At 43.9% G+C, this 576,716-nt stretch overlaps 2 protein-coding genes, 1 long non-coding RNA gene, 1 other non-coding gene and 1 pseudogene across 18 annotated transcripts in view; 4 read left to right on the forward strand and 1 right to left on the reverse strand.

Moving 5' to 3' along the window:
• Window positions 1–107,809: 107,809 nt before the first annotated feature.
• On the forward strand, window positions 107,810–221,957 carry AMMECR1 (AMMECR nuclear protein 1). 4 transcript variants are annotated; one of them, XM_078064575.1, is made up of 6 exons: window positions 107,810–108,343; window positions 161,561–161,671; window positions 199,673–199,787; window positions 213,553–213,643; window positions 215,062–215,158; window positions 217,531–221,957. In XM_078064575.1, the coding sequence occupies exons 1-6, from the start codon at window positions 107,871–107,873 to the stop codon at window positions 217,643–217,645; spliced, it is 1,002 nt and encodes a 333-aa protein (XP_077920701.1). In that variant the 5' UTR covers window positions 107,810–107,870; the 3' UTR covers window positions 217,646–221,957. The 4 variants fall into 4 exon arrangements, with proteins under 4 accessions (XP_077920701.1, XP_077920702.1, XP_077920703.1 ...); XM_078064576.1 differs by lacking the exon at window positions 161,561–161,671; XM_078064577.1 differs by lacking the exons at window positions 213,553–213,643; window positions 215,062–215,158; window positions 217,531–221,957 and adding an exon at window positions 200,134–203,106.
• TMEM164 (transmembrane protein 164) lies at window positions 218,902–396,597 on the reverse strand. 11 transcript variants are annotated; one of them, XM_078064583.1, is made up of 8 exons: window positions 395,592–395,682; window positions 394,575–395,252; window positions 330,306–330,355; window positions 303,842–303,908; window positions 270,787–270,865; window positions 242,652–242,752; window positions 240,735–240,943; window positions 218,902–219,694 (listed from the first exon to the last, which is right to left on the reverse strand). In XM_078064583.1, exons 2-7 carry the CDS (start codon window positions 394,962–394,964, stop codon window positions 240,737–240,739), a joined length of 894 nt encoding a protein of 297 aa, XP_077920709.1. In that variant the 5' UTR covers window positions 394,965–395,252; window positions 395,592–395,682; the 3' UTR covers window positions 218,902–219,694; window positions 240,735–240,736. The 11 variants fall into 11 exon arrangements, with proteins under 11 accessions (XP_077920709.1, XP_077920708.1, XP_077920707.1 ...); XM_078064582.1 differs by lacking the exons at window positions 218,902–219,694; window positions 395,592–395,682 and adding an exon at window positions 396,483–396,597 and having other exon boundaries at window positions 236,534–240,943; XM_078064581.1 differs by lacking the exons at window positions 218,902–219,694; window positions 395,592–395,682 and adding an exon at window positions 395,977–396,114 and having other exon boundaries at window positions 236,534–240,943.
• An 88,303-nt stretch (window positions 396,598–484,900) lies between these two features.
• On the forward strand, window positions 484,901–485,874 carry LOC118555306 (methylsterol monooxygenase 1 pseudogene; annotated as a pseudogene).
• Window positions 485,875–570,963: 85,089 nt separating this feature from the next.
• LOC118552745 (small nucleolar RNA SNORA1) lies at window positions 570,964–571,126 on the forward strand. The gene has a single exon (XR_004925675.1). It is a non-coding gene; the product is annotated as a small nucleolar RNA SNORA1 (small nucleolar RNA).
• A 4,267-nt stretch (window positions 571,127–575,393) lies between these two features.
• LOC144380482 (uncharacterized) overlaps window positions 575,394–576,716 on the forward strand; it is a 27,301-nt gene continuing 25,978 nt past the window's right edge. For both annotated transcript variants that reach the window (XR_013444642.1, XR_013444641.1), the window contains exon 1: window positions 575,394–575,660. This is a non-coding gene — a long non-coding RNA (uncharacterized LOC144380482). The remainder of the gene's footprint in view (window positions 575,661–576,716) is intronic.

A 576,716-nucleotide genomic window follows, 5' to 3' on the forward strand; every position in this document is an offset into this window, starting at 1 on the left:
ATGCATCCCATCCTGACAGCAGCTTATGATAGAAGGAAGAAGAGAGACGAGGAACATGAGATCACTTTAGGTACAAAGATGAGTCCCGGCACAGGGGTCTAAAAACAGGACCCTGGCCAAGGCCAAAAGTACCAAGAAGCTCAGCTGGCAAAAGAAAGGAAGGTTCTATTCTCACTACAGTGGGGTACAAGGCAACTTACTGAGGCAGAGACTCAGGACTTAGGTAATAAGACAAAGACCCACTTCATGATACTGGGGTACAGGGAGGAGGAAGAATCCCACATACTAGAACGAGACAGGAGGTAGGAGAGTTCCCTGCTGGGGCACCCTCAGTTACCCCAGTTACCTGAGCCACTGAACTAGGGCTCTCAAAATGGTTAAAAGACCTCAGCGCAAAGAATCAAACAGATTTCGTACCCATCCAGATGGCTACCCCTCAACCCTGGCACTTCTCCAGCCCAGGAGGGTGGGTCTAAGGAGGGGCGCACACAGGGACTTAGACTTTGAGACTCTGTTCCCACCCTTTCCTTCCTCCGGGACCAGCCCTGAACTCATACCTCCGGGGATTCACGATCAATAACAGTGACTCACCTCGTTCACCGAAAGCTCTAAGGCAGCCCCCATTCCCACATCCTTCCTAGGGCCTAGCGGACAGGGTTTTGGAGTAAGACTAACTGTTCTTTTTTTTTTTTAAGATTTTATTTATTTATTTGACAGAGAGAGAGACACAGCGAGAGAGGGAACACAAGCAGGGGGAGAGGGAGAGGGAGAAGCAGGCTTCCCACGGAGCAGGGAGCCCGATGCGGGGCTCGATCCCAGGACCCCGAGACCATGACCTGAGCCGAAGGCAGATGCTTAACGACTGAGCCACCCTGGCTCCCCAAGACTAACTGGTTTTAAATCCTGGCTCTGCCACTCGCTAGCTGTGTGGCCTGGGGCAAGTCATGTAACCTATCCGAGCATCGTCTATAAAATGGGCACAATAATAGTAGGATCTAGCAGATAGTGTTCAAATGAGCCGATGCCCGTAGAGCGCAGCACAGTGCCTGGTACAGAGCAAGCGCTTAACAAAAACCAACAGAGGCTAAGATCCCCAGCTCTCTGCTGTATGCATCATCATCCGAGAATGGGTTAGAACAGCAGATGGTCCTGCACAGTGCAGATCTAACACGGCTAGCTTTTCAGGGGGCTCACCGTTTCCTTAAAGTAGCCTTCTGCTCCTTTTCCTCCGAATCCCACGAGGTACAAGTGTCCCCAAGCCTTTCCTCCCACCAGTTCGGCCTCCACTCCATTGCCCAGCTAACTAAATAGATGGCATCTCTGCTAAGGATTCATGGAATCCTTCCCTGGGCTTCCCCTAACCACACCGTCTTGAGCTTCGCTGCCCGCTACCTAGCGGTGAAAGGGACTCATCTCTGGGAGGGTGGGGTCCAGAAGGGTGCAGGTCCCAAAGCACTAACAAAAAGGAAAAGAGTCCCACCTAAAACTTTGTCTCCCTCCCTCCCTCGGGACACTCCCTTGTCTGGGCTCCAGGGTGCTGCAGCTTCAAGAGGCTTTCCTCCACTTCCTCTCCCGTCTCCCTCCCCACCCTCTCCTGAGGATACAGAATCCGCTCTCTCGCAAGGGGTGTGGTGGCAGAAAGAGCGTTGCTTTCTGCGCAGGCATGCCCTCAGCGTGCTCTCTGCATTCTAGTCCTCCTCACTTCTCCGCTTGGATGGGGGGTGGGGGGGAGGACGGACCCCGAGGCATGCCTGGGGCACCTCTAGAATCAGAAGGCAGGCCTCCATCCTCTCGAAGGTGAAGCTACGATCTCCATAGAGATACAGAGTCTCTGGGTTTGGGGCTCATCTCTGGAACTGACACATTTAAAAAGCTCTCCGTGGACCACACCTGAAGAAGGAGCATGCTCCCTCTTGTGCAAGGGGCGGGAGGCCGGGAGGACAAAGTCACAGGACTCAGATTCCTAGAACTAGCCCCAGCCTACAGGACTCTCTCCGGGAGGACGCGTAACTGCCTTCTGAGTCCTGGACCTTCTCGGGCTCAGGCAGCAGCTTCTAGGCTGCTTCACAAAGACCCTGAGCAGGGGTCTGCAGACCTAAATCAGCCCGAGGTGCCAAATGGACAGAGAGCCTTTATCTTGAGGCATTTGGAGCTGGTTGGGGCTAGAGATAGTAATAACACCTACCTCGTGGTGGTGTTCGTGTGGAATTAGGAGTTATCTCATACAACATGTTTCAAACCATGCAAACATCCACTATTATTGTTACTATAAATATTATATATATGCATAAACAGGGTCTATAATACTCATGAAGAATAAATGAGTTCATGCGTGTAAAGTGTTTAGAACCATTATTAATGTGGTCCCGGAGATTTAATAGAGAAATCCGAAGATGTCTTCAGGGTTTCAGGGGAGACCAAAGCCATTCTGGAGACATCGTTCTGGGGAAAGAGTTGGGTAGGGGGTCATGCAGAGGCTCAGAAAGGAGATGGCAGTTTGGGGTCTCTTACAAATTCAGAGTGTGACTAAAACCCTCATGCCTAACTTGTTGTTATAGATTTATGGGATTATGGGATTTGGTTATGGGGCCTGCCTGGTCTACTTAAAGTGTTAGGACTCCTAGGAGACCGGCTGTGGTTCGCGCAGCCTGGATCTTTAAAAATGCCTCGTGAATATACTGCTGGCTCCTTGGCATGAAGACTCCGTTGTTCGCACTGAATGCTCCAGAGGTCACTGTATAGCTGTGGAATTTGTCTCTTCTGTCCCTAATGCCCAGTTGTCCCAAATGCCCCCCACCCCCTTACCCCCATCAAAAATTCAAAAGCTGAAATGACTGTCCTTTCCTTGTCTCGTGGCCCCTGTGTGGACATGAGTTGTGCACACGGAGCACCTCCCTTTGCCCTGGAAAGTGGCCGCTGCTGCTGAGGGAATGGGAGGAGGTTTCTGGAAGGAGCTGGAAAGAAAAGCATCTTCTCACCCTGGGCTGGTGGCCCCCACCAAACGTTCACCTTTCACCTGGCTCTGTCCCCAGCCCTTGCCCTGGAGGAGTAAATGGGAGAAGAGACACTCCATCTGGTCCCATGGCGTCAACCAATAATGCCACTGGGACCCTGGTGGCGTCTCTGCCTCCATCTCCCACCCCGCTTCCTACTGGACATGTCCACGTGCAAGCCCCACTGGCATCCGTGTCCCGGCTGAACTCGTCACCTGTCTCCACTCGTCATTCTGCCAACTAATAGTCTGTGTTCCCCGTCTTGCTTTAACAACATCACCATGGACCCAAGCCGCCACCTCAGGGTCGTTGTCACCTTCTCTGTCTCCTTGGCCTTCCATGACACCCAGCCCTGTGGTTTCTCCGTGTGGACACGTCCCCGGAATGGCCCCTCTTCTCTGCTCTCACTGCCGCAGTCCTGGTCCAGAGCACTTGGCACCTTTTGCCGGGACCCTTGGGATGGCCTCCCAATGGGTCTACCTGATTTTGGCTTCTCTCCCTTCCAGTCCTTCCACACTCTGGTGCCCAGAAAGGGTTGTCTTCCTGGGCTGTCATTCATCTGCCTTCATAAAAACCTTTGATGGCTCCCTATTGCTCACAGAACAAAGTGCAAAACTTTCAGCTTGGCCAACAAAGCCCTGGATAAGCTGATCCCAGCCACCTTTCCCACTCCCCTGTCATTGTTGCCAGCTGCTCACCCCACACCAGTTGCCCCACCCTCTGGACCATGAACTTCCGCACAGATACTGTTCCCTCTGCCTGGAATGCTTTTCCCTACCCTCCACCGCTCCTCCTGGAAAAACCCTCCCATCCCTCTGGCTCCAGCTCCAACATCCTTCACCTGTGATGCCTCCCTCACTTTCCCAGATGCCAGGTCATAGTGCCCCCATGCTACGTTTCTCAACGATAGCACCCATTGGACTATGAGTACTGTGTGTATCGGTCTCTCCTACTATATGGAAAGATCCCCAAAGGATGCCTGGGACCATATTGGGTTCCCTTTTGGATTCTCAGTATTCCCCCAGGCTTGGATACGATAAGCTGTTGGTTTCCTCATGTGTAAGTGGCAGCTGAAAATAATAGTTGCTACTTCCCAGAGCTGGAAGGATTAAATGAGATAATGTATTTAATACTTGTGCAGATAACGATAATGAAGATGTTGATGATAAGAAGGAAGACTAGTTTGCATCCATTCAGCGATCCCTAGGGGCTAGACACCGCCGTAAACTCTTTGCATGGATGAGTCAGCTAAACAGATGAGTTAATCCATGGAAACTGATGGATTGATTGTGTGTATGTGTGTGTATCCATAGTTATTACACACATCATACAGATGACATATATCATAACCCATGTACTCCACACTGTGCCCGACACTTAGCGGGGACTCTGGTTTTTCCTTTCTTTCCCCATCTTTCTCCATCCTTCCTCAATAGCCCTCGCTACCCATCACCCTCCCCCAGGGCTGGGGTAGGAGAGAGGTGAATCCAGAAGTTGTCATTCCCTTTGAGGACAGGGGCATGCTGTACCCTGTCTGAGGCCCCCATCAGCGCTGGCATGGTCGTGGACACACGTGGCAGGCTCTAAAGTAGCTCTTAGGCTGGGCTCGGCTGAGGAGGTCCCAGTTTTCAGTCATTGCTGAAGCAGGTGTTGGAGCCGCGGCTGGGAGGTTCTCAGGAGCCCGGAGAGAACAGCAGCTACAGCCAAGGGATACCAGGGAAGCGGATGGGGTCAGATGCAGCTCTGCCGCCAACCAGCCCGATGACCCGGGGCAAGTCGCTCTGCTTGCCTGTGCCCCGGGGTCCTCACCTGTAACACGCTGCCCCTCGGAGCTGTCTGAGGGTGCACAGCGTGCCAGCTGTGAAAGCTCTCGGCCAGAAGGCTGTGCAGAAGTGCGGTGTTGCTAACTTCAAGAGCTGGGGCTTCACTCAGCAGGAAACATTCAGGAAGTGGGGGTGGAGGGAGAGAGCGGGGACTTGCGTATCCAGGACATATGGGGGCCTATATCTGTTGTCCTCCTGCTTAGCAGCATTAGTGATTCAAGCTGGTGCTGCCTGCGGAACACTCTGTCCTTCGGGATCCTCAGGGACAGCAGAGATTGCAGAGCTGGGAGGCTGAAGCCAGAGCACAATACTTTGAAAAATAGAGTGATAGGGATGAGGCGCCACGCACACAGGTTCATACGCGTGCGTTCACACCCCTGAAGGCCCCCAACGCTGCCGTGAGACAGCAGCTGGAGCTAATTACAGACAGACAGACAGACAGCTCCTTCTCCAGCTCTTTTCTCGAAACTCTCAACCAACCCCCCACCCCCAGCGCCGCCCGACCCTGGGGATTGCCTGAGCTCTAAGAAGGGGTGTCGCCGGCGCTACCCGTTAACTGCTTAGAAAGAACATGGGGGGTAAAGGGGTGTAGGAAGCCACTATGTGGCTCCCCGTCTTGCGGGGGTGGGTGGGAAGGAGGTGATGAAGTGGGGGGGGAGCTGGCTGGGGTACAGATGCAGCTTTGTGTTAACAGATGTGCTGTCCCGGCAAGAGAGAGCCCAGGCACTCAGCTCCTCCTTTCTCCTTCAGCTGAATCCACCCAGGGATCCCCTCTTAACCCTTCTCCCTCTTAAATCCTCAACTTCCTCTTCAAACTCTGTATCTGGCAGAAACCTCAATAAATGTTGACTGGATGGATGGATGAATACATGAAGCCTCTGCAAACCCATACTCCTCCCGAGCCCTGTTCCTACCTTACAGACCATAATAACCCTGTAAGCCCTTTCCTCTGCTTTTATTTCCATATACTCCCCTTGGACAGTTTCAACTCTCCCCTATATGCTCCTGATCTTCATATCTCTCTTTCCAGCCCAGACCTCACCAGCTGCCTGAATGTCCCTCAAACTCCTCAAACCCAACGTGACCCACATTACATTCATCAGCAATGACATCCCAGGGGAGGTTTCTGGTCTGCTGAGGGGGCCGGGGGGCAAAGGGGGGGAGGGAAGGACTTGCTGTATGCCCCCTAGCAGGCTAGGGACAATGAGCATGTTAGCACAGTCATGGAGCAGACTCCCGATTCCAGGGCCTGTCTTCATGCCAGGGGACCAAAGTCCTTCCCTTCACCCTTATAATAGTCACCTCCCACCCATAGGGAGAGCGAAATTGGGAACTCGGGTGGCTAACTGCCCAATCTGGGCTTCTAAGATCTTGGTTACCACTCCTCTTCATTCTGGAACCCTGTCCCAAGGCTCACCATAACCCTGCCACCCCACCCCAACCCCCCTCCCCTGTCCCCCCGCCAGGTAAATATTGAACCAAGATTGCTGGAAACTGGGGAGTTCATTCCCTCAGAGCAGCGCAGCAGGGAAGACCTAGAATGTTTACCGAGAGTCCACACTAGAATTCTTTCCTCGCCTTGGCAAGGATAAGAGCAAATAAAGCCCCCCCCTTTCCTTCAGGCCCTCCTGCATTTGGACAGGAGCCAAGGGAATGGGTTACAAACACAGTGGCCTTTGGTTCCTAACAGCCTCGGGGCCTGTGAAGGCAGGATCCAAATGTCTTCCTTCATTCCCAGGGGGTCCCGAGTACCATATCCGAGGATAAATGCAAGGTGTCATTGTACCACTGTGTTATGGCCACATCTAGGCATTTTCAAGTTTTTAAAACAAAGTGAAAGCTTTATCACCAATTTCAGTCTGACACACAAGATGTGAAGTAATTTATTTAAAGCACTCATGTATAATTTCAAAACATTCATTTGTTGGGTCAGCACATATATATTAAGCATCTCAAAGAGCCATCCATGGTTTCTGCCTTCAGACACAGCCCCTGTTCTAGTTGGGGGGAGAAACGCTACAGGCAAGGGTTAACTGACAATCCAAGACCATGCCAAGTCCCAAGCACACATGGCTCTTGCAGTCCCTTTGGCAGTACTTAAATTTTCCGCCCTACTGCTACTGTCACTGCTGTTGATCTCTTCTCCAATATAGGATGGTGGTGGCTACGTCTCTAGGGTGCCTGGGTTCGTATCTGAGTTCTACCATTCCCTAGCTACGTGACCTTGGCTAAGTTACTCAGCCCCTCTGAGCCCGGTTCCTCCTCTGTAGAGTGAGGACAATAATAGCACCTCTCTACAGAGTTGTAGAGAGAATTAAATGAGTTAATACACATGGCACTCTTAGACCAATACCTGGCACATTATAAGAACTCAATAAATGGGGCCCCTGGGCGGCTCAGTCAGCTAAGAGTCTACCTTCAGCTCAGGTCATGATCCCAGGATCCTGGGATTGAGCCCTGAGTTGGGTTCAGTGCTCAATGGGGAGTCTGCTTCTCCCTCTCTCTCTGCCCCTCCCCCCACTCATGCTCTCTCTCTCTCCCTCTCAAATACATAAATAAAATCTTTTTAAAAAAGAACTCAATAAATGTTAGCAGTTATGATATACCTACCGTTCTTTGTTACCACCAGAGGTCACAATTCTTATTGGGCTTCCAAAGGAAGCTTGTCAATGTCTTATTCATTCATCCATTTAATCAACAAATACATGTTGAGCATATACAAGACCCTGAGCTGAGCCCAGTTCGTATAGACAAACAACACATGGCTCCTGCCTTTGGGACTAAATAGTGCCCTGCAGCACCTGGAAGAAGCAAACACAAATCCTCCCTAAAGGAAAACACCCTCCATCAGTTTTCATCGGATTACCATGGATAAAGTGTGGCCGAATATAAACTCATAATCCAAAATCACAAAGCACCCGATGAAGCCAGAAACAACAAAAACCGGTGTTAGATCCTCACAGATTCAGATATTACAATTTTATGGTAGAACTTTTTTTAAGTTTTAGATGTATTTTTTTAAAAGATTTTATTTATTTATTTAACAGAGACACAGTGAGAGAGGGAACACAAGCAGGGGGAGTGGGAGAGGGAGAAGCAGGTTTCCCGCAGAGCAGGGAGCCCGATGCGGGGCTCGATCCCAGGACCCTGAGATCATGACCTAAGCCGAAGGCAGACACTTAACAACGGAGCCACCCAAGTGCCCCAAGTTTTAGATGTATTAAAAAAAAAAAAAGCAAAAGATTTTGAAAACATTAACAAAGAACAAGATACTGGCAGAAAATAATCAGAAAAAGTATCATCTTTTTACAGACGGCAAGGCTGGGGCTCAGAGAACAAAGTGACTCTTTCAATGCTATATAGCTAATAACGAGGGATTCAAGTCAGGTTCTTGGTGTCTAGTATCCTTTTGGCAGACTCCGTTACCGGGACTGAGGCCTTTTTCCCCCCCTAAGTCAGTCAAAGAGTGAGATGAGTACAAAGGGCTGCACTAGGTCTGTAACAAAGTACAAAGAGGAACAGGAGAGAGTCCCTGCCCTCAAGTAGATTAAGATCCAGTAGAGAGACACGGCTATGCACATATAAAAATAACCACGGAGATCGGTCTGTGTGGTAGAAAGTGCTGTGGTCTGGAAGGATAGGAGGTGAAACTGGGACAGATCCTTGAAGGGCAGACAGGTGGCTCTGTGGGTTTGGTGAGAGGAGTAGAGGAGACTGCGCACAGCCTGACTAACATCACGGAGCAAACGATCCTGAAGAGCGGTTCAGGGACCAGTGAGTTCATTTGGCTAGCACTCTGGATACATGCGGGGACAGGCCTGTGCCACCACACAGGACCTGGCACTCGTAAGGGCCCCATGCTTGGTTTAATGTGCTGCTGTCACTGTTTTTGAAAGTCTTAATAACTTTTGAACACAGGGCTCCACATTCCCACTTTGCACCAGGGCCCACAAATGCTGTGGCCAGTCCTATATAGGGGAGCGGGGGGCAGGGGGGGTGGTGTATAGCTGGGAAAGCAGGGCGCCCTTGGGAAGGACCTTGAACGTGACTTTGATATTGGCTCTGCAGACAGGGAGGAATCACTGAACGTGTTTGAGTACGGGAGGGATATAGTGAGTGTGGTTTTTGGAAACCACATGTTGGATGCCGTACAGGGGAATCGGAGAAAGGAGAGGTGGGGCTTAATCAGGAGACTATTGCAATAAAGTGATGGCGGGGGGCCTGGACAGGAATAGTAGCGGGAGACACGGAGAAGAAAAGAGGCTTCACGTTATTTAGTTGTCCATTCTATAGGTGTTTACTGAGCACCAGACAAGTGCTGGGCATTGTGCTAGGGGCTGAGATGCAGGAATGCCCAAGACTTCCACCCCTGGCCTCAAGCTGCTCGCAGTGATGGAGGCAGTTAAGTAAACAGACCAGGACAGCCCCACGTGCTGAGGGCTAGGATCAGATTAAGTTACGGGTGCAGGGGCAGACAACAAACCCGAGAATAACAGGATGATGGGGCAGGTGCCATGCTATCGACGTTGTGGGAGTACGGAGAAGAGTCATCTAACCCCGATTGGAAGGGTCAGGGAAGTCTCTTTCCCAGAGGTGTCTTCTGAGCTACGTGTGGTCGATGAGAAGACAGCAGCTAGGTGAGGAGAGGGAGGGAGGGGAGGACCAGCTACTGGAAGAGTGGTGCAAATGCACAGGGGTAAGAGACTGTCTCTGGTCTCAGAGAGCTGTAAATGATGCCCTCTGATTCAATCGCAGCATGAGCTCCTTCTGTGGGAGCATGGGAAGATGCGACCAAAGAGGTCGGAAATGGCAAACTAAGGAATCAGGTCTTCATCCTATAGAGCAGTAGTTCTCAGCCTTGACTGCACGTTGGAATCACCTGGGGGAGCTTTAATCACCGATGACTAGATCCCACCCCCAGGGACTCAGATTTAATAAGTCTGTGGGGGAGGCATTGGAATTTTTAAAAGCTCCTCCAGTTTATTCTAAACCATGACTTTAGGGTGGGAGTTCTCACATTTGAGCGCTATCAGAATCACCTGGAAGCCTTGTTAAACACAAACTGGGGGGGGAGCGCCCCCCAGAGTTTCTGACTCGGTAGGTCTCTAATAAGTACCTGCTCTAACGAGTTCTCAGAGATGCTGTAGCCGCCGGCCCCAGGACCACACTTTGAGAGCCTCTGGTCTCCACTGTGAAGCTGTTACACTTAAGTGTGTGTGTGTGTGTGTGTGAAATGATCTGATTTGCATCTTAGAAAGATCACTCAGGCCACTTTGGGGAGAATGGCCACAGAAGAGGGTATGAGAGGTAAAAAAGCAGGAAGCTATCAAAGGAATCAAGGCAAGAGAAAACAGTAAGGAGTCCTGAACCAAAGCAGTGGCAGGAGGACTGGAGAAAAGGGCTCAAATTGGAGGACTGCTTAGGAAGTAAACTTAGCAGGGCTTAGCGACTGGCTGAATGTAAAGGTGAGAAATAAGGATGTGGGAACGACAGCTCTTGGGTTTTCACCCCGGGCAACGGGTGACTCCCAATTGTGCCGGCCATGCTGGTTACCATAATCAAAAGTTAAATGTGTTCCCAGATTTGGGGTGGGGGTGGGGGAGGGGGGCATTCCTGTCCTCAAATCTATAGCTGTCGCCTCGGGGAGTCCAACAGGGCTCTCATTATCCACTCAACCCCTTACTTTCAGCACCATGAGTCCTCACCTCGACCCTAATCAACTTGGGATTCTCTTCAAAATACCCGGAAAGGAAAAGGCAGATGGGGATCGCCCTGACGTGATGACCAGCCACCTGAGCCCCAGGTCCAGGGCCTGCGCTCCTGCTCCAACCCCAGGTGGGTTTATTTCATTCATTTGTCGTTGTAACATTTGTGGGCCTGCTGCCCGGAGGGCTTATGAAATATTCGGAGGCCACGTTTCAGGTGCAGGTGAAGAATGTATAACCCGCTCTTAATATAACCAGGAAAACAAATGCAGCTAAAAAGGGAACCTGCAAAGACATTCATTCTGCATGGATTTAAAATGTGTAAAGACGAGCGATTTCCCCGTGCATCATCAGTCGTGACTACTTGTAAGTCTCCTCCGTGGGCAAGTAGACTGCCAGCAATCAGCAGGACAGGCAGGATGATAGATGGCATAATTGTCCATTAGAGTACAGATAACTTTTGTGCCGTGGGAGAGTTCGACAGGAGATAGACGTGATAGATGGAAAAACAGTTATCTAGAGTGATAGGAGTTGCAGCTCCATTTCTGGGAGTAACCATTCCCTGGCCGAATCAGTGATTAATCAAAGGCACATTCTCACTTGAAACGCTTGGCTCACTGGTGCCCAACCCCCAACGTGGGGTTAAATTTAATAGCGTCATTAAAAACCGCTGTTCAAAAAACTCAAATCACTTTTCCCCAGAAGAAATCATGCCACATTAGAGAGTGCTTTTGTGAGCTCATGGGCAGCAACCACGTAGGGGGCGTGCCTGTGTTTAAATGTTTAACATTTGAATCCTCAATGCCTAGCACAGGGGCTGATACATAAGGAGCACTCAATAAATGTTTGTTAAAGTAAAGTGAAATGAATTAATACATTTGTCCATTCATTCATCTGTTTATTCCTTCAACAGACATTCATTAAATACAGGAATTAAGAGCTCTGGTCTGGGAACCAGATGCTTCAGGCTTCAAATTCCAGTTCCAACCAGCTGTATGAACTTGGGCACGTTACTTAGCCTCTTTGAGCCTGATGGCGTCCAGTGCAAAAATGGGGGGAAACAATAGCTGTCGCTCTCAGACAGCTGTGCGAGGGGGCAATTGAGTAAATGGATGTAGGTGTTCAGCGCAGGGCCTGGCCCCTAGGAAGTGCTCACTAAAGGGCAACTATAATTACCGTAATTATCGCGTTGGAGGCACGAGGCTAGGCCTTTTTGTCGTGTAACTAGGTCCATAGAGGAGGCGCAGAATCTCTCAAGAAATGGCAAGGCTGCTGGCCAAAGCTGCTTTTCATTAACGTGGTTATTTATGGTTCCCAGCCCACAGCCCTGCTGCCCGAGGCCTGCCGTTCCTGGCCTGGTGCCCTCCCGTGGCAGCCCCGGCTGTCTCTAGGTGGGCTGTGCTCTAGTTGCGGGACGGGAAGGTGCAGGAGGAAGGTGAGGGCAGGCAGGGAGCCAACGAACCATCAACAGGCAACCGCTTCCCGCACCGCGTCATTGTTAACTTCCTTGGATGTCTTTCTGCGCTTTTGTATAGCTCTTGCTGGCAACGTTTCTACCTACTAATTGCTATTTCTAATGTTTATCCTCTTGGCTCAGTTGAACAAGATTGTCCTTGATTTTTAATTTTAATTTTCAGGCAAACACAGTAGAGAACACTTGACTTGGGAGTTCAGTCAGAAGGTAAGGGAGGCCGTACAACTTAGTGGCTATGAGAAGGCGCTGGGCTTAGAAAACAACTGGCCGCCCAAGAGCTGTGTGACCCGGGGCACGCTACCTAACGTCTCTGAGCCTCAGCTGTCAGAAAGGGAAAGTGACAATGATGGTTGCCCCCTTTCCCGCTCTGGGCTTCTGTTTCTACCTCGGGACCCCAAAATAGGAGTCGTGGCCCCCATTTATTGAGCACTTTACTGTCGCCAGCTAGTGGCAAGCCTTTGTGCACCTGATCCTCACTACTGAACAAGGCCTGCCTCTTTCCACCCCTTCGCAGAGCCCTGTTTAGACGAAGTCTGATAGATTCATTACAGGTCATGCTTGGTTTTTACAGCAGGCAAATGTTAAGACCTTGAAAGGTACGCTGTTCATATCTGTCCACCTGGAAAGTCTGATGAGCAACTCCGGGGCTGGAGCTACGGACTGTTCATCTAATATGTGCTCAGTAAACACTGAGTGAATGTTGGGAGCTGGGCCACAGTCAATAACGTACCTGAATGGTGCATTCCTTACACCTCCCGCGTTGCACTGCACGCCATACAGAAAAGCGGAACGAGAGCACCAGACTCCTCCAGGCCTAGGTTCGAACCCTACAGTTGGTGGCTGGGTATAAAGCACCTACCAGTGCTGGGGGGAGAATGCGGGGCTAGATACATGGCGACAGTATTCCTAAGAATCCTAGCAGCATCAGTAACCGTACTAATAAACAGCCGTCATAATAATAACTATTAGCAAAAGGTAAAGTAGGAAAACTTCTCTAAGGATTCCCTTTGGCCCAAAATATGCTACATGGGGAAGTACAGTGCAGTTGACTTAGGTCAGCCTGGGTGTGAATCCCAGCCACCCACCCATCCATTGGGCGATCGTGCATTACGCACCCCGAGTCCCAGTCTCCTCGGCAGTAAAATTAAGGTAATGACGGTACCTGCCTCGCAGCCTTGCGGCGAGAACGAAGGGAGATATAGTATGTAAGACATACCTCACAGGTCTGGAAAAGGAAGCCCTAACTCCTAACGAGAGCTGGCTAAACGCTCAACCCCCTATCTCTGACCCTGTCATACCCGAGGTCGGAAACACTGGGAAAAGGAACACTATCAGAACAAAGCATTCCCCATGGATGCAGAGAAAGAAGCCGCTCTTTTGCAGCAGACCCACCCAGTAGCTGGAGCTCAGGGAGCCCTTCAGGATGGGACTAAGGGTTGAAAAGGACGACTCCAACACATACAGTATAGTTGATCATGTCACCTCCTCCCAAATGGGTCAGAACAGCTGCGCCAATAACTAAGGAAGCCCAAACAGAAAACCCAAGTCAAAGCAGTTGCGAACTGATCATGGGCTGACCCTTCACTCTCGGCCCTGGTGTGGCCTGCCACACTGGAGAAACTCTCAAGGGGAGCAGGTGACCCTAGCAGAGAAGTCAGGTGTGGCGATGTCATTTGTCCTCTCTCCTCTTTATGAGTAGAGGGGAGACCTGACATGATGGAGTAGGATCGGCTCTCTGCCTAGGATGCAAAAGTGGCCTTCCCCCCACCTTCCTGGTGCCCCCTGCCCCCACCATCCCCATTCTTGTTTAGACACGCACCAAGAATAGCATTCAGGATTCCTGCATTCTCTGACTTTTTTTTTAAAACTGTTTGGATTGGCTGTTCGCCAAGGCAACTGAAGAGCATTTTCAAAGAGCAGGTGAGTTTGGGGAAGATCTCTTATCTTCTCCAATATTTTACCTCCCTGTAAATTAAAGCAAGCAGAGATCCCCTTGGAAAGAGCATAGAAGTGCTCCCGGGGCTTCCGAATTAAAGTCCCTACGGGACACCCAACAAAGTGGTCATTTTCAAGGGACAAGTCCTGAGGTATGGTAGCCGCTTTTCTGAAATTGGAGACGTGATATGCTGGTTACATTTCTGAGGTGGAAACCACTCTGGGTTCCTTGTAAGCAGCCATGTGATGTATGGCATTCACAGCCATGGGTGTGAAACATCTGGTTCTAACCAGAACGTGGGTGATTTGCTCACAATTGGAGAGGGCAGGTAAATATGGCTTTGCCTCTTCTCGGTCTTGTGTCTGGCCCAGACATGCAAATTCCTGTCTGCAAACCTATCCTTCCCTGCCAGAATTCAATCGGTTAATGTCAGCAACCAGCAGAGGTTCGCCCGTGGTTATAGTGAGTGCCACATGGCAACAGGTAATGACAACAGAAGGCGGCCAGAGAAGGGAGTCAAGCTCAGCGGAGGGGCAGGTGACCTGGCTTGCCAGTCAGAGGAGGGAACGGGTCCTGGTCCAGGGCCATTGTTGGATGTGCAGAGAGCAGAAGCGGGAGAAAGTTGGACAGGGAAATGAAGAGGACAACCAGCATTTCTTGAGCACATACTGTCTGCAAGGCACCATGCCAGGTCAGGGTATGGTGTCCCATTTGGTCCCAGCAAGAGCCCCATTTAACAGAAAGGGAAATTGCACCCCTAAGGATAACACAGATCAAGAGCAGGAACCGGGCAGAGCATAAATACCAAAGCATCCAGAAGGCAAGGGACTTGGAATCCATTGCCAAGGAACATTGAGGAAACCGAGTTCTTTGTAGTCATGGTGGTGGGGATCGGGAGATTTGCATCTAAGCCACTCCATCTCTTCGGCTGACTCCCTTTTCGGGTTGGCTCTGCCTGTCACACCTCGATGTGGCTGGTAAGGGCTGGTTTGGTAGGGACTGGGACCAGAAGAGGGATAGACAGGGGGCGCCTGGCTGGCTTAGTCGATAGAATGTGCGACTCTTGATCTCAGGGTTGTGAGTTCGAGCCCCACACTGGGTGTAGAGATTACTTAAAAAAAATTTTTTAAAAAGAGGGATGGGGCACCTGGGTGGCTCAGTCAGTTGAGCATCCGACTCTTGATTTTGGCTCAGGTCACGGTCTCAGGGTCATGGGATCGAGCCCCGCTCTGGGCTCTGCTTGGGATTCTCTCTCTCCCCCCGCCTCAGCCCCTCCCCCTACTCTCTCTCAAAATAAATAAATACAATCTCTAAAAGAGAGAGAGAGAGCGCTAGACAGGTGTCTGCAGTAGATTCCTTTAAAGAATATATCAATGGCCACATGCCATCAAACTCCAGCTAGCATACCGGTAGGAGAAGAGGATCGGTGAGTTGCAAGAGAAAAATTGGCCCATGAACTTGAGCTCTGTTTATACGTCTATAATCAATGCCAATCCTGTCTGTGTTTGGAAGTAAGATGTTCTGCCATCATTAATACCTGTTGATAAATGCAAACATGCTTGAATTTCATTAGCAGAGACCCAAGCTTAGGCACACGTCCTACAGAAACTACCACCCAATAGAAGTAGCAACAGAACTCTGATTCATAAATTGTCTAAATAGTCTTCCCCCACCGACAACATTAGCCCGTGTTTGTTCTTGAGCCAAAACTGTCCTTGGCTCGGATGAGCAGTGAGCGAACAAGTGCCCCTGTATTACAGCATCCTACCACTAGGGTGTACAACTCCCACACGCATGAAAAGCTAGCATCTCTCACCTTCAGACCACTGTGCCTACAAGCAACACAGTCCCCGTGCATGAAAAGAGCTAGATCCTGCCTGGTCCTTTGAAGGGCCCGAAAACCGTTTAAATGTGGCATACATCAAGAGCGATCCATTTACACTGATTGGGCTGCAAAATGAAGTCAGAAGGCTCGGCTAAGAGCCTCAAACAATAACACAGTTGCATTCCCAGCTGTGTGAAATGACCAGCATATCATGATTGCCTTTTCACGCAAATGTCAATGACATAATCCTAACAGGCTTGCAGCTCTCTCAGTGGTTTAATAAAACAATGACCCAATTATTTTGGAGGGCCGAAGCGGCAGGTGTGACGACTGGGTATGTCGTGCAGGGTGCTGTGTGTGTGATAGACGGGGCACAGTAGGGCAGCAAAAACTGTGTGCCGAGGATTTGAAACCTGCCTCCCGGGCCAAAACTCCTGCCAGTCATCTGGTCGGGGCGGGGGGGAGAAAATAAAGCCATTCAGTATGAAAGTTCCCACTTGTTCTCATGACGGGGGCCAGTTGGGAAAATGTGGCACAGTGCTGATTGAAGCAAATTCTGTTTAAAAAACCAGCCGGTTTGTGGGTATTTGTTTATTTATAACTCTCCCCCCCTCCGCCTCCCCCACACCCTGCCTCCTTCTGCAAAGGATTTGAGATGGGATTTGAACACTGCAAGTTTGTTTAAGTCCTAAACAGGTCCAGCTACTTTTTTTTACACTGACGACAAAAATGAAACCCTCCGAATCGAGCGCCTCGCTCTGTAGACACTGCCCCGGTTTTCCCAGAGCCGGTCCTCCTTGTAGCCCGTGGTGAGAGGGACCCCTTGCTCCAGAATACCTTGGTCTCCGCTGCTACGTTTTAATGTAAACCAGGGAAATAAACATGAGCCCAGAAGCCTGAAGCCTGACATAATAAAGGAATACTGATTCCCTCCCTCCCTCCCTCGTTCCTTCATTCACCCAACAAATACCGACTGGTACATAACTCTGGAACGAGCTCTATGCCAGGCACAGGGGAAGCAAAAGTGAAGAAGAGCCAGTCCTTGCATTTGAGAAGCTCCCAGTCTAGTGAGAAGGACAAATAAACAAGCCCCTGCCCTGCAGTGTGATTAGTGCTTGGGGAGAAGTATGCTCAGGGACCGCAGGGTATCGTGGGTGCCCCCCGGGGCCACAGGTGACTTGGTGCATGGACTCAGGCTCAGGCTGCCTTGGGGTCAACTTTTGGCTCTGCCTCTCACTCACTGTGTGCCCTTGGGCGCTTTACTTAATATCTCAGAGCCTCGATTCCCTCATCTGTAAAATGGGGCTAATAATAGAATTGACGTCACTGGGTTATTACGAGAATTAAATGAGATAAACTGTGTAGAACACTTAGAACAGTCCCTGGCACATAGTAAGCACCCAGTGAAAAGCTTTTCATGCTTTCTGTTCCTTTTGTTTGATTTTCGTAAGACTCTGTGTTTGGTGATGGGACTCTAAGGACTGGTTTCTAAAACAGAACTGCTCTCAACAAACTCCTCCCTTTAGCCTGATTTTTTTTTTTTTCATTTGGAATGACACAGTTCTGTCATGATTTTTCCCTCAGCAACCATATGTCTGGCAAGAACCTCAGGGAGAAAATATTTCCCAGATGGTTTTGTTTATGTCAGCCTACTATGTGCCAAGCAGCCCTCCTCCAGGTGAAAGGGACACATTGCCGAGCGATAAAGACAAGGTCCCTGTCCTCTTGGAGTTTACATTCCAGTAGGAAAGACGGACTATACACAGACAAATATAAACAGACATAATCACCCAGAGAGGCAAGTGTGATTAAGGAAGGATTGCCAGTAAAAGGAACATCAGGGACAGTCAGAAGGGAACTGAGGTGGTCAGAGAAGGCTTATCTCAGGAGGTAACATTTAAGCTGAGACTGAAAGGTCCAGAAGCCTCCCACGTCGAAAGCAAGAGCAAAGGTAGTCCAGGCAGCAGGAACAGCATGTGCAAAGGCCCCGGGGCAGGAAAAGACTTTGCGAATGCTCCGGAAGTCAAAAGGACAGCTTGGCTGGGACATACAGCCCCGGCAGGGAGGAAAAGCAAGGAGGATGATTATGTGCATTTTGAAGATGAGGAACAGAAAGCCCAGGGAGGTTAATGGACTTACCCACAATGCCTTGCACATAGTAGGCGCTCCATATGTTGCAGAATTCCCAGGCAGTAGGGCGGGGCTGAGGCCATTTGCCTTCCAATTCGGACTGAGATTTCCCACCACAACTAGGGATCAGCTACCCAGGAAGACTGAAACATACAGTCTTTTTCATTGGTGAGTCATAGGCAACGCACATTAGAGTGTGGGGTCGAGTGGCCCCAGCTGCCGCCTGAGTGTAAGGGGCGGGGGTGGGCTCAGGCCACGGCTGAAGCTTTTTAGCATGTTTATGATGAGCTGAAAGCACTCACTGCTTAATTTAAAATACCGCTCACACATACACATACAATTCAGCAGCCAGGGGGAGCTGCCAGGAATTGAGGCTAAGTGTAGAAAATTGGAGGATCAGGAATATCGGGTACCCAGCCTCACTTCCCAGCACCCACAGGCTGCTTCTGACCCCATATAGTCCCATCTTCCCTGGTAAACTCCCAGAGGTCAAGACGGATGGGGGCAGCAGAGGTTCGGGTGGGAAGGGAAGCCTGCCTCTGCAGAGCCCGTGGTGCTGGCCACACTGGGAGCTCTACCTGATCTTCAGTTTGCCTGCCCTCCTCTTCATCCACGCCTATTAAAATAGCCCTCTAAGCCCAAACCCACTCTCCTGGTGAAGCATCCCCCAGCAGTGCCTCCCCACAACTCCCCCCCTCCACTCCACCCCATCTTCACGTTCCTGGAAATCTGACCGTTGGGGAAAACTCATTTGGCCCTGATCGCAAACTGCCTGTGTGTATCTCATCTCCCCAACCACACGGGGGCCCTGAGCACACATCCGAGGAACTGCCGCGCTTGCTTTTGTATCCCCCACAGCTCTGGGCACTGTAGCATGCACTCAGTGAGAGCCCCCAAGGGCTCTTCCTCGGGGGCTGCGCCAGAGTAGCATTTGAAATGCCTCTTGGGTCAAGTACCTGCTCTTCACTGGAAAACCAGAACCTGAACTTGATGAAACTGCGAACACCCTCAGCAGTATCCGATTTCCTTGCTATTGCTCCCCTACACCCCTGGGGTGGGGGGGGTGGGGGGGTTACCTGCCCACAGACTGGATGGACCTGCAGGCTTCTCCATCAAAATGCCCCACAATGCAACGCGGCTCTTTGCTCATAATATCTCTTCCGACGGGCAGGTCCTCTCTCCCAGTTCTGCCTATCAACACCCCACTCACCCTTCACGGTCAAATCCGAATGCCGTCTCTACCACGGCCCTGTGCCATCATCCCCGACCCCTCACGGCACCCTGCATCTGCCCCTTTCAGGCTACAGGCCGGTGGGCTGGTATAACCTAGGTTCAGATTCCAACTCCATTAGTTCTCTCGGCAAGCTCAGTTTTCTCTTCTGGAAAAGGGGGTGACAACCTGCCTCAATGGGATCTGGGAGGTTGCCAATAACATAACGCTATCCGCCACCCACTCAGCACAAGACTTAGCCTGTGGAGCTCGGTAAGTGCTAGTCATCATCATCCTCTTCATCTCTAGGAAGCTGGGTGAAGTAAATGGCTAAGAATGTGGGCTTGGGACCCAGACACATCTAGGTTCTGGGCGTGGTTCGGTCACTTCCTAATGGCGGCGTGCCCTTGGGCCAGTCACTTCCTCCGGGAGGCCCAGTTTGCTCGCGTGTGAGATGAAGTAATTAGAGCTTCCCCACCCCCACCACAGAACACTTGGGAGGGTCTGAAGATGTCAAGTAGGCAAGGTAAACCACTCAGCCCAGGGCTCGCTGCATCAGAATTGCTCATTCGCGTCCCCATAGCTCTACAACCTCTAAAGCTCCTTTCGGGGCCCGGACGATATTTTATCTGTGCATCTCTCCCTGCCTAGCTTAGCCCAGAACCTCTGCATCTGGCAGGCCCACAATAAATCATTGTTGAACTGAACTGAAAACCCAAACCAGATGTGCCTCCTCCCCTGTCAAACGAAGCTTTCAGGCACTGCTGCCCCTTGGACTCCCCCTCCCTTGGAGCTCAGCGGCCACCTCTGTCTCAGTGGCTCTGGGGAATGAGGCAGGGTGCTGAGGAGTGATAGCAAGAGGTGGGGAGGGGGGAGGCGGGCCAAGCTGGGAGGGGAAGGTGGGGAGACAGGCTCCTGGCCACTTCCGAGCACACTGCCCTGGGACGGCGTTATCCTGAAGTCTGTGTTGAATGCAAAGAGGTGGGTTTGATTCCAAAAGCCCTTCACCCAGCCAGGGCCTAGCTGTCGAGGAAACCCACCTCTCCCCGAAACACCCAGAACGGGCAGTAGTAAGTGAAGTTGTCAGGAGAGAGCTCCCTTCTCCTTTGGCAGAGGTGCTAAAGGTACAAGTTGGTTTTAGGACCTATAAAACGAGGCCCTTGTCTTCAGCGTGTCTGAGCCAGGGCTGCGCAGACGGGGCGGCAGGAGTACTACGCTGTCCAGCACAGGGTCAAGGCTAAGAGCCACACGGCAGAACACAGCTGGCTGGACTGGGACTCTGGCTCTGTCACGTACTGACCTGCCTGACTCCGAGCAAGCGACCTAACCTCCCCATGCCTCTGTGTGTTCTCCTCTGACACAAAGTGCCAAATAACAGTCCCAATGAGAACTGAATGAGCTAGTGTTTGTAAAGCACATACTGTGTGCCTGTTGGTTAAATAAAAATAAATTCTACCTCTGGCCCCCTGTCGGCAACACCGACCTGGCGGCAGGGTAGCCAAATGGTTAGAGCTTGCCGGTGGAGCTGGCTGAGCTCTGCTTCCCACCCCGGTCACGGGACTTCAGAGCCGAGTCTCTCTGAACCTCAGTCTTACCATCTCTCATGTGGGGACAGCACCAGTCCTCCCTCCGAAGCCCGTGGCAAGTTTTAAATGAGATAGCTCCCAGGTCGTGAACATAGCACCTGACGCTGCCGAGGGAGTTAGCACCCACTAAAGGCAAGAGGACTCATCCTCTGAATCTTGGAGAGTGCTGCTTGCCATTTTTTGCCTCTTCTGGGTTAACACACGACATGTAGTTTTGGAAATCCTACCGCAGTAAAGGAACAATTTCATCGTTTTGCCAATGAAATTCCTAAACATTGTATCCGAGAGCCAGAAAAAGGGAAACATTTTTGGTCATTTCTAAACCACACAAGCATGGGCAATCAGTTTCCCCAGTCAGCAGTTCAGAACCTCCCTCCCCAAAGCTGCAGAAGGCACTTTGCAGGACAAAATCGAAGGAATGAGTATTTTCCTTGCAAACAAAAGCCATCTTTGTTTGCTGCCCAGCTTTGGGAGAAAAAGTACCTCAACCCAGGAGCTTGGAAAATTCTTGAAAGTTCTCATTTTATTCCAGCAAATCCAACCGAATTGGCAAGACTCCTGGCCATGTGAACCTGAGTCAGAATGAGTCGCCTCTACCCACCACCCCCCCCCCACAGCACCCAGAACCCAGCAGGGTACACTGGGCATCAATACACATTGGTTGTCGAGTCCTCCATGGGAGCCCCGGATTTTATTTCTGCAATGTCTGCTACATTGCCAAAGCACTCAGAAAGCAGCACCAAAGAACCTTTTGGAAAACAGGAAAAAAAAAAGCATCCATCAACTCACCACTCTAACACAACTCTTAATTTTGTGTGGAAAGTTCTCTTCCAGTCTTTATCCACGTGCAGACATATTTTTACAGCACTGTAGTCATAGGGAAAAACTGTAGCAGCTTCAGCCAAGAACCAGATACCATACAGCTCATGTCACTAAACTTTCCAAGTGAGGGCTTTTTCCTCCCTCATTCACTCCATTCATTCAGTCAGTCAGTCATTCAACAAACATGGATTTAACCGGGCTCTGGTGCGACGCCCTGGGGGGCACGGAGATGGGGATGACTGTCCCCGCCCTCAAGCAGCTCCCAGTTTAGTGGGGGGAAACAGACAAGTCAGCAGGAAATTCCAGCATACTAGGAAAAATGCATAAATGCAACAGAGAGCACAGAAGGGAAAGGACCATTACAGGTGGGCAGGAAAGGGGTGTGGGGGGAGCCCGGGGGGGCGAGACCAGGCAGAACATACACAAAGGCATGAAGTTAGAGGAAAACGAGGTATCATTGGGTAGCCACAAATCGTTCAGAATGGCTGGCTCATAGGCAGATGGCAGTGGACCCGTCAAGAAGGCGGGGGTGGGGGGGTGGGAGGGAGTAAATCATCGAGACGAAAGGTTTCGGTTTCATTCTGAAGGCTGTGGGGGAACTTCGGGAAGATTGTAAGCAGGGCAGTAGCACAGTCAGATGCACATTTTAGGAAGATTGCTCCGGCTACAGAATGGAGGGTAGATGGGGAGGACGTGAGCTAGGTCACAGGGGGACCTGCGGCCCGTCACGGCAAATCGCTCCAGACGAAGGAGGGTCTAAGTGAATGAGATGGCTTCTCCACCGACCCTCTCTGTGTCACCTTAGTATGCGACTTAACCTCTCTGTGTCTTCGTCTCCTCTCCTCCGAGAGGCAAGAATAACCAGAGCATCTCCCTGGTGGAGGATTAGATGAGATACTGCATGCAAAGCACCTGGCATAGCGCACATGTTAACTGTCCCTCCCCCCCCCACCCCGTTCCTTTCTCTTCCACCTCACCCCTCCTTAAAGGCACGCACGGTATGGAGCATGGAAGTGGCCGAGGCAGGATTCTAACCCGGACAGTCTGACTCCAGAGGGCAGTGGAGAAAGTTCGAAAGTGCCGTTGTTCAGGACAGTTACTTAGAAGGACTGTTCAGCTGAGTCGAGGGCCCAGCTGAGGTTGGAAACTATGACTTTCGAGTGGGACTAATCAACAAAGTGATGGGATTTTCTCCAGCAGTGTTCCTCCATCTGGGTGCAAGCACAGAGGAGGAGGCTGTCAGTTAAATTTATCCGGGCTGGGGTTTTTGCCTGGTGGATGTGTCAGAAGGACACGGGGCAAAGGGAGTTTAGGATATAGGCAGGATCCCGAGGTCTACATTCCAGGAGCCAGGCAAACAGACTTGGCTTCCAGTCTCCTCTCTGTCCAGTACTAGCTGTGGGACTATCGGGTAAGTCACTCAACCTCTCTGAGCCCCAGTCAACTCAGTAAAACAATTAAAAAAAAAAAAAAAAGACAACAGTACCTGTCTCATAAAGTTACTATGAGAATTACACAAGATTATTGAAATGATGGTGTAAGGTATGCCTGGCACATATATATTCATTATTATTTTATCATCATCATCATCATCATCATCATCATCAGTTTCAAGGATGAATAGGGAAGGGAGGAAGGTGGGAGGGGCTGACTGGGTGGGAGAATGAAGAGGTCTTAAGAGCCCGGAGATCTTCCTGGGCTTTAAAAAAAAAAAAAAAAAAAAGGATGAGCTTTGGGGGTCAGTGAATGGGATGTGGATGGCAGGGGGTGCTGAGATGGAGCGGGTCTGACTGGTGATGGAGTATGATATGGCTAGAACAGGGATGTGTCCTGCACATGGATCATGGATGTTGAACTCACCCAGAATGATGCCAGGACTTGGGGTAGAGAAGACAGTGAGCCAGATGTCGAACTCTTCGTTGAGTGGATGAGTGGGGGTGGTTTGGCCAGGAGGGGGGTGGTTAAAAAGAAGGGTCGATGAGGAGAGAAGAGAAGAGGGTGCTGTAGCCAGATGACATGAGAAGGAGGATTTCTTGGCCGAAGGCGGAGGAGTAACGTCTGGAAGCAAGCAGGAGAAGCTGGAGCACAGACCCCACCTCCTAGCCCTAGGGTGCCTGTGGTGTGAGCAGCGTCCACTAGAGGGCGCAGCAGGCAAAGCCGTGAGCCCGTCCGTGGAGACAGGTTTCAGCACTCGCAGGCGCCAAGGTGGAGAACCGTGTTCTGGGGATTGTTTCCCCCGCGAGGCGGGGGCGGGGGAAGAGGGGGAGGGGGGATTCCAGCCGGTGCAAGGAAGAATAGGAGAGGGCAGTAGGAGGGAGACAGATGAGTCAGGGGTAGTGGGGAATGTAAGCAAAGAGCAGGATGGGGATGGTCTGGGAGAGGACAGATGACAGGCAGGGAGACTCACGTTTGGGTTGTAGCCAATGACTGGGGGATGTGAGGCTTGGTGGGATTAACTGTCCTCAGACTTCCAAATGGAGCTTTTTTCTCTTTACGTCTTTTGTTTATTATAAAAGTAACACATGCTTGTTTCAAACAATTCTAATCATTACTGAAGTGAAAATCCGCCTCCCCCATACCGTTCCCCAGAGGTAACCACTGTTGACAGTCTGTCTGTTCTTCCAGATTTTTTTCCTACGTATAACATATAATACCCTTAACAAAAATCAGATCCTACTCTACCAAGTCTTCTGCAGTTTGCTTTTGTCGCCATACTATATTGGAAAAATCGTTGCATATTAGCGTATAAAGAGCTTGCTTGTCCTAATCTGTGGCTCCGTCCCTATTGTCATCATTAGAGTACATAGTGAGGATAGTAATGGGTGGCACTTAGTGAATGCTCTGTGTCAGGTGCTAAGTATTTCATTTGGATTAGCTTCTGCCCTCCTCACAACGTCATGAAAAAGGTGTTAGTATTGTTCCCATTTTAAAGATGAGAGAATCGAGGCACACTGAGGTTTAGAAACTTGAACGAGGTCCCACAGCCCACAAAGGCAAGAGGAAGAAGTCAAATCTAGCCAGTCTGAGCACAGAACCCACATTCTTAATCATGAGCGTTGTGAAACCTAGTATGCCATTATTTAGAGGCGCTATAACTTATTCCAACTTTTTGCTCTTTACAAAGGAACGTCCTCAGACGTTCTAAAGGAACGTCCTCAGACATAGACCATTTCCAAGGGATGAAACCCCTAAGAGAAGATGTTGCTGAGTCAGATGATTATTTCAAGTCACTCTCCGGAAGTTGTGCTCAGTTAGATGTGCTCCAAGAGCGAATGCGTGTACCTCTTTCACCATATCCTCACAAACACGGGGGTTTTAGCAACCTTTAAAATTTTGGCCACCCCGCAAGGTGAGACGTGACATTTCAATGATCTAAATGCTGTCTTGATTTGCATTATTATTACTCATTTATTACTGAGGTTGTGAACATTTTCATTCGGCAGAAGCCCTTTGTGTCTCCCCTGTGGACTGCCTATTTGTTAATCTTTGACCATTTTACTAGCGGACTGTTCATCATGTTCTCGCCGATCTCTAGAAGCTCATGCTTACTTACATTCCTTCAACAAGTATTTACTGAACACCTACTGTGTTCCCGACATTGTCCTAGCTCTAGGAGGAAAGTGGCGAATGAGCAAAGCCTCAGCTCTCATGAAGCTGACATGGGAGTCGGGGAAACAGGTAATCAGCAAATAAATAAATAATGCAATCGCAGATCAGGGTGAGTGCTATAAGGAAAATAATGCACTTCCTATAATGGAGCTCTTAAAACGTTATGAATAATAACCTGCTGTCTGCCTTCTGTGTGTGACTTTATCCTGGTTTGTCCTTTGTCTTTCTGCTTTGCATGAGATCTCTTTTGCCGAGCTGAAGTTGTTCAATTTTTGCAGAGTCAAATCTGTCATTGTTTTTCTTTATAGCTCCTAGAGTTTCTTCTTGCCTTGCCAAGACTTCCTACCTTAGGAGTTAAAAAATATTCTCCTGTGCGTTCTTCCAATCTTTCCATGATCTCTCTGTTTAAAATCTAAACCTTGGACGAAGGTGGAATATATTTTGGAATAAGAAGTGAGAAAGAGAGAGAGAGATTCAGCTTTATTTTTTTTTTTTTCCTGATGGCAGGCCAGTTGTCACAATCAACGGCATCATGTATTAAGTGGTGTGTCTGTGTCCCCAGAGATGATGAAGCAAGGCCCACAGGAAGAGCCTTTCTCAGGGTCACGTAACAAATCAGTGGTGGCAGAGCTGGGCAGAAATGTAAGGTCCCAGGGGTGCTGACTTTCATGGGAATGATATGCATCCAAGCTTGCCCTGGGTCCATCCCTGGTGCTCTTGAATACCCCCCACACACACCATGCCAAGATTTACTGTCCGCACCACGGGCACCTCCCCTTTCCGATAAGCCCCTTGACCTCTTGCTCATGGTAGGAGTGGGGTGACCCGTTGCGGCTCTGCTACTTATAAATAGGCAAATACCTGCTGATCTCTGCTGAGATAACCTCACATTTGGGGCAGCTTTGGCTGTAGAGGGCTGGGGGCAGAGGGCAGACAGATTCACCATTTAGGAACCAAAACAGGAGGTGTCTTTTCTAAATAAAGGAATCTGGCATTGTTTTTCATTCGGTTGCTGATGGAGCAGCTGCTGTCCCGGGAACCTTCCAAGGGGGCTGCCTCAAATTATGCCAAAGGAATCTGATGTGTTCTGTGGCTCGGGCTAGAACAGACCTAGAATCCATAAGGTTATCTTGCAAGGACGAGTGTTTATACCACCTTCAGTGCAACTTGGCTTCATATTTCATTTCATTTGGTGTTTCCTATCCAGGCTTGCTCTTGTCCCTCTACATTGCCTGGGGCTGTGGACATTTTTGCCCCCTCCCCCCAGGAGACGGGCAAGCAGGGGGGTGTCTCTAGGGGAAAAAAAAAAAAAGAAAAGGGAAGTGGGAGTCGACGTCATTCCGGCGACTTGAAGTGACATTTTTTTTAAAAGATGATATTTTCCCCAGTTGTGGGGAGATTTTCAGTCAAAGTGTTCGAACAAAATAGGTGGATAATTGCCTCCATTATTTCACTTGGCTTTCCATGGACACGCTCAGTCGAAGGTGTCGGCGAGTTCTTAGTCACCCTGCTACCTTTGGTGTGGTTTTTGTTGCTTCTCTCCTAAACCCCTGCCATAAATCTACCGCTGGGAATAGGGTGAAACAACTTTTTAGCATCTCCTCTGGCCCCTACCTACAGGCAGAGGGGGAAGTCAGTCTCTGCGGTGAGATTTGAGGTCTCTGCGGTGAGATTTAAGGTCTTTCTTTTCATGCCAAGGATCTCGCTAACCAGCCACAGTGTCGGATGTTCCCACAACCAACACAGTGGAAAGAAACCTGAGTTCCATCCAGCTCTGACTCTGCCTGGTGACTTGCTATGCGCCCTTGGGCAAGTCGCTGACCCTCTCTGGGACTCAGCTGGCTTCCAGTAAAAGGAGAAGGTCAGTCTGAGTGGATTCCCAAACCAGGCTCCTTGTCAAGATCTGGATGCAGATTCCAGGCCCCAAGTCAGACTCACTGAATCAGACTATCTGAGAGCTGGGAACCACCCTATCTGAATTTCAACCAAATGCCCCTATGATTCTACTGTTCCATGAACCAGGTGACCTCAGGGTCACTTCCGCCTCTGACATTAGGGAGCTCGATCCTCCCTGTCCATTTCTGTATTTTATCTCTAAGAGAAGTGCTTCCCTTCACCCACCCCTGCCCCCCCCAACACACACACACACACACACACACACACACAGACACACACACGAAAGGAGCCCATTATCTCATCAGGAGCCTTAAAAGCTTTAGCCGTTCATTTATCGGAGAGTGAGCAGTCACCTTTGAGGATAGGACCCAGAAAGTAGGGGTTTACACATCACTGATGGGGATGAGGGTCAGGAGAGTGAAACACAACGGCAGCAACAGCAGAAAAATGGGGAACTGGATCCGCCTAAGAGCCCACTGAGGATGTACAAGACATTGACATATCGTAGGGACTACACTCGAGGCTCATTTTCCCTGGGAACACCTCTGCCTCAGCCTGGGGAACACAATGCAGAGAGGCAGAGCCCTGCTGGGAAACAGACTTCCCTTTAGTTGGTGGGGTCTTAGGGCTCCTGGGGTTGATACCAGCAAGCGAGGGTGTGAACACATCTCTCTCCGCCACTGGGACCCTCTGACCTCAGTCCTTGGGCTGAAGCATGACTTGAAACGAGAAGCCTGTGAGAAGCACGGGGCCCTCTTCTCATAACTGGGATCCTGCCCTCTTTTGGCAATCAAGAGTCCCCGTCTCCTGCCAGCTTCATCCCCCTACTCCGCTGACCCAGATCCCTGGTCTCTGGCTCTATGCTTCAGTCCACGTTCATTATTCATTCTTCACTCACCTGTAATTTACTAAGCACCTACTCTGACCTGGCACTGGGTTAATTAGGCCAAATGGAAGCAAAACAGACATGGTCCTAGCCCTTAGGAAGCCGGCAGGCTAGCACTATCATTTTCAACCTCATCAGAATCAACACCTCTTTCTTACAATACATCTTCTTTGTTGTACCCCTCTACTATCCTGAAATGAAATTCATAGATGCTGTAATCTGTCTACACACATGAATTCAAAAAGATCAATAAACGTTCTGCCACATCAAGAGGAAATGAAAGTAATCCATAATAAACTACGTGTATTTAAATACGTAAATATTTGCACTGAAAGACGAAGTGAAGGAGGCAAAGGCGTGTGCTTTCATCTAGAATCCCCATAAATGCAACAGCTACAAACCAATAAAGGACTATTGCATCGATGACTCTAATTCCAAAAGCAGCATCACAATTATCGACGCCATTTTCTGAAATGGATAACAAGTCTGGTTAAACGTCTGGGGGAAAAAAAAGCCGATTTTCCATCGCTTTACACAATAGTTCCATTGCAACTGTGGGGTGCTGGGAGGAACAAAACCCTTTGTGCCTATGTGTAAAAATATTTTTAGTATAACTCATGCAGGATGCTGGACTATTCTTCATTTTGCAAGACGGTCCGGGCATCGCCGGGCGTCTATAGCATCCCTGTGTCCAGGCCACTGAAAGACCTCACGAATTTTCCAAAAGTCCCCTAGGGGGCAGTATTGCCTCAGTTGCGAGCCACTGATCTAGTCTTTCAGATCCCATAGAATTGGGGCTTTGTCTCATTCTCCCTGGTCGCTCAATCCCCTTCACTCCTGCCCCCAAGGAATCAGAATCGAGTCCCATCCTTGCTACCACTGCCTTGCTGGGATTCATAAGCCCCACCTCTTCTTGATCAGCTCAGCTAGCTAGGCTGGGTAGGTAGGACTGCTGCTTCTACCAAAGCCAATTGTTTGTCTAGATTGTAACCAGTTGCTGCCACTCTCTTTGGGCGCCCCCCCCCCCACTGAGCTCAGCTCCTGCAGCTGAGTCTCCTACCCCAGCCCCAGCGTGCCACTACCCCAGGGTACAGATACCATGCCTTCCTCTCTGCACCCCAGCCCCCAGCCCCCAGCCCATCCTCCATGCCAGCCCTGGACTGCCTAATAAACAGTAGAACAGGTCCCAATACAGCCAGGTTAGAACTTGAGTCTCACCAGATCCCCATGGCCTTTTGCCCGCAGCTAGATTCCCCATAGGTTATTGAAAAAGGCAAGAATTCTCTTCTGCAGATAGGAAGACAATGAGCGTCAGCCCCAAGGCTTTCTTCCCCCAGCCTTTAAACCACTTTCTTGGTCAGCATCACACAGATAGCCCCAAACCATTTGAGAAGCCAGCCCAGTACCGTGCAGAGCACTGTAGCCAAGAGTATGTGCTCTGGAATCAGACAGCCCTGGGTTTCAACCCAGGGTCTATACCTCATCCTACTGAGGGACTTAACGGAGTTTTCACTTCGACTCCCTGAGCTGCAGTTTGCTCACCTGGAAGATAGAATTAATGATAATAAAGGTACCTACCTACATTGCGTCCTTCTAAGGATGAAATGGACTGAATGCCAACAAGATGCTTAGCAGCGGACCTGGTACATGGTAATCCGCCAGGAAAGGATAGTTATTGTTGCTATTCTAGGAATCACGTGGTGTGCACCGAAAACTGGCTTCTGCGAACTTTACTGGTCCCATCCTGCATGTTTCCACTTTATCTTCTAGGACCAAATTAGAAGGTTTTGTGGGGCAGAATGTGTTTTTATTTTTCCTACCCTGTCTCATTCCACAGTAGAAATCCGAGATGCAGTCATGGAGCAGACAAGGACTGGGAAGCAGAATTAACTAGGAACTATATTTAAATATGGTGACCACTTCCTTAGAAAATTCAAGAATTGTCTGAAAAGATGTCCGGTGAAGTGGGCTGCATGTTTAATCACCTCAAGCAGTGTCAGAGCTTTTGGAGGAGAGGGGGAAAACACAATCAATCACCCAGGTGCCAAGGAGAGCACTCAGCTCCTGGGGCAGAGACAATATTAAAGTCATTTTAGTGCAAGCAGCTAGGTTAAGGTAACAGACATCTTGAATGTTCTCACCTGTTTGCTTCACATTAAGAAAGGGTCTTGAACAACGCAGGAATCATTGAGGGGGACCTCCAATCACTTATTAATCAGTCACTATTTACTGAGCACCTACTATGTGTGTGGCACTACCCAGGCAATAGAAAGCAGAGGAGTATAAGAATCGGTCTAGAACATTCCTTGGAAGAACTTGCTCTTCAGTTGGGGGGTGAGTGAAGGTGTGCCAGGGGAGGGGGTGGGGGGTAAGAAGAACAAATCCCTAGACAAAGCAATAGAAAGCCCTTCAGCTAGAACTCTCAGAAGAGGCCAACCTCCTTTCAGTTGCTGTAATTAAAGTCTACAAAATCAACCAGACCAGATATTCTGCTATTTGGTTAAAAAAAAAAAAAATGTACAGTCAAGCTTCTCAGGGTGGCTGTTTGACTTTACAAGGGCTTACAGGGTGGTTCAGAACCAGGTTTTGGAGTCAGGCCGATCTGGGTTTAAGTTGTGGCTCTGCCATCTTATTAGCTGTGTGACCTTGCTCAGGTTGCCTAACCTCTCTGAGCCAGTTTCCCCTTGTGGAAATTGAAGGTAATAACTGCACCTTCTTTGAAGGATGGTTATGAGGATTAAAAAAGATATGGGATGTAAAGCACACAGCATAGAGCCTACCACAGGGCTCATGTTCCCTTAAAAAGGTGGCAAGGTAGCTTACTGTAATCTTTAAAAGAGAGAAAATGGGGGCGCCTGGGTGGCTCAGTCGTTAAGCGTCTGCCTTCGGCTCGGGTCGTGATCTCAGGGTCCTGGGATCGAGCCCCGCATCGGGCTCCCTGCTCAGCGGGAAGCCTGCTTCTCCCTCTCTCACTCCCCCTGCTTATGTTCCCTCTCTCGCTGTTTCTATCAAATAAATAAAATCTTAAAAAATAAAAAAAGAGAGAAAATGTTTTGACTGCTACAGCTTTGTAGTATATCTTGAAATCTGGACTTGTGATACCTCCAGCTTCGTTCTTCTTCCTCAAGACTGCTTTGGCTATTCAGGGTCTTTTGCGGCTCCATACACATTTTAGTATTATTTATTCTGGTTCTGTGAAAAATGCCATTGGTATTTTGATAGGGATTGCATTGAATCCGTAGCTTGCTTCGGGGAGTAGGGACATCCTCACAACATTAATTCTTCCAATCCATGAGCATGGGCTATCTTTCCATTTGTCTGGGTCGTCTGCAGTTTCTTTCATCAATGTTTTGTAGTTTTCAGAGTACAGGTCTTTCACTTCCTTGGTTAAGTTTATTTTATTCTTTTTGCTGCGGTAGTAAATGGAATTGTTTTCTTAATTTCTCTGTTACTTCGTTGTTAGGTATAGAAACGCTACCCATTTCTGGGTATTAGTTTTGTATCCTGCGACTTTACTGGATTCATTTATTACTTCTAGTAGTTTTTTGGTGGAGTCTTTAGGGTTTTCTATGTATAGTAGTATCATGTCATCTGCGAAGAGTGACAGTTTAACTCCTTCCTTATCGGTATAGATGTCTCATTTCTTTTTCTTGACTGCTGTGGCTAGGACTTCCAGTACTATGCTGAATAAAAGTGGCGGGAGTGACCATCGCTGTGTTGCTCCTGATCTTAGGGAAAAGTTCTGTTTTTCACCATTGAGTATGATGTTAGCTGCGGTTTTTCACATATGGCCTTTATCATGGAATGAATAAAAATCATGGGACTAAAAGGTACAGCATAGGGAATATAGTCAGTGATACTGTAATAGTGTCGTGTGGTGACAGATGGGACCAACACTTGTGGTGAGCACAGCATAACAGAGAGAGATGTCGAACCACTATATTGTACACCCGAAACTAATGTAACGTTGTGTGTCCACCACACTTGGATTAAAAAAAAAAGATTTTTCGAAATAAAAGAGAGTCTAACCAGCATGAGGTTAGACTAAGGTTACTACCATTGGCCAAAGACATCTAGAAACTGACAGAAAATGCCAATCTCTTCCATAACGATGAGGGCAGGTTCTCGCTCACTTATTAGAGCACCAGCTTTCTTAAGGAGCCTGCCGGGCCTGGTAAGATGCTGAAGTAAAGAAAGTATTCATATGGGGCGCCTGGGTGGCTCAGTAGGTTAAGCATCTGCCTTCGGCTCAGGTCAAGATCCCAGAGTCCTGGGATCAAGCTCCACATCGGGCTCCTTGCTCAGCAGGGAGTCTGCTTCTCCCTCTCCCTCTGCCCCTCCCCCCACTCGTGCACGCTCGTGCGCACTCTCTCTCGCTCTCTTGCTCTCGCTCTCAAATAAATAAATAAAATCTTAAAAAAAAAAAAGAAAGTACTCATACAGTAACAACTTTTCCCCTCCAGGTTAATCTGGCTTTTTTGCTCCCACCTACTTGCCCAGAGGGGGTCCCTTCCGCCACTAAGACCCCTCCCTGGGAGCGGTTGGTCATCTGATTTCCATTTTCCTTTCCTTACAACCTGCCCTTGCAATTAGGCATCCTACATCTCTTTCCTTGAGGTATTTAACAACACAAGAAAGGATAGGAAAATTGTAATGTGACCTTTGAAAAAAGAATGACCAGCACTTTAAAAACCCAGCGGTGCCTCTCAGAAAATGCGCCTACATAAGACCCCACAGAAAGCTGATTCATGCTTAAGAGCAGCAATATACACACCTGAATAGATTTTTCTAATTTAATGGGCTAAAAGCTTCTCTCTGTATCTCCTTCGCAGTGTGAATAGTTTCCACCCCAAAAGGAAACACCATGGGTTATTATGAGAAATCATTACGGCAGTTCCAACAGAATGTGGATGACCGTATTTGCTTTGGAAAATGCTACCATGCGTATTTTGTTGTTTCCTGGTTATTCATACAATGAATTTTGCCTCTGAATCAAACGCTTTAATGTCTGCCCAGAAAAATCGTGAGTTACAGGAAGTCTAACAGGCTTAATTAGTGAGGGTTTTAACTTAATCCAGTGGTTTTGCAATAACCCAGACCAAGTCAGTCTCACGCCCCACATTTAATGGAAAGTAAGTGGTCAGAAATGGCCCTTAGCAATCTTGTTAGAGAAAGGGCACATGATGCACACAAAGAAGGCTGCTTCCCCTGAAGTAGAAATGACAGACTAAGGTCACCGTAATTATCAATAGTGCTTTTTGCATGGAGGTTCTTATTACATGTATTACCTGTTGCTTTCAACTTTCTGTAATTGCTGTTTTTTACAGTCAGATAGTGCTGTTTTCCCTTCCTTTTACCCACCAGCGGGCTCAGAGAAAGTCATCTGTGGCCCCTCCAGTTTGCCTGTATTTTAAAAGGCAAAGCCTCTTAACCCAGCCAAATGAAACTGATTGGAAAGTTCACCATAGAAACGGAAGGCCTATTATGTGTAATAGCCAAGCTCTTTGCAACCCCATCCTAAGTACTAGGCCACAATTTTGGAATGAAAGGACCTGTAAAGGCTTCAGAAGACAGCAATGCAGACAATTAAGGGATTGGAAAAGAGGATCTAGGGGAAAAGGTTAAAGGTATTAGGATTATAAGGATGATTTAGCCCCAAGAGGAAAAAATAAAAAGGAAGGAAGCTGACCAGCTGTTCTTCCTCGCTATGGATGGCAGAGAATACACAAATGGCAGCATGAGGTTAGACTAAGAAAGAACTTCATGACAGTGAGTCTCCTTAACTGCCAAAGTCCGTTTGTTCCTCATTCCTAAAACATCGGTAGAGCCCCAACCACACGCCAGACCGTATGCTGGGCACTGGAGGTCACAGGCCCGTGAGGGGGCTGTGCCGAACCCATCACCACGAGACAGTGAGATGTGTTTTAGAACAGAAGGAATTGGGAATGCTTTGGATTTTTTAAAAGGCGATAGGGTGCGTACAGCATGATACTCTATATCACCTCCGGAGCGGTCGAAGGGAGCACCCAGTAATCAACCACATGGATATTTCTGGAGCACAAACACATGAATATTCACACAGGGTGTGATAAAGAAAGACTGTAAATAGCCTCAGGCCGGTTCAAGTGTTGCTGCCAAATGAGTTAGCCGTACCCTTACAAAAGGCTCTCAGTTTTCCGAGCTTTGGGGGTTTAGGAATGAGACATATGGGACTGTGGATCTGTTTAAGGGGGCTCTGGTTCCACAGGAGGACTGTGGATGGAGCTTGTGTCATGTCTTGTCATCTTGTGTCTCTGACGTACCCCAACTCTGCTGCCTCGTTACCATGGGCACATTTTGAGGAAGAGAGCTGTGCGTGTGCATGCATGTGTGTGTGTGCGTGTGTGTGCGTGCGTGTGCGTGTGTGTGTGCATGTGTGTGTGTGTGTGAGGGGAAACCTCCTCAGTGCTCCTCATCTTAAGCCCACTTCCAAGACCTATATGTAAAGTGGGCCCTGGCAATGAATTAACTTGACCCCGTAGCTCCTCCGAACACGCCCACAGATTTTCAGAATAAGCATCCTCATGTGCGGTTTGCAGGGTGCCGTAGAATCACTGTGTGGGGGGTCATGTCTCTGCTCCCCCCCCCTTTAAGGTGTGTTCTGTGAAGAGCAGGGGCAGGGAAAGACCGGCCATCTTTTCTCTCTCACACCTATTCCAAGGGATGGCAGAGCTCGGCAAGGGATAAAGAAAGCTGAAAAGCCGACAGGAAGGGGCACCTGAGGGCCTGGTTATCTGGACTGAGGAACACCCAATTATCCTCCACCGGCCAAGCAGCCTCACTTAGGGGCTAACCTCCCTCGAGGAGGAACACCCAGTGAACTCTGTCACACCCTCAGAAGTCGTTCGCTTCCTGAAGAAAAGGGGCCAGTCCTTGAGCTCATTCTCCTTCTGTTCCCAGTCCGAAAAAGGAGCTCCCCTTCGGGGGCCATTTTCGGCTACCACCTACCCACACCCACCACCTACACTTCAAGCTTAAAGAAATGAAGGCCCTCTTTCTGTCCTTAGACCCCCACAAAAGCGTGCCCTCCACCCTGGTCCTCTTCTCTGCCCTCTGGGAATCCCAACCCACATCATTTCAGGATGAGCTCAGCCTACAGCCACTCCCTCTGAGGCCTGGCTTCCCAACCTTGGTGATTCCAAACCACACAACTGTTGCAACACATGGGGCCCACCCTAGGCAGAACTGAGCCGGGGACACAGCCTTCAGTGGGCTGGTTTCCCACACCCCCACACCCCACCCCTGCTCGCCAGCCTTCGTCTTCCCTGGGGAGTCCGCTCCCTATAACCCTTCCCTCCCCTCTCCCTGACAGGAAAGGCTCTGATAAAGGAATTTGCACTCAGATATAAATAATAACCCTGCCTCACCCAGGCGCCCCCGCAACTGGACTCATCGGAATCATGCGCTCCGAGGCAAGAGGGAGAGATATGGCGGCTGGGGGACCAGCACCCATCAGATTCTGATGTGGGGCCACCAAGCCCTCCCCTTCCTTAATGAAGATGGATCTGTGCAACACTCCTCAGAGGAATGGGCCCTCTTTTCTGAATTCCAGTCAGGTCACGCAGTCAGACATCAGGAGCGACTATCTGGGATGGGGATTGCCCCGGGAAGTCTTGAGAGGGAGCTTTGCCAAAGGTTGAGGGTGCTGGAGGGAGAGGGTCAGGAGAGGAAGGGGAGATTTTGAAAAAAGACACGTGGGTAAAGAAGGGGGAAAAGAGAAGTGAGGGAATAAGCGGTACCTGTGTTGCCTCCTGTCATCCTCACAACAACCCTAGGAAGTGAGAACCATGGTTAGAGCCATTATACAGTAGAGGAAACAGAAGCTTAAAGAGCTTATGTGACTTACAGCAAGTCACACACTCAGCAAGTGGTCCTGCGGGATTCCAACACTTGTTGCTCTGACTCCAGAGCCTTCAGCTGTCTGAGGAAGAGGCTAAGCCCCTTTTGGCTGCAGGAGGAGCCTCCCTGGTATACGTTGAAAGAGGACCCCAGACAGCCTGGCCCCCTCACCACACCACGGAGGGACCCACACAGCTCCCACGGGGACCCCGGCTTCTGGGTTCAAGACTGCGATGGGAGAGGGTACCATTGAAATGTAAATATGTGCTCTGGAAAAGGTTAGCACAGCCCAGAAGTCCAGGGAAAAGCCTGCCCTGTCTCCAGGTCTTGGACGAACTGAGAAGGATGAAGCTGCCAGCAAGGATGGGCTGGCTGTAGGAGCCACAGCAGGTGCTGCAGGGGTGGGTGACACTGTGGTGAGATAAAGTGGGAGTCTGAAGACGCCGAAGGCAAGTGCGACTTACTTCACCGTTGTACCCAAAACTGGCCCTGCCCTCCATACACACGAAGGGGAGAAGGCACTGGAGACCAAAAGCCTTCGTTCAAATCTTGGCTTTGCCACCTCCCACCTGCCCAGTGACCTTGGGCAAGTCACTGCTCTGAGTTTCCATTTCCTCATCAGGAAAATACAGAAGGACATCAAACCATCTATTTCAGACATGAGATCACGTGTGTGAAATGTTCGGCAAAATGCCCGGTGCTTAGTAGAAACTCATTAAATATCAGGTCCATCTGTCTGGCTCTCACCGCCTCTTGGCAGAAAAAGGGAGACCAAATTTAAAAGCCCTGGAAATCGCCACTGAAGACAAATAAGGACTAGGACATTCATTGTTTCATTCAACATATAAGCCCTGAATCCCTCCTTTATGCCCCAGAGAGTCAGCCATGAATAAATCAGTCCTTCTCAAGGAGCTCACACTCTAGTGGGCACAAGTCCAACCCACGACTCCCATACAGTGAAATACGTTATAATAGAGGCAGATCGGAGAGGGCTAGTGGGGCACCTGAGGACATTGGGAAAGCTTCACAGAAAAAGGTATTTGAGATAGAACTCGAAGGACAAGCAGCAATTCTTAAGCAGACAAGGAAAGAAAGTGTATTCTAGGCAAAGGGAAGAGCATATGTTAAGAAACAAAACATGGCGGGTTGAGGAGGAGCCGGAACGGTGAGGACTGGGGAGAGATGACACTAGAGGAGGAGCCAGAAGGGGTAGGGGGCTACCCAGTGACACCTCTGAGCAGAGAGAGATGATACTCAAAATTTATAATAACCAGGGTGGCATGGGCACTAAACCCTTCGAAAGGACCTATGGCCATAAGCAATAAGTAAGGCCACATTGGGGCCTCCAAGGAAGGGATTCCTTGTATTTAGAATAGTTTGGGCAACTAAAGTGAATATAGATGGACAGTCAGTGCATTTGCTAGTGCCGAGGTTTCTCTGCTGCTTGAGCATTTAGCCTGACGGTCGTTGTAATATCTGGCATACAAGTTATGTGTACAGTGGCCCATGATACTAGTTTACAGAAACAATTTTATAAATCGCACCCATATTTGTAGGTCAGAGATTCTTTACCGTCCTGCCCAAACTTGGGGATCTATTCCGTCGATGGGAAGGAGGAGTGTAGTAGTACCTTTATAGGTCCCCTGAGCACGTAGGTCACAGCCACGTCCGTAATATGCCCCTAATCAATGTTGAATCGCTGTAATGAAGTCTGTTGCATGGAATGTTTTCCCGTTGAAATTTGATCCCTGTCAATTTCTTTAAAACGTTTTATCTAATAATTCTAATTAACTCACCTCTTCCCCTTAGCCCATTCATGGCTTTTGCTAATAATGTCAGCTATTCTTAGGTTAGAGAAGGAACACTTTCAAATTATCTTTGGACTCCATAGAGCTTCCTCTTAGTTAATTATCTTCTGATTCTCCCTGACTCATCCATGGTCATCCCACACGGTAGTCTTCTGCTAGCATGGACTTTATTGTCTGACCTGTTGTTTTTCTGAGCCTGCCAAGTGAGAGAATCAGTAATGCAGTCTTGTCACACAATGAGGTTATATTAATCATTTATTTGTAAGTGAAACAGGTCACTTTTCACATCAGCTCTCCTAACGTGTCAATTTTTAACACATCTAACATGAAATAGCCCAAAGAAATCAGTTCCATCTAGGTAACGGCCTGCAAGCAAATCTTTTTTAGAAAATTATTAAGAACCAAAAAGATTTTTTTTTTTCATCACAGTTTAATCCTAACCAAATCAGTGGGACCAGGGTCATTTCTCCACCTGCTGTAGGCCAGGAGGGCAAATTCAACGTTGTATTTGTAGGAGGAAAGAGCCCAGGGTGTAGGCTTTGGAGCCAGACCAGCCTCTATTTAAATTCCAGCTTTACCATTTGCTTGCTGTGGGCCTTAGGCTACTTTTGTTACTTCACCAAGTCTAGGTAAATTGGGGATAAAAATGTCTACCTTGCGGGGTTGTTGTGAGGATGAAAAGTAAGGAATGGACTCAACTCAATACCAAAGGTGCGTAAGTAGACAGAGCCTCCTCAAACTCATATCTGTTTGCACGGCTATATTAACTCTCTGTGTATGAATGCTGGGAATTTAATATGGATGTTATAGACTTCATAGAAAGACAGAGGTACACAGTAAAGAACCGTAGTTGAGCAAAATAATCTGCCCCCCCCACCCCAAGGATTTCCACATCTTAATTTCTTGAACCTGTGAATATTACATTACATTACATGGCAAAAGGGTACTCTGCAGACGGAATAAGGCTTACTAGGCCTTAAATATAGGGAGATTATTCTGGATTACCCAGGTGGGCCCAGTGTCATCACACTGGCCCTTCAAAGTGCAAGAAGAAGGCAGATGAGTCAGTGAGAGAGATTTGACTATGAAAGAGAAAACTATGAAAACTCGAAGTGTGAGGGCGACTCAGCCCACCACCACCAGCTTTGAGGAGGAGAAAGGGGCTCACGAGCAGGTGCACTGAGGCGGCCTCTGGCTGCTGGGATCAACCCACAGCTGACAGCAAAGAGGCAGACCCCAGTCCCATAACCACAGGGAACCGAATGCTGTCAACCGCCAGAGCGGTATTACCTAGAGTCCAGAAAGAAACACAGCCCTGCTGACACCTTGATTTTCGCCCAGTGAGACCGGTGTTGGACTTCTGATCTATAGAACTGTAAGGTAGTAAGTGTGTGCCGGGTTCAGACACGCACACACACACACAAAAGGCATGGAAAGCGGAAGGTGCTTAGCACGATGCCTGGCAGCAAGCGGACCACTCATTAAGTGGCAGCTCCTGTGACCTTAACTCCAAGTTTATTGTAAAGTGGAGAGAAAGCCAGGAGCCTGGCTTCTGTTCTTGGCTGTGCCCACTAATGAAGCAAAGACGCTGTTGCCTCCTTGGGGAAAGGAGGAGCCTTGCTGAGGGATGGCCTATGGGTCACATGGGCCACACCGCTCTCCTCCTCAATGTGCAAGACAGGCATCTGTAACTGATCACAGCCTTCTTTTCTGATGAGCAAACATATGGACTTAGGATTATTCCTAATGTGGGGTCCCAAATAACTTCTGGTGCTCAATTAAAGTTGGCAAACAAAATGAAGCTTATTGGCCTTCCCCAAATTAAACGGCCTCAGATGGACATTTGAGTGCAAACAGTCTGTGGCGCTGGGGAAGACGTGCTCCCTGAGCATGTTTGCCAGCCCGCTCCGAGGTGAAGGGAAGGGTTCCAGGTTTAGAGAGTGACTTCCTACCTAATGAGATGGAAGCAGATAACTGAACCCACCGGTGTAATGCAATAAGAACAACCCGGATTTATGTCTTTCTTCTGCTGTGTCCCAGCTCTGTGACCTTGGGCGAGTCACTTAACCTATCTGAGCCTCGGTTTCCTCATTTGTAAAAACAGACCTCAGATGGTTAGGTAAGATGTTGACAGGAGGGGGAAACTGGGGGAATATAGAGGGACTCTGTACTGTCTTTGCAACTGTTCCATAGATCTCAAATGATTCCAAAATTTTAAAAAGTTATTTTTTTTTAAAGATTTTATTTATTTATTTGACAGAGAGAGACACAGTGAGAGAGGGAACACAAGCAGGGGGAGTGGGAGAGGGAGAAGCAGGCCTCCTGCGGAGCAGGGAGCCCGATGTGGGGCTCGATCCCGGGACCCTGAGATCATGACCTGAGCTGAAGGCAGACGCTTAACGACTGAGCCACCCAGGCGCCCCTAAAAAAGTTATTATTATTATTATCATTTTACAATGGGCAGCAGGGCAACTACCTTGAAGGGCTGGGAAGATCTAATGAGATAAGGTGTGGGGGAAGCGTGTCGTTTGGTGCTTTTCTTTCTCCCCTCCCAGGCATTTCCCTTCACCTACACATTTGAACTTGTCGAACACCTGGAAAATCAAGAGGTTATGCTTTCTGGACTGTGATGGCAGCAGGTTCACCTGCCTGACAACATTGCAGTTCAGAGCCTCCCTGCCAAGCCGAAGCCCCGCAGGCAAGAAGGCTGGGTTTCCACAGTCCTGGGAGCCAATGAATGTGTCACAATTGCCAGAAAGCAAAATGGCCTGCCTATCTTTGCTGGACTCTGTGCATGGGGCGGGGTTGGCGGGGGGCGGGTGCAGAGGAAGGGGAAATGAGAGATCTGGTGAAGAACTGGGCGGAATCTAAATAAGACTTGCAGGTCCCATAAAGCCAGATACATTAGTGGTTGAGGGGTGGACAGGAGGAGTGTATCTTCAGCCATTAGGTCGGGTCCATGCTTGATCCCAGGCCGATTTTCTCCTAAGCCCATGCTTTCCTTTTCCCCTCCCTGCTCTATATTGTAGTAGGAGGGGGAGGGAGGCAAGTGCTGGACACCAGTGGACCCTTGCAGGCTGCTCCCCAGCTTCTGGTGGGTTTGGCCAATGGAAGGCACTGGCGGGACACTGGGAAGCAGGAGAAAGAGATCTTTCTTCCCCTGACTCTCCACTTCGTGTGATGTCCCCAGCAGTGACGACATCTCCCTCATGGCTCCGGCCCTGCCAACCAGGTTTACTGTGGCTCTGGCTTCCATGGAGTGACCCGGCCCTTAGCTTCCAGCGTAGGTGCTCCCTGCCATGTGGTTCATCTCTCAGTTGCCTCATTGTCCTCTGCTTGGCATCAAAGCTCCCTCCTCAGCTGTGCAACCAGTTCGGCACACCGAATTGCTTCTCCCTTAAATAGTCGGTGGTTCCTGTTGTCCCGGTTGGACCAGACTGATCAATCCTCCACTGGCGGAGCCAGTTTTCATCATCCAACCCAAGGCCCCAAGAGACCTATCTGGAAAATCGGGGTGGGAGAGGAGGGCAAGGAAGAGGTCTAGGGAATTAGCAATGGGGGTCACGTTCAAGAGTGCCTGGGCTCCTAAGAAGTCCCTGAAACAAGAAGGAAGCAAGAACAGGAAAAGCAGCAGAGCTAGTTTGGCTACTTCTGGTGTTTGCCCTGTCCTGGCCTGTGGGTGCTGAGGAGTCTTCGGCTTTGGCAGGGAGCAAGTCGAAACCTAGAAAGAGAGGAGAGCCGAGGGCCCCTGAATTGGCTCCAGAAACATGGCAAGGAGGGGAGAAAAGCTCTGGGGTGTGGCTGGCCTGTCTGTAGGTGGGGGCTGCGTTCTAGTCGGAGGGAGGAGCGCAAACCCAGAGGTCCCACTGATCCCGTCCAGCTGCCCATCCCAATGGGCCGTGATCGAACTGTCCCGGGGACAGGATCTGCTTGAGGCTGAGTGGCGAGGACTTGGACAGCGACAGAAACCATGCAGGACTGTCCCCGGGACGGGAACCGCTTTCACTTCATTTGCTTGCAAACTGTGTTTGGGGCTGTAGAGACCCAGCCACGGCGCTGGAGTCTCATTCATCAGCCACTAATTGACTCTGTGACCTTGTGAAACAGGGAGAAGGCAGTCTGGCCCCCTGCTTACCTGAAAGGACACATTGTGAGTACCCAATACACATCAAGCTGTAATTCCAGCTCAGCAAAGGCACAAGAGCAGATGCCTGAGAAATGCTTCCTACGGGGGGGGGGGGGGCGCAGGGGGGCAAGGAAGAGAGCAGAATGGAGGGACCCTTTATAGTGCTCAGAAGCATGGTTTTAAAGAAATGATTGTAGGTTTCGTTATCAGAAAATAGCCCTCATTTTTTCCAAATGCGTAATGAAGTATGTAGAGGTAACTGATATAATGCCTGGGTTTTTTTTTTCCAAAATATTAAGTCAAAGCATAAAAAGAGAAAGAGAAGGGGAGATGAATAAAGCGAGCATGAGAAATCTTGACAGCTATTGAATCCGGATAATGGATTCATAGAGGGTCGTTGCACTGTTCTACTTTTGTGTAAACTTCATAGTACATTTTTTAAAGCATACGTTTTAGAGCCAGACTTGGGATCGACCGCATTCATTCAGGCAACAGATACGTGTGGAGTAATACTGGATGCCAGCGCTCAGCACGGGCGGGCAGAAGGGGCTCAAAACCGACCAGGTCAGGATTTTCAAAGGCTGGAAAGGCATTTAGATATGAGGCGGCGAGGGAAAAAAAAAAAAATGGCAAATGTCCACTTTGTCTGTGTATGCTCTTTCTAATCTGTCTATGCTCGTTCTAACACAACTTTCCACTTGAGAGAGCCGGAGTGCTCTTTAATGAATTCTATGATCTCTGGAGGCAGGAGCCACTCAAGCCTGGAAGGACACTGGAGCTCTCTTCATGCACCTGCGCTGCTGTAACCAGTGGCTTGGCAAGTAGGAAGTCCTCTACAGGGAGGACCACTGCAATCCGCTGTGGGCCACATGTCCGGGGCACGGAGCCACTCTATAGGCTCACCCCAGCCTCATTCCTAGGAAATTCCAAGAGCCCCCATTGGACCCTCTGGAGGCACATGCAAGTTGCCCTCTCCCTCCCTCACCCTGTTTCTCGCCCTCAACCCTGCACAGGATTGTGTAATTAAAATCAGGTGGGAAAACGAGGCCTCTCAAAAGTGAGACCTGCACTGGAGCGCCAACGTACTATCAGTATGACCCTGAGTGAGCCACCTCTGTGCTCTGAGCTTCCATTCTCTCTTCTGTAAAATCATGGCAACACGGCACCTCCCTCACGAGGTCACGTGAAGGTTACTGGGGAAATGCATGCAAAGGGCTTCCACAGCGCCAGATGCAAGGTAAACCCTCCCAAACGTGGGCACTGCTATTGCGGGGGGAGAGGTGAGGAAAGGGTCCGTCCTTGTGCTCTGGTGAGGCGGGGAGACAGGAGTTGAGGTCTCTCTGAGTCACGGTCTGATGATCCAGCAGCAAGGCTCCTCTTTAATGTGGAACCTGGAGCAGAAAGTACCCGATGTACTTTCCCACTAAGCTAGGGATAGCACAGAAGCCCCGGATGAGGTGGAGACCCTCTGGCCTGGGGGCACCAGAGGATTTTAGAGGAGACCCAAGAAGGGAACCCAGTTCTGAGCCCACACCAAAGGTTTCAGGCTGACTCCCACAAGGTACCCCAGAAGCAACCTATATACATTCCCTGCCTTCCAGGTCAAATGCTTTGCCTGGATCCCAACAGTTATCTGGAAGTCACTCTTGAATTGGGCAGGATCTTTGGCCCTGTGCTGTTCTAGATCCCGAAGCCCCAGCCACTAGCTCAGGATCTGGGAGTATGAGCCTGGGACCACAAGTGGCGGGCCAGCACCAGCTGAACGACTCACACACAGCCCTGCGTGTGCTGACTGGACATATAGAGGGATGGTCTGCTCTCCCTGAAGGCCAAGTAAATGTCACAGAAACAACCTTGTGGTACAGTTTACAGACTCCATTTTCCAAGTGAAGGAACAAAAGCTTGGAGAGGGTAAGTGGATCATCCACCAGGGTCCAACAAGTATGTCAGAGCTTGTAAGAGGCCATAGGCCTCCTCATCCTCCAACTAGCACTCTTGCCCTTGGCTTCCTTGCTCGCTCTGAGTGTATCTCGGTGGCAAGAGGCTCTCAGGCCACGGTAGGCAAGGGAGAGGATGAGCAGAGAAGAGGCGAGCTTCCTGGAAAAAGAATTCCCCTTTTCAAAGGAGGGTGACTTGGCCGTGGTTTGTTTTAAATAAACACGTTGAAGCCTTTATTTAATCCAGGAGTGAGGAAACCAGTAAGATATCACAACTGGTGCAAGGGAGAACTCAGAACAACAGACATTTGTACTTGGTTGTGGAGTGCTAAACCGAATTTACAAATGGATGTAAGACCAAAAAAATTGGTCAATATTCCCAGCAATAATCAAATATGTTCCACCAGAGACCGGACCTGTACCATCCCCAGAGCCTCCAGAATTATACCAAGAGGATATCCAGTCACTTCTTTCTCCAAAGTCACACTGAGAGGAGGCAATCCAGTCACTTCTTTTGCTCATTTCAGAATCTTCTACAATTTCCCCCACGCCTGGAAACTGCAGAGATGGTGGGGGTTCTCGGCCTGTTCATTGCTTGTAATGAGGTGGAGGAATCTTCAGAAGCATGCATGGGAGGATAGCAGTGGAAAGAACATGGGCCTTGGGAGTGAGGGGGTGAAGGGCTCAAAGCCCGATTTCTGCTCTTCTTAAGGGTGTGGCCTTGGGCAAGGTACTTTATCTCACTGAGCTTCCGCCTCCTCACTTGTAAAATGGAGATAAGGAAGGGTAGCATCTGCCTCATATGGTTGTTATGAGGCTCAAGGATGAAGATAAAGCACCTGGTACAGAGTCACTGGTCAATAATCATAATAGCCAACACTGAATGGGTGCCTGCTCTAAGTCAGACAGTGGGATAAGCAATTTCCATGCCTTCACTTATTTATTCCTTACAATGGCTATGAGGTAAGTACTGTTATTAGCCCCTTTTATAGGAGAGGAAAGTGAGGCTCAGGGCAGTTAACTGGCCCAGGATGATCCAGCTAATTAGTAACGCTACCAGTATTTGAACCCAGGCTTAAGCTCTACTGCTTCCCTGTCCTCCCGGGAGATGTGGTCTCTGGTGGGAGGTCTGGGAGTAGAAGGACAATGTGCAAATTGTGCAAATGTGCTCTTAATCCAGGAAGCATGTATCCTGCAAACACATGCCCCTGTCAAGTAGTTTCAGAGGGGAGGCCAAGGCCAGGGCCCTTCCACGTGAAGCTCGCCTCCAGCCTTATGCTTTCAAATCCACCTGCAGCCCCCCACCCCAGCTCACCCAATCACACTCATGTACACTCATACCATCAAATATTTTGATTGACACCTCCTCAGTGCTTCTCAGTTGTTTTAATTGTGTGGAAGACAGAGAAACATAATTTCAAGGCCCAGAGACCCTTGCAGCCCCAGGCCCCTCCCAGTCCATAACTTAGGACGTCAACTGAGTCACTTTGTGGTAAGCGGCAGCTACCTTCCAAACGCGCTAGGCATAATAAGCTAACTATATAAATTCCCAATCAAACACAGACTTAAAAATTGGTGGAAAATTGAGCACTTAAGTCTTTCACTCCATTTTGGGCTTTGGACCCCATATTCCTTCCACTTACATTCAAAGCTGGTAGATGAATAATTGCCTGATATTTAATGTGACACAGTGCATTTTGGACATGTTATTTTAAATGTCTAATCAATATGAATTCATTTGTCATTCTTTCCTACAAGCATGGATCATAATAAACTCATCTGTGATTCATGAGAATGTAATAAAAAAAGATTGTCCCATGGGAATTTTATCTTAATTCAGTATTACTGGTCTTTCTAAGTGAAACATTATCTTCTTGCTCTTCTGAACAAAGAGTTCATTGATAATTGTTCATCAGAGGAGAAGCATAATATTTTTCATATTCTTTTCAGTCTTTGACAAAATCATGGGTAAAAGCTGGCCATGTCTGCATGATGCTGCAAGATCCGGATGAATAAAAAGGAGGAGGTGATATTGTTCAATGACTAGGCTGTTTGTTTTGTGCACTACTTGCCAACATCTGGGTGTTTGGCGGGAGAGAGAGGACTGACAGTGTATGCTTTTCATCCACATATGATGGCTTTGTGTATATCAACGGCTTCTCACCAAACAACTTGGATGCCTCCTTTATGAGAAAATATATGGAAGAAACGAGAAGTTAAAAATGGAAGACATAGACAAAAGGGAAATTGTGGCAGAAGACATTCTTCAAATGGTTCTGTCACTGCCATGGAGTTGTAGCCCCAGCAAAGGAATTGGCAAATTTTCTACATTAAAGCAGTATGGGAAGGCTGCAATCGTGATGTAGAAAACTGGGGTTGCCGGGCGCCTGGGTGGCTCAGTCGGTTAAGCAACTGACTCTCGATTTTGGCTCAGGTCACGATCTCAGGGTCGTGGGATCGAGGCCCGTATCAGACTCCGTGCTCAGCGGGGAGTCTGTTGGAGATTCTCTCTCTTTCCATCTGCCCCTCCCTCTGCTCTCTCTCTCAAATAGTAAATAAATCTGAGAAAAAGAAAATTGCAGTTACTATTTTCAAAAGGAGGGAAGAGAAATCATTAATATTACACCACTTATCAGAAAACTAGTCTAAGTCAGTGCTTATTGATCCATATTCATCATAGACTGATGTGATGCCCCTGAGCATGTACTCTTAATACACTATTCAATTGTAGCTTTGAATCGAGTTTGTGGACATTCACAGCCTTGGTGTGAATGTGCAGAAAACCAAACAAGGGGATTTCATTATATAAAAGCAAACCCAGAAAAACTCAGTAGAAACACTGTGAAGCAACACAAGAAGAGCAGAGCTTTTGGCACAGTTTAAAACTACAGATCAATAGAAAATAACTTAAAATTGTAGAAGGAAATGGGCAAAGCAAAAGAGCTCCACAGCGATTCTCGCAACTTCCCACTCCAGAGTGAACCAGCCTCCTTTTGAAGTTGAGATTACTCTGAATAGCCATGTTCCCCTTGACAAAAAGTAGATAGGAGAGAGTAGCAACCGACTGAGGCTGGCTCAAGAGTAAATAACTTTTAACAACCATGGGAAATAGAGGAAAATTGCAGAAAGGGTTTCAGAAGAAAGATTCAGGAAAATTCTTTCTTGAAAGCCCTGATGGTCAAAATCTAGATGAAAAACCATTTTCACCTTCTTGACTTCATTGATAAGGTTGACTGGATGAATCAGCAGATGGGCTGGAGTGAGCAATTTAGTCAATACAGCTCAACCCCTCCTGAAGCTAGCCACGATCCGAGAACTCACCAGAACTGTCTCTATTGGGCTGTATGACAGCACGTGCGATTTCTACTTAGCCCTGGGCTTTGGGGCTCTATGGCAATGAGGAGTCCCCTGAGACCCTTTGGACATATTCAATTCACTTAGCTTCAAGATATACAGGAGGTCTGATTTCAAGATAAAAGATTATAAAGCTGCTTCTGAGTTGTAACTTCTCAAACATTGTAGTTAAAAGCAGTGCTGATATTCTCATTGTGGTTCTTTGGTGCGAATCGCTGATCAGATTTATTAGCATATGTATTTTCCCTTGTGATTAAATATTATTTTCGCTTTGAAATGAAAAAAAGACAGAAAGCTTGTGAACATTTCACTTTTTGTAAGCTGAAGTTACCCTTGTATTTTTTTTAAAGATTTTATTTATTTGTTTGACAGAGAGAGAGATAGCGAGAGCAGGAACACAAGCAGGGGGAGTGGGAGAGGGAGAAGCAGGCTTCTTGCGGAGCAGGGAGCCTGATGCGGGGCTCGATCCAGGACCCTGGGATCATGACCTGAGCCGAAGACAGACGCTTAACGACTGAGCCATCCAGGCGCCCCTACCCTTGTATTTTTAAAGAGAGCTTTCACAAGGAACTAGTGGGGACCCCATGTTGCATGTATTCGTGTGCGGTGTAGGAATTTAGCAAGTAACTAATTTAATCTGAAATCCCATCAGCTTCTTTTCAAACCATTGTTTAATGTGGGCATGTACTTTAACTATGTATCAACGTGGATATGTTGTGGCACTCTGCCACATTCAATTTGCAATGTTTCTCTATTGGGGAAACATTGTATTTTGTTCAAGTGAAAAAAAAACAAAAACAAAACAACAACACTAATGATTAAATGGGGGACAGACACACTTCCAGTGCTCTGTGGTGAACAAATAAGCTGACTCAGTGTCCTTGGTGAAACAAAACTTTTTCTGAGAGCCAGGAATCAAATAAACACAGGATGTGTCTCTGCCTCTAGGCCTGTTTGTTGCAGTTGGAATCATGGTCTGCAACGACTTGACTCTTGACTGTCCCTCCCTTCCTCCCTTCCTCCCTTCCTTCCTTTCTTCCTTTCTTCCTTCCTATCAGACTCTCAGCATAGAGCTTCTCACCCTTTTGGCTCTGAAGACTGAATACTGCTGAGGGCATGGTAAATTCCAGATTAAAAAAGTGTGTGTGTGTGCGTGTTGGCTGGGGTTACTGGCTACCAACATTTGCAAAAGAATGATAAATTTCAGTCACACCCATCTTCGTGGGGGCAAGAAGTCAACCTGTGGCAGAACAAAATGGCAGAAACAGGACAAAGTCCCAGACCTTTCATCTCCCTGTCCAGTGCTCTTTCCATTGCCATAAGCAGCCTCACCCATTGATAAAATGTTTTGGCACTAGGGTGTACACCAACAAATATTTCTCAAGCCGTATTCTACAGAAAACTAGCCAGGCATTAATAAAGGATCCTTAGTCAACTAAGTCTGAGAAATGCTGCGTATTCTATCTACCCTTGGAGATTCGCCATGCATGTTAGCATTTTAAAGGCTCTGAGAAGACTTGCAGTAAACAACTCTGTTTAATTTTATTTAACTCAAAATTTCCTCAACCTTATCAGACCATGGATCCTATTAACTATGGATCCTATTAATAATGCCTATTAACATCTTGTAGGGTTCCATAGCGTGTGATTTGGAAAACGCTGGTAAACTAAGTCGGGAACATGTGAATTAAACTGTACTTAACTATGCTTTGGACACTGCTTAAGAAAATACCACTGGTATTAGAATCCACCCCTTCTGGTTTCCTGGCCAGTTCATGCTTCTTTCTTTTTTTCTTTAAGATTTTATTTATTTATTTGAGAGAGAGAGTGAGCAAGAGAGAGAGAGAAAGTGAACTGGGGGGGGGGGACAGGGGAGGGACAGAGGGAGAGGGAGAGGGAGAAGCAGGTTCCCTGCTATGCAGGGAGCCCAACTCAGGTCTCGATCCCAGGACCCTGAGATGGTGACCTGAGCCAAAGGCAAATACTTAACCGACGGAGCCACCCAGGCGCCCCCAGTTTATGCTTTCCCCTCTGCGTACATCGAATGCTTTCCCCTGGTCTTTATTCTTCCCGTTGCTAACTTTTGCTGAGATCTCTCAAATTAACTACTCTTGAGACAACTACCTTGTTAATGTAAAGCAATGGTTCTTAAAGTGTGATCCCTGGATCAGTGGCATCGGCATCACCTGGGAACATGTCAGAAATGCAGATTCTTGGGGCCCACTCATTTTCAGGCCTACTGAATCAGAAACTCTGGGGCAGGCCGCCGCAATCCGCGTTTTAACAAGCCCTCCCAGGGATTCTGATGCACCCTCCGATTTGAAAATCCCTGATCTTCTATGGCAAGGCTTTAAACCACTTTCCCTACATCGGCTATTATTTCCTTTTGCCTCTTATCACTCAGAAAACAGCCAAGATAAAGTAAGGTGCCTACATAATAGTGCCTACATAATATGACATGTGCCTCCATAATAGTCCCTTCCATATCCCTCCCTTAGATCAAAAGACAGTTCCTTTGGCGAACAAATCACTCACTCCCTCTTTTGACATATTCAGTTTAGGATAAAAAGCTTTGCATGAAATATGTAGAGATTATCCCTTAAGCCAGCCTATCCACACCAAGCAGCTTGCCTCACCAAGTCATTGCAATGCTGAAACTTCTTAAAGGCACCAGACACCAGACACAGTTGTCTCTAAACAATAAGCCCATTTCCACACACACAAGTTTTGAAGGAAGGTTATACTAGGAGTTCTTCACAATCCTACTGATCTATAAGCCAACGAATATCTACTGAGCACCTGTGCAGTGCAAAGCACCATGCTCCACGCTCCAGTCTTTCACAGAACATGATGTGGACCCCCTGTTCTCTGGGATGTTACAGTGTAGTTTCAGAGAGACAGCTATCATATCAAAAACTGTCCAAGCACATCAAGTAGTGACCAGAAAGTGCCAGAAGAATGCTACTAAGCAATATCTAGAATGGAAAGATACACTGTTGAAAGAACACTGAGTTGAGAAACAGAAAACGTGGGTTGGAGTTCTCCCTGTTCCACTTAATAGCTCTGTGACCTTGGGCAAGTCAGAACCTCTATGGGTTTTAATTAATATTCTGTCAATTAAGGGTAATAATACTATACATGCCCCAAAGCAGGGAATAGAAACAGATGTGCTCTAAAAAAAAAAAAAAAAAAAAAAAAAGACTTTATTTATTTATTTATTTATTTATTTGAGAGAGAGAGAGCAAGTGCATGGGTGGGGGGAGGGGCAGTGGGAGAGAGAGGAGCAGACTCCCCGCTAAGCAGGGAGCCCATGTGGGACTCTGATCCCAGGACTCCTAGACCATGACCTGAGCCGAAGGCAGACACTTAACCAACTGAGCCACCCAGGAGCCCCCAGATGTGCTCTTGAGGTAGCTTTCAGTCTAAGGCCCATGATTCTAAGAGGTCTAAAACTGAAAAGTCTGCAGGTGCAAGCAGGGGTGAAATAAGCCATGGTGCTAGAGAGTACATGCCCCAGCCCAGGGTTGCCAGGTCTTCCGATTTATATGAGATGTTCGGAAGAGGCAACTCTATGGCAAACAGATTGGCGGTTACCTGGGGCTGAGGAAGGGAGCCAGGGATGAGAATGGCTGTGTGCTAACGGCTACAGGCTTCCTTCTGGGGGTGATGCCAATGTGTCACAATTAGATTGTGGGGATGGCTGCACAACTCTGTGGCTGTATTAAAAACCACCGAACTGTATGCATGGGTGAATTCTGTGGTTTGATCCTATACGAATGATGTCTCGATGAAGTTGTTAATATAGCTAATGTTTAAATAGCACCTATTCTGTGACAGCCTTCTAGATGTAGTAACTCATGTAATCCTCACAAAACCCGTAGGAGGAAGGTACTTTTCTTGCCCCTGTTTGACAGGTAGGGAAATGGAGTTACACAGAGAGTAAGGGATTAGCCCAAGGTCTCACAGCAGTGACTGGTGGAGGTGGGATTCTAATCCAGACCATTTGCATCTAGAGTGTTACGTTCTTCCAGGCTTGCCATTTCTCCATTTTTCTGCTGGAGCTAGGATGGAGACAGTCTTCACAGACTCGGGCTAGGCTGAGAGTGAGTGCAGAGAAAGTTAATTAGCAAATAAGAGGGAAGAGACTGCAGAAGAAGCCAGGGGAATGGATTTATAGACATTTTGATGCCACAAGTAATTTTGCAACTCTTTCTTCTGCCCATCCTAGGAAAAGTAGGCACCTTCTACGTAGTATGTGGGGGACTGTGTCTAATGAGCTATACGGGGGAGGGGATGGGGGTGTCAGGGTAATCCTTACAGAACAGATTTTTATGGCGATTGAGCAGGTCATGTCTGTTGCTTTCTGGAGGACGGTGCCCCAGTTCAGAGTGATCTATGAAATAGAGAAGACTCACATTTTCCTCTTGACTCCTAGGAATAAATGGAATTATCCTGCCTGCCTGACTCCCCTAGGGCCCCAAGTTTCAGAAGATAGCTAGGTTCATTCCTTCGAGTGCAGGTATTTATGAAGCTAAATGTGGGGGTGGGGGACGCAAAGTTGATGATAAGAACCATTTAGCGAATGTCTGCCATGTGCTAGGCATTTCATGTTCTGACTTATTTAATCCTCAAAACATCATTACGGAGTATTATTATCACCCGATTTTACAGATGAAGAAACTGAGGCTCAGGGCAATGGAGAGCATAAAACAACTAGGAGCAGAACTGAGATTCAAACCCAACTTTCTCAGACTCTAGTGCTTTTTCCGTTATAATATACTCCCTCCCACCAACATTTAATGAGCCCATACTTACACAAGGCACTAGAGAGGAGAAGGTAATACGAAGGTCCTGTCCTCAAAACACTTATAAACCAGCTGGGCAGATAAGACATATTAAAAAAAAATTAAAGTAAAAGTTAAATAGTGCTCTACTAATAATACACTCATAATAATATAGGTCTACTATATATGTATAAGTGTGCTATATATATAGTAACAATACAACATAAGGAGAGATGGGGATGCCTACTATTTATCTGACAGGCTCTGTTCTAATGGCTTTGCAATTATGATCTCATTTATTTCGCTTTATAGGTGAGGAAGCAGGCAAAAGGAGGTGAAGTAATTGGCCCGGCACCAGATAGCTGATAAGTAACAGTCAGGACTCAAACGTAAGCAGGATGCCTTCAGAGCCTCATCTTCTAGTCATTACACTGTGTTTCCATAAGTGTGGTATCATAGTGAAGGTTTGAAACAAAAATGCTAGGGGAGCCCAAAGAAGAGGGCTATTAATCTATCTGGGGCAGTCAGGAAAGGTTTCCCACAGGATGCAACAGTTGTGCTGGATCTTAAAGGAGGGGTAGGAATTTACTGGCGAGATAAGCGGAGTAAGGGTGTTCTGCGCAGAGGGAACACCATGTTCACGAACTTCTGTAAAGACCTAGTTTATCTGAGGGATGTTGAAAAGTTCAGTATGATGGAGGCTAGAGTGTGTTGGGACGCCCAAGGGGTGGAAAGAAACAGTACTAGTGGAGGATGAGACTGGAGAAGTAGGCTGGGCAGTCAGAGTGAAGGTATGCACAGCAGAAGAATGAATAAGAGTGAGCTGGACTAGGATGTCAACCGTGAGAGTCTCCTTTTTTTTTTTTTAATTCACTCTTGATTTGTCAAAGGGGTCCCCTTCCTTTCTCCAAGCCTGGGAAATGAGTTTTGCTAAGCAAGAATAAGAGTGCTTCAAGGGAGGAGTGTTCAAAGGGTGCTATCGTCTTTGGAAAGGAGATGGGCCATGGTGGGAAAGAAGATTATTATTGGGGAAGTCTCCTGGGAGAAAGAGTCTCATAGATGCAACTGAGAAAGAGCCATTTACCCTTCTCCAATCTACCATTAGGTCAAGCTCAAGCGTAGGTTACTCAACACCCGCTCAACCACCATATACACACACAACTGGGAAGAGGGATGGTTCTGAGATGAGGAGGAAGAAGCTACTAGTTGGCTTGTTTCAAGAGTTTCTCATCTGAGGCATAACTCCTTAGTTGCCCCCTCATCCACAGGCCTGGGGTGTAGAATCCTTTGGTTTCTTTGCCACTTCGCTGTGCAAAACTAAGGGAGTTCTACTGTGTCCTATAGGCAATGGATTGCCAAAGAAGGTTTATAAGCAGGGAAATATTAGGAGGCTCAGTCTTGAGGCTGATCGAAGCCTGACTTAGAGGGAGGAAGGGACTAACTAGAAGCAGGAAGCCTGGTCCAGGTGAGAGAGGGTATGGAATTTAACACCATGACCCCATCAGTGGCAGTCAGGAGAAGACCTTTAGTCAGGCTCGGCTTCCGAGGTAGCCTCGCAGCCACTTGGTGACCCACTGACTACAGAGGAGAAGGGAGAAGGAGAGAGGACTCTAGGAGACAGCCAACTATTTTGACAAACGAATTTAACAACCTAATTACCAGTAGGAGGTTTGTTCCCCACGCTTGTGTACTTCCGGCGTAGCCTTCCAAAGCTAGCCTGCTCGCCTTGGTTGTCTAACTGCGTTGACACAGCAAAACCAGCTGTGGGTTACCCCCTTCCTTCTTATTTCCTCTCTCTTTTCCCTCATCGAGTCTAGCACTCAACTCCATGGCTCCCCCTGGCCTCCTTCGTAGGTTCTCTTCTGCTCTTTTAACAAAAGGAATCAGAAAGCCCAAAAATGCCATTCCCACAGCGCTCCTGGGTCTCCCAGATCCTTGTTGATGGTAGAGCTTTGGTTGCTGTTTCCCTTCCTCTATGACTGGGACATTGCTTACTCACATTCTGTGCAGTAAAGTTCATCATGACCCACTGTGCTCTTTCTTCTGAGACTTGTTACGTAATTATCTTGTGTTTGTGTGTGCTTTGTTTCCTCTCTGTTTTTTCCACATGGCCTTCTGAATTTTCGCTACTGTATTTAGATACAAAGAGAGATTTCTGATTAAAGCATCTGCTTGGAGTGAATAAAGAATTCTTAGCAAAGAATTTTTTTAAAATACTAACAACGCTATAGAGGAGCCATGGATTCAGAGCCGAATCAGATTTATTTTCCGACAACACATCTGTGATTAGGTCACCGTCTGACTCCAGATTCTCTCATTGTTCCCTCGGGTTGATGGAAAAAAGTTCAAGTTTCTGAACCTTGTAGGTTCCGCTCCCAACATAATTTTGCCACCTGAATTCCTGCTGCTCTTCCCATGCTTGTCCCTGCAGTCGTGTTATTCATTCTAGCTTTCTTGCCCTGTCCCATTCCCATGTGTTGAAACGCCGCCGCCTGCTCCTTTTGTGTCTGGAAGGCCTGATGATGATAAGGAATCAGAACTAGCTTTCAAATTCAGATTTCCTGCTTCCTGACTGAGTGATCTTGGGCAAGTCATTTCCCCTCACTGAGACTCAGTTTCCTCATCTGTAAATGCAGATCATAGTAATCTATTCTTAGAGGTGTAGTAAAGAATAAATTATCTGACACATACAGATACACCTACTGAAGTGTCCATCACATAGTAGATGCTCAATAAATTATCGAATGGATAAATTTCAGGGGGTGGCGGGTCGCAGACCATCCAAAGGCCGTCCATGTATTTCAAATAAGGAATCCCTGGAGTTTTATTCATCAGTATTGGGAAGTCTATCTGAATGAAAAATAATATATTTGCTTCCCTATTTCCCACTACTTGCCTCATGGCTCAAAAGTATGTTTGTATGAGCTACACATGAATATGTGCACCAGTATGTGTGTGTGAGAGAATGTGTGTTGGGGGGATGGGTATTTACCTCAGCAACTACATTTCAGAAGGAGCTGAAGAAACAATACCTGTTTTCAAAATAGGTAAAAATCAGGCACCAGGGAAGTTAAGTCACCCTAAGGAAGGCCAGTAGTGGACCCAGAGGAGAAAAGTAGGATTAAGCAGAAAACCAGGAGGGGCTACACTGTTCTCCCGCTCTGAAGTTAGAACTCGTCACTGAGGGAAAGTGAAGTCTCTTGAAATGGAGGGGACAGCCTGACAGAACCCTTCTGTGGCTTACAATTTAAAATAACACTTAAAGAACTGCTGAAAGCAGACCGTTTTCTTTCTCGTGTCTCATAGAGAATTAATATCAGATGGAAATCAGAATCTTACCAAACCATTTGCGAAGAAAGTAGGTCACGAGACGGCTCTTCCTAAAAGCTATCATAGAAATGGAAAGCAATCAAGAATGGAACACTAGAGAGTAATTCAAAGGTGCAGTGAAAAGGGGACAGGGGTGGGATGATACTGAATATCATGAAAGAGCAAGCCTGTTGTTAAAAAGAAAACCAGGGAGGGGCCTCAAAACATCATCAGAGGGGTGAGCACAGTGATGGGGTCTGAGAGCGAGAGCAAGTAAGGAGCATGGAGAAGGAGCTGTGCTTGCTGTTAGAAGTCCACGTGCCAGGGACGCCTGAGTGGCTCAGTCGGTTAAATGTCTGCCTTTGGCTCGGATCATGATCCTGGGGTCCCAGGATCGAGTCCCACATTGGGCTCCCCTCTCAGTGCGGAGTCTGTTTCTCCCTCTGACCCTCCTCCTCCCCACCCCCCGTGCTCTCTGTCTCTCTCAAATAAATAAATAAAATCTTTAAAAAAAAATGGTCCACATCCCAGGGGTGGGTGGGTGGCTCAGCCGTTAAGTGTCTGCCTCTTGATTTCGGCTCAGGTCACGATCCCCGAGTCGTGAGGTTGAGCCCCGCGTCGGGCTCCACTCTGGGCATGGAATCTGCTTAAGATTCTCTCTCTGCCTCTCCCTCTGCTCCTCCCCACCCACCCCCTCTAAAAAAAGAAAAAGAAAAAAGTCCACATCCCACCAGCAGTTGTCATTCTGGTGTCTCTAAGGGCCACTCAAATGTGTCTTCTCAGAGAACAATTCACAGAAGGGAATTGGGTGGCCCCCGGGGCACGCCCCCTTGGCAGGTGTTTGGCAGTTGTGGACATAATCATACCCACCATGGGGTCCTCATAAATAGTTATTATTCATGGAAATAGAGTTACCTGGGGGCACTATAATCGCTCTAATCGGCACAACTCTTCAATTCAATAAATTCAGCACAGTATTGAGCCACCTGGTATGTATTTGTGCTGTGCCACCTCATCCAGGATCACTCATTTATTGAGCGCCTACTGTGTGCCGGGCACTCTTGTGGGTTCTGGGGATAGAGCAATGACCAAAACAGACACACACACACACACACACACACACACACACACACACACACACACACAAAAACCCAGAAAACAAAAGAACTTGCCCTCCTGGAGTTTCCATAATGAAGTCAAAGAAGAATAAAGCAAACTGACTGCTACTGAGCATCTCTGATACATCAGGTGCTTTTCGTACATTTAATCTGAATGAATCTATGAAAAAGTTTACAGCACCATTTTACAAAAGAGGAGATGAAGGCTCAAACAGATTAAAAGCCAGGCCAAGCTTGCACAGCCAGGTAGTGGCCGAACTGACGTTTGAAGTCAGCCACGTGTGTCTCATTCCAAAGTCTGTGAATTTCTCCTTTTTAACTTTTTCGCCTTCCACAGACCCTGAGGGTCAATTTCGTCATGCCCAAGATTTAACTTTCAGAGACCGCTGCTGAGCAGCCATTCATAAATACCAGGATTTTTCAAAGTTCAATGGGTCAGTCAGACCCTGGGGATACGGAGACATAACCTCTGCGCCTAACTCTGTTACCGAGTAGGTGAAGAGGCAATCTAGCAGTGTGCTTAAGAGCCCAGGTGCTGGGGAAAGACTAACTGGCTTCAAATCCTAGATTGGGCCTCTGTACCATCTTGGACAAGTTACTTAACTTCTCTGTGCCTTAGTTTTCCCACCTGTAAAATGGGAATAATAAGTACCTACATCATGTCACTGGGGGGCGGGGATGGTGGGGATTGAAGAAGATAATAATAGCAAACACTTACATACTACTGATTACGTGCCAGTCACGATTCTAAGCACTTTATATATGTTAGCTCTTTAAGGTTGACCAGCAGTTGTCAAAGTGTGCCTCAGGGAACCCCCGGAGATCTGTGAGGTCAACATTATTTTCATAAAAATACCAAGGCCTGTTTTTGCGTTTTTTTCTTTTGTACTCTTACAAATGTATAGTGGAGTTTTCCAGAGGCTGTGTGATGTGTGATATTGCAACAGGTTGAATGCGGAAGCAGATAGGAGAATCCAGCTATCTTCTATTCATCCAGATAGTAGAAAGATTTGCAAAAATAGAAAACAATGCTGTTTTTCTCACTACATTTTGGGGGAGGTTGGAAAGTATAGTTCTTTCTCATTCAAAATGTTATTTGTATTAACATATGCAATGGGCTTAATATTGTCATTTTTAAAATTTTTTAAAATTTTTTATTTTTTAAAAGATTTTATTTATTTATGTGGGGTGGGGGGAGGGAGCACGAGCAGGGGAGGGGCAGAGGGAGAGGCAGGCTCTCCGCTGAGCAGGGAGCCCGACTCGGGACTCGATCCCAGGACCCCAGGACCCGGATCATGATCTGAGCCACCTAGGCGCCCCAATATTGTCATTTTAATAAGCTGATCAATAAATATTTGTTTAAACTTCTTGGTTTTAATGTCTAATAAGCTTAATATTGACAAATATAAGCCAAATAAACACACTTTTTGGTGTCCTCAATAATTTTTAAGCATGTAAAGATCCTGAAGCCAAAAACACTCCAAGCCTGTGGTATACCTGCTATCCGAAAAGCATTTAGCACAGTGTCTGGCACATCGGAAGCACTCAGTAAGTGTAAGTCATTAACATCATTACTGCTATAGCCATGATAAGCACCATATGATGAGTGCCTTAAGAGAAATGCTAACTGCTGGGGAAGTTCACAGAGAGGAAAGCTTGCATCCAGCTGACGGATCCCGGAAAGGCTTTGTGAAGTAGGTGGCACTCGAGAATGAAGAGGATGGTGACCGGAGAGCTATGTGGAGGGGAGGTGATTCCAGGTGGGAGAAACGCTGACGCAGGAGAGCAGAGGGGCTGCTCTGGAAACAAGGAATGGTCGGGCGCCTGGGTGGCTCAGTCGGTGAAGCGTCTGCCTTCGGCTCAGGTCATGATCCCAGGGTCCTGGGATGGAGTCCCGCATCGGGCTCCCTGCTCAGCGGGGAGTCTGCTTCTCCCTCTCCCTCTGCCCCTCCCCCCTGCTCGTGCTCTTTTTTGCTCGCTCGCTCTCTCTTTCAAAGAAATAAGTAAAATCTTAAAAAAAAAAAAAGGGATCACGGAGTGTTTCAAGTGTTTCAGGTTCTGCTGAAGCCAAAAGAAAGGGGCAGAAGAGTAATGAGAGAAGAGGCTGAAAAGGAAGATGGGTGAGCGTGTAACTGAGGAGAGCCTTGAATGCCAGGATGAGGAGTTGGTACATTACTCACAAGATAATGGGGAGCCACTAAGGATCTTTAGACAAGGTGTGAGGTTTAGAGAGGTGACTGGCAGCTATGTTGAGGATCGTTTGAAGAGGGAGAGGCCAGCCATAGAGCGACTAGTTAGGAGGCTATTGCGACAGTCCCAGGAATGGGGGGCTAAAAACTGAGCTAGAGCAGTGGCCCAAGGGATGGAGGAGAGGGGCAAGATATGAAAGAATATAAGCATCTATTAAACAAGTGATTATTCATTGAACTTCCACGACCTCCTCTGTTTTTCTCTCCAGCATTAAGGACCTCCCCATCCCCAAAGATAGGTCATGATGGAAATATTTCATATTTACGGCCTCAAAGCTCTGCTTGCCCCACGGTAGCAAAAGAAACTGGGCAGAGCAAGTATGTCAGATTTCAAAATGAATGTCCACAGGAAATCGGGGACCTGAAGAAAAGGATGGAAGTGGAGAGGTATCAGAGGTGAGGGTAGATATTAAAATCCACACTCCCTGTACAAATTAAAATGGGTGTAGATATATGGCTTATGCAATCTAGTGGAAAGAGAAGTTATGAGTTGAGCCCAAGGCCAAATGAAAAATATTTTTGTAAATAAAAGCAAAAGAAATATTTCACCCGTCCTGAGTAAGAAACTGCTATGAAGCACATGGACATGGGGTTGGGGTGGGGATTAGTATATAATGGTTTCAGCCTTTTGCCCAGTTAATTAATGGTTTGGTTTGGGTGTTGTCAAAAAAAGAAGAAAGAAGAAGAAGAAGAAGAAGAAGAAGAAGAAGAAGAAGAAGAAGAAGAAGAGGAAGAGGAGGAGGAGGAGGAGGAGGAGGAGGAGGAAGAAGAAGAAGCAGCAGCAGCAGCAGCAGCAGCCAAGCTATTCAGGGATTTACTGCAATGTTCCCTCAGTTCCCATACCATTCTCTCTCTACTGTGTAAGAAACAATGAAGTTCCCGAAAAACTATGGGCATCTGTACTCTGCTATGCAGGCTGTTTCTCAGCATTGTGAAGAGGTGGAACAGGGGCCTTGCAGACAGAGCGGTGGTTCTTGCTATCCCAAGTGGCTAACGTGTGTAGTTTTGCTGGGCAGGAAGAAACTTTATTCTTACTTCTGATAGTGTGAAAAGTCAGCATTGGCAAAACATTCTCCTGGCGGGATTTCCAGATTGGATTTAAACCGTCCTCTTCTGTGAGGGAGTGTCTTCAGGGCTAGGGGAAAACCTGGCGAGTCCCATTCTTCTTGAAGGTTCGTTGTTATTGTCAATTACTAGGGGCTCTACACCACCTTCGCCCACAGCCCACCATCAGGATCGTGCTGATTAGGAAGACCACAGTGGGAGTGGGTTTCTGTGTCCCTGGGGGGAGGGGGACTCTGGCCAACTTGTCTACTGGGCTATTAAGGGATCAACAGGAAGCAAATGACCAGATGCATACTTCCCACCTCAATAACAGAAAGAAAGTAATGGCTAGTATTTATGGAGGGCTTCCTAAGCGCCAGGGACTCTTGTCTTGAATCCTCTAACTGAAACCTCCCCACAACCCTGCAAGGCAGGCACTATAATGGTGAGGCGAGGGTCTCAGAGAGATTTTTCTTTTTATTCTTCTTCCTAAGTAAGCTCTATACCTAACGTGGGGCTTGAACTCACAACCCCAAGATCCAGAGTCGCGTGCTCTCCTGGCGGAACCAGCTACGTGCCCCCGTCTCAGAGAGTTTCAAGTGACTTGTTCAAAGGCACACACTAGCCAGGAAGTGGCAGAGCCAGAATTTGAACCCACACCTTCTGACTCTTTCTATCATGCCTCACCGCCACAAGAAGAATTCCTATCTTGTTTTCTCCTGAGTGCTTGTGCTGCTTCATGTTTTCATGATCGGAGCACCATGGACTGCTCTGAGTCACCTTGTAGAACTCGCCCTCATCTGGTGGCTTTGGGGAGCTACTCGAACCCAATCTGGGCTCACAGAACCTCGGGTTCAGCTCACGTTCTGTTCCTGTCTAGAGGCCGGCTAACGTCTGCTTGAAAACTTCCATTGGGAACTAGCTTCGTGGGTGTAGGGCTCTTTCATTTTGCATGGGGCCCCACAAATTATGCAGTGATCCTGCTTCCAGTGAAAAAATCTTCATTAGCTCGGGAGGTAACCCCTTCCAACTTTGGACTGCACTGTCTTTTATTTATTTATTTTTTTTTTTAAAGATTTTATTTATTTATTTGAGAGAGAGAGCACATGAGAGGGGGAGGGTCAGAGGGAGAAGCAGACTCCCCGCTGAGCGGGGAGCCCGATGCGGGACTCGATCCCGGGACTCCAGGACCATGACCTGAGCTGAAGGCAGTGGCTTAACCAACTGAGCCACCCAGGCGCCCCTGCACTGTCTTTTAGCAAGGGCATCCTTATGGTGTGAGGAAATCTGTGTATCTGCAGTTCCTTCCCACTGGCTTCAGGGATAGACTCGAGATACAGTTTCTAGCTTGGCAACCGCCTCGCCATGGCTGTAAGCAGGTGACTTTAACCTCTCCGAACTTCAGTTTTCTTGTCTCTAAGATAGCAATACAGTTACCTTCTTTGCAGGTTTTTAAAAAAATATTTTATTTATTTATTTGTCAGAGAGACAGAGCACGAGTAGAGGGGAGCGCAGGCAGAGGAAGAAGCAGGCTCCCCGCTGAGCAAGGAGCCTGATGTGGGGCTCGATCCCAGGACCCTGGGATCATGACCTGAGCCGAAGGCAGACGCTTAATGACTGAGACACCCAGGTGCCTCAGGTTTTTGTTTTGTTGTTGTTGTTTGTTTGTTTGTTTTTAGGGACAGATAGGACATAACACATTGTAGGTAGTCAATGAATGGTAACTGTAATGAATATCGTTCATGACCCCTACCATAAGCCCGCTGAGTGCCAAGGACAGAATGTGGTACAGAACACAGTTCCCGATGAGTTCCTTGCCTAAACGGGGCAAATCACTTAAAAAGTCTTGCATTTTCACTATTCTTCTTACTTTCCATACTGAGAAAACTTGATATCATCAGCCCACTTATCATTCCACCTTGAAAGCACTACGATTCAATACAAGCTAATTTAACAAAGAATATACTTCTCAGTAGCAGCTGTAGTATTTTACCGGGGGATGGCTTGTTGTTTTAATTTCACGTAATAATTTTTCATCCCTGATCTCATCTGAATCCCACAATAGCTTGATGAGGCAGGCAGGGTAGACATTGGTTCATTCCATCTATTCGTTCATGCATCGATTCAACCACTATTTCCTGAGGCTCTACTCTATGCTAGGCCTGGGACCCGGGGCTAGGGATACCATGGTGAGCAAAGCACTTCTGGTGACCACCCTCTAGAGCTTATATTCTAGTACATTCACAGATGAGGAAGGTAGCTTCAATGTTTACGTAGAATCTGTGCCAGGTCACGTGCTTCCTAAGAGGTAGAGCTGGGACCAAAACTAAGATTTTCTAGTGCTCACTTCAGTGTATATTCCACTCTCCTAGTCTGTCTATTGTTCCCCTGCATCCATTGCCTTTTCTTATACCTCCCTCTTAGCTCAAAAGCTTCTGGAGTTTGCTGTTAGACTATACTTTCTAAACATTGCTTTTAGCCTGGTCACGGCAGCGTTATTACGCATGGTTCTCACTAGTCGGGCGGTTCAACGTCAAGTTGCCTTAGGGTCCCTGAGGTGTTTGCTGATCTTGACTACTTGTCTGGATCACCTGTCAGTAACCCAGAAGCAGGAGAACTAGGGGTCTGGATTACTTCAGCCAGTCTCCCTGCCCATTCCCGGGTTAGTTCACCTTTCTTTGACTGGCTAGGTAATATAGAATTTCCTCTTGAAAAGCCTAAAGTGGCTCCCAATTGCCCACATATGCTATCAAGTTCAAACACTCTGCCTGGCTTTTTAGGCCCTCCATTATCTGGTCCCACACTGCCTTTGAACCTTATCTCTTTATTCCCCCACCTTTCACACATCCACCCCAAGCACAGTTCTGACCCTATGGCCTATTCACGCACCACATCATCCTTGCTACATTCATCCAAGGAAACTAGAAGCTCACCTTTGTCCCCTCTATCTAGAATAAGTCCTACTTAGCCTAACTCCTACTTCCTTTATGAAGCCTTCTGTAAATGGCTCCAGCTCCCAAACATCTCATCAATAACTGAATAGTCCTACATCTGAGTTTTTTTTTTTAAGATTTTATTTATTTATTTGACAGAGAGAGAAAGCATGTGAGAGAGAGAGAGAGAGCACAAGCAGGGGGAGGGGCAGAGGGAGAAGCAGGCTTCCCGCTGAGCAGGGAGCCAGATGTGGGGCTGGATCCCAGGATCCTGGGATCATGATCTGAGCTGAAGGCAGATGCTTAACTGAGCCACCCAGGCGCCCCCTGAGTTTTAAAAATTAATTGCCCAAGTGCACACTAAAAAGGACAGACTTTCATTTGAAAAAGTCCTGGGGATTTTAACTGGTTTCATGCTCAATATGAATCAATCGCAGTGATGCAGTTGCAAATATATAAATTAAGGGGTGGTGTGGCTGGGTGGCGCAATCAGTTAAGTGTCTGACTCTTGGTTTTGGCTCATGTCATGATCTCAGGGTTGTGAGATCGAGCCCCGCATCGGACTCCAAGCTTAGCGTGGAGCCTGCTTAAGATTCTCATTCTCCCTCTGCCCCTCCTCCCTCCCTAAAATAAATAAATAACTATTAAAAAAAAATAGCTGGGAGATGCAATCTCAGGCTGTACTAGAAGAAATATCATGCCTAGATTGAGAGAAATACTTACTCTACTGGACTCACTGATTCACTCATTCATTTAAAAAACAGTCATTTCTTTTCAATGTGCAGACCCTTTGTTCCAGAAATACTTTGCAACATTATTTGTCTCTGGTAAGTTTTAAGATTCTTCCCTTATCCTTGATGTCCTGAAGTCCCACCATGACGCATCCAGGAGTTATCAATTTGTCTTCATTTATTCTGCTTAGGACTGGGTACAGGGTTTTAACCTGAGGACTCATGTCTTATCAATTCTGGAAAATCCTCAGCCATGTCTCTTCAAACATTATCTCTTCCTACTTTTATTCCTTCTGGAATTTCTATTAGATGTATGGAGAGTGTCTTAGTCTATCATCTGTATCTTTTAATTTCTCTTTCACACTTAACATTTTTATAGTGTTGCGTTATGTTCTATGAATATCTCAGCTCTATTTGTTATTTCACTAATTTTCCCTTCTCTTATTTGTAGTTTAACCTGCCAGTTGACTTTTTTACATTTCAATGGGACTAGAACTAAGGTCTTCTAATGCTCATCCCATATTTTCTATATTCTTCATTTCTAGAACTTTTCTTTGATGTGGGTGTGTATACATATATATGTATATATATACACACACACATATATATAGTCTTGATTTATGTATTCTGTTTCTTTTTGATCTCTTAAAATCTTTAAACATACAATATTTTAAAGTTGGTTTAGATTGCTGTAGTATCCGTAGCTCCTTAGAACTGAATTCTTCCATTGGTTGTACATACTGACTAACTCTTATTGTGAGTTTCTTCATGTTGCTTTATAATTTTCCATTTGAGCTTCTCTTCTGTAGGAGCTGTATTCTGTGAGAATTTGACTCTGAGTTATAGAGGTGGCCCTCTCGGCAGTTTTCCATTTGCTTCTACCAGAGCTCTATGGCGCTCCCAGTTTTGGACCACCTTTTATGTGAGTTTCTCAGCTCAGCTTTCTGAACTCTGTGGGTACTATGGATTCCAGTCTCATCCCAGTGTGTAGCTCAGGCTTAAATTTTTAAACTTCTTATGGGTGAGTCTATTTCGACCCCATTCTAGAGAAGATGGCCTACATCTTGTTTGTGGAAACGCAGTATGGCATAATAGTTAAGAGCATGGCCCCTGGATATGAATCTTGTATCGGCCATGTCCTGGCTGTGTGACCTTAAGCAAGTTACTTAAACGCTTTATTCCTTAGTTGTAAAATGGGGTTATAATAGTACCCACTTCATGGGGTTTTTGTGAGGATTTAGTAAATTATTATATGCAAAACACATAGTAGAAAAGTACCTGGAACATGGTACGTACTAAATAAGATCTGTTATTATTGGGTCCCTGGCTATTTGGCAAATCTGGTTTCAATTCACAGATGAGGCAGATCTCTTCTGCTCCTTGTTTTGTGCAGGAAGCACGATTCTAATTCAGTTCCAAGTCCTTCAAAGAACTTGAAACCTCAGTTTCTAAAGTATATATCTAGTCCCACTATTTCCATGAGTTATGAAACTTCAATTCATGCTCATTGTTGTGATTTTGAGTTCTATTTTTGTTTCTGGAATCTGGGAGTTTTCCTTCTTGCCTCTTGAGTTCAGCTACATACTTTTGTAGTCACATTTTATTCAGTGTGTCTCTGTGTTTTGACTTGCGTTGTTAATAAATAGTGAACAATAGTAGGTAAGTTAACTGTTCGATAATAGGGCATTTGTTAGCAGTCCATCGCCTTAACCACTCGGCCACCTCGTCACCTGATAATAGGGCATTTGTTAAATAAATTATGGTACATCCTTCAAATGGAATACAATGCAGCCATAAAAAATAATGTAAGTATGTCTGTATAATTATATGAACTGGTAAAGGATACAGCTGTGTTGCATTGTTAAGTGAAAAAGCAAGGATCTAAGAAACATGTGTTTCTATATTTTGTGTATACACTTTTATGCATTTTTATGCATAAAAACAGTACTGGCGAGATGCCCACCACAACCTTTTACCCTGGTTACTTCTAGCATAGATGTGAGGGATAGACTTTTACTTTTACTTCACTTTTTTCCTTTTGCTATAATTTGTTTAAATAATGTCCAAACATCTCTTTTAAAAATCAAGTAATTTGAAAGAAATCTAAAAAATTACTCCCTCTGATTTTGACCCTTCCAAAAGAAAGATAACCGACATTTACTGCGAGCATCTACTTGGCCAGGAGCTGAGACAATACTGATGAATAAACTTCATTCCCTGCCATAAGAAGCTCAAGATCTAATGAGAGAGATAGCCATAAATAAGCACAGAGTGCTGTAAGAAATGTTCGCAAGTAGGTGGGGGAATACCTGACTTTGTCAGAGGGAAGGGCACTCAGAGAAGCTTCACAGAGGAGCTGGGACCTGAACAGTGTGGAGTTCACCAAGCAACAGAATGTAGAAGGTGTGAAAGGAATACCGACAAACTGTACGAGTTCCAAATTTTCAGACTTGCCAACTGCAAGCCCATGGGACGAAATTGGCCTGGAAACATCTTTTGTCTCACACCTGATTTACCTCACCTTTTTAAAAATTATCTACTTGCCCCTGAAGATATTTCAGGAGAAAAAAAATCCACATTACAGCTTGTTCAGGGGAGGACAAAGCAGATGGGTTTGGAAACCATGTCAAATTAAGGGTTCAAGGAACTAAGCCATTAAGCTTCAGAAAAGAGATAACTTAGGAAAACATGTCTTTCTTTTTTTTATAGATTTTATTTATTTGACACAGAGAGAGAGAGAGAGAGGGAGAGCACAAGCAGGGGGAGTGGCAGAGGGAAAAACAAACTCCCTGCTGAGCAGGGAACCCAATGTGGTACTCAGTCCTGGGACTCCAGGATCATGACCTGAGCCAAAGGCAGACGCTTAACCGACTGAGCCACCCAGGCGCCCAGAACATGTCTTTCTTCAAGCCAACCAAAAGCGAACATAGAAAAGATGGAGTAGATTCATTTTGTGTCATCCCTTCATTCATTTGACAAATATTTGTTGTATGCCAGCTATGTACCAGGCTCTGACAGAACTTCTCCGTATAGCAGAATTAGGACCAAGGAGTTATAAATTTCAGGAAGGTAGATTTAAACTCAGGATAATGATTCCTAACCATTTTAGGTCTTGGTGCCCTTTGAATCTGATAAGAGGCATGAGCCCTCGCTGCTGAAAGATGTACCTATACTCATGCACTCAAATATCCATGTGCAATTTCAGGAAACTCATAGACCCAGTGAAGCGCAAAACAAAACAGCCACACAATGGATAACTATGCAGCCATTGCAAAGAATGATGTAGGCATCGAGTGAGAAAAAAGAAAGGTACAAAACAGGGTGACCTATGTTTCTAAAGGATTTGTGCAATAACCCTGGTTTACAGAATGAGGGCGGCTTAGAATAGGGTGGTAGCAGTAGGAGGTGGTGGAGTATACTTTTCACTCCTTGCTCACTGAACATTTGGCATTTTGTATCATGTATATTTAATACCTATTCAAAAATATTACGTATCCAAAAAGGGCTCTTGGCAAAGATCTTTCTAGGAATTAAATTCCTCTAACTACGGAGCGTTTTGCTCCAGGCTATATGGAGCTTCCTGGCAGTCCTCACGTAAACACTAAATTCATCACCAGGAATGTGGTATCGAGAAGTCTTGCACTTGGAAGGGAAGGGTCGCTTTAGGTCATGGGAGTGCTCTGTCCTCACTGGAAGATGCCAGGAGTCTAAGAACTAGTGTTGCACTAAATAATCATTCTTGGTTTATTTGACGGATATTTATGGAACACCGGTTATGTGCCAGGCACTGTGCTAGGTTCTGAGGATATAAGAGTGACAAAATAAGTTCTTGCATTCCCAAAGCTTACATTCAAGCAGTGAAGGCAAATAAGGAACAAGCAAGCAAATATTATGTCGGAAAATGGTAAGTTCATAAATACTATGGAGAAAAACAGAGCAGTGTGAAGTGATATGGAGGCATGCAGAGAGTGGCAATTTTTAAATAAGGTGGCCAAGGAAATATCTCCGTTAAGGTGTCATTTGCACAGAGATCTGAGGGAAGCAAGTGAGTAAGCCTGTGGCTCTATGGGGGAAGAACATTCTAGTTAGAGACAATGGCCAAGGCTGTTGGGAGTTATCTTGGTGTGTCTGAGAAACAGCAAAGAGGCCATATGACAGGAGCTGAGTCATCAAGGGGGAGAGTGGTAGGAGTTCAGGTCAGAAAGGTAACAGGGAAGAAGATGCCTCAGATAGAATCTCACAGATCATTCTAAGGACTTTGGCTTTTGTTGTGAAGAATGTAAAAAGCATGGGAGGGTTTTAAGCATGCTGGGTTGGATGAAGGTGATAGCAGAGGAGATGGTGAGAAGTGGTCAGATTCTAAATAATTTTGAAAGACGTTGTGCACAGTATCGACGATAGATTGGATATGGGGTGTGAGAGAAAAGGGGGAGGTAAGGAAAACTTCGAGCTTGCCCTGAACATCTAGAAGAATAGAGAAAGAAGACTGGGGGAAAAGCGGGTATAAGGAAATTCTGGTTTTGGAGAATTTCAAGTTCAGTTGCCAGAGATCCTAAGGGTCAGACAGATGAGGGAAATCCTGAGAAGACTGAGATAGTGTTGCCAGTGAAATAGGAGGAGAACCAAGGAGGTGTAACGTTCTGGAAGCCAAGTGAAAAAAGGTTTCCCAAAAAAGGTGATCAGCTGTGTCAAATGCCACTATTGGGTCAAATACAATGAGGATGGAAAAGCGATCGTTGGATTTAACATTGAGGAGTTATTGTTGACAGGGACATGAATCATTCTGGTGGAGTGATGGGGGGAACATCCTTATGGGAGAGCGTTCAAGAGAAAATGCGAGGAGAAAATCTGGAGCTGATGAGCAGAGACAACTCTTTCTAGAATATTTGCTGAGAGGGGGAAAAAAGAGGAATGGGGCTGTAGCTGAAGTAAAGTGAAGAGTTTTTCTTTTTAACATTGGAGATGTCGGTTTGGTGGAAGAAAAATTGCTGATGTCAACCGAAGGAGGGGAAAATGATTAGAGCAATGACCTTGATTAGGCCAAGAAGGACGGGTTCTAGTACACAAGTGGAGGCGGTCGGCCTTCAGTGGAATCACAGGCAGTTCATTTAGAGTGACAAGAGGGAACACAGGGTATATGGATACGGATACAAGTAGGTTTGTAGGAGTCTGTGGTTGTTCTCTTCTGAAAGCTTCTATTTTCTCAGGGAAATAGGAAACAAGGTCAGTAGCTCAGAAGAAGGATGGGGGAAGGGGTGCTGGAAGGCTGAGGAGAAGGAGGGTGTCAAATGGCCATCCAGGAGAGTTCAGGAATGACTAGACAAAGGAAATGTAGCGAAACTGGACAGTAGCTCTAAGGGTCCACCTGAAGTTAGTGGTCATGAATCTAAAGTGAGCCTAGTCATCATGGTTTCAAGTTTTTACCCAATCTGGTTCAACTGCTGGGGCAGGTTTAGAACAGACAAAGTTGGATTTAACCAAGATTAGGGGTCTGTCTCGCAGATATGATGAGGGCAGAGAGGCAGGAGAGGTCAGGGTGTGTGCAAAAGAGTGAATATAATGGTGGACACAGAATCTGAGCCGTGCAAAGCAGAAAACCAGGACACTAGGGGGTGGAGGGATAGTACTTTGTGGTTCATCATGTAATTGTTCTCTTGCGACTTTTGTCACATAAGGGCTAAAAAGTGTCCATTCGTGTTAGCAAGTAGGAGGGCACCAGTGACCTTGGAGCGGTGTTCTCATGCTTGTGTTCCTCAGAACCACTATCCCCTCATGACCATGGCTGTGAGTGAGGTCAGGAAACTTAGAATACCCCGTGTCCCCCATCCCTCTCTTGGAGATCCCCCTTGCCTCTTAACAGATTAAGGACTCTGAATATTCTGGCACTTGGGAAACTACATTTGATGAACACAGTGGTTGACAACTTTTCTTGTTCATGGGGACTCTTTCTTAGGTAATGCTATCAAACGTCCATTCCCAGGGACTAATACTACATGGAACACACCTTGAGAAATACTAACTTAGGAAGCATGCCAGGGATTAGAAGCTGCATCGTAGGCCAAAACCTTCCTGCAGCCTTTTCTCCAAGGCAGTGTGTGCGCGGCAGGAACCCACGCCCTCCTCGGGCCATCTCACTCTGCTGCAGCTGAGCTGGTCCCCCCAGAGACTTGGATTCTATCCCGTTCCCCTCCAGCCAAATAAACCTGATATTGTCAATACAGCTGATTCCCTAGTTTTCATTCAGCTGCCGTTCTCAGTGCCGTATCTTCAATAATTCAAGAGATATTATTGTGACAATGCACTGGAAGCAGAATGAACGTTTATTAACCGCTCCCTTTCAACTGGCACTATGCTTGGCATTTTACATAGATTTTTCTCGTTCACTCTTCCCAACAACACAGCGAGGAAGTGTATGTTATTTAAAAAACCTCCAGGAGGGGCACCTGGATGGCTCAGTTGAGGGAGCATCCGACTCTTGATTTCGGGTCAGGTCATGATCTCGAGATGGAGCCCTGCACGGGGCTCCACACTGGGCGTGGAGCCTACTTAAGATTTTCTCTCTCTCCCCCTCTCCCGTAGCCCCTCCCTCTCCCTCTCTAAAGAAAGAAATAAAAACCATCCAGGAAAATCACCGGCAACCACTCTTCTTTTTTTAAAGATTTATTTATTTATTAGGGAGAGAGACAGAGACAGAGAGCATGCAGGGGGGAGGGGCAGAGGGAGAGGGAGAGAGAGAATCTCAAGCGGACTCCACGCTGAGCATGGAGCCCGACTCGGGGCTCCATCTCACGACCCATGAGATCATGACCTGAGCCAAAACCAAGAGGTGGAAGCTTAACCGACTGAGCCCCCCAGGCGCCCCTTCAACCAGTCTTCTTTAGAACTTGTTTGCCTGGAAGAAAGGAAATAGGCCTGCTTAAGAGTGTAACAAGCAATGTGTTTGTCACAAACAAGAGTGGAAACGCTAGGAACATTCATAGAAAGGAGAATGTTGGAACTAAAAAGGACCTGAGAGATCAGTTTCAGACATGAAGGAGAGGTTATTGCATCTTCCCAAAAGTTATTACATAAATTGTCTCAGGAGAGGTAGATTAAGAAATTTTGCCATAACTGCTTTGATTTAGATCAAGCTATAGAAAATGATATTGTCACATGAACTAAAGCTGCAGATCATGCAACAAGAATGTGATATTGCAATTGGTTATTGGCTGGAATTGCGAATGAACGTTGGGGAGTTTAGTCTGTGTTTCAATGTTGCAGAGGCCTGATTTCATCAGAATGCAGTGGTTCTCAAACCAGAATGTGTATTAGAATTACTCCAGGTACCTGTTTTAAAATGCAAATTCCTAAATCCCATCTTCAGAAATACTAATCCAGGGGGCATCTGGGTGGCTCCGTTGGTTAAGCATCGGACTCTTGATTTCAGCTCTGGTCATGATCTCAGGGTCATGAGATCAAGCCCTGAGTCAGGCTCCGTGCTGGGCGTGGAGCCTGCCTGAGATTCTCTCTCTCCCTCTCCCTCTGCCCTCCTCCCCACCCCACCCCACCCCCCCCCCCCGCCGCTCACTCTCTCTCTCTCTCTCCCTCTCTTAAATCAAAAGAAATACTAATTCAGTAAGCCTGATATAATGGCCAGGAAACTGGCCTTTTTAACAAGCTCCTTGGATAGTAATGAGTGGTCTATGGCTATGGGTGGTCCACAGACTTACCATAACTTGAGAAACACATCTCTAGGGATACTGTCTTCCTAATCAAGGTGTGAGCAGGCCAATCTCAACTAGTTAGCTGGGGCAGTTGCCCTGCAAAGAGACCAATGTAGAAACACAGGAAGTCCCTAATGTTCCTGGATCCCCATTTTTCTACAGAATCTCATCTTAATGTGATAATGAACTCTTAGATACATCTCTTTCCCTGTGACTTGATGATAGGAGCTGAGGCTCAGGAGCAAACACAGTAGGCACTATGAGGAGTCTTTCTGGGATATAACATTCAGGCGGAATCAAAATTCTTTCTCTAAACTCTTAAGCGATCAGAGATTCTTCCATGTGCCCAGAAGTTGGTAGCATTTCATTATACTGTGGTCACTTATATATATAGTAAAGAAACAGATATGGCTTGTAGGCTGTGGGATGCCTATATCTTGAAGGGATCTTGGTCCTTATAGCCAAGATCCAATCCTTAGTTTCACAGGTTCCAAAACTCAATTTTGTCAGTTTAAACCAGGAAGTGATTAGGCTCTGGGGGACAAATTTCACACGATTTAAACCCATAAGGCGATGTTTTAGAAGCCAAAATGTCATTTTATTAATTCATCTTGATAATTAACTACAAAGCAAACTTACATCAATCAGTGCATCTTCCTCCCAGTTGGAAATCTAATTAGGAAACCAAATAAAGGCAAAAGGCTGTTTGATGGAGGTAGCCTAGTTTAGTGAAAAGAGCTAGGATTTCGGAGCCAGATAGATATACGTTAGAATCCCAGCTAGGCTACTTGCTTGTGGTGAGCTGAACAATGTCCTACCAAAATATGTGTCCAACTGGAACCTCAGAAGATATGACCCTAGTTGGAATAAGGGTCTTTGCAGATGTAATTAAAGTAAAGATCTCTACATGAGATGGTCCTGGATTAGGGTGGGCTCTAAGTCCAATGACTGAGTGTCCTTATGAGAGAAGGCTGAGACACAGGGTAGAAGGCCATGAGAAGACAGAGAGAAAGATCAGAGTAATGCTGCCAAAAGCCAACCAAAGTCTGTAGCCATCTGAAGCTAAAAAGGGGCAAAGAATAGAATCTCCCCTCAAGCCTTTGGAGGGGAGCATGGCTCTGCCAACACCTTGATTTCAGATTTATGGCTTCCTGAACCATGAGAGAATAAATTTCTGCTGTCTTAAGCCACCAAGATTGTGGTAGTTTGTCACAGCAGCCTCCGGAATCCGATACCACTCATTTAGTTTTATGGGCTTGGGTCAATCCCATAGCCTCTCTGAGCTTCAGTTCCCTCATCTGAAAATGGGTTTTAATAACAAAACCCTATGAGATCATAGGGCTACTGTGAGGATTAAATAACAAAATTTATGTAAAGTGCTTGGTTCAGAGCAAGTACTTGTTATATGGTGGCTCTTGTTACTGGTGAGCAAGGAGGTTAGTAGAGAGTGTGAAATGATCTGAAAAGATGCAGCCCGATGCATCCATTCATTGCCCTATCAGAAAGCCAATAAATATGTCAGCAGGTCAGGGCGTCGAAGGAGAGAAACAACTTCTCTTTCCAATTATTTTAATTTTTATTTCTATAATGGTCAACATGTCATGATATCGTGAATCCCTTTTTAGTTTTGATGGGACTTTCCCAGGCATAGCATTTACAAGGCTACAGTGGTGTTTTCCACTGGTTACTTTTTAAAACATTGTTTGTTAATGACATATAGAGAAGTTTCTTCTCTTATCAATAAATGCTGTTTTGGTGAGCAGCCAGTCCCACTTCTACGGTGGGAAACTTTGTCAGCTTAAGTCCCTGAGAGCAGCATTTTTCTGTCCTACTGGTTGACCCGAACTCTACATGTGGGGGCCCTTTTCCCTTTTAGTCTGTAGCCCTCTGTCTCTATTTTGCAGAATCTCATGCATTCATGGACCTATGTCCACATTCTCACCAACCTCTCCGTAAACAGAAAGTTCTTTAGTTTCTGCATCTGACAGCCTCCACTCCCACCCACACAGCCCCTACCGGTGTTAGCTCTGGGAGGCGAGGGAGATCAGGCCCTATTCGCTTTTGTACCTACTGTCTCGTATACTGCGTGGTATATGGTAAATATTTGTTAGGGCGGGAGAAAACAATGAACACATCTCGGCCCTGGAGTCAGGCAGACCTAGGTTCAGACCTTAGCTTCCCTTTTTGCTAGCTGTGGGGCATTGAGCAAATTACTTCAGCTTTTGGGACCTCGGTTTCCTCATTTGTAAAATGATGATAATAGTACCTACCTCTTAGGTGTTTTCTAAGACTTAAAATGAGTTAATATATATATAAAGCCCTCAGCCCAGTGCCACAGACATAGTGAATGCTCAGCAAATATTAGCAATGTGTGAAGGACTCTGAAGTAATGAATGAGTGGAATATGCATTTTCCACAGGAAGGCATATAACTCCAGGAAATTTTTAGTGCCTATAAGAGATCCAGGGAAGGATGAGAGAAAGGCCAATAAGAGCCAGTGAATACTTCATTTACCATATCTCTTACCATGTGATTCCTCCTGGTGGGAGGACTTGAAAGCTGAAGTTTATCAGAACAAACCATTCACATCGAATGCATAGAAGGAAAATAACGTTTCATATCGTAACAGTAAATGTTGTTCAACTTCAGAGAGTACTTCAAAATATGATGAAGTGTTGAAACGTGTCGAGTTGTCCACAGAAGTTATCACTGGCAGTGGTTTTAAATTAATTAAAAATACTGATTTCAGCGTCCTGGTTTTCGTGCTGAGTATTTGAGTTATTATTGTTATTAGAGAGAGTCTGAGTCAAGAGGATCGCATAGACAAATGATAACACTAAAGGAAGTCAGATGAAATTTCACACATCAGGATTGTTGCACAGGCAACGAAAGCAACTTCTACTTCAGAGGACGAGCTTTAAGTCGTAGCGTAGGCACAGTGAGGGCAGGGGGAAGAATTGATATGCCGCAAACCTAGCTAGAAGCAGCTCCTGCTCAAGATGCTGCACCAGCAATGCTGTGCGCTAGTGCTCCTGGTCTCCACCTCCACCTTCCCCCGTTCCTCCAGGCTCCTGTTGATTCATTCATTCGACGAAAAGATATCCGGTGCCTCCTACATGCCAGGTGCTGTTCTGGATGTTAGGGATACGGCAGTGAAGCAAAAGCCTTGCCCTCCTCGGGCTTGCCTTCCATTAGGGTGGCTCACAGGCAAAAGCTGGCCTGTCACCTGTTTTGGTAGATACGGTTTTAATAGAACACAGCCGCGTTCATTCGTTTAGGTGTCCTCTGTGACTGCTTCTGTGTAACAACAGCAGAGTTAGGTAGCTGTGTCAGAAACTCTCTGGCCCACAAAGCCTAAAATGTTTATTATCTGGCCCCTTCTTAAAAAAGAAAAAGCTTGGGGCACCTGGGTGGCTCAGTGGGTTGAGCGTCTGCCTTCGGCTCAGGTCATGATCTCAGCGTCCTGGGATCGAGTCCCACATCGGGCTCCCTGCTCAGCGGGGAGTCTGCTTCTCCCTCTACCTCTCCCCCTCCCTCTCCCCGCCCCCTGCTCATTCTCAAATAAATAAAAAAAATCTTTTTAAAAAAGAAAAGAAAAAGAAAGGAAAAAGCTTGCCAGTCCCCCTATTCTAGCAGAAGGAGATGATTTTTTTTAAATAGATAAATATATAATGTCAAGTAGCTTTCAAAGTATAGGGAAAAATAAAACAGGGAGGGCAGAGAGGGAATGGGGAGGAGAAACTTACAACTCTAGACATGGCAGTCAGAGGAGATCTCAGTGCGTAGTGGGCCTTCGATCCAACACCTGAAGGAGGTCAGTGAGTGCATTATATTGATATTTGAGTGGTATACAGCATCGTGAGCCATTGTAAGGAGTTTTACGATTACTGTGTGTGAGATGGCAAGTCACTGGAGGAATTTCGAGCAGAGGAGTGACATGATCTGACTTCCATGTTAATAAGATTAGTCTGGCTTTCAAATCAGTAAGGGGATAACAGACTTGGGTGAGGATGGCAGGGACAAAAGCAATGAGAAGAGTTGGGGGGCTTGTGCAATTATACCAGGACATGGATCATTGTGATTTTCACTATGTGATGAAAAGTAGTTGGATTCTAGGTATATTTTGAAGGTGGAACCAACAAGATTTGCAGATAGAATAAAATGTAGGATGTGAGAGAAAGAAAAGAATCAAGAATGATTTCAGGATCTTCGGCCTGAGCAACTGGAAGAATGGAGTTGTCAATGGGGAAGGCTGTGAGGAGCAGGTTTGACAAGTGGAGTAGGCTTTGGTGCGGGGCTGGGAGGGGCAGGGGTGGGGGACATTTAAGAATTCAGTTGTAGATGCATTGCATTTAGGATGCTATGTCAAGCAGGCAGTTGGATATAAAAGCATGGGGGGGGGGGTGTCTAGGCTGGAGATCCACATCTGGGAGTCATCAGCATATAGATAGTATTTTAAGCCATGAGCATCACCAAGAAGATCGAGAACAGAAGTGATGTAGGTCTTCAGGCCTTCTTTTACCTTTCAGCTTTAGATTCAGTCCATGACAAAATCCCATCGATTCTTCCTTTATAATGTCTCTCAACCCAACATTTTTTTTCCATTCCCACTGCTACTGTCTTTGTCCAGGATCTCATTCTGTCTCACTTGGCTGTTTGCAATAGCCTCCTAACTGGTTTCCTTGCTTCTAAATGCCAACTTGAAACTCATCCTCTCATTTGTCCCTCCTCTCCAAGAAATTCTCTCTACTTCTCCTGGCCTCTCCATCTTCAAGAATGGCCTCATCATTCATACCTATTTGTTCGAGTTTGAAACCTGTAAATTATCCTTGCCTCCTCTACTTCTCCTACTTTCTACATGCAATCTATCACCACACATGGTCATTGATAAGCCCAAAATATAACGCAGCTCTGCCCACTTTTCTCAGTCTCTGTTACCACCTCTACAGTCCAAGATGCCCTCATCTCCTACACAGACAATAACCTCCTAACTACTTGCCTCCCCTCCAATCTATCCTCCATATTGATGTCACTAGGACCTTTCTCAAACAACACTGTATGGATTTTGCCTACCTGTTTTGTAGGTCCATGGAATAAAATTCAAAGAGCTTTTATCATTTGGCTCTTAACTTTTCTCTCTAATGGTATCTGCCATGGTTCTTCTAGATATTTCTTCTATTGCAGCCCTGGGGTCTTGTCAGTAGTCTTTGGACCCAATACCTTGCTGCGGACCTTCCCAAGCATATTACAAGTATCCGAGGCTATGAATCCTCCCCTCTGTCCTCAGCTGAGCCAGGGACAATGCAGTTGAATCTCCTAGGTCACTTGTCTTTAGGCTGAAGCTGCCTCCTCTGTTTACCCAAATGTGCTTTACAAATACTACTCTTTTCTCTGCATGCCATGACATGATATGGGTTGGGAAACACTGACTTAGTGCACACCATTCCCCCAGCCTGGGAAGTGCTGCTCCATCCTCTTCTCTAAGTTCTAAGTGCCATTCCATGCCAAGTTCAAGACTCACCTTCTTGATAAAGCAGTCTTTGATGTTGCATGCCCAGCCTCAAAATTCCTGTCTGACCTGACTAGACATCTCATTTGGCACTTGGTATTTGTAACTTTGTAGTATTCAACTTTTTATAGTGAGACCTTATCTCAGTTGTGTTTCGGCTCCTTAAGAGCAAAGATTTTTATACCTGCCTTTTCCCCTACCCACTGCCTTTGGCTATAAAATGAATGAATATACAGACAGATGCATGAATGAATGGATTTATGAAACCAATCAGATGGTACAATGGGAAAATAACATTGGATTAAGAGCCAAAGAACCTGGATTCTGGTCCACTTTGTCAGTAGACAGTTGGATAAAATGTTAAGCATTTGCTCGCCTTAATTTTCTCATTTATAAAATAGGAACAATACTTCCCATCCTCAGTTCCAAGATGAGAAGGGATACTCTATGGAAAAATTGTTTGGCAGGTGAAAAGAGCGAGTTGTTCATGAGTAATGCCAAGGGAGGCAGTATGGAGCATGAAGAAAGGGCTTGTCAAGGACACTGCAGAAAGTCACAGGTGGAGGAAAAGCCAGTGGGGTAGGGGAAACTTGCTGGCAAAGTAGATGTGCCCAGGAGTGGTTGGAAAAGGATGCCAAGCACAAGAGACAGAAAAATCAAGTTTCTCTCTTGAGAAACAATATAACATAGCCATCAGATCCGGAACGCCTAGGTTCAAAGCCTGGTTCTGGCACTTACCAGCTGTGTGACCTTGGACAAGTTACTTAATGCCTCTGAACTTCAGTTTACTCATCATATCGGAATAATAATAGTACCTATTTCCAGGGAATTGTTGTAAGACTTAAATGAGTTAATGTTTGTAAAGTGCTTAGAGAAGTATGAACCAATGCCCAGCCCATAGAGCACTCTAGAAGGGTGTGTTAAATCAAACAATGGCCTTCCTCTTCCTTTCCAAGCAGTACTTCAACCTCCATGGCTAGGACTTCCTCCTTGGGTCAGAAGTAGAACCCACAGAAGCTTGGAGTTGCTCCTCAATGGATATGTCTGATTTCTGGGTTCCAGAGCCCAGTCCTCTGAGCCTGGTCTATCTCATTATTCAGAGGACACTGGCCACTTTCATTAGCTTTCTAGCCTACAAAATTTCTTTGCCATTCTTCAGCCTTTTTCAAAGCCCAGTAGAGTTCATTGTGAGGACAGATTGGAGTGGATTCCACGAGCTCTCCAAAACAAATAGAGTCAAAATAGCCTAATCTTTAAGACTAATGGCTTTGCAATCAAGCAAATGTAAGTTTGAATCAGGGCTCTGCAAATAACCAACTGGATGACCTTGGACAAAACAACCTAAGCCTCAGTTTGCTCATCTGTCAGATGAAGGCGAACAGGTGGCTGTCGGGGTCAGATGAGAAAATGGACATGAAGCATTCAGCACAGAGCCTAGCCCATGATCAGCCCTCAAAAAGTGTCAACCCTAACCATTAATAATTCTTAGGATTGTGGGTCTCGAGTTTCCCCGCTCTAGAATGTAATTTAATTGTACTATAGCTCCCATCCACTATTGCTCTGTCATCCTAATTTGCCCCTTCCAAACTAAAATGGTGCAGAAAAAAATTCTTTGAGCCCATAAATTGAGAACACTCTCTTGGCATTTTATACTCCACTTGAGGTTTATGCCCACTTCAAAATAATTACAGAGAAAGAACCAGCAACTCTAAGCATGCCACAGATATTAATGTCTATGAATGCCTCAAAGATAATGGGGTGCTCTCAGCCTTGATGGACATCAAAATCACCATTTTTATTTTTAATTTCATTAAATATATTCTTCTCATAAAATGGCAAGTAGTTTCTTTTCAAAACGCTCATACTTTCATTTACCTTAGAAACCATCCCCCTGGGGCACCTGGGTGGCTCAGTCGTTAAGCGTCTGCCTTCGGCTCAGGTCTTGATCCCAGGGTCCTGGGATCGAGCCCTGCATCAGGCTCCCTACTCTGCGGGAAGCCTACCTCCTCCCTCTCCCACTCCCCCTGCTTGTGTTCCCTCTCTCGCTGTCTCTCTCTCTCTGTCAAATAAAATCTTAAAAAAAAAAAAAAAAAGAAACCATTCCTTTATTGATATAAATCTCCAGTGGGGAGACAAGTGGCCAGGCGAGTACTTTTTGCAAAAAGGTACCCAAGTGAGTCTGGTAGGCACCTCTGCTTAAAGATAGGGACTGGAAAGTGAGTGTGGAGGAAAAGGTCAGGGCCTCCCTTTGAGAAGAAATCCAAGAAGGGTAGGTATAACCATTCTGCCTCCCACACAAAGTGGGTGTGTAGAAACATGCCCTGCATCCACTGGGGGACAGTGTAGTGTTTTCTCCTCCACGCATAAATCATGGAGGACTTCCCTCCTGTGGCTATACAATCGTCATCCTTGACACACCAGTTGGAGAATTAGGCTCAGTGGGAATACAAGATTCGTCTCATGCTTCAAAAATACAACTATATTTAATGACTGGATTAAATATGTGTCATGCCTAATGATCAAATCCCATTTAATGTCTAAAGCAAGAAAGAATGATTACCAAATTATTTAATTATTTTGGGTTTACACATCTGTTTTCCAAGCTAATTGTTTGCTGCAAAAACTGTTTGGCCTTGATTATGATCATTAAGAGTGTGCTTGCATTTCAAATCAAGGAATCGGGTTCTCAAATGGCTTTAATCAAATCAAGTAACATCGTAAATATTTTTCAAAGTAAAAGTGTAAAACAAAAAGTGTAAAAAAATTGTAATTTATCAAGTTGTTACTTTTTATTCCCTGATGTATATATCAACAACTTCATAAATTATGATTTTTAGGTTGAAATATTGTTGATTTTTTAAAAATAGGCTTTATATATTTTAAAGCAGTTTTAGGTTCACTATCTAATATGTTTCATAGCAACTGTTTTTATGTATTATATGTATATACATTTATAATATAAAATACATATTGTATATATTAATGTATAATATACAAATATATAGTATATCTACAAATATATATTTTCTATAAATACATATATAACATATGTAATATGTGTGTTAGGTGCACCTACTTTGGAAGGTCAAAAAAAACTTAGGTTTTTCCCATATGTCTGAAAATATTTAAATAAATTTTCATTTGAATCTTTCAAAAATCTTACACTGTTGGTGGGAATGCAAGTTGGTACAGCCACTTTGGAAAACAGTGTGGAGGTTCCTCAAAAAATTAAAAATAGAGCTATCCTATGATCCAGCAATTTCACTTCTGGGTATTTACCCCAAAGACACAGATGTAATGAAAAGAAGGGCCATATGCACCCCAATGTTCATAGCAGCAATGTCCGCAATAGCCAAACTGTGGAAAGAGTCAAGATGCCCTTCAACAGATGAATGGATAAAGAAGATGTGGTCCATATATACAATGGAATATTACTCAGCCATCATTAAGGATGAATACCCAACTTTTACATCAACGTGGATGGGAGTGGAAGAGTTTATGCTAAGGGAAATAAGTCAAGCAGAGAAAGTCAATTATCATATGGTTTCACTTATTTGTGGAACATAAGGAATAGCATGGAGGACATTAGGAGAAGGAAGGGAAAAATGAAGGGGGGCGGAAATCGGAGGGAGAGATGAACCATGAGAGGTTATGGACTCTGAGAAACAAACTGAGGGTTCTAGAGGGGAGGGAGGGGTGGGGGGATTGGTTAGCTCAGTGATGGGTATTAAGGAGGGCACGTACTGCGTGGAGCACTGGGTGTTATACGAAAACATGGATAGTGGATCACCACGTCAAAAACTAATGATGTATTGTATGGTGACTAACATAGCATAATAAAATTTTAAAACTTAAAAAATAAATAAATAAATAAATAGAATGTCAAATTTCATTTATACATGTGATCTATACTAGCTGATCTTTATTAATGCATAAATACTCAGTTCCCATTTTTCTAATGAGAAGGGTCTCACTAACGAATTACAGTCAAAGAAATAGAGACCACTGAAAAATAATACTTCAAGAAGAAAGATGGGGTGCCTGGATGGCTCAGTCAGTTGAGCCTCTGACTCTTGGTTTGTGCTCAGCTTGTGATCTCATGGGTCGTGAGATGGAGCCCCACATAGGTCTCTGTGCTCTCCCTCTGCCCTTCCCCCTACTCATGCATGCTCTCACTCTCAAATGAACAAATAAAGCTTTTTTAAAAAAGAAGAAACATAAATTCATTGAGCTATTGGATTCAATATTTCAATATAAGGATGCAAAATTTATAATGTAGTTAGGTATACAGATTCAAAAATCAGGTACAACTGATTTTGATTTTCTTCCAATCTCTTGCTAACTATGTGGTCTTGGGCAAGTTACTCTACTTCTCTGAGCTTCAGTTTCCTTGTCTGCAAACTAAGGATAATAATAGCCCCTATGTCAGAATGTTGATGGAAAGATTAAATGAGATAATACATACACAAATTTTTAAAACACTGTCTGGCACATGGTAGATGTTTAACGAATGTCATGAGATTTTATTTCTACTAGAATGTAAGCTTCATGGTGGCAGTTTTTTTCCCCATCTTCTCTGTTGGATTCCCATTACCTAACATAGTGAGTGCTCAATAAGTATTTGTTGGGGGAATTGATTTATGTGACAGCTATCTGAAGGTCTAAGAGAGCTGTTTACCGATTGTGCTAATGCTTCTAATCAGACTTGGGAACTGCACGAGCAACTCACAGTGAATTTTTCAATAACAGCTTTATTGAGATTTAATCCACCTATTTAAAATGTACAATTAATTTTTAGTACATTTACAGAGTTGTGCAACCATCACCACAATCAATTTTAGGACATCATCATCATTCCGAAAAGGAAACTCCATACCCATTAACGGTCACTCTCCACTAACCCACAACTCCTCCCCCCAGGCCCTAGAGTACCACCATTCTACTCCCCACCTTTATGGATTTGCCTATTCTGGACATTTCTTATAAATGGACTCACACAACAAGTGGTCCTTCGTGGTCGGCTTCTCTCATTTAGCATAATGTTTTTAAGGTTCATCTATGCTGTTGGCACATGTCAGTAGCTCATTCGTTCTCAGAGCTGAATAATATTCCATTGACTGGATATACCACATTTATTTATGCATTCATCAGCGGATGGACATTGGGGTTGTTTCCACTCTTTGCCTGTTATGAATAATGCTGATGTAAACATGGGTTTAAGAGCCAGATAAATCCAAGCTGAAATCCCTGCTCATCTGCTCTTACTAGTTGTGTGGACTTTGACGGATTACATCATCTCCCTGAGACTTAGTTTTTTCACTTCAAATAGGAACCAGAACCTACCTTACAGGCTTACGGGAGAGAACGAATTAGAGAATTCCTGTGAAATCCCTAGCGCAAAGTAACTGTTGAACACATGGCAACTACTATTATCGTTGCTTTACTTTTACTTTATTTCAAGGCTAGTAAGGTACCATCCCTGAACTTCTCCTGCTCATTTGATAGTTCAGGTGTGGGGATGAGAAAGTTTCACAGGAGGCTTTAGCTTACTAAAAAAAAAAAAAAAAAAAAAAAAAAAAAAAAAAAAAAGAAAGCCTCTAAAATTACAAAAGTAACATATACTCGTAAAGAAATTCTAATTTAGGTACCTGGGTGGCTCAGTCGGTTGAGCATCCAACTCTTGATATCTGCTCAGGTCTTGATCTCAGGGTCCTGAGTTCAAGCCCTGCATTGGGCTCCACGCTGAGTGTGGAGCCTACTTAAAAAAATTTTTAATTTTACCAAACTATAGTGAAAGGTAAAAATCTATTTTTATACCCATTCCCCCTCCCATTTCCTTCCCAGAAATAAGAGTAACAGTTTGGTGTATGTCCATCTAGACCATCATCTATGTATATCCATAAATATGAATATATACATAAGAACACATACACACATACATATTTCTATATAAGTTATACCTTACTATATATATTATTCTGTAACTTTCTAATTTTACTCAACAGTGTGTTTTTGACATCTTTCCATTTGAGTACATAAAGCTGTACCTCATTCTTCTTAGTGGCCGTTCAGTAATCCAAAGGCTGGATATGCCAATGGCTTACTTTTTAAAATCTTTAGTCATTGCTCTCAAGATAGCATCACGAGTCTCCAATTGCCATGTGCCGTTTTTTTTTTTTTTTTTGCTCAAAACCTGTATTTAACAATGTAGCATGTAAATATGCAGTTTAAGGCAAATTCATAGTTTGCATGGATCGTGTTTTATTGAATTCTCAGTTGTAGGGACAGAATGAGACCCTAAGCATTCATGCAGAAAGGAATTTTCTTTAGATAGTTCAGAAGGAAAAACAAGTCACTCAGATCATTACCAGCTTTCAAATATTTTTTCTTGCTGTTTTTTTTAAGATTTTATTTATTCGAGACAGAAAGAGAGAGAGAGCACACAAGCAGAGGGGAGGGGCAGAGGAAGAGGGAGAAGCAGATTCCCTGCTGAGCAGGGAGCCCCGATGTGACATGGGGCTAGATCCCAGGACACCATGATCATGACCTGAGCTGAAGGCAAACGCTTAACCAACTCAGCCACCCATGAGATAACCAACCACAGCCCCTCTTGCTGAGTTCTAATGTCGAGAAACTAAATGTAAAAGAAGATTGGAGTTGGAACATCAGTGAATTCAACAAAGATCTTGAGAAGCTCACTAAATACAAAAATACCTTGATCTGGTGGATAAAACACTGAAGGACCTGTAATAATCTTTTTTATAGAAAACTCACTATAATAATTACTCTTTGGGGTGAGAACCCAGCCCAAATAATTGAGAAATGCCGAAAAAAAAATGATAGCCACGTATTCAAAATGATTACATTTACATAAATAAATACATGAAGGGGAAATTAAAATTAATGCTTCCAGAATAAGCAAAATACATCGTGTCAATTTCCAACAGCCCCAAACTGTCTATGTGCTACTCAGGGAGGTGTCAGAATTCTGGGCAAGTATTCACAAAGTTCAAAAGTGTCATAACACTGAAGCAATGTGGTTATAAGAGAAGAAAATGTGTATAGATGGAATCATGGAAATGTCACTCACTATAATATCAGAGCAGGAGGCTGCAATCAAAGCAGTTAGCAATTAGAAAGTACAGGGCCCTAACTCCCACAGAGTTTTTTGGTATAAGCAGATCTGGCAGCACCTAGAACTGTTGTAAGTTACTTTATGAGAGAGCTTTGTCAGTGGTAATGCCTGCTTTGATGGTATTGGGAAACAGCTGTTTTTCTCCAAAAGACAGCACTACATCTAAGTCTGCCAAATAGAGATAACAAGGTACATACCTATCATTAACAAAATTACGCTTTCTTTATTGACAGAAAAGATCTGTTCATATTGTGAGGAGAGTACATTACGGGACTAGTGAAAAGCTATTGAAAAGTATCATATGGATAGCTGCAAAAAGCAGTGATTCCCAGCCCTAAATTCACCACCCTGTAGGGTGTCTACAATTATCCTGAGGATCATCATGAGTTCTTTGAAAATTTCTCAAAACAAAATTAAATAGGAGGCACTTTAATTTTAAAAAGGGATATGCCATACAGCATTTTGAGGAAAAGGGGAAGATGGCCTGAAATCAAGCTAACAATAACAGTGTGTTATAAACTCCCACAAGGTTGGGGGCCAATGATGATAACAGTGGTACATTATGTGAATTCAGCGGTAGTTTTTATGAATGTGGTATATTGTACCAAGGCACATCATTAAAACAGTTGTAGTCAAGTGAGGGAGTTTTCTATGTGTTTCAAAAGTGGGAATTTGCATTACTAACAATCCGTGAATTTTGTCCTCAAGTTTTGATTAAATTTTGTAGTTAAAAGTTTCCTGGATGTCTGCAAATGTATTCCAATGCCAGCAACAAAATCATTCATTCATTGAAGAAATATTTATTGAGGGCATGCTGTATGCCAGCTACTGGTACACACATTGTCCGTTAGAAAGTTTTATCGGCCATGGATAGGAGTACCTGTTTTTCTGAGCCCTTCTAATAGCATATTTTAAAATATCTTTAGCAATACTATATTAGCAAAAAATAGTATATTACTGTAGTTTACCATTTCCTTGAATATTGGTGAGATTGAACACTTTCTCATATGTCTATTAACCATATGACCATTTGTAGTTCTTTTTTTTTTAAAGATTTTATTTATTTATTTGAGAGAGAGAGAATGAGAGAGAGCACATGAGAGGGGGGAGGGTCAGAGGGAGAAGCAGACTCCCTGCCGAGCAGGAAACCCGATGCGGGACTCCAGGATCATGACCTGAGCCGAAGGCAGTCGCTTAACCAACTGAGCCACCCAGGCGCCCCATTTGTAGTTCTTTTTTGAATAATCTGCTCATATGTCCACTTTTCTACTGGCCTTTTTATTATTGATTTGTAAGAACTCTTTACCTATTACCACACCATCTACCTGACATTATTATCTTTGGGGAGAAGCTTCTGTAGACAGCCAAATTTGCTTAGTAACTGTCAGAGTTCAAGTTAGCTAATGCTGTCAAATATTTTTAGTAGTTCTATGAGTATCCTGCAATCATTTTGATGCTGTTAACTTCTGTTTCTGCATTAAATTTCATTCTTTGTGCAAAAAATCAGGCTATGCCTTAGCCAAACAGATTACAGGAGTGTCTAACAAGCAATATTGTTCAGTAATCAATAGAGATTGGGCTATAATCTTGTCAGTGATTTAAAGCAAAACATAGTGAAAAAAGCTTAAAAAACGTTTCCATAGAATTCTTTTCTTTCTGTGATTCAGAGTCAATAAACATTTGCTGAGTGCTTAATAGGCCCAAGTGCTTTTTTATATACAATCTTTCTCACAATCCCCATCACTGATCTATTACATAGGTATCCCCATTTTCATATAAGAAAATTCTAACTCAGAGAGGTTCTGTGATTTACGGGCATACTAGTAGCTAGTAAGTGGCAGAGGTGGTCCTTGAACTGCCCTCCTCAGCAAGAATGGACGAGACAAGAAAATGCCCCAGGCAGGCCTGATGTTCTGGTGCCTCTTCAATTCAACACTTTAAAAATATTTGCTCAACATTTACTTAATGAGAGTAGCGAGAGACTTTCTATTAGTAAAAGTATACACCTTTTTAATTGTGTTCAAGATATGTTCACCACATACACTTATCACAATAATAGCTATTTATTGAGCACTCACCGTGTGTCAGGCACTGTGCTAACCACTTTACATGCATTATCTCATTTAATCCTAGGTGGTTACCATCATCATCATCCCCATTTAATATGTGAGGCCCAAAGAGGTGAAGTGACTTAGCCAAGGTCACACAATAAATTATGGCGCCAGGATTTAAGCCCAAGCAGGCTGACACCTGAGCCTATGAGCTTGACAATGAGGTTTTATTGCCTTCAACTAGAGCAAAACCTACTGATTTCTTCCATTTCTTTTGTTTTGTGTTGTCCCTCAAAACTGAATATGATGGAGGTAATTTACAGGGATACAGCTACAAAATCACATTTAAAAGATTTTAGAATTTCCCCCCATTTTTTTTTTTTTTAATGTTCTTGGTAAGAAACCATTTCCTCCTTTCCTGTAGTTCCCATTCTGTCTTTAGCTTCCTCTTGCAACTTTCCAAACCAAGCAACTTTCAGGGAGGTGTATGAAAGGATTTAAAATTTAGATAAGAGAATCAACCCCTCATTCTTGATAAACAGCCCTGTGGCATGCAGTATTTTGTTTCATAATCCTAGCTGCTTGTGGAGAGTTGCTCACTTGAAGCAACTCGCAGTTTGTTAATCTCACAGTTGGTGGCACACCCTTCAGCCTGCACGTGCTCATCGCAAAAATGGTGTGGTTGGCACACCAGTGAGGACTGGCTTCTTTTTGCGTTTGATTTTTCACTCAAGGGCCCCAGCCTCCTTCACGAGAGAGGTGGCCAGCTTCCATCTCACCAGTTACTTTGGGAAGTGTTGGCAGAAGCACAAGGCTAGTCGGCACCATGTTTATGATTTAGCCCAGAGATTTGTAAATACCCTTTTTAAATTGGCAGCCCAGGCTGTTGCCTGCCTGGCCCATGGCTTAATCTTCTCCATCTCAGAAATCCTGTTTTTACAATGGTATGCAGAACGTAAGAGTTGGTGAAGAAGGAGGGTATGGCTTGGATACATGCATATTGGTTCAAATATTAAAAAGACCATTTTCTGAGTTTTGGCTGACGCTAGTGGGCATATAGATTCCAGAGAAAAACCCATGTGGTGGGGTTCCTCACCCTGCTATTTGTAAATAGGTGAAACCTGATTATAATGAATGTCAGAGGGCAGCTGTAGCCTGCAGGTTGAGTACCAGGGCCGACAGCTGTGTAATTACAATGCAGTTTTATTACAGGGCATTTTGTATGTATGGTTATAAGGAAGTGTGGATAATTTAGAGAAATGATCGTGAGCAGTGTCAGGCCATCTACAATCTGAACTTCACCTTTGTGTTAATTAAAGCAAAACCTTCAAACAGAACTGGAAATGAAAGGTAACACCTGGTTAAAAGGCTCCCCCCACCCTGGTTTCTAGTCTGCCCATTCATGGTGCGTACTTCTGTGGAAAACTAAGAACTTTATGGACGGAATACTTCTGGGTTCCAGAGCATACCTCTTCCTCCGCCCTCTGCCCTGCCAATTCTTCGTGGGCACCAGTCTGCTTTGGGTCTTAATAAGATGCCTCTGGCTAGGATTGAGGGTTTCAAATCAAGTGCAGAGACTGGAGGCAGTTTTATGTCTTTATGCCTGAAAAAACAAAGCCTCCTTCAAAGGCTGAAGAGAAGCGCACAGCGATCGCATTTTGGAATTTCAAATAGGAGCGCATAGTCTGAAAATGGAACAGAATATTTGAAATCAGGACTGCCCCAGAAAACTTGGATAAGTATAGCTATCATGTATTTTGAGCACTTACTATGTGCCAGGCACTGGGAAAAATACTTCCCACGTATATTATCTCATTTAATTCTTTCAATAACCCTAAGAGGTGGGTCCTAGAATCCCCATCCCTGCAGATGAGGATACTGAGGCATACTGGGGTTAAGACTACTTGCCCAAGGTCATATAGCAATTATATGGCTGGCCTGAGATTCAAATCCAGTTCTAACTCCAAAAACCTTTCTCTTGATCACCAAGGGGCTCTGCCACTGTCTTGGATATTTAGGCTCTTAATAATTTCTTTGCAGAAGTGATTCAAAGGTAGGACCCAAAGAAGTATTTCCATCTATGTATGACCTGCACAATTTTTGCCATGTCCAAGGACAACATAAATTATAGGCAGGGTTTTTAAGCAGGCTCGCTTTCATTCTAGGGAGGTTGTGGTGGCAGCCTTCTCCACCTTAGCCTTATCCCCATAAGCCTACCCAGGATCCCTTCTTGCCAGCCAGATTGGTCTTGGGAAAGCGAACTGCCATGACTCTATCTTAAGCAAGAGTAATCATGAAATCATGAGTTGGATGTCAGATGCATTTTTAAATGCCCATCAGAATAAGTGACGTTCGTCTGTCACCACCCAAAATCATCTTATGTACCACCAGAGGAACACACACCACATATAGGAAAGCATTGGTCTGGACGATCCCTAAGTGACCTAACCTTGATATCCAGTGAAGCACTTGACCTCTAAAATATGAAACCTCTTCTTCACTATCCTCCATTTTCTGAGAGATTTTTCACAGCTTTTCGAAAGAAACGGGGGCCCTTCCAAGAGAACAAGATGCTTCTATTTCCACAACTGATCTTCAACCTCTAGCTCAGGTGTCACATCCTTAGCTTTCTCTGCCCACCCGATCTGAAGTAACCCCCCATAATGTGGCCCTGCCTTAAATTTCTCTTAGTGCTTATCGCTATTTGAAATCCTCGTGTCTGTTCGTTGGCTCGTGTGCTGCCAGTCTCCCTACAAAATAGTAAGCTCTGGGAGGTCCCCGGCATTTAGCATAATGCCTGGCATATGGTAAATGTTCAAGGAGTATTTGTCAAATGAATGCATGTGATGAAGTAGGGATTCTAAAGTTAGGGTAGGCCCGTGGAGCTGATCAAACAGGCAACGGAAGGAAAGCTCAACTTCGGGTGATGTAATTTATCCAACAAGGCGATGACCTGAGGAGGCATAAAACTGTCTGAGGTGTTTACAGCACTCATTCCTTCTTGAGCACTTACTGTGTTCAGGACACTGTGCTAAGCTCTCCCCTGTGTACTGGGTACTATTGAGCTCTGGGGTCTATGTCACTGGTAATCCCCAGTTCCATCGATGTAACTCGTGTTTACTGAGTGACTACTATATGTCAAGCACCGTTCTATGCTGGGATACAGCAGTAAGCAGGACAAAGTTCCAGCCCTCTAGAGAAGGTCAAATCAAGATCTGGCACACACGTTTATACAGTTTTTCCCAGATGGTACTTCCTAGTGATACTTTACCTTTCTAGCAAAACCAGACCTTTGCTTTCAAAGTGGTCCTAGATTCATCCGCCCTGACCTACTTATATTTATAACAGCTACCATCCATTTACTGAGTATGCATTACATGCCGGGCACTGTGCTAAGGGCTTGCTATGCATTATATGATAGAATCTTTCCAATAACCCTACCCCCATTTTACAGAGGAAACCAAGGCTCACTGAGATCGAAGGACTTGCCCAATGATTTGCCCAAATAGTTGTTATGTGGTAGAGTGGATTCAAACCCGGGCAGGATGCAGTACAATGACCCTCCCGAGTCACTGCTCTTAACCATGAGTGTGCAATGGTGGTGCCTCTTTTGAGTGATGTAGGGCCTCCCTTCACTTAGGACATCTAGCTCTGAGATTCTGACAATCCAGACACTTTCGCGTACAGGGTTTGCCTGAGGCACTGGCAATGAGATAGGTAGAAATGTTTCAAGATCATGAACGTGAACTGGTGGATATACGTTATGAAGCCGTTGCTATGATTCATTACACCCCAGGAATAACACTGACTCTCATTAAAGATCAAATTATTGAAGATATAGTTCAAGAGGAAAACAGCATAGATCTGGACTTCTTTCGTTTGAAAATGATAAAACACAAAGCGATTTAAAAAAAGCTGAGGAAAACAACCAGTACATTTGTGGAGGAAATATTAAAACTATATCTCAATATAGGCAACTCAGATTAAGATCATAAATATACTTCTGCCATCAGTTTTATCATCATCTATCCTGTAGGTTCAATATAGAACTAAAAGCTTTAAAATATGTTTTGATTTTACACTGATTTTGCATTTTACTGAAGTATGTTCATTTGTTTAGCACCCTTTCAAAGCAATTTGTCTTACCTTATTGCATTTTGGTCTCATAAGAACCTTGTAAGGTCAAGGAGGGAAGGCATTATCTTAGTTTTATAAAAGTATAAATTTAAGGCACAAAGTGGACAAGTAAGTTACCAAGAATACCAAATCAGAATCGAAGCAGTGAAATTTGGTCCACATCGCCCCGGTGCAAACACATCACATTTTTTAATATCCCTACAACAAATGGAATCTGCTCTGAGCCTTCCACTTTTCCAGCTGGCTAAAAATTCACTCTCACTTGTGGTTTTTAGAGGCCCTCCCTCTGCCAAGGTTGTTGAAAGCCCTAGCAAATCATGCAGACCAGAACTTTCAGGGCAGGCCCTCTGCCTTTTGTCCATACTGATATGTTTATCATGCAAATGCACAGGCCTCTTGTAGTAAGAGGTGTCAGCTGCTTCTGCGCCCCCCTTGGACATTGGTGAGGGGGTGTCTTTGCTAAGGTTGGCAGTCTCATGGTCTAGTAGTATCCAGCCTCTCTTAAGTTCACCATGCGGCCATTCTCCTTTGAGATCTTGTCTCTTCTTTGGGGCACTAAAAGGGAGCAAGGCTAATCCTTGCTGCTCAAGGAAATCTGTCATAACTCCCACCTCCTCTCCAGTCTTGGACTTTCAGAACTTTTAGGTCAGATAGCTTCTGCCCCCTCTACTCAGAAGTGCTCACCTCTTAACCCTCTGGGACAAGCCAGCATAATTTCTCTCAGTGAGCCTTTTGAAATCAAAAGCTCTGGATTCAGATGATCTTCTAGGTGCCTAGCAACTTCTGCTTTTGACTTTATAAAACAAAAGCTCCCAAGGCAAGGGAACAGAAAGACTTGGCCATGTTTTGATTTGGGGGAGGGAAAATGACCTACCACAGCTGAAACAAATTATAAAAAAAATTAACGTCTCAATAAATAATCCTACCAAAAATTTTGTTACAACTCCTATTGGTAGTTTTTTTTTTTTTAATTTTAGGCATGTTATTTGTAAGTCGGCAGTCACCGTGGATCTACATTTTAGCAGTTGATTTCAATTCTGTATATATTTATTAAACATGCACAATGCTCCTACTACTATACTATGTTTTGTATGGCATATTTAAGAAGAAAAATGTATGGCTTTTGTCTTTGAGATGTGAGGAAATGAATCCACAATGTGCTCTTTGACAATCTGTTGCTGGTAACTTTCAGATCCCACTATCCAAGGAGCTAGAATTTTCTTTTCTAAAGATTATGCCGTTCACAGAGAGTGTCTTCTTCTCTTTTTCTTTTTTGCCTTTTTGCATTCACTTGAGAAACATTATATGCTAGTCATGGGGCCAAGGATAAAAAGAGATGGCACTGTCCTTGCCCTCAAGAAGTAGAAACTAAGTGGACGAGAATAGACCTATAATATCAGAGTAGCTTGCTAGAGGAGGTTATATTTAAGACATAGGATGAATTGGAGTTTGCTAGAAAAGGAGTGGGGAGGAAAATTCCAGAAAGAAGTAACAACATGGGCAAAGAAGGGAAAACATTTCCCTAAAATAAAAAATAGGGAAATGAAAGAACATAGCATGCTCAAGGAACTGTCAACAATCTGATTGGTGTACAAAGTCTGGGGGTGGGGGACAACAATGAAAGATAAGGCCTGGGAGCTAGTCTGGGGTGTGATTGAAAATGTTCCTAGATGCAATGCTAAAGAGTTTGGGATTCTTCTTAAAGGCAATGAGAAACCAACCAAAGGTGCAAGCAGGGAAGTGACAAAACCATAACAGCATTTTTTATTTTTATTTTTTTTTAGATTTTATTTATTTATTTGAGAGAGAGAGAATGAGCGGTGGGGAGGGGCAGAGGGAGAGAGAGGGAGAAGCAGACTCCCTGTTGAGCAGGAACCCTGATGCAGGGCTAAATCCCAGGACTCAGAGATCATGACCTGACCTAAAGGCAAACGCTTAACCCACTGAGCCACGCAGGTGCCCCAGGAACAGCATTTTTAAAATCTGCCATCTTTGTGGCAGAAATGCCAAGGATGGGCTGGAGGAGGGTGACACTAGATACAGAGAGAGTAATCAAGTGGCTCTGGGTGAGAGTTGATGAAGTAAGGTGATAGAAGTCCAAATGGATTTGAGGTAATATTGATGAACTAAGTCTAAGAAGTGAGAGATCAAGATGACTCCCAGGCCCAGGTAATCAGGTAGATGGAGAGGACATTAAGTAAAATGGAAAATACCCAAGAGGGCCAAGGTTGTGTAGAATGATTTCTGTTTTAGATATGTTGAATTTCAGGTATCTTTGTGATATCCAGGTGAAATTGTCTAATAAGCCAATTGAAAAATCAGCCTGCAGCTTGTTGAGAGAAGTCACGGTTGGAGTTTGAGACTTGGGAGTCATCAGACCACAGGTATTGAATAGCCTTATGGCAACAAGTGTAGAGCAAAAGAAAAAGCTGAAAATAGGGGCTTGAGGGACAGGTAGCTGGAGTAAGAGAAGATCCCAAAAGAGACTGAGAGAAGCAGCGATCAGATGAGGGCTAGAAGAGAAAGGGGGCATGGAAGACACAGAAGAGAAGTCTTGGAAGGAAGGGGTGATCATGTGTCACAAATGAAGACTAGAGGTCAGATAGGGCAAGGATTGGAGGGGCCACTATGGATTGGGCAACGTGGACTTCCCTGGTAGCTTTTGTTGGAGCGGTATTTGGGGGGCATAAGCCAGACTGCTGCGGTTTGATGGCTGGCATAAAAGGAGCTAAGGGAGAGGAAAATAGTCTATGAGGCTTATTCTGTCAAGAAGCCTGGCAGTAACTGGAAAGTGAGAAATCAGACAGAAGCACGGTAGCAAAGTGAAGAGAAAGGTTGTTTAAAGTGGGAGAATGCCTATGGAGGGTAAGAGGGAAGCTCTGAGAGAGGAGAGGGCTAATGCATGGACTTGAGTCTCAGACAAGTCAGGGGAGGATGAGTTCTGGTCCAGTACTTTTCAAACTATCTGTGATGAATGATCAGCTTTTTAAATTGCCAATCTGTCGCAGGCTGGTACTTCTGTAAAATACAATAAAAATTACTAGAAAAATGTAGTTAAAATCACTCAAAATATAAGCCCCCATCTTTCATTATTAACTCCAATGAACATACAATTATTTTATTTTATTTTATTTTTATTTTTTTTATTTTTTATATTTATTTATTTTTTAAGATTTTATTTATTTATTTGAGAGAGAGAGAATGAGAGAGAGCACATGAGATGGGGGAGGGTCAGAGGGAGAAGCAGACTCCCTGCCGAGCAGGGAGCCCGATGCGGGACTCGATCCAGGGATTCCAGGATCATGACCTGAGCCGAAGGCAGTCGCTTAACCAACTGAGCCACCCAGGCGCCCCAACACACAATTATTTTAATAAATTGCTATAAAGGTCTCTAAATTCCTACTCTCCGTTTCAGTGCTTATGTTGTTGTGGATCAGTACCAAACAGTTTGAGGATTAGAAAGGGTAACCACCATACTTTGTGTAGCACTATTCTAGACCTCAGGACCTAGAAAGGAGGAAGAAAAGAACACTCCTTCTTCCAAGAGAGAGTAAGGAAGCAAGAAAGAATAGGAGATGAGAGGGGTGCCTGGGTGGCTCAGTCGGTTAAGCATCGGTCTTTGGCTTAGGTCATGATCCAGGGGTTCTGGGATCGAGTCCCATGTGGGGCTCCCTGCTCAGCAGAGAGCCTGCTTCTCCTTCTCCCTCTGCCCCTCCCCCCCACTCATGTTCTCGCTCACTCTGCTCTCTCTCAAATAAATAAATAAATAATCTTTAAAAAAAAGGTTAGGTTAGAGAGAACACTTAGGAATGGAATGAAGGAGAGTTGAGGGAATTCCCACCTGCAAGTCATTTTTTCTTTTTTTGTAGTGAAGGAGCAAGCCTGACCTTCTAAAATGAGTAAAGAAGGAAGGGGATGGGGTGGGAGGATTGGAGGAGTGTAGTAATGGGTTGAAACAGCTGCTGTGGGAAATGAGAAATGGAACTGAATAAAGATGAATAAAAGAGTTGTAAAAACAATAGAGAAAAGGCCCAGCTGAGGCTGGAAATCATAAATTTGTTATGGAGCCAGCCAATCAGTTCAATTTTGCGATTTTCCCCTAGCAGTTTTGCAGCCTCAGAGCAGGCATGCAGAAACATATGGTAGGGTTCTGGTAATATGGTGGGCTATGTGTGCAAACTGACTCTCCCACAGAAAACAACTAAAAATGCTGGACAAAACGCAACAAACATCTTCAAGGTATTAAAGAGCTGGGAAGGTAGTAAGGAATTATAAGCCCAGCTGGTAGTGAAGGCAGATTGATGTAGTCATTTCTTTTTTTTTTTTTTAAGATTTTGTTTATTTATTTGACAGAGAGAGACACAGCGAGAGAGGGAACACAAGCAGGGGGAGGGGGAGAGGGAGAGGGAGAAGCAGGCTCCCCGCGGAGCAGGCAGCCCGGGTGCGGGGCTCGATCCCAGGACCCTGGGATTATGACCTGAGCTGAAGGCAGACGCTTAACGACTGAGCCACCCAGGCGCCCCTGATGTAGTCACTTCTTTGAAAAAATTTGCTGAACTTAATTTAAGCTTCAGAGAATAAGCCATAAGTGAAGTGAAAACACAATGCCAAGGGCCTACCCAAGGTGGGGAGTTCCTCCCCAGGTAAAACTGGAATAACAAGGAGCTAACCCATCAGTGTATTTATGAGCCAGAAATAACTCCCTATGCACCCATAAGGAAACTTTGAGGAAAGCAGTCTTGGAACTGAGTGGAGGGGGAGGCACCTGCCCCAAGAGGTTTAAATACAATCTCATCTAATAAAGATTTGCAGCCTAAATTCACATTAACCAGGTGCTCCAAAATACCTTAAGCTCTGAATTTAGTTTAAAGTAGACCCAGACTGGTCGTAGCAGCAGGCACCTGGCAGAATGCAAATCCTCTCTGCAGGAACACACCTCCTCCTAAACCTCAAAATATTCTCACAAATAAGTTTTCAAAGTAATGAGCAGATCTTAGTTAAAAGTCACTAAGCACACAACAAAAGAAGGCACCATACGTAAGACAAATAGGAAGTTCAAATGAGACAGATTTGAAGCCAAATATATACGTAATTACATTTAAATACAAATCGACTAAATGCTTATGTTAAGAGATAGTCAGACTAAATTTAAAAAATTTCACCATATGCCATTTACAATAGTTACTTTTAAAACATAAAGATACAGAAAGATTGACAGTAAAAGGATGGGAAAAGACATTTCACACAAATACTAACCAAAAGAAAGCTGGTACTGCTATATGAGGATCAGACAAAATAGATTTTGAGGCAAAAAAGCACTACTAAAGATATAGAGGATCATTTCTTTTTTATAAAAATACAACCCATCAGGAAGACATAAAAATGTTAAATCGGCAAGAACCTAATAGTAGCCTTAAAATAAATAAAGCAAAAATCAACAAAACTATAAGGAGAACCAGACAAGTCCATAATCAAAATGAAAGATTCTAACATACCTTTCTCAATAATTGATAGAATAGATAAAAAAAAATACATATCCAGAACATTTGAATACCACAATTAACAAAATTGATCTAATAATAATGTGTAGAACACTGAATTCAACAATTGAAGAATACATATTCTTTTTAATCCCACATAGCACATTCACCAAAACTGACCATATACTGGATCATAAAGCAAAGGATTAAAGTAATACAAATGACATTTTATGATTGCAATGCAATGAAGCCATAAATCAACAACAAAATGAGAACCAGAAAAACCACATATGTTGAAAATTTAAAAACACACTTTTAAATAAACTATGGGTCAAAGAAGAATCACATCGGAAATTGTGAGATATTTTGAACTGAACCAAAATGAAAATCCTACCTATCAAAACCCATGGGATACAACTAAAGCAACATTTAGAGGAAAAGCTATAGCCTGAAATACTTACATTTGAAAAGAAATAAAGGCTATGAAATGAAAGAGCTAGGCATCCATGTTAAGGAGGTAGAAAAAGAACAACAAAATAAACCCAAGGAAAAGAGAAGGGGGAAAAAAACCACATACAGTGAAGTTGATCCAGGATTAGAGGTTGGCAGAGCAGATGTGGTTGAAGGCACTAAGTATGAGGGAATTGAGGAAGCTAGTGAAAGTCTGGTCAAAATTATTGGTAATGAGAATCAAGCTGAGCAGGAAAGGAGGTGAAGTGGAGGTGGGGAAATGAGGGGATGTAAGGAAGATTGGAGAATAGAAATGGATCCAGTGACGTGAGGTCACAAAGACAGGAGATCACTAAACACTTTAGTGGGAGTAAGGGAGTGAGAGGTGATTGCATAGGAGTTTCTGATTAACATGGAGATTTAAAGTTAAAGATTTTCTATGTAAAATAGTTCTAAATGAAGAAAATATTCCACGTGTGGCCATGCAAGTGGGGTTGCTGAAAAGAGGTGAAGTACTCTTATTTATCCATTTGTAAGTCTTTCTCTTACTCTGCCTGGTTTGTAAGACCTTACAGGACAGGAAACCACTTTACTCATCTCTCCGTCCCTATAATGGGGTCTGGCACAAAGTGGATTGGATGCTCAATAAATGCTTGTCTACCCTAACTAATAGAGACAGTACTCTAAATATTTTCATGAATTCTTTTCCTTTATCCTTAGAACAATTCCATGAGGTGTGTTCTAATATGCAATTTAAGAGATAGGGAAAGTGACGTTAAGTAACTTGCTCAAAGTTGTACAAGGAATGAATGGGTGCTGTGCTAAAGGCCTGGGAGTAGATCTTTACTATGGCCCCAGACAAGCTATGCCCAAGCTAGGCCCTTTTGTGATTCTGGAGAGCAAAATTTTGCTGAAGAAGTAAAAACATCATGGCATCAAAATTTTCACTGGAACCCCATTGCTGGTTTATAAAATGCACGCCCTCTTTGCCTCTCGACTGTCTACTTCTCATCACTCTCCAACCACTACAAAAACCCAGGCATTTTATTGCCTGTCTTCTCTCTGTGCTCACCATTTTCATCCAGCCCAGTCCTCACTCTTCTCTGCCCGATCCTATCTTATCGATCTCCCTATTTATGAGACTAGGAAAGAATAATAATTGATTCTTTGAGATCTCAGTATTTGTGCTTTTCAAGATAGAAGCGTGTCCGGGTTAATTCATCCGGCTAAGAATTGCTTATAGGCTTACCTCATTGAAAATTTTGTAATGATGACCACCAGAGAAATACTGCTACTAATGGTAATAATAATAAGTATTTATAGTAGCTCTAGAAACTATCAGTAATTTTGAAAAAAGCCCTCCTTTAACCCAACATTCCTCTCCAGCCATCCCCTCATTTTTCTGTTTCTCTTTGGAGCCAAATGTTTCAACAGAGTTGTCTGTATACACTACCTGCAGTTCCTCACCTCCCTACTCACCTTTCAACCCACTTCAGTCTGGCTTCTGGCCCTTCCACTCCAAGGAAACTACTCCTGTTATTGCAACAGGCAACCTCCATGTTGCCAAATCCAATAGATACTTCTCTATCCTCATCTTACTTGAACTTCCTGCAGCATTGGACAGTTAACAATTCCCTCCATCTTAAAAACACTTTCTTCTTTGGATATTGGTACGTGACACTGCTGGCTTTTCCACTACCTCACTGACGGCTCTTGTTTGATCTCTTTTGCTGATTTCTCCTGATATTGTGATACTTCAGGACTTGACCCTGGGTCTTCTTTTTTTTCTTTATATTCCTTTGCTAAGTTGTCTCATCCAGACATGGCTTCTAATACCATCTATATTCAGATAATTCTCAAATTTATTTCTCTAGTCAACACACTCATCTGAGCTCATGACATGCACATCTGATGATTTATTTGACATCTCCATTTGCATATCTAACAGATACCTTCTGCCACAAATCTTGATACCTCCTCCAACCAGCTTCTGTCCCTATCTTCTCCATCTCAGTATGTCACCACCACTTATTCAGCTACTTAAAGAAGAAATCTAGGCAGCATCCTTAATTCCTTTCTTTACCTCACCTCAATAACGTATCTATATTAGCCTTATTGACTTTACCTCTAAAATTTATGTAGAATACCTCCCTTCATTTCATCTTAACTGCTACCACCTAGGGCCAGTCAGGCCTATACTGGATTATGGATGTTTCTCGACTGGTCTCCTTACCTCCTCTCTGTTTTCCTCTAATACATTCTCCACATAAGCAGCAAAATTGATATTGAATCCTTCAATGGCTTCTCATTTAGCTCTTTGCATAAAAGCCAAATTCTTTACTATGGCTATGCACGATCCACGTTTGCACCTCAGTAAGTAAAAAGAAGACTTGAACTAAACCTAACATACATCTATAGAGCATTCCACTCAATAACATCAGAAAACATAATCTTCTCAAGTGCATATGGAACAGTCTCCAAGATAGACTATATGCTAGGCCATAAAACAAGCCTCAAACATTTAAAATGATCTAAATCATACAAAATATATTCTCTAGCACAAAAGAATAAAATTATAAATAAATAAAGAGATTTGGGAAATTCATAAATATGTGGAAATAACACACTCCCAAATAACCAGTGGGGCAAAGAAAAAAAAAGGGAAATTGGAAAATATTTTGAGATAAATGTGGGGTGCCTGGGTGGCTCAGTCAGTTAAGCATCTGCTTTCAGCTCAGGTCATGATCCCAGGGTCCTGTTATTGAGCCCTACGTGGGGCTCCCTGCTCCCAGGGAGTCTGCTTCTCCCTCTGCACCTCCCTCTGCTCATGCTCTTGTGCTCTCTCTCAAATGAATAAATAAATACATCTTTTAAAAAAAAGTAAATATTTTGAGATAAATGAAAGCAAAATCACAACATAACAAAACTTATGTAATACAGCTAAAGCAGTGCTTAGAAGGAACTATAGAGCTTTAAGACCTTTATTAAAAAAGAAGAACATCTCAAATCAATAACCTAACCTTCAACCTTAAGAACCTAGAACAGAAAAGACATCCAAACATGAACAAAAGACAGCAGGATATGAAATAAGGAACAATGGATCTATAATACAACTAGAAAACAACTAACAAAATGGCAGTAGGAAGTCCTTACCTATCAATAATTAAATGTATATGGATTAAATTCTCCAATCAAAAGACATAGAATGGCCAAATGGATTTTTTTAAAAAGATCCAACAATATGCTGCCTACAAGAAACTCACTTTAGCCTTAAAGACACACATTGACTGGGAGTGAAGGGATAGAAAAAGTCATTTCAAGCAAATGGTAACCAAAAGAAAAAAAAAGCAGAGCTAGTTATGTTTGTATCATACTAAAAAGACTTTAAACTAAAAATGGTAATGAGACACAAAGGATATCACATGATAAAGGGGTAAATCCATCAAGAAGATATAACAATTGTAAATACTTACGCACTCAACATCAGAGCACCCAAATATATAAAGCAAAAACTAATAGAGCTGGAAGGAGAAATAAACAGTAATACAATAATAATTGGGGACTTTATACACTTTTCTCAACCATGGATAGATCATTCAGACAGAGAATCAATAAGGAAACAGTGTATTTGAATAGCACTATAGACCTGGACCTAACAGACATATACAGATCATTCCATCCAGCAACAGTAAAAGACAAATTCTTCTCAAGTGCACATGGAATATTTTCTAAGAAACTAGAACAGAAGAGCAAATAAAACCCAAGCAAACATAAGAAACAAAATAAAGATTACAACAGAGACAAATGAAATGGAGAATAAAAAAATAGAGAAAATTAACAAAACAAAAGTTGGCTCTTTGAAAAGACCAGAAAAATTGACAAACTTTCTGTTAGACTGACCAAGAAAAAAAGAGAGAAGATTCAAATTACTAAAAATCAAAAATGAAAGAGGGGACATCAATACAGACCTTATAGAAATAAAAAAGATTATAATAGAATATTATGAACAATTTTATCTCAAAAATTAGAAGCCTAGATGAAATGGACAAATTACAAGAAACACACAACCTACCAAAACTGACTTAAAAAGAAATTGAAAATCTTAATAGACATAAAGTAAGTAATAAGACTGAGTCAATAAAACAAAACAAATTTAACAAATTAATACCAATTCCTCTCAAACTCATCCAAAAATTAGAAGAAGAAAGAAACTTCCTGGCTCATTCTATGAGGCCAGTATTATCCTGATACCAAGGCCAGACAATGCCATCACAGTAAAACTCAGACCAATATTTCTTATGAATATAAATGCAAAAATCCTCAACAAAATACTAGCAAATTGACCCAGCAACATAAAAAAGGGTTATACACTGTGATCAAACAGGATTCATCCCAGTATTGGGGGGTTGGTTTAACATTCAAAAATCAATTAATGTAGTACAGCATATCAACAGAATAAAGGACAAAAACCATATGATCTTTTCATTAGACACAGAAAAGCATTAGACCAAATCTAACCTCTCAGGATAAAAAGACACTCAACAAACTAGAAAGAGAAGGAAATTTCCTCAATCTAACAAAGAGTATCTATAAAAACCCACAGCTAACATCATACTTAATGGTGAAAGACTGAAAGCTTTCCTCCTAAGATCAGGAACAAGACAGAGGGATGTTTGCTCTTACCAACTCCTTTTAACATTGTACTGGAGGTTTTAGCCAAAGCCATTAAGTAGGAAAAAGGGGGAAAAAAGCATCCAGATTAGAAAGGAAGAAGTAAAAATATCTGTTTGCAGATGACATGATCTTGTATATAGAAAATCTTAAGGAATCCAAGAAAAATAAACTAGTTCAGCTAGGTTGTAGGATACAAGATCAATATATAAAAATCAGCATATATATAGAAATTAGTGGTGTTTCTATACAGTGAATAATCCAAATCTGAAATTAACAAAATAATTCCATCTACCATAACATCAAAAAGCATAAAATACTTAGGAATAAATTTAACAAAATTTAACCAAAAAAAGTGCAAAATTATACTCTGAAAACAATAAAATATTGTTGAAAGAAATTAAATAAGAACCTAATAGGGCGCCTGGGTGGTTCAGTTGGTCGAGCGACTGCCTTCGGCTCAGGTCATGATCCTGGAGTCCCGGGATCGAGTCCCGCATCGGGCTCCCTGCTCGGCAGGAAGTCTGCTTCTCCCTCTCCCGCTCCCCCGTCTTGTGCTCTCTCTCTCTCTCACTCTCTCTCTCAAATAAAGAAAATCTTTAAAAAAAAAAAAAGAACCTAATAAATGGGAGGAAATCCTATGTTCATGGACTAGAAGCCTTAATATTGTTAAGGTGTTGATATTCCTCAAATTTCTCTATATTCAAGGTAACCCTTATCAAAATCCCAGCTGGCAGCTTTTCAGAAATTGACAATATGATCCTGAAATTAATATAGAGATACAAGGGTCCCAGAACATCCAAAACATCTTGAAGGAGAAGGACAAATTTAGATGGATCGTACTTTACAGTAATCAAGATGGTGTAGTATTGGCACAAGGATAGACATATAGATCAATAGAGTAGAATTGAGGGTCCAGAAATAAATCCTTTTATTGATTTTTTATTGATTTTTGACAAGGGTGCCAAGACCTTCAATAGGGAAGGAGGAGTGTTTTCAACAAATGTTGCTGGGATGACTGGATATCCACATGTAAGAGAATAAATTTCGACCCCTTCCTTACAATATATACAAAAGCTAACTCAAGATGAATCAAGGACCAAAATATATGAGCTAAAACTGTGGAACTCTTAAAAGGTAACAGGTGAAAATCTTCATGACCATCTGGTAATGGTTTCTTAGATATAATATGAAAAGTATGAGAAAAAAATGATAATTGGATTACATCAAAATTAAAAACTTTTTTTGTTTCAAAGGACAACATTAAGAAAATGAAAAAGACAACCCAGAGAATGGAAGAAAATATTTGAAAATGACAGGTCCAATAAGGGATTGGCATCTAAAATATAAAAAGAATTCTTATAACTCAATAATAAGATAACTCAATTTAAAAATGGGCAAAAGATTTTAAAAAATGTTTTTCCAAAAAAGATACACAAATGCTCAATAAATACATGAAAAGATGTTCAACATTGTTAGTCATTAGAGAAATGCAAATCAAGACACTGAGGGGCACCTGGCTGGCTCAGTCTGTGGGGCACGTGACTCTTGATCTCGGGGTCATGAGTTTGAACCCAACGTTGGGTGTAGAGATTACTTAAAAATAAAATCTTTTAAAAAGAGACTATATTGAGATACCACTTCATACCCACTAGGATGGCTACAATAATATGTTTTTTAAAAAGATAACTAGTCTTGGCAAGGATGTGGACAAATTGGAAGCCTCATACATTGCAGGTGGGATTTTAAAATGGTGCAGCCAGTTTGGAAACAGTCTGGCAGTTCCTCAAAAGGCTAAATGTGGAGTTACCATAACCTAGTACTCCCACCACTAGGTATATATATATATATATATATATATATATATATATATATATATGAAATGAAAACACACATCCACACAAAAACTCGTAGACGAATGTTCACTGCAGCAGTATTCATGATAACCAAAAAGTAGAAACAACTAAAATGTCAAGCGATGAATGAATAAACAAAATGTAGTATATTCATATAGTGGAATATTATTCAGCCATAAAGAAGAATGACATACTGATAGATGCTGTGCCAAGGAGGAACCTTGAAAACATTATGCTAAGTAAAATAAGGCAGCCACAAAAGGACAGATATCGTAGGGTCCCATTTATATTAAATGTCCGGAACAGGCAAATCTATAAGAACAGAAAGTAAACTATTGGTTTCCAGGGGCTAGGGGGAGTGGGAGGAAACGGAAAGTGACTGCTAATGGGTATGAGGTTTTCTGGGAGATGGTGAAATTGTTCCAGTAAGTAAATAAGAAGAGATGGCTGAGTATCTGATACAATCACTGTGCATTGCCCATGCTGAGTGAATAAACTGTAAACTATGGACATTTAAGCCATGGATAGAGTGGGGCACAATGAGCTACACTTCAGCCAGGATCCAGCCAAGGTTATAGAACTCCGATCTGCCCCCTCTTCACTGCCATGAGTGAGTTTTAACTTTAAATTGAATATTTACCCAGAAGGGACTTCTAATTCAGAACTTATTTTTTATATTTTAATTGACAACGTTACTCCTCACCTGTCCATAACTGTGCTGCCAGGGAACTGGAATAGGTGTTCCAGAACATGAGGATAGCAGTTATAGAAAAATAACTATATGTCTATAATTAAATATAGAGGTGGGGCACAGTTATATACATTTTTATGCCCCATTATATGCCTAGAGAAGAGATGAAGTCTTTAAGGAAGAGAGAAAAGAGAAAAAGAGTTAAGCAAAGAGTAGCCAAACTGCAGAAGACACCTTCGTTTTACTTGCACATGACCCCTCTCACTGCCCAAATTAATACTCTTTTTGATCATCTCCTCCCGAAAAAGCTTCCCTTTCCAAGCTACAACTAATGAGTTTTGTTAATTCTTCTACATTTGGTGTAGATATTAGTATATCTAAATCTCATTAAGGAGTTTGTATAACTTTGTCTCAAGGAAATAGCAAGCAAAACAACATTCAATTAGCCTGCACTCCAGTTGACCGTAGAAGATATAAATGAAACAAGTAGAAAACAGTCCAGGGGCACCTGGGTGGCTCAGTCATTAAGCGTCTGCCTTCGGCTCAGGTCATGATCCCAGGGTCCTGGGATCGAGCCCCGCATCGGGCTCCCTGCTCGGCCAGGAGCCTGCTTCTCCCTCTCCCACTCCCCCTGCTTGTGTTCCCTCTCTAGCTGTCTCTCTCTCTCTGTGTGTCAAATAAATAAATAAAATCTTTAATTAAAAAAAAAAAAGAAAACAGTCCAAAGTAGATCCTGGTCCTTTGGCTCATTAAGGTGTTGTTCATGAGATAAAGAAAGGACCCACGAGGGAAGATCTGTTTTGTCATGAAGAAAACAAAATGTGGGTCATCAATCTGAATTGAAAAGTAGGTAAAGAATCCCGGTATTTATTTGCATATTCATTCCACTATAAAAGGGACCTAATCACCACCTCCACTACTACAACCATGTGTTATGTGTGTACAAGGTTAGATCAAAGTGGTAGCTAATAATATTACATTTTGCAGTTGTTCAAGGATGACAGTTGAGAAAGTTTGATGACAGAGGATAAAAATAACACTTGTTTGGTCATAAATGGAAGTTTTTTTTTTTTCACTGAACTATGTGCACATTCTTCGTCCCACCCACAGCCCCAGAAACCTAAGAAAATAATTTTGCCATGTTAATAAGTTTTCGCTACCTGATCAAATTATAATAATTCTCTTTTTTCCTGAAATTAAAAAAAAATAACTATATTTGTAAACCTGTGGCCACATTGAGGTAATGATAAAATAATCAGTAACTATTGGGTTAAATTCAATTTCGAGTTTAACCACAGAGCGAATAATGTGCATAACCTTTGTTCAGGCAGTTTTTCACAGTTGTATAACAAAACATTTGACAAGAGTTAGTTAATAGCCATTCAGAGGCAGATGAAGAAGCAGAAATGCTTATAGTTTGAATGTGCTTTGTTGACAGAGAGAGGGATGGCCTATTTATTTTTTATTTTTTTATTTAAAAGGGACATGGAATCTTTACCTCCCAGCTTGACAGTTGGTTACAAAAAGCAGAAGACACCTGAACGTTTCCTCTGGAGGGTATTATCACTTCACTCCAGTGTCAGCGGCGGTAGAAACACATGTGCTCTATCACACTTTGACCTTTACACTTAAAGTCAAGAGAATCCTGAGCAAGGTCAGTTTTCCCATCTAGTGTACACTTTGCTGAGATGTAAAACAAACAAACAAACAAGAAAGCAACCGAAAACCCATTTTCACAGAATTTGATCTGTAGATTTCACTTATGTTTGAATGAAATAAGTTTATTTCTACACTGGTGACTTTGCAAGAAAACGAGGCCAGGAGAGGCATTTCCTCAAAGGCTAAAAGGAGGCATTACCACCACTCCACTACTTGCCAGGGGATTTGCAAAGCATGTTGAGGCTCAAGGTTAGTATGGGAGATGAGCCAGGCTCAGGAGAAGTTAACACAGAGGAAAAGGTTAGTGGTTTCTGTTTTTTGTTTTTTTTTTTTCCACTTTGAGCCAGCCAATACAACAAAGTGCTTGAGATCGTAACTCCTAGTGGTCAGGTAATGGTGTGTTTTCTGCAACGATCATGTTTGGGTTTGTCTATTTTCTTTATGCTTGTGAGGCTTGAAATTGGCATTTAAAATCCTTGGGGGAAAAGCTATTTTTGTAATTCAGCTGGGATGTCCTTGTCTCAGGGTTTCCCATTGCATCAGTCCCTTAGCCTGGTACGATAGCCATGATAGTGCTGCGTCTTTTAGATGAGGTGCAGAAATAAGGACATGATTATGGTGCTTATTAAAGATTCCTTGCTATTTTCACGAGAGTAGGGGCGTTAGACTCTTGTCTACTGGCCAAATTCTAAATTGGGAGATTACGTTCTGCTTTCCTAAATTCCCCGAGTAGAAGCAGCCATCCATGGTATCCTACTTTGCTTCCTTTGCTCAACTGTTGTGCGATATCATTGAATGGCACTGGTTTTCTACTCCAGAAGTGTTCACTTCTTAGTGGAGTGGTGAGTAAATCAGTACCTATTGTCTGCTATTGTATTTGACCCAGTTGCAAACAAATTAAAAGGTAAGCTCTGATAGTTAAGGATAAAGTACAAACAAAACAAAACACCCTAACAGTGTACCGGTTGTTGTGTAACATTTAAAAAAAAAAATCTGTTTTCTCTTCTACCACATAAACCCAAAAAATTAATGCTTTTTTTAAAACTCCACTAGTAGTGGACAATGGATTGTTATTTGCCTCAAACAGGAGGATAGTTCTAACAGAGATGATGAGGTTTGAGAAGATGAGATCATGTACCACAAACCAGTTAACCCCTCTCTTTTGTCGTTAGGCTGCATGGAGCCATTCTCGACAGCTGATCTACTTTGTAAAATCTCATTTTAAGGAGGTTTTTCATCTTTGCTTCGTAACATTTCGTGTTTCTCAATCTTTCCATAACAATAAAGTTCTTATTTTTGTTTAACCTCCATCCCACCCACTGTAGTTTTAATGTCCCCATCTTCTATCCATCGCTAACCTTGCTATCACATAGTGGTATTGAGGGGCAGTATGGCACAATGGTGTGGTTTTTGAAATCAGCCATTTAAATCCTTGCTCGATAACTTTCTAGGTGTGTGATGTTGAGCAAGTTACTTCTGAGGTTCAATTTCCTCATCTGTAAATGAGCAACCTCAAAGGGTTACTCTGAAGATCAAATGAGGTAATGTATTATTTTGAAGGGTGGTGGGGTAAGGCAAGGCATAGTAGTCAGCACCTGAAAAGTGCTCGATAAATAATAGTTATTTATTGGATTGTGTACGCGGATCTGACTTAATTCATAAACTCTTTGAGAGTGGGAAGCATACCTCCTGGATTTCGACATAAGTACAGTGTCGTGCACATAGGATGGTGCAGAGGCTCAATATTTATTGCATGAATAAACTTTTTTTCCTCCTGAGTGGAATGAACAGCCCTCAGCTATTTGCAAGATCCCACACATTTAGCTCAAAGGTGACAAAATCAGGGGCGCCTGGGTGGCTCAGTCGTTAAGCGTCTGCCTTCGGCTCAGGTCATGATCCCAGGGTCCTGGGATCGAGTCCCGCATCGGGCTCCCTGCTCCGCGGGAAGCCTGCTTCTCCCTCTCCCACTCCCCCTGCTTGTGTTCCCTCTCTCGCTGTGTCTCTCTCTGTCAAATAAATAAATAAAATCTTTAAAAAAAAAAAAAAAAAAAAAAAAGGTGACAAAATCAATCAATCCTCTGATGTCTCCAAATCTACAGACACCTGCCTTTGTCTAGATGTTATGGTATGGTGTAGACACAACGCAAATAACTCACACTTTCTGTTTCTATCAGGCTAATTTCTATGAATGTTAGCACTTGATTTGTCTTAGGTGCCCAGAATGGGGCTGACTCAATCACACGCCTCCTCATTCATTCAAGCATCCTTTGATTGAGAAATTTTTTAAATGAATACTAAGAACTATCTAATTATATACCAGAACAAAACCTTTCAACTTGTGACTAAGTGCACTACCTGCCCTATTTACCTGTAAGATCTGTGCTGACTACAGATATTTTTCTAATTGCTTTGCTCCCAAGCCAAAAACAAAAAAAACAAAAAAACACCCCAAACAAACAGAACAATAACCTACCGCAGCAAGTTCCAGAGCACAAACAACATCTTTGAACTGGGGAGGTGTTGGTTAGGAATTTCTTTTTTTGCTTTTGAAAACGTTTGCACGGGGCTGGGAGAGAGGGAAAGTTGGGGGAACAAGGGAGGGGTATACAGATTCAACCAAGCTTGAACATTTGTCAATAAGGAAAGAGTATTCCTCTTTACCATGATCTTGGAAAACCCCGGGTGCGTGCTTAGGTGGGTACTAGAGCAACCGCAGTGTGGCCATTTCCCCGACTGCTTTGTACATACTTTATAGGGGCGGTCTCAGGTATGGAGCTCCAAGCACCTGCTTGCTCAGCTCCGGCAGTTAGGAAACCAGCGTATTTGAGGCCGGTGGCTCAGGTTTCACGTAACTCGGCTCAAGTGTCACTAACACTATGTGCAGTGCCGGTCATCGAGCTGTGCTTTGGGACTCGGATACTTAACTTCGGACTTTCTTCTTTCTCTCCCCCCCCCCAACTAGTTTTCCTTTCCCTTCTTCCTCCCTGGGCGTGCCCACCTCCTTCCTTTGCTCCTACTCTCCACTTTCGCGTTCTCGTTTCCTTCTCCTTCCTTTCTAGTTGGCTTCCCGTCTTTCATCCATCCTCTGAGGGCCACAGGGCTCGAGGCTGCGACTCGGAGGAGGCGCGAGTCCCGCGGGACAGGCGCGAGGGGCCGAGCGGCGAAAGCGCGGGGCGCGCGCCAGGCCGAGGGCGCGCGCGGGGCAGCCGCGTGGCCGGGCGGCCGGCCGGGAAGCGGCGCGCGCGCGCGCCCTGCGAGCCCCTGGCGCGCCCCCGGCGGCCGGGGCCGCAGCGTGCTCGCCCCCGCCGCCAGCTCGCCTCACTTATGGGTCGGAAGCGCTGCGTGGGGGAGACTGTTCCAAGATGGCGGCGGGTTGCTGCGGGGTGAAGAAGCAGAAACTGTCCAGTTCGCCCCCCTCTGGCTCGGGTGGCGGTGGTGGCGCCTCCTCCTCCTCCCACTGCAGCGGAGAGAGCCAGTGCCGAGCTGGGGAGCTGGGACTAGGAGGCGCCGGCACGCGGCTCAACGGGCTGGGAGGTCTAGCCGGAGGAGGTAGCGGCAGCGGCTGTACCCTCTCTCCCCCCCAGGGCTGCGGCGGCGGCGGCGGGGGGATTTCCCTGTCGCCACCTCCGAGCTGCGGAGTGGGGACCCTACTTTCTACCCCGGCCGCCGCCACCTCTTCCTCGCCCTCCTTGTCGTCCGCCGCCTCGTCCTCATCGCCCGGCTCCCGGAAGATGGTGGTGTCAGCGGAGATGTGCTGCTTTTGCTTCGATGTGCTCTACTGTCACCTGTACGGATACCAGCAGCCCCGGACCCCCCGGTTCACCAACGAGCCCTAGTGAGTACCGTGCCCTCCGCCGCTCTCTCTCTCTTGCGCTCGGGATGGGGCTCAGAGTTGAAGCAAAGTATGAGTCCGCCTCCCCGCCGGCGGCTGCCCCTGCCCCTCTCTCTGCCCGGGTCCCCGGAGCCACTCGACCTAAGTAAGGACACCCCGCGCTTTCTGCCCTTCGAGGCAGGCACCCCACACTTGGAACAGGGTGCTGCTGCAAGAGGTGGCTCACAGTTTCCCAAAGGTGCTCGCTTTCTCTTTGCCATAACTTCGAGGAGTTTTGACCCTTCCCTTCTCTCCTTCGCCACCCCGCGTCCCCACCGCCCTGGTTTTGGGGATCTGGATTACTCAAGGTGTTGACCTCTCCTCACTTTGGTTTCCATTTACCACACGTGAAAGCCCCGCCAGTATTCCCGCCCCGCGTACCTTGCACAGGGAGAGTTACTATCCCACGGCAGGGTGAAAAATAGCAACTATCCAACTTCTGTTCTGCTAGTGACGGAACTTAGCTCCGGAGCTTATGAGGTTACCCGTCTTTTCCTTCGGGTTTCCTTGTGTCCTGGGGAGGGAGGTGGTTTTTTTTAAAAACACATTTTCCCTTACTACCTATTTTTATCCGAACATACCCATTAAAATGTGTTTCTAGTGAAGCGCACCGCCAGCTCTCTCACATTTGAAGAGTGAGACCTTTTTTTTTTTTTTTAATTCCACCGTCTGGGTAATAGCTCATTCAAAAAGAGCTGTCCCCATAGAACCACTGTCAGTTTGTACACGAAGCGTGCATTCGCTTTTGTGTCAATTTCACTTTTTAAGAAATCTGTGTTAGGCTCGACGATTTGAGAAATAGTTAAACAATCCAACAGTAAATGTGTAGGAATTTTTATGTTTTCTTTTGGCTTGTACTTTCAGTTATTTTACCCTTCAAGTGTGTGGTTGAAATTGTTTAAAATAGCACTGTTACAGCTAAAAGCAGGTTAATTCTAATCCCCGTCCATTTGGATGTGTGGGAGATGGGGCATATGGTTTTTTTTTCCTAATGTGTAAACGGAGTGTAAACGGACTTGAGTTAAATGCTAGACAGAATGTAAAGCCCAAGGAAGGGCAGAATGACACAGAGGGCGATTGTTTTTATTATGAGTACTTTGCATCAACAACAACAAAAATGATAGAGAAAAATTTCAGTGAAACTTATACTGAAAACCATCAGCCCTTTTCCTTGCTAAGACAAGTGCCCCTTGTCCCCATATCATAAATACCTGAATTGATGTTCTTTTTAAACTGCTTTTCATTTTGTGAGATTAGGGGATTAGACTACTACTGGATAAGTATAAACACTTCTGCCTAGACTAAAAATATTAATATGTAAAGTGGAAATTGCAATAAAGTGTCCTGGAAATTGTAAATTTGTATTGTTTGTTTTCTTTGGCTTTAATGCTTTAAATGTATTTAATTTTGTATTTTTGCCGCTCTTTTGTGGTCTGTGTATTTTCATTCAGACTTGGTTCATCTTTGGGCATTTATTCATAAAAAATGCATGAAAGAGCATCCAGAATGACACTTTGCCCAATAAATTAAATACCTTTATAAATTTCATAGTTTTAATTCTAGGAGCTTAAATCCTAAACCCACACCTTTACTTAGCCAATGTGTTTTTTGGTTAAGAAGTCAGATTCATTTAAAAGAGACTGCCATGTAAAAAAAAAAAAAATCTATGAAATATTTATTAGCTTGAGTCACTTATTTGTGACTTTTTTTGTCTTCTCTTGGATGTCTATGATGTATTAAAGCCAGTCGTGGGATGATACATAGGTTGGCTCTGCAAAGTCATGGGACTGCAAAAATTCACTCCTGTTCAGTTACATGAGTTTGGCAAAGGCTGTTTTACTATTCACGCTCCATTGCTCCAAAGCATATGAGAACACACTTTTCAGGAGGTGCTATTTTCACACATTTTAAAGTGAGTTTGGGTTAACTGAATGACTGTAACAAGAAGTTTAAAAGGAAAGTGAGCTTGACCAGTTCATACAAAAAATGCTTTTTGAAAATGTCATCTCAACAGTGGCTACTTTGCACATGTGTTTAGGTATTGCTTGTCTTCGAATACCCCATCCACTGGATTTCTTTTTCATGGAACTAAACAGACCAAATAAGGCACACTTTTGACCGCTGGGGATATGTCGAAACGATGGTGGAAGAATAATAACCATTATCATTTAGCAGGCCTTGAATGTGTCGTGTGTTCAACAAAACAACTAACTTAGAAGAGACACTGAACGTGACCAAGGGGAGAACGAAAGTTTGCTTAAGTGGGAAGAGGACTGCATCTTATCTTCATTTATCTTAAAGTCATTTTTGAGGTGTGCTGTGGAAAATTCAAGAAAATGTCTTAAAAGCAGTGTTTGATTATGGGAGTCAAATAACTTGACAGTGTCTTAGTAACCACCACACATTTTCTGTTTTACATATCACATATTTAATAGCATCACGTACTTATTAGCGGCTTTGTGCTGGGGGGCATAAGCTGTAAATAGACATATTTCTTTTTTTCCCAGACCCTGAGTTACTAGTATCATGTCATGAGCAGCAGTGTTTCAGGTCTTGTCTCTGCTTCCCCCCCCACACACACCCCAGAAGACATGCTTTCAACAAATCAGATTCTCCTGTGTCAAAACACACCGCTTTCATCCCTTCCCAGAACCTTCTCTGTCAACATGTCTGTAACTAGTGAAATCTGCCTTGTATAGGTTCAGAAGTTGTCGATTGAGCAGTTACCCTTCCATTCTGAAGGGTTATTAGAAATTTCCTCTGTCCGTTTCAGGTTCAAGGAGGGGATGCCAATATGTGGACAGGCTGTAGGGTTACAAATTCTTCTTCACTGTTGGCTTCTGTTTGTTGGAGCATCTTCCTCATTGCACAGAGGTAGCAGTAGCTACAGCTTGGGAGGACAGTGAAAACTTGTTTAATGGAGGACACATGACATTCGTGTTAAAAGTGAGGACTGCATTGCTAAATCCTCGGTCTCGGTTCTCCAGGCACATTTGCCCACAGAAATCAGGTTTGAGATGTGATTTTAAAAATGACTTGAGGTGCATTTTACTCTTCAAAACCAGAGCTCTTGGATTCATATGTGGGAACCCAGATAGCCACATTATAGGAAACCATTTGCTACAATAAAGGGATCCACTGTGCCAGGTGTGGGAGCCAGTTAGACTCCACAGCAGCCGTTCTCCACTCGGGCCGCACATTCGAACCACTGGGGAATTATTAAAAATGTGGAGACCTGGGTCACAAGCCCAGAGATTCCGATTTAATTGGTCTTGGATGGGGCCCGGACATCAGGATTATTAAAAGCTCCTCAGGTGATTTTGAACGTGCAGCTGAGGCAGAGAACCACTGGTCGTACCGTATTCGACTAGCCCTCTCGCCTGAGATTCAGATTAATTTGGTCTGGGGTGGTGCCTGGGAACCTGTATTTCATAAACACCCTGGGTCATTTCGGTAAACCACGGGTTTCGGAAAACCCTTGCAGTGTGGTCTGCACAAGACCTGACCTGGGAGCTGCTCTGGAATGGAGGCTCTCAGGTCACCCCTCAGACCGGCTGAATTTTAACAAGCTCCCCAGGTGATTCTTCCGCACATTAAAGTTTGAAGAGGAGTGGTTCTCCAACTTTAGAGTACATCATAATCTCCTGTAGTGCTTGTTAAAACACAAATTGCTGGGCCCCATTCCCAGAGTTTTGGATTCAGTCGGTCTGGGGTGGGGCCGTGAATTTGCATTTCTAACAAGCTCCCTGGTGATGCTGCCACAGTTCCCAGGACCACACGTTGAGACCCCCTGGGTTAGAGAAGTGAGGACCTCAGTAACGTAGTGCAGCAACTGTAAGGGAATGGCAATTTTCCCTGCCAGTTTCCAGTAGAGAACTTCCTGTTTCCATGTCACCAGCCTTTGTCATGTTCTCTCTAACTTAGCAAACTGGGAGATTGAATGCTGCCAAGATCCTAGTAAGAGTCCCAGGTTCTTGGGATGGTTTCAGTCTGAGGTGGGGGGAGGGGTGGCTGTTGGAAACCGGTGGTATGATTTTAGGTCTTTTTTTTTTTTTTTTCCAGAAATGTTAAACACGAAGGGCACCTTTTAGGAGTTAAAAACAGCATAAATATGATCTCTTAAAGTGAGTTGTATTGATTTTGATGAGTAAAGCCCCCTTCTGTTGCCGTAAAAAATGCTTTGATGATTAGCTCACTAAATAACACGTTGTGATAAGATTTTAAAAGCTTTTCCTTACACTTACGCTTGCTGGATTGGATTTTAAGAATTTCCCTCATTAACAAAGAAATATAAAAGGATCCTGCCAAGGCACTGGGATTGTTCAGTCTTATATTTTTAATGCTGTGTTGCATGTCACGTCCCATGAACTATTTGTTTTAATCTTCTTACCACCTTTGAAGTTAATGCACTACTACATTTTGTATAGACCATGGCACATAAAAGATACTTTACTGTTAACATCAATAATACAGTTTTCCATCGCAGTAAATAAAATATAATTTAAAAAAATCCACTCCTGGATATGCAGTTCTTGAGAGATTCTGATCAGGTGTTTGAACGGTTAACTCTTTCTTGTCTTGTCACAGTAGTCAAATTACTGTTTCCCAGTGTGCTTGGGAAGAATTGGGTTGTTTTAGAAAGGTGAAGCAAGCACTTTGTTTCACCAGAATAGTAACACTCCTATGACATGTTCGTTAAAAAGGTGATTTGATAATGCAGCTCAGGTCAAAGTGATATTAATACAGCATTTTAAACACATATTTCTATTATGTCTTTTTTTTTTTTTTAATGAAGACTGAGCAGAATAGCTGGAAGGTTTATCTGTCTATCACAGATGATGCTACTAGGCCACTACAGATTTCCTCATCCATGCTAGCATAATGGCCATAATGTATAGTTTTTCTTCACACACACAAAAAAACAAAACAACGACATGTATTGTCTGGAAAATTGTTGAGCATCTTTGAAGGTATTATATGGGTTGTTTTTCAACAATGTTGATTTCCATTGGAAGGCAGTCTGGTGTCCTCTCTTACTGAGAGAAAAGAAAGAAGGCACGCCCCCAGTTGTCATTTATGCTGTAAAAACAGCCAGTGACTGAAATGGGAGGATGTAGAAATATAAATTACAAAATTATTTTTATATCCATGCATAAAGGTGTATGTAGGACAAGGTATATTTAGTTAAAAAGAAAAACTCAATGCTTATTTTACCTTCTCCCCCATATGGCCAAAGGGAGTGATAATCTAGCTCATAATTTTGCTTGCTTATGAATTGTGTTTGTGCTGCATTCAGGTCGCAGCTAGTGGGTGGCAACGAAGAAGGAGTCTTTGCTGGGATCTCTCAGTCCAATGGGAAGAAAGACCACTACTGAGAAAGTGAAAAATGCTCTGTTAGCCCATATGCATGAGTAGTTTTTTTTCCCCCTCGGTATGTGTTTCTTAGAGAAATACTAGCATTCACATTGTTGTCTTTAGAAAACCGTTCACTTTTTGAAATTGTATTTGTGTTAAGACACTATAATGTATTATCGCACAGGATTATGATTTTGTGCTTCCCATTTATAGACCGTCTTACTTTTTGAGAATGTATATGTGTGAAACGCTAAAACTTGTGCAATGAGATTAGTCAAAGTTCCCTATTTCAATAGGCGTTATTCTGTTCTCTCAATGTCACACATGCTTGCCTGTCTTAAAGCAGCACAATGACCATGGCTTTTACATTTAAATTTTCTTCAATAGTCTTTTTTTTTTTTTCCCCCTGAACTTGTGTAATAATGTCTCTTTTTGATACTGTTCTGAATCAATTAAGCTAAGTGAGGACCAGCAGTAAAAGCCAGGGGCTGCCAAGAATGGACCTTCAATGTGTAAGCTGTCTTTCCACGATCAGTAATTGGGCAGTTGCTTACAGGACACTGGAGACAGTGTGGGAAGCCAGTGGTTGTGTAGGTGGGAAGAGTAGATTCCCCAACAGTAAACTTATTTAGAGTTTGAGCTACTAAGAGCAGAAACGAGCCACAAGCTTATGTAGTAGAAATAAAAGAGCCCGAAGGAAGAAGTGTAGTGTAATAGTGCAGTTGGTTGGGTGGAGCATAGTTTATGTTTGGTCCAATGATAAGTGGCATCTTTTCTATCCAGTGTGGGTGTATTTTCTGCAGTTCTTAATGTATCATACTTTCAAACTTGCTCAACCTTAAAAATGTTAGTTTTGAGGAGCTGGGTGGAAATTATATGTCACTGGGGAAAAAAACCTGTTATTTCTTTTAGCATATACATTATGCTGAGTTCCATGGTTGGAAACCAGAGAAGTCGCTCTATCCTCACAGAGCTTCCAGTCTTGTTCAAGGTATGAAACAAACATCAGAGTTGCTTGAAATGCTGACAGTGCACTATATACGTGATTGTAGATGAAGTTAAAAAATGGGAAACATCGTACGTCAGCATGGTGATGCCGTGGAAAAAAGGAGTGGTCAGGAAAAAGGCTTTTGGGAAGAGGATGACTTTTGAGCCAAGTTCTGAAATGGCAAAGGGGCAGAAATTACTGGTGAAGAGTCTGGTATGACCAGTAGATCTTGAAGTCTTCCTGGCAGTTCTTGAACTCATTGCTCACCACCACACCCCTTATCACAGCACTTGGGGATTCTCAGCAGCTGTCTTCAGCCAGCAACTTGCACGCCCAGCATTCTCCATACCACCCCCTTGCTCTGGTCTCAAAGATCAGAAAACTTCAAGGAAATTACAAGTAGCCTTTTGTCTTGGGAACCCTCTGGGAAGGCTGGATAAGAGATACTGGATCTGATTATGGTCTCTCACATGAGGAGAACAGTACTGGCAGAAGAGTCCTCCAGGACCTAAGATGACTTGGAAGGAGAAGAGTCTCACGGTAGAGGAGACCAGCTAGGCTTGAGGTTCCGAGGGTGCTAGGAAAACGGACATTGGAAAAGTAGGGGAGCCACTCCAGGGGCAGAGTTCATGAATATAGGAATGTTGCAAAATCAAGAAATGGAAGAAGTTATCAGCAGATGCAGGGACTCGCACTCCAGGGCCAGCTTTTGTGTAGGAGTAGAAAGCTTGCAGCTCACCTGTTTCTTGGCTGCCATCCTTGCCTCTTCTTTTCTTGGCTCTGTGCCTAGCTATTCTTGTGCTCAGGAAAAGTTTGTTCAACAGCTCAGTTGGAATGGCTATGAAATTTGATCACAAGTGTAAGAACCTCCCCTTCCCCCTCTTCATCTATGCCCAAATGTATCTATCTAATTTGAGAGAAAGGAGAAGACACGTTGGTTTATAGAATTCCCATCAAGTATAAAGATAGCTCAGATAGCTTTTGGGCGAGGACCTGAAATTAGGGGACTGCATGTAAGTAAAGAGGCATTGTAGAAAAAAAAATTCGACCAAATTCCCGTTGCTGGGGGAAGTGAAGCGGGGAGAGGCTTTGAACCTAATTCAGAGTTTACAAGCCCGAGGAACCAGGAGGATTGTGGTGCCACTAAAAAGCAGGGAGGTGAAGGAATGGGAAGAAAAAACTAGTTGGTCAGGCGAAATCAGATTTTTTATTATGTGTTTTTCAAGTGTCGGCAGTTATCCAGCGTCATTTCTTTTTCAATTAACAGAACCACAGAGCAGCGACAGAACTATTGTGACGATTTGGTCAGTCTCCTGGATCTCTCCAGCCTCCCCTGCCCCAGTTGTGACTTTGAATGCTCAGATGGGTAGAGATCAGTGGTAGTTTTTAGCTTTGTATTGCTAGTAAAAATACCTGACAGTATGTTGGGTTTCCCTAATGTAGCTTTACATATTATACATGTTATATATCATCAATTTGTACAGCGGCCAGTGACTCTTAGATTTCCTTAGTGTGTATCTTAGCACAGCGTTCAGCAAAATACAGCCTCATGGGGAACCATCTCAAGAATTTTTAGTTTCAGATGTGGATTAAAGGAAATTTCTGAAGGACTGGAAGTACTGCCTGGTACTCGATTCTAGGTCCTGTATCCTCAGGCTTAGAAAGTAAAGGAATCAAGCTGGATCCATTTTGCAGCTTTGCTGACAAGGAAGGATAGATGCTATCAGTGGACAAGATCAGCCATGTTGCTTTGTGATCATTGTGATCTACAGTGGATGGGCAAATGTGAAAAGTTCTACTTGAGTCCAGGCCTACTAATATTAGTTTTTGTTTGTTTTTTTAAATAAGGTCTGTGATGGTCTTGATGATTCTTGCCTTTCCCCTGTTTCATTTTACAGATAATCCACACTGTGACCCAAAGCCACATGCAATGCTGGGAGAGCACAGTTGACTGTATTATGCAATATCCTGCCAGAAGATGCTGACCAGCTCTCTAGTAATGGAAAGTAGTGAGATTGACTTAACAGCCTGTGTAGCTTGCCTTGCCATTCCATATATTTTCTGTAAGCATATGACATGCAATTCTAGTAACATATCTTATGGTGAGATTTTGGATTGCTGCAAGGTCTTAACACCAAATTCTGCTTTGCTTCGGGCATTAGTGGGTCTTTGAGTCATTCTCCTAGAACGGAATCTATGGAAAAATTGGTTTTTGTGCTGTCAGCCTCCAGGTCCCACAGCACTGTGACGGCCTCAAAGAGGTGCTTGTGTGCTAGTCACACCGGTGTGCTGCTTCTCTGTGACATTGTTACTGCGTGTGTAGCCTAGCGACTGTACAGGCCTAGGTGGTTTGGGGTACAAGTAAGTTATATAGCTGGGGAGACTTGGGCCTCAGGACATACCTCACTGTAGCAAGGGAAATACCTTTTGTATCCTGATTTTGAACAACAGTGAGGTAAGTGTGTAGATGATGGGTGCATTTTTTACATCCTTTGCAAATTGTTATTTGGTAAGTGGAAGATGGTGTTGGTGATTTAGTCAGTAAAGGAGAACCTCATGAAGTCTTCTGGCCTTTTTCCATGTTAGAGTATTGCCCTCAGTGCATTTTATGAAGTTTCCCATGATTAAGACAAATAAACAAACAACTTTGCACACTTCTTTGGCGCTACAAACCAACAACTTGCCGCCAGCCTGGCCACTGATTTCGTGGAATAGCTCTTTGATGTCAGGACGAGGTGCCCGGTAGTCAGTGGTTAAAATTGTTTGTTCAGTTCATGGGCCCATCTACCCCACCCTCTTGTCAATTCAGAAAACCCTCACAAGAACAAATGGGAATGATATGTTTCTATTTCTCTGACACTAATGAGGTGATGTGTGGTTTGTGGTGTGTTTTACTCCACAGACTCCTCTAATCATTGCCCTGTTTGGCAACTTGTTTTGCAGAAAGCCACTCTTTCACACTGTGAAAGCATTAGCTCTGTGGAGAAGGAGAGTCGCATAGAGCCAGAGGCAGGACTAGAGGGCGTGTGGGAGCCAGGGAGGGAGAAAAACACAACCGTAGTCAAGTGAGCTAAAGCCTGAATTCAGGGCGGAAAAAGGAGACTTGAGTGCCCGGTCTGGAGTAGAGCTGCTCCAACAGGCATATTTCACGCTATACAATCCTGGGTGTCCCTCCTTTACAACAAGCGGCTATGGCGCTCTTGTTAAAAAAAAAAAAATATATATATATTCCTACCAGAAACAGATGCACAGCATAAAGTTTAGCTATACAAGAAGACTTGCATATGCATCCCTGAGTACTTCCAAGAGACCATGTTGAAATGAGAATGAGGCCTCTGGGCAAGTTTGGGGGCCATGGGACAAGTAGCTTAAGTATACCCCAAACAGATAAATGTAACCACTCTCTGATCATGATCCTTTCTTTGTTTCTTGACTTGTCAGTGAACATAATTGTAAATCCTCAGATACTCAGATGTGTCTTACTTTCAGGTCTGTATTGAGGTGGTAATAGATGGATGAAGTTTTGTTTATAGAGCTTGCTGACAGTCATTCTCCATAAGAGAGATTATGGAACGGATAATATTAAAGGATAGACCCCGCTGTAATTTCTGACTGCAGGATGCAGTCAATAGGAGGGCATTCTATTGATCATATCGTGTCTTCTGTAGCTTTTCTCCAGTGTGTCTCAACAGGGCCTGCTATGGTCAATCTTATTTGCAAGTTACATTCTCAGATTACTGGAGTGTCAGTCATTTTTGGTTAATCAGTTTCTCTTTAATCATACAGATGTATGATGCTTTTAGAAAATTAATTGATTGATGTATTTATTTAGTGGTAAAAAACGCATAACATGAGACCTACCCTCTTTCCATATTTTTTTTTTTTTTTAGAGAGAGCAGGGGTGGAGGGGCAGAGGGAGAGGGAGAGAGAGAATCTGAAGCCGGCTCCACGCTCAGCACGGAGCCCAGCATGGAGCTTGATCTCACAACCCCGAGATCATGACCTGAGCTGAAATCAGGAGGCAGGCAGTTAACTGACTGAGCCACCCAAGTGCCCCTCTTTCCAAATTTTTTAAGTGTACAGTACAATACTGATAACTATAAGCACCATGTTTAGCTTAGTTTTTGAAGGTGCACGATAGTGGCTCTACCAGAGCAACTAATGTTTCATAAGAATTTTGGGAATCTTTTAAAAATTAGTCTTACAAACATGTATAAGCACAGAGCTTATTTATGGGAAAGTTTAATTTAGGCTTTCAAGTATTTATTTTTCCAAACTTATTGAAAACTATGAGTAAACTAGATTAAAGGCATCTGAGTAAGAAATAACCAGTAAAAAATGTTTCAAACTAGTAGCGTGTCAGTTAGTATTTGACGTGGCATTTATCATTTACTTTATTAGTATACTTAATAATACCACCTACCTGTATTTGAAAAGAACTGGATTTTCTAGCTTTCCTTATAAGTTGTTATTCCTATTCTCTGTCTTTTAGGGCTTTCTAATGAATTTGCTAATAATAATATAAGGAGACGTCTTTGACAGGTAGGAACTTTGCCCTTGCTTACCCACTCTTAATGGTGGAAGGGCAAAGGCAGAGAGAGAACATTCGTTTTGACAGTTGAACCTGATGTTTCTGAGGAAATGTGTTTTTTAGAGAGACGGAAAATTGGAAGACACCTTGCCTAATGGGCTATTATAAGTAAGGCCTTTTAAGTCCGTGTGTGTATATGTAAACCACTGTAGTTGAGCACTTCTTGAAATTGCTTCTTATTTGCTTTAATGAAAAGCTTATACCTAAAGGTGGTTAGTGGAGTACTCACTTTGGGAGCACATATACTAAGTGTGGTAGTGGAATCTGTGAAATAATAGATATGGTCAAGACTTGAAAGTTGTTTATCTGCCTCACTGTCTATACAACCTGTGTGAGATTCGTTATCATTAGGAGAGGTACAGACATTTTTTAATATTATCACTGAGTTGTGACGTATTACTTTGGATTTCGGAGCAGTTTCTAACTTCTTCCATTTAGAGATGGCTTTACAGTTTTAGAGAAGAAAGAAGAATTCCCACTATGATTATCCCTTTGCTTGTAGACATTTTAGAGTGAGTGTTTGTTTAAGCTTCAAGATATATTTGCTAGCATTATCTTAAGATAGTGTATCTTACATCAAAACCTACCATTCTCAGCTAGTACTCCTCTTAATATTGTAAATTCTAACATTTTAGTGCAGCAAGCAATATAGCGGTTGTGGGGGAGAGGTTCTATAAAATAGGCGTAAGCCATGCTTCCTGCCCTTAAAAAGCTTGCAGTCATACTGAGAAGACAAGATTCATGAAACAGATGATGAGGTCACATGATTTAATGGCTGAATAAATGATGGAGACAATGAGGCCTGTTAGAGTTTGGACAAAGACTAATGTGGGCTGGGATTATACAGGAGGGCTCCATGCACAAAGTAGGATTCAGGCTGGGTAGACCTTTCACAGAGGGATAAAGCATTCTAGACAGGGAAACAATTTAAAGGCACAGCGGTCAGAATGAGCATTATATAGTAGTCAGTGGGTACTAATCAAAGGTATATTAAAGTCGGGGAGATCGTAGCAAGAAAGGGGACCCCGTCAGGAGACTGTTGCTATAATTCAAGGATTGGGAAATGAAGGCCTGCCAGTTGACAATTTTAAGCTATTAATGGCCTGTGAATTGCCTCTTTCTTGGTAAAATTTTCCTTTTGTCCAGCTAATTATGCCTCAGCAGCTCCTTTAATGGCATGAATGTCATGAAGCCTGGACAAGAGACTGGGAAATAACACAAGCAGGAGTCTGCTGTGTAGACAGAGTGCTTTCGTTTATCAATAGACATTCAGCATAAGTCAGTTAGATTAACACTGGTTACATCACCCTCTGCCTGAGTGCCTTCTATGTTCTGTGTTCTTTTTTTTCTTCTAAACTTCAGTGTCTCAGACATGAAGTTGAGAGAGTTGAGTACCAACAAAGATAATGTAATTTAAAAGTAAACTACCCTAATTATTACAGAGTTAAATGGCTTTAAACCACTTTTTTCCTCCTTAAATTAATGAAGGAATTTTACTTGGATGTTATAAAAGTAATTCACATGAGGTAGGTACTGGCAATTATAATAATTATAGGAGAATTGTGTACTAATGATTGAATGATGTTATTTATTAAATTAGCTTCAACATCGATTAGTCTAGGGGGTATGTTCCTCAGGGTTCTTAACATGCCCTACTCAAGAATGCTACACCTCTAAGACACGGACTATGTAAGCAAAATCTGTAAAGGTTTCATAGTATTATTTAGAAACAAAATTTTAAAATGGTTTCCAGGATTACAATAAAACAGCGTATTTTTTTTTTTATTTTATGTGTTGACCAACAGTTACCCTTTGAAAAAGAAGGAGCAAATTCTTAGTCTTTTTGTTGATGATTTGTCTTTAATTATATGAAGACATATGTTCAGAACCCAAAACTTCTTTTTTAGGGATCACTGTAAAATTTCATTTCATTTCATTTCATTTCAGCAACTCTCTTCTTTTATCCCCCAGAATATGTTTCAGAATAGAAGAAAATTATTTCCTGTTAGATTGATCTCTGACAGGGTCTAGCCACATAACCATGAATGTTGTGCCAATGTACTCAGGAAGTAAAAAAACAGCCTGGCACAGTGCTCATTAGCAGTGTTCTCTGTGTAGTCAGTTTAGGTTTTTTATAAGTAAATGAGCTCTCCCTCATGTCATAGACTTGAATCATGAATAATCTGTAGTTTGAATTACCTGTTACTACAGTGAGGTAAAGAAATACCAGATGTTAAAATAGTGGTAGTGACATATGTTTGAGTCCGAGCTTTTGAAGAAGAGACGGAGTTTGGCCTGTGTCTGTTATCACGGACCCCTGCCACATAATAGGGTAGGAGGCCAAATGGAATCCAGTGGTTCTTAGGACAGACCACACAAAGGTCCATGATCACTTTCAGTATGCTTAAAATCTTTATTAGCAAAGGTGAATACTCTCATCAAGGGAAGGAGAAGTGCGTTTGTTTATACAGGGTTGAACTATTGAGATGCCAATTTCACTTCTCACAGGCTTCAAACAATAGGCTTGTTACATGGGCAGTGGCCTCCATAGTGTAGAGCACAATCAAGGAAAAAAATAAGTCAGTGGTTTTCCGTTTTGGCTATGGCAAGAGAACAAGCAAGTCCTATTTTAAAGTGAAAAAATGGGTGTGGGTCCAAAGGGTCCTGGTTCCTGTCTCCATTGGCTGCTCTCAGAACCTTTGCCGTGTTTATTTCAGTTCAGCCTAGAGAAATTCAGGTCAGTTTTTACAGAAGAGGAGCATTTTAGTCTTGAAGCTTTCTCTCATTTCCATGAAGAGTATAATTATTCACCATCCCATAATAACCATTTATTAACCCTTTACTGACTTAATGAACTTGCACCAGCCCAGCACGGCCACCGGTGCTGTCTTGTTCTCAGAATTGTTGTTATCTTTATTTAGTGTTTTTGACTCTTTATCTCTCCCACTCCAAAATTGAAGTATAAATCTAGGAAGATCCTTCTCTTCCCCTTCCTCAACATAATTTGTCTTTGGAGCTTTGTCATTTTTGAGAGCAGCAGTCTTAAATATCTGCAGACTTTGTAGCAACTGCATTAGATAGTTTCTACCACTTAAATTTTAGCAGCGTTTACCACTTTGCATTATCTAGAAAGTTTACTGGTTCTGCTAGTCTTCCAATTTGGGTTGGAGGGTGTGGAGCGATGAGGACAGAGGTTGTAAATTTATGACTTCGAAATTTTTTCAAACAGCGGATTTGAATATCTAAAGGAGTGTGTTTAACTGGACTGATTTTGAATTCAGGGCAGTGTTAGATCTCAAAGATTTCTGGAAGTTTTTCTAGGGAGGTTTTGAAGCAGAGAATGAGAGATGTTCCATTGTGTTCCTTCCTGTGCCTTACCTGGAAGTAGATATCTTTGTGTCTGTATGTATAACTGACACTGTAAGATCTTTATGGATTTACTTGATATTGTTTGCTATTTGGAGACTCACCTGGCTATATGTAGCTATACACAGGAGGGACGTGTGTTTATGATTCTCAACGAGGTATGGCATAGGCTTTAATCACCTGCTTATCTTTTCCTCTATGATTCCATTCATATAGAATCTTGGAATACTTGGAAGGCTGTTTGGTACTATTTATTTTCTGCTATTTTGTTTGTTTATTTTTTTAAGATTTTATTTCTTCATTTGACAGAGAGAGAGTGCACAAGCTGGGGGAGTGGGAGAGGGAGAAGCAGGCTCCCTGCTGAGCAGGAAGCCCAATGTGGGGCTCGATCCCAGGATCCTGGGATCATGACCTGAGTCGAAGGCAGACACTTAACTGACTGAGCCACCCAGGTGCCCCTGCTGTTTTATTTTAAACTATAGGTTCCCATATGTTTAGATAAGTGCTTCTTTCCTAATATTTCTACAGTCAGGAATTCTGTCTACAGTCTACTGCCTAAGAATGGATTTTAGAGGGTCAGCAAAACACAGTGAATATCCTACATTTGGTGAAAAAAAAAGGAATACCTTTATTTGTTTTTATGGAAATTCTTGATGTGTCTGTTCTCGCATTAATATAATTTAGATGAAGGAAAACAGATTTGAAGAAGCCTGACCCAAGGGATTTTAAGTTATCCCGAAAGCACAAATAATATTTTAGCATGTAATTTTCCTCATAAAATGTTTTATGGCAGACTTGTTTATGTCATAGTTCTGAGTCAAAGCTGAATTCAACACATTAGTCTTTAACTTATCCAAAATTAATATCTTCTGGCTAAGAACCAACACAGCTTTATGACTCTTAAACCATTTCCTTATATTAATCACCAGCTGTAGAAATGTGCTTTATTTGGGGGGGGGCCATTTAAAAAAACAATTTTTTGTTCACTTCCTGAGTTATTGCATAGTTTACAATGCAAAGAAAACATCCAAGCATAGTTGGAAAGCAGGTTAGACTTACTAATTTAGCAACTGATTCATACATTTTAGCCTTAAAGTATACAAGGTTCAGATTCTTCAAATTACTGTCTCAGCAAAATGAAAAATTATTTAATCAAGGACTTTAATGGTTGCTCATAAATTCCTGAAATTGCAGATTTTAAGTCCATGAATTCTAAAGACATATAGTAGTGAAAACCTACCATGTTATATACCTTTTTTGTATGCTCATGCTGGTTTTAAAAAGTATGTATGGAATAGGACAGTGAAACTCTGAATGATGGCTTCATAAGTATCACTGAGACTACTGTTGATTTGAATGAGTGATTTCCTCTATATTAAGGATCTGTTCAATTTAAATTGGTTTTCTCAGACAAGATTTTAATGGCTTTGTAATCACTTTTTTTTAAAAAAGATTTTATTTATTTGAGAGAGAGAATAAGCAGGGGGAGGGAAAGGGACAAGCAGACTGCACGTTGAGTGTGGAGCCCCACACGGGGCTTGATCCCAGGACCCTGAGATCATGACCTGAGCTGAAATCAAGAGTTGGTTGCTCAGCCGACTGAGCCACCCAGGCGCCCTGCTTTGTAATCCCTCTTATAGTGTTTTAAACATTTAGTGAGTGATTCTCAACATTTTTCTTCTTGCAACATGACTCTGTGCCCTGCATCATGATCCCTACACTCAAAGTTTTGTGTACAATTCCAGGTGCTACTCTAAGAGGGGCAGGTCAGTTATTTTGAAAGTATTATGTGTTTGTACTCATTCTTCTCCCCACTTCACCTTCCCCTTCTCAAACACACACACGCGCGCGCGCGCGCACACACACACACACACACACACACACATGAGAAGGTTGTTTTCATATCATACCTGCAGCTAAATTCATTCAGGACCCCTGGAACTATCCAAATGAAGAACCACTTATAATATGTTTGACATCTCCCAATTTAGTATTAGGATAATGCTATCATTGTGGTCAAACTTTTTCATAACTTACAATCCGGTTTGGCAACATTATAATGAATCATCAGTTGTATGGGTAAAATAGTAAATGTCTTATTAAAATGAGTTTTTAAAATGTTTATGATTCTTTATATAATTCAAGATTTAGAGCTTGGGCACCTGGGTGGCTCAGTCGGTTAAGCGTCTGCCTTCGGCTCAGGTCATGATCCCAGGGTCCTGGGATCGAGTCCCACATCGGGCTCCCTGCTCAGTGGGAAGCCTGCTTCTCCCTCTCCCACTCCTCCTGCTTGTGTTCCCTCTCTCGCTGTGTCTCTCTCTGTCAAATAAATAAAATCTTTAAAAAAAAAAAAAAAAAAGATTTAGAGCTTATACTCACCATCTACCCCATTTCTAAGAAATACACTGAGACCTTTTCTTAGTAACCTTTCATCTGTTAGGACTCTAGGCATTGAACTAGATGCTGTGCTTTCAGTCCCACCATGACTTGGATAAGTCATAGTCTCTCATGTTCTTTTATTTAAAACTAACATAATGTGAATCTTTAAAAAGAAGTAACATTTAGGGGCGCCTGGGTGGCTCAGTTGGTTAAGCGACTGCCTTCGGCTCAGGTCATGATCCTGGAGTCCCGGGATCGAGTCCCGCATCAGGCTCCCTGCTCGGCAGGGAGTCTGCTTCTCCCTCTGACCCTCCCCCCTCTCATGTGCTCACTCTCTCTCATTCTCTCTCTCTCAAATAAATAAAATCTTTAAAAAAAAAAAAAAAAGAAGTAACATTTAAAAAATACTTGAGGGGCGCCTGGGTGGCTCAGTGGTTAAATGTCTGCCTTTGGCGCAAGTAATGATCCCGGGGTTCTGGGATTGAGCCCTGCATCGGGCTCCCTGCTCGGTGGGGAGCCTGCTTCTCCCTCTCCCACTCTCCCTGCTTGTGTTCCCTCCCTTGCTGTCAAATAAATAAATAAAATCTTTAAAAAAATAATAAAAAAAATAAAAAATACTTGAAATGAAGCCAAATATTGATAACAATAAATGCTTCTATTGCATCTGTTATCAAAAAACACATTTATTTCCTTGTAGTTACCAAAGGTAAAATGGAGTGTAAATCTAGGCCGATCATATTTTTTCTCTTCTAATTTTGTAGATGTTCAGGAATACTTTAACCTAGCAATCTATGTGTAGACATCCCCAAGGATCCCACGTATTTTTCTGGGTACTTTTAAGAGCTAAAGTTTACAGTCTTTTTAGAAAACACAATTTTTAGAATGATTTTCAAACTCAAGAAAAGAAGGGATTTCCAGAATATTAGAGTAAGGACCTTAGAAGATCTAGTCCTGTATAAAAGCAACATGGACACTGGCAAAAATGTTCAAAACCAACTTTTTCAGAATTCTGGAAATTAACCAAAGACTTCCAACAACCTGAGCATTTACTCATTAAAGACAGATGATTTTCAAACAACAACAACAACAACAAAACCAGATGATTTTCCATAAGAACAGTGAGCTTTGTTGTGTTTTAACTTGCCCTAATCCTTTCTCCCTTTATCCAGTTCCACAAGGAAACCAGTAGCCACTGGAGGGGTAAAGCTCCCCAAATACCCCTATCGCCAAGAATCATCACTATTTGACCTGCCTGGCAGCTCCCTGGGAAGGCTCCATTCACAAACTTGTCTCTATTTGACCTGATTCATCCTTGCTCAGTGTAAAAGCATTATCCTAGGGGTACTTGTTGAAAACAATCAAGGGCAATTGTTTAACATTACAACTGCCTGAGCTATTGATACCAGAGGAGGGCAAAGCAGAGGCTGGCCAGAAAACTTAAAAGGAGAATCTGGGGATGGGATGGGGGCTTTAGCAAGCGCTAAGATATTCCTGGGTATCTAGAAGGCCACACATATGTGTAGGGCTGTGTGTAGGCCCAAGAAAGACTTGAGGAGCCCCTATTTGCTCACTTCTGGCTGACCTTGAGAACCTATGGAAGAAGGAAATGAAGGCCAAGGTAGAGCTGTAAACTGCTGGAGCATTGAAGGCATACCCCAACACGCACACACAGGGTCTCTTGACATAGGGTGAAAGATCTACCAGTTCAAGACATTTTAGAAAATCCCTTTCCAGTCATTAGTTGACCTCTAAGCTAACTGAGCAGAGACTTCACGTGGCCATACATGACACCAAATACAGACTTTACAGAATCAGTCCAAGAAAGTCACTAAATAACCAGCAAGAAGAACAAACCTTGGGAAGGGATCTGATTTCCAAACTTGCTATGTTACATTATTTAAAATGTTTACTTTTCAACAAGAAATAAAATACAATCAAAGACACGGGAAAGTATGACACATATACAGAGAGATAAGCAGTCAATAGAAACTGTCCCTGAGGAAACCCAGATGTTGTGCTTACTAGTCAAAACTTTAAATGAGCTATTATATTAAAAGGAAATCATGTCTAAAGAATTAAAAGAAAGTATATGACTGTCTCATCAAATAATATCAGTAGAGATAGAAATTATTTTAAAAAGAACCAAATGGAAAATCTGGAGTTGAAAATTTCAGTAGAAATGAAAAATTTCTAAAGTGGTTCAGCAGCAGATGTGAGTGGCAGAATTAAGAATCAGCAAACTTGAAGAGAGATTGAGATGATACTATCTGAGGAACATAAAGAATGAAGAAAAATGAGCAGACCCTAAGAGACCTATGGGACACCATCAAGTATACCAATATACATATAATAGGAGTCCCAGGAGGAGAATGTGGGGAAGCAGAATAGTAGGAGTAATGGCTGAACACATCCCAAATTTGTTAAAAACAAAACAACATTGATCTGCAACATCCAAGGAGCTCACCTGAAAGTAGGATAAACTCAGAAGGATTCACACCTAGACACATGATAGTCAAGTTGTTGAAAGATGAAAACAAAGAGAATCTTGAATGCTTCAAGAGTGAAGGGACTCATCACAGACAAGGGATTCTGAATAAGATTAACAGCTGATTTCTCATCAGAAACCATGGAGGCTAGAAGGGTGGTGGGATGAAATATTCAAAGGGCTGAAATAAATGGATTGTCAAGAATCCTATATCTAGCAAGACCGTTCTCATAAATGAAGGAAAAATTAGGACATTTCCAGATAAACAAAAACTGAGAGAATTTGTTGCTGCAGATCTGCTCTATAAGAAATACTAAAGGGAGTCCTTCAGGCTGAAATGAAAGGACACTACATAGTAACTTGAATGTACACAAAGAAATAAAGAGCACTGGTAAAGGTGACTACACAGATAAATACAAAAGACAGTGTAAGGTATCCTTGTTTGTAATGTTTGTTCTCCTATCCCATTTACAAGACAGTTGAGTGAAGCAATAATTATAAAACTGTTGATGGGTTTATCATGTACAAAGAGGTCATTTGAATGACAGTAGTTTAAAGGAGCAGGGTTGGGAACAGAGCTATAGTGGAAGAGAGATTTTGTAAACTATTGACATTGGTTGCTATTAATCTGAACTAGATTTTTGAAAGTTAGATGTTAATTATAACTCCCAAGGTGGCCATTAAGAAAATGACTCAAACTAGAATAAAGAATTGGTAGTTAGCTTTAGAACTCTCATTGTGATGGCATGCAGGTTAGATTCTGGGAGTGAGATTATAGATTAATTATTTTCAAAGTTAAGTTTTATTTGAAAGTTGTTTCTCATATGTTGTAAACAGGTTGAACTATATTGCCTACATAGAATATTTTGGCCTCTTTCCAGATAAACTTAATAAAACACTAAAAGCACTTCATAATTATCAATTCTTAGAACAATCTCCTGAACTAAGAGTTTGCCCTTACCCAGTTCTTAAGATGGGAAAACTGTAGCATAGAGAATTTAAGCCTTGCCTGTTTCTTCTTGGTAGGATTTCTAACATTGTAAGAGTTGTAATACTCAAGCACTGGCTTTATAACATAGCCCTCCCCTTTCCTAAAAGTGGTTAATGGCACATATTTATCTTTTGATAATAAAATTAATATGTTAAGAATTTTATGACACCCCTCAAGGAACTGAAGACAAATTAAAAATCTCTCCTTGAGCTTGCTTGCCTCTCTTCCAGAACTAATTCAAAGAGACCTTCAGTCTGATGTGCAGTATCTGTCACAAAGATGGTGCCTGGAAAGTTGTTTTTAGCTCAAATGGAGGTCTTTTTTTAAGATTTTTTATTTATTTTTATTTGAGAGAGATAGAGGGAGAGCACGAGCAGGGGGAGGGGCAGAGGAAGAGGGAGAAGCAGATTCCCCACGGAGCAGGGACCCCAACCTGGGCCTTGATCCCAGGACTCTGGGATCATGACCTGAGTTGAAGGCAGATGCTTAACCGATTGAGTCACCCAAGCACCCCTCAGATGGAGGTCTTAAGAGACTGTAGAAAAAACTTGTTCTTTTCTGAAATAAGTATGGCACATCAATAAAAAAATGTTGAATTATTTTTATAGAAATTTCTGAATTTTAGAAATGAGTCATCTGTCAATGTGCAGATTAAGTGCATCCTTGAAAAAGTTAACGCGAATCAATATTTCTGAAGAATTTACCAACCAAGGCATTGTGGGAGATTCAAAGATAGATTAAGATGTGTTTCTTGCCCTTATCAGGACATTATTAAGGACAATTTGTGAAGTGTTGTAATATTTAATTTTATATTAATGCTCACTTTAAAAATAATAAAGAAGAATTAGAGAGTTTTAGTATAACATAAACTTTTGGAAATTACATAACCTAACTCACTAATGAAGTGTAAAATGGACTAACAGTTCAAGATGATAAATGCCATTATAACTTACGTTATAATATTGGTGATTGGTTTCTATGGGGACAATTAGCTCTAATTTTGACTTGCTTTCAGTTCTGTTTGTTTGAGGAAGAAGTAATGTGGCAGACAAAATGATTAAAAGCTCTGAACAGTTTTGAATGGATCTTGAACCAGCTGCAAGTAGCATGAAACAAGTACTGCACTGCTTCTGGGGGCTGGCTGTCAGGATCAGGGATGTCCAGCAGACAAAGCAGGATTCCTTGTAAGTAGGAAGCTCTTGAACAGGTGCTCTCAGAAGGGACTACCATCTTCTCCTCTCTCCCCCCAAGGGATCTTAGTCTCCTTCTTTAGCATTTGTTTACCAAGTTTAAAGAGAGAGTAGCTTAGCAATTTTGTAGTAATGTTTCAGCTTAGCAGCAAACTGTAGCTGGTTGAGGAAGCGAGAGGATGAGGTTCCAGTGTACAGATAAAGAAGGTGCTGGTTTGACCTCCACGAGTTCAGATCAACATCCTCAAGGGATGAGCCTTGTTAGTTATGACAGCATAATTTCTTTCTGTAATATACTTCTAAGAGTCTTTTATTTGCCCTCACAACAAACCCATTATACTATTTTTTTTAAAAGATTTTATTTATTTATTTGACAGAGCACAAGCAGGGGGAGCAGCAGAGAGAGAGGGAGAAGCAGACTCCCCCCTCTGAGCAGGGAGCCCGATGCGGGGCTCGATCCCAGGACCCCGGGATCATGGCCTGTGCCGAAGGTAGACTCTTAACTGACTGAGCCACCCAGGCGCCCCATCCCACTATACTATTTTAAGGAAATTAGTTCAGTTATGAGTTAAATGATTTTTAAGTTATTTAATTTTTAAATTAGAAAGTCTTAATTAAATGAACTGTCCAAAGATGATTGACCTAGATATTAGTTACTTTGGGAATAATGAGATAGATAAGGCTTCCCTGCCCTTAAGAAGTTTATACTCTAGGGCCATCTGGGTGGCTCAGTCAGTTAGCATCCAACTCTTGGACTCTTGATTTCAGATCAGGTCATGATCTCAGCGTCGTGAGATCACTCCCCGGGTCTAGCTTCATGCTCATGCACTCAGCCCAGAGTCTGCTTGTCCCTCTGCCTCCCCCTCTGCTCCTCCCCCTGCTTGCTCGCATGCATGCGCTCTCTCTCAATTAAATAAATAAAATCTTAAAAAGAAGTTTATACTCTAGTCAAAGAGCTAAGTTATGCGCTGAGATAACTGTAATACAAATGAGTAAACGTCCTATGGAAGGACGAATAAAGCCTATAGAAGTTAGGGAGTGATGAGCGTGGATGGAAGATTTTAGCTGACTGGGGAGTCATCTGGTTCACAGACACACAGATGTGAAAACCAAAAGGAAATTTACAAATCACCCATATTCCCACAAAAAGTCTTGCCTTTACTAGAATAAGCCTGCATCTTTTTGAGCATTGGTGTCTGGAGATAGACAGTCGTTGACCTTGGAATGACTCATGCTAATGAGAAGTTAATTTTTTTAAACATCACGCCAGGGGCAGAATCAATGGTAAAGAATCCTTCTAGGTCTGGGGTTTTAGGAGTAGGTCAAATGGGATGGGATAATAGGTCAAATCAATTCAAGACGGCCTGTGTCCCTAAATATGTCAGACTGTGTGCCAGGTACAGCTAATGCTATGGCCCCTTGCCCTTGAGTAGTTAACTCACTGTCCGGCAGGAGAACCCAGAATGCTGGATCAGTGGAAGAACCTATCCCTAAATCCCAGTCCCCAATCCCTGGGCCTTCTAAACTGGGTGAAGAGTAATACATCAGATAGAAGGGATACTTTAAAACCTTTTGGTTGGAAAACTGTGTTCCCTAGGGATGAACTTTTTTGGAAGAAGTAGTATGTGCACACGGTATGAAGTTCACACATCGCAAGGGGACAATGAGATGGAGCCCCCCCCCCACCCTGCCCCTGACTCCCCGCTATGCAGTTCCCTTCCCCTGAGGCAATCACTGCTGCCACCAGTTTCTCCTATATCTTTACAGAGATAGCCGATGTATGTACTAGCATCTATGCGCATATACGTACTCTTTTGTTTTGCACAAAGAGGAGCATACTATACATGCTTTTCTCTACCCTTTTTGCAGGTAAGAGTCCATCTTGGACATACTTCTGTATCGGCACACCTAGAAATGCCTCGTTCTTCTCTTTTTTCCTTTAACTTTTTATTTTGAAATAATTATAGATTCACAAGATGTTACAAAAATAGTACTGAGAGATTCCCATGTACCTATCACCCAGCTTCCCCCACTAATGATATCTTCCATAACTGTAGTGTACTATCAATACCAAAAAACTGATTGCCACAATAGAATTAAACTACAGTGCCTGTTTGTTTTTTTTTTTTTAATGCCTGCAAGATATTTCATTGCATGGATGTACGAAGATATTCCACTGTATGGACGTACCATTTAACTAGTGCTTTATTGACGGACGTGGAGATGGTAGCATTGCTGGTAGAGAGAAAGACAGGAGACAATAAATATCCATGTATTAAGGGCCACAGCTAGCACATGTATTGCCTTTGTGTGGATTAAAAAAAAATGCCCTCTCTGGGAGGATATAGCACCATAGGGGCATGGCTTGCAGAGCAGAATACAACCCGGATAACAGTATTTAGCATCTCTGCATGTACCTCTTTGCACATAAGTGGGAATACGCATGTAGGATAATGGAGTGTACTTTGAAATCTTCAGCATGACACCAGTGTTCCAAGTTGAAACTTTGACGCTGTTTCCTTTCAGACCTGACACGCCCTCGCACCTTTGACCCCCACCTGTAACCCTCATCACCCCTCCCTAATACCTCAGTCAGTGAACATTTTCTATTATTTGTGTACATATCTACCTCCCACATTGGATGGTAAGCTCCTTAGGTAGCAGAGACCCCATATTTTCATCTTTGTACCTTCTTTCCCTTCCCCTCATCACTCTACTGTTATCCAGCCAGGTAGAATATTCTTGCATATAAAAGTGTTGAGTGAAGTTTTGTTTGAAAATTTTCTTAAGGCAAGGAAGTTAAGAGGTTATTTTTTCTTCTACCTCTTGATACTTCAAAAGGTGTCAGGAAAGTTTTAAACCAAAATTATTTTGAATTAAAATACCCACACATACCACGTTTGTAGGAGAGAAAAAGAGTGTGTCACGAAGTCAGCCAACTAATAATGGGGTAGTGCAATTTCAAAAACATTAAGCATTATAATATTGAAAGGAAGAAAATACAGTAGCTGAACTCCTTGATAAATTGTAAGCAGGTTATTAGGTTCTGGTTCCACTGAATATTAAAAAAATAGCCATAAGAATAATCCCTGATAAGGGCTTTTTAAAGAATTCATAACGTGTACAAAAGAAATACATTCTGTTAGAAAAGGATGCATTTTAAAGCTCTGTTCACAAAGAACCTATTTTATATGCTTATGTTTAGTAAGTACAATTTTGAGAAGTCGCATATGCCTTATGCCCTAAAAATACCTAATTCCATCAGGTCTTAACTTTATATGCCATTGAATTGGGATGAAAATTGTCCATTTTTACCACTGGCCCTTTTGTTACTGTTGAGCACTAGAAATGTTTTATGGAATTTTAATTACATTAAATATTTCATTAAAACTTCCATCACTGGAACTCTATGTGTACATATCAGTACTTCTACAAACACACAAAGAAGAATGGAAATGTATTTTTTAATGCATCTTCTGTTGTGTAGACTTTATATGAGCCGTGTAACTCAATAAAATTATCAGACTAAGCATACAACCTAATTGGCATCAATCTTCTACAAGTGACAAGTTAAAATAGATAATGGTAGTTGCAAAATAGCTTGATTCTGAAGATTCTGTCCATGGCATAGGCAATGAATGGACTTGACATCTATATTAGTTATGTTTGCTTGTGTATAAAATTTAAGGAGGTAAGCGTTGGGGGTGTTCCGAATGAAACTGTGGGGGAAAATCTTCAGATCTCAAGTTCACAGTGAATTATCAACTGAGAGTTGCTTTGCCAGCAGCACATGAATATTTTTTCATTATAGGGAGTGACTGTTACTGGAAGAGAATTGAAGAAAACATTTGTTTTCCTTGATTATTTGCTGTAAGTAATTTTTTTGTAACTAAATCAACAAACTACTGTGGGTTCATTAGGAGAGAGAGCATTGTTATTTAGAGGCTCTGTTATCCTGATGTTAAACTATAATGGGTTTTTACCTGTATTCCAGGAAATAAAGCAAGTTGGATTGATTCCAGTAGGTTTTATTTTTCAGCTTCAGTGCTAAAATCAGATTGTGTGCAACTCTGAATCATGGTTCTATAAATTCTTGGCTATACTAAGTAAATTACAGTATATCTTCCAGTACAATTATAAGAATGCTGTAACATGCAGGATCCTTTTCTTGAGTGTTTTTATGATTAAAGATTAATTTCCTCCTGCACGTGGCTTGGGTAGGTTTTCATTCAGCTGGATTGAAGATCACTGCCAGCTACCACTTGGGTGCCATCTATGTATTTGACAATTTACTGTGGACTAATAGGAGTTTAAAGAACAGTTTGGTTTGGCAAGATTTCTTACAAGGGTGAATAGGATGGACACATTTACCTTGCAAGTATGTGTATTTATGCACACAGGCACATTTTATATTAATCTTGGCCTATAAACTTCCAGTCTACTTCGAATAATTTACCAATTTGCTTTTCCACTGGGACATACATAAGTAAAGCATCTTTTCCACTTTACTAGGCAGGTGCCTATTTTTATGGCTACGACTTCTATTTCAAGAAACTTTTAATATAATTTGATGTAATTAAATTTTACATATATATGTAATCACCTCTCATTATCCCTGCTTCTGTAAGAGACCTGAATGCAAATAGTACAAAATAATGATTTCCCTGCCTCTTTTTCTTAACTTTTCCCCTCATTCTGTGAGTTGTCTCCTGTCATGCTCCATCCAGCACATTTACTGGAGTGGGCATACCCCAAGCCAGTAAGTGAAAAGAGGGGAAATGGCCACATGTGGATAATGGGGAGTTGGGTATTCATGATTATACAGGAGAATGGGGGAGGCATATTAGTCATATTAAAGTTGATGGACTTCACTTATTGGGGAAGGATTTCAAATTCACGGAAGGTTTTGAATTATGTTTGAAATCCTAGGGATTTAGAATTTGATTTGGGGGGAGTAGACTAGGTATTACAATCAGTGAGGATAATAAACAAAGTTGATTGAGTAGTTTTGTTCAGGGAACTATCAGGAAATGAAGATATTTGAGAAATCTTGAATCAGGGGAGGTGGGGGGGGAGAAAGGCTTGAAATTAAAGCATCTGTTCACCCATTTTGACTTGATTTTTTAATCTGTTGGGAAATACTGGCATAGGCATTGTACAGTTGAATCAGAGTGAGAGATTGGTCACCTTTAAAACAGAGTAGAGTCATTGTTGAAGAGAAGACTGGAATAGGTTAGCTCAGAGAGGACTCTGGTTTACATAAGAATTAGCTGTGAAGTTAGGTTTGAGATGAAGGGTAGGTACAAATAGTGGTACAGGAAAGAAATGGTATAGTTTGGCGTTTTACCAAATAATGTGGGTGGTGCTGTAGAGGTTCATGTTAGGCTCACCCTCTTCATCCAGAGAGAAGGGCTATACCATTACCCAATGGATTTTGGAGAGGTCCGTCAGCCATACGCTGTTGAGGTCCTGCAGAGTAAGGTCTGTTGTTTTGCCTCCAGCTATACTTCAGAGATCTCAGTTTTTTCTCAACTCCTGAGAGTGCACCATCTGACTCCTGCAATTCTGGTAGAGCTTGTGAGGAGAAATGAAGAACAGTGATGTTTGCTCGGAACTTATGTGGCGTGTACCCTGCTGAGTGTTTTACACCCACTCTTTCCCATTTCTCTACCAAATCAGATCATTGGTAAGGGTATACGTGCGAGTGGACATTGTGCTGAGAGAAGTCTCCACCCTGTCAGAGCCTTAGTCACCTAAAGAAGTCCAAAAGCAATGGTGTGCCTTCGGCTCTGACCAGGAGCTTTCTAGCCTTCCCTCTTCCCTTTACTCTACCTTTGATATATATACTATCTGGTGGCTCCGAGCCACAGATCTTGAGCTAAAGTACTTACTTTCCCCAGTCATGGTCCTCTCCTTTCTTGGCTCCCTGAATTCCCACATTAAGTGGCCTTGTTCTCTGCCCCATCACTTTTCATTCATAGCTATTTGCTTTATATTAAATTCTATTTACATACTTTTTTCCTTCACCTACCAGACTATAAGCTCCTGACAAGTAGGGTTGGTCTTTTTCATTTCTGAGCCCTAGTACCTAGCAGATAGTAGAAAAGGTGCTTCATAATGGTTTGTTGTACTAAATTGACCCTATCAACTGTAGTTTGGCTTCTTATCTTGTTTATCTGTGGGGTGGCCCCCACATTCTACTGACAAAGAGTGGGGCAAGGAAAAGCTCTTAGCTTTCTTTGTAGTCTCTCTTAGTCCAGACAACTATATGCCGCCAAAACCTAGTTCTGACTTGCCTCCAGATAACAGACTCAGTCCTCCAAGGGCATAGTATGCCCAGCTCTAACCGGTACTACACAGTGTCAAGTAGACTAGTAACTTGGAACATTGAGCTACAAGAAATGGTTGAGGTGAGGAATTCTGAGCAGCAGTATACATGCTAATTTCTTCCTCAGAATGATGATACTCAGGAAACCAGGGAGCCCTTGGTTACCTAAGGAGGTGTAAACAGCTCCAGATTGCAATTAGATCAAGTCATGCTAATTGCGGTCACTCTGACTGAGGCCCGATGGTGGGTTGTGTTCTCTCCAACTCCCAACAGCAAGATGACCTCTCCTTTCCAGGGTTGGAGAGGAAACCAGAATGATTTGAAAGTTCTAACTCAACTGGGTCTGGAGGCATAGCCATCTTCCTTAAATGGAAGATCCTCTGATTAAACAATGCCTCAGTCTCATTAGGTGCCTGCACAGTTAGTGTGTCTCTGCATTTTTTTTTTTAAAGATTTTATTTATTTATTTGACACAGAGAGAGAGAGGAATCACAAGCAGGCAGAGTGGCAGGGAGCGGCAGAGGGAGAAGCAGGCTTCCCGCGGAGCAGGGAGCCCGATGTGGGACTCGATCCCAGGACTCTGGGATCGTGACCCGAGCCGAAGGCAGACGCTTAACGACTGAGCCACCCAGGCGCCCCAGTGTGTCTCTGCATTTTGATTTCTATTTGGGAAAAGCATTCCTGGAAGGAAAACTGATAGAACAGCAAGAGGTGGTTTATACCCCATCCGCCTCTTTTGACAACCTACTCTTAAATTCTAATAGAATTCTTTTATCTTTCTTTAACCCGCTACTTTCACAAGAAGGTAAATTGTTCAAACTCGCCTACCTGTGACTGACTTGATGGCAGCAGGTCTCATAATTGACAGAATCACTGGCAGTAAGGCCATTAACTTTTCTAACCAGCCGTATTTTTATAACCAGTGGTTATAAAATTCTGCTAAGCTATCCATTTGGATCTCAAGAAACTGCTAACTCCTGAACATGATTCAGTGTTGAAAGACCTTGTATCCCTCCTCACCATCATCAAAGGCAATGAAATCGTCCAAAAGAACCCTTGAGCTGGTATTAAAATTTAGTAGTAGCTAATCTAGGATACTTGAGATAAACCTGATGATCTTTTACTAAGGTCTCCAGATTTTGGCCAATGACTTTATAAAACAAAAGGATCTGGTGGAATGGGAAGAGAGGAAAGATGACCCTAAGTAACTTCTCACACACGCTCTAAGTTTTTCAGGGTCATGTGCCCATACAGCCTTCATCATTCTGGGTGAGTCATAACCAGAGACTGTATGAGGGTATTGTGAAATTCTGTGCAGTTCTTTAGCCATACTGGTGTTGGGTTCTTATAAAAATAGACCATTTCCAGACAGTAACTATATATTCTGGATTTCCCAGGGCAGCCCTGATTTGTTTGGCCCATTGTGTCCATAAGTATACTCAGATTCATAAGACTACCAATTTTTGGTGCGGAAAATGCAGATACCACACACAGAAGGACTTCCTTCTTGCCAGATGAGAAGAGTCCATCACGGCATAACCTTGCTCTTTCAGCTCGGCCATTTTCACTGCCAGTAATTCTCACCCGCTGCTTAGCAGTTGCTCTTTGTGTTCCCGGCTTGTTTCCTCCCCTTACTTTAACCCTTCAGGCGTTAACTTATCTCTGGTGTCTTTTGGCTCTGAAATCCAGCAAATGGTGTATCCTTACACTTTCACTAAGCTACTTATATCCCAGCATTTGGGTGCTACCCTTTTGAAAAATAGCACACTTTTATTTCTTTCCAGGGCCTTCTTGGAGGTGGAAGACTGCACCTGTGAGATACTCATCTTCACAGGCCTCCAAAACATTCAGTAAGAAGCAGCACCACCCCCATCTATTGAGTGTTTACTGTGCACTAGAACTTGGGTAAATTTTTTAAAAAATCTCATTTAATCCTTATTAACCTGTGAGGATGGTATTAGTCCCTCCTCACAGATAAGGAAACATGCTTGGAGAGGTTAAGTAAGTTGTCCAAGATTTCTACTTAGTAGCCTCTATTTGGAAATCCTTGCCATATCCCAGATAAAATATTAGTTGTGGCATACCGGCCTCAGAATTGTGGATGACCTGGCTAAGCATTCCAGCCCCATACTAGAAAAGAACCTTTACCTTTATACTTCCCGCTACCAGGAAATGTACATTTCTGTACTCTTGATAGTTGCATTTTTATACATCTTGTTTTATACCAGTGGTCCTCCAACTTGAGCATGCATAAAAGTCACCTGAACGGCTTGTTAAAATGTAGATTGCTGGCCCCACTGCCGGAGTTTCTGATTCAGTGAGTCCTGGGTGGGGCCTGAGAATTCGAATCTCTGATGGGTTCCCAGGTGACCTCAGTGCTGGAGGTCCAGGGAACACATTTTGAGAATCACTGTCATAGACTACTTTTTATTAAATTATTATTCAGCACTTACTGTGTTCTAGGCACATTACTAGCACGGGGGATATAATGACAATCATGGCAGACAGTGTCTTTGGTCTCATTAGGCTTATAGTCTAGTGGGGGAAACAGACTAAACTAATTTTATTTGGGCTAAGTAAACAGGGATCAACACAGAGAACAACAGAGTTGCTATCCTCTGCTTTAGATAGGTTGAGAGAAAGTCTTTTTGAGAAAGTGGTATTTAGTCTAAGACTTAAAGGATGTGAAGAGCTCCTTACGACTTTCAGCATTGGTTTCATCAGCTCCAACCTCTGTTGCTGGCACTGGTGACAGCAACCTTGGGAGAACTCCATGAATTTCAGACTGACCTCTGGGCAGTGCATTCCTTGGGCACTTTCTGTGGCCTTGGTCAAGCTTGATTCCATACTTGCTGTATGACTGTGTCCCTCCTCTTCACCTCGGCCTCCCCCACTCCCAACCCCCCCCCCCCAGTAAAGATACAGGGGTCAGAGGAATTTGAAGGGTAGGCTAATTTTGTCTTCTGGCTTCACCTAGGTCACATTCCTTGGTATCCGATGGCTTGGGAAGAATATATACCAAGGATTGTGCCTGTGAACCTACCATTCATGATCACTGCCTTCACCTTTTAACTATTAGTGACATTTTAAGATTCTGCCTTATTTGCCAGTTGGCAGATTTGCTCGGAAAGGAGTGGCAGTATAGGAATCCACACAACTCCCTAGCTACCCTGATGTTGGGTTTCCTTAAAGAGAACTCCCAGATTCTTGTGGTCTAAGAGGACGCTTTCAGCTTTCCAAAAGGCTATCAGAGCAACACAAAACCAAACCGTGCTTCTAGTTGTGTTGACCAAACCTGGAAAAATTCTAGGTATTTGAAGGTAACTATGCTCCGAATTCTCCTTATCTCTTGCCCTAGATTTTTAGCCCTGAAATTTGATGATTTACTGGTTTTGTTTGTTTGTTTGTTTGTTTGTTTGTATTTGCTCTGGATATGCCCTGCCATGATTTGACTAGCTTCTGCTTAGAACGTTCCACCTCCAGAACCATTTCCTTGATGTCCAGTTTTGCTCTGTTCTGATTAAACATTTCCTGTGGTATTCTGTTCCTATAGAAATAAAGAGACTCTTACCAGGTATTTCTCTGGGTATTGTCAGACAGAGCATTTCTTTTGGCCTAGGTATACTTCTTGGGGATAATAGACTTCCTTAGTCACCTCTCTATAAATCCCTGAACCCGAGGTTGTTTATCATATGGGGAATACTGGAAATTGATCTTTGTCGTTGCTGAGGATATCCCGAGTTAAATCTTTTAAACAGTCATCCACTGCATGCTTAATGGACTCTGATGGCTCTTCTACCCACCTGCACCTGGGGGCCAGATTTAACTGTTTTTCCCCAGATCGAGAATTACCCTTTCCCTGTGTATTCAGAACTTTCTTACTGCTTCTCTTGTTCCTGATGGTATAGAGTGGACCAGCATGTTTTTGTTAGCCCATGTATCAACCGCAAGAATGATTGAAATAACAAGAAAGGAAACGGCACAGAAGCTCACTTTTATCTGAAGATGATAAACCTTTTCTGTGGCTTTGGAGTCAGATAGCTCTGGGTGATAATGTCACGTCTGCCCCATTCTAGCAGTGTCCTAGGCTGAAGTCAACCGACCTCTCAGCCTGTTTTCTCATCTGTAAATGCCTTTTGAAAGTTGTGTTGTTGTGAAGAGTAAAATGCATGTGAAAGCACCTGATCATATATGACTCATAGTATGCTCTCATTGAATGTTGACTCTCACTTTCCTCCTTAATGTTCTTCAAGTCCTGAAGCACTCAATTGAGCAAGGCGCAGTCTCTCATGGTGTGGTGCCCCTGTTAGCACCAGAATCTTACATTTCCCCAGATAGAGAATCCATTCAAGAGCCACCTGTGAAATTGTAATACTTACTATAACGAATTATAACACTAAATTATAATACTCAAGTATCCCTCCTTCTCCGAGGTATCCAAGGAAAGAATTTAACGATTATTGAGGGGTTATTTAATAGAGGTCTCATTGGCCAAAAATGTTAACAATAATTTTACCTTTATTGATACAGCATTATAAATACTTGGTGGTTTCAGGACCTTTCAAATGCCTAGTATCCTTGGATCCCTGTGGCAGTCCATCGAGCAGACAGTGCACTCATCCCCATCTTGCATATCCATGTCTGAAGCTGAAGGGAATTAGAGGACTCTTTCACGGTCTTTAGACTAATGGATGTTGGAGTAGAGCCTCGAGCCTGTTTCTGTCCTCTTCCCACCCTATTCCAGTACTTTTATCCTATTATACCACATTGATTTGAACTCTGAGGTTCTGGTATATGAAGTATCCAAGCACTAGAATTCTAAGAAAAAAACATCTCTGGGGCGCCTGGGTGGCGCAGTTGGTTGAATGTCCAACTCTTGGTTTTGGCTCAGGTCATGATCTCAGGGTCATGAGATGGAGCCCTGCAGGCTCTGTGCCCAGCAGGGAGTCTGCTTGGGATTCTCTTTCCCTCTGCAACCCCCCCCCCACTCTCTCCCTCTAAAATAAATAAATCTTTAAAAACAGGGAACAAAACAAAACATCTCTTAGGTTTCCCCCTGATTTTATCCCTGAGACATTTATCTCCCTAAGAGATATCTCTATAAAGTATGAGTTTTAAACTCTGCCTGGAGGCCCGAGAAAGCTGTTTATACCTTTGATATAAATTATTTTTTTAAAAGATTTTTATTTATTGAGAGAGAAAAAGAGAGTGGGGGCGGGGAGGGCTGTGGGAGAGGGAGAGAGAATCTCAAGCAGACTCCCCACTGATTGTGGAGCCCATCGCAGGGCTCAATCTCAGGACCCTGAGATCACGACTGGAGCCGAAACCAAGAGTTGGTCGCTCAACCGACTAAGCAAGCGACCCAAGTGCCCCATGCCTTTGATAAAAATTCTGTGTGCCACAGTTAGATGCCCAATATACATTTAAAAACAGTATTTGTTGGGCCTAGACCTGCAACAACAGTCCCTATTAGTGTGATCCTCATTAGATTAAATTATTCATTTTAAATTATTTAAATGATTTCATTCATTCAACAAACATGTATTTAGCCCTTACTATGTGCCAGGGGCTAGGGATACAGCCATGCAAAAGACAAGCTGTCCTCTCGGAGCTTACAATCTAGTAAGGAGACAGTAAACAAACAGGTAGAGATATGCACTGTGAAGAAAAATAAAGCGCTTTAAAATTTTTGCTCAAACCATGAGATTGTGATAGTTACCAGTGACCCCTGGTAGATGCTCTGAAAAAGTCAGTTCTTAGGAAAATGGCCTCAGAAAGGAACATTGCCTCTGACACACCTTAGCAGTTTCTACTTTTCATTCTTAGGACTAAGACCGTGTTTTTTTTGTATGGTTGTGAGTAACCCTAATAGAGTTGGAATATAAGGACATGGCCAAGTGCTTAAAGACAGATTGTAGAGGAAGGCTGTTAGGTATAGAACACCTTTGGAGAAACAATCTCCCAATACATACTTTTTTTTTTTTTTTAATGAAGATCCATGTTTTTTTTTAATGTACTTTTCTCTTTGTTTTATTTAAATTCAATTAGGCAACATATAGTACCTCATTAGTTTTTAATGTAATGGTCAATGATTCATTAGTTGCATATTACCACCCAGTGCTCATCACATCATGTGCCCTTCTTAAACAAATACTTTGAGTTGTGTTTATCTTTTACTTTTTAAATGTAATCTCTTGCCTTATAGTGTGTTACAGGAGGAACAATGAAAATAGACGGATTTTTAAATATCTATCAACTTTACTCTGTTTAAGACAACACAGTATAAAAAAGCACCCTCTTCAGATGCTGCTTGTTTTATGGCGTAAGACCGTAGAATAATTTTTTTTTTGGACATAAGTGTTTTAAAAGTTTTGAAGAACAGGGAGTCTGCAAGTTGGAAGGAAGCCACTCTTACCATGAGGCAAATATACTTGAGTTTAATTTTTAAACTATAACTGCCGTTTGACCTTAAATTAAGACAGTCTGTTTCCATTGTGGTGTTTTACTGGTTTAACAATGAGAACATTTAAAGCAGCTGCCACCAATTAAAATGATTCATAAATGCTGGTTGTAAATAAATATTCTTGAAGTTTTAACTCAATGAAGTCCTTTTTTTGTTTTTAAGTGGCACTGTCTTTCTGGAAAGCAATTTGGTAAAACGCATCAAGAGCTTTAAAAAATGTTCATATACTTTCATCTGGTAATTATGTTTCTAAAAAAACTTTATTCTTAGAAAATAAATCTGAGATCTGGATAAACTTTAGTGCACAGAGATGTGCCCCACAGTTTTAACAAGAAGGAAATGATTACCTAAATTACGGTACACTTATATGATGAAATGTCATGGAGCCATTAAAATATTTTTGAAGAATCTTAACCATGTAAGAAAATGTTTATGCAATTCAGTTGAAAAACTATACGGAAACATACAGTATGATGTTAACTATGTGAACATATTTCCGCAGAAAACGACTGTCAGGAAATGTAAATTTTCATTTTCTTTGGTTGTGAGATTATGTGTGATTTTTATTTTCTTCTTTCTGCTTTTCTGTGTTTTCCAAAATGTTTTTACAGTGAACATGCATTACATTTATAGTAAATAAAAGATGTTATATAAGTGTTTTGATCCTTTCTTTCAATGGGATGCTTTTTGTTAAAACCCAGTCCATTTATATTATTATGACATAATTTTCTGCAGATTTTCATCTTTACAGCAGTTCTTGTTTCTAGTGTTTTTATGTTTTTAACTTGCTGTTTATTTTAATTTTTATGATATGCACAGTGTCAACAATTTTATTTATGCTTGTTCTAATTTCCAGGTGTTAGTCTTTAAAGCCAATAATTCAGTTCCCCATTGGGATACTATTTTTTAGGTGGTTTGTATCAAACAACACACACACATTCGTAGACTGTGATAAACAGAGGTGGCGCTGGGGCCATACCACAACGCCTAGTTCCAAATCCTGACCCCACCACTTAGTAGCTATGTAACCACTAGCAAGTTAATTGCCCCCTTGGATCCCCAATTTATCTGTAAAATGGAGAGTATTAATGGTATCTACTTCATCAGGTTGTAGTAGGGATTTAAAAGAGTTATTACCTGTAAACCCTTGAGAAAGGCCTGCCACATAGGAAGTGTTTGGTAAAAGTTAGCTATTTTTAGTCATGTGTGTGTGCATATATATATGAATGTATACATACTGTCATGATCATTTGTGGAATGCTCCTTTTTATCTGACTTTTATTCCTTTATACAGTTGTAATTTAAAAATTTAAATCTGTCTTAGGTAGTCAGAATTTTCCTGTTATGCTTTGAAATTATTTTTAGAAGCTCCCATATTTTCAGCAATAGAAGCATTGTTGATTTGTCTTCCAATCATATTTTCCTTTTCCATATTTGAAATTGATGGTCATTCATGTGGACTGGATGGAATTAGGGTTGGCTTTCTTCTAGGTGTAAAAGAACTTCATTTACATACAGATAGTTGATGTATTCATTAACAGTTATTCTCATCTGTTGAATTATTTACCTTATTTATTAAAGTACCACCTCAGTAGAGAAGAAGGGCAGGTAAGTATGAGTGTACCCTAAAGAAATAAAACTACATTTGTTTCATTGTAAACTTTATAATCCAAACGTCTCTAATTCAGTTCAGTTAATTGATCTTCTCAGATTTGGAGTGCAAAGAGAGCTGCCTCTTAGGGAATCATGCACTGGGCTAGACACATGTAATTTTGTAGTCCATATGAGAACTATTTTATTATAAGTAAAACAGTCATTTGGCAATTTTGCTCTTGTACACTACAGAATGAGAAATGTGTTCCTATAGAAAACAACTTGGCTTTAACTGATTAACTGTTCCTTATAGCTAATTACAATAATGCTGCTATAGCTCAGTTTCATTTCTTTGAAGAAGTGGTGCTTCTGTGGTACATTTACATTGGCAGAATGAGGAAAGACTCAGGGCAAGTTTGAAAGCAGTAAGCTGGTCACTGAAGGACTCTTCAAACAACAAGATTTTTCATCAGTCTAGCAATATTCAGTGGAGACACATATAGTCCTGAGATCTGCATCTTTAACTGGAAATTTGGTTAGCATTTAATGTCAAGAAGGAGTGGGAGAGGTAAGCCGCATGAGAAATTACATTTTCCCTGGTCTTTGGTTCTACAGCTCTATAGAAACACTGGATTGATTGAGTGTGGAGTCCCATAGGTGCATTTCGGATCTGGAAGTAGAGACAGCTCAAGTATAAAATAAGATACTTTTTTTGTCTGTGGTATTTATCTGCAAAGCAAAGGCTTGGGGTATTTTTGCTTGCTTTAAAGGAGAGGACGAGGTAGGCTTGAGGGGAAAAAATTAGCTTTCAGAAATGAGCACTTTCAATTGCTCAGGTGGCAGATCTTTCTTTCTTGTATTGACGTGATGAAGCTGAGTAGGTCACCATCATTTCCAGACCCGGTACAACACCTTTGGCTAATCCGTACTCTTCCATGTACTTAGCGGTTCAGCTGGAGGCTTTTTAAACCAGAGTATTTAAATATACAGAGGAAGTTGTTGTACTGGCGCTTGTTGGTAGGGCTGCTGTGTTCTTTCTTATCTTCCCAGGGAGTTTGGTCCCTTTGTTTCGCTTCTGTTTCATTTGTTTACAAAGTTACAGGCTTTGAAGTAGGCAGCTATATAGGACTACCTAAAGAGAAGTGTAAAGCAAGAAGGTAAGCAATTATCCTCATTTCACTACCTTCTTACCTCAGTTTCTCAGCCAGTGTCATTCATGGATTTTGCTTTTTTCTCAGAGGCTCTGCACTGACTTGCTCCTGCTGTCCTAATTTTCTGGGGAAATTTCTGTTGTTTTGTGCTTGCTTTCTGAACATTGAACTATCATGATGTTGCCTGATGTGTTAATGGGAAATTTTTAATTTTTTTTTAAAGATTTAATTTATTTATTTGAGAGAGAGCGCCAGAGAGAGAGCACGAGTGTGGGGGGGTGCAGAGGGAGAGGAAGAAGCAGACTCCCCAGCAAGCAGGGAGGGCGACGCAGTGGGGCTCAATCCCTCAATCCCAGGACCCCGGGATCAGGACCTGAGCTGAAGGCAGACACTTAACCGACTGAGCCACCCAGGCGCCCCTGTTAGCGGGAAATTTTTAAAAATAATTTTTGATAGGATAATGTAATGGCACATATCATATTGTTTCTCTGTTTGCTCCATCATAAAAAATACTTTGCATATTTGGTTTCCCTAATACGGGGCTTGTTCTTAAGCAACTGCCCTTCTGTAGACATGGCATTGTGATCGCAAGATTTATACCATTAAGACTGATAAACTCAGTGTTATCTAGTATAGCAGTGAGGTAAGTAGCTGTGCCATAAGATTGTTTACATCGTCATAGCTGAAAAAATAGCCCTATAGAAGTAGCAGTAACAAAACACACACACATACATATGTATGTCAGACATCATTCATGATAATGAATAACTTCCTCAAGATTTTTTAGCTGTTGTAAATAAGGTTGTTCAAACTGCAGTTACTTTTTTTTTTTTCATTTTAACTTGTATGGAGGGAGAATAAGAGGAGTGGGCTATTTTTGGCATCAACTTAAAGAAGGAAATATCAGTGTGACTGTTAACTGACACTTTTGTCAAGTTCAGTTTCAACCTGACTGCTTTGAATTTTTTTTTATTTCATTACTTTGGATTTTAGAGTTCTTGAGTTGGTGTTTTTTAAGATTGACATCTTTAACCTTCTGGTTCTGAGCAGTGCATTGCCCCTGAAATTGGTTGAGTCACTTCATATTCTTCTGAGTTCACCACCTGTCAGAGCTGAAGAGATCTGTCCCTTTTACTTTCTGCTTCCCGATCCATTTTCCTGTTCACTGTGGTCTTCTATTTGTGGTAGGCTTTTCCCACATATAATATGTGAAACCTACCACGGAGTTTGACCCTTAAAGTGACTCAGTTTTAAAAGGCTTTGGGACTTCCACTTCAGTCCAAGAAGTTTTAACTGGGATAAGACTTGTTCCCTTCTGCCTCACATACCTTGTAAACAGCTAGGAACTGGGCAAAAGATCTTAAACAACTGTTTTCAGACGTTGGGCAAGAGGTAGCCCAGGACCGTGATCCCTAAGAAAAAGGGAACAAATGAAGTGAGCCCTGCAGTCACTCTGGCTTGTTTCCTGTGGGCAGTTTCTGGACGATAGCATTTTAAGAGGGAACCCAAGCAGAGCCTGCAGTTTTGTTGAATTGGTGAGACAGAGATAGGAACTCAGGGAAGTCTAGGTGGCAAGAATTTGTAGAGCAGAGTACTGGGGGTGGGGGGTCACTCAGCAATAGTTCCAGAAATCTGCAAAAATGTCCCCTTTATCTTTGGCTGAATACAAATCTGCACATGGGTTGAAGAAACACCATGTGGCTGGGCAAAAAACAATTGCTCAGGAGCTATAAGTTGAATATTTACTGGAGCTCATACAGGACTAAAAGACATTTGAGTTGCCACAGCAAGAGATGAGAGATCTTGTTGAACACCCAGAGTATTGAATAGAACCCCAAAAGGGTCATATCTTAGTAATAGGGCTACTGTTAGCCCTAAAGTAAAGGCTACTCTGAACCCAAACTAACAAAACTTCAAGCCAAGCTTTGAAAAATAATTATCCACAAATAATTTAGATGCATGACAAAACAAACTTCACCCTTTGAGGGAAGACAGTAAAATCCAAACATTCAAAAATATAATGGTTATAATGTCTGATATCCAAAAAACCACTAGATAGTCCAAGAAGCACTGAAATGTGACCCATAATCAGGAGGAAGTCAGTCAATAGAAACAGAACCAGAATTGATGGTTATAGAATTAGCAGACAAGGAATTTAAAACAGCTATGAAACTGTGTTGAACATTTGAAAGAAAAGCATGAATATAATGAGGAAAGAAATTGAAGACCTATCAAGAACCAAATAGAACTTCTACAGTTGAAAAGTATAGTATATGAAATGAGAAAGTCACTGGATGAAACTAATAGCAGATTAGATTAGACTCCAGAAGAAAAGATCAATGAATTTGAAGATCTAACAATAGAAATTATCCAATCTAAAATGGAGAATGGAAAAAAGTGAAGAAAAGAAAGAGCTTCAGTGAACTGTGGGACATTATCAAGCAGACTTGTATACATGTAATTGGATTCCCAGAAGGAAAGGAGAGAGAGGGATAGTCATAAAAAATAGTTGAAGAAATAATGGCTAAAATTTTTCAATTATGATGAAAACTATACACCCATAGATCCAAGAGGCTCAATGAACTCTAAGTGGGATAACCACAAAGGAAACCACAGTAAGGCTATTATAATCAAATTGCTGAAAACCAGTGGTAGAGGGAGCATTTGAAAAGAAGTTAGAGGGGAAAAAAATTAATAATCGCTTATGGAATTTGTAAGGTATATAGATCTAAAAGATATGACAATAGCCCCAAGGGGTGGAAGGAATGAAATGGAAGTATGCTGCTAAGGTCCTTATGTTATATGTATAGTGATGTAATATTACTTGAAGGTAGATTGTAATAAGCTAGAGATACATCATATACAACCTGGAATAACCACCAAGAAAGGCATAACTAACAAGCTAATAATGGTAATAAAAATGAATACTAAACTATACTCATTTAATCCAGAAAAAGACCAAAAAAGAAGAGCAAGGAAAAGATGGGAAATGTAAAAACAAATACAAAATATAAAGATGGTAGACTTAAACACAACCATATCAAAGTTATATTAAATATAAGTAGCCTAAATACTACAGTTAAGAGGCTACATAAAAATGCAAGACCCAACTGTATACTGTGTATAAGAAATCACTTTAAGAATAAGGACACAGATAGGTTAAAATTAAACAGATGGAAAAAGATATGTCATGCAAACACTAATCATAAGAAAGCTGGAGTGACTATGTCAATATGAGACAAATTAGACTTCAGGACAAACAGTATTACCAGGGATAAGGAGGGACATTTCATAATGGTAAAGTGGTCAGTTCATCAAGAACACAGCAATACTAAATGTGTGTGCTCCTAACAAAGCCTCAAAAAACCTGAAGAGAAAAAAACCAGATATAGCTGAAAGGATAAATAGACAAATCTACAATTAGAGTTGGATATTTCAACACTCTTAACTCAGTAATTGATAGAATAAGTAGACCAAAAAAAAAAAAAAAAATCAGTGAGGAGATAGAAAACCTGACCAACACTATTATACCTAACCAACAGTACCTAATTGACATTTATGAAACACTGGACCTAACATTACCAGAATATGTTTTCAAATTCGCTAAAATAGACCACATTCTGGGCCATAAAACAAGCCTCAGTATATTCAGAAGAATCGAAATAATACAAAGTATATTTTCTAACCAAGATAGAATTAAATGAAAAATCAATAACAAAAGATACCTGGGAAATTCTCAAATATTAGGAAATGACACAGTACACCCCAAATAAACCACGGGTCAAAGAAGAAATTAGAAAAGAAATTAGAAAATATTTTGAGCTGGGGTGCCTGGATGGCTCAGTAGGTTAAGCATCTGACTCTTGATCTCAGCTCAGATCTTGATCTTAGGGTTGTGAGTTCAAGCCCTGCATTGGGCTCCATGCTGGATGTGGAGCCTATTTAAACAAAAATTTCAACTGAATGATAATGAAAACACAACATATTAAAATTTGTAGGATGTAGCTTACACAGTGCTTAGTGGGAAATTTATAGCTTTAAAATAAAGAAGATCTAAAATTGATAATCTAACAGTCCACCTTAAGAAGCAAGAAAATGAAGAGCAAGTTCAACCACAAGAGGAAGAAAATATTGTAAGAGTAGAAATCAATAAAAGAGAAAACTAAAAACAGAGAAAAATCAATGAAACCAATAGCCAGCTCTTTGAAAAGATCAATAAAATTGATAAACCTATAGCTAGACCGATACAGATAAAAAAGAAACAGAAATTAACACAAATTACTAAAATCAGAAAGGGAAGAATAGACATCACTATAGATCCTGCAGACATGAAAAGGACAAAGGAATATTGTGAATAAGTCTATGCTGATAAATTCTACACTTAGATGAAATGGAAGAATTCCTTGAAGGACACAAATCACCAAAATTGACTCAAAAAGAACTAGAAAATCTGAATAGCCTTTTATCTATTAAAGAAATTGAATTTGTAATTAAAAATCATCCCATAATTAAACTCTAAGCTCCAATGACTTCAATGTGAATTCTACCAAATATTTAAGGAACAAATCAAACTTGGAGAAAATAGAAGAGGATAGAATTCTTCCCAAATCATTCTATGAAGTTGGCATCACCATGATATCGAAAACTGACAAAGAAACTACAAGAAGAGAAAACCACAGATCAATATTCCTTATGTTCATACACAAAAATCCACCACCAAATATTAACAGATTTAAAAAATGAACCTCACAGTATACACAAAGAGTAACTCATAATGGATCATAAACCTAAATGTAAAAGTTAAAATTACAAAACTTCTAGAAGAGAATAGGAGAAAATCTCCATGACCTTTGGATAAGATTCCTCTATCCAACATGAAACATGAACCAGAAAACAAAAATTCATAAAATTAAACTTCATCAAAAATGTGTGCTCTTCAAAAGATAGCATTAAGAAAATTAAAAGGCAAGCCACAGATTAGGAAAATATATTTGCAATGTACATTTGTGATAAAACTTGGTATCCAGAACATACTTTTTAAAAACCTACAACTCCTGTAAAAAGAAGACCAACAATCCAATTTAAAAATGAGTAAATGAGTTGAACAAGCACTTCCCAAAAGAAAATTTGTGCATAAATATTAAGCACTTGAAGAGTCGCTCAATATCCTTAGTTATCAGAGAACTACAAATTAAAACCATAATGAGATATCCCTACACATTAACTTGAATTAAAAAAAAAAAATACCAAGTGTTGGTGAGGATGTGGAGCAACTAGCACACTCATACAGTGCTGGTAGGAGTGTAGTTGGTATAGCCACTGGAAATTGGTATGGCCAATTGGAACATAGTTTGGCAGTTTCTTATAAAGGTAAACGTATGCCTACTCATAGCTCAGCAATTCTCTTTGTAGGTAGTTACCTAAGAGGAATGAAAACTTATGTTCCCATAAAACCTTGAAAGTAAATATTATCATAGAAGCTTTATATATAATAGCCCCAAACTGTAAGCAACCCAAATATCCATCAGTGGGTGAGTAAATAAACAAATTGTGGTATATCCATTCAGTGGAATACCACTCAACAATAAAAAGGACTAAACACATGAATGAATATCAAAAGCATTACTCTAAGTGAAAGAAGCTAGTCACAAAAGACTGCATACTGGATGATTCCATTTATATGAAATTCTGGAAAAAGCAAAAAACTATAGGGACTGAAAGCAGGTTCGTGTTTGCCAGGGTCCAGTAGTGTGGAGAGGGAATTTATTAGCAAGGGGCACAAGGGAGCTTTTTGGGGTGATGGAAATGTTCTATAACTTGATTGCACTTTAGGTTATGTGTATGTATACGTTTGTCAAAATTCATTGAATTTTACATTTAAAATGGGTGCTTTTATAGTATGTAAGCTATACTTTAGTGGGAAGTAGAAAGAAAGTTGATTTTCAAAAAGCACTTTGGAGGTGAGGATGTCAATTCCATGTTAAAGAAAAAGAAAAAAACTCCAACCTCTTGGGCACTTCAAAATAGAGGTTTTTAAGAGGTCGAACTGTTTTCTGGAAGGTAAAAGAAGGGAGGGAGTGGGGGAGGGCAAAGGCAACATAAGCAGCCCTGATAAAAATACGGTCTCAGTTGAGTGCTTTGTCCCTAGATCCTGCCTTTTCTTCTAACCCCTAAAATGCAAAGGGCTTGGGGGAATTCCTGCTACAAAGCCGTCTGTCCAGCTCCTTTCTCTCAAAGGAGCAAGTAATCCAATTCAAGGACCTTAAAATCAAAGCGGTTACCTTTCTAAACCCAGAAAACTTCATAAACAACTACATCACAGATTTATTGAAGGTCTTACGAACCTGGCTCGTTACATTGGATCTCCTTGGAATAGGAAGCAAGATGGAAATCTAGAATGAAGAAGCTAGATAACTTTACAGCTCTTTATATTAGTGTTTAAATCATTCAGCCTATTTATTTCCTGTCTACTCTATTTCTGGTCATGGAGTGGGTTCTGAGGATAAGACAAGATGGTGGAGAAGATCGATCATTAGTGGGGAGGTAAGATACAAGTGAAAAACAAAACAAAACAAAAACCTTTAGTTGTTTTCATTGTTTGAAGTGTTAAGTATTCCGTATCCATCCAGCATATGAATTGTCCAATGGAACAAAACATTTGGTACCAAACACAGTTCCATAACAGTTTTTAAGGGCATAAAAAAAAAAAAAATAAAGTTGACCGTATCAGTCAAAGCATTCTGAAACCTCTGAATCTAGTTCTCCTGACTCTTTCAGTTGTGTTTATATTGAGTTTGGAATACTTAAACCTTCAGTAGAAGGTCTTGTTTTGCCTGGTCTGTTTTAGATTAAAATAATTAATTCTTTTCATAGTAAAGGCTGACTCCCAACCCTTAAAGCTCTTTGAACAAATTGTTTCAGAACAGGAATTCCAAATATAAATTATTTCATTGTGGAAATCTATAGCAATTTGTCATTTAAAGCTTATTTTATGAGCTTCATCCTTAAGATGCTACCATATATTAAATTTAATACTCGCTGCAGTCTAAACTAAGACTCGAAAATATGTGTAAATATAATATTTTTTTTCCAATGCAGGCAGGCTTTTCTCATCTAATTTGGGCTCTAAGAAATAAAATAAGACAGGCTATCCTAATGTATCAAGTCTAAGACCGAAATTTTTTTAAGTTTACTGAAAATCATTGATTTGGTCTTGCTAAGAGGAAGATATGGTTCTTTCAGTTCACAATTTGACAGAATCAAGCTAATCCCTTAAAGTATGCTTGTGATTTGGCTGGTTATATGTTGGTGGTTATTACACTTGATTTATAAGACACACACAGACACACACACACACACACACCCCATTCAACCTTCCCAGTCATCTGTAAGACTTTAGGCTGTCTCTCTTCCTCTGGCATTTGCCAGTTAAATTAGCATTATAAAAATGGGGGGTGGAGAATATAATGTTGCCCGAATAGAATTTCTGGGAATACCAGGCAAAGAAAAGTACTGTAAGATTGTAATTCCTGATTCCCATTTTCAGATATTTGTGGTCTTCCATACTAACCCATGCTGTCTGTTTGAGCAGTGTCTCCTTATTTTCCTGAGCCCCATGGGATACTGGCTATTTACAAAAGTTGGAGGGAAAGAGTAAGGCTGTAATGGTGATGTAATGTATTAATGTATTTTAATGTATTTTCCTTATCTGCAGTAAAGGATCGGTGTGGATGAGAGAAGTGTAAAATGTTTGGGAACTTTACCTTCTCCCTGCCCCCCCCCCCCATTTACCACCTCCTATTGTTCTCCTTTCAGGGTTCTTTAATTTGAATTTCAGATTACCTGGAAGAGTTAAGCCTCATTCATCCATTAATGATTCATTCACTCATTTAAGAGCCTCATTAAGTAATATGATTAAACAGATCAATACCTAGCTAAATAGTTGTTAATAGATGGTAAATGGAAATTTTCATTTGGCAGGAATTTTGATTGGACAGAAATTTGTAGCTTTTAGATCACTTGAGTCTGATGAAAGCTGGCTAGACAACGGGGAAGAAATGAAAGAAGAGGGTTGAGAGGGAGTCAGAAAGGATGTTGGGAGGCCATCGAAGATAAAATAGTAGGTTTTGCTATGGGCCTCTAATGGGAATACTATAGAAGCTTGTAAAGTTGGTTTAGTGTGTCTAGGTTGATCCAGCATTTCTAGTTTGTCCTGGTATCTTCTCAGCTGATCTTTCTCTCCCTTCCTGGGAGGAGGAGAATGAGATTTGTGTATTCATAAGAATTTCCTATTCTCTGGTATCTTAGAAGGCATCTAGCTTTGCTACTCACAATTTTTTTTCCCTATACTGGGGGAAAAATGACATTAGTAGTAAGAAGATTTGGAGAACTAGCCAGGTTTTATCACTAACCAGTGAGGTGACTGCACTTAGTTTCACTGGATCACTTTTGGTTTTTCACGTGTAAAATGAAGAGGAAATAGATAATCTCTTAAAATGTCCTTCATCTAACAATCTTAGACGATTATATAAACCGTGAACGATGTGCTAAAACTCTCATTAGGGGTTTGCTATGGACTGAATTGTGGCCCCACAAAATGAATATGTTGAAACCTTAACCTCCACCGTGATGGTATTTGGAGATAGGGCCTGTAACGAGATAATTAAGGTTACTTGAGGCCATAAGGGTGGGTCCCTGATCCAAAAGGATTTGTGTTTTTGTAAGAAGAGCCGCTAGAGTTTGTGTGCATGCACGCTCATTCTCTCTCTTTCTGAACGCTCAGAGAAAAGGCCAAGTGAGTACCTAACAGTCACCTACAAGCCAGAAAGAGCTCTCACCAGAAATAGAACCCTGCTGGACCCTTGATCTTGTGCTTTCCAGTTTCCAGAACCGTGAGAAAATATATTTCTGTTGTTTGAGCCACCTGGACTGTGGTATTTTGTTATGGCAGCCCAAGTAGACTAATACAGGATTTAACTGCATTGAGTACATTTTTTACAAATTGAATCTGTAGTTTATGTGATCTGTAAATGAGGTAGGTAACTTCTTTGTGTTGAAACAGGAAGCGAAGTGTTTTAACCTGGCAGTGGAAGGAAGACTCCACCATTTCTGTTTTTCCCTGAGCTCCTAGATCCTGGGGAATTATGGTATTGAGTATGAGTAATTTACTTGGATCACTGAGCTAAGTAACAGAAGGACCTGAGCATAGTTGAGAAGCAATCATGATTTGATGGCAAAGGAAAAGAACCATGCTAGGTAGCTTCTCTTTTCCCATATCTATGTATAATATTAATAGCCTTGTTGAACACCCATTTATAGTAATTAGCATTATATTGGTAGGGATGGATATCATCTTGTTAATGTCACCCCCTACAAATCTCATTCTAGAGAAGAGCAAATTGCCAGAGTGGGGGCTTGCAAATGTCTAAGGCTATTTTTTTTTAACCTGTTTCTGCCACGGTATGGAGGGGAGATAGGGTTTATGGTAAAATATTGTACGCCTCTCCCACAAATATATGTCTAATCTGTTCTGGTGTGTATCAATAATCTCAAAAGAGGGACATAGGAAGTGGCACTGCAACTTGGACTGGGGTATATCCTGTTCAGATTTACATTGCTTTTCTGTACTTTTGCTAATCCCACACAACTACCTTTCCCTGAGAGCTAGTACTATTGACCTGACGGTATTGGCTGCCAGTTGGCAGAGAAGGTTCACCTAGATTAGGTGGTTACTTCCTGTTCCTGTCTACAGACTTGGAAAAATGGAGAGAGTTTACTTGCCTCCAAAGGTTTCTCAGAACGTAGTGGTACAAAATGTTCACAAGTAGGAAAATTCCTTAAAAAGCTATGCCTGGTTACTCTCAAATAAACATTTCCATTAATATTTCATTTCATTTTGAGCCCCTTTCTAGCTTGTAGTATTTTTTTTTTCAGCATATGTAGGTGGCTTCAAACCATATGGTAAAAGTATTTTCCAAAAACCTTCAATCTTTGTCTTACTATGAACTGTTTTCCTTAGTTCCTTGTCACTAAGCAGCTCCTCTCAACAGGCTCGAATCCCTTTTTCTACTTTGATCTATCTCTGATTATGTTGATGTCATACATCCTTTCGGGAACTCATACATGTTTTAATAATACATTTAAGAATAAAATTGCCTATTTCTTCCCTCTGTGCATTGGGGAAAGAAAAATTTTTGTTGCTATTTTTAGGTAATACGTATTGAATGTTCCCATAGTCATTGCCCTGTACAAAGTAGTTATCACACACAAGATACAATCTCTTGTGCTCAGTGATGTTTATTCTGTTTTAGTGTACTTTAAAATGCTTCATTCCCAAGTTCTTTCCCCCATGAAATGTTGCTTGTAGGTATTTTGTTTTTTAAAATTCCATATACATGTTCTTTTAAAAAATTTTAAATTATTATTTTTTTTAAAGATTTTATTTATTTATTTGACAGAGAGAGACACAGCAGGAGAGGGAACACAAGCAGGGGGAGTGGGAGAGGCAGAAGCAGGCTTCCCGCGGAGCAGGGAGCCCGATGCGGGGCTCGATCCCAGGACCCTGGGATCATAACCTGAGCCGAAGGCAGACGCTTAATGACTGAGCCACCCAGGCGCCCCAATTTTAAATTATTTTGTTGAAAAATAACCAACATATAATATTGTATTAGTTTCAGGTATACAACATAGTAATTCAGTATTTATATACATTATGACAATTAAGTCTAGTTACCATCTGTCATCATACAAAGTTGTTACAATATTATTGACCACATTCCCTGCACTGTACATAGCATAGCCTTGTACCTCCTAATCCCCTTCAGCGACTTGGTTCACCCCCCTTCACCTTCCTCCCCTCTAGCAACCATCGTTTGTTCTCTATCTATGAGTCTGTGTTTTGTTTGAACACATACGTGTTCTTTGTAAAGTACACTGGATGAGCATTTGTAAATGAGAAATTAGAGCCCCAGATTGTGAAGGCAGAGTTGTATTCTGTCTCCTAAATGTCTGATTTCTTCCATCTTCAGGCATCTGTCCTAAACACAGTGGGGTTGTCAAGTAGCAATCTCTCCCATCTTTGCCACAGATATTTCCCCGCCACACCAACCCCCAAAGTGGGTGTTGCCTGGGGCAGGTAAGGAACAGGGAGAGTGCAGACAACTCTGCATCTGCTTTACCTGTTTTGAGGGCTCTTGAGGACAAATATTCAACAGTGCCTAAAATTCATAGAATGTTAAATCTGCAAGAGACCACAGCAAGTTATCAAGGTTATCACACTACTTTCTGTTACATCTCTAAGCCCTTGCTTATTATGGAGTACCTTTTCTCCCAGGCTACCTGGCAAATTGCAGTTTATCCTCTAGCACCCTACCCCTTGAATTCATCATCCCTTCATCAGTGATAGCATAGCATTATAAGAAACTGTATATAATTTTCCCTACTATGTGTTTTGAATGCCCTCCAACATATTCCCTAATATAGTGGTTAATTTGTATTCATTTTCTGTTTACCCTACATGTTTTGAATGTTTGGTTGAATAGATAGGATTATGGTAAGAATGATGTGCATATATATTTTAGTGGGATAAAGAAGATAATTGAAGGCAAAGCACTTTTAAATGACTTTCATCTCTAGGGTTTTTGATGGGAAACAAATTCACTCACACTTGTAGGTTTCTCACTCAAGTCATTGAGGAAGAGAATACACAACTTCGTTCTGTTGCATGGAGAAGCCATCATGGTATTTTAAAGACATGTTAGTATATATGTTACAGTGTGATTCACTTTGTTCTGAATCTGCCAAGGGACGTGTTATGGAGACATGATTTGTATAGGTGTCGTTATGGGAGAAGATTGGTATCTTACTGTCCACATAATGGTTGCTGACGTTGACTCTACCAAATTACAAAGTGAAAAATAAAGAGGTGAAATTCATCGTTAAATATAGTGTGTAGAGTGCGGGTGGCTTAGTCTGTTAAACGTCTGCCTTCTACTCAGGTCATGATCTCAGGGTCCTGGGATCGAGTCCCGCGTCGGGCTCCCTGCTCAGCTGGAAAGCTGCTTCTCCCCCTGCCTGCCATTGCCCCTGCTTGTGTGCGCGCTTTCTCTGTCAAATGAATAAAAAACTCTTAAAAAAATAAAGATAGTGTGAGGATTTTAGATAGTAGTATTCATATGAGTTATGTGTCTAATTCTTGTCTTCCTGATAATTCTTAGTCAAAAGCTATTAGAGAAATGCTCTAAGTGGAGCATCAGTATCTTGTCTCAAGTTATAAGGTGTTTAGGTGCATGTGACATCGAAAGCAGAAAACCTGGAATTTTTCTTTTGCTTTTTATCTTCGTACTTTTGATGTAGGTCATCCAACACTTGAATACTAACATCGGCAATCATTTGGCCTTATGGTCATTTTTTTCAATGTCCCTGAGAATTTGGTTCTTGGAAGAAGGTAATTCTTAGCACTGCTCCTGGTTTGTATATGTTATTTCGGGACCTGTCTGCCATTGGGGCTGCCTGTCAGAACTCGGCATTATTTAAATGTTTGAGATGGGTGATTGAAGTACTTGAACAGGATCTTTTCACCCAACTGCTAATGACTGACTAGAGAGTACTTTAAATACAGAATGTGTTCTCCAACTCAACAACATATTATTAGAAATACATGACATATGGTATGTCCCCCTAAAATTTAAATTTTTAGAAAGCAGAAATATACTATATCATACCCATAATACTGTGAATACTCACATTAACATGAACCACCCCCAACTGTAGGGTATTTATCTTTTTTACACAATGTGCTAAAATGTGTAAATTAATTTATTTCATATAAACTTACATATAAAGTTGCTTCTAACTAGAATTGTTTCTAGATTCAGCCATTAATTGGGGCTGTCACTGGTTTCCTGCCAGATCCAAAAATCTACTATATTAAACTTCATTTAAAACTACACAACTTTCTTGATGCCATCGTATTTAATGCTTGAGAGATTGTATTTGTTGGCCATACTTTTATCTAAAAATTAAAATAATTTTTCTGGTTTCAGAGTCTTTTTATTTATTTATTTATTTATTTTTTATTTTTATTTTTTTTTAATTTTTTTATTGTTATGTTAATCCCCATACATTACATCATTAGTTTTAGATATAGTGTTCCATGATTCATTGTTTGTGCATAACACCCAGTGCTCCATGCAGAACGTGCCCTCCTCAATACCCATCACCAGGCTAACCCATCCTCCCACCCCCCTCCCCTCTAGAACCCTCAGTTTGTTTTTCAGAGTCCATCGTCTCTCATGGTTCTTCTCCCCCTCCGATTTCCCCCCCTTCATTCTTCCCCTCCTGCTACATTCTTCTTCTTCTTTTTTTCTTTCTTAACATATATTGCATTATTTGTTTCAGAGGTACAGATCTGAGATTCAACAGTCTTGCACAATTCACAGCGCTTACCAGAACACATACCCTCCCCAGTGTCCATCACCCAGTCACCCCATCCCTCCCACCCCACCCCCCACTCCAGCAACCCTCAGTTTATTTCCTGAGATTAAGAATTCCTCATATCAGTGAGGTCATATGATACATGTCTTTCTCTGTTTGACTTATTTCGCTCAGCATAATACCCTCCAGTTCCATCCACGTCGTTGCAAATGGCAAGATCTCATTCCTTTTGATGGCTGCATAATATTCCATTGTATATATATACCACATCTTCTTTATCCATTCATCTGTTGATGGACATCTTGGCTCTTTCCACAGTTTGGCTGTTGTGGACATTGCTGCTATAAACATCGGGGTGCACGTAGCCTTTCGGGTCCCTACTTTTGTATCTTTGGGGTAAATACCCAGGAGTGCAATTGCTGGATCATATGGTAGCTCTATTTTCAACTTTTTGAGGAACCTCCATACTGTTTTCCAGAGTGGCTGCACCAGCTTGCATTCCCACCAACAGTGTAGGAGGGTTCCCCTTTCTCCGCATCCCCGCCAACATCTGTCATTTCCTGACTTGTTAATTTTAGCCATTCTGACTGGTGTGAGGTGGTATCTCATTGAGGTTTTGATTTGGATTTCCCTGATGCCGAGCGATATTGAACAATTTTTCATGTGTCTGTTGGCCGTTTGGATGTCTTCTTTGGAAAAATGTCTGTTCATGTCTTCTGCCCATTTCTTGATTGGATTCTTTGTTCTTTTGGTGTTGAGTTTGATGAGTTCTTTATAGATTTTGGATACTAGCCCTTTATCTGATATGTCATTTGCAAATATCTTCTCCCATTCTGTCAGTTGTCTTTTGGTTTTGTTGACTGTTTCCTTTGCTTTGCAAAAGCTTTTTATCTTGATGAAGTCCCAATAGTTCATTTTTGCCCTTGCTTCCCTTGCCTTTGGCGATGTTTCTAGGAAGAAGTTGCTGCGGCTGAGGTCGAAGAGGTTGCTGCCTGTGTTCTCCTTTAGGATTTGGATGGACTCCTGTCTCACAGTGAGATCTTTCAACCATTTGGAGTCTATTTTTGTGTGTGGTGTAAGGAAATGGTCCAGTTTCATTCTTCTGCATGTGGCTGTCCAATTTTCCCAACACCATTTGTTGAAGAGACTGTCTTTTTTCCATTGGACATTCTTTCCTGCTTTGTCAAAGATTAGTTGACCATATAGTTGAGGGTCCATTTCTGGGCTCTCTATTCTGTTCCATTGATCTATGTGTCTGTTTTTGTGCCAGTACCATACTGTCTTGATGATGACAGCTTTGTAGTAGAGCTGGAAGTCCGGAATTGTGATGCCGCCAGCTTTGCTTTTCTTTTTCAACATTCCTCTGGCTATGCGGGGTCTTTTCTGGTTCCATACAAATTTTAGGATGATTTGTTCCATTTCTTTGAAGAAAGTGGATGGTATTTTGATGGGGATTGCATTGAATGTGTACATTGCTCTAGGTAGGATTGACATCTTCACAATATTTGTTCTTCCAATCCATGAGCATGGAACGTTTTTCCATTTCTTTGTGTCTTCCTCAATTTCTTTCATGAGTATTTTATAGTTTTCTGAGTACAGATCCTTTGCCTCTTTGGTTAGATTTATTCCTAGGTATCTTATCGTTTTGGGTGCAATTGTAAATGGGATCGACTCCTTAATTTCTCTTTCTTCTGACTTGTTGTTGGTGTATAGGAATGCCACTGACTTCTATGCATTGATTTTATATCCTGCCACTTGACTGAATTCCTGTATGAGTTCTAGCAGTTTTGGAGTGGAGTCTTTGGGATTTTCCACATAAAGTATCATATCATCTGCAAAGAGTGAGAGTTTGACTTCTTCTTTGCCAATTTGGATGCCTTTGATTTCTTTTTGTTGTCTGATTGCTGTGGCTAGGACTTCCAATACTATGTTGAATAGCAGTGGTGATAGTGGACATCCCTGCCGTGTTCCTGACCTTAGGGGGAAAGCTCTCAGTTTTTCCCCATTGAGAATGATATTCGCTGTAGGTTTTTCATAGATGGCTTTTATGATATTGAGGTATGTACCCTCTATCCCTATACTCTGAAGATCTGGTTTCAGAGTCTTATTTTGTTAATGTTTGCTCTTGCCCTTTACCTCTCCAAACCCTACTCAGTTTTCTAGGCCAAGCTGAAGAGAATCAGACTCGGTGAAATTTTCTTCTATCCCTGTAGCTTCATTCATGGCATTTCAGACATAGTTTATAGCACTCATTTTCTTTTGCCTGTGTGAGTTAGTTGTGAAAATGCCTGCCTTCTGTACTGGCTCCTAGAGAGCTGTGACGATGTTTTAGGCAACCTTGTATTTCCCATAACCTTTCACAATACTTTGCCCTGAGATATTCAGTATTTGTTGAAATTTGGGGTTGTTTTTGTTTGTTTGTTTGTTTTTTGGTTTTTCTAAAGTAGACTTAATGAATCAATCGGTAACTTGAGGTTTAAATGAGGACTCGAGCAGTCAGCCATGCTGGTTAAGGCTTTGTCCAGGTTGATGTTCCGATTTCATTATGTATTAACTGTGGGACTACCTCATCTGTAAAATAGGAATGTTGGTAATAGCATTACTCAGCCTCTTAGAATGGTTGATGAGGATTAATATAGGTAATTTGTTTAAAACATTTATCATGCTGCCTCACATATAGGATGCACTCAATCATTCCAGCTATAATTGTTGTTAAATGCAGTCCGTTGGGCTAGACCCCGCCCCTTGGGGGCCTGTCATGTGGTCTTTATATCTCAGGCATCTAACCCTGCATATAATAAATATTCAATAAATAACTTGCTTGAGTTGAATTGATTGATTGACCCTATTTTTATCTTCCGTTACAGCCCACTGTTTGTAACGTGGAAGATCGGTCGAGACAAAAGATTGCGTGGATGCATAGGTACTTTTTCTGCCATGAACTTGCATTCAGGACTCAGGGAGTACACACTTACCAGGTGAAGACCAATTTTTGTTGCCTCTGCTTCTACATTAAAAAAAAAAACAAAACTTATGAAACCTGAATCTGCTACTTTAACTCCTTTGCCTTTACTAAATTGTTAACATTCTTGACTCCTTTCACATCAGATTTTTCCTTCTCTTCAGCCATTTGCCTTATGTCTGGTAAAATGTTATTGCTGCATATTATCATAATATAAAATATTGTGGTTATATGTATTCTGCCATAGATGTTTTAAAGTGTCTTCCTTCAAAGGCCAGCTTATTTTGTGTAACTTGGAAATCAGTGCCCAAATGTCAATGGCTTCCCAAAATGTATTATTTCCATAATAACACTGTGTCTTCTCTGTTAGGCTTTTTAAGAATTGTTGATGTCTATGTCATCTTACACGTGTTGCTACACTTTTATGTACTTTTGCAGTGAAGGAGAGAACCTTGGAAGAAAGGGATGCCACAGCCTGGCAGTGTAATCGTTCACATTCACACTTTACCCAGAATTAATTGTAGCTTACTTATTTTGTTTCCTCTAACACAAGGACAAAGTAATGAATGCCTCATTGCAGTTGTTAAGACTTTGTTTTTAATTTCCGAACTCACAAAAAGCTATCGAGCATGCCATCTGATTTTTTGTTTTTGGTTCCAGTTTAGATTTCTAGCAAATTATGTTCCAAAATTATTTCAAAAGAAGAAAATTCCTTAAATAATAAGTTATTAGTAAAGGAATTTCCTGTTTTTGTTCATATTTCAGGGTGATTATCTGATACAGTTTCTATAGTTGTAATATGCACAAGTATCAGTCCAACAAGAAATTGGTCCCTGCTGACTATTGGTAATTGGGGCACATTGCTTAACCTCCAATAGATAAAGTAGTAATTACAGGATTTTGTTCTATATACTTAATAGGGATGTTAGGGAGGTGTTAAGGGAATGAAATAATATTCAGTCACTACTTTGCTTCCGGATTAACATTGCAAATATTCATTATTTTATTTTAAGATTGCATAAATGCGGCTCGTGGTACCAGTTAATAAAATGCTGGTAACTGAGTTTAGTATTCTTATATTTGAAGGTGCAGCTCACAGCTACAGGGTTTTCTTAGCTTACAGTGAAGCCTGGAAAGAAAAGCAAAGGCTTGGAGGGTCACCTTCATTTTTTATATTTGCACAGGCATTAGAATTGAGTGTTTGTATTTGATTAAGAACATACAAGCAGTAAAGGGGTCAAAACACATATTCTGGAAATGACTTGAACTTCCTAAAGATAGTGTAAAGGCTAGTCTAAGCAAGTTAGATTTTTTTTCCTGACATGAAATACCATGGACTCATTTTGGGACTTTAGCAAATTCTGCCAGTGACTACCTTTTTGAGACAGGTACATATGAAATTACTCTTTTAATAGCTAATCAAAGGCAATTTATGACACATTTCCTAAAATAAGTTGTTATGAGGAACCCTGGTTCCTTGGTTATTGCTTGGAAAAAAAGGATTCTATGGCCAAATAAATTTGGGGAACACTGGTTAAGCAAATTTAAACAGCTGTGCTCACTGCAGGACTTCTCAGAACCTGTTATGTTAATAGTGTTGTGAATCTCTAAGAGTGAGATCTAGAATGCAGCGTTTCCCAAACTTCAACTCTTTTGACCACAGAACCCTTTCTTTTGAAAGATTTTTTATTTATTTATTTGACAGAAAGAGAGAGCACAAGCAGGGGGCGCGTCAGGCAGAGAGAGAGGGAGAGGGAGAAGCAGGTTCCCTGCTGGGCAGAGAGCCTGATGTGGGGCTGGATCCCAGATCCCAGGAGCCTGGGATCATGACCTGAGCCGAAGGCAGCCGCTTAACTGACTGAGCCACCCAGGCGCCCCAGAACCTTTATCCTACCACCCCATTCATTGTCTTAGGCCATTAGTATCCCAAGGAACACATTTTCAGAAATGTAAGTCTGCCATAAAATTTTCATTTTTCTTTATAGTTGGGGAGTATAAGTGGTTAGTGCAGAAATGCTTTGTACTTTCTAATGAAATTGTGGCAGAAATCCCAGTATCAAATGTTATATACTTTAGAAAGCCTTAGTGGTAGTGACTGTAGTAGCAGTTGGGTTTTGTTTAAAGAAAATATGAAATTCTTTTTTGCTTACACTGATAAGAAGGGATGAAAATATTCAACTTTTCCACACTTGGAGATCTGTCTCCTAGGGGTATTACCAGAGGAATTATAGTGTGTTTTCTGACAATAATGTGATTCTGAATGAATCAAATAGCTCAGCTTAGAAATTTGCCTACATTTGTATACGTGGTTACCCTCATTGTAGTCTATAGCTCTTCCTGTTTATTTTTCACCTTTTTTCCTCATGTTTTTATACAACTTCCTGAAATAGTGTATAACACACTAGATGTGTGTGTGTGTGTGTGTGTGTGTGTGTGTGTGTGTGTGTGTATACACATCTACATACCCGGTCTTTTCATTTCTGTTTGGCTTGATTCCTTTTGCTTACATGACAGTAAGAATGAAGTGATTTGGAAATGATGAACAAAAGAAAACACGTCTTACAATATACAATTGCTCTGTTTTCTAGATTCGTCTTAGAGTTAAAACTGTGGGGTCAACTTTAGAAAAGTTGCAACATAATGCCTTTCAGTCCAATAGGGGGGCACTTACCATTTCTACAAAACTGCTGTTGATGGTATTATTATTAATAGCTGCCCTTTATTAAATCTTGCTACATGTTGATACTGCAGAGGAGCTTTATATGCATGCTACTCAAAACTCTTAGGTATCAATACCACATTTTAAAAATGAGGAAACCAAGGTTTACAGAATTTAAATAATTTATCCCCTCACACATCTAGTAAGCGGTAGAACCAAGATTCAAACCTAGGGCATCTGACTACAAAGTCCAAGCTCTTAACTAAGACATTTAAGATAAGACAAAATCAATTTTTCTGAGAAAGTATGTTTTGCAGCTTTGTCATGAAAATAATGAACTTGAAAGAGAGTTACTACAAATTGTATAAATCATGGATCGATAATTCGTCACAGTTGAAATTTTGGAACATTATTTTTAATTCCAGAAAATCCACAGATGGGATTATAAAAAGTATATAATACAGGGTTGTATAGACTAGTCAGAAGAAAACTGACTTGGATTAATACTGAAGAAAGGGACAGTGTTTATTACAAAAATATACTTTGGTATGATAAGAAATTGTATTCTCTGGCACACGTAAATAATGGACTAGACTTTGAGAAGAACAAAATTTTTTTAAATGTGACAGTTGGGGATTCTTGGAGTTAGTTCTTCAATCTTAAAAACCCATAAGTCACAAAATTTACAAATGGAATCAAGTGAAAACAAAAAAGTAAACTGTGAAATTAAAGACTCACCAGGTAGAGAGGTCTTTTTAAAAAAATTAGAATATCTGGTTTTTCACTGTCTTCATCTGTGATTAGGTAGACTGTTTTTTTCAGAATATTACTCAGATATATCCTTGTTTATTGTGGAATATACATAACATGAAATTTACCATTTTAACCAATTTTAAGTGTGCAGTTTTGTACATTGATATGCAACCATCACCACCATTCACATCCAAAACATGTTCATCTTTCCCAACTGAAACTCTGTACCCACTAAACACTAACTCCCCATTGCTGCCCCCCCCACCCCCTGGCAACCATCATTCTACTTGCTGTCTCTGAACGTGACTCTTTTACATACCTCATATAAGTGAAATCATACGGTATTTGTCCTTTTGTGATAGTCTTATTTGGTATAGCATATTATCTTCAAGGTTCACCCATGTGGTAGCATGTGTTAGAATATCCTTCCCTTTTAAAAGGCTGAGTAATATTTCATTATATGTATCTACCACATTTTGTTTATCCATTCATCTGTCTGTGGACATTTGGGTGACTTCAACCTCTTGGCTATTGCAAATAATGCTGCTATGAACATGGACATACAATTACCCGGTTGAGTACCCTTTTTTTTTTTTTTTCACTTTAAAAGCTAACCATTTTATACAAGACAATGACCCAGTTTGTTTATGGTCCCTTAATCTCTAAAACCTAAATCTAAAAAGTGACCAGGTCCTTTTTAAATGAAATGCCTATCGTAGATTACATTTTTATTTATAAACATACAGTTTTAAAATTCAGACACTTGTCATAGTCAAGTTTTATGTTCTCCTAATTGAAACTTTGATTTTAGGCTGAACTAAAACCTTATAAATAGGCTGATTTCCTCCCATTTGTAAAAATGCATAATTTCTGTGTCTATAGCAGAAAGACTTTGTGAGAATTATAACGTGGAACTATGAAAGGACTATTCCTTCCTTGTCCTTGGAGACTCTGGGTAAAAGCAGGAAAGATTAGAGCAAATACGAAGCAGGATGGAGCGCTCAGAATTATTGATAGAAGTTTATGCATGGTGACATGTTCAAGTTCACCAGTGATTATATTTATTAGTGGTCAGAGCTTCCAAGTAGAAATATCCTTTGTCCCAGTTGAAGAAGAACAATGTCTAGTATTTGTCAAGGTCCTTGCATTTATGGCTGTTACATGTTAGAAAGCCGAGGCAAACTTATTTCCTTTCTCTTAGTACTTAGAGTACATACTTTTTTTTTTTTAAAGATTTTATTTATTTATTTGAGAGAGAGAGAGAATGAGAGAGAGAGAGAGCATGAAGGGGGGAGGGTCAGAGGGAGAAGCAGACTCCTCGCTGAGCAAGGAGCCCGACGCGGGACTCGATCCTGGGACTCCAGGATCATGACCTGAGCTGAAGGCAGTCGCTTAACCAACTGAGCCACCCAGGCGCCCTAGAGTACATACTTTTATAGGAAGAGAATCACGACTCATATAGATGAACACAGACGTCTCAGACAAAGAAGAGTCCTTAAAATTTTGGTTATTAAGGTGCCTGGCAAAGTGTAGATCTGATTCTTTATGTAAATTCAAGTTGGTAATTCTTCTAGAACATATAAGTGAATAATAGAGGTGTTCTTATTTTGTAAAACAGAAATGTGGTCTGTCATCAGCTTAAAAGACTTTCTTTTCTTCTCATTTACTTTGTTGGGCTTACACCTCTCAGCAGTGAAATAATTATGCAGGTGCGTGGGCAGCGTCTGGAGCTTGATTCTGAACTATGCCACTTTGTTGCATTACTTAATTCTGAAAAATTAGCAATGGAGGTTTGTTCCTTTCTAAGGAACAGGGTGACCACATTAAAGGTGATGTGTTTTGTTTTGGAGTTTGTTTTGTGTGAGTGAGGGGTGTCACCGTGTGTGTGTGTGTGTGTGTGTGTGTGTGTGTGTGTATGTGTGTGTGAGAGAGAGAGAAAGAGAGAACGATTGCTTCCCTGTTACAAATGTTCATTTTCTATTAGGATTTTTGAGCTATTAGAAATAGCTGACAGACCTACTTTATTCCTTTCAAAGGCCCTGGCTAGATTGGGTTCTTCTGGGTGACTAGCTTTGTTGTAAACCAAATTCGCTTTTATATTTAGTATTATAATCTGTCATTTTTCTAAGGCAGTATGAGGCTAAAACCATTGTAAGCAGCATAATTATATTTTTCCCTCTCAGAGTGGACTATTTTGTGATCATTGTTATTCTTGATTATTTTAGGTAACTGGACTTGGCTCATTGAGAATAATTGGTTTAAACAAGTCCCTCTCCACTCCTCATTTAATATTAGTGCTCATGGTAGCATCACCCAGATCGATTTTTCTCATGAAAAGAAAAGCTGTACATGAGTCACTTCTAAGTACACTATTGTCATGGAGGCTCATTCTGGAGGTGCTCAGGCCAGACTATTTTTGGCAAGTGTCCATGGCAAGACTCCTGGCTAAAATGTAATTTTTGGAGAAATAAATTAGATGTATCAAAAACAATATGCAAAATTAATTAGCTTAATTTACAGTCTACATTTTGTTGCCTTTTTATAAAAGGCACGTTGGCCTGACTTCTAAAACTTGTACCTAATTTGTTAGTTTCAGTGTCTAAGTTACCAAATGAGAGATTGTTTCTCAGATCACATTAAGCATTTAATTTAAGGTGTAGTTTGGAACCTAGATCGTTATATACCCTCTACTCGAAATTATTCATAAGGTAGCATGACTAAATATAATCTGTGGAAATCTGGAAGCCTCTTCTTAGCCACTAGTTTAATGCACTCTTTCATTGTTCCATGGTTGTGCTAAATGTACAGAGATGTGACCAAAAAATGGCCAGCAGAATGTGGAAGGAGAAACTAAAGAGTAAGAACCATTCCCAGTGTGGGTAATGGCTCCTGAATTAGAACTATCTGGATTCACAAAGCACCTACTACCACAGAAATTAAGCGTAGTGAGTATGTCAGACTCCAGTTCCTTATCACATTTTTCAGATCTTCAGATCTCTAGTAGGAATCCCTGTGTTCAGCTTGAAGGGCCACAGGCACAATGCCTTTGAGTAGAAAAGCAGAAAAGGCCATCTGTAAAAAGGTGAAGGTGCAAGAGAAGCTGAAAATAGGCTTTTGCAATGTCAGAGCTCTGGGTTCTTGCATTTCATAAGAGGGTAAACTACAAGAAATTGACCCTATTCTTACATCTGTCTATAAGCTTTATTGCTTTGCCCCTGGGAGGCTGCTGTTTCTCCTTTAATCATGTTTAAACAGTTCATCCTGCAAATCCGGTCTAAATTTTGCCTTTAGGAATTTATAATATAGTAGGAGAGATAAGTTACATAAATAATTATGGTCCTAGATAGAAAGTGATTTTTACTAAAGAGTCAGAAGTGGCACTGGATGAACAGATACTCTACATCTGTAATAAAAGTAGAAGTGTTTATATAAACTGTTTACATAAAAAAGTAGAACTATTTAAAGCAATTTATGAAATTATTTCATTTGGCCCATGCCTTATCCACTTTGAGTAAAAGCAAAACACTTTATACCATTTTTTGGTTTGTTTTTATTCTATATGGACAAAAAGTCCCAGATTCCAGGGATGTGTATCAATTGTTAATATCAAAGCACCACATACAAGGTATTGCATTTTTTGAGAGATTAATAACACATATTTTGAAGGGAAAAATGAACTTAATGTGGAAAAAATTAAAACCTCAGAAATAGAGCACATTTAAAAGAGTGTGTGTGCACACGCACAGTTCACCAAAGAGCAACTAGATCCAGTTGGGTTATAGCCCTGATGCTTGGCCAATGAAGAAAATGAAAAGTTAATAGTTTAGATTCTATTTCTCTCTTGTCCCATGAAAATGAATTCATATTTTGTTTCAGTACAGTAAATTGATATCTACCTCCTTTCCTGAGAATCATTGCTTGAGATATTCTTCATTTTTTTCAGATGAAAGACTGAAGTGGTAAAGATAAATTAGAACACAAATATTGTATGAAATCATTATTATATTAGATGCGGTCTAAAATCTACTGAGGCATTTAACAATATATTTACTTTTGTCCGAATATTTACAAAATAAATATTGAGTCTACTTATAAGTATCTAAAGTATTTGAATCATGAGGACCTGAATGAATGAGAGAAGAGATTTGTATCTTAGTGGCCTGGAAGAATAAGATGCTTACACCAATGAATGCTCAAGGTGATGATTCCCGTCTAGAGTAGCATACAAATAACATGTTACCATTTCTAGGGGACGATGTTGCTAGTAACTTGAGTACTTTAAAATAATTGAATGATGAGGCATTGTGCAGCAAATAATACTCAATTTTTAGTTCCTATTTTATAAGCATGAGAAAATACTTTTTCAAAGATTTCCTTAAAAGGCAAAGAAACAAAGCCCTCTTCCATATTCTTTGCCCTTCCCTCGAACTTTAAACTACCTCATATGTGGATATCCAAAATAGTAGCCTTTGGGAAACTTTCCTTTTCATCATTGATAACAATTTTGTGTTCTTTAAAGGCTAAACACTTATTGTTAGCCCTCTATCTCGTGTCGTAGATACATTTGTTGAAGAAACAACTTCCAGATTTTTTTTTTTTACATTCTCTCTCACTTTTTAAATAAAGAACAAATATTCGATATAAAAGTCTTGTCCTAAAGAGCTACCTTACCTGGGCTGCTTCCTTCCAAAAGAAATTTAAGAACCCATACTATATAATAAAATAGGCATGGACAAATGGTAACTTTTTAAAAAGTTCTATTGGAACAAGAGTTTCATGGTGGGAAATGGTATTTAATACATTCTATTGAGAATGAGGCTCTAATTATTAGTATCAACTTTGCATTTTCCACATGTTTAAAATTTAAAAGTGAAGAAAATGCAGTAGAGTCATGCAAGAATAGATTTACGATTTGTCTCATGTTCAGAAAGCTCATTTTTATTAATTTTGTACTTTTTACTTCAGCTCACAAAATTATCCTGTAAATAAATATATTGTAACTGTAGGCTTCATCATTCAAATTAGATCAGCATGATATTATCCCCATTTTTAACCCTCATTTTTATTTTTTATTTATTTATTTGACAGAGACACAGCGAGAGAGAGCACAAGCAGGGGGAGTGGGAGAGGGAGGAGCAGGCTCCCCGCTGAGCAGGGAGCCCGATGTGGGGCTTGATCCCAGGACCTTGGGACCATGACCTGAGCCGAAGGCAGATGCTTAACGACTGAGCCACCCAGGCGCCCCTCATTTTTAAATTTATATGTTGATATGCCAACTTTTGTGTCCTTTCTAGTGGTGACAGAAAAGATTAGAAGAAGCCATAAAAATAAATTCGTCAGAAGCTTTAATTAAAGGGATTGCCCAGAACTCAACTTCTTGTCGCTATACCCAGCTACTTTCAGAACTGCTTTATATGGTCCACAAAGCTAACTTAAAAGGACCCAACTATTGCTACTTCACTGAGGATAGGAGGAAAGAGAGTCTTTTTTAAATTCTTCAGGCTGCTGGGTGATGTATGGAAGTGTTGAATCACTCTCTTATTGTACACCTGAAACTAATATAACACTGTAGGTTAACTATACTGGAATTAAAAGAAGAACTTAAAAAAAAAAAAAAACTTCTTCAGGTTCCTTTAAACCGAAGCCACTCTTCTAAGATGACCTTCTGTTGCTCCCTAGCTAAGGGGGGTTGATTTGCTTACCTAGGCTGGGAGAAGTCTGCTACGCCTTGGAAGTGAGCGGAGCGGTTGTTGCATATAAGAGCAGTAAATAACCACATGCAGAGGCTGGTTAGACTTACACTGCTAATGAGGTTGTGAGTTCAATCCTCATTTGGGCCAGCTTTGTTTAGCTGAACACAGACTGCACCCACTTACAAGAGGGCTCAGACAAGAGCATGTGGATGACTCCGTACCACACCCAAAACTTCAGCCTCGTCTCCGCAATAGGAAACATGCTACATTTGGAATACCCAACACTGAGCTTTCTCCCAAATAGTTAATTCTACCCCAGTAGCCACAGTGGGCATGAACACAACCCTTGGCATGACTGATCTCTCCTCAGTTACTGTTAATCCTTATGCCTGAGACAAGAAGTCCCCTCTGTCTCTCTGTCTTGCCTAGAGTAAAAACCAAAGTCATTCCAAAAGCTCTATTTCAATTAGAGTGAAGTTAATGCCTTACAGTGTCATCACCCCCTGTCTGCCCCTGCCTCTCCCCCATCTCCTATTCCCATCCTTCTCGTTTTTTTTTAAAGATTTTATTTATTTATTTGAAAGAGAAAGAGCATGAGTGGGGGAGGGGCAGAGGGCGAGGGAGAAGCAGACACCCCACTGAGCAGGGAGCCTGATGTGGGGCTCGATCCCAGGAACCCTGGATCATGACCTGAGCTGAAGGCAGATGCTTAACCGACTGAGCCACCCAGGCGCCCCTACTCCCATCCTTCTTAAGAAGCACGGCCTTTAAGGACCTACCCTCACACTCCAGCCATGCACAATTATTCACCACTTCCCAAATACACGTCTTTCATGTCTCTCTGGCTTTGAACCTTTTTTTCCTCTGCCAACCATACCTCTCTCCGTCTCTACCCAGTCAACTCCTACCCATCCTTCAAGACGCAGCTTGCTCATTACTTCTTCTATGAAATTTCCTTGACACTCCCACAGGAAAGTTGGTCAGTCTCTGTGTTCGCTCAGCACTTTGTTCAGGCCTCTGTGATAACACTTGACACACTGGTTTGTAATGATTAACCTTACACGTTTGTCTCTCCCTTTTGAAATTGTCCTCAGCAGTAGTTTACCAAGCCACATCAAGGCAAATAAATAGAAAACAGTCTCATCACTTCATAGCAACTTGATCCCGATGACCATTTCTGTTCTCTTCCTTTCTGTCTGCTTCTGTCAGCTTATGTTCTGTCATCTTTCCCTGCTGCCACTGTACTTGAGCTATTAGAAGTTTCTGATTCTGACTGGTAGTGAGAGGGATAGTTTAAGGCCAGTTGGAGTTAGACCGATCCAGGGGACAGGGGTCCTTATCCGGAACACTTTTGAAAGCAAGTTAACATAAGGTTGATCTCTTGGGATAGGTTCTAGAAGTGACTGAAGAAGCACAAGCTTGAAGGAATCCTTACAAGTCATCTAGTCCAGCCTTTATCAGCTACTTGTATCTCTCTTAAAATCTCCTAAGAAATGGGCATCTAGCTTCTCTCTGAATATCTCCATTGACTTGGAACTCACTACTAGTTAAGTAAACCATTTCCTTTTCAGATACCTCTAAACCCAGTGCCCCAACTCCAGTTACCACATCACTTTAGTTGAAGCGCCAGAAGTCAAAGATTGCCTATATTTAGCACTTTATTCTTTATAGAAAGTCACACTAACCAGCAGTGGTTAAACTTACCCTCTGAGTAATGTCTGAGCCTTTAGAAGTTGAGGAGTGGTAAGATACATAGCTTTACAACTGACTCCCATCCACCCACCCATAACAATTTTAACTGCCCCCTTATTTTTTTTTAAAGATTTTATTTATTTTACAGAGACACAACAAGAGAGGGAACACAAGCAGGGGGAGTGGGAGAGGGAGAAGCAGGCTTCCCGCCGAGCAGGGACCCCGATGCGGGGCCCGATCCCAGGACCCTGGGATCATGACCTGAGCCGAAGGCAGACGCTTAACGCCTGAGCCACCCAAGCACCCCTAACTGCCCCCCTATTATTGAAACCTTTGAAGCTGCTGCCGCCACAGCTTCTCTCACTGCCTACATTAGACTTCTGGAATTGGCTGGGCCAGAGATTCCATAGATTCCAAGATAGAATAGGTACTAGATCTTTTATTAGTGCCCAACAATCCCTGGTACAAAGTTGGAACTAGAGTTAGAACACAGGTCTTCTGACATTGCCTGGGACTGTCACCACAATTTTCACAACAGAAGGCCTCTATAAAAGTAGGAAAATATATTTATATTTGTTTCACGTTAAGAAGCACACCGTTCCAAGGCACCCTGTAATAGAACAATCATTTTGTAACGTAAAGTCTCAACACCCAAGTTATCTGCCTTGTGTCAAGTTTTTGGCATATTTCCGTAAGAGCTGTTCAACCAAAACTACAGGAGTGACAGAATCTGTGAGACAAGCCTGAAGCAAAACCCAAAGCAAATATATACACGTACGCACATATACACACAGATAAGGATGTATGACGTTTATTCTTATCTTAGATTTCCCTTTTCCTCAAACATGGCTTCCAACATACTACTAGTTAAATTTCCTAATCACAGTAATCACTAATAACTTCTCTTTGTGTGTTTGTCTTGGACCCATCCGAAGTATTTTATGTAAGTTACCTCATTTCATCTTGCCAATTATATGTGATGTTGACGGTATTTCACTTATATTACAGCTAGTGAAAAACAGGACTTAGGTTAAGTCACTTGCTGAATCACAGCTAATACGTGACCGCACCTGAATTTGAACCTGATTCTATCTGGCTCTGAAGTCTGTGTTCCCAGCCACTGTGTATACTGCTCTCTCCTCCGGTGACATTGCTCCCTCTTCTGTGAAAGCTTCTTACAGCTATTTGTTCTCCTAACTCAACCGGCATCCCTTGGTCTCCATTCACAGGAAAAACAAACACACACTGAATAACTCTTCTCTTCATGCAGGGACTCGGTTACTCAACTCAGTAGTCCCAAATCCCTCACACCTGCAGCCCTTAAGTTCCAATCTTTACTCAACTTCTCCTGGATCCTCTTTCCTTTTAGAATCCTGCGGCACGCCGTCTCCCTCATATGCCCGTTTTCTTCACAGCTATCCTCTTGGTCCAGGTTGGTGTTCTGAACCCCCTCAGTCCCCTCAGAATGGATCATCTCCTCAGGGACACCCCTCCCCCCCAAGCTTTGACTTGCTTTGTGCCACATCTGCATCTCATCCCAGCAGTTTACATGGGATACAAGTTCAGCCTTCAGGTTTCTAGTCGGGTGCAAGCTGCCGAAATCTACTCTGACTTTTGCAAGGGCTTAGGGATGGCTTCCCCATAAAGGGTCTGTAGATAAAAGCCCCAGCTCTGCTGTTCTCTACACCTGGTGAAAAGGGGAGGCATTTCGGGGGTAAGAAGTTAGTCCATTCCTTAGAAATTATAATTAAGGAAACAGATTCCAAATTTCCAAGTAATTTAGATCAAATTTATTGCTTTAGTTTTCATTTTTGCAAGTTGACGTTCCTTGGGGCAACTTACCATAAAACAAGAAACAGCTATATAAACGGAGGACAAATATATCCACGACTGACATGTTTCTCGTAGAGATGAAAAAGGAATTTTAAGAAGGAACTAGGTGTATTTGGACATGGATTATGTCTGTTGCACCATGCTTACATTTCTTAAAATCAGAAGGTTTTTTTTTTTTAAATAATAAAAAATTATCCGGATTGTCTCTCTTTCTGATTGCATTTGGGATTTGGGGATCTGAGTATTTGAAGAGCAAGGGAGATTTTTTAAATGTATTTTTTAAAATTGTATACAGGTCTTTTATGTGCACATTATCTTTTTCAACTTTGAGGTAAATAGTAATGAAAACTAGAACCTTGGGCATTGTATCTTGTTTTTGCCCTCGATCCATTTTAAAACTTCTTTATCTGAAACAAATAGCACATCATCAAAAGTCTGTTTTCAGGATAGAGGCATTTCAAAGTCTGACGGGAAAATACCTTTCCATTTTTTTTAAATTCATATACTGCCTGTTAATTATTATAAAATGAATGGCAGCGTTGCTGGATACATTGTCCATGCCTCGTGTCTCCTAATAGGATTTCCAAGAATGTTGCCAGCACATGAAGTTGTCATTTCACATATTCAAGCCCCACATACCAGAGACTCATCGTGGCAACAGGGCAAATTAATGATGCCGTGAAAGAGAAACTAGCAAACGGCTGGAGATGCCTGCCCAGGAGTCAGTCACATTTGGAGTCTCCGGGATGTCAGAGAGGCTAACCGATGCACCCCAGCGTCATTTGTAGGCTTGTGTCAGAGACCAGAGAGGTGAGAGGAAAGGGTGACTAGTCCTGGGAGAGCAGACATTCTGCCAACTCGTCAAATGTCACAGTTGATCGCTGCCGTTCTGTCTCTTGCCTAAGGTGTATCCCATTATAAGTTCGAGACTGAGAAACCCTTCCGGGAAGAACATTTTAGATTTCCCAGGCAAATAACTTAGTAAATGCTCATGGCTCTCCAGTGTCACACAGCAGTGTTCTTCTCTTTCCCAAAGGATCCGCCCAGGGTTTTCCCCAAACCCCCAGAGTTCCTGCTTCTTCCTTTGTGTGCTCAGTACATATGGCTGGTACCTCTGTTACAGCACTTTATTTATCTTGCCTTGCAGCGTGCTTAATTCTGCACATGATTCTCTCCCTTACTCAGGCTAGTAGTCCCTTAAGGACCTGAGCTAAATTTTTCACACCTTTGCATCCCTTAAGTAGCTGTGGGTGATTAGGCATCGATCAAAATAAATGTTTGAATAAGAGAGGTCCCTTAGTATACCACCGTACTTGTGTACTAGGGGGGTAAGGTAATTCAAGTATTAGGAGCCACGGCCTATGCAAGGGAAGTGAGAAGTGAAGGTAACATCTCTGGACAGGTAAATCATGGGAAAATAACATTAATTTGCAGAGGCGATTTACTTTCATTTGGAGGAACCTAGACATAACCTAAGGTGAGACATATCTGTATTTTGTTTTCTATTTATAATTTTAGATCAAGGAACTTTTTGCTGTAAAACTGCATCAGTTGTCATCTGACAAAGGATGGGAACACTTCATTCTTATGAGAGGTTTTAGGTAGACAAAATGTTTAAGATATTCTAGGGGCGCCTGGGTGGCTCAGTTGGTTAAGCGACTGCCTTCGGCTCAGGTCATGATCCTGGAGTCCCAGGATCGAGTCCCGCATCGGGCTCCCTGCTCGGCAGGGAGTCTGCTTCTCCCTCTGACCCTCCTCCCTCTCATGCTCTCTGTCTCTCATTCTCTCTCTCGCAAATAAATAAATAAAATCTTTAAAAAAAAAAATGTTTAAGATATTCTAGTTGTAGCTGTTAAGGTCTGCTACCAAAAAAATGGGGACGCCTGGGTGGCTCAGTTGGTTGAATGACTGCCTTCAGCTCAGGTCATGATCCCAGGGTCCCAGGATCGAGTCCTGCATCGGGCTCCCTGCTCAGTGGGGAGCCTGCTTCTCCCTCTGCCTGCTTTGTCTGCCTCTCCCCCGGCTTATGCTCTCTCTCTCTCTCTCACAAATAAATAAATAAAATCTTCAAAAAAAAAAAAAAAAGAAACCATGAGACGTTTAAAATATGGTCCCACAGGGGTGCCTGGGTGGTTCAGTCAGATGAGCGTTCGATTCTTGGTTTTGGCTCAGGTCGTGATCTCAGAGTAGTGGGATCGAGCCCCTCGTTGGGCTCCCCAGTCCCTCTGCCCCTTCCCCTTCTCTCTCTCTCTCTCTCGCTGTCTCTCCCTCTCTCTCTGAAATTGATAAAACTTTTTTAAAAAAGTGCTCCCACAGAAAAACTTATACATGCTCATTCTACAGATGAGATTAAGGAGAACCAGAAAGCCTAAGATCCCGTGTATTACTTGGAGCGCACAGTTGCAGCTTACAAGCATCTGGTGCCATAAGGCTGTTTATTGGAATTGTTTCAAGGACACTTTATTCACAGTGGCACTGGTGTCCACGTATTTCTTTCTTTCTTTCTTTCTTTCTTTCTTTCTTTCTTTCTTTCTTTCTTCCTTTCTTCCTTTCTTCCTTTCTTCCTTCCTTCCTTCCTTCCCTTCCTTCCTTCCTTCCTTCCTTCCTTCCTTCCTTCTCCTTATAAGAGAGAGATGGCCATTTCTGTGAAGTTTTATAGCTCCTAGTCTTAAAAAGGTCGGGTGAGTGGGTGATGGTTTGTTAGAAATGATCTACCTGTGATGGCTGAACAACTTGGGTGAGGGGGGCCAGAGTTTCAGGTAAGCAATCCCTGATCATGTCTTCACGTTGTGCCATTTATTAATATCTAGTGAATTATCCTTAATGATTCTGTTAATGAAACCATGTAGAGAGGCTGTATTGACATAGAAATAAAACTTAAATTCAACAAACAGAACAGGACCTCACCCCCTTTCCCCAGGGAAGAAGCTTTGGGCTGGGGATTGTGACGACGTTTGAATCATTATATTTAGCAAGTTTGAAAAAGGCCTTTTGAGGGGCGCCTGGGGGGCTCAGTCAGTGAAGCGTCTGCCTTCGGCTCAGGTCATGATCCCCGGGTCCTGCAATGGAGCCCTGTGTCCTTTCGGGCTCCCTGCTCAGTGGGGTGCCTGCTTCTCCCTCTGCCCCTCCCCCCACTCGTGCTCGCACGCGCCCGTGTGCATGCTTCTCTCTCTCTCAAATAATAAAATCCTTTTTTAAAAAAAAGTCCTTTTGAGAGATGCGGCCTCTATCTTGTCCTCAGTTATCAACTGTGGGAATATTCGCTCCTGAATGGATCCCACCCTATTCTGAGCCTGACTTTCCTTGTGTTTCCCCAGGCCATACATACTATGCGATGACTGTGTAATGAATAAACCCGTTGGGGATTAAGCAGAATATTCAATGTAATAAAGCTCGGTTGCGGGGGGGGGGGGGGGGGGGGAAGTGCTGTTGATATGCATTTGATAGGAATGTGTTAATTTCCACAAAACATCTGGTTTCAAACAAAAGTTGTGAATGTAGGACATCTGAGGGGGTTAGAGAAGGAGAAGGGATTTACTGTGCTTAACAATTGCCAGTGGTTAGGCCACTTCCAAGTTGTGATTTTGTCAGACTTGGAAATTAAGTGGGATCAAATCTACTCATCCCTTCAGTGGGAGAAGATCCAGATCCAGCTGCAGCAGGGCGCAGTTACTAATTGAGAACTAAGGCTCTACCCAGTGTCTCCTAGCTAGTTTTCATTAATATGCTTAATATTGCCCTTTTTATATTCCGGGTTAAAAAAAAAAAAAAAAAAGACTGTCTTTGTGGTTTATTGGCTGAACTTGTTCAGCTGAATCTACTGTAAAAGGGCTTTCTTCATGGCCATTATTTTACTACAGATTTCAGTGTTCTTGCTGTTCTACTTCTTTTCTTAATAAGGTAATTCAAACTTAGAATAGTTACTGTAGTTTCAAAGCTTGATTGAAAGATGCATTCAGTATTTTCTCTAAATAAGCAGCAATTATAACAACACAGCTGTAGTTAAAGATAGAATTTATTATAAATCCTGACAGTCGTGCTTCTCAATTACATCAGGCTGAAATAAGGTCTGTTCAGTTGAATTCTACATTTATTGAGCACATAACTCTGAGCAAGGTACTGTATTAGGTTGTGGAGGTACAAAGACAAATAATACATGGTATCTTCGCCCAGTGAGTGTTTAGTCTTCTAAGAGATGATGGGACGCGTGCACAAAACAACGACAAAGAACATAGTAAGTGCTACATTCGATTTATAAACAATACTGCTGGAAGCGAGAGAAACCAGCTCTGGTTGCATATGCTGGGGGAAAGTTTCACAGAAGAACTGACATTTAAGCTGAATCTCTGTGGACATTTAAGACTCAATTTCAGCATTCAAAAGTGAGGATGTGAAGAAGGTATGCATGCTGTGTCCAAAAGACTTTCTAAGCCAAATACAAGGAGACAGAACAGCGCATGCTGTTCAGGGGAGAACTGTAACCCTGTGTGGCTTGAGCCCTAGTGAGGATAGTGGGAGATAAAATGGTAGACGGGGGCTGGAGTTTTTATTCTCAAGGCATCGAATTTGTGTTGAAAGATTTTCAGCGGAGTAGTCGTGTCGCTCAGGGATGACTCTGGCTGCTTATATATAGGATGGGATGGTAAGGATAGGGATGAGAGAATAGTTAGGAGGCTAATTTTAAATACTCCAAATGAGAGACGCTACAGATGTGAATTAGATTAATAGCAGGGAGGATGTAAGGAGACACAGAACAGAGACATGGGAGCACCAGAACAAGAGGAGACTGTGTGTGGGGAGGGAGGTAAAGGGACGAGTTAAAGACAGGTCCAAAGGTTCCTTCTTCCATGATGAGGAGATGACACTGCTGATGGGCAGCCTGGGAAGAGGCACACGTTTGGCACATTGCTTGCTTGTAAAAGAGTCATTTTTAACGTCAAAGCGATTTGGACCTTAATCTTGAGGTCCCTTTTTTTTGTTTCTCCATTTGATCACGGAGGATCTTTTTAAATTAAGAATGTATTGAACATTGCTTCCTTTCAGGACACAGTAGTGACAGAAGAGCATATGATTTAATATATTATTACATGATATAGTATTATTTAATATATTATCTTATGTAAACGTCTAATAAAGACAGTGGAGGAGCAAGACCCAAATAGCATTGTTTTCTTTTGGCCCGTGCCACCAAGCAAAGCTTAGACAATAAAAGATCGTTTTTTACAGGGCTACCACTTGCTTGAAGGAGCACTGATGTTATAACATTTGTGAAAGTACAGCCGAACCCTCAAAATTCCTCTTTGTAACCAAATATACATTTTGTGGATGAGAAAGCTATAAAGAAATAAATGTTTGTAAACACTGGGCGGTTGTTATGGAATTTAAATATCTGTACTTATTACCTAAGAATGTCTGGGTTTCAAGGCTGAATTAAAATAGATTCCAGGCTTCCTTAAAGGTAAACAGCACATCTGTTGATTTGTCTAGGACAATGGAAACTGACTGATTTTTGTATTATGATACAAGTCAGCATCTTCTCTTCCATCTATTTAGCAATACTTTTGGGTAATCACTTCTCCTTTGGGGAACTTTCCAGATGTTTTGTGAATATGATTCCAATTTAGGAGAGTTGTTTTTATATCGTCGCTGAGTGATGTTCTAACTCTGAAACTCTTACTTAGACTGGTGTAATTCTAGCCAAGGGGTCCTCTGAAATGTGTGTAGGAGTGCCCTGTGACGCTTGAGCTTTCTTGACTTGCCTAGATTCTCAGAGCTGCCTGTGGGGGCCGTTTCCTGGAGTCAAAAAATCCAGCCCCTCTTGCCGTAATTTCCATTAACAAAGAAAATAACATTTCCAGGTATCAGCAGGGGTCACTACATTTGGAGCAGTGTTCATATAGGGCAGTGAAAATGAACAGCTAGTACCACGAGATGATTTAAATGCTTCCCTGGGGCGGCAGGGGAAGCTCCCCTAGGTACAGATGTCCACTTGTCTTTTCCAAAAGGAAGAGAAGCCCTGAAATTCAGTGAAAAGGACAGGGTGGTTGCTGTTGTAGACATAGTCAAAGTGTTTTGTTTTGTTTTGTTTTTCAAATAAAAGGTCGCAAACTTTTTAAAAAAAATGTTAATGTATTACAATAGTCTGGCATTAAGTAGTGAATTTGTATTATGACTATATTTGTTTCTTAATATTTATTTAGAAAATTCATAGTCTGTGCTTGGTTTTATCCAGGTATGGATTATGCCGTTTATGATCTTCCACAGAAAAGTCCTCCCAAGCCGGAACCACCCCAAGCTTCCTCACCCTGCTCAGCAGTTGGTCTGTGCCCTGTGTTTGCCAACTACCTTAAATATTTGCCCAAGCCACGCATAATTTTAAAAGTAAAATTTCTCATTTTAAATGAGTCACAAGCTTATGGTGTCCAGTCGTAGATGATTTTTGGACTGTGGACCCTCTTATTCCTCTCAGTTAACACCAATGATAGAGATTTCACAGCTGATCAACCCAGTAGATGAAGAGAGACCTGTGTTGTAAAACGGAGTACAGACTTTCCTGCCCAAAACCATTTTGCAGATTTTTTTCCCCTATAAAATTTACCGGCTAGCATTTCACTTTGGAACATTGACCTATGATTATTTTATTCAGTATTCTTGTGGGATCCCTATCAATTTTAGTGTCCCAAATTTTCTTAAGTGGACACATTTGGTGGTTCTGGTATTTTCAAGGTTTCTATAGAAACTGGAAATCTTGGAGCCCTTTTTTTTTTTTTTTTAATCTTATTGTTCTTATTTACAATTCTGTTTATGAAAAGAGGGAGTCTTATCACCTGAAACCAAGCGAAATTAGTGGAATACCCATCCATGATATGCTAGTTCTGTGTGTTGTGCTTAAAGGAGACCTGCACAAATCCAGGAACTCACAATATAATCTGAGTGGTCAGACGTGTCCTTGTGACAAGGTACCTGGGCCTCTAAGGCAGTGAGCCACGCTCACAGAGTAGGATGAGAGCCAATATGAAGTTGTGAGGAGTAACCACCACTGGGAATGTTTCCTTTGGACAGCGATGCTACTGTGTTCGGCTTTCATTTGGTATCTGTCTCATAATGACTGCATATTTCCTACTTAACTTACGGGTTTCCCAAGAAGGTTGTGGCTCTGCCTTTTATTTTGTTTGTTCTGGTGTGTAGGTCTATGACCTCAGGGGATAGAAGCGTTTTTTCCCCCTCTCCCATTTTACAGCTCGATGTAACCCAAGGTATTAAAATTTTGCAACTTTTTTAGATCCAACAGGAAGTGATTGAACTCAGTCAGGAGGCCTGCGCCATATTTCTGATTCAGTTATTTATGACCTACCATAAGTCTTGTACTTACAGGTCCTTCAGTGTGATTACGACCATAGGCAAGTAATGAGCCACACTGAAGTGGATGTAAAAGCTCCCTAACTCGAAATAATTGCAGGAAGTCAGTATGATCAATAAAGAATGAATGAAATGTTTATTTTTAAAGTAGTTTTGCTTGTTTTAATGCCACAGATAGCTCAAAATGGGTGAAGAGCATACTACCGAGGAGATGTCGTCCAGAGAGCTGCCTTTTCATCTACACAAAAGATTCATAATTATGATGGTACAGTGCACGGAGATGGCTAATTCTAAAGTCCTGAAACTAGTTGCTCTCTCTGTACTTCCCTCACAACCTTAATTACGAAGTTGATTTGTTGAGCATAGCAGACCCTTCTTTTTCAGTCAGCCTAGGTCTCTTTGAATTAGCACAAATTTTGCATTAGTAGAGCACAAATTAATGGCGTATTCTGTTACGAAGAGTTTGCTTTCCATCACTGATAATTATTTCCAGGAAAGTTAAGTCCACAGAAAATATTCTCTCAGTTTCCTTAATCCTGTTTGCCAACGTCTAAGAAGTGGCTTTTAGTTACATGGGGGAGGGAGAAGGCATGGCACTTGCAAAGGAAAATGAGGTGCTGTAACCTGGTCTCTCAGGTTTGCGGAGCAGGCTCTGAACAGCATTCTAAACCAATATTATTCCTTGTAAAAGGCAAACCAGACCTGGGAATTTGAAAGTCTAATGTGATTGAGAGAATGTGTGCTGGTGCATACTAATACTTTAACCCCTCTCAGCCTGGTAGGTTGTAGATCCTCTCAGTTGACAAATACTCGGGCAGCCCCACCAGAGAGAGGTCTACTGGTCTTCCCCAGAATCAGCTCTTCTTCCACTAGATCATTCTCATAGCTTCCGAGGGTTGATCTCTATCAAGTCCCCTTTTCCCTTTGGACACTCTCTGCCCCAACATCCCACAGAGAACCAGAAGAGTGGGCACAGGATTTTGTAAAGGATTTTTTTGTGAACCGATGTCTGATTTTCTTTAGGCCCGTGTTCCTTTAGAGAGACTGTTATCTTGTGCTGCTTTTTTTCTATGCCTGCCCTTGCTGATGGGTGATTCATGCAGTTCGTAAGATGTTCCTTTATAAGCAGGTGTGAAAGGCATAAAAATAGACTAGTAATATGGGTCCCTATATGTTTCAAACTACAACAAAATAGTGATAATCACCCCACAAACATAAGAGGCCATTGAGCTCCTTCAGGATGCAAAGCATCTGTGTTTTCCTTGGGGGAAAAAGGCCTGTGAGATCAAAGCAACTCTGTAACTCTATCATGGAAGTGGATTATTATCTATTTATAGCAGTCCATGAGTTTGGGATAGAAAAATGTTGCCAAACTGTGCTGCACTGTGAATGCACAGTAATTTAACTAAAGACTAAGAAGGCCAGTTACCACCTAAATGGACAGCATTTCAGAGACATAAAACAGGGGAAAAACACACTTCAGTGGAGAGTTTTTTAAGTTGATGAATAAACAGATATTTGGCATCTAGGGCGATGTTGGCTCTTTAATAAAGTAAAACCAGTAGGGCCATTTTAATGTTTATTATATTACCAGTATATGTATATGAAATTTGAGACTACCTTCCTCTATGCTTTCTTTCGCTCATTAAATATTGACTCACCAGCTACTGAATGCTAGGCACTGGGTATACAGTGATGAGCAAAAATGAACATGGGCTGCCATACTCATGGAGCTCATGGTCTAATGACCTTATACCTATAACACACCTGTGGGTACGAAGGAGTCAAAAACTTAGTCACTGAGTTTCTGTAGGATTTTGCCTATTAGCCTGGTAGATTTTCTTTTACAAACAGGATAATATCTATAAAGCAAAAAGTAGTAAGGCCTTGCGAATTTAGGTGCCCCCCCCCTTTCTGTTGTTGGTTTTTGTTTTACATCTCTAAAATGTGACTTAGTGTATGAGATCTCTACTTGTCATTAGGTGTTCTGGGTTGTGCCTAGAGGTGCTAATCATGTCAAGGGAGTGTAGCGAAACTTCTATGAAGTAAGGTGTCCCACAGAACTGCATTTGAACATACTATGCCCCTGGATGTATACCTGTGCTCGGCATACAGCAGGTACTGAATAAATATTTGGTGAACGAATGAACTCACGTTCATAGAGATTCTCTTCCACCAGTAATCATTAGCACTGCCACTTCTTCGGGGCAAGTTCTGCTGTGGGGGACAGAGCTTTTGTCACATGACTGGAATTTAAATTGCATGGCTTTTATCCATTGCATTTTTTCCATCCCCAAATAATGCCATTTCCTTTTTTGTATCTACTGTGGTTTTCCTAATACGTACTGTAGTACAGAATCAGCAATTGTCGTGATTTCAGCAGCATAGTGCAAAGCTTTTCCAACATATTTTATTACCCCATGTGCTTGTCTCATGGAAACAAAATCAGCGTAGGACCCTTTCAGTGGGAGAATTGAGTAATGTTTAATGGTAATGGAATGGAAAACTATACAAGTGGAATTTTTCTTTGCCTTTGAAAATTGGGTTTATCGAGATATGACCAATCAAGAGTTGGAGAGCTTAAATACCCTTTTCTGTTTGATCAGGCTCACTTTTAAACATATTTGTTGAAAGGAATAAAGTAAAATCTATTCCAAATTAAGGGATTGGAAAGTAGGTTGGATTAAAGTCTGAGAGGTTACCAGTACATCAGAAACCACGGATTCTTCTCATCCTCAGTCTATGCATGGCATTGTGGTATTTACTTGAAAATGGGCATTGAGGTCATCTTGCCCTGACCAGCTTATAATTTGACATTTTTAGGGGTGCCTGGGTGGCTTAGTTAAGTGGCTGACTTTTGATTTTGGTTCAGGTCATAATCTCAAGGTCCTGGGATCTAGCCCTGCGTCGCGCTCAGCACTCAGCAGGGAGTCTGCTTGAGGGTTCTCTCTCTCCCTCTTCCCCGCCCCCTGCTCACATGTGCACGCTGTCTCTCTTTTTCTCTAAAATAAATAAGTAAATCTTTTAAAAAATTAATTTGACATATTTATACATACACAACCAGAACATACAGTGGCATTTACATCAGGGACAGATTCTCTCGTTAGAGCTTGATAAAAGGGCATTAAATACCCTGTTTTAAAAAAATGTATAACTTTTCTGTTGAACGTTCCTTCTCTGTAGCTCAGTAACTAGGGAGAATTGAGGGGACAGAATGGATGGACTGCGAGGGGGAGAAAAGAGCAAAGAGAAAGCATAATGAGGAAAAAAGCGATACCTCCTAGGTGTGTAAGAATAAAGTGAGACAAGGGAGTGAATTAGAAATGCAAAGGAGGGGACTAGTGAAGACCGCATTCACCACCCTCACCGTGGTGGTGCTCTGCTTCTCCCCCACCCTGACCTGCTCGATTTCGAGATTCTGCATGACTTCAGCACGCCGACAAGTGCCAGGTGCCTGGCAGTGTTGAGTTATGCTGGGAAGCTCACTGCTTTACCGTTCTAGCTCTTCCCTGGTGCCCTTTGGCATCATTTTCTTTGCTCCTTGAACATCCGTTCTGGAGTGTTACTGGATTAAGACAGAGTAGGTCAACAGATATGTGAAAGGTCAGCAGATAGGGGATGAGGGAAGTCAGGAGATGGCAGAGTATAGTCACTTTCTGCTCTAGTTCCCCTAAATGTCAAATGAAGAGCGCAAAGTGGATGATCTCTGAGTGCTTGTAGCGCTGACATTGGATGGCTCTATGACTATAGGGGGCCTTGTTCTTGAAGGACACCTATTATGGTTTCTAATGTAAGGTAGCATTCGCTTTGTCTACTTCATGGGGCTGTTTTGAGGGTCAGCTAGGCTAAAAGATGTGAAGTTTCCTTTTGGAAACTATGAAGAATCATACAAAACAAAGATGAGAGGAACGATTGATACTTTTCCCCCAAAGATATCACACAGTGATAAAAATTAAAATAGTTCCATTTCAATCCGTGTAAGGCAAGTTACAGAAGCCTTAGAAACAGACATGTAGTTTTGCTTCATTATAGAGAAATATGCCATTGGAAAGTATACAAACCAAGGAACTGATTCTATAACCATTGCCTGTTTAAGCAGTGAGGGGGTTGAGGCACTCGACTTTTCTTCCTAGCCGCCCCCTCTGCTTTTCAGGGTTACCTTTAAAACCCTAGAAAGAAACAAACAGTGGATCTTGCACCTTTCTCTGTCACTATCACCCATCTATTCCCCAAAAGCTCAGCTATAACATTAAAACCAGTACCCAAGGAAATGGGTCATCTTGACCCAATGGCAGAGCGTAAGAACCTGCAGTTGCCTTGCACCCTGGCCTGTTACGATGTCTGGTGGAGGCCACAGCTGTTGGCCTTTGTCTTAGGGTTTTCTCTCCCCCACCTCCATTCATTTCTTTCATCTCCTCCTTACGACAATTTACTATTCTTTGTTCCTTCCCTTACTCGAGTAGAACGAGGAGAGAAAAGAGGAAAACATCCAGAAGGTGGGGGAGGGGGAAAGAAGAGAGGGAAAATAAAGATGAAAAAACAAAGAAAGATGAAAGACATCTCAGAGGCAGTGGGGAGGACTGGATTCCTTCTCGCTCTCTTCCTCAGCATAATCGAGTTGATAAGTGTAGTTTGTACCTCATCTTGAAGACTGACTGAACTCTTCTTTGTTACCATTAGTCCCCCATCGGTGACATCTGGGAAAATCAGAGGCTCCACAGTGGGAACCAGCATGCCAGCTCTCAGCATATCTGTACCATCTAGGGCTGGCAGTAGTTTTAGAAAGGACGGTAAACCAGAGGGTGAGACCAGACCACCCTAACATGGTACGTAAGTTACAGTGACAACATGTTTTGCAGTTCAGGGTTTAATTTATAGGACTGATTACCACGGAAAGAGGAGAGGACAAAAATTGTGTGACTCTCGTGTAGGGAGCATGAGAGAGCTTATTCATTCAGGTTGGAAAAGCAAAGTTAAAAATCAGAAACAGGCCCGCCAGTCTAGAGATGTCCAAAACTAGTTCTTCGGTAACGCTATTACAACTTCCAGCAGATGAAATTTCCAGTTGTGGAAAGGCTTCAGAATAAGGGAAGGCTTCGTGTCCCGCTAATAGGGTTTATTAAATTTAGATAAAACATCTTTTTCAATGGCAGCAGCTCTGAATCACCAAGATCAAAATGGAGAAAACAGGAGAACAAAAACAAGCTAATACTTTGACTAAAACAAGTCCCATTTATCTGAGTTTCAGGACCTGCTCACACTTAGAACCTAAAGCATTCAGTGAAACCCCAGGGGAAGCAGCATTAATTGGGGGACATTTTTCCTTAAAATTGATTAAATGTGTATGCATACATTTATGTTGATTTGCTAACATTCTAGAAGTGGTACCATGAAAGGAGAAGGGGCTCTAGAAGCAGGCAGCCCTGTGAGTTCAGATGTCAACCCTGTTACCTAGTTTTATGGTCTTTGGCAAGTTGCTTAATCTCACTAAACTCAAGGAACCTCAGTTTCCTTATCTATAAAATGGGTTGGTTTTGAGGACTCCAACAAGGTAATACAAGTATAGTACTTGGCTCATATAGCTACTCCAGAGATACTGGCTCTTTTGTATTTAAAGCTGTTTTTGCTCATAGTATCATGTATCTAGGTAGATTAGAACCAGTGTCCTAGAATTTGATCAGGAGCTATAGCTTTGCAGTCTCCAAAGAGGGGTGCACCTAGGTGATCCTTTGCAGGGTGAGAAGAAAAAAATAGAAATTCGATTTATGATCTTTCTTATCTAAAATATAAGAAAGTACTTAAACCCCACAAAACCTTTAATGTATGGACTGACCCTGATGCCCTCATTTGGTCTGTATCTGAAGCTCACTGCCACATTCTAAATGAGGGATCTTGAGGAATGTATGAGATCCATGATTTGATGGAAACTGATAGTGGCGTACTCCTTTCATTTGCTTTCAGCATATTGCAGTGGACTTTAGTTTTACATGCATCTGGTTAAGTGGGTTCGTGGTTCTCGGTATTATCTTCAACCGTGGTTTCTTTGCAGGAGTTTTCTGAAGCCATCTGACCATTGTTCGTATGTTAGCTAAAGCTAGACAAACTAACCCATGCAGGGTGGACAAGTGGCTTAAGAAGATTTCCCGCACAGGAACAATGGATGGGTGACAATAGTAATAATACAGGCACAAGGCAAAGACAAGAAAACGGTGGAGCTAGCTGACACTTCTACAAGCTACCTTATAATTTGGTTGGACAAGTCATAAAGTAAAAATGAAGATGATCTAATGAGACCTGACAAGATATCAGCCCCCAAATAAGAAAGAAATGATCAAGAACATTACTGAAAATATGTATTTATACACTCTATCTTTAACAACAAAGCTTACTCAAATATATATTGTACTTTGGACATGTTAGCTAGTGATAGTAGTACATTGTATTATACTTTATAAATAAATATACATATTGGGGGTGCATGATCAAACTTTTTTTTTTTTACTGACAGGATCAAAACCTCCAAACCAGTGGTTTAGATGAGGAAAGCGTAGAGCTTCTCATTTCTTATTCTGTGTCTGCTGCTGAGAAAGTGTTTTGTTTTGTTTTGTTCCTAAGAATTTTGATGTAGCATAACCAGTATGATAAATAACAGTATATTTAAATCCATTCAAGATAAATTGATCACAGTTCAGGGAACTGCATTTCTTGGTCAACATTTCTTGTATGGAAGTAAAAGACCAATCCTTGCCCTGGATATTTTTAAATTTTTAAAAAGATTTTATTTATTTATTAGAGAGAAGGAGTAGGGGGAGTGGCAGAGGGAGAGGGAGAAGCAGACTCCCTGCTGAGCCAGGAGCCCGATGCGGGGCTCCATCCCAGGACCCTGAGATCATGACCTGAGCTGAAGGCAGATGCTTAACCAACTGAGCCACCCAGGCACCCTTCCCTGGAGATTTTTAAAATCAAGTTCAGGAACACTAATAGTCACAAAGCAACATATGAATGCACGCCTGTGGGATAATAGAAATTCTTAATGAAGAAGCACCTTACTTAATGTAGTAGATTGGTTAACTTAAAAAAGAAATTGTGTATACATTTCATTTCTATAAATTTACCTGTGATTCTGGGTCACTTGGTAACCAGTAAACCAGTAGCAGAGAGAGTAAAACGGATCCTTCTAGAAAAGAAACGAACCTTGTTTGACCATTTCTTTCAGCATTCCTATTGTATGTGATTTTAATAAGTCTTTTACATATACCCATATATTGTTTTGTAATCTATTCTTATATCCTCATGGCTCTTTACATGATAAAAAGCATATAGCAGGTACTTAATATATTTTGAAAATGAAATGAAGGCTTCTCAAAAAGACCATACCTGGAAAAGTAACCATTATCCCTTGAGATGGCTGCATTTAATTCCTAGAGAAGATAACTTGTTTAGAGTCCCCATATCAAGGTTGAAGGGTCATTCTTATTCTTGGGGCTCCCTTCCTTTTCCCTGAGCCATGATATGGGGGCAATCCTGTGGGCATAAACTTACAGTGAAAGTTCTTTGACAGCCACTACTTACTGAGCACCTAGTGTATGCAAGGTACTTATGCAGGTATTATTATTTTATTTACTTGTTACAGTAGCTCTGTAGTATTATCATCCCCATTTTATCGATGAGGAAATTGAGGCTCATATAGGTTAAGATACTTGCCCAGTTGTCACCCAGCTAGTAAGCAATGGAACCAGGATCCACATGCAGGTATATCTGACTCCAGGATATAAGCTCTTGACCATTCTATGAAAATAGAAATACAACATACCAAAATCTATGAGATGCAGCAAAAGCAGTTCTAAGAGGTAGGTTTATGGCCATATAGGCCTACCTCAAAAAAATAAGAGAGATCTCAAATAAAAAATTTAACTTTATACCTGGAGGAACTAGAAAAACAAATGAAGCCCAAGGTTAGTAGAAGGAAGGAAATAATAAAGATCAGAGCAGAAATAAACGAAATAGAGACAAAAAGACAATAGAAAAGGTCAGTGAAACTAAGAGGTGCTTCTTTGAAAAAAAACAAAATTGACAGACTTTTAGCTGGACTCACCAAGAAAAAAAAAAAAGAGGGCTCAAATAAATAAAATGAGGAGTGAAAGAGAAGTTACAACTGATACAGTAGAACCACAGAGGATCATAAGAGACTGCTATGAACAAGTATACACCAATAAGTTGGGCGACCTAGAAGAAATGGATAAATTCCCAGAAACTGACAATCTTCCAGGATGGAATCATGAAAAAAATAGGAAATCTGAATAGACTGATTCCTAGATTATTAGTAAGGAGATCAAATCAGTAACCAAAAACCTCCCAACAAATAACATATAGGACCAGGCAGCTTCACTGGTGAATTCTAACAAACATTCAAAGAAGATTTAATATCTATCCTTCTCAAACTCTTCCAAAAATTGAAGAGGAGGGAAGGATTCCAAGCTCATTTTATGAGGGCAGGATTACCCTGATACCAAAACCAGACAAGGACACCCCAAAAAAGAATTACAGGCTAATATCCCTGATGAACATAGGTGTAAAAATCCTCAACAAAATATTAGCAAACTGAATTCAGCAGTACATTGAAAGAATCCTATACCATAATCAAGTGGAATTTATTCCAGTTCAACATCTGCAAATCAATCAGTGTAATACACCACATTAACAGAGTGAAAAATTAAAATCATATGATCATCTCAAAAGATGCAGAAAAAGCATTTGAAAAGTTCAACATCCATTTAGGATAAAACCTCTCAGCAAAACGGGTATAGAGGAAGCATACCCTCAACATAATAAAGTCCATATATGACAGACCCTCACCTAATATAATATACTCAATGGTGAAAAGCTGAAAGTTTTTCTTCTAAGACCAGGAACAAGGCAAGGATGCCTACTCTACCTATTTTTATCAACACAGTATTGGAAGTCCTAGCCACAGCAATTAGGCAAGAGAAAGAAATAAAAGGCACACAAATTGGAAAGGAATAAGTAAAGCTGTCACTATTTGCAGATAGCATGATACTATATATAGAAAACCCAAAAGATACCACAACAAAGACTGTTGGAACTAACAGTTTCAAAACTGTTTGACTGTTTGAATTCAGTGAAGTTGCAGAATACAAAATTAATATACAAAAATCTGTTGCATTTCTGTACATTCATAGTGAACTATCAGAGAAATCAAGAAAACAATTCCATTTACGATCATATCAGAAAGAATAAAATACCTAGGAGTAAATTTAACCAAGGAGGTGAAAGACCTGTGCACACTGAAAACTGTAAAACACTAATGAAAGAAATTGAAAAAGACACAAAGAAGGGGAAAGCTATTCCATGCTCATGGACTGGAAGATTTAATATTGTTAAAATGCCCATACAACCCAAAGCAATCTCTAGATTCAGTGCAATACCTATCAAACTTCCAATGGCATTTTTCACAGAGCTAGAATAATTCTAAAGTTTATATGAAACTACAAAAAAAAAAAAAACCCTGAGTGGCCAAAACAGTGTTGAGAAAGAAAAACCAAGCCAGAGGTATCACACTCCCAGATTTCAAACTACACCACAAAGCTGTAGTGATTAAAACAGTATGGTGTTGGAATTAAAAACAGACACATAGATCGGTGGAACAGAATAGAGAGCCCAGAAATAAACTTGTGCATGTGTGGTAAACTATGACAAGGGAGGCAAGAATATACAATGGGGAAAGGACAGCATCTTCAAGAAATGGTGTTGGGAAAACTGGACAGCTACACACAGAAGAATGAAGCTGGGCCAATATCTTATACTATATACAAATATTAACTCAAAGTGGATTAAAGACTTGAGTATAAGACCTGAAACCATAAAAGTGCTAGAAGAAGAAAATATAGGTGATAAACTCCTTAACAGCAGTCTTAGTGATGGTTTTTTTTTTTGGATCTGACTCCAAAGGCAAGGGAAACAAAAGCAAAAATAAACAAGTGGGACTACATCAAAAGCTCCTGCACAGCAAAGGAAACCATCAACAAAACAAAAAGGCAACCTACTGAATGTGAAAAGAAGTTTGCAAATCATATATCTGATAAGGGGTTAATACTCAAAATATATAAAGAACTCAGTACAACTCAATAACAACAACAAAAGTATTTTTAGGTAATGAGCAGGGGATATGAGTAGACATTTTTCCAAAGAAGGCATACGCATGACCAAAAGACATATGAAAAGATGCTCTCCATCACTAATCATCAGGGGGATGCAAATCACAACCATAATAAGGTATCACCTTAAACCTATCCGGATGGCTGTTATAAAAAAAAAAAAGAAAAAAAGAAATAACACATGTTGGCGAGGATGTGGAGAAAAAGAAAGCTTTGTGCACTGTTGGTGTGAATTACATTGGTGCAGCCACTGTGGAAAACAGTATGGAGGTTCCTCAAAAAATTAAAAATAGAATTACCATGTGATCCAGCAATTCTACTACTGGGTAGAAATGGAAACACTAATTCAAAAAGATATATGCACCCCTATGTTCATTATTCACAATAGCCAAGAGAGGGAAACAACCTAAGTATCCATCAATGGATGAATAAATTAAGATGTCTCACACACACACACACACACACACACACAGGACTACTACTCAGCCATAAAAAAGAACAAAATCTTAAAAAGAATGAAATCTTGCCATTTGTGCAATGTGAATGAACCTTAAGGGTATTATGTTATGATAGAGAAATACAAATACCATATGATTTCATATATGTGGAATCTAAGAAACAAAACGAAAACGAATAAAACAAAACCCAGATTCATAGATACAGAGAACAGGTTGGTGGTTGCCAGAGGGGAGTGGGGAGTTGAGCAGGGGTGAAATGGTTCGTGAAGGGGCTCAAGGAGTACAAACTTCGAGTTATAAAATGAGTCATAGGATGTAATGTACAGCATGGGGAATACAGTAAATAAGATTGTAGTAACTTGGTACAGTGACAGATGGTAACTAGATTTACTGTGGTGATCATTTTGCAGTATATACAAATGTCAAATCACTGTGTCATACACCTGAAACTAATATAATATTGTATGTCAACTGTACCTCAATAAAAAAAAATATGAACCTGGGTCACAAAGAGAAAATTAAATTGTGTTCATTGTGCTCGATAGATTTTCATCTGAAAAATAATTAAAACAAAAACTGTTCTGAGTAGTTCATTTCTAAAAACAAGATAGAGTAAATCCAGAAAATCTGCAGACAGAGCGTTATTGTGGACATTATAGGGAGGGAAATGAGGAACACCTGCCATCTACACTAAACATGTAGCCATCTGTTTCTTTATGTATCTTGTATTTTCCAGTTTTAATTGTGCTCCACTAAATCAGACCCACAACCCATTCTCCCAATTTAAAGGCGAGGTGAGAACTTGTGGTGAAGACGCAGATTCTCCACAATATTGCTGCAGTCATCACAGCATGCAGCCCAGAGGGTATTCTTCCCTCCTGGTGGGCAGCTGTAGCTATCACAGAGAGTAAAGGCTTTTAAGAATGTGAGATTAGAGCAATTCAAGAAATTTAAACTAATCAGAGGGCAGCAGACGATAACATTCTAAAGCCTAAGTGAATCCTATAGGATAGGAGCCAAATAACACATATGAAAACCTGTGGGACCCTACTGCACTTTTGCTCGCCCTCCCTCCTACCTTCCACCCTTCCTTGCTTTCCCTTTTTGTCCTTTTGGGTGTGTGTCTCTATCCCCCCCTTTTTTTTGCCTCCCACTTCCTTTTCTCGCTTCTTGTTTTCTCTTCCTCTCCATCTTTGTCTTTGTATATATGCCCTTTCTCTTTTTTTGTCCCTCCTTTCTTTCCTTTCCTTTTGTTCCATCCCTTAGTTCTTTCCTCCACTCCCCAACAATTACCCATCATATCACATTTTGAAATGTGTATTAAAATCAGTAAGTTTTAATGTTTATATGCATCGAGCACTAAGTAGGTTGTATTTATTACTCTAAAGGGGAAAAACATCCCCCAGTTACAGAACACTTTACCTATGGCTTGCTTTCTTTCTTTCTTTCTTTTTTTTAAAGATTTTTATTTATTTATTTGACAGAGAGAGACACAGCGAGAGAGGGAATACAAGCAGGGGGAGTGGGAGAGGGAGAAGCAGGTTTCCTGCAGAGCAAAGAGCCAGATGCGGGGCTCGATCCCAGGACCCTGGACTCATGACCTGAGCCAAAGGCAGACGCTTAATGACTGAGCCGCCCAGGCGCCCCTGTCTGTGGCTTTTAATTGAAAATTTCCTTTTGTATCACTGCCCTTACTCACCAAAACAGGGTTCCCTTCTTCCTTAACCTAAAGTAATTGTGTCCTTTGTTGTTCTTTTCTACCCTGAGGTTTGATAAATGGTCACTTTTTTTGCATTCTGTTTTATATCCGTTATTTTTTTTCATAATGGGAAGCTAAAACTGCTGCTTAATGTGAAGGAGAGGTTATGGATAATTTTTCAGAATTGGGTTTAGGATTCTAGTATTCTAAGTTTCTGGAATTCAGACATGTCACATGTGCGTTCTGTTCCAGACTCTCTGATGAGAAATGGCAGAATTTCCAGATGATTGAAACCCCTCATGAAAAACATTTTTAAAAAATTTTAGAGTAATGTATGCCTGATTTGCTTTTCTTCACCTATCCAAACAGGGATTTTTTTTTTAAGATTTTATCCACTGATTGATTTAGAGAGAGAGTGCGAGCAGGGGGAGGGGCAAAGGGAGGGGGAGAGAGAGAGAGAGAATCTCAAGCAGACTCTGGCCTGAGCGTGGAGCCTGACCCGGAGCTCGATCTCAGGTCCCTGAGATGATGACCTGAGCCGAAATCAAGAGTTGGACGCTTGACCGACTGAGCCACCCAGACGCCCCCCAAAAGGGATTTTTAATTTTGGTTTTAATTGTTTCCTTGTCCTGAAAAATGATGGCCTGTAATATGAAACCCTTCTCAGTTTGGTAACTTTCCACTGGTTAAGTGATTAAAGTCATCAAAGTTTTAGAAAGTGAAGGAATGAGTGAGTAAATGGCTAGCTAGCTAGATTCACTGAAATCATTTCCGTTGCTTGCTCTATTGTTTATGATGAGCCTTAGCTAAGATTTTGTCTCTTTTTGGCTGTTTCTTTTTTCCCCCTCATAGTTTCCAGGCACTGTCACAAACTTTGATTCTTTGATAGCTAAACTCTTAATTCCTTTTTTTAAATGTTCATTTTCATTAAAGTGCTATTTAACATTAGATATTAACTTCGACAGATGTTAATGCTGCTTCTCAATTAGGTAAAATATATTCTTGGTGAGATGCCAATTTGAATTGAATATATTTGAATTTGATATGTGAATTAGACTGTTGTTTAAACCTTACCCATCCATCACATGGATGATGGAGCAGCTGGCTGGTTTTGTATATAAGTGGGTTTTTTTCCCCCCTAGCAATATTCACTTATTTATTTATATTATTTTTTAGAGGGTGGAGGGGCAGAGGGAGAAGGAGGGAGAGAATCCCAAGCAGACTCCCCACTGAGTATAAAGCCTGACACGGGGCTCGATCCCACTGCCCTGAGATCATGACCTGAGCGGAAATTGAGAGTTGGACACTCAACTTACTGAGCCACCCAGGTGCCCCCCCTTCAGCAATATTTAAACATTAGAAAATGGCTTCCTATTGTAGCAAAGAGAACTTCATATGAATTTATTACAAGATCTCCTTGTTTGTCAGTTTCTTAGGCTGCATAGAATGTAAAGTGCCAGACACTACTTTGGTATAAAATGTTTTCCATGGACAATATTAATATTTTAAAATCTTTTTTGCTCCTGCAGATTTCCAGTAGACAGGAAGTCTAGCTCTGTTTACCCTTTGGCTACTAATGAATGCTATTAAATTATTATTTATCTTCTTTAGGCAGAGGCACTAGAGGAATGAGATCAGAATTGCCAAGTGAGGCAAGCATTTAATTTAAAAATAATTAAAAAAAATAATACAAATCCATCCAAAAGTGGCAACTAAAGTGTGGCTCCTAGAAAGTATTTTGGACTTGAGTCAGATAATCGGGGTTGTGTCTCCACCTGCGTCACTAACTTGCTGGGTCATCTCAAGCAAGTCACTGCCCAACTCCGGATGGCATAGCCCCTCTAAAGTTTCATCTTCCACACTGCGTATTCTATATGCTAAAGAAAGCAGGGCTAAGGGAGGCTGAATCCTCTTGTTTATCAGCTATCCACACCAGCCTAGCAGCTCTGAGGTCAGTCTCCAGCTGCATTTTTTGTCTTTTTTATAATCTCTTAAATCCTTGCTAGGCTTTCATTGCTAGTTCTTTTCCCTAGGAATTTGCATTCAGAAATACTGAGGGCTTCCTACCTTTGGGAATTTTTCTATGCTCATGAATTTAATGAAAAGTTACTTAGAGTTACAAAAAAAAAAAAAAAAGCCAGAATTAAGTGTCTTGTTTGAATGACTGTTTCTGTAAAATCAGACTGTTTCCATCATGACTAATGTACCTTCACTATTTCAGTTTTGAACTTAATACATTTGAGTCCTGGTACGGTGAGGCATGATTGTCAGTTTCTCTTATTAGCCGTGCTTGTATTCTCCCACTTACTCATTGTTCTAACCTTTTTTTTTTTTAAACCCAGAATGATTGAGCAATAAGGCTCCATATCATGGGAGTTATATTTTGGGTACTTGAGGATCTCATTGATTTGAAATAGTTTGAATTGCACTAAGCTAAAATTTACCTTTCGTTGGCTTGCTAGGAAAAAAAGTAAACAAAATAACTTGCCTCAGAGTGTTGAGAAAATAACTGTATGGCAACTTCAGGATGTGTGTTGTTTGACTGTAAAAGCTAGAGAGAGATTTTTACAGATCTCTTCATTAAAGGAGGTCTAGCACTATAATTAAAAAGGCAGACAATAACAAGGGTTGGTAAGTATATGGGGAAATTGGAACCCTCACACGTTGCCGGTGGCAATTAAAGGTACAGCCACTGTGGGAAACAGTTTGTCAGTTCCTGAAACAGTTAAACATAGAATTACCATATGACCCAGCAATTCCACTCTTATGTATCTATACCCAAAAGAAACGAAAACCTATGTCCACCCAGAAACTCATACATGCATGTTTATAGCAGCATTATTTATAGTAGCCCCAAAGTGGAAACAGCCCAAATGTTTCTCAATAGATCAACGGATCACAAAATCTGATAAAGACACACAATTGAAATATGATTAGGCAGTTGAAGAGATGAGGCATTGGTACATGCTACAGCATGGATGAAACCTCCAAAACATTATGATAAAAAGCCAGACACAGAAGGCCCCACTTATATGAAATATCTAGAATAGGCAAGACCATAGACAGAAAGTGGATTCACACTTGCCAGGAGCTGGGGGGAGGGAAGAGTGGAGACTAGCTGCTAATGGGTACGGGGCTTCTTTTTGGCGTGACAAAATGTTTTCAAATTGGATAGTGGCGATGGTTGTATAACTCTGTGAATATACTAAAAGCTGTTCAATTGGATACATTAATGGATGAATTTTATTGGTTTGTGAATTCTGTCTCCATAAGCTGTTATATAGCAAAAACGTTAGCGACTATACTATTCTAATTACTTGAAATTGGAAAAGTGTATGTAAGTTACATTTTTTGGCCGGGGGCTGGAAGGAAGGAAAAGTGAGTAGTTAGTATTGAATGGATGCTGTGTTTCATTTGGGCAAGATGGTAAAAGTTCTGGAGATGGATGCTGGTGGTGGTTGTGCAATGTGAACATACTTAATCACACAGAACTGTACACTTAAAAATAGTTAAAACAGTAAATTTTATGTTGTGTATATTTTACCATAATAAAAAAAATCTATAATCCTAAGAAAATCGTATTTTACATTATTCCAATGTATAAGGCTTTTCCCCCCTCTCTCTCTTTTTCTTTTTAGCAAGAAGATGGGAAGTGTGATCGACCTTTTGGTTTTTATGCATGAGATTCTTCTATGTTTTAGAACTTCTGTTCAGTATGTGTGTTTGTTAGGAGAGAGGGTGTTGGTTATACACACACATATATGTCTTTATCTTGGCTTTGAAGGAGAACTTGAAAATGCTTTATGAAACTTTATTTGCCAGTAGGAAAATAAAAGAGGCCAAACTGTAGGAAAATTTATGTTGTTAAATTATAAAACAGTGAAATGCTGTTCTCAGAGTATAAATTATCACAGATGTCCTGATTTTCTTGGTTAATCTTGGCTCCTTGAATGGGAAAAAAAATCTATACTTTATATAGAACATATCTTTCTAGGGGCGCCTGGGTGGCTCAGTTGGTTAAGCGACTGCCTTCAGCTCAGGTCATGATCCTGGAGTCCCGGGATCGAGTCCCGCATCGGGCTCCCTGCTCGGCAGGGAGTCTGCTTCTCCCTCTGACCCTCCCCCTTTCATGCTCTCTCTATCTCATTCTCTCTCTCAAATAAATAAATAAAAATCTTTAAAAAAAAAAAAAAGAACATATCTTTCTATAAGCATTTTCCCTTGTGTAGTAGGATTGAGCGAGCACCCAAATGCATTGAAAACACTCACAAACATAGTGGTTTTGTTTGTACAATACATTAAGTGAGTTTCAGAATGCAAAGTAAGAGATGGAAAAATGAAAACAAACAAACAAACAAACAAAACTCCAGCAATGAGGAAGTCACTGAAAAAGGAATTAAATGATTTCTAAGGGCCATGGAACTTTGTTATAACCCAAGCAGTTTGTAGGCTCTAATTCTGTACCTTCTAAGGATTAATCTATGAAAATAGTTTCTAAGCCTGGCTGCTGTATAGGACGTTTGAATTTGAAGATCGATGGCGCAAATGCCAGCAATGCCATTAGTATAAAGTGTAATCAGAGGTATGTTTGTTTTTCTTGACTAGGAAGTGGTTTCTTTGAAAAGTACAAGAAACACACAGTGCCTCTGTATGTGAGTGTGTGTGTGTGTGTCTGCGTATTTTCTTTCTGTTCTTCTATTGCAGGAAGAATTATGGTCTTCCAACATCTTTGTCCTTTATAGTAAGGGTTTTTCTAGAATTCGGCACTGTAGTATATTACCCTTGATTACAGGGTCCAATCAGAGTTGATGTACTCAGAAATCCATTGATGTGATTAATGGTCTCCTAATCATACTTTTATTTCCTAGATTAGCCCAATTTCCTGTACTTTCACAATTTTTGAGTCATATCTTGAATTATCCTTTATAGGGGGCCTGAAATCCTTGTATTTTTAGTCTGTAATTTGCATGATTATTTTAATTTTCTTTGATTTCCTTTGCTTGAAGAAAATGAAATTTTGATCTTTTTTGAACTCTGAGTGCTATTCTGTGGTAAATGGCCAACCTAATATGAACTTTTTTTTTTAACTATATACATTTTTTTTTCCCATCAGCCCTAGATCTAGAAATCTTCCCACAAATTTCCACTAGTCTGGCTTTTATTCTTCTCAAAAGTAAAGTAAAAGTAGTCTCAGATTCTGTAAGTAACAGGGAAGTAGACCAGGAAATGACTGTACAGGAAATATAATTGATCATTTGCTCTTTACAGTTGGTCACAGGATTGGCTAATAAATAGTCTATTGAATGAAAAAAATGACTCCTAAAATCTTTGGGGCCTTTGAATACATTTGAAGGTTATTGGTGCCTTTGGCACCTTACTTTTTTTAATTCTCTTACCTTTTTCTTTTTTTTTAAGATTTTTTATTTATTCATTTGAGACACAGAGATACAGAGGGAGAGAGAGAGCATGAGCAGGCGGGGAGACAGAGGGAGAGGGAGAAGCAGGCTCCCTGCTGAGCCAGGAGCCTGACGTGGGGCTCGATCCCAGGACCCTGGAATCATGACCTGAGCCGAAGGCAGACGCTTAACCATCTGAGCCACCCAGGCACCCCAATCTCTTACCTTTTTCAAATGACTTTGAAATTAGGACTTTTTCATATCTAGTGGTTGCTTTAATATTTGCTTTGTTTTCAACAGTGCCCTTAAAGATAGCCGTTTTCCCCCAATGACAAGGGACGAGTTGCCACGGCTGTTCTGCTCAGTGTCTCTGCTCACTAACTTTGAAGATGTCTGTGATTATTTGGACTGGGAGGTAAGACTATAGAAATGTTTGAAAGAAAAATGAAGGTAACTCCTGACTCTTTCAGCCCGTTCTCTATTGTAGTGGAGGTGGAGAGTAAGGTGGATAAATAAACCTCACAGTTGATCAATGAGATATCAATGAAGGAGTTGTTTTTGTTTTGTTTTGTTTTGTTTTGTTTTAAGGCAAAGCGCCATGTGTCGTTTTAATCCCCATACTGAATTGGCTGTTTATTTTTGTCTGATTACTTTACCACAGCACCTCATAAAAGCTGTTAATAAGTAGTAGGAAGGACTGATTGGAATTTATTTTTCCTCTTATTTCCATTCTGATGTACTTCGGTGTAACCGCCACCCAGCAGTTAGGTGGTCAGAGGAAACTTCTTGGAAGCAAGGAGCCAAAGAATGAGGATAATACACCAGTTGGGGAAATCAGCATGTGGATACAAAACAGGGTGTCGGTTAACTACAGTTAAATCATGTTAATTCATTCTTGGCTACCTTACTTTATGCACTTAAACACTCTAACAAATAATATTAAGGTTATATCTCAGTGATCTCTGAGCATTGTCATGTTCGAGGTAGCCTAGATTGATCTTATTTTTTATTCTTTAGTGTGTGGGGTTGGGTTTCTAAGGAAGTTCAGAGGTTCTCACCATGATTTGTTTTGCTCGTTGCGAGAAGACAGTTGAGTGTATGTCTATGAAATTTCACACACAATCGTGCAAACATTATTGAATGCCTCCTGTGTTCAAGGCACTGTTGCTACATATACAAGAGTCCTAAGATTTGGTCCCCACCATAAAGCACCTCTCAGTCTAATGGCAGAGAAAAGAAGTATACACCAAGCATAAAGAAATAAGTACCATAAGAATGAAACAATGGGAATTCAGTGATGCACTTAGCATTCTCTCACATAAACACTCATAAATGACATGACTAGATCTTTATGGTATAATATGTTTTAATTCTACTGACTTTTTAGAATGACCACATCCCATGGTAACTGAGGTATTCTGCCTTGTGGACAGATCACTGTCTTGATAATTAATTGGACTTGAATTTTAGTTTGGGATTTGCTCTGTTTCCTTGTGAGACTTTGCACAACTTATTCCACTGCCATTCAGTTTTCCACATACAGAATAAGACATTTCTAAAGTTCTTAACCTTCATTGGAAAAAAATCCCTATGATATAAATTATTGTTGTTAGGCCAGAGCTTTATAAAAAAAAAAAAAAAAAATTCCGTAGAGAGTAGGATAAAAGAGTTCTTTCTGAGTTTTGGAGTGCGTCGGGTTTTTTGGAGTATTATCAGAATATGAAAGCATTCGGGGATGTTTTGTAATGGGAAAAATAAAATTAATCAATAGTGTTGAACCTAGCAAAGTTGGATTGGGTAAAACCTTTCACAGAATTAAAATTTCCTGATTGCTTTCTGTAAGTTCATTGTTCCTATTTGAATTTTTCTTAAAGAGAAGTCTACCCATATCATAGGAACATTCCTCAGTATTTTTAAATGATCCCAAATTATATCCCTTCCTTATTAACCAATATTAAAATGTGGGTGGTTCTTTTAATGTTTTAAGGCTACTGCTTCCTCTTCTTTAGCTAGAATTTTATTTCTGCTTTCTGAATTGCAGAGTGCCCTGCGTGTGTGTGTGGGGTAGGGGGAGCGATAACAGGGTTGAAGCCTGAAATCTAGGGATGACTGAGCTACAAAACACACCTACTCTTGCTTGCCACCACTGAGGTGGAAGTACAGTTGTGGGGGGGGGTTTGCACATGCACAGGTGTGAGCATGTGTGGCACGTACATGAATGTATATTTCATAAATATGCATGCATGTATTTGGAGGGGAGGAAAAATGGGAGGATCCAATAGTAGTTCAATAAATATGGGGAAGCACAGAGTACACCACCATCATCTCCTTTAGCCCACTTCAAGCACTGTCTACAGCTAAAAGTAACCCTCATACCTTACATATTGTATATTTAATACGTTCCTCGAGGCTTAGATATTGGTGTCTATTGGTGTAACTTTAACCAGAAAGTGATGCTTTCTGCAAACATAAATATATGTTTGTGCTTTTAACATATAAGTATTTGAAAGTGAATTTTAGGTCCTGCTAGAATGGCTATGCTAAGAGGGAAAGACTGTCCTTTTCAGTTAGTTCGTCATAGTTGGAAGTATTTAGCATAAGGAAATTTGTCCCCAAAGAGTAAGACTGAAAATTGGATTTTTTTTTTAAGTACAAGAATGTGATTTGGGCTTAAAAAAATATATACCATAGTCAGTGATTACAAATGGAATGGTATTATTGTGGGGATGATGTCATAGGGTCATCCTTAATAATTCTGAAAAAGCATTGGTTACTTGAAACACAGAATGCCAAAGTAGAATTAAAAACATTATTTTTTAAAGTATATGTCAAGGCATTTCCACTCCTAGGTATATACCCCAAAGAAATGAAAACAGATGCTGAAACAAAAAGCTGTACACAAATGTTTATAGCAGCACTATTCATAATAGCCCAAAGGTAGAAACAACCCAAATGCCTATCAACAGATAAGTGGATAAACCAAATTTGGGATCTCCATACAATGGAATATTAATCAGCCATAGAAAGAAATGAAGTAGTGACATGGATGAACCTTGAAAACATTATGCTAAGTGGAAGAAGCCAAGCACAAAAGGCTACATACTATATGATTCTGTTTATACGAAATATGCAAAATGAGCACATCCACAGAGATAGTGTGTTAGTGGGAGCCAGGGGTTGGGGCAGGGGCTGACTGAGAAGTGATGGCTTTTAATGGGTCCAGGGTTTCCATTTAGGGTGAGGAAAAAATTATGGAACTGGATGTTGTATGACACTGTGAATGTACTTGATGCCACTGAATTGTACACTTTCAAAGGGTTAAAATGGTAAATTTTACATGATGTGTATTTTACCACAATAAAAAGGCATATATGCATCTGCATATATATTTAAACCTATTGTCCATAATAGTATAGTAATTCTAATTTATTGAAGAAGAAAACTTTGAAAATTCAAAAAATATAAAGAAAGGCAAGCCGTTTGTAATTACACCGTTCTGAGATAACCACTGTTAACATTTTGGAATATTCCTTTAAATTATTTTTCTGTGTCTTTGTATCAATAAATATGCCTATTTGTTCATGTAACGGAGATCATATTGAATATACAGTCATTATTAAAAAGGATTGTGGTGGGGTGGGGGGATGGGTTAGCCTGGTGATGGGTGTTAAAGAGGGCACGTACTGCATGGAGCACTGGGTATTATACACAAACAATGAATCATGGAACACTACATCAAAAACTAATGATGTAATGTATGGTGATTAACATAACATAATAAAAAAATACAAAAAAAAGGATTGTGGGAAAGTCTTTGTTTATGGTTTATCTTTATATTATAAGTTAATGATTCATACTGCAAATTTCCTTTATGAGGGGGGTCCAGTCTATATTATGAAAGGATACATTTATTTTACTTTGAGAAATTTCAGACTGTCAAATAGGTAGAACTTTTCTTCCAAGAATGAAATTTCCTATTCAGTCTAAGTATCTAAATTTAACCAGAAATGCACAGCGCTGCATATGTTGATGCTACAGGGGGAAACAGGAGATGGTGACAGAATTTTAATAGAGAATTTTTAAGGTAGAGCTCAGTAACGAGTATGTTTGATATAAACAGAAGCCTCTCACCTAGGGCTTTTCTGGTAGAAGTACAGTTTGAGAGTTGACCCCCACTGGTGAAGCGTGTTACTGCAATAGAATTCCTAATTAAAGGGCGAAAATGCCCAGATCAAAGCAGAAGAGGGCAAAGTCTAGAGGTCCCAAAGCATAGAGGTGAGTCACTTTGGTAACAAGACAGACATCCCCGTGGTCACGAAGATGAGGGACGTGACCGGTGGTCATAGCCACCTAATTTTCAAATGATCGGGAAACAAGTGAACCACCACAGGGCTGGCTACTGTCTTTCTCTTTACTTCAAGGTTTTTAACTGAGCCTGTCCGGGACCTCTCTTTTGGTAACATGTCTGTATTTGTATAGTGGAAGTTAATAGGAGGGTAGGATTTACAGCAATCAGACTTTGTTTTAGAGGCTAGAATGCTTCCCTTTGATAACGTGAGTAAAGTCTGATAAATGGTTTCACAAGTGGATGTCATTGGTTTCAATTCAAGGTTGAATTGACAGAATGGTCAGTAATGGCTCCATGTTTTATTTCCTCAACAACGTAAGGATCATAACATGTAAGATGAGTGTCTATGGGTAGCATGTCAAGGAGCCTGGGTCATGATTAAAAACAGCAAAACCATCCACAAAGATCGTACAGACAAATTGGAACACCGGCCCCACCCTTCTAAGAATTGCTCCTCATTGCCCCCGTCATGATCTACTTCTTGCCCTGGTAGGTATGAGAAAGATGAAGAGTTGAATGATTTGGGGGAGAAAAAATTCATTAACTGATAAATTGAGATATTTACCTGCAAGGCTAAAATGGCTGTTAAATGAGGAAAATTGTTCCCCTAGGGTGATATCTGAAGTGATCTGCCTTGTGTCTGAACACGAAAACTTATGACCGTGGTTGTGCGTTCTTCAATTGACAGCATTCTCTTAATTCCATATGACAGGATGATGGACAGACATGGTGCTTCAGAAAGAAAAGCTCTTGCAGTATGTTGAAGTCCTCTAAGATAATCTATAGGCTAGAACTGGTGTAGTCACATGATGTGGGAGCCATGTTTGCTTTTCAAGATCTGGAAGGATATAAAACCAAAGACATTACAACAGCCAGAGTTTGCCTTGAGGAGTGATTCTAGCTGTGTTACCTCGTGGTTGCTCATTTGCAAGATGATATAAATGAGTAAGCTTTTTGCTTGTCGACAAACTTGTATGTAGCCAGTATACAACCAGTGATCTTGTGCGGGGAGTTCATGTAGCAGTCTGCTGACTGGAAGACAAAGTATTTTCTAAATTGTCGTCAGGCATCTCTTATTTCTGTGCTTTAGAGACCAGATCATTTTGGAGGCATGAGGAAGAAATATTTTCTGTATTCTAAAGTAGACCATTAGATCACATTTCAATAGGTCAGTAACATTTTCACGAACCATAAGGCACTTTTAGTTCTATCTAGCTCCCTGGATCACTGCTATCTCAACTGTGTATACAGCTGTCACTTGGGGAACACATCGTGGCCTTAAGACGGACTGTTCCTTTTTAGCACCCAACACTTACATGAAATCAACCCATGCTGGGTGGGGCTGGCCAGCATGATTCTTGTATGATGTCAAAAACCTATCCCTGGACTATAGAGCTAGACCCCAATCCCCTAGTCTCGCTCTGTCCCTCAAGTATCCAAGCATCTGTCATTGTCCGTGAGCTTGTTAGACTCTCGGTACTCAGGGTGCTGCACTTCACTTTAAAAAGCACACCTCTTGAGTCAGCACAGCTCCATTTCTGATGTGTTTGGTTGCAGTTAATAATAGTGCGCTTTTGTAACAACCTTCACAAGCGTAAACAGATGAGATGAGTAAATTGGCTACCGTCATTATCTCTCATATATTTTAGAAGGTCATGATCTCCTTCTCACCCCTTCAAGGTTTACATTTTTCTAGCTCCTCTCAATGTACCACTGAAAACAGAGTTTCCATTCAGACACAGATGTTTAGCATGACTCACCCAGTGAAATGACTTCTCGTTGTATATGTTCAGTCCACCCCCCCTTCATGATTTTTCCCTATGATATATACGATGCTTTGCTTCTCTTCTAACTTAAGAGTCCCACCTTTGGGGCGCCTGGGTGGCTTAGTCGGTTAAGCATCTGCCTTCGGCTCAGGTCATGATCCTGGGGTCCTGGGATCGGGCCCCGCATCGGGCTCCCCCAGGAGTCTGCTTCTCCCTCTGCCTCTGCCACTCCCCACCACTTGTGCTGCGCTCTCTCTTGCTCTCTCTCTCTCGTTCTCACTCTCTCTCTCAAATAAATAAAATCTAAAAAAAAAAAAAAAGATTCCGACCTTTGAAAAAATACATATACGGGTGGGCGAGGAGGCTTTATATATCTAGGAAAATGCTTTTCATGGTATTTTCTGAAGGACCTTGAGATTTTTGTATAAGATGTCACTATCGTTACAATAATTTAGTCTTTGTCCTGATGCTCTACTTAGAAACGTTTTTTCAAGTGCTGTGGAACACTGGGGAAAGGAGTACTTCAAGCTTCCTGACCATCTAGTAAGAATTTGCTGTGAATCAACACTTCAGTATATTAGAAGCCCAGTAAGGAAGCAAGCCGAACAAAGTGAAGTAACTTCTAGAAGGTGATTTAACGCATGGAAATTTGCATTAGCTATTGGTACTGTTGGTGAAATGGGCTTGCACAGTCCGTCCTCCAGCCTCCTCCAGTTGCTTCCTGCTTTTCTCCCAGCGTGTTGTTTGGTGGCGCGGAAGGGCATTTCCCTGCTTCATCCCCCAAATCTACAGACCCTTCCAGCCCTTTCCCTAGTAGTTGTATTATAGTCTGCTCTTTCCTGGATCTCTGTTTCCTCACCAGGACGCTGGAGAAGTTGGACTAAATAATACCCATGGTCTCTCTGGAGGCTGACACAGTGTGATGCTGTGACTCCCCCTTTTTAAAATGGCTTCTGTTTCATTTTACTTCCAGAGAACAAATCACCACTAGCCATGGAGTAGTCATAAGAGGTCCTTAACTTTTAAAATGGCAAGGTGGCAACCAAGGTGAAAACCAGTCCAATTTTTGAAATTGGGCATTCCAGAATCCCTTTCCACCAAAGAATTCTCTTCAGGAAGACAAAATATTCTAAACAGCAAATGCCTTGTTTTATTACTGCATCATCCCCTGGTTTAAGTCAACGTTATATGTATAAATCTAAATTAAGCAATTAGGGAGTGACTGTTCACTTGACAAAGATAGTTTGCTTTGCAGATGGACTCACTCTAGGGTTTCTTTACTGCCTTCCTGGTGACTTCAAAATTAATCCATTTACATAAATGCAGCACATATGTAACCTTTTAGGAACAAATCTGTTTTGTAGACAGAGTAAAACTACATTGAGCCAGATACTCCATGTACAGTTTAACCCATATAAGATTCTTCTGTTTCTTATCAGACAAACAACATTATTTCACCTTGAATATGTTGGCCAAGAGGTGTTTCTCTCCCCCAGCCTTTGAAAAGCAAACTGATTCCCGTGCCTAGGTTTTAAGAACATTTCCTAACTTGAGTTTCTTTGTGTGTAAATTCACTCCCTTCCTCATCCCCTTAAAAAAAAATGGTAGGAATGCATTTTTCTAACTTTTGATGAAAAGTGGGCTTTTTATTTAAAGGTCACCTGTGTTGCCTGAACTTTCCTTGGAAAGCTTCGGGATGTTCACTTTTTAAGGAATGCTCGTTATAATTAATCATTACAGAGAATTGCGTTTTCTTTCCTTAATTGCACACTGAGCTGTCACTTGTTCTCTGCAAAACCTCAGCTAAGATCAGTCTCTTTCCTTGCACATGATACATAAACATGTTTGGCTTCATAGCTTTTCAAAGCACCTCGTCATTAGCCATGCTTTATTTAAAATCTTAACTAGTTCTTTAAAAGTTCACGGGGGTGATTATTGGCTAGTTCAGGTACTGTAGAGCTGTGTGTCTGCTATCAGTTAAAGTAAATGTTATCAGATTGTTGTTTGGTGGCCTTTGTGAAATAAATTGGTAGGCTTGTGTTCCTGATAGACAAGATGTCTGAGTCTCCTACATGAATCAAAATTGGCACTAATTGGCCCTTTGGTAAGCCCTGCAAAAGCCAAGCATTGGTCCATGGAGACTGAACTAATTTCTAAAGCTGAAGGTGACTCATTTGCAGGGATATGAGAGAAGAGCAGTACATATGCATTTTGGTCAAGGAGGCCTTTGCAGTCATTTCCCCAAAATAACAATAGAAAAAATAGCTTCCGACATGGACAACGAAGCAGTGTTTTCAGAGTAGAATATGTTAAAAGGTGACTTGTGCCCACGGGGTGGCTTCGCACTCGGTTATCCTTTTTGACTTATTTTTCTAGTCTTCCTTCCGTTTCTGGAAGCATCTCACCCAAAGGAGATTTGCAAGCGAGGATAGCTATAGACACCGGTCAGATAACAGACTAAAAACAACCCAACAGGATAGTCCTTGGTGTTATCCTAGTTGGCTCAGGAGATGATCTTTCAAGGCACTAAGGCAAGAGTTGTTTCTAGGTGGTCCTAGGATGGCAGGCCATCATGATTTTCCCCTTTATACTTTCTAAGGAGATGTTGGGTTTTTTTTTTTTTTTTTGCAGCAATATGCATGTACTATTTTTCTAAATGGGAAAAAATTATACATGTTTGTGGTTGGTGAGGTTGACAGAAGTAAAAATTACTGAGCCCAAAAAGTGATTTGTGACAATGCTATTTTTTAAATATATTACTTGGCGAGATTCTGAAGTGTTAAGTGCTAACAATTGTTAAGTGTGCACTGTTAATCAGATGGGCACCTTCCGAATTTCAGACTTCTGAAATTGGTGGGTGGGTTGAGGTGTTGTAAATTCACAACTTTGAGGATTTGATGGGCAGGTCAGGACAGTATGTAGTCTACTTTTCTTTTTTTTGGTAGGATTGCGATTGGGGGAAGTGATTCATTAGGATCTGTACAAATTGTCATCAGCCTTTATGACTAAAATCTTAATTTTTCTTGCCCCAATGAGAATTATTCAAGAGGATAAACTTGGAGTAGGCCCAAGTTTGGAATATTTTCCTCTTTTATGGCGAATTTGTTTTCACTGGGAGAAGGAAGAGTCAGCGTCTTCAGAAGGCTGAGTGGGGGGTGGGCAGAAGGTTCTGTGGGGCTATGAGGGAAAGAGTGGAATGTGTTGCATTGTGGCTTTGGGGCTTTTAGGAGAAATACCACATATGGCTGTTTCCTCCCAAGAATATAAGAAACTCCACACTCTGGGTCAGACCCATGGGCTGTCCAATGCAGTGTTTGTTCTGTCCGTGGTACCATGGGCTGTTTTGTGAAAGAGCATGTGTGTCTTCTATGATGCCAGCCTCTAAAGGTTAGAGGGTGTGCCAAATATCCTGAGCTCCTCTCATTAGGAACAGAGTCCTTTTATTCAGTTCAATGGAACTGGCATATTGAGCCTGGCAGGTCAGTCTTATGTGAATGACCAGTGACTGGCTGCTTTGTTAATTGCAAAGCATATTTTGCCAAATAATATCAACAAAGACATGTCAAACCACTTTCGATTCCTTGACTTCCTGATATACATGTACACACACACACATATGAAATTTCAAGGTGAACCCACTGAAAATCAGTGGAGCGAGCTAGGGCCGTACTGTTTTACGAAGGAAACCCAACATTTGGTTAATGGGGAGGACTGGGGCTGTGGCATTTGCTAAGACAGATGAACCTGGGGAGGTAATTGGTTTTATTGGCCAGGATGTGATCAGGGGCAGATTTAGTTTTAAGGGTCAGGACTGTGGAGGTAATTGTGGATCCAAATGGTCCAAGGCTAACGTGGATCCCATTTGACTTAGCCAGAGCACGTTTTATGCTCATTGATGCTTTTAGCCAGATGACTTCTTTTCATGTTTGAGCGTACCCAAGGTTGTTGGCTTGTTGATCAGGCTCACAAGTAACAGTGAGGCCCTTTTGTAGTGCTGATAGTGGCTTATAGGACGAACACTTGCCTTATAGACAGACTAGGGGATATCAAATTGTGTGCAGTTGTGAGGAGCAGAATATGGATATGTGTTATAATGCGGTGGGAGGGCCACTTTTTTAATGCTCCTGTGTTGAGAGTCACTGCATTAGAGGATAATAGTTGTAAATGAAGCCACATTTCTAACAAGGGGCCAGATAACGAGGACAAATGAAATCTGCAGAGTCTAGAAGCTTCATTTTAGCCATTATTTATAATCTCTTCTCCTACCAAACCTTTTACTTTGTAGCAAAATTGATTAATTTGCATGTATCTCTTTCTGTGTGTGCCCACATGCTCTCTGACAGAGGAGTGAGCAAACAGAGAAATGGACAAGAGGAAAGAGGATGGGGCAAGGTGGGGCTGGGGATGCATAATCCCAAAACTGAATAATCAACTCCGGAATAATCAAGATCTATTTTAGGGTCCTAACATTAATCTTGATATTTAATCATTCTGGGCGATGTTAAAAACAAAAGATTGTATAATAGCATTAATAAAAATCACTCGCTATGTAATGGTTCAGAATAAATATGGCTTTCTTTTTAGCATGAAATAGGAATCTGTTGAACGGGTCTTACTGTTCTCTCAGCACGCACAGATACAGCTCTGTTTAATTCCATATCCTCTTATCTATAAGTCCTACATTTAATTTACTACCATTCGAGTTGATTTATAGCTTTGCTTAGCAAAAGTACAGTCTTGATTAAAAGGATATTATCACAGCTGATGGGCCTTGAAAGCATTTTTTTTTTTTCAGACCTTCTAATAATTTTGACAGTGACCTGCAGACTCCCATAAGGCTAGATCTGCAAGTCTCCCGTTTTTGCCTACCTGGCCATACTTTGGGCAGTGGTGGTTAGGGGTATGTGAGAGGTAGTAGGGTGACATAGTCTTCCCATATGCTACCTCCTTAACCACCCCTAGAAATGGAAAGTTACTGCGACACTGTGGTAGCGTTTTAGCAGAAGTTTGCTTCAGGGAATCCCAGTTCCCTGGTTAGCTGATCTCCTAGCTAGCGGATAATTGCGACTGGAGCCTTTGTCTCTTGGGATGCTGCTCAGCGGAGGGATTCTCCACTCTGTCTCAGAGAGGATTCGATTATTATACATGAGGGTTACATTTTGAAGTTGCAGCTGTGGCCGATTCCTCCCTCAAACAATACAGAATTAGTTTTGGTGCTCCTGTCAGTGGAGATGACTTAATTTGCAAAGCCAATGATTTCCACAGGTTGGCCAGATTCGGTCATTCTCCACAGCAGGCCATTTTCCACTCTTCTGTTTTGATTGCGCAGTATGACTACTTGGTGGCATCTGTGGTTCTGGGAGTAAGGAAAATGCTGTTGCTCAACAGGTGACAAAAAGCTATTATGCTTTGATTCTGGTCAGAACATGATTGCCATTCTCCCGAATCCACTGGTTGAAGAAATGCGTCACTCTGGTTTTGGCTTTCTGTCACTGTGGAGTATGTTTTTTAATCCATGAAAGAAGTTATTTTTCCCAAAGGGCTCACTTTAAGATCACCCTACTTACATTTCCATTTGCAGGTACTTTTCAATTGTTCAGAATCGTAGGAACACAGAAAAGAACTAAAAATTGTAAATGTACTAATTCTAAATGGGAGAATTTTGATAATTTTTTGTCATATTAAATTTGGTGGTGGGGCCTTCTGAAAATACAAAAGTCAATCAGTTTTATTCATGAGTAATTTTTATTTTGGTCAGCATGTCCTTCCAGTTTGGTCTTAACCTCCTTCTTTATATTTACATATATATATAAGCTTTACTGAGGTATTATTCACATACCATACAGCTGGTCATAACCACTTCTAATTGCTAAATTACTAGGCTTTAAAATCTCTGATATTTTTGTTAAAGAACACAATGCACTCCTATGAAGAAAGGATTAATGTGTCTAAATTACCTCCAATTTGTCTAAATCACTTTTTTTTCAATACACAGCCACAGTTTGTCAGAGCTAGACCAATTATTAGAGGTTTTCTAGTTAACCTAGAACAAAAATCACCTGGGGAGTTGTTCTTTTTCCAAACCATACCCGCTGAAGCATGAAACCTCCTGAAATTCTGATAAACTTCACAGCCCCCAGGCCCCCCCATACCAGTTAAACACCCCTGATTTTGTCTAACACTCTCATCTCACAAATAGGGCAACATTCCTCGTCTCAACAATTTTGATTAGACGCCCTCATAAACACCAAAATTCTTTCCAATTTGAACATGACAGATTTTTGATAAATTGAGTCGAACATGCAAAATTCACTTCAGTGAGTGATGGGAGCACAGATTATTTATGCTGTGTATTTTTAAAAACAAATTATGAAGGAGCTGCTATGGTTGAAGGGGAAAGAAAAACAACTTCAAAGTCACAGATCAGAAAGTCGGTATATGGAAACTGTTGCAGATTTGTCATCGTCTCCATACCGTGTCAGGCACTCGGGAGATTAGTAGATGTCCTTTATCCTGGAAAGGCCTGATAGCTAAGCACTCATATTTCTTCTCAGCTGTCCACAGTCATTTCCCACAGGGTCTGGGAGGCCTTATTGTGTTAGTTTTTAAACAGCTGCCCTGATTGCATCTTCAGCAGAAGGAGATTCATAAGAATACTGATATCATGTAGAAGAAATAGCCACAGAGATAAGGCTTTCAGAAAAAACAGACTTCTCGGAAGATCTGACAGGCTCTAATGGATGGACGTGTGAAGAAGACCTGGGAAAAGAACAAGATGGATTCTCCAGAGGACTTTTTCTTCCCTGAAAAAGTGGAAGATTTCAGGCTAAGGGCAGAAGCAGCAAAAGAAGTTTGCGTGGACCCCTGTTCCTCTTCTAGACCTCTGCATGCCTACAGATGGAAAGAGGCAAGGCCTAAGACTTGACTCACCTGCTCTGAAAGGAAGCCTCTTTCCTGGATGAAAGTGTTTTCCTGGTCTCACGTCCTCCCTCCAGGTCCCTTGGGCCACCGTACTAAAGTCCACTTGGGGACCATTGACCTAAAGCAACTGTAGATTTGGGAGAATGGAATGGAGTTGTTGTGCTTTTGAAATTTCATTTTTCTTACCAGTGTTTACAAAGAAGACCTTTCTGTGATCCTCAGTTCTGTATATGATTCTCTGTGAGGTACGAGGGGGAAAAAGACTGATTCCTTCTGACTAGATGCTAATCAGTAAAACAGTATGTTACTTTCTTAAAACATTAGCAAGAAATTGCCCACAGTCACTTAGAGAACTCCCTTTCTTAGGGCATCACCAGAAGTTTGTGTGCTTCCCATAAAGTTATCACTATAACTCTCTGTGTTCATATATAAGAAACGGTGCAAAAATACCCTGCCCCAAAGGGATTTGACATCTTTATCACTCGTACATTTAGCAACAGTGCATGAGGGCAGTGATGTAGACAGACGGTGAGGGTTTGCCATGGACCCACCTAAGCCGTGTCATATATTTTAGAAATACTACATGGAATGGGTGATGATGTCGGATCTGGTTGTTGGCTTTTTTTCAGCCTTATCTGGGTTTGCTCGTCTACATAGAATTCAAGGTCCTGAAGAGACTAGACAGCCTGAGAAGGGAGTTGGCAGCCCCGGAAGTTTTGGAACTTAATCCAAACTGGCGCTTATATCTGAAAACAGGATGCGTGTTTGCTGTCTCTTTGAAGTCAGCTCCCTTGCTCTGGTTCCTTAGTGTCGTGAGCCACAGTTTGGGAGTGGGGGCAGAATTCTTGCCCTCGACGGTCTTATTCTACACACAGCAGCATGGGTGTTCTGGGTCCAGACAGAATAGCATAGCCCAATGCACGTCGGGGGCACATCCATCAATGTTTTCAGTCTCCACGGCCATCATAATGGCCCTCAAACCCAAAGTCAGTGCTTTGGAAAGAGAAAAATGTTATGTATCTAGGTATGCCCTTCCAGAAACAAGGGGAAAGGAAGAACTGCATTGTCTTGGAAGTTAAATTATAACTTTTCCTTTCAATCTCTATGAAGAAGACTGTACTAATAAAACTGCCCATTTCTTTCAGGTCGGTGTACATGGTATTAGAATAGAATTCATCAATGAAAAAGGATCAAAACGCACCGCCACCTACCTACCGGAGGTTGCAAAGGAGCAAGGTCATTGTCGTACTTTATTTCCTATGATCTGCTGAAGAAGTTGAACAAATACACACATTGAAGTGCGCTTCTCTGACCTGGCAGTTCTCAAATGAGAAGAAACGATTCTTCTGCCCCTGGCACTGCCATGTCCGCATGAGATCGGTGAATGACTCCCACAGAAGTTGAATCTCTGCACTAAAGTTGGAGAGCAAAAACACGCAAAAGTATAACTTTCCCCAGAGCAAAGCCTTGTAGATGTGGGGTTTTCTTTTTAGGCAGTGGTTTGCTATGAATTTGGAATGCCCTTTTCTCATAATCCCACCGTACTGTATTTGGCGTAAACAAGCCTTCTGTCTAACAGTCAGCCCCGCAGTACATTGTCAATATCAAATGTTTCCTCGTCAGGTGGTTGCCGGGGACTCATTCGGCTACTGTGAGGATTGCAGGTTTCCCATTAAGATCAGGAGCACCAAGACTACACGAAGTCTCCGTTTTGATCTGCTTGGTCTGCACTTCCTAATCAAACATGTTTCTGTGTTGGCAGATAGAGCACAAATGTTTATGAACCACCACTGTAGCACAAAAGAATTCTTCACTCTGTAACACCTTGTCCTTTCTAGCCACCATGAAATTCTAGTTTTTCACGTCAGTTGAAATGAATATTTTTTCTTTATCTTACAGAGCTTTTTTCCCCTCATCAGAAAGCATCTGTGATTGGGTTCCTCTCATGTTGGGTTCATATAAATGTGAGCTATATAACCGTACAATTTCATATCATTACACGCCCCCCACCCCGACAAGAGAGTTAGTCTTTAAGATAGCTCTCGGAAGATTTATTGGGGTGGTTTTCAAAAATGTCTCAATCCTGTAGTTCCCGTTGGCTTCATAAAGTGTATACGAGGGAGAGGGGGCCTCGGATATTAAGCATAGCATCCCACATCAGAACCAATAAAAATGTCTTTGCATACTTCACACAGATACACTTAACTGACTCCAGAAGATACCATCAGGGACGGTAATTACCATGAGTTAGTGTGGGAGTCCTACTACTGAGTTGACACAATGACATTTAGGCTTCTCCCTCCCTTTTAAAGATGTCATTGCTAGAGGAGAGGGCAGTGTTCGTGGTTTAATACCGAGCCCCGCCTGAGCCGTCACTGCCAGCCTCTTAGACGTCTCATCTTTGAATGCGATTGAGATCAAAAAGCCAATGTTGTCAGCCGTCACGGGTAGCTAGCACTTAAGGTATGCGGGGGGCAGACCTGCTTCTCTACAGGAGGAAGTCTTAGGTCTTCTGTGTGACTGTTTCTAGGGCCAAAGGAGTTGATGGTATTTGGTGACAGTCCTAGCTGACCTCTACAAAGTCATTTTGTATTTGCCCGAAAGTGCTTGTGACATGTGCTTGACTGGTATTTTATCTGGTCTACTCTCCACAGGATGGGACCATATTCAGACCATAGACTCCTTACTGAGGAAAGGAGGATATAAAGCTCCGATAACTAATGAATTCAGGAAAACCATAAAACTGACCAGGTACAGAAGGCATTTTCTAGCGCCAGGCTAACCAGTACCTTTCGATGCGTGTGTCTATAACCCTTTGATCTCTTTGGTCTCTCTTACTTGCTTTTCTTTCCTGAAACCAAATGGAAATGAACGGCAGGGCCATCCTGGGGGTGGGTATGATGGAACTCGGCTTGTGTGACGTACCAGTCTTCCCACCTTTAGCTCTGTGTGATTCCTTGGGCTCTACACGAGCAAGTCCTCTAAGCCTGTAGACTACGTTATTGAAGAATGTTACCAGAATTAGCCCTTGGCTAGCTTTGGACATTGCTTAGCGGAACCCCCGGCTTCTGATAAGCACTCTTCAAATTTGAATTTAACCTTAGGATGTTGGCAGCAGTAGAAGTCTATCATGGAAGCTTACTGAAAATCACAACTGAGCTAGACTCACAAATGCCAAACACATTTTTCCGTGGGATGATGGGGATACTTATTTTTTAAAAATATCCAACATTTTAGGAAAATGGATTGCTGTTTCCATTTGTTTCAATTCCATAAAACCACAATGAATGCCTATAGTCTAAAAATGGACTTTTCCCAGCTCTGAGGAGTTACACATTTGAAAATGCCTCCCTCTCTGCTTTCCCCAAGTTCAGTCTAGGAGAATAGAAGGGCATGTACAAAAATAATGATGCATGTAAGGCAGAATGTGATGGATGGTGTGAAGTCATAAAGTAGGGAAAGAGGACTTACATGAGGGGTGGGATTAGATAATATAACATTTCAGAGAGGAGGGAGGTTTGAGACTGGGCTGGAAGAATGGGTAGAATATGTGAGGCTGGGGGAGGAAAAGGATTGATTTAGTGAGTCGAGGCATGTGGGTGGTGAAGTATAGAGCCAAGTTCTGAGGAAGGTTCAACAGTCTGATTTGGCCGGTCTTTCAGTGTGCATACAGAAGGTGGTCATGGGAGTGAAACATGGCCCAGAAGGTGGGTTGGGTCATATCATAGAGGGTATTGAGTTCCCGACTAGGAAGCGTAGACCTGATTCTAGAGGCGGTAAGTAGCCACTGAAGGGTTTGAAACAGATGGATTTGGGGAGGTGTAAGATTGGAATGGGACACAGGAAAAGGAGTTAGGAGACATTGCTATTACCTACGAATCTGGGGCAGCCATCCAAAGGAGGTGAATGGGAAGCCTTAATAAGAACTGTGGCAGTGGGGTGGGAAGAAAGGAGCAAACAGACGAGAAAACACTGGAAGCAACAAAAGGACTTAGTCATCATTCAGAAGTAGGGAAGAACAGGTCAAGGCTTTCCTCTAGATGAAAAGCACCAAGGCACCAAAGCACCCTTTAGCCAAGGGAGGGACCGCAGGAGGAGAGTCACGTTTCAGCATTGATTCTGGATTTGAAGTGCTTCCTGGGGTATCTGTATATAGAAATGTCCCATATGTCACCAGAAGTGTACACAGATAGAACTCGTGGCCAGAGATGGTGATTTGGGATCATCTGTGAAGAGGTCGTAGCTGAAGCTATAAAGGTAAGGCTCCCTGAGGGGGCAGAGAGAGTATAGGGTCAAAAAAACTGAAGGCAGAAACACAGTAAAATCCTAGCAGGCAGGAGTAGGAGGAATAGTCAGATAAGAAGCAGTCTGAGAGACAGTGGTGGCGGGGGCGGAGGGGGGAGAACAAGGGATGTGTGGAGTTGTAGAGCCCACGACACAGGAGAGCTTCAGGAAGGGAGTGGCGCGTGGGCTCCTAATGGAGAGGTCAAGCAGGGGTGACCTTCTGAAAGAGCAGTTTCCATGGAAGAGTGGCAGGAGCCAAGGAACACGGGGCTGAGGAGCAGCATGAGATGAAGGGCTGAAGGTAGAAAATGCAAGTTACACTTTTGAGAAGTGAGGGGGTGAAAGGAGAGCCAGAGATGGGGAAAGAGAGGGTTCGGGATACCAGTACTAGGAAAAGCATTTCGTTGTTGCTATTCTTACCAAATGGCAAGGCCTGAGTAGATGCGTGGATGAAGGGAAGGGAATGGACAAAGAGGGAAGGTCCTGGAAGAAAGAACAGTCAAGTGAATGAGATGCATACACAGTGGCAATAGGTTGGCTTTCCTCTGTTCCTTCCTGCTAGCAAACTGGGGCTGGTGGAGGGGGCTGGGCATGGAAATTTCTAGAATGACTGAAACCAGGAGCAGTAGAGCAGAAAGAGCACTGGACTTAGACTTGGATTCCCGGGTTCAGATCTCAGCTTCGCCACTTGGTTGTGTGGCATTGGGCCAGTCACGACTTCTCTCTGGACCTCTGTCTCTCCAGGTCTGTAAAGTTATCTCTAAGGTCCCTCCTAGCTCTGACATTGGCGTGTCATCTATTTCTTGATGTTAACTTTGTCTCTTCCCTGACTTTTTCAGGTACCGTAGTGAAAAGATGACCCTGAGCTATGCTGAATACCTTGCTCATCGCCAGCATCATCATTTCCAAAATGGCATTGGGCATCCCCTTCCGCCATACAACCATTATTCCTGACACTGAGCCGCACAGCCAGTCACTGGGCCTCTCTGCAGACCTCTTCCCAGGAGACCCTACCCCTTCTTGGTCTAGCTATCTCTTTTACTGTACCATTTTATGATGATAGTTTCCGTTGCCATGATGAAGCTTGGACATCATCAGTTGAGATCATCATGGTAACGGGTAGGAAAGTGGCATTTGTTAAGAAGATTCTGTTTTATTATTTTAGATCATTGATTTTTTTTTTTTTTGCAGCATATATAACTTTTGGGGTTTTCTTTCCTTGCCATATTATGTAGAATTTTGCTTTGCTCTCTCAATCAGGTTCCTGTCTTTCTGTCCTTGCCTTCCCTCCTGTCTTCTTTCCTTCCTTCTGTCTTCTCTTCCCTCCTTCTTTCAACTGTGGATGGAAGAAATTGTGCAGTTTTTAAGGATTTTATTTAGGTTTTTCTCTAGTTTTTCCTCAGTAAGATAGGGAATTTTTGATAGCTGAGTTTGGGAGCAATTCATATCAAATTCAGGTATTTGTATATTACTCTTGAATTTGTCTAAAACGCATTTTGCTATGAGAGCTTAGTATGTGGGTCTTCACTCCTTAGGTGTTTTTCCCATGGTTAAAATATATGAACTTTAGTTCTAGTAGAGAACATGCAAAGGTCCATGATAGAGCTTGTCACAGAGAGTGAGAAATCATTTATGCCTATTGTGCTGGTTATCATAGAAGAGACAGCTTCATCACTTTATAGAACCAACTTAACAAACTACAACACTGTTTTAAGAAAGTACAAGCTACCTTTCAGATATGCTACAGAAATCATTTTGAAGAGCAGCAAATATCAGGAAGAGAGCAGATAGAGAATCTAGTGCCTTTGAGAAGAATATAATTAAATGGAATTAAGAGAGGTTAGGGGGAAAAAAGGCAATTTAGAGAAATATTCTTATAAAATTTTATTGTGTCTATATGTGAAACAGCAGATTAGATGAATTCCTTACTCTTAAGTATTTTTTTAAGGTGAAAAAATTTATTTTGAGCAAATAACCAAAAAAGAGACATTTGTCTATTATATATTAATTTAAACCTGTTAGCTTTAGGTTTCAATAAGTCATGATTGGCCAGAGACAATTTTAGTGACTATTTAAAGAAATAGTAAAGATAATCTAGTGAAACAAAAGTTCATATATGCCATGATTTCAGATATGTTTGTCATGGGGATAAGACTGGAGTCTTTCTGCACTACATACTTTTGATAGAAACACATTTACTATGTTGATAAGTTGTTACATTACACCTATGAAAATGGAGCCAGCATTTAGAAATGACAGAGTTGTTACAGCCCAGCCCATTTGCAGGGCTGGTCTTCCCACGGTGCATACAAAGAGAACTTCCCAACGTCAGGAGGAGTAGGAGGTCCGTGTGTCTATCCCCAGGAAAAATGACAGATGATTCTGGAGAAAGATTACCTTCATTTTCCTGTAGTGTGTGTGTGTGTGTGTGTGTGTAATTTTTTTCCAACAGGAAACCAGTATATCAAGTGATGAATATAAGTATGGTGCAGAATATGTAGTCTAAAACTCTTGAGATGTCACTGAAAATCAAAATGGCGGAGCTTATACCTAGAGTCGGCTGTGACAAGTGACAGACTGCTAGTTCCGAATTCAAAACCCTTTTGCTAGTTGGTGCGCTGATTGCCTGAATTCCCTCCGCTTGCCACTGTGGCAGAGGAAACTGCTTTCATTTTTGATCAGAGTCTTTAGAGGTTTGGTGGTATTCCTTCATCCACAGCGCCTGTTGTTGAAATAACCATTTTCAGTCGTGATGCCTTAACTAAGAAGCCAATGGTTAGCCTGAAATGCAATCCTGGTAGCCAGTCCCACTGAACCTAGAGATCAGTCAGAGAAAGCTAGCTGTTGGGCTATATGTAGCAAGGGATCTTGAGTCCTTTCGTTTCTCCTTGGGAGCAGTTTTGGAGCAGATTCATCTTTCAGCATAAAACCAGGTGGCTACCTGATGGAAACTTTTTCTTGCCCTTATAGGGACACTGAGCACAAGCTGAATGATATTGTCTGCTGCAAAAAAAAAAAAAAGTAAATAAAACAAGCAAACTGAAGAGAGACAAAATAGACCAATATTGACCCATCTTATCCATCATCTCATCAGTTCAACAGGCTCCTTGTCCTGGGTGAGCTCATGGTTAGAAGTTGTTGTTGTTGTTGTTTTTCAAAGAAAAGATCTATGACATACATATGTGTGTGTGTATACATTTACTTACACGTACATACATACATATGTGTGTTTATGTATTTAACGGTGCTAATCAATCTTGAGCAGGTCACGTGACTGGTCATGCGGACTCTAAAAATCATATCAGATTTTTAAAAAATTCTTGATATATGCAGATGTTCTACAGATTTTTTCTTACCAGTGTAATAATGTTATACTGAAGAAATAACCATCCTGCAGGCTTCAGAGGACGAGGTCAGCAATATTTCCCACCATGGCTTGGGGGAAAAGGATAGTTTTGTCTCCTTTTGTTTTCAAATTAATGCACAGTGCATTTTTTTTTGTCTCTAAATAGCTGTTGACTAAAAAGACTTCGTAGCGTAAAGGGTGTCGTGCAAACTGTAATGGTGTGCTTCAAACAGAAAAACGCTAGACCCTTTCACCTTCATCGTATAGTACAAAGCTGTTAAGTCTGTGGTTTGAATGAACTTGGAACATGTTGAAATATGTAGCATGTGTCTTTAACTCAGACGAAGATTCTGATTGCACAGGTTGTGTTTTAGCCAGTTGTGGTTTATTTGTCCAGAAACACAAATGTGAATTGCACTCTTATCACCAGAATATTGTATAAGTTCAGTGATCTTTAAACAGCTCAGAAGTAATACTTGAACTTCATTTGAGTAGCACAAAGTTTACATTGCCCCCCCTTTTAAATGTTAATTAGTTCCATTTCTGTGTTTTGTTTCTCAAATGCAACTGGGTATTTTTTTTTTCCTCTGGGAAAACAGTACGCGTTTTACTTTGGTATGTAGCAAAAGGCTTCCGTTTCTGGAAGGTTTTCTTGTTCTTAAAGTCAGCCAGGTACCAGATTCTAAAAGAACAATTGCCCCCCCACCACCACCCTAGCCCACCCCGACCCCCATTAAGTGGCCTTCGGACTGCACGAGAGTGTGCTCCCACCCGCCCCAGTCTCCCCTAACCTTGAGAGGTCGGTGTACTTGCTGGAGGAAGGTGCAAGGCTTGCTCTCGGTCCCCCCTCCCCCTTCAAGCAGGTGTAAGAGTTTCTAGTCCAGTACACACAGTCCCAATGCCCAGCACACCAGAAGTTTGTATACTGGCCTCTTTCCATGTCTTCAAATGTGCAGGAAATTTGAAACTGTCATCTGGAATAGGTTCCATCTCTTACGTGTGTTAGATCAAACCAAAGAAGCCCCCAGCCATGCCCAAATGCTGCTCCAAAAGCCTGCCTTCCAGTCCTTACAAAAACCTTGCAGGATTAAATGTGTTAACTTTTTTATTTTTGTACAGTTTCTAAGTGATTTTTGCTAGTGATGTTCAATTGAATTAAGTTTATTTGAGGGGTGTGAGCACCTCCTCCATTGAAATAAACTGGTGACTTTCCTTTTATTTTTTAAAAGCAGAAACCCGTTGTGTGCCTCTCGATTTAAGGGTTTCCGATTACATTATTCTGAAGACCAGCATTGATCCTTTATATACAAAGATCTGTTTTCCTTGTTTTTTATTACTGTTTCAGAAGAAGAGAAACCTTTTATTTTGCTCTGGACCCAGTAACTGCGCTGGTACATAGACGCACTGAGAAAACAAACTTTTGTAACCACCTCTGACTGTTTTTGTATATCAAAGTCGATTACTTTTGAAATATTTGGATCTAGTTTCTAAGTTATTTTAGTGTTTTGTATGTTCCCCGAAATTACTTTGAATCCGTCACCAGCATACAGAGTTCTTGGTGATACAGTGGTGAGACTCGTAATGAGCAAAAGCTACCTGGAGTAGCTCTTCTTTTCCTTCTTTCTTAGTAACCTGTTTTTGGATTACAGTGAGACATCGCAGATTACCTGAAACCCCCTCCAAGTATAACTAGATCCTCCTTCCTTCCACATTTAATTGCTTAATAGTTTGAAGAAACTATTGGAAATGGGCATTTTATATGATATGTATAGCTTGAAAATATTAAAACTGAATGAGAGGAAAAAAAATGAGAAGGTTTACGTGGGTCTGTAAGGTATGGCTGTGGAAAGATATTGTAGTAGTTTTGACACTATTGTTACTATCTTTAAAATCATTTACCCAATAAAACGTTAAAACTGAGTTACCGTTTGGTGTCTCTTTCTTTAACCTGCCTGCCTCATCGTAAGGCTGTTGGTCCCGTGGGGGCTTCCTGTTACGATGCTAACCGTCGAAGACTTGGAAACGGAGCTGATGCCGATTTCTTTCCAAACCGGCGCTCGGGACACCTCACCCACCCGCAGCTGCTCCCCACCTCCCCTATGATTTGCCTGTGTCCTCCTTGTGCCTGGCCCTCTATCCTGGCTTGGTGACTGAGTCCAGCCTTTATTGGACAGTCCGCCCTGGCCTCGGACCTGGGGCGAGCATCACACGTGAAGTCCAGTGGTAGCATGGCCGTGCTTATGCAGCTCCAGATTCCTTCCGGACGGTGTGTTATTAACAGGTGTTTCCCTCTGGCGAGCTGGTGGGGGCAGTCAGCAGTGCTATCCGGGCGAGAGCACCTCAGGAGGTGGGAAGCCTTTCTTCTCTTCTGCCCTCAAGGCTTTGCCATGTTCTCGGTACGGGAGGAACGGAATCTGAAAACGCCCCAGATGTGGCTGCTCCGAGCGGGTACACACTCACACACACACTAAGCCTACCATACACTCAAAACGTGTCCCCAGTTACTTTTCCAGTTCCGGAGTGGCAGGAGATGAGCTCTACTCCCAGCCCGAGCTTGGGGAAACCATCTGTGTAGAGGGCAAGGCAGCTGGTGCTGCTGACCTCCCCCGGCCAGCTAAGAGCCTGCATCGAGAGAAGGCGAGCTCTTGGTGGGCCACCTCTCTCCCAGCTGTTGCCTTATCTCTTCCCCCGTGGAAAGGCCACCGAGGACATTGCTCGAATACCTCGGGCTCTTTCTAAATCATTTGCTGTCTCAGTGCTAAATCCTACGCCGTCCCATGCATATTTCAGGATTAATTGCTCGTGAATGCACACGGGCTGATTTTCTGTTGCATTGCCCCAAAGCCCCGCTGCCCGTGTGAATTTGGTGACACGTGCTGATGTCAATCACAGTGGCTAAAAACAGCCATCTCAGATCCCGGAGGACTACTGCGGTGTTGAATAGTGCTCCATTAAGGCGGCCATCTGCTCGAGGTTTATCCAGTTCCATCATTCATGGTTAATGGTACATGGGATTTTTTTTTGTAATGATTTAGACAATATTAATAGGCTCAGGTAGAACGAAGTAATTGCACGAGCCCACAGCCTTCATTTTTTATCACATTAGTGGTTAACTCAATGGTCTGGACGGATTTCAACTTCGATAATCAAACTCCACCTACCTAAATTCTTCGCAGAGCTTCAGCATTTCCTCCCTGGATTTCATGCCCCACTAGGCACCTTGGAAATAGCTCCACTGCTTCGGAGGAGCGGCACGGCCGTTCCTCTCTGTTGATGGAAAACACCCTCATGCCCAAGGGGTCCGATCAGTAGAGCTGGGGGGCAATCAGCCGTGCTGAAATCACACGCGCACTCAGAGCTGCCAGTCGGGAGAGCTAGTGAATGGCCGCCCATTCGGAGAATGGCTTCTCCCACTTCCTGCAGCTCTGACCACAGGAGCCAAGACACGTGTGGGTGTGGGCTCAGCCGTTGCAGCTTCCCCGTTTGCCCAGGCTTTCACCTGCAGGAGGAATAGCTTTATGGGGGACGCACACGAGGTGGGCCCTGGGGAGACGGCTTGGGCTCCTACGTTAAAAGGCCTCCCTTGATCCAATAGCTCGTAGGACAATCTCCTGATCAGACCCCAGGCCTGTGAAAAGAAATCTTTCAAGACGGGGAGGAAATTGCCTTAGATCCTAACGAAGCACTCTTCTCAAGCCAGACTACCTCGTCCTGAGAACTTGGTTACAAATGGATTTAAAAACGACCCTGAATAGATCATGTTCGTATTGCACCGACTATCTCAAATGGTTTCAGTGAACCGGCCCAGAGGCCTGGTAGAGGCCGTGTGCCTTATATAACTGAACGCTGACCTGTGCTTGCAGATTTCCATCATGACAGATGATCACATTAGCCCGACAGAGGTTAGATGTAGGGTGTGCTAAGTCTGGAGCGCGCAGCTGGGTGGTGGCTGCGAGACGTGCCTCTGTGCTCACCAACTGCCCTGGCGTCCTTGAGCTCACGCTCCCATTCTAGAAGGACACAGCTGAGTCACAAGGGGCCAGCCATTTGCTCAGCCTTTGGTCTCCCTCTATGGTGGAAGACTCTCTTTGCTTTTTAATCAAACTCTCAGCTGACATCTCATTATGTTAAAGATACGAGATTAAAAGCGGTATTTTGTTGTTCTAAATTACAGATGCACACCGGTTCCTTAGAAAGCTAATGAGAACAACAAGGCTGTGTTGATGACTATAAGAATTTATAATCGGGGCGACAGATGATGGAGGCAGAGCCTCAGCACCCCATTTATTTCTGTACTCTGTATGGCCTGCCCGACAGCAAGAAGGTTCTGATTTGCACAGAGAAGAGGGGATATCTTACTCCTATAGTTTTAGGACAGTGGGTATGTCCAGACCTAAACCATGAAATTCCATGAAATTCTGATCCAGGCCTGGCGAGGCCTTCAAGAAGTTCAGGCAGGAAACACATCGATCCTGAGCTTTGAACAGAAATGAGGCCACCCGACATCTCCCACTAAACCCACTGATGGGTGTTCAACTGCAATTCTGGAGGTACAACATTAGGTATGCATTGGGGGCTTCTTTCAGGTGGTATTACAGTTTTTAAATACCATACGTTTATACACATGGTTTTTTTTTGAAGCGAATGTGTACGGAAACTTGGATCGGTTCCAACAGAACGCCAGGTCCCACGGGACAATCTGAAAGCCATGGCTGGAGCCCCAACCTGCCCAGGTATTTTGAGGGCCTTTGGCAAGCTGTCATCTCATCTCCTTTTCCATTCTGGCCTTTTCCTCCCAAATGTCAGGCTCAACGTGATCCATCAATATTTCCTGCGTGCCTGTCCCCATAGGGGCATGGCCCCGTGCTTGGCTTGAGAATGATGATAGTGTTAATGTCATAAAAACAAACGAACAGTCCGCTCAGAGCTAAGAGTTGTGGGGGGCATCCAAATTTGGTCTAGTTGGGGAAAGTCGTTCAGACCGGGGCCTATGCAACATCGGGCTGGCTTTATAGGGCCCCCCTAACTTACTTCCACCTCAGAGGGGCACCCGAGCAGAGTTGTCCCTTCCCCTGTGATCCCCCCAGCTGTCCTGCTCCCTGGCGGCAATGCGCTAGCTGGTTGAGAAAGAAAATGTGTGCTCATAGAAGAAGTAGGTTTACGTGCATGTGGAATGGCATTTGGTGTTGGAGAGTTGTTCTTCTCACTGCAAAGCTGCCCTCTCAAAGGCTCCGGGCCCTTCCCATGACCAGGACGGAGAGAACAGCACAGACTAGGCTGGTTGCGCTAAGAATCCTGGAGGCCCGAGGAGCCGAAGAAAACATCTACTCACGGAGCAGGAGGAGAGAGAGGATGGTATGGGTGACCCAGCCAGCGCGGAAAGTCGGAGTCCCTCTCGGTGTGACTTTCCCCTGCTACGTAGGCCAGGAAGAAGGCAGTGTTCAGTTTGGATTATTGTAAAACAGGAAACACAACCGGTACACAAGAGAGCAGGTAAATCACATCTGAACCAACAGGAAGCTGCTGAAGGCTGGAGTCGTGGCCTAAACACCAGGCAGATTTGAAACTAGGAGTTGCTCTAGTCACTCTTCATCGATCCAGCATTTCCGTCTCAACGGTCTTCTGGAATGATCCAAGGTTAGGGTAGGTGTCAACCCACAGAAGTGGATCGGTGTGCATCAGCACAGGAGACAGGGGTTGAGCAAACAGCTGGATGGGGCAATCGTGCCCCACTCCCACACATCCTGGCAGAGTAGGAAGGGCGTCTTGGGCCTGGAAAGAGCAGGAAACCCCCATCTTTTTGGAAGGGCAGTACTAGCGTGAGTAATGCACACATTTCCCTAAACTTTCTCCACTTCAGACATTCAAATGAATTCCAGGAACTCTGCATGGAGACCTTGCCACCCTGCTGGCACTGGCCTCGGCCACGGCCCCTTTCCCAGAACTGTGGTCAGGGACAGTGGTGGGTGGCCATAGTCACCCCTGTACATGAAGCCATGCCCCTTGGTGACCTGGATTGGGTTTACCTTGCCCAGCAGACGTGGTCTGTGGTACACATGAATGATGGGGGTGGAAAGGGGGCACGGGGTTAATATGGCTGCTCAAGTAGGATGGGATTGCTCCGGTGGGGTAGATGGGCCGAATTGGCTCCTTCTTCCCCCATTTGGGTTCGTCCCACTGCAGAAGAATCTGTGGCCTTGGAGAAGGTCAAATCGAAATCGCTAATAGCCCAAGGCTGGGAAAGTGCAGGCGACCCCCTTGGTTCTAAGGAAGGCTACACAGTGAGTCCTGCAAACAGGACACTTGAGAGGTAAAAAGAAACTCCCTTCTTTTCACCTCCTTTGTTTGATGTTGTCTTTTATTGAGGTGAAATTCACATAACATACAATGAACCACTCTAAAGCACACAATTCTGCGGTATTTAATGGATTTACAACGCCGTGCAACCACAAGCTCTCTGTAGTTTAAAACTTTTTCATCAATCCATAAAAACACCCCATCCCCATAAGAGGTCACTCCCCCTTCTCCCCTCACCCATCCCCTAAGTAACCTCTAATCTTCTTTTGGTCTCTCCCATAATTTACATACCCTGGATATATATCATACACATGGGGTCACACGAAATGTGACCTTCTGTCACTGGTTCCTTTTACTTAGCATAACGTGTTTGAGGTCAGTCTAAGTCATGGCTGACTGATATTTTATGGCTGAATGATATTTTATTGTATGGCTATATCACAAACTGGCTTATCCATTCATCCACTGATGAACATTTGGGCTGTTTCAAACATTTGGCTCTTTGGAATAACACTGCCGTAAACATTTGTGTCGAAGTTTCTGTGTGCACATACATTTTCATTTCTCTTGGGTATATACTTAGGCATGGAACTGCTGGCTCATATGGTCATTCTATGTTTACCTTTTTGAGGAACCATCAAACTTTTCCCACCAGTCGTGTATGCAGGTTCCAATTTCGCCACATCCTCACCAATACCCGTTAGTGTCTGTCTGATCATGGTCATCCTCGTGGATGCGAACTAATATCTCACAGTGATTTTGATTTGCATTTCATTAATTTGCATTAATGACCAGTGAGGTTGAAACACCTTTTCATGTGCTAATTGGCCCATTTGTAGATCTTCTTTGGAGAAATGTCTATTCAAATCCTTCACCCAGTTTTTAATTGGGTTGTCTTTTGTTGAGTTGTAATGGTATACATACATATGTATACTGGCATATAGATATGTGTGTGTGTGTGTGTGTGTGTGTGTATGTATGTGTGTGTGTATATATGTATATTGGATATTAAACCCTTATCAGAGAAATAATTTGAAAATATTTTCTCCCACTCTGTAGTTGGTCTTTTTTACATTCTTTATAATGTCCTTTGATGGACAAAACTTTCTAGTTTTGATGAAATCCAATGTATCTATGTTTTTATTTTGTTGCTCATGTTTTTGGTGTCAAACCTAAGAATCAATTGCCAAGAGCTAGGTCATAAAGATTTACCCCTATGTTTTCTTCTAATAGTTTTAGCCCTTCTATTTAGGTTGTTGATCTATTTTGGGTTAATGTTTACATGTGGTTTGAGGCAGAGGCCCCAATTTCATTCTTTTGAACATGGTTATCTGGTTGTCCCGATACTGTTTGCTGAAAAAGCTGTTCTTTTCCCCATGGAATGGTCTGGTCACCCCTGTTGAAAATCAATTGATCATAGAGGTTTGGATTTATTTCTGGACTCTCAATTCTATTTCCTTGTTCTATATGTCTACCCTTATGCCAGTACCACGCTGTTTTGATCACTCTAGTTTTGTAGTAAGTCTTGAAATTGGGAGGTGTGAGTCCCCCCTGCCTTGTTTTTCTTTTTCACTATTGTTTGAGTTATTCAAGGATCCTTGAGATTTCTTATACATTTGAGGGTTGGCCTTTCCATTTCTGCAAAAAGAAAAAAAAAAAAAAAGGCCATTGGACTTCTGATGGGGATTGCTTTGAACCTGTAGATTGCTTTGAACCTGTAGATTGCTTTAGGGACTGTCGCCATCTCAATATTAAGTCTTCCAATGCACGAACACGAGATGCCTTCCCATTTAAGTCTTCTTTCATTTCTTTCAGAAATATTTTATAGCTTTCAGTTACAAGCCTTTTACCTCCTTGGTTAAATTTATTCCTAGGAATCTTATTCTTTTGGATGCTATTATAAATGGAATTGTTTCTCTTAACTTCCTTTTTAGATCGTTCGTTACTGGAATATAGAAACACCACTGATTTTTGTGCATTGATCTTATATCCTGCAACTAAACTATCCTTGTCTTCCTTCCTTCCTTCCTTTCCTTCCCTTTCTTTCCTTCCTTCCCTTCCTTTTCTTTCTTTCCCTTCCTTCCTCCCTACCTTCCTTCCTTTCTTAATTATACATTAGTAGTGTGTGTGTGTGTTTTATGTGATTCTATAGAGAGAATCATATCACCTGCAAATATAGTTTTACTTCTTCCTTTCCATTTTGGGTGTCTTTTGTTTCTTTCTCAGCCTAATTACTCTGGCTAGGACTTCCAATGTTGAATAGCAGAGGTGAAAGCAGGCATTACTGTCTTGCTTCTCATCTCAGGGGGAAAACTTTCAGTCTTTCACTCCTGGGTATGATGTTAGCTGTGGGTTTCTCATAAATGCCCTTTATCACATTGAGGTACTTGCCTTCTATTCTTAGTTTGTTCGATGTTTTTGTCATGAAAGCATGCTGACTTTTGTCAAATGCCTTTTTTGCCTTTTGAAATGATCACTTCTCCTTTCTTCTCTTGATGTGGTGTACTACACTGGTTGATTTTTTTTTTTTTTTAAGTACGCTCCATATCCAGTGTGGAGCCAAACACAGGGCTTGAACTCACAATCCTGAGATCAAGACCTGAGCTGAGATCAAGAGTGAGACACCTAACCAACTGAGCCACCCAGGAGCCCCATTGGTTGATTTTTCTTATGTTGAATGACCCCTTCATTTCTGGGATAAATTCTACTTGGTCATGTGATATGATCCTCTTAATGTGCTGTTGGATTTGGTTTGCTGATACTTTGTTGAGGACTTTGGTATCTATACTCATAATGGATACTGGTCTGTGGTTTTCTTTTCTTATGGTATCTTTGTCTGGCTTTTGTATTGGGTTACTGTTGGCTTTATAGAATGTGTTAGGAAGTGTTCCTTTCTCTTCTATTTTTGGAAGAGTTTGAATAGGATTACTGTCAAATCTTTAAATGTTTGATAGAACTCACCAGTGAAGTCTGGGTTTTTCCTGGTTGGGAGGTTTTTGATTCTGATTCCATCTCTTTACTTATTATAGGTCTATTGAGCTTTTCTATTTTTTTGGGGGGGGGCCAACTTTGGTAATTCATGTGTTTCTGTGAACTTGTCTATTTCCTGAAGACTAATTTTTTGGCATACAACTACTTAGAGTGTTCTCTGATAATTCTTATAATTTTTGTAAGGTTGGTGGTAATATCCCTGCTTTCGTTTATAATTTTTGGTTATTTGTGTCTTTTTCTTCTTAGTGTAGCTCAAGTTTTGTCAATTTTGTCAGTCTTTTTAAAGAACCAACTATTGGTTTCATTGACTTTATTTTTTTTTTCTATTCTCTTTTTCATTTAACTCTGCCCTAATCTTTATTATTTCCTTCTTTCTGTTGGCTTCAGCTTTAGTTTTTTCTTCTTTTTCTAGTTCCTCAAGGTATAAAGTTAGGGTGTTGATTTCAGAGCTTCCTTCTTAATGTAAGTATTTACAGCTATAAATTCAACTCTGAACAGTGCCCTTCGCTGTATCTGTGAGTTTTGGTATGGCAACAAAATAAAAACATAGATACATACACAGAGCATTTTCTAATTTCCCTGGTGACTTCTTTAATCCATTGGTTAAGAGTGTCTGATTTAATTTCCACATATTTTCAGTTTTCCTTCTGTTACTGATTTCTAGTTTCATTCCATTTGGTCAGAGAAGATACTTTGTATGATTTCCATATCTTAAAATTTATTGAGAATTGCTTTATGGCCTAACATATGGCCCATCCTGGAGGATGTTCCGTGTACACTTGGGAAGAATGTGTGCTCTCCTCTTGTTGGGTACAGTATGCTGTGTATGTCTTTGACTTCTAGGTGGTTTATAGTACTGTTCAAGTCCTCTATTCCTTATTGATCTATTGACTAAGTGTCCTATCCATTATATAAAGCAGGATACAGAAGTTTCTATTATTGTAGAACTGTCTATTTCTCCCTTCAATTCTGTCAAGGTTTCCTTCATATCCCTTAAATCTCTGTTGTTTGGTGTGTATGTTTATAATTGTTTTATCTTCTTGATGAATTGATCCTTTTACCAACAAAAATGCCCTTCTTGGCCTCTTTTAGCAATTTTTCACTTAAAATCTATCTGGCCTGCTATGATTTAGCCACCCCAGCTCTCTTTTGGTGACCACTATTTCCACTGAATATCTTTTTCATCCTTTCACTTTCAACCTATTTGTGTCTTTGGGTCTACACTATTTCGTAAGCAGCTCATAGTTAGAGCTTGTCTTTCTGTCATCCACTTTACCAGTATCTCTCTTTTAATTAGCAAGTTAACCCATTTACATTTAGTGATTACTGATAATGAAGGATTTTTTTTCTGCTATTGTTCTATATGTTTTCTGTATGGCATATCTCTTTTCGTTCCTCAGTTCCTCCAGTACTGCCTTCTTTTGTGTCTGATGGATTTTTTTCTTGTGAATCATTTTGATTCCCTTGTCCTTTTCTATATCTTTCATTTCTCTTCCTTGTGGTTACTGTGGGGATTATGGTTAACATCCTAAATTTATAACAATCTAGCTTGATCACCTTTTCCTTTTCCTTTCCTTTCAAATAGACTGTAATTTTAGAGCAGCTTTAGGGTCACGGCAAAGTTGAGCAGTAGTAGAGAGTTCCCATATACTCACTGCCTGCCACCCTGCTCTCTGCACACAGCCTCCCTCCCACTATCAATTTCCCCCCACCAGAGTGGTACATTTGTTACAACTGACGAACCTACACTGATAACGTCATTATCACCCCAAATCTAGCATTTACATTAGGGTTCACTCTTGATGCTGTACATTCTATGAGTTTGGACCAATGTTTAATGACATGTGTCTACCATTATAGTATTGTGCAGAGCAGTTTCACTGCCCTAAAAAGCCTCTGTGCTTCACCTATTTATCCCTCCCTACCCCGGCCCCCCAGCAACCACTGGTCTTGATCACCCCTTTTAAATAATTAAAATAGCCAACCTTCATTGAGTGCTTCTTGTGTGATAAGGACCATGGTACACACTTTTCAACAGCCTTATAAAGCTCCCATCTTACAGCATAAGAATCTAGTTTGAAGAAGTTATCAATTGTCTAAGGCCACCCAGCTACAAAATGGCAGAGCTAGGATTCAGGCTCCAGAGACAGAGCTTTTTGGCATTCACGCTGATGTCTTGATGCGGATAAGGATGAGGATGGCAATGGTGGTGGCGGCAGTGGTGGTAATGATAGCAGATGGCATCTAACATTGACGGAAGCAGTGCTGACGATGTGCTGGCCCTGTGCCAAGTGCCTTATCTATTCAATCTTCCCCCAGCTCTGTGAGGTAGGTACTATTATTATTGCCATTTTACAGATGAGTAAACTGAGGCTCAGAGAGGTTAAATCACAATCTCCCTCAAATGCCCTCCTACTGAATCGAGGCTAGTGACTATCATTGAAGGCTTCAACTTGACGCTCCACAATCTCTCTCTAGGGCTGGAGATGGCAAAGACATGGGACAAGGTCCTTGGCTGAAAACTAGTTGGTTTGGGTTTTTGAAGTTCAAAATCCAGACACTTAGACTTGACGTTATTTGACTCCTTCTTTTATAAGGACACACGAGGTCTGACAGCACTTCTCTCCCACAGGCAGGGCAGACTCTGCCCTTGGCTGTCTAGCCTTAGTTATTGTCTTTCTTGTCACAGGAGGAAGGCCCCCGGGCTTCTGGGTACACAACTAGGGCTCAGAAATAGCTTCCTAATCGGCCTCATCAGCTTTGAAGGAGGCCACTGCAGGAGGGGCCTAAGTAGGCCAACACTTTAACCCAGTTACATGAGGGCAGCTGTAATCCAGGCTGATCATGTCTTGCTAAGCTCTTGTGGGGGGGTAGGGGGGGTGGGGGTGGGAGATGTCCAAAAATCTGCTTCCTGTGCCCAAGTATCCCTGGATCTCCCTGCAGACATTCCTTCCCCTTCTGGAAGAGCTTGGCCTAAAGGCCACAGAGGCCAAGCTTAATGAGAGTGGCTGCCAGGGCCGAGGGAAGGTCAGTGGCCATTTCCCACTGCGGTCAATGTCCACGGCTTATGCTGCCCCAGGCCAAGGTACTGCTTTTCCTTGAAAGGCCCACTGCCTAACTCTTCCGCCTTGTGGGAGGAGGCGAGGAAATCATTGTCTTCCTCCATGGGGGCCAGACAGCTGCTCATGTCAACCCTGGGAGTCCAGGGCAAGGCTGGGCTCCTTCCCCCTACACCCCTCCTGGCTCACTTCTGACAATGGCTGGCCCTGGGAATTCCCCATGGAAGCAGGCTGAGCTGTCTGGCCAAGCTGTGGTTGGGAAATAAAGAAACCAGAGCTGTTGGGGATGGCTGGCCTGGCTTGTCTGGTTCCCTCCCCAACTCTTGCTGGCTTCCTCCTTCCCTCCTTCCCTCCCTCCCTCCCTCCCTGGTGGTTGGCACGGTGGGTTTCCTTATGCAGGTGCACCCCACTGCCTTCCCTTCATGGCCCACAAACCATCTGCCCCAAGAGGTCGCCCAGCAAAGTGAGCCCCCCTCTGGTCAGGAAGCAGGGAGCTTGCCCGGCCTGCGTGGATGCTGGCAGTAAAGAAAGAGAAGATGGAGTGTTGGAAAGAGACTATACACTGAAAGTGTGTAAGTTTTTCCAAAGGGGTTTTCTCTACTGGAGGGTGACTCTCATGGGGCCAGGAAGAGGAATCAAAGGCAACGATTCTGGCATCTCAGCTACCCTAAGGCCCCTCGGGTTGTGGGGTTGTAAGATGGACCCAATTTATGTGCCTCTGGAAAAGAAAACTAAGCTCTGATTGAACTATGTCGTACCATTGACTGTAAGATGAAGCCGAGGTTTAGAGATGTTAAAAAGAAAAAAAAAAAAAAAGAGGGGGAGAGGTCTTAGAGTCAATGAAATACAGAAACATTCTTTAAAACTGAGGCATGATCTCTGCTACACACCCCAGAGACCCCAACCACACAGTTACATAAGTGTAGTCAAAACCCCGAGGAACCTCCGTGCTCTAACAGGCAGAGTAACTACGCTGTCTGGAAATAGGGCCCCCGACACCAAACAGGACTTTATAATGCCATTTTTCTCCCTGGGTGTCTCAGAGCACCCTGGGGTTCAGAGGTATGATTCGGCCAAGGGCACCCGGGGCCTCTGAGGAGGCAGAGAACCGCTGAGAGCTGGTGCAATGCTTTTTCAACTATTTCAGGACAACCACAGTCTAGGCATTGAGTGGAGACAGGCCTAGTGAGCGTGGAAATAAGAAGTGACTTTTAAACATCTTTCCCGATGGAATTATTTACAGAACCTCAAGGTACAAAAGAGAACAAAATTGGGAGTTGTTCAGGGTGAAGCAAGGGGAAAAGGCCAGAACCTCACCCGCTCTGCCCCCACCCATCCCTCACCCCTCCAGGGCGGCTTCTCCAGACTCCCGGAGGCTCTGAGGAACACTCTCCAAATTTGTGGAGTGACAGGGCTCCCACTGTCTTGGTAAGGTTCTTTTTGTTAAGCTGGATTTTGGTATTATTCTTCAGACTTTTTGGTAGGTCTTAAAAATCTCATTTGAAAAAGGCCCCGGTGTAGAGGGTCAGGGCAAAGAGATGACTCACAACCTGGAAGCTTCAAGTGAAAACAAAACAAAAGTTTGCTTTGAATCATGCCTGGGCATTGAGATTTTGGTTAAAGCTTCCCAGGTGATTCTAATATGCAGGAAAATCTACAAGCTCCTGTCTTTGTGGTCTCTATCTCGTCCGCTCTGATGTTCTCAAAATCTGAGGGTGTGTTCTGGAGTGCGCAGGAAGGCCCCTCCATTCCCAGGGCGGGCAGGAGACCCAAGAGCCCAGGGCCTCCTTCTAAAAATTTACTTTTAGGGACTTCTGGAAAGTAGGGAAGAACAGCTGAAGGGACAGCCAGAGCGAGGGGGGTGGGGAGAGGCAGGAGAGACCGGGGAGTGGAGGGGCAGCTGGGGAGGCATCGCTGGAAAGAACAGCCATGCAGCTCAGGCCACTGGCCCCATCACCTGTCAGAGCTTGGTCAAGGAAGCGTCAGACCTCCGTGCCAAGACCTGCCCCGTCGCGAGACTCCGGGACTACAAGCTGGCCGAGATGGAGGCGCTGCCCTGAAGTCAGGACAATCGGCTGCAGAGGGCCAGATGTGCAATCTAGATGCTGGGCAAACGCTGACTGGGAGAGGGGTGGGGACGGGCGGTAACAGAGAGTCTTTGACTTTGGACGAGGCCGGCCTTGCCCATTGCCAAGGTTAGCAAACCACATATCCTTTGAATAAGCCATGGCGTTTGTCAGACTGACGGGTGTATCTCTGCCCCTCCACTGGCCTTGGCAAAGCAGGACAAGGGGAAAACTCACTGGGGAGGGGGGATCATGGCGTAACCACCCCAAGCCGCTCCCTCTCCCTCAGAGGGGTAGGTGGCATGTCCCGTGGGCTGGCGGGGCTCTGGCCGTGCCAACGCCAACTCCGTGTGCCCCGGGGAACGGAGGGGTGACCCTGGTGGGGACCGAACAGCTACCAAGGATACAGAAAAGAAGTTGGATGCCTTGGCCACCCTCCACCCAGAGGTCTGGGGAAGGCTGGGCACGGAGGCCCCCAGGCTGGGGCGGGAGGCTCCTGGGCAGACAAAGGCACACAGCTCCACACGGGAGAGCCCATGGGATGGGGGACAGCTGATGTGGCAGGGTTTCTCCCTCGGGTGGTGGTGCCTCCCACCATGTTGCAGCGCTCCGGGATGAGCTGGGTGTTCACTGAGCACCTTCTATGGATCAGGTCCTGTGCCAGGGACAGGAGAATGAATGGGACCCCGCCATGCCCTCCAGGAGCTCAGTCTACAGACGGCCAACCAGCCAGAATGCGTTGCTTAGTAAGGGGGGCGAATGGCGCCCTGCAGTGAGCACCGGGCGGGGTGGGGGTTGGCAGGAGCCAAGCCGAGAGTTACCTAACTCGGACTGGGGCTCAGGGAAGCCTGGCCCAGGAGCTGACACTTGAGCTCAGGCCTTTGGACAAGAAGGGAGACCGGGGAGCTGAGAGACCCACGCAAAGAAAAAAGGCAAAGAAGGGGAAGACGGCCCAGCGGGGAAAAGTGGATCACGAGACGTTGGGAGCAAAGGGTCTCTCCCTGTGTGTGGTCCTGGGATGCGGGGGACCGTGGGGGTGAGGAGATGGAGCAGCGGATGTTTCCGGGGGGCCCAGGGAAGGCTGCTCTCAGATCTGCATTTATTGCCAGCAGTAGGGGGCCAGGACTGGAGCCGAGACGGCGGGCAGGGGGCAGATGTACGGCCCAGGGCAGAGAAGGCCATGGCCTCGGTCATGGCCGTTCAGCCCTTTCTGAAGAGGGAGATGCGTAGAAAGGCCACGGGACCCATCTTTCTGTCCTGCCCCCGGGGCCAGCTCTTGCCTGGCATTGCGTCCCTGCCCCCCTTTACTCCTGTGCCTTTCAGCTCTACTCTGGGGCTCCCCGGGGTCACAAGCTGGGTTTGGCTCCTCTGCTTCGCACATTCGAGGGGTTCCCCTTCCTCTCGCTTGCCTTCCACACCCCCGCCTGGCTCTGCTCCCACTCCTCTCGGGGCTGGGGGCCCCCAGGCAGGGGTCCGCCTGATAATCGCAGCCCTCCCGACGGGCAGCAGAGTCCCAGGAGAGTGCAAAGCGCATGGGCTTTGGAGTCTAACACGACTGGCCTGGCGTCCCAGCATCTCCTTTAGCTCAGAGCCTGCTCTCTCGGTGTCTGCCCACCCACGTCCACCGGGGACAGCGTTACCAGCCAGTCTGGCGTGCGGCTGTGGGGATCACAGGAGGGCGTGTGTGTGGAGGGAGGTACCCCCATGCGGGGCACACGGATGTAGCTATCGTCCTACAGGTGGACAACTGGGGGACATGGCTTGGCCCCAGCTAGCGGTTCTGTGGCCCCGAGATTGCAGGGCCCTGGCTCATTTATAGCCTGGCCCAGCGCACCTGGAGGGGTTGCTCAGTGAAGCCAGCGGATGTCCCCAGAAGACAGTCCCCGCCAAGAGCAAAAGGCCTCCTATGTCCCCAGTGGAAGCAGGCAGTGTGCACGGGAATTTCCGGCCATGGGGCTCCCAGGCCAGAGCTGCCCTTTGGTGGTCCGCCGTGGGGTGGGGGGAGCGAATGGTCCTTTTGGCTACTTTTCAAAGCAGAGGGACTTCCAAGAGGATTCGGGGAAGGAAGGCCAAGACGCCTAGGTTCTCATAAATCTTTTAATAAGAGTAAATGAAGAAAACATTGTAACAACAGTTAAGTCCCGTGGTGAGGGGTCCTTTATCATTCGGGGATCTTCAACCACAGAAACACCTAAGACTAAAATTCTAGAATGCTAGGTACACAAATTAATGACCATTTATTTCCAAAGGTGACTGCAGAAACCATTTTGGTACAATCAAAAGGTTTTTTACAAAACAGAGAAAACGCTTTACAAAATGCCCCGGGAGGTGAGCAAACTAGTTTGGGGGGGTGGGGGGCAGCGAGCACACCAGCTTGGCAAAAATATAGGGGGCTTACGAAGACTGGTTCTAAAGGGGGCTCCTGGGTGTGGAGTGCCAGGGAGGGGTCTGCTTAGTACACGGCAAATCCACCCGGGGATGGGGAAGGATTGGGGGGGGGGGGTGGGCCAGAGGCGTTTGCCAATTCCCTGGCAAAAATAAGACTACCTTATTCTCTCTACCACAGTAACACCGATATAAATGAAGAATTCTTTATAGTACAAAACTCACAGCGAAAGAAAGCAAGTTTCCAAAAACAACAGCTTTGCTTGAGACGACTTTTGCTTTGTTTTGTTCCGTGCCACGAGGAGAAAACCAGTGTACAAAAAAAAAAAAAAAAAAGTAACAGAGAGGAGCAACACCAAGCGATTAGGTTTTCCTGAGCACGGACTGGCTCACTCTATATACAGAAGAAGGTTCACTCCCTCTCAGAGACTCTCCCCGCTCCGAAAGGGCGGGGCAGGGCAGTGCGTGCGGCGGGGGACCCCTCCCCGGGCGGGGGCCTGCTGAGGAGCGCGCCAGGGCCCGAAGGACACCCTCTGTCTGCTCTCGAGCTACCAAAACCAGCACCCGCATCCTGTCCCTCTTGTCTCCTCCCCCCACCTCCCCTTCAGTCTCCCAAAGAGGACAGAGGACTCTGGATCAATGGCTACAAATCCAGGGAGGGGGGAGGAAGGGCTTTCTGGTACCCCCCCGGAGCTGCCCAACTCAGACTGGGGGGGCCCCACCAGGCCCCAACACCAGTGCGCGGAGACAGATGGACAACGTGCCCACTCCACAAAACGCTGAATTAGCAAGGAGCACGGAGAGCAGAACCCTGACAGAGGCTAGGCTGGAGGTAGCAGACGGCAAATAAGCCGACTGTCCCACTAAACCCGACCGCCCTCCGAGCGGACAGACGAACGCGTCCCTGGGCCTCCGGGAAGAAGATGGGCCGGACCATCTTTGGTGTACAGAACCCAATACTGGGAAGAGGGATGGGGCCGGAAGCAGGCGTGATCACCTCGGCTATTCCGAACTGCTGCCGCAAGCTGGCCAGCAAAGTGGACCCTTCGCGTTGGCCCAGATCCTTGGCAGAGGCTACCCAAGGGGCTGGAGAAGCACTCATTTCCCTTCCTGGGGCTGTTTTAAAAGAAACTGTCCTCTTCTCTGAACACTCTCAGACACACACACGGTGAGCTCCCATGCGCTGCCAAATGGCATCTGGAAAGTTGGCCAAGGTGGCTGGGGAACCTCCTTGGTCCTGCCAGGAAAGCCCTAGGCAGGAGCTGGGAAGCCTGGGCCCCTGGCACGGGGGGCCACCCTCCAAGGCAGGCTGCCTTAGGTGGGCTCAGGTTCTGTCTGTCTCCACGGGCCGGGCCCAAGGTAAGAGGTGCAGACCATGTCAGGTGCTTGCCGCACCCCCACACCTCGAACACAAGCTGCGGGTCCCCGTGCGGCCGATGGACTGGGCTCGCTCTCTCTTCCCTCCGCCTGCATGTTTCTGAGCGCCCCCTGGCCCTACGCCTCACCTCCACCTCCCCCTTCCCCGGACAGGTGGAGCTGCCTCTGGCCTGGCCAGGCACGTGGCTTTCCCTTTCTTCTTTCCTTCCAAGCAGCAGAGAGGATCAGCCAGAATGGGGCACTGAGCTATATAACCAGGGCAAAGGCGAGCTTCTAGAAGCATGCGGCTGCCGGAAAGGCCGGGCTGACTGGCCACCTGTGCCGCGCTACGGAGACAGGGAGGAAGGGCGAGTCTGCGGAGTCCCTGCGCCACCCCAGCGTTCCGATGCTGAGCATCTGCCCCACCCAGGCTGCTCCCTGCCCCGCCCCCCCAGGCACACACCACCTGCCTATGGAGACTCCATGTTCTGGAAGGGGACAGGACATGCCTCCAGGGGCTCCTCCTGTGACCTCCTTCCAACCTCTCTTTTTGTAAAGAGCCAAGGGGCACTGAGGCCTTGGGCATTTTCTTATCGGCCATCCCTATGGCGGGCAGGGTGGATCCAGTTGCTCACGGGGCCCTTCTGGAGGACACCCCGACAGTAAGAGGCACTGAGACAAACTTGGCCAAGCCCTCGGGGGTTGGGGGGGGTGCTGAAAATGAGGAGTATGCGTCACGAGGAGCTCAAGGGGAGTCAGAGTATTCGGTGTTCTCCCTCGGGCTCCCCCACCACGTCCTGGGAACTGATCGTCTCTGCGCCAGCAGGCCTCTGCAGAAGGGCGGTCCCTCCCGTGGCTGCTTCCTGGGCCTCACCTTGCTCCAAGAGACTCTCCTGCACCCTGCTGCTTTCTGTAGGTCTGACCACTGAGTCACTGAAGCTCAATCTAGGTCTATTATAATACAGTAACGCCCAGAATACAGGACCCAGCCCAGGGCGCCCGGGTTGCCTAGAGTAGGGGTGGGGTGGGGCCATCAGAGGAAGTCACTGAACCACCTTTCCTGTTCTTAGGCAAACTTGTTCTTAGTTAGAGCCCACAAGGAGTCAGCAAATGCCCCGCCACTGGTTCCCTCCTTGAAGTCCCTGCGTGACTGAGCTCAAGTCTTTGGACAAAAGTTCTTCCTCTTGAAGCACTTGAACCTGCACCCACGGGGACCTGATTTCTTGGCACGTCCTTTGCAACCCAGACATGGGCTTTGGGGGTGGGCTTGGTGGAGGGTGGAGGAGTGTGTGATGCCCCCATGCGAAACAATTCAGCATGGAATCTGGCTGTGGTGATGACACGTGGCCCTAGGGTGACAACATCAGCGGGATCTGTATCTTCTTCCCCCAACCCAGGATGCTGACATAGTCTGTGAAAGCACAGAACGGAGGGATAGGAGCCCCTGCAGAGACAGGCCCCTGACGCAAGGATTCTCCGAATTCAAACTTCCAAAAACAAGGGAGCAAACAAATTAAAAAAAAAAAAAAAAGGCAAAAAAACCAACTCCAGCTCACCCTTCCCTGAAGCTGCCTTTTAGAGAGAGAGAGAGAGAGAGAAACACTGAGGGGCACTCAAGATTAAAATGGCATCTACTATCAAACATTCAACTAAAATGGAGCATACGATTCAAATCACAGTTTTCTCAAGTTACCACTTCCGTTGATGAATTTCTAACGCTCACTTCTGATCGGGATATGGGTCACTTCTTGGCTCTCTCAGGCAGAATTTACCCAAGGTCCTGCCTAGTAAAGAGTGGTGGCTATTTTCCACTTGTTCACTTTGGATCTGCCATCGCAACAGCTCTCCATCCCCCTCAACGGAATCTAGCCCTGGGGCCAAGGAGCGCCCCCACCTCCCACCGCAGGCAGCATTTTGGAGGGAGTGGCTGGTTGGCTGCTTGCTTTGAGTCATGGGACACCAGTGGGAAGACTCTGGCAGGTTCTATTTTGGCCATGAGCTGGGAAATCCCTTGGCTCTTGGCTTGCCGCTGGTATAGAAACAAGGCCTCGGTCCCATTATGGTGGGGGCTGTGCTGGAGACAAAGGGGGGACCCCAGCATAAGCCTGGAGGTCCCTGGCAGTGGAGAAATGAAACCCAACCCAACCTCATCACTTCAGTGCCAAGAGAACTGCCGCTTGTTATTTCCCGTCCTCTCAACCAGCTGTCCTTAAAGCACCAACAAGCAGAGTGAAAACCACTGACTACTGTCGCCCATGTAAGGCCACTAGGAGCAGGGAGGAAGAGCCAAAGGGGAGGAGAAAGAATCCAGCCCTCGGCACGACCCCCCCCCACCCCGGCTCCAGGAGATATCCTGGGGGGGAGAGCTGGGGAAGGAAGCATGGTGGAAGAAAGGGACAGAGAGGAGAAGGAAAAAGAAATACACCAAACATCCTACTGCCCTCTCCCCATGATTTCGTCAAGAACTGGGTGTTCTCCAAGTCAAGTCAGGACTTGCTTCCTCGGGGAGAAAAAAAAAAAAAAAAAAAAAAGAAGACAAGCACCTTCAGTCTATTTTCTTGGCTGGAAGCCGGAGCAAATCCAGCAGATATTTACACAAGGGCCCAGCCATGTATGAGAACAGGATGACCAGCTTCCCGTGGGTCATGGTCATGAGAGTCTGGTGTCCCGAGGCCCAGATGCGATACCAGGGGCCGTAGAATGGGTCTGAGATGGCCGGACACAGCATGTTGTTCAAATTCACTTCGGTGACCTGCAGGGACAAGGGAGGTAGAGTGAGCGTTCACCATCCTGAGGCTTTCTCTGGCTTCTGCCAGTTCAGCCATCTCTACCTAATGGGGGACTAGACAAGGAGGGATTGACCAATCCCCACCTGTTCATGATGGGATTTCTCTGCCCTAGGGTTTTGGGGAGTGGGTCAAGGCTAGAGCCCTGGGGAAGTGACTGGGGAGGCCATCCGGTGGAAAAGCTGTCTGGTGGTGCTCAGTCTTGCTTTCCGGTTGGGTCCAGAGCCTGCCGTCATTCCTAAGCATCTACCATGTGCCTAGTCCCCGGAGAGGTGTCAGGGGATGACAGAATAGTCAACGACATGGTCCCTGCCTCCATTTATAACTGGCAACCAACCGAGTTGGTTGGGCAACCACATCTGACCTCAAACCAGACGATGCTCACCAGGTTTCCCCCACCATGAGATCGGAGGATGGTACAGAATGGCCACTGAGTCCTCACAGAAGATTTCACCAAGGAAGTGGCGCCCTGAATGGACTCATGAAGGATGGATGGAGGTCATGGCAAGGAATGGAGTGAGTGGGGCCTTCCTTGTAGGAGGTGCGGCCTGGCCCAGGCCTGCAGGTGGGACTGAGCATGGTATGTATGGTGACATGAGGACACGGACCCCTCCGGAATCAAGCAGTCCCAGTGGAGAGCGCTCAGAGTAAGGTGTGAAAGTTGTCCTCGCGTGCGGGAGCATTCACACCACTGGCGAAGAGCTCAAACTGTCCCCCAGGCAAACCAGAGCAGAGCAGTATGCCAAGCTGGGGAAGAGAGAGGGACTGCTCCTCCCGAGCCACTGGTGACCTCAGTCACGTGCCTTAGTCCGGCCAGGCCCCGCGAGGCTCCACGCGGCCGAAGCTGCATTCCTGCCGCTCGCACACAAAACCAGACATGCCGCTCCTGCCCCGAGGACGGCCGCGGCACCTGTCTTCCAAAGCCCTTCCAGCCCATCCACATTAGAGACAAGTCCTCACCACCTCTCGGGGAGGCTGGGGGTTTGGTTCCATGTCACAGAGGGGTGGACAGCTCTCTGCCCTCGACGGTGAGGTGACTCGGCCAGAACGGTGGCAGAGCCAGGCCTTGACCTTGGGTCTCCTGACCCCCCACCCCCCGCAGCCCTGAGTTCTTCCTCCTTTGCTTTGCCACCAGTGTAGGCACCCATGCGCTCAGCAATGTTGGGCTCTGGATAACTCAACTACTGAGTGCAGCCATCATCCATGCTCCGGGCGGGTCTGAACACCCCAGAATGCCACGGGAGTCCCCCCCGACACGGCACTTGCACTGGCCACACAGCTCAGGGCCTGGGAGTCGGCCCAGAATGGACCCAAGGTCGGAAGCCTCCTCTCCAGGCCCAGGCCAGGGTCAAGGTCCTGCCTCCCCCCCGACAGGGTCCACAGCAAACCCCTTTCCGCAGCTCGCTGTTTTCGACCTGGGTGGTCGTGAGTGAAGGGCATCCTTGCCTCCCTGGGGATGAAAGAAACGGTCAACACTGAAGGCTTCCGAAAACCCTTTGGAGAGGCCCAGGCCGTGGAGCATAAATCAGCAACCCAGACACAACAATCTGACATTCTGGCCTTTGGCATCTTGTATTTTCAAAACAAAACGATACGCCAGCGCCAACCAGGATTATCAAGGTTTATGGAGAACTCCGCACAGAGGGGGATCGAAGGGGACCGAACCAAACTTACCAGGCCCAGGATCTGCAAGACGCTGAAGTGGTAAAAGAACATGAGGCCAGTTGAGAGAAGGGCCCACCGGAAACTGCTGAGGGGCTCTGGGGTGTAAGCACCTGGAGGAAAAGGGGAGACGGTGAGACTCACTTGTCCTTTGCCCCTTAAGGGCACAGGTGCCAAGGCCACAGCTGCGCCAGTGGATTGCCCCCTCTCGCGACTTAGAAGACGGGCCCTCAGACGCGCCGGCGACTCCAGCCAGCCCCCTTTCCGGCCTCTGTTCTGCCACACACTGCCGGGGCCGTTACAGAGGGGCGATTTTTTTTTTTTTTATGATGAAAGGAATGCATGCTCATTAGAGGAAATTTAGAAAATGTTATAGGAGTCGAAACGAGATGGAGAAAATGAAGAACAACACATCCCGGGCATTCTACTCCCCACACACGATGCTGCTAAATTGTGGGTGTTGTGTACCGGCTGGTTTTCCCCATGCCTCAGGAGTTGGTTTGTTTGTTTGGTTTTTTTTTTCTTCTTAATTACTAATTGGAGTCTAACAGTATATATAATCTGCATCCTTCACTTTCACATTTATTTTCATCTTTCCCTCATGTTTCTCAAGAGAGAGGTCTTTGAGGAAGTGTGGCGCGGTGGTTGGGAAGGTTCACTTCCGTGGCCCACAGATTTGGGTTCGAATCTAGATTCTACCATGTCCGGGCTGCGTGGTCCTGGAAAAGTTGTGGAAACTCCCTAAGTCTCAGCTTTCCTATCTGTGAAACGAAGATAACCAGACCTACCTACTTCTTAGAATTGTGGCAAGGAATGACAGGAATAATGTACTGAGTGCTCGCAGTGTAGGACTGGGCACAATGTGAGTGTTCAATGGGTGTGAGATGCTATCATGAGCACATCATTATCATGCTTCGGATAATTACAGAATGTGCCGTATCCAATGGCTATGCCATTTCCCGACCGTTACGCAACTCCCTCCCCCCGGAACAGCAAGAATGATGTCTCTCCCCTCCAGTGTCACTAGGAACTACCCTCCCAGGAGGCTTGGATGCATTCCAGAGCTTGCAGAGCAGGGGTATGGCTTATAGGATGCTGTGGGGGTGTCACTCCGAATGGGGGCTTGGAGAGGGGGGTGCTCCAGAATGAAACGAAGCTGGAACCCTCCATCCCAAGCAAGTAGGTGGCAATGTTACATCCTGGAGTAGTATTTTCCCAAGTCGGTCTTTCACTGATTCATCCATTCATTCACCGGTTATTAGGCATCTATTATGTCTCCAAGCTCCGTGCTAACCTTTGGGGTATAGGAAGATGAAGAAGACAGGCTCCCTACAATCCCAGACTCCCAGCCTGCCAGGGGAGGCAGACACGCCAACCGACAATGAGAACCCAGTATGATGGTGGGATGCCTGTGCTCTGTGCCCCGTTATCATGGGAGGACAGAACTCAGCTGGAGGCGGGGGTGGGGGAAAGACCTAGGAACAAGGACTGCTTCTCAGTAGAGGGGGCACAGAGCAGTCCTGAAGGACCAATGGGACTTAACCAGGGGCCCAGGCGTTCCAGAACCAGCAGCTCGCACAAAGGCAAACATGCAGACATGAGCTCCCGGGCACAAGGCAATTCGGAGAACCGTGGGTAAGAGTTGGGGCCGCAGGGGAGGGTGTGGTGGGGTGGTGAGAGGAGTAAGACTCGGATGTTGGTTGAGGGCTGGTTTGGGCTTCAGCCCATACCTGCATGGCCATGAGCCCCAATGCCACCAGTCTCAGGTAGGCAACTGGGAGAGGAGAGTGACCAGAGACTAAGAGACGCTAAGGATGCTGGGGACTGGCCAAGTGGAAAGTCCGTGCCCCTTCTGAAGATGGCAACCGCCACTCAGCTCCATCCAACCACTGCCCTGCTGGGACGTGTTCCCAGAGTTGCCAGTTTTTTCAGTTTTGCAAGAGGAGCCAGAAATATGAACTTTCGTGTGGAATTTCCTGATTTTTAAATGTTGGCAAATAATTCAAAATGTTTTAAGAATGCTCAACGGACCAAACAAAACACATCTTCTTGGTTGGATTCCAGCCTGTGGATGGCCAGCTCGGAGCGCTGCTGCGGAGCCACAGGAAGCCGCAGGAAAGTGCTGTGATCAGACATGTGCTGGCCCGTGCGGGGGAAGGGCCGGAGGCAGAGAATGTCGAGGCAGGAGGATGGATAGGAGGCTGCTGCAAGAACCCAAAGAAGTAGGGGATGGCGGCCCTCAAAGGTCACAGAGGTAGGGCTGGAGAAAAGTGGAAGAATATCTCGCCAGGATGTGAGGGATGGATGCTGGGGAGGAAGGGTGAGGACGGACAAATCTAGAAAGGCCTCTAGCTTGGGCCTCATTGGGTTGATGGTGCCATTGATTGTGATGGAGAAGAGGGGAGAAGGCAGATTGGGGCGGAAGGTAGGGAGACGATGAGGCTGATTTCAGACATGTTGAAATCGAGGCGTCTGCAGAATATCCAAGTGGACATGTCTCACTCCGTTTCACTCATCTATAAAATGATGCCACTGCCTACTTCATAAGGTTGTTGGGGAGATGAGATGACCTGATTTAAGCCACGTCACACACTCAATGGAGATGTAGGTGTCAGCAGCACCTGACGGCCACTAAAGTTACAGGGGCACACGCGGACTGGGAAAGGAAGGTCAGAGGCGGAACCCCAAGGAACACCATGGGCAGGGGGTGGGGTGTGGCAGGGAGAAGGAGTGAGGTGGGGTGACTGAAGTCAGGCGGGTCTTCTGGGGGAGACGCTCAGGCTTGCTGTGGGCACGAGAGCCGGGCTCACAGCACCTGTGAGTCAGAAGGCCCTTGGAAGGCATCAAACTCATTCCTCCAGGTTAGGGATGGAGACACGGAAGGCCGGGAGATGGGTAGTGGAACCGCCGAAGTCAGAGCAGGGCGCCGGGCTCTTAGACGCTGCCAGGCTGCTTGCTGCTCGCTGCCCCTGTTGCCACCTGTCCAGACCACCACCACACCAAGTCGTACGGTCTCTTTCCTTGTCTGTCTACCTCTCTAGACCAGAGCGCCTGGGGGGGGGGGGGCCCTGTCAGATTCGTTTCTGGGTCCCTAGCATCTGGCACCGTGCTTGGTTTGTGAAAAGCCATTGAGCTGTGCACTTAGACTTTGCACACCTTCCTGTCTGCCGAATGAATGGGAATCGGGCACCGTGTTGCCCCCTGGCTGCTGGGGGTATTAAGGGGAAGAGGGGACCTGGAGGACCAGCAGGTGCTCAGGCTCCTGCTCACGCCTCTCAAGGCTGGAGCTAGTCCCCCCCCCGCCCCCTCATCCCCCCCCCCCCGTCGTCTGCTTGGCTCCCCCTGGTGGCAGCTGGGCAGCAGTGACGGGTCCCGTGGGCCAGGTGGCCACTGCAGCCAAGGGACGGGAGGAGGGCAGCGTCCTCAGCCTCGAGGTAGCTCAGCCACAGGCCTGGGGAAAGTTGGGATGAGGCCCGGACTGCTGGGCAGCCCCTCTCCTTATCACGCTCCTCCCCTGCCCCACAGTCCCTGCCCCCATGCGATGGGGGAGAGGCACACTCAGACATGGCCAGGGGTCCACGTTCTCATTGCCCCTTGCCCCAACCCCCACTTTACTACAACCACTCTGGGTTGCCCCATCCGCCCCACGCCAGACTGTCAGTTCTACGAATGAGGGGCCGTTTCGGAATCCCTTTACCTGCAGCACCTGGTAGAGTAGGCACTCACCACGGTGTGAGCGATCGAACGGCACAGACCTTCCAGGGAAGCATCAAACTCTATCAAACCCTGTGGCCCGGCAGTCCTACTTAGAGGACTTGCGTCGAATACCTAAAAAACCCAACAGACCATCCTTTATTTGCACAAAGATATTGACACCCGCGCCACCTGTAACACCGAGGACCGGGAAACAAACCGAATGGGGAGATAAGGCGAACTCGATATTGTGCAACCGCCATTCAAATGACAAGCAAACCATGAGCGTGTGAGGAGAAGTCCCTGGCTGGTAATGGCAGGTGTCGAAGGCCAAACACCAGACAACATGCCACGGAGGGAAAACAGAGCCTGGCGGTTTAACACAAAGGGCTGGGGGGCGGACAGCCTTGGGTGGGAAGCCCGCCTCTGCCACTGCTTAGGGGGGTACCTGGGGCAGATGGTGCTGCCCCTCTCCGACCGTTTCCTGTATGAAGCCTGGAGGTAACACCCACCTCTCGGGGCTGCCGAGTGGAATAAGAGATACAGAAAAGTAAATAGAGCAGCTTGCCTGGCACACGGCGGGCGGCTGCTATTTTTATCAGGGCGAAACCACAGCCACCCCAAAGCTCCGAAAAGACTGGGAGAAGCCAGGGGCTCTTGCAAAGAAGGGATCTTCTCTGTGAAGGGGGTGGGGGGGGCTGCCTGTGGTTTCTACTGCCTTTTCACTGTTGTTGGTTCTTTTTGTTGTACAGATAAGCAAAGACTCAATTTCTCTGAAACTAAAAAAAAAAAAAAATCAGAAAGCAAGCAAGCACCCTGAGAATAAATGATCCACTCTACATAGATATATGCAAATTGTACGCAAATGGGCATCATTCCTTTTTTTTTCCGTATACCTGAATGTGGCCCTTGGGATAATCCGAGTGAAAAACCAGTTTTCTTCTAAAGGAAAAGAGAAACTTAAGCACTTTTGGAAAAATTAAACACATAAAACTTTTTTTTCTACTTTAAGAAAGAAATGTGACATTTTTCTGCTAGCGTCATGTATCCCAGGAGGATAGAAGCATTTCATCTCTAAAGGTGCCGGGGGGGGAACCAAGATAATAGCTTTTTCTGAAATCGATTTCTGCCAGAAGGAAGCGTCACACGAGCTGGAAAAGAAGTCACCTGCACCAGCGGCAGCAGCAAAGACAGATCCCCAGAGGCCTCCCAGGGGCCCTTTCTCCAGGTCTATAATCCCACCCAGGAAGGACTCACATCAAGGAGATGAGGCCGGGCAGGGTGGCATCCCGTCCCCCGGTCTTTGTCCTGCTCCCTTCAACTCATTCACTTCATCCAACACTGGGCACCAGACCCCATGCTAGGTGGTGGGGAGAAGGGGGCAAAGACGGTCCCCACCCCTGACAACTGTCCGGCACTTAAGAGCGAACGACGAGGGGGGTGCCTGGGTGGCTCAGTCGGTTACGCGTCCAACTCTTGATTTCGGCTCAGGTCTTGATCTCAGGGTCCTGGGATCAAGCCCCGCGTCGGGCTCCGTGCTGAGCGTGGAGCCTGCTTGCCCCTCTCCCTCTGCGCCTCCCCCCACTCACGCTCTCTCTCTCTCAAGTAAATAAATAAAATCTTTTAAAAATAAAAGAGTGGTGTAAGCAGGTAAGTAAGGGGGACATGGGGGAGGGGCAGCTGGAGATGACAGCTCAGGTGGGTTTTGAAGAAGCACAAGGAGGAGCTGGGGTCGGAGCGCGCAGGAGGGAAAGGGTACTCCGCGCGGTGGGTACAGCCTGCCACGAGGGGTGGAGGCGTGACATGGCATGCTGTTTGCATGTCATCTCAAGCAGGTCTGCGTCACTGGAGCATAAAGTGGGAGGGGACGGGTGTAAGGAGATGAAGCTGGAGAGACTGGGGTCAGGTCATGAAGAACCTCATTCGCCATGGCCAGGAACTTGGCCCTGACCCTGCACACGATGAGATGCCACTGGGAGGTTTTATACAGGGGAGAGCACGGTCAGATTTCCATTCGGGCTAGTCAGCCTGCTCTGGACATGGAGACAGCTAGGGAAGCAGCTAGGGCGGCTCTCAAGTCTATGACTTGAGCAACTGAGTTGAGTTAGGGGAGAGAGGACTTCAATGTGGAGCGCGCTGACACTGAATGCCTATGGGGTGTCCACGTGGAGAGCTCAGGAGAGAAATGGCCTGGACACAGAGCTTGGGGTGTAGAGATCAACGAGGAAGAGTCCACGGAACGAGATTAAAGCACCGATCATTGCCAGAAGAAAGAGGACCCCCTGCCCAAGAAGACAGGATCGAAGACAAGATGAGCCCACCAGCCACATGGGACAATTTACACGTAAAGGGATTAAAATTAGATAATATTAGAAATTTGATTCCTCGGCTGCGCCAGCTGCATTTCAAAGTGCTCAATAACCACATGTGGCTAGTGGCTACCCTACGGGGCAGGGCAGAAGCAGAACATTCCCACCATCAACGAAAATTCCACTTCTCTATAGAGGCAGAGACCAATACTGCCCCTGGCTTTGGCGAAATGCTGGCCACGTACTCTTGGCTATAGCAATTTCGGGAAAATAGTGGTGCAGGAGCTAGGTGGTAAAAGCTGAAGAGAAGTTTTTTCAGGTGTACAAGGAAGGGAATTCCAGGGAAAGGGAACAGGATCTGCAAAGTCACAGAGAAATCATTACCCAAATTCCCAATATTTCAGTCACTTCTCTGAACGTCCCCTTCATCCTTTGGCTCTCACCCACCCTACCTCTGCCCATGAGGAGCCTGCTTCCCCTCTGGCTTTTGAAGGTAGTCTCACTGGTTTTTCTCCTTTGGCCCATGTAAGTAGAGTAGGTAACTTCTTTCTTTGCATTGCTGTTCCCAGACCACTGGCCCTCCTTTCTCCCTGAAACCCTACAACCACCATCCAGTACCACCCCACTACTTTTCCCTTTTATGGTTGTCTACAGACATACGGGTCGTGGCCTTCAACATCCCTTGAGGGTGTTAGTACCTGGCTTGGTACCCCTCTCTCCAAAACCATCCCTGTCCTATTTCTTGATAATTTCAACACATGCCTGGATGAACCTTCTAGTATCCCGGTCTCTCAGTTCCTTGGCCCCCCGCTCCTCAACGACCTTGTCCTCTATGGTACCTCAGCCACTCACTCCCATGGTCATGCCTGAGACCTCAGACTTGTGAATATCTGCAACCCCCCATAGATCAAATACTCCCTCTTCAACTACCACTTCTCTCTTTCCAGCTTACACTCTCACCCTGACCCCAACACTCTGACCCAGCCGGAATCTGGGATTGGTAGGTCCCACCATCTTCTTGCTGTCCTTCACGGCTCCCACTTCCCTCCTTAGACTCCATGGCCATCATTCTAATGATCCCCGGCATACACCTTTGACTCCACGGTGCCTCTCATGATCGTACTCATCTTGGGGAAAAAAACCCAAAACCCAACAACCCAGCCCTGGTTCATTTCCAATCTGCTCCTCTTCCTTGCTTGCACCCACACAGCTGAATGTGTCTAGGGAAAAACAACAGCGCTGACTGTTCTCACTTCAGATTTGTGATCACAGAGCTCAAGTGCATCCTTCGTGTTGCCAGGCAATCACAGTACATCTCTCCTGTCCATTCACTCTCTCAGGCAACAACTGAATATGGTCTCCTCTCTTCTCAAACCTCCAATAGGTCTATGCCTCACTCTCAGATGATGACCTTGCCTCCTACTTCACTGAGAAAAAAAAGGATCAGGCAAAAAACCTTCCAAAGCTGGGGCGCCTGGGTGGCTCAGTCGGTTAGGCATCTGCCTTTGGCTCAGGTCATGATCTCGGGGTCCTGGGATCGAGCCCCACATCAGGCTCCCTGCTCAACAGGGAGTCTGCTTCTCCCTCTGCCCCTCCCCCTGCTCCTGTTCCCTCTCTCTCTCACTCTCTCTGTCTCTCTCTCAAATACATACATCTTTAAAAAATTTTTTTCAAAGCTCTCATGATTGCCTCTAACCACGTACCTGCATCAGTGGCCGATGTGCTCTGCCCTCACCCCCGTTGCCATGGGTGACCCGCCCAGGACCCCAGCCAAGGCCAGCCTTCCCTTTGTATCCAGATTCTGTCCCCTTTCACCTACTCAGTACCGCTCCAGCCACTGCAAACACCTGACCTCACTTCCCCCTCGATCCTTGGCCCCTCTTTAGAGCAAAACTCCTTGAAAGATTTCTTTATGCTTGGATCATCCAATATGGTGGCTACTGGCCATGTGTGGCTACTGAGCCCTCGAGAGGTGGTTAGCATGAACCGACATGAGCCGTTGGTGTAAAATACACACTGGATTTCAAAGGAAGTAAAATATACTGGTAATGATTTTATGCTGGTTACACTGGAATGAGAAGGTGTTGGATGTACTGGGTTAAATAAGATAGAAGAGATGTCATTAAAATTAATGGCACCAGTTTCTTTTTTTTTTCTGAGTGTGGCTACTAGAACATTAGAAATTATGTACATGGCTCACATCTTTTTTTTTTTTTTTTTTTACAATACTTGTCCATACTCCCTGCCCACAATTCCTCTCCTCCCATTCTCTCTTAACCTGCTTTAATTTGGCTTCTGCTCCTACGTCCCCCCTCCACCCACTCCACCAAAAACAGCTCCCTGCAGGGTCACAAATAACTTTTCCACTGCTGAATCCAATCGTCAATTCTCAGGCTTCATCTTCTGCACCTTTCTGGAAACATTCTTTGCCTGGCTTCCGGGATACCGTTCTCTCTTTGGTCTCCTCCTGCTCCACGGGCCTGCTTCTTCTCCATCCCCTCTCCCTGACCTCTAAAGGACAGGAGGTCAGGCTGCAGAACTCGGAGGTTTTCTCTTCCCTATACACTTTCATTCCCTGGGTGGTTTCAACCAATCTCATGGCTTGAATACTACCTATGTGCCGATGACTCCAACATGCACATCTCAGCCTGGACCTCTGCCTCGAACTCCAGGCTCACACATCTCATAGCCTGCGCAATAGCTGCACTGGGATCCCTAAATGGGCATCTCATGTTCTTAAACCCAACTTTGGACCTTGGGTCCTATGGCAGGTGATTACCATACTGGCTCCCAGTGAGTCGCACCCTCCCAGTATCCACATCCTTATGTATTCCTCTCCCACACTGATCGGGCCACGTGACCCACGTGGCTCAGCCATGCAACTTGCTTCGACCCACGGGATATCATCAAAAAAGATGCCATCGGAGGCTTGATAAGCACCTGTGCCTTGGAGCGTGCCCTCTTGGACTGCTGCCCTGAGACCCCCACGCCACGAAAGGCCCATGCGGATAGAGAGGCCCAGCTGTCCCAACTGCTCCGGGTGAGCCCAGGCAAGACCAGTAGAAAACGATCTTAGTCAGCTAGGGCCGCCATAACAAAAAACCATAGACTGGGTGGCTTAAACAACAGATGTTTCTTTTTTCACAGTTCTGAAAGTTATAAAGTCTAAGATCAAGTGTGCAGGCAGATTCCTGTCTGGGGAGAGCCCACTTCCTGATTCGCAGGACAGCCATCTTTTTGCTGTAGCCTCACAAGGTAGGAGGGGCTAAGGAGCTCTCTGGCCTCTTCCTCTAAGAGCGCCAATCCCATTCATGAGGGCCCCATCCTCACGACCTAACTGAACCCCAATTACCACCCAAAGGCTCTACATCCAAATACAATCACACTGGGAGTTAGGATTTCAACATAAGAACTTGCGGGGGCAGGGGTACAAACATTCGGTCCGTAACAACGAAGGACCCAGTCATCCCACACAGTTGTGAAAAATAGGACATCACTGGGGTTTTTTGGGGTACCTCTTAATCCCCTTCACCAATTTTGCCCATCCCCCCAAACCCCCTTCCCTCTGGCAACCACCAGTCTGTTCTCTGTATCTAGGAGTCTGTTTCTGTTTTTGTTTGTTTGTTCAACTGCTTTGTTTTTTAGATTCTACATATAAATGAAATCATATGGTATTTATCTTTTTTTTGTTGTTTTTTTTTGCTTACTTCACTTAGCAAAATACCCTCTAGGTCCATCCATGTTGTCATAAGTGGCAAGGTCTCCTTTTCTTATGGCTGAGTAATATTCCACTCTGTGTGTGTGTGTGTGTGTGTGTGTGTGTGTGAGACATCTCCTTTATCTATTCATCTACTGATGGACACTCGGGTCACTTCCATACCTTGGCTATTGTCAACAATGCCGCAATAAACATAGGAGTGCACAGAACTTTTCCAATTAGTGTTTTCAGTTTCCTCAGACAGACAGATACCCAGTAGCAGAATTACTGGATTGTACAGTATTTCTATTTACTGTTTTGAGGAACCCCCGTACTGTTTTCCAGAGTGGCTGCACCAGCTTGCATTCCCACCAACAGTGTAGGAGGGTCACCCTTCCTCCACATCCTCGCCAACACTTGCTGTTTCTTGTCTTTTTGATCCTAGCCATTCTGACAGGTGCGAGGTGGTATCTCACTGTGGTTTAGATTTGCATTTCCCTGATGATGGGTGATACTGAGCACCTTTTCACGTGTCTGTTGGCCATCTGGAGTCTTCTTTGGAAAAAATGTCTATTCAGGTCTTCTGCCCATTTTTAATTGGATTATTTGGTCTTTTGGTGGTTAGCTGTGTAAGTTCTTTATACATCTTGGATACTAAGCCCTTAGCAGATGTGTCATTTGCAAATCCCTGCTCCCACTCAGTAGGCCGCCTTTTCATTTTGTTGATGGTAGCCTTCAGTGTGCAGTAGCTTTTTAGTTTGGTGTAGTCCAATAAGTCTTTGCTTTAAGCCCCTACATTTGGGGATGTTTGTTACTTCCACCCGGTAGCCCCCTCCCCGCCCCCCCGCAAAAAAAAAAGCAATAAACAAGCACAAATCCCTCCTCCTAGTCTTTCTGATCTCAATTAATGGTCTTCCATCTAAGTTACTCAGGTCATAAGCCTTCGAGAGTCATCCTTGACCCCTCCTTCTCTCACACCCTACATCTGATCCATCAGCAAATCCTGCTGGCTGCACCTTCAGCGTGTACCCAGAATCCAACGACTCTTCTCTGGCTCTCCTGTCAGTACCCCAGCCACTAGCTTCTCCTGCCTGAGTTATTACACACATCACTTACAGGTCTCCCTGCTTCTATCCCTGTCCCCCTGTGGTCTAATTTCAGCATAGCAACTGGGTGACCCCTTTAAAATTCATTCGGATCATGTGAGTCCTTGGCTCAAAACCATCCAATGACCGCCCATCTCCCTAAGACTAAAATGCCAAGTCCTTCCTATGGTCTGTGAGGCTTTCTATATGATCTGACCCCTCATCTACAGCACCTCCCTGACCTCATCTCCTACAAGGTAACCCCTTCCTTCACATGGCTCTAGACACAGTGACCTACTTGCTGTTGCTGGAATATTCGAGAAACACTCCTGTGTTGGGGCCTGTACACTTCTTTGCTCTTCGTGGCATATTCCTCCTCCAGGTATCCAATGGCTCAGTCCCTCACCTACAAGCCTTTACTCAAATGTCACATTCTCAGTGAGACCTTCCCTTTAAATGAGGCTACCTCATTTAAAACTGCAGCCTCCCCAACCATTCAGCATCCCTGTACCCCTTACTCTGCTTTACCTCTTCCTCTGTGGCACTCAACATTATCTGACTTACTATACACTTCACTTGTTTCTTTACTGTCTCTTTCCATAAGAATGTAAACTCCGGGAAAGCAAGGATAATATGTATCTGTTTTGCTCACTGCTTTATCCCCAGCAAGTGCCTGATGCAAAGTAGGGGTTCGATAAGTATTTGCAGAAAGAATGAAGTGAGCAGCCCAGTATGTTCGAGAACTTTTTGCAGTTCAGTATCATCGGACTATCATGTAGGAGGGAGGGATAAACGAGATGGGAGTCAGTTTGTGAATTCTGTTTGCCACATGAGATGTTTTGGACTTTACAAATCACCTGGAGATCTTGGTAAAGGGTAGGTGCAGTACGTCTGGGGTGGGGACCTAGAGTCTGCATTTCTAATTGGCTCCCAGGTGCCGCTGGCCCGCAGACCAAACTTTGAAGCAAGGGACAGAGCTTGCAGTCCGGCTGCTGACTGAAGAAGAGCAAGGCTAGAGGCAGGGACACCAGTGTTGAGGCTGTTGCAAACTGAACAAGTCAGGGATGATCCAGCCTGAACCAAAGGAGGAGTACAGGGAATGAATTTGAGAAATGATCAGGAGGTCAAATTGACAGGATTTGGTCACCGACTGGATGTGGAGGAGAAGGGGAGTGAAGGGCCAATGATTATATATCTGCAGATTTCTGGCCGGGTGATGAGTGGATGGTGGTACCACTCAATGGGATAGGGAACGTGAGAGAAGGTGCAGGCTTGGGAACAGGGAAGAGAACGACTAGTTTAGTTCCCAACAACAATGCCATCCCGAACCTTTATGTGCCCTCTACATGAGGCACCTCCATTTCGAGCTTTTGCAAGCCTTTGCCGCCCAGGGCACGATCCCAAGATGACCACGGATGTGGGATTTCCCATTCTCGCCACTGGGCACAGGCCCAAGTCAGGTTCCCCTTCATCCAGGCATCTGACCAAATGAACTGTGCCTTCTAGTCTGTTTAATGTACAAGAAGCTGTCCTGAGGTAGATGTCCAGGTGGAAGGTCCATCTTGTCGACCTCCTATCCTGAGGGGCCAGAGAGCCCACTCAGGCCAGGCTTCACCTTCAAAGTGCCTAAGTGGGGGCTGACTGGGCCATGCCGCCTCTGGCTAAAGGCAACATAAAGACCTCCCCCTTCACTTCTGAGGATCCCAGCCAGCCCACTGCCAACAGCCCACGGAGTGAGGGCTCTGAGCTGGCAACAAATCTAACAGGTAGACCTGGCCCTAGCAGCTTCAGCACTGGAGTCCAGAGACCCAGGTCCCAGCGTCCACTCTCATCTATGTGTGTGGATCGAAACCCCTCTAAGCAGCACTGCCCCACTTGCAGGGAAATTTCAGGTCCCCTCTACCTTGCAGGAGCATTGGAGGAATAGAAAAGCCAAAGGAACATGGAGATACTCTACAGAAAAGTGGTATTTAAACCCATAACATGCCCTGGTGCCTCGCACACCTTATGCCGTTAGTGTCAGCAAGTGGGGGGCGCCTCTTGGATCATTTGAGGCAATGAGGCCTAACCTTCAGCCTGTATCGGAATCCCTAAGGGGAGCGGTGCTCAGACTTCAGCTGCCATCAGAACCCCCTTGGAGGGCTTGGTACAAGGGAGCTTGCTGGGCGCCACCCCAGAGTTTCTGATTCAGTGGGTCTGGGGATGGGACCTAGAGCCAGGAGCCTGAGAATCTGTATTCCTAACAAGTTCCCCAGTTAGGCAGCTGCTGCTGCTGGTCTGGGGACCGCGCTGTGAGAACCCCTGTCCTCGAGAACTTGTAGAAAATCAGATGCCTGCGCCCCGCCCCAGAGACCTGAATCCAGGAGAGGGGCCCCAATCTGGCCCCCTGTGAGAAGCAGTGCCTCCTGGAAGCGGCTACAATTACAGTGGGGAGTACTTGACTTAATCCTGTGCTCCTACAAAGCACGCCTGAGCCCCAATTCCTTCCTCTTCCATGGGGAAAAATCCCACGGTCATCGGAAGCTCTCCAATCCATCCCCCCGCATAAGCCTCAGCCCCTGGCCAGTTTTTCAATTTCTCCAGCTCTTCCCTCACCCCACGGACACTGCAGGAGCCTTCAGAATCTGCCCGAGCCCCCAAGCCTTTCTCCTGCCCTTAGCCTGGCCTTCAAAGTGGAAGTGGGAAGCCAGAGAGAGAGAACTTTCCCAGCACCCTAAGGCTAGTTAGACAAGAGGGGGGATGGGCTAATGGGCGGGGTGGGGAAGAAACAGGTAGACTGAGGTCAGTATGACCTTGGGGCCAGTTTTCAAGCCCTCACTGGCCACAGTACTCTTGCTTTAACTGTCCTAGAAACCAACACACCGGCTGTGTGCTAACCCTCATCCTCCAGGAGGTAAGCTTAAAGCTTATCTCCAGAGACACGTGGCTTGCCCGCATCAACCTTGGGGTTCTTACACCCCAGTTTCCTGAAATGTCTCCAAAGGACATCTGATCTGCCTGTGCTTCAAAATACCTTTCTTACCCCATGTCAAGCCTGGGAGTCCCCGGCTCCCCAATTCTGAAACAAGAGCTCCCTCTAGTGAAGTAGAAAGGGGTTTCCAAGTAGCCTCGAGGCAGGGCTCCTTCACCCTCCGGGAGCGGGGCACAGATCCCCTAGAAGCGGGGGACACCAGTGAAGCCCTCCCCAGAACAGGGTTTTGAATGCATAAAAGGCAAAGCATTACAGGAAAAGCCAGTGTTATTAAAACGGAGTCATCAAGAGAGGAAAAACAGATCTATAACACAGTCCTTGCATGTTTCTTTACTAATGCATTTAATGAGCTCCAGCAGTGAGTGGAACCGCTACCATGATTTCAAGGCAGTGGTGAGCATCAACTTTTCCCACCCAGGTTAATGGACCCCTTATTCCTATTCGTGGACTCCACGTTAAGATCCCCTGCCTAGATAGAACCACCGCACCCACCCAACCAAAACAACCCACAGGGATGAAGAAAAGGGGAAGAAGTTCCCAGAGCAGGGAATTGGGTCACGAGCCCCGTGGGTCCAAAAGTAGTGTGGGAGCTCTCCTCCACCCCTCCTGCAGCTGGCCTCCCTCCAACCCATCCCACTGGACCCCCTGGAAACCTGATCCCACCATTGGCAAATCCTTCCATACCTGCCACCCGCACAGCATGGCCCTGGTACTTCCTCACCCTGCGGAGCCCTGGCTCTCCCCCAGGACACTGCTTCTCCCTTGGGCTGCTCCGAGCGGAGGCTCTTCTTCCTCCTCCTGTGCTCGCAGCAAGCTTGTGTGGGGAGAAGGGGAGTTGAAGATCCCCCCTCCCGTTACTGCTTCTGGATGCTTACTCTTGTCTCCTTCTTGCAAGCTTCACCTTCTCTTTGTCACCATGGTCCACCCCCCTCCCCTCGTCCTCCAGGTCACTATCAGACTCCTCCCGGATCAATCTCGCTGAGCTTACAGTCATTGCTCTGGGTGATTTCACCATCCGTGCGGGGGCCACTTCTAACATCCTAACCTCCTGGCCTCTGCAACCTCTTCAACTCCACACATCCGCACCTCCACGCCACCTTCCTACCCACAACCGGCTTCAGGGAGCACCCCCAGCCACCCCGCCTCAGTTCTATTCCTCTACCACAGCCTCCCCATTGTTTCAGATTCCATATCCTCTTTTCTACTGGGCACGAGCCCGCACACCTCCTGGTGACCTGATTCCCCACACCCCACCCCCATGGACCTCCTCCTCGTTCTTCCATCCATACCATCTGGGACCCCATGACTGATCACTTGAACTAGCCCCCTCAACTCCCAGGCGGGCAGACAGCCCTCTTCCTCCCTGCTGCTCCACACTTCTCCCTACCCCTCACTACCTCATCCCCAAGGGGTGGCCTGCTAAGGGTGAGAACCTAAGAAATAGCTCAGACCACATTTTAGGAGACTGGTAGGCAGAGTCATGGTACCTTAGCAAACAGAAACCATACAGAGAGCAAATTTACATAGTGTGAACTAAGTGATGGGCACTATTCCTATTTTACAGATGAAGAAACGGAAGCCCAGAGAAGTTAAGGAACTTCGCCAAGGTCACACAGCTCGTAAGCGACAGAACGGGGTTTGAAAGGAGGTTAGTCCCGCTTTGACACGGGCACATCTCAGAACCGTCTCATCCATCGGCCGGCAGCCAGGCCTGTTCAAATTTCCTCTCGAGCTCCTCGGTTCCTTTGACTGGGTGGGAAAGAAGTTCAGGCCCGGTGTACAAATCTGGCCACTGCAGGTAGTCAGGGTCCAGAGCAGAAGGCTCACGCAGGTGTCCAGAGCAAAGCTGCGGGCTCCGGCCCCGCCTGCCCGAGCAGCCTTCCCGTGCTGGGTGTGCCCGCTCAGCTCATAATAAAGGAAGCACTCTGTTCGCCATTCTGTTACTGTTCCTTGGGTGACCTGCCCTTGGCTGGAAACCCGAAAGGACGAAAGTGGGTGGCAAGGTTACCAAAACTCTGTCCCAAACCCCAAGCACCCCTCGCTTTCTGGATCTTCAACACCATTGATCCAAACTTGGATGGATACCTCAAGGCAGATGTCCTGCCCCTCTGCGCAGACTGCTGAGCCCCCCGGAGAAGACGGGGTCACTGTACAGACCAGTGCCGGGAAACTGCAAGGAAATCTGTTTCAGGAGGGCCCCCTCTGCGCTAGTCACCACACTTCTGGAGCTACACTGTCCAATATGGTAGCTACAGCTACTAAGGACCTGCAGCCAATTCAATGTCAATGCAAATTCATTAAACTGAAATCAAGCAAAAAAATTTCTCGGTCCTAGCTCCTGGGTTTGTACTAGTCCCATGTCCTCTGCTCGGGAGCCACATGGAGTGAGCGGCTACCATACTGAGCAGAGCAGATCTAGACCATCTCCGCCGTCACCAAGAATTCTACTGGACAGCACGCAAACAGTCCAGACTTCTCTCCTTCTCCCATCTCCCGCCACGCTCACTCCTCCTGTCAGGACCCATCTCCATCCACTGCAAAGCCCCTTCCTTCTCAGCAGGGGTCGGCACCCACGGTTCCTCCACTCCCCTGCCTCCCTAGTACCTTCAAAACACTCCCTCTCACTAGTGGCCTTCGCCTTAGCACCTGAAGTTGCCCAGCCTTGGGCAGAGAGGCCAGGGGAGGAGGGGGAAAGGAAAGGTAGGAAAAAGGCAGGGTGCGGGGATGGGGGAGAAATCCCTCCCTTAGCTCTGCAACACCCTTAACCCCTCCTTCCTTAACACCCTACTCTTTCCCTCCCACCCCCTCTTCTCCAATGGTCATACTTTGCCAGAACTCTCTGAACCTACATGGTGCTACTGCTCTGCCCGGTCCTACAATCGCATAAGGCTCCTTTTGTTTTATCTCCTATTCACAGTTGATGTTCCCCGAGGCCTTTTCTCCAAATTCTATTTCTTCTCCCACCCCACCGACGTAGCTACCCTGGACCATCTCATTCACCCCCGTGTGTGTGCACCTTCTTTATACCAATGACATGGAAGTCAGCCTCCAGCCCAGACTCCCCTGAACGCCTCCAGAACATTCCATCCGACTGCCTCCTGGACATCTCAGCCTGATAGCCTAGAAGTGTCTCAAACTCAAGTGTTGAAAAAAAATCTTCCTTCCTAAAACATGTTCCTTTCCTTCTGTGGCCCTTTCTGTGAGTGGCACCCTATCTCCCCCAGCCCCCCAGGCGGAAATCCTGGGGCCTCACAGATTTTGCCCTCTCCCTCACTCCCATAGCATCTTAATTATAATAAATACTACCAGTTTAATTATTTAGGATTATTAATTTAAATTAACATAACAGTGATCTTAATTGTAGATCCTGAAAAGACAAAAAGATGAGACTACTGCCACCTTGTGGCAAAACGCTGATAAACACTCGGATGAGGCCGTTGCAACGCTCAAGGCAAATAGAAAATATAAAGAGAACGTTCAGGAAAGAGTGCTTTAGGCTGCCTAGGGAAGTCAGACACAGCGCTGGGGTTGGGGGCAGCATCACTGAGCTAATGTTCAAGGAGGACATGGAGTTTGCCAGGTTCCAGACAGACAAGCTGTCGTGTACACAGACACGGTGTTGGGGGCAGGTGGGCCAAATCTGTCAGCAGATTTGTTCGCTTAGAGGGTAAAGTAATGGGAGTTGAAATCTCAGCGATGGGAAATGAGGTCAAAGAGATGGATAAGGGTAGGACTGTAACCATCTTGAATGCCACGTAAAGGAGTTTGGTCTGCCTCCCAGACAGGATTTTTAAGCAGGGGAGCAAAATCTGATCAGATTTGTTCTTTCCTTAGGTCATTCTGGAGACTGGATGGAGGACAGACTGGGGGAGACGTAGGGGGCAATCGGGGGGCAGGGACATGAGAAAATGAAGTAGTCCCTGGCAACAGAGGCTGAGAGCCTAGACTCAGGCAGAGGGGATGGAAACAGAGAGGAAGAGCTGAATTTGCAAGCATTTTGAGAATCTGGATCATCAGAATACTTCTGAACTGATTGGCATCAGGGATGAGGCAGGAAGGGATCCAGAAAGTTTCTGGCCAGGTTTTTGGCTTTGGCCCTGGGTGGATGGTGGGGCCAGTAATACAGGAAAGAGAAGAGGAGGAAAAAGAGCAGGTGGGAAGAAGGGGCATGGAATCGAAAAGGCTGACCGTAGACAAGTTTCCTTTGAAGAACCTGTGGTGTTTCTCGAGCCTGCAGTGAGATCTAGGGATGGAGAACACCAGGATCTCTGGAGCATGCAGAGCAAAGGAGCCCAACGACTGCCCGCCAGAGGAGAACCAGTAGACAGGGGCAAGATGCAGCTCGATGGAGAAGCAGGCATCTAAGGGATGCCAGCAACATTAAACCTGCTGACAGACACGCACTCCATAGGTGCAAGGCTCTGTCGGTTCAGAATTGAGCAAGGAACCATCCTGACCTCAAGAGCCCACAGTCTAGATGGAAGACAGACGTGTAATTAACAAGAGGCAGTATTACGGTGGTTAATAATAAAAGTATACAACACCATGTGCCAGGCATCGTTCTGTAGATTTACATATACGAGCTCATCGAACCCTCACGGCACCCCTGTGAGATAGGTACTATTCCTGTCCTCCTTTTACAAATGAGCAAACAGATGCAGAGAGGTTTAAGGCACTAGCCTAAGCGCCAGACTCAGGATTCGAACCCACAGTCCGTCCGAACTCAGCGACGACATGGAGAAGCAGTGCTGTGTGGTGGTGAAGCTCGCCTGCCTGGTTTCCAGTGCCAGGTGAAACTCTCGTGCAGGGGCTCCTAACCTTTGTGGTGCCATGGATCCCTTGGGTGGTTTGGGGCCTCCTCTCTCAGGATAAAGTTTTTGTTTGTTTGTTCTGTTTAAAGATTTTATTTATTTGTTTGACAGAGAGCACAAGCAGGGGGAGCAGCAGAGGGAGAGGGAGAAGCCGGCTCCCCGCTGAGCAAGGAGCCCGACGCGGGGCTCGATCCCAGGACCCTGGGATCATGACCTGAGCTGAAGGCAGATGCTTAACCGACTGAGCCACCCAGGCGCCCTGCAGGATAAAGTTTTTATGTAGACAAAAGACACCGCATTAGAAAACAGTAATACTGAAATAGTTAGCAAAATACTTTTAAAAATTAAGGCTTTGAAATGCTCAGGTAATGAAGAAGTGCAAAGGGTTTTGTGAAATCCCTATAGCAGCCGTAATAGGAGAACAATTTACATTGACAACAACATCCCGAGTCCTGCTAAAGCAACTGCGGACAGTTGTCTACGATTCGACACTGAAGGAAACGCTGGACGTCAGTAGGAGTTAATACAAATGAAGACGTGATCTTTTTTTTTCTCATCCAAGGTCATGGGCCCCCTAAGTCTCGTGGACTTATGAGGATTAAATAGGATCAAGATCAGGCAAAGTAAAACATTTAGCCAGTGCCTAGTTGGTGGAAAGTGCACAATAAACGTTAGCTTGTAAGATATGTGAAATGTGTAGTGTGTGGCTCTAGAGTCCTTCATTCATTCAGCCCCGAAAGACCAAGAACAAAAGAAGCCTTCCTGTCCTCAGGCAGAAAGGCAGATACCTGGAGTGCAGTGTGAGAGGGACAGTCGCAGAACACTTCCGGGGGGCTGCCTGGAGGAGCTAACTGACAAGGCTGAGTTTTGAAGACAGAACGTGTTCTGGGCCACCAAGTTGGAGAAGGGCATTCCCAGCAGAAGTCTTGCCGTGTTCAGGGCGCGGAGGCATGAAAGTTGCACGGGAAATACAGGGGACCCTATGGATTTTGGTATCCCCTGAGTGCAGGGTACAAAGATGGAAGGAGCATAAAGAGAAGAGGCTGGGGGAAAAGGGCTAGGGCCAGGGCACGCTGGGCCTTTTGTGCCCCCTGGAAAATGCACTGTGCTCTGGGGACAAGGGGGAGCCACTGGAAGTTTCCAAATAGGGAAGTGCCATGATCCTATTTGGGCTTTCGGCCCAGCTTTGGAAGCTACAGGGACAGGTTGTTGGGGGGAGACGGGGAGGCTGGAGGTAGGGAGATCACACAGAGTCAGCTGTCATGGTTGAGGTGAGAGAGGAGTAAGGCCTAAGCCAAGGTAGGAAGAGTGATGGACTTGAGAAAAATTGGGGAGGGCAAAGCAGGAGGACATGGCGAGCTCTCCGCACAGTGGCCAGAATGATCTTTCCAACAAGCACGCCTGATCATGCCAGACTGTCTGCTTAACAGTCTTGGGACAAATGAGAAACCATCTGGAAATAAAGTCGGGTCCTTATCTCACATTGTCTACTGGGATAAATTCCAAGTGGATGAAAGATTTAAAGCTCTAAAAGAAAAATGGAACTATTAACACAGGAGGGGAAAAAAAATGCAGGATATATTTTTTTGTAGCCTGGTAGTGGAGAAGGACTTCCTAACCATGACTCCAAATTCAGAAGCTCTACGGGTAAGAGCCAGATAAATTACACAGAAATGTAAACAGTCTACCTAAAGAAATCATAAGCAAAGTTAAAAGACGAGTGAGAAAACGGGGAAAAATATCCACAGCTCAGATCACAAAGGGTGAACTTCCCTAATATTTATATACAAATATATAGAAATATATTTCGATTATATTGAAATAGAAATGTATATAGAAATATACATAAATCTAGAAATATATTTCTATTGCATATGAATATACAGAAATATAAACAAATATATATATTATAAAGAGCTAAGATACAATTTTTTAAAGATTTTATTTATTTATTTATTTGAGAGCGAGAGAGAGCATGAACAGTGGGAGGGGCAGGGGGAGAGGGAGAAGCAGGCTCCCTGCTGAGAAGGACCATGAGATCAGGACCTGAGCCGAAGGCAGACACTTAACCGACTAAGCCACCCAGGCGCCCCTCCTAAGATTAAATTTTGTTAAAAAGGCTAACAACGCAAGGGAAAGATAAGCACATGACAGGAACACAGAGTTCAAGGAAGAGGAAATCGAATGCCAATTCAAACATGTAAATAGATGCTCCCCTTCACCCAAAGTAAGAGAAATTCAAATTAAGTCTGATTTGCTACACCATTATTTTTACCCATCAGATGGGCAAAAATCGAAAAACACCGGGAATACACTCTTTCGGGGAGGGCGTGTGGAAACAGGCACTCTTACCCACTGCCGCGGGCATTTACATTGGTATGACTTTTATGAATTGGGAAACATCCATCCAAATTATGAACACACATACTCTTTTGATTCAGCAATTCTACTTAGGGGGGATTTATCGTACTAGATACATGCACACACATGCAAATCAGCGTGGGTACAAGGTCGCATGGCACAGTGTTATTTATATTAGCCCAAGATTCAAAACAACCTAAATGTCTACCAACAGAGACAGAATAAATAAATTACGATGTACTATCGTAGCCTTGTGTTACGTTTAACAGCAAGAACCCCAGAGCCATACCAGTGGGTTCAAATCCCGTGTGCGTCCCCTTACTAGCGGAGCCTCAGTTTCCCCATGTGCAAAAGGGACATAACAGCAACCCTGCCTAAGAGGACTGTGGTGGGGATGAAATGAGTTCACATGTGCGAAGAGCTTGAAGCAATGTCTGGCACCTCCTAGTGCTCTATAAAGTCTTGCCATTTCTACTAGACTGTATTTTATCATCCACACGATGGAATGCACGAGCTGTTGTGCAAAAGAATGAGGAAGCTTCCTATGGGCTTACAGGGAGAGAAATGCTGCTAAAGCAAAACAGTAACGGCAACAAAACAGTCATGCAGTATGCTATTTGGGGGTGTGTGTCTTACAGAGGAGGGAAATAAAATAGTTTCTGAATTTACTTATATGTGTGAGAAGAAACTCTGGGAGGAGATGCAAAAATCCAAAATGGCAGTTACCTATGGAGTTATAGGAGGCACCACGTGGACGTGGGGAAGGGTGGGAAGGTGATCTGTTACAGAATGGTTTTCTGTATTTTAAAGTTTGAACTCTATAAAGGATTTACACAGGAGAGGAATCAACAGGAGAGCAAGCTGGTGTTATGCCCCTTCTTAAAACTTTCACTGGCTCTCCATAGGTCTTAGAATAAAGGCCAAATCCCTGACCACAGCTGACAAAGCCCTCCGTATCTGACCCCTGCCTGCCCCTCAGGCCGGGTCATCCGTCCTCCCCCTGGATCTCCCTTCCCTCCTGCCACAGTGCTGTCGTACGTGTAGTTTTGTGAGGTTATAAGGGTGCACCCCCCCAATCCTACTCTTGCCTAGTGAACCCCCTACATATCCTTCAGACCTCAGTTGAAATGTCACTTCCTCAGGGAACTCTCCCCCAAACCTCCGAAGTATGTGTTAGTTTTATTCTTAGCTCTCACTAAAGCATGTTCCTTTCCTTCAGAGTACTTACCTCAGTTATAACTATATATTTATTTGTGTGATTATTTGATTCATACATGTCTCCTCTCACTACATTATAAACTCTATGAGGGAAGGGATGGTATCTGGTTTTCACCGATCGGGGCATCCCAAAGGCCAGCATAGAGCCTGGCAGAAAGAGTGTGCAAATAAGTTGCTATGGTTTGAATGTCTGTGTCCCTCCAAATTCATATGATGAAATCCTAACCACCAAAGATGGATTGTATTAGGGGGTGGGGCCTTTGTAAGGTGTCTTAGGTCATGAGGGTGGAGCCTCCACGAATGGGATTAGTGCCCTTATAAAAGGGGCCCCAGAGAGCTCCCTTGCCCCGTCCACCATGTGAGGACGCAGCAAGAATGGGCCAGCTAGGAATCAGGAAGAGGGTCCTCCCAAGAAGGCAACCATGCTGGCGACTTGATCTTGGACTTCCCAGCCTCTGGAGCTGAGAACAAGAAATTGATGCTGTTTATAAGCTACCCAGTTGGTGGTATTTTCTTATAGCAGCCAGAAAGGAATAAGACATATGTGTCAGATGAATGAGTAAAATAGATGCGGGGGTAGGGGGATGATTCCCAGGTTCTAGCTGGGGTGACAGGGTGGTGCCATCTGGCAAGGACCACAAGGAGAGCAGCAGGGCTGAGGGGGAAAAAATGAGTACAGCACAGACAGGCTGAGTTTGAGGTGAGCTTGGGGCATTCAGGTGGAGATGCTGGGTAAATGACATGAAAATCTCGTAAGCCTGGGCTGCCGACAGCAATGCGGCAGCCATGACTACTCCGACTGGTGGCCGAACTGTGTAAGCATGTGACCATCTGGGGAGCAGCAGAGCAAGAGGCAAGCCCGGAACAGAACTCTGGGGAAACGAACATGTCAGGGACAGAGGCAAAATAACTGATGGAGGCGTGGGGAGGCATGGTCAGTGAGGCAGGCCCTCAAGAGCGGAGCATTCCAAAGAGGAGGGATCAACAATGTCCATTGCAGCAGAGAGCTCTGGCAGGATAAAGTCTGAGAGGGAGCCATTAGATTTGGTCAGGTAGGCGTTGTTAGTAATGGTCAGCAGTGTTATTTCTGTGAAGAGGTGGGCAGCGGGGAGAGATATCCCATGTCAGTGTTCTGAGGGATGGGAGATAACTGAGTAGACAGGGTCATCAAATACAGGCAAGTGCCACCCACAGTTATGTTCTGTTCCTGGGATGATTCCAGGTGGTAAACAGGTAAACATTTCATTTTTAATAGCTATGCATTTAAAGTGTATTAAAAATACATCACCAGTGCACTGAATCCAGGATTTTATTGAGCACAAACATATTTTAGAAAAACATATATATGTATATTTATAAATTCATATATATATATAGTTATAAATATATAAATGTATAAATACTTATTTATAAATATATAAAAATATTTTTTTAAGATTTTTATTTATTTGAGAGAGAGCGGGGGGAGGGGGCCAGAGAGAGAGAGGGAGAAGTAGACTCTCCACTATCTTGACCTGAGCCAAAGGCAGATGCTTAACCGACTGAGCCACCCAGGAGCCCCACAAACAAATATATTTTAGGAAAAAGAAAAATCAGTAGACTTAAGGACATATATTATATACATAATAATACAGATGGCTCTGTGGATAAGGCACAAGCTGTCATGCCCAAAGAACTGAAGTTTAGGAAATCTTGTTTGGCTAATAATCTATGAAGACAGTTAGCTGGGAAGGGAAGGTGAGAAGAGACGGTGTAGGGTCGAGAGAAACTTTCTTTTTTAGAATGGGAAGACTTCAGCATCCTTCCTGGCTGAAAAGCCAGGAGTGAAAGAAAGAGTTGAAAATCTAGGTAAATGAAACAAAAGGAAAAGAAAAGAAAACTCAAGTACACGAGTGATACTTGATGGCACGGAGTTCCAGAGGATGGGAAGGGAGGCAAGATAACCACAACACTACTTCCTCCAAGACGACAGGTAAGGATGGGAGTGGGTGAAGCAGCTTTTAGAGCAGAGGGAAATAACGGAGGGGATTCCCGCCTGGAAATCTCTGTTTTCTCAGTCCTTGGTTGACAGTGGGGAGGACGGGAAGTTTGAGGTGGGTGGTAAAGGTTCAGCACATGACTTCTCAGGGCAATGTGTAGCACAGCTGACCAAAGACAGAACACAAGAGCAATGGTGTTGAGAGCACAATTATAACAGACCATGAAATTTTAGTGGCCCCAAATCTGAATGACTCGAGAGATTTCCCCCAGTAGGCCAAGGCTGGGCACTGGGACTGGACGCTGATCCCCGTGGAAAGGACAAAGGGCTGAAGCACTTTTGGGAGCTGGTGAAAGGAAAGCTCCAGTAATTGGTTATAGTGGGACGAGCTGATTGGGAAGGAGAGGAGTCCTGATTTCAGGAGTAGAGATTCAGGTCACAGAAAGGGACATAGGGGCCAAGGATCTCAGATAGAGGAGTTTTAGGGGCAGGGGGAGGGCAAGGTCGGTTGGCTGAAGACAAAAGGACACAGAAGTCACTGCAGTGGAGAAGCCCAAACTCCGAGAAGCTGGAGTGGGACGAGTGGTCTTCACTGGAAACCTTCATGGATACTGGTGGGAGTTGTAATAGAAACGATCGAGTGCCAGGGGCCAAAGGCATTTAGGAATATGGGGGAAGCAGCCAAGGGTGGTAGTAGTGATGAAAAAAAAAAAAAAAAGGTGGGGAGAATGGTAAAGGAGAAAGCATTTTCATCGAAGGGAGAAATGAAATACTGGTCTGGAAGAGATGGCGGGGGGAGGGGGGCCGACAGCCTATGTGGCTGAATAGGGAGAGCAGCGTCCATTAGAGGGAGCTTCAGGCAAGAGATAGGAGGACTAGGTATTCTATGGAGAGCTGGTTATGTCAGTGGGGATGGGGTTCTAAAAACTATATGGTTGACCCTTGAACACCATGGGTTTGAACCGTGCAGGTCTACTTAGATGTGGATTTTTTCCTGACAAATGCAGAACAGTACCAGAAATGTGTTTTCTCTTCCTTATGATTTTCTTCATAACATTTTCTTTTCTCCAGCTTATTTTACTGTAGGAATACAGTACATAATACATATGGCATACACACTAGGTGCTAATTGACAGTTTCTCTTACCAGTAAGGCTTCCGGTCAAGAGGAGGCTGTTAGGATTTAAATTGGGGGGGGGGGCATCCCTAACCTTCGCATTGTTCAAGGATCAACTGTAGTTCCAGACAGCCAAAGGCAAGGAGCTGGGAGGAGAGGAAACAGAAATTAAAAGACAGGCTGGAGGAAGAACAGAACAGTGGGGGGTAAAAAGGATGTCTTGTTTCCTACGGCGGTGCCAGAAGACCACAGAAACCAAGGAGGAATGGGATCCCGCTGAGCACCACCCAGTCACCCCCAAGCCACAGAAAGCAGCGGGACCTTGCCTTTCAGGAGAACAGGGCTCCTGGTCGTGGGAGGTATCTACAGGAGAGCTGTCTTGCTTTGGGCAAACACTCCAACGTCAGTTATGTCTGGAAAATTACAAGACTTCTAGGAAAGAGAATCTCCCAACCCCTCAGCTGTTTTGATTTACGGGGAGTCATCTCCCCACTGCTCACTCTGGATGGATTCGCCCTCTGCAAGGCCCAGGTCCGAGGTTCGGGGCCAAAGGTGAAACCCGCCTTAGGAAATCTAGCCTTTTCTCGAAGCCTGCGTAATTTCCCCCAAGCGAACAGCAGATGACAGCAAAGAGCCACAAAGGAAGCGGAGGCTTTACAAGGGCCCAGAAATGGTAAGAAATAAACCGGATTATGTTCCCCTAGTGCCCTCTGTCGCACTTAATCCCGGCTGTATTACAAGTACAACGCTCCCGTCCCCCCTAGATAGGGACTCCCTGTGGCAGGGAATCTCTGATCCCCTGGTGCGAATGCTGGACACGTAGTAGGGGTTCAACAAAGACACCGTGGGGGCGGCTGGCTGGAGGGGAGACTCCCAACCGGATGTGGTTAGGAGACAGGCACCTGCCTTTTAGGACAACAAGGTGTGTGGGGAAAAGCGCTGGTCTGAGAGGGAAGGCTTTGAATCCTGGCTCTGCTCCTTAAGGCTGGGAGCTCGAGGTGCCTCACATTTCTGAGCCCTGGTTTTCTCCTCTGTAGAAGGGGCATCTGCCACCAGGGTTGGTTATGATGAGAAGACGCACAGAACAGGCCTAGCAAAGTATCTCGCACACAGGCAACACTCAAGACAAAGTTGGTGTTTACTGTGGTTATAATTACTGTTAGAGTTTTTACAGATGTACCAGAGGAGAGAGGAAAGAATCACTAACAGTGAGAAATAAATTGGAATGAAACCTTGGAATCTCTACTTCCTCCGCTCGGTTCCCCCCAAACGGTGCAGCAATAGATCCAACACAAGGCCGCAGTGGCCTCTGTCACTTCTGGAAGCTGCAGCTTCCCAGATTGTGGGGTTTTGTGGGGGGGATGGAGGGGGCAGTGGGGATGGCTACTTGGTATTTCCCATGTCAGAATAGTCCAGCTCGGCTACCTAACAGATTTTTATGGGCACCTCAGAGCACAGATAGGTTTAACTAAGAGCCACGCACCTTTGTCCAGAACTTGCCTCAGCAAGGGGGGAGGGGGCTGGCTGGAGCTCGAGACAGCGGCCTGCCCGGTTCTATTCAGAAAGCATGTATCCCCCAGACTTGGATATTATTAGAAGCTGTTTCCTGCGCCACAGGAGACAGACCTGAAAACTGGCCCACGGCTCCTGGATATTGAGACGTTCCTTAAAGCTTAGCCGGGGGAATAGTGCCTTTAGAGCAAATTAAAAGGAAGTGTTCTCTGACTTGGTGAGACCCCAAGTGGCTGCACAGGGTAAAAACAGCCTCAAAGAATATTGAGACAAATCCTAAGAACGCTGACAGAAACCAGGGCACAGGGGGCCAATCTCTCCACGGGCAGGAGCCTCCATGGAGAGCAACTGTGCCCATCCTCCAACATGTCTCCAGGTTGACTGGTCCTTGAGGCTGGCTTAGGCCAGAAGTTCTCGAGATTTGCCAGGATTCCTGAGTTAGAGGAAGCACAACTTCGAAACCATCTTCTGGTGGCTTCAAGGGCCCATGTGGCCTCATGTCATTTTTAATGCATAGAAATGAAGCCCTTGCTGCTTGAATTGAGGTGGGGGGCGGTCTCCCTGAAAAGTCCCAGCAACCAACATAGAGAGGCTAGTAGCTGAGACTAGAAGGGGAGGCCTTCCAGGTACAGACCTTTCAGGAAGGTTAGAGCCCTGAGAGGGAGGCCTCTGACAACTCTTCTAGAAGGGATGGGAACTCCCCTTTTATCTACCATATAATAGAGGAGGGAGGGGATACTTTAAGGGTCACTGTGAGGTCACAAAGAGTTCAGTCAGTTTCCTTCCTAGGCTGTCTCTACCAAGTTGGTGGTCTCTCCCTTGTGACAAAATCAAGGTCATCAATGGTTTATTTTACAAGGTGATCGCTGTTCTCTTACCTGCTTCTTCCTTCCATCCTATAACCCCATAGTCCCTGAACTTCTTGCCCATCTCAATATCTTCTTTGGTTCTGAGAGGATGGATATAATGAGCAAGGGCACAAGGTCCCTCTCTTGAGAGGGCTGGGGGCTTCCATCTCTCCTTCTACCCTATGCTGCACACTGAGGCAGGGGGAAGGCTCAGCACGAGCGAGTGACAGTGTGTGTGTGTGGGGGGGGGCTCCATGCAAACCCAATGCCACCACAGACAATGAGCCCAGGGCCTAGGCCCTAGGACACAGAGTTAGTGGCACCGTGCTCGCCCAAAAAGGATGGTTCTGAAAAGCCCCCCAGATTCTTTGCAGGCCTTATCAGTGCCCATCTCCCCACCCCTGGCGTGTGGCATAAGACATTCTGCAGACAGCCAGCCAGGCAGGAGCCCAAGATCCTGATAGACACCTAACAGACTGCCATCCCCCCAAACAGAAGGGCACGGCGAGGTGTGGCAGGGGCACAAAGGTATGGTTCACTTGCCTTACCTCCTTTCCAAAGCAGGTAGATGGGTACCACGTAGAGCATAACATGCTGAATGTAGTAAATCTCCAGTTCGAAGGGGAGCTGTAAGGACAGGAGAGGGAGAGGTGTTTAAGAGCAGGAAGCACTCATGTCAATAGCTTCTGAAGCGAAACGCCCTTGTTCTTTGGGACCCACATCGTAACCCCCTCCCATGTGTTTCCGGGGCTCACCTCCCTTCACAATAAGGGAGAAAAAGAATGGAAGGGACAGACACTTAGGACCTAGGCTGGCAGCTTCCAAAGCAGGGATGGTGCTTAAAGAATGTTCCACGAAGAAAGCTAGTTACAATGGAAGAAATGTCACATAGACTAGATCCCCTGGAGAGTCATCATGTATCCTGGTGGTATAGTGAGGATCTGGGTGGTCTCTGCAACTACAAAACCTGCTTAAAATGGTTTATCTAGTGTTTCCCAAACTTAGTGAGCCAGTGCCTTTTTTTTTTTAAAGATTTATTTATTTATTTATTTATTTGACAGAGAGAGACAGCGAGAGAGGGAACACAAGCAGGGGGAGTGGGAGAGGGAGAAGCAGGCTTCCCGCCAAGCAGGGAGCCCGATGTGGGGCTCGATCCCAGGACCCTGGAATCATGGCCTCAGCTGAAGGCAGATGCCCAACGACTGAGCCACCCAGGTGCCCCTTCTTTTTTGTTCACATAACCCTCGGTAGTCTATGGGATATACTTGAAGAAACACAACCTGATGTCACTTTTTCCTCCTGTTGAGGAGGCGGTGGGCGGTCTAAAAGCTTATTTCTCAGCTGACATGAAGAACATGTGTAGTAGGATTTCTTATTCCCATTTTCTGGATTTAAAAAAAAAAAAAGTAGTTTCTAGGTCTGGCTTGGTCTCGATCCAAGAATAGTTTCTCCGCTAGATATTTGGGGTCGGTCCAGAGTTAGCCCTACTTCTGGGTAAAGACCAAGCAGCTGGGCCAATTCTGACAAAGGCTTGCCAAAGAGAGCAGCCCCACCCTCACTCTCCCTCTGACACTCGGGCTCACTCGCTGCGGCTTTCTGACTCTCTCAAAATGGAAGCTCCGGATTCCTGAAGCAGAGCGTGGTTTCCACCTGGCACGGTGGACTGTGCCACAGAGTTTGGCAGAGGGCAAGGAATGGAAACAGCTGGATGGCCAACTCAATTCTAGAGAAAAAAAAAAAAACTTCAGCAACTGGCACAAGGCCTGGGCTCTGGGGCTTCCACGGCCCCCAACACACACACCCACACACACACACACACACACACACACACACACACCCCTAAAGGGAAGCCCAGAGAGACAAGGACACCCGGGGGAAGGGTCAGCTGCCTCCCTGTTCCCTACAAGGCAAGCACAGAACCAAGACTGTGTGCTAACAACAGCCCAAGTCTGCCTTGTGCCAAGGGCTGGAACCAAAAGATGGCAGAGTGCCCAGAATGGGGGCTGGGATGACTGTGGACCCTGGAAAGAGACGCTGGTTCTGGCCCTTGAAAATAAAAGCCCACACAGAAGGAAAATTTCCCATGGACCCAGACGGGGCTCAACTACTATTTTACGCTCACAGAGGGACGTAAAATCCCCCCAAAAGAGACGAGGTTCTTCATGGCTCCATAGACCATGCTGGAATTGATGGAAAAGGCTTTGACAGTGGACATCACTAGCATGAGCTTTGGAGGCCTCAGAGGCCCGTATTGGAGCCTCACAGTAAGAGGATCTGGGCTCACCCTCTCATCTGGAATTGGGGACTGCTTCATGCTTTTTCAACTGTTTCCAGATCCATGAGCCACTGATGCCTCTCAAAAACCCCGTGAGGTAGGCAGGCCACGTATCCTTATCCTTCTTTGACAGATGAGGAAACTGAGGTGCAAAAGGGTTAACTAGCTTGACTGTGGTCACCCAGAAAACAGGCAAGGAGGAAAAGGTCCCAGGAAGAAGGTTCAGCCCTCTGGCTGTAATCCAAATCTTTGGCTACCTAAGGGACTTGACCTCTCCCTGGAACAGGCCTGGGGAGCCAGGCAGCTGTCCCCCAGCACGGAGCCAGCCATGTCCTCAAGCAGGACCTCTGCTCACCTCCTGGACCCTAGCTGCTGTTCATCCCCTGGACTCTCAGCGCCTGCTTGCTTCTCCCTCCATTCCAGGTCTCCTGGCCTCCTGGCCTCCTGGCCTCCTGGCCTCCTGGAAATCACACTCTTCACCTGCATGTCCAGGGAGGCAGTTTAGCACTGCGGCTATGAGCCACAATTTGGGAGTCTGTCAAATCTGTGTTTCTAGATTTCATTATGCCCTTAATAGCCCTGTGGACTCCAGCAAGTCACTTAACCTCTCCACCTATTTCAGCACCAGTAAAATGAAAAGAATTACACTGTTCTAAGATTGTTGTATTTTTTTTTTTTTAATTTTTAGAGGTCTTTTTTTAAGACTTTATGTGTCAGAGAGAGAGTGAGCACAAGCAGGGCGAGTGGCAGGCAGAGGGAGAAGCAGGCTCCCCGCTGAGCAGAGAGACAGATGCGGGACTCGATCGCAGGACCCTGGGATCATGACCTGAGCGGAAACCAGATGCTTAACCGACTGAGCCACCCAGGTGTCTCAATTTTTTTTTAATTTTTAATGTAACACACATGCATACAGTACTTATATGCCTAGAACTAGTAAGCACTTTCTTCACTATCAATTCACCCAGTCCTCATAACAACTGTGCTGTTCCAATTATCTCCAGATATGAGAAACTGAGGCACAGAGAGGTTTGCTGACTAAGTACACGCAGCTCATGTGGTAACAGAGCCAGAATCCAACCCCAGGCAGTCTGGCTCTAGAGTTTATAGTATCAGCCGGTACCCTACACTACCCTCCTGTTCCCCTCTCTCCTAAAGAAGCATGACACGGCTGTGCTCAGTGGGTGTGTGGTAACCCTCCACATGGGAACTGGGCCCAGCCCTTCCCTGTTCACACACTCCTCACCTTCGCGGCCTGCTCTGGTCCACTGTGAGCCCAGGCCCCATACCATGCAGTGGCCAGACCTGGCCGACAACACAGGCCTCTCAACTCCCGAGGCTCTTGGCACTAGCCCTCTGTGACTTTCTAGGCACCCTGGTCACAGATCTTAGGGTGGCTGGGAGGCTGCCCCCCCAGAAACATTTTCCTTCCTCAGAGGGCTGCCTCACCCCCTATTTCAAGAGTTCCCCACCTCAGAAGGGCCATGGAGAGTGTAAAACTAGGTGTGGGCACCGCCGACAGCCCCAGCCAGAGAGGAGAAAGGGGATAGAGGCAAAGGAGGAAGTGTGTGTCTTGGGGGGGGGGCAACTGGGAGAGGAAGGGAGGGAGGAGATGAAAGAGAAGAGGGCAGCGTAAGAGAAAAAAAAAAACACCCAAGTGGCAGGAAGAAGGGAGTGGAATGGGAGCAAGAATCAACCCCTTGTCATTTCGTAACAATGCTTACTAAGTACTTATGTGTCATGTGCTGGGTTACACACTTTTACAGGTACTATCACACTTAACCATTACAAGTCGCTGTGAAGCAAGAACAATGGTCATCCCCATTTGACAGATAAGGAAACTGAGCCACAGAGCTGTGAAATGACATCCAAATAAGAGACGGGGCAGGGCGCCTGGGCAGCCCAGTCAGTTGAATGTCTGGCTCTTGGTTTCAGCTCAGGTCATCTCAGGGTGGTGGGATCGAGCCCCACGGCAGGCTCCATGCTCAGCATGGGGTCTGCTTCAAATTCTCTCTCCCTCTCCCTCTGCCCCTCCTCCCACTCGAACACACTCTCTGTCTCAAATAAATAAAATCTTTAAAAAAAAATGAAGAAGAGACGGGGCAAGGACAGGGGTAAAGGACATTCAGCATTGAAGAAGAAAACGGGTAGTTTTCTTTACTGAGCACTGGATCTGTCCTGAGTCCCCAAAACTTTCTCACAGAGCCTCCGCCACCCTCTTTTCCCCATTTTCACAAACACGATCTGGAAAGTGCCATACTTGCCCCAGGAGTTCCGCTTCACTGATTCATTTCTGCTCTACAGAGCTCACATCTGGAATGCTACTCCAACGTGCCTATCCTGGTGCCTTTTTAGCTGGAAGATTCCTGAGGCTTTAGACCAAAAGTCCTACCATCACAGCAATTGAAAAACAAAAATCACTAAAAATGTTTTAAACTACACAGGTCATTAGCTTCCTTCTCACACCCAAGTCAACATCCTTTTTTTTTTTTTTTTTTTTTATCCGAAGAGTAGACTGATAAACCCCAGCAGGCCTCCAGGCTCAGACTGCCTAAAACATGACGGGCATGGACTCTGTCCATGGCCAGAGTATGACCTCCTTTGTCCCAGTGCGCAACCCTGCCAGCCGCACCACCATGCTTTGCCATGGAGACAAGCAATCCCATTGTGCCCTCCATCCCTGGTCACCTCAGTCACTATAAGAAACCCCAGACTCTGGGGCACCTGGGTGGCTCAGTTGGTTAAACACCCGACTCATGGTTTCGGCTCAAGTTGTGATCTCGGAATCGTGGGATCGGGCCCCGAGTCTGACTCCATGCTCAGCATGGAGTCTGCTTGGGATTCTCTCCCTCCCCTCCCCCTCTGCCCCTCCCCCTGCCTTGTGTGTGCACTTGCTGTGCTCTAAATAAATCAATAAAATCTTAAAAAAAAAAAAGAAGTCCTAAACTCCCAGGTCACCACCCAACACCTGAATTCTAATCCCCCCTAATCTGACCTCATCTGCCACCTTCCCTCAATTCTAGAAACTTGGGCAGCCTACCCTCTGGAACCCACTGACTCTTCATTAGCGAAATCCCCTGTATCCTCAAACTGTCCTCTGAACGGTCCCTTCACCTTCTTGCTTTAACGAAAACCTGGTTCCCTTCCCCTCTGAGGATGCTGCCATCCCTACAGCCCTCTCAGGTGCTGGGTGGTTTGCCTGCCATGTTGCCTTGTGCCACGGGGCCAGGAGGGGTCCTGTCTGCTCCCCTCTGCTGCTTCTACATTGCTGGCGCTTCCATGACCATTCTCTCTGCTTCCTTCCTCACCACTCCCCCGATTTCAATCTCCTGCCCTTGGCCTCCGCCACCCGCCACTCTTCCTGCCGCAGGCACCTACAGACCCTCTCCCCGGGCACTCCCCTTTGTCCTTAAAGACGGTGCCTCCTGCCTCCCTTGCCATTTCTTTCCAACACTCCCATGTCAAAATTCGTGTGTTCTCAATAGTTAGTGCTAGCCTGTCATGCACCCCACTCTCCAACCGCCTCCTCCTACCTGGCCAACTCACCCGCCTCCTGTCCGTCTTCCAACTTCACTGGCACCTCCGGCCCACTGATCCTGCCACCTTTTTACTGCCCCTCACTGACCTGCCGTCCTCGCTTCCATACTTGCCCGTCAGTCCCTCTGCCATATTCTCAACCCTCCGAACACTCTCCCCCCCTCCATCCTACTTGCCTTGCAAAGCCACATTGCTGGTAAAATCTGACTCTCTGCCCTCATGTCCCTACCCCCGGGTCAAGTGAGCATGGCCAGAGAAAAATACGAAGCTATGCGGTTGACCCTTTAAATTCATGACAGCAGATTGGGAGCTGGCCCTTAATGCTACCCTACCATCCGTCTACATTCCCAAATCCATTCACTCTCCTCTCTCCCAGACAACTATTTCACAACTGATCCCACTTTCCTCAAACCTTCCCCCATCCTCCCCAGGCTGATGATACGGCTTCCTATTCCATTTTGGGGGGGGGGAGGAGCGACAGGAAAAGAACATCCACAAGCTACCACCTCCACATTTCCCTCCTCTCTGCACCCATCCCCACAGCTGCCTTTTCTTCTGCTGCTCTTCAGGAACCACCACACTGCAGGCCCAGGCTAGTCCCCTCATTTGTGCGCTAGGTTCTGTCCTTTCTTGCCGACTCAAGGATGTCACACCAGCAACCCTCCCTTTTCTTCACTGGATCATTCCCCTCAGAAAACAAAAAGTTATAGTATCTCTCATCAGAAAAGAGAAACACTCTTGCCCTCCTTCCCCCTAGCCCATGTGACTTCTTTGTACGAACTTTAAATAGCCACCCCTTCTTCATCCCCGTGCCAGGGTGTCAGGAAGATCTTCGGCACCTTGTGCAGTCAGCAACATGCTGGTCCTGACCAGTTTTCGGGCCTCATCTTCCTTGCCCCCTCAGCAGCTTTTGATGCAGGTGATCATTCTCTTGTCCTTAAAATGCCTTCTGCACTCGGCTTCTAGAATGCCACTCTCTGTTCTTCCCTGACCTCAGTGACTCCCCTTCTCAACCCCCTTTACTGGACCTTCCTTCTGTCCCTCCTATTGGAGGGGCCCAGAACCAAGTCCTTGGCTCTCTTTTCTAGCTACTCTCACTCACTAGATCATCTTATCCAGGCTCCTGGCTCTAAATGCCATCTGGATACTGATGACTTCCAAATATGTCCAGCCTAGAGTCAGGCTGCTAAGATTGAAATTCTAGCTCCATCGTTTGGTTGCACTGTACTTTTGGGCCAATCCCTTGGTCTTGCTGAGCTCCACCTGGCTCATTTGTAAAGCGGGAATGATAATGATGCTATTGCATCAAGTTGCGGTGAAATTAGGTGAGGTAATGCATGCAGGGTTCTTGGCCCGGTGCTGGCATATGCTATGTACACATTAGTGGTTGGCACCGTCCTCCTCTTCAGCATTTATCCAGCCAGTAAGTGGTAAAGGCAAGATTTCAATTCCAGCCAATAAGACTTTTTTTTTTTTAAGATTTTATTTATTTGACAGTGTGAGAGAGTGAGCAAGAGAGAGAGAAGGAGCAGGGGGAGGGGCAAAGGGAGAAGCAGACTCCCCGCCGAGCAGGGAGCCCGATGTGGGACTTGATCCCAGGATCCTAAGATCGTGACCTGAGCTGAAGGCAGACACTTAACCGACTGAGCCACCCAGGCGCCCCTCCAGCCAATAAGACTTAATGCCAGGCCTCTCTGGGTCAAAAGCTGGAGCTCTTTTTACCTCGTCTCCTGTGTTAGCAAGAGCCTCCAGCAAGAGATGGTGGAGTTTGGGCCTTCCCCATAGCCCTAAGTCACACATCAGTGTATTTATCAGGTGACGACCAGGATAACTTTTAGCTTCCCAATGTGATTCATTCTTTGGGCCCATCTCTAGGTGAAAGTTTCTCCCTGGAGACTTATTTATTTCTCAAAGGAATGTCAATACCACTCTCATCTTCTTACCCATGACAGTCCTATTCTTACTTTCATCCAATCAATAGAAAGAAAAAAACCACTTACTGAGACACTACTAGGTGGCAGGGAATATGCCTGGCTCCGGATATACAGCAATGATAAAGACACAGTCCCCGCCCTACAAGAGTTCATAGTCTAATCGAGGCGAATGGATAAAGGGATGAGGTCAGTGTAGCAAATGATCATGGAAAAACCTATAGATCAAGCATGGGATCTGGTTTGAGTTTTCTTTGAAAGTGAGGGAGAGGGGCACCTGGGTGGCTCAGTTGGTTGAGTGTCCGAGTCTTGATTTCGGCTCAGGTCATGATCTTGGGGTCCTGAGATCGAGCCCCGCATCGGGCTCCATGCTCAGCAAGGAATCTGCTTGGGATTCTCTCTTTCCCTCTCCCTCTGACCCTCCCCACCCCCACCATGCTCTCTCTCTCTCTCTCTCTCTCTTTCTCTCATAAATAAATAAATCTTTAAAATATTTTTTAAAAAAAAGAAAGTGAAGGAGAGTCATGTATGATGTGTAGTTGTGAGGGGCTCCTGCTGGTGGCTGTGTGCAGGGGACGCGAATGGAGGCAGGGAGACCGGTTAGGGACCGGCAACAGGAATGTCTAAATCAAACTTAAGGCAGAGGCAGCAAGAGAAGCGAGGCTGGGCAGCTGTGAGAGAAGGTAAGGGAGTTGAATCACCAGGACTTGGATTGAATGGATAGGAGGAGGAAAGAAGCCAAAGATGACCCTGGGACTGAGGGTCTAGGTGGCTGTTGGGATGTTGGGGCTTCTCCTTATGTTGGGGCCTACGGTCAAGGAAGCAGATTGAAGGAGACAGCGTATAAGAAAAGCAGCTAGTCCCGTGCTGAGTTTGGGAGGCCTATGTCAGTGGGAATGTGGGGCTACATCTCAAGGAAGCTGGAAAGTTGAAAGGCAAATGATATACGTGTGTAACTGTACGTTATGATCTATACATGTACATTATAAAACGCTAGCATGGAAAAGTAAGAAGATGAAACTCTAAGATGCAGAGAAGTGCTAGTGTTTTCCTTAAGCACCCCCCAGAACATCTACGCACTCCACTTTGCAGACCCCTGGGCTGTGGTCCTCTCAACAAGAATGTGTGGGTGGAGAGAGACAGAAGTCATAACCCCAGGCTAGTATCAACAGAGAAATAACTGTGAAGAATGGGACAGACTTGGACATATCGATGGGGTGAGGGAAGGAGCCAGTGGAAGGGACAAGCTGGAGGAGCGGGACAGGCAGGAGGCACTGGATGGTGACAGGTCCTACACAGGCATGGGCTGGGACCCGGAGCACCAGAGAAGGATTAGCTTGGGCTCCGGGAGATGAAGAGGGAAGGATGAGCCGAAGTGAGAATCACTGTATGAGAGAGGAGCATGAAAGAAGTCCAGGGAGCTCACAGCCTCAGAGCTCGTGCTACATGGCAAGAGATTTGGCCTTACCAGAAGAGTCCGTGGCTGATGATGAGGTGCAGAGTTAAGAACAGGTGGTTACAAAGGGCGGACCCTGGTCTAAGCTCAGCCCCAGACTGCAGAATCCCAAAAGAAATCAGAGAATCAGAAAGGATAATTGCTTATGGTCTGAATGTTTGTGTCCCTCCCCCAAGTTCATGCCCTGATGTGATGGTATTAGGAGGTGGGGCTTTAGGTGGTGATTAGGTCATGAGGGTGGAGCCCCTGTGAATGGGATCAGTGCCCATGTAAGAGGTCCCAGAGAGCTCCCTCGTCCCCTTCCACCCTGTGAGGAGACAGCAAGAAGCCTGCGGTCCAGAAGAGGGCCGTCACCCAATCACTTTGGCACCCCGGTCTCAAACTTCCAGCCTCCAGAACAGTGAGAGATGCATCTCCATTGTAGAAGCTACTCAGCCTGTGGTATTTTGTTATGGCAACCTGAACAGACCAAAACAATAATCCATCTCCTTTAGTGGGGAAAAGGAAGGGTAAAGGATGCAACTCACTCTTAACTGAGGCCTTTGGTAATGTTCCTGCCAACCGAGTTTGGCTTTGGAACACTTTGTCTTCATTAACTGACCACAGACTTTTACTGTGGCCTACAGGTGCCACAAACTCCTTGGGACTAAATACCACTTGTTAGAGGAGCCACAAAAGGAATACCCACAACCTAAAATAAACCACAATATACTCATGGAACAGAATACCATGCCGCCATTAAAATCAACAACATGCCATGAGAAAATAGCCTGGCAAATCCGGAACGTGGAAGAATCTGTAAAAAGACTGGCCCGGATTCATCAAAATTTCAGTGCCATGCATAAAGAAGGCAGGAGACTCTTCATAGATTTTAAAAAAATAAACAAACAAAAACTGAAGAGATAGAACAGTCAAAAGCAATCTTGAAACCCGACTGAATCCTGATTATATAAAAAAAAAAAAATTAAAGACATTCTTGGAACGATTGGGGAAATTTCAATATAAACTGATTATCAGATAAAGTAGATAGTATTATAGAATTGTGGATAATTTTCTTGAGTGTGATCACAGTATTGTGGTTGTACAAGAGCCCTTCTTTATCTTTATTCTTGGGAGCTGCAGGCTCAAGTATTTAGAACTGAAGTGCCAGGATGTCTGCAACTTTGCTTTGAAAAAGAAGAGGTTGTGGTGGAAACAGAATACGGAAAAATGTTAGTTGTTAAATCTAGCTGGAGGGCACGTGTCATTGTTCACTATACTATCATTTCAACTCTTTGCTATGAAAATTTCAACAATAAGAAGTCAGGAAATTTTAAAAATTTAGATAAATTTAAATGAGGTAAATTTGTACAACCTTATATGGAGCAAGTCCTAAGATATAGGAACGGGAAGGAAAAACTAGGTGCATTCATTTTGGAAAACAACTGGTCAATATTTACCCAAATTTTTAAATACGCATTCACTTTGACTCTCTTTTAGGAATTTATACTAACAGAGATGCTTGTATTCACATACAGAGCTGTATGTGTAAAGATGCTCAATGCAACGTCATTTGTAGTAACAAAAAGTACATAATAACAAAAAAGTAAACTGTCCATTGGGGGAAAGTCATCAAAAAATACTCTGGAGGACAAACTATGCAACCATTTACAAAAAAGGGAGGTACAACCATTTGTCAGTGAAACTGAGCAAATCTAGGGGCACCTGGGTGATGCAGTCATTGAGCACCTGACTTGGTTTCGGCTCAGGTTATGATCTCAGGGTCTTGAGATCAAGCCCCATGTCAGGCTCCACGCTCAGTGCAGAGTCGGCTTAAGACTCTCTCCCTCGGGGCGCCTGGGTGGCTCAGTCGTTAAGCGTCTGCCTTCAGCTCAGGTCATGATCCCAGGGTCCTGGGATCGAGCCCCACATCGGGCTCCATGCTCCACAGGAAGCCTGCTTCTCCCTCTCTCACTCCCACTGCTTGTGTTCCCTCTCTCACTGTGTCTGTCTCTGTCAAATAAATAAATAAAATCTTTAAAAAAAAAAAAAAGACTCTCTCCCTCTCCCGCCGCCCCTCCCCTCGCTCACTCTCTCTCTCTCTCTCTCAAATCAATAAATAAATCTTTAAAAAAAACCTGAGCAAATCTACATTGTACAAAGCATGATCCTTTTTTGTGGAAGAAAAAGGACAAATGAGTATTTGTGTTTTTAGGTGTATGTAAAATGCATAGTGAAAGGACTGGGAAGATATTTAGCAAACTGGACAGGGGGACGGGGTTGGGGAAGGGCGGTTGGGCTAGGGGAGACCTTGACTTTGGATCCACTAGACTTGTATAGTTGGAGCGTTGTAACAAATGAACGTATTCATTCATTAAGCATGAAGCTAAAAGTTTTTAAAAGTCAAAGAAAAGGTCAAAAGAGGAATGTACTGAACTGTTAGCAGCAATCACCTCTGTGGAGTGGGAGGGGAGAACTTTCATGTTATAGTCTCCTTATCTCTACACTGCAGGAATTGTTAACCAGAATGATGCGTTCAGCTATTAGGGATGATTAGTGTGAATTTTTCTAGTTTCTACGAACCCCCTCTCTCAGAGTATCTACGCATGTAAAGAAAATAACACGTAACATAACGGGAGTGGGGGGAGGGTCTAGAGACCACCACCATCCCCGCCAAAATCCTTTGTTCTCACTGTATCTTCCCCTGTGAGCCCACCCCTGGCCCCAGTAAAGACAGCTGCCCATAGCCCTACCAGGTACAGGGTATTCCATCTTATTCTCATGGTCTGCTGTGGAGAGAGGGACTGGTGAGTGACAGCTGGGGGGGGCGGAGACCGGTCCTTCGTTTTGGAGTCCAAACCCCATCAGTGCTGCTCCTGACTTCCTCCTTGGTGCTCAGAGCCCTCAGGAGAGCAGAACAGGGATGTGGTTGTCAGCCAACTGCCCCCAGCCAGTTCCCTAATGTCAGAACAGAAGATTTTCGACACATGAAAGATGCTGTCTGCTCTGGTGGCCCAGCTACTTGAGGAAGCGCCTTTTGGGGTATGAGATACAGCAACCCAGAGCTGCCTGCCTCGGCCAGGCAAGCCCATAACAGAACTTATATGAAGTGGCAATCTGGGGTCAGTCAGCCATCACGCATGCTGCAAGGCCTCACTTAGCTATTCCCTTTATCCAAGATGAAAATGATACCCACTAGCTCTTCTTCTCCTACCTCTAACAGGCTCAGGAATTACTTAGGAGGGGAGTTAGGACTTAGGAATTAGGAGGACAAGGTGGAGGAGGAAGATAATGATGCTCATAATGGTGTATACTTACTAACTTTTATGGGCTGAATTGTGTCCTCCCTCCGTCCCGTCCCTCCGCCCCACCGCAACCAAATTCATATGCTGAAGTCCTAACCCCCAGTACCTCGGAAGGAGACTGTCTTTGGAGACAGGGCCTTTCAAGAGGAAATTAAGATAAAATGAGGTCCAATGGGTGGGATCTAGCTTTAATGCCTGCCGTCCTCACAAAAAGAGGAAATTAAGACACAGAGACGCAGAGAAAAGACCGCGGGAAGACAGCCGAAGAAGACCGCCATCTACAAGCCAAAGAGAGAGGCCCTCAGAAGAAACGGACACTACTGGCACCTTGATCTTAGACTTCTAGCCCCCCAAACTATGAGGAAATAAGTTTCTATTGTTTAAGCCACCCAGTCTACGGTATCCGTCATGGCAGCCCAAGCGAAAGCAAATGAAGACCCTGATCCACCATATACTATTGAGCCAGGCCCTGTATTAAAGCACTTCACAACTGTGAACTCCTTCCATCTTCCTAACACACTTATGACGTAGTTCCTATTGCTATTCTCCAGTTTTAAGAGGAGGAAATTGAGGTGCAGAGAGGTTTTCTTATAATAGCAAGGTACTAGGAACAACCAAACGCCCATCTCAAGGAGAACGGAGAAAGACATCGTGGTCTATTCACAGGACAGAATGCTACGCCGCAGTGAAAATGTAACTAGAGTTATACTAAGTAACAGGGATGAATCTTAGTAATATAATGTTGAAGAAAACAAGCAAATCCCAGAAGACTATATACAACATAATAACATTTTCATGAGGTTCAAAAAAAAAAAAAACACTAAAATATACAACATAATATCATTTTTATCAGGGTAAAGAACACTAAAATGAAATAATATCTTATGTAGGAACATATATGTATATTATATATATAATATGTTATATATATATGTTCCTATATATAATGTTTTTTATATATATATATATATATAATATATATAATGTTCCTATGTACATATGAGAGAGAAAGATAAAACTTTTCAAAAACAGCAAAGGAATAATAACCAAACTTCAGGTTAGTGGTTCTGTCAAGGTAGGTAAGGAGGTAGGGAGCAGGATGGAGGAAGCACATACAGCTTATGTCTGTATTATCAATGTGGCTGGTTCTTGGGTTGGGTGCATAGCAACTGCTTATTACGTTATGCATAAATAAATAAATGCACCCATGAAGAAAATTAAAGCAGGCCATGCATGGACCAATGGCGGAGTCTGCTAGGAGTTAAGGATTATAAATATGATTACCGCAATTGTGGGCACCCCAGGTGGGTTTAGAAAGAAAAGGGGGTGGGGGGGGTTAAATCAAATAACTTGCCCCAGGTCTCAAGGCTCATTAAATGGCCAAGCCAGGATGGGAATCCAGGACACCTTGCTCCCGAATGCATGATCTTGACCACGGTTGTCTTTCTATACTCCAGGCGGTTCCCCTGACAGAAAAGAAATGGGGTCTACTACGCAGCCTGAAGGCCTTACCCTACTGAGTTACCGTGAAACAGGCACTAGGCATTAAAGAGGACCCAGGGGGCCCTGAAGTCACTAAATCCACACTTAACTCCTTCTTCAGACTGAGCCAAAGCCGGAATTTCATGTGGAAAAAGGAGAGAAGCTTTCAGTACACAAGAAGGTACTTTGGGACCTGCAAGTCCAGCCCTGAACACATTACTTGACTTTTTACTCAAGGAGGGAAAGTAAATATTTGTGCAGCTCTCTCCAGAGAACTCCAAGGAAAGGCTAAGGAGAGAGATTGTTCAAAAGGCCTGCAGAGGAGCCAGGGTGGCCGCAAGTCAAAAGACAACCAGCTGTGTGTGGAGGCCAAACCGTGCCTGCAGAATGCCTTACCCAGGGCTGGGCTTTCTTGGCTTCGGTGGTGTGACAAGGGGCTCCACGAGGGCCTTCTGTACCCCTGACAGGACCAAGGCATCATCTCCCCTGACTTGGGTTACAGATTCCACCCAGAATATGTAAGCCACGTAGAGCGGGAGGTACGTGAGGACAGGCGCTAACTTCCGGTCTCTCATCGGCCCAGGTAGCCTGTGGTTCCATCTGTCTATATTTTAGTGCCTTCAAAGGACTTGAGCGTAAGACGGCTTGAAATAAGACCAACCCCACATTAGCACGAGAGCAGAGAAGAGGACAAAGGCATCTGAGACTTGGTTCTCAGCCCAGTCAAAACTGCTCAAGGGCACTCAGCACCCAGCCCACCACCCCCCGCCAACTGAGCAGGGAGTGTGCTTAGTATTCTACTCTTTGGGGGCCCTTGCTTGAAGGTAGCCAGTGGGCCAGACAGCCATTTGGAAGACAGGCCTCTCTGCCCTGCTGTCTCTCACATCTCCCCCTGACCAGGCTCGTCACCTCTGCTACAAGCATGAGCCAGGTTCATGAATCTCTAAATCAAAGAAAGGTGAATGTCACAGGTCCCCTGGAGGCCACCAGAGATGGTACTTGACCACCTCCTGACATGAGTAGACTCTGCTCACTTCTCTCCCTACTTCTGGTCTTCTCTTCTGTTTCTCTAGCTCTTTCCAGGCTCCACGCCTGCTAGGTTTTCTACTAGCACTGAAGGATAATAAACTTTGACTCGCAGCAGCTCCTGGCTAATCCAACACACAGAGAACACGCAGATTCTTTATTTTCATCAGATTTGTAGACGAAGAATCTTCGTTGGACCTGGATGAGGCCCAGCATTCTATACTTTAATAAAGCTCCCTAAGGTAATCTGGATTACCTATCCAGAGCGTTTAACCTATCCTTGGAGAAATACTAGTAGGCCAGGCTCCAAAAGTCTAAGTGGTAGGTGGGAAACTCAGAATAGTTTCTCATAGAAATGACTGGTAATTCCCTGGATAACGTACTGATAGGGATAGAGATATGACTAATGTTCAAAACAACAATAAAGATAACGAGAACAATAATCGTAATTAATAATTAATGGTACGTAGTACTTCTCTGCCAGGCATTGTCCTAAGTACTTGATATGTATTAACAAATACTTATAACAACTATATCAGATCATTGTTATAATCCCCCCTTTTCAGAAGAGGTCACTGAAGCATAGAGATGAAGCGACTGCCCCAAGGTTAGTTACAGAGCCGGGATATAAGGCAGGCAGTCTTAACTCCAGAGTTCACGTTCTTAACCTCTGACCTACCTTACCTTGATGTGTGCTGAGGCCCCTTATAGTATAGAGGCAGCCCTTGACTTTGAAACTTGACTTACAAATGACTCACGTCCATGATGGTTTGATCCCCTGCTATTGAAATGTCCTGTCTTCCACCCCCACCATGTGAGCCCAGACCTGGAAGATTCTAATTATACTGCCATGGGGACTAATCAACACTGGAATCTACCTTCATGATCCCCCAGACACCGACCCATTCATTCATTCATTCAATCAACAAATATTTATTGAGCACCTGCTATGTATCAACTATTACGAACAAGATATGAATTTTATGGTCTTACACCCAATTCACACTCTAAATGCTGATTTCTAGTATTCTGAAGTACTCATGAATCCAAAGATGGTTGAAATCTGTATTCCAAGGGCTTATGTTGGCCACATGAAGGGTTAAATGGGCTTCCTGATACCTCACAGAACTTGGCACAATACCAGACAGACAGATTAGTAGGTATTTATCAACTTATTCAGAGATATGGCAGGAGAACACCGAGAACAGACAGATGGCCAAACCCATGAAGAGAATTAGAACGTCCTCCTGACTGCTCCCAACAATAAGGACACTACCGCGGAAGGCTGGAAAACAAGACCCAGACTTCTATTCCTGGCAATACTCAATGGAAGATAGAATATAGCCATAAGCGCCCCTTGGGCACTCGGGTCATAGACAGGGTCCCTGGAGATCTCTCTCTAGGGGATCCTGTTGTCACAGGATATGTCACAGGATACAGCGTTGTGCTGTGGTTAATTCTACTTACTGACACTGATTGATGGGAATGAGGTCTATCAGGGGAACAGACCAGAAAAGGTGGAGCTCCCCCAATCCTGGCTGGAGAGTAGGGATCTCAGATCTCCCACCACCCTTCTCTCACAGTTCCTTTCCAAATTCAAACGTATCTGGAATGACAATTCTTGCCTAACGGCCTACTCGGTTCAAGAAAAAAAAGGATCTTCTCTTGGTTCCCACCTTTGGCACTAGGAGTTGGGCCTTGAGGGACACTTAAACACCCTTCCAGGATCAAGTTCGAGGTGATATTTTCTCAGGACAGCTCTGGCCACGCATGTGCCATCAGCACCCCCTGGCCCTTGTTCCACGGGAAAGCGGCCATCACTCCTCCCCAGACAGGGCCCATTCCCTCTGGCCCAAGTTGCAACTGACCTCTGGCCTAGTTTGGAAACTGAGAAATAACAGTTGCATGCAGTGAATGTAGCATGAGGCCCAAATGGAAGTGGCCCGATTCTTTCGAAACCATCTAGACCAATGACAAACCGGCCTCTTCATAATCAGTCACATCTTGAACACCGACCCCCCATATAGAACCTCGTGTCCTCCCAGCCCTCCAACACATACACAGATTCCCCAAAGCCCCCTCCATGAATTCCTGTTCCCACTGTTTGTGTCTCAGTGTGGGCCTCGGGAACATGATGGGGGAGAACGGTAGTTAATGTCTACTGGGAAGAGAATTCTGGAAAGCAGAAAGCCATAGATAGGCCTCTTTCCAAGCCAAAGCAAAGCCCAAGCTCAGCAGAAGATGTCCAGATGGCTCCCCGAGCCAACAGTCTGTCACCGTCACAGGGCAGGAGCTGCTGGGAGCCCACAGTTGAAAGTTCCTTGTATTTGGAAACTCACTGTCCTTGGTAGAGGGGAGAGGTGTGCTCCGGATCAGCAAGAGGAAGCGAAGCAGGACTCCCCTGACCCTTCTGTCAGCCCGCGCTCTGCCCCTACGGAACGGACCCCAGGGGACAGCCTATGAGTCAGGTGAGAAGCAGGGAGTAACCAGGCAGCTTCTGAAAGATTCCTTCTCTTCCCTTCCTTTCCATTTGCCCACCAAGGAGCCATTTTAAGTTGCTGTCATCTCAGAATAACACGATCCTGGTCTATACAGACATGTTTCGCTTCTCTAGAGCCCACTCGCCCCCCTGCCACCCACAACCTATTTTAGGCCAACATAATTTACAATTCCCAGAAATGTCTGAGAAGCGGCGTACGCACTTCTGGTGCCAAAGCCTGGCCGGTTTTACAGATTTTCATTTAGCAGGTGTCTGTTGCTAAATCAGTAGCAGCTGCTAATTGCTTTTCCTCCCTCGAACCTTCAGACAGAATGAAACATCTGGTGTTCTCTCACTTCGGGTTAAAATCAGATACCTTATCACTCCTCCTTTGGGTTCCATTTTTATTAAAACGCTTTCAGCTGATGCCTGGAACAGGCCCCACAGAGCAATGCCGCCTCAGAAGACGGGGGTGGGGTGGGTGATAATTCAAAGGACAACACCACCACAGGACACACCTGCCTTGTGCCCCAGACCTCATGCCCAGCTGCAGGGTGGCTGGCCAGTCCCCACAAGGTGGAGCTTTAAGCCTATGACCGCCAAAGGAACCAGGGCCTCAGGATGGGGCCAGTCACCAGAAAGCGATGGGGGGGGGGGGATGTTCAGCCATGCCCACTGACCTCTGGGAAAGGGTGGCTACGCATCGGGCTCTGTAATAAAAACTCTTGAACAACAAGAGTTGATGAGCTTCCCAGCTGGTGAATACGTTCACATGCCAGGTGAATGGCACACCTGCTTCGGACCCTTCTGAACTCTACCCTATATACCTCTTCATCTGGCTGCCCTTCAAAGATCCTTTCTAATAAACTGATAAACATCAGTCAATGTTTCTGACTTCCGTGAGCCGCTCTATCAAGTTCATCAAACCTGGGGGGGGGGGGGGGGTCATGGGAACCTCCAATTTACAGCCAGTCAGTTGGAAGCACAGGTGACAAGCTGGACTTGTGATTGGCATCAGAAATGGGGAGCAGTCTCACAGGACTGAGCCCTTAACCTGTGCGATCTGATACTACCTCCAGGCAGTGTCAGAATGAGTTAAATGGTAGGATACCCAGCTGGTGCTCACAGCTGTCCACCCAGCTGTCCCCCCTCCCCCCACACACACACTGAGCATCCCATTCAGTACTTCTGCAACAGGGGAGGCAGAAAGAGCACTGGTCCGGGAGTCAGGAGACCTGAGTTCCAGTCATAAAGCTGTCGCTCACTGGCCATACGATTTCTGGGCTCTATCATGTGCAATATGACATAGTTAGATTACTTGAGTTTCTCAGGGCCTCCCAAGCTTGAAAGTGCTAGGATCCAGTTGATTTTTTGAAGCAAATATTTGAGTTGTACCTTGACTCCTAAAAAATTTCCTCTCTGTTCCTCAGGATGTTTTGGAATATTGAAACTGTCGCCCAACATAGCCATCTTTCCCAGCTTTGGGACACAAGCAAATCTGACCCTTTGGGGAGACATCTGTGCCTTGATCTGAGTTGCCATCAACCCCTTAAATTAGTTCAACAAACCATGAAGCCAGCTAACTACACACTGGCCATTACCGAGACCTTCGTTCTCCCTAGCTTGTCTAGCTTAGTTCTTGGGAAAATGACTTACCAACATCCAGATTATACTCTGGCTTCCCCTAATTAACATTGGAATAATCCTATCAAAACAAAACGCAGTAAGTTTCACAATAATGTATTTTGGGGAGCCTGCGCTGGCTCCTGGTCCTGTTCCATGTGGTCAGAGACCAACTGCCTCATACAATGTTCCTCAATTTGGCTGGAGGCTCTTCCAAACGGGTATCTCTTAGATCTAGAACTCCCAGTATTTAACCTTTGCTCCTTTCAAAAATCAAAATGGCGATTTCGACTTTACTTTCCTCACCTATTTATGCTCTATGAATTATAAAATTCACCTGCAGTGGATTTTAGGATTTCAGGTCCTAATTTTCTACTTTCTTTTTTGTTGAGGTATAACTTCCATACTGTAAAGTGCAAAATACCTCAATTTTTGCCAAGCCCTATAGTTTAGGCCTCAGTTGTAACAGCTGGGTCCCTGATCATTTTTACCATATATGCCCCACCCACCCCTGCTGGAAGATAGGTCTCCTTAAAGGACAGAACAGTAGCAGAACGAGAGCCGAGTAGGACTGAGCTGCCTTTGCCCCTTTGTACACTATATCGATCACTTGCTTCCTCTCAATCTTGCTTCCCAGGTCTTCTGAAAATTTCCTGTGTACACCAATCCCCAGGAGATCTTGCTAAAACATAGACTATAGGTCTAGGATGGGTCCCAAGACTGAATTTCTAGTAAGTTCCCAGGGGAGGCCAATTCTGCCGCCGGTGGACCACACTTTGAGTGTCAAGGACTTGGGATACCATATGGAAGGTGGGGTGGTGTAGTGGAAAGAGAATGGGCTTTGGAAACAGAAACATGGGTTCTAACTTGCAAGCTGGCCACTCACTAGCTCAGTGCCTTTAGGTGCATTGCTTAATCTCTTTGTTTCTGTTAGGGGAACAAATTTTGCCACCCCAAGATATGCCTCTTTGGCAAACTGGTTATTCTAAGCCGGTTATTTTGAAGAAACCTGCAGACACAAAAGCAACTCTGAAAATGGAGTAAGTTACACTTTGTAAGAGACATTTACATTTGTTATGGCGGTCTGAACTGACTAATATATCTACCCTAAGCATATGAGCTATTCCATAACCAGCTACTATTCCATAAGCTACTATATGCCAGCACTGAAGTATCCTTTTATTTGCCTTTAATTCTCTCAGGGCAATGCAGTATCACTGTAATTTAAGAGAAACTCTATTAGCTTTATCTGTTCTTTCAAATATGCTTAAGCTTCCATATTTTAATTTGAATGTAGATGACTCTGAGCCCCTGAAGTACTGCAATGCCTCCCCTGGGACTAAGTGACATTTTCTCACCCAAAGCAATTCCAAACTTTGAATGACTAAGTAACTCCACAATAAGCAATATCCTACCACCCACAGTTCTCCAATAGTAAACATTTATTAAAGGTCACTGAGGAAACCTCATCAACCTGATAAGGGCATCTGTGAAAAACCCACAGCTAAAATCATACTCGATGATGAAAGACTGATGCTTTCCCCCTAAGATGAGAAAAGACAAGGATGTCCACTCTTGCCACTTCTATTCAACACTGTACTAGGGGCGCCTGTGTGGCTCAGTCGTTAAGTGTCTGCCTTTGGCTCAGGTCATGATCCCAGGGTCCTGGGATTGAGCCCCGCATCGAGCCCCGCATCGGGCTCCCTGCTCCACGGGAAGCCGGCTTCTCCCTCCCCCACTCCCCCTGCTTGTGTTCCCTCTCTCGTGCCTCTCTCTGTCAAAGAAATACATGAAATCTTTTGAAAACAAAAACAAAACAAAAAACAAACACTGTACTAAAGGTTCCAGCCAGGGCAACTGGGCAAGAAGAACAAATACAAGGCATCCAGATGGGAAAGGAGTAGTAAAACTATCTCTATTTGCAGATGACATGATCTTATCTATTAAAAAAAAAAAACTTGAAAAATCCACACACAGACAAAAATATTAGCAGTAATAAATGAGTTCCAAAAGGTTGCGGGATACAAGATCAATTCAGAAAAGATGAACTGTATTTCTAGAGTAGCAAAGAGCAATCTGAAAATGAAATTAACAATTCCATTTGCAATACCATTAAAAAGAATAAAACACAGGGGCGCCTGGGTGGCTCACGCGATTCAGCATCTGCCTTGGGCTCAGGTCATGATCTTAGGGCCCTGGGATGGAGCCCCGTGTCAGGCTCCCTACTCAGCGGGGAACCTACTTCTCCCTCTCCCTCTGCCCTGCTCATGCTCTCTCTTGTTCTCTCTCTCCCCCAAATAAATAAAATCTTTTTTTAAAAAAGAGGAAGAAAATACATAAGAATAGACATAACAAAAGAAGGGTAAAACCTATACTCTAGAAACTACAAAACATCATCGAAGACTGAAATACATAGATAGAACACATTCTGTGTTCACAGACTGGAGGGCTTAATATTGTTAAGAGAGCAATATTCTTCAAACTGATCTACATTCAATGCTACCCCTCTGACTGCTTTGCAGAAATTGACAAAATGATCCTGAAATTCATATGGAAATGCAGGGCACCAGAATGGCCAAAATAATCTTGAAAAAGACGAACAAATCTGGAGGACTCACACTTTCCAGTTTCAAAGCTTTCTACAAAGCTACAATAATCAAGACAGTGTGGTGCTGGCATAAGGAGAGACATAACATCAATGGGATAGAATTGATGGCCCAGAAATAAACCCTTACTTTTATTTTTGAATGAGTTTTGACAAGGGTTCCAAGACATTTCAACAAATGGTGCCAGGACAACTAGATATCCATATGTGAAAGAATGAATTTGGACCCCTTCCTCACACTACATATAAAAATTAACTTGAAAATGGATCATAGACCTAAATGTAAGAGCTAATGCCATGAAACTCTGATGAGAAAACAGTCATAAAACTTCATGGCTGTGGACTAGGCAATAGTTTCTTAGGATACCAAAATCGCAAGCAGCCAAGGAAAAATTAGAGATTTGACTTCATCAGAGTTTAAAGATTCTGTGCTTCGAAGGATTACCATAAATAAAATGCAAAGACAACCCACAGAATGGAAGAATATATTTCAAATCGCATATCTGATAAGAGTCTAGTATCCAAAATATATAAAAACTGTCAAAACAATAAAAAACAAATAACCCAACAAAAAAAGGGAAAGAATTTGAAGAGACATTTCCTGAGAGAAGACATACAAGTGGCCAATAAGTACATGATAAGGTGTTCAACATCATTCATCATCAGGGAAATGCAAATCAAATCTACAGTGACACATCACTTCACACCCACTAGGATGGTTATAATAAAAAAGGTCCAACAATACAAAGTGTTGGTGAGAATGCAGAGAAACTGGAACCCTCGTACACTGCTGGTAGGAATTTAAAACTGTATAGCCACTTTGGAGAACAATCTGGCAGCTCCTCAAAAGGTTAAAAAACAGAGTTACCATATAATCCAGCAATTCCACTTCTAGATATCTACCCAAAAGTTAACATTCAAACAGATACTTTTACAAGAATGTTCACTGTGGCATTATTCACAATGGCCAAAAGGTGGAAACAACCTAAATGGCCATCAGTGGATAAATGAATAAACAAAATGTGGTATATCATACAAGGGAATATTATTCACCCATAAAAAAAGAATAAAGTACTGATACATGCAACAACAACAATGGATGAACTTGAAACTTTATGTTGAACGAAAGAAGTCATTCAGAAAAGGCCACATATTATATGATTTCAATTAAATGAAATGTCCAGAATAGGCAAATCCACAGACAGAAAGTTGATTAACAGTGGCAAGATCCTGGAGAGGGGAGAATAGAGAGACACCACGAATGGGTACTGGGGGCCCAGGGCAGCTGCCCCAAGATATGCCACGGTGGCATGATTATTTTAAGTTAAAGTTACTTAAGAAACAGCCAGTGCAAGAAAACACTGATGTTCCACCTTTTGTCTCCAGAAAGCAGAAAATACAGTTTCCATGTGAAAGCTACCTTCCCTGCACCAGAAAGTAGAGAGACTTCCTTATCAGCAAAGGCAATGAATCCAGGGCCAAAGAAGCCTATATAAACACATCTTATTACTTTTAGTAATTTACTACCCCAGCCCAAATTCTGTTTAGAATTCCTTACAAATTAAAGCTCTCAAACTTAAGTTTTCTTTGTCTTGTCAGTTCCTCTTAAATTTATTGTTTCTTTGTCTAAAAAGTATAAAAGCTGCCTCTTGGTCACTTCTTAGGTCCCATATTTATGGGACCTCTCTATGTACAAAGGAATTTTTTTCTCCCGTTAATCGTCCTGTGTCAATTTAATTCTTAGACCAGCCAGAAGAATATTGAAGGGTAGAGGAAAATGTTTCCTTATTAACAGGTATACAATGCTGCTTTTGGGGATGATGACAATGTTCTAAAATTAAATATAGTGGTGATGATTGCACAACTCTGAGGATACACTAAAAACATTGAATTGTACATTTTAAAAGGATAGATTTATGGTATGTGAATTACATCCTCAGTAAACCCCCCCTAAAAAAAGTGACTGAAGGGAGAGCTAACAAGGCAAGTACTCATTTGTGTAGTGCTTTTAACTTTCCAAAGCTCTTTGCTATCTCTTTGTTATCTTTTGTTATTGGTTATCTCTTCTTTATAACCTATCTGTGAGGTAGAGAGAGCAGATATTACTAATCCCATTTGACAAATGAGGAAATGGGAAGCTCGATGAAGTGACATTACCTCGTTCAAAGCGCCAAGTGCCACTCAGCAGCAGGTTGGGACTGGAACAGGATGCACAGCAGAGCTGCACATCGGAATTACCTGGGGTGCTTTTTGAAAATGGGTGTGTTTTTAAATTGGCTCTGGTGTTTCTAACTATGCAGCCGGGGTTAAGAACAACTGGTCCACAGGAGCACCTGGGTGGCTCAGTCGCTTAAGTGTCTGCCTTCGACTCAGGTCATGATCCTGGGGTCCTGGGATTGAGCCCCGCATCAGGCTCCCTGCTCAACAGGGGGTCTGCTTCTCCCTCTTCCTCTACCCCTCCCCCCAACTTGTGGCCTCGCTCACTCTCCCTCTCAAATAAATAAAATTTAAAAACATAAGAACAACTGGTCCACAGACTGGAGAGAGTGATATCACCCACCAGATAAGGCTTTTATTGCATAAAGATATACTGCTTGGGGTTAATGGCTCAAGGTTGGATGAAAAGCATCGGTTACAACTGCTGGAGGCTGGCCCTTCTAATCTCATTTTAAGAAAATGAAACAAAGGCAGAGAACCAACAAGCTCTGGAGGCAAAAAGGCTACTGCCTGGTATTCTCGCTCACTGCTGCCCCTCCCTCCATGGGCTGAAGGGCTTGGGCCTCACCCGCAAACCCAAAGGTCCGGACATTTTCTTCAAATGAGAAGAAAAACCAGGAGGGGGCCTAATTCACCTGTCAGAATGGAGGAGAGCGAGCTGGCCAGTTCTCAAAGCAAACAGGCTGTCTTTGAAACAAATGCAACAAACAAAGGTGCTGTTAGTGTGGAAAAGGAAGCCTGCCAGGGAATTTTAATCTTGCTCAGCATGGCTAATTCAGAAACAAAGCCCCCTTTACTTCACCATCACCCAACAGCTTAAGGGGCGGGGGGCAAAGTACTATGGAGGAACATCACAAAAAGCACATGCCCATAGGAACGCCCCTCGATTTCTAAGATAATATTGGAAACAGCAGTAACAGCAACAGCATTTGACGCTATGTGCCAGGCACTCCTCGAAGTGCTTACCACACATTATCTCCATTCACCTGGGCACCATTTTATAGATAAGAAAATGAGTTCACAGAAGTGAGTGAACTCTTGCAAAGTCACATGGCTAAAGGCAGAGGAGCCTGCCACAAAACCCCAGACGGGGTGGCTCCAGGGTCGGCACTTGTAACCCCTACACCAGACTAGGGGCGCCTAACTCTTAACATCCACGCAGAGACAGAAGACTTTGAAAATACGCAGCAAACGATGTTTAACAGTTGTTACTGCTCAATGATGTGCTTTATTCTGGTGTTTCTCTGTATTCTCTATTTTTTTCATTATGAACGGGTATTACTTTTGTAAATAAAACATTTATACATCTGTAAAGACAAAGGCACAAAAATCTCATGCTTTTTGTTGTTGTTGTTTTTTAAATGTATTGAAAAGGGGCGCCTGGGTGGCTCAGTCGGTTAGGCGTCTGCCTTTGGCTCAGGTCATGATCTCAAGGTCCTGGGATTGAACCCCGTGTCTGGCTCCCTGCTCAGCGGAGAGTCTGCTTCTCTCTCTCTCTCTGCTCCTCCCCCTGCTCATTCTCTCACTCTTTCTCTCAAATAAGTAAATAAAATCTTAAAATAAAATGTATTGAAATATAACCACCTTTGCATTGGTGGTGATTTTTATTTTTCACTTATACTTTTCTGTATTTCACAAATTTTCACCCATAAACATGTCTTTTGTTGTAATCAGGAAAACATCATTATTTTACGTGGTTTAAAAAATAATTCACCTGGGAAAAATGTCATCTATCATCCCTCTGTCTTCACTCTCAAGATCTCAGGACATGTGTGAGAGGGATCCCTGGGATTTCCCTGAGCAAGACAGGTTTAGATTGCTGACTAATTCATTTATTCTATCTGTGGATACTTACCATATACTAGGTACAAGGTCTTACAGGGGATAGACACCACAAAAGACTCGATCCTTGCCCACAAAGACTAGTTATGATGTAGTGCTGGGAACCCAGAGGACTGGCTGAATATACAGTCCCACCGAACTACGCAGTGCTAAGCAGCCATTAAAAAAGAATGGGGGGACGCCTGGGTGGCTCAGTCGGTTGGGCATCTGCCTTCGGCTCAGGTCATGATCCCAGGGTCCTGGGATCGAGTCCCGCATCGGGCTCCCTGCTCCGCGGGGAGCCTGCTTCTCCCTCTGCCTCTGTCTCTCTCTCTGTCTCTCATGAATAAATAAATAAAATCTTAAAAAAAAAATGGGTTACGTCCATTATCTGCAAAGATTACTGATTACCTACTGTTAGGTTAAAGGAAAATATACTGGAGCAATGTTTACAGTGTAATGCCTATTATGAGCAAAGGAAAAATGTAGAGATATGCACAAGCCTTTATCACAACTTACCCCTGGGGGGGCAGGATTGAACATTGGTGGGTAAAATAATTAGCTTTCTCTTTATATTCCTACTGGTTTTTCAATGAGCATATCCTATTTTTATTTTAAAAAAATCCTAAAAGTATAATCAATCCCCCAAATCTCTAATGGGTATTGTATAAAATTTACCACAAAGAGTTGATTTGGCTCAATACTTGAAAATCAATTTAAGTAATTAGGAGAGAGGAGGAAGTCCATGAGCTTTGTATCAGAAGGACCAAAGCTCTCAGGCCAGGTCTGTCTCTGTGTCCCTATACAAGCTACTTAAAACTTGGGAGGGCTCCGGGCACCTGGGTGGCTCTGATGGTTGGGCGTCTGCCTTCGGCTTGGGTCGTGATCTCCGGGTCCTGGGATCGAGCCCCACATTGGGCTCCAGGCTGGCTCAGCGGGGAGACTGCTTCTCCCTCTCCCTCTGCCTCTCCCCCTGCTTGTGTGCTGTCTCTCTCTCTCAAGGGAATGAATAAAATCTTTAAAAGAAAAAAAAACTTCGGAGGGCTCAATCTATAAAACGGTTATGCCAATTCCACCTCACAGGATTTTTGTGAGGATCCCAGACTAATAACTAACAGCTAACACTGATTGAGCGCTTCCTGTTTGCCAGGTGCTGGGCTGCATGCTTTACCCATATTAATGACTTAATCCTCAGGATAGCTTTAAGAGGTAAGCACTACTATCACCTTCATTTTATAGATGGGAGAACTGTGGTCCACGGAAGTTAAGTAACTTGGCCAAGTTCCCTCCCTCTCCCTCTCTCGTTCCCTCTCTCTTTTTCACATGTGCGTGCACACACACACAGGAGTAGCACAGCCAGGATATGAACCTGCATCCATACCCTTGCTCCTGACATCCATATTCTTTTTTTTTTTTTAAGATTTTAAAATTTACTTATTTTTCAGAGAGAGCACACAAGCAGGTGGAGTGGCAGAAAGAGGGGGGAAAAGCAGGCTCCCCACTGAGCAAGGAGCCCGATGTAGGACTCGATCCCAGGACCCTGGGATCATGACCTGAGCCGGAGGCAGATGCCTAACTGACTGAGCCACCCAGGCGCCCCGCCCCCAGACATCCATATTCTTAATACAGTAGGGTGAGATATTTGTGCAAGAGCTTTTCTGGTTGTGAAGTCACATCCACCTGTAACGAATTCTTTTTTTTTTTTTAAGATTTTATTTATTTGTCAGAGAGAGAGAGTGAGAGAGAGAGGCAGGCAGAGGGAGATGCAGGCTCCCTGCTGAGCAAGGAGCCCAATACGGGACTCGTACTGCCTTTGCAGACGCTTAACTGAGCCACCCAGGCGTCCCCACCTGTAACGAATTCTTATCAGTAGAGGTGGGAAGGATAAGAAATGCACAGGAATCTAAACACGATGATAAAGGGTGAAAAGATGTAACAGAAGCAGGGTTGTGGATATCTTCTGATGGCCTTCAAATAAGTGACAATGTCTACACATACCACCAGAATTATGATTCTCCATCCTGCTCCTCAGAATCTCAGTGATGAGTGTGCGGTGATGAATGTGCGGGATCCTACCCCCGTGCCCCAGCCATGGCACTCCCTTAGTTGAACAGCTTTGCTTGTCTGCAACTGCAGGCATAGTCTAATCACCCTTCGAGGCTCAGCTGGAGCTTTATTTCTCTCTGAAGACTTTTTGGACCACTTAATCCACTGGTCTCTCCAGGAGACAGTGTATTAGAGTGCAGGGTGCATGAGTTTAGCTGTAGCATTTTAGAAACCATGTAACTCGGGCGCCTGGGTGGCTCAGTTGGTTAAGCGACTGCCTTCGGCTCAGGTCATGATCCTGGAGTCTGTTTCTCCCTCTGACCCTCCCCCCTCTCATGCTCTCTCTCTCTCTCTCATTCTCTCTCTCTCAAATAAATAAATAAAATCTTAAAAAAAAAAAGAAAAAGAAACCATGTGACGCTGAGCAAATCATTCAACCTCTCTAAACCCCAATTTCATCATAGGTAAAATGGGGTTCTTGTGCAAGTTAAATGATAACATATGTAAATTACCTGATACACAGTAGGCTCCTGATAAATGCTAACATTAATCCTCTTCCCATCTCAGTACTTGGAACGACTGCAATTTAGCAATTAAGCCTGAATTGCCTTGCGATATACATTTTTCATGATTCAATTCTAATGCTGCCATAATTTATGCCTTATCTTTCTAACTAAACTGCAAGTTCCTAGAGAGCCAGGAATACACCCTGGCTGTTTCTGCAGCACACAGCACAATATGTCATACCAAAGCATGCTCAATAAAAGTCTGGGTGGACTGTTTGATTGGGATAGATTCATGGAGGATGGAAGATTCTCCAAGATTAACCTTAAAATAAAGGTGGTGATTAGACATATTCTAGAATAGTCCCTAGCATTTGGTTTAGTTTGGTCCAGGAACACCAGACTCTTCTCCACATCCGAGGCACAATTTTGCCCACATCGATTCTCCAGAAAGCAAAGGCCTCTTCTGAAACCAAGCTTTTCATAATTTAAGTACTCTCAGGAAAGCAAAGGGATATTCTGTCCCTAGCTGAGGTCCAAAATCCAAACTATAAGTTTTTTAAATAGCTCAATTTGCCAGTCACAGAAATAACTTTTCTAGGTCAATTAGCACATTTCAATGTGCCAGTTAGCAAAGAGTAAGTTTCTCAAGCCTATTTGCCTTGGTGAAAGCAAAGTTTTCCAAGAGGCACACATGGGGACGAGGTGCACCTCGAGAACATTAAGATAACGACTGTGAAAGCTGGGGAGCCGCCCCAGTAATGAAAATATCATTACTAACCCCTTCCGCTCGGTCTCAGGGTTAGGGACATCCAAGAGAACCATCTAACAGTACAGGAGCCGAGCAAACGGGCAAGAATGGGAAAGGAGGGGGGAAAGAACTAACATGAGAGATCAACAGGGTTGCACAATAATGGGCAATTTTGATAATGAGATAATAATAAACACGAGGCTTTGGGCCTTGAAGAAGAAAGGAGCTTGATGAAAAGAATCATTACCATTCTTCTTCTTATTATTCTCATAGAAGACAGATGGCTGCAACCGCAAATATAGGCCGGGCTAGAGTCTTCAGTCTGGGAAGGGGGCTGATATGGTGTTTTAAGTTTGTTTTCTGTCTCCACTCTCCCTTGCTCAGAACACTCTGCATTCAGAAGGAACTCTCATTGGCATTTGAGGAGAAAAGGTACAGGGCTGGGGATGCAGCTTATGCCCAGGGCCTCAGTCTTGAGGACCAGATCAACCTGGCAAGGTAAGAGATGGAACTGAAAATCTAATATGTAACCCAGGTTCCATGGGCAACCTACTTAGCTCCCACATCTTGGCTTTTACTTTCCAGAAGGTGTTTTGGCCTGGAAGAGATATATTTTGCTAAGTCACAGGCAATGGATAAGGAACCCAGCCTCACCACCAGCCCCAAAGCCAATGGCTATAACAAGGAGCTCATAAACTAGGCAGCATATTGATTCGTCAAGCCATGGGCTACTGTCAGCTTGGGTGAGGGATCTTAACATGGGCTCCATGGATGGGCTAGGGGTCAGTGGCGGCGGCGGGGGGGGGAGACAGCAGGTGACAGTCTCCTGGAATTATCTGCAAAACTGTGTTTGTGCATTTATCTGGGAAGAGGCTCTACAGTCTTCTTCAGCTTCTCAAAGAAACCTATGACCCAACTCTTTTAGATGGACAGAAGCTAAGAAGCATCTCCAGCATCTGGATTCACCAGCTTTCAAACTCGCCCTGAACGCCAGTCATAGAATAGGAAAAGAGCTCTGAAGTCTGAGTCAGGAGAGCTGGATTTTAGGGGCACCCACCTTGGCTTCTAAGGACCCCATCTAGAAGATGAGATGAGATCAGACAAGCTTTTAGCTCCCTGCTAATCTAATAATCAATAGTTCCATGATGCATTTTCTCTCCTTCCCTCCAAGAAGCAAAAGAAAAATCGCCCTTAAGACACTTCATCTGAAGCCAGAAACAGACCTTCTCCATAATCCTGGCAGCAAAGACCATTTCCTTGTAATATGAGCCATTGGAATACATGTTCCTTCCTCCAAGGTATCAGCTGCTAGGATGGAGAGCCAGGAGAAACTGGGACCCGGGCATTCCCTAGCTGGTCTGCAAATCCCAGGGCCAGTAAGTCACAGGACAGAGCACAGCAAATGGAAATGCACTGATGACCCCAAATCCTTTAGCTGACAGTGGCAATTTCCTGAAACTCCCTCCTTCTCTGTCCTTGTACATGTGAGTGTACGTGTGACTGTGTTACTGACATACACACCAGCTCATTTTCTTTTCCTTGCTTCCATATTACTACTCAGAAAAACAACAAAAGAAGATTAAAAATATAAAGGGTCGAGAAGAAAGAGCACAGAGAAGTCAAAAGCTAAGTTCCAACCTAATTGGATCATCAGGCTTAAGATAGAGTTGCCTGTCTTCCTGTGTCTTGTTTTTTTTTATATAAAAAGATTTTATTTATTTATTTGACAGAGAGAGACACAGCGAGACAGGGAACACAAGCAGGGGGAGTGGGAGAGGGAGAAGCAGGCTTCCCGCCGAGCAGGGAACCCGATGCGGGGCTCAATCCCACGACCCTGGGATCATGACCCAAGCCAAAGGCAGCTGCCCAACAACTGAGCCACCCAGGCACCCCTTCCTGTGTCTTGTTTTAAGTCAGTCTGAGCTCAACTAAGGGGTTGCAAAGCAAAAAGTCCTAATGCCAGAGGTAGCCCAGGAGGGGTCCCAACCATTTAAAATAACCAAGCCAAACCCAGTTGACAAGACACATGCAAATGGAGCCATCACCCTGAGCTTGTCTCAGCTTCATTTTAGAAAAAAGGGCACCAAGATTATTTACCAGACTGATTGGAATCACTCATTAAGCTCATCAAGGAAGTTTCAGTGTTAAGGAAAGTTTCTTGAACATTCCTGATGAGCTGGCTGGCTACAACTTGATATGTATTCAGAAAGTATTAGGTGTTATAGCAACTATAATAGCAAATCTGCCGTGAGAAAGGGGAAGAAGGGGAGAGGAAGAAAGAGAAGGAAAGAAGGGAGGGAGGGAGGGAGGGAGGGAGGGAGGGAGAGAGAGAGGGGAGGAGAGAGAAACATTGTTTTTTGTACAGAGTAGAAAGCTGTTAGGGGCTGAATTATGTCTCCACCAAAATTCATATGTTGAAGGCCTGATCTCAGAATGTGACTATATTTGGAAATACCTCCTTTAAAGAACTAAGTTAAAAGGAGGCCATTAGGTGGGCCCTAATCCAATCTGACCAGTGTCCTTACAAGAGGAAATGTGGACACACAGAGAGGCACTAGGGATGTGCATGCAGAGAGAAAAGACCATGTGAAAAGGCATCAAGATGGCGGCCATCCGCAAGCCAAGGAGAGAGGCTTCAGAGAAAACCAACCCTGCCAGCACTTTGATCTTGGGGATAATTATCAGTGCCTTGCCTCAGAAGTTTATTGTGAGGATCAAATACATGAGCCCATATAGAGCACTTAGAACGGTACCGGGCGCACAGTAAATACTCCGGAAGTGTCAGCAGGCCTAGTGCAGAAATGCTGCTGTGGTGTATTTATTCATACGCTTATTCATACGCTTGTAGATAGACCGTCGGACCTCCTGGGAGGTGGGGGGAATGCCAGGGTGGGAGAGGGCAGGCAGTATTGTCCCGGTCACGAGAGGCCGGGCACACTCGGTTCAGGGGTTCTGCCGGGGCCTCAAATTCTGCCTTTCTAACAGGCAGCACCCGCGTGATGCTGGTCCTCAGACCTCACCTGGAGTCCCACACTTGGAGTAACTTGGAATTACGATCACCCAGGATGCTGATTCTCCAAGAGGGGTCCGAGGACCCCAGCAGTCGACATTACTTGGGGACTTATTACCAATGCTCATTTCCTGGTATCATCCCAGATCCTCTTAATCTGACCTTCTGGGGATGAGGTCCAGCAAGCCTCATTTCTTAGCCATTTCCTCGGGTGAACTGCTATGGACAGACATTAAGTCAGAGCCACTGCACAAAATCGGTGGTCCTCAACTGCAGCTCCACATTAGAAACACTTTTTAAAAACACTATGCCCACCTGGGCTGTGTCACAGATCAAGAGTTCAGACACTCCAAGGGAGGGGCCGGGGCGTCAGTCATTTTGGTTGGTTGGTTTTCCATTGTTGTTGTTCATCGTTTTTTGTTTTGTTTTGTTTTGTTTTTTTAAGTACCTCTAGGTGAGGCTGGAGCAAAATTTTAAGCCTGGGTTCAAAATCACTGCTTTAGATGAATGCATTTTCTTTTAATTTCTATTGATGTACAATAGGCACCGAGAAACATATAATGATCATAGGGGTATACATGAGTACTTGTGGGGAGGGTGTGACTAAATCCTTGGAGAGAGTGAAGTATTGCTGCACGTATAGGATCTAGAGGCTTCTCCATTCCTAACTCTGCCACTTGGACCTCGTGTGACTCCCTGAACGTCAGTGTCTTCCTCTGTCACGAGAGGCCATAATGCTTGCCCTTATCTACATCACACAGCTGTCATGTGAAAAGACCTTGTAAACTATAAAATGCTATCCAAAGAGGAAGGATTATCATTTTGAGATTTAAACTATGATCTTGAATGCATGAGGCAAATTTAAGTCATGAAAATAGAAAGCAGTAGGAAGGATTTTACAGGTGATTTCTTTTCCTGTGCTTTCTAACATGGCTGGCTAATCCCTCCACAGTGCCACATGAGGGAGTCTGAGGACAGGGCCCTGCCACCTCAGCCCTATAGCTCCTTCTTCTGTCTATGCTCATTTAACACCCAGCCCCCTGCTACAGTGGGATTCTACTGGCTAGCCACTGGGTATGGGGTGGCTCAGACCGCCCTATGGGTTTGGGTAAATGGGGGAAAGAAACTAATTCTTGCTCAATGGGACCCTTGGCACAGCAGACAGGCTTTGAGGCTCCCCATCAGATTATTCTGGGCCAATGCGGCTGAATCCAAACGAGAGCCCCTCAGAACACCTGGAAACCTCTAATAAATGGGGCTCCCTGCCCCCCCTTCTCTCCACCAAACCTCTCAAGAGCTCCTTTAGGCGTTTTTGGTCTCTCCTGGTTCTGGCCTGAACTCTTAATGCAGCCCCAGAGTTCCATCAGATACTCCCACCCTTACCCATCAAGCTCCCTGCATCCAAGAAGGGCGATGTCAAACCGCAATATGAAATATGTACATATTTTAAAGCTCACATGGCTACGTGAGCGCAGGATGAGGGCAAGCGCTGGATACTGAAGGAGTGAGCAAATAACTGGTTTGTACGTTGGCAGCACGTTCTTACAAGAGGCAACTTACCAGCCGGGTATTTACCACAGGAAACAGCAGAGCTAGAAGCGCTCCATTCAGCATGTGCATCTGGAGCCTGGAGGGGGAGAAAAGGAAAAAGAAAAAAAAAAAAAAAAAAGATAAAGTCCAGGTCACACTCAGACTCTGTTGCACGGGCAGGCAAAAATGTGTCAAGTCATGCCCTGCCCTACGGGAGGCCACGTAAACAAGTGGCTCTCTGTGTAAAATGGCACTGGAGTTGGCGCGCACGCAGAGTCCATTTAAAGCGGCATATTCCGCACTAATGAAATGTTCTGACCGCTGCCTCAAAAATCCCCCAGATGCTCCCTGAACACACTTTGGCTATGCCACTTGATTACATAATGAGCTCCGTGCTCCCTAAACGTCCAGTCGGTCCCCATCAGCAGCGTCGGCCGCCACAGCTCAGGCGACAGTTGAAAAGAGGGGCTCCGCCAAGCGAGTGCCCTGTGATGAGAGCACTGGGGTACCTGTTTCGTGTGACATGGCTGTTTATTTACACACCCATGTCCGATCCTTTTGCCCAAAGAGCGGCCTAGGCGTGAAAAGGCGAGTCAAACCAGCCAGCCGACTGCAGTGTTTTGTCAACTGTGTTCCCCGACTTTCTTAGAAAAGTCTTCAGGGCTGCTGTAGGAGGTGCGGATGGCAGAGGTGGCAGCCTTCCAGGCTTGCTTTGATCGATTTTACAGATTGGGTTTTGTGACTTAAAGGCAAAACAAAAAAGGAAAAGGGCGGGGGGAGGAAGGAGAAGAAAACCACTGGTCTCCAGCATCGGGTAATAATCATTTCCTAACACCAGACTTGTTGAAGCATATGCTAGAAACCCTTTGTCAGTCAAGAACAACCAGGTCAGGAACCAACTCTGCCTGAGAGAGCGCTGAGGGTGGACTTCAGCAGCTTCTTTCATCATTCGAGGCAAATGGTCCTTTACAACTGAGGGAGAAGAAAAGAATGACACACGGACTTCCTCGTGAAGAAAAGCGGATTTGATGGGTTAGGTACAACCAGTGCTGAGTCGACTCTGTCTCCCTCTCTCTCTCTCTCTCTCTCTCTCTCACGCACACACTCACACACACTCACACAGCACCCCTGAGATACCAGGATTTTTCCCATGCTCGGAAGGGGAAAGCAGCCCATACTTTTTGTTTTTGTTTTTGTTTTTTTTTAAGATTTTATTTACTTATTTGAGAGAAAGAGAGAGGGAGAGAGAGTGTGCACACACAAGCAGGGGGGAGGGGCAGAGGGAGAGGGAGAAGCAGACTCGCCACTGGAAGCCCAATGCGGAACTCGATCCCAGGACCCTGGGATCATGACCTGAAGCCAAGGCAGACACTTAACCGACCGAGCTACCCAGGCGCCCTTTGAAGGCCCTCAAGAACTCTAGGTATTCTCTCAAAGCTCACAGATGCGTGCCTAAGACAGAGAGACATTACAAGGAGACCCACGAGAACAGCACAGAAGCCCCAAGGATGGTTTTCATTTCCCGCAGTCTGTTTATTACTGTTGCTCCTTTCTACCAATGCCACAAGGATGATGATAACGTGCACTTAACATAATCTGGGCAAGTTATCTAATTAACTGCTTTACATAAATTCTCTTGCTTAATTTTTACAGCAATCTTCTGAGACAGGTACAATTACTTTTCCCATTTGTCGACGAGGAAACCAAGTCCAGAGAAGCAAAGTGGCCTGGTTCATGTCACATATAAGATAGAAGAGCCAAGATTCAAGCCCAGGTTTATCTAACTTGAGACCCCAAACTCTTATATCCCTCTCGCTGCCTGATACCAGAGCCCCCCCCCCCACCCCGCCACCCTCCCTCACAAATGTGACCTCAGGTGGAGAGTCAGAGAGGCTCCTGTTTCCTCCCTTTGGGTTTCAGAGGTCTTTCTACCATCTTATCCATCCCCTGGCCTAGGCGTAATACGCTTTCAGGGGGGTGACCAAGGGGAGAATGCTCTGAGGCCACGTCAAGCAATCATGGTCCTCCAGCACCAATGTGATGTCACTCCGGCCTCCCAGGGCTGGCCAGGTTACCATGCTTTTACAACAGGGTCATTCCAGGGGGCACTCCGTGCTCTGAGAACTGATTGCTGAAGACTCACTCAAGCCTCAAGTGCCTAGAGCAGGGGTCATTAGTGGCCATTCCAGGCCCGGCCTAACTCTATCCCTGGGCCTGCCTAAGGGAGGCCCTGGGCATACACAGTCTTGTTTAGCCACAGCCTAAACATTCACCCTGGGAGAGGGAAACATCACATTAATAGTCCAGGTAAAGCTGGACTCCAGTGCCAGGCTTTGCCACTGGCCCTAAAAGAATGCTGGCATTTATACAAAGCCAATTAGCTCTCTGGGCGCCAAAAGTTAAATCGTGAGGATGATGGAATTGATCCCAAGGGCCCATGAAAGGTCAGAAATAGAGAAGATAAAACCAATGTCAAGATTCAAAACAACGAAGAAATTCCCACATAAAGACAAGCCTGTTCTGGGTCCTCAAAATTCAGTTCTACAAGCTACATATATGCCAAAGCGTGGATTATCCCTAATATATAAAAAGGTCTTACACATCAATAATTACAAAAGCATTTAAACATGTATAGAGCATTTCTACATGCCAATCACTGGGTTAAGTAGTCAAATGCCTCATCTGATTTATCCCTCAGTTTTTATTATAATCTTTATCATCTTCTTTAATTTCACAGTTGAGAACATCAAAACACTGAGTGACTACATGACTTGCCACAAATCACAGAGCTAGCAAGAGTCGGAGGGAGAAGTCACACTCAGGTCTCGCCAAGTTTTGAGACCGTGCTTTTGCCACTGTACCCTGCTTTAAATCCAAAACATGAACCACGAACATTATACATGTTCCGTGAGTGTGTGTGTATGAGAGAGAAAGAGAGAGAGAGAGAGTCAGTTAGAGTGTAGGCCAGGTAGGAAAAGATTCTGGGCTGCCCATTGGGAGAGAGGGCCACGCCTAAGGGCAACAGAACCCCCTGGGTGTTTTGTGGCAAAGCTGTCCCCCAATTATGTACCTGCACTGCCCTCTATAGACCCTGAGCACAGCCCAACAGGTAAGTGACTGGCCATATGAAAGCCAAAGGCTTTTGTTTTCACCTTATATCCACCTCCAGCCTACCGCTCAGATTTCTATTGTGTATGGGAAATGGATAATGAGCCCCTAGAAAGTCCTGTGAGAGTTCCCTCATCTGTACAAGGGGAACAACAGTACCCAATTTGTAGGATTGTTACACGGAGTTAATATGTATAAAGTGCTTAGAAGAGCACACGGTATATAGTAAGACTCACATATGTGTTTCATAAACAAATGGTGAAGAGTTCGCCTAAAGCTTCAAGATGTAAAGGGCGGGGAGGGGGAGAAAGGAAATCATGTGAGAGAGTTGAACGGTGAAACAAATTCGAAGTAAGAAAAGGAGTTCCATAGAGAGCAAAAGGACAAGACTGAAGGTCAGGACTGAACAGCACAACTTGGAGATGGACTCCTGCTCAGTTAGTCATACTTATAAATCTCCTTGACAGCTCAAAGCCTTGGCCATTACTATTGTCACAAATATTTTGTCAGCTTTTTTTGTTTTTGTGTAGGAGACCGAGCTAAATTAGCTTAGTTGGTAAGAAACTGGTGCAATATGGCAAATGTCACGGGTTTAATTCTCTTCCGGGTCAGTTCATGCCATTAAATTGAGTTCCACAAACATAAATCAATCCATTACTATGTGTCTAACATGGTTCCAGGTGCTGTAGGGAAAAGGTGATCAGTATAAGACATAGTATCTGCCTTCAAGAAAATAACATCTTACTGACAAGGCAAGAAATGAAATAATGAAAGGAAATGTAGTATAATGGTGAAGAATTCAGGGTTTGGCACAAACCTACACTCAAATTCCAGATCTACCACATTGTGGCTGAGTGACTCTGGACAAGTGACTTAAAATACGTGTGTCAGTTTCCTGAATCATAAAATGGGGCTAGTAACAGTACCTCGCTGAAAAGTTTGTTGAGAGAATTTAATGAGACCATGTAAACCGATCAACATAATGCTTAGGACATAGTAAGCACTCAATACATGGCAGCTACTATTATTCTTAATAAAGCAATGTAAATGAATATCACATTACTATTCAATAACAACAAATGAAGCTACGAAAAATCTTCGTGAGATGACTTATATTTCAATTTAATGCACTTGATTACAACCAAGAACCTAAAAGTATGGAACAGATGGCAAGTTCTATAAGTGACTGGAAAGGCCAATTCATAGAGAGGAATTCTCAAAGGGAATTATAAAATACTTTGAACTGGACAAAAATAAAAATACAACATATCAAAATGTGTCAGATGCTTATAACATAAAATTTAGATATTAGAAAAAAAAAGAATCATCTCAACTCAGTCATCCAAGCTTCTGCCATAAAAATCCAGAAAACAAGAGCAAGATAAACCAAAAGCAAGCAGAAGGAATGAAACAATAATAGGAGCAATAATCATTAGAAGTAAAAACAAAAACAACAGAGAAAAATCAATGAAACTGAAAGCTTGCCTTTGAAAAAGTCAATACCATTGATAAACTTCCAGGAAGACTGACATGGACAAAAAGAGAGAAAACAGGACTTACCAACATCAGGAAGGAAAGCAGGGATATCACTACAGAGCCCCCCCCCCCACGCCCCCCAGGAACTAAAAGATAATAAGGAGAAACTAGGAACAATTCTACGCACAGAAATTTGACAACTTAGATAAAATGGAGAATTTCCCCTAAAACCACGAATTGCCAAAACTCCCCCAAGATGAAATTGATAACCTGAACAGTCCTATTAAAGAAATATAAAACAGACTATTATTCAGCCATAAAAAAGGAAATCTTGCCATTTGCAACAACATCGATGGCCCTTGAGAAATTACGCTAAGGGAAATAAGTCAGATGGAGAAAGACAAATGCCATACAATTTCGCTTATATGTGGAATATAAAAAACAAAAACAAACAAACAAAAACTGAGCTCACAGATACAGAGAACAGATTGGTGGTCCCCAGAAGTGGAGAGTCAGGGTAGGCGAAATGGGTGAAGGTGGTCAAAAGGCACAAACTTCCAGTTATACAATAAATAAGTGATGGGGGTGTAACATACAGCATGGTCACTATCGTTAATAATACTGCATTGTATATTTGAAAGTTGCTAAGAGAGCAGATCTTAAAAGTTATCATCACAAAAAAATTGTAACTGTGTGGTGATGGATATTAACTAGATTTATTATGATGAATGTTTCAGAATATAAATATCAAATCATAATGTTATACACCTGAAACTAATATGTTACATGTCAAACATGCCATTTTAAAAAACTGAATTTGTAGTTCAAATCTTCTGAATAAGAAATCTCCAGACTCAAATGGTTTCCGTGACTAAGTCTACCAAATATTTATACAATCTTGTCCAGAAAATAAAACAGAAGGAAACATTTCTCAACTCATTTTATGAGGCTATTATCATGCAGATAACAAACCAGACAAATACAGTACAAAAAAAAGAAAGAAAACTAAAACTAAATGAATATCCCTCATGAACACAGACACAAAACTCTCAAAAAAAATTTTAGCAAATCTAATGCAGCAATATAAAAAGAATAAGACTCTGGGGGCGCCTGGGTGGCTCAGTTGATTAAACGTCCAAGTCTTGATCTCAGCTCAGGTCTTGATCTCAGGGTCATGAGTTCAAGCCCTGAACTGGGCTCCACACATGTGGAGCCTAATTAAAAAAAAAAGAAAAAAATGAATAATATTCTGTGACCAAGTGTTTTTTGTCCTGGTAATGAAAAGTTGATTCAGTGTTTGAAATTCAGTTAATAAATTCCACCAGATTAACAGTGTAAAGAATACAAAGTACATGATCATATCAACTGATACAGAAAAGACATTTGCCACAAATCAACATCTATTTATGATAAAAAAAAACCAACAAATTAGGAAAAGTAGGGAACTTCCTCAACCTGATAAAGGACTTCTCAAATAATACTACACCCAACATCATAATTACTGGTGAAAACCTGAATGCTCCCCCTACTAACATCAGGAACAAGAGTGCCCACTCTCAAAATAATAAAGGCACCAAAAATAATAAAGACTGGAAAGGAAGAAATAAAACTGTCCCTATTTGCAACGAACATGATTATATATGTAGAAAATCTCAAAGAGTCTACAAAAAAACTCCCAGAACTGATGCATGAATTTAGCAAGGTTGTAAGGTCAACACATAAACATCAGTAATATTTCTACATAATAACAGTACAAAATTAGAAACCAATTTTTAAAAATATTTTATTTATTTGAGAGAGAGAGAAAGAGAGAGCGAGCAAGCAGGGGGAGGGCAGAGGGAGAGAGAGATAATCTCCAGCAGACTCCGCACTGAGTGGAGAGCCTGACACAGGGCTCAATCCCAGGACCCCGAGATCATGACCTGAGCCGAAACCAAGAGTCGGACGCTTAACTGACTGAGCCACTCAGACACCCCTGGAAACCAATTTTTTTAAAAAAATACTATTTATCATATCTCCCCCCAAAACCAAAATACTTAAGTATAAGTCTAAGAAAATATGTACAGAATCTATATACTGAGAACTGTAAAAAGTTCACAAAAGAAATGAAAGAGGACCTAAAGAAATAGACATACCATGTTCAAAGACTGAAAGGCTTAACATAGCAAAGATGTCAATTCTCACCAAAATTATCTATAAATTCAATGTACTTCTGACCAAAATCCCAACAGGATATTTTGCATACAGATAAGCTGACTCTAAAATGTATATGGAAGGGTAAAGAAAGTAGAATAGCTAAAGTAATTTTGTAAAAGGAGAAGAAAGATGAAGGAATCACATTACCAGATTTTAAGGCTTACTATAAAGCTATAGCAACCAAAATAGTACAATACTGGCCAAGAAAAGACAACAATCAGTGAAACAGAATAGTCCAGAAATGGACCCAGAGTGATATAGTAATTTGATTTTTCGCAGTAGTGCAAAAGCAATTCAGTGAAGAAAAGCCATAGCCTTTTCAATAAATGGTATCACAGTAATTTGACATAATATATAAAATAATGCATTGAACCTAAACCTCACAACTTACATAAAAGCTACATCATAAATCTAAACAGAAAATGTAGGGGCTCCCGGGTGGCTCAGTCAGTTAAGTGCCTGCCTTCAGCTCAGGTCATGATCCCAGAGTCCCAGAATAGAGCCCTGCATCAGGCTCCCTGCTCAGTGGGGAGTCTGCTTTTCCCTCTCCCTCTCCTTCTGCTTCTCCCCCTGCTCATGCTCCCTCTCAAATAAATAAATACAACCTTTAAAAAAATCTTCAAAGAAAATGTAAAATTATAAAAGTTTTATAAGAAAACATAGCAGAAAATCTCCATGACCTTTAGTTAGGCAAGTAGTTCTTAAACATGACACCAAAAACACAAGACGTTCAAAAAATGATAAACTGAACTTAGTCAAAATTTAAAATTTCGCTGTGTCAGACACTTTGACAAAAATGACCACACAAACTATAGAATGGGAGAAAACATATGCAAATAACATACCCAACAAAGGACTTTTACCCAGAGTATATAAAGAATATTCATACTCAATAATAAGAAAACAAACAACCCAATTAAAAAATGGGCTAGAAAATTTGAACAGACATTTCACCAAAAAGGATATATGGATGGCAAATAAGCACAGTGAAAGATGTTTCATATCATTAGGGAAATGCAAACTTAAACCACAATAACATACAACTCCTCACCTGTAAGAATCACTAAAATAGAAATACTAACAATAGCAAATGTTAGAGAGACTGTAGAGAAATGGGAACTCTCATAATATATTGCTGGTGGAAATGTAAAAACAATTTGGAAAAGAGTTTGGGAGCTTCTTCTAAAGTTTATAAAAAGCTTTAAAAGTTAAAAATACTCTTATCATTTGACCCAATTATCCTGCTGCTACCTATTTACCCTAGTTTAGTGAAAGCTTGTTTACACAAAAACCTTTACACAGCTGTTCACAGCACCTCTAGCCAAAATCTGCAATCAGCCCAGATGCCCTTCAAGGGGTGAATGGATGAACAAATTGTGGTATAGACATACCAATAAAATGTGGTATATATATATACTCAGCAACAAAAATATGAATGAACTCATATATACAAGAACTTGGATGACTCTTAAAGCTGTGTGAATAAAGCCAGTCTCAAAAGGTTACATACTACAGGATTCCATTTTGATGACATTCCCTAAACAATAAACCTATAGTGAAGGAGAACTAATCAGTGGTTGCTGGGGTTTAGGGATATGCTAAAAGAGGCCTGTAGGTTGAAATAAAAGGACACCAAACCATCACCCGAAGCCATATAAAGAAATAAAGATCGTGGTAAAGGTAAATACATGGGCAATTATAAAAGCTAGTATTATCTAAATAGTTTATAACTCCAACTTTCTGTTTTCTACATAATTTAAGAGATTAATATGTTTAAAAAAACCACAGTGTGTAAAAACTACTATTATAATTTGGGTTTGTAACTCCACATTTTGTTTTCTGCATAATTTAAGAGACTAATGCATTTGAAAATAATTACTTTATGTTTTGGGGCACACATTGCATAAAGACGTAATTTTGTGCCATCGATACCTGAAAGGGGTGGGGATGGAACTATAAAGGAGCAGCTTTTTGTGTGTTATTTAAATTGAGCTCATATAAACTCAAAGTAAAATGCTATAACTTTAGGATATTAAATGTAATCCCCATGATAACCACAAAGAAAACAGTTAAAGAATATACACAAACAGAAATGATAAGGGAATTAAATTGTTAGACTACCGAAAAATCAACCAAACACAAAAGAAGACAGTAATGCAGGAAATGAGGGACAAAAAAAATTATACAGCATATGGAAAACAATTAGCAAAATTACAGAAGCCCCTCCTTCTCAGTAATTACTTTAGATGTAAACGGATTAAAACTGTCCAACAGTTTTTTCTAAAGGGACTCACTTTAGATTCAAAGACACAAACAGGTTGAAAGTGAAAGGATGGAAAAAGATATTCCATGCAAATGGTAACCAAATAAAGAGCAGGGGCAGCTATACTAATATTAGGCAAAATAGACTATAAATCAGAACAGTTTACAAGAGACAGAAGATATTATTTATTAATAAAACATTCAATACCACAAAAAGATGTAACAATTATAAACATTTACATACTTAACAACAGACCATCAGCATATATAAAGCAAAAATGGGCAGATTCAAAGGGAGAAATAGACAGCTCTACAGTAATAGCTAGAGACTTCAACATCCCACTCTCAATAATAGATAGAACAGCAGAGAGAAGAAAAGCAAGGAAATAAAGGGCCTTTAACCAGCAACAACAGAATTCATTCCTCTCAAGTGCCCATGGGACATTTTCTGGGATAGATCACATGTTAGGCCATAAGTTAAGTCTCAATAGATTTAAAAAGGTAGATACCAGGCACCTGGGTGGCTCTGTCGGTTAAGCGTCTGCCTTCAGCTCAGGTCATGATCTCAGGGTCCTGGGATCGAGCCCCATGTCGGGCTCTGGGCTCAGCAGGGAGCCTGCTTCTCCCACTCCCTCTATCCCTCCCCCTGCTCGTGCTCTCTCTCTCTCTCAAATAAATAAAATCTTTTTTTTTTAATTTAGAAAAGGTAGATATCATACAAAGTATCTGCTCTAACCACAACATGATGAGGTTAAAAATCAATAATGGAAGTAAAATGGGAAAATTCACAAATTTGTGAAAATTAAATAACACACTCTTAAACAACCCATGGATCAAAGAAGGAATCACATGGGACATTAGAAAATGAAATGCAAATCAAAATCCCAATTAGATACTCTCTGACACTATTAGAATGGCTACTACCAAAAAAAAAAAAAAAAAAAAAACCCACAGAAAATAACAAATATTGGCAAAGATGTGGAGAAATTGGAACTCTTATACACTCTTGGTGGGAATGTAAAACGGTACAGGAGCTGTTTGGCAGTTCTTCAAAAAAAATTAAAAATGAAATTACCATATGATCCAGCCATTCCACTTCTGGGTATATACCCAAAAGAATTGAAAGCAGGGTCTCTAAGGAACATTTGTACACCCATTTCATAGCAGCATCATTCACAACAGTGAAGAAGTGCAAGCAACTCATAGAACTGTATACCAAAACGTCAATTTTATAGTACGGTAATTAAATTTAAAAATATGTATGAAAAACAAAACACTGAACTCCCCCGGTTTCCACTTTGACAACCACAAAATAAATGGCCTGAGATTCTAAGAAGCCTTTTAAACAATGTTTCTTCACTCTAGTTCTCTAAATTAAAATTTTCTTACATACAGAAAAGTATAAAAAGAGTAAGAACCTCTGTGCCCACCATCCTACTTTGGTCAATTTGAACATTACGGATTCAGCTGAAGCCCTGTGGACCCCTCCTGAATGCTATCCATCCCCTCCACTCCCTAACCAGAGGAAACCTTTATTCAGAAATAGTGGGATTCCTTCCTATGATTATATAGATTTATCACATTTGTATGTATCCACAAACCATATACATTGTTGCTTCCTGATTATCCCATGAAATAAATGATATACTCTCTCTCTATCCTGCAAATTACATTTTTCACTCGACACAGCTTGTCATGTTGATAGACACCAGGATCTACGCTCTTTCCCTTCAGCCAGAAGCTACGTTGAGATTTATTTTCCATAAATTGTATTATACAAACAATCAATCTGTTGCCACTAACCAGGGTCCTTCCACTCTGACCTCTTTTCCATCAGCCATTGGCCTGAGTGAGAGTGTGCACTGTTTTTTTTTTTTTTTAAAGATTTTATTTATCCATTTGACAGAGAAAGAGACAGATCAGAAGCAGGGGGAGTGGGAGAGGCAGAAGCAGGCTTCCCGCCGAGCAGGGAGCCTGATGCAGGGCTCCATCCCAGGACCCTGGGATCATGACCCGAGCCGAAGGCAGACACTCAACCGACCAAGCCACCCAGGCGCCCTGAGCGTGCACTTTCTGCCCACCGTGTGAGGCTCTGCAGCACAATCCTGTTAGACAGCAGGAAATGCAGTCAGGATCTCACATTTTTTAACTCACATATCAGAAACCAGGACAAAAACTGCTGAACCTAGGTAGAGATCATGTAAGTGTTTGGTGTGCTGCCCTGATCCTTTCTGGATGTTTGAAATTTGTTCAGGATAAGAGCTGGAAAAGAAAAAAAAAAAAAAAACAAGAAAAGAAACAAACAAGTATAACAAGAAAGTTTGACTGGTTTTGCCTGCACGCACGAAGATAGAAGACTTTAGACTATTAAAGATAGAATACAGGACTGATTGTAACTGGTGGTTTCCCACCTGCTTTGCTCTAGACCAAAATGGGGCACACAACTGCAGAGGCCGCAGAACTTTCTTTTCCTGTGAAGTCCAGACAGTTGGCCAAAGCCCCGATGTGCAAGGCACTCAATGAATAAATGGGGCTCCTTATCTGAAAGCAGTCTGCATTCTGAAATTCTGCTTGTTTGAATGAAAACAGTTTTCATTCCCTGGGACCCTAATTCTAACAGCGAGGTGAGTACGTAAGATGGTGAAGCGTCAAGACAAAACTCAGGTTATGTATTTTTAACATTTACTGATTAGTCTGTTAGGATCCATGCTAAGAAATGAACATGGAGCAGCTCATCTAATTGTTACCACCACTTGAGGAAGCAGTTACTATTCATAACATTCTTTTACCAATGAGGAAATGGAGGCTGACACTGTCAGCCTTGCTCAGAAGACTTAAGAGGTGGCCAAACCACAACTATATAACCTAAGTCATCTACTTTCACAGCACCACGTAAGGTTCCTTTAAAACAGTATTTGTCCATCAAACCACAGGTGGAATAACAGGGTGCTGTGTAAATACGTCACATTCTATTCATTTGAATGATCAACTATCAAATACTATGCTGTCATTAGAAATCATGTGCCTTACGGAGGGCACTCGATGGAATGAGCACTGGGTGTGAGATGTAACTGATGAGTCACTACACTCTAGCTCTGAAACTAATAATATACTCTATGTTAATTAATTGATTTTAAATTAACAACAACAACAAAAAAGAAATCATGTGCAGAAGAATACTTAATGACCTGGGGAAACAATCATGGTATATTAACTTTGGAGAGATTATAAATCGTATCTTTGGAGATGCCTAGAATAATCCCAAATTTGGTTTTTAAAAAATGGGTACGGGGGCACCTGGGTGGCTCGGTTGGTTAAGCGTCTGCCTTCGGCTCAGGTCATGATCCCAGGGTCTTGGGATGGAGCCCCGCATCGGTCTCCCTGCTCAGTGGGGAGCCTGTTTCTCCCTCTCCCCTGCTTGTGCTCTCTCTCTCTCACTCTCTCTCTGTCTCAAATAAATAAATAAAATCTTAAAAAAAATAAAAATAAATAAAAAATGGGTATGTACATGCAGAAGCCTGGGAGGACATTATACTCACATGATTACCAGAGGAATTATCAGGTACTCTCATTTTCCACATGGTTGCTTTCTGTAACGTTTAATGTTTTTCTTCCAGTAATGGCAGATGACTTTTATAAAAACAAAATATTTCTATCTCTTCATTACCCACCGCACAGCACCTACGGATCTTGCCCAAACCTCATCTATTATGCTGTACTGCCTTTTTTTTTTTTTTTTTTTCTGGAATTGCTTTTGCCTGATAATATAGCATCGTAGATATGCCACTTAGCTTCCGTAAGGACTGGGTGGGCTGACAAAGTAAAAAGAGGCCCCAAATGATCAGTCCCCATTCTTCTGCTGAATACTGCCTTCCATGCTTTCCCGGATGGGAAAAGTTACCTGTATCCCCAGCATTCCCTTTACCAGGAGATGATAAACATCCAAACACGTGTTTAAAGCCGAGCAGCCCGAGAGGAAGAAAAAAAAAGAAAAGAAAAGAAAAGAAAGAAAAGCAGTCCCTGCTCCAGAAACCTTCAGAGAGATTTCCTGGAGAGGATTTGGTTGGGGCACTGAGAATACTCAGTCAGAAAATATGGGCCAGGACTGGAGCAGCCAAAGCTCCCAAAAGAGAACAAAATTGAATATGTACACGTGGGAAGAAAGGCAGCTTCTGGTGTGTACGGAAGGACAGGAGGCCCATGAACAACCTGAAAGCATCTTCCCCCTTCTAAGCATTAAGAAAGAATATGTATGGATGCAAGGCAGCAACCTGATGGTTAATGGCTCCTAGGAAAGCAGGCACCAGAACAGCATTCTGCATAAGACAAGAAACTGGTCTCCTTGCATTGCTACTTACTTACGATGGATTTCTAGGTGTCTCTCCCTTTTAACCTGCAGCATTCATACGTAGGGTTTTCTCTCCCTTGCCAAGATCACAGTCTTAATAAAGCTGCTCGGGTCAGAGACATTCTCCCAAACACCCTGTGCAGTGAGTCCAAAGCTAAGCCCAAAAGCAGCTACCTCCCAGGTGAAGGTGCCAAAAGGCTGCTCTTTTGGAGGTCCCAGGGCAGCTGATGTGTCGAGCACTAGAAAAGGGGGTGCTGCGATGGTCAAGCCATTCCGAGACATTAAGACACAGGAGGTCCAACCTGCGCCCCCCCCCGAACTCAGGACGGTCCCGGTAAGAGGAAGGTTCCCAGCTCCAAGTCCCGCTGTTTAAAAATTTGAAAGTACAGTAAGTGGGATCTAGAAAAAGAGAAGGTCGTGGGGCTCCTGAACTCTCGTAGTATCATGTGGCCCAAAGGCCAACAGGGCATCAATCTTGTAACACCAAGATCACATGTCAGGCTGCCCTCATTCCCCTCACCCAGCCCCATGCTTCCCTCACCTACCTTGGCTCACACCCGGCCTACAGTCCTCTCTCCAGCCAGCAACGCGCCCCCTGCTCTCTGCAGCACAGATGAAATTTCATCTCATCTCCTTCAAAATCCTCTCCAGACTGAGTCAGCAGATACTCATGACCAAATAATCCCACTTGCATCACAGATCCACTCTTCTCCTTGTGGACATGAAAATGAGCAGATTTAAGGGTTTCCACTTGCTCATGGGGGAAGGGCCACAGTACACTTCCCGAGGCGGAAGATGTGTGCTAGCTCTCTGCTATGCACTTTTCTTACGGGGCAGGGTAGGGGAAGAGCTCCCTGCCATTCAGTCGGCACCGCTCAGTGACTCACTCTCCGAGTCCCCCCCGACCCTTGCGGCACACACTTGGATAACCAGGCACGTTAAGCCGTGGATGCTCACAAGGCAGCTGAACTGTCTGATCACAACCCAAAGCCAGGGAAATCTTAACAGCCACTCCCTTTTCCTTCATTTGGTCCTTCGAAATACCCTAGCTCAGACAGAGGAGAGTTCCAAAAGGCTGGCTTCCCAGTCCCTTGTGAAACCAAGAATTTCACCCTCTTCAAAAAAAAAAAAAAAAAAAAAACAAAACAAAACAAAACAAAAAAGCCAGCAGCCAGGGTGCCAACGAGTAAGCTGAAAACTAAGAGGCTGACTGCACTCAGAGTGCTCTGTGGTGCTGGGATCCATGGAGACTGGGAAGGGGGAGTGAGTGCGTGCCACCACGTGGTGACAACACCCTCCTTCAGCCAGGATAACAGACCCAGCAGAGACCAGGAAAGTCCAAACCACCGCATGCTGGGAGAGGGGGGAGAGTAATATACATGGACCTCGATTTGCTAACTCTGCTCCAAGAACAGCATTAAACACCTGCTCCCTTGAGCAGATGGAAGACCCCGGTTGGACTTGGAGCTCTTTCAAGGTCTTGGTCAAGCTGAGGGAGGCCAAGGCTGGAGCCAGGAAGCAGGAGTATCCTCTCCACACCGCTGAGAGAAAAGTGGCGTGGGGTCCCCAGAACGGCATTGTTCCCGATGCCGAGGGCCCGGGTCTCCAGCTGACAGGTGAATCCTGATGGCTCAGGAATCGTGGCAAGGAGGGGTGCAGAACCAGCGGACTCTGACTAGTGGCTCCTCTTTTTTATCCAGTGAGTGTGCTATGCAGAGTTAATAACTAAAAAGCTAGGATTTTCTTTTTTTTTTTTTTAAAGATTTTATTTATTTATTTGAGAGAGAGAGAATGAGAGAGAGCACATGAGAGGGGGGAGGGTCAGAGGGAGAAGCAGACTCCCTGCCGAGCAGGGAGCCCGATGCGGGACTCGATCCAGGGACTCCAGGATCATGACCTGAGCCGAAGGCAGTCGCTTAATCAACTGAGCCACCCAGGCGCCCTAAAAAGCTAGGATTTTCTAGCCCCAAGAAGAGAGCCCTGCATCTACAGGAGGTCCTGCCAGTCACCAAGAAGGAAGGCCTTGGGAGTGCAAAATCCCTGATCTGATCCTTACGCCAAAAAGTGTGACTATGAACTCTGTGTCTCTCCATCCCTAAAGACCATGGGATGATGTCACCACAATGAACCACAGTTTTCCAGAACCCTGCCCCATTCTCACTAAGGTATGCTTCAACAGTGGCACTGTCCTGCTGGATACATTTAATTTCTTCCTCACTCCCTCTCTTTCCGTGTACTAGATTTAATTGCTCTAAACTCAGGGTCAGCAAAATACGGTCACCCTGTTATGTTCTGGATTTTTTTTTTTTTTTGGTGTGGTAAAATACACATATCACAAAATTTACCATCATAACCGTTTTTAAGTAGACAGTTCAGCGGCATTAAGTCCATTCACATTGTTATACAACCATCACCATCATTCAGCTCCAGAACTTTTTCATCTGGTCGTCCTGTGTTTGTAAATAAAGTTTTATTGGAACACAGCCAAGCCCATTCACTTAGGTACTGTCTATGGCGCTTTCACACTACAAAAAAGTTACATCGTTAAAACAGAGATCATATGGCCCACAACATTCAGAAAGTTTACTATCTGGCCCTTTACAGAAAAAGATTGCCGACCTCTGCTCTAAACTAAAATGTGCACTGAATTTCTTGTTGAAAATAGCACTTGGCTGGGACGCCTAGGTGGCTCAGTCAGTTAAGCGTCTGCCTTCGGCTTGGGTCATGATCCCAGGGCCCTGGGATCGAGTCCCGCATGGGGCTCCTTGCTCAGCAGGGAGCCTGCTTCTCCCTCTGCCTGCCACTCCTCCTGCTTGTACACTCTCTCTCTCTGACAAATAAATAAACAAAATCTTTTAAAAAAATAGCACTTGGCTAACATCCAATAACACAGCCCCTCCAGCTTCCTACTAAAATTCCTACAAAAAGACAGAAAAAGGTAAAAAGATAAAAAATTAAAAAATAAAAAACCCCAGATCACTGAAAACTTAGACTGATGGTCATCCTATTACGAGACTCTGGAAGAAATCTCCACTACCAATAAGGCTAATGCTGAAATGAGGAGAAAAAAAAAAAATCTGTGGCCAACACACGCAGCAGAAACCTGAAACAAGACAGGAAGACACTGAGTCCATCCTGTCACTGTCGGCCTCGTGGCTTAGAAATCCGGTAACCAGCACGCTGGACAGTCATGCCTCCACTCCAGGACTACAGCTCGCAAAGGAAATCAAACTGCTCGATATGTATCTGGAGACTGACCCTTACTCCCCCAAATCAAAAGGCCGGAAGTGATGGCTTTGGGGCTGGCGCACTGTGTCCTGGGAGTGGGAGTCCGCCCAAGTAGAACTCAGGTAGCAGTGTGTGTGGGAGGTTGTAGTCTTTCACATACCGTATCTGCTCAGAGTATCAAAGAACCTAGTGGTAGGGGTAAGGGATTCCGCCCAGGTCCGGCAAGAACCCACTCGATGAAGCTGCTAAGCACTGGCAAACAGGCTAGAAGCCATGGACCTGCCACCAAGAGAGGAGCTGAGAAGGGCTTCTAACCAATACCAAAGAGAACATGATAATACTCAAAGGCAATCCAGAGACCCTACCTTGGACAAATAATAAATAAATCCTCCTTTGAATATGTATAAACATACCCAAAAAACAGCATGGTTCCTACAAGAGCCTCTGGGAGCAGAAGTGCGTATCATTCTGAAGACTTGGAGGAAGCGCAAAAGTCTGAATTTAGTGTCTGAACCAGAAGAAGTATTTTACAAAACTGCATCCTCAGTAGAATCTGAGAAAACATGGACTCGCTGAAACAGGTATAGAATGCCATCAGAATAAAGCATATTGAGAAGGAGGGGTGCCTAGCTGGCTCAGTCGGTGATGCACGTGACTCTTGATCTCGGGATCGTGAGTTCGAGCCCCACGTTGGGTGCAGAGATTACTTAAAAAAAAATACTGAGAAGGAAAGACACCAAACTGGGGAGAAAAGATAGAGCAGCAAAGCAAGAAAGAATCAGAAAGAAATGAAGACTGCAGCAGCAGAAATAAATATCACATTGGAGATGGCAAAGAGCAAAATCAATCAAATTCGTAGTACAGAAGCCAATCCTGAATCTCTCCCAAGCATGCAGAGGAAAAGGAAAGCTGACCCTAGAAATCCACAAAGGTTGTTATTAGGAAATCTATTAATTTAACATACCAAATGGGGAGGTCAAAGGAGAAAACCCAAATGAACCTCTCAACAGATTCTTAAAAACCATTAGCTAAATTAGCTACATTTGACAACCATTCCTGATTAAAAAAAAAAATTTAGTAATTTAAGAATAAGAGAATTCCTTAACATTATAAAGGACATCCAATCTAAACCAACAACCTTCATCAGAATCAACAGCAAAACACTAGAAACATTTTCATTAAAATCAGAAGCAGGGAAACAATTCCTGCCAGTATCACTATTATTTAACATTGTCCTAGAAGTTCTAGCCAATACAATCAGGCTTGCAATGGGGGGGTAGGGGGAAGTTTCGCTCTTTATAAGGAGATAAGATTACCATATGGTTGTTGATACCATTAATTTCCAAAATAATCCAAGTGAAGCAACTGAAAAACTATTAAAATAGTTAAGCATGGTGGCCAAATATAAAATGAACATGTATAATCAAAATCTTTCCTATGTACCAGTAATAACTACTTTGAAAATATAATAAATAATAAATAAATTATACCATAAACTACAAACTGTCCAGGAATGACCCTGATGAGAAATATGTGGGATTCACACATGCATGCGCCCACCCTTAAAGAACATAAAAGAAAACTTGGATACATTAAGAAATTTACCACATCTTTTCTTATATGTACAGACTGTATTATAATGATGTTAATGACATTTTAGGTTTAAAGTCATTCCCATCAAAACTAATAGAATTTGAGATTTTTATTTATTATTTATTTATTTATTTGACAGAGACAGTGAGAGAGGGAACACAAGCAGGGGGAGGGGAGAGGGAGAAGCAGGCTTCCCGCTGAGCAGGGAGCCTGATGAGGGGCTCGATCCCAGGACCCTGGGATCATGACCTGAGCTGAAGGCAAATGCTTAATGACTGAGCCACCCAGGTGCCCCAAAACTAATAGAATTTGAAGAAGAATCTGACAAAAAGATTCTAAGTTCCTTTGGAAGGAAATAGTGGTTCAGACTAGCTAAGAAAAACGTGGGGGTAAAGTAACAGGCTACGAACAATGGCAAAGAGAAATCTGGCCTGCTAGCTGTTGCAAAGATGAGAGTATGAAACTGGTGAGGGACCCAACAGAGACATCAACAGAATAGTACAAGCCCCCAAAATAAATCCTAGCATACATAAGAATTTAAGTACACAACAGCAATAATCACAGGGAATGATTATTCAATAAACAGTGTTCCAAAAAATGACAATTTGAGGAAAAAAATATAAAGTATTATCCCTACCTCATACTACTCACAAAATGAATAGCTAAATATTTTTTTTTAATAATTAAAAAACCAGATTGTCGGGGCGCCTGGGTGGCTCAGTTGGTTAAGGGTCTGACTCTTGATTTCGGCTCAGGTCATGAACTCGGGCTTGTGAGATCGAGCCCCGTGTTGGCTCCACACTCAGCGTGGAGTCTGCTTGAAATTCTTTCTCTCCCTCTCCCTCTGCCCCTCCCCCTGCTCTTTCTCTCTTTCTCACTCTAAAAATAAATGAAAAAAACAAAAAAACAAAAAAACCAGGTTGTCTACCTGATCTTTGAAGGGGAAAACTTCTCAGGCGTAAAAACACCAGAAGAAATTACCATGGTCTGAAGGCAGCTTGGAAACCAATCAATTTGTCCAACAAAAATGTCAACTGTATATCAGAAGCATGATCAACAAGTTAGAATACAATCGGGGGAAAACACTTCCTGCAAAGTTGATAAAGGATTAATACTCTATATATGGATGATTCATGCAGATCAACAAGAAGAGAAATACCCCTATGTAATAACTGGGCAGAGAACATGAAGTGACAATTCAGAGAGGAAAATATACAATGAGTAACTGGCATAATATATATAGGTTTGGGATTTTCTATAATGAAATTTGAAGGGAAGAAAACTGAGGAAAATGGCAAGGAGAACCCATGAGTAAGATGGGTGGGGTGAGCCGTGGAGTACCTGGCTACGCTGTAACAAGGCCCCCCCTCCACTCCCTTAGGTTTGAAAATGGGTGTCTTATGTGTCAAGAACCTGTGATCGTTCTTGATACATAAGATGAATGGAATAGATGAATGGATAGAGAAGATACAGTCTATATAGACAACGGAATATTACTCGGCCATCAAAAAGAATGAAATCGTGCCCCTTGCAATAACTCGGATGGACCTAGAGGGTATTATGCTAAGTGAAATAAGCCAGTCAGAAAAAGACAAATATCATATGACTGCACTTATATGTAGAATCTAAAAAGCGAAACAAAGAAACAAACCAAAAAAAAAAAAAATCAGAAGCAGACTCATAAATTCAGAGAATAAACTGGCGGTTGCCAGAGTGGAGGAGGGTAGGGGGATAGGCACTAGAGGTGAAGGAGATGAAGAGGTAGAGACTTGAAGTTACAAAATAAAAAAGTCACAGGGATGAAAAGTACAGCATAGGGAACATAGTCAATACTATTGTAATAACTCTGTATGGTGACAGATGGTAACTACACTTAACCCCGGTGAGCATTTGTAATTTACATAATTGTTGCGTCACTATGTTATATACCTGAAACCAATATAATATGTCAACGATACTTCAATTAATCAATTAATTAATTAATTACAAACCTGCGAGGCAGGCTGGTTCATATTATGGGATGTGCGATCAAGGTGATTGAGACAGGTAACTTTTTTTGAAGTTCGTAGCAGGATAGTACACACAGAAGGGTCTCTAAGAATATACAGGTTTTGATCAAACCTGAGTGAGAGGAAGAATTCTGTGGCCTGGATATCGAAGGTACCGGGATATGGTTCTTCAGGGAAGAACCACTCAAAACAGCCAAAATGAGTAAAAAGAAAATGGCTCAGATTCAGAGACAGAGAACAGTGCTGCAAGTCCACACACAACACAACAAGCAATTCGGGTGCTGCTATACGAGCATCCACAGAGATGAGGAGCCAAGAAGAGAAGGGAGTAGAAACCTTCAGAAGCCAAAAGCTTGCCAGGCTGGAATTCTAGGAGTTAGAGATACTGGCGATCAAAAGAGCACCATGCCCAAGGTTGCTGTGATGGTGGGCCAAGTAGCAACCCCTGCTGACCTCAGCTCCGTCCTCTGCATCCATGCTTGCTGCTGAGAAAGCCTTTCTTAGCTGCAGACTTAGCCAGTCGCATGTCAACTGAGGGGCACATAAATGAAGCACTCTGGGACCCAGCCAGAACACTGGGGAGCTGCCATTCCCTCTTGTCAAGTGCACCATGGGAACCCTGTGGAGAATCCCGCCCCCTCCCCACCCCAAAAAGAATTGCCAGCCCGTGCCCAGCATGGGGCATGCGGCCTCCTGGGCACACCATACCCCTTTCCTGCGGCGTCTGGGCACGCCTCCAAGAAGAACACGCCAGCCCCTGCTTAGCTGGGAAGCAGACAAACTCATGCTTGGCTGGCACAGCAAAGGGCCAATAGAAAAAACAAGAGATGGGGATACAGTGCTAGTCAATGCAACCTCCAGAACATACTGGCATAAAGACCACAATGGTGCCCATCTGTGTACACTGAGATTGGTGCAGTGTTCAATAGGATGCTTCATGGTTCTACCTCCTAAAATAATAATAGAACAGCAAAATAGCAGAAAACACCGAGGTCACTTCAACTTCCCGAGCCTCCGTTTTCTTGATGTAACTGGGGATACAATTTCTGCCACCCACATAGGTTTGTTGGAAGAATTAAATGTGATAATCCATGTTAAGTATTTCCCCCCATGCCTAGGCACACAGTAAACCTGATTATGAGCATTAGCAGGAAAGGAAGAAGGGAATCCTGGTTCTGCCACTCTGTAATGTTAGGCAAGCTATCCAATACCTCTTGGCCCCAACTGCTTGATTTGTAGTATGAATAACATAGTCCCTATCTCACAGCATTATTTGAAGGATTAGATGAGCTCATTTAAGACAAAGTACTTTGAAAACAGTAAGGACCTATACTAAAGTAAGGTGGAGTTATTATCTTGAGAACTATTTTCTAAAATACTGATTTTTAACTTCACACTGCCTGTCGTAATTCAACACAGTGGAATAGTATGCACCCATGAAAAATTAGGTGTATGATTAAAAACTTGGATGGATCTGCAAGGAATTATAAGTTTAAAAAAAGGCCAATCCCAAAGGTAACATACTGTATGATTCCATTTATATAGCATTCTTGAAATAACAAAGGTTCAAACATGGAGAACAGATGAGTTGCCAGGGGTCAGGGACAGGATACAGGTGGGAGAGTAATGAGAGTGGCTCTAAAAGGGCAACAGGAGGGGCGCCTGGGTGGCGCAGTCAGTTAAACATGCAACTCTTGGTTTCAGCTCAGGTCGTGATCTCAGGGTCATGAGATCGAGCCCCACGTTGGGCTCCACACTCAGAACAGAGTCTGCTTAAGATTCTCTCTCCCTCTGCCCCTCCTGCTCATGCTCACTCTCTCTCTCTCTCTCATAAATAAATCTTTAAAAATTTTTTTAAAAAAAAATAAAAGGGCAACAGGGAAGACCCTCATGGTGATGGAACTGTTCTCTACCTTGACAGTGCCAATGTCAATATCCCGGTTGTCACATTTTAGTACAGTTTTGCAAAAGTTACTACTGGAGGAAACTAAGTGAAGGGTACATAGGATCTCTCTGTAGTCTTCTTACAACTGCATCTGTATTATGATATCATATTCATTATATTATATAATTATCTCAAAATATAGAAAGTTTAATTTTAAAATGATGTGGATGATGAGTTTGTAATAAAATGGGGGAAAACATGATATTAAGTAAATAAAGCAGAATAGAAAATGAGGATTAAAGAAGGCAAAAGGGAAAGGAATAAATACACACCTTTTGACCGTGTAGATATATAACTATATATATATAAGATATATATATATCCAAAACCAGGTTCTATAAAGCAACCAAAAATAGATCAAGTACTTACTAACCTGATTAAAACTATAAATAATGAAAACACAAAAACAGACAAGATTAAACCCAAGAAAGAAGACATGACTACAGATGAGGAGAGAGTTTTTAAAATTATAAAATAAGAGACTACTACATGTTCCACTGAATTCATGGCAACAAATCTGAAAACTCAGAAGAAACAGGTAACTCCCCAGTAAATGATAAATGACCAAAATTGACCCAAGGATCTGAATAGATGAATTACCATAGAAGACACTGGAAAGGTGGTTAAGGGTATACCAACTGAAAAAGGCACTAGGACCAGAGGAGCTTCACAGTTGAGTTTTACCTGACCTTTAAAAAAACACACACACACACACATAATTTCTAAAAACAACAACAACAAAAGAAAGGAAAGAAAAATAATTTTTAAAAAGGTAAAAAAAATTAACATGTAATTTCTAAGGGTAATTAAATTATTCCAGGCCAGAGAAAGAGAAGTGCTCTGCAATTCCATTTTAATCCTTACACCTGATGAAAAGAATCCCAAAAAATGACTCCCATCTCACATATGAATTTTGAAGCAAGGGTTCTAAACAAAGGATTGACAAATGGAATCCAGCAATGCATCAAAATAATATACTGTGACCAGCAGGACTTACGTCAGTATATAAGAGTAATTCGAAACCAGAAAATTTATCCACATAACTCACTGTATCAAAAACTTAAACAGAAAAAAAAAAAAAACCCATACTCAACAGACATGAAAAAGCATTTGATAAAATGCAGGAACCATTTTCTTTGAAAATATCTCTAAGTACATGTGGAAACTCTTCACATGTAATAGGGCTATTTAACCAACACCAACAGCAAATATGGAGAAACAATCTCCATTTAAAATCCGTTTAGACACAGTGGCCCACCACTCCATTTTTATTTCACTCTGAGTTTCAAGCAAAAGAAAAAACCGAAGAAAATTACTGGTGTAACCATCAGAAAGATGGAATAAAATAAAAATAAATTTTACCAAAACTCACAAGAGAAGATGGCTAGATATGAGGACTACTGTTAAAATCAATAACCTTTTTCTAGTCTAGCAAGAAGCACTTAAGAATGGAAAGGTGAGCAATATTCAACTCATAATGGACAGAAAAGCTATTAATTCTTCAGGAATAAATGTATCAAGAAAGGCATAAAACGAGATCTGAACAGATGGAAAAAAATACCATTTCTTGGATTAAAAGAGCTACATAATTTTAAAACATCAGTTCTCACAAAACTGAAATATACATTTAATGCAATTCTAATTAGAATCCAAATAGGGCTGGTGGGGAGGGTTGAATAAAAGTGATCTTCAAATTTACATGTAAGAAAAAAAATGCCGATGAATAGACAAGAAAAATATTTTTTAAGCTAATGTAATCAAATCAACATGATTTGAGTGCACAAACAGACAAACAGATGGAACAGAATAGAGAATCCTTGCATGGATCCTCATATATAAAAAGTTTAATAGGTGACAAAAATGGTAGTTCAGTTCACAGGGGAAAGTAGGGATTATGTAATATATCATGCTAGTACAACTAGTTAGCCATCTTTAAGAAAATCATCTTAACTAAAACTGGGAACCCAGAAGCTGTAAGAAAGTAATCATATTTGAATATGAAAAAATGTAAAAAAAACACATAGAAAAATATACCATCAGCCAAGTCAGCACATACAGATTTGGGAAAAATATCTATAATAATGCCGATAGACAAAGGGCCAATATCCAAAATATACAAAGAAGTCTTACAAATTAAGAAAACCTAAGCAACCCATAAGAAAGGGGCAGATGGTATGAACAGACAATTCAAAAAACAAATTTAATTGGATAAAAAAATACTGAAATTCATTAGTAGCCAAGGAAATGTATCCATTAAGTTGTCAAAAATTATAAAAGAATCGTAACACCTTATGCTGGTATGGATATGAAGAAAAGAATAATCTCATATATTACATACAAATGGGGAAAGTGAATTGTAACAGCCTATTTTTGTATATCAGTATGGAAATATCAATTAACATAAATATGTATATTTATATGTAAACATTCGTGTGTGTGTGTGTGTGTGTGTGTGTGTATGTATAAATTGAAAGCACCAGTATTTAAGGGCATATACCCAATGATGTTGATTTCAGCATTGATTATAGTGGCAGCAATATGGAGAGCATGAATATAAACATTCACGAATAGAAGAAGAGCTAGGAAAACCTGGCTGGCTCAGCCAGTGGACCACAGGACTCTTGATCTCAGGGTCGGAGGTTCGGGCCCCATGTTGAGCAGAGAGATTACTTAAAAATAAAATCTTAAAAAGGAATGAGAAGAATGGCTAAGTTGTGCATCCATGAAATATTTTGCAGCTTTGTAAAGGAATAAGGTATACCAATAAACTTTGATAGATCCCCGTGAGATATTGTTGAGTGAAAAAGCAAGATGTATTGCAGTATATATAAGATTCTATTTTTGTAAAACAAGCAGTGAACAACAACAGTAAAACATTCCAAAATCCCTGTGCGTGTGTGTACACCTAATGAGCGTGGAGAAAAATCTGGAAGGATACATACTGGTTTGGTAACCTGCAGGTGTGGAAAGGCAGAGGTAGGAGTCAAACAAAACAAGGACAAAAGAAAAAAAATAGAACCACTCTAAAAAAAAAAAGAAATTTAGCAGTCATGTTTATGTATTTTCATATGCATACACATATATACAAATTGAGTTAAATTTAGAAAAGATACAGTAAGAATCCTAAATATGATCTCTGCTTCTTAAAAAAAAAAAAAAGCAGTAACCAAAATTATTTCTTGGTGGGAGATTAAGGGTGATGTTTATTTTCTTTTTTGTGTGTCTCTGTATTTCCTCTAATGAGAATTGTTACTTTAATAATTATGAAATAAAACCAATAAATGTTACTTTAAAACATTACACTGAAAAATAGAGCTCATTTTGGGAAATGAAGGGAGGGAAACAGGGTTAAATAGCCTTCCACTTAGGAGCTTTTCAAGTACAAGATATGTGAAATCAGGATCCATTTGCCCTCATCCAGCAGAAAGTTACTCACCTAAGGCAAGAGACTAAGTGGCTATTCCAAGGAGCTGTTGGAAGCAGCAAATGGGGTATATTTCCCCCTATCTAACACTTTAATGACTTAAGTAAATCAGAAAGCCATTTACACCACTCTTCGATTACCCAAGGATCTGCTGGGCCCCTTACTTCCTGTCTCCTCTGCTCAGGAACAGCTCCAAAATGGGGGCCGGGGAAGGGGCAAAGAGATGGAATTAATTTGGTCAATTTAGCTGCTCATTAGCAACTCCAATAAAAAGGCTTGATAAGCGAGAGGGTCACAACTTGTGGTTAAAAGGAGGGTTCTGGGACTCTCGAGAATTTCCTTTAAGCAAACTTGCCTTCAGATAAACGTGATTTGCCTGCAGTACACTTTAATGGATTTGATGCTTGCTATTTTTAAGAAAGTCAGGACTTGTAAAGGTGATTTTTTCTTCCCCTCACTTTAATTTGCACTTTAAGAGAAAAAAAAAAAAAAAACCACGGAAACATAAGAACAAAGGTCTTCAAAGTGAAGAATCAGCTCCTCAAGGAAGCGGGACCACAGGGCAATGATTCTTGAGAGGAGGGAAGCCGTGTGGCCCCCAGCATGCTCTCGAGAGAAACTGCAGGAAGCCAGCAACCTTCCAAGGGAGCAGGACTTGGCCATAAACCACCACCACAAACACTCACTAAAAAGGACTTGTCAGGGCTTGACCAAAGCCAAATCTCTGCATATAATATCCCCATGTTTCACTGGGCCTCATAGACTTTTGTTCCTTGGGAAGCCCAGAGACAAAGCGGGGGCAGGCCCAAGATGTTCACATCAATGTGCTCATCACCCTTGGTTATCACAAAGACAGAACATTCGGAATAGCAATGGCAACAGAGCAAAAACCAATTTTCCCTTACTTGAAGACGACGATAGCCCCAGGACATGGAGGGCAGGCCAGGAGAAAGATCTGCAATTAAAAAAGAGTTAAGTATGGTTATCAAGAGCAGTACTGGACACGGTTAGACAATGTTACTTCAATAACAACAGTAAAATGATAATAGTAATAATAAATAACCAAACTCTAACATGAAAAATGCAATATAAAAACTTAAAAAGGCAAGCAGGTGGTTTTCCAAACCTGTTTCTGTTTGCACAGGCATCTAGGTGTGTGGACATTTGTGTGTGTGTGTGTGTGTGTGTGTGAGAGAGAGAGAGAGAGAGAGAGAGAGAGATACAGTGGGGGAGAGGGAGAGGGATAGAGAGTGAGGGAGTGTTTGCGGGCAAGATGGAAAAAGCCTTTCTTAGGCCTTTTTTTGGCCTCTAGAACATTTCCTCTTAACCTCTAGAACAAGACTCAATTTTTCAACTCTTCAACATCAATATGATATAGTAGCCAGTCTGAGAAGCTTTTAACCCAAGACAAACAAAAATGTATTCCATGAATGGGACCAAGTACATAAATGCCATCTGGTTTGCCTTCCACGGGGAAGGGTGGGTTAATCAATACCCAGCACTGCCAGATTTAGTAAATAAAAACACAGGAGGCCCAGTTAAATTTGAATTTCAGATAAACAGCGAATAATGTTTTTGTGTAAGTATGTTCCATGCAATATTTAGGATATACTTATATAAAAACATTATTCATTGTTTATCTGAAATTCAAATTTAACTGGGCCTCCTGCGTTCTATCTAGCAACCCTACCAATATTGCCATGCCCAGGCTCCAAGCCTCCCTTTGATTTTGAAGGGGAGCAGAATTTGCCACCCTGAAATATGTCTCTTTGGCATAAGGGTTATTTTAGGCTGATTATTTTTTTTAAGAAACAATAGACATAGGAAAAGCACTGAAAAGTGAGAAGTTACCCTTTTGTAGGAGACATTTACAATCCTAAGGGAAATCTCCATTTGTGAGAATGCCCCCCCCCAAACCAGGAAAAGAAGGATAACTCAAACTCTAGACACTCTTATCAATGGAGAAGACACTGACCTCAACCTGCATAATAACCTTACCCTTGATTACCATGCTTTTCCTGGTCCCCTCCCATAACTGGCCTTCTGCCCTACCCTACCCCTACCACCCAATGTCTTCCTTTTGTCTCTAGGCTAGAGATGGTATTTAAGGTGGTGGCTTGGGCCTTCAGGGAGTTACTCAATTTTCCTGGGTCCCTCCCATGTCTGCAGGAGGTATACATACTATTAAACCTCCATTTGTTTTTCTCCTGTTAACTGGTCTTTTATTACATTGTCGGGAGGGGGGGAGGTCTCAGTCAAGAACCTAGAAGGGGGCACCTGGGTGGCTCAGTTGGTTAAGCGACTGCCTTCGGCCCGGGCCATGATCCTGGAGTCCCGGGATTGAGTCCCACATCAGGCTCCCTGCTCGGCGGGGAGTCTGCTTCTCCCTCTGACCCTCTTCCCTCTCGTGCTCTCTCTCATTCTCTCTTTCTCAATTAAATAAATAAAATCTTTAAAAAAAAAATAAACCTATAAATGGAATCTTTCTTTCCAAAAAAAAAAAAAAAAAAGAACCTAGAAGGGTAGAGGGAAAATTATTTTTCCTCCCCGACATTTGATTGGCTTGACCATGACCAGGTAGTTCTACTCTTCTATTCTCCTCCCCAGGGCAAACCAAACAAGAAGAACCTTGTCCTTCTAAGAGTCAAATCAGTTCCATGCTACTTGGTTTGACCTAGGCCTAGGTTATAGAAAAACTGCATCTGTATGACCTTCATCAAAGCACTGGTTCTCAAGAGAGACAAAGAAAGCCCTTCAGAGCAACTGGTTGAACATGCAGATTCCTGGGCTCCCCCATTAGGAATGCTGACCTCAAAAGTCTGGGACTCCAGGAATCTGCATGTTTAACAAATGCCCCAGGAGATTCAACCACTCCTGGCAGCCAGATATGATGACTGCTTGACCTTGGCCTGGACTACTATAGGAGTCAGAGACATTCAACAGGACTAAGGATTAATGAAAGAATGAAACTCATATTTGTGGAGTTCCTTCCTCTACAGTGATTTAATGGTGTGGTTTACAAAGTCATTGATGTGTGTCCCTATCTTGCTGTGAGCATTTATTAAAATAGGTTATCTGCTCTGGGGCACCTGGGTGGCTCAGTTAGTTAAGTTGGCTGCCTTCGGCTCAGGTCATGATTCCAGGGTCCCGGGATCCAGTCCCCCGTCGGGCTCCCTGCTCAGCGGAGAGCCTGCTTCTCCCTCTCCCTCTGCCTGCCGCTCTGCCTACTTGTGCTATCTCCCTATCAAATAAATAAATAAAATCTTTAAAAAAATAAGTAATCTGCATTACGCACTTGTTTGGCTCTGTCATGTGTATATTCTTTAGCATTTGGCTCTTCGGTTCTCTCAAAATCTACATTTAGAAATAAAGGGCACTATAAGGAAAATCATTACAAAGAAAGACACCTGCTTGAATCCCTACCAAGAGGAAGAGAAAGAAGAATGGAAAAGAGAAAGGGTCTTGAAAGGAATGTGGCCAGGAGTCCATTACCCGCAAAATACCTGATTAGAGAACCCAGCCAAGGAAATATCCACCAAGAACAAGCCTTTCCCCCTGTGGATCAATTTGATTAATAGTGCAAAATCAATGACAATTACAGGCCCATAATCCTTCACTGGTAATCACCAAATCTAAAAAGCTCTAAAAACCGGAAGTTGGGTTTTTTTCAAAGCTAATTTGGTAGCAAGTATGACTTGAACTGAGCTGAGACTATTTATGGACTTATTTATTCCACTTATGATGAGTATTCATATGGCTTCCATAAAAAATAATATCTTTTGGGGGCACCTGTGTGGCTCAGTCAGTTGAGCATCTGACTCTTGATTTTGGCTCAGGTCATGATCTCGGGGGTCGTGAGATTGAGCTCCACGTCAGGATCCTCGCTCAGCAGGGAGTGTGCTGGAGATTCTGTCTCTCCCTCTCCCCTTGCCCCTCCCCCTGCTCTGCTCTCTTTCTCAATCTCTCTCTCTAAAATAAATCAATCTTTAAAAGAATAATAATAATAATGATAATAATAATCTTTTGATTATAGGATGTTACCCCAGATCCCACTGGGAGTATATATAAAATATTCCACATTCACTGTATTACTTTCTGATTTTTTTAAGTAAGCTCTACACCCAACATGGGGCTTGAATTCATAACCACGAGATCAAGAGTCAAGTGCTCTACCGACTGAGCCATCCAGGTGCCCCTGTATTACCTTTCTGAAATCCAAAAATTTCTGACTTCTGAAATACATCTGACCTGAATGGCTTGGGACAAGGACTGTCAATTTGGAATCTCAATCATCCAAACATTAATTTATCCCTACTCCCCACCCCAGCCCTCAGGAGCAATCCAAGAAGGAAAGAAACAAAGCTGGTATTCTCTACCACTGACCCAGCAGTAAAGTTACTCACCTTAAGCAAGGGATCAAGTTGGAGGTGCACTCAGTTACCCAGCATCAGGCCCCTCAAAGGCTACACTCACCAGCTACAGTCTACAGAGAGCAGACAGGGGCCCCCAACCACCTTGGGAAGGTCCTCAATATTTCTGGAGTCACCTAAGAGCCATGACAGCAGCCTTCCTGAGATTCTGGAATAGCCAAGATACTTCATGCTAACATGCTAAACAGAGAAGCAAAAATACAACACTGAGCCCCACAGTTAATTCTTACTTTTCCCACAGCCAAGGAGAGATGAGCAGATTCTTGGGGCCGATTCCCCTATAACTGCTCCATTTGGCTGGCTCTGATTCATGACAGCCCTATGCCAAAAACCCAGAAACCTACTAAAGGGAGCGAATCCTCCAGCCCCAACCAATGATGGGTCTAATTTCTTTTGAGGCAGTTAATCAATCTAGTTTTGACCCTAACTGAGTTTTCCAACAGTTAGTTTCACGTGGCCAAGCCACTCTAATCAACACTTTGGCCTTTCTCATCTGGCGTGTCTATTCCCATCACCAAGATAGAGGGTATCTTCTTTGAGCAACCTTTAAATCAGATACATGTAGACATATCGAATCAGCAGATCTGAAAAAAGACCTCAAGTTCATCATATTCCATTTCCGGTAAACTCATGGTCTCCCTCAGGAACTTCAAAGATTTATGACATTGAACCTCTCTGCCCTAGCATGCTGGAGCCATATCCATAATCACTGTTAACCAAAGAAGCCATGCGAAAATAACATTTTAATTCAGAGGCCCGACGGCCTCTAGCCTTGGCTTGAACATCCCTGCTTTCTTCCTTGCTGGGATGCCATCCACCTCCAAATTTTGGTAGCATGTTTTAGACCAGCAGATGGAAAGCTAAACCATCCCTTCAGTTGCAAATAGGGTGGGAAGAAAGGACACTTAGAAGTGCAAACAAGGACAGTAGGAAGAGGGGAATGTATCTGAGCATATCCCAGCACCAAGTTGGCGCTTCTGTATTCATGCTGATATCTGCCCAGTTCAGCACCTGAAGAAAAGTACAAGGACAGGTGGTAATAGAGAGATGTGCTACAAAGCACTTCTACTCTCCAGTCGTTTGGGAGATGAGCGGGGCCTTGCTATTAAATTCCACTTTGCAGATGAAGGAACCTAAGGGAAAAGGTTCCAACAAGAACCCAGATCCGTTAAACTCCCAGTTCAACACACTTTCCACCTCACACCTGACATGGTCCACACCTCATGATGGCTTCTCTTCTTTAGACTCTAGCCCTGCCCCTTGACCCAATGGCCCCACACCTATACCACCACACAGCTCACAGGATCTAGTCACTACAATGCAAGACCTCTCCAAACGCAACCAAACTGGGCAGCAAATTAAGTTTACATAGATGGGTTGCAGAGTCTAGCATTCCCTGAAGACGTACTCATCTTAGCTCCAACCCACCTCATTCAAAACCGGGTCTGCTGGGTTCTGATACTCCTCGGATCCTTAAAAATGGAGGGGAAAAAACGCACAGGTTCTGTTCAAAACCATACCCTCTCAGATTCCCCAGGAAAGCTCCCTGTACTACTTCAAGGTTCTCCTTGCTAAAAGAAAGCCAGAGGCCCAAGGTGGAGTCACTCACCCCCAAGATAACAAACCAAGACTTAATTGCAGTTTCAACTCCCCCAGTAGAATTTTAAGCCAATCAATCTGGAATTTTCTGGTCAGCACCAACTAAGCACTCCATTCCCCAAAGGAAGATGATGTAATCCACCTAATAAGAACCTCTGCCCTTCCCCCTAAGGGAAGGTGACCTTGCCTGAAACAATCTTTTCTTTTCTTTTTTTCTCCTTTGCTAATAACTTCCTTGCCCCACCCTACTTCCTATGAAAACCAACCGTTTTGTACAACTCCCCCCTCTCCTTGCTAGATGGGATGCTTCCTGACTCATGAATCTCTTAATAAAGCCAATTAGATCTTCAAATTTACCCTGTTGAATTTTGTTCTTTAACACTGGCAATTTGTAAATTCAGCTCTTTCCAAATGCCTCTCCGACATCACTTGTCCTCCTTCCTGTTCCCACAGTTACATCAGCTCCAAGTTCATTGGCATCACTGTCCAGTCTCCCATCAACTGTTTCACCCCAACATTAGATCTGATAAACCCCCATCTTCATGACACCTAAGTAAGATTAATTTTTGTTCACAGGAGGAAGTGTTGGTACTATGGCAATGTAATCTGGAAGAAGGGCCAGTTGCCAAGACCATCCTAAATGAGGGACTAGCCAGGTAAATCAGTGAAGAGGGTGGGAAAACTAAATGAAACGAAAACCATGAGAGAGGACCAGGGGAGTGGTGTTTGGCCTGGTACACAGTCTTCTCGGGCCCAGTCCTCCAGCTCTAGTTCTCCTGGTCCTACCTCCTATGATGGTACACAGCGATTTGGGGATTCCCGAGGGCTTATAACCATTACCAACCATAGAGAAGATCCATTCCTTGGACTGCCCAAAGTCTGTTCTAGGCTCTATTCACTAATGATCATACCCTTGGACCCACATCCTCTCTCCCTGGACCACTGAGATAATCTCTTCACTGGTCTCCCACCTCCATGCACACTGCTGGAAGAAAGATCTACCTAAAACACCATTCTGATCTGCCATTTAAAATCCTACAATGACTTGTCAGTATCTGTGGAAAAAGCCCAAGCTCCTTAAGCATGGCAGGCAAGGCTTTGACTGCTCCAGACCCTGTCTATGTCCTTCAGCCTGGAAACCTCATGCTTTGTGCCAAATTGTACCTTGAACACACTCCATGTTGATAAACACACTTCTACAACCTCATTTTCTAATTGCTCAATTTCATTCAATTATATAGATATGCAACAATTACTCAACCAATCTCCTCCTACTGCACATGTTGTTATGTCTAAATTTTCAGATCCTTTACTATTTCCTTAGTCTACATTTATACAAGGAGAATTTCTAGGTCTTCAAAGGGAATATACATTTTAAGGCTTTTAACCTATAATTCTAAACTGCCTTCGAGAAAATTTCTTTGAATTTATACTCCCACCAGCAACATATGATAATGTGTTTCTGCTACAACCTGTTTAAAAGGCAAAACACGGAATGGGAGCAGAATTTGCCACCCTGAAATATGTCTCTTTGGCATAAGGATTATTTTAGGCTCGTTATTTAAAACACACACACACACACACACACACACACACCAGCAGACATGGGAGAAGCTCTGAAAAGTGAGTAGAAGTTACCCTTTTGTAGGAGACATTTACAATCCTAAGGGAAATCTCCATTTGTGAGAATGCCCCTCCCCCCATACCAGGAAAAGAAGGATGACTCAAACTCTAGACACTCTTATCAATGGAGAAGACACTGACCTCAACCTTCATAATGACCTTACCCTTGATTACCATGCTTTTCCTGGTCCCCTCCCATAACTGGCCTTCTGCCCTACCCTACCCCTACCACCCAATGTCTTCCTTTTGTCTCTAGGCTAGAGATGGTATTTAAGGTGGTGGCTTGGGCCTTCAGGGAGTTACTCAATTTTCCTGGGTCCCTCCCATGTCTGCAGGAGGTGCACATGCTACCAAACTTCCATTTGTTTTTCTCTCCTGCTAATTGGTCTTTTATTACGGGGGGGGGGGGGGGGGGCAGGGTCTCTGCCAAGAAAGAAGAGTGGAAAGAAAATTATTTTCCACCCCAATAACACAAACATACAACTATTCCTTCATTTGGCATGTTTCAAATGACCAAAAATGTTTGACTATTTTCTAACTTGTTTTTTGGACAGCTGTATTTCTTCTTTGGGGATGTGACCATCTGTGGCCTTTGCCTATTTTACAATTGGTATGTTCTTTTTCTTACTGGGTTGTAAGAACCATTTATGCTTTAATGACATTTAATACAGATTATTTGATATTTATTGTAAATATTTTCCCCAGGATGTCACTGTTGTAGCTTTGCTTATGTTAGTTTTTTGATGTACAGAAGCTTCTTTATCTTTATGTAATCAGGCATAATTGTCATTTCCTTTATGGCTTCTGTCTTTGATGTCATGTTTAAAAATCTTACAACCCTGGAATTATAGAAGAGTCACCTACTATTTTCCTAATATTTTCGTGATTTTATTTTTAAAATTTCAATCCCTAGTGCTAATATGATTCACTCTTCCAGAATGGCCTTCTCACCTTAAATTTTCTGGCCAATCCCTATTTACCCTTCAAATACAAAATTAAGCATATTTTTCTCCAAGAAGCCTTTGGTTAAATGCCCACCCTCTGTCCTTTCATTACTCCTTCTGCTTACCTCTTTCTGAGAAATTACCACTTTTGTCAGTGTAAAGAAGTTACAAAAAGAGAGCCTTCTCTCAAGAGTTTAGAAAAAAGGGAAATAAGGGTCATAAAGAGTTGGGTTTTAGAATCAACATAAAATGGATTTAAAAGGTTATAAGGTCATCTTAAAACCAGAATGGTTCCCAGACTTCAAAGACCAGATTGTAACCTGCTTGAATTATACCTTAGAAGAGAATGAATGGGGTTGGTCAACCACTGAGGTACTGAATAAGGAGAGTCACAGAGAGGTGTATTTTGTAGCGTCCACACTCAAGCACTAGCCAGGAGCCAGAGAAGCTTAGCTCATAAACACCAAGCTTTCTGGTCCCACTGGCAAATTCATCCCTATTAAGAGAATGGAAGCAAGACAGGTAGCATTGCTAAGTGGTTCAGATTATGGGCTTTAGAGTCAAAACAAACTTGGGTTCACAGGCTGGCTTTGCCACTCACCAGCAGTGAGCTTGGGCAAGAAACTGGAGGAATTCCCGTTTCTAAAATAGGGACAAAAATAGTATCTATGTCTCACGAGGTTTTGGAGAGGATCAAATGCGATAGAGCAAGCAAAGCTCTTGGCACAACGCCTAGCGCATAGCTAGCACTCAATACCTAAGAGCTATAATTATTCTGATCTCAGTAGAAAATCCATCCCTACTGTGAGCTACATCAGCAACAGCTCATGTTAAGTTTCCAGTTCATCTAACTTTGCTTGTGCTAACTCCATGCTTGCATAACAATGTGCTGCTGTATTATTTGGCTTCCCTTCTCCAGCTGCCAAAAAGGGGAGGATACTTAACCCCCCTAGACTCAGTTTCCTCATCTGTCAAATGGGGGTTACAACGGGACGACGTCATACAGTAGAGGTGAGGACTGAACACTTGAAGCACTTAGTTCAGTGCCTGGCACACTGTAAGGAATAAAATACGCACGAGCTATTGATAGCATCCTTCTTGGATGCCCTTTCTCTTCTCACTCCGAATTCCATCCAAGCCCATGGCAAGTTCTATTTCCTCCACAAAGCCCTCGCCAATCACTCCAGATAATGCCTCTCTCTTTTTTTTTTTTTTTTCCAGTAGCCTGTAGAACTCTTTAGGCACTTAGATTTTATTTAATTTGGGGTATTAAATAGCTCTCAATTGCTGCACACAGTGCTACAGATTTTGAACGAGGACCTGATTATCAATCTTTCCCTCCTGATAAATCTTAAATTGGCATTTGGATGAGACGCTGAACAAAGTCCAAAGGCTGTTTGTAGGGTAATGAAGGCCCTCAGCAATGCCCCCCCCAACAACACACTGCCTTGCCAGTTTTATTTCCCACTATGCCTCGGGTTTCCACCCTGAACCCTGGGTTCTAAATTCTAAAATGGAAAAGCATAATAGTGTTTGCCTCCAACACTTAACCTCAAACTGTCGCTTCTATGCAGATACCAAATGCTTTCTGGATATTTCCGTCTAGATGTCACACAGTACCTCAGACCTAACAATGTCTAAATGTGGACGTGTCATCTTCTTTTCCTAACCTCTTCCCTCTCTAACTGCCTGCTCAAAGAATGGGAGAGAAGAGACAACTCTTCTAGCAGAATTCCAACTGACAAAGGCAGAAGGAATGAGGGAAGCAGGAAGTCAACATGAGGCAAACACGGTAGTAATCACTGTTCCAGGCAGAAACCATGGATAGCTACTCTGATTAGTCACGCAAGTATTACTTTTGCATGCAAGCTACGTGTTCATTACAAAGGAAAAACAGGAACTTCATAGGGGAGAAATCTGGCAGACGCTGTCTTGATCAAGTGACCATGGTTAGCATCACCAGTAATAAGACATATCATCGTGTACCCCCTGATATGACACACAAGAAGGGTACAGCATCACTTCTGTGCTGGTTTTGTCCAAACTGCCCAAATCTAAGCAAGAAAAAAAATTAGGTAAATCTAAATTAGGGAAATTTTGCAAAGTAACTTACCAGTGCTCTTCAAACTGTCAAGGTAATGAAAGACAGAATGGGAAGCTGTCGTGGACGGAAAAGACTAAGAAGACATGACAACTAAATATAATGTGGGATCCTGGATTGGATCCTGGAACAGTAAAGGGATGTTTGTGAAAAAACTGGTGAAATTGAAATAAAATCTATAGTTCAGTTCAGAGCACCGGTAACAATTTCTCAGTGTTAATAATTTTACCATGATTATGCAAGATGTTAACATTAAGGAAGCTAAGTGAAGGGCATACACAAATTTTCTGTAATATCTTTACAAATCTTCTGTAAATCAAAAATAATTTTAGGGGCACCTGGGTGGCTCAGTCAGTTAAGCGTCCGACTCTCGATTCCAGCTCAGGTCATGATTTCCAGGTCATCAGATCAAGCCCCGCATTGGGCTCTGTGCCAAGTATGGAGATTGCTTAAGATTTTCTCTCTCCTTCTCCCTCTGCCCTCCCCCCCACCCAACATGCACGTGCATGCGCACGATCTCTCTCTCAAAAAAAAAAAAAAAAAAGAATAAAAGAAGAAAACACAGCTTTAAAAAGTACTGTCATCTAATCGGTTAGCCTATTTTCAAACTTTGGAGCTATCTTTGATGGTACCCCTCTTCCTCAGCCCCCACAGGTAGTCAGTCCCCAAGTCCTGTCATGTTGACATTTCAACCTTTTCAATATATCTCACATTTATCCCCACTATCTTTTCCTAGTTTAGTCCCTCTCATTTTCTTGAACTACTATAACAATTTCCTATCTGATCTCCAGGTCTCCAGCGTCTCCCCTCCTTCGCTCTAGAGTTCATACATTATTGTCAGGTTCTTATTCTTAAAACAGAGCCCTCATCATGTTATGTTCCTCATTAAAATTTTCAGATGACCAATTCGACACAATCACTATCAGAATCTCAGCTGACTTCTTTATAGAAACTGAAAAGCTAATTCTAAAATTCTGAGGGAACTGTAAGGGACTCCAAATAGCCAAAACAAGTTGAAAAGAACAAGTAGAAGGACCCACATGACTTGATTTCAAAACTCACTACAAAGCAATAATAAAGACAGTGTGGTGCTGGCATAAGGATAGACACACAGGCTAGTGGAATGGCGTTGAAAGTCCAAAAATAAACACAACTGATTTTCAACAAGGGTGCCAAGACCATTCAATGGGGAAATAGTCTCTTCAACAAATGGTGCTAAGAAAAGTGGATTTCCATATGCATAAGAACGTGTGAACCACTACCTCACAACCATATGCAAAAATTAACTCAAATTCAATCAAAGACCTAAATGTAAAAGCAAAAACTATAAAACTCTTTAAAAGTAAACATAATAGGGGCCCCTGGGTGGCTCAGTCAATTAAACAGCTGCCTTTGGCTTGGGTCATGATCCCAGGGTCGTGGGATGGAGCCCCACATCAGGCTCCCTGCTCGGTGGGGGGCCTGCTTCTCCCTCTCCCTCTGCTGCTCCCACTGCTTGTGCTCTCCTGCTCTCTCATTCTGTCAAATAAATAAATAAAATCTTCAAAAAAAAAAAAGTAAGCATAATAGTCAATCTTCACGACCCCAGATTTGGCAATGGATTGTTAGATGTGACACAGAAAGCTAAGCAACAAAAGATAAAAACAGCTAAATGGGACTTCATGAAAATTAAAATCTTCTGTGATTCAAAGGACACTACTAAGAAAGAAAAGAGACCACACAAAGAATGAGAAAATTTTTGCAAATCCTATCTCTGACAAGCGTCTAGTATCCAGAATACACAAAACTCTTGAAACACAATAATAAAATGACAAACAACCCAATTAAAAGCGGGCTCAAGATTTGAATAGACATTTATCCAAAGAAGACATCCAAATGGCCAATACACTCATGAAAAGATGCTCAATATCATTAGCCATTAGAGAAATGAAAATCAAATTCACAAGGACATACCACTTCACACCCATAGGCAAGGCTTAGATAAAAGACAATCACAAGTGTTTGTGATGATGAGAAAAAACTCAAACCTCATACAGGCACACCTCATTTTGATGTGCTTTACTTTATTGCACTTTGCAGATACTGTTTTTTGTTGTTTTTTTTTTTAACAAATGGAAGGTTAGTGACAAACTTGCCTTGAACAAGTCTATCTGTGCCATTCTTCAACGGCATTTGCCCACTTTGTATCTCTGTGTCACATTTCGGTAATTCTTGCAATATTTCAAACTTTTTCATTATTTGTTAAGGTAATCTGTGATCAGTGATCTTTACTGTTATACTGTAATTGTTTTCGGATGTCACAAACTGCATCCACATAAGACAGCGAACTTAATCAATAAATGTTGTATGTGTTCCAACTACTCCACTGACTGGCTGGTCCCCCATCTCTCACCATCTTCTTGGGCCTCCCTATTCCCTGAGACACAACAATACTGAAGTTAGGCCATTTATTAACCCTACAATGGCATCTAAGTGGTCAAGTGAAAGGAAGAGTCACAAGTCTCTCACTTTAAATCAAAAGCTAGGAACGATTAAACTTAGTGAGAAAGGCATGTTGAAAGCCAATAGGCCGAAAGCGGGGCCTCTTGAGCCAACAGTTAGCCAAGCTGTGATTGCAAAGGAAAAGTTCTTAAAGGAAATTAAAAGTGCTACTCCAGTGAACACATGAATGGTAAGAAAGTGAAACAGCTTTTGGAGGCTATGGAGAAAGTCTGAGTGGTCTGGATAGAAGATCAAACCAGCCACCACATTCGCCTAAGCCAAAGCCTAATCCAGAGCAAAGCCCTGACTCTCTTTAATTCCATGAAGGCCGAGGGAGGTGAGGAAGCTGCAGAAGAAAAATTTGAAGCTAGCAGAGGTTGGTTCACGAGGTTTAAGGAAAGAAGTTGTCTCCTTAACATAAAAGCGCCAGGTGAATCAGCAAGTGCTGATGTAGAAGCTGCAGCAGGTTCTCCAGAAGGTCTAGCTAAGATAGTTAATGAAGGTGGCCACACTAAACAACAGACTGTCAGTGCAGATCAAACAGACTTTTATTGGAAGAAGATGCCATCTAGGACTATCATAGCTAGAGAGGAAAAGTCAATGCCTGACTTCAAAGCTTCGAAGAACAGGCTGACTCTCTTATTGAGTGCTAAAGCAGCTGGTTACGGATGGTTGAAACCAATGCTTTAAGTTGAAGCCAATGCTCATTTACCATTCCAGAAATCTTAGGGCACTTAAGAATTATGTTAAATTTCCTCTGCCTGTGCTCTATAAATGGAACAACGCCAGCCTGGGTGACAGCACATCTGCTCATAACATGGTTTGCTGAATATTTTAAGCCTACTGTCGAGACCTACTGCTCAGAAAAAAAAAAAAAAAAGACTCCTTTCAAAATCTTCCTGCTCACTGACAATGCACCTGGTCACCCAAGAGCTCTGATGGAAATGCGCGCAATTAATGTTGTTTTCATGCCTGCTAACGCAACATCCATTCTGCCACCTGTGGATCAAGGAGTCATTTTGAATTTCCAGTCTTATTACTGAAGAAATACATTTCATAAGGCTATATAGCTGCCGTAGAAAGTGATTCCTCTGATGGATCTGGGCAAAGTGAATTGAAAACCTTCTGGAAAGGATTCACCATCCCAGATGCCATTAAGAACATTCATGATTTGTGGGAAGAGCTCCAAATACCAACACGAACAGGAGTTTGGAAAAAGTTGATCCCAACCCTCGTGGATGACTTTGAGGGGGCCAAGACTTCCGTGGAGGAAGGAACTGCAGGTGCAAAGGGAAGAGCAAGAGAACTAGAATCTGAAGTGGAGCCTGAAGATGGGACTGAACTGCTGCCGTCTCATGATGGAACTTGAATGGCTGAGGAGTTGCTTCTTATGGCTGAGCAAAGAAAGTGGTTTCTTGAGATGGAATGTACCCCTGGTGAAGATGCTGTGAAGAGCGTTGAGAGGACAACACAGGACTTAAAATATGACATCAACTTAGTTGATAAAGCAGCAGCAGGGTTTGAGAGGATTGAGTCCAATTTTTGTAGCTCTACTGTGGTAAAATGCTACCACACAGCATCACATGCTACAGAGAAATCGTTTGTGAAAGGAAGAGTCCGTCGGTGCGGCAAACCTCAGCATTGTCTCATTTTTAAGAAACTGCCCCGGCCACCCCAGTCTTCCGCAACCACCACCCTCATCAGGCAGCGGCCATCAACATTGAAGCAAGACTCTCCACCAGCGGAAAGACTGTGACTCGCTGAAAGTTTAGATGGTTAGCATTTTTTGCAATAAAGTATTTTTTTAATTAAGGTACATACATAGTATGCTTAGACATAATGGTATTGCACACTTAACGGACCACGGCATAGTGCAAATATAACTTTTATATGTATGAGGAAACCAACGAATTCATTTAACTCGTATTATTGTGATATTTGCCTCATTGCGGTGGTCTGGAATGGAACCCACAGTACTCTGAGGTATGCCTGTACACTGTAAAATGGCGCCACAGCCCTGGAAAATAGTCTGGCAGTTCCTCAAAAGGCTAAACACAGTTATCATGGGACCCAGCAACTCCATTTCCATGTATACGTCCAAGAGACATGTCCACGCCAAAACTCATACACGGATGTTCATAGCAGCCATATTCATAACAGCCAGAAGGTGGACACAACCCAAACACTCCTCAGTGAATGAATGGATACACAAAGTGTGGTGTATCCTCGCAATGGACTACTATCGGGCCATTAAAAGGTGTGAATTTCTGATCCATGCTACAACACGGACGAACCTTAAACACATACTAAGTGAAAGAAACCAGTCCGAGAAGACTGTGTATTATGTGACTCCATCGCTATGAAATGTCCAGACCAGGCACATCTGTAGAGACAGGAAGCAGATCAGTCATTGCTTAGAGCAGGGGGAGGGAGGAAGGACGGGTAGGGGAGTGACAGCTTAATGGTACGGAACTTCTTTTTGAGGGGATGAAAATGTTCCAAATTGTGGTGATGGCTGCACGTACCTGTGAATATACTAAAAACCACTGCCTGAACACTTTAAATGGGTGAACTGTACAGTAAGTGAATTATAGCTCAATAAACTGTTTAAAAAAAAACAACAACAACAAATTTAGGATGGCTCTTTAATGCTTGTTAAATGAAGTCCAAACTCCTTAATTTGGCATCCAAGTTCCTCCCCTCCCCGATCATCACTTGACAACCCCCCCAACCAGTATTACTGCTCACTACTCTTCTTCATGTGCCTTTCCATAAAACCAAAAGAATTGTTCGCCATTCCCCATCAACCCCACCATGCAGTTTCCCATCTGTCTTCCCTCTTGCTCTTCCCTTTCCCCTGGAACTCTGTTCTCACAACCCATTTCCACGTGTTTATTTCCTGCTTCTTTCATAAAGCCCAGTTCAAATGCTCCCTCCTGGGCAAATCTTTCCCTGTTCTTCAACCCTCATATAGGAGGCCCTCAAAAAATGATTTACTGAAAGAATGAAGGTCAGTAGTCCTCCCATAGGAGGAAGGACTTCCACCTCTAAACTGCAAGCAGTAATGCAGGACTCTCCAAAGGCTGGAGATACTGCCAGAGGATAATCTCCTCAAAGCCACAACTGCACTTCTCTCTTCCTTTCCGAATCACGGTGGCAGCTCACTGCTTCAGCCCCCTTACCCAGTCTCCGAGAACGTTCCAAACTGCTACTCTCTACCTTTTCCCAAAACCCCGCCCTCATTGAAAAAAGCACTGACATTATGCCAGGGCCGCCGAGTACAGTTGTGTAGGTTGTGCACTGCACAACCCTAGTGGCGCCATTCAATTATAGTCTATGTGAATGGCACCCTCTCCTAGGGTTGTGCAGTGCAAAGCCATTCGTGGCAGCCCTGCTTAGAAACATCAGTACAATTTAGGAAGAAAGCCAAAAAGAACACTCAGTGAGAGAACCACTGCATCTATATTGCTATTGAGAAGTGGATATTCTCCAAATCTTATTAAGAAGATTAAAAAACGCAGAAAAAGAACATGGTCATGGCATGCACACAGTATTTGCATAGAGTTAGAAAACAGAAACACCCACGAGAAAAATCATCATTAATGTTTTCCCAGGAGTGGAGAGAAAAAAGGATACACGTTCTGGTCACTACAATGGTATGAAGTACCTACATTGTCTCTCTCAAAACCCTTCAACCCCTGATGGTTCTGATTTTAGGTTACCAAACAAGTCCCCGATTAATTTGGCTTCAGAACCTGGCTATCAGGAAGGATATGACCCGACTGATAGACATAAGTGTTATGTCTCTACACGGGTCCCTCCCCCATCATCAATCCATTCATCCACCTTGTGGTCTATCGCAAAGTCTCCTATAAGGCTGTGGAGTGTGAAACCAACCTCCCTGGATGAGCTGATAAAAATTAGGCCTTACTCCCTGCTCAGCGGGAAGCCTGCTTCTCCTTCTCCCACTCCCCCTGCTTGTGTTCCCTCTCTCACTGTGTCTCTCTCTGTCAAATAAATAAAATCTTTTAAAAAAAAAAAAAATTAGGCCTTAAACCCACAAACCAAGTTGCAGAGTCAGCACCCACATCAACTCCACCGAGGCACAGATACCCTCTAAAGCTCAGCCAGAGCACCCAGCCAACAAGGCCCCCCTCTAAACTGCAAGTAGTAACGCAGGACCCTCCAAAAAGGGAGTCGTTTAGGGTTGGAGATATTAGCTGTAAAGACAGGTGAGCTGGTGGTCGAGACTGAATATGCCCAACGCTGACTAGGTTCCTTCTTTTGGGTCCCCGCTCCAACTCAGTTCAGCCTCCCACATTTCATTCCACTTCTCCTACCTCCTCCAGAGACTTCCTGGATCACCCACCAAAAGTGATCATTCCTTTTCTGCACTACACTGGTGCTTACTGGTGCTATACACTTATCACTCCATTAGTCTCCCACTGTTGTTAATAATGATAATGACAGCAGCAGCAGCAGGAATAATAATAATAATAATTACAGCAACGGCAGTGCCTGTGCCTGACCCTACATTCAGCACCTTCCGCATATTGTTTCATGTAGTCCTCACAACCATCTTAGGAGATAAGGGCTATCCTCCACCCCGCCCCTGTTTACATAGGAGGAAAACGAGCTAATAATGAAAGTGACTTGCCTAAGGTCACACAACTACTAAGTAAGTGGAAGAGTCGGGCTTTGAACCCGGGACTGTCTGACTCCAAAGATCGTGTTTGTAGCCAATACTACCTTCTGTCTCCCCTATACGATAGTTTGGCTTTTAAAGAGTTGTCTCTGCCTCTACTCCTCAAAGTGCATAACACGGTGTCAGACGCATAAAAGTTCCCCAAGGAAACACGTGCGAGCGGACTCTGCTCCCTGGCCAGAACCCAGCTGAGGACACCAGCTGGACAAGAAGGGAAGAGGGGTAGTGTGTCCAGAGAGGCTTGACCTTTGAAGGAGCCACGGGAGTCTGCCTCCGCTGACCCATTTAAGAGAGGATCATGCTGCTGACTTGACCTCAATCCCAGAAAAATATTTAAAATAGAATGACCTGGTTGTCTTAAAACCCTTCCAGACAACTCGGAGGGAACAGAGCCTAGGCCAACCCATGGGAGGGATGGAGAGTATCCAGTTCCCCACAGGAAGGAGACCAACTATGTCAGGGTCACAGCCATGGGGGCCAGCAAATGTTTGCAGAGCCCTGCCACCGAGAAGCTATCTGACTGTGGTCAAGGATCTTTGGGGTGGGAGGAGAAATAGGAGCATTAATTTTTAAAGAAGGAAGGTTTTTCCAACTTCCTTGGGCCCCGGTTTTTTGGCATCTTTAAAAATAGGAAGAAGAATACCTACCACGTGCAGTGCAGCCAAGGTAAAAAAAAGGAATGTAGGCCAAGTACCTGGGGCCTGATGCCTACGTCAGTTTGTTCTTGCCGGGGATTCTGGGCTCACAAGGAGATGAAGGACAGAGTTCCTGGCTACAAGAAGTTCACCGTACGTCTGCAAAAGTCCTCTGATCTACAGTACTGCTAGCGCTCCACCAACCAGTGATCAAGGGGCTGGTGGATTACCCTAACTCCCAGCCAGGCCATTTTGTCAGATGAAAATTTTGGTGGGAAAGAAGAAAATTGCTGGCAAAGACCAAGGCTGGGGAGTTACGTCTTTGCTGCCAATCTCCCATCTACACCTCTGTATTAGGAGACTGGGAAAGGGGACTCATGATCATTATTTGGAAAGGGATGGGTGTAAACCCTGTTCTTTTCCTTCACGACACTTGCTACTGTTTCTCACTTTATAGCAGCTAGTGTTGTTGTTTTTTTTTTTAATGTCCATCTTCCCTGCTAGACTGTCAACTCTTGGAGGGCAGTGGCTGTGTGCTGGTCCTTAACTGGCTGTGTGCTGGTCCTTAACTGTAGATCCAGAAGCTAACACAGTGCCTGGAACATACGAGACGCTCAACAAATACTTGTTGAGTGAATAAATGAAACGAGCACATAGACGTCCCTATGGTACATGGGATAGACTTGGTCACTCTAAAACGCTCAAGCCTTGCTTATGTATAGAATGCCTCTCAAGATTTCTAAGCAACTGGTAATGGTGGTTTGTTTCCAGGGGGAAGAAATAGTTGGGAAGTCAGGGGTTGGAAGGAATCCTACATCCTATTCTGTTCCTTTCAAATTGTTTGAATTTTTAAATAACAACTAATTGAACATGAAACCTGCAGGGAACACATGCTTACAGTGGTTAATCTCTAGGAGATAGACTTCTCAGGGGCTTTTTATTTGTCATGTGTCCTATTCTTGTAATGTTGCAGGCTTGGATCGGGAGCGCGCGCTGCTTTTATGATAGAATCGCATGACAAAAAGGCAATTTTGCAAAGAACAAAGATACGGTGCCTAGCTCTGCTAACCACTTGGGGTATAAAAAGGGAGGCAGCTAGAAGTTGAGGTGGGTTCAAAAACCCAGAAAGCTTTGTCCAAATGGCACTGAGGGAGGGAAACTGCTGTGCCTCCCCACAGATAAGCTCCTTCTTCAAGCAACTGGAAAGATTTATTTTAATCCCCGAGACAGCCTCAAGCCACTGTTAACAGCCCAGACACCAAGCCAGCTAGATAATTGGATTTTTTTTTTGAAGGGAAGGTGTCGCTCTTTTGTCTGTGACAGTAATGACAGGGCCCTCACAGTGGGCTTGTAACTCCTCAGGCTTTCCTGGTCCCATCCCAAGAAGGAAACACTAAAGTACAGAAAAGTTGGTCCTGTTTCAACTGCCCAGAACCCAGGTATTTGGCTTTGCTGTTAAAACGCAATGGTTCTAAATGCTGAAGGCGCCTTGGACTCATCCGGGCAGTTCACTGAAAATAAAAATCCCAATTCTTGGGGCCCCGCTCCTCAAGACCCTGACTCACCTGGTCAGGCCTGGGGCCGGGGCAGTCCTATTTTGGAGTGTCGCAGGTGATTTTCAACGTATAACCACATTTGCAAACCACAGTTCTCCCCACTGCTGAACAGCCCCGCGTTCTTGAAGAGCGTCCTTACTCACTATTTTTTAAAACTTCCAGCAGTATGTTCCCCCTCCAAAAAAAAAAAAAAAAAAAAAAGGCAGGCCGAAGAAGTCTGTAACCAAGACAACAAGCTGGGAGCACAAATAGATAGGTCTTCTGTGATTTGAAACCACAGACACTGAGTAACAGACAGGAAGCTAAAGTTTAACAAAAGCATGGTGTCTGAGCGAGCGCCCAAATGCCGAAACCTCAGACTCCCGCTCCATCATCGGAACTGGGTATCTTGAACAGAGGCCCTCAAGCTGGAAAGCAACCCTGAATTAGCAAACTACACCCTTAAAAAAAAAAATGCTTTCTTCTGAATCGGACTTCTGAGGGGGGGTGGGGGAGTGGGACAGGAACGTCTGCTTTGGTGGAGGTTACAAACCACTTTTCTTTTTTTTCCCCCCCAATCCCTCCCTCCCTCCCTTCCCTACCTGCCCTGACCCGATCGCAGAGCAGGACGACAATGAAACATGAAATCCACATGTGCTCAGGTTGGTGGGGGGGAAAAAAAAAAGCGCTCTTCCTCCGGCTGCGCTCTGACCCTGGAGCTCAGGTTTTGTTCCCAAGAAGGGAAGCAGGGAGATGGATAAAAGGGTTGCGGCAGCTGCAAATTGAAAGGCACAGAGTTGGCCTTTTGTTCTCCTTTTCAGGCAGGGGCTATTCTGGAAAGCAGACATCAAAAGGAAAATTCAGCCTGCGATGAGCTGAAATTGGACAAAATGTGATGAGGCCTAAGTGGAGGTGGCGGGGGGGGAGAAAAGAAAGAAAGAAAAGAGAAAGAGGAAAAAGGGCTTTTCTTTACCAGAAGGGGCTCTTTTCTGAAAACTGCCTCAAATTACAGTGCTTTCCACATTCGGTGCACTCCAGGAAGCTTTGCATGGTACCTAGAACCAAACCGCTCTTGGCCACGTGGAGGAGGAATTGAGGCAGATGCAAATGGCCCAGAATTTCGTGGTTTGGGAGCCACAAGGGGGGGAGGGAAATGCAGGACTTCGGGAGTAGCCCTCTAGCACATTCTGTTTCCCTCGGTCCAGAGGGACAGATGAACGCTTATTCAGAGTGATGTGAAGGAAGGGTTGGCAGGCAAAACTGCCAGGGGAAGCAAACTATTGGTGGCTAGAGGGAATGCAAAGCCAGACGTTACCTTGTCTTAAAGGGTCTCTGCGAATGGTGCTTTCCTTTATTATTCCTTAGGATATGGACCCACCCATCTCTGGGGGATTTGGGGTGGCCCCATGGAAGGATGCTTGGCTCTCACGAGCCTTTGAGCTTTTTGGCTTCTGGGCTTATAATCTTTTTTTAAAATTAATTAATTAAATTAAATTAATTAAATTATTTAATTAATTTTTAAATTTTTTTTTAAATTTAATTTTCCTTCGCCATGGGGAGAAAAAACCAGCCTGATGGGGGGACTCCCAGAGTGTGTCCTACTGGAAGGCAGGTAGAGAAATGAGCTACACCGTCCAGCCGCGTACCTTCTGCGAGAATCCAACCGAGTCACAGGCCTACACCTGGAAAAGCACCGCTTTCCTTTCCTCTCCAGGGACCTACAGATGGGCCTGTCTCCTAAATGCTTTTGAACTTTACCTCTGTGACCCATTAGGCTGTGTCCTTTCATTAAGTCCTACGGTAGCTTCTATTCTGAGCAGAAGAAACCCACAGGAGTCCTAACGAGAAGTGCAAATAACATTTAGCAACAGGTATTTAAGGCACTATATAATTTTTAATAGTTGAAGCAGGGCCCCAAACCAAATGGCCTGAAGGCCCCTCCTAGCTCTGCAGAACTACATAAAACTCACGACAGAAACAACATTTAGCAAACTTCATGCTGACCAATTGAATGCTCGGTGGTATATAAAAACAAAACAAAACAACAAACTCTAAATGGTACTATCATCACACCAGCAGAGTGATTTCAGCCGATCGCATAATCAAGAAATACCCACAGAGCATTCAGTCATGTTCTCCACTCTCTACAGATGTGGAATTCTGGAATAACGAAAAGCCATCTGTTATGTCTCAACTCCGCAAGCAATGCCTTGGGTAAGCTGTACTCACTTAGCTCTCCTCCAGGCCCAGCATTAATGAGCCCGACCTAAAGTACAGAATGTACTTCCCAAATTACTTCACTCTCCTATTTCTGCCCCCAACCCAGCCCAGCAGTGACCCTGGTCAAGTGATTTGAGACCACCTCCAATATACACAGACAAGTTGTTTCAGAGCTGGCAGACTTTATTTCGAGAATGTCTACTTCTAGAAGAAAATGCAATGGCCTGAGAGTTAGAACCCCAGGCCGTAATCCCAGAACAGCTGCTAACTAAACCGGGCCAAAGACTTGCCCTTCCTAAATCTCAGAGCCCACATCTGTGAGAGAGTTGGACTATACTGGGGCTTTTCTTAGCCTAGCTCAGCAGCCACGGGGATGTCTCATCAGGTGAGAGAGGTGGCGCAAGTGATTTGTTATGAATAATAGTTAAAACACCGAAGTCCGCAAATCACTTGCATATATATTCCTCTGCATGTTCTCCCTCTGATAGTTCACTTTCTCACTTGCATTCTTGTAATGCTCTCTTGGGTCGGAGAGCAAAGGTAAGTTACAGAGACAGCAGGTGGGAATTCTGCACAACCTAAGTATTACCTTCTTGTTGATGTGGCCCTTAGCTGAGTCTGTTGAGCACATGAAGACCATCCATTATGTGCGCAGGAGCCACAAAAGGGTTGAGAACCCCTGGACTAAATGATTCATTCACTTGCCATATAGTTATTAAGAACCTGCCAGATACTAGGCTAAGTGCTGGGGCTACCAAAGCAATTAACAGACACAGTTGTTGCTTTTGTGGAGTATTCAGGCTGGCAGGACGGAAGAGAAATGACATAAAACACGCAAATCATACTCTAAAGTAAAATCTGCGATCAGAGTCCTGAGAGCCTGTAACAGAGCCATCAACTGGGCAGCAGGCAAGGGGAGGGGGTTCCAGGCAGTGGGAAAAGCATGGGTAAAAGCTTCAATGGCCCAGACGTTACCCAGACAAGTTTAGGGAACTCAAGGGAGCTCCTTTTGCCTGGATCATATAGTGCCAGGGGAAACATGGTAAGAAATGATGCTCTAGGGGTGCCTGGCTGGCTTACTAGGTAGAGCATGCAACTCTTGATGTTGGGATCATGAGTTCAAGCCCCACAATGGGCACAGAGCTTACTTGAAAACGAGGAAAGGAAGGAAGGCAGGGACGGAGGGAGGGAGGAAGGATGGATGGATACTGTAGAGGTGAACAGAAGCCAGATCATACAAGGTCTAGGAAGCCAGGTAGAGGAGTCTGAACTGTTTCCTCCCACCCTAAATCCCTAGGAGTCTACTCATAGACTGAAGCTAGGATGTGTGTCTAGCATCACAGGCCTGATAGCCTGGTGCTTTTTTCCATAAAAAAAAAAACACTGTCAGGAGCCCTCGTTAGGGGCTGGGGGACTGTTCTTCCATTCTACTTCACATTAAATAGACTTTTGCCAGCTGGTCTGGGAACCTGACCCCCAAGTATACTGTGTCCATGGGAAAATGCAATCTGAATTCTAAACAGACTTCCAAAGAAACTTCTGGAACAAAACCCATTCAACAGTTGTTTGGGAATGCCTGGAAAGCAACTAAAAACACAGGACCTTGCTTTACTCCACAGAGCCAGTGTTTGGAAGAAAAAAAAAAAAAGACTGAACACTCTAACCACGGTCTTAAAATAAACACAATATCCTCATTTTGATTAGGAGGGTTATATTTAGGTACAATCACTGAATGGCATCATGCAGTTCCTATTTATGTATTTAAATTACCACAAAACCCCAAATATGTTGGCGATGACTAGCTGTCCTTACTCTAAATACAGACAATGCAGAAACAGAGAAGAGGGTGGGCTCTTTAGAAGGAAACATGCAAACCGAGCCGGTAGCGTACACACACATCATCCTGCGTCCCTGCTTAACCAACTCTCAATCCTCGAGACAGTAATTCGACAAATAATTAAGGGTTAAGTACCATCAAATTTTGCATGGTGGCGGCACCCCCCCCATTCTTCTTGGCGTTCCTTTCAACGGAGAATCCTTACCTATTTGTACTCAGAAAAACACCCCATGACACCTGCCATGCCCCACTTCCCCCACCCCCTCACTTGGTCTACTAGCAGTGAGGGGAACAGAAGTGTTGGCAATTTCCCAGAAGTGTTGGCAATTTCCCAAGTCCCCACAGGTCATTTTACAGCGTGGTCATTTGCAAAGTTGGGTGTGCCTAAAAATCACCTGGAGAGGGGTGGGTTACAACTCAAATTCCCAGGCCGATTTCCCTCCCCAGATCTGGGCTCAATAGGTCTGAGGTAAGGCCCAGGAATCAGCATTTTTAATAAGCACCCCCCCCCCCACGCCACACACACACACACACAGCAAGGATGTAAGTGGCTCAAGGACCAAACTTCGAGAAACCCCACTGAAGATATCTTAGCTAGCTGAGTCCGAAATCCTGAACTGAGAATAACGGTTGCCAGTCAGAAAGCTGCCTGGCTCTGACACGGAACGCCAACGGAGGGTAGAATAGATGGGAGAGGAAAAACCAGCATCCCCGTCAACTTGCCCCCAACTACATTTTAGTCTTTAAAAATCCCATATTTTTACTTCAATCAAACAGATGGCATCGCCTTCCCGGCAATCTCCTATAGGCACCAGAAAAGGAACTCAAGAGGGACCATTTAGAAGGAAGGTATAGAAGTGGGAGAAGAAACAATGTTAATGTGCTTGGCCCTGCCCCAGCTTTTCTGAGCCTCCTTACCTCTCCTGCTAGTTGGTTTCCATTTCTGGAACTCAGCACCGCTGTGGCAGGGAAGAGAGGCCAAGGTGGGGCAGTCTGCTATTATTCACATTAATGCTTTCCTCTATTACATGAATAATCAAGAGTTGAATGGAAATAGGAATAAATCAAAGGCAAATATTCCACTGAGAGGTTAAATAGGATAACGAAGGCCCCCTGTTGGTTGAGAGCTGTGAGGTGATAAGTGAACAGTCAGGATCCCTGCCTCTTTCCATTCTCACCATTTGCCAGGAACACAGATTTAAAGCTCATACGTCAGCACTGAGCTTGAGAGAAATAATGAGGTATCTGTGTTTTTCCACTGCTCCCCATAACACCTAGGATAGACTTTGGCACTTAATGTTAACCCTAAAAGTTAACCAACTGTTGGGCGCCTGGGTGGCTCAGTTGGTTAAGCAACTGCCTTCGGCTCAGGTCATAATCCCGGAGTCCTGGGATCGAGTCCCACATCGGGCTCCCGGCTCAGCGGGGAGCCTGCTTCTCCCTCTGACCCTCTCCCCTCTCATGCTGTTTCTCTGTCTCTCTCTCTTTCTCTCAAATAGATAAATAAATAAATCTTTAAAAAAAAAAAAAGTTAACCAACTGTTGTCGGTTCACCTGCAAAGTCTACAGTCGTAAGGGTTGAGGCCTAGACCTGGCCTGACGATTTATTTTATTTTATTGCGGTAAGAACATTCAATGTAAGATCAACTCTTTTAACAAAGTGCACAATACAGTAGTGTTAACTACGGGCACTATGTTGTACAGCAGATCTGTAGAACTTGTTCGTCTTGCATAATCGAAACTTTATGCCCATTGATTAGCAATTTCCCAGCCCTCCATAATGCCTGGTAGCCACCATTCTACTCTTTGATTCAATGAGTTTGACTCTCCAAACACCTCCTATAAGTGGACTCATCCAGTATTTATCCTTCTGTGACTGGCTTGTTTCATTAGCATATGATCCTCAAGGTTCATCCATGTCCTAGCATATGCCAAGATTTCCTCCTTTCTGAAGGCTGAATAATATTCCATTGTATTTAAATACATTTTCTTTATCCATTCATCCATCAATGGACATTTAAGTTGTTTCCCACATCTTGCCTATTATGAACAGTGCTGCAGTGAACACTGCGGGCTAATACCTGAGATCTCGATCTCAATTCTTTTAGAGAAATAGCTAGAATTGGGACTGCTGGATCATATGACAGGTCTATTTTTAATTTTTGGAGACACCTCCATGCTGTTTTCCAGAGCGGCTGCACCATTTTGTCTTCCCACCAACAGTGTATGAGGGTCCCAATTTCTCTACATCCTTACCAACCCTAGTTATCTTTTTTCTCCACTATTATCAAAACCACAGAAGACAACAAGTGTTGGTCTGGCAATTTTTATTGCAAGAAAACAGAGTCCCACTGAAGCTGGCTCAAGAAAAGGGGGGTTTACAATGAAAATGTATCCCATGAGAATCCTAGTGCAGGATAAAGCTTGGCCTCAGGAGAACTGGAAGGTGGTTCTGGGTTCAAGGTGGTTGTGGGGAACAGCTGCTCTGTCTCTCAGGGCATCTCTATTCCTCTTATTAGCTTCTTCTCTTTACTCATGGCTTCTGTCTCCTTCCAACTCCAGCGTGGTTGTGGCCTGACATGACGCGCCCCTCCCCATCATCTTTTGGCTCTTGTCCCTGCTGTGAACTGTCTTAGTCAGTCGGCTTCCCGATTCTAACTTCCTAGGAGAGGAATATGATTGGCCCAGCTCATCCTGTCAAACCCATGTTGCTTGCCAGGTGATGGATGGGCTGTTTTGGGGACAGGTGGCCAACTCTTGGTCTAATCAACCCAGGCCAGGAAGGCACAGATCATGGCCGCTGCCTGCCGGCATAGCCGGCCCAGAGCGGTTTGCCTTTGAAGGGGATATGGGCCAGAAGACACAGTAAAATGGGCCAGAAGACACAGTAAAATATATATGTACAAGCCTGATGCTTAGCATGTAATTTGAAAGATCATGGCACATCCATTCATGAGCTTCAGACACCCATATTCTTACCTTCTTAGTTAGGAACAATGATAGCATCTGACCCCAACCAAACCTCTTAGCACCCCCTCTCCCCCACCCCTACTAAACTAACTTCTCCAAGCTGGTAAAAGAAGGCGAATGTGTTGTATTACAGGAGGAAACGCCACGCTGCCAACTCTCTGAGGTAAACAAGAACGGGGAAGAGAGCACGAGATAGACAAACGTCGATCAACTGATACCACTGGCCTTTGGCCCATCTCTGGGCAGGCCCTCAGTCAGTTTGCTTTATGCCCCATGATCATCTTATCTTCCTCTCAGTTTCTCCGAGTGCCACGTGAGGTCAGCATTCAATGTTAACCAGAACAAGTCAGGCAGCATCACAAACTGACAGATGGCAATTGGGAGCTTATCATTCTTGGATTATTTCATTCCCTGGAGTGGGGACATGCCGGAGAGTAAAGCACGTTATTTTGACAGCCACCAGGAATGGCTGGCAGATGCTTCTACTGCTTGTACCCTTCCCCTACATAACCTTCTTCTCTCCTATCAATCCCCAGTTGCAACAATGATAAATGCCTCGCCGGATAAAGGCAACAGGAGCTTTGCTAGTGACAGGTGCCTGGACAGAGGAGAAAACGAAGAAACACCGACAAACACTGAGAACACTGAGAACCAACAGGTTCTTCGGATGAAGAGGAATTTAAAAAGGCTGTGCTGCCTTGAAGACAATGTTTCTTGAACTGGAGTTGAAGAGATTTTTTTTTTTTTAAGATTTTATTTATTTATTTGAGAGAAAGAAAGCGAGCCCATGAGTGGGGGGGAGGGGCAGAGGGAGAAGCAGGCTTCCCGCCGAGCAGGGAGCCCAATGCAGGACTCGATCCCAGGACCCTGGGATCATGACCTGAGCCGAAGGCAGACGCTTAACGACTGAGCCACCCAGGCGCCCCTGGAGTTGAAGAGATTCTAAATAGGGTTTCAAAAGACCAGAGCTGTGGTGGAATCACTGTATTTTCCACCCGAAACTAATATAACACTGTATGTTAGCTATACTGGAACTAAAATTAAAACAAACAAACAAAAAAGACCAGAGCTGCAAAGCCCTGAAGACATGTGAAAGAATTTGATGTGTACCCTTATCTCATGACTATCCCTATGGGGATTAAGAGATTTCCTGTAACTCTTGACATTGATTTTCATCTTATCATTCCAGGTAAGTGATGGTAGCTCTGGGGGGGCGGGCAGACAGAATGATGCTGTTTGGGGTTCCCAACAGTGGTTATCAACCTTTTTGTGCCTTGTGCTACCTATCACCCCTTCTTCAAAACAACCCTTCATGATCCTTTACACTTCTGTCACATGACGGATATTATGTAGCTGGTAAAAGGAACGAAGTAGGGCTACATGCACCGCTGTCTGGCTATGTCATCATGTGAAGGAAGTTTCCGATCGTAAAGCATCATCCCCTTTTTGTAAAACAATAAAGATGCAAAGAAAAAGCTCTGACATCATAAATGCTAGCTGTTAATGATTATTTCTGGTGGGTGGGATTATGGAGGATTTTCACTTTCTATTTTTGGCCATTTCTGACTTGCTTACATTTTCCTTATAAAACATGTGCGGTTTTTTTGGGGGGGGGGTTGTTTGTGTTTTTTTGCGATCCACACAGGAATATTTTTGAACTCCCACAGTTCATGGACAGGTGGTATCACTGCAGCTTTAGCTTTTACTTCCAATTTGAATAGATTTTTAGGAAGGGTAGAGGGTACAAAGTAACAAAGGAATGTCTCTGGGGTTAGAAGACAGTCATTCGCGGGGCACCTGGGTGGCTCAGTTGGTTAAGCGACTGCCTTCGGCTCAGGTCATGATCCTGGGGTCTGTTTCTCCCTCTGACCCTCCCCCCTCTCATGTACTCTCTCTCTCTCATTCTCGCTCTCTCAAATAAATAAATAAATAAATAAATCTTAAAAAAAAAAAGAAGACAGTCATTCGCTCTGTTTATGGTAGTCGGCACTCAGTGAGTAAAGCCTGAGAGTGGGACAGAAGGCAGTGACCCATGTATTAAACACTTGGAACATGCCTAGCATATGACATGCTCAACAAATGGTAGCTATTCTTACTTTCAGTGAGGGAGCTCAAGTATTGTAATTGAAAATCATTCTCATTTACTTTTACTTGTAACATCTGCAAATTCATTTAAAATACGTTCAACATAGACACTGTGACACAGGTGTGTGTGTGTGTATGTGTGTCTATTGGTTTCATTCTACACTGTAAGGTGGTTGGTTAACATTCAGTGGTGTGCTGGAGGCCCAATAGCACTTGCTAGCAAGAGTTGATTATGTGCATCTCTTCCCACTCCTTTATTATTTTTAAGATTTTATTTATTTATTTGACAGAGAGAGCGAGCACAGCAGGGAGAGCGGCAGGCAGAGGGAGAGGGAGAGGGAGCAGGCTCCCCGCTGGGAAGAGAGCCCGACACGGGGGGGGGGGGGGACCCTGAGATCATGACCTGAGCAGAAGGCAGACGCTTAACCAACTGAGCCACCCAGGTGCCCCTCCTTTGTTACTTTAATAACGACAGATTGGTAACTTGAAATGGACCATGGAATTTGGCAAATGCTCTAAATCTGTGCTTTAAAACATTTACCAGAACACTGCAGTTAACATCTAAAAAACCCTAATTGAGAAGACACACTCCAGGGGTGATTAGTTAATAACTGAAATCTCTAATCAAAGCCCAGAATCGTGAACTCAACAATAAAGAGACAAACAATTCAGTTTTTAAAAAATGGGCAAAGGACACAAACAGACATTTCTCCAAAGAAGATGCAAATGGCCAATGGGCACAGAAAATGGTGCTCAACATCATTAGACATTGGAGAAATGCAAAACAAAACCGCCATGAGATACCACTTCACACCTACCGGGATGGCAAGAATTTGAAAAATGGAAAATAAGTGCTGGAGAGGATGTGAAGAACTCAGAATCCTTGTGCATCACTGGTGGGAGTAGCAAATGGCTCAGGTGTTGTGAAACTATCGTGCAGCTGCTCAACAAGCTAAACACAGAATTGCCATATGACCCAACAATTCCACTCCTAGGTATACATCCCCCCAAAAATTGAAAACAGGGACTCGAACAAGACACTTGTAAGCCAGTGTTCACTGCAGAGCAGTATTCACAATAGCCAAAGAAAAACAAGCCAAGTGTCCATGGATGGATGAGTGGATAAACCAAACGTGGTATATTCACAGAGCAGAGTATCACTCAGCCTTAACAAGGAATGAAGTACGGATATACGCCACATGAGTAAGCCTTGAAAACGTTATGTGAAGTGAAATAAACCAGACCCGGAAGAACAAATGCTGTATGGTTCCACTTCTATAGGGTACCTAGTTAAATATAGTCTTACAGACAAAAAGTGCAACAGTGGTTATCAGGGGCTGTGGGAGGAAACAATGGGGAGTCACTGCTTAATGGGTACAGAGTTTCTGTTTGGGGTGATGAAAAAGTTTTGGAAATAGTGGTGATGGTTGCAGAACACTGAATATAATTGGTGCCACCGAATGATGCACTTACGAATGGTTAAAATGGCACATTTTATGTCATAGATATATTTTACTACGATTTTTAAAAATGAATACTACTCCAAAAAACATTGAATTGTATACTGTAAATGGGTGAATTGTATGGTAGATGAATTATATCACAATAAAGCTGTTTATTTTGAAAAGCCCACAAGCAAGTAATGGGGAATGTGGGGGAAGGGGGGGTGATGGAATCAATTCTCGATCTTGATTATGGTGTATGCCTTTGCCAAAACTCACAGAACTGTATCCTAAAAAGAATGTAAAATATGCCTTGATTTTTTTTAATGGAAAAAAAGCCACACTCAAATGCTTCAGCTCCGAAATCCTGCAGATGGCTTGTTAATTAGAACAAGGGATATTAGAAATTATATTTTATTGGGGAATGTCTTGGTGTTTGAGATAGGCAGACCAGTTAGAAATATCATTCAGGTAACTCCCACCCTTGTGTGAATTGGTAGAAGACTCTGGTTGGCCCAATGTCCTTCACCCCTTCGGAATGACACCTTGGGCTCAGGAGATTCAACAACTCTCATGTTCTGACACTTAATATGCCTTTTAATAAGAAGGTAAGCTGAATCCTACTAATAGAATATTGTCATGTCTACCTCCAGGGAACCTTTCACCCAAGATAGTGGTTGGAAATAAGAAGAGATAGAATGTCTCTGGGCATACAGATCAGACTGTTAATGTCTGTGGGGCAGAATTAGATCTGAATTGCTTTCACTGTAATACACTGGTTGTGTGGAAGAGACCTATAGCTCTCACCTACCCCTTAACTACTGGAGATCAATGATACCCACCAAAATAGAACCTAGAAACTACAGACAACCAAACTGGCTTTTCAGATCCATTTGCATCAAAAATTGTTGAGACTTCTGTACAAACAGGAATGTGTCTGATCTGAAAATTCACTTCAGGCAAAATCAAACCAAAGAAATGTACAAAAATGGTCTACTTTCACGTTCTGGCTGTATGGTGAACAGGGATGAGGGAATGTGCATTTTTCATGTTTGTTACTTGTTTACAAGGTCATACTGTTAAATGGATTTGTTTCATGGAAAGATTTCCCATTTGATCTGTTGTTTGCAGAGGTGTTTTATCCAAAGAGTCCGAGCCAAAATTCACAATATGGATCCAGGAACAAAAGAGGATATTTAGCAGCGGCATCTCCCTAAATTCAGCTAAAAGTCAGGACCCAAGTGTCAGTTTTCAGGTGTGTCCTCTTAGCCTCAGAAGCAACATGGCCTTAGCACCTGAGCCCAAGCAGCAGGTAACCTCAGATGGTGGGTGAACATAGGGGGCAGGAAATTCAGCTAAACAAGAGAAGGCAAAGACCAATAGAAGGAAGTAAGCAAAGAGATCACTCAGTTCTTTTTTTTTCCTTTTTTAATCATATCACTCTGTGTTCTGTCATCATGAAAAGTGACTACATACAACTCCTTAAAATAAAAGCAGGGAAGAGCAGCCAGGAACCCCATTCTAACTGAACTAACCGACTTACTGCTATAGCTCGAAGGTCTTAGTCTCCAGGGACCTAGATCAAGTGAAACCATGATACTGGTTCCGGTGCCATGAGTATTTTATAAAAGGAATGAAATCTTGCCATTTCCAACGACGTGGATGGAACTGGAGGGTATTATGCTGAGCGAAATAAGTCAATCAGAGAAAGACATGTATCATATGACCTCACTGATAGGAGGAATTCTTGATCTCAGGAAACAAACTGAGGGTTGCTGGAGTGGTGGGGGCTGGGAGGGATGGGGTGGCTGGGTGATGGACATTGGGGAGGGTATGTGCTGTGGTGAGCGCTGTGAATTGTGTAGGACTGTTGGATCACAGACCTGTACCTCTGAAACAAGTAATACATTATATGTTTAAAAAAAAAAAAAAAAGGAAGAAGATAGCAGGAGGGGAAGAATGAAGGGGGGGAATCGGAGGGGGAGACGAACCATGAGAGACGATGGACTCTGAAAACAAACTGAGGGTTCTAGAGGGGAGGGGGGAGAGGGATGGGTTAGCCTGGTGATGGGTATTAAGGAGGGCATGTTCTGCATGGAGCACTGGGTGTTATACGCAAACAATGAATCATGGAACACTACATCAAAAACTAATGATGTAATGTATGGTGATTAACATAACATAATAATAAAAAAAAAGATAAAATAAAAGGAACATACCCGCTCGTTTCATGAAAAGGAAGTTGTAGCCTAAAAATTAGGCAGACTTGCTTGAAGCAGACCCGACACATTAAAATCAAGATTTAACAACCAAGAAATCTGAAGGCTATAATTCACATTACCAAAGGATTTTTCTTTCCCCTAAGAGGCTCTCCATGGAATTCCTTACGTTTGCTTGCTGCCCCTCTGGACTTAAAAGTAGGATTTTAACATATAGATTTGTACCACAAGCAATCTTTCAAGAGTACATTTCTTCTCATTATTACAAAAGAAATTCTGGTCCCAATAGTACAGAAAATCAAAATCTAGACTCACAGAATCCCAAGAACATGACTCTGCTAAGTAAAGTCTAGTTAGTGTTCTAAGGGAGATGATAGCATTTAACTGATTTCCAGTGTTATTTCTGAAGATTAAGAGATCAACTTGAAAGCTTTCCTTAAAGCCAGGCCAACAGAGCATCCCAAGGTGGGGCAACCAGGACACCCCAACTCAAAAACAATATCCCCCACCCACCACTCCATCAACTGCAGAAAGTAGAGGCCATTTTCCCTGAACCTGACTCTCAAAAGGGCCAGGAGGAGGCATGGTCATCAACCACACCCCACCCAGGCTCTCAGGGCAGAAACCTTTCAGACTGGTGGCAATTACCTCAGGTTTCCTCAGCAAAGGTGGCTCTAGAGTTTTCCTCAGTCATCCAGTACCTAGGGACCCTCTTTCTGTCAAGAAAATCTTTCTTATTAAATCTGTCATACCCAATGCTTCCCATTCTGAGGATATGTAGCTCCAGGAAGGCAAAAGCAAGCATCCTGAGGAATGAGGGAAAAAGGACACTGGGTCAACGGGCTTGACCTTGAAGTCATTACAAACATAATAATAACTACCTCTTACTGAGTCCTTATTAGGTCCCAGGAACTGTACTCTACAGACCCTCTCTAATTCTTACACCACCATGCAAGGGGAGCATCCTTACTCCCATTTTATGGACAGATAAACTGAAGTTCAAAGACGTCAGGAAACTCACCCAAACTCCAAGACCTAACAACTGGCAGAACCCAAAGTTGAATCCACTAGGGTCTGATCCTAACGTCTAGCAGAATTACTAGCAGATAGTATGCGCTCAGTAAGGACATGCTGCAAGAATCCACGCTCTTGACCCTTCAACTATACCACCTCCGTGATCGGGAAAGAAACCATAAGAGGTCATTTATTTTTGCAGAAATCTGAAGTGTGCAGCTCCAGGTCGCTTTTTTCTTTGAAATCTCCCCCTTGCCGCCCACGGCAACTTAAGACAAGAAGTGTTCAGTTTCCTCCCATGGGGCAACGCGGTAGGGAGGAACAGGAGAGGGAAGTGCTATTCACTCCCTCTAGCTGTGTCTCAAGAGCGGGAGGTGCGGGGGAGGCCCACACAGGGCCACCTGCTCTCTCAGCAACTGGCCCGTCAATTTGAGTGAAGTGGAGGGGGCACTCCGTTCTCAAGTGCAGAGCCCTGCTGGCACATGGAGATGGGACAGTCAAGGCCCTGCCCCAGTCAGTGCTTTTGGAAGACTTCCTTCTAGGTAGGACTTAAGCAGAACCTGTGTTTTCCCAAAAAGGAGGTTGCTTCTGAGCTGGGCTGTCTCCCTGAGCCAAGCTGGACCCAGAGGATGGGCATCCAGGCAGGGTGGACGATGGGCGCAGCTGCATTCACTGGGCGCGCTGGAGAGGGTGAGCAGAGGGACGGTCCCTTCGATGACGTCTTTCTTTTTCTTAAAAATGAGCCCAGGGGCAGATCTGTAGAACAGTGACAGCTAATTATTAAGCCCACGTCCTAAAGGGTCACGCCAGGGTTATGGAAATATAAGCAAGGTAACAAGTAAGGAGCAGACAGAACAAAGAAACATAACTGGTCGACATAAGTGAAAACGAAAAACATCAGCAATTTACAATGGGCCCTTCAAGAAAGCAGACAAGGGAGGACGGAATGGCTGGGCTCCCAGGTTGTTTCTGAAAGATCGGAGAGCCCTTCAAGGCGCCAGGGCCACAGAGGGCAATCCTGCCCCTGGCGAAGCAGCGGTGACCCTGGCCTGCCTCCCCTCAGAAGGACAGCCATTCTCTCCCACCTCCCAGCGACAAGCCCGCGGCGCTCCTTGCTAGTGTGTATCTGAGCCACAGGAAGGCACACAATAACTGGAAGCTAATGCGAAAATAAATCACTTGTGTTTTCTGATGTGGCTGGGTTTGATGGAGTTGGTGAATCACTACTGCCCAATAAAGGAGGGGCCAATAACTCACATCCTCTCCCAGCAGCCTGCCCGCCCCTGGCAGAGCTGACCTTGCGACACCACCCTCATCTGTCACTCCCCGTCTCATGAATGTTTAACGGCTCCGTATTACCAACCATATCAAGTCCAAATGTTTGCTCCTGGCATTCCAGCTTGTCACGCTCTGCCTCCAAACCTACCAATCTAGCGCTATCTCCCTCCCACTGGAGGCAGTTGCCACTGTAAACCAAACTCACAGCTTCCCCTCTTCTCCAGGGTTCTACCAGGATCTGGGATGCCTCTTCAGACGTCCAGGCAGCCACGAACTCAACGTTACTGCAGATTACTACAAATCCCAAGCTCTTAGCCATAAAAGAGACCATACCTTTAAATATTCTACATGATCCTGCACTGTCCAATATGGTAGCCACTACTACACGTGGCTATTTCCATTTCAAGTATTTGAAATTAAATAAAATGAAAAAAAAATCAGTCCTTCAGTTACAATAAGCACATATCAAGTGCACAGTCACTACATGAGGCTAGTGGCTACCGTATCGGAAAACGCAACCATGAAACATTTCCATCATCACAGACACTTCTAACTATACTACATATGCAAGAGAGGAGTAGCCTGATCTGTGCTAAAACTCTTGTGTGTCAGGGGCGCCTGGGTGGCTCAGCCGTTAAGTGTCTGCCTTCAGCTCGGGTCATGAGCCCGGGGTCCTGGGATCGAGCCCCGCAGGGAGTCTGCTTCTCCTTCTCCCTCTGCCTGCCGCTCCCCCTGCTTGTGCACGCTCGTGCTCTCTGTCAAATAAATAAATAATATCTTTAAAAAAATAAAGATAAAATTGTTGTGTATCATCACTTGGAAAACTTGAGGACCCACATTTCACAAAAAGGAATGCACAGGACTTGGGGATACAGCCCTTCTGAGGTAACCAGAAAAGCATTCTTATCAGCAATTCCCAACCAGTTCTGTAAACATTGCAGGTGATTGCAAGATCGCTCTTTTCTTTTTTTTTTTTCCAAAAAGTCACAAGCAGCAGATATCAGGAACCTCTCAACAAAGTACTAGCAGATTAGTCAGGCCCCTGGATACTAAGCTTTCTGCTAGGTTCTGGGAACCAATACAAATAACATGGCCCAGTCCCTGCTCTGGGGAGAAAGCCCATACACAGAAAACTGCAGGAGGCAGGAAGTTATATAAAGGTCCTAAGAAGTACTATGGGGAGCAAAGAGAGCAAATGAGTAAGAACGAGAGAGGAGTGCATGGACAGGGAGATGAATTCAGATCTGGCTCGGGCCCTAAAGGATGAGTACAATTTTGATGCACGAGCTCAGGGGATGAAAGGGAAAACTGCATTAGCAAAAGGGGGAGTGCATTAGGGCCCAAGGTGTGTTTACAGACAAGCGAGCCAAAGAAGAAATGTGGCAGCTCATCAACCATCACTTGAAATTTTTCCAACCTAATAATCAAAGAATTACATATTAATTTAGATGCCATTTTGAAAAAGACTTGGCTTTTGTGAGAGTTATCTGTTGGCAAGGATGAGGTAGAACAGAGTGTCTTCCGCACTGTGGTGGGAATATAAATGGGCACTACCTTTTTGAAAAGCCAATATTAAGCTCCTTAAAAGCATTCAGACCCCTGACCTGATCATTCCACTTCAAGGAAAATGGTGTACAAAATTATCTGAAATACAAAGATTTATGCACAAGGCAGTTTTTTTGCAACGTCATTTATAATTGAGAAAATCATAGGAAATGATTAGGTAAATTATGACCTAGTTATAGGACGAAGTATTATATAGCCATTAAGAATTATGCTTCTGGGGGCGCCTGGGTGGCTCAGTTGGTTAAGCGACTGCCTTCAGCTCAGGTCATGATCCTGGAGTCCCTGAATCGAGTCCCGCATCGGGCTCCCTGCTCGGCAGGGAGTCTGCTTCTCCCTCTGACCCTCCCCCCTCTCATGTGCTTGCTCTCTCTCATTCTCTCTCTCTCAAATAAATAAATAAAATCTTTAAAAAAAAAAAAAAAAAAGAATTATGCTTCTGACAAGTTTGGGACGCCTGGGTGGCTCAGTCGGTTGGGCATCTGACTTCGGCTCAGGTCATGATCTCAGGGTCCTGGGATCGAGCCTGGGATAGAGTCGGGCTCCTCGCTCAGCAGGGAGTCTGCTTGGCCCTCTCCCCCCTCCCCCGCACATACAGTCTCTGTCTCTCTCTCTCTCTCTCAAATAAATAAATAAAATCTTAAAAAAAAAGAATTATGCTTCTGACAAGTTTTAAATGACATGGAAAATGTTACAGGAATGTTAAGTGAAAAAAAATCTGGGCACAAAACTGGTAGTATAGAATACATAGTCACAACCATGTAAAACAATATGAATAAAAGGAGAAAAATAAGCAAAAATGTTTACATTTTGGTAGCAAGATTACAAGTGACTTTTATTCCCTATACCAGGGTTCGGCAAACAATGCCCCACACACCAAATCTCACTGATTTGTCTATAAAGTTTTATTGGAAAATAAATACGCACATTCCCTTCCATGTTGCCATTGCCCATGGCTGATTTTGTGCTACAAAAGGCAGAGTTGAGTAGTTGTGACAGACACAAAAGTATTTCCTATCTGGCCCTTTACAGAAAAAAGTTGCCAACCCTTCTACTTTCCAAATTTGCCATAATGAGTATGTGTTACTTTGGCAATCTTTTTTCTAAAAGGCCTATTTCCGCACTGCGAAGGGCCACAAGGAGCAGGCGAACAACGTCACATTTTATCTTGTAACTGGGAGCACTAGAAGTTTCTGAGGGTGGAACATGATCTGACATGATGCCCACTAGTAAAACACAGAACATCAAATCTTTTAAAAGGTTGGAATTTAAACAGCATGCCAGGCAGAGTCTGTGATTCATCAACAGCTGTGATTCTGGGCCACTCCTCATTTAAAGGGGAAGGTTAACTTAAGATTTGGCTTGTTATTGTTTTCCAACTTCCTCCTCTTACTAAGCCCTATGAAATGGCCTCCTCCCTGTCGTAATGACCAATCAAATTGTTCCCTCCAAAGAAAGGGGGAGGCCATATGCAAATCTGTGACTTTTGCCTGGAGAGACCCTTGAAGGTTTAGGGCGGTATTCCTGGCTTCTTGAAGTCAGTCCTCCATTTTCCAAGCTTTTTCCTTTCTCCTACTTTTCTTTCCTGTTCTAAAAGGACACGGGAAGATAGATGTGACAATGGGTAAGGGGGAAGGAGGGACGGAGAAAGGCACAAAAAGAAAAGAATAGGAAGTGTCTGAAGTTTCCATCTCAAGAGCCCTCAAGGAGCCCCTAGGATCTACCCACCCATAGAACCTGGTCAAGACCCTAAAACCTGCTTCCAAGGAATAGGAGCTAACAGGAAGTCTCTACACTCACAGGCTTTCTGCGGGTTCTCTATGCCTTGACCACCTGCCCCAGTCCTACTTCCCTGGACGCACTGCAAATAACCCTTTCATACAAACTATTGTTTACTCATTCTCTCAGGCATGAACACAGTGAAAGCATGGAAAAAGTCTTAAGAGTAGTTTCCTTTCAAATAAACACACTCCCAATCACCAGGATGATTAATCATCTACAGAATGAAAAACTCCAAACTACCGTAATTTCAGGTCTGGATGGAATAAAACCAAAGGAAATAGGTCTCAGGATGTGGTGTTTTTTGTTTTTTGTTTTTTTTTAAAGATTTTATTTATTTATTTGAGAAAGAGAGAATGAGAGAGAGAAAGAGAAAGAGAGCACATGAAGGGGGGGGAGGGAAGAGGGAGAAGCAGACTCCCTGCTCAGCAGGGAGCCTGATGTGGGACTCGTCCCGGGACTCCAGGATCATGACCTGAGCCGAAGGCAGTCGCTTAACCAACTGAGCCACCCAGGCGCCCCAGGATGTGGTGTTTGTTGTTGTTTTATTTTTAATTTTAAATACATGACATTTTGGGGGATTGCAGCAAATTAACGCTATGAATTTCATTTGCGGCACCTCTGAAAACAGAACCATTCACATGTAAATCCGCTAGCTGGTTTTCAAAAATCTATTTATATTGTGTTATTGGTTCAGGAGAGAGGAGATACGAAACGCACCGAGGTGCTCAATTATTTAACAGATCATCCTTAACATTTTATATTTTAACATATACCCACCGCCAACAATTGTTCTCACGAGCTTTCTGAAACATTAAGCTGCACTGCTCTCCTTCTTCTAAATCAAATATAAGTAATTTGTTGTCATAGCAATGCTTCATCCCACTCCAAAATAGTTCAATACAGGCTTTGTTTCAGCAGGCAACTATCTATCTACCAAAAATTGGTCATTATCTTCTCTCTTCTTGACAAATGCCTTATTAAATTTAGCTGCCTGCTTTTACAGTTCTCAGGAGGCTGCATTTCTGTGGCATTTTCTCGCACCTGGACGGGAAAGGCACTCACAGAACTGCCTGGAAGCATATTACAGTTAAGTAGCTGGGTGACAGCCAATCTCACTAGTCATGATGACAACGATCCTTTGCATTATTACCCAGCTTTACAGTTTAGAGAGTGTTGTCACCCACTTCATTGTATTGTGATGCTTCCACGTTTCTTCAATTCCTGACATCAGGTGGGTAATTTCACTGTGCGTGCGCATCAGCAGGAAACTACGCTTGTTCTCGGTCTTTCTTCTCGAAGCTTGAGTTCTGCTTTTCTACCCCACTGATGTGGTACATAGTAAGATAATGAGGGCAATTAAAGAAGCTTTTGGAAATGTCAGTGGATACCATTTTGTCAGTTCCTGTGCAAAGGCCCCCTGAGAGATATTTATTAGCTGTTCTAACAAACACCCAAGCCCACACGCCAGAGCCAGGACCAATATTAACGCTAATCTCAGATTTGTAGGGCACGTTAGAGTTTACAGAGCAATGTCACAAAGAGGATCTAATTTGGACTTCTCTACCCATCCCCGCAACACATATAAACACAGCTGGATCTTATTCCAGCGCTTACAAAAATTTATCCATTTTTGGGCGACTGGGTGGCTCAGTTGGTTAAGCGACTGCCTTCGGCTCAGGTCATGATCCTGGAGTCCTGGGATCGAGTCCCGCATCGGGCTCCCTGCTCTGCAGGGAGTCTGCTCCTCCCTCTGAACCTCCCCCCTCTCATGTGCTCTCATTCTCTCTCTCTCAAATAAATAAATAAAACCTTTAAAAAAAAAAAATTTTATCCATTTTTAAAATAAAGGTGAATCACTGGTGTTTCCAAATCCAGTTCCTTCCAGCCTTGACCTTTATTTCATGCAGCCATATTCTGTGGAATCTAGACCTCCGCCCTCGCCTCCCCCCCCACCATCCCCCCCCATCATTAGATTGGAATTTCTTTTGCACTACGCTCTTGTGAGAAAAGCAAATTTGAAGCATCAGAAGGTAGGGAGGGGAGATTCTTTGACATGAGCCAAGGTCTTTAAAAAGAAAGAGAAGGAAGGTGGGAAGATGGATTCCCAGAAACTTTCACTTTTTTAAAGACATTCCTGTATTTTTTTTTTAAGTTTTTACATTCATGATCACGTGTTACTTCTGTATTTCAAAAAAAAAAAAATACAAGCTTGTTTTCAAAAATGAAGAGGAGGAAAAGAGCAGCATAGTTGCATTTAAATGAAAGGACAGCCAGAAACAGGGGGTCCTAAATGGCTCACCTGCTCCCCCTTCTTTGAAATTCTCTGGGAGGGAAGGAGGCCCTAGTGGAGAAGGACCAGTTCAGAGTGCTCAGTTAGGAAATGGAATCAGAATCAGGGGTTGCCCTAACAGAGCCTGAAAATGAGATTTCACAGAACCATGTAGGCTCCAGAGCTGGAGCTGAAAAGTTCCATTCCCACCCAAATGTGACCAAATGTAATTTGTGCCTCTGTATGACTTCCAGCTTCATGTAGTCTGATTCCCTTCGAAAATCTAATAAAAGGTGTAGTCGTTGCCATCATTCCTGTTGCTTGGTCCTTGTGAGCACTTGTCTCCCACAGACTTTATTTTTTTTTCCTCCTGCAGAATGAGCAGAGGAGCTGATGAATTATTTAGAACCCCTATGCAACTATTATTTCAATTCCTGCACATCTCACCTCTGTCAGGTGGAAGGGAAATGAGGACTACCCACATAATTACAGGCACTGAGCCTAAAAAAGGCAGAGGTAACGGGATTTGGGCCAGGTCCCACAGAAAATGCTAGGCAGTAGGAAGAAAAATGCCTAAGGGTCTGAAACCTGTCTGACCAGCCAACTGTAATGCCTATAAGGCCCAAGAGAAAGAAAGCTCTCCTTCCCAACCTCTTGCCCAACCCAAAAGGAATAAGGCTTTCAAAACTGTTTCAATGATGACAAAAGCCTCTGGCACTAGAGGGTATGAGAGTGTTAATTTTGTTTGGCAAAGTCAAATTGCTTTAAGAATTTAATTCTATAACTGGGAAGGTGCAATTCTGATTTTAAATGTGTTTCCTCCCTGGAGCTCAAAATCCAATTTACCAGCCCACCTAGAGGGATGCTTTTGCTTTCACCAAGTCATCCTTATTAATCTATCTACAGGCTAAGTTGCAATGGGAACCCCTATATTGAACATCTGATCATGGATGTAACAAAGAAATGTAAAAAGTAACCTACTACACCTAATAACCTAGCTTCAAAAAATACAAAGTAATGCTGATAGTACTAAAGGAAGAAATAGATAAATCCACCTTTGTGGTGGGAAATTTTAACAACTCTCCCAACCACTGACAGAGGAAGCAGACCAAAAAAAAAAAAGGGGGGGGTAAGGCTGTCCAAGAGCAGCAAAATTAACAAGGTTGATCTAGCGGACATTGGCCTCATGCCAGGGCACAAGGCAAGTCTCGACAAATTTCAAAGAAACAGACCACGCAGACTACATTCTCTGATCACAATATTATTAAGATAGGAATCAACACACCAAACATTTCTAAACAAATGCTTAGGAAAAAAATTGTTTTAGTCCTTCTGAACACCAAGGGTTAAGAAATCACATTGAAAATTATGAAATACTTAGAAACCGATCAACATAACAAAATACTACGTATTGAAATTTGTGGGATCTAGCTGAAGCAGTAGGGAGCACAAAATTATTAGCCTTTCATACTTACAGTCAAATAAGAAAGTCTGAAAATAAATTAGCTAAGCATCCAACTTCAGTTAGAAAAAGAACAGGAGATAAAAACTCAAAGACAATATGAAGGATAAAACAATTCTAAAAATGAGCAAAAATGAACAAAATAGAAGACTAATGTACTACAGAGAGGATTAACAAAGCCCAAATTACTTCCTATAAAAGATAAATAAAACGTAAAAGCTTCCGGTGAGATTGATCTTTTGAAAAATAGTAAGTCAGTCAGAGAAAGACAAATACCATGTGATTTCCCTCATATGTAGAATTTAAGAAACAAAACAAATGAACAAAGAAAAAAAGAGACAGAAAACCAGACTCTTAACTATAGAGAATACACTGATGGTTGCCAGACGGGAGGTGGGGGCGAGGGGGGAGGAGGAAATAGGTGAAGGGGATTAAGAGTACACATATGTGGAGTGCCTGGGTGGTGCAGTTGCTTAAGGGTGTGACTCTTGGTTTTGGCTCAGATCATGATCTCAGGGTCGTGGGATTGAGCCCCACATCGGGCTCCGTGCTCAGAGCGCAGCCTGCTTGAGTTTCTGTCCCTCTGTCCACTGCCCCCCACCCTCCCCCGCTCTCTCTCTCTATAAATAAATCTTTAAAAAAAGAGTACACGTATGTGATGAGCACTGAGTAACGTATAGAATTGTTGAATTACTACATTGTACAGCTGGAACTATTATAAAACTATACGTTAATTATACTGGAATTAAAAAAAAATAAATACAACTTTTTAAAAAGTTAGTAATATAAAAAAAATAAAAAGTTAGTAATATTATGAATGGAACAGGGATATCTTTTTAATATCTGCAGTTTCTACAGTTAAGAGGCTTTTATTAATAATTTTAAACCAATGGATTTGAAAAATGTAGACACGATGGTTACTATGTGCATAGAAAAACAAACCACCAACACTAACTAAAGAAGAAATGGAATACTTGAAAATTCCTATTGTCATGAGAAGAACTGAATCAGTAGTCCACAATCTTCCCACAAAGAAGACATCAAAGCCCAGATAGTTCTACTGGCAAGTTCTAGCAAGCATTCAAGAAACGAATAACTCCAGTCTCAAATGAACTATTCCAAAGTTAAGAAAGAGAGAAAGCACTACCCAATCCTTTTTATGAAGCTAGCATAAACTTAATACCAAAACCTGATGAGGACAATATAAAAAAGGAAAACGAGAGCCAGACTGATTCACATAGTTATAAAAACATCAAAGCAAATACTAGCAACCCATATTCAGGAGCAAAAAACTTAATATATCATGACCACGGTGATTTGATTCCAGAAATGCAAAGCTTGTTTAATGAATCAATCAGTGTAATTCGCTACATTGAAAGATTAAAGAACAAAAGTCATCTCAATAGATGAAGAAAAAAGCCTTTGATAAAATGCAACATCCACTCATGACTAAAAAAATGTAACAACTTAGCAAACTCAGAATAAAAAGGAACATCTATAGTCTGATAAAGGAGACACCAACAAAAAAATCTACAGCAAACATCATACTTAATGGGGAAACACCGAAAGCATATCCTTTAGCACAGGGATCAAGATAAGAGCACCCACCATTGCCACTTCTTTTAAACATTATACTAAAGGCCTTAACCAGAACAGTAAGGCAAAAGAAAGATATTTTGAAAAAGACAATGGCTGCAAAGAAAGAGACAAGGGTCTCACTATTTGGGGATTATGATTACCAACATAGAGAACCCAAAAGAATCCTCAGATAAATTAATGACCATTAATTTAAAGGCATTTGGCAAGGTTGCTGTACACAAAAATAATGAACAAAAATCCACTGCATTCCTAGACACCAGCAACCGACGATTACAACATGGAAGTTAAAAAAAGAAAGAAAAATGACTACAGCCTGTTCAGGGTAGTTGGTGAGGCCCCTGGGTCTGGTGTCTAAATCCAGCTCCACCACGAGCTGTGTGACCTTGGGCAAGCTATTCAGTTGTTCTGTACCCTACCTGTTAGAATTCTAGAGAGGATTAAATGAGTCAATACATGTAAGGCACTTAGACGAGCCTGGCACAAAGGCAGTGCTAAATAAATGCAAGCTGATATTATTAATGTGAAGAAGTAGTTAATAGGCCTATTACCAAGAGCTCAAAGCTTCTAACCATTGGACTCCAAGCCATCTCAGGGGTAAAATGTCAGGGAGCCCCCTGTCACAGGAGCAAATGACACTCACCCACGTTTTCCCTAAGGCTGGGCACTGAATTCCCGAACTCCCACACCCAACGCACAGCTCATTACCCACACACCCTGCGGTCTACAGGGCAATCAGCAGAAGCACATGCCCTTTCTCTGGAGGCTTCTGCCCCAATCTTACCGACTCTGTCACTGGCAGCACAAGTCAACAACTTCAGGCTTCCTGTGAGGACGCAATCCAGAGTTCTTGATGGCCACTTTCATCATCAAAAGAAAAAGGCAAACCTCAGCCTCTTAGTTCAGACTAATGCCAGAAAGCCTTTGTGAGGTTTTAAGAAGAAAAGCTTTTGGCTACCGGCTCCATTTCTTGGGGGGAAGGAGGAAGACAGAACCAAATATTTTGAACACCTACTATGTACCACACACTTTTCTCCGGGCTTCACAAGTAAAAACTCATTTAATTTTCTCCATAACCTGGTGAGGTAGATGGAATTCTTAGCCCCATGTTATTAGTGAGAAACAGGGTGACAGGGATGTGACTTACTAAAAGGCACAGAGCTCATGAGTGATAGAAATCAGCTTCAAACCCAGATCTGTCTGACTCCAAAGCCCTCTGCCAAGCTCGAAGAAAAGAAAGAACAGAAACTAATTCCTGAAATGGATGAGGGAAGTGGCACTGTATATATGAAGCTATGGATTTCGACTCTCCTTCTGAAAACAGAGGCCAAAATTAGAATGGGAGTGCAAACAATCATCATGAGGAGAGAAGGCTGAAAAATCAACAAACCAGCAGGGTATCCAAGTGAGTGTTTGTGATGTCGCTGGGATGACACGCTGGTGCCATTTCATGGCATGACTGAGCAATATTTTAAAAACCCACAGAAAGACTGCCATTTTGCCAAACCTGTTTCTGAAAGCCAGGATATTATGGCTGGAACATATACCCCATACGCGCTGACCCAGACCCGGGTGCAAAGAAGGTAAAATCAGTAAAATCGGTTTCGAACGCCACCGGGCCATTAGCTCCTTCCGAATGGCAACCCTGCTGGGCTAACGTACTTGACTGCCCACAGGTGATGAGCACCCCAAGCGCTTTAACCTGGGGCCAGGAAGAACAAGGCTCATATATGTGCAGCTCTGACCATGCACCAAGCACCACCACCATCATAGCCCACCTGTCAGGACTTCCCCTGTCTGTCCCCAGGTAAACAAGTTTGTTCCTCCTAATGGTGGCTCTTCATCCGTACGGACGGAAGGGGTTGGCCTTGGGGGCAGCCTTTCAGAGCCCTGCCCGAGCCAAGCGGATACACACACCATCCCAAATAAGGGCCTCCAGGTTCGAGAACACACTCACACCACACTCCCCAAAAAGAACATAAAAATATTTTTAAGATCAAAGCTACCATTCCAACTATGGCATCACCTAGGCCTTATAGATTATTAACCTTAGGGGTGCCTGGGGTGGCTCAGTCGGTTAAGCATCTGCCTTCGGCTCAGGTCATGGTCCCAGGGTCCTGGGACGGAGCCCCGCATCGGGCTCCCTGCTCCACGGGGAGTCTGCTTCCCCCTCTGCCCTCTACTGCTCCCTCTGCTTGTGCTCTCTCTCTCAAATAAATAAAATCTTAAAAAAAAAGATCAACCTTAAGTGTTCTTGACTACAAGGTGGTTTTTTTTAACAACAAAACAGATAAAAGGTAAATTGCACTAGACCTAGTTATTGTCTATCTGCTTTTAAACTCTGAAGGGAGATAGGGTTGCATACAACCTGTTATTTAGATTGCTTCTTTCCTAGAAACCACTCTCTTCCAAAGCCCTCTTGCAAAATAGAACACAAATTCTAGTAATTCTAACAGAGCAATAAAATATGAGCACCCCATACTTAAGTGCCCTATTACCATTCAGTCTTCATTTGATCTTCAGAAATACTCTGAGAGACTACAAGGCCTGAAATTAAATAATAACCACTATAAGAAAGCTAGTACTTTTTAATGTGGGTAACTGAAAAGAAACTATTTCTTCATAAATTCCCAAGGGAACACAGAACCAATGTGTTACTGCCTAAGCATGGCAAAGCCTTATGAGGTTAATTGATCCATCCAGGAAGCTCCTGGGAGCATCATTCGATTCTCCCCACTTTTGCATTTCTCTCCATGATGTATTTTGTCCTTCATTCAGTTCTCTGATTTCTCCAGTCTGCCAGGAAGTGAGAAATGAACCAAAGTGTCACGAAATGTCAGAGCTGGAAGGGAGCTCAGGTATCTGGTCCAACCCTCTGTTTAACAGATGCGGAGAATGAATTCGACAGAAGGGAAGTCACTTACCTGATGTGGCAGGTGTCCTGACACAGTGTGCCCGACAGTGGAACAGAACTGCATGCAGGACTCTTCTCACTAGTTAGTTCTTAAATGGGTTTGCAGAAAATTGGCAGATCATTCTTCACACACACACACACACACACACACACACACACACACACACACACCTGGTAACCTCTTTAAATGATAGGCTCTCTTACCCTACTAGTTAACACCAGCTTGGGAGTCAGCCAGACCTAGGTGTCCACACCAGCTTGGGCACTTTCTGTGTTACCTCAGGTACGTCACTTGACTTCTCTGAATCTTATTATCCTCACCCATAACATAGGTGTGCCAGTAAGAACATCAATCACACAGAGTACCTGGCCCGTCGTTAAGTGTCCAATAAATATTAGTTGTGACTATTACTATAGCCTGGCCCACGGGACGGCCCTAATCCTGTGAGTGCTGGGAGAGGGTGCTGGGAAGAGCAACCCAGTATCTCTCTATGTTGAATTACCTACCCCTGACTTTTCAGAGAAGGCCCCAGACTTGGAAGTGAATTTCTGATTTGGAAACGGATGGGGAACAGGGCTAAAAGAACCAGCCTGATGTTGGCACCACTGGGAGCCCACCCCACTGCACTGATTCTCAGGTGCACACATCAAACCATGCACCTCCTACCCCTCAGGTACATTTCACAACCGGTTTACCTTAAAAAGAACAACAGAGGGACACCTGGGTAGCTCAGTCAGTTAAGCATCTGCCTTCGGCTCGGGTCATGAACCCAAGTCCCGCATCAGGCTCCTTGCTCAGCGGGGAGCCTGCTTCTCCCTCTGCCTGCCACTCCCCCTGCTTGTGCTCTCTCTCTCTCTCTCTCTCTCCCCCTGACAAATGAATAAATAAAATCTTAAAAAAAAAAGAACTGAGGCAGAAAAGTCATAAACACACTAAGTTTGGGAAAACCCCGTAGAAAGAGTAGAAAAGTGCCATAATTAGACACGGGGCCCAGGGTGGGAGGGGAAGGCTTAGATAGAGTCATAGAGTTACTGGCTGTTTCAGTAAAGGGAAAATTGGCCATCTTTAGGCCTCTTGAGCCTGAGCTAGAATTCCAGGGGTAACCGGTGCTGGCCCTCCCCAGGCAAGGTTTTAGGAAAGACTCAATGTCAGAGCCCCCACCCCCCTCGACTGTAAGGAAGCCTTGGAAGCATAAAGCACAAAATGGAAATCCCATTCAAGTTTGCACATGGGCCATTAGGTTCCCTTGTCCTTCAAACGATGCGTAGAACAGTATAATAGGAGCACGGAGGGAGGCGGCCATTCCCGAGCAGCGTGACCTTGGGCAAGTAGCTTCCCGCGCTGGGTTTCTTTCCCTAGCTGCAAAATGGAGGGCTTGAACTACAGGCATTCCGAAGGGCCTCCAGCATTTTCCTGCTCACCGTTCTGCACCGATCCTGCCACCTAAAAATGCAGTAATTAAGACTATAAATGAGCCTTGATAATAAGCTCCCTGGGGAGCAGAAACCATATCGGCTATTCCTTGTGTACCTCACGGTCCCCGATATGATGCGAGGCCCAGAGTAATTGCATAATAAATGGTGAGTGATACCAGTTCGCTGCAAAGTGCCTGGCAAAGCAAAGCTTCTCCCATGCCGGGCAGCGCTCCTCCAGCCTCTCTCCCACCAGACTTTTCAAAGAGGTCAGATTTTCCCATTCCTGGGCTTTTAATAAAAAGAAGCATTGCATAAGAAAACAAAGCTCCTTGTGACTTCACGTGACAATGATTAAACACCTAGGTGCCAGGCGCCCTGCTCTATACTGGAAAAGGGGAAGGCCGGGGCCCCGGGGCTGGCGCTCGTCCTACAAGCTGTATGAGTCAGGGCGAGGCAATTAACCCAGCCCACTGTGAGGTCCGGTAAGTACAGCAGCTATTACCAAGGAACTCCTGAATCTTAGGGCGGCCAGCGATCTCTCCCCAGCAGGCTAGCAACTATGCAATGGGATGAGCACTTTACTAGCGATCACCCACTTCAGCTTCCGAATGCATTGCATCCGGCCGTCCACGCTAGCCGTGCCTCCCCCGGGTTGCCCATCGTGGGGATCACTTGAGGAGCTTTTTAAAAAAGGCTGATGCCCAGGCCCCCGCCCAGACAATTATATAAGAATGGGGTGGAGGGAGCAGGCGCTGGAATTTTTCGAACGCTTCCTTAGTGACTATATGGCCTAAGTGACTTCCTTAGTGACTGGATGGACTCCTGGTCTCCCTCCACCTTCTCCGCGTCCACTTCTAGCCCCCAACCCAGTGACAGGTCCAGCAAGGGGCCCCAGAATTCTACCTCCCTCACTCGCCAGACTGTTCTCTGAGCCATAAGAGAACTCAGTCAACGTGGCAACATTTCTGGCAACCAAAACTTAACCGAAAGGAGGCTTTCTTGATCAACCCTCAGTCAGAGAAGGCAATTAGCTTGTCCAGTCCATGCCCCAACCATTCCGTTTACTGGAGGCTTAATTGGCCTGAGATCTCATCCTTTTTTTTTTTTTTTTGGAAGCTTCTCTACTCCTCTGATACTTAATTTGTCCCTTCTCGACTGCCCTACTCCCTGCCCCATACTGATGCTTCTCACTCCCTCTGCAGCTCAGCGCCCAGTCTCTCCCAGACCCCACTCCCACCTCCACCCCCACCCCTGTCCCATTCTCTCCCTCTCCCTCTTGCCCATCTCTCTCTCCCTCCCCACCTCCCCCCCCCCATGTGGTGGGGTTTGCTTTTTTAATTCCTTCTTAATCAGCCTCTGCCACTTCACCACTATTCTTTTCCCCTCCTTCCTCCCCCTTTCAGCTGAACCTCCTGGCAATGGAGTAGCTGCCACCTTCCAGGGGTCGGTCATCTCTCCGTGCCCCCTGCCTCGCTTGCCCCAGCCCCACAGGCAGCAAGGCTTCTGCGGGCACGGCCTCCCAAACACATGATGTCTTCCACGTTGCCAAATCTTCTCTCGTGAGCTGGCTTCCTTCATCCACTGGACCTCTTCTAGTGAAACAGTTCTCCTAGGCTGCTGGTCATCTCCTTTCTTTCTTTAAAAAGTCTTTTTTTTTTTTCTTAACTGCACAAGAAATTTGTACTTGCATTGAATCCACACGACACAAATGTATTAAGTAAAAAGTGAGAGTACCCCCCTTTCCCTAATCACTCAGGAGTAAGCACCATTCGGTGCCCTACCGACTGAGCCAGCCAGATGCCCCTACAACTTATTTTGTTTTTTTTAATTTTTAACAATATATCATGTACATCTTTCAAAGTGAACGCAGAGGTTGGGCCTCCCTTTTAAAAGCTGCACAATACTCCACTGGCCAGTTTTGCCATTCTGCAACGGGTGGGCTGATTCCCCACATTCTCTATTTACCAACACTGATGCCATAAATGTCCTTGTATGCGACGCCTCCCACTCCAACATTTCTAGGTGACTATTTAGAAGTGGGTGGGTGGCTGGCCACAGGACCAGCCTGTACTCACCAATTCCAACTGCCCTTTCTCAAGGCCTCCCGGGTCTCCCCCTCTTGGCGTCACATGGCACAGGGGACCTGCTCCTGCTGCCTGAAACTCCTTCCACTTCCTGGATGACTCCTTCGCCGAGTCTTCTCTCTGCCCCACAAAGCAGGCAGTCCACGGAATACTTCTCTTCCTTCTCTTCCCTGACTGGCACGACGTTCTCAGTCTTCTCTTTTATCTCCTCCAGACAGCTTCCTAAATCGACATTTCTAGCCCTAACCACAACTCAACTGCCTGCTGGCCATTCCAGCCTCGAGGTCTCAAGCCTCGGAAACTGAACAAGTCCCAGAATGAACTCATGACCCTTTTCCTCTAAGCCTCAGTTCCCTCATCTGAAAAACGCAGGGATTTTTTTCCAAATTAGGAGTCTAGTAGGCACTAGATGCTGTGGGGGATAGAGCAATTCATAAAAACACAGGCTTTGCATTCAGGGAACATACACTCTAAGGAACGGGAAGATACATAAACAATTATGTAATACAAGGCAGAATTAAATGCTAAAATAGACAAAAGTGGCTAAATCTGGGGTGGAGGCTTGAAGAGAGCTTCACAAGAGGCAGTGTTTGGGCTGAGCCTTGAATGATGACTAGCATTTCAACAGGAAGAGAAAAGAGAATATTTCTGGCTGAGGGTATGGCATGAACAGAGTATAAACTCAGAGAGGCACACACGGAAAAAGAATGTACTAGAGGATAAGGTTGGAGAGAAAGACCACAGGAGAGCCTGAATCCTATCATCATAAGGAGTTCAGGCTTTCTCTAAAGAGTTTATCTATTTGCCAGCCCTAGTCTATGTGCCAACTCCAAACGATTGACAGTCGCTGCCTAAAATGCTATGCTAAAAAGGATGTGGGACCTACGTGGCGACTCATTGGAAAAGCATGCCTATGAATGATTGGCAAAGGCAGCTCAGGGCACCATTAGGAATATGCATAAGACGTAAGGTAATAGGGAGCTCTCGAAGGCTTTTGAGCAATGGAGTGCCATGACCCAGCATGTGCGTTACCTGTATCATTCCAGCAGCAGTGTAAAGGCTAAACAGAGCAGGAATCAGTCAGGAGGCTGCCATAATAAGCCAGATGGCGATGGTGATGGTGATGAACAACCGAATGAATTAGGGCAGAGGAATCAAAGAAGGAAGAGACAGATGGAAGAGATGATGAAAGACAGAACCAAGATCACTCTGACACGGTGATGATGGAAGGGAGGAAGAGGGAGGAATGGAAATGCGCCCCGGTTTCAAGGGAGTTAACCGGGGTTCTAGACGGCCTGCAGTGCCATCAACTACGATAGGAGCATTGAGGGAAGAGTATAATTGCTTTTCATTTCAAGTCCTCAAACCACTTTACTTGAGGTGCACGACTCTCAAGCACCCTTGAGTACACTGGGAGTGGAAAAGCACAGTACTCGTGGCTTGATGGCCTCAGCATTTTTATAAAATATAAGCCTACCGGATCACCAAAGAAATATCCATCAGTTATCTGATCCTAGGGACAATGTGCGAATAAACCTTTGAATGTACATGCTCTCGAAAGATAATTCCTCCCATTGAGCGAGCGCGTTCGATTCACAGACCTTATTTCACATGCTTCCCATGCTCACCCTATGAATTAGGAAGGGCAGAAATCATCCCTATCCTACGGTGATAACAGCCATTACTCGTACTTACGAAGCACTTGCGGCGCACCAGACACTGTTCTAAATACTTTACACGTAGGCGCGCCTGGGTGGCTCAGTCGGTTAAGTGTCTGCCTTCAGCTCAGGTCATGATCCTGGGGTCCTGGGATCCTGTCCCTCCTCGTCGTCATCGTCGTCGTCGTCGTCGTCGTCGTCATCGTAGGGCTCCCTGCTCAGTGGGGAGTCTGCATCTCCCTCTGCCCCTCCCCCTGCTCATGCTTTCTCCCTCTCTCTCTCCCTCTCTCTCTCAAATGAATAAATAATTTAAATAAATACTTTACATGTAGCCATGCATTTCATTCTCACAAGAACCCCACAAAGTAGATAGTTCTCCCCATTTTACAGAGAAAAAAACAAACAAACAAACAGTCCCAGAAATGTCGCTGAACCTGCCCAAAGCCCTGACACAGCTGGAAAGCAACAGAGCTGGGATTTGAACCTGGCCAGTCCGGCTCCAGAGCCTGCATTCTTAACGACCACACTCCACGGCTCATAGGAAGACTGAAGCACAGAGAGGTTCCCCCTGACTAGCCGCCACTGCTAGGTTCCATGAGCCAGTCAGTGATGAATTCTGTAACGGAGGCCCAGGGCTGGCTTCTGTGACTCTTCGTTGTTTACCGACCTCTCCCACTGAGCTGACAGATTACTTTGATCTTTTCCCTCTTTGCCCTTTATCACCCCTGCTAGCCAAGGTTTCTGAGTCCTGCTCAAACAACACAAGATTTCTCTTTCTCTACTGCTGAGCGAGAACGAAAGTCCAGCCCCTTTCGTGCTGGATGGGTTAGGGGTGGAAGGAGGCCGTGTGGGGCATTAGTGAACGGGGGAGTCCGGGAGACTCGGCTGCGCTTCTCTTCAGCTGGGTGACTTTGTACAAATCGCTTCACCTCTCTGGATCTCGACTTGCTCATGCAGAACAATGAGGGAAGAGGTGAACCTGATGGGTCCCTGGGGTTTCCTTCGGCTCTGACTTGGCACCCGCTCTGCCATTTTGGCAAACCCAAGGAAGGATTGCTAGAATACATTACACGCTATCTTTCGTCAACCAAAGGGGAAAGCGGTTAGAACCGAGGCAAAGGAAGAATTAGATAAAACAAAACTGACCTTTGTAGAAGGCTGCAAATGAGGTACACTTAGCACCTTGCCTGGGGAGGAACCTGTGCTCACAAATGTTACAAGGGTTATTACTGCTATTAACTTTCAGAGAGTGTACAGAGATGATGGAAAATTCCAGGGAGATCTCTCTCCTAAATTTGACTCTCTTTTGCCCACTTGACGCTGGTCCGGGATTTATATAGTGTTTAAAAGGTCTGGGCGGGCGGCGGGGGGTGGGGGAGGGGCGGCTACCGGAGCTGAGGCGCCAACTGTCCTCATAGTGATGGACAGTTGTGACTAGAGAGCAAGAGCCCAAGCCCAAGGGGAAGGTAAAGAGAAAATGTAAGTGCGAGGGGCCAGGGTTAATCCTCAGTTCGCTGAGAACTGTCCGTGGAAGGCGGGGGAGATACCAAAAAAAAAAAAAAAAAAGACAACAACAACAGGTGCAGACCACAGAGTACTCTGCAAATTGTTTTTTCAGTTCAGACCCAAAGCGGGGAGTAAGGAACTTGGGCAGATGATCCCAGCCTGGTTTCCACGTGTGTCCATCTGAGCAAACACAGCACCACCGGCTGTGAGGTATGTCTAAACACCCTGCAGCGTCAGGAGGCCCTACGGGGCAGGCTTCACATGCTTCTCCAAGAGTCCACTGCAGCCTTGGCCCAAAGGACACCCCTGACCTCCTGGGCCCAAGCCAGTAACCCCACCCCACCCCCCACCCCCAAAGAGCCCCGCCCGGGGAGGACAGCCCCGGGGCTGTGGGGTGGGGGGACAATCCGTTCTCTTCCCTCACCGGCCAGAAACCTCTCAAGCAAACACAGGAACATGACCTTGGCTTGGTGCTAAGCTTGCAGGGCTCTTCTGAGAGCTGAACTGGAAAGTCCAGCGAGGTGCCGTGAAGGTGAAAGCAGCCCCTCTCCTCGGGGCGCCCCGCTCTTCCTTGTGGGCCCGGGAGCCCAGGAAGGAGGGAGAAATGCCCACTCGACGCTGTAGCCAGCAGCCGCGGCAGCCCCGGGGAGCAAGTGGAAAAACGCTGAATATAATAAGGCACTTAGGCACATGACCCTCAGCAACATTCCTGCAGGGCTCCGAGAATAAAGGGCACTGACAGGCACGCACACACACTCAAGTGCCTGGAACTTAAAAAAGGAAACTCTTAACAAATGCAAGAGGATGAGGAGCAAGTGGGGATATGAAGAGGACCCTTTGTTGCCATCTCCCCTAGGTCTTGGAACGAGTGACCTTCCATTTCTGAGAGCTGCTGTTTCTTCAGATTGCTGTTTGTTTTAGACAGGCCCTCCAAGCCAGCTCCAGCCAGGGAACCAGGATTATTACAGAAAACATGACCTTAGCCTTCCCAATTCTCTCAACTCCAAAGCTAAGAAACTGCCTATTTACCAACAATGCTTGGGAATATGCCCGGAGGCCTTCCAATGGCCTCGAGGTGGGGGGTGTCCAAGGGGGGGGCCACCCCCCACTCCAAGGCTGTGAAGTCATATGACCATGGCCTTGGCCCTGGAAGGCTGCACTTAAAGGCAGCTTAACCCCCAGAGCAAAGGCAGTTCTGAGTTTAGCCGGTCTTGAAAATGCGAGAGGTTAACCATATCCTGGAGAGTTATCATGATTGTCTACTTTTTTTTTTCTCCTGTCCATTTGCTGACAGGTAAGGCAAGGCACTGGTCTACTTTAAACCCGCCTTCGTCCCAGGACCTCTGGGAGCAGCCCTCTCTCCTCTGATCATTACCGAACCCCAGTAACAAGTGGCACTTGAAAAAGTTACGCTCCCCTCAATCTAAAGGAATTAATATAAAAGAAAAAGAAAGAAACCCACACACCTGTCTCTGTCCACCCCGCCAAACCACTCCTCCCCTACAAGAGGATCAAACACTCACTGGTTTCCTAGGCTACCAATCTCAAGAGAGTTGGCCCCATGAAGTCAGCCCAGTGATGAAGAGCAGCCCAGAGGTCCCTGGAAAGCCAAGCTTCCTACCAGGGAAAGCCATCCTCCAAATTCTTCAGCCAGGACTGGGTGATTGCAAGTAACTTTTCAAATTGCCCAGGAAGCTGTCCTTAGGCCTCAGGCAGCCAAGCCACCCTGCCCCAAGGAGATTACATGGGCGCTAACATAATGGAACCAGTATTTTTGCCCACGACATGAAACGAAGATGCCAGGAGAGCTTTTCTTAGAGGAGCTTCTTAAAACTGCCTTCCTGTACCTAATCCTTATGGTCTTATCCCCTGTGAGCTTGGGTGCCTGATGTTGGCTGGCAGTTAAGATTTGAACCTGGGCCTTTAGCACCCTAGAGTCTGGGCTCTCACCCAGTATGCCCCAGCTGCCTTGAAACACGTCGTAGTAATACTGCTACTATGAGAAACTTGCTGGCATCTATTGCGTGCTCACAATGAGCCACAACTTCCCCGAAATGCTGGATGTATTTCGGTAAATCCTCACAACAACCCTAGGAGGTAGGTACTATTATTCCCATTTTACAGATGAGCGAAACTGAGGTTCGCCACAGTCAAGTAATACGTCTCACATCACGTGGTGAAGCGGCTCAAATGCAAACCCGGGAAATATGGTCCAAAGGCTTGAGCTGCTTGGCTGAACTTACATGAGGAAAAGGAGCATCTCTACCGCCCTGCTTCCTCAGGCACCCTGCTTCCTCAGGCTCCCTGCTGTGCCCCAACTCCAAACCTGCAGGGTCCCAGCAAGAATGTGGCAAGGAAAGGCCAATGAGGAAGCCTGTCTAGCCCTTCCGTGTCAATTCGGATCGGATTCAGCTAGGACAAGAGGATCAAGACCCTTTCCAGAAGCCTCTCCTCACCCCCATCTTCATCTCCACCCAATTTCTGAAGAAAGCACCTCACATCCAGCAGCCTCGGCCACTGCTCTGCCCAGAACATCTAATAAGTGTTTACCCAGGGCTCCCAGAGCCATAGTTAAGGGCCTTACTGTGCAATCTGGCTCTGTGCCTTATTTAATCAGCACCTGAATGAAATGTCTCTTGGCTAGCAACAGCCAGAGCACAGTCAGTCAGAGTCTTTCTGCAAACACAGCTGGTCGATTGGCAAAGGCGATTCAACACACAGGCAAAATACACCCTGAGTTTATACCACCACCGATATGTGATAGAGACGGGGAGACTGAAGGCATCGGGACGGAATTAGAACGGGCTCGTGCTTCCTGCTTTCTCCTCCAGACAATGTTGCTTCTCCCTCTTCTACCCACCTAAACACCTGCCCACAGGGCAGAGCTTGGACCATTTTTGCCCAGCAGGCCAAACCTCTCCAACCTCCTGGTTCCTGCCATCCATTCCCAGCCCTGAGAACCTCCAGGCCCGGGACAAGACTCATCCTACCTTCCTCCCTCTGGCATTTCCTCCAGCAGCTACTGGAAAGGAAGCACGGCCAACTGAGAGATGCCCCAAACCCTCCCCTTCAGGATCTCAAGCTGGCAACGGGTCCAGGTCCCCTGACACACCAGGCACTGACGGATGTGCAAGCCATGCCCTGTTTAGCTGGCAGCCCTTTCCCTGGGAAGGAGCTAAGTAAACAGAGGGGACTGAGGCCCAGAAGAGGAGGAGTCCTCCCCGAGCCTTCAGACTGAACTGCTACATCCAAGCATCTTGCAGGGACACTTCCTCTGGGGGGGGGGGGGTCAGCCAGTAGGGTGGCAAGACAACCCCCGTTCTTGGGGAAGGGGGGGTCAAAAACCGGGCAAGGAACATGGGAAAGGTCACCTGCTCGAAAACACCAGGACATACACCACCAGTTTGAGATCAGGTTGGGGTAATGAGGCCCTTTTGAAAAATCCTCTCCTGGGGTGTGTGGGTGGCTCAGCCAGTTAAGTGTCTACCTTTGGCTCAGGTCATGATGCCCCAGTCCTGGGATTGAGTCCCGCATCAGGCTCCTTGCTCAGCAGGGAGCCTGCTTCTCCCTCTCCCTCTGCTCCTCCTCCTGCTCGTGCACTCGCTATCTCTCTCTCTCTAATAAATAAATAAAATCTTAAAAAAAAAAAGAAAAATCCTCTCCCCCACTCCCGGTTGGGTCTATGAGCCATTCACGCTTCAGTATGAATCTCTTCAATGGAACTGCTTTCTTCTTCATTCCCTTGTGGATATCACCTCCTCTGACGGAACGGGCATTTTTGGACTGTACAAGGGATTGTTGTGCAACCTGGATTATTCTGGAAGAGGGCAAGCTTGGATGGGATGGGCTGGGGGAGAGACCTGGAAGCAGGGCAGGAGGAAAAGGAAAGAGAAAGGCAGCAGGATAGCATCACATTGCTTCAGTTTGGTTCTGCTGTGGACCCTAGTCGGGGTAGCAACCATCCCATGAGCCACTAAAAATTATCTTCTGGTCGCAGGTGGGATGCCCGCTAGCTCATTTCCTGTATTTAATGCCTGCTCGCTCTCATCAATGTTCTTTGTGTCTGTCCTTGACAGTGCAGGCCCTCCTTGGGACAGCACAAAGAACACAATGCTCCAGCTCATGAGTCCCCAACTGAGCACCGATGAGCAACTGCAGTAGTCTTATCAATGGCGCAGAAAGGACAGAGCAGTTCTGGAGTTTTATTTGGTTTGCCAAGGGAGAAATAAGATGAGATCTGCCCCTGATAATCACATGCGAATGACTCCCGGTTACAGTCGAGATGCTTTCCTGTCCTTTGCATGTATCATTTCCTACGCCTAGAACTCCCTTCCTTCCTGTGACACCCAACAAACACCTAGCCATTCATTCCCACGTGTTTACTGAGCACCTACCATGAGCCAGGCCCTATTAGAGGCCCTAGAATAGAAAACAAGACAAACAAGAGTCTCTGCTCTCACACACCTGTGTCTTCTTCATGAGCCAGCTCAAATGTCACCTCTTCTAGGCCTTCCTTAATTGCAGTAGGTAAAAAAAACAAACACAGAAACAAACAAACAAAACCCAGACCCTCTGTGCTCTGTGTTTTGTTCAAATCTGTTACTGTACTGGTAATATTGTTATTTAGTTGCACTCCTTCCTTCCTCATCTAAACTGAGCAACATGAGGGGAAAGAATGTTTCTTATTTATCTTTGAGTCTCCAGCGGCTGGCACAATGTATCACACACAACAGGCATTTGACAAATAGTCCCTGAATGGATGCAAGAATGAATAAATTCCCATGAGCGTTTAAAACAAGTGTCCTGGAGTGCCTGGGTGCTCAGGGTTGGTTAAGCGACCGACCCTTTGTTTCGGCCCAGGTCACAATCTCAGGGTGGTGAGATCGAGCCCCGTGTCGGGCTCCACACTGGGTGTGGAGCCTGCTTGGAATTTGAGATTTTCTCTCTGCCCCACCCTCCCCCCCTTTAATATAAATAAATAAATAAATAAATAAATAAATAAATAAATAAATAAATAAAACAGGCGTCCTGCAAACAGAGAGTTAGCAAGCAATAACTATTTGTCAATATCTCCTCCCCTTGGTTCCCAAAGATCTTAGAGACTGCGAGGGAGGGAGGGAATATAGAAGGACTGGAAGGTGATGGTGGCCTGGCTGAAATACTTCACAGTGACAGAACTTCCAGTCACCAAACAAGCCACTGGAATGCTAAAGCTACCTTAAAATCGACCTCACAATAACTTGGGGCCCTCCACTTTTAATTGCAGCCACAATGCTTACCACCTACATAAACACTGAGGCGCTGCCCAAGGGCTAAATGCCCCGCCCACAGGCCATCCAGATTCACGCCAGTCAGGATGAGCTTCTGAACCAACTTGCCACCCAATACTTTAGCTACGAGATAATGTCTCTCAACGTGGGCTCCAAGGCTCACCGGCATCAGACTTACCAGGGAGCCTGTAATAAATGCAGATTCCCATCCTCGCCCTCCACCTACTCAGACTCGGTGGTGTAGAGAGCCAGGCATCTGCATTATAACAAGTTTCCAAGGGCATCTTTCACAAAGAAAGTTCCAGAATCACTTCTCTCCCCACGCATAGTCTCTACACGTCCACTCTGCCAGTCATTGGCAGAAGAGGGGGCATCTAGGATGAGATGTTCTCAATTTAACAAAAGATACGTAAGACCATGAATGCGTTAACTCGATGAGGGGGAGCCCTTTTTACAGTATGTGTCTACATCAAATCATCACGTTGTACGCTTTAAGTACCTTACGACTTTGTCAATAATACCTCAATAAAGCTGAAAAAAATATGAAAGTACAAAAAAAAAAAAAAAGATCGGAAAGAGCAGGAGAAGTTGACAAACCTGGCTCTTCCTCCAGAGGGTATTTCAAAGAGGCGTGATGACAATGAGCTACCCACAGAAAAATCCAGAAAGAGATGGAAAGTGAATCACTAGCCTAATAACATTTCTTTAATTTATAGGATATTAAGGAAAGAAAAGAAGAAAGTAGGCCCGTCCAGATGTCTGCCAAGGGATTAAGACCAAGATCCAACAGCCTAATTTCCTCACTAGGATGAAAGTGAGCAGATACTTTGGGCAGAGAGCAGGCTGTAGCTCTCATAACTGGCTCTTTGTGATGGAAATTCGACAAAAAAAGTTGTGTGAGCTGGAGCTGAAACCACCTCTCTCCTCTGGCTATTTCAAAAAACAGACAGGAGATTCTCCTAACAGGCACAAGAGACACAGGAGTCCTGCCCATCAGACCTCAAGGGAACAGAGACAGGACCACTGGAGGGAAACAAAACAAAACAAAACAAAACAAAAAAGGAAGGAAAAAAGATAGCTCTGTCAGTCGGTCAGTCAGCATTATCCAGGTACACATTAAACAACTAATGGACACGTCCGGTATTGTATTAAACTCTGCAGGGAGTTACAAAGGGAAAAAAAAAAAAAAAACTACTCCTTTCCATTAAAGAAAAATTTGTTTGCGCGAACAGTGGAGACCAAACAAACATGCAAAAACAAGCCAAACATAAAATTGCCTCAGAGTATATAGAGGCATATGTCAGCCAGCCAAATAGTCTGAGGAATGTTCGGAGGGTTGAGAAAGGAAGACAAAAGGTGTTACCAGAATGACCGGAATAACCGGACTTGGGTCCCGGTCATCTGGAAAGAAAATCTTCACGAGGATCTACAGCGGGGAGGAACATACACGCACGACAAATCCGATGACGCCGATGATGAAGGTGGCACGTCTATGGCAAAGGGGCAAAAACCCAGGGAGCCTGGGGATCACCCCATGGGTAGGAGCCAGTGACGCCCTGGTCCTGGAAAGCAGGAACCGTGCCGGGTTGTATTAGCAGGTGCTGGGCGTGGACTGGTAGGAGGCACAGCGTCCGGTTTCAGAGGCTGTACGCTAAAAGGGTATGCAGGGGCGGGCTGGGAGCCAGAGAAAAGCAACAGAAATGCTTAGAGGAATGAATTCCAAAAGCTATCAAGAAAGGTGCAAAAGAGGTGAGGCTTGTCAGTTTCTGAGTTTGAGGTAAAAAAAAAAAAAAGAAAGAAAAAAAAATATATATATTGGTCATCTGATCAGCTGTGCCCGGCTTCTCTGTTTAAGTGACCACGTAGTTACTCAGAGGATTAAAATGCTCTCCCCTCTACACGGCCGGTTTCACCAAGAAGACGGAGACAGGAAGAGATGAGATAATTTGCTCAGGTTCCCATAGCAAGCCATGAGCAAAACTGGCATCATAAGGTTCAACCCCAGGGCCGTCTGTGGGGTGTTTAATCCACCAATCCACACCACTTCTCTTTATAATGGACGCCCCCAAAAGACTGTAACAATGGAAGATGGAAAAATTCTCTGCAGATTTCCTTGGGAGAGAAATAAAACAAACTAAAAAGGAATGTCATGCCTCACTGCTGAGGCCCATATAAACATCATCCTCTTGTGTCCCCCTGGACTGATGACAAAGGACACGGTCCATCTGATGAGCTGTCAGCAGATGGCAGGATCCCTCATTGTACCCATTTACCCACCAATGTCAATTCCAAGCAGGAGCCATTATCAGTGCTCCAGACAACAGATGGGGATGAGGAGGTATGGCTGGTCTCAAGTCAAGGAGTTGGGGGGGGGGGCGGGTTCACAAAAAGCCTAGTTCTCAAATCCATCAGGTCCTTCTCTAGAACAAATCCATCATGGGGCGAACGGAACACACCACTGTTTATTCAGGTCGTTCCAAAAGGGGTCACAAAAAGCTCAGGACCGTTTTGAATATGTGCCATTCTTCCACTTTCAGCAAGGAAGGAGGAAGTAGGAAAACCAAACAGTGAAGCAAAAGCACGCCAGCCACATTAGGTGGTAATTAGGCTTTGAATAGAGTGTAAAGGAGGTAGGGCGCCGACAGCAAAGGCAACTCTAAAAAAAAAAAAGAAAAAAGAAAAAAGAAAAAAGGATGGGGCTCACTCAGAATTACTGCTGAAAACCAGTGGCTTGGGGCTCCAGGGTCTACGGCATCGACTGTTAATTTGGCAAATATCCAGCTTGTTTCCAGCCTGCCTTATGTTGTGCCCCACTAAGTTTGGTGCCTGATCAGGAGACATCAACACGGACACATTCAGAGCCAATGGGAATTGGACAATTCGAAAAGACATCCAAAATGGGATCTTTCTGTTACATTCCTAGGACAGAGACAAGGTGGCAGGATGCAAGGGCGATAAAGGGCCACTAGCTGAAGAACACCAGTCTTTACAGATACAACCAGTCAAAGTTCTGGCTTTTTAACCCTCCTGCTGAGAAGTTGTAGACTTGGGGATTTAAGTGGCTACGAGAATCGCTTTCTGCTAAGGCCTCGATTCCCACAGTGGCAGCTCAGTGTTAAAGCCACCTCTGCCATGACGTTGCTGGGTGATTTCTGGCAAATAGCATAATCGCTGTGTAAATTCATTCCCTGTCACTCCCACCTGCCAAAATAATACGCACGAAGGAAGTAGCCATGTTTGAAGAAATACTTATTGGTGTAATTGGGAAACACCCCTGATATTCACCAAGGGGCTTAACAACGGTGTGTGATTCTTGCTTGGCACTTGCTGACCCTGAGAACCCTCCCACGTCTCTGGCTTAAGCGGAGATGGGAGACACTGGCCCTTGGATCACACAAACCGCTATCACCCACAGTCCCGGGGCCTTCGAGAAAGCAGATGAGACCAAAAAGAAACCGGACAGCAGGAATATTAATCAAGACCAGAACTCAGCCACAAAAACGGCCCTTCCTTATGCTTCTAAAGCTGGCAGTCACCCAAGAGCAGCATGGCTATGATGAGGGGCTGTTTAAAAAGGCCTTGGGAATAAATATTTTACAGACTGAAAAATGGGAGATGGGGAGACTAACCAATTTCCCTCCAACTCTTCCACTTCCTGGCCTAAAGCAATACTGTCCTTGTTATAAACTTACGTGGACTCTGAGGAACAAGGCCTTTCTATGAAGCCCAAATTGAGTCATCCTGTGGAGAGAAACACATCAGAAATGTTTCTGCTAAGCTGTCCCTTTCATTTCAGCCAATGTGTCCCTTGCCTTTTCAGGACCTCTGAACTCCACAGAATGTCCTGCCATCGTGCAGCCTCATTCAGCAAGTTCACTTGCCAAAGCGCTTGTCTGGAATATACACGGCCGCAGGAACCATTTTACCGTCTCTTTTTCCAGGCCCCAGCTAACCTATCATGACCCTAAACAAGATCACGTCCGTGAAAGTGCCTTCTAAACAGTAAAGGGCCAGAGAAGCGTAAGGTATTATTAACCAGACTTGCTATCTTTAGTCCTTGCCGCAGTCAAGTCGGAAAACTGCTTCCAACCATCTGTTGTTAAGTTTTCTTTAAGGACTCACAGCAACTTTTAAAAATCCATACTTCCCTGCTTCCCAGGAAGAGCCATAGGCAGGGTATGGGCTGTGGGACTGACCAAAGGCTGGGGCCCGCAGCAGGCCTGAGGTGACTATTTAAATGACACAAAGCAGTGACAGGAGTAAAGAGCAAAGGAGAATAACCCTGGTCAGGCTCAAGAATTCCTCAACATGACTCTGTTCTCTGCCTCGGCCCTAGGGCTTCAGAGTTTAAGGGAAGCACAGGACAAAAGAAAAAGCACAGGTGACAGGAATCAGTCCCTAGACAGCCCCCTCACCTCCCGCCCAAGCATCCATCCCTCTGCAGCCGCCAGCCCCAAGTGCCATCATCATCTACACGTGTGCCCAAGGGTGGCCTGGTCAGGCTGACTTTACTGGGGAGATACAGGAAGCAGAAGATGAACAAGGCCACCTGACCTCAGCAAAGAAGAAACGAGTTTCCCTTTTCCCACACGAGGAGGCCAAAAGCATTTCCAGAATGGCTCTCTGTTGCATCCCTGGCCACTACTTAAGGAGAAAAGAATCAGAGAACGCTGACTGCCCAGAGCTGGGAATGCAGCTCTGTGTCATTTTGCAGATGGGCAAACTGAGGCCCAGCAAGTGTCTTTTTCCTCAAAGTCACACAACTAATTAATGCCAGAACCGCGTCTCCAGAGGCTTCTGAAAGCTTCTAAAAACCTTTCCACTGAAAACCCTGGTGCTGCCAGGTTTGATGTCATCACACCAGCAGCAGCCCCAGTCAGGCTGAATTTAGTCCTTTGTTGACCTTCTAGATATGTGGCTGCCAGAGGCCTCAAGACCCCTTTGTAGAAGAGGCACCCTCTGACCCTCACCACCTGCCATCCAAAAAAAGCACTCCTGTCCCAAGAGCCTCACATAGCAGCGGCTGAGATGCGTTGTTTCCTCTCATTAACAAAAAGCCCATTCATAAAAAAGAAAGAAAGAGGACTGGCTCAAATTTACCCAGAAGGTCTAGCTGGGAGAGCCCTGGGCTTCTTGTGAATGGCATCACATCCCAAGAAGCCCTCTCTTAAAAAAAGAAAAAAATGCTGCCCTCCAGCCCCGCTCGGTGGTGCCAGCCACCCGACCAAGAACACCCTCTTTATTCCACAGCTATCCACACCTCCCTGCCACGTCTGTAAAGACGGGAAGGGGCTCGAGGCCACTGACCACATTTTACAGATTGGGAAACTGAGGCCAAGAACCTGCAATCAAAGGAGTGCCTAGCACACAGACCGAGCAAGTAGGCAGCGCCATGCTGATCAGCCTCGGCTTCTCCCCTGAGACAGCCCTGTCATTCCACTGACAGCCTGCAACCCCAAAGAGGGTGGGTTAGCTTTCCAACCCAGACGCTAATTCATCTTTGGGCTGCAGGCAAGCGACCTCCCGTCCCTGGGCCCCACCAGGCCTGTAAAACCAAGATAATAATCTCAACCTCCTGCCCCACACCGGGCTGTCACAAGTCTCCTGAGAATAACCTTCTACAAATATAAAAGCAATAAAGATGCTAATGACAGGTTTCCAAACTGTCCCTGAATAAAACACACCAGGTTTCTCACAGCCTGAAATCTAAAAAAGATTTTTTTTTTTCCCTTTTCTCCTCTTCCTCCTCCTCCATGATTTTATAGTTTTAGAACATCTCTCCACACAGGCTGAGTACAGAAAGACAGTCTCACTCTTGGTCCTCACCCAGATTATTTTTATGTATCTGGCAACTTTCCTTTTCAGTCCCATTTGTTTTTCTTAGCACCGCTAATGGGAGGTAAAGAAATCAGCTCTCTGAGCACCCCAGACCATGACCACAGGGAACAGAGTAAGAGCAAGAAGATGGAGAGGTCTGCAAAAAATAAACCCTCTCACCATGGATAGAGATCACCCGCCCAAAGTTCACGAGTCAGCCTGTTTCGGAGCGCACTTAGTAGGAGCTTGGTGCTGGCTCCAGCACCTGAGTTCAAAGGCAGACCTTGCTCAAGCATGAAAGTCCCAAATGAAAGAGTCATTAAGGGAAACCCATAAAAGTATTTCCCCAAAGTAGCACAGTGGGGACAAGGAACCTTATGTGACCACCTCCAGGAAAGAGTGTCATCAGGCCTCTGGGAAATTAACTGCAGCAGAGGGGATGGGGGCAGGCCGTGGACCCCAGATGTGACTCAGAAAGGGCACCTGGCTGGGGCTGCACTTCCGGCTTGTGAAAGGCCAGGGCAGGGCTGGGGGTGGGGGGAGGGACAGCCCACCAGAGTGCCAGTGGGTTCCTAGCAACATGGTGGCAGAGCCCTTGGAAAATCATTTGTAAGGGTCCCACTTCCCGCCGGATGAAGTGCCCTACACTTCCGAGTGTCCTGAGCACACAAAATGACTCTTATCACTAAGGCTGCCAGGGAAAAAGTCAACAGACTCACATGCATCATGGTGACCAGGTGACAGGGGTTGAGCAGGTAGATGACGGTCTTGGTGGCGAACTTAAAGCCCACCTCCACCCCGAAGGTCAGGCACAGGGCTACTAAGAGCAGATTCTTGCTCAGGCTCTCCTTGCCTTCCTCTGGCCGCTGGGTCACCTTATCTGGCTGGCAGCCACGGCCACCCCTACCGTCCTCCTTCGTCTGCCTCAGGATGTGCCGCAGGGCCACCAGGATCTCCAACAGGGCCAGGGTCAGGACCACCACACTTTCCAGCAGCCGCTGCTGCCAAGGGAGGAAGGCAGCACAGTCGGGGCCCCCATTGCCTGCAAAGCTGGGGTCCACGCCCCCATAGAGCCAGTCCAGGAGACTTTGGTAGCTATACCGGGACATGATGCCAAGTGGTTCCCCTCGACCACCGTGCAGGAAGCGAGAGCGAGATGGAACACGAGCCCCGAGGGTTGCCCGGGTGCTGGGACGTGTACGGAGGGCACACCCCCGCACCCGCACCCCCCCCTCCGGACACCGGGGCACCTAGAGCGGGGAGGGGGGGAGGGAAGCTACACGCGAGGCCCGGGGTCAAGTGCTGGCTCTAACTTGTCCCCACGGCTGTCTGGGGAGCCCCCCGCGCTTCTCCAGTGGCCACCAACGAGGCAGGGTTGAAAGGAGCCGTTGGCCAATCTAAAAGGAAGGAGAGGAAGAAAAAAAAAAAGGTCTCAAAGAGGCAATTGCATCGGGAATTACGAAGCGGGGCGGGCTAACTAGCGAGGGCAGAAAAGGGGAACAGGGGCAGTGGCGAAGCAGGCAGGGGTCAGGGGAAGCCGGAGGCCGGGAGGGTCAGGGCGAGGGCCGAGGGGACCCGGCAGTGCCGCGGGAGCCAACCGGGGAGCGGCGGGGGTGAGAGCGAGGGAACACGCGGAGGCCAGGAGCTAGAGGGGCCGGGCAGGCGGGGAGGGCGACGGGGATGGCAGGGACGCCGGACTCCTCGTCTCACGCACTCGCCACAGGGGGATCTCTTACTCCTGCAACCGCGTGGCCGTCTCTGCCCCCAGCTAGCAACTTCGCCGCCGACGGGCCCCTCCGGCCAATTTAGCGCCGTCCCGGGCCGGCAGCCCGCCCCCGGGTCCACCCCCGAGTCCCCAGCTCCACCCCCGGCCCCAGACGCCCGCCCCCGGGCAGCACCTCCCCCCCCCGCCCCGCCCGCGGCCAGCCCGGGACCTGCCCCCCCGGCGCAGGCAGCGGCGGGAGGAAGCCGCGGGGAGTGGAGTGGGGGGGGGGGCGGGAGGCCGGGCCAGCCGGGGGCTGGGCTTCGGCCGGCCCCCTCCCTCCGCCCCGGCGCCGCATCTGCCCGCGCCTCCCGCCCGGCCCGGGAACCGGCCGCCGCGCCCCTCGGGGCTCCACTCACCCGCAGCTCGGCCCGCGGCCCGGGGTCGGCGGCCGCTCGGCTCCCGCGCTCCGCGCGCTCCCCGCGCCCCGGCGCTCGGCTCCCCCGGCGGCCGCAGCTGCAGCCGCCGCCGCCGCCGCCGCCGCCGCCACCGCGCGCGGCTCCTCCTCCCCGTCTTCCTCCCCCTGCAGCGGCCGCGCTCGCTTCCTCCTTCTTCCCCTCCCTCTCTCCTCCCCCTCGCCGCCTCCCACCCCCCCACCCCCGGCGTCCCGCGCAGCCTCGCGCCCCCCCCCCCGCGCTCCAAGCCCTCGGGCCGCGACTGCTCCGCCTCGCCGCCTCCCCGCCGCGACCTCCCGCACTCCCCCCCACCGCTCCCACCGTTCACACCTCCCACCCTCCCTCCCGGCCGTCCCTCCGCCCGGCCTCCCTCCTCCTCCCTCCTCCGGCCTCAGTCCCCGCCTCCTTCCCCTCCTCCCCGGCCTGCCTCGCGTTGGGCGCTCCTCGAGCCAGCACGCGTGCACCTCTACCTTCCTTCGCCGCCGTCTACACAGTTCGCCCCCTCCGTGAAGCCTTCCCGGCCGCCTCCAGCTCCCGCGACCCGGTTTCCCCGGGCGCGTCTGCGTCCACCGAGCACATAGTAGGCGCTCAGCGGGCCCTCACCAAGCTCGTGGGGAATGAATCAGCCTGTCTAGCGCCGAGCTGCTGTGCCGGCTTTGCTTCACGGGGCGTTTGCTGGGCATGACCTTCTGCTCGGCGCGTCTCCGCCTTTCCGCCCCGAAACTAGACTCCTGCGGGACCAGGATGTCCCCTTCCCTTCCCTTTCGTAGCCACGATCCCACTCCCCCACTTCAGCGCCTGGGGATGGAGGCCCCTTTGCCTCCTGCTCTGCTCCAGTTATTTTTCTCTCTCTACTCAGGCCGCAGGCACTCCCTCTCCCGGCCTTCCTTCTCCCTTTTTCTCCTGCCGTGCCCTCCGTGGTAGACTTGCTGCAGGAAAAGCTTCCCCTGACCTCCTTCCCTCCCTTCTCCCTGCAAGGGAGCTGCTGCTTCCCAACCCGCACGGGGCTGAGTGCCCTGCCCCTGGAGGCCCGCCAGGACAATGGGGGGTGTTGCAGGGGCCCAGGAATCGGATGAGAGCCTCTGATTGGAACAAGGTCCCCTCTTCCTTGCTGTTTCCTACCCTCAGACTGTAGTTCGCTCTTCTTGGGACAAGAAAGCAGGAAAAGGACCTCAGCATCTCCCTCATGTTGGTTTAATATTTATTGAAGACTCACAGTGAGTTAGGAGAATATCCAGAAAAACACAGTTAGGCACTTTGCCTAGGAAACACTTTCGGGTGTTGGCTGCAAGCCAGACTCAAAACATTAAAATACAACCTGCTGTCTTATCAGGCCATTGTCCTCCCATCCTTTCCAAGTCTGGCTTTCCCGACAAAAAGAGCTTCAGAGCCAGGTAGCTTTATCTAATTCCAAGCTTTGTATGGTCTCCACCATAGGCCTGATGCTCTTCAAGTGCTAATTAATAAAGAACAAACAGCAACAAACCGGAATTGATTCTAGGGCTCACTCATTCATTCTCCTTAGGTGTTTTGTTAAATCCTCTGCAACACAACCAAGGAACATTAAGGATCAGGTTGCAGCGCTCCCGGCAGAGACGTGCAGCATCAGGAGACCTCAGGGTTCCTATCTCCGAGGAAGTGAGAATGAGGTTATAGAATTCAGTAAATGGCTTCATTAATCCCTCCGGTTTTCATGCTGAACCTTGGTTGGCAATTTGGCCTAGAGGGCCCTGTGTTTGCAAAATGACCCTCTTTAATGACTGTAGCCAGGCCAACTTCCACACCTGAGTCCCAAATTCCTCTTTTTCACAGATAGGAGAGTCCAGCGGTTCTAGGACCCGGGCTGTAATTCCCTTTACTGGCTGTGTCACCTTGGGCAACTTAACGCAACCTCTCTGTGCCTCAATTTCCATTAACTGAGGACTATTGGTTATTCTCCAATTCCTAGGATGATGCACTTGTAAAGGAGTTGAATTCTGTGGAACCCTCTGCGGTATCGGGTGCAGAGAAAGTGCTCCATGAACCCTCCCCATTATGGACACCCAGTTCTGCAGCTGGGTGTCCTGGAGCACAAGCAGGCCTACACCCTCGAGCTTAGTGCCCTCCCCCACATCTGCATAAACAATCCTACCCATCCTTCAGATCCCACGTGACATTGCTGTCTCCCCCAACCCCCAGCCCCAGCTCCCAGAGCTTTCTCCCTCCTCTGAACTTCTATAGCAGTTACTGCCTGCACTACTCATTTTATCCTGAATCACATACCGCCTCCCATTGTTCTCTCATTGTTACTCCTGTCTCCCACACTCAGATCTTTGACAGCAGGGGATGGGTCTTAATCTTTTCTAATCCCCTCCCCCCACAGCACCTAGCGGAGTGGCAAATACAGGAGGCACGAGACAGACACTAGGAGATTTTTGTCCGCCTGGGTAAAAGGCAAGCCATAATTGAACCAAAATGGTGGGTCAAATTTTAGAAACTCGAAAAGACTCAGACAAAGGTCCCGATCGTTTCCTTGCTGGGACACAGGCCAGAGGCTTCTTGTCTCCAGTCACAAGAGCAAATGAACTTTAAAGTGGAGCCTTGCAGGGCACGGTGAAATGGCAACCTGGAATCCAGGCTCCCTTCAGGGAGATCATGGGGGAAAATCAGCTCTCCCGGCTTCAGGGTACTGAGGGTGACGGTGGACCTTCATGGTGGTGAAGGGCAGCAGAACTTGTCACCCCACCCCTTTGGCATAAGGAGTAGTTTAGGCTGATTATATTTAAAAAACAGCAGACACCGGAAAATCTCTGAAAACTGAGAAGTTACTCTTTTGTAAGAGACATTTGCAAGAGGAATCTCTTTTTGCCTTGGGTCCTTGACCTGCTGCCTTGACTTGCTGTCCTCATATTTGGCCGAAAGGTGCAAATCCCACCCTATTTCACAAGAATATGACTGGGACAAAGAAGATTATACACATGAGGCTCTTTGTAATCTTGCTGATATAGAATCCAAAAGATGATTATCGTCCTTAAATCTTAAGTAATGGAAAAGTCATGCTTTCACGAGGGAAGACACTTAGAAGGACACGTGTCACGTCCCTACTAAGAAAAGAAATAAAAACTTCAGTGACAGCACACCCTACCCCCCCCCAAAAAAATGGTCTTTGGTTTGAGGTAGACTAACTTTGACCAGAAACTGACATTATTAAACCTTTTATTTATAATCTAGAAAGCCCGAGCCAAGTCGAAGAAAAAGTTCAAGACGAAAATTCGGTCCTCAAGCTTCCAAATGTAAACCTGCCCTTAATTCCATTCATTGACCATCAGTGGAAAAAATGTTTTCTTGGCTTATGGTCCCTAAGGTACCACTCTGTCATCAGAAATTCAGTTTGGCATTATTTGGCTATTTAAGTCATGAAGCAGTCAGGCGGTTGTCTTTTGTCCAGGGGTTCCAAGAAAGGTCTGTGGTTAAATGTCACGAGCTCAGGCAGAGCCAAAAGCTTGCTGTGGCATACTGGGCAAAGGAGGGCACTCTTCAGGACTTGGGCTGCTTCCTCCGCAAGCCTGGCTGGGCAGTCCGGTTTTATAGTTGAAAGCACAGGGGACTGGGAGCCAGGACACCTGGGTTGGATTTGACTAGCTTGGGCCAGTCACTCCCTTTCTTTGGGTCTTGGCTCTCTCTTTTGGAATCTGAAAGGATTTCAGTCAGTCCCTCTAAATTCCCTTCTGGCTTCAATATTCCCTGAAAATAATGGGGGCATGTTAGTGTGGGAGAACTGGCCTTAGAGATTTGGGCAGCAGTTTGGAATCCCTGATACCCCTTTTCTTGTCTATACCGTGATGAGGTAATGAAGGAATTGCTTCATTGAATAGAGACATACATTCATTCATTGCCAGCTAAGTTAGTGCATGGAAATGGCAGACCCGGCATCTTCCTGAGGGAGGCTCATTTCTCCTGGCTGTTTTTCCTCGTATCCTTTGTTACTGTTTTTTTTTTTTTTTTTTTTTTTAATAAATATGTATTAAGGGACACTGTGTGCCAGGTAAGATGTGCAAACAGGTATTTTATAGCTAAGATTTCACAGAAAACATCGTTCGAGCATTAGAATGCATAAAGGCACATCGCTTTTTTTGGCAGAAGTTGAGTGTTGCAAGAAATATTTTAAGACCCGATGTCAAAATTAACATGGAAGTATCAACTTTGTTTTATGTGTCAATATTTGAATAACAAAGTAAATGAACAAACTGGCCCTGAAATCCGATAGACATGGACTCAATTCCTTGCCAACAATGAGCTTTTGCATCCCCAGGCAAGTGACTTAACCTCTCAGAGCCTTTTTTTCCCTCCTATGTAATGTGTTATTTGCAGTATTTACCTTGCAGGGTGGTGGTGAGGATCAATGTGGTAATATATATGGAAAGTAGCTAGCACCCTGCCTGGCAAGTAAGGGACTCCATAACTGTTTGCTTTAGGGATTTTTCCCCCCTTTTCAATTTCAAAAAATGCATGCTTTAATCCTAAAGCAGAAATCAAATCTACCCTGAGTGGGTCAAGTGGACCAATTTTCTGCTGAATGCCCTTTCGCTGCTGTAGCCTCAGGTAGAACTGACATCCTGTCCCGCCACAACATAGCAGTGGTGTTATTAGGAACCTCACACTTTTCCTGCAGGGGAAAAAGAAGGAAAGAAAGAAAACCAAGCATCTGGTACATGTGCAATTGATTTTGAGATATGGGCAAGCTGGCGGTTTGTAGTTGCTCTTTTCCTGAATCACAACGCTGTCGGACATCAATATGCTGAAAGCAGTTTTGGAAAGCTTGCTTGGGAACCCCTGGAGGATTCTGAGAGCTGTAAGCGCATCCATTCTAGCTCTAGGCAAGTCCTCTACCCTAACCTGGTCTCCATTTGTAAGATAAGCACTCAGGGCACTATCTCCTCCCTGTTACAGTGAAGATAAAGCGATTGGGCCGCTTGTGGGGAGCCCAAGAGCTTTTTCATTCATTGTTCCAGCCGCGGAGTCAGGTGGAGGAAAAGAGATAGACTTCATTTGACTTGAGATTACGAAGGAGTATTGATAATAACACCCCCCTCTTGGAGTGGGTTAAAGAGTATCCAGGGCCAGGTGAATTTGCATCTCTTCTGAGAATTCATGAGGGGAAGCACGGCAGTAGCAATCAGCTTCCAAATTTACACTTGGTGTCTCAATCCGCACCTGAGAATTACAACATTATTAACGATAATGAAAAAATAGTAACACCTGTCATTTATTGAGTAGTTAGGTGCTAAATTATCTCCACCCGGGGCGGGGGGCAAGGCTTAAGGAGAGAGAGAGAGAGAGAAAGAATAAGTAATTATCTTAAGGTCCCAGTGGTAATAAATGGAAGGGCGACTTTCCAAGCCAGATCTATCCAAACGCAGAGCCTGACCCCCACGTCACCCTGCCTCCTGCCCAGAGGATCTCATATGACCTGTGGCTTATTCTTGCAAAAGGACTGACTAGGTGTGGAGGACTAATCTGTGAACAGGAGCACAGTCTCTACTGTTTGGACCTAGGGAGTTGAGAGACAAATGAGCCACACAGGGTTTGCGCCCAGGACCTCAGCCTCATGATCGCAGTATTTTAATTATCTGAGCACTGCGTGATACTTCCTACCTTTCAAAATGGGTATGCTTTTTTATTTGCTGCTTCAGATCAGGAAGTGATTTGCTCTTTCAAGGACTCATTTGGCGTAGCTGACATCTGCTTTCAAAACCCTTGGGGACTGAATATCTTCAGAGCGGTTCCCTCTTGGATGGGGTTCTCCGGATATTGATGGATTTGTTTCTAAGGAAACAGAGACAGAAAGAGCAGAGGAATAAGACACAGGAGTCCCCATTTTGCCCGTGGATTGGCCTCTGGCATGCTAATCACATATATACACCAAGAGTTCAAAAAATGAGCATTTTATCCTCAGATTCTTGGTTTATCTCCATTCACCCCCAGCCTCTTGCCAAGAGCCTCCCCCGCTTGGCGAGACTCGTGGCAAAGCCTTAACTTCGGGGCCACTTCCTGCTGTTTTCTTCCATCTATTCTCTTCATCAGCCCTCCATCCGTTCTTTCTGACCTGTAGAGATCATGATAGACTATTAGTCCCCCGCACAATTACAGATTCCATTCCTTTCCATATCTGATGGTTCCTTTACTCTGGCTTACGATAGTTTGCAGGAACTCCATGTAAAGAAAGGTACAATTTATCATCACGGCAGGTGACCTGTAAGATGCTGTGATGGCATAAGACTCAGAATCTTTCTGTTTTTCTGCTTCAGAACGGGCCATCTCTGACGTGACATTTCCTACGTTTTCAGAGGTTGTGTGGCAGAATATTTATGAACTTTGTCATGAAGATGAAGAGTGACAGGATCCACTAAAGTAAAATGTGACTGGACTTTAAAAAGTAAATATAGTGCAGCATCGTGCCTGTAATTAACAATGCTGTATTATATACTTAAACATTTGCTAAATGGGTAGGTCTTAGGTGAAGTGTTTTTATCACACATAAATCATAAAGAGGGTAAGGGGAAACTGCACACGGACCTACAATTATCTTCAAATAAAGAGTTTAATTTTTAAAAAGCAAAAAGAAAATTCTTACATACAGGATTTGGTCCGGAGTTTCCAAAGGAAAGGGATGAGTGGATAATTGGGTCCAAAAATTCTGTTTCCCTCACAGGTCAAAGGAACTCCAATTCTAAGTGCAGAAGCCGTTCCCCTATTAATATTCAATTATTTTAATTTTAATTTTAATTTATTTATCTTTTGGAGAGGGAGAGAGAGGCAGCATGAGCAGGGTGGGGAGGGGCAGAAGGAGGGGGAGAGAGAGAATCTTAAGCAGGCTCTACACGCAGCACAGAGCCCAGCCTGATGCAGGGCTCGATCCCATGACCCTGAGATCATGACCTGAGCTGAAATCAAGAGTCGGCCACTTAACCGACTGAGCCACCCAGGAGCCCCTCAATTCTTTCGAGGTAAAAGAAGGAAAGAAGTAAAAAAACAAAAAACAGACACAAAAAATATAAAGAAAGAGATCTATCTCATGGTGTTGTTTATTCTCTTTTTTTGCCCTTAACAGGATTTTTCTCCCCCTCAGTTGGGTCTACTGCAATAACCGAAGCTTATTTTAACCCAGTCACGTCATCTGTTTGAGATGGTCATGTCAACCATAAATGGAAGGGATCTTTCCAAAATGCTGCTTCTGGGGGGGAAAAAAAAAAAAAGGATTTATCTGCCCTCTAGGGCCATTTGCATTTTCTGGGCCCCTCCTAGCCCTGTCTGCTTTTTTCCCCCTTTCTCATCACATCATCTGAAGATTGGATTTCATTCTGTTTTCTATAGGAGACAGACCAGGCTTGCCTGGAAAGAAAACATCTCTGGAGAGATTAGACTCTGACTAATTCTCATTTCCAGCATCTAAAGGCAGAGGATTAGATTAAGAAATAAATAACATAATACTGTGCTCCAATTGCATTATTCGAGCTCTCTAATATATGGCATTTTTAATGGATGCCAGCCAAGGTGGTTCTTAGGAGCAGACGGTGAGTACTATATTGGTCAAAAGGCCCTGCACACCTAGGAAGAGGAAAAGAAGAATAACTTAGATTTAGAGCAGAAAAATGACTTCCGGTTTTCCTTCTTGCCCTGATGTAAATGTTCGAAGTCCTAAGTTTCACATGGAAGTGTGTGTGTTTATGCAAGCTGGAGGGGGTAGGGCAAAAGTGGCTATCTTGTTATAGCCAGCACCCAGGGCTAAAGGGGCCAAATAACTAGCATGAGGCACGATCAGCCTGGGTTTTCACTTCCTGTTCTTCTGCCATCTCTCCAAATGTCTGTCACTGCTCCTTCCTTCTTGCTTCTATCTTTTCTCTTCCTTACCCTGTCTCTTTCCACTTCTCCTTTTCCCTTGGCCCAGAAAATTATACTTTCTTTTTTTAACTTAAATTTAATTAGCCAACATATAGTACATCATTAGTTTCAGAGGTAGCGTTCAAGTTATTCATCAGTTGTTTGTAACACCAAGTGCTCATCACATCACGTGCCCTCCTTAATGGCCATCACCCAATCACCCCATCCCCCCACCCACCTCCCTTTCCACAACCCTCAGTTTGTTTCCCGGAGTCAAGAGTCTCTCATGGTTTGTCTCCCTCTCTGATTTCTTCCCATTCAGTTTTCCCTCCCTTCCCCTGTGGTCCTCCACACTATTCCTTATGTTCCACATATGAGCGAAACCATATGACAATTGTCTTCCTCTGCTTAACTTATTTCACTTAGCATAATCCCCTCCAGTTCCATCCATGTCGATGTAAATGGTAAGTAGTCATCCTTTCTGATGGCTGTGTAATATTCCATTGTATATATGAACCACATCTTCTTTATCCATTCATTTGTTGAAGGACATCTTGGCTCCTTCCACAGTTTGGCTATTGTGGACATTGCTGCTATGAACATTGGGGTGCAGGTACCCCTTCTTTTCACTACATCTGTATATATTTACTTTCAAACACAGCCTGAGGGCACCTGGGTGGCTCAGTTGGTTGGGCGACTGCCTTCGGCTCAGGTCATGATCCTGGAGTCCCGGGATCGAGTCCCACATCGGGCTCCCTGCTCGGCAGGGAGTCTGCTTCTTCCTCTGACCCTCCCCCCCCCCATGCTCTCTCTCTATCTCATTCTCTCTCTCAAATGGATGGATAAAATCTTAAAAAAAAAAAAACTTAAAAAAAAAAAAAAACACAGCCTGAAATGTTCAAATAGTGCCACCTGACTGGGAAACCTGGCTGGTATTTTTTTTTGTCAATCTCTTGTAATTGGCCCTTCCTACTCTAGGTGGGCTCACATCTCTGGGATGAGCCATCCCAGCCACCCCAAATGGCCCACAGAGTAAGCACATCTGTATCTGGCTGCCTTGCGGCGAGCAGAGGGAAGGTAGGAAAAATGACTTGCCCTTTCCTAAGGGAATTTCCTTGGTGATTCTCAAACCCTACAGAGAACCACGATTGCAACAGGGTGGTTCTGAGATTTCCCTGCTTTCCACCCTCCTTCTTACTCCCATCTGCCAAGATTCTTGCCTATTCCTCTGGGCAGGTGAAAAAAGCACCTGCAGAAATGACTATGGCTCCTTGGATTGCTATAATAACCAGAAAGAGCAACATTAGAGCTCTGTGGAGGATAAGAGGAGAAACAGAAGGGAGACAACTGGTACTCTTTGCCCATTAAGCCAGTATTACAAATAAGACCAAACAGTCACTGGCCTTTCTTATAGAGTCCATTTTTTTCCCCCAGTGTGACAAATGAAATCAGAAGGGGGAAGGAAGGACTTTTAGGGAATCAGGAGATAAGCTGAAATAATGTTTCCTCTATTTAATTCTTCCTCCCAATGAAAGCCAAGTGGTAATGGTGGCCTGAATCCAAAGTACAGGTGCCTGGGTATACCATGAAAAGAGTAGAACCAACTTCCGGGTGATGCCTGATGGGTATTCTCTGGGTAGCCCTGTAGCATGGTGGTGGAGAGCAAGAGGCTTTGAAGGAAGGGATATCCTGGCTCTTTCACTAACTCCATTTGTGCCCTTAATCTCACCTCCTCCCACCTGCTTAAGAACATGGCTCCAGAAATTCTCACTTCTCTCTTGCATCAATAATTTCTTCCTATTTACATGTTGTGGTATCTACCATTTCAAAAATAAAGTCCTCCATTGACCCTACATCCCCACCCCCACCCCCAGCTTCTGTCCCATTTCTCGTCTCCCTGTTACAGCAAAATTCCTCGGAAGAGCTGTCTATATTCAGTTTCTAGTTTTTCTCCACTTCTCCTTTGAATCATCTCCAATCAGCCTTCTGTCTCTTTCACTTCATCAAAGTAGCTCTTCCCAAGGTCACAAATGAACCTCCATGTTGTCAGATCAAATGGTCCATTCTCAATCTTCATCCGGCTTGACATTTCATCAGCATCCCAAACAGAAACACTCCTCCTTGAAACACTTTCTCCCCATGGCTTCCAGGACAACAATCTGTCACCAGTTCCCCCCCTGGCTGCTCCTACTCCATGCTCTTTCTTGGTTTCTCCTCTCATTTCCAACCTCTACCATTGCATTGCCCCAGAATTCAGACCTTGGACTATTTATTTTCTCGATACTCTCCGCTAGGTGGTCACATCCAGTTCTGTGGCTTTAACTACCCTGGATACACAGAAGATTTCCAAATTTGTATCTGAGGTTCTAACTTCTCTCAACTCCACATGCATCTCTCCAACTCTATACTCAACATTCCCTCTTGGAGATCTAATAGTCAAATTTAATGTGACACATTGAGATTTCCTGATTCCCCTTCCACAAACTTGGTTCTCCTTCAATCCTTCCCATCTCTGTTGATGGCAGCTCCAACATTCCAATTGTTGAAGTCAAAAAACCTTGGAGACATCCTTGACTCCATTTCTTCCCACACCCCATCTCCAAGACATCCACAAAATGTATCAGACTTTTCTTTAAAATAATGTCAGAATCTAACCGGGTCTCCCCACCTCTGACTGGGTCTCCCCACCTCAATCACTACCACACTGATCCTGGTCACCATCATCTCCTACTTGACTACTGCAATAGCTTCCCAGCTGGGCTCCTTGCTTCTGTCCTTAATCTCTTTCATTTTTTTAAGATTTTATTCATTCATTTTAGGGGGGGAGGGTAAGAGGGAGAGGGAGAAATAATCTGAAGCATACTCTGCACTGAGCACAGAGCCCAGCACACGGCTCTATCCCACAACCACAAGATCATGACCTGAGCCAAAACCAAGAGTCAGACACTTAACCAACTGAGCCACCTAGGCGGCCCTTTGCCCTTCATCTCTTAAAGTCTATTCTCGCTCAACCCAGTAGCTGGAGCAACTTACTTAAAATTTAATTTTGATCATGTGGTTCCTCACTGAATATTCTCCCATGGCTCCCCATTTCACTCAGAGTAAAAGCCAAAGTCCATATAATGACCGCGAAGCCCTACATGATTTTGGCCCCCCTCTCATTCTTGCTATTTTACCATTCTGCTCCGGTCACACTAGTCTTGATGTTCCCTAAACATACCACACATGTTCCCACTTTTGGACCATTGCACTGGCTGTACCTCTGCCTGGAAAACCCTCTCCCTGGATATCCACATAGATTATCCCTTTGCTTTCTGCAGGTCTCTGCTCAAATGTTATCTCCACAGAGAGTCCTTACTCAGTTTATTGTTTCCCTTGAGAAATATCCTCATCTGCTATATTATAATTTTAGTTGATTAATGTCTGTCTCTTCCCAATGTAAACTTCTTGGGAACAGGGACTTCATTTTATTCATTGCTCTACTCACCAGCACTTAGAATAGTGCCTGGCACATAATATCCAATTAATTCTTGCTAAATGAATGAATAAATGGATAGATGGATCAAATAAGACTCTTCCAAACAGACAGTATCACATAGAACAAGACCTCAGCCACTCTGCACCTACTTTTTGCCTAATCCTCATACCTGGAAGTAGAGATGAAGCTTTATTTCACAGATGAAGAAAATGATGAAGCTCAGAGAATCCAAGCAACTTTTCCAAGGCCATCTAGTTGGTAAAATTCCTCCCTTCATCCTTTCATTTGCTCATTTCTTCAACGAATATTTATTGAGCCCTTACCATCTGCCAAACACGTTCTAGGCACTGGAAATATAGCAATGAACAAGACACGTGAATTTCCTGCCCTTTGTGGAGCTTAAACTTCAGTGGAGTAAGTGATCCTATGAGCAGAAGATGCTTAAATGCTGTTTCACTGACTTGATCCATTGATAGTGGGCAGCCTGCTCCTTCTAGATCAGATCTTTTTACAATGCAGATTCCCATCCACTAGGTTAGGGGGCGGGGCCCAATTTTCTGCATTTCTAAAAAAGCTCCACAGACCACACGTTGAACAATGTCCTAGTATAAACTGCAATGCCAAGGAAATTGGAACATCTATTTGCCCCCCGTCCTTTCATGTAACACATCCTAGACAGAAGGACCTAATTCAGCAGGTGGAGTAAGTTTCAGGGGACGAGGACTTGGAATTTCCTGGCAGGTGTGTTAAACAGTGCACTGGGACCTCTAGAAGCAGCTGGTGTTCAGAGATAACAGGCACATTATGGAAGTCACAAGTTTGCAAGGCCACAGTCATTGGAGAATTCTGATTCCTGGGGCAGGGAAGGGAAACAACGGGCAAGAACAGAACAGATACCCAGTTTGTGTCATAGCAGGACTTGCCTTGAACCTGAGCATTGAATTAGAGGCCCTTAAATTGCTGGAGGGCAGGGTTGATCCCAGAGATGGGGCAGAACTCACCAGGCCTGTAGATTGGGGGTTATGTGGCTCCAAGGGGGCACTATGGAGACAGGAGGGCTTTGGGAACAGGGAACCCAGCAGATTCCACACTGCTCCTGTCAGAAATTCTTGGAACTCATGAGGCAGCAAGAAGTGTGTTGGACTTTGTTTTGAATGGCATGGTCCAAAAAGAGGAAATTTAATATTGACTATTGGCCAGAGATAATAAACACACACACACACTGATTTCTCTCTTATCTGTCAGGCTAGAAAGCACTTGGGTATGAAGAATATTAAACTAATATTGGAAAGTAAGAGATAGCAGAGAGCTGTGTTGAGAGGGAACTGATGGAAGAGATTGACAAAGGGAATCTGGTATTTATTTTTTTTTAAATTTTATTATGTTATGTTAGTCACCATACAATACATCAATGGTTTTTGACGTGGTGATCCACGATCCATTGTTTTCGTATAACACCCAGTGCTCCATGCAGTACGTGCCCTCTTTAATACCCATCACCGGGCTAACCCATCCCGCTCCCCCCTCCCCTCTAAAACCATGTTTGTTTCTCAGAGTCCATAGTCTCTCATGGTTCATCTCTCCCTCCAATCCCCCCCCATTTTTCCCTTCCTTCTCCTAATGTCCTCCATGCTATTCCTTATGTTCCACAAATAAGTGAAACCGTATGATAATTGACTTTCTCTGCTTGACTTATTTCACTTAGCATAATCTCCTTCAGTCCCATCCATGTTGATGTAAAAGTTGGGTATTCATCCTTTCTGATGGCTGAGTAATATTCCATTGTATATATGGACCACATCTTCTTTATCCATTCATCTGTGGAAGGGCATCTCGGCTCTTTCCACAGTTTGGCTATTGCAGACATTGCTGCTATGAACATTGGGGTGCATATGGCCCTTCTTTTCACTACATCTGTGTCTTTGGGGTAAATGCCCAGGAGTGCAATTGCTGGGTCATAGGGTAGCTCTATTTTTAAATTTTTGAGGCACCTCCACACTGTTTTCCAAAGTGGCTGTACCAACTTGTGGGAATCTGGTATTTATAAAACTATGCCCTTGATGAGATAAGAGGAAATGTGGGAGGAACCCGAGGGAGCCAGAACTTAAGGCCATGATGTCACACCAGTCTGTGCGCTCCAAGTGACTTTCCCAAAGAAGAGTGACTAAAGCCCCAGGGTCCTGGAAAGTCACTGAGTAGTCACTGAGCCAAGAGAGGTCTGGTATCTCCCCTTCAAAATGAACCAGAGAAAGGCAGCGTAGCCCCACCGAGCAGAGGCATGGCTCCATATTCCAGCTCTGCCTCTTAACTTCTCTGGGCCTCAGTTTTCTTATCTGTAGATTGGGATGGTAATACAAATCATCCACAGCACGGAACTACGGTGACATAAATCACTCCAGGCACGTAAGTGCCTAGAGCAGTGCCTAGCACATTGTTAGCTCTCCATCAGTGTGGGTCTTAGTCGTTACTGTTGTTCCAACGAGGAAGAGCCGGAAGAGACATGCAAGTTCAACCCCCCTCCAGAAAAGGAGCATGAGGTCCAGAGAGAAGTAGGGAATTGTTCCGGGTCACCAACAAGCTCATACACAGCAGGGCTAAGACCAGAAACCAGGCCTCCTGAGCTCAACATTAACTTTTCAGAGGAGTGGCTTCCCAGCTTCTTAGATCACAAACACCTTGTACGCTGCAACCTGTACAGGTACAACATGTATATAATTGACACAAAATGTGCACAAAATAATACTTCAACATACTAGTTCACTGTAATATTTTCTACTCGATTCTTTGAGACCAAAACCAAAATAAATGATAATAATTGGGAGGGGGACACATCAGGGTCAGGAGCCAGAGTCAGAACAGAATGAAGCCAGCTGGGAAATATCACACCTGTGAAGGATGACACACCTAAGAGCTCATGAGAGACACATGGGTGCCTATTAGACAGAGGACAAAATTGACCAATCTGACCCAGTTACACTAAATAACCATACTCCTTTCTTCTGATCACAACATTGTGCTGCCCCCATTCTTGAGTAATCAAAAGCTTTAGGGGAGGACGCCTGGGTGGCTCAGTCGGTTGAGCATCTGCCTTCCACTCAGGTCATGATCTCAGGGTCCTGGAATCAAGCCCCGCGTCAGGCTCCCTGCTCAGCTCCTTGCTCAGCAGGAAGTCTGCTTCTCCCTCTCCTTCTGCCCCTCCCCACCCCTGCTCATGCTCTCTTGCTCTCTCTCAAATAAATAAAATCTTAAAAAAAAAGAAGAAGCATTAGAGGAGAGGGATGGAAGAAAAGACAGAGCTCAAGTCCCTCAGGCCACAGGGCATGCCTGAGCTGAGGGGCATAGGAAAACAGCCCAAAACAGAAATGAGAGTGAAGAGTTCAAGTTGGACACAAATGGATTGAACATATCATATAAAATTGGCTAGAAAACCAGGAATGCTGCCCATATGACCTTATTTACGGGAAGGGAAGGAGCTTTGAGCTAATTTAAAACATTAATTGGAGAAAAAAATATTTCATGTTTGTCCCCCTGTGTTCAGACAGCTCACTAACCTCTTGGCATTTGTAGTAGTACACAAAAGTATATACTCATGCACAAAGAGAATCCATGTGTTCTTTAATAGAGAATTGATTGTATAAATTACCATGCAGCTGTATGATGGATTGACACTTCACGTCTGGAAAGTAGGATGTATGTCTGTATAAGCTGATCGAAAATCTCAAACATGTATATTCTTCTTGACAAAAAGAAAATACAGAGGAGTGTTTATGGATTCAGCTATTCTGGACATTTCTTATGAATGTAGCCATGCAACATGTGGTACTTTATGTCTGGCTTCTTTTCTTAACATAACGTTTTTCAAGATTCACCCATGTTGTAGCATGTGTCACTACTTCATTCATTTGATGACCAAATAACATTCTATTGTATGGTTATGCCACATTTTGTCCATCCATTTGTTAATTGACGGACATCTGGCCTATTTCCAATTTTTGGCTCTTTTCAATAATGCTGCTATAAACATTGATGTACAAGTTTTTGCGTGAACATGTATTTTCAATTCTCTTGGGTATATACCTAGGACTGGACTTGTTGGATCATATGATAACTCTGTATTTAACTTGTTGAGGAACTGCCAAATTGTTTTCCAAAGTGGCTACACATTCTCACCAGCAATGTACAAAGGTTCCAGTTTCTCCAGATCCTCATTAACACTTGTTAGTATCTGTCTTTTTGATTATAGCCATCCTAGTGGATGTGAAGTGCTATCTCATTACGGTTTTGATTTGCATTCCTCTAATGATTTAGTAATGTTGAGCATCTTTTCATGTGCTTATTAACAGTTTGCATATCTTCTTTGGAGAAATGTTTATTCAAATCCTTTGCTCATTTAAAAAACTGAATTATACAAATTTGAGATGGCAAAATATGAAAGTATTTTTTAAAGATTTTATTTATTTGAGAGAGAGAAAGCATGAGCAGGGGGATGGGCAGAGGCAGAGGGACAAGCAGACTTCCCACTGAGCAGGGAGCCTGATGGGGCCTCAATCCCAGGACCCTGAGATCATGACCTGAGCTGAAGGCAGATGCTTAACTGGCTGAGCCACCCAGATGTCCCCAAAATATGAAAGTATTAATAAAGGCTCACCTTGGCAGCAAAATTTGATGTAATGCAATCCCCAAATTAAAAATTGTCAGGGAAGACATAATTTCAAGGAGGATGGGTAGAGGGAATTTAAACTGTACTTAACCATTGTCACATGACTGTGACCCTACCTGGTGAACAGAGATCACTTCTAGACTTTCACAGAATTATTCTTAAATTATTAGAGATTTAAATGTTGCAAAACCCTCATAAAGACTCTGGAATAAAAGGCAACCACCTTCTGCAATCTGAAAATCTTTCTTTTCCTTTTTTTAAAATTTTTTAAAAAATTTTTATTTATTTAACAGAGAGAGAGAGCACAAGTGGGGGGGGTGGGTGGCAGGCAGAGGGAGAAGCAGACTCCCTCCTGAGCAAGGAGCCCGACTCGGCACTTGATCCCAGGGATCATGACCTGAACTGAAGGCAGACGCTTAACTGACTGAGCCACCCAGGTGTCCCTGAAAATCTTTCCAAAAGGAAACACGGTGGTTGTCTTTTTAAAAAATATTTTAAGGGGCACCTGGGTGGATCAGTCAGTTAAGCGTCTGACTCTTAGCTTCAGCTCAGGCCATGATCTCAGGGTCCTGGGATGGAGCCCCACATTGGGCTCCACGCTCAGCAGGGAGTCTGTTCGAAGATTCTCTCTCCCTCGCCTTCTGCCCCTCCCTCCCACACTCTCTCTCTCAAAAAAAATTTAAAAATTAAAAATTAAAAATATTTTAAGATGTCTGACATACACATTAAAGTAAATCCAAAGTCTTAATCATGAGTGAACAGCTCGATGAAGCTTTATGTATATATATACTTGTGTAATCCCTACCTGGATTAAGACTTGGAACATTTTCGTAATTCCTCATGCCCCTTTCTGGTCTATAAGCCTGCCTCACACATAACATTATTCTGATCGGTGTTGCCATTACTTATTATGGCCTCTTCTCCACATCCATTTAAATGGAATCAAGAAGTTATATTCTTTTGTATCTGACTTCTTTTGCTCAATGTAATATTTGTGAGATTCATGCACATTGTTATGTGTGGAGTGAGAAGGGAATCTGTAGGCAGAAATGGTGATAGCAGAGTTGGGAGTTCGGTTTCCATACAGGAAGATTAAGGATGAAGGGGGTCAGGTGTCTCACTGTTCTAGAAGGGAGTTGCAAATAAGGAAAAGGGTAAACTAAAATGAGCCTTGAAATACTGGGTTGGACTTGGAGGTATTGATATGAACTTGTGGTGTATGAGTTTCTTGCTGTAGCAAATTACCACAAAGTTAGTGCCTTAAATGATTTATTCTCTTACAGTTCCGGAGGTCAAAATTCTAAAATCAAGGTGTCAGCAGGACTGCATTCCTTCTGGAAGCTTCTAGAAAATCATTTGCTTGCTTTTTCCAGCTTCTAGAAGCCACCTGCATTCCTTCATTCATGGTGTCTTTCCTCCGTCTTCAAAGTGCATCATTCCAACCTCTGCTTCCATTATCACATCTCTTTTTTCTGTAGTCAAGTCTCCTTCTGCCTCCCTCTTGTAAGGACACTTATGGTTATATCAGGCCTACCCAAGTAATCCTGGAGATACCCTCATTTCAAGATCCTTAACTTAATCGCATCTGCAAATTTCCTTTTACAATGTAAAGGAACATGTCCACAGGATCTGGGGTCATTATTCAGCCCACCTCAGGTGGTATAGATATATATTTGGCTAAGTATAGAAATAAATATAGAGGGGCACTCAGTTGGTTAAGTGTCTGGCTCTCGGTTTGGGCTCAGGTCGTGATCTCAGGGTCATGAGATTGAGCCCCACATCAGGCTCCACGTTCAGTGTGGTATCTGCTAAAGACACTCTCTCCCTCTCCCTCTGTCCCTTCCTCTCTCTCTCTCTCTCTCAGATAAATAAATGAATACCTACCAAATAAAAAGAGAGAGAGAGAAAGAAAGAGCTGATTCCAAAGCTGTGGCAAGAAAAGTACAAGATGAGCTTGGAAAATCTTATTGTACTTTTAAAAAGCAAGGAAGTATTCAAAAAAATAACAGAGACATGTCAAAAGAAATACAAGCCAGGAAGCTTCTACTGGCCAAAGTGCGACATTCAGCGCATTCAAATAAACAATTAAAGTATCTGATTGTAGCACATTGAATTAAATAGGGAACTATGAGTCCGTACTGATAGAAGGAAATAAGCGAGGAAATGAAAAAAAATACACAGAGTGGGATTAATTAGACATTGCAGAAGGAAAAAAATAGTGAACTATTTATTGCATAATAAATCACCTCAAAATGTAGCTGCTTGAAACTGCATATTATGTATTATCTCAGTTTCTATGGATCTGAAATCTAGGTACAATCTACCTGATTCATTCAGCTCAGGGTCTCCCACAAGACTTCAAACAATTTGTGGGCTTGGGCCTTGGTCATTTCAAGGTTCAAGTGGGGCAGGATTCACTTCCAAGTTCATTCACTGGTTATTGTCAGAATTGAGTTCCTCACAGGCCATTGGACTGAAGGCCTCAGTTCCTCACTGGCTGTTGGCCAGAAGCCACCCTCAGTTTCTTGCCACATAAGTTTCTCCATATGGAAGGTCAGCCTGTCAGCAGATTTCATCAGAACACAAGGATATGAATACCAGGAGGTGGGAATCATTATCAGAAGCTATCTAGCACAGTTTGCCCTCTATCCCCCAGTGATTCATGTCCTTTTCATAGGCCAAGTATATTCACCCACCACTCAGATTCCTTAAAAACTCATCTCATTGTACCATCAGCTCAAAGCCCAGAATCTTTTCATCTAAATGAGATCCAGGGGGACACCTGGATGACTCAGTTAAGTGTCTGCCTTTGGCTCAGGTCATGGTTCCCAGGTCCTAGGATCAAGTCCCACATCAGGCTCCTTGCTCAGTGGGGAGTTTGCTTCTCCCTCTGCCTGCCGCTCCACCTGTTCGTGCTCTCTCTCTCTGGTAAATAAATAAATAAATAAATAAATAAATAAATAAATAAAGTATTTTAAAAAAATAAACAAATGAGATCCAGGGTGCTTGATCCTCCTCAAATATACTTCCTTATATACAACTACCAGTGTTTCTTGATTTGAAGATCTGTAAAACAAGAGACAAGTTCTCTGTTCCCTAACTCCCACACAAACACCCAACAGACAATGATGGATCAGGCATAGAATAACTGCTATAGATGCCTCTCTTCAAAATGGAAGGAGGTCCATAGCAATTCTGAAATCTACCAGGAAAATGTTAGCACATAATTAAATTTGGAGGCCCAGGAATAATTCTGCATGGCACTTAGCTGCACCCTCTGGGCTCTTGGATCCAACCTCTGAGTCGTCCTTTTTTTCATGAAAGGTGGCACATGTTTGCAAATAGGTAGTCTTGTCAGTCTCCTTATTGCTTGTAGAATTCTGGGCTGTCTCCTTATTTAGTACCATCTCTCTCTCTCTTTCAGTCAAAGCCAACAGTGTTTCTGCTGACAGAATTTTCTTGAAAAGTTTGTGGGGCTTCTGTGAATCTCTTCAGGGTTTACTTATTAGATAAAAACATAATTAAAAATCTCTAAAATTATCCCTTCTTTACCTTGGGACTCTGCCGAGCCAACTGAGGGACAATGTCCTCAAGTTTCCTAGAGTCCTATTGTTCAATTAGAGAATCTGTGAAACATATACTTAATTGCTTTAGTGGGCCCTTGGTGTTAGTGAAGAATACTCTGACTCCTTTGATCTTTCCAAGGTCCTAACAAAAGGTTGCATAGTCACACATTTAGACCACTTTTCCTGAGAGTGCCAGGAACCATTTCTTTTCTTTCCTCCTCCTCCTTCTTCTCCTCCTGCTTCCTCTTCTCCTCCTTTTCTTCCTCCTCTTCTTCTTCCTCCTCTTCCTTCTTCCTTCCTCCTCCTTCCACCTCCTTCCTCCTCTTCCTCTTCCTCCTCTTCCTCCTCCCCCACCTTCTTCTTCTTCTTCTTCTTCTTCTTCTTCTTCTTCTTCTTCTTCTTCTTCTTCTTCTTCTTCACTAACCTTCTCAGCACATAGTGTATACCTTTAATCAGAGTACTCCTGCTATTATATTTCTGGAAAATCTTAATGTTTCCTCCTAAAAGGGGGTTTCTCCATCACTTCCTTTATTTCTTCCTCTGGAAACTCATTAAGACATATCTTAGAGCTGGTCAACTCAACTCTCATGTCTTTTGATGACTCATGATTTTATTTCTCCTTTTTTTAAATACCACATTCCAGGTGATATTCTCTATTTTAGTTCTCAATTCCCTATTTGACAGTGAGTATCTTAGATATTATAGTGTCTATTGAGTTAAATGACTACATATATTTTTATTTGCTATGATTTAGCATTTCCATTTATTAATCCAGATCTGTTGAATAGAATTACGTATTTTCTTATTTGTATGGATGATGTACTTTATCTCTTTGAGAACTCTGAATTTACTTATTTTATAGCATCTGTACTGCACTTGAATTTCTTCTAGAGAAAATACATTTTTATTGCTTATTTGTTGGTTGTCTTTCTTTAATTCTTGGATTTTAGAATGTTAGTTGTAGGTTCCCCTTGAATGCTTATATGTGCATGTGTGTGTGTGTGTGTGTGCACGCATGTGGGTGTGCATGTGCGTGCATGTGTGTGTGTGTGTGTGTGTGTGTGTGTGTTTCCTCCCTCTCTTTCTCAGCTCCCTTCTTTCTTGTCTGGTAGATTTGCAGTTGACTTCTTTTTTTTTAAGATTTTGTTTATTTATTTGACAGAGAGAGATAACAGAAGAGGGAACACAAGCAGCAGGAGTGGGAAAAGAAGTAAGCTCCCGCTGAGCAGGGAGCCTGATGCGGGGCTCAATCCCAGGACTCTGGGGTCATGACCTGAGCCCGAAGGCAGACGCTTAATGACTGAGCCACCCAGGCACCCCTGCAGTTGACTTCTGACCCCCTGCAATTTTCATTCAAACCAGATTATACTATTTACCTGGGAATCCTTTCCCGTGGCAAATCAATGATCAATTTGTTCAGGTCTTAATTATGGATTGGTTCACCTGCCTCTCTAAAGTGATCTGGTTCATATAATAAGTCAGGGAACAGAGAGTGATCAGCTCAGTCCTTTAAGCCATTTTCCTGGATGGGGGTATGTCAACTCAGATTTTGTTTTAAGGCAATAAGCCCAGACATTTTTATCCCCCATCTATGTAGATATTATGTTGGCCCCTCTTTATCCACTATTGTCCTATCTATTCTGATCCTTTTTGGGGGTGGTTCAGTATAAAATCGAACAAAACTTGTATTTATGCTAGGTTGGTCTTGGTGTCTCGGTATCTCTACTTCTGCCTTATTCCAGTGGCAAAACTTCCAACTACTATGTTGTGGGAGGGGCAAGATAGGGCAAGTGCCCTTTGTGGTTAGATATGCTTGGGTCTGACTCTCAGTTATGCCATACAGTAACAGCATGACTCATTACATTCATATGTAAAATGGGGGTAGTCTTGTGAGAACTAAAAAAGAGAATACATATAAATCCCCTGGCACCTAATTCAGGCTCTATAAACAACAGATCGCCTCCACTTGAATGATGCTTGAGTTTTTCCACAACCCACACAACAAGGCAATTTCCCCCTCAACTTTGGCCAATTTCTAGTATCTTAATTTTAGCATCTTTTGCTCTCTGGAGAGGCTGAAAATTTTCAAAACCACCAGTTTCTGGCTCCCTTTTGTTTAACAGTTCTGTCCTCAATTTATCTCTCTCCTCTCACATTTTACTTCAAGTGGCAAGAAGAAAACAAGTAGTACCTTTAAAACTTTGCTTGGAAATGTCTTTAGCTAAATCACCTGGTTCATTACACATGTGTTCTGCTTTCCATGTAATTGCAAACAACAATGTCACCAAGCTTTCTGCCACTGTGTAACAAGGATCTTCCTTCCTCCAGGTTCCAAAACATGTTCTTCACTGGGCTGCTCGAGGAAATTTAGGTCTCTACCTATTTCCAGGTTCCAAAGCCACTCTTATATTTTCATGTATTCGATAAGCAGTGGTCACTCCTTGATAGTCAAATCTGTATTCATTATCTGATGTTGCAGAACAAATCATCCCCAAATTTAGAAGCTTGAAAAATGTTTCCAATTTCATAGTTTTTATATATCACACAGCCAGGTACACCTTAGCTGGGTCCTCTGTTTCTAGATCTGTCATCTCAAGGCTTGACTGGGAAAGGATCTGCTTCCAAACTCTCTGATGTGGTTGCTGGCAGGACATGATTCCTCACTGGTTGTTGGACCGATGGCCTCAGATCATCCATGGCTATTGGTCTGATGTCGCCCATATTTCCTTGCCTTGTGGGCCTGTCCAGAGGGTAGCTCACAACATGGCAGCATGCTTCATCAGAGTAAACCAGCAAGAAGAGCCAGAAAGACAGAGTGAGGGTAAGACAGAAGTCACAGTCTTTTATAACCTAATCTTAGAGAAGACATCCCACCACCTTTGCTTTAATTTATTCATTAAAAACAAGCCATTAGTTCCAGCCCACACTCACATCATCACAAGAAGAAAGGTGAGTACAGTGCAGTAAAATATTATGAGAGAGAGAGCATAGTCACATAACCTTTATCACAGAATGTTGTTATTGTTGTATTTTGTTATTGTTGTTACTCTCTTACTGTGCCTAATTTATAAGTTAAACTTTGTCATAGGTATCCATGTGTGGGAAAAAAACATGGTATATTAGGGTTCACTACTATGCATGGCTTCAGTTATCTACTGGGAGTCTTGGAATATACTCCCCATGGATAAGCGGGGGGGGGGGGGGGGACTCTTGTATTGAAAAAGTAATCAACTTAGAGTTCCATACCGAGTGAAAATATCTTTCAAAACATTCCTTTTCATCCTAAGAAAAAAGATTTTATAACTATGTATGGTAACAGATGGTCATTAGACTTATTGTGGTGAATATTTCACAGTGTATACAAATGTTGGATTATTATGCTGTACACCTGAAACTAATACGTTATATGCCAGTTATACCCCAATTAAAAAAAAAAAACCAAAACAGTGCTTTAAGAATTTTTATTTCCTTCAGATATATTTTTTGAAATAAATGGGCCTTTTAAAATTGGTAATAGTTAACTACCATATTAACTGTTCACTGAACATTTTTGGGTATCTCATTTTTTTCTGTATCTGAAGTTACTTTTTCTTTTTCCTCTCTCATTTGCACATTTCCCCAAAGAAACACTGAAAACTTTCTACCTGTTCCTCACTAGGCAGCAATTCTCTTGAGTTTCTCTCAAGAAATCATGAAAGTCAAAACACATTATACAAGAAGAGTCTCAGCATTGTGTAAACAAAGGAATTCCAAGTCCCAGCACTTGAAGCAACAATATAAAATCATAGAACTCTTGAGGTGACAGATACCTTACAGATCATAGTGATGCAGTAAGATTTGAATACATTTATTTTTTTTATTTTTTATTTTTTATTTTTTTTAAGATTTTATTTATTTATTTGAGAGAGAGAATGAGAGACAGAGAGCACGAGAGGGACGAGGGTCAGAGGGAGAAGCAGACCCCCCGCTGAGCAGGGAGCCCGATGTGGGACTCGATCCCGGGACTCCAGGATCATGACCTGAGCCGAAGGCAGTCGCTTAACCAACTGAGCCACCCAGGCGCCCTACATTTATTTTTTTTAAAGATTTTATTTATTTATTTGACAGAGAGAGACACAGCGAGAGAGGAGACACAAGCAGGGGGGAGTGGGAGAGGGAGAAGCAGGCTTCCAGCTGAGCAGGGATCCCGATGTGGGGCTGGATCCCAGGACCCTGGAATCATGACCTGAGCCGAAGGCAGACGCTTAACGACTGAGACACCCAGGTGCCCCAGATTTGAATACATTTAAAACCAGAACATCTTGTTAGAGTTTAAGACCATTGGCAACAAATCTCTTCCATCCTAAGTCCTTATATCCAATAGCTGACAACTTTTCAGAAATTCCTTCTGACCCCAACTGAGGGAAACCCCATCCAGTCACCAAAGGCACATTGCAGTCCTTCGGCTACCACTGGGGATCCCTTCCTTCATTCCAGGAATATTTACCAAAGATCTATCAAGTGTTGGCACTGAGATTTAATGGGTCCAATCTCTAGGTGACAACTCTCTTCCCTCAACACCCAGATTTATTGAGGTATAATCGACAAATAAAATTATATATGTTTAAAGTATACAATGTGATTATTTCATACATGTACACATTGTGAAATGCTTACCAAAATCAAGTTAATTGACACATCCATCACATCACATAGTTACCTTTTTTTTTGGATGAGAATGCTTCAGAGCTACTCTCTTAGCAAATTTCAAGTATACAATACGGTATTATTAACTATTGTCATCATGCTGTACATTAAAATTATTCATCTTATAACCAGAAGTTTGCATCCTCTGACCAACATCTCCCCATTTCCCTCATCCCCTGGCAGCCACCATTCTGCTCTCTCTGTTTCTATGAGTTTGGCAGTTAGTTATTTATTTATTCGTTTGTTTGTTTGTTTATTTAGATTCCACAGATAAGTGATACCATGCAGTATTTGTGTTTCTCTGCCTGGTTCATTTCACTTAGCACAGTGCCCTAGGTTCGTCGATGTTGTCATAAATGGCAGGATTTCGTTTTGTTTAAATGTCTGAGTAACATTCTAGTGTGTGTGTGTGTGTGTGTGTGTGTGTGTGTGTGTGTGTGTGTGTGTTTATGTACCATATCTTTATCCATTCATCTGTTGATGAACACTTAGGTTGTTTCCATGTCTTAGCCACCATGAATAATGCTTCAGTGAACATAGGGGTGCAGATATCTTTTTGAGATAATGATTTTATTTCCTTCGGATATATACCCAGAAGTAAAGTTGCTATTTTTTAAATTTTCTCATGAACTTACTTCCATACTGCTTTCCATAATGGCTGTAGTAATTTACATTCCTACCAGCAGTATACAAGAGTTCCCTTTGCTCTACATCCTTGCCAACATTTGTTATCTCTTATCTTTTTTATGATAGCCATTCTAATAGGTGTGTGGTGATATTGCCTTGTGGTTTTGATTTTCATTTCCCTGATGATTAGTGATGTTGAGTACCTTCTCGCGTACCTGTTGGCCCTTTGTATATCTTGTTTGGAAAAACACCTATTCAGATCCTTTGCCCACTTTAAATCAGATTATTTATTGTTTTGCTATTGAGTTATGTGAGTTCTTTATATATTTTAGGTATTAACCCTTTATCAGATATATGGTTTGCAAATATTTTCTTCCATTTCATAGGTTGCCTTTTTATTTTGTTGATGGTTTCCTTTGCTGTGCAGAAGCATTTAGTTTGATGTGGCCCCACTTGTTTATTTTTGCTTATGCTTTTAGTGCCCTATCCAAAAAAAAAAAAAAAAAATCATTGCCAAGACCAATGTCAAGGGGCTTTTCCTCTATGTTTTCTTCAGCAGTTTTACAGTTTCAGGTCTTACATTTAAGTCTTTAATTCATTTCAAGTTACTTTCTGTGAATGACCTGAAATAGAGGTCTAGTTTTATTCTTTAGCATGTTCTTCGCCAGTTTTCCCAACATGATTAGAAGATTTAATATTAAGATGTCAATATTATCGGGGCACCTGGTGGCTCAGTCACTTAAGCGTCTGCCTTTGGCTCAGTTCATGATCCTGGGATCCTGGGATTGAGCCTCATGTTGGGCTCCCTGCTCAGCGGGGAGTCTGTTTCTCCCTCTGACTCTCCCATGTTTGTGCTCTCTCTCTCTCAAATAGATAAAATCTTTTTTAAAAAGATCTCAGTACTATCCAGGGTAATCTAGAGATTCAATGAAATCCCCATCAAAATCCCAATGATGTATTTTGCAGAAATTAAAAAAAAAAAAGCCCATCCTAAAATCTTAAAATTTATTTGGAATCTCCAGGGAACTGAATAGCCAAAACAATCTTGAAAAAGAAGAACAAAGCTGGCGGATTCATGCTTCCTGATTTCAAAACAAATACTAAAAGCTATAGTAATAAAACAGTATGGTACTGAAAATATAAAATGTTCGGATACTGAAAGGTTTTTCTGCAATTAATCCAAAATATTTACCCAAGCTTATAGCAATTTCTAGTCCATAATTGTAATACAAATAAAAAATAACGTGGTACTGGCATAAAGACAGACACATAGACCAGTTAAATAGAACAGAGAGCTCAGAAATAAACTGTCACATATATGTTCAAATGATTAGTACCAAGACCACTCGATGGGGAAAGACAGTCTTTTCAACAAATGGTACTAGGAAAACTAGATATCCACATGCAAAAAAATGAAGTTGGACCCTTACCTTACACCAAATTACCAGTTAATTACCAATTAATGAAACAAATTACTAATTAATGTGAGAGTTGACACCAATAGAAATATTAAAAGGAAAACAGGGGATATTATGAACAACTTTATTCCTAAGGAGTCAACACCTTAGATGAAATGCACAAATTGTGAAAGACACAATCTATGAAAGCTCACTCAAGATGAAATCAATAACTTAAATAGCACTGTATCTATAAAAGAAATTGAATTTGTAGTTAAAACCCTACCCACAAGGAAACTCCAGGTCCAGACAGCTTTGCTGGTGAGCCTAACCAAGTATTTATAGAAAAAATGATTTAAATTCTACCCGAACCCTTCCAGAAAATTGAAGAGGAGGGAAACCTTCCAAACTTATTCTATGAGAACAGCATTACCAAAGTTGGTACAAGAAAAGGAAGCTACAGACAAATATCCCTCATACATCCAGATGCGAAGATTCTAAACCAAATTTTAGCAAACTGAATCCAGTAATATGAAAAATGGATAATATATTATGACCACCTAGAGTTTATCTCAGAAATGTAAGATTTGGTTAATATTTGAAAATCAGTCAATTAATAGCCATATCAATGAAAAATGAAAAATCATATGATTATCTCAATAGATATGGAAAAAAATGGACCAAATCCAACATTCATTTCTGAAAAAGACTGAAAACTAACTAGAAATAGAAGGGAACTTCCTCAATTTGACGAAGAGCATCAATAACATCACAGTTTATGTGCAAAACTGAAGTCGCATTCTACAGGCAGAATTTCCTCTTCCTGATGGAATTAGGCCTACCCAGATTATCTGGGATAATCTCCTTTACCTCATGTCAACTGATGTGAACATTAATCACATCTACAAAATATCTTCCCAGCAATACCCAAATTAGCATTTGATTAAATAGTTGAGGACTGTAGCCTAGCCAAGTCTGAAGCATAAAACTAACCATCACCAACCCAAATGTCCACCAACAGGCAAATGGGCAAACCGTGCTATATCCATTCAATAGAATTGTAATTCATCAACAAAAAGGAATGAACTGTTGATACATGCAACACGGATGAATCTCAAAGTAATTACATCGAGTGAAAGAATCTATAAAAAAAAGAGTATATACTATATGATTCCATTTTCACAAAACTCTAGCAAATGCAAATTAGTCTATAGTGACAGAAAGTGGATCAGTTGTTGCCTGGGGACAGAAACAGGGTGGAAAGCGGGGTGGGGCCAGGACCAAGGGATTACCAAGAGGCTTGAAGAAACTTTGAGGGGGTGATTGGCATGTTAATTATTTTGATTGTATGGATGCTTTCAGAGGTACATACACCTGTCAAGGCTTATCAAACTTTCTACTTTAAATATGTGCAATTACGTCAATTACACCTCAATAAAGCTATTAAAAATTAAAACAAAAAGTCAATTGGACACCCATGAAATTAATCTCACAACTCAATAATATGTGATTTGAAAACCACTGTGTGGAAGGCTTTGCTTGTTAGTTTACTTGTTTACTGTCTAATCATTCATCCTCTTCCTATTTGAAGGGAGAGCTCCCAAGATGTGAGATATGGTGGGATACAGTACCCTGCCTCAACTATGGAAGTTAAAGGATAAAGATCTTCTCTCCTTCTCCCTCTCCTGGGATGAAGAATCTGGAGAAATTAACTGGGAGACAGGGATAGTTAGTACCTGGTCACTGTAGTTTCAACAACGCCCAGCCTCACCAATAGTGTCCAGTCCATATGTTTATGCTGAAAGAAGGTTGTGTGCTTCCTGGTGGCCCCTGGGACCCCTTTGGTCCATGTCATCTTCCAAGTCTGGTTCTCTAATCTCCCCCTTGGATTTGGGAGCCCTCCATCCCTAATATCTTTTCAATAAATTCCTCTTTTGGATTGTTTTGTTTGATTCGGTTAGCTGTAGTTGGTTTCTGCTGTTTACAATCAAGAACCCTGATAATATAGGGGCAGTTGGTTAAGAGTTTGCCTTCAGCTGAGGTTGTGATCCTGGGGTCCTGCGATTGAGCCCCGCGTCAGGCTCCCTGCTCAGGGGGGAGTCTGTTTCTCCCTCTCCCTTGGCCCCTCCCCCTGCTTGTGCTCTCTCTCTCTCAAATAAATAAATAAAATCTTTTAAAAAAGAATCCTGATAATATAGAGAATAAAGGGAGAGGTATGGAGAGAAAATTCTGGAAAGCCCACCAAACGTCAATCAAGCAGGAACCATAACCACTGTCATGAAACTCTAGGGTATATTTACTTGGGGTTAAGGAAAAGGAAAGTGTGTTCAGCAATTTTTATACAATAAATAGAGCCTGCCAGTTTGCTCCAGATGCCCGGACTGTCATCCCATCTTCAGAGACTTTTCCCACAGGGCTGGCCTGTGGGGGTGGGCATTGAGGGTTTTTTTTTCTTTCTCTTGTTAATAGGGACCAGGTTGGGTTTATAGAGAGCAGAGAGAGTATTAGTGGCTGTATTTTGTATATGTATTATATATTGTATTCTTACAATAAAGTAAGCTAGAGAAAAGGAGATGTTACTAAGAAAATCATAAAGGGGGTGCCTGGGTGGCTCAGTCAGTTAAGCGTCTCCCTTCAGCTCAGGTCATGATCTCAGGGTCCTGGGATAGAGCCCCGTGTCTGGCTCCATGCTCAGGGGGGAGTCTGCTTCTCCCTCTCCTTCTGCCCCTCCCCCTGCTCACGCTCTCTGTCTCTCTCTCTCTCTCTCAAATAAATAAATCAAATCTTTAAAAAAAAAGAAAATCAGGGATGCCTGGGTGGCTCAGTCAGCTAAGCATCTGCCTTCAGCTGGGGTCATGATCTTAGGGTCCTGGGATCGAGTCCTGCATCGGGCTCTCTGCTCAGCGGGGAGTCTGCTTCTCCCTCTCCTTCTGCCTGCTGCTCTCCCTGCTCATGCTAGCTCTCTCTCTCCCTCTCTCAAAATAAATAAATAAAATCTTTAAAAAAATAAATTAAAAAAGGAAAAAAAAAGAAAATCATAAACAGGAGAAAATACATTTACAGTTCTGTATCAAAAAAGTGGCCCCCGTGCAGTTCAAAGCTATGTTGTTCAAGGGTCAACTATACCACACTAGTCTCAAGGTAGCATGATTCAGAGAGGGAGAATGTTAAGACTTTTAAGACTTAGAGTTCTGACATACCAGATGTTCTCTGACAGACCTGACAGGCGAAGTATCAAAAGAGCAGGGAAAACTCAGTAAATTGAGTTTTATTGAAGGAAGAAAGAAATGGAAACTATCACCAAATTAGGACCATTGGTTCACTCTCTCCTTGCACCCTCCCCCATCCAAGCCCTTTGCCAGATACACAGCAAGTTTCTGCTCTCTATTAAGTGAGAGCAGTAACCCACATTCGTTCACAAAGCCCTAATTAAGCAACTATTTGTAAACGAGCTTTCTATGACTCTAAGATATTAAAAACTACACACATGAACCAGCTATTTATGTAGAAGCTAGCATACTGCCTGGCACATACATAATGAGCAGTTAGTAAATGAATCATTCATGGTATTGTTAGTGTTAATACAAAGGATATTTATTGAGTGCCTAATATGCACAATATTCCGGGTGATTTCATAGTCCCTGGCTTACTTAATTCTCACAACCATCCCTTGAATTAGATGGTTTTACTGCATTTTAACAAATGAAGAAACTAAAGGTCAAAGTGGAAGATTTCCTCAGTCACACTAATCTGATATCAAAAACTATGCTCTTTATGATGGTAAATAACATGTATGCTAATACAAATAAGTGGACCAAAAAGAAGAATGGCAACCAGTTCTTACCAACACCTTACTAACAATGCCTATGGTTTGAATCCAGCTGAAGGATGAAATTCATTCAAAGATTGGGGTGAATTTCTCCAGCAACTTAATCAGATTTTATAGATGATAGCCACTTGGAGAACAGATATTCCACCCCTCTTAGAGCCAAAGTCCACTTGAGACTGGCTCCAGGCCCAGTTCACAACAGGCCATGGGACTCTCCTACTTCTTTCATCAAGATTCTTCTTGCTTGGTGGCTCAATTGGTTGAGCATCTGACTCTTGGTTTCAGCGCAGGTCATGATCTCAGCTTCGTGGGATCAAGCCCCACATCCAGCTCTGCGCTCACTGGAGAATCTGCTTCTCTCTCTCTCTCTCTCTCTCTCGTTCTCTCCCCCTCTGCTCCCTCAAATAAATACATACATTTTTTTAAAAAAAGAACTTTCTTGCTTGGTTACAGCCGTGAGGAACAAGCCAGTGAAACGAGAAGGAATCTTTGGGGGGGAAAAGAGATAAACAAGATAATTCTTTCACAATATAGTGCTCTGGCAGAGACTTCTTGTTGACTCCCACAGTATCTATCCTCATATTTTCCTATAGTAATTGGAGCTTTCCCTGCATATGATAGCCCAGGTAAAAACTGCATTTCCCAACATCTCTTGCAGCTATATACAGCCAAGTGACTGGGTTCTTTTTTTAAAAGATTTATTTATTTTAGAAAGAGAGAGAGAGTTGGGGGGAGAGGGAGAGGGAGAGAGAAATTCAAGCAGACTCCACGCTGAGCATGGATCCTAATGCGGGGCTCGATCCCATGACCCTGAAATCAGACCTGAGCCAAAACCAAGAGTCGGACGCTTAATTAACTGACCCACCCAGGCACCCTGAAGTGACTAGGTTCTTAGCCAATAGGACTCAAGTACAAGTGATTCATGTGACTTCTGCATTGGACCCTTAAAAGAAAGAAACATGAAAAAAAAAGAAGGAAAGAAGCATGCCTTCCACTGCCCATGCTCTCCCTCCTTATGAGTTGGAATGTTAACAGGATGGGGAGCAAGAAGATGGGAGCCTGTACCCTTAACATCTTCAAACCTCCATACCAGCCCTGGACCACCTACTTGGACTAAGTAAATGAAAAATAAGCTATTTTGTTTCAAACACAGTATTTGACGGTCTCTTATTAGAGCAGTTGAGCATGTAACTAATAGTACTCGTGGGACGATTGTTCTAGAAGGTGGACTACTTTGGGTGTTCTGCACTAAAGGTTTAGAAATAGAAGGACCTCTATCTGTCATCTAATCCAAGGTCCTGCTATTTCAGATGAGACCCGGAGAGGAAGAAAGGACTTGTAAAGACTACCCAGGCAACTGAGGTTGCCATCTGTTACCATCCAGGGAGGCTATCCTCTTTATTTATGTACTTGGCATAATAATAAATGCCAGTAATAAATGCCCTTTCTAAAAATAAGGAACCCAACTTGTGCTTGTTTCCAGCTAGGTCAGTTTCTAAAAGCAGGTCTGTGGTGGCCCCCTGAAGGCCAGCATACTGGTAGACTGTGGTGGTTGGTGTTTTTAAAAACCAACCATACTATGAAGTGGTAAGCCAAACTATAAATAGTGATATTTATTTGTTCAATGATTATCAGAGTTTTCTCATGCATTTTTTTCCCCTGGGAATCAATATAAGTGCACAACCATACCTCCAGCACTGATATGGTGAAGTGGAGAATCACAGGACTTGGCCGAAGGAAACTTTGAGCCAGCGAAGTCGGCAGTCGGACGGCAAGCATGCCGAGGACACATTGAACACCTATTACGTGGAAAGCATGCCTTGAATTCACTCACTTTTGTAACGGACTATCCACCCAAACAAATATCAGTGTCCAGAATGCTGAAAGGTCGGGTAAGCAGAAGAGTCAGATTTACACTTAGCAGGCAGGGGACAGTGCCAAAGATGGTATAAAAGGACAGAGAGAGAAGATTTAAAAAAAAAAAAAAGGTCTGGGGACAAAATGATATCAGAGATACGCTGCGTCCCTCCACAGCGGTGACAACTCCACATCTTACCATTTTCTGGTGTCTCTTAAGAACCACTAAGTGCCATGAGAATCAGCTTTAGAATGATTGTTGGAGGCAGGGTACGATTAATGGCTCGGATCACCCCCTTTGGAGACGGCTTGACCTAGATTCAAATCCTAGGTCTGCCAGTTACTCGCTGTTTTCCGTTGCTTCTCCAAACCTTGACTTTTTTTTTAAATCTGAGCTACAGATAACATCCCCTGCCTCACTTGGACGTTGGGAGGCTTATAGGTGCGATACTAATGGGCAGAGCACTTAGCGCAGTGGCTGGCGTGTAGTAAGCGCTCAGTTAATATGCTCTGCCATTATCATGGTGTTTCTATATGGTGACAACACTGAAACCTATTTGAATGGAACGAGTAGGAACCCCTAAACCGAGGTTCCTCACAGCAAGGCAGCAGTTTTTATCCCCAGTAAACGTAAGAAAGTGCCGATGCCAGAGATTCTGACTCAGTGGTCTGAGGTGAAGCATTTCCTGACAAGCTTTCCAGATGATTCTGGTAGGTGTGCTCCAAGGACTGTACCTCAAGAAAGAGTGACCTAAGAGCCTAGAAACGGGGTGAAGGGCTCCCAGCTCTGGGCTCTCCGGATTGCCTTCGGCCACACGTGTGTCAGAGTTAAAGACACTTACAATTTAATTTCCTTCAGCTGCTTTTACCTGCTACTTTCTGAAGGCCCCCGCTCCCACTCGCCTCCCTCAGGAATCACAAGTGATTGCTGACCAGACAAAAGAGAGGCTGTTACAGCTATGGTTGATTAAGCTGGTAAGTGAGGAGCACTCCACTTAACAATTGTCTTGCTCTCATCAAAATGAGAACCGTAGAGTGGCTGATAATGGGATAAACTACGCATGTTCTCCGGCTGGGACTCACAGCCCCTGCAGTTCGAATCCCAGCCTCCCCCGGTGCCTGCCGGGAACACTTCAATGAGGATACTGGCTCCTTTTTGTACCCCTCCCTTTTTAAAAAGATTTTATTTATTTATTTGAGAGAGTGAGCGAGAGAGGGAACACGAGCAGGGGGAGTGGGAGAGGGAGAAGCAGGCTTCCCGCCGAGCAGGGAGCCCGATGCGGGGCTCGATCCCAGGACCCTGGGATCATGACCTGAGCCGAAGGCAGACACTTAACGACGGAGCCACCCAGGCGCCCCTTGGCTCTTTTTACACCGAGATCAGACATAAGGACAACAAACTGCCCCACCTTTTTGCATAGGACCTCACAAAATGATTAACCTGGTAAGCACACACACACACAGACTTCCACTTAATTTGGCTAAGATAGTGAGAACAAGATTGAAAATGATACAAAAGGATCTGTAAAGCTTTAAGATTGATGAAGTTTGCTTTGACACCATCCCACCTTACCTCCGTGGTGAAGAAAAGGTGACAGAGACAGGGAGCGTCTCCTTAGAGGCCATCGCTGAAAAGTAAATCTCTGATGTTGGGGAAGAGATTCTGGGATGGGGGACTCTGAGAGGTCACTTGTTCCTTCTAGAAGACCTTGGTTTGCTCAAAGAGGCCTTCTGTACTTTGTGAAATGGGTCTCCAGAATAAGAGCTGCACCTCCATTGAGACTTACCAACCCCAAATCATCTCCCTCAGGAGTTTGGTTTTCGGTAAGAGGCACCAGCTACTTTCCCTTCTCCAGCAAGCCCATTAAAGGAGCTGCACCGAAACCCAAAGGTTTTACTTTTTCCAGAATTTGGATTAAATGAGATCCATAGGGAACCATCGGCCTTTCTCCATTCTGTGGAAAGCAGTCGGGGGCTCACAATAGTTTGTAGAACAGTTTGCCTATTGAATTCTGCTATTTTCTGAAAGTCTGCCATTCCATGAGCGCAGAGATCTGGTATATTTCCCACAGGCTACATTACATTATCTTTCCAGTGCCTGCCTCATCTGCTCCAGCTAGAGACCCTCGTACACTGCACGCGACACCCCACATTTGTTTGTCGATGATAATCACAGGCAGAAGAGCCCTGGCCTAGGAGGAAGGAGACTGGGGTTCCAGTCTCAGCTCCACTACCGACATGCTGTGTAACCTTGAGCAAATTCCTCTCCCCACCTGAGAATTTCCTCATCTGTAAAATGAGGAAGAAGATCCCTCAGGGTCCCCCCGCCCATCTCTGCCATTCTGTGCATCCTAACAGCAAGGCTTAAATGTAACTTGGTTCTATCACATCAGCAACCCTAAGCCAGTGGTTCCTAAGTTCCAGTGCGCACCAGAATCAGCCAGAGAAGAAACCCTAGTTGTGGAAATGTATCCTACATCTGAAAAATGACACATGTTCAAGGTAATTTATTACATCCATTGATGGTGTGAGTTACCAGAGGATTGGAAAACAACCCATGCGTCCATCCAAAAGTGACTCAGGTGAAATAAAGTCTGGGACATCCACATAATGGAATACTATAGAGCCGTGAAAAGTACTAGAAATTCTCTGTGATAGGAAAAGATCTTTTTTTCCCTTAATTTATGTAAGTATCTTTAATTTTTTAATTTGTATTTATTTATTCTATTATTTTTTTAGAGAGAGAGAGAACGAGTGTGAGTCGGGGGGGAAGGGCAGAGGGAGAGAGAGAGAATCTTAAGCAGGCTCCACGCCCAGAGTGAAGCCCGACTTGGGGCTCGGTCTCATGACCCTGAGATCATGAGCCGAAATCAAGAGTTGGACGCTTAATCGACTGAGCCACCCAGGTGCCCCTCATTATTTTTATTTTTTTAAATGAAGAATAATTGACACATGATGTTACATTAGATTTAGGCGTACAACATAGTGATTTGAAAAGCCTTGTACATTATGGTATGTTCACCACAAGTGTAGCTGCCATCTGTCACCATACGACCCTATTACACCACCACCAACTATATTCCCCGTGCTGTACTTTTCATCCCTGTGACTTCTTCATTCCATAACTGGAAGCCTATACCTCCTACTCCCTTTCACCCATTTTACCCATCCCCCGCATCCCTTTCCCCTCTGGCAACCATCAGTTTGTTGTCTGTACATATGGGTCTGTTTCTGCATTTTTGTTTGTTTGCCTGTTTGTTCATGTGTTTTGTTTTTTAAATTCCACACATAAGTGAAATCGCACGGTGTTTGTCTTTCTCTGTTTGACTATTTCACTTAGTATAATACCCTTGAAGTCCGTCCATGTTGTTGCAAGTGGCAGGATCTCATTCTTTTTTAATGGCTGTCGTACATATGCATTGTATGTATGCATACCTTCTTTATCCATTCATCTATCGATGGCGATTTGGGTTGCTTCCATACCTTGGCTATTGTAAATAGTGCTGTAATAAACATAGGGATGGGTACATCTTTTCAAATGAGTGTTTTTGTTTTTTTGGGGGGGAGTAAATAAATAGAAATAGAATTACTGGGTCATATGGTAGTTCTATTTTTAATTCTCTGAGGAACCTCCGTATTGTTTTCCATAGTGTCTACACCAATTTACACTCCCACCAATAGTGCACAAGGGTTCCTTTTTTCTCAGATATGGATAGATCTGTAAGTTACACTATTTTTTCTTAAAGACACAGAACAGTGTGTAAAGAGAGCTAATTTTTGTTGGGGGAGAAGTGAAAAACATATATTTGCCTTTGCTTGATATCTAAAAAAGTATCTCTTAAAGAAACTCTGACGGGATTCAAAAGAAATGAATAGCACCGACACCTAGGTTCATATGACCGGTGGGGGCAGGACAGGGCAGGAATTGGGCCACTGAGAGCCGGGACAGGTTTGCTAAAAGGCACTTTCACTCTATACATTTTAATGTATGTGAAGTTTTTTGCCATGTGAATATATCTGCTCAAAAACTGTATAATAAAATAGAAAAACAGAACCTACTTGGAAGCTAGTTAAAAATACTGAGTCAGAACTCCAGGGGTTTAGAATCTGCATTTTTTGCTAGTTCCCCCAATAGGTTCGGATGTAAGTGCTGAGTAAACTATACTTAGAAAAACACTGGCCTAAACACTGCAAAACAGGAAGGTTGACAAAGATCCCTGTGGTATAATGCAGGGCCTTCCCTTTAACGATTTCTCTGCTACGCAGCCCCACATCACTCCAAAATTATAAGGTCCCCAAATCCATCCCTTCCCTTTCTACCTTCCTACATATTCCAGGGATGTGACCAAACCCTTCTTTGGGAAATCCATATAGTTTTTGATGGTGAGAAACTGTACGTCTCCAGCACCTATGTTTGTATGGGTTTTTGTCTTTCACAGAATTAGGCCAGCAGGACCTGCTCATTTGGAGGAATAAGGGTTGCTGGGAAAGAAAAAACTCCCTCCAGAAGAGGAGATCAAGAGGGATTTCACTGGCCTTGTGCTTGGGCTGCTAGTGGGCCTGCACAAGGGTGCCCTTTGCAGAGCCAGCTTCGGAGTAGAGCAGTGGGCCTAACTCCTGCTTCCTGTTAAGGGGACCCGCTTATGCGTTTCAAGTCACGGGGTGGGTAATATTCAGGTTTTGCCTGGACCTGTCTTACACTTAGCCTTTGAGCCAATTGGATACCCCTTAAAAATAATATTCAGCAATATTTATTATTGTTTATGTGTGCTAAGCACTTACCATGTTATCTTACTTTTTCAACCCTGCAAGGTAAGAACTACCATGTTTTCCATGTCCATTTCACAGATAGGGAACCTGAAGCTTAAGTAGGCTAAGTGACTAGCCACAGGCCACAGAGCTAATAAGCAGTGCAGCTGGGATCCAAACTCTGGTGGTGTGATGTTAGAGTCTGTGCTCCTAACCGCCTCGCTACGCTGCTTCTCTTTGGTGGTGGTAGGAGGGTCATCCCAACTCAAAGCCAAGGCCGAGTCGCCCAATAAAAATTTCTGCAACTCTGTCCCAAGAGCTCAGGGAGTCTCCATTGGCTCTGCCTTTGACCCACTGTCCCTATCCCTCTTGCTCTGGTCTTCTGTGCCTGGTTTTCTCTGGAAGAGCCCAGATTTTCTTGTCTGTCCATTGGGATTGGCACTTCATTTGGGCTGTCTGCCTGGATATTTTTTTCAAAGATCTTATTTATTTGAGAGAGGGAGGGCAGGGGGAGAGAGGGAGAAGCAGACTCCCCGCTGAGCAGGGAGCCCCACCGGGGGCTCGATCCTAGGACCCTGGGACCATGACATGAGCCAAAGGCAGATGCCCAACCCACTGAGCCACCCAGGTGCTTCTCTGCTTGGATTTAAGATTGAGCTTATCCCTTGATCACTGGCTTTCAGATGACCTTTGGTATCAAGCTCTGAAACCCTCAGGCAGGCCTAACCCCAATCTCCACCCAGGTTCCCAGCCCAGACCCCCAACACGGATGTGGTATCCTGGCATCCTGCTTGTCCCACCAAGAAGAGAAGAACAGACAGACTCTCTTGGTCTCTCTCGGACTTTTCTTAATTAGCTGCTTCTGCTGACCCCTCATCCTCAGTCATGTGCAGCAAGGTCTTCCAAGGCTTGCCCACAAGATGATTTCCTCCAGCACACCACAAAGGAGCCAAAGCCACAGCAATGACTCATTGGTGGCCCAGGATTGTACCTTGAAGCTATAATTGTATTTGATGTCATTTGCGGCCCCTCCCTACCAGCAGCTGGGATACAGCCCCAGGCAGTGTGGAGACAGAAAGAGGAAGTGTCTAATACAACAAACATAGTTCGCACATTTTTTTTGTTTTTGTTTTTTCAGGAGTAGAGGTGAATTGCACCAAACCAATCACTTGTTATTGCCCTGTTTCTGGGTGGGATTTGAAAGACAATCGGTTCTGGTGGGAGAGAGGTGGAGTATTTGGCCACGTAACCGAGTAAAAACAAATTGTCCCCACCTCGGAGTGAGCTGGAAGCTTTAATCAATGGTTTTCCCAGTCCCAAGCAGAGAGACAATAACACAGTCAGCTCATTTTTGGAGAAAACTTGCTTGGTTCTGTGAGCTACGGTGAGAGCCAAACAATGCTTTGTTAATTTGTATTTTTCAGCATCTCCTTGTCGTCATCCAAGTCCTAGGGGCTATGTGGATTTAGACCACTTTATCTCCTGTTGCTGCTTTGACCACTTCCTTCCCCTTCTCAAAACCATTCAGCAGTTCTCTGCTAAGAACACCAGAAACACTAGGTCCCACCTATGAACTGTTCACACAGCATAGGCAGCATGGACTCCGGAGCCTGAAAGCCTGGGGTGAATCCCAGCTCTGCTACCTACAACCTGTGGGACTTTGGGCAAGACGCTGAACCTCTCTGCTCCCCAGTTTCTTTTTCTGTAAAATGGGAATAATAATTCCACCTATCGCACTGGGTTGTTATGAGGCATAAATAAATTAATATTTGTAAAGCATTTGGGGCGCCTGGGTGGCTCAGTAGGTTAAGGGTCCGACTCTTGATTTCCGCTCAGGTCATGATCTCGGGGCTGTGAGATTGAGCCCCACCTCAGGCTCTGTGCTCAGTGCAGAGTTTGCTTGAGATTCCCTGCCCCTCCCCCTACTCGCACTCTTCTCTCTCTCCCTTTTTTTTTTTTTAAAGATTTTATTTATTTATTTCACAGAGACAGACACAGCGAGAGAGGGAACACGAGCAGGGGGAGTGGGAGAGGGAGAAGCAGGCTTCCCGCCGAGCAGGGAGCCCGATGTGGGGCTCGATCCCAGGACCCTGAGATCATGACCTGAGCTGAAGTCAGACACTTAACAACTGAGCCACCCAAGCGCCCCTCTCTCCCTCTTTCTAATAACAATAAATAAGTAAGTAAGTAAGTAAATAAATAAAATCTTTAAAAAATATATTTGTAAAGTACTTGGAACAGTGTCTGACTATAGTAAGTGCTATGTAAATGTTTGTTAAATACATAAATAACTATATTCATTCATTAAACAAATACCTGTTGAGCATCCAATGACCTAGCCAGGAGTTGGCAAGCTTCTGCCATAGGGGGTCATGCAGTAAATAATTTTTAGGCTTTGCAGGACACGTGCTCTCTGTTGCAACTACTTAACTCTGCCTTTGTAATGTGAAAGCTGTCGCAGACAACATGTAAATGAATTGGTGTGGCTGTGTGCCAATTCAAATTTTATTTATAAAAACAGACTTTGGATTGGATTTGGCCCACAGGCCAAAACAGGTTGTGAAGCCCTGTGCTAGGGAATGAGGGATACAATGGCATGCAAAACAGACCCGCTGAATCCTTCTGTCGAGCGTCGAAGACAGACTTTAGATAATTACATACCTCATCAATTATGATAGGTGTAGGGGCGGGGCAGGGGTGGGGGTTGGGGGAATGTAGTCTGGAAGATCAGCAAGGGCTTCTCTGAGGAAGTGGCTTCCAACTGTGATCCAAGTCAGACTTAAACAGGTGAATGGAGTGAGGGGAGAGGCATGTGTCAAATGACTTGTATTGTCACCATGGTCAAAGACTAAGGACATTCTAAACATCCCAAATAGCCCCATCTTCCCCCTTCATTTAGTTTATGGAGAAATAACTGAGATTTTTTTTTATCCAATCCTTTTCTGAAGCTGTTTTTCATTTCAGTGTGCATAATCTCTTGTGAGAATGGCATAATCATTAAGAATGTAGACTATCGCCCAGCTGCCTGGCCCACACACTAGTTGCTCACACTTGGGCAGGTGACTTAACCTCTCCATGTCAAAGTTACCTCTGTCTGATGGCGATGACAATGTTGGCAGGATCAACGTCATAAACTGGTTGTAACAATTAAATAAGCCACTACATGTAACCTATTCGGATTCGTATCTGGCTCATAGTTAGTGTTAATATGCATTAGCTCTTGCTGGCATGGATTATGTGTTCGAGATCTTTTGTAAGGCACACTAAGTTTTCCCTTTTTTCCTGCTAATATTACCTTCTCTATACTCTGAGGAATACCACTTCACTAAATTCTCTTATTTCAGGATTTTGTTAACAAGCCAGTAAGACAATGGGTAACATGTATTGAGCACTTATGTTCCAGATTCTGCGCCCAACAGTTTACGCACAAATCTCAGATCCTCAAAAATCAGTTTTTTTTAAAAGGTTTTATTTATTTATTTGAGAGAGAGAGCTGGGGGAGCGGCAGAGGGAGAGAGAGAAGCAGACTCCCCGCTGATCAGGGAGCTCAACGCGGGGCTCGACGTAGGGCTCCATCCCAGGACCCTGAGATCATGAACTGAGCCAAAGTCCAACGCTTCAACCATTGAGCCACCCAGGCACCCCAAAATCAAAGTTTTAATACCCCGGTTAAATTGAGGAGACTGAGGTTCAGAGAAGTTAAGCAATGAGAGACTGAATTTACAAATGTATAATGGCCAGACCATGAGGGCAGCGTGCTATAAATTAGACATGTAGAAAGTCAGCCTGCCATCTCTAGCAATAATCCAGGGAGCCAAATAATAATCCCTGTAACAATTGGCCCAAAATGGCCAGGATGTGATTAATAACTGACAGCTTCCATAATTGTTGTCCTTGCTTCCAACTTAGGACCAACCGAAGAAAGTCAATTATGTACCTCTAACAAATCACATAGGATACCCTGCTTCTAAACTGGGGCAGCCACTCTGGAAAACAGTATGGAGGTTCCTCACAAAGTTAAAACTAGAATTACCTTATGATCTAGCAATTGCACTACTAGGTATTTACCCAAAAGAATACCAAAGTATTAATTCAAAGGGATGCATGTACCCCTATGTTTATAGCAGCATTATCTACAATAGCCAAATTATAGAAAGAGCCCTAATGTCCATCGACTGATGAGTGGATAAAGAGGCTGTATATATATACAAATATAAATATATATATATGGAATGTATATATATGGAAGAGGCTGTGTGTGTATATATAGAGAATATATATATGTATGTATGTATATATACAATGGAATATGACTCATCCATAAGAAAGAATGAAATCTTGCCATTTGCAATGACGTGGATGGAGCTAGAGAGTCTTATGCTAAGCGAAATAAGTCAGAGAAAAACAAATACCATACGATTTCACTATATGTGGAATTTAAGAAACAAAACAAATGGGCATGGGGGAAAAAGAGAGAGCCAAGCCAAGAAACGGACTCTTAACTGTAGAGAACAAACTGAGGGTTGCTGGAGGGGAGGTGGGCAGGAGGATGCATTAAATGGGTGATGGGGATGAAGGAGGGCACTTGTGATGAACACCTGGTATTGTATGTAAGTGATGAATCACTAAATTCTACACCTGAAACTAATATTGCACTGTATGTTAACTATGATGGAATTTAAATAAAGACTTTTAAAACCCCAATAAATGAAAAAAAAAAAAAAAGGATACCCTGCCTCTATGTATCCTGCCTACAGCTTCCCCAGGCCAACAGTATCCAATCAGGGCACACCTGACCCCTTTCCTTTCTCCACCATAAAACGTTCCCACTCCTCTGCCTGCCTTTGAGTCTCTGCCTTAGCCTAAGTAAAAGTGACTGACTCTACAGCAAGCTCAAAATAAATAGCCTTTGCTTGTTCTTACTTGGTTGGTCTTTGTTTATATTCACAATGACATCCTAAGGGTCACAAAGATAATAAGTGGCAGAGCTAGAATTTAAACCCTGGTCTATCAGACTCCAGGGCCCCAAGTGTTTAACCAATACGCTGTATTGCCTCTCCACCCATACTTTCTGGATGCTCTCGAGTTATACATTTTGATGGCATCCTCTTCACCTTTTCCCGCAGAAAAGAGATCATTTTTCTAGGACTCCCCTAGGCAGCAGCCCCTGTTTCCACAATTATTGGAGGCTCCCTCTCTGTGCCTTCTCCAGCTCGTTGCACAATTGTATGTAAGTGCAACCTACGTACAATAATTACAGCACCCAGCATAAGAATATGTGTGGTTTTTTTCGGGGCTGCTATTATGAGTAAGCAGTGTAATAAAGATCTAACATTTGCTTAGTTCTTATGATGTGCCAAGCACTGCGCTAAATACTTTGTATGCATTAATTATCTTATTTAATCTTCAGAACAACACTAGAAAGTGAGGAATGCTCTTATTCCCATGGTACAGCCGACGAGACAGAGGCAGAAAGCGCTCCAGCAATATTGGCATTATCCAGGGGATGGAGAAAACTTCTTTGCTCCCCAGAATACTTCCGGGCAGCCCCCCTCCTACCTGAACTCCCGTTATTAATGAAGTTCTGGTTTTATCACAATGCAAACCTCCCTGGGAGAGCTAATACATCTAGCCTTCCCAGCCCTTCACACTTCAGGCGGAATTAGCATACTTCAGTTCCATTCCTGACAGCTGTTTTTGTTTTTTGTTTTTTGTTTTTTAAGATTTCATTTATTTCTTTGAGAGAGTGAGAGAGAGCACGAGCAGGGGGAAGGAGCAGAGGCAGAGGGAGAAGCAGACTCCCGGCTGAGCAGGGAGCCCGATGCGGGACTCGATCCCAGGACCCCAGGGAGAGATCAAGCCCCAGGATCAAGCCCCAGGATCCTGACCTGAGCCAAAGGCAGACTGAGCCACCTAGGCACCCCCCGACAGCTGGTTTTGACAGGCAGAAAAGTGGCCAGAGCAGGGACATACCCGGTCGGGGGGCAGACTATGGGGCATTTACTGACTAATGCAGTGCAGGCAAGAGCCAGAGAGCTGGCGCCAGGTTCTATTTCATTTCTGGTATCCTTCCTAAGAACAGTGTCTGAGGCTTTCCCAGTTTTTCCTGTAGGCTCTGAACCAGGCGAGTCCTTCCTCCTGATATCTCTTATGTCTTCATGAAAATCAGGTTGTCAGCTTTTTAAAGTTCCTTCATACTGTCACTTCCTCCAAGCAGCCTTCTTTGATTGAGGTTAGATCTATTTGCCCGAGCAACTAGAGCAGACCATTGCCAAAGCTTCTAGTTCAGCCTGACCCCATTCAGCTGAGGACCACTGCATGCTGCCATCTGTGATTTAATAGAAATTTCTGAAGCCCACAGGCAGACTGGAGGGACCTGGTGTTGATATAACCTGGTTGTCTCATGTAGTGAGAGTGTAAATCGTCACCCTGTCTTCAGCCCTCAGTCCATTCTGTCTCCATTCCTCTTTTTAGGAACTTTCCAAATTGACAATTTGGGCAAATTAGCTGCCACTCATTCAAGGCAGTTGGAAAAAAAAAAGAAAGGAAAAAATGAACAAATCAATATTATGCGTCCACTACTAGCTAACTAAGCCTTTTATCTATTATCCAGATTCATCTGCGAATCGGTGTTTTCGTAATAGCTGGCTTCCCTCTGGGCGCCTGGGTGGCTCAGTCCGTTAAGCGTCTGCCTTCGGCTCAGGTCATGATCCCAGGGTCCTGGGATCGAGCCCCGCATCGGGCTCCCTGCTCAGCGGGGAGCCTGCTTCTCCCTCTCCCACTCCCCCTGCTTGTGTTCCTGCTCTCGCTATGTCTCTCTCTGTCAAATAAATAAATAAAATCTTTAAAAAAAAAAATAGCTGGCTTCCCTCTGCTGCTGCCTAAAGTTGCTGGGGGAAAGAGAGAGAGGAGGCTGGAGAGAGAGGAAAGAGAAGAGATGTCTAAAGAAATTCTCCCTATGTGTCCCATCCCACACCATCCCTATCGCAAACCCCAACCCCTAGCTGAAAATGGGAGCGGACAATCAAAGGTGACTTGGGGTTGCAAGGGGGCGGGTGGCTCTCCCAATTCAGCCTGAGATTCAGTGACACTCTTGGAGACCACACACCTGTTACATGTGCGTAAAAACACCATTGCCAACACATGCTTTTTCATCTTGAACTTACCCCTTCGCCTCCACAAATGTACACTAAGAAATACACGGTTCTCTAGCTCTGTGTTCCATGTACAGGTGGCTCGGTCTCTGAAAGGCATTCACATCTGCTTTTCCATTCTCCTTCTCCTTTTTCCTAGCCAGTACTGGTTTCCCTTCAGCGGTGCATGCGTGCGCACGTGTGTGCACGTGTGTGTGTGTCTGGGGAGCGTCAGTGGAAGGGAGGGAAGAAAAAGGAAGAGGAGGAAGAAGGAGGAAGCATCCATCACTGGTATAGGACCAGCTCTAAAAGGGGCCTAAGCCAGGGGTGCCTGGCTGGTTTGGTTGGTAGAGCATGTGACTCCTGATCATAGGGTTGTGAGTTCAAGCCCCATGTTGGGCATAGAGCTTACGTTAAAAAAAAAAAAAAAAAAGTGATCTTGGAGTACCTGGCTGGCTCAGTTAGCAGAGCATGCAACACTTGATCTTGGGGTTATGAGTTCAAGCCCCATGTGGGGTGTAGAGATTACTTAAATAATAATAATAATAATAATAAAATTAAAAAATAAAAAAAAAGGTGGTCTAAGCCAGGGGTCTGGAAACCTTTTCTATAAATGACCAGATATTAAATATTTTATACACAGTTTCTGTCACAGCTATACAACTCTGCCACATTGTCCCATGAAAGCAGCCATAGACAATATGTAAATGAGCAAAAATATGTTCCGATTAAATGTATTTGTAAAAAGAGGTGGTGAGCTGGATTTGGCGCTTGGGCTCTAGTTTGCAGACTCCTGACTTAAACTAATGGGAAGGCTGGAGATCCTGAACGTGAGACCGTCGTTTGAGTCTCTGTTGAGCTGGATGTCCTTCAAGTTCATGGGTCATAATTATGAACACCACTGGTTGCTATCCAGACGTGGGAGAGGAAATCACCCCAGGAGAAGGATGGAGGGGACTTGGCCCCTTGTGGCCAGACCTCAGGACATATTCTGGTAGCGTTGTTTTAAAAATGGAAATCCTAGGGGCCCCTGGGTGGCTCAGTCCGTTAAGCGACTGTCTTCGGGTCGGGTCATGATCTCAGGGTCCTGGGATCGAGCTCCGCATCGGGCTCCCTCCTTGGCGGGAGGCCTGCTTCTCCCTCTCCCACTCCCCCTGCTTGTGTTCCCTCTCTCCCCCTCTCTCTCTCTCTGTCAAATAAATAAGTAAAATCTTAAATAAAATAAAATAAAATAAAATGGAAATCTTGGGGCGCCTGGGTGGCTCAGTGGGTTAAGCCTAACTGACTCTTGATTTCGGCTCAGGTCATGATCTCAGGGTCTTGAGATCAAGCCCCGCCTTGGGCTCAGTGCTGGGCGCTGGGGGTGGAGTCTGCTTAGGATTCTCTCTCTCTCTCCCCCTCTGCCCCTCCCCCTCACTCGTGCGTGCTCTCTTTTAAAAAAAAATAAAAAATAAAACGGAAATCCTGATAGGAGCTTGTTTCCTTTCTGTTTCTTCTACTTCCTAAAAGTATAATGTGGGTTTTTTTGTTTGTTTGGGGAGGGAGGCAGGAGAAAGAGCGGGAGGTTTCCGGCGACGTGAAATTCTGATAAATGGGATTCCAGTTAAAAGAGGTCTGCCTGCCTCCAAGTTAGCAGCAGAGCCAGCTTGTTCACCAGTCAGGGCTTAGTGCTACCAGGGCTGGTATATTTGCCCATCAGTGTCCAAGATTCCCGAGTGGCCTGATCAAAACTCTTGCAGGCCTAGAATATGCCTGGGACTCAATGCCCCTCGGAGGGCTTCTATAATATGCTGGAAGGCTACTCTGCCCTGGGAGGTATGAATCTGCTCAAGGCCTGGGATGGCAAATAGATTTTGCTTTGTATGCCCATCCCAGCTGATTGGTAGGTAGGTAGCCGCCATCTTTTGAGGCCATATCTGGGGTGAATGAAAAAGTGAGTCTGCTTGATTAACGAGGCTGCTCTGGGCATGGGAAGAGAGAGGGGAAGCATAAGGGCGCCCCATTCTGCTCCAGGCCTGGCGAACTGGACAGGGTATCTAAGAAATGCAGACTATTTGCTGAGTCCTATCTGCTAATGCCTGGCTGGCTGGTGAGAGACATTCTTTCAAACATCTGAGTGAATCAAGTGACTCATGGCAAGGTGGCCCAGTTAAGGCCTATTTTTGTGACTATTATCACCCAACATGCCGATGTCTCCTGTGGTACAATGTAGAGCACGTCCCTGCCGGGGATGTCCTGTAAGGAGGGCTGTGTTGTCTTTACTGTGGACCATCTATGTTCATTGCACTGGCACTGAGGGGTGCAGACAGAGGTGGGGAAGAAGGAGTCCTATCCACTAAGATTTTTTTAAAAAAAGATTTACTTATTTATTTTGGGGGGGGAGTGGCAGAGGGAGAGGGACGAAAACCTCAAGCAGGCTCCCCAATAAGTGTGGAGCCCGATGCGGGGCTCAATCTCACAACCCTGAGACCATGGCCTGAGCTGAAACCAAGAGTTGCTCAACTGACTGAGCCCCCCAGGTGCCCCCACTGAGATTTTTTTTTAATCTGGGAGAAACCAGGATACAAAGTAGTATCGAAACCATAAAGCAGACCGAGAAGAGATTAAGGAAAATGCTGTGGAAGAACAGAGTATCGAAATGAGCTTTAACCCATAGGAGATGGCGTTGGGGCCTCAGTGAGGGAGGTCATATAAGTCCGTATGGAGGAGTCAGCCTATGAACCAGGCCTTGGAGGTGAAGTTGATTTTAAGGTATAGAGAGGACAGTGAGGACCTGCTTTCTTTCTTTCTTTCTTTCTTTCTTTCTTTCTTTCTTTCTTTCTTTCTTTCTTTCTTTTTTTTTAAGATTTTATTTATTTGTCAGAGAGAACACACAAGCAGGGGGAGCAGCAGGCAGAGGGAGAAGCAGGCTCCCCGCTGAGCAAGGATCCCGATGCGGGACTCGATCCCAGAACCCCAGGATCATGACCTGAGCCGAAGGCAGACTGAGCCACCCAGGAGTCCCAAGGAACTGCTTTCTTAAAGCTCTTCTTACCTGGGGTCCGGTGCTTCTCAATCTTATTTACACCCAACATATCCAAGGAATAGAATATATCCCATCCATTCATTTTTCAGATTTTTGGAGCGCCAGTGGCGTGCCTGGTTGTGAGCCAGGGGTTGTCTAGCCTCTCCCGTAGGGGACCATGCTTCTCAGAGGAGAATCTCCACTCCACCATGCTTCTCAGAGGAGAATCTCCCATTCTGCCAACTCACCCTTCACACTGCAACCAGAGCCTGCATGCTTGCTTTAGTTTGCATTGTCTAGCATTTTATTATTTCTTTTTAACCACAACTACGTGCCAATGATGCAAAAGAATATGAATAAAAAGTTTTCTTCCCACACCCAGTCTTACTGAACCCCTGGTAACAGTCCCCCGTGTATTCTGCTGGAGAGAGTCTGTGCAAACACAAGCAGATAGGCCCATGCTCTTACCCCCAATGGTAGCATGTCATACTCATTGTTCAGCAACTTGCTTTTTTCGCAGAACCATGCATCTTAACGACGCTTTCCATAAGCACATACAAAGACTAGCCATTTTAGAGCTTCATCCTATTCCGTTGTATGGATTGTCATGAATTATTTAACCAGTCTCTTATTGACAGATGTTAAGGTTTTCTGCCACCTTCTGCTAATGAATAATCTTTACTCATGTGGGGGCATATTTGTATGATAAATTCTTAAAAGTGGAATGGTTGCATCAAATGGTGCAGACATTTGTAACTTTTAGACACGTGGCTCCGTTGCCCGTTAATCCCACCAGCACAGTGTGTTATTCAACTTTTTCATGTTCCTTATTCTGATAGATGAAAAATGAGATCTCACTGCAATATTAAACTGCATTACTCTTACGATAAGTGACGTTGAGCAACTTTGCATATGTTTGTCATTTACGTTTCCTTTTCTGTGAACTGTTTCCATCTGTCGCCCATTTTTTCTATTGGTTTAGTGGTCTTTATTAATTTGCAGCAGCTCTTTATATAGTAAGGAAATCAGCTCTTTGTGATGTAGATTGAAAAATTTTTTTCCCCAGGTTAAAGATCCTTCACTTTAGTCCTGATACTTCTTATAGTTTCTTATTCTTGTTCTTATTCTTGTTCTTGTTCTTGTTCTTGTTCTTGTTCTTCTTCCATTTCTCAATCAGAGCAGGTAGCAAAGTGACTATATTGAGAATCTTTTCCTGAGTCTACCTATAGTCTAAGGAAGTTTCTTTCCTTCTGGATCCTCTTTTTGCAATTCTTTGCTAAAATATTAGCCGGCTAGTGACGATCTTCTTTCAGGTCAGGGAATCTTTCAGAATCTGATTAAAGTTGTGGCCCAGAAAGAGACTCACATATAACACACCTACAACTTTGCATTTACTTTCAGGGCATTCCCAACCTTCTGGAGTCCTGTTACCATGGCCTAAGGACAACCTATAGCAGAATCTCTTGGGAACTTGGGATGCCTGGGTGGCTCAGTCGGTTAAACAGCTGCCTTCGGCTCAGGTCATGATCCCAGGGTCCCGGGATCGAGCCCTGCATTGGGCTCCTTGCTCAGCGGGGAGCCTGCTTCTCCCTCTGCGTCTGTTGCCCCCCTGCTTGTGCTCTCTCTCTCTGACAAATAAATAAATAAAATCTTTAAAAAAAGGAATCTCTTGGGAACCTTGTCTAAAATTCAGATTCCTGAGCCCCTCTCTAGAGCGAAGGAACCAGACTCTTTCCAAATGGATGAAGCCATGGAATCTGCATTTAAACACATCATGCTAATTATGATACACCCTAAAGAAGCATCCCACAACCTAGGGGCATCCATGGATCCAGGTTAAGAACTGCTGGTTGAAACCCCCGTCTCCAACCAGAGTATTTAAATTCTGATCAGAAAATTTGAAAGAGGAAAAAAAACCCTCAGGATTCGAGACAAACGAAGCTAAAAAGGTGGAGTGACAGATGGGGAAAATGACACTTTTGTGCAGTGGTCTCTCAAATTATGCCATGCGGTCAGTCAATTATAACACCATCCCACTGTGTGTGTGTGTGTGTGTGTGTGTGTGTGTGTGTGAAGGACAGGGAGAATCACATGTGAAGCTCTCTTTATCTTTTTTTGTTATGTAGATCAGAAATGACCTTTTTGATATTTCTCCCTCTTTTTTCCTCCTCCTCTCCCTACCTCCCTACCTCCACTTCTCTTTCTCTCTTCTTTCACAAAGCACATCCTCATTCCAAGAGGGAAAGGTGCTATTGAAGGGGGAAGTCCTTCATGAGCAAAGCAGGCTTTCATAGAGGCCTGAGTCTTCCTCAAATAAGCCTTTGATAGGGATGATTCAACGGACATTTGATGTTTTTCACAGGGTTCCCCAGACCTCAGCTGTTGCTCTCTGGGTGCCACAGGGTCTTTCTTCCGTGTTGGGGGCACTTTCTCCTTCGATAGGCAGCTTCCCCCAGGGGATCCCCTGGCCTCCTCTGTTGGCTCGTGTTTGCTTTTTCTTCCCATGAAATAAACAGTATGTTCTGACTACTGTCTTAGAGTAGTGTCTCTTAATTGTGTGGGTCTCTCCTTGGACAAAAGCGCCAAACACACAGTTTGCTTGGGGTGCTGGGGGTCCGTGAGGTTCCTGAAGCCCATCCATGGGCTCCCTAGGGCAATACTACCCAAACTTTCATCTTGGATGGCTGAGCATCCAGATCACTCAGGGAGCTTGTTAGAAATCCCAGGGCTGGGGCACCTGGGTGGCTCAGTTGGCTAAGCATCCAACTCTTGATTTCGGCTCAGGTCATGATATCAGGGTCCTGAGATTGAGCCCCATGTCAGGGTCTCCGCTCAGCACAGTCTGCTTGGGATTCCCTCTTTCCCTCTGTTCCTCTACTCTCTCGCTCTCAAATAAGTAAGTAAGTAAGTAAATAAATAAATAAATAAATAAATAAAATCTTAAAGAATGAAAGAAATCCCAAGGCTCATGCTTCACCCCAGACCCACTGAACCACAATCTCTGGACCCTCTGCCCGGACAAGCTCCCCAGATGGTTCTGATACGTACTGCGGTGGGGGACCTACAGGTCAGACTTAAGAACCTTGCTGGAGGGTTCTTCTCTGTAATAACTAGGGGGGCATCCTTCAGTACCCATGGGAGTCTTCTCCAAAGGAAGTCAGTGAGCTCAGGGGAGTGCAAGGCACTGGGGACCGTCACACGTGCCTAACAGGGGACGCGTCAAGTAAGGAGGCTAACATGCCGATTTTGTTTTATTCCACGATCACACTTGTATTGGGGAACGTGCTGGGAGGCTGGGTATACTTGGGAGATGAGAGAATAAGATAGGGCAGCCTGAGAGCTCTTCAGCGATTCTCTTTATGGATACAGTCTAAGCTCTCCATACGTAAACCTGGGCTTGAACATTGAGGCAGACAGCCTGATGTTGCTCAGTGGGGAGATGGGGCTCAGGTGAACCAAAGCCCAGTTAATAGCAGAGCATCTCATCATGGCAGCCTGTCTCGCTTCTGACAGCCTGAGAGTGTTTGCTGGGGGAGAGGCCTCCTCTCCCCCAGCTCCAGTCCCCAGGCAGGGTCCCCCACCTCCCTTGAGGGAGCTCAGATAGAGGCTGCTCTCCAGGGAGCTGTCTGACTCCCCGCCTCTGCCCTGCTACTTTCCAGCTGATGAGCAATGTTTGAGGAGACAGGGAGGGCAGCCCTCCTGGAGGGCCACACATGCTCCTCTTGCCAGATGGTTGGAAGATTCCACCGAACAGACACTGCCGGGTCCTGTGGTGAGAGAGGCCCATCATGGCTCATTTCGTGGAATGACAGCGTCCCTCGAGGTGGTCACCTTTGGTGCAGGAGTTTCTCCATCACCCCGGAACTCAATTCAGCTCTCAGTCCCAAGAAGAACCATCGTGTGCCAATGGAACCAATCAAGAACAAAATCAGCAAAGCACAGAAGGCTGATGTCCAAACTGACCTCCAATTTATTTACTTATTTTTCGTTAAGTTTTTTATTTGAATTCCAGGATAGTTAACATACAGTGTTATGTTAGTTTCAGGTGCATGATACAGTGATTCGACATTTCCATACATCACCCTGTACTCATCATGACCAGTGCCCTCCTTCATCCCCATCACCTATTTTCTCCATCCCTCCACCTCCCTCCCTTGTGATGACCACCCCCTTCCCTTGTGATGTATGTTCTTTAGAGTTAAGAGTCTCTTTCTTGGTTTGCACCCCCCCCCTCTTTTTTTAATCCTTTGCTCAGAGAAGGACAAATACCATATGATTTCACTCATATGTGGAATTTAAGAAACAAAACAAATGAGCAAATGACCTCCCATTTATTAAATATCAGTGACAGTTCTATCTGCAGCAGCAATATATTCCATATTTGATGTGGTTTGGGTAGGGGGCTAACTTCTTCCAGACCCCAATTCTAAGCCATCTCACAACAGGCTCTGCGCCTGTGCCTCCAATCTTCACCATTGGAGGTGCTTTTCTGCATTCGAGGATGCGCTCTCAGTGGGAGGGATATCACCGCCCAGGGGGCAGAAGCTGGTTCTTGGGGGTAGAGGGATCTTAGATGTTACAGTGGGGTGTGGCCCTCCAAAGGGCAACAGTGCACAAACAGATCTCCACTACATCTGTGGTATTAACATTTTATGGGAAGACATTAGGGAATAAATGTCTAAAAAGACTCCTTGGTGGAACAATAATACAAAAAAAAAAAAAAAAAAAAAAAGGAAGTTTGAGAAACACTGGTTTAGGGGAAAGGTAAAGAACTTCCAACTCCAGGGTCAAATCTGGTCCTTGGCCTGCTGATTTCCAGCTTGGCCAGTTATTTCTCTGGGCCTTGCTGTAGTAAGCCAGAAAATAAAGTGTTCCTGGGCAGACTGCCCTAGCTGAGTCATTTACAGGGGAGCAGTAGGTAGAAGGATGAAGGGCAGTTGAAGATTTGTGAAGGGTGGCTGGCTAATAACCTAATTGGAATTTCAAAGGCTGAAGCTGAAAACCTAAATTAATTTCAAAAAGCAGCTTATCTTGCTAACACCTCCGAATTCTCAGAATTTATAGTGTCTCTTTCTGCCTCGAATTTGATGAGGGTCAGAGAAGGGCTCTGAGTTGGAGAAGGGCCCTGGTTAATCTCTGCAATGAGTCAGTGATGCCTGATGACAAAAGGGCTCTCCACCACTTGGTTCAGGCATTGACTTCCTCACCCAGGGTTCTTGAGTCCTGATGCTTTAACTAAAACCTGGTTTCCTGAGCAGGCCCGTCTCACGGAAGCAGCTCAGTCCCTCATAGTCTATCAACTTCCATGCCAGAAGGCAGGGTAGGTGCCCTCCTCGTTCCCCAGTGCTGCTTCCAGACCAGTATTCCTCCACATTCATGTCAGAACCTCTACTCCTTTGAAGCTCCTTCTAGCTCGCAATACTCTGTTTTCCTCCTTGTGCACTGTGGTCTATCTGCTAAAGTGCCCATTATTCAAGGAAGGTGTAGGCACCTACCTTCCTGCCTTCCTCTTCATCTCAAATCCTGCCATCTTTCTGGATTTCCACTCAGCGCTTCAAAAATTCAGTCTACGTTCTCCCTATAGTGAAGTGATATTTTTAGAACAGAAATTAGATTATGTCTCCCATCTGCTTAAAACCTTGCAATGGCTTCCCATTGCTTTTAGGATAAAGTCCGTGTTTCTCACCATGCATGGGTTATAAGGCCCTGCGTGATTGGTTTCCCAACTACTTGCAGTCTCTCTTCTAGGATTCTTGGATTCTCTCAGTCTGCTCTAGCACATGAACTCACCAAGTTCATTCCTCAAAGTCCTTTATGTTTGCTCTTCCCTCTACCTGGCAAGTTTTGCTCCCAAATTTCAGCATGGATAAATTCTTCCCATCCTTCCAGTTCGCAACTGAAATGTCACTTGAGAGAGGCATTCCTTGGCCACCCAGTTACTCTCTTGCACAATATCTTACTTTATTATTTTCATAGCCCAAATGTCCTTAAATGATCTTTTCTGTATACTTGCTTTTGTCTGTCTCCCCCAGCCTGAATGTGTTAAGAAAAAAAGCTTGGTCACTGCTGCATAGAATAGAATAGTGCCCTGCACAAAGTAGGTGTGGTAGGCAGCCTCTAAGATGGCTCCCATCGTCCCCACCTCCTCTTATTCATGCCCTTGTGTAATCCCCTCTCCTTGAGTGTGGGCTGAACTCTGACTCCTTTATAGCAAATAGAACGCAGCAGAGGTGACAAATGTCACTTTAGAAATTAGGTTACAAGACTGTGGCTTCTGTCTTGAATACCCTCCCTCACTCTTTTGCTTGCTCACTCTGAGGGAAGCCAGCCACCAGGTTGTGAGCTGCCCTATGGAAAGACCCAGGTAGCAAGGAACTGATATCTCTGGTCAACATGCAGAGAGCCCCTGAGGCCTGCCAGTAGCCATGTGAGTGAGCTTGAAAGGGATTGGAAATGGATCAGTCAAGCCTTGAGATATAGCCCCGGCCAACTCCTTGATTAAAGCCTTGTAAGAGATGTTCAGATAGAGACAAGTAAGCCATGCTCAGACTCCTGACCCACAGACACTGTGAGATAATAAATGTTCGCTATTTTAAGCTTGTAGATTTTGGGGTAATTTGGTCACAAAAATAAATAGCTAATATAGTAGATTCTCAATAAATGCCTGTTGATTTAGTGAATTCTTGGCGACCTCCCCATTCTCAATGACCCTGCCTTTCATCCCACTTTAGCTGCCCACTCTCTTGGCTACACCCTTGTCCTTGTCATCATCCAGAATTGCTCCAATTCTGAAATCACCAACTAAGACATCTTACCCGGTGCCCACACCCCTTCATCCTTCAAACTCGATCAGTTACTCCCAATATACTAGTCTTCAACCTCACTGTGACTCAGTTCAGAGACACCATGTCACAGGTTAGTCCCCAGAAAGCAAATTCTCAGAGACAGTTTAGTGTGCAAGACGTTCATGAAGAAGTGCCCTTGGGATTAAAACATACCTATAGGAAGGAGGTGAAGGAAGCAGAACTGGGCAGAAGTGGGGATGCTCGGTGACAGCTTTGGTCAATCCCCCAGGGAAGTTCTGAGGCTACTATGGCCCTTAAGTGTTTCTCTGAGTTGGGCCAAGGTAGCCAGGCCTTTATACGCCCTGTCTCAGTCAGTCATTGGAAGTGGGCCACTGGAGAAGGGGTGTGACTTTGGGTAAGACAGCTAGCTCTCTGCAGCTATGAAGCAATCCCTGAAAGGCCTGGCAGAACAGCTGAAGGCAGCATGTGACAGCATTCCCAGCAAATGAGGCAAAAGTCCTTCACTGAAAGGTGATCAGGGTTGCACATCACAACCCAGGTATGTGTATGTGAGGAATGTGTATCATACCTCAGTCTATTAGCCTCCTTCCTGTTCTCATTGTTTCCCCAACTCAGCTTATATACCGTTTTTTTATCACTCCAATTGTACTCAAATCCTTGTTGCATTGCCTTTCTGTGTTCCCTGTCCGGGCAAAACCTCCAACCTTAAGTGAATTCAGGTAATCTTCCTCCCCATTCCTGTACCTGAGCTGCTGAACATAGATAGAGAAAATCAAGTAATTGTGTATAGTGATGTTTCCATAAATCTGTAGTCTCCAACCTCCATATGGGTCCTCAGTGCTGTCTGTCAATCCTAATATTATTGTCCTTGTGAGCATCCCCCGCTCATAGCTCCAGCTATTTCAAAACTTCTCCATATCCTTTAAAGCACTGCACTCTCTACTTCTCCCAATCCCATCTGAACAAATGACCTCGCCTCCTGTTCAAGGAGAAAATCATTATCAGAAGAGAGTTTCTACAACTTGTTCCCAACAAATCTCCAAGTAGACAGGATCTATTGATTCTATCTCCCAAATAACTTCCAAATCCACTCATTCCTTACCACCTCTACTGTCCCTTCCCTAGTTCAAGTCCCTACCCGCTTGCATTTGAATGGCTACAGCTGTCTTTCTAACTCATCTCGATTCTAGAGTTTTATTCACACCCATTGGAGTGCAACATCATGCTTACTTTCTTCTCTTTGCCTCCACACGTAAGTTTCTCTGTGCCCATAATACTTCCCCTTTTACATCAGTCCCTATGTTCTGCCTAACTCCTCCTTTCTGTTGAGGCGTCAGCCTAACTGACTCCTCAGTAAGAACTCATCTGAGTCTCCAAACCAGATTAAGATCCTTTCTTATATGTTTTCGTAGCACACTGTGGTTCCTTTTTCATAGCACATTTACACCTTATACTCGTTATTTATTGCTGTGTAACAAATTACCCCAAAATTTAGTGGCTTGAAACACCAAGCATTTATTACTTCACAGTCTCTGTGGGTCAGGAGTGGCTTAGCTGGGTGATTCTGACTTAGGATCTGATATGAGGTTGTAGACAAGATGTTCACTGGGACCATAGGCATCAGAAAACTTTATTGGGGTTGGAGGAACTGTTCGCTCACATGGTGTTTGGCAGGAGGCCTCAGTTCCTTGCTATATAGACCTTCCCATAGGGCTTTTTGAGTGTCATCACAATATAGCAGTGACTTCCTCCAGAGCAAGTGATCCAAAAAAGGAAGAAAGAAGGAAACTGCAATGCCTCTATGACCAAGTCTCAGAAGTCACACATCATTACTTCTGCCACATTCTATTTGTTAGAAGTGAGTCACTAAGTTCAATCCACAGTCAAAGGGAAAGGAATTGGGGCCCCTGACTCATTTGGAGGAATGTGCAGCTCTTGATCTCAGGGTTGTGAGTTAGAGACCCACACTGAGTGTAGAGATTACTTAAAAATAAGATCTTTAGGGGCACCTGGGTGGCTCAGTCTGTTAAGCGCCCAATTCTTGATTTCAGCTCGGGTCTTGATCACAGGGTCATGAGTTCAAGCCCTGCATTGGGCTCCACGCTGGGCATAGAGCCTACTTAAATAAAGTAAAATAAAATAAAATCTTTTTTTTTTTAAAAAAAAAAAGGGAAAGGAATTGAGTTTCAACTCTTAAAAGGAAGAGTATAAGAACATTTGTGGACATATTTTAAAGCCGCCATACATCTCTTTATAATTGTGTGTCTGCCTGCCTTTACCAGACTGTAAGCTCCATTAGAGCAGGTACCATGTCTGTCTAGCTCACTCTGTGTCTCCAGCATCTATCACAGTACCTAGAGCATAATGGAAGTTCAATAAATGTTTGCTGAAGGAAGGAAAGCATTAATAAATTGATAGCTTTTATTAGAATGAAGGAGAAGACATTACGCCATAATTCTTTATGAATCATTAACCTCTCATATAAAATTAGTGTATCAGATTAGCTTTGGAGGGAATGGGGTCCAAATGAAGAAGAGTTACATGATGGGAGTAAAAACTTTGATGGAGGCAGTGTTAGCTCTGCATCCAATGCTCAGAAGTTGTTTTCTGAGTCTTGGAACCTTGGAAATATTTCCTGAAGAGCCACAGGAGAGGATGGGAGGATGGGGCTGTTTTTTGCCTTCCTCCTGGTAGGGTGATAAATGATAGAACCAAGACTTTGGCTTTCATTCTAGAATCTGTCGAATTCCTCTTCTGGAATTGACTGTTCTCTGATTCATTAGATGACAATTGTCAGGACACCAAGAAAGCACATGTAGTCTCTAAACATTTTCCAGATATTACCAGCACTGATTCTAACCCTCTGCCTGAATGTGGGAATCAGCAGGGACTCAAACAGTACAAACTGTGTCACCTAGCGCTCGGAGTTTTTGTTAGTGGTGGTGGCACTGTTTTCCCTGCCAGGATAGATCCATGGTGTGGTTCTGGATATTGTTTTTGGCTTCTTGCCCTCAACCTTGTTCTTCCTTCCTCCAAACTCTTCTGCAGAGTACCTTTAAAACACCTATTCTTTGCTTGAATCAACTAGGTTCAGTGTCTGTTACTTGCAGCTAAGAACCCTGACCAATATGGAGAAGACTAATGATTTGCCCAAAGTCACCCAGCCAGCAAAGAGTGACATTTTGCCTCAAACAAAATTTGGATAATGTCTGACTCCAGTGCCTAGATTCCTCAACATTTTCACCCTTCCTTCCTGGGCAAGGCTTTCTCTCCAAACAGCAAGACCCCCCACTCTCTCAGCCAAGCCCGTAGCTCAACGGCCACTCTGACACCAGCACATCAATCCAACAAGCCGACAAAAGTTATGGAGTTCCTAGTCTGCAAAAAATAAGTCTAAGTTCTTGGGGTGGGGGTGAAAGGTCACATGGAGATGAAAAGGGTATTATTCCTTTATTTAGGAGAGCAAGTACACACTCCTACTTTAAAAACCAAGTAGGCTAAAATCAATGCCATTAAAGGGCTAGAAATTGCTTTGGGGGGCAGGGTTCCTATAAGGGAAAGATGATCCAACTGGGGAAACCAGGAAAAGCAAAGAGGTGGCATTGATCCAAATAATGGGAAATTCTAAGGCACAAACTACTAATTTTCTTTTAAAAAAATTACAAAGGATAAAAGAAGAGAAAGTGAGGAGTACCTAGAGATTAGTAGATATTTAAGAGACTTATCAAAGATGCTCAACATCACTCATCATCAGGGAAATGCAAATTGAAACCACGGAGAGATATCAGTTCACAGCTGTTAGAATGGCTGTCATCAAAAAGACAAGAGATAACAAGTGTTGGAGAGGATGTGGAAAAAAGGGAATCCTGGGGCAGTGTTGCTGGGAACGTAAATCAGGCAGCCATTGTGGAAAACAGTATAGACGTTCCCCAAAGAATTTAAAAAAGAGTTAACATATGATACAGCAATCTCACTTCTAGGTATATATGTGAAGAAAATGAAATCACTATCTCAAAGAGATATCTGTACCTCCATATTCATTGCAACATTATTCGCAATAGCCAAGATAAGGAAATGACCTAAGTGTTCATCAGTGAATTAAGGGATAAAGAAAATGTGGTGTATATACAAAAAAATAGTATTCAACCATAAAAAGAAGGAAATTCAGGGGGCGCCTGGGTGGCTCAGTCGGTTGAGCAACCGACTCTTGGTTTTTCTGCTTGGGTCATGATCTCAGGGTCATGAGATCGAGCTCCACGTTGGGCTCTGTGCTCAGCGCGGACGCTGCTTGAGATTCTCTCTCGCATGCTCTCCCTCTGCACCTCCCTGCCACTCACACGTGTACTCTCTTTCTAAAATAAAATAAAATCTTTTTATTCATTTATTTGCTTGACAGAGAGACAGAGAGAGAGAGAGAGAGAGAGCGCACAAGTAGGGGGAGTGGCAGACAGAGGGCAGAGGGAGAAGCAGGCTCCCTGCTGAGCAGGGAGCTGGACACAGGGCTCAATCCCTGGACCCTGGGATCATGACCTGAGCTGAAGGCAGACGCTTAACCAACTGAGCCACCCAGGCACCCCTAAAATAAATAAAATCTCTAAAAATAAAAGAAGGAAATCCAGCTTTTTGTGACAGCATGGAGGAACTTGAGGGCATTATGCTAAGTGAAATAAATCTAAACAGAAATAGACAAATACTATATGATCTCATTTATAGACGGAATCTAAAAAAAAAAAAAAAAGCCAGATTCATACCAACAGAGAATACATTGGTGGTTGCCAGGGACTAGGTGGAAGGGGGAAATGGAGGAGACGTTCATCAATGGGTACAAATTTCCAGTTAGAAGATGAGTAAGTTCGGGGAACAAGATGTACCACATGGTGATTGTAGTTAACAATACCGTATGGTACACTTGAAAGTTGCGAGAGTATATCTTACTTAAATGTTCTCCACACATGAAAACGGTAACTATGTGAAGTAATGGATGTGTTAGCTAACTTTATTGTGCTAATCGTTTCCCAATATATACATGTATCAAATCATCATGTTTACACCTTAAATTCACACAAGGTTTGTTTTTAGATTGTACATATAGGTGAGGTCATCCAATATTTGTCTTTCTCTGACAGTTATTGTTTCCATGATTTGGCTATTGTAATAATGCTGCAATGAAAGTGGGGGTGCATATATCTTTTTGAGTCAGTGTTTTCATTGTCTTCAGATAAATTCCCGGAGTGCAATTGCTGGATCATATGGTAGCTCTATTTTTAGTTTTTTGAGGAAACTCCATAGTGTTTTCCATTGTGGTTGCACCGATTTACATTCCCACCAACAGTGCAAGAGGGTTCTCTCTTTTGTTCACATCCTCGCCAACATCTGTTATCTCTTGTCTTCTTGATGATAGTCATTCTAACAGTCGTGAGGTGATATTTCATTGTGGCTTTGATTTGCATTTCCTTGATGATTAATGATGTTGAGCACCTTTTCATGTACCTGTTGGCTATTTGTATCTCTTCTTTGGAAAAATATCTATTCAGATCCTCTGCCCGTTTTTTAATTAGTTTGGTTTTTGTCAATTGAGTTGTATGAGTTGGATATTAACCGCTTGTCAGATATATCATTTGCAAATATTTTCTCCCATTTGGTAGATTGCCCAATGTGGGAAATGTGTGCCCAGGAAGAGGCAGATGAAAGACATTTGAATAGCATGTTCTGTGTCACAATAACTTACTTAACTTCTTGTGCTTTAGTCTGCTCCTCTGTAGAATGGGGATAATAATAGCATGTATCTCATAGACTTATTGTAAGTATAACATGAGTTGATACATGTAAAGTTCTCAGAGCAAGGCCTAACACATAATAAGTGCTTAGTAATTTTTATGTATGTATTTCTCTAAAAATGAGCCTTGACACATGGGGAAGATTATTGACAGCCAAAGAAGGGGGTTGGTGAGAGAGTTTATTTTACAAAGAGAGGGGACAGCATGAGCAAGGGGGCAAAAGGGAAGTGTGGGTTGTGTTCAGGGACTAGTGAGTGTGTGGTGTGAAGAGGGGGATGGTAGGTTGGGGTCCCTCGTGGAAGGCCTCAAACGCCCAACCAGCAGGCAATAGACCACCATTGAAAAATTGAAGGCCTAGGAAAATCATAAAAATCATAGGATCATATGGAATTGCAATAATGGAAGAATGACTAGGTGACATATAGTCCAATCTCTTTATTTTACAGGGAATGTAATTGAGACAAGAGAGAATGAGGTGACTTGTCCAACATGACATGACTTGCTGATGGCATGACTGAGATGAGTTCAACCTTCTTAACTCCCCAACCTCTGGTTTTCAACTATATTTTTTTCCAATTAACAACGGTAGAAGACTTTACAAAGACGAATTTGTCAGGTTCTAATCTCAAGTTCGCCACTAACTTGTTATGGGCAAGTTACTTCATCTCTGGATTCCAGCTTTCTCTTCTGTAAAACCAAGATTGTGCCATATGGCCTCTAAAGTTCCCTTTTCTAGCTCTAAAGTTAGAATTAAATTTGAGTTCAGTAAGTTTGGAACCAATTCAGTTTGATAGTCCAAGACAGAGACTGATAGTTGTCTCCCATTATCAGTTCTCCTTCTTTAGTATAGAGCCTCCAATTTTTACCTGGGAATATGGCTGCCAGAATCAACTTTATATTTCCAGTCTCCCTTGGAACTATGGGTGGCTAAGTGGCTAAGTGACTAAGTTCTGGCCAATGGGCTATAAGCTATGTTTTGGTGGTGGACACAACTCTCAGGAAGTATCCTTCAAAGGAGGATACTTCTCTTTCTTTCTTCCTCCTGGTAGGAATGCAGACGTGATGGCTGGAGGTGGAGCAATCATCTTGAATCATGATGTGACATTGGCCCAGGCATGGAGGTTGGGTTTCACGGAAGTGCAGAGCAGCAGGATAGAAGAGCTCTGGATCCCAATGATTGTGGAGCTATCACTAACCCTGGACTTCCTATGTTAACATTAGCAAGAAATAAACATCTCCCTTGCTTAAACCACTGTCATTTTGGGTGTTCTGTCATGTGCAGCTGAACCTATATTATAACTGATACAGGGCATAACTGATGCACCAGATGATATTGAGAGTCCGAACTATCAATAGTTTGGCAGCAGTGACTCTAGGAAAGTACCAGTGAATTGAAGATTACACCAAGGTGTTGAGCCTGAAAGACTACTATCAGAAATAGGGAAGTTGGAGGAGGAATGAGTTTGAGAGGAAAGATAATGAATTTGTCTTTAGATATGAATAGAGGCTTCATGAAGAGATCACACGAACATTTAATGCCCAAATGACACCAAATGCAAGCTCTCAGAAACACTTCCATAAGGAGGAACACAGAATTCCCTCAAAGACTCCTCCAGTTATATTTGTGAGTCTCAATGGGCATTTCACTTTATGCTTAGAAACGTGTCCTCTCATGTTCTTGAATCTAACTTCCTTTTCTTTCAAAAAAGATTTTATTTATTTATTTGAGTGAGAGAGAGAGAGATAGAAGGCACGCATGAGAGAGAGCACAGTGGGGGGATGAGCAGAAGGGGAGGGAGAAGCAGATTCCCCACCAGGACCCCGGGATTACGACCTGAGCAGAAGGCAGATGCTTAACCAGCTAAGCCACCCAGATGCCACTTAGCCTCCTTATTAGAGTCCCTTGTCATAGCTTCTTCCCTCATAAGAACACTCTGGACCATGCACAGCTGTCCTCTCCTAGTGGCCATCCTGAACAGCACTGTTGTCTATAGCAGAGTGGTAGGCAGGGGGAGGGTTGGTCTTTCCCCAACTTTGTGACTCACTTTGTCACCTGAACCATAAAGCAACACACCTTATGCACAGAATCACCCAAAGTACATAGATTTTCTAACACTCGTTTTAACTGGACCCAAAATCAATTTCTTTAGAACCACTAGAGCACAGACCCAGTGACTGTAGTGCACAGACTCTAAGATAATCCCCATCTCCTGGTATATCATTGTGTAATACCCTCCTCTTGAGTGTGGGCTAGCTGAGCAACTTGCTTCTCACCAAAAGATTGTGGCAAAGGTGATGAGAAGTTACTTCTGTCCTTATATCTTGCTAGCTGATTCTTTCTATTGCCTTCATGGTTTGCATGCTTTGATGAAGCAAGCAGCCTGTTGGAGAAACCCATGTGACAAAAAATTGAGGGAGGCCTCTAGTCAACAACCAGGAGGGAATTGAGGCTCTCAGCTCAACAGCCCATGAAGAACTGAATCATACCAATGACCATGTGAACTTGGAAGTGAACTCTTCCCCAGTTAAACCTTCCAGTGAGACCCCAGCCCCAGCTGACACTTTGATTGCAGCCTTGAAAGAGACCCTGAAGCAAAGGCTCCAGTTAAACCATATCCAAATTCCTTACAGAAACTGTGAGATAAGAGATGTGTGTTGATTTCAGCTGCTAAATTTATGGTAATATTTTTATGCAGCAATAGATAACTCATAGAAAAATATTTCCTCCGTTTTCCTCATTGCTCCTCAGGCCCCTGCCTCCTCCACCCCAAAGTCTACACCATGCTTATCAATTTATGCAAATATACGTCTTCTGGGATCACCAGCCCACTATTTCTGCAATCACAGAATTTGGGCATCCAATTTCAGCTACAACCTGGACAAATAAATAAACAGATACAAGATTTTATCATCCCCTTACCTATTGTATGGCACAGCTTAAGTTAATTCTAGTTTCACCTTCTGACATCTTGCATTTAGTTATCTTGGTGTGTTTCATTTCTCCTAAGGTTGTCCTGGGCTCTGAGGCTCCAAGGAAGTTCAGTTGTGAAGTCTCTAGCTGATCACAGATGCCTCTCTCAGAGCCCCAACTGGTTTATTTAGTTGACTTCAGTTCATAGAGCTATTTGGGTCTTGGCTTCAATTTTCCAGCTTCTGGGAATGAGTATTCCATTCATACTATCCATGTTTTCATTCTTCCTCTGGGCTAAGTTTTCTGAAGGTAGTTATGGAAACTTCTATGTTCTGCCCCAAGCCTTCCTCCATTTCTAATTTGTAACATTATTTTCATATGCTTTAGTAACCATAACTCTGTCAAGCAGCCACTCTTAACTGAAAGCACATGTACTTTTCCATAAATAATCATTTAAACGATTTCAACATTTTTTGTTGAAGTCTATACTACGGAAATATGTTTATTTTTGATATCTTAACATTCTTTCTATCTCTTCCTAATAGCTTTATGCCATTTTCCTTAATCTATCCTCACAGTTCAAAAAAAACCCACCCCAGTTATTTGTGATGTGCGCCATTTGTTTTTCTTTTGTAGGTGACGCCAAAGATTCCAATATCCCTTGCCATTCCGTATTTGCAATCCATGTTTCCCACCTCTATGTAGACCCTACAGAGACATCTTTCCCAGAAATGTTTTCTAGTCTAACTTTGATTCATTCAATAACAAACTTCCATAAAGCAAGCACTGGTGATGCCTCTACTATGAGTTAGGTGCTCAGGCCACAAAGATGAATAAGACAAGAATTTTACCCTCAAGAAACTTGCAGGCAAGAGATCTCTCTTGTCTATGTGAAAGATAAGTAAACCAATATTTGTAATACCACATGCTAGGTCCTGCAATCGAAGCATATACAAAGGGCTATAGAAACATACTGGTGGAAGTGAATAGTCTCCCCAGGTGAGTGGGAGGAATTTTATCTGAAAGATAGCTTTTTAAAAAAGATTTTATTTATTTATGAGAGAGAGAGAATGAAAGAGAGAGAGAGGCAGAGAGAGAGAGAGTGAGCAGAGGAAGAGGGATAGGGGGAAAATCTCAAGCAGAATCCACAACTGAGCACGGAGCCTGACGCAGGGCTCAATCTCACGACCTGCGCTGAAACCAAGAGTCGGATGCTTAACTGACTGAACCACCCAGGTGTCCCTGAAAGATAGCTTTTAAGATGAACCTTGAAGCTTGAGTACGGCTCTTACATGTGGAGAAGGGAAGTAGTGATTTCTAGGCAGAGAGTACATAATATTATGCCTGTCCAAGAAAATATCCATTGAAAACCACTTTTAAAGAGAGCTTATCAAGATCTTAAAATGGATTTCAAGTGATATCATTATGCCCTCTCCTAATGTTTTTCAGAGCTACTTCAAATGATAAAAAAAAAAAAAAATACTAAGATTTGAAGTAGATGGTGAGTGTATTTTCTAACCACCAGATTAGGACATGTAATCTGAAATATACAATGGTAATATTAGGAATAACAGAACCAAGTGTTTGAATTTAGATCTCTCTAGGAAGATTAGTTCAGAATACACGTTCTTTTAGATATTAGTATACAGAAACTCCAGATAGAAAAATTTATTATTACAACCCTTGACAACCAGATAAATAAATCAGCTTGTCTGCAGACTGCTTCACAGAATTTGTCAGCTCTTTGGAACCAGTCACACTGAGAGCTAATTTGGAGGTTCTATCATGGGAGTCTAGCCATCCTGGCATCTTTGGTATCTTTTGTCTGTAAGTAACAGACACTCTAGGTAGCTCAAGGGAGTATACAGTGTTGAGGGGAATGCTTTGTGGGATTCTGGAGTATCTCATAGACCCAAAGGTGGAGTACAATAGTCATGGCCCAGGAATAGCTGAAATCAGGGCACCTCAGTAGCGTGCCCTCGAGGTGTAAGCATCACAAACTCAGGGGGTCAAGCAGAGTCGAAGGAACCTGTAGTGAGCAGGGCAGTTGCTACTTCCTTTGACAATTGTTACCATATAGGAATTTGGCCCAGTGCTGATGGATCCAGTGAAGTCAGAATTGTGAATTGTTATATGACATTCCCTGGTTGTTAAATATTGGCTCCTCAGTCATATTAACAATGAAAAAGCACTGTAAGGGCCATACAAAACATGCTCCAAAGTGCTGCCATAAAGGAACAACTCCAACAGCTTGTCCTCTCTGCCTTACTCCATTCAAAATTTATGTTTCCTGGAGTGAGAATTCCACTGGCCCAATCTAAGCCAAGGATCTATTCCAGCCTTATCCAGCTATGACTGGAGGGCAGTGTCACTTAGCCTAGGCATAGCTCCTGTGTGTGTGTTGGGGGGGGTCCACCTTTATGTATACAATGGGTCGTTCTCAGGGAATAATAATCATGATTAACACATATGTGCTTACCACGTGCCAGAAGCTGATCTAAATATTTATTTATTTATTTATTTATTTTAAAAATTTTATTTATTTATTTGACAGACAGAGACACAGCGAGAGAGGGAATACAAGCAGGGGGAGTGGGAGAGGGAGAAGCAGGCTTCCCGCTGAGCAGGGAGTCCGATGCGGGGCTCGATCCCAGGACCTTGGGATCATGACCTGAGCCGAAGGCAGACGCTTAATGACTGAGCCACCCAGGCGCCCCTGATCTAAATATTTAACATATATTATTTCATGTAAGCCTTATGACACCCTAAAGAAAGGATACTCTCATTCCCATATTACAGATGAGGAAATGGAGGCTCAGAGAGGTTCAGAGGGGTTTGCCTGAAGTCACACAGGTGGGAAAGCCATTCTTTTTCCTGATCCTGTGCTCTCAACCACTTCACCATGAGGCACCCCCCCACCCAAGACAAGAGGGATTATGAACCAGGCAGCCACCCCACTTGTTTGATTGGGCGAGAAGTTTCAGGAAGCACATACATGACATAGTTAGAGATGAAGAGGCCATGGATCTACCAGATTCTGACACCAGGGAAATTGCCTCTCAGGCTGGGAAAGTGACTTGCCCAAGGTTACAGAGCTAATAGCAGGCTAGGAGCCCTCCAAATTCCCTGACCTTTCCACCACAGCCTCCCTTTCTCGGCCAATCAGCTTCAATATTCATGCTCCCCAACACCTCATTTGCATTTGTGGGATCTCATAAAAGAACTCCTCCCTTTTTGTTCTCATTCAATTCAGCCTCTCAGTTGCAATTCTGTATATCCACTCTTTTATCCCCCCCCCAATCTGCCTATTTATTTATGAAAATCAAGGGAAGCCCTAGAATGCTTTCCAAGGCAGGAAGCACACCATTTCCCATCTGCATTACTTTTTTCCGATTGTCAAAGCTCACCAGTCATGAAGAAAAATCAGCAGCTTTCCAAAACTGGCCAGGATGTGTCCACGACTGTGTAAATAAGTACTCAGAGGTTAAACTCAGAGGCCAGTGTCCACTGCCATCCTTGTCACACCATTGGGCTACCCTTCAGTTGAAAGCACATGCTTCCTACAGATCTCAGAAATGAAAAGATGGGTGCGGGGAATGTGCTGGTGCTTGAGTCAACCTTGACAAGTGGCCTGGGACTTCAAAACAAGTGGGGGAAATGTCAGGCCTGTTGGTCTATCCTGTGTGCTTTGGGGCAATGCCCTTGGGCATTGGGCTCTCTGAAATAAGACTGCAGTGAGAAAGAGCCTGGGCATGGGTCAGACCGTAGAAAGAAGAAAGTGGGAGGAAAGACCTGAAGTTAAGTAGCCCTTTCAAGTCACCTAAATTTCCCTGCGTCCTCATGTTATCTTCTTTGTTAAAACCTCTGGATTGAATCTGTTATACTCATTCCCACTGATAGATGCTGACCCTTCCCAGGGAGATGGGTGTTCTCATCAGCTAACCTCACCTGGGACTTTTTTACCCCTAAAGAGGTGGTGCGTGAACGGGCTTTGGGAAATCCAAGAATCCTCTGAAATTGTATGTAAAATGGTGTGGAGATGTGCAATTTTCTAGGGAGAGCAGTCATTAGATTTGATCAGATAGTTAACGGGTCCATAATCTTTATTTATTTTATTTTATTTTATTTTGAGAGAGAGTGAGAGTGAGAGAGTGGGGAGGGGCAGAGGGAGAGGAAGAGAGAGAATCCCAAGCAGGCTCCACGTTCAGTGTGGAGCCCTACACAGGGCTTGATCTCACCACCCCGAGATCATGACCCAAGCCCAAATCAAGAGCTCGATGCTCAACTGACTGAGCCACCCAGGCGCCCCTGGGTCCATGATTTAAAAAAGAAAAATGCACAAACCAGTTACCTGGAAGCCTTTGGATGAAGGAATGCACTTGTAATCATGTCATTGCAGGAGCAATGAGCTAGGGTGGAGGGCAGGGATTTGCCTAGAATCCTTAAAAACCACATGGAATTCGTGACCAAAGTCACAGAGAGTTGGTCTGGACGAGATAGGTCATCTTGAGAGGGACTGAAGGAAACTAGAGAGGAAAGGCAGCAGAGATGTTGGAGGATCAGGGCGGAGTCTGGAATCAAATCAAAGCCAGACATTTTGAAATAACTCGAGCAGAGGAGCCAATCTGAAAGTGCTCTGCAGAGCTCAGCTGAATGCAAGAGACGGGATCTGAATGGCTGGGAACAGAAGCTGCCTTGAAGAAGATTTGTGTTTAACTGTGATATTTAATATTCCCTCGCAAGGCAAAACAGTAGCAATCAACGCGAAAGTAAGGGAGCAGCTGCTGCTTCCCAAATACTGTCAACAAGACAGAAAATGTGCGAGGTGTTGTGAATAATGGCTGTAATTAAAGCAGAGCAGGGCTCCCAGGGTTATGATTATCAAGTTCAGTCTCAAAGGCACTTCTGTGCGTGTGTGTATATATGTGTGCAAGTGCATGTGAGCGTGCCCATATGTGCACATATTCCTGTGCACACCAATGTGGAGAGTTGAAAGAAAAGAAGGACAGGGTTTGGAGAAAGTATGATGGAAAGGAAAGGAGAACGTGAGGGATAAGAAGAGGAAAAGGGAGAAGATGGAGAAGAGAGGAAGGAGGGTTGGCTTTTGCTTTATAGGTCAAGGCTCAGCAACCTACCGTACCGGGCCACCTCTGTAAAAGGGGGGGCGGGGGTCTACGTGCATGAACACGCCCATGCACACTGATAATCCCTTTTGGTACATGTTATTTCTTGCAGTAATTTTTTTTCTCTTTCTCTGATTCTTCTTACTTATTGACTATTTTTTTTTCCACAGAATTATAAATTCCATGAGGACAATGACTACATCTGTCTCATTTCCAATTTTTGGTAATCAGTGTAGTCTAAGTTATGCTGCAGTAACAAATGACTCCCCCAAACAAACATTTATTTCTTGCTCATATTGCATGTTGGCCAAGGGTTGGTTATGGCTGTGTTCTAGGTGTCCTCACTCCGGGACCCAGATTCATAGAGTAGCTCCTATCTGAGATATTGGTGTTCTCACGGCAGAGAGAAGACAGACCTCAGTGTTATCACTCTATGGCTCTGGAAGCATCTCCTTGGACGTGACCCAGTCACTTCCACTCACATTTCATTAGCCAAAGCAAGTTGCGTGGCCACTCCTGAGTTTAACAAGATTGGAATGCATTGGAACACACTCTCAGGGCTGGGTGACAAAAAATTTAAACAGTAATCTGCCCCACCACCGTATTCTCAGCACTTAGCACAGTTCCTGGAACAAAGTAGATCATCCTATCAGCGATGCCCTGTGGCCACTGGCTATTGGGAAATCATGTGAGACTGACCGTAAGAACTTCTTGGTTTGTATTATCGGATATAGAAAATTGGTATTTTCTCAATCTTACATAATGTGTAAACAAAACCTATCTTTAGAAAAAAATTACTTTTTATTGCTTCGAATAGCACACAACCAAGTGAAAACCATGTGCTTGGGGCGCCTGGGTGGCTCAGTTGGTTAAGCGACTGCCTTAGGCTCAGGTCATGATCCTGGAGTCCCTGGATCGAGTCCCGCATCGGGCTCCCTGCTCAGCGAGGAGCCTGCTTCTCCCTCTAACCCTCCCCCCCCATGTACTCTCTCTTTCTTTCAGTCTCACTTTCTCAAATAAATAAATAAATCTTTAAAAAAAAAAGAAAAGAAAAATGTGCTTTTAACACAAAAGCAGCTTCAAGAAAAGTCCCCTGCATGCCTTCCAGAAGAGATTGCTTCAACACAGAAATTTCCAAACGACCACTAGGTGGGGAAATGGAGTGATGGGTGAGGCTGGGGTGGAGGCTTCAGAGCATTCTAAACAATTCAGGAAGGTGGAGATATTGTTGCTCTTTTTTTTTTTTTTTTTAAAGATTTATTTATTTGAGAGAGAGAGCGTATGCACAAGTGGGGGGAGCGGCAGAGGGAGAGAATCTCAAGCAGACTCCCTGCTGAGGGCGGAGCCTGAAGTGGGGCTCCTTCCCACCACCCTGAGATCATGACTTGAGCCAAAACTAAGAGTAGGCCGCTCAACTTACTGAACTACCCAGGCACCCTTATTGTTGCTTTTTCAAAGTCTAGAACCTAGGACAGTCTATGGAAGAAATGTTGAACTCTGAGGCTGGGTGGCTCAGTCTGTTAAGCATCTGACTCTTGATTTCAGCTCAGGTCATGACCTCAGGGTGGTGGGATTGAGCCCTAGGTCAGGCTCTTCACCCAGTAGGGAGTCTGCTAGAGATTCTCTCTCCTTTTCCCTCTCCCCCTCCCCCCCATGTGCGCGTTCTCTCCGTGTCTCTCTCTCGCTAAAATAAATAGGTCTTTAAAAAAAAGAATCAACTTCGTATCTTCTCCTTGTATCTCTTCATTCTGGGACCAGTAGCCAGCTAGGGCATGTTCTTTTCATGGCAGGTGGGAGATGTGCAAGAGGCCAAGCTAAATCAGGCAAGCACGTTTAAAATCTCTGCTAGCATCATGTCCACTGACATTCCGGTGGACGTAGCAAGTCATGTGGCCAGGTCCACCAACAATGGGGTGGTAAAATATATTCCTCTTGCTCTCGAAGGAAGTGCTGCAAAGTCACATGACCAGGAAATGTATATAAAATTCTTTAACAGGAAGGAAGTGAAAATTAAGAACAATAATCCAATCTATCATCCCCCCTAACTGTTCTTGTTTCTGTCTTTTTCCTCCTAGACCCCATTCTCAACATAAGTCCCTGCTTCACCTTTTGTTCTTTGCTCGGATGTCATTTTCTCAGAGAGGCCTTCCCTGTGCACACTATTTAAACTTGCACCCCGCCCCCAACCATCCCTGCATCTCTGCCTCCCTTTCCGGTTCTATTTTCCTCCAGTAGAACTTGTCACCTAACATACTGTGTATTTCGCATATTTAGTTTATTGTCTGTTACCTTTCAATAGAATGTAAGCTCCCTGCAGGCGGGTCTGGTTTGTTTATTGATGTATCTTGAGTGCCTACAACAGTGCCTCGCATACAGTAGCCCTCAATAAATATTGAATGAATGAATGAATGAGCTCTCAGCAACAGGAACAAGGTGACAGCCAGGCTGAGAATGGGAAGAGGTTGAGCATGGTAGTGGAGCATGGCATTTTATGCCAAAGGCTCTGCCATTTTTGAGGAGGAAAAGAAGAACGCAAAAGCACATCTGGAGGGGAAGGGAGATTAACAAAGCCACTTTATTCATGGCCTTTGGGATCCGTAGACAGTGAGGTGACATGATAACTCACGAAGAGATGTCTGCTGTGGTTAGGCTACCTCCTTCTTGTCTTCCCCTCATTCACATGCAGAAAAGCAGAACCAGGATCACAAATTCAGGTTTCCTGAGGGCTTTTGTTTTGGTCCACTCTTCCCCCTCGGCACCACACAGCCAGCAACCTTCAATGGCGGAAGCTTCACTTGAGGCAGTGGGATCTGCCAGGTTGGCTGGTTTTCCCGGTGTGAGTCGCAGTGGGTTACTGTCCTGGGATAGAACCCTATTTGAGGAGCTCCCCTGGTGTCTGTCTCGGAAGAAAGAAATAATTCCACGCAGGTAGGACCCAGGGTCAGCACTAGAATCATGGTCCTCTAAGTTATTGGGGTCTGGGAGACCTGGCTAAGCTACTGGAAGGGGCACTGAAACACTTAGTGGGATCTAGGCCTGGGAATGGATATCAACACTCAGTAAGCCTTTTGAGGTAGGGTCAATGGTGGCAGAGTATGGGTCAAAAACTCTGCAATTTTTGGCTTTTTTCATCAATTTTGATGTGTGTGTGTATGTATAGAAACATATGAGGTAATATATTACCTTATTTAAAATATAATATAAATGATGTGTATATTCTATATATAAGTGGTGTGGTAATCTCCAAAGATGGCCACCACGAATTACTTCTTTCAGTGTACATGCATGCCACCCCATTCATAAAGGGGTGGAGTCTGTTTTTTCTCTTCTTGAAACTGGCCTGGTCTCTTGCCTTCCTTTGGCTACTAGAATGTGGTAGAAATAACACCGTGCTTAGTTCCAGAAGCATGAAAGGGTCCGCATTCTCTCAGGGGCGGCCAGCCACCATGTAAGAAGTCTGACCACTCTGAGACCGCCATGTTCCAAGGAAGCCCAAGTTACCCAGACGGAAAGGACGTGTGGAGGAGAAGCTGGGAGCCCAGCAGACAGTAAGGAATTGAGGCCCCAGACACAGGAGCCCCGTCAAACTACCCTGACCAGGCCCTGCTGTTTGGAGTTATCTGCACAGAGGCTCCAGACATCCTGGTGTGGAGACAAGCCATCCACACTGCATTGGGACTCCTGACCCACAGAATCACCAACAAGGAAAAGACGGTGGTTGTTTTAAGCTATGAAGTTTGGAGGGAGTGCTGTAACAATGAAAAACCACAACAGAATGTTCTGTAACAACAGAATGTGTGTAGCGAGAGGCAGGTTAGTGTGGTGTAACAGCAAACCAGTGACCCCTGGATAAAGGCTGTCTGGGTGCCGGCTGCGTGACCCCAGACAAGTCACTGAATCTTCTCTGTACTTTGGTTTCCTTGCCTCGAAACCAGGGTTAAAAATATCTCAAATCAGAGCTGTGACAATTAAGTGAGTTCATGCCTGGCACTTCATAGGTTCTGTGAAACATTAGCTGTCTTTGTGATGATGATGATGACGGTGGTGGTGGTGATGGTGATGATGTATAATTTGTATTATGTGTCCATCTTTTCTTTCACATCTACCCTCTTCCAAGCTTGGGACACCCGATGGAACAAAAAGAAACCAACCAGGATGAACAAAAGGACTGGCGCCCCAGCTACCAACCTGGGGCCTTAGCACAGTCTGCAATCAGAATTTGGGGATTTCATTGAGGGCCCCAAATCATTTCTGGCTGGCGTAGGAAAGAACTAGAACTTTGCAACCCCTGCCCCCAGCCAATTTTCCTCTGTAGTTCCATTTTGCGTAGGCAAATGTTCGAGTTTGCATTCCTTAAGCACACATCCACAAGCTGTCAAGAGAGCAGGGGGGAAAGACAGTTCAGAAATGAGCTGGAGAGGCACCGGAAGCCAGCTTAGAGAAAGGCATTAGCAGCAGATAATCCACAAAGTGGGTAATTCATGGGAGGAATCAAGGGTTGACTCCAGTAAATTACCACTTCCCGAGCGATCCCAGGGGCCTGAAAAGTTCATGCGGCCTCTCCAAGTACCTACCACTGCTGGAGGGGACTAGTGGGGGCCCTGGGAGGATTGACTTCAATATAAAATAAAGTAGATAATAAGTATTTCCACCCTTCTTGTCACTCTCATGGAAATGCAAGCTGCCAAGGCTGAGGGGAGGTGGGTGTTCAGCGCTCGTCTGACTAATCTGTAAATCAGCATGATGCAGCCTGTGCCCAGGTAGTAGGAGGAAATGTGGGGGACAGAGCTGGGCCCCTGAGCAATGGTGTGCGTGTGGAGGGTGCGGGGCCCCCTCAGAGAGGCACAGGGGTTATGGCTGAGGCTGGAAGTCAGTAAGAGGGGGAGATGTGGAGAAAAACATTACAGTAGGCAGAGTCCCCCTGCTTTTTCCACCCCTCCTGCCCCCTGCATCCAATCCCCTCCTTTTCTCCACTGCCTGGATTGCATAGACCCTGTCTGGTTAGTAGTCCCCAAACACCAGAATAATAACCCCAGCTCTGGCTGCCCCCCCCCAATCCGCTGTGTATTCAAAACCACTCCATGCATTCAAAACTGCCCTTTCCCTGGAGAGTTGAACCCATTCTAACTGAAGCCCAGAAAGCAAGCCCCCGCTCAGAGAAGCAAGAAAGAGCTGCCCACGAGGAAGGACTCTGAGAGGGGAGAGGCGAAGGAACCAGGAAGGTTCTGGAATCCAGCTGGTGTCTGGAGAAGCAGGGCAGGGAATGGTGGATGGGCTTGTCTGGGCAGCTTCACCTTCCCTGGGGGAGGGGGGTTCACACAGACCGCTCGGGGCTCCAGGATGCTGGGGACGGACTGTGCTAATAAAGGCCGGGCTTGCAGAATGGGGATGGCAAAGGGGCAGCGCAGAGAGTGTGCTGGGAATGGGAAAACCACCAAAAAGCCCTCTCCCCAGGGAGCTGCCAATTGGTACATCTCTTCACTCTCTCTGATTGCCAACAGGGCCACTGTCTGCCCAGCATATGATGTTGTGAGGATCAAAAATAGCCTCTGGTAGCTGCAAGAGGGTCTGTTTATAGAGTTCCGGCCTTCACACCACCTGTGAGTTACACGCCACCAAGCTATCTTTTCGAAAGAATGAATTGGTTCTTTCTCTGAGGGGCTCTGGCCACAGAAGGCGGATGGTTTTTTGCACTTGCCTCTCCTCCTCTGGAGCAATGCCTTCCATGCCTTCTCCCCTGCCCCACAGGACCCCATGCCACCCACTAGCGCCTCCCTGCAGGGACTGTGCCCTCAGGCTCTGAGTCCCTCTCCCCGCGCTCTCCTCAGCAAAGCTTACTTGTCCTGGGTCTCGTTCCCTCCCTCTCCCTGTCTCTCTGTTGCTGGAGACCAGCCAACATTAGCAATCCTAAATCCCTCCCAAGGTGCTTCTGAGGCAGACCCTCTCCCCTTTGCGTGACTTGGAACTGGCCTAGCAGCGTAACCTCCCATGGGACATGTTTTTATCTTGAAAGGGCAAGACAATGAAGCCCTTGAACCTAAGTTGGGACTGATAGTGTGAATTTCAGACAGGCGGGCCACCAGGCAGCTGGCAGCGACGGACCCTGCCTATGTCTCAGACCAGCCTTGTGCCCTTAGAGTAGGTAGGAGTCAGAGACTCAGACACAGACTTAGTGACGACGAGACCCAACGAGGCAACTGGAGTAAGTAAATAAGTAAATCTAGTGGGCGTGGTGGGCGAGCCTCCATGGCAAACTAGAGAGTGCATGCCCATCCAGATTATGAACCACCAGTGCAAAGGAAGATAATAACGGGTACCTGATTGCCTGCCTCAGTGCTGGACAGATAAGAGGGAGAGCAGGATGAGGGAGCGCATGCTCTGTTCAAGCAGGGCACTTGCCAGGCAGCGCCAGCCCAGTGTGACCTCACATCGGACTGCATGCCAAAAGTTGGCAGAGCTTCCAGATTTTCAAGAGACACCAACAGAGCTGATGTGTTGTTGTTTTTTTAATCGAGGTATAATGGACGTACATTATATTGATTTCAGATGTACAACATCATGACTCAACATTTGTATACATTGCAAAAGGATCACCATGCTACGTCTAGTTACCATCTGGAGAGCTGATGTTCTTAAATGCCAACTCTCCTTGCTTTTTGCTATTTTCAAATGGTCAAAAAATAATTCTCAAATGTCAAGCAGCCTGGGCAAAAGACATCTTGGGGATGCGTGCAGCCCGCAGGCTGCCTCCGCTGGAGGCTGTCAGAATATCTAAACCCAGCCACCGAATCAGTCCAGAAGGTTCAAATCTGGACAACTTTGGGCCTGGCACTGATACCATGTTCATGAAGAGGAGAGAGAGAGAAAGGGAGAGAGAGGGAGGAAAATCCCCAACCTAGAGATGACCCCTCTATCTCTCTTTTTAAAAATCTCATGAAAGGTGCTTGGGTAAGATTCCCAGTTGAAGAATCCTGAAATGTAGCCAGCGACTGAATTCAATCACTCTTCAATTACCCACGGAAGGATTGCTTGCTCTAGGGATTCGTCATGGGAATCCTGGAGCCCGTGGCTATTTCCTCTGACACTCAAGCTATCAGAGGCTGCTGCTGCTGCCTGCCAGTCACCCACACTGGAGTGGCCACCCACACTGCACTGACCCATGCACGCAACAGGAAAACCAATCTGTGCTGAAGATAATCCCAGAATCCATCCCCAAATCCCATGCTCCTGTGAGTCTCTGGCAGAACAGATAAGAAGGAATCTCCTGCTGGCTTTAACTTCATCTAATTAGTGAAAGTTGGAAAGAGGAATTTGCTTGGGGCTATCCAGGCAAATTTCTTGCGTCAAGTCTTCTCCAGTGATCCATAAACACTAGCAGTATCCACGGGCCAAAAATTCATTCCTCTTCCCTCTTTACTTTTCTCCTTTTCATCTTAGATAATTATGTATGTGCCCAGCACTGTGCTAGTCACTGAATATAGAAAACAAGACAGCTCTGACGCCTGTCCTCTGGAGTTAGTAGAAGCCTGGGCAGATAGGGAGAACGGAATTCACTGGAATACAGCCCGTGAGACATGCGTGGGCCTACAAAAACTCCTCAGTACATCCCTTTGGTGATTTCACCACATTCTGAGGCCATAGAACCATATTATGCTGTGTAAGAGAAAACGCATGGGTTTTGGAATCGACCAGGCTTCCCTTTGAACCCGGGCTCTACCACTTGCCCCATGTATCACCTCGGGCAAGTCACTTATCTTATGCTTTAGTTGTCTCATCTGTAAAATGGGCATAATAGTAATAGCCACTTTATACAATTGTGTGCTTCGCAGAGGGACTGGCTCATAGTCCTCAGAAAACGCCGAAGTTCCTCCTTTCATCCCTCGGGATTCGAAAGTAATGCCACTTGCCCTGCATTCAGGATATGAACGTGTGGGCCATTTTTTGGTGGTGGAGATGGGTAATACCGATTCACCCACTGTTCTTTTTATTTTTTTAATTCTATTTTATTATGTTATGTTAATCACCGTAGATTACATCATTAGTTTTTGATGTAGTGTTCCATGATTCATTGTTTGCGTATAACACCCAGTGCTCCATTCAATACTTGCCCTCCTTAATACCCATCACCAGGCTAACCCATCCCCCCACCCCCTCCCCTCTAGAACCCTCAGAGTTTGTTTCTCAGAGTCCATAGTCTCTCATGGTTCGTCTCCCCCTCCGATTTCGCCCCCCCTCCATTTTTCCCTTCCTACCATCCTCTTTTCTTTTTTTAAACATGTAATGTATTATTTGTTTCAGAGGTACAGGTCTGTGATTCACCCATTGTTCTTAATTCTGCCACCCTTCCTGCTGGCCCTGGCTGTCTTTAGTATGAGTCCCAGAATCCTGGCCAGAGGTGTGCTGGAGTCAACTTGTATCAGCTCACAGAGCCATTTGGGCGTATTTTGCAACTCTTATTTTCAGAGACATCATATTGATGGCTTGAAATTGGCCATGGTGGGAATATCAATGCCACAGAAATCGGCACACATTGCAACACAAGTCAGGGTTTCCCCTTACATACACACACACACACATGCACACACACACACACACACACACACACACGAGCTGGTTGGTAAATATTTACCAGCACTCCAATGCCCGGGTCCAGAGGGAATCTCACTAGGTCATCTGGTCCATTCCCTGCTTCCAGGCTAGGAGTGGGGTGGACAAGCAAAGTGCCTAAGCTGCAAAGTGTAATGTGGCAGTCACTTTCAAGGTCATCCAAGGCAGGCCCAGAACACTGTCTCGAGAGTGAGTACCTCCTTAAATGTTCTGCCCTGGGCACCTCGCTAGCCTCCTTCTAGTGCCTGCCCTGTCTCGTTGCCATACAACTATGCTTTCAATTGATATCTATCAATCATCTACTCTTTGCCAGGTTCTTATCTAGAAACAAAGGACATCCCTGGCTTTCTGGAGCTTCATTCCAATGGAGAGGGGCAGGAAAAAAACATGATGAGTAATCAAACATATAGTATGTTAGATAGCGGGAAGTGCTAAGGCAAAAGACAAAGCAGAGAAGGGGGATCTAAGAAATATTTTGAGGTGAGCTATAATTTTAGATAGTGAGGTCAAGGTAAAGCCTCACTGAGAAGTGACCTTTGAATAAAGACCTAAGCTGTGGGGGGGGGGGTAAAAAAATTAAGACTAACGGTTTTCTTCCATAGTTTGAGAGCTCTCTAGGCAAAGAGAATCCACAAGCTTCCATCTGAGGCTCACTCATTTATGCATTCTTCCAACACCTATTGGTTGAATGCCTGGTGCTAAGCTTGTACTTGTTGAGAAGAAGATAATAGTTCATACTCAACTGTGTGCCTTCCATGTACCAAGCACTGTTCCAGGCGTTTCGCAGGCATTAACTCGTCTACTGATCTCGACAACTCCAGGAAGGAAGCACCATGACTATTTCCATTTTACCGGTGAGGAAATTGAGGCACACATACAGGGATGACCCAAACGTTCTCAAAATGTTCTCAGTCTAATGAGGAATGTAGATACAGAAATAGTTATAATGTAACCTGGGAGGAGGAAGGACAAGATGTTATGGGAACACAGAAGGGCCCTAGCGAAACATTGATAGGTTGGGGGGTAGCAGCTAAGAAAGATTTCTCAGGGGAAGTCATTGTTTTGGTTTTTTTTTTTAAGATTTTATTTATTTATTTGAGAGAGAGAGATAGTGAGAGAGAGCACAAATAGGGGGTGGGGAGAGGGAGGAGCAGACTCCCTGCTGAGCAGGGAGCCTGATGTGGGGCTGGATCCCAGGATCCTGTGATCACGACCTGAGCCAAAGGCAGACACTTAACCAACTGAGCCACCCAGGCGCCCCTCAGAGGAAGCCATTGTTTTGCAATGAGTGATATTTTAAAAAAGCAATTTGCTATCAAATTTATTGTAGGGGGTCCCTGGTTGGCTCAGTTAGTGGGGAGCGTGTGACTCTTGATCTCAGGGTTGTGAGTTTGAGCCCCACATTGGGTGTGGAAGTTCCTTAAAAAACCATAAAAAAAATTATCAGAGGACTGTTGTGGAGAATGACATGCACTAAATCTTAAGTATTTTCTCTTTATCTTTTCAAAAGATTTATTCATCCATTTGAGAGAGAGAGAGAGAACAGGGGGAAAGACAGAGAGAGGGAAAGAGAGGATCCTCAAGCAGACTCCCTGCTGTTCGTGGAGCCCGACATGGGACCCGATCCCAGGACCCCGAGATCAGACCTGAGCCAAAATCAAGAGTTGCCTGCTCAACCAAGCCACCCAAGCACCCCTCTCTTTATTTTATTTTTTGATAAAACATTTTATTTAATTTTTAATTTTTTTCTTTAAAATTTGCATTTAACAGGGTATTTTCTCTTTAGAGAAGCTTCAGAAGGTATGTCTCTCAAATTCCAGAGAAAAACTGAGCTTCTTTTAAAAATGGAAAGGTGGGAGAATTTTTTTTTTTTAACTTACAAACACTATGAGTCCTACAACAGATCAGGTCTCTTATCCTTGCCTTGGCTGCCAGCACGCTTAGAAATAAATGTGTGGCCTACCTTTCTAGGAACAGAAGAATCTTTCAGCAGGCATTTTCCTAGATGAATCTTGCCTTCCTGGATCTTTGTTTTTTTTCCTAATTCTACATTTCTCTTTGCTATGATTTTATCATTTATTTGGTTTTTTTTCCTGTTATGCATTTTGAAAGCCATCTCAAATACTCTCTAGAATAAAATATAATATAAAAAGTCTATTAATTGTAAGAGGCAATGACACTTGAAGTGAGCCTTAAAAGATGAGTTTATCGGGACACCTGGGTGGCTCAGTCAGTTAAGCATCTGACTTGATTTCTGCTCCGGTCATGATCTCAGGGTTGTGAGATTGAGCCCCTAGTCAGGCTCCGTGCTGGGTGTGGAGCCTGCTTAAGATCCCTCTCTCCCTGTGCCCCTCCCCGACGCACACACTCTCCATCTCACACACAAAAAAGATGAGTTTATCAGACGGACGGAGAGGAAAAACCATTTCAAGCAGCATGAGCAGAGGAAGGAAGACATGAGAATTCATGGTGTGCGTTGGAGAAAATAAGCTGGGCAAGAGAGTGGCTCCAGGCAGAGCCTGTGGAGTCTGACAAACAGGGGTCTGATCTTAGCTCCACACTTCTATGACTTTCATTTAAGGTCGCTAAGCCTCAGTTTCTTTTCTGTAAAATGGGAATGATGGTTACACCCATCTCATAGAATTGCTGTGAGGATTACATTTATTCAAGCATCAAAAACTATTTATCGAGGGCGCTGCATGTGCCAGGCACCATGCTAGACACTGGGCTAGAGTGGTAAATAGATAGAGATGGTGGTTTTGCTCCTCGTGGAGCTTACAGTCTGGTGGGGATGATGCATGGAAGATGCTTACATATGGCAAGTATTCAATACATCGTATAAATAATCATATAAATAACAATTTAATAATAATAGTATAGATAGCACTGCGTGTTCAGGGCATGAGCACTGTGGGACTTCCTGTCTGAGCTGCAGCATAGAGGAAGAAAACCGGAAGACAATGATGCCGGAAAGATAGCAAGGGGACAGAGACCCTAAAAGGCTTTGAATATAATGCTAAGGAGTTTGGAGGCAGATTTTTTTAAGTGTGTGAGAGGAGGGGTGAGATGATTTTTTAATTTTGAAAACAAATTCAGAGGCACTAAGTTCTTGCATTTGAACCAAATTTCTCTTCCTGTAGCTTTTATGTACATTTCTGTCCTCCTCCTCCTCCTTCTCTTCCTCCCCCTCTTCTTCCTCTCCCTCCTCCTCTTCTTCCCCCTCCTCCTCCTTTTTCTTCCCCTCCTCTTCCTCTTCCTTCCCCTCCTCTTCCTCTTCCTCCCCCTCCTCCTCCTCTTCCTCCCCCCTCCTCTTCTTCTTCCCCCACTCCTTCTCTTCCTCCCCCTTTTCCTCCTCTTCTTCTTCCTCCCCTTTCTCCCCCTCTTCATTTCCCACCGATAACTACTCCTACTAGCTGTCATTTCTTGAATGACTACTATGAGAGGCACTGTGGTTAAGTTCTTAACTTGTGCTTAATGGTGCTTGCCTCATAGGGTTGCGAAGATTATTAGCTCCATTTTATAGTTGTGAAAACTGAAGTTTAGAGAAATCAGGTAAGTTGCTCAAAGGTCACATGGTTAGTAAGCAGTGGAGTTCATTTCTGAACCCCAGGCTTCCGTAGTAATGATGGCTACTTACTGAGTGCCAGGCACTCATTGTGCGCATCTATCTCATCCCATCCACACAACAACCTTGTTAGATGATATTATTATCCTTATCTTATACATAAGTGGAATCTCCGAGAGTTTAAGTGACTTTTCCAAAGTCGCGCAGCTTCTATGAAGTCAGTCAAATTTTGGATAGTTATGCTATTTAAAATTGGCCAATTTACAAAGTTTGGACCTAAGTTCTAGGTACTATAGCCTAAATGCTTGAGGTCAACAGATAGGCCAACTGAACAGTCACTCTTGTTTTACTTTATGTTTTTTAAGTGGAAGCTGTTTTATTTATTTATTTATCTTTTAAGATTTTTATTTATTTATTTCAGAGAGAGAGTGAGAGCGAGAGAGAGAGAGAGAGAGAGAACGAGTGAGAGAGAGAGCGAGTGCACGAGCAACGGCGAAGAGCAGAGGGAGAGGAAGAAGCTGCCCCCCTGCCCCGCCGAGCAGGGAGCCTGACGTGGAGCCCCACCCCAGGACCCTGGGATCATGACCTGAGCCGAAGGCAGACACCTAACCTACTGAGCCACCCAGGCGTCTGTCACTCTTGTTTTAAATGGGCCCCTCTTTCCTTGGGTGCCCTGGGAAAGAGCTATGAGCAATTACTGAACTGGGCTTCCCATTGAAACAGCTTTCCAATAGTTCCTAAGGCATCTGCCTTTTGACAGGGATTAGAAACCAGAGCCCATACCCAAATCAGCCTTGTCTCCTGCCCCTCAAGTATACATACCACTCTGTCCTAGATACACTGATGCCACAAAATGAACTGGAGAAGGGGGTTGAGCACGGGGACCTTTGGCCTGACTGTGTACAGAGGAAGCCAATGGCGTCACAAACTAATGAATCTGGGCTTGACAGGCCTCATTCCACAAGCACACACACACACACACACACACACACACACACACACAAATCATTATAAAATGTTGCTGTCTCTTGAAGCCTCTCAGCCCGGCTCCTGATTCATGGAAGATAAGCTCAGAGTTGCAGGCCTGCCACCTTATTGCCACACAAAACATTAATCTTCTGGGTTTTTCCACCCTCCTGACAACACAGGGTAATCAGACAGAATTACAGCTCTGAGACATTCATGATCATAAGATCTGCACCAAATAAACAGCTCAGGCTTTGATATCGATGGCTGGCTATGGCTTTTTCTTTTCCTATCTTTTTTTTTTTTTTTTCTGTTTCTGGAAGACCAAGGGCACCTTTCTACATTTCTATTGCACATATATTTTGTCAAAAAGCCTTGATTCTCCATTTGCAAAAGAAATTCATTTGTACTACCCAGGGCTAGCATTTGCAGATATTGGGACAACTGGGGGGCCTGGTATTAGCCCTGGGTTATAAGAGCTTCTTTCTGGGCTCTGTTTGCTGAATGTGTGGGCATGATGGCAAACAGGGGATGAGGATCTGATGGCAGGGGGCCTTGCGAGGCTCTGTCCCCTCTCCCTCACTAGACTGCTGTTGCTGCCTAAAATTTCACAATGCATGGTTGATTTCTTTGGCTTCTGGTTTGAGTCCCTGTTTGAACACACATGTCCTTGGGAGAAACATATTCATATGTTTCAGGGAATGAGTTTGTCTTTTCAAATGCATAGCTAGCTACAAGCTGGCTGTTTTTCTTGTAATTTAATGTTTTGAAGTAGGTAGTGCATTCACATGATTCAAAATTCAAACCCATCAAGAAGGAATACATTAAGAAGGCCTGCCTCACCCTGTCTTCCTTTATCCCAGTTCTTTGTCCACTCCTCTTGCCTCGAATAGGTAACCACCTCTATTGACTTCTTGTATAACTTTTTAATATTTGTGCAAATAGATGTGTGTCTTTTTTATATGTTTCTGCTTTCTTCCATGAAGGTAGCATACTCTAGATCCTTTTCTGTACTTTGCTTTCTTCACCGTAGTATGTATCATGAAGATATTTCAGTATACAGTACAGAGACAGCTCCTTCAATCATCTTTTTTTAACAACTGCATGATACTACATTGTACAGATACACCACATTTATCCAGTTGCCTGTAGATGGACATCTGGGTTATTTCCAACCATTCACTATGATAAACAACACGACAACAAATAGCCCTGTCCATGCGTTGTTTCATAAGTGTGAAAGGCTATCTGTAAGATAGATACCCAGAAGAGTAAATATTTTTTAAATGTTGATAGGTCTCACCCAATTGTCCTCCATAGGGGTTGTGCCATTTTGCATTCCCAACAGCAATGCGTGAGAGTGTTGACTTCCCCAAGGCTTTACAACCAAATACTATCAGATGTTCAGATTTGGGCCAATTAAATAAGAAAGGAAATAGTCTGCAAGTTTACTTTTAATTAATACATTAATTTAATTTAAGTCAGTTTTAATTTAGTAGAAGTGTGATTGAATGCCTTTTCCTATGTTCAAGGGCTATTTGCTTTGTATTCATTTATTTGTTTCTTCATTAAACTTTCCACAACATTCAACAGATACTTACTGAGCACTTACTCTGTAGCAGGCGTTATGCTAGACATTTGGGATACATCAGTGAACAGAGAAGACAAAGATGCCTGCCCCGCCCCCCCAGAGCTTACATTCATTCACCCATTGGTTCATTCATTCTACAAGCTTTCAAGCAGGGAGACGTGTTGATGAGTAAGACATAGTTCCTTCCTCAAGGTTCAATTTGGTTGGACAAGGAAAGCGTCTATTATACTATGGTGAGGTAAATGCTAAGAGAGGTGGGTATAGAGTGTTAATGGAGCAGGAAGTATGTAGCTCAGACTGAAGGGGATACAGGGACCCAACTTCGAGGAAGACTGGGAGGTAGCCAGGCTAAGAAAGAGGCAAAGGATAGCTCAGGCAGCACAAAAGCACAAACCCATGAAGACTCATGTCACCTTTTGGGATTGAGGGATAGATAATTCCTTATTGCTGTGATGGGGGTAGGCAAAGGTAAGGGAGGGTGGGCAGAGATGTAGTTTTCATATTTGGTACTCATATTTTTCATATTTGGTACTCATTAAATGGCTATTGGTTGAATGAATGAATGAATGAAGTTTGAAGTAATATTCTAGAGTAGTGTGCTAGTTATTTGCTGCTGTGTAACAAATTTCCCCCAAACGTGGCAGCTTAAAACCACAAACGTTATTATCTCACATAGTTGCTAAGGGTCAGGAATCTAGGAGTGGTTTATCTAGATAATTCAGGTTCAGGTTGTAATCAAGCTGTTGGTTGAGGCAGTCATCTCGAGAGGCTCGACTAGGGCTGGATAATCCAGTTTCAAACTCACCCACACAGTTGTTGCTAGGCCTCCGTTCTTCATCGGATGTTGTCAATATATATCTCAGAGGAATGCCTGGCATGTATTAGATACTATATAAATCCAAGCTGTAATTATTATTACCTAAAAACAATGAGGAGTTGTCAAAAGATTTTAAGCAGATGTGTGACCCGATCATTTTGCTGTTTCAGAAAACCCCTTCTAGCTTTCACGTAAGGAGTGGACTGGAGAGGAGAAAAACAGGAAAGAAGGGGACCCATTAGAAAATTATTTCAGGTGAGAGATGACAGTGGCCTGGATTAGCATGATGACAATGAAAATAGAAAGAAGTGGATGCATTCAGATTATATTCTAGAAGATCTATCTACACATTGATTAGATGTAGGTGATGAGGGAGAGGGAGATAGGGAACATAGGAGGGGAAGCAAAGTATTTGTTTATAGACATGGGGTGGAGCTGCTAACTTGAATTAGGACCTTATAGATTTGAGGTGCTCATAAGACTTCCATAAGGAAATGTCCACTTAGCAGTTGGATCTGTGGGTGCAGAGCTCATAAGAGAGATCTGAGCTAGAGATTTAGGAATCATCAGCCTATGGGTCACTGAACCCATGGGTGTGGAAAAGATTACTCAGGGGAGAATATGTCCAATGAGAAAAGAAGGCTGCCTAAGAAAGAATCCTGATGGTTAGCAGGAGTTAAGAGATGGATGGAGGAAGAAGTGCTTGCAAAGGAGAGCCAGAAGGAATAGCCAGAAAGAGGAAAACCTCAGGGTGTGGTGTCATGTAAGTCAACACAATGTGTCATGAAGGAGAAAAGGAAGACTTGACCATGCCATTGTTGCCTGCTGACAGAAAAAGGTCGCAAAAGATAAGGGCTGAAAACGGTTGATCGAATTTACCAAGAAAGAGGTCATTAGTGATCTCTATGACAGTTATGTCATTGGAGTGGATATGCAGGGGTCCCAGCCTCTTCCTCTAGGCTCTGAGTACGCCGTCGTGGGATTCACAGACCTTGTTGAGTACCAGCTCCTCTTCCCAAACCGAAGCGTTGACCCCACAAGGATCAGCTTCTTCGAGATGTAGATTCTGGGGTGGAATTCACTGCTCTGGGGCATTCCTTGACCAGGATGATTATCATATTAGCACCATCACCATATTAGCACCGTTATCATATGATTATCATATGATGATTGGTGCTATCATAGGATGATTATCATATTAGCACGGTTATCACATTAGCATCATTATCACAGTTGCTAATCTTTATTGTGTGTTGAGCTCTTTACATGGGTAATCTGATTGAATTCTGACACCAACCCTATGAGGTGGGTACAATGCTCCAGTGCTTACTATGTGCCAAGTACTACGTGAAGTACTTTATCTACTCAACTTCTTTATTATCCCCAGATAAGAATCTCTGTGGCCCACATCACAGTCTAGACCCAGGCTGAGGTGAGTCAAGCCAAGATCAAGGAAGAAGTAAACCAAGATCTCGTTATTGGAAAAATTCTGTTGCCTCTGGGCTCCAGGAAAAATTCTTCTCTGAGGAATGTTGACTTAATGAAGGCATTTTCTTGTGTGGGTTGTTGGGGCAGGACTGTCTGGAGCAGGGGCCGAAAGGTCAGGGAATGTTTCAGATGATCATCCAGGAGACCATGATAACTTTTCTCAGGGGGTCATCTACGATGATGCTCATTAAGCACTGGAAGGCCCCTAACCACGGGCTTCCATTGCCCTCCTTCTTGGGTACAGAGGAAGCCTTGGGTACCTCAGAAACTCAGTTTTGTGAAGACCTAAGCTCCCATAGGTTAGGAAGCACCGAGAGCACATTGCCATTTTACGTTGTAGCAGCATGGAGACTGTGATAATCACTGCTTTTCTTTAATATACCCAGGCACGCCCAGGTAGAGGGCACACCTGCTTAGAGCTTTCATTGCCCTCAGTGTCTCTCCTGTGGCACTCAGCCCATTAAATCACCCTCAGATACGAGCAGACCGTGAGTTTCTCAATGGTAGAGATGAAATTTTGTTTACGTGGTGCCTCCAATGGCTTCTCTTCGTCTGGCCTGGTGCTAGGCCCATAGCAGTCCTTGATAAATATTTGTCGAATTAATGAATAAAAGAATAAATGAATTTTTCCTGGGGCCGGTCCTTGTTCCAGCTTAACTCTTATTTATATTCACAACCAGACTAACCTCCCTAACCAGCAGAGCATCTGTTGCTTTTTGTAGGGCAAGAATAACAAACAATGAGGGTGGGAGGGCTAGGTCAAGTTGATTCCATTCAACAAGTATTTAGTAAGCCTGCTGTGAACCGAGTACCGAATCATGTGCCCTCTCAGAACAGACATGAACCCATGTCATTCAAAGGTTTTAAGTGTTAATATTTTACACAGGGGCACCTGGGTGGGTTTAGTTGGTGAAGTGTCCGACTTGTTCTCAGCTTAGGTCTTGATCTCAGGGTTGTGGGTTCGAGACCTGTGCTGGGCTCCATGCTGGGCATGGAGCCTATTTAAAAAAATTAGTATTTTACACACACAAAAAGGTATAAACAGTAACATGACAAGCTCCCACGTACCCATGACCCAGCTTCAGAATCAAGACATAAGCAATGTGCACAATCCAAAAGATTCAAAGTCAAGAGGCTTTTTTTTTTTTTTTTTAAGTTTGGCATCAAAATTCCTTAGGTGCCAAAACCTAATGTGAACTGACCTGAGGCTATTTCCTAGTCCTTGTCTATCCCACTAAGTGTGACAGATCATACGTTTTGCTGCAGAAATATTAACATGTTTGGTTATAGGGTGTTGCCCCGGACCACACTGGGTATGTTAGTTACCTAAGGTCTAGCATGTACTCGTATTGCGTTTCTAAAATCCCAACAATTCTGAATTCTCAAACACGCATGGTCACAAGGTTTACAGGTAAGGCATTAAAAGTCTGTGGTCTATTGGGCCACAATTTGGGGTTTGGTTACTGAACAGTTTCCCAATGTTCCCCAAAGGAAAAAAGGAAAGGAGAGGTCAAGAAAACTGGGTAGGTGGCCAAGAGCGTCTGATGCACCTCCTAATCCTCCTCAGCCCCTCAGATCGCATGCCCGCACTTTTCCCTTGAGCTCCACCTTTCTTTCAGCCTCTGGCTTGCCCAACTCAGTGGCAGCCTCATCTTATACAAACTTCTTATGCCAATATTTCTATACCTGTCTCACATCCTCCTCATCCCCAGGTTCTACGCCTTCCTCTCCTTGTCTCTTGCCCAGCTTTTCCCTCTCAGTTTTGAGATCCCTTGTTACTCACCTGCACCCTCCATCTTTCTGCTTTCTACTGGTCTTGGTCCCTTGCCTCCTGAATCATCACCTCCAGACCCATGATTTCTTCCCATCAATCTTTGCTGCAGCTCTTTCTCTCTGGCGCCATTCTGTTTTCCATCTATGTATACCTCTCGTTTTTCCCCCCTCATCTTCCAGTTTACTTCTAAAACAGGCATACTTAAGTTAAAAATTAAGCCAGTTTAAAGAAAAATATTCAAAAGAGTATATAGTAAGGGCACCTGGGCGGCTGCCTTCGGCTCAGGTCATGATCCTGGGGTCCTGGGATCGAGCCCCGCATCAGGCTCCCTGCTCTGCGGGAAGGCTGCTTCTCCCTCTGCCTCTGCCTCTCCCCCCTGCTTGTGCTCTTTCTCTCTCTGTCAAATAAATAAATAAATAAATAAATAAATAAATAAATATTTTAAAACCAAAATGAAACAAAAAGAGTATATAGTAATATGCTCTGATATGGCTGAAATTCATGAGGGCAGTACTCAAATGATTGTGGAAAACTTGATCAATAAACCTTTTTGGAATGAAGGATTTTTTTTTTTAATTTTTTTATTGTTATGTTAATCCCCATACATTACATCATTAGTTTTAGATATAGTGTTCCATGATTCATTGTTTGTGCATAACACCCAGTGCTCCATGCAGAACGTGCCCTCCTCAATACCCATCACCAGGCTAACCCATCCTCCCAACCCCCTCCCCTCTAGAACCCTCAGTTTGTTTTTCAGAGTCCATTGTCTCTCATGGTTCTTCTCCCCCTCCGATTTCCCCCCCTTCGGAATGAAGGATTTTTTTGAATGATGAGCCATCTAGTGGTGAATGGAGGATGGCAAATCCTTCTGGTGTGAGAAAAAACGGTGGATCTTTAAAAAGAAAAGGGGGAGGGCGCCTGGGTGGCTCAGTCGTTGAACATCTGCCTTCGGCTCCGGTCATGATCCCGGGGTCCTGCGATCGAGCCCCGCATCAAGCCCCACATCGAGCCCTGCATCGGGCTCCCTGCTCTGTGGGAAGCCTGCTTCTCCCTCTCCCACTCTCCCTGCTTGTGTTCCCTCTCTTGCTATCTCTTTCTCTGTCAAATAAACAAATAAAATCTTTAAAAATAATAAAAAAATCAAAAGAAAAAGGGGTTCAACCCTCAACCACGCTAACAGGTCCAAAGCACTATCCTACAAAAATGTGTGTACAGCCAAGGTCAAGTCCCACCTGGAACATAGTTAGAGGGGATGTATGACTTCAGCTGGGCATTGTTGAGGGATATAATATATATGTATATGCATATGTTAGTGTTTCTGTATATGCATCCCAGACGACTTGCTGGCCGAATTCAGAAATTCCACAAATGCCTGTTACAGACATCCCAAGGGCCTCTTCACTGGGCCAATGTAAGTGACTGCCTGGTATCATACTTTTATTGTGGGAAGCCACATTAAGAGAGAGTTAATGATGTGCAAGGGAGGAAATTGCCATCTGAGAAGGAGATGACTTTCAAATTGTATCTCTCAATTTCGTAAATAAAGTCTCCAAAACACCCAAGTCAAGCCATCTTCATTGGTAGTCACTTATTAATCCAACTAACATTTATTGAGCCACTAAATAACATCTTAAGACTCTTCCAGACTGTTAATACACACCTGCATTTTTACTAAAAGAAAAATGTCACCTGATCAAGAAATATAGACATTGTAGCTGGGCACATTCCAAATACAGGAAATTCCAGGAAACCTAGAAACACACTTCCTCCCATGTGCTTCTCTCCAGGTCCACCAAGGTAGAAATTTGAGCTGGAGCAGCTAATAGATATATAAATTCTCAGATAAACTTCAGCAAGTATTGCTTATTGAATTAATAAAGCCTCTGAGGTTTATAGCTAGCTACTGTTTACCAGGAAAAATAATGTATGTAAATAAGTACTTGAAGAGCTTCAAAAAATGTTCTGCCTTTAGAGTGACCAACCATCCCAATTTTCCCGGGACTGTCTTGGTTTTAGTGCTAAAACTCATGCATTCCAGGGAAACGTCTCAGTCTTGGGCAAACAAGTCCAGTTGGCCATTCTAGCTCCCTTAGAATCCTCAGAGGATTGATCCTGAGCAAAGGATCTGCTCTCCAAGCAACCCTGAAAAAAGTAGTAATTTAAGCTGTGTGCAAGTGGTTGCTAAAAGCTCTTAAGTACCACATTCAAAACAAGCTTCTGAGGCAAATACTATTATTATCCCCGCTTTACAGATGAGGCGCAGAGGCAGAAAACTTAAAACTCGCCTGAGATGACTTAGCTAGCAAGTGGATTTGAACCCAGACCAGTGCAGCACTGAATCCTGCATCCTTAAACAGCATGCCACGCTTCCCTTATTCAAACAGATCACTCAGTCAGAGCCCCTTATAGGCTGTCAGACTCCACCCAGCTCCCAAGTCATTCAATAAGGGAAATCTGGAATTATCAAAGATCTTGTTATTTCCTTAAAACATTTTGGCAACAAACTTTCAAGATCTTAGAAGGTTAGACAAGTGTTTTTGCAAAGTGTGATTTTCCATCTACTGGATTCTAAGCCACTTGAGGTGCCTACTTAGCAAATAAAGCAGAGCCTAGGCTGCAGCTCCTGGCCGAGTCTGGGTGACGGTGGCCCGCAGTTCCCGTGCGGTTGTCCAGAATTCTAAGGCTTTCAGCAGAGATTTGAGAAATGGCAACAAATGAAAGTATCGGCATCTTTAGTTCAGCATCCTTGGCTGTGGAGTATGTAGATTCACTTTTCCTGAGAACCCTCTACAAGAACCATTTAAAAATGCTTGGAACTATATGTTGAATAATTATACAAAGTTCCAGATTGCAACATGGGAATCCTTGATAGTTCATGAGGTCCTTTATTTCTTGTTCTGTTTACCTGGATTTTTGTTTCAATTTATACCTTACGTGAAAAAGTACAAAATTCAAAAGGATAAACCAGAAACATGGGAAAACCAATGGAAATGTTTTGAAGTACTTCTCTTTAATCACTTTTGTATCCAGCTTCCTTTGATCTGTGGAACTTATTATTTTACAGAGTATTTTAATATACCTTATGATTTGGAAAGAATGCCAAGATGGTATCTGCTTTTGGCAAGATGCTTCGGCTGTGCAGTGATTGAGGATACCGGGCACTATTTCCTGCATAGGGCTCTTACATCACAAAAGAATATATAAATATATTCATAAAGTTCACCATGAGTTTCAGGCTCCATTTGGAATGGAAGCTGGATATGCACATCCCTTGGAAACTCTGATTCTTGGAACTGGACTTTTCATTGGAATCATGCTTTTATGTGATCACGTCATTCTCCTTTGGTCATGGGTGACTATTCATTTGATGGAAACTATTGATGTCCATAGTGGTTATGACATTCCTCTCAACCTTTTAAATCATCCCTTTCTATGCTAGTTCTCGGCATCATGATTTCCACCACATGAACTTCATCGGAAACTATGCTTCAACATTTACATGGTGGGATAGAATTTTCGGAACAGACTCTCAATTTATTGCCTACAATGAAAAGATGAAGAAGATTGAGAAAAAGACTGAATAAATATCTCATCTAAACCTTCCTGAACATACACACTTTCCTGAATTGAAGCGAGTAGCTAACATTGCTTCTGAGGAGCAGAAATAAACATGTGTCTTGGCTGCTAAGTGATACAAAGAACATTAACAACCTTTAATTATCTTCCTAGTGGGAACTTTTTCTACTTTACATAAAAGTTCTGTATGTGTAGAAATAAGTATATATTTAAGTACGATTTTCATGAGGAAGTTGTAAAGGTCTTGCTGCTAACCTTACAGAAAGGTTTTAAGTAATGGAAGAAGTATTAATTTCTGTCTTTCCCCCCAGTAATACCATAGGCCTGAAGTTGAAATTGGTCTTTAAAATCTTTTAAATATATAGTGGCCATTTCAGAAACTCTTAGTAGGGTGTTGGCCTCATATTGAACTTTAAACATTTTTTAGAATTAGCCTAAACATCAAAGTATCATGAGTTGAACCGTATCAGTTGACAGTGAGTGAGGCTGCCGAATCAGGAAGAGCCAGTACCGAGAACTTCAGTCTTGTCCTGAGCCGACCGCTTTGGGGTGATTCTCTTTCTTTGAGAAGTCCTTTGGGATTGCACTGTACTACTGGTATCTATAAATTAAGGCATTTCTGAATTGTTGTAAGTGGAATATTTTAGTCTAAAGGTTTTCGGGTTACTTGAATTTTTTAAAAAATTGAGCTTTATTGGGACGCCTGGGTGGCTCAGATGGTTAAGCATCTGCCTTCGGCTCAGGTCATGATCCCAACAGGTCATGATCCCAGGGTCCTGGGATCGAGCCCCACATCGGGCTCTGTGCTCGGCAGGGAGCCTACTTCTCCCTCTCCCTCTCCCTGCCTGTCGGCCTACTTGTGATCTCTCTCTCTCTCTCTGTCAAATAAATAAATAAAAAATCTTTAAAAAAAAATTGAGCTTTATTTCTGCTATTTACCCTTTCATTTTTGTATATCAAGTTTTCATTATACTTAAAACTGTATCTTGAAACATGAACTGATTTGCTGTATTTGCACTTTGAACTATTGAAATAAATGTGATTTTTTTTTGTCTGATAAAAAAAAAAGTAAAGCAGAAACTGGAGCCCCAGCTGAGACCTACTAAATCAAAGTGTCTGGAGATCTATGCTTTTTTTTTTATTGAAGGCTAGTTGACATAAAATTTTATATTAGTTTTAGGTGTACAACAGAATGATTTGATAATTCTATACATTATAAAATGCTTACCAGGATAAGTGTCATTACCATCTGCCACCATACAAAGTTATTACAATATTATCGACTATATTCCTTTTTCTGTACTTTTCATGAGGGTCTACGCTTTAAACAAATGCCCAAATAGACCCAGGTGCATGGTAGCTTGAGAACTGCTGAGCTAGAAGGTTCTGAAGAGATCAGCCAAGATCTAAGAAATTCACTCTAACCATTTTCTTGATTCTTATGTTCTGTCACCCCACCTAATGTGAATACACCCCAAGTTCCATTATTATGTCCTTAGTCTGACCTTCTCTCTCTCTTCTCTTCCTCAGAGACCTCCATTATCAACTCTGCCTACTACATTATATGAGGAGCCAGACCTAAGTCCCACTTCCATTCTAGCATTAATTTTGTAACACTGAACAGATCAGTTCTCTTCTCTGGACCTCAGTTTTCTTACCTGTAAAATGGAACATGATACCTGATCCTCATGTCAAGGTCTTTCCAGGCTTAACGTTTATGGTCTACATCATTATTCTCACAGTGGGTTATGAGAGATCCAGCTGTAACAATTACTGAAAGTGTTTATTAGAAAAGCACATCCAAAAAAAGAAAAAATCGCACCCATTGATGGATGAATGGGTAAAGGAAATGTGGTCTATAGGTCTATTCATACAATGGAATATTATTCTGCCTTAAAAAGGAAGGAAATCTTGGGGCGCCTGGATGGCACAGTCAGCTAAGCATCCAACTCTTGGTTTCGACTCAGGTTGTGATCTCAGGGTCGTGAGATCAAGTACTGCATGGATCTCCACACTCAAGAGTGGAGTCTGCTTAAGACTCTTTCTCCCTCTGCCTCTGCTCCTCCCCCCTCTAAAATAAATAATTTTTTTTAAAAGAGGAAGGAAATCTTGTCACATCTACAACATGGGTGAAACTCAAGGACATTATGCAAAGTCAGATAAGCCAGTTACAAAAGAACAAATGTATGATTCCACTCATATGCAATATCTAAAGTAGTCAAAATCATAGAACTAGAAAGCAGAAAGGTGGTTGCCAAGGGCTGGGGAAAGACAAGAGAGGAGGGAACTAATGTTTAATGGGTAAAGAGTTTCAGTTTTGCAAGGTGAAAAAGTTCTCGAGATCTATTACACAACAGTGCGAATATACTTAACACTACTGAACTATACACATAAAAATGGCTAAGAGGGTAAATTTAATGCTATGTAGTTTTTCCACAATAAATAAAAAAGAAAAGCACAGTTCTAAACTCCAGCCCAGAGCTATTGAATCAAAATTTCAAGGGTTGGAGCTGTGAATGTGCATTTTTAACAAGTTCCCCAATGTGATTTTTATCTCCTTAAATTTTGAGAACCACCAACAAAAATGTATAGTAAATCCTCTCTTCAACAAATTTGATATCATGATTTTAGTTTCCCCTTTTCTTTTTTTTTAAAGATTTTTTAAAAAGATTTAAAAGATTTTATTTATTTATTTGACAGAGAGAGCACAAGCAAGGGGAGTGGCAGGCAGAAGGAGAGGGAGAAGCAGGCTCCCTGCTGAGCAAGAGCCCAACATGGGGCTTGATCCCAGGACCCTGGGATCATGACCTGAGCCGAAGGCAGATGCTTAACCAACTGAGCCACCCAGGAAGAAAGCTTTCCCTTTCCCTCAAGAATATTTATGTGCACTTCCCCTTGCTGCCAGCTAGTGTGCTTAGAGAATATAAATTCATTTTATTATTAGCCAAAGCAGAAAAGAATCCAAAAGCTAAAATGTGCTGCAAAAGAAGGTCATCCAGTCCATTTCCAAACCAAACAGAGTTGACTTTGGATCCAGCACAGTTTTGGATTACCCATGACTTTGATCTTCTCCATTAGAGTGAGTAATTGAAAGCTGGCTATGTGTATGCTTACAGAAATTATTATTTTAAATTGTTCACATTCGATAAATCTCAGCCTCTGGTGCTCTGGTAAGAAATGGTGGTAAGCATATTAATGAGCACTTTCCTGAGAATGAGATTTTATAACTTCTAAACAACCATAAAGCCTCCTGTTTTCATTGTCACTAATTAGGAGCTGCTGAGAAGGGGCTTGTGTGATTCAAGGTCAGTGTTAGGTGAGGGATAAGAACATTAGCTCACATTTACTGGACGCTTACCATGTGTTGGGCACTAGGCTCAATTCTATCCACGGAGGATCTCATTTAACCCTTAACCTTGGCCTACAAATTGATGTGATTATTAACTTCTTTGCAGAAATGGAGGCTCAGAGCGCCTCAACAATTTGCTGAAGACCACTTTCTGCCTTTCTGGCCCATCCTCTTAACCATGACACTATGGCCTTTATTGCACACAGTCTTCCTCTTTCCACACTTCTTACTCACTGGTAGCTTTTGTCCCAGAGCAATAGTGCTGTTAGATGAAGGGCATTAGGTAAGCAGCTTTCATTAGCTGCTTGGAAGTTAACTTTTCACCTTGTCTCCAGTACCTGGGTTTTGTTCTTAATACAAGTACACTCTGATACCTAAGCCTCCGTTTTCTTACCCACCCTGCCCTGTGCCTGAATTTCTAAGGCTAGAAACCTGTCTTTCTCTTGCCAGTCCTTCCATGACTCTCCAATTTCCCTCCTTTCTTGGATGTGCTTGCTCACCTGCTTGGACATTTCTAGATTCCTTGCTTGCCTGCTTTATTACCTCAACTGCACCTCTCCGGTGCTGACTTCATAGATTCATAGAAAATTAAACTAAGTTTTAAAATTAAACTACCATTGGAATCACAGCCCGCAAAAGTAAGCTAAGACCTCTGTGCTATACCTAAACAGGGTAACTGCTTGACAAAAGAAGTTACAGAAGACCCAGAGTCTCCCAACATAGTAGACAAAATGTTCAGGATGTAATTGAAAATCACCTATCATACCAAGAACCAAGAAAACCATAACTTGAGTTAGAAAAGACAACTGACAACAACACTGAGATTAATCAGATGTTGAAATTATCTTTGGAACAACCAGCATAAAAATGCTTCATCAATACAAATTCTCCTGAAACAAATGAAAAAGGAGAAAATCATAGCAAAGAAAGAGAAGTCACAAAAAAGAGTCCAACGGAAATGATAGAACTGAAAAATATATAGCAGAAATGAAAGACTCACTGGATAGATTCAGTAGTAGAATAGAGATGACAGAGGATGGAATCAATGATCCTGAGGACAGATCAATAGCATTTACCCATTCTGAATAACAGAGAGAACACAGACTGAAAAAAAAAAAAAAAAAAAAAGCAGATCTTCAGGGACCTGTGGGACAATACCAGAAGTTCTAACATTCATATCATCAGAGTCCCAGAAGGAGAAGAGAAGAGAGTGGGGCTGAAAGAAAATATAATGACTGAAAACTTCCCAAATTTGGCAAAAGATACAAAACCTACAGATTCAAGAAGCTAAAGCAAACCCCAAAAGGGATACACCCAAAGAAATCCATGCCAAGACACACTGTCATTAAACTTTTAAAATTAAAGGCAAAGAAGAAATCTTGAAAGCACCCAGGAGAAACAGTGCGTTGCTCTCCCAGGAGAGCACAAGTTCAAATTACACCAGATTTCTCAACTGAAACCATGAGGGCGGGAATGAAGGGACACATTTTTCAAGTGCTGAGAGAAAAATGTCAACTGAGAATTCTATACAGGCAAAAATATTCTTCAAGAATGAAGGAGACATGAAAGCAATTTCAGATGAAAGATGGGCAAAATAATTTTCCACTAGCAGACCTACTCTTAAATAATGGCTAAAAAAAATTTCTTTAAACGGAAAAAGATTATGAAAGAAGGAATCTTGGAGCATCAGGAAGAAGAAACAGCAGCTAGAGCAGACGTAAGGGCACATATAACTGATTATCATTTTCCTCCTGAGTTTTATAAATCTTATTTGGTGGTTGGAACAAAAATTATAATACCATCTGGTACTGAAGATAATGATAATTAAGAGAAAGGAAGGCAGAGAGGGGCGCCTGGGGGGCTCAGTTGGTTAAGCATTTGACTCTTGATTTCGACTCAGGTCATGATCTCAGTGTCGTGAGATTGAGGCCCCCCCCCCCAAAATCTGTGCTGGGTGTGGAGCCTGCTTAAGATTCTCTCTCTCCCTCTCCCTTTGCTCCTCCCCCCACTCTCTAAAACAGACCAAAAAAAAAAAAAAAAAAAGAAAAGAAGGTGAAGGAACCTAGTCATGTGTGGCAGAGACTGCTCATCAAAACCTATTCGCCCCTTCCTCTATAATAATAGAATTGTGCTTGCAACACGGCTGTCCAAGCAAGAACTCCCTTTCCTAGCCTTAAATCCTTTTGCAATTAGAGCGGTGGTGTGACTAAGTTTTCACCAATGGCATGTGAGTGGAAGTGATGTGTGCTGCTTTCAGGCCTGAGCTAAGCAGAGGCAAGATTATCTAAGGTCTAGCAATTCATGGGAAGAGGTTGGATTTTGTAATATTGCCGGTGGGAATACTCTGGAAAACAATTTGGCAATTTCTTTAAAAACTAAACGTGTTCTTATAATAAGACCTAGCAATTGCACCTCTTAAGCATTTATCCCAGAGAAACAAAAACTTGTATTTACACAGGGCCTATACATGACTGTTCAGAAATAACACGAATGCTCTTTGATGGTTGAATGGATATACACTGAGGCACATCCATAACATGGAATACAACTCAGCAATAAAAAGGAACAAATCATGGATACATGCAACAGCCTGGATGAATCTCCAGAAAATCATGCTGAATGGAAAGAGCCAATCCCCAAAAATGACATGCTGTATGATTCCATGTAAATGTTTTTGAAATGACAAAATTATAGAAACAGAGATTAGTGGTTGCCCAGGGTTAAGGAGGTGGTGAAGAAAGGGAAGTGAGTATGGTCATGAAACTGCAACACAAGGGATCCTTGTAATAATGGCACTGTTCAGCATCTTGATTGACTGTGGTGGTGGATACATGCATGAACCTACACAGGTAACTAAACACACACACACGAGCACACACAAACACAAAACTGGAGAAATCTGAATAATATTAATGGGTTGTATCAATGACAATAAGCTCATCATGATATAGTTTGCAAAATGTTACCATTGGGGGAAACTGGGCAAAGTGTACAGGGATCTCTATTATTTTTAAAACTGCATGTGATTCTGTAATTATCTCAATAAAAAGTTCATTTTTTTTAAAAAAGGCCAGCATTTCCTGGGTGGCTCAGTTGGTTGAGCATCCGACTGGGTTCAGCTCAGGTCATGATCTCATGGGTTGTGAGATGGAGACCTGCATTGGGCTCCATGCTCAGCAGGGAGTCTGCTTCTCTCCTTCTCCCTCTCCCTCTCCCTCTGCCCCTCTGCATGCTCTCTCTCTAAAATAAATAAATCTTTTAGGGGCCCCTGGGTGGCTCAGTTGGTTAAGCATCTGCCTCAGGTTATGATCCTGGAGTCCCAGGATCGAGTCCAGCATCGGGCTCCCTTCTCAGTGGGGAGTCTGCTTCTTCCTCTGACCCTCCCCCCTCTTGTGCACTCTCTCTCTCACTCTCTCTCTCAAATAAATAAATAAAATCTTTTAAAAAAATAAATAAATCTTTTTAAAAATCTTTAAAAAATTTTAAAAGGCCAGTATTTCTGGAGATTAGTGAATAAAAACTTAGTGGAAGCCATTGGAGGGGAGTCATATGAACTGATCTATACTTGAACAAATCATTGTGGTTGCTTTGTGAAGAGGAAAGAGTAGAGACAGGGAGACCAGGTAGGAGATCACTATGGTATATAGTATTTCTCCCTTTCTTTCTACCATTGTGGCAAGAGACTCTGGTAGCTTGGATTGGAAATGAGTGAAGATGGAAAGAAGTGGGTGGATTCAGGATATGTTTTTGAGGTAGAGCTGACAGAAGTTCATAGCTGAATGGATGGCTATGAAGTTCTTAGTCCAGAGGATTTTCCAGAATGGGCTCAATTCTACCGTCTGTTATTTTAGCTTTTCAGTTACATTGTCTTCTCAGTAGCTTGGTCTTCCTGCTATGTATGGGACAGAACAATAAAACTACCTGAAGAAGGTGATCTAACTCTCCTATCATGGGCTGAGTTTTAGGGTCTGCCTTGGCTTCCCTAGGATAGACGATCTAAAAACAAGAGGTGTTGGGCTCCTGATAGTTGTGCTCCAAGGCCTCAAAGGAGTAGTTGGTCACTAAGGGCTCTCATTTCCACACTGGGAAATTGGCTTTGACTAGCACCAACCTTCTGGAGATAGGCATAAAGGTGGCAGTCATGACACCTGTATCCTCCTTGGGTGGGATGGCATATATTAGGCTTTGGTTTTGAGGGTGTAGGTTCTAGCTGGGTTGAGATTCACCAAGACTGGAGTATAGGTAAGGAGTATTTTTGGAGGTTGCAATGTGATAACTGGCCACTAGGCAAATAGCTTCCCTCTTTAGCGATGAGTTTTTAGTGTTATCTGGGTGAGAAAGACAGCATGAATCAGTGGGACAGATTCTGGAAAACCTAAGAATTGCCAGACAACTTTAATCATCCTAAAAGCCTCCAAGTCTAGGACCTTGTTTGGCACCATGCTCGTCTTTTAAGAAATTTCACTTGCACACTTAGACATTTTTTCCCAAATGGCCCAGAAGTGGTTCTGTCAGATTTAGTCCAGGTTGATTTGAGGCCAGATTAGGCAATATATACCAAAATGTCTGCATGGATGACTACTACTCTGTTGAGTAATTCATACAAAGGACAAAGGTGTCTCTCTCAAATAACAATGAGGGTGAGTAGTTCAAGTTTGCAGGGACACTCTGCTCCATGTGGTCACTCAGGGACCCAGGCTCAATTTATTTCATTTCTCCATCACACCCTTGAACCTTGGCCCTAGCAAGAGAGTTACAGCCAGGTCAGGTTTCCCTGTATGTATCAGCTCATGGGAGGGGAAAGATCACAGAGAAGCACTTGGCAAGATTTGATAGGCCAGCCCTGGCAGCTTACACATCACTTCCGCTCATATGCCATTGGCAACAACTCAGTCACACCATTGTTGTAATTGCAAAGGGGTTTAGGGCTAGGAATGGGAATTCCTAGGTGTGGAGCCATGTCCGAGCTACAATTCTATCATCAGAGAGGAAGAGAGTAGATTTTGATGGGCAGCCTCTGCCACGTACGATTATGTGTATATACTCTTGCCAAGGTGCCATTTCTACATTCTTTGCTTTTCCTGATCTGTGTCACAGGAATCACTAATTCACATGTCTATAGGAGCCAGGCAGGCAAAATAGTGAAACAGCCTTAATTGACTGGAGAGCATGTGACCTATACAAAAGAAGTCGCCCCACTTAGCTCTAACCAATTGTTACCAGTTGGGGTTGTAAGCTCAAGTACACCAGCACCTTAATAGAGCACCCACTGGAGTCCACTCATGCAAAAGTGGGCTTCAGTCGGATGTATAGGAGGGGTGCTGAACTAAAGCTTGGAGCATGAGATTTCCCTAGGCTCCTGAGTGTACCCAGGGTGTAGGGCAAGACTTAGACATTTTCTTTACTCTTAGCACATTCCACACACACCCTGAGCTATTTTTTTTTTAAGATTTTATTTATTTATTCATCAGAAAGAGAGAGAGAGAGCACAAGCAGGGGGAGTAGCAGGCAGAAGGAGAAGCAGTCTCCCCACTGAGCAAGGAGCCCGATGTGGGACTCGATCCTAGGACCTGTGATCATGACCTGAGCCGAAGGCAGACGCTTCACCCAGGCATCCCATCCTTGACCTATTCTTATGAAACACCCAAATTTGCAGAATTAAAGATGGTGCTCCCATAGGCTGAGTGCATTCTGACTGCGTGACCTATCGTATTGGGCTAATAGCAGTCTGTATGGTATCTTTAGAAATTAGAAATCTTTTTGTTGTTGTTGTTGTTGATAAACAATTTATTACAAGAACTTCCATCCAGTTATCAATAAGATACTTTGCAGCACTATGTCTTAGAGATAATGTTTACATACAGTCACTTATGCCTTTATTTGATAATGAAAATAACCTAGTCTGAACATCTTCAGAAAAGGAAATTCCATGTTATTTTAGTAAAGTTACCCAATATTGAATTATCATTGCTTTCTGCACATCTCTCCCTAGCTGACCTTTATTCCGCTATTTCAAGTGTTTTAACTTGTACTACTCTCCAGCACCAGGGAGATTTCTAAATGAGGATTAGAAAAAAGACGGCTCCTTTGGGCAGACAAATTCGAAAAAGAGGCCAGCCCCCTGGCGGCTGCAGCCCTGTGTGGGGCACAAGCCTTGGTGAGGGGAGGACAGGCAAAATTTCTGTCTCACATCCCCTTAGCCTGGCCCCTTAATGCCAGCAATCCTTGCTGCCCGGCTTTCGGACCTAGTAAGCCTGTCTAGCCTCCTGTTGTTGCGGCTCTGCAGACACCAGGGGGCAGCCAACTACTTAAATTCTGTCTTCCCCGGGGGCCCCCATGGGAGCGTCTGCCGCGGTGGCCAGGAGAGGGGGCGGGGGTGGGGGGGCGCGGGGCGTTCAGCTTCAGGTAAAATCTGTTAGCTCCCCGAGGCTCCCGGGCTCAGCTGATCTGGGAAATTCATTGCACATCGATCCCGTTGGGACTGTGAAGAAGTGGGCTGCCGGTTCATTTCATACCACCTGTAGACCTCCTGCTTCAGCGAGCAAAACGAATCCCGTTTCCTGCACACTTGATTATGCCTTAGCAGACGGAGCCATGGAATCTTTCTGCAAGCAGTTTAGAAATCCGAAAAGCTCTAACATATTCCACCTCGTGCCAGCGTCACTCTGGTATATTCTTTTTTTTAAAGATTTTATTTATTTATTTGTCAGAGAGAGAGAGAGAGTGCGCGGGCATAAGCAGGGGGAGGAGGGGCAGAGGCAGAGGGAGAAGCAAGCTCCCGGCTGAGCAGGGAGCCCGATGCGGGGCTCGATCCCAGGACCCCGGGATCATGACCTGAGCTGAAGGCAGACGCTTAACCGACTGAGCCACCCAGGCACCCCACTCCAGTATATTCTAGCTTGCAGAACGGATCCCACCGTATTGCCTTACTACCAGCTAGGAGGCAAGGAATATGATTTACGCGCTATTCCCTTGGGACCCTTGAAACACACACACACACACACACACACACACACACACACCCCCCCCGGTGTTTCCAGTCACGATTGTATCTGAGCGACCCAGCAAGTTCCCTTGTGAATCTCTTGGGTGACAGCACCAATGGCGATGAGGGGCCAGGTCAAGATGATTGCGAGAATAGTGCCACGGCCTCCTTGCCTGGCCCTGAAGCTCAAGGTGGAGCATCAGCCTTGCTTCTGAGTGGGCAAGAGCTGATCTCTGGTTTCCCCAGCCGGAGGGACCGGGCCGGCTCAGTCCAAGGGGATGAGCGTGGGGGGGTTGTGGGGGAACTAACAGAATTTGCGAGCGCTGGCTGAGTTCCAGATGGAGGGACATGGCTAAGAGACAGAGCGGGAGTATCAAGAACCTACGTGCTGAATCATTTGGGGCTCGGAGAACCAAGACGCGTGGAAAGGAGCCTGCGGAAGCGGTGCTGAAGGAGACGGATCCAGAACAGGGGCATCCGATGCCCCCAGCTAGATTGGTACACACCTGTGCCGCTCTGGGACAGACTGCCCTTAGCTACTAGGTCCAGGTCGGGGACGATAGAGCAAGGCATTCTGTACTTCTCCTCTAGGCTGTACTAGGCACTGTCTGTCCTGTACAGAGCGGGTAGCGGCCTTATCCCGACGTGTGCCCTGGCAAGCTGTTCTGCGCGTCCTCCTCTCACGATAAATGCACTTTAGGGGACAACCTGGCCTCCTGAACTGTTTTTATGAGGAACGGGTGTTATGATCCGCAAGCCATGAACACACAAAAGGACTTTTAAGCAGCGGAGTCTGTCCCCGCGGTCGGTGATGAGGCTCGGCTTTCCAACGGAGGGCAGCATCTGCCGGGTTATATTGCTGCACGCCCAAAAGAGTCTGGTGACAGCTTCAGGGACATCGAGGGGTTGGGGATCGTGGCCTGGAAAATGGGAAGGAGGGTGGATTTGCTCGTGTGTCGTCTTCTCTTACAGTGTCAGGGCGTGTCCGGGGACTCAGCTATTAATGAAGATTTCTTTTCTCCACTGAGTGTGGTGAAAAACCATACGGAGACCAATAAAGCTGACGAGGACCTTGGCTTTCTTTTCGAAGAACCTGTGTAAAAGAGTGATCCCTTGTGTGGGAAGAGCAGTTACTGATATTGCCTGTGATGCCCGTTGTTTTCTGTGGTATGTGAAAACACCAGCTTTATCTGGTTGTGACCCCCCGAAGACGGTTTATCTCAGAATGACTTCATCTTCCTTCTCCTTTCCAAGGAAGCCCTCCCCAAATGTCCCCTATCAGTAACTGTCTCACTTCCTTTTAGAGGTTCCCACTCAGCAGTTGCCACATTTCATTCTGGTGAAAGGAGTAACTAAGAATGAGTAAACTGGAGGCGCCTGGGTGGCTCAGTCTGTTGAGCATCTGACTCTTGGTTTCAGCTCAGGTGATGATCTCAGGGTTGTGGGATCCAGCCCCGCATCAGGCTCCGAGCTCAGCAGGGAGTCTGCTTGGGGATTCTCTCTCTCCCTGTCCTTCTGCCCCTCCCCTGCCTCTCTGTCCATTTAAAAAAAAAAAAAAAAAGAATGGGTAAACTGGCTCAAACCTTAATTGCCCTCCTTGTGGGGGCTCAAAGATGCCTGCCCCCCTCCTCCCCAAGGTTGGTCAGCAATGTAACCAGGACCTGTGTGTCTGTAACTTATGGGACCCCTTGGAGAGGAGCTCACATGGAACTTGGTTCCCCCTTCCATCAAAGAAAACCCAGACAAGTCTTAGTCACTCAGTGATAACATGATGAGTAAGAAGCAGATGTGGTATGTGAACAGAGGTCTTTTGACTGCAAATCTAGTCCTTGTTCTATGACACTGGAGGACCTTATGAACAGTGGGCAATTAATGGTCACTGAGAGGCAGTATATATAGCATGGTGGTTAAGAGCCCAGCTTCTGACAACTGGGGGTTTTTTGGTATGTGGGGTAAAATATACATAACATAAAATTTACCCTTTTAGCCATTTGTAAGTGTACAATTTGAGGACATTAAGCATATTCACAGTGCTGCGCAACCATCACTACTATCCATTTCCAGAACTTTTTCACCATGCCAAACGGAAACTCTGTCCCGACAAATGGTTTCGAATTCAGGTTTTGCCACGTAGTAGTTGTGTAAACTTGAGGGATGACTTAAGGGTCTCAATTTTCTCATTTACTTATAAATGCTTTATAGGTTTGTGGGGGGGTATACACACATACACTGTGATATTAATTCATCTTAATTATTAATACCAATTGCTCGGTTAATTGATTAATGTTTATTTCATATTTATTGAGTTCTCATCCTTTGTCAAGCACTGTGCTTTCTTTTTTTTTAATCTTTTTTTTAAAGATTTTATTTATTTTTTGACAGAGAGAGAGACAGCAAGAGAGAGAACACAAGCAGGGGGAGTGGGAGAGGGAGAAGCAGGCTTCCTGCTGAGCAGGGAGCCCGATGCAGGGCTCGATCCCAGGACCCTGGGACCATGACCTGAGCCGAAGGCAGACGCTTAACGACTGAGCCACCCAGGCGCCCCAGCATTGTGCTTTCGTTACTAAGTGACGGGGCTAAGATTTCAAACTCAGTTTGGCTTGACCTCAGGGCTTTCATCTGTACTGTTCGTACTGTGCAGATTAAATGAGATAAGAAATATTCTGTGCCTGCCGCATAGCATCCCCTTAACCAACGCTAGCTATTTTATTGTTATCATTACTTTTATCAGACTGAGTTGGAAACTCATGCTTCCTTAGCCTCTCTGGTGACGGTTGATTGCTCTCTCCTCCTATACAGGGAATGTTCCAAACTTAGCAATGAATTTTCCTCTACACTAAAGTAGAAGAAAGAGGCAAGGCGCCTCTGTTGATCTATGTGCGACTAACCACGCATGCCTGCCACCTAGGAATTACAGCCTCCGTGCATGGCTGGAAAATGTGCACCTCCTTCTCCATTTCTCCGCCATTGCAGGCCCAGGGCTTGGGGCCTGGCAGGGCTAATAATGACAAAAACCAAATTCCAAAAGGTGAAGAAGAATGAAGGGAAAATCCCTTTCAACCAGTGCCTTTCACAACTACTGTCAACTGCTTACCTCTCCCCACCACCACCGGCACCACCCCAACCCCTCCCGGCAGGAGGTAGGGGTGTCATGGGGAGACTTCTGGCTGTTTCCCCGTGTCAGCCTCTTGGGCTGGCCAGAGGTGAGGGAGAAGGGAGAGGGGAAGGAAGGCAGAATGGGAGAAAGTGGGGGTAACAACAAGCTCTGCTTATTTCTCAGACCTCACCTAGAGCTTCTCCTCCAAATCCCCAAGCCTCTTCTCCATCCCAGAGTCCTTTCCTTCCCCAGCAACCAGCCTTCAACCCGCTGGGCACCCCACCTTCACCCCCTCACGCTGCCTTGCCTAAACTAGAGGAATCATCGTCCGGCTCCAAACGGGGTGGGAGACGGAAGTTGTCCCTATTCCTGCCATCAAAGATAGCCTGGGATCTTCACGTCACACATCCGGATTCTCCTCCTAATACTCTGGCTTCATGGGAGGGATTATTTCCTTTTTCTATGCCACATCTCCTGTTTTCCTATTTCCGTGTCTTTGATTCTGTTCTTCCATCTCCTTGAAACATCCTACCCCCTTTCCTGCCATAATTCATCTCCAATTCCACTGCTTTCTTAAAGCCTTCCCTGGTTTCTCCTCCCCAGATGGGGTATCTTCCTCTCTTTGATCTTCGCTGCTCTCCACATGTACCCCACATGTCACTTCAAGCAGTCTGCCTCTTCTAGTCACTCAGGTTAGTGTCTTATCTCCCCTTACAAGACACATCACTTTTTTAGAGACAGACACTCTGCCTGAATCATATTGGTAGCCCTGCGGTACCTTGCACATAGGGGACGCTTGGCAAACACTTGATCCTAACCGAAAGCATTCTCCATAGAAACCTGGGTAGTTTTATTGAGTTGGTGTGTGTGTGTGGGGGGGATGATCCTGGGGGCCCAACTACCATGTGAAACAGTGCTTCTGTTTATGGGAAAATGCCGGCAGGCTATAAACAATGGATTTCAGCATGAACGCTGTGTTTACAAATGGGGGACGCCCTAGATTGATAGGAAAAGAATGCAACTGGTCGGCTACAAGTTGAGTCTTCTGCCTGCAGAGGGCAGCGGCAGTAGCATCCAAGCTGAAAGGACCATGAACCCAAGTTCCTTTTCCTGTCAGTGGAGGAAGCAGGGGATTCTCTGGCAAAGGCACCAGAACCCCCTCTCAGTGATGTGGAAATTCAGGGTCGAGCTGGGAGGTGGCTGCGGAAGGAAAAGGGCAAGACTGGCCTTTACATTATATACATTTATATACATTAAACTTCCTTCCCGCAGATCCAAATCACTACAATTCTTTACATTTGGATATTAGAGTATACATTAAAATGACATTAAATGAGAAAACGTAACTTGTATTAATTATAGTTCTTCGTTCATTTTGCCCTACGATCCTACTTTTGATTGGGTTTTTATTGGCTTTTACAACTGGAAGGGAATTGAAAGGATTAGTGGTCTAACCATTTGAGGTGCTTGTGGAGTTGTGGCTTTTTTTTTTTTTTTTAATGAAGCAGCGTTGGGGCACGTGGGTGGCTCAGTCTGTTAAGCGTCTCCCTTGGGCTCAGGTCATGATCCTTGAGTCTTCGGATCGAGCCCCAAGTTGGGCTCCTTGCTCAGTGGGGAGCTTGCTTCTCCCTCTCTCTCTCCCTCTCCCTCTGCTCCCCCACTCGTGCTCTCCCTCTTTCTCTCTATCTCAAATAAAATCTTTAAGCATCGTTGACCTATAATCTTAAGAAGTTTTAAAAGAAAGCCTTTAAATTAAATATTTCAGGCATATAAAAAGTATAGATAATAGAACCAACATCACATACCCCCCACCCAGCTAACGAATCAGAATTATAGATAGAGCGCTGGTCTTTGTGAACATTCATCGAGCTCTACTCCTTCGTCTTGTGCTCTTTTTGGGGGGAACACATGTTATATTTCAATAATGTTTACTAAAATACAGACAGACACAAGTGTAGCTTTTGTGTATTTTCCTAATCTCATCCTCCTATGATCTGCAGACATCCTGACTGTAGAGATTCTCATTCCCATGCAAGTTTTTGTGTTTTTTATGCTGCATGCGTACATTCATAAACAATGCGTGATGGTCTTCTGTACCTTTTTAAACTTCCTGTAAACGAAGATCTGGGTATACCCTTCTTTAATCTGTTTGTTTTGCTCCATGCTGCTTTGTGTATTGTCAGAGTCACTAGGACTACATCAGAAAAGAAATGCTTATAAACTACGTATCTCCGTTTATACCTGTGATGACTTTTCTTCTGCCATGGGGGACTATCTACTTGAAACTTTTTAAAAAGATTTTATTTATTTACTTGAGAGAGAGAGAGAGCATGAGCAGGGGGAGGGACAAGCAGACTCCCTGCTGAGCAAGCAGCCCAGATCCCAGGACCCTGAGATCATGATCTGAACACCAATCAGATGCTCAACCGATTGAGCGACCCAGGCATCACTTGAAACTTTTGAAGAGGTGACTAGATTTGGAGGGAATCACCCAATTTGAAGGAATCTCTAAAAAAAAAAAAAAGAAAGAAAGAATGAAAAACAGCCCTTCTAGGACGCCTGGGTGGCTCAGTCGGGTGGGCGTCTGCCTTCGGCTCAGGTCATGATCCTGGAGTCCTGGGATCGAGCCCCGCATCGGGCTCCTTGCTCAGCGGGAAGCCTGCTTCTCCCACTGCCTGTGCCTCGCTTGTGCTCTCTCTCTTTCTATGTCAATTAAATGAATAAATAAATAAAATCTTTTTTATAAATAAACAAACAAACAAACCAGCCCTTTTTCCCCCTGCCTGGCCCCCTACTCTCCACCCAAGGCTGTACCTCAAATTTGCTTGTTCCAGGCCTAAAAATATTCAACCAGCAGTTTCAAATAAGAAACGCTTCCTAAAAGCCACCCTTAACATCTCTGAAATGCAAAGTTGTGCAGATATGAAAATGTTACACACACAGCTCTGATTCCTTTGGAAATGTTAATGAGTGAGCCTCTCAAAATTCACACCTCTTCAGTTCAGTTTCTCTAATTTTTTTTTAAGCCTCCACCTTCCAACAGGGGCATATGAAGACAAATTGAAGCAAGGTAGGAAAACATTTTGCATACAAATCTTGATCTCCTTTTCCTATTAAGACCCAAGAGAAAAAAAAAAAAAAAAAACCTCAGATAATATCTCTTCTCTCCTTCTCTTCAACCCATGTGCCATTTATTTTATGCAAATGACCGATAATCAAGGTCAAACCAGGTTATCACACAACTTCTGTTCCCCAGATAAAGATATAAAGATATAATGGATACTGACTGCTCTTCTTAGAAAGATGTCCGATTTTAGAAACATGCGAATATTACAAAATGGTTTTAATTTTTATCTAAAGATTAGAAGTCCAGGCATTTCGCAGAGTCCCTCGTTTTTCAAAGGAGAAACCCCCCAGTTTACAGCTCTGCAACGCTGGGCATCTCACTTCTCATTCTTACTCACTGGAGTTTTCTTTCCTTCAACCCTCCCTCCTACTGCAATCTTAGGGGGTTGCTACTAAAGGCATAGGGCTTTGGTTCTGCAGTTCCTGGGGCGGGGGTGGGCGGTGCAAATCTAAGTTAAATTATCCACACGTTCTTTGCTACAGACACTTCTATAATTTAGGTGGGTGAATTTTTACTTTTCCCAAAGAACAATGAAGAGAATGGAACAGCACTAAAACAGTCATCAGTAGATTTGTGGTTGGGCCCTGTGGGTGGGAAAAAAAGGGTAAACATTTCTGCCATCGATTCATTCATGTAGTCAATAAATACTGAGTGCTGATCACTGTCTTAGGTGCTGAGGGAAGAGCGACGGGCAAGACTGACAAGGTCACCGTCCTTGCAGAGTTGATGTTCTAGTGGGGAGACACAGATGGCCAGTGAGGAAACTAATCCACAACATTACTCAAGACAGTAGTAAGGGCCATGTAGAAAACAAAATGGGATAAGGTGATAGACAGCTGCGGGGGTGGGGATTGTTGTTTTAGATGGAGTGATCAGGGAAGGCTTCTCAAAGGAGGTCACGTTTGAGCAGACTCCTGAATAAGAGTGAGCCAGTCAACAAAAACACAAAGTCATCATATGACTAAGCAGTGTAACTTTCCCGTATATACCCAAGAGAAATGAAAACTTATGTCCACACAAAAACTCGTACACAGACGTTCACAGCAGCATGATTCATAACAGCCAACAAGGAGAAACATCCTGAATGTCCATCAGCCGATGAATGGGTAAACAAAGGGTGGTATATCCCTACAATGGAATGATACTCAAACATATGAAAGACTGAAACACTCCTGTAACATGAATGAACTTCAAAGCCATTACGCTAACTGAAAGAAGCCACATATTGTATGATTTTGTTTATAGGAAACGTCCAGAATAGGCAAACTGATGGAGATAGTAGATTAGTGATTGCTTAGGCCTGGGGAGGAGAAGGCCGGTGGGGGGGGGGTAATAGCTAAAAGGTACAGGGTTCCCTTTGGGGCTGATGAAAATGGCCGGGCTGATGGTTGCACGACTCTGACACTGTACTACAAACCATGGAATTGTACACTTTAAAAGGGGTGAATTTTATTGTGTGTGAATTATAGGTCAATTTTTTTTTAAAGACTTTATTTATTTATTTGACAGAGAGAGACACAGCGAGAGAGGGAACACAAGCAGGGGGAGTGGGAGAGGGAGAAGCAGGCCTCCCGCAGAGCAGAGAGCCTGATGCGGGGCTCGATCCCAGGACCCTGGGATCATGACCTGAGCCGAAGGCAGACGCTTAACGACTGAGCCACCCAGGCGCCCCGAATTATAGGTCAATTTAAAAAAAGATAAGAATTGTATCATGAATGCCTGAGAAACAGTAGTTCACTCATCGTTTCAAAGTAATGGAAAAACAGGTAAAAAGAAAAAAAGAGCAAGGGAGTCAATCAGTTGTGTGACTGGTGAAGAAAAAGGGTTTCAGGCAGAGAGAATGGGGAATGCAGAGGTCCTGACGGTGGAGAGAGCATGGGTTATTTGAGGAACTGAAAGAAGACCAACATGACTGCTCTTCAGCAAATGCGGCCATGGTAATGAATTTGGAGTTCTTTTTCTGAACACAGTGAGAAGGCAGTGGAGGGTTTTAAGCAGAGGAACGACACCATCTGGTTGGAATTTTGCAAAGATCCTTCTCGTTGTCAGGTAGAGAAGAGTTCGTGGAGCGGGAAAACATAGAGGCAGGGAGACTAGTTGAAAGGCTACTGCAGAAGTCCAAGCCAGAGGTGATGTTGCAAGTATAGGTTGCGAGGGAAAAAGAGAAATCCGATATAGCTTCTAGATTTGGGGTCTGAGTGGCAAAGAAATAATTGTTCTCTCCACAGATCTTTTGGGCTATGTGAAACCATATGACTGTATCTAGCTGTAACTCAAAAAAGAACTATGTAGATCTGTCCTTGTTTCCTTAGTTAGTCACTTGCTATGGTATTTCAGTTTTCACCTTTTGCTCTCCCAAATAATCCCACTCCCATCCATAGCTGTGTGATAATAACAATGAACAGTCTTTTCATCTGAATTTTACGCTTCATTGTTATTACGTTATTACTTCCTCCCCCTGTTTTCTCTCACCTCCTACTTACAGACTTAGACTTTTCTAGAACATAAAATTTCCCTGAAGGTCGCCACCTGACCATTTGTATCTGCCAGTGAGGTCAACTCAGGGTCCCAAAGCACCGCAGGTGGCCACATTTTTCCTAGGAGTTGCCCATGGAGTTTTGGATTGTCTGTGGTTTTCAATTACTTGTGCTATTCTTCTTTCTATCAGCATAACTAATTGAGTTGGCTCTAAGTCTCTGACAAAAAAAAAAAAAAAAAAAAGACCTTTATAATGAAAAGCGAAGGGCTGGCCTGACATTTCATGCAACTCAGCTGAAAAGCTCTACAGGAGAAACTTAATAAGGTCATGATAATGTATTTTTTTTTCTCTTGAATGCATTCCACTTTTAGAAGAGCTTTGGTTTCTAAAATTGCTTTTTAAATTAATGAAGATTTCTAAATACAATAGACTTCTCACTAAGAAATCAAGTAAACGGCATTAACTTAATCTTCAATTTTATTAGCCGTACAGAATCATGCAATTTCTCATTAAGCGGCTTGAAAGGTGTTCACCTCTCTTTCAGGGGCTGTGCTTCCAACAGAACTTGAAAGAGTCCCTTTTGTACCCAACACATCCAAAATGTGTCTCATTACTTTTCCCTCAAGCCTGATTATTCCTGTGACTCCTGTTCCAATAGACAGCACTGCCATCCAACTTATCAAAGGCGTCAGAAATCTCCCTCAGCTCTTTCATTTAATCAGTTACTAAGTTTGTCACTCATCTCCTAAATACTGCACTCCTGGGCGCAGCTGTCCACTCGCATTCATCCCTCTCACTGCTGCATTGGCTCAGGCCTCTCTTTCATCTAGAATATTGCAATGGTTTTCTGACAGGTCCTCCTCCTAGTTTTCTTCCTCTTGAAGGAATTAACTGAATTAATTCTACTGCCACGGTGGTTTTTCTAAATGCAAATCTGATTCTTAATCTCCTCCCTAAAAGCTTTCCATGGTCCCCTATAGCCTGTTGGATAAAATCCAAACCCTTAGCATGGCATGCGAGACCCTTCATTATTTGCCCTCTGGTCACTTTTCCAACGTTACTTCCAACCCTTTCCCTACGTCCTAGGTATCCTGAGGGCTCCTACCTATGTTACAAGTTTTATGCCCCATTGACTGTACGTGTTCCTCTGACTGCCATCATGCTTCCCTATTCATCCCCCACCCCATCCCTAGTGGACTCCTATTCTCCTTCAAGACCCAGCTCAAGTATCTTCTCTATAAAACTTCCTGAGATCCATTCCTTGGCCTTGATCAAAGGTAGGTACTTCATGAGTGCTGATGAATGGGTAAATGCATCGAATGGGTGAAAATGTAGTTCATGGGGCCAAGGGTGAAAGGGTCAGGAATGAGGACCCTGGGGCATGGAGGCGGGTGAGGGGCTGAGCCAGAGAAGTTGGATTAGGGATGGGAAAGGAAAGAAACTAACTTGCAGAGAACAGAAGGAAGAGCAAAAGCAGCTAGGCGGTTTTTCCTGAGGCAGGATGACTTTCTTAACACTCAGTTACTAAATTCTTTCACAAAAAGTGAAACATGGTGACAACTGAGCCAAAGCCGCCTATGGAAAAAAAATGCACTGAGGTAGGCTTTTGTAGAAAGGGGAAGGAAGGCAAGGTCATACTGACGGACATGTTTTTGCTATTGTTGTTGCAAATAGAGTCATATATTTTCACCTCACCCCCAAAGAAATACACACCACAAGCCACCCTCCATGTGTTTTATTTTTCTAGTGTCTCTTCTTCCTGGAGAGGAAGGGTGACTGAGAGAAAAGATTACATAATCTGAAAGACTACTTTTCACCCCAGGAACTTTGGAAAGAAAGCTAAAGGTCCCTGAGAACCCATGGAGTTTCTACTAAACGTTCAACCCACAATCAATGTAGAGAAGAGACGACCAGTGATAGCTCAGCTCCCAGATAGCCCATGGCACTAACAGAAGAAATAGCTATAGAAATAGCTTCCTCAGGGCTAGAAGTGCTCTCGAAGGTCATTTGGTTCAACCCTCATGTACCGCAGGTGAGGAAACTAAAACCCAGAGAGTTCAGGTTAGTAGCAGGGCTGGGACCAGATCCCCAATTTTATGGCCCCCTTTCCGGTAAACTTTTCATTATGGCGAATTCAATAGAGCCGACCACCTGCTGTGTGTCCGACATTGTGCGATGTCCTAGGGATGCCCCGTGGACAAACCATCGTTTGGGCTCTTAAAACACTTACAGTCTAGTGGAGGAGGCAGGAGAATAGACATTTATTTACAGTAGTCTGGAGCATGAATGAGAGCACTGTGCCTAGAATATTATGGGAGAACAGAGGAGAGAGACGGAGCAGAGCTTAGTGGTGGGATGGAGAGAGGTGTCAAGGAAGGTCTTCCTAGAGGAGGTGAAACCTGAGGTGTCTTAAGGAAGTAGAAACCTCGGGGCGCATGGGTGGCTCAGTCGGTTAAGCACCTGCCTTCAGCTCAGGTCATGATCCCGGGGTCCTGGGATCAAGCCCCACGTCGGGCTCCCTGCTCAGCAGGGAGTCTGCTTCTCCCTCTCCCTCTCCCTCTGCCCGTCCCCCCAGCTCCTACACTCCCTCTCTCTTTCTCTCTCTTTCTCAGTTTCTCTCTGTCTCAAATAAATAAATAAAATCTTAAAAAAAAAAAAAGAAGAGGAAACCTCAGCTTCTCCTGAGGTTTATGCCTTCTCCTGACCTCTTATAGCCTATACAGTAGTCTCCTCTTATCCACGCTTTCGCTTGCTGACGTTTGTTACCCGCAGTCAATCATGGTCCAGAAGCAGATGATCCTCCTGATACACAGTCAGAAGGTCACTAGTAGCCTAACGCTATGTCACCACGCCTATGGCCTTCCCCTCACTTCACCTCATCATGTAGGCATTTTATCATCTCACATCAATCATCACACAAAGAAGCCTGAGTACAGTACAATAAGATATTTTTGAAGAGACCACATTCACATCGCTTTTATCATAGTATATTGTCAGAGTTGTTCTATTTTGTCATTATTGTTGTTAATCTCTTACTCTGCCTAGTTTATAAATTAAACTTTATCCGAGGGATGTACCTATAGGAAAAAACATAATAGAGAGAGAGTTTGGGACTATCCACGGTTTCAGGCATCCCCTGGGGGTCTTGGACCATCCTCTGTGGATAAGGGGGGCTGCTGTGTTGTTTGTTTTACTCATGTAATGCAGACTGCGTCACAGATTCATAAAGTATGTCTTGCTTTCCCCAGGAAAGTATAGATATTGTGAAGAAACGAGCCTGTCTTTACTCTGCTGTATTAGCCCATAGGGCCTAGCTTCCTTCTGCGTAGTAGGTAGTAAACAAGTACTTGTTAAGTTGATGCATAGGGGCGCCTGACTGGCTCAGTCAGTTGAGCGTCTGCCTTGGGCTCTGGTCATGATCCCAGGGATCGAGTTCCCCATCGGGCTCCCTGCTCAGTGGAGAGCCTGCTTCCCCCTTTCCTCCCGGCTTGTGCCCTCTCTTACTATCTCTGTCTTTCTCTCAAATAAATAAATAAAATCTTACAAAAAGTTGATACATAAATAAGTGAATAAATAATTCTATCTACTGAGTTCTTATGTGTTTTAACTCACTGAAGCCTCACACAAATTCTATGAAGAAGGAACTCTCATGATCTTGTTTAACAGATGAGGAAGCTAAGGCAGCCAAAGGTTACTCATTATATAATAAAAAGAATGCGGAATCACGAAATTCAAGTTCTGGGGCGTCTGGGTGGCTCAGTCAGTTAAGCATCCCTCTCTTGGTTTTGGCTCATATCCTGATCTCAGGGTGGTAAGATCGAGCCCTGCTTGGGCTCCACGCTCAGCAGGGAGTCTGCTTGAGATCCCCTCTCACTCTATCCTTCCCCCCCCACCCCCACCTGTGTGCTCTCTCTGTCTCCCTTTCTCAAAATAAATAAATAAATCTTAAAAAATGAAATTTGAGTTCTGGACTCCAGTAGAAACTAGACTAACAACTATTTAGGGTAAATGGCTTAAAGTATTTAGGCCTCTATTTCTCCCTGATTATGCATCATAATCACACTGGACTACACTAAACAGTACTTCGATGGCAATAGTGGGAAACAACAGGTCTGACAAAGAGCTTGCCTTTGGAATCGTAGGACAGCAAGGTTATTTGAACCCTAACTTTGAGTTGTTACTGTCTAATTTTCATGTTCCAGTCAGTTAGGGAGTCAGCCTCACCTACGCTTAATGATTTTCAGCTGCTACCAAAAATCTAAGCACCTAAGTGTCACCCAAATCCCACCTGTCATCATGCAGGCTGGCTGGAGCCCAACCCACAGCCTGGCTCCAGGGGTCATGTCCCGGTGGATTTGGCTTCTAAGCAAACTGGCCCAAATTTGGTTTCAGGCCAAAATAGCAGATGCATTTCTTTTAGGTTAAATACCATAAGGCAAAAAAGTAGACATCTTGCGAACATTTCATGTCCTTAATAGGACTTTATTTTACATTTCATGGAGATATTTGTCCAAGGAAAAGATACAGAAACTCAAGGTTTAATAAGACTTTATTTTACATTTCTGACTGTTTGATCATGCATTGGCTTAGTGGTTTGTGAATTTACTTATTTGCTTGTTTGGCGTTTGCATAAAAACTCAAATTCCTTTGCCAGACACATCTGACACTCCATTCTCTGCCTACTTATCATCTCACTCACTCTCCAATGTGGATCTTGGGCTCTAGCTATACTCACCTTTACATAGGACTCCCACCGGATATATTCAACCCTACTTTCCCTGGACCATTCCCTTGACCTTTGAAGCCCACCTGCCCACCATCCAGCAATCCCGAATAGGGAGCTGCTATTAGAGCATTAGCTGATAACCCTTCCCGCACTTCTGGAGTGCATTTGGTCTGCTTCCTGCAATGTTCCTCTTGTTTGCACATGCCAGGGTGCACCACTGATTCAAGAAGTGCTGGAATCCTGGGCAAGTATTAGCAAAGTTCCCAAGTATCCAAATGCTGGAGCAGTGTAGGCTCCGAAGAAGAGCAAACACGTACAGACAGACATTGGAATGTCATTGGCTTTAATATGTGAATAAGAGGTTGCCGAAGTCATCTGAGCCAGTGAGTAATCAGCTCCGGCATTGCATTGCTGCCAAATCTTCAGTTGAGAACATATAGAGCAATTGTGATTTCTAACATCATGATCTTATTTCCTATTGTTGCTTTTTTACCCTAAAATAGAAACTGGTGACTCTTCCCTCAGATGGAAAGGGGAGAAAGGTGGTAAGTGGAGAGTAGAAAGCAAAGAAGCCCATGGAGAAGGTCAAAGAGCACTGGACAGTGGGTCAAGAGACCTGGGTTCTGGTCACAGCTCTTTCATTGAGTGGTTCTATGACCTTGGGCAAAGCATACCGCATCTCAGAGCCTCCAGGTCCTCATCCAAAATTGTCTTCTGGAACAGAACTTGTCAATCAGGAAAAAATGAAACTGGACTAGGTATTTTATTTTTTGAGAGAGAGAGAGAGCACACACGAGCGGGGTGAGGGGAAGGGGCAGAGGGAGAGAGAGGAAGAATCTTAAGCAGGCTCTACACTCAGCAGAGCCTGACAAGGGGCTTGATCTCACGACCCTGAGATCAAGACCTGAGCTGAAGTGAAGAGCTGGACGCTTAACCAACTGAGCCAACCAGGTATCCCTGGACTAGGTATTAACTGACATTAGAAAATTACTGTTGGGGCGCCTGGGTAGCTCAGTTGGTTGAGTATCCGACTCCTGATTTCAGCTCAGGTCATGATCTCAGGGTCCTGAGATGAAGCCCCGCATCAGGCTCTGCGCTGAGCAGGGAGTCTGCTTCTGTCCTTTTCCCTCTCCCTCTGCCCCTCTCCCCACCCCCCACTCTCATGCAGGCACTCACACACACGCTCTCTCTCTCAAATAAATACATAAATAAATAAATCTTTAAAAAACTGGACAGTGAGGATATAGGAGTTTGTAACACTCGTCTCTCTAACTTCTGTGTTTGAAGTTTTCAATAATAAACTGTTAAAAAAGATAAGAGCTTGCTTATTTCAAAGGAAGAGGAGGTGGAACATGAGAAATGCATGAGAGACCAGGGGAATAAAGTTAGTTAGCCTGAGAGTTACATGTGTTCTACTTGTGTTCATTTTCAGCCATCAAATTAGCTTTAGGACCAATATATGAAGACAACTATTATGTAAGTGAAATCTGGTCTTTGCATATTTTATTTGGAGACCATGAGTCCAAAGTACCAACACTTTTGGGGTGCCTGGCTGGCTCAACCTCAGGGTCATGAGTTCGAACCCCACATTGGGTGTGGAGCTTACTTAAAAATAAAAAAAGAAAGTGCTGACACTTCTGGTACCCTTATCATGAAGAGCACCGAGTAATGTATAGAATTGTTGAATCCATATATGGTACACCTGAAACTAATACAACACTGTATGTTAACCATTAAAAAGATAAATTAAATGGAAAAAGGAAGAACTGACACTTTTTACATGCCATCCAGGCATAACTTCCTTTTACCAGCCAACGGCACTACTTTACATCCTAGCAAGGCCAGCACCTGGAAGCAGCTGCTTTCCCTTTACTGATGGCAGCCATTTTGGCAGCGCGCTCCCACTGGAATGAACCCCAATGCTGACTAAAACTCACAACGGGGACTGAAAGGTGGGGTCGTTACTGACTCAGGGATAGAAATTGAGCAATGAAAGGACAAAATCTGTCCCTGAGATTATTTATTACAATGTAAACTCATGACTCAATCTCCCACTCACGTTTATTCAAATGTCACCAGTTTGAAAGATCAACCCTTATAATGTAAACATGCAGAATCTGTGGCAAGCAAATCTTACAGCTTTCCAGAGCCTTGTCTGGGCATCGCCTTTGCTGGAGAGAGCTGCACCCATTCTTGGCCCTGTGCTCACTCTGGTTAAAGGTTACGGTTACCACCTGCTGCCTCTGGGCCAGGCTTACTTGAGATGGGGACTTGCCAAAGCCGGGGGTGAGGGATGGTGAGGAGGAGGAGGAGGAGGGGGCAAGCAAGCTGACTCCTTCACATGATTTTTTTTTTTTATTATTGCCACCATGTCCTGCAGCTATTCTAGTCGGCCTCTTAATATTTGGTATTCATAAAGGTGTTTAGCTTTAGCTTAATCTGGCATCCTGGTCCACTTGATCATAAATGCCTCTCTTGTCTCTTGGCATATGACACTTCAGTGTCCCAAGTTTTATTCTTTGAGCCCCCAGCTTCCCCAGGCCTGGCTTCCTGCAGAATTCCCCATGTCTTCTCACAGTAGGGGAAAGATATGGCTCTTGTACGTGGAAGAGAACAAGGGCGGGGCGAATAATAATAATCGCTAACATTTATAAAGCACTGACTCTGCCAAGAATTGACTCAGGTAACCCTCATGACAACCCTATGAAATAGGAACCATTATTACCCCATTCTATAGTTGAGCAAAGTGAGGCGTGGAGAGGATAAGTCGGGTGGCTAACATGACATGGTCCCTAGGCTGGACAGCCAGGATTTCAATCCAGATCTCTTTTGTGTCTGAACCCATGCTTTAACCACCTCATGATATACTGTTCTCGGAAGGAATGTCCACTGAGCTTCCATTTATTGCTCCTGGCGAAGAAGTTTCACCAACTTGAATGGCAGGAGCTGTGCCTTATTCTTTTTGTTTATTGCCACCACCCTTAATCCAGCTCCATGTGCAGTTGACTCATTAGGAGTGAGAAGAATGGATTTTCCTTTAAGACACAGTAGGGTAACTCTTGTTTCCGTGGACAAAACATTTCCGTGGTTTAGGAGCAGTGGAGAGGCTATTGATGTCCTTCCCTGTGTGGGATCTCATGTCGTGAGTCAGTGAGTTCGAGGCTGCTCCTAATTTGGGGGAAATGTTTACAAACCAGAACAAGCAATGTTGGTGAAACCTGAACTAGAACGAGGGATGGAATTCCTCCCCTAAGGACTCACCGTATGCATGGGAGAGGGATTTTGGAAGAGAACATTTTGCCCAGGTCTCTGGTAGACAGAATTGCTGGAGTGGGTACTCTTGTAGAAGTTACAACTATATGGCTGCTCAGGGGAAGGCAAGCAAAAGAAAGGAGCAGAGTTGGGTGGAGCTCATCAGAAACGTCTTCCCGGAAGAGGTGACTTGAGATGGATATTGAAGAAACAAGGAACAAAAACTAAATGAAAGAAATGGGAAATCAAGATGAGGGGAATGGCTCATGCAAAGGCTGAGAGTCACTTGTTTGAGGTTAGTCTGGCATATTTGACTAGATTGTAGAAGAAGAAGACATTACACAACAGACATTTATTGAGCACCTACTTTATATCAGGCATTATGCTAGGCACTGAGAATACAAAGGAAAGCCTAATTTGGTCCCAGGCAGCCTCTGGGGACCTCTCCATCTAGTGGGAGGGACAGAGGCACACATAAATAGTCATGGCCCAATGAGTGCTATAGTCGAGAAATGTAGCATCATCGTGGGGGCACAGATGGTGAATGATCTAGTATCTGGGGAATAGGGAGGCATCACAGGTGAAGGATATTGGAGCTGGATCTAGGCCCAGGGAACAGTATCTGTTCGAAAGTTCATGTTCTGGAGGGTGGGGCAACTGGTGTGGGGTGAGCAGCTGGCAACAGTGACAGGGGAGTGGGAAAGGTGGCGGGATCAGCTTATCCAGGACTTTGTTGGCCAAGCTGAGAGCTTTGCACTTTGTTCTGTGAGCAATAGGGAGCCATCAGAGGTTTTTATGAAGGCAGACGAATGACAGCCCAGGAAGACAACCCTTTCTGGGCACCAGAGTGTGGAAGGACTGGAAGGGAGAGAAGCCAAAATCAGGTAGACCCATTGGGAGGCCATCCCAAGGGTCCCGGCAAGAGGTGCCAAGTGCTCTGGACCAGGACTGTGGCAGTGAGAGCAGAGAAGAGGGGCCATTCCGGGGACGTGTCCACACGGAGAAACCACAGGGCTGGGTGTCTTGGAAGGCCAAGGAGACAGAGAAGGTGACAACGACCCTGAGGTGGCGGCTTGGGTCCGTGGTGATGTTGTTAAAGCAAGACGGGGAACACAGACTATTAGTTGGCAGAATGACGAGTGGAGACAGGTGAGGAGTTCAGCCGGGACACGGATGCCAGTGGGGCTTGCGCGTGGACATGTCCAGCAGGAAGCGGGGTGGGAGATGGAGGCAGAGACGCCACCAGGGTCCCAGTGGCAGTATTGATTGATGCCATGGGACCAGATGGAGTGTCTCCTCTCCCATTTACTCCTCCAGGGCAAGGGCTGGGGACAGAGCCAGGTGAAAGGTGAACCTTTGGTGGGGGCCACCAGCCCAGGGTGAGAAGATGCTTTTCTTTCCAGCTCCTTCCAGAAACCTCCTCCCATTCCCTCAGCAGCAGCGGCCACTTTCCAGGGCAAAGGGAGGTGCTCCGTGTGCACAACTCATGTCCACACAGGGGCCACGAGACAAGGAAAGGACAGTCATTTCAGCTTTTGAATTTTTGATGGGGGTAAGGGGGTGGGGGGCATTTGGGACAACTGGGCATTAGGGACAGAAGAGACAAATTCCACAGCTATACAGTGACCTCTGGAGCATTCAGTGCGAACAACGGAGTCTTCATGCCAAGGAGCCAGCAGTATATTCACGAGGCATTTTTAAAGATCCAGGCTGTGCGAACCACAGCCGGTCTCCTAGGAGTCCTAACACTTTAAGTAGACCAGGCAGGCCCCATAACCAAATCCCATAATCCCATAAATCTATAACAACAAGTTAGGCATGAGGGTTTTAGTCACACGCTGAATGCAGGTAACATCTATCCAAAATAGAAGGAAATGGCTCTTACCCTCAATCCAAGGTTCTGCTTTAACTGAGATTTGTCATAGTCTCCGTCACCTGAGGTGGGGACGTAGAAACTAAGAACGTGACTACACACACAGATACGTGCACGCACACGCACACACACACACACGCACATTTCAGTCACTTTAATGTCTGTTGTGTTTTCCTCTCAAACAAGTCCTGGATCAAGCGAACACTGGGACAGAATTGCACAGGGTTTGCCGCAGGATGCAGCTACCCCAAGGCCTCTTCCCTACCACCTCCTTTATTCTCTGTAGGAGCAGTACATCTACTTGGGGCCTCCTGCCCAGATGCAATCTGAGGAGAGCCCAGAAATTCTGGAAATGCCACCACAAGGAACAGCAGCTGCTTACCCCTCAATGCCCCAGATACCGGCCAAGTTCCCACAGCCACTTCTTCCTGGGCTGTTTCCTCAGAAATTCTGTCCCTGAGATTCCTCTCAATTTAGTTAGTGAATAACTGGGCATCCAGTGCAGCATGTGAGGGAACCCAGAAGCTGCCACTAAGATTTAGCTCCAAGGCCCCAAAGTGCTAAAAGTTAGACTTCCCTGTTGCTGAACGTAACCATCGAGCAGTGAGCTCTAGCCTCTCTGGGTGTTCCAAGAGCTTGCAAGGAGCCCCCGGGAAATGCCAACTTAGTTTTGGCTTTTATATTTGACCCTGACCTAGGCCCCTTGACCAAATCTGATTTTCAGAATGTTTTCTCCAGGATGGCAGTGGTCTCCCAATGATTTCTTTGTTAAGTCCCTGAGGCCCCAAAGCCAGTCCCTGAGAACTTCTTCCTCAGAGAGGTAGGACAGACCCCAGTTAACTCCGAGTCTCAAGAACCCCTTGTCTTGCATGGGCTTTTATGTTCAGTCAGCTGGTCTCCCAGAGCCACATATCCGCTGGAAGAGGTAAAGAAAGGAAAGGCCAGGGCCAACTACCAACCATGCTGAAGAGCCTAGCACTTAGGCCTGATCAGGCCACCCTTGAGAACATTGATTTCCAGATACCATTTATGACAGGGTCCTTGTTTCCTCCCATGCTGCATGAGGCCTGAGTGGTGGCTGCCTCTAGACCTGTGGTGGGATATGTCGAATATTCATTTCTGTGCTTTCCTCCCACGCTGCCACCCTGGAATTTCCTCACTTTCACCCAAAGGCAGGCTCTGGTTCTCTCTCCTAGTACATGTGACCCTGAGGAGTGGGCAGGTTCCTCGTGGACTGATAAGATCTGGGATACTTAGTATAAGCACTGTTTTCCAAGAGACTCTATTCAGACAGGGCAGGTGGGTGGCACAAGCCAAGGGTGATTCAATGACATTTACTGGCCAAGCCAGGCCGGTCCTTGGGAAGTTACTTCAGAACACACTAGGCAGCCTTAACAATACAGATTCCTTGGCCTGTCCTCAGAGACTCTGACGCAAAGTGTCTAGAGTAAAACAGGGGGTCGAATCAGCTCCTAAGATGAGTCCGATGTACAGCCAAGCTTGAAAAGCCAGACATGTCTGAACAATAATCCTCACATTTCGGTAAGCATTGGATTTGCTTGGTGGGGTGGGACTTGTCAAAATGAAGATTTCTAGGCCCAGACCACTAGATCTGATCCAGTGATCCCGATTTTCTGATCCAGTAATTCCTGATAAGCTTAGAAATCTGCATTTTTTAAACAGCACCCCTGACCACTCTAACCTAGGAGGAATGATCGTTCCCTTTGTAATCATCCTCAGCTATTACCATCCCAAGATTCTCCAGAGAAGGAAGGCCTTGCCTCATCTATTATAAGTTTTCTGTACCCCTTTCACATTAATAAATAATCTCCGAATTTTTTTCGAAAATTGTTGAAATATTTTCTCATTCTTGCAGTGATATGTAAGGGAAAAGTGATTCTAAGCAAAAATCATTTCCTTTGAGATTATTATATCATGGAAGATGGTACTAGTTACCTATTGCTTCAAAGCAAAATGACCCCAAATTAGCAGCTAAAACACCATTTATTATGTCCCGGAGTCTGTAGGTTAGGAATCTGAATGGCTTGGTTGGTTGCCTCTGGATCAAGGTATGTCACAAGGCTGCACTCAAAGCATTGGCCATGGCCTCTGGTCTCATTTGAAGGCTCAACAGGGGGACGATGTGCCTCCCAACTCACTCATGTGACCGTCAGGAGGATTCAGTTTCTTTCTGGCTGTCAGAGACATCAGTTCCTCGCCACGTGGACCTCTCCATAACGCAACTCACAGCTTACAACATGGCAGCTGGCTTCCTTCAGAGTGAGCAAGGGAGAGAGAGAGAGAATGCAGCGAGAGTAAGCAAGGCAGAAGTCATACTGTCACCTAATCTTGGAAGGGCAATCCCATCACTTTTGCCATATTCTACTAGTTAGAAGCAGATGACATTCAAGGGGGAGGGGATTACGCAAGAGCCAGAACACCAGGAGATGAGGATCACCAGGGGGCCTTCTCAGAAGCTTCCTACCACAAAGATCATAGTTTAAAGCACACTGTAATGCAATCTTTCATATTATTCAAAATATGGGAGGAAACTGGTTTATCTTATTTGAGTGATGCATGCTGTTTAAAGTATGCAAAACAAAATGAGATTTATTGACAAATGCATTTAAACATGACATCACAGCATGTTTTGTTGGGAGACCGAATGTATATTAAAATGTCAAGGGGCACCTGGGTGGCTCAGTCGTTAAGCGTCTGCCTTCGGTTCAGGTCGTGGTCCCAGGGTCCTGGGATCGAGCCCCGCATTGGGCTCCCTGCTCCGCGGGAAGCCTGCTTCTCCCTCTCCCACTCCCCCTGCTTATGTTCCCTCTCTCGCTGTGTCTCTCTCTGTCAAATAAATAAAATCTTAAAAAAAATAAAATAAATAAAATAAATGTCAAAAGCAATTTGACTAAGTGAGATAGCATCAAAAAACAGACAAAAACAGCTTTCAGGCCGTGATGTTGGAAATCCTTTCATTTTTGTACTGTAAAAATAAATTCTCTTATTTTCATAATCTTAGCATTTGGTTTCTAAGTGATGACATTAGGAAATCATGCTGCTATTTCTCCACACCTTGTACAAAATAACAGAGCAAATGTGTTTATTCTTTGCCCCTCACAAAAATGTAGAGCCAAATTGTATGCAATTGTCACTATACTTTCAGTTTTGCCATTGAATTTTGAAGTATGAGAGATAGCTTAATGTACTGCATACATTTTTTTGCTCAGATACTGTGACTTTAGAATCAAGTAAAGAGCAGCTTCAGACAAGTGGCAGAGTCTGGTTGGGGGGGTTTAAACAACAGAAATTTATTCTCTCACAGTTTTGGAAGCTACAAGTCTAAGATCAAGGTGCCCACAGGGTTGACTTCTTCTGAATCCTGTCTCCTTGGCATGTAGACAGCCATCTTCTACCCATGTCTTCACATGGTCTTCCCTCTGTGTCCTAATCTCCTCTTTTAAAAAAATTAATTAGTTAATTAATTAATTTATTTTTGAGAGAAAGAGTGTGCTTGCGCGTGCACGAGTGAAGGGGAGGGGCAGAGGGAGAGAGAGAGAGAATCTCAAGCAGCCTCCATGCTCAGCACGGACCCTGAGATCATGCCCTGAGACAAAATTGAGTGTCGGACACTTAACCAACTGAGCCACCCAGGCGCCCCCTAATCTCCTCTTTTATAAGGACATCAGCCCGGCGGGATTAGGGTCCACCCTAATGGCCCCATTTTTACTTCATTACCTCTGGAGAAGACCCTACCTTCAAGTACAGTCACCTTCTGCAGTACTGGGGGTTAAGACCTCAACGTATGAATTTGGGGGAACACAATTCAGCCCATAAAAGACAAATTTTCAAGATTTCTATCATCCTTTCTCACTTCTATTCAAACAGCGGCCTGCCTAATGCATCTTGTCTGTTAGCCAACCCAATCCACAGTAGGCATAAATGGAATATACAGGACTATAAATAAAAACAACTTAAAACCATATAATGATCAAACCGCCGGGCTAGCCTTCGGTGAGTCGTTAAGTGATCAACTAGCGATGCGAGTTTGGGCATCATCATCCAAACCACTAACTGCCACATGGGATCACTGGCCTTGCCCTAAAAGCTATCAAACAGGTCTCTACTAAAATAAGTGCTTTTAAATACTGACTTTGTAAACAGAAATTGAGAAAAGATACTGTTACTGCCATTAATGATGTAAAACCCTGGGTTGGTGAATCATCTGTTGGGAAATACTGCCCAAATCCAGACTTCATATCTGTTGCCATAGATCAGAGTCACCCAGTGTTCATTAACTGCTTTTTTTTTCCTTGCCCAAGCTCCAGGCTCAGGGCTGTACAAGGGGCTTTTACTTTGTCATCTCATTTAGGTTGCTCCAACAAGAAATAGGGTCAACTCTTGAGTACCGTGAACCTAACTCTGAAATACTAAAGGAAGGGTAACAGTAAACCGTAATAAGGCACCAGGATCAGCATGTGCCACAGCTCCTCAGGAAACCCAGAAAACTCCCCACTGAAATCGCCATAAAAAATCTCTACCCATTTCCTTGTCCTCCTGTAATTAGACTTGCTGTTCTGTAAGCATTACCATTTGGGGGTGGGGGGAGAAAGAAAAAGAATTGTTCGTTTTCTTTCTGCTTCACTTAATTACTGGTTTGGCTACAAAAACCACCTTTTCGGCTATTTCTTTAGCCAAGATTCTGCATTTCAACATTAAAGGTCCAATAAGCTCTTGATTGCTGGACTTGGACCTAGTCATCATTTATATCACTGATTCTTGGGAAAGGGGGATTTGCATCAAAACAATGACTTACTAAGACATTTTTGGAACCGGCTCTGTTTGTAAACTTGGGAAACACTTGTGTCCTGTATGGCAATTACCAAATGTAAACTTCTACTAAGCATGGCTGATTCTTTCTGTGAGGGTTCGACAGCCCTTTAGGATCAGTAACTGCTACTTTTCTTTAAACAAAGGGAGGTGGGGTGCCTGGGTGGCTCAGTGGGTTAAGTGTCTGCCTTCGGCTCAGGTCATGATCCCGGGGTCCTTGGATCGAGCCCCACATCGGGCTCCCTGCTCTGCAGGAAGCCTGTTTCTCCCTCTCCCTCTGCTGCTCCCCCTGCTTGTGTGCTCTCTGTGTCTCTCCCTGTCAAATAAATAAAAAAGAAAATCTTTTTAAAATTAAAAAAAAAAATGAAGGGAGGACCAATCAAGTTCATTTGCCCATGCTCACTTCTGGAAGAAGATACCAAAGACTCAGAAGGCAGAGTAAATACTTAGTTTTTGCTGCAGCGGTTATATTTTATAAGGAAGCTTCGATTTTAAAACAGGCAAGGTTTTTATACCTTTGTATCCTCTAGCTTTTTTCAGTTGTATTTTGGGAGACCTGGGATCTGTTTCTCTGTTGGTTTTTCCCTTTTGATTATGTTTGTCACCATTAGGATCCATGGCAGGCAGAGCCTTTTGGTTAGGCTTTGGGAAGCTCGCATTTTTTTTTTTTAAAGGCCAAAGCAATTCCCCAAACTGCTGTAACAGAAGTTACTCAGCTCATTAGCTGAAAATTTTCGCGAGTGACCCCCACCATGAAAACGGTTCCTCTGTGTTCCATTAAAACTTAACAGTGTGTTTTGTGTTCAGCACATGATGGGCACAGGACACTATCTACTGGGTACCATAGGTTATTGTATTCATTTGCCAAATATGCAGAATGTAGACAAGATAATGCTGGTTGAGGTCTCAGGCAAAGTGGCAGCCATATCAAGTATGGTATAGGCTGCACTGTCCGACAGACAAGGAGAAAGCAAACTTGGGCATGTTTGGGAGCATACTTCAGAGCCAAGCCATGAAAGGCAACTCCCCAGAAGCTCTGAAACCATGGCAACTCTGGTTATTCAGCCACATCCTCTGGAATATACTATTTAATGATGGTGTTAATTAAATGATTGTGTGAGGGTGGTGTCTCAGGAAACTTGGAATCTTGACTCTTAAACCCAACCCATGGGAAATAAAGCCAAATTGGTTTGAGGGAGGTGTAGGGAAAGGAGTGGCAGCAGATAGAGTAAGAGACACAAAGAAGGAAAGTACTCGACGGAAGAAATAGAAAAACACATGAAGCAACACAGGGGTCGTTCTTTTTGATTAAGCATTTACTGGAACTTTCACACAAGAAATGACTGGAATCAGAAATGCCCTTTCCTTTTTCCTCAGACAAGACGTGGCATGGTGATCCATATTCGAAGGTTCTGCGATGATCTTGTCATTGAAAATTTGACTGTCATGACCTCTTGGAAATCTTCCTCAAGCATTCAGTTAGAAAGAGCCAATCTATGTGACTTCGTTTTGAAATAACTTGTAAATAATTGGCTGAATAATTAATATCACTCGGAATGACTTTCCTCAGAAGTCCCTAAGCGCAGGCTATAACATGTAATTTTCCGCATCAAAGTCATCCATGAGCTACCGGGGTCAATCTGCAGCCTGAGTTTCAGAGCCCTTGTGTGGTTCCTACTGATGTGGTCTGGCATTCTCTGAGGGTGCAACTAACTACTGGTACCTTGTCATCCCTTTACCAGATAGTCCTGTGTTTTTATCTGTCTATGGACAGAATCCCAATCTAAAGCCCGCTCCCGGACAAGGGTTTTATGAACAAACATGCCTCAAATATGTGGCACCATGATCTGAGTCATGGTTTAAAAGAGAAACACCACGACTGCAGTCTAAAGAATTCTCTCCCACTTCAAATTAGAACCTCACTGTTATTTTCAAAGTGAACCAAGGAAAACTTGGGGACATTGCACGTGGCGTGCCACTAGTGGGCGCCAGAGGTACAGTGAGAAACCACAGGTGAATTTAAGAAAGCAAGGTTTCCTTTTACCAGGCTGAAGACATGAAAAGTCTTTTTTTGATAAATTTGGGCTTCCTTCAGCTTTTGTGTTTTTCCAGTTTGGATGATAGGCAAAGAGACTTTCGGTCTGATTAAGCACCTAATTCGATTCCTCTATTTCGAATGGAAAGGAACTGCTTCATTTCCCAGGAAGGCATGGTGAATAAAGCCAACTGCTTAGCATTTTTCCAGGGCTTGTTATGCACCAGGCAGTGTGCGAAGCCATTTATATGCTGCATCTCATTTAGTACTCAAGAGAATCTTAGAGAGTGGATGCTATTATTCCCATTGATCAGTTGAGAAACTGAGGCATAGAGAGGTTAAGAAACTTGTTTAAGGAGGCAGACAGTGGCGGAACTGAGACTCAAACCCAGATCCATCTGACTCCAGACTCAGGGCTTTTGTTGGCTACCGCACCACCTATATGCTTTCTTTATTCTACAAACTTTCTACTAGGTTGGGGCATTAGAAAGATTGTCTTCACTATAGTGTGACCAGACCTTTAATAAAAATCAAACGGTCTCAAGCCATGGTTCTGATATGCAGTTAAATGAGAGGGGAAAAAAATAAAAAAACAAACAAAACAGGATTTAAAACCTCCCAAGTGGTGGGGAGAGTCTCAAGGAAAAAACTTCTCAGCTCACTTCCAGATGTGAAGCTCATCGGGTACTCTTAAGCTGTTCATTCAGAGTCCATTCTTTTAGTCTGAGAGTCCAGAGATTTGATGGCTCAGGTATTAGGCAGAGCCAGTGTCTTCAGCTCCAGGGATAGAAGCACTAGCACCTTTGCAATGCTGGAGGAAAAGCCATCCAGGGGCGCCTGGGTGGCTCAGTTGGTTAAGCATCTGCCTTCTGCTCAGGCCATGATCTCAGGGTCTTGGGATCGAGCCCCGCATCAGGCTCCCTGTTCAGCAGGGAATCTGCATCTCCCTCTGCCACTGCCCCCCCCCATTCTGTCTCTCAAATAGATAAATAAAATCTTCAAAAGAAGAAAGAAAAAGCCATCCAGTCTGAGACATCCACTTTAAGGAAGCAAGATCTCATGTGCTTCTGCAAAACAAAGGCGCGTCATTTATTTTGCTGTGGTGCATTTTACTTCTGGGGCCTGATGTCAGAGGGACAAAAACATAGATATGTTTCTTGGCTCCCAGCACTGGAGAAAATGCCCTTTATGAGGAAGGAGAATAATGGAAGTGATAGCAAAGCTCTCAATTTTGTGTGTGAATAGAAATTGGAAGTAGCCTTAATAATCCAAAGTGGCCGAAAGACCAAGAAGCCCATGACTTTGAGTATAATGTACAGCCAATCGACCTTCCTTGCCAAGAGCTTTGCCTGAGCCATATTACCTAAACCCCAAAAAACCCTTCTCAGTGGTCACTGCTATTATCAAAGCAATACATGGACATAGTTGAACAGGTAATTCTGTTACAGGGTTGCAGGGCTCTTGTCTCACGGTGCCGATGAATGAATCTCACGGACACAAAAGGGTGAAGTGAAGTGAAAGTTTATTAAGTGAAGGTGAGGGCCCAAAGGAAAGAAAAAAGCTCTTGAGAGTGAGAGGGGTCCCTTATGGGTTGCCCCTGAGGGCTTTTGGTGGCAGGCTTTTGTTGAGAACTGACTGGGAAGCTTGTGGCCTTGAGATTCTTGTGTCATCTTGGTTTGTTCCCTTATCTCTTGTTCTGCTCTGTGTCAATGTCTTCACCTGCCAGGAATCATTTCTGAGCCGAGTCAGGGGAGTCACCGGCCTCCTATCTCTCCTGCCTGTCCCTTCACCCCTTCCCCGCTCATGGGACAAGACCTGTGGGCAGAAAGAGATATACTGGGATTGTGAAGAGGGACTGATTGTGTACTTTTTAATTAGTGGGGGTTAGGGGTGGCACCAGGTCTCCAAGGTATCTGGAAGCAAGGCTTTCAGGACCGTGAGGGGCCAGCTGCTGCCAACATAAGGTTCCTTTTAAACATAGAGGTACTAAGGCAGGGACACCTGGGTGGCTCAGTCGGTTAAGTGTCTGCCTTCTGCTCAGGTCATGATCTCAGGGTCCTGGGATCGAGTCTGGCGTCGGGCTCCCTGCTCAGCGAGGAGCCTGCTTCTCCCTCTGCCTGCCGCTCCCCCTGCTTGTGCTCACTCTCTCTGACAAATAAATAATTAAAATCTTTTTTTTTTTTAAATGTACTAAGGCAGCCACGAGTCCCCTGAGGAAGGTCACGCTCTGTATGTCTCAGGTATCTATCAGTGGACTGCAAGCTGTAAGGAGATTTTCATTTAAGCTACATTTCTTCTGCCTTTGTTTCCCACATCAATGCCAGGAGTCCTTATTGAAAAAATAGCAGTATCCCCTCTTCCCAGTCCCTGTGCCTCTCTTCTAAGAGGCAATCACTCTCATTTCTTTTGGTTGGTTTTCTTGACTTTTCAATTGTAAGCATTAGCTATCCACTTCCTTTATGGAATATAATGACTTAATTCCCTTGCAACCCTTTTCCTTCCTTACATACACACAATTCTCTCATTTCTGTTGGGGTTAATAATGGTTTACTTTTTGTGCACTTATCACTACTAATGCAACCCTAGGCTTACCAAAAAAAAAAACCTCTAAAACTCTTCTCAGTATGGTCAACACATCAGGTAATCTGATGGTTCCATCTTTTTCCTGGAGACATCCTTCCAGAACCCTCCATCTACTGGGCTCAAGCCTGTAACATGACTGTCTTCCTGGGCTTTCCCTCCATCTTCATCCTGGAAATTTTCTTCATCAGTTTCTTGTGCTTGGCCCTCTGTTTCCTGGATCCCCTGTGTTCTTCTGACCACCCCCTTGTCTTGCTGGAGCACATAGTCTAATGGCTTCCTGAGAAGGAGTATTTGAGACCTTATCCCTGGTATTCTGAAATTTCATGACGATGTGCTTTGGCATGTGTCTTATAGTCATTGTACTGGATACTTAGCCCTTAAATCTGGTAACACATTTTTTTTTCCGGTTGGGGTAAAAGACTTCTTTTATTCTCTCTTTGATTATTTCTTCTCCTTCATTTTTTTTTCTGTCCTTTCTCTGGGGGTCCTAATGGATAATGGCTCTCTAATTCTATCCTGTCTCTATTTCCCACCTCTTTGCCATTTTGTTCTGCATCCTGGGAGAAGTATTTAAATGTATCTTCTGTCTACTGAATTAAAAACAATTCTACTCTAATAGCTGACTTTTCAAGAGCCCATTCTTGTTCTCAGAATGTTCCCTTTATGTTTCCAGCATCAGTGAATGTTTCATGTTCACAGTGTGTCCACGCGCTTCTCTGAGAATATTAATTCTAGTGTTAGTTTTGTGGTCTCTTCTCCATGCATTGTTTCTATTTCTTCCAAGTTTCTTTTGTCACTGTTGTTTTAATCCCTTTTTTCCTGTTAAAGATTTTTCTCCAGTGTTTGATTATTCTTTTTTAATTGTTTTAAGTTTATCTATTTATAATCTCTACACCCAACATGGGGCCTGAATTCACGAACCCAAGATCAAGAGTCCAATGCTCCCCTGACTGAGCCAGCCCGTCGCCCCTCCAGTGTTTGATTATTCTTAACCATTCATATTAGGAGTGAGGCAATGGAAAATCTGTGTGTGTGTGTGCGTGTGCACACACGCACGTGCACATGGTGTGGGTGTTGGGACAATAGTTGACTGGTGGGTCTTACATCCTTAGGTGGACCTTGCCATTTCATTGGGCGACCCTACAAATGTCAATATCTGCAGACCTTTTCTCTTAAGCCAGTCAAATTCCCCAGACAGGAATCTTTCAATTTCCTGCCTGGAGGATAGAGTACTGACGCCAGTATTAAGGGTATTGATGGGAAAGAGAAAGGGTGAGGAGCTGTGTAGTATCGCCCTTCTCTGAGCTGAGACCCACTTAAAAATCATCATCATCATCACCTCATTGTAATAATAACCAGCATTTACTGTGGGCTTGCTTTATCAAACACAAAGATTTATGTACAAGTATGTTCTTTATACCATTGTTGAACATAGCAAAAAATTGGAAATAATAAAAATGTCTAAAAGGAGACTGATTACAAAAATCATGGTGTATTGATACAAGGAAATGGTATCATTTCCATTCAAAATAATCTAATCAGGGGCGTCTGGCTGGCTCAGTTGGTAGAGTGTGTAACTCTTGATCTCAGGGTTGTGAGTTAGAGCCCCATGTCGGGTGTAGAGATTACTTAAAAATAAAATCTTAAAAAAACAATCTAAGCATCCCCAGTGGCTGAGGCCAGCCACCTCCCACAGGGCTACTTAATCGAGGTCCCATTTCAACTGAAGTGGCCCTATCATCACCTGCACTCCAGCCACCCACCTAGACTTGGATTGAAAGAAAAATAGAGGTTGACTTTTGGGAACTGCAATGATGGTGAGAGACTGTCCCCATCCCCACGTCCCTTCCCCTTGGTGGAAAGAGGCCATGGTATGCTAGTAAACGTTTGACAATGCACTGGAGGTATCTCCATAGTGTAAATACTCCTCCTCCCCATGGCCAATTTCAAGTCACCGAAGTGATGTCAACTGGTTAATACATTTTCTGAAAATTTAACAGCACATTTTTGTGAGCTGGGATGAGCTGGTTCCAACACCACTGGAGGGAGGCCTCGGAGAACTACAGGAGTTAAGACATTTGCTTCTCCACCAGTCCTGCTTTGCAGACCAGGCCTCGTGCCGCTGGAAAGGGGTCAAGAAGTTTAGAATCCACAGAGTGATGGGGTTTCCAGGTGAAGAGGGAGCCAACATCTTCTCCTTGAATTTCTGATTCCCAAGAAGTATGGGTTCAGGGGCCTTGGAGGAGATTGAGAGTTACTGGCTTTCCAATCCCCTCAAAACACACACACACACACACACACACACACACACACACCATGGAGTCAAGAGACATCTGCATCAGAGGAATGCAGAGAGAAGCCACTAGCTGGAAGATTCAAGGAACATCAGTGTCTCAGGGGGCTGCTGAGCACCGAGCTCCTCAGCCGTGGTCAACCGCAAGCTTGCTGAGGAGCGTTAGCAAGCAATGACCTCCATGAACTTGCCTTCTCTCTTTCCGTCTTCTGACTCCAACGCCAGAAGGTTAAGCACCACAAAGAGTACAGGGCACAGATCACAGAGAGGGAGTGAAGAGGATGAGAGCTTTGAATCAAATAGATGGTCAAAGTTGAAAAACAAATGGAACTACGCCTTAAGATTAAAGTTAAAATTAATGGGGGGCTGGGGTAACCGGGTGCTGGGCATTAAGGAGGGCACGTGACGTGATGAGCACTGGGTGTTATATGCAACTGATGAATTATCGAACTCTACATCTGAAACCAATGATGTACTATATGTTGGCTTATTGAATTTAAATTTAAAAAAATTAAATTAAAATTAAAACCACTGTGTGGTCTGTGGTGGCAATCTTAGAGTAGTGAGTGTACAGCTACTTAGAATTTTCTTCTTTACACTTTTTGTGTGTGTGCCTGTTTTGTGTGTGTACCTTTTTGTGTGTGTGCATAACTAACATATATAACATAATATATATATATTTTTTAATTTAAGGATCCATGTTACTGATGAGGATAAAGATGATGTCAGAAACAGACATGAAGACACGAAGTTAATAGAAATGCATTTTCTGTTGCACATAGAGCTGTTGGTAATGCATGGTGCCAGGAAGAAAGCTGGCTTCAAGAAGTCCCAGGGGGCGTTCAGGAAGAGAAGCACCCCCTCCTAGAGAGAGAAAGTACTTAGGTCACAAGGAGGCTGCTCCTTAATAGCTTTGATCCAAGGATGGAGGTTCCCTTCCCCTACTCATTCCTTGAGGGCTTCAGAGAAGGTGTTTCTGATACAGTATTAGGTCTTTAAATGGACAATTTAAAGCAGATTGAAGAGAACAAAACCATATTACATCACCATTTGCTCTGAAAAGACTAGATTTGTTTTTTTTTCTGTGATTTATACCTTACCCAGAAACATCTTGGCTTCCTGGAATTCTTGGTAAAAAATTCTGTTTTCTCAGCAACAATATTCAGGCACTGCTTCTAACAGATTGCTTGGCCTCAGTCACGGAAACTAACTGGTTTTGCCCCCAGCAAAGGTAATGGCCTTGCCTTTGGCAATAAATCTGAAGAGTAAATTAAAATTGCACTTTTGACAGGCCCCCTGCCGGTTCCTTAAAATCACCCAAAACTATCCATCCATTTTTAACATCTCCTTTGGCAGCTACTTTGAGTGATTAAAAAATGTGCTAGCTACTCTAAAAGCAGCCTCAAGGAAAATCTTCAAATTCTTCCATTACATCTAAAAGCTGTTATAGTGCAGTCAACCCTGAAAGGGCATCACAACCATCGTGCATTTGCGTGGGGCCATTCTGAAGCTTGAGTACCCTCTGGTTGCCTGGCGGACATATTTCTGGGATTATCTGTGACGGGGTAGAATTCAGCTGCCTGTAAGTAGTTAGTTCCTCACCGAACATCTGCTCTCATCGTTCCCACATGCTAGGCATTGTGTGTGTGTGTGTGTGTGTGTGTGTGTGTGTGAGAGAGAGAGAGAGAGAGAGAGAGACAGAGAGAGACAGAGACAGAGGCAGAGGCAGAGACAAAGATAGAGTGACAGAGAGAGACAGAGAGACAGAGAGACTGACAAGGTGAGAAGTCCCTCTTCTTGTCTTTCCATTTGCTACTCATCTTCCTGTGACCTGTAGAAGTGACAATTTCCTGAGGAGAGCTGCTCACCTTCTGGAATCAGCCTTGCTCAAATTTGCCTGTGAAGTTTTCCAAAGAGCCAGGTAATTGCCCCAAACCCTCCCTTCACTTTAGCAAAAGTGAAGTGTGTTGTAAGTTTCCACTTTTAATTCGTATTCTTAAGTCTTTGAGCCTGATTTCACTTGGGCTCAGATTAATCACTTTTATGACCTAGGCCAGGATGTTTGTATAACTGATGTTTATGGCTCCAAGTTCAAAGTTATTTATAACATGGTAGATTGTAGAAGTTTGATTTGGAAAATCTTTTTTTTTAAGAGAGGGAGTGGGGAGAGGAAGAGGGAGAGAGAGGATCTCAAGCAGGCTCTGTACCCAGCATGGAGCCTGACTCAGGGCTCAATTCCATAACCCTGAGATCATGACCTGAGCCTAAATCAAGAGTCTGGTCACTTAACTGACTGAGCCACCCAAACACCCCTGATCTGGAAAATCTTCAAAAGCCATCTAGAAGATATAATTTTCAGTAGCTAGATACTCCCCCAGAATCTGGAAACCAAAGGTATTGGGAGTGCAAACAGACCTTTACTATATTGTATGAGAACCTAAGAAAAGGAAAGGCTGGACCAGAACCCCTTCTTCAGCTCAGAGGTCTTATCTTTCACAGGAGCTCCAACAGATGAGTTGAAGGAGGCCTGAGGTCGGCCTCTTGGATGTTCCCCCCACCCCCCCCCTTTCCTTTAATAATCCATTGTGGGTTTGTTAATGGTGAGTGTTTCTCTGTCTTTAGGGGGTGGGACAAGATCTATATTGCCAGCTTGTGCTATTTTTCATGGTAGTAATGGATTCCCTAAATTTCCTCCCCACTGTGTAAAATCATACTTTCCTTGATTTGGCTTCAACTCACCTCGTAAACTTAAAGGGGATTCTTCCTTTTTTCTCTTTTGGAATCCACTGTTCACTCCATGAGGCTCTTTGTGATTTTATAGCTTTCTAATGCATTTCCGAACCCCAGCCTTTCTGACTGAAAGACAGCTAATCTTTTTAATCATGCCTCCTTTCTGCCATATGGCAGCCCACCCCCCCTTCCCTTAATCTCTTTCTACAGTCTTCTCTAGCTCTTCCTCCACCCCTCTCCCCTCTTGAGGTATGCCTTTCTGAAAGGGCAGTGACCCAAACCATTCCGAGGGTATGGCTAATGGGATGATTGCCCTGACCCTGCACTCTGGGAGTTCCCACCCAGCAGCAGAGACCAGGTGGTTGGTGGGATAGGGGTGGGAGGAGGGCAGAGAAGCTGGAGGCTTCATCAGCTGGAGGTAAAAAAAGATCAATGTGCCCATGAATACGTTAAAATCAGTAGCTAAGTTGAGGTTGGCTGCTTAAATATGGCATCCTCCCCTTCCATCGAGTCCTCCCCACCCTTGCTCCATAGGAAAGCCTCTCCCTTTCTTTGGCCTCCAAGCCTCCTCTCCATGTTTACTTGTCACATTCAATTTGATAAACATACTTCCTCTGGGGAAGGGTATATGGATCCACGGTTCACGGGGAGGGGGGTGGTAGCATGCCAATGAAGAAATATCCTTGCACAGGGCGCCTGGGTGGCTCAGTCGTTAAGCGTCTGCCTTCGGCTCAGGTCATGATCCCAGGATCCTGGGATCGAGTCCCACATCGGGCTGCCTGCTCGGCAGGAAGCCTGCTCCTCCCTCCCCCACTCCCCCTGCTTATGTTCCCTCTCTCGCTGTGTCTCTCTCTGTCAAATAAATAAATAAAATCTTAAAAAAAAAAAAAAAAAAAAAGAAATATCCTTGCACAGATGCTAGTAGGTTTGGACAAAGAGAGGAAACAAAGTTCCTGGACCCTGATGTGTAATGAACAGGAACCATCCCTCGATTTCCTTTGTGCCCTGAGTTGATGTGCCTTAGGCCCTTAGTAGTATTGGCTCCAGGGCTACTGAGAAAGATGAGTCAGAAGACCTAGCAGAATGTTCTAAGTCTGCCACTGTTCTGAGAATAATGATCTAATAATGATGATCTAATAATAATCTAACGGATCTGAGCCTCAGACTGCATTAAGGATCCCCTAAAGTGTTGCTTTTCAAGTGACTCATGGTTTTACCCACTACATGATTTTCCTGGGTCAGGTTGAGAGGTGAGAATGAGGGTCGGTGAGAGTGGAGGATATAAGGGGGGGGGGACATACACATGGTGCACACCTTTCAAGGACATCTCTTTCTGTCTGCTTCTCAGTCCTTATGCCAAGGAATCACCCAGAAAAAGCTAGAAGAAAAATGGCAGTAGAGGGAAGACTGCAGTGGAATCTCATCCACACTGCCTAATGACTCCTTTTTTCCTCTGAACCTGAAGGCTCGGCTTATGTGTTAATAGAATTTCATTAAGTAAAGGCATCTTTCCTTCCTGGAATTTGGTCTGAACACACCAAGTGGAGCTCCCACACATACACACTCAAGTGGGGTCCCATGACATTTCTCCAATAGCCGCCTCTCCTGAATTATGGAATTGCACAATGAGCTTGCGAAAGCAAAGAGTGTAGCCAAAGAATGAACTTCTAAAGGAACCTTATCCAGAAGTCATTTGACCTTTTCCCTTGATTTTCAAAGAGGTGCTTATCTTGGCAAAATAGTAGGATGAGGTAAGGTGGGTACCTTCCTGTCCCACCGGGTTCTTCTACTTGAAAGACACTTGCGGTCTCTGCTATACTCAGAGTTCCTGAACTCCTGGCTTTCAAGTCTAATTTCTGCCTGTCAACTGCATAAATGATGTGAATTACAACTTCAAGGTTCATATTTTCTAGCAAAATGTCCCCAGAGTCTTTGGCAAGTACATGTCAATGTTGGATTCGTAATTACGAATTACTACATGCACTTAGTGTTTAGATATGCAATTATCTGAGGGGAAAAGTCACTATTCTTGTGTTTGATGAGTGTTATCCGAGCTGTAGATAAAAATACTCTTATATATCTGGGTTTGGAAAATCCAGGCTTTTCAGATTAAAAATAGTTGTTTCACTTACTGTATAATTCAGCTAAAAAGCCTCCTGTGAATCAGACCCAATACCACTTCTTCCATGAGTCCTGGGTAAGTTCCATGAAATATTCTCTAAGTCATATGGTGAGTAGAAAGTTAAAATGGATATTCCCTACACATAGTGGCATTCATGCTGTTTATCTCTTCTTGCCTGTTTGTGAGAAAGAGCAAGTACGATAAGGGAGACTACAAAAAAAAAAGAGAGAGAGAGAGAAAGAACAGATATATCTGCAGACCTATGTTCAGGAGACTACGTGCCTTGTATCCAGAAGACACACAATGAGTATGTGTTGCCTTGAAGAATGGAGTCTAGACAATGGACTGGATTCTCTTTACCAGCCACTGGAATCTTCAGATGGCCATCAGGATAAAATGCAATACCAGTTGCCACTAAGTCTAGATTCAGAGATGCTGAAAAAAATCTCCAAAGCATCCAAGATATCATATCTAAATCTCCCTTCCCCTCCCCCCCATCTCTGCAGCAAACACAGCTCTGGAGAAGTAGAGCTTAGAAGACAGATTGGCTTTCTCCTCTCAAAAATGAGAGACTTGGGTTCCATTTTTCCAACACCTAATTTTAAAAGCTAAGGCCTGGTCAAATGATGTGCATATTGGTTTTTCAATCAGCTACTCTGGGCAATGATCACAACCATGGGGACCGGGGTAGGGGGATTAGAGTTTGTTACCATTGGAAAACCATATCCAGAGTGCGACTTTCTGGTAGATTAGGTTTCTGGAAATATGTGACCCTGGATTTTTCAAGGTTGTCATTTAGCAGGAGATGTACTTAGATTGCTCAGGCTTTCAAGGATGCATACCCTATGGTTCCATAAATATCGTGGTGATTCTGAGAAATTTTAGAGTCAAAAAGGATATGGTATAGTAAACAGGGTATTCTTACCTTGATGGTAACGGTATTGTAACTGGTAAACATTTCAAAGTGTGCCAGTGATGTCCTCAGCCCAGGAAATGTCTAACTCCTACCTTCTTGCCTATTTGCCTTATGATTTAGAACGCTCTTTTGCCAAGTGACATCTCCACCCTACTCGGTATGTGCAATTTATTTTTGAAATCTAAATAAAGGACTTTACATTTACTTCAAAAAAAAAAAAAAACTGCCAAGTGACATCTCCACCCTACTCGGTATGTGCAATTTGTTTTTGAAATCTAAATAAAGGACTTTACATTTACTTCAAAAAAAAAAAACTGCCTAGAACGCTCTTTTGGAGGTACAGTGCCCTGGGTAAACTCTCTGCAGGTCTTAGTAACCCCCACTATTTTCATTTCATATTAAGGAGTGAAAAAACAAGAGCTCGTTTCTACGTTTCCTTAGAATCTTGCTTGAAGAACTGAGGCAGAAGACTCCAGGGGACTGCACAAGCAGAGAACGGACACTTGGCAAATTGGAACTGCTATCATATGTAGGAGACAGAAGATTTCAATGCCCCCACTGTTGCCATGGGTGCAGTAGAAGCGTGGGTGTGAGTGTGGGCATGTGACTCTGATCTTAAGAATATGTGATTGCCATGCCAAGTCTTTCACCACGAGCCTCTGAAAGTTGGAGCTAATAGCTCTGCTGGTCTCTGAAGCAGTATAAATCTCCCATATTCTCTGGAAAGGGCCAGAAGCATTCTCCCCTATTTCCTCTGTGTGAACTCTCCTAGGCCCTAATGGTACCCATGGAGATTTGATGGTCAAGGTATACACCCTTTAACAGCTCTGGTGTGAGGAGGAGTGACTTGGGCCACAAGCAGCCCTAATTAAAAAAAAACAGATGTGGGGCGCCTGGATGGTTGAGTGTCTGACTCTTGGTTTCGGCTCAGGTCATGATCTCAGAGTCATGAGATCAAAACCTGCATGGGCTCCACTCTCAGCGATCAGTGGGGAGTCTGCTTGGGATTCTTTCAATCCCTCCCCCTCTGCCTGGCCCGACCCCTGCTTGCTCTCTCTCTCTGTCTCTCTCTCTCTCTCAAATTAATAGATAAATCTTTTTAAAAATAAAAATAAAAACAACAGATATCAATGTCTAAGATTTCCACAGGGCAGCTAAAGGGGAGCGACTGATCGATTACACACGGGGAATGGCTAGCCAAAAGCCAAACTCCTCCATCACAACCTGGTGGTAGGTCAAACCATAGCGTTGCCAACAGCTGAGTCTTTTGAGTTTGCCCTGTTAAGAATGCCTGCTTTGGGTGATTCAGTAAGGCAGCTGGCAAGCTGGGGAAACCATTTATCACTTCACCCAGGGAAGCCTGCAATCTAATAGCAACAGTTCTGCAGGAAACAAGAGCATAGAGGCATGGTCGCCTTGGGAAAGGCAACCTGAGCAGTGCCAGAGTGCTTGGCAGAGCTCCAGATACAGGTTGTGGGTGCCGGCTTCTCAGATGGTCTTACCCAGGGAACAGAAGCCTGAGGCAGCCCTGAGTACTTCCCCCCTACCTCGTTACTTAGGACATCCGGTCAACCATTTTGCCTCTCTAGGCCTCAATTTTTTCATTTGTAAAATGGGATTAAGGGTAGCAACTCGTGCTTTGAGTCCTAGAAGGCCAGGATTCAAATTGCCACTCTAACATTTTCTGTTTGATCCTGAGCGATTAATTAACCTTACCTCAACTTTCAGTTCCTCACCCATGAAATAGAGGAAATAATATTTATCGTGTAGGGATTAGGAAAGAAAATAATGTATGTAAACATTGCAGATGCTTGATAAATATTTGTTGAATCAGTAAATTAAATGGTACTGCCTGGCACATAATAGGTGATTTTTAGGTGTAGGTTCATCTTCTTCCCCAACCAGATATAATATGGAAACATATAGTGGGACAAATTAGTCTTCCTGAGCCACAGGACCCAGATATCGGCCTCATACTCTAGAAATTGTTAAGTCTACATCATCTATGTCTGTTTTTTCCATGGGTATTATTCATGCCGGAACTGTATATCCTAACGACACTGATGGTAAATATGTCATGGTCAAAGGCAAGAATATGAACCAAGGTCAAGATCATCCAGCTAATATTAAAAAGGGGAACAACCCCTCTTTGCGGAAAAATGTGCACAGATCTGTAAATACACACATAAATGTACAGACTTCTGCAGAGAATCTCAAGGGGCTCACAGGCCCTCTAAAAACTCAGGTTAAGAACCTCTGGAACCTCTAGGATGCTAGACTGGAGAGGTAGGGAAATTGGTCAGATAGATATCTCAATAACCCTGTAACATTCTTCGCAGAAAATTTTAGGTGGATATAGATAAAAAAATATTATCTTTTTTCTCAAATCTTCATTCTAAAAGAACCTTGCTTCATATTCTTAATTCCCATCTTTTCTTTTCATTTCCTTCTTCTCTTAATTTTTTAAAAGTTTTATTTGAGTGATCTCTACACCTAATGTGGGGCTTGAACTCACGATCCCAAGATCAAGAGTCGTACACTTTTTCTGACTGAGCCAGCCAGGGGCCCCTTTTTTTCTCCTTATAGGCTATCACATCCTTCTTAAAAAGAAGAAAACCATAGCTGGTTTGTAACGTTTCTGTCTGTTATGACAAAATTGAAGTAGCAAGGTCTATAGTTGGTGTTCAGTAAGCATTTCAATTTAATCATGAGTAATTTAATTTTATTACACCATATGTTAACCGTTAATATTCTTTATGGTAATCACTGCTTTGTCTCTCAAGCTGCTACGCATACCCCTTATATAGTTATGTATGCAGATCCATACCCATGACCATGAGTATCGTCCACTCTCTCTATATAAAGGTTGTCCTTTGCTCTAGAGTTCACTTGAAGCTCTCTGTCTCCAGGTCCTCTCTTAGAAAGAGCAGCAGCCCCAGCCCCAATTGGGGCATGCCTAGTCTTCCATCTGCTGCACTTCTCCCCAGCAACTCCAGTCTGTGTTTCAAAGTCATGACTTGGCTTGTCTTTATAGCATTCTTCTGTCCACCCAGCTTGTGGGTGTCCCACTTCAATCTATCATATCGCAGCTGTGTGAATATGGGACAGTCATCCATTTTCCATCCTAGAAAGACTGTGTTCAATGATTATTGTTTCCTTGCAAGTAGACTGGCTGTGTACCAGGACCTGACTTGTCATTGAATATTTAACATAGCTCCTGGGTTGTGCTGGTGAAGCCAAGTTCCTTCATTCCAGCTTCGATCTGTGATGGGATTCTGGGCCACCCATGGCTGCAATGTTGTCCAGGAGTCAATCCCAGAAGGTTTCTGTGAACTTTGTTTCGGGGGAATTCCTGATAGTTGCCCCAGGCGGCTTTTGTTTTTGAATATGGGAATGATAGACTCCTTCCTTACACTATCAGTGGTCAAATGCAGCAGACAGAATGTTCTGACCAGCTGAAAAACTTCATTTGTGAGTCACTTCCTCTTTCACTGTCTCTTACCAAAAAGCCTCCCTTCTGAGCTCAAATTTCGTATACTGTCCTCCAAGCGTATGAGTGGCCCACACGACCCTGTCATATAGAGAGAATGGTGGATGGCAGGAAGCCACAAATCTATGATACAGTGACAAAGAAACACGGGCAGCTTCAAGCTTTCACCCCAAGAGGTTTGGGAAACCGCAGTGCCCGCCTCCGAGACTTTTGCCAGACTTGACTGTGCCAATCCCAGCCCAAGTGAAGCATGCCTAGGCACACAAGGTAGGGCAGGGGTGGTAATGCACAGCATCCCACACTCTACTTCCTTCTCTCCTTCCTTCCCTCTCCCCAGAGCTACATGGCCAAATGTCTGCCCTGAAAAGAAAGGACTGACCAAAGGGCTCTCTCAGATCTAGGGTCAGCACATTCACTCATGTTGAAGCACCTAATACTTTCCCTGAGTAGCAGGTGAGAAGCTAAGGGCATGGGCTCCAGCACCAGGCCCCTAAGTTCAAATTCTGGCTCTGTGTCTTAGTAGCCTATGGACGCTGGGGCAATTGCTTTATCTGAGAGATCTGGGTTTTCTCACCTGGGGTATGGCATGAATTACAGTACCCATCTCATTGTGTTGTTGCAAGAATTAGATCAAACACATTATATATGTACATGTGTGTGTATCTTAAGTGTTTTATAATAATTATTAATATTATTATCACCAGGGTTATGGACTCTTCTAGCCCACCTTGTCCCATCACTGTTGTGAGTTCTCCACCTTGTGCCTAGACTTCACTAATGTGCTTCTTGTTCCCACGGTACTTTCAACTTTATGGGATTGGATGCCACCTATTTAGGTCCGTGAGAATGTCCAGAGGGCTCTTCCCCTGCATCCCCTCTGCGATGGCTCTGGTGGGGTCCCTTTGGAGCCCCAACACCACATCAGAAAATAAGCTCCTCAATCCCAAGGGGACAGAGAGAATATAAAGAGCAGGGGAAATGAAACTGAGTAGCAAGGGGAAGGCTGCCTAACACATCAAAGGCTCCTCCGGGCCAGTAGGAAGTAGAAGACCAGAGTCATCCCTTCGGTTTGTGGTCTGTGCACTTTGTTCCATTCCCCACTTGTACCTTCTCTCTTTCCCTCCCTCCTGGTTCCCCACCCTTTGTAAGAAAAACAGCATGTTGGGGCTGCTGACGCAGAAAATCTGGTTTGTGGTAGCTCTTACTGTGCGATGACTCATGCCGAGAAGCAGGAATAATTTGCCTGGAAGGGGGGGGAGGGAGATGCGTCAGTGTGTGGGCATGCAGGGCAATTGCCTGAGTTGGTATTTACACTCAGCTAATGCAGTAGATAGTTTTCCTGAGAAAAGCCCCGGAGGCCCAGGGGCATGATATTCCCCTGGTGTAAGAAAGGAAAGGAGCAGGGAGAGGACAGAGAACCTCGGTCCCCAAACCCAACCATCAAGTTTGGAATTTGGGGGCATCACGGAGGACTTCACAGCAATGAGATTTTTCACATCTTGGTGATTAGGAACCTAAATCTGGAGGGTTTCGATGAAGGAGAGCAAAGAACAAAAAGGTGAATGAAGTGTTACAACATTCGGTCCTTGCCCTGCTCCTGTCCTCCAGGGACTCAAGGCTTTCCTGATGCTCCGTGATCCTCTGAGCAACTCTCCACCCAGCTCTCCCTCCCAGGTGGACTGTGCCCCAGCCAGAGTGTTGCCAAGCACCCTCCAAGTTCATCACAGTGCAAAACATGAGCAGAAAGCCTGACCTACTTCATGGCAGGGCCTTACCCTCTGCTGGGCTGCCTTCTCTGTGGCTTACAGGCACGTTCAGTGTCAGGCAATGAGAAGGAGAAGTGGGCAAGAAGATACTCTTTTCCCTCTCTCCCATCGTGCATGGGCAGACCTCCCCTTTCTCACTATCCATTCATCAGGCTCCTCCTTAAGTGCCACTGTTCCCTCTCCTTGGCCCTTACTCATGACTTCATATTTTGGGGTAACTTCAATGTAGCTCTTGTCCCCAAAGTAGATAAGGGATACTGGCTTTGGACCTGTCTTCCTCTCTTCCCCTAATAAAACTTCTTCTTATATTGATAACCCCTTTTTCTTAGGCCCCTTTCTGGGTGACTGAAACAGATTAAATAATCACATCCAAGTTTGAGTGTTGCTGGCAGGTAGACAATGGCTTGCTCTGCTACTCTTCTCAGGCAACTTGCACATTTTAACAGGACCCTTCAATACATTACCTCAGGGCTGGCATACTTTCTCTGTAAAGGGCCAAATACTAAATATTTTAGGCCATACAGTCTTTGTTGTAACTATTCAACTCTGCTCTTGTGGCATGACATTAGCAATAGATAATTCATAAACAAATTGACTGGCTGTATTCCAAAAAATCTGTGTTCCAATAAATAAATAAGTTGAAATTTCATGTAATTTTTACACATCACAAAATATTCTTCTTCTTTTGATATTTTTCAATCATGTAAAAAATATAAAAGCCATTCTCAGTTCAGACATACAAAAACAGGTGGCAGGCCAGATTTAGCCAGCTAAATCATGCTGTTCTAAGTTGAATAAGATGGAGAGGGAGAAAAAAAACCTTTTTAGAGTGAGATTGGAGGCAACCTTATCATCGTTTTCTTCCAGTCACACAAGCTAGGTGGAAATGCTTCGGATTTCATCCAACCCAGATTATTGAGTAACTACTATGTGCCAAGGACCATGTTAGGTATTATGCAATACACTGAGAGAAAAAAATGGATGCTGTCTCTGCCCTTCTAGAGTTTAAAGTACCACGGGGGGAGATAGGCAATCAGCAAGTAAATAAGCAGTAAATAAATAATTTCAAACTGTGATTAAGTGTGTGAAGGAAACACAGGAGAGCAGTTGCAGAGAATGAGGAAAATTGTGGTCAGGGAAGGTGGACTTGCTTGTGGGGATGTTTTTATGAAGGAGCTGGGATGGTGAAATGCAGCCAGGAGTATGGGAAAGGAAGCGCATTCCAGGCAGACGGCCCAGCAAGTGTTAGGGGTTTGAGACAGGAAAGAGCTTGCCTTGTTCACAGATCTGAAAGGAGACAGTATGACTAGTAGGACCGAAGGAATGTGGCCTGAGAGGAGATGGGAAAAGTAGGCAAAAGCCACATTACATAGAGCCTTGAAGCCCATTGAAAGAGTATGGACTTCATTTAAAGTGTGAGGAAAGTTCTTTTACATTTTGGGGGGCTTTTTTCTCTTTAAAGGTAAGCTCTATGCCCCATGTGGGGTTTGAACTCAGAACCCCGAGATCAAGAGTCACATGCTCTACCTACTGAGCCAGTCAGGACCCCTGATAGAGTAATATTTTAGACAGCTTAAGTTTAATGCCTCTGAGATCTCCAAGTAGATCTCTCTCTAAGTAGTTGGTCACATGAGTCTGGCATTTAGAGGAGAGTTTTGGGTTGGGGACATGAACATGAAAGAAATCAACATATCGATGATATTTAATGCCATGGTAACAGAGGAAATCACTTAGGGAAAGAGTGCGGATAGAGAAAAGGCCCAAGGGACTGGTGCCAGGGCACTCCAAAATCTGGATATTGGATAGAAGAGGAGCATTCGAAACAGACAGGGAGCAGGCAAAGATATAGGTGAATTTTTTGAATGCATAGTGTCACAGATACTGAGAGAAGAGTGTTAGAGGAGAGAGCAGTAAACTGTGTTGAACACTGCTGGAGGATCAAGTTGAATGAGGGCAAAAAGGACACTATTGATTTTGGTGACATGGAGGTCTTCAGTGACCTTGGCAAGAAGTTTTGGTGGGGTGGAAAGGCTAGACTGCCAACGGCTGAAGTAACAGAGAGGTAAGGTATGATGGGATGACCCCCTATGGCCGATTCCCGAGTTGTGATCCAGAATGCATCACTTGGTGGTTTGGCAATTTCCAAGGCAGCTACTCCCTCAGTCGGTGTTGAGTGGCATGGCCCTGATGGCATGGTATGGCTCCTTCCACTCTTTCAACATGGCTCTTGAAAGGAATAAAATGCTTATTCATCTATTTATTCCAAATATTTGTTGAGTCATTAATATGTGCCGGGCAATCTAGATAGTGGAGACCACACCGGACAAAAGTTCCTGCCCTGGTAGAGCTTACACTTTAGCAACTAGGATAGCCAAGAAATAGGCAATTACACAATCACAATCAGGGTTATTAGATACTATGACATAAGAAAGATACATTAGTCAAGGTAACTAATTCTAGCTGCTGTAACAAACGCTTGTCACATCTAAGAGTTTCAACACAAAGAAGTTTCTTTGTCTTTCATGTCACAGGCCAATGCAGGTCAAGCAGCTCTTCTGGGTAGCTGTCTTCCAAGTAGTGTTTCAGGATTCAGGCTCTTTCTGTTGTATGGTTTCACCATCCCATAGACCTCCTCAGAGTCTACTAGTGGATCCTCTGTCGTCTGTAGGCCAATAAGCAAAGACAGCCCATGGACTATCACACAGCATGATTTATAGCCACACTAGAAAATGACTAGAAGCCAATGTGAGGACAAGAGAAGCTGAGAAATGTGACCTCCCTCCACCCAGTAAAGAAATGGGGTCCATGACAAATTAGCCAGTCTCTGACACTCAAGTGAAGGATGAGATGAGGGTTCAGAGGAGGAGCTCTTCATATTTATTTGAGGTATCAGAAAAAGGTCCCTGGATGAAGTGACATCTAAGCTAAAGACCTGAAGGATGAGGAAGAATTCATCTGGTGAAGTGGGGTCAAGAATGTTCCAAGCACAGAGATCCACAGGTGCTAATGAGAGGAGGTGAGAGAGAGCATGATTTGTTTGAGGAACTGAAAGGAGTCCAGAACGGTCGCAACACAGAGCATGAGTTTAGGAATAGCAGGAGATGAGAATAAAATAGGAGGCCAGTGCCAAGGGTGGGCAGACCATCAGGCTGACGCTTACACATGGAAGAGTCAAGGGTTCGTCCAGGGCAGCTGGACCCTGATAAAGGCTCTGGGTAGAGGTTTTAGTGCAGCACCTTAAAACTCGAAGATCTTCAGAGGCTAAGCAGAGAAGTTGAAAGTTCAAGGCAGTAGAGTACAGTGGTGCTACAGTGAGGTGGAGTGTGCATGCTTTGCCTGAATGTATTAAATTAAAAACCAGAAACAAACAAGCAATGAACCACTATGCAGGACAAACCCCATCTGCTATGGATCCCTGCTAGGAGGCTTCTAGAGAGGGCTTACAGTCACCAAGTTCAGGTCCAAAACAGGAGATGGGAAACTTTCAGAAACAAGACTTTGCATCCAAGTCTACTGTTGTTGACATGCTGGTTCACAAAGGGTTTCACATTTAATTTGTGCTATATTTGGTTCACTAGCTTGTAAGACTACAAGTTTCTTGAAGATGGAATGGGGTTGTCCTATTTCATTTCAATAACGACGCTGATGATGCCAGGCACTGCTGTAAGTACTTTATTAACCCATTAAGTACTCACAATAACCAATGTGGGAAGTACTATTATTATAGTCATTAAATGTTTCTCTTTTCTTTTTACATTTTTTTAAGTAAGCTCTGTGCCCAGTATGGGGCTTGAACTCATGACCAGGAGATCAAGAGTTGCATGCTCTACCTGCATGGTCTACAGAATGAGCCAGCTTACTCATTAAATTTTTAAAAAATTGACACACAGTGTTACGTTAGTTTCAAGTGTACAACGTAGTGATCTAACTTCTCTACCTGTTATGCTCTGCTCACCGCAAGTGGAGCTACCATTTGTCACCGTACAAGGCTACTGCAATACCATTGACTATGTCCTCTATGATCCACCTTTTATTTCATAACTGGAAACCTGTATCTATTCTATCCATTTTGTTTTTTTGTTTAGTAGGCTCCACACCTAATGTGGGGCTTGAACTCAAGACCCCGACATCATCATCATCGTTACTGAAATGAAATAGGACAACCCCATTCCATCTTCAAGAAACTTGTAGGTCTCACCAGCTAGTTAACCAGATATAGCACAAATTAAATGTGAAACCCTTTGTGAACCAGCATGTCAACAACAGTAGACTTGGATGCAAAGTCTTGTTTCTGAAAGCTTCCCATCTCCTGTTTTGGACCTGAACTTGGTGACTGTAAGCCCTCTCTAGAAGCCTTTTAGCAGGGGTCCATAGCAGATGGAGTTTGTTTGTCCTGCACAGTGGTTCACTGCTTGTTTGTTTCTGGTTTTTAATTTAATATATTTAGGCAAAGCATGCACATTCCATCTCACTATAGGCATCACCAACCAAGAGTTGCACATTCTACTGAGTAAGCCAGCCAGGCCCCCCTGTACCCATTTTTGGATGAGGAAGCTGAGAGTAATCTAACAGTGACTTGGCTAATGTCACCCAGCTAGAAAGTGACAAAGTTGGAATTTAAATCAAAGCAAAGTCTATGTTCTGGGGTCTAGGCTCTAGCTGAAGTCTGCCTCTCAGCAAATATTTACTGGGCCCTGACTATGGGCACTGGGTTAAATCCTGAAGAAATCAATGAAGAGGACTAACCTCTATCCCCAAGGAGTTACCAGCCTATTGTAGGAGCCCAGTAGCCAAATCCAGCCTGCTGCCTGTTTCTTTATGGCCTGTGAGCAAAGAATGGTCTTTACATTTTCAAATGGATGAAAAGAAAATTTAAAAAAAATATAGGGGCACCTGGGAAGCTCAGTCAGTTAAGCATCTGACTCTTAGTTTCAGCTCAGGTCACTATCTTAGGGTTGTGAGATCAAGCCCTGCTTTGGGCTCTGTGCTCAGTGAGGAGTCTGCTTGAGGGTCTCTCCCTCCCTCTCTCTGCCCTTCCCCCTGCTCATGTTCTCTCTCTCTCTCAAATAAAATAAATAAAATCTTTTTTAAAAAAGAATATATGTATATGACACATGAGAATCATATGAAATTCAAATTTCAGTATGCAAAAATAAAGATTTATTGGAACACAGCCACACTTGTTTGCTTATGTATTTGCTTATGTATTGTCCGTGCCTGCTTTAATGATATGACCAGCAGAGACTATATGTCCTGCAAAGCCTCAAATATTTACTATCTGGTCCTTTCCCTAAAAAGTGTGCTGATACTTGGCCAATTAGATCATATAGATAAGTAAACATAATTTCAATACAAAATGAAGGAAGGTAGCATTGTTTGGTGCGAAAAGTATGGGCTTTGACTCAGTGGAGACCAACAGACTTGGATTTGAATCCCAGCTCCATCTCCACTAGATGTGTGATCTTGACCAAGTTATGTAACTTCTCTGAGCCTGTTTCCCAGCCAATAAGCCTAATAATGCCTCTTTCACACACCATTTCAAGGACTAGGGATAATGTATGCATAGTGTTTGCACAAAACACTAAAAAAAAAATAATACTAGTAATAATAACAATGTTAATGATATGTTCTGATAGAGCAAGCAGGGTGTAATGTGAACATGGTATGTGGACACCTAAAACATTTTAGAGAGTTTATGGAAAGACTCTTGGAGGCGGTGACCTTTGAGTTGGCCTCTGGTGTCAGATGGACTTACTTTATTTTTTTATTAAGTTTTTTATTTTAATTCCAGTATAGTTAATGTACAGTGTTATATTAGTTTCAGGTGTACGATATAGTGATTCAACAATTCTATACATTACTCAGTGCTCACCATGATAAGTATACTCCTTAAGCCCCATCATCTATTTCCCCCATCCTCCCATCCACCTCCTCTCTGGTAACCATCAGTTTGTTCTCTATAGTTAAGAGTCTGTTTCATGGTTTGTCTCTCTCTCTTTTTTCCTTTGCTTGTTTGTTTTGTTTCTTAAATTCAACATATGAGTGAATTCATATGGTAGTTGTCTTTGTCTGACTGACTTATTTCACTTAGCATTATACTCTTTGGCTCTATCCATGTTGTTGCAAATGGCAAGATTTCATTCCTTTTTATGGCTGAATAATATTCCATTGTATATATATACCACATCTTCTGTATCCATTCATCAGTCAGTGGACACACGGGCTGTTTCCATAATTTGGCTATTGTAAATAATCCTGCAATAAACATAGGGGTGCATGTATCCTTTTGAATTAGTGTTTTTGTATTCTTTGGTAAATACCCAGTAATGTGATTGCTGGATCATAGGGTAGCTCTATTTTTAACTCTTTGAGGAACCTCCATACTGTTTTCCAGAGTGGCTGCACCAGTTTGCATTCTCACCAACGGTGCGCAAGGGTTCCTGTTTCTCCACATCCTCGCCAACACTTATTATTTCTTGTGTTTTTGATTTTAGCCATTCTGACAGGTGTGAGGTGATATCTCATTGTAGTTTTGATTTGCATTTTCCTGATGATGAGGATGTTGAGCATCTTTTCATGTGTCTGTTGGCCATGTGGATGTCTTCTTTGGAGAAAAGTCTGTTCATGTCTTCTGTCCATTTTTCAGTTGCATTATTTGATTTTTGGGTGTTGAATTGTATCAGTTCTTTATGTATTTTGGATATTAACCCTTTGTCAGATATGCCATTTGTGAATATCTTCTCCCATTCAGTAGGCTGCCTTTTAGCTTTGTTGATTGTTTAGAGGGACCTACTATAAATCACAGTTCTTTCATTTACCAGCTGTGGGACTCTGGGCAGATTACCATTTGGAGCCTCATTTCCCTCCTATGCAAAATAGGGCTAATCATAATGATAGCACTGAGCTCACAGAGTCATTCTTCTGAGAATTAAATGAGATGACACATATGTCAAAGGCAAGTGGCAAGTAGTCAGCAAAAGTCAATCATTGGTATTGACGGTGTGGTGGTTGTTACCACGTGGAGTTGAAGAGCACTGGCCCTGGGCAAGTTATATAACTAAGTCTCAGTTTCCTCACCTGTAAAAAAAAATGGAGGTGGCAACACTAAGTGAATAAGGTGGTTTTCAGGGTTAAATCAGATAATCTACGTAGTCCAATGTCTAGCAGATATTAAGTGCTCAATAAGTGGTAGCTATTGTTATTAGGCACAATGATGGCAACAGTGAGCACCCAATAAATGTTATTGAATGAGCAACTAACTAGTGGGTCCAAAGTATTTGTATTCAGGAGTTCAGGGGGGAAAATCCACGAACTTTAGCTTGACATTATAAAGTGAACATGGAACTGCCCCTAACTAAAAAGTTTTGGTATCTTATATATACTGAAACTTTTTCAGAATTTCCTGTTATTTAGTAACTACTAGCCCTAAGCCATTACATAAATACAATTTAGAGTGCGTGTAAAAGTTACTAAGCAAGATGGGGAAATGGTCCTGCTGGCTACTTTTCTCCATCAATAAATAACCCATCATTTGATGAAGCAACAATTTCATTTCCTAAGAAAATACCAGACAGGACATCGTCCAGAACTTTAAAAAGCCCTGTTTGGTAAGCCTTTGGTAAATATATATTTAGGTAATGATAAACCATGAACTTAGGCCAAATTCACAATCCCCTTTCTGCTTCTGTGGCTGTAGTTACACAAAGAAATGAGGGGGGAATGTTGAAAGAGACCAGAGACCTTAGTCTAGCATTGAACCACTTCCTTCTGTGGCTCTTTCCCAGCTAGGCTAATGGCATCCATATAAAATTGGCTTTCAGAAAAGTCATGTAGCAGGCCAACTTTATCTTTGCCTCCTTGTAGCTTTTCTTTCCACTCTGCTCTGCTCTGGGTCCCTAGCATCTTTGTGCTGTCCTCCTGTCCCCCCAGATCCCTCCCTGCAATGCCCTGTACGGAGTCACTTTCCAGGGCAGAGAGAGTCTATGCCTTCCCTCCCATCAAAGCTGACCTATCTGGTAGGTCTAGGTCAATCCTCCAGGGCTCTGCTGTTGGTTTCTTTTCTTTTTTTAAAGATTTTATTTATTTATTTATTTGAGAGAGAGAGAATGTGCAGTGGGAGGAGCAGAGAGAGGGAGAAACAAACTCCCCGTTGAGCAGGGAGCTTGACACGGGATTCGACCCCAGGACCCTGGGATCATGACCCAAGCCAAAGGCAGACGCTTAACCGACTGAGCCCCCCAGGCACCCTGCTGTTGGTTTCTAAGACAATAGGAGATACAAGTATAATAGTTTAGCTACTTCCCACTGTCTCAACTTTGACATTCTCACATGTTCAATTCATTGCCTCAGAGAACAGGTTCAAGAGCTCCTCTGTGAGCTAGGAGTCCCAGGTTTCTCAGAATTGGGGTGTTGTTGCTGCATGAAATCCATGGTAGCTACCAACTGAGCATTCTACCCACAGCAGTGTGTTGGCTTGTGGGGTGCTTGTCCAGACAGTGCAAAGCTCCTGCTCCCTGAAGTCAACTGGGGCAAGAGTAGGGTAATGGGTGAAATGAAGGAACGTAGGGAGAACAACAAGACCACCCTCCCAGGAGTAGTGTGATGATTAAATGAAGCCATCCATGGAAAGCGTTCATGGCCATGCCTGCCACAGTGTAAGTGTCCAGGAAATGTCAGCTGTTCTTATTCCCAACCACTGAAGATAGGATGGTTGGCTGGCAAGGATTTAGATCCAACATGTCTCTAGTGTACAAATGGTGCCTCCCACAGAGCTCCTCCTTGGAAGCCCACTCACTTTGTCTCTCTCGAGCAGTGCTTACTCCATGCAAGGACCGTACATAGGCTCCTGATCCCTCCTTTTCCCCAACCACACAGTCTCTCTTGCCTGCTTGCTGCTAACCCCATTTACCATCCATACTAAAAGCCCTGCTGTCTTTTTTTCTCATTATCACCCGTAAGTCAAATACTGGCAGCAAATATGTGCTATGGACATATTTGTTTGGCTCACATGGTAATTTTTTTTTTTAAGATTACAGTTGGTTGACAACATTTAAGAGTCAGGAGATACTCTACTAAAAGTTGGAATTTGAGCTTTTTTTTCCAACTCCTAAAATCCAGCAACATGGGTCCAAATTCTAGTTGGCAAACATTTGTTGCTTCTAAATGGTGCCTGCCCCTTTCAACCTAGCCATGCACTCTCTGGCTTGTGACTATTCCCAACAGACCTGCTTCACTCTCTTACTGACACTAACAATAAGCCCTTCAGGGCCCACCAGGGAGAGCGGCAGTGGCTTCTTCAAACTGGAGCCTGAACCCATGGCAATAGTAAACAGGTTTATCGGGGTGCCTGGGTGGCTCAGTTAGTTAAGCATCAGCCTTCGGCTCAGGTCATGATCCCAGGGTCCTGGGATTCGAGCCCCGAGTCAGGCTCCCTGTTCAGCGGGGAGCCTGCTTCTCCTCCCTCTGCCATTCTCCCTGCTTGTGCTCTCTCTCTCTCTCTCAAATAAATAAATTAAAAATCTTTAAAAAAAAAGAAAGAAAATAGGTTTATCTTCCATGGAGGTCAGGGAAGGGGCTCAGTGTTCACAAAATTCAATCACCTAACTCTACTTCTTGAACGTAAGAGATGTTCCTTCCATCCTAGGGAAGAGAAAAAATATTCCTTTCATCCTGGAGAAGGTTGCCCTTCGCTGACAAGGGCCAAATGATCCCTCCTAATGGAAGACGGGAACACACACACACACACACACACACACACACTGAATGTTTGCATCCTGCTATAAACTCATCTCTCCTTAAACAAGGAAGTCCACATGTGTCTATTTCAACTAAGTGGTCTTTCTTGCCCAACAACTAAGGCTTTGTCTGTGGAGTTTATAGGGCCATGTGTTATTCAAATACTTTGGGCTGCTTTGTGGATACACTGCTGGGCATTCTCCCAGAAAACATTCTGGAAGCTCTCTAAGAGCCTACAGGGTGGGATGGAGAGAACACTGAATGTTAACTCAGCCAGTCTTCTCCAGAGGGGCAGTCAGCATCTGGAAGAAGCAGGGCAGCTGCAAACCCAGCCCAGTGGCCAGGCGTGGCTGTCGGAGTACAAAGTGTCTGCAGCTTGCTTGAAGTCTAACGAAGAAAAATAGCTGATCAGTTCTTCCGAGCTTGGGGGTAATGATCAAAAACACTCACGCAGCTTAGTACAGGCCAGGCAGGCACTGTTCCATGATCTCACAAAAATCCGATGAGAGAGGTCCCGTTATTATCTGCATTCTTATCAGTGAGGAACCAGACGCACAAGAGGTTAACTAGCTAAGGCTCTGAAACCAAATCGCCTGAAGGCAAGGATCCTAACCCTGGCAGGCGGCCTGCGGTGTGCACTCCTAACCACTCCACCCTGCTGCTCAGTAAGGGCAAGGGACCACCTGCGTCAGCATCACCTGGGAACTCCTTAGAAATGCACATTTCGGGCCCCACCCAGACTGTCTGAATCGGAAACTCTGTGGATGGCACCCAGAAACCTGTTTTTTAGCAAGCCCTCCAGGTGACTCTGATTCAAGCCTCTGCTTGAGAACCACACCCTAGGGGGTAAGGGCTCCCAACAATTGCAATAGAGCTCTGCAGGTCGCCTGCAGGGGGCGGAGGGCTGGCAGAAAATGCGGTCAACTGAATAATAATTGAAAGGCATGGGGGACGGGATGACTTCCCACCAGCTGGTCCTAGTGCCTGTGATTCCATTATTAGCCATCATTCCTTTGGATTGTGAAGGCCTTAGGATTGAGAAGATGCATTTATTACAACGCAAATGCCCCTGGTAAAATGAATGCCACAAGCCAATTCTTTACAGAATCTTCTGGAGATCCAACCATTTCTGTTTGCCTGGGACTGAAGGGTTTCTGGAGACGCAGGACTTCTCTGTTTTGAAACAGAGACGGTCTCTCCAACATTCAAATTTGCCCAGGACTGAGGCGGTTCCTGGGAGACAGGATTTTTGGTGCTAAAAACAGAAAGTCCTGGGGAAGCCTGGATAAGCTGGACTCACGTACTGGACACAGCAGGCCGCATCAATGAGTTGGCAGCCACACAGCTAAAGATGTCCCAACTTGAAACATGACTTCTACAGGACATTTTTCAGGATCAACATTTGCCCAACTTCAGCACGTGGGTGGAGGTAAAGTTCTGCATCCAAAACAGACCTGAGGGGTTATTAGGACACATAACTCCACAGCACCAGACACTTCCATGAACTTTAGCGCTGAAAAATAAAGGGTTAAAGAATTATGCTCCCCCTAAATTACACAAATGGCAGTGCGTGTGGGAGGCAGGCGACGATGCCTCCGTGTGCAATTATGGTAGCAAAGCCTTAAAGCCAAGGGGCAAAATGCTGCTTACGGGGGGAAAAGCAGACAATAAAATGGTAGCTATCATTCGGAGGTGTAGGATCTCAGCCACGGCAGGACAATGTGCAGCAATAAAGGCCGGGAGAGAATACGCTCCTGCGTTCATAGTGGTCACCGCGGGACAATGGGATCGTGCACGGGCCTCGTTTTTGCGCTTCCTGATTCTTTTGTGTAACTTCCAACGGCCTACCTCCCCATGTCATCGGCAAATAATCAAAACTCATGCAGGAGGGCAACAAGGCCAAGGAGCTTTCTCCTGGGTGGACTTGTTGGAGGAGTCAGCCAACGTGGGAGGTGCTCAGGGGACTCCCCAGCCCACAGCTGCTGGAAGAGGGACCCAGGCACAACCCAGACAGCTCCGCCCATCGCCCACCTGGAAGGAGGCAGGGATTCCATTTTTCTCCAGCTACCTGTGGGAACAAAGGAGGGAGCTCACTCTTCTGCTCTAACCAACCCTTGCCCGATTGGGCAGCGACGGTGCTGCCCTTAACTCTCCGTTGTTACCACCTGCCACGTCTGTTGTCGCCTTACCTGGCAGCTTGGCTGGACAATGCAGCTGGGCATAGGCTGAGAGTAAAGCGTAGGCTTTTGCATTGGCCTTTCGGATAGCCTGGCTTTGGGGTCGATTTAGTTAAAATGATGTCCTGATGCATTCCCTGGCAACACTGAAGGGGTAGATATTCATGGAGGGTTCAGAGGGGGCCTAAGTGCCCCTTTTCTGCGTCCTGGATGCTCTAGCAGGCTCTTCGGGAACGTCTGGAGAAGCGTCTTTTGGAAGGTGCACAAGGGAATTTTCTGATGCCCGCTCATCTTCTTCCCCAGTGGGGCGCATACACCCCCAGTTCACCACAGGGCTGGTTTAGTAGCCCAGGGTGTTCACAGGAAAAGAGCACAGGTTGAAAGCAGGGCAAATCACACAGTCAACTGCTAGGAGGTGCTCAAGGGGTTCCCCCGCTTCAAAAACCCCTCTTTGTCGCCCCAACCCCACTACAGTTTCAGAATGAAGAGTGATTCATTTTGGCCTGGTGTAGACTCTGGCTTTGGGGTAAATGGTCTGCTCTGCGGGAGCACGGATACAGGTCAGGGTCAAGGCCCCTCATCAGTCACTGGCTGAACAGGAGTGGAGTTTGGGATGTGACAAAGGAAGGCATTCCGGTTTTGCGTCCCTTTGGCAAACTCTCCCTGGAGCCACAAGGGCACAGTGGGAAGAATTGGACCTGAGCTACCTGCCCAGGTGAATGCAAATACCAGCCCAGGCAATCATGCAAATACCTTCACAGCAGGCCCTGCAGGGGTGCATCTGAAGGGGATATGCAAAACCAGAAGTACACAGCTTGCTCTCAGCAGCTCCAAACCCTCCGGTCTGCTTTCCCTTTCACCCCACCCTGGGCAGAAGCCTCAAAGCGGGCTTCCGACCCCCAAGGCCAAAAAGGCCAAACACAAGCCATCCTTTCGCAGAGGGGAGCCTTAAAGGATACAACAGGAAACAAATGGCCATCTCCATGTTATAGTTTCTGCAAGATTAACAATCCCTCCGCTGTTTCTCTCCTCCTCCTTAATGACCCAAGCGGGCGCAGCTATTAAGTGATAAATCCTCTGTGTATTCATGACCGGCTGGTTTCATTCCACAGCCCAAACTGAAACAATCAAGATAATGGAGCTACCTCGGAGGAATTAAGGAGGCCAGCTGCTGTGTAAGACAGGGAGCAAACTCAGCAGGCAGCCCGAGCCCCATCCCCCAGGAAGAAATGCTGAAGGAAGAAGCCGAATGGGATGCAGGGCACAGACTGCATAAAAGGACAAGTGGAAGATGAAACAGGGAAGAAGAGCTTCCAGTTCCTTCTCTTCACCCTCCCCCACTCCTCTTTTGGTTTGCATCTGGGCAACCCACTAAAACCAGCTGGTGGGATTTAGTCCCGGTGGCTCCTCTGAGGTGGTCCCCGCGTGGTCCCCGCGTGGTCCCCGCTCAGCTGGGAGGGGTAGCAGAGGGAGGATGGGCTAGCCACCTGTTGAGAGAGATGATCTGGAAGGATGTCCCCCAACTCCTGCCTCTTCACCCTCTGCCCACCCCAACCAACATCTGCTTTCTGAAAAGACATGTGGAGGGGCAGAAAAATTGTCCCTTCTTCTCTTCTAGGTTCTTTGGCTGATCTAGTAATTAAATTGACTTAAGATGGATCAGCAGGAGAAAAACAAATTTAATTATGTGCACCCTGAGCTAAAGAATGGGGTAAGAGTCTAGGGATACCAAGGCGGAGGAAGGCCACTCACAGGAAGGCAAGAGGAGATGTTTATAAAACAAAGTTTGCCCTGGTGTGCAGGTAAGTTTCTCAGGTAAAAAAGGTATCTGTGGTTATAGCTCTCTCCGTGTTACAGGCCCCCGTTTCCAATGGAAATGTTGGCAGTGGAGGGGGAGGTAAAGAGCTCCTCCTGAATCTGCTGGGTGTTGATTGCCTTTAGCTCACAACAATCCTCATGCCCAAGTGACATATTTTGAGGTGGTAAATCCTGCTCCTCTTCAGATGCAAGGAAAGAAAGCAGGGGAAAAGTTGCTTGCCAGCATTCAACTTTTTCCTTTGTGGATTTTGGAGACTGAGTAGGCTTGGCTGGGCAAGCAGATGATGTTTGGACAATGGTCTTCTGAGTCACTGTCGCTCAGTGGGCATGTTGTACAGCCAGATGCCCACTCACTTGCTGAAGACTATGCCAAGCCCAGTCCCTTCTCTGCGGGCTGCAGGTGTTTAGAGGGGTTTCCATTGTGTTTTCATAGAGAACAAGCTCCAGTTTGGTGGTCTAACATCTGCATCTTTTAATTAAACAGGTTGCTGTTCACCATGGCAGAGCCTGACTCACCTCTAGAAGGCTGACTAGAAAATCACTCTCTCTCTTTTTCTTTTTTAGAGAGAGGGGGAGAGAGAGAGTGCGCGCATGCACACACACGTACTGCACAAGCCGGGGGACGGGGAGGGGCAGAGGGAGAAGAAGGAGAGAATCCCAAGCAGGCTCCACATCCAGGGCAGAGCCAGACGTGGGGCTCGATCTCACGACCCTGAGATCATGACCTAAGCCAAAATCAAGAGTCCGATGCTTAACTGACTGAGCCACCCAGGCGCCCCTAGAAAAATCACTCTTAACTCCCAACTTCCAAGACCAAACACCCTGATCCAGTAACACACAGCGTTTGGCTCTCAGATCCAATACATTCCAATTTTTCTCCTTGACTGAACAGCAGGAGCGAGGGTTTTGTTTACTCGGCACCAACCTCTTTTCTCAATGAGCCACATTTAGGTGGAGAAAGATCTGCTTTCAAACCATCATGCACACATGTGACCGACTGATCTTTCAAATATTCATTGTCTAACCTCTGGTTTTGAAATAATTATAGACTCACAGGAAGTTGCAGAAATAGTGCCAAGAGTTCCCTTGTACCCATCCCTCAGATTCCCCCCCCCACACACAATTGTGACATCTTACATAATTAGTGTATTACCCAAACCAGGCTCATTATAATTAACTAGACTGCGGATGTTGCTCAGATTTCAGAAACAAAAAATGAAGTTGTGGGGAGCCTGGGTGGCTCAGTCGGTGAAGTGTCTGCCTTCGGCTCAGGTCACGATCCTGGGGTCCTGGGATCGAGCCCCACATTGGGCTCCCTGCTCCATGGGAAGCCTGCTTCTCCCTCTCCCTCTGCCCCTCCCCCCTGGTTGTGCTCTCTCTCTCTCTCTCTCTCTCTCACTCTCTCACAGTTTAAATGTCTGCCTGCTGTTGAAGCCCCTCCGGGGCCAGGCCCCACTCCATGCAAATGGCCTTGGTTCCCACTGTTCTCCTAAACACACACGCCTCTTTCTGTGGGGCTCCTGTACACACCGTTTCCACTCATAAGCCCGGCTCTTATCTTGACTCTTTGGTAACGCTTTCCTGAGCTGCTCTACCCTCCTTGAGCTTTCCTTCTTCTGAATTCATTATGGCCAGAAATGACTTTCAGCAAAGTTGTATAATTAGCTGGTGAGGTTGTTTTTTTTTTTTTTAATACCACCTTGCATTGTTTTTTAATTTGTGGTAAAAGATACATACCATACACTTTACCATATGAATCATTATTGGGTGGAGAGTTCTGTAGCGTTAAGTAGTCATGTTGTGCAACCATCGCCGCCATGTAGTTCCAGAACTTTTATATTATCGCCAACTGAAATTCTGTATCCGTTAAACGTGAACTCTCCATACCCCTTTCCCTGCACCTGGCCGCCAGTATTTTACTTTCTGTCTCTATACATTTGACTACTCTGGGTGCCTCATATGCATGGGGTCATGCAATATTTTGTCCTGTGGTTGCATTTTTAAAAATTGTTTGAAGACTTTTGCTAGATTGGAAGCTCTTCGAGGGCCCAGCACCCTGCTGAAATGAGGAATACGTAAGTAGGTAGATAAATAAATGTAGAGATATTCTCACGGTATCCAGCATAGTTTGCGGTAATTGAGAGATGTGGATTTTTCTCACTTTGTTAAGAAACCAGACCCCTCATTTTTTTTTTAAACCAGGAATATCTTCTAAGATATCTTCCAGACCTTTCACTGTGGCTTTCTTATCCTTAGGTTAAAAACAAGCTCTGGGGCTGGGCTTGCATCTGCCTAGGCCCAGTGGGTTTTGGCTGTGCTTGCTGCGATAGAGCATGTATGGTGCCAAAATTACCTTCTTTTTGGCCCATTTCCCAAGGTAAATGTTGAGCTCATTGAAGGAAGAGATAATATTTCTTTGATGTTTCTTTGCAGCACCCATGGCAGTGTCTGATCCCCACCCAAAAGCACTTGAGTAATATTGTCAGGACGGGCAGGGGGTGAGGGCTGGGGCTGGGCATTATATGACTGTCAAGGAATCTAGTTTGACAACCAAATGAAGATGGAGAAGAGCTTGGCACTGGGGTATAGGGCAAACCAAAGCCCACAGGGCAAAATATATACCCTCTTGCTTTCGTCATTGGAGAAGACACTTGACACATATTTTCTCTTTTAATCCTTACAACAGGCTTGGGGTGCCTGGGTGGCTCAGTCAGTTAAGCAGCTGCCTTTGGCTCAGGTCATGATCTAAGGGTCCTGGGATCAAGCCCCACATCGGGCTCCCTGCTCATCGGGGAGTCTTCTTCTCCCTCTGCCCCTCCCCTCAATCGTGCTTGCTCTCTAGCTTTCTCTCTCTCTCAAATAAATAAATGAAATCTTAAAAAAAAAAATCCTCACATCAATCTTAAGAGATAAGCACTATTGTTGGTTTCATTTTACAGATGAAGAAATCGAGGCATGGAAGGGTTAAGTAATTTACCCAAGTTAGTAAGAAGAGTCAGGATTTGAATTCAGATAGACTCCAGAGCCCATGTTCCTGGAGCCGGAAGCACTTCTGGCTGGTGAGCTGAGGTGGTTAGAACTTGGGGACAAGAGAGGGGACTCTGTGGCTCAATTAGCTTTGCTCCCTTCCGAGGTCCGATCCTGGCTGGAAAATGGCTGCCCACGGTCACAAGGAATGAGACTTAAAGACTGGGTGTAGCCTCATCCCTAGTGGCAAAACCACTCCAAAGGCCATCCTACTGCTAATGGGTCATTGATGTCACGTTCATATACTAAGGACAGCATGTTTTTTTTAAAGATTTTATTTTATTTTATTTTTTAAAAGATTTTATTTATTTATTTGAGAGAGAGAGGGAGCACAAGCTGGTGGAGGGGGAAGAGGCAGAGGGAGAAGCAGACTCCCCACCCAGCAGGGAGCCCGATGTGGGGCTCGATCCCAGGACCCTGGGATCATGACCTGAGCCGAAGGCAGACGCATAACTGACTGAGCCACCGATGCGCCCCTTTTTTGTTTTATTTAAGTAATTTCTACACCCAACGTGAGGCTCGAACTCATGACCCCGAGATCAAGAGTCGCAGGCTCTACCCACTGAGCCAACCCAGGACAGCATGTTTTGATATCAAGGAGCACTGTGAACTTCTTGGGAGCTAAGCACTATATAAACTCTGGGTACTTCAGGATTGTCAGTTAAGGCAAATGCCATGAAAGAACCCTTGTGTTTCACAGGGCTCCCCCACCCCCACCCCAGGGAACCCGTTTATTTTATGGGAAATGAATGATGTCCAGCAATTTCTTTACCTAGCCGTGAGATGAAAGGGTAGTCCCTTGAGCACCCAGCTCACTTCACATATACAGGAAGTGACCCCCAAGTGGCTGCCTGAGTTTTAGAACAATATATATCCCACAGGAATACTTCCTACCACAAAACTTCACTGAGCCCCTGAAGCAACAGAGTATGCAGCTTTGGTTCAGGTGCAAAAGAAAGCCCCGGATGCACCAACTAAAATGCATCACTGGGCAGGGAGAAGGCCTGGAGGGGCTTTGCGCACAGTGGATGGTTCCTATTGGGGCATGTGGGAGACAGGGCTGGAAATGTGAAGTCTTCTTAGGGAAGGAAGGCAGGGAGAAGGATTTTATTTTGGAACAGACAGAAATAAGGTGTTGCGCCCGGAGAGCTCAGCTTAAACGGCTTATCCTGTGGTGAGCGACGCCATCATATTGCTTTTGTAAGGGGAGACCCGTTCCCGGGGACTGCTCAGGCCACCCTTGTTCCTCCTGGCTGCCATAGTAGTGGTATGATAAAGGACAGCCGTAAGACCAGTTGTGTTTCTTAGATGCTGGGGTTTCCTCCCCAACACAACAGCAAGACTCTTGTCGGTTGCCCGCTGTTGCACTTGAAGTATCCCCACAATTAATGTGACACAGGAAATAAGTCAGGCAAATGCAGTCTTTATTTACAGTTATAGGTCCTTCTGCCTCAAATCCATTTCGACTCTTACCCTAGTGAGCTGAGCTGGACAATGAAGGGAACTCAGGCCCTCCTGACCCTCTCTTTCGGCTTTAAACTTGGACCAGCCCAAGAACTGGGCAACCAGCTTCTCCTTATTCTCTTTCCCCTGCTCATCCCCTTGCCCTGCGTAGCTCTCCTGCCCTGAATTTACAACTAATGTGGGAGAAATAGAGGAGAGGACTCACCTGGAAAAAAGAAATCAGGGATTCCTTTGTTCCTGTTCTCCCACCGCCCCACTTCACTGGAGTTCTTTCATTCCCCATATTCTAACCTTGACCATAGCAGAGAGCCCTTTCCGGAGGTGGTGTTGAGGGGTAGTGAGGCTATGAGGCCCCAACTCCTGCATATACACACTCACTCTTCTGGTTAAGGCCCTGGATTGCATAGTGAAGCATGTAGCCAACTAGAGGGTACAACTGTCCCCTTCAAGTGAGATCAGGGTGTAGCTGGCCCCTCGCGGCAGGAAGATGAGCGGGCATCAGAAAATTCCCTTGTGCACCTTCCAAAAGACGCTTCTCCAGACGTTCCCGAAGAGCCTGCTAGAGCATCCAGGACACAGAAAAGGGGCACTTAGGCCCCCTCTGAACCCTCCATGAATATCTACCCCTTCAGTGTTGCCAGGGAATGCATCAGGACATCATTTTAACTAAATCGACCCCAAAGCCAGGCTATCCGAAAGGCCAATGCAAAAGCCTACGCTTTACTCTCAGCCTATGCCCAGCTGCATTGTCCAGCCAAGCTGCCAGGTAAGGCGACAACAGACGTGGCAGGTGGTAACAACGGAGAGTTAAGGGCAGCACCGTCGCTGCCCAATCGGGCAAGGGTTGGTTAGAGCAGAAGAGTGAGCTCCCTCCTTTGTTCCCACAGGTAGCTGGAGAAAAATGGAATCCCTGCCTCCTTCCAGGTGGGCGATGGGCGGAGCTGTCTGGGTTGTGCCTGGGTCCCTCTTCCAGCAGCTGTGGGCTGGGGAGTCCCCTGAGCACCTCCCACGTTGGCTGACTCCTCCAACAAGTCCACCCAGGAGAAAGCTCCTTGGCCTTGTTGCCCTCCTGCATGAGTTTTGATTATTTGCCGATGACATGGGGAGGTAGGCCGTTGGAAGTTACACAAAAGAATCAGGAAGCGCAAAAACGAGGCCCGTGCACGATCCCATTGTCCCGCGGTGACCACTATGAACGCAGGAGCGTATTCTCTCCCGGCCTTTATTGCTGCACATTGTCCTGCTGTGGCTGAGATCCTACACCTCCGAATGATAGCTACCATTTTATTGTCTGCTTTTCCCCCCATAAGCAGCATTTTGCCCCTTGGCTTTAAGGCTTTGCTACCATAATTGCACATGGAGGCATCGTCGCCTGCCTCCCACACGCACTGCCATTTGTGTAACTTTCAGGATGCATAATATCACAGTGCCAAACCCTTGCATGACATTTAGTACTGAAAGTTAAAGCAATCATAGGTGATTAGTGTCTGAGGGCTTATTATATGCCATGTACTAGTCTAAGTGCTTCACATGTTTTAACTCATTTAATCATACAATCTATAAAGCAGGTGCTATTATTACCCCTATGGGATAGACGGGGGCCCAGAAGAGAAGAGTGACTTGCTCAGAGGAACATGGGTAGCAAGTGGCAAAGCCGGGCTTTGATCCCAGGCACTGGGATCTGCACTCTTAGCCTGTAGTCTTAGCAACTGTAAATTGGCCGGTCTTAGAACTAAATGCACTCATCAAGTCAGTTTACAATCTAATATGCAACCTACAATACTACTTTCTAGTCAAGAGAAGTATTCTCGGGATCTAATACACATTCTGTCATTGGTTTACCTTCTAGACTCTAATAGCGCTTATCAGCCATAGGTAACATGCCTTTCCCAACAATGTTGAGAATGTTACAGGAAAGAAGATAGAGAAAAAAGCATTTTTGCTTCTCTGAAGTTATGCCTGTTCTCCAGCAACCTAAAACTTATTTCAGAGAGAAATTGCCCATCCAGAGATTAATTGCAATGTTACCATGGCATGGGGTAAATTAACCAGTTGGGTTGTGAGCCTCGATGTAACATTTTAAACAGCTCTCTCCCAACAGATATACATGGTGGTCCTTCCAGGACCCAAAGTGCTCTTTAGGTCCCTTAGGTCCCTTTCTTTTCTCCTTTGCGTCTCAAAAAACCTCCCCATTTGCCCATCCAGACTGCTGGAGATTCAGCCCTCTCTTTCTCTGGTCCTTGCATTCCCATCACTGAACTACTGCTGTGGGTGTGGGCTTTGGTCAAGGTCAAAGCCTCCCTCTGCTCTTGTGAGCAGAGCTCCCCACAATAGCAACAGTTGACTTTCCTAGCAAAATTCATCACTGTGCATTCCCAGAAGTCCTGATACCCCGGGTATCTCTTGGTGCTTCTCCAACTCTGACCAGCTTCCAGAATTTGCTCTGCCTTGCTCTGAACTTGTTCCTCCTCTCTCTCCTGGGACCTCCTCCCAGTTTGGCTCGCCTGGGACTGGAGGTCTTGCAAAGGAGCCCCCCCAAATGAAACCTGTCCCGGAGCTGTTGCTGAGGAGGAGGCACCAGCTTGGACCCTCGCGGGCCGAGGAGGAGTGGACTTTGTCTCCTCCTCACTATGCTCCGGTTGAGGCTCGTTTTTCTGCCCCACATCCTCCTCCATACTTGCAGCAGAAGACTTGCCCTGGAGATGAGTCTGAACCTCATCTGCTGCTCCGAATGATGCCCAGGCTTGTACTGTCAGAGGCCAAGGACAAACCAAGACACTCTTCTCCTTTCTATTGCTCTTTGTATGTCTGCTCGTCCCTCCATCTCCCATGCTGTCAGCAGAGAGGGATTCTCCCTCCTTCCGTGAGACCTGCTCCAGATCCTCAGCTGAGTCTGGGGCCTCCTCCTGTGCACTCTTGTAAGGAGTCTCAGCTGACGCGTTATCTGCCTCACCCTCTGGACCCTGGCTTTGATGCCCCCCATCGACTCCATCTTTGGCAAGTGATTTGTCCCCTGCTGAAGCTGTCTGAGCCTGAGCTGGGTCTGTGTACGATGCCCAAGCATATACTGTCAGAGGCCAAGGACTAGCCATGATCATTTTGTTCTTTTTATTTCTCCCTTTCCGGCTCTTTTTCTGCCTTGTGTTTATCCCCTCATCGGCTGCCAGGGATGCCTCCTCAAGAGAGGGCTGGACTGCACTTGTTGCTGGCCACAGGGCGTCAGCAGGTGCCTCCTGAGGCTCCGTGAGAATAGACGTGTTCTCACTCTCCTCATCCTCCCCCTGCTCCCTGTTTTCACCCACCTCGCTGCCTCCAGTATCAGCAGACCCCAGAGCCCCCAGGACACGAGACTGGCCCAGAACTGGGGCCGCAGAAGATGCCCGAGTCTGTAGCGTCAGAGGCCAGGGGAGATACACAACCTTAGTTTGCTTTCTGTTCCTCCTTTTCCGGCTGCCTTTCCTCCCTGCATTTCCCCAGGTGTTGGACCCTTGCAGTGCAGCCTCAACCGGGCCCGCATCTGGGCATTGGCCATCGGCCTCTGCGCTCGGACTCGAGATAAGAACAGACCTATTTTCCATCTCCTCGTTCTCTCCTGGCCCCGGGCTTCGCTGCCCCACATTTTCCCCACTACTTGCGGCCAGTAGAGCGCCTTCAAGTGGAGTCTGGACTTCAGGCGGGGCTGTTGCCTGTGCTGCTCGTGTGCCTGGGTCTGTGTCGCTTGCCCGGGTCACCGGAGCCTCCACGTGAGTTAAAATGTCCTTTTCCATGTTTCTTCCCCCTCCAAATTTTCTGTGCTTTCCTTTCGGGATCAGGTAGTGTGTTTACCTGGAGCAGAGAGAGCAGAAGTAATCCAAGAGGCACATGTGAGTGTAGTCAAGGCTAGCAAAAAGTCTCTTTTTGAAGGACGGTGTCAAGCATCGGGGCTGAGGGCTGAAACCCATATGAGATGCCACAGATACCTGGAACAATTTAGGGACAGCACGGGTCGAGGAGGCCGTGGACAAGGCGGGGGTGTCAGACGCCTGTTCTCATTGGCAGCTGGCTCGTTGATCTATGGCTCCTCGTATGGCGACTCTGGATGTCCTCAAAATACTGATGGATGATCCGATTCTCAGTCTTCAGCAGCCTTCCAGATCAACACTGTCTTCTTTGGCCGCAGAAGACGACCCTGGAGAGACAACAACACCAACACCACAACAACACAAAGATATTTAGATAAATATTCCCATTTGCTCCTAAGGGGTATAGAGACATCGGTTAATGGTCGGGTATAGAATTCAGTATTATCGTTACCTTTTGATGCTTCGGACAGCCTCAGGAGACCAAACGGAAGATGAGAAAGCTGTGGCTGAGCCTATAAAAGCAGAGAAAGAAAGCATCATCAAAGTCAGACTGGCTGGGCTCCCCCAGAGCGCTGGTCTGAGCAGACTCTTACCGGACTATCCTAGAAATGTTTTATCGAAGTTTCTTCTCAAGGTCTGTCTTCTTGGTCCCACACAGAGGAACTGGTTCACGTGCCAGTGACCCAGAGAGCCTACCTGATTTGGGAACACAGCCTCTTTACCAATCTATGAAGAGATTCTGTTCAGTTCAATATGGCATTAGCATTTAGGCCTCCTTTCACCGATTTCGGATTCTTCCTCAGTTGAAAATCCAGATCTGGGCTGGGGGCGTCATTCCATTAGCCAGTACAATCCATTCTGCCTGCATTCTAGAGAAGCAGAACTACAGAGAGAATTCCTACTTCTCCAAGTCGTAAGCTCCCCAGTCCTGCTGCAAATCCTAGTCCCCTTCTCAGCTCTCTACTGTACTATATATACATGCAACATAATCTTGGAATGGGCTAATTATTTACATAATATCCTTTCTCTCTGAGCAAACATTTTTTGTTGACCTTTTGATCAAAAAAAGGAAAAAAAAAGAATAAATGAAGGAGGGCTTAAACTCCCTTTCTCTAGTTATGACTGACACAGAGAGCTCAATGAGGCCCCTGTGTTTTCCTTTGATAAGAAAGTGTAACCACACAAAAGAGCAAAGCAAGGGCCGGCGTTGACCTAGTAGGGTTAGAAATGGAAAGCTTGTTTTCGTTTTTGTTTTTTTTAATCTGGAACGTGTTTTTATCTAGAACAGGGGATGCAGCAGTGCCTATGTGAATGTGGTGTCCCCAGGGGAGTTGAGGGACGGCCCTCTGGACCTTCTCCTGGGGGCCACAAAGGGCCTAGAACTATTTTTGCACGGACGATGTTCTCACCCAACTCTTTCGAGTGCCCCCAATGTTAAGATTGTAGAAAGAGGAATCACAGAGCCAAAAATTACATATGCTGATTGGCCAGCATGGTTTCTGCTTTTAAAACATTTTCCCTTATGCAATGGTCAGCTTTTTCACTGCTTGGTACATAGGTTAAAGTAGTTGCAATGCTAAGGCCAGCTCAGAGCATGACAAATGCAGAGGTTATCACCAGATGAAAGCCAGCTGGCTGGCTGCCAGGAGGCCACCGTAGGTGAAATTTACCTTATTCGATGTAGTAGAGTCCGAGGTCGGACCCCCACACTGCGAGGAGTTCTTAGTCCAGTGGTGGATGTACATTAATCAAGCACACAGAGCCAGGTCTCTGTCTATATCTCTACTGTCTCTAACCATTTCCACATTCATGTCCCTAACTATGTTTCTATCTACATAAGATACCCTATCCCCTGGACTACACCGGGATGACGGCTGCCTATTTGAGACTCCTTAAATTTCCCTCTGGTGTGTTGACCCTTTTGTTTATACAGATCCATTCATTTATTCAACACACATTTAATGCCACTGCGATGTGCCGAGCATGAGGCCAGATGCAGGAGAGTATATACTTAGGCTTCGGGTTACTTAATTACCGTCACATTTCATTTTGGTTTCTCTGAGGTGCCTACCTTAATTGGAGTTCTGCGTGTTTCCAAACCACAAGCCACCTATTTACAGACACTCTCTTGGTTGACTCTCACATAGAGCTAATGACGTTGCTCATGTGGGGATTCTACTAGTTTATCCAAAGCCAACCTAATTATTTACCCTTTCTCCAGGTTATTGAGCCCTTCATGCTCTTTGCCCCCCCCCCCCCCTTATTAGCAATAAACATCTCTGGCTTCCGGATAGGAAGAGAGTAACTCCTGATGCCAGTCCCATCCTACTACATTGTACTATTACCACTTTCTTTCCAGCCTTCCAGATAACGAGGAACAACTGTTTGAGGCCCGTTCATTTGTGTGTTGCACGAGAGCCTAAATTTACATGTGTTATGGTATTGGAAAGGTCTGATGTCCCTCCTTCGATAGGCAAGAACCTTTCCCTCCTTTGATAGGAAAGGCCTACGAAGCAGGGTCCTGTGAGGGGGGAAGATTTGAAATCGTGTCCTGATAGGTTTGGGAGTCCGGCAAAACAGCCCATTTCATTTAGGATTCTTTCATTGCAAGTGACCAAAAATAAATACATAAAAAGACCCAAACTGGCTTAAGCAAAACAGGCAATCTGTAATTCACGATAAGCTTAAATGTTAGAGGTAGAGCCAATTCATGCATGGCTTAATGCAGACTGCAGATTGTTTTACCCAGGAGCCATCAGAGACACTTTCTTGGGGTTGGTTTCGATTTTCCGACTCTTAGCGGAAACGTCTGGTATCTTCCGTCTCACAATGCCTCATCCAACAGTGGTATTCCCTTCCCTGGTGGAGCAGTGGGAGTCCCTAAATTGAGTCTTGTTGGCACTAACTGGCCTGATATGGGTTATGTGTCCATTGCTGAAACAATTGTGGATGGAATGTCCAAATCTTGGGTCTCTTCGAATTCAACAAGGAAGCTGGAAAGTAAGAATGAAAAACTACACAATCAGAGATGGTCGAGAGGACAGGGAAGGTCAGAAGGGAGGCGTGGGGAAGTGGAAAAAGCCTAAAGCAATTCCTGAGTTGGAATTTAGATGTTGTCTTTTTAAAAAGAAAACAGCTTTAGTGAGATAGAATTCACATAACATAAAATCCACCCTTTATTTTATTTTTTAAAAATATTGATTTATTTATTTTAGAGGGAGAGTGTGTGAGATGGAGGAGGGACAGTGGGAGAGGGAGAGAAATCCTCAAGCTGACTCCACGCTGAGCGCAGAGCCTGATGTAGGGCCCAATCCCAGGACCCCTGAGATCATGACCTGAGCCGAAATCAAGAGTCAGTTGCTGCACTGACTGAGCCACGCAGGTGCCCCCTAAAATCCACCCTTTAAAGTGGTTTTTACTGTATTGACAGAGTTGTGCGTTTGATCACCACTACCTAACACCAGAAAATTTTCAGTCACCCCAAAAAAGAAATCCCATGTCTCTTAGCAGTCATTCCCTATCGTGTCCTCTCCCCTCCACCTCTGGCAACCACTAATCTCTTTTCTGGTTTTATAGACTTTCCTATTGTAAACATTTCATAGAAAGGGAATCATATAGTCACATGTATAGTATGTGACATTTTATATCTGGCTCCTTCCACATAGCATACTGTTTTTAAGGTTCATCCATGTTAAAGCATTTATTAGTACTTCATTCCTTTTTTTAAGATTTATTTATTTCTTTGTGAGAGAGCGCAAGCGAGCATGAGCGAGGGGGAGGGGCAGAAGGCGAGGCAGAGAGAGAATCTCAAGCCGACTCCTCACTGAGCGTGGAGCCCAACTCGGGCTCGATCTCATGACTCTGAGATCATGACCTGAGCCAAAATCAAGAATCGAATGCTTAACCGACTAAGCCACCCAGGTGCCCCAGTATTTCATTTTTTCTTATGGCCAATTAATATTCCATGATATGGATATATCACATTTTGCTTACCTATCCATCAGTTGACAAATATTTGGGTTATTTCAATTTTTGGCTATTATGAATAATGCTGCCGTAGACATTTATGCTCACGTTTTTGGGTGGGCTTATGTTTCCAGTGCTCTTGGGTATATACTTAGGAGTGGAATTGCTGGGTTATGTAGTAACTTTATGTTTAACCATTCGATTAACTGCCAGACTGTTTTTTACAGGGGCTGCATCATTTTACATTCCCGCCAGCAATGCACAAGGGTTCCAATTTCTCCATATCTTTGCCCATACTTGTTACTGTCTTTCTGATTAATGCCATCTTTGTGGGTGTAAAGTGGTAGCTCACTGTGGTTTTGATTTGCATTTCCCTAATGACTAATGATGTTAAGCATCTTTTTATGTGTTTATTGGCCATTTCCATATCTTCTTAAGAGAAACGTCTCCTCAAATCCTTTGCCAATTTTTAAATTGAGTTATTTACTTTTCATTACTGAATTGTAAGCATTCATTATGTATTCTGGATCTAAGTCCTTTATGAGATATGTGACTTGCAAGTATTTTTCTCCCATTCTGTGGATTATCTTTTCATTTTCTTAACATTGTCTTTTTTTTAAGATTTTATTTATTTATCGGGGCACCTGGGTGGCTCAGTTGTTAGGCATCTGCATCACAGTCTCAGGGTCCTGGGATCGAGACCCGCATCGGGCTCCCTGCTCCACGGGAAGCCTGCTTCTCCCTCTCCCACTCCCCCTGCTTGTGTTCCCTCTCTCGTGGTGTCTCTCTCTGTCAAATAAATAAGATTTTTTATTTATTAAAAACCATTTTAATTTATGATATGGGTCCTGATCCATATCATAAAAGATTTTATTTATTTATTTGACAGAGAGAGAGATTGCATGGGCAGGGGGAAGGGCAAAGGGAGAGGGAAAAGCAGACTCCCTGCTGAATGTGGAGCCCCACGTGGGGCTGGATCTCAGGACCCTGAGACTGTGACCTGATCTGAAATCAAGAGCCAGATGCTCAACCGACTGAGCTACCCAGGTGCCCCAAAATTGTCCTTTGCAGCATAAATATTTTTAGTGTTGATGAAGTCCCCTTTGTATATTTTTCTTTTGTTTATGCTTTGGCTGTCATATCTAAGGAATTTGCCTAATCCAAGGTCAAGAAAATTTTTCCCTGTTTTCTTCTCAGAGTTTTATAGTCTTAGCTCTTACATTTAGGTCTTTGATCCATTTTGAGTGAATGGTTGTATATGGTATGAGGTAGGGGCTCAACTTCATTTTTTTTTTTTTTTTTTGCATGTGGATATTCCATTGTCCCAGCACCAACCATTGAAAAGACTATTCTTCTTGCATCAATTTATCTTGTCACCCCCACATCAGCTTTCAAAGCAATTATTGCTCTTGATGTGTTTAAAGGGCTGGAAAAGATGAGATATCTATAAAGTCATGTGACAAGTTTGAAAACAGATACAACATACTTCATGCATTCCCTTCAATGAGATATGGGGAATGGAGGTGAAAACTCAAGGTGAAGTCTGACGTATGTGACTAGCAAACTGACCTTAGCTGGTATTTCCAAAGAGCATAGGGAGCAAGAGCATCAACTGAATGAGCATCTAGCCCTCTAAGATGACTGCTTTAATGAAAGCATTGATTTGGGGTGCTTGGGTGGCTAAGCATCTGCCTTCAGCTCAGGTCATGATCTCAGGGTCCTGGGATCGAGCCTCACATCTAGCCCTGCATCAGGGCTCTGTGCTCAGGGGGGAGTCTGCATGTCCCTCTCCCTCTGCCCCTCGCCCCACTCAGGCTCACTCTTTCTTATCTCTCTATCTCTTTCTCTTTCAAATAAATAAACAAAATAAGAAAAAGAGAAAGCACTGATTCAAAAGTATGCATTTTGTCCTCAAAACAAAACAAAATTGCTAACTCAAGACAATACACCCCAATAGTTAAAAGTATGGATTTTGGAATCATCAACTCTGGGTTTGAATTCAGATTCCACCTCTTAATAATTGTATAAATTACTTAGCTTTCTGATCCTCACTTTCTTCATCTGTGGTATAGGATAATAGTAGTAACAATCTCGTTTTTTGTAAATTTTGTTTTGATATTAATTCAAACTTACAAGTGTTTATATTTTACCCAATCTACTTCATTTATTGTATCATTCTGTGTGTGTGTGTATGTGTGTGTGTATGTGTATATATTTTTCTCCTGAACCATTTGGGAGCAAGTTGGAGATATCATGACCCTTTATCCCTAAATACTTCAGTGTGTATTTTCTAAGAACAAGGACATTCTCTTACATAACCACAGTACATTTATCTAAATCAAGAAAATTAAAATTGATACAATACTGTCATCTAATCTGTAGTACATATTTGAATTTGTTATTTTTATGAATATTGTCCTTTGTAGCGATTTTTACCAGTTCAGAACCCAAAATGAGATTATACATTGAATTCAGTTTTCATGCTTTGTTATCTCCTCCAATCTGAAATAGCTCCTCAGTCTTTATTTGTGGTTTATGACAATCGACATATCTGAAAAGTGCTGCTCAGTTATTTCGCAAAAAGTTTGTTTGTTGTTCTTTTGTAATTAAATTGAGATTGTATATTGTGGGCAAAGATACTACTGAGAGGATGCACTGAGAAAAACACAGCTTCCTTTTATAAGTAACAAGTCATTTATAGGAAGCTATCAATTGGATCAAATGAGATGAAAAACATCAAGCATGGGGCACAATGCCTGTCACGGTGTGAGTGTACAAAAAATGTTAGGCACCATATTTATTATTATTTCTCTTATGATTCTACTATTGTTATTATTTATAATATTGTTATTGTTAATCAGAAATATTTTAATACCTGGACTTGGTATTCTACACCTTCCATGATCTGAAAGAAGTCAGGAATATAGAACAGTATAAGTTAAGGAAATACTGGGTTCAAGTGCCACTAGCATGTTGAACAAGACAACCTCTGTGACCATCCAGCCTTGGGATCTTAGATTCTTTATGTTTCCTGAAATACCGGCTGATTACAAGACCCTTGAGAAGGCTGTTGATGCAATTTAATTAATTTTACACCCTCACTTCAGGTCAGCTTTACTTCTCACTATATTGTATTCCTAGAAATCACATCATAGAAAGATCATTATAAAGTAGGTTAATGGGTTCCTATAAGAGCAACATCATAATTAAATGATATGTTCCTGATTAAGCTTGAACTTAGTTGTAGTTAAAATGGGCAAAGCAAATATGGAACAACTATAAATTTAATCCTGTTTTTACATCAAAATATTTTTTAAAAAATCAAAGCTATGCCCATGTAGTAACAACCAAACAGTATACGGATGCTCTCATGATGAAAAGCAAGTCCCCTGCTTCTCCCCTCCCCATCCCAGTCCACATACCAGAGGCAACCTCTTAACAGTTTGATTTTAGGTTTTCTGTTGGTTACCAGGTTGAGTCTAGATCAGAGATTGCCCACTGAAGGCCATAGGGTCATATTTTGCCCAAAGATGCATTGTGTCTAGCTCACATAGTGTTTTCCCTTCTCCTCTAAAGAGTTGTTAACATTTTAAAATGGGAAGATTTCACGTAAAACCAAATTTCCAGCCTTTCTTGAGAAATCGGAACCTCCGAACCTCCATCTTGCAGCCTGAGCTGGATAGCAACTGCCCTCTGTATTCAGGGTAGGCATTCTGTAGTTCACTACCGTCCCCACCTAATCAGCTTCACGCCTTTGCTGCCTGCCTGGCCTTTTCAGGCAACCTAGGCTTTACCTCTTTGTTACTCAAAATAAAGTTTCATATCTGCAGCTTGGGCATCACCAGGAGCTTCTTAGAAGTGCAGAGTCTTGGGCCCCATCTCAAACCTGCTGAATCAGAACTTGCATTTTAACAAGACCCACAGGTGATTTGTATGCACATGGAAGCCCCAGGATAGAGAATATACTTATATCTGACCCATTTTCTTGACATATCAGTTTTAGACCATCTCTCCCACACAGTATGAGAGAGGAGGAAGTAGAATTGCAAGCTCTTCATTGATGTACATCTTCAGCTTTACTAGATATCACTAAATTATGCTTCAAAGTAGTTTTGCCAATTTTCACGGCCGTCAGCAGAATACGAAGTTCCATTTCCCCATATTGCCCCTAACACTTGGTACTGTGGGTTTTAAAATTTTTTAGCCAATCTGATCTGTGTGAAATGGTATCTTGTTGCTTTAATTTTCATTTCATGGTGACTAATACAGATGAGCATCTTTTCTCATGCTTATTGTCTATTTAGGTTTTCCAGTTCTGTGAATCACCTCTTTATGTGTCTTCCCTCCACCCCCACTTGGGGTTTTCTTTTTTACTTATTTACTTATTTCTTTTATACTTATTATACATTCTGGAAACTAATCCTTTCTTAGTTATATGCGTTGCTGTGCAGTGAATTGTCTGTCGGTCTGTGAATTGTCTGTATTCTGATGTATTTTGTTTTATAAATTTTAAAATATAATTAATTAAAATGTATCAAAAATTTCTTTTTGGTTTGGGCTTTTTGTGTTTGGTTTAAGAAATCCTTCTTTACCTTGAGATCATAAAGGTATCTTCCTTTAGAGTTTACTAAAAGTTTCAAAGTTTTGGGTTTTTTTTAAAGATTTTATTTATTTGAGAGAGAGAGAGCTTGACAGAGAGAGCACAAGTAGGGGGGAGGATGGGCAGAAGGAGAGTGGAGAAGGGGTAGAGGGGGAAGAAGCAGACTCTCCGATGAGCAAGGAGCCTGACCTTGATGCGGGGCTCTATCCCAGGACACTAGGATCATGACCTGAGCCAAAGGCAAACGCTTAACCGACTGAGCCACCCAGGTCCCCCAAAGTTTTGGTTTTCATACATAGGTCTTTAATCCATCTAAAGTTTGTTTTATAACCTAATGGTTGCCAGAGAGGAGGTGGGGGGGGGATGGGTGAAATAGGTGAAGGGGGTTAAGAGTACACTTATCGTGATGAGCACTGAGTCATGTATAAAATTGTGGAATCAGTATATTGTACACCTGAGACTAATGTAACACGAATTAAATTAAATATATACTGGAATGAAAATAAAAATAAAAGAAAAATTGTTGTGTGTATTGTACAAGTTAAGATTATTTCAGACTCTTTTATCATCCCACATTGGAATTAGTATTATAACTGCACTGAATTTATTGACTCATTTTGCGGGAAATTGACATCTTTATAATATTAAGCCTTTTCTTCCACAAACACAGTATATTCCCCCATTTATTTAAGTCTTCCTTTATTTACTTTACTCATGTTTTGTCGTTTTCTCCATAAAGATCCTACATATTTTTTCTTTCTATAATTTCTAATTCATTGCTGTTTCATTTCTAATTTTGGTATGTTGAGCTTACATCTGGCATTTGTCAAGCTCTCTTTTGTTTGTCTGTAGGTGTCTTAGATTGTCTATGTGGCTAATTGTATTAGCTCCTAATAACAGGGTATCAACCCTTTTAATTCATGTATTTTACCTCTTTGCTTGTCCTTTTTTAAAGATTTTATTTTTAAGTAATCTCTACACCTAAGGTGGGGCTGAAACGTACAACCCCAAGATCAAGAGTCACATGTTCCACTGACTGAGCCAACCAAGTGCCCCTGCTTGTCTTAATTATAGTCACCTTAACTTCCAACACCATGTGGAATAGAAGCAATCCTAGTGGGTATACTTGCCTTGTTGTTTTTTTTTTAAGATTTTTTAAAAAGATTAATTTATTTGAGAGAGTGAGCGAGTGTGTGAGGGGGGAGGGGCAGAGGGAGAGAGAGGGAGAGGGAGAGAATCTCAAGCAGACTCCACGCCGAGTGCGGAGCCCTATGCTGGGCTGGATCTCACCACCCTGAGATCAGGACCTGGGCCGAAATCAAGAGTCAGACACTGAGCCACGCAGGTGCCCCAAGATTTTGTTTTTAAATAATCTCTACACCCAACGTGGGGCTCGAACTTCCAACCCCAAGATCAAGAGTCGCATGCCCCACCAATGGAGCCAGCCAGGTTCCCCTTGATGAGAAGACCCCTGAAGTTTCACCATTAAGTATAATATTTTCTTTAGGTATTGAATTTATATCCTGTATCATGTTAAATAAAGGTTCATTTCTATTCCTAGTTTGCCAAAAAAGGGTTTTTTTTTTTAAATAGGCATTGAATTTTATTAAATATTTTTTCTGTATGTAGTGAAATGATTATGTATTCCTTCTTTATCTGTTAATGTGGTAATTAAGCTGCTAGATTTTTTTTTTAGTGTTAAAACATTCTTACATTCTTGGAATGAACCCTACTTGCTCATGAGTTTCTGTTACTAACTCTGCTGAAATAGACTTGCCAAAATTCTGTTTTGGATTTTGACATTTATATTTGGGTGTTTGGTCTATAATTTTTCTTGTAGTGTTCTTTCTTGGTTTGGGTATCAAGACTATAATAGGTTCATAAGATGAGTTTTGCAACGTTTCCATCTTAAACAGTTATGGTTAAATCCACACCTAAAATACCTGGGGGCTGTGGTACATTTGGTGGGGAGCCTTTTAGTTGTGATTTAAGTGATTTAGTAGGTTTTGGTTTATTTCACTATTTACTCTTAGGTTTATTCCGATAATTTTTTTTTTCTGTAAAAGAGACCATTCATCTGTCTTCATATTTATTTGCACAAACTTATTCATATTTATTCCTTTGTACATTAAAATTGCTACAATTTATGCCTCTGTATCTATTACACATTTTTTCATACAAAGAACAGGAAACAAGGCAACCTTGAACTTTATGACCTCGATACTTGAAGGCTGGAGACAATGCAGCAATCCCTTCAAATCTCTGAGAGAAAATGATTTTCATCCTATAATTCTACACCCAGGGAGGTTAGACTCCAGTCTCTTTCAGTAACGTAAGGACATGAAAGGACTCAAAACTATTCACCCTCTGATCTGAGGCTACCAGAGAATTTTTTCCAGCAAAATGAGGTAGTAAAACAAGAAGACAGCGGGTCCAGTAAACAATGGAGCCAACACTGTAAGGGAGCGAAGGAAAGTCATGAAATGCCACCTGTCAGCAGGCCTCGGGATCAATCAGTTCGGTTTAGAGCAGGCAAATGAGGAGAGAGGCAGCTCCAAGAAGGAAGTTTGCAACAAAAGAAATGGAATTGTTATATTATCTGATACACATGAGGGATCAGAAAAAATTTTTGGCAGACATGGGACTGATCTGATGAAGCATTTTGGTAGGTATAGAGAACCTAAGGAAATAAAAAGCAGAAAAACTCTAGAAACTCTTGGAAGAACAAAAGGGTCAAGAAGGGAAACATAATCATAGAAACTATTTGCTTCGACAATGAAAGATATTTACACCATCATCAAAATATTAATACTGATCACTGATTTAATAAAAATGAGTTGGGTGGGTGGGAGATATGCTCATGTATCAAAATAGGAAACAACAGATAATGCAAAAAATGGATAAAAATTAGCATTGAGACACAGGTTATGCTTCCCTCACAGCAAGTTTATTGCAATGGTGACAATGAGACCTGGAACATTTTCTGCTAGGCTCCTGGAGTAGAGTGGAAGTGACAAGACGTTTAAATATTAGAAACAATTGAGGAATAATAATTTTAGATCATTTGCCAAAATAGCAATCAATATCCTTCCCACAGTTTGACTTCTAGGGCCCTAAAGTAAAGAAATAGGATCCCAGAGATTACAGGTAGGGAATTTTTGAAGTATGTCCATATTCAAGGGGAGATCAAAGAAGCCCATCCTAAAGAACTTTGGACTGATTGGCAGTGACAACTGTGGATTGAACAAAAGTTCTTTTTAAAAGGGCTATTTTGAAGATTATGATTCTGACTTTAGAGGCCCTATGGTGATAGGCAGCGGAAGGAATCACACGTGAGATTCCTTAAATAAAAATTTATTGACATTAAAAGAAAAGAAATAGCAGTATAAGCTTACAGATTACATATAGAAATGTGTAGGTAACTATTAGAAGATCCCAGTTAAACATATTGAGAGGAGGTTGTCCCTGAGAACAGTGACTGGAGGATGAGGAAGGGAAAGAGATTACTTTTCATTTTAAGTCTTTGAGTACTATTTTATTTTTTAGATTTGTTTGTGTATATCAGTACAGACTCAGATTCCTATTTTACCCTTGGGTTCAAATCTCTTACTTTCATTTATTGTTTTAAATAAAACTTTTAATGTTGAGAGAATTTTAAACTTACATGCAATTCTAAGAAATAATACAGAAAGATCTCTTGCACCCTTTACCCAATTTCCCCCCATGGTAACATCTTGCAAAACTATAGCACACTATCACAACAAGGATATCAACATTGATACATTTCCATTACCCTCATGTCGCCATTTTATTGCTATACTCACTTTCTTCCTGTCTCTAACCCACTCCTTAACCTCTGGCAACTACTAAACTGTTCTCCATTTCTACTTTTTTTTTCAGAGGTCGGGGGAGGAGCAGAGGGAGAGGGAGAGAGGGAATCTTAAGCAGTCACCATGCTCAGCGCGGAGCCGGACGCAGCACAGAGCGCAACGCAGGGCTCGATCTCATGACCCTGAGATCATGACCTGAGCCAAAATCAAGAGTCAGACACCTAACCAACTGAGACACTCAGGCGCCCCATGCATTTCTACAATTTTTATCATTTCAAGAATGATATATAAATTAAATCATACAGTATGTAACCTTTGGGATTAGCTTTTGTCATTCAGCATAATTCTCTACAGATTTGTCTGGGTTTTTGTAGATGTTTATAGTTTGTTCCCTGTTATTCCAAAGTAGTGTCCCATGATAGGCATGTCCCACAAATTGTTTAACAATTCCCCTACTGAAGGGCACCTTCATTGTTTCCCCTTCTGACTTATTTATTATAAGTAAGGCTGCCATAAGCATTCATCTACACATTTTTGTGTGAACATAAGTCTTTGTTTATCTGGAATAAATGCCTAGCAGTGCAATCACTGGGTCATGTGGTAGTTACATAGTTTTATAAGAAACTGCCAAACTTTTCCAGAGTGGTTTTACCATTTGATGTTCTCACCAACAACGTATGAGTGATCCAGTTTTTCTACTTCCTTACCAGCATTTGATGCTGCCATTATTTTTTTTTATTTTAACTGTTCTGATAGGTGCGTAGTGGTATCTTATTTTGATTTTTATTTGCATTTCTTTAATGGCTAATGATGTTAAACATCTTTTCTTTTTCCGTTTTTTTTTTTTTTTTTTTTTAGAGATTTTATTTATTTATTTGTAAGAGAAAGAAAGAGAGAGAGGGAGAACAAGCAGGAGGGGAGCGGAAGGCAGAGGGAGAAGCAGACTCCCCGCTGAGCAAGGAGCCGGATGCGGGGCTCGATTCCAGGACCGTGGGATCATGACCTGAGCCGAAGGCAGACGCTTAACGACTGAGCCACCCAGGCACCCAGATGTTAAACATCTTTTCATGTGCAATTTATCATCTGTATATCCTCTTTGGTGACATGTCTGTTCATGACTTTTGCCCATTTTGATTTGGATTGCCTTCATACCGTTGAGTTTTGAGAGTTGTTTGTATATCCGAGATACTAGGGCCTTGTCAGATACGTGGTTTGTGGATACTTTCTCCTACTCTGTAACTGGTTTTTCATCCTCTTCACAGGGCCTTTTGCAGAGCAAATGTTTTGTTTTGATGAGGCCCAACCTAACATTTTTTCTCTCCATGGATCATGCTTTTGTTGTCAAATCTAAGAACTCTTTGCCTAGCCCTAGATCACAAAGACTTTTTTTTCCTGTTTTTTTTTTTTTTCCTATGCTTACACTTTAAATTTAAGTCTATGATATTTTTGAGTTAACTTTTGTATAAGGTGTGAGATTTAGGTTGAAGTTCTTTTTTTTTTTTTGGATGTTCTGTTGCTCCAGCACCATTTATTGAGAAGGCCATCTTTCCTCCATTGAATTGCTTTTGCACTTTTGTTGAAAATCATTTGGGCATATTTTTGGTTCCTCTGTTCTGTTCCAATGATTTATGTGCCTATCCTTCTGCAAATACCATACAGTCTTTATTACTGTCATCTGGTAGGCTGAATAATGGCCCCTCACAGATGTCCACATCCTAACCTGTACTATGTTATCTTGCATGGTAAAAGGACTTTGCAGATGTGACTAAATTAAAGATCTTGAGATGGGTAGATTATCCAGGTGGGCTCAATATAATTACAAAGGAGGCAGGAAAGTCACAGAGTGAGGAGATTTGATGATGGAGGCAGAGATGAGAATAAATGTCATTGGGAGGAAGAAGCCACAAGCCAATGAATGTAAGTGGCCTATAGAAGCAGGAAAAGGCAAGGCAATGGATTCTTTCCTAGAGCCCCCTAAAGGAACATAGCTCTTCTGACACATTGACTTTAGCCCCGTGAGATTGATTTATGACTTCTGACCTTGAGAACTATGAAATAATAAATTTGTGGGTTGCCTCACTGGCTCAGTTGGTGAAGCATGTGACTCCTCTTGATCTCAGGGTTGTGAGTTTGAGCCCCATGTTGGGTGTAGAAATTACTTAAAAACAAAATCATCTAAAATAATAATAATAAATTTGTGTTGTTTAAAACCACTAAAGTATGGTAATTTGTTCCAGCAGCAATAGGAAACTAATACAGCAAGTCTTGAAATTTTAATAAACCGATTCCTCCCATTTTATTCTTGGCTTTCAAAATTGTTATACCTATTCTAGTTCCTTTGCCTTTTCATATAAATTTTAGATTAATTTTTAGATTAATCTTATCTGTATCTAAAAACCACTCTTCCTGGGATTTTGATAAGCATTTCATTAAACCTGTATATCAATTTGGGGAGAACTGGTATCTTTACAGTTTTGAGTCTTCCAGTCTAGGAATACAGTATGTCTCTCCATTTATTTAAATTTTTTAAAAAATTCTTTTGGGGCACCTGGGTGGCTCAGTCAGTTGAGCAGCCGACTCTTGATTTTGGTTCAGGTCATGATGTCAGGGTCCTGGGACTGAGCCCTGCATTGGTCTCCGTGCTCAGAAGGGAGTCTGCTTGAGGATTCTCTTCCTCTCCCTCTGCCCCTCCCCCCACTCACACTCTCTCTCAAATAAATAAATCTTTTAAAAATTTTTCTTTTATCAGCATTGTGTAATTTTTAGCATATATGTCCTGTACATATTTTATTAGAGTCACACTTAAGTTTTCTTTTCTTCGTGAGCAGTTATAAATGGTATTGTATTTTTAATTTTGGTGTCCATGTGTTCATTGCTAGGATGTCGAATACAATTGAGTTTTGGATGTTCATCTTGTATGCTGTGACCTTGCTGAACTCATTTATTACTTTTAGGAGATTTTGTAGATTCTTTGGGATTTTCTACATAGACAGTCATGCCATCTACATATATTAGCAATTGTATTTCTTCATTTCTTTTTTTTAAAGATTTTATTTATTTATTTATTTATTTATTTATTTTAGAGAGAGAGAGTGTGAGCAGGGGGAGGATCAGAGGGGGAGGGAGAGGGAGGAGTAAAGAATCCCAAGCAGACTCCTCAATGAGCACAGAGCCCGACATGGGGCTTGATCTCATGACCCTGAGATCATGACCTGAGCTGAAACTAAGAGTTGGATGCTTAACTGACTGAACCACCCAGATGCCCCTATTTCTTCATTTCTAATATGTATGAATATATTGTGTTTTTTGAAGGATTGCTCATTTCATCTAAGTTGCCAAATTTATGTGTGTAGAATTTTTTGTAGTACTCCCTTATTATCCCTTGATGTCTGCAAAGTCTGTGGTAATATCCTGTTTCATGCCTGATACTGGTAATTTTTGTATTCTCTCTTTTTGCTTTGTCAGTCTTCCTAGAATTTTGTCAGTTTTATTGATCTTTTCAAAGAACCAGGTCTTTGTTTTATTGATTTTTCTCATTTGTTTTTCTGTTTTTAATCTCACTGTTTTTCGCTCTTAACTTTATTATTTTCTTCTTTCTGATTGCTTAGTGCTTATTTTGCTTTTATTTTTCTAGATTCTTAAAGTGGGAGCTCATATTTTTGGTTTGAGACTGCCTCTTTTCAAAGGTAAGCATTTAGTGCTATAAATAACTGTCTCAGGACTGCTTAGCCTATGTTCTACAGATTTTGATATGTTGTATTTTCATTTTTAATCAGTTTTATGTATTTTAAAATTTCCTTTGAGACTTCCTTTTTGACTAATAGATTGTTTAGAGGTGTGTTTTGTTTCCAAGTGTTTGAAAATTTTCCTATTTTGATTTCTATTTTGTTTCACTGTGATTAGAGAACACTTTCTATATGATTTCAATTTTTTAAAATTAAATTATAGTTGACATACAACACTATATTAGTTTCAGGTGTACAACATAGTGATTTGACAATTCTATATATTACAAAATGCTCACCACAAGTGTAGTTACCATCTGTTGCCATACAAAATTATTACAGTATTATTGACTATATTTCATATGCTGTATTTTTAGATTTGTTGATGTTTGTTTTATGGCTCAAGATATACTCTATCTTGTATATCTTGTTATGTGTTCTGTGGGTGCTTGAAAAGAATGTGTATTCTGCTGTTCTTGTATGGAATGTTCTATAAATGTCAACTAGGTCCTGATGGATCATGGTGTTGAAATCTTCTATTTGCTTGCTGATTTTCTGTCTAGTAGTTCTATCAAATGTTGAGGTAGAGGTGTCGAAGTCTCCAACTATAATTGTGTCTTTGTTTATTTCTCCTTTGAGTTCTTTCAGTGTTTGCTTCACATAGTTTGGAACTATCTTTAGCGTGTGCACATTTAAGATTGTTATTCTTCTTGGTGGTTGACCCTATTAGCATTATATAATATTCCTCTATGTCTCTGATCATTTTCTTTGCTCTGAAGTCTGCTTTATCTGGAGTGCCTGGCTGGCTCAGTCATTAGAGCATGTGACTCTTGATCTCTGGATTGTAAATTCGGCCCAACATTGGGTGTAGAGATTACATAAAAATAAAATATTAGGGGGCGCCTGAGTGACTCGGTTGGTTGAGCATCTGCCTTTGGCTCAGGTCATGATCCAGAGGTCCTAGGATTGCGTCCCGCATCAGGGTCCCTGCTCAGTAGAGAGCCTGCTGCTCCCTCT

The sequence above is a fragment of the Halichoerus grypus genome, chromosome X, assembly GCF_964656455.1.
Source record: "Halichoerus grypus chromosome X, mHalGry1.hap1.1, whole genome shotgun sequence".
NCBI lineage: Eukaryota > Metazoa > Chordata > Mammalia > Carnivora > Phocidae > Halichoerus > Halichoerus grypus.

Excerpts from the sequence above, each read along its gene's own strand:
- AMMECR1 (XM_078064575.1), top strand. The coding sequence starts at position 107,871 with ATGGCGGCGGGTTGCTGCGGGGTGAAGAAGCAGAAACTGTCCAGTTCG. Across the intron at positions 108,344-161,560 it reads CGGTTCACCAACGAGCCCTA|CCCACTGTTTGTAACGTGGA; the intron begins GTGAGTACCGTG and ends CTTCCGTTACAG. Across the intron at positions 213,644-215,061 it reads GGAGGTTGCAAAGGAGCAAG|GATGGGACCATATTCAGACC; the intron begins GTCATTGTCGTA and ends TACTCTCCACAG.
- TMEM164 (XM_078064583.1), bottom strand. The coding sequence starts at position 394,964 with ATGTCCCGGTATAGCTACCAAAGTCTCCTGGACTGGCTCTATGGGGGC. Across the intron at positions 330,356-394,574 it reads ACCTGGTCACCATGATGCAT|ATCTTTCTCCTGGCCTGCCC; the intron begins GTGAGTCTGTTG and ends TTTTAATTGCAG. Across the intron at positions 303,909-330,305 it reads GGGGCTATCGTCGTCTTCAA|GCTCCAGATGCACATGCTGA; the intron begins GTAAGGGAAAAT and ends CTCCCCCTCCAG.